The sequence below is a fragment of the Chiroxiphia lanceolata genome, chromosome 11 (assembly GCF_009829145.1).
Source record: "Chiroxiphia lanceolata isolate bChiLan1 chromosome 11, bChiLan1.pri, whole genome shotgun sequence".
Lineage (NCBI taxonomy): Eukaryota > Metazoa > Chordata > Aves > Passeriformes > Pipridae > Chiroxiphia > Chiroxiphia lanceolata.
Genome location: NC_045647.1, coordinates 18,300,655 through 18,777,002, shown reverse-complemented (window position 1 = coordinate 18,777,002; position 476,348 = coordinate 18,300,655). Strand labels below are relative to the sequence as shown.

Below are 476,348 nucleotides of genomic sequence, written 5' to 3'. Positions count from 1 at the left end.
TTATTTTGAACCAGAAATATATTCCTTTTGTTATTGTTTTTAAGTATGTTGCAGTACTTTAGTACTGAAGAAACTCCTCTTACTAAAATAATTTCTTTACAGCTGTGACTCATCAGCAGTTGATTCACAATCCTCAACCCAATCATCACTTAGTTGACCTCAAGCCAATACCTATAGATTTATAACCTGAAATTGGGTCAAAATGGAACTCAGCTGGTAGAGCAGGAAACTAAATTGTTGTAAAACACCACCTCTCTATGCCCACCAAAAGCAACATCTCATTGTTTCAAGAGCCAAAAAGAGAATACTCTCACATTTTATGGCATTCCCTTCCTAAAAGGTACAGCCACGTGCCAGTCCTTCTTTGTCTTTCCCAGCTAAAAGAGGGACTGTGTTATTGTAGACTCCAGTCCACTGGAAAGGCAAATGGAGAAGATACAAAAGTACCAGATTATGCATAATTTCATACCTGCTGGTCAATTTTTTTTTTTCTCAATGACCTGTTAAAGGTGAACAGAAAAAATCAGTGACGGAAGAACCTTAGAGTAAAAAGGCAAACATCACATTCAGGTGTGCAAAGTTGTGCCAGGGGAAAGAAGAACAGCAGGTGGATCCTGACTCTGCTGGCAGAGATTTCAGAAGCCTGACAATGGGTATGTGGGAGGGCAAGAGGGGACAGGTATGAATTGCTGCTGCACTCTTTCAGACACGGGGGGCACCAATTTGGGTGTTGGGATTCAGGCACAGAAGACAAAATAGGCAGATTCCTACCAATAGGAGAATTTTCTTGAAACTTTGAAGCAATGAAATTGTTTCAACGTGATGTTTAAAGCAGAGGCGTGAAGAATTATTTATTATTGAGATGAGTCAGGACATTTCTAATAGTTCCTACTCTCTCTCTCATCTCTGTTCCTTTCCTATCTAATAGGAAAGCTGAGACTGATCCTCCAGGATCTGCCTGAGTTACAAAGAACAGCTTAAAATACACTTGTCTCAAATTCTTTTCCAAATGTCTGGCACAGAGTAGAATCACAGCACCAGAAACATCGAGCCTCATCCATAGAAAACTGAGGGCACGAGAGAAGAAGGTATTTTGCAGAAGGTCATTTTATACATAACTTATGCCAAAGGCTTAGGTCTGACTTGCTCAATATCCTGGTGTTTGTAGGGCAAGTCACAGGCAATGCATCATGCAGAGAGGAGACATTTCACATTCTGAAACGTGAAGGTCTGGCTTCCCAAGAGGAGAAAGAAGAATTTGGCTCATTTCCTTTTGCAGTCTGTATTAAGAAAGGTGGTAGAACTGCTCAGTGGAAAGAAACAATCAGTTGGTGTCCTGTGCTCCCACCATCATCTCTTAGTTTAGGCACAATGTGTGGTGAAGGTAATCCCCCAAGTAGTACCTATTTCTTAAACATTTTCTCTAAAATTTACTTGTGGGGGTTTTTTTGGGGTTTTTTTGGATGGGAAAAATTCCTTATGCTGAAGAATGTGAGACATCAATTTAAGAAACCAGGTTTTTTTCAAAGTTTAACTTCTTCTGATTGTTGTTCTAGTCATTGTTTCCTCATGACTTGAAGTGTCCAGTTAATTAAAATAGGAAGAACTCTAATTAATAACATAGACAGCAGCAGCTCGAGGTCTCCTTATTAGGTGTCATGTTTACTTGTCCTACTGGAAAAAGAAGTCTCTGTTGATGGAGTCAAGGCCAAATGTCCTAAAGTGTAAGAGCACAAGGGGCATTTACACATAGCAGGTCTTATTAGCCCTGGTATTAACAAGTGTGGAATTTTGGAGAGCATCAGTCTGTGTTTTGCAATCAGCTTTTCCACCTGTTACTGATATTAAATATCACTCAAGTGTAGAAAGATGGCATCGTGAAGAGGAAAATTTCATTTGCAGATGTATCCATAATCACAGCCTTTCCACTTTCTGCTGGCTATAGGATATGCTGCATGTAAATACGATGAATTTTTCCACCAGTGTATCATTTAAAAACCTTCCAGCCGATTCAACATCTATTGCCTGAAATTAATCTCATAAGAAATTAAAGAATTTGAGGTCTACAGATAATATTTTCAGGAACTAAATTTCCAAGATGACCTTTTCTGCTGAACAGGGACAGAATAACAGCACTTGATTAGTTGTTTGCAGTTTGAAAGGGGATTATGCACCTCAGCCATTGACTTTTGGGTTGACTAAAGCAGCTGAGACTAAGGAGATATGGCTCTGTGTCTGTAAGTGCTTTTATCTTTCCAGAAAGCCCAACAGTTTCCCCAATTCTTTACTAACATTATAAGCAGAATAAAGAGCTGTAACACACGTAATAATCGAAAAAGATTAAATCAGGCGAAGTTTTCTTCTAAGGTTTGTTTTTATGAGAAGCAGTAAGGGTTTGGAGCAGTAGCTCTTAGTGGAACTAATTTCAGGTCCTTGTTAGTGATGATAAGAAAGCACTACATTTCAGGTGCTTGTGTTAAATGGATTTTCAATTCTAAGTTGATTTTTTTTTTAAGTCTCATTAAGAGTTTCCCAGTTCAGCCCCGGGTTTTACAAGAGCCTTGAATAAGGAACAGAGCAGTGTCTCTCCTCTACAGCTGAGCTCCTGGAGATACAGAGGGATGGTTTCACCTGCCTTCAATAAAGAAAAAACTTCGAGGTGCAATACCTGTTTTCGTGCAGACAGAGTTTCCAAAGCAGCTGTGTTCTCTTTTACTGCTTGGATACTCAAAGAAATAACAACTGAAGTTCATTTGCTGTTATGGCCAACAAATCTGCAAGACAGACTGCAGCTATTAAACATGGATTTTGTGAACTGTAACCCAAGTCACTGTGTACTACCTGTTACAATAAACTGATATGCACACTGGGTTTTGTGCTCTGACCATCATTGTGGGACTATGATTGTGCCACAGCATAATAACCCATGGAGGGGAGTGACATCCTCCAGCAAGACACAGATTGAATTTTGTGTGGATTGTTACATGTGGGTGAATCACAGAGTCACAGAGTTGGGAGGGACCCACCAGAATCATCCAGTCCAACTCCAGGACACGCCAACAATCCCACCCTGTCCCAGAGGGCATCGGCCAAACACCCCTTGAGCTCTGGGCCCACTGCCCTGGGGAGCCTGTTCAGTGCCCAGCCACCCTCTGGGGGAAGAACCTTTTCCTGAGATCCCACCTAAACCTCCCTTGACAGAGTTTCCTACCTGTATACTCTGTTCATACTGTACATTCTCATGTATACAGATTTTTTTTTAACCCTGTGGCTCTACGTGATTTCTCAAATTGTTTCAGAGCTCCTTTGCCCACACCATCCTGAAGTTCTAAGTCCCCTTTTATATTTGCAAATCAGAATCCCAGCCAGACACAGAAAACAACCCATCTATGAGTCCATTTGATTAAAACAAAATTTGGCTGCTGCCTAATGGCTCGCTCCGGAAGCGTTTGGGTTGCACTAAAATGAAGAGGCCAAAGAAAGTTCCTGAGCTGCATTCAAAATCTGATGGTAGAGGTCAAAACACCGTAACAGTGAATGGCACTTCATCTGTGTAATGCCTGTCAGGAACTGCTTTTACCCCCTTCAAAATTCACCACCCTACCCTTAGCTGAAGCAGATATAAATTGCAGTTCCCTATTAACACAAGGGAGACATTTGAGAAAACTTATTTGAAGAGACTGTAGTAGTAAAATGCAATAAACTGAACACACACTTAAGTTCTGCAGTTAATATTATTTTCCCAATAAATAGTCTAACCTTAATGAAGACTGTTGGTTTACAAGATATTACTCTAACATAGGTGATGTTATCAGCTCTTGTCAAGTATGCTAAAATATCTGAAAATCTCCCCAAATCTACAGTTTCCATTCTACAAAATTCACCTTATTCTAGTTCTTGACTGAAAGTTAATTCTCACTCTACATTTACAACTATGAAGAAACTAAAATAATTAACAGTGCTAAACCTCCATTCTCAAATTTCACAAAAAAATAAAAAGTATTTAAAAGTTCTGTGTTTCCAGTTCTAATTTAGATCTTTTAGATCTATTTTACATCTGCCTTTGTAGAAAATAGACAAAAAGGTTTGCATTATGGTGTCATCTGTTTAAATCAGTTTCTTTCCATCCCCCTCTTATATTTTCAGTCTAAGATTATCTTAAAATTCCTTTTCCCAAACGATTCCTCACCCTATCATACCCACCTCTCCAAACCCTTCATAGCAAAGCTTTACTCAAGTGGAAAAGACTTCCATAAAATTATAGCAAAGGGAGAATATAATGCTAATTGCTTTATTTAAGGATTTGGGGGGGGTGGGGGGTGTTAAAAAAGTAGCTCCTGATAAAATTCCCTTTTGATAACAATACTGATCTTTCCTTTGTCATTGAGGTATCCTTAAAGTATGGAAAAATTAGTGCCTGAAAACTCCATTCCAGTTCTAAATAAGACACTGAAAATTAAACAGCCGTAGTAGGACACGGTGGCTATTTAAAAACTACCCCAAAACTGTAGATTCCTGCAGTCCCTACTGACAGAAGAAGTCAAGGAATATGTTTCCCAAGATTTTCTACAGCAATACATCAAAACATTTGCCTGCCTAAAACTCTCATGACAGATTGGGGCCCATTTTTCTTCTTCTATGAATAATTTATCCATTTTCCACGAGGTTTTTGGATTTTAAGTAAGACTTTTCAGTTCACTGTTTTGAACTAATAGTCCAGCTTTCTCAGGCTGGATTGCCCTGTCAGCATTTTATCTTCATTTCAGTTAATGCTTGATAATGCCTCTCAGAGCACAATTTTTATTAGTGGTTTGCAGGCATAATTACCTGAAAGTAATCAGACACAGCTTTTCCATTAATTGATTGAAACATGTCTCTGGGCCACAAGTAGTTCTGTATTTTCTTACACCGTTATTTGTATCTATTATTTAAAATATTTAATATTATTTAAAATATTTAACTATTTACTGCATTGTTTAATATTATTTAATGTCTTACTTAACATTTCAATAAATTTACTTAGAAATATAATCCATAAATATTTTATGTGCTATTTCAACTCTAGCACTACCATTTTGAAATTAATTTTTCAAGCTAACTTTCAAGATTAAGTACAAAATCTCAATACTTTGTATATTGCCTCACACATTAACAGGAGAGATATTCACTTCTTGCCAAGTGGTTTGTGTATGTTAGACTGTCAAGATTAGGAAACACCTGATATCTGCTCAAAACCTTGTCCTTTTCATTAGAAGAACAGCACTTCTCTTTGTCAGGTGGATAATCCAGTTTGTACTGCAAACAGGCCAAAGCCAAAACCCAGAGAAATTAAATGAAAGCTTGGATTTCAATTTTCCATTTGGTTTCTTTACTTGAGATTACATTAAAATTATTCACAATTACAAAAAAAAAAAAATCAACTCTACATTTTATGGGCATGGGAGAAGATGTTGGTGTAGAAGATCTGCTTCTAGACATGATTAATTCTGGAGCTCATTAATTCTGGCTCAAAGTTCCTTACCCATGGCAGGGGAATGAAACCTGTTGATCTTTAGGTCCCTTGCAACCCAAACCATTCTGGGATTCTCTGAAAATGGGCCCCCAATTTCCACTGTCCTTTTTCATTAGTATTGACTGATTTACAATAAGGTGCTCCAAGTGAGGCTGTGTTTGCACCTCTTTCTAAATGTTATAGGTAGCTATTTATATGGAATTTTTCACAGTTTCCTACTCTGTTCCACACTGTTGCTAGAGGTGCTTTCTAAAAATTGTAAACACACTATAAATAGCAAAAATTTCTTGTTGAGGAATGGACCTGCTACGTTTATTTAAGTCATTACCTTGGGAGCATTTTGCCTAATTGCTGCAAGGAGGGATTCATAGAGCTGAACAAAATCTTGGCAGTTAAAAATCAGCTTGAGCCAAACTTGCCCATTTTCATTACCAGCCATGAACTCTGAGCAGATGTGCTGTGATCTCATAAACCTTCCCAGGGAACCTGTGCAAACAGAACCTTCTGTGTCACAAACAGCCTCACCTCAGTGGCAGAAGCTGAGTTTTCACACCGATATTTGGGTGCTATCAGATATCAGCACTGGACTAATTTAAAAGTTTCCCCTAGATAAAAAACAAACATAGAAAAAGAAAATTTTCAAGGACAAGGTGCAAAATTGATTAGTGAGAGATGTAGCAGCAAGGAGAGGGAAGTCCCATGGGAATTCATTACCTGGGTGAACCAGAAGTAACTCAGTGTTACTTCCCTGCTACCTTTTACAAAGAACCTGGTTAAATCACTGGCTCTAGAAACAGCTCAGAAAATTCATTCTGCCTGTTCCCTCAAAGGGTTAAGAGCTCTGAATTATAGCTAAATCTTTGTTGCATAACTTTTCTTCGAAAAAGAAAAGCCTCCTGTTGTCAAATTGTCCTGCATTGGCAGAAGGGAGAGGTACGTTTGTTTTCAAGCAGTGAATTAAATTCACGGCTAAAAAATCAGGTCATATTGCTCCTGTTTCCTTCAAAACTGCTTGCTGCAACGTTATCAGGTATCACAGACTGGTGGTAATTTAGAAGTTACTCTGCACATGCTGTTGTTTAAACATCGGGCTGGTGATAGACCTTCCTAAGGAGCAGCTTTTTCCACTCCCCTCCCGCACTTGAGTGGGCACTTTATTGTCTGGAAAATGGGTTTCTCAGCGGGAGGTGCATGACAACAAAATGGACCCTTGGCTCAGCAACCCGGTGTTGTCAGAGCTGAATATCTGGCTGGAACAGGACTTGATATTCCTTAAAATAAGTTCATTAACTGTTTGACCTTTTCTACTTCCTAGGAAGATAAAAGTATCAATGCAAACCAAACACAGCCCTGGACCACCTAGGATGCCACTACATCCGTTTATAAACAGAAATGTGTGTATAAGTGGAGCCTGGGCTGCTCCTGCTGAGTGCCCAGAAGGCACATCCCTCGCACTGAAACCAGCTAAAAAGTCATTAACATTCTCCAACCCTTTCCTGGGAGGTTCACTGCCACGGAAATGCTGTGTCTGCTGAGCACAGACAGTCCCTTTGCCCAAACATCCCCACCTCCTGCTGAATTCCCAAGCTGACAAGTTGCCTCTGTGTTTTTATCACTTTTACGAGCAACCAAATTACTGGGAAACAGCAATAATTCTGCTTATGCTCCAATAATGCACATTTTGTTGCTGCTGTTAATCTCAGTAACAGGGTAAACTGAATAACTACAAATCCGTGGACTCCATTAACCAGAATGCAATAATGTCAGACTTGCCAGTGCTTTATGTTCATCACAACATAATTCAACACATTTTCAGATCCAATTACGTGACTGATATATGAAGAAAAAAAAAATGTATAAAAAGAAATTGCTTCCACCCCTGCTGCTTTCTGGAATTATTTTCCAAGGGCTTTTTGTGAAGAGCATCCTGAATTTGTCAACTGCTCGAGAGACCAAATTACTCTGTGGCCTTGTCCTGTATAAATCCCATCTTTCCTTTGCATGTTCACTGTCACTGTTCTCCAAGATACCACTAACTGCAGCCCCAGGCCTCCAAGGCTACAACACAAACCCTGCTCCAAATATGTAAGAAATCCAAATGACAACATCTATTAACAATTAAAACATGGAATTCTCTTTTTACATAATGATTACCCACAGGCATGACCTTTTCTAGCCCGTAGACCACCATTTCTACCATAGCCTCTGGAACCACTGTGTTAAAACAAACAGAAAACTAGTTTTTACTGCCAGCAAGTGTCCACCATTTCCACCATTCTCATCTCATTTCAAGCTGAGGAAAAGATTCTTTTCATCCTGTAGAAAATACGAATGATTAAACATTTCCACACCACCAAAAAGATTTCAAAATAACTTCTTTTGGCATAAGTAAAACAAATTAAGGGTGAAAACTAATTTGCACACAAATATTAGAGTTGCAATAAAAGCAGACTTCTCAGACTCTTGTAGCCTCAAATCTTTTATCTGCCTGTGGCAAGTCTGTTGTGCAAATACCATTGGAAAAAAGGAAGCATTTTTAAAAAAATCTATAGCACTATTGGTTTCAAATGCCATTACATAGAGAGAAATTCAGAGCAGAAGTTAGAAATTCAGATCTGGGCTTTACATTGCAAAATGGCTTTGAAAACAGGCCAACTGGGTGAAGATGTCATGTCCTAAAGTGCTTTTATCTCCAAGGCAAGGGGAATTCTGCAGTAAATAACATCAATTGTCAGGTAACTGGTACAACACTGACACAATAACAGCAAACAAAATCATGAGAATATGCTTACATTTGAGAAAAGGTTAAAGACATCCTCATTGCACTCCCAGACTCTGCACGTAAAAATGCAAAAAAAACAATTTCTAACCGTCTGGAAAACAGGAATAGACAATAATTTGGCAGCATTGTCAAAGCTGCAATTCTTGGTGGCATCCCTGGTGCTGCAGGTTTCGTTCCAAAGCAAGTGGTCAGAGCAGGTGATCAAAGCAGCCCAACCTGGATCAAGAGTTCCTGATGTAAAAATCAGGGGTGGTGACCCGGCCCCAGCTGGCAGAGAAACCCCCAATCCCAGCAGAAGGAGGGAGGAAACTGGAAGAGCAAAAGCAAGGGGGAAAAAAAAATCCCTACAGTTTAATACCTGAAGGAAAACACAAAAAATAACCATGGGGGAACCCAAAAAACCCAAACTGATGCAAAAGCAAGCCCTCAGCACTACCAACCAGAGAGGAATAGCTACTAGAGCAGAAACACTCCTGTGTTACCAACACCTTTGATCCCAAACAGGAAATGCAGCACCACAACAGCTGCTGTAGAGAAAATTTAGTCCATCCCAATCTGCCCCAGTAAAATAAGCAATATTTTATTTTCACAGTTGCTTCTTACAAAAACTAACATTTTGGTGAGAAGAAATGAACAAAGGGATGTTTTGTGTCCTTAGACAGTCTACAAAGCCAAGAGCCATAAGACTTTCCTACAAGAGCTACCAAAGGGAATGGAAGGACCCAACAAACTCACCACGCTATTGACAATTGAAATATTTTCAGGGATTCATTAATTCATACATCATACTTCTTTAAAGAAACATTTCCTCAGTCATGTCATATTTACCTATGAATAACTGCTACTAAACACCAAATATTATATTGCTGTGTAACCTTGACAAACTTCATTTGCATGCCAGAGAAATAATGAGTTTCTTCTCAAATGTTTCCACTACTCAGAAAAGATTCTTATGAACTGACTTCATGATATTCTGGTTTATGGGTAAACGAGGTATTCTACCTCTAGCAGGGTAAAATATATTCTTTCAATCAGAAGGGGAAATAGCCAGAACAAACATGCTTCTCAACCAGAAAATTGCCAGATCAAAAACGTCAAGCAAAACCAATACTCAAAACATGATATGTGTATCAAGCATTGCTTATAAATATCATCTGATAGATGGATGGGGATTTATGTCTTTTACTAATTTTGTCTATTCCACTTTCAGTTGAAGGGTCTTCTTTTCATCTGCTCTGGCAAACAAACAAACAAAGTTGTTATACAAAAAAATGTTAACTCTTGCAATCCTGGCAGGCCAAGGGAGTGCTTTTTTGGGGTTACACAACATATTATGAAGCAGACACGGGGGAAGCAAAAAAGTGGCTACAGGCAAGAGAACAGACTAAAAGATATGTAATCCTAGGGATGAAAAGCTGGCTAAAAATCATGAAAAAGTGGAGCAATTACACTGCAGGATTTATGGCACAGACAAGGAGAAACCCAGTCTGTCAGCAAGAGGCAGAAGGGTTTCCTAAAAGACTAAAACCAGTGAGGGAAACGTTAAAGGGGCTGCAGCAGAACAAGGGGGTCAACCAGCAGGTGGAAGCCTCGTGTCCTGTTCTACCAACCAACAGGAATTGTCTGCAAGGGAATCAGCAGCCAGGAATTCTGCCCTCAGGCCTCACAGAAACCTCAGGGACAGTCACACACAGGGGAACAAGCAGCCAAAGCTTTGGGAGACCCCTCGGGATCTCTGAACCGGGGTTTGGAAAGGGACACTCCTGCTCTGCCCATAGAGGGTTTGGATTTACAGTAACCAGCTGAACAAAAAATATTGAAAATTAGAATGCAGCAAAGTCATTCATCTTGATCCTTCAGAAAATGTTGGCTTCTTCCTGCCAAAATATTCAGAAAAGTATTTTGTTGCCTATAATCTTCTGGAACATGTTTGATGCTAATCCTGCTAATGCTGAGCAGGACTTGAGGGATGTTTTCTTTCTAAATCCACATATTTGCTGTTATACTCACAGCCTATTTATTGTGTATTTGAGTAGCTTGATGAGGTTTACAAGTAATTATTCTGTGGCACAAACTGTATCAAGCTCAATTCTCCGTAGGACAATAAGGGACTATTTTTGGTCAATAAAAATCATTTGATCTGTTTGTAATTTCATTCCATGGCTTCATTTATTTACTTCTATCACAGTTAAGATTATTTGTGACTATGTTGTGTTCTGTTGCAATTTGTTTACTTGTTTTGGTAATAGTCTTCTGAGTTATAAGAACTTTTTTTTGCATGGCACAATAATTCGAAATACACAGCAATCTAAGAATATATACAGATTTTTTTTAATATGTAACATGCTTTTATATATATAGATATTAAAAAAATAGCAATATGGAGATAAAGTCTGCTTAAGAAGAAATGGAATTTGCTGGGTTTTTGTCTTTTCTAAACATGATTGGATGTAACAATTGTTCAGTGAAGATTCACTAGATATTGTGGTTACTAGGACACAGATTTTCCATGTATCTCGTGGAGAAGTTACATCAAAACAAACTGCTTAGAAAACTTTAGCTGAGGTATATTAAAGCCAGTTAAGTTGTACAGTTTGCCTGATGAACACATCAGGAAAGAGAGGGACCCTTGGCTGTCTATAATAAAGACAGTCTAGGTCTGAATCACATGTGTTAAGCTGCAGGAGATATTTTAAATAATTCATCTGTAATTTCTCATCACTACAGAAATATCTCTAAATGCTGCTGCTGTCAACAAAGAAAAATGTTATAACCACCTTCATAATGTTCTTTGCAGGTTTTAATTTTCCTTGTGGACAATAAATAATGGCTGTAATAAGTAGGAGGCAATGGGAAGGCAGGGAGTGACCTCTTTGCATTTGTTTATAACGTTATTTAGACAATGGTTAGAGCAAGTTAGGAAAATAAAACCTGGTAAGGCAACACCCTATCACAGACAAACATTTTTGAGGAGAAAGGAGAAATGTGAGATCAAGTTCAACGTCAGTCAAAAAAGTACATCCACTGAATCTGGAATTTAACAAGGGAAAACATCCCACCATTGATTGCTTTGGAAATCCATCATATCCCATTGTAGTAACATCAGAAAATCTGTGGGTGGAGGTGAAATATAAACTGTGATAGGAAAGAACAGCCACCACAAAAGTGCCAAGATATTACAAACCACAGCCTGGTCAAACGTTTGTCCAGCAGAGGAACCAGCAGCCTCATCCCACTCTGCCTCTTTTGATCATCTGTATGTTGCTCTAAAACCCTGAGCACATTATGACTTCACCTGCAGCCTCTGCTGTGAATCCCAAATAATCCTGACCTCAATCTGAGCTTGAGTGAGCAGCTTTCTTGTTCTGTATTTTAATTGCCTCTAAAGAAAAAAAAAATATTTATTACTTATCCTGACCTAACTGGAACCTCTTCTCTGCATTGTTTTTCTGAAACTGCTGGTGCTCCACTATTACAGTTACAGCATATAATGTTTTTCAAATTTCATTAACAGAATTTTAGGCTGAATGTGAGCATTTTGCTTAATTAGAGTTCCCCTTGTGCCCAGGGAACAGCAGAATTGTCTTGTGGGAACTACTCTGTGGTAATAGTCAGCACGCAGACTTTCTCAGACACAGAAATTCTTATATTTCTTTTCCAATTTTCTCCTGCATACATGTTGGAAAACCAGGAATGCCACTAAACAGATGTATTTATGTTTTCCATGTGGTTCAGTTGTATCTTTGAGCACCAGTACCCCAAGCTACACTGAGATTCTCCAAAAGTGAAAACGTAAGTAAAGAACATTATGGAACTAGAAATCAAGACTGTGTTTAATTATAGACTAGGAAAAGAAATGCTACATTTCACAGAAATCTTTTCTGGAAGAGCAAAGCAATATTCAGTAATTTGAAAAATAATTTATTTTAAGTATACCCACGGACAGGAGAAGATTCACAGTTAAAGTTATGGAAATAAACACACTTGGCAGCCCTATGGGAAGAATATACATATCCAACACGAAAGAAATATCTTGCAATATTCTTTGTGAAATAGTCTGATCTTTGAATGTGGAATGCATGGCCAACAAAAGTCACAGCCTTTAAAAAAAAAAAGTAAACATCTTAGAAATCAGGAATCACCGGGAAAAGACAAAAGTATGAGAGGGTACATTCCCTAGGAGCAATGAATTATTGCTTAGCCTTGGTACACACAACAAGGCTATAGAAACACTCAATTCCAATGTTTTAAAAGCAGCATTAAGCTTTGCTACTTCTCCATAATTAGAGAACATGTGTTTGGAAACTTATATTACCACAGTATATCCAAAGACACTGTCTGGAAGACACAAACAAACCAAAAATAAAATAAAAAAATTATTAGACACAATTACAGTCTTCCATTCAGTGCTTAAAAAAAAAACACTAATAGCATTGTTCACTACTTCTAGACTTTTGTTCCCAGGTCGATCAACAGCTTGTTTTACAGAGATAAGATAAGCTAATTGAGACCCAGAATTCAAAAATACCTGTTACAAACTTAAATACCTTGAATGAAACGGCCTGAAGCTAAAAAAGCTCTTCTTTGCCAAGATGTTAGAGCTATGGTCAGCTTTATAAATTTTTCTTCCCCACATCACTCTCCTTCCTTAGAAGAAGAAATGGAGAAGCTTTGGAGCGAGCCAGTAAATCACGCTACTGTGGGTTTGAGTCAGGGCTTGGAAGAGAACTGCCAGCTACCTGATGGGGTTATTTTTAGAAGCTGAATATATCATCCAAGTCTGTTCTGTATTCCCAGAGCCAGGACCATGTGTCATGCTGGGACTGGATGAGTTTCTGAGGCCTGTGGGCAGGGATCCAGCGGTGACGGGGCACATCAGCACTGACACCACACAGGAGGGCTCTGCTGCAAGCTGGAAAACTGCTTCAGGCAGCCAGGAAACACACTGGAGAAAGGAAAATATTGGAGTGGCTTTCTCTGTGTTCTCATCAAGAAAGGCAGAGTGGGAATACACTACTAGTAGTTTAATCACTGGGATAAACGGGGAGAAGCTTAACGGGGTTTATTTGAAGCTTAAACACACTTTGCCCTCTTAGCAGGGAGAGGAGCAGTCATCTAGAGCAGCTGGTGTCACTGAAAAGGCATTAAGAAAAAGGAAAATTAACTGTAGACCTTGCATTCACATTACAAGTCAGGCACCGAAAATGATGCCCAGTTTAGTCTTGGTTCATGAGGAGTAGAATGGTTTCAGCAGGTGGAAGAGTAACATATTTCAGTGCTGCCACCAAGACAGCAACTATAACCTCAGGTTAAATTTTTGCACCTCAACACCCCATCCAACACACTGACTTGTACCCCTAATTCTCCTCTGGAGAACATTTGGAAAAATTACTTTTTTCCCTTCATCCCTGAGATTTTTGGTTGGGGGTCTCATTCCTGTTATGGACAAATCCTTTCCCTTCGACTGGAACCTCACAGGCTGAGGGGTTTTTTTCCCCAGCCCCAGCGCTCCAGCTCTAAAGTGGGGTTTTAGGAGGAATCATGTCCCAGCAGGAGTTCAGCCTGACCTAGAGAGCAGAAGATGTGGCTCTATGAACAAACATTCACAGTGCCTCTGTTTCTGAAGGGCAACCTGGAAAAGTATTAAAGCTGCATCATCGTCGCAAGAAGAAAATAATAAAAACATAAGTACCTAATTTCATACAAAACACTGAGATTTGACAGTAATTAATCTCAGCACTAATTAACATGAAGAGATATTGTTCAGCTGTCCTACCCATGAAACTCATGGCTTTGGCAGAGTTAATCTGGGATTGTCTCTTTATGAAAATAATCCTGATATGACCGGTAGCACAAATATATGGAGAAATAATTCACATCAAAGTAGAAGTAGAGGGACAGTACCATCCCAGAGCACAGCCAGCCATTCTTGTTTTCAAGCCTTGAAATTAAAGTATCTCCAGAATCAGTGTTCTAGTGAGTGAAGCACAAGATGAGAGGGTAGTTCTATATCTTCCGCTCCATAAAACTACACTAAATAAATTTTTTTGACCTCATTAATAAGAATTGAAGTTTTGTGAACACAGTGAACTTCAGTGTGGACATTCTATCCTGAGTTGCTCAATTGACCAGTACTAAAAAAAGTGCATTTTCTATTGATGGATTGTACAATAGAGGTATTCCAAACTCAAAAAATTATCAACTCTGACATGAACTGAAGCTAAATGATGCTGATAAATCTAACAATATGCAATATACCACAGTATTAGTAATATAGATACATAGATAGTGATTCAGTATCCTTAACCCAGGAGTATTAAAAAACCTTAACAAAAGCCAAACTTTTACTGCAGATTTTTAATAACTCCAAATGGTAGGACAGGTCTGGATGAATGGAAAAAATATATTTTTGTGCTAATATATTTTTGAAGAACAGATGGAAAAGAATTGTAGAAAAGGTATAAAGCAATCATTCCCATAACCAAATAGCTCCTACCAGAACCCAAAGTAAAAGGGTTAAAGAATTAAAAAAAAACCAAACAAACAATAAAATTGTGCTCATGAGAAACAGAGACTGCAAAACAAATGTTATCTTTGATGCTATTACAGGTTTGGGCACATGTAGCAATGTGTTTAATGCAGTGTATAAGTAATGCAAATTCTGCAGACTTAATAATGGGTCAAACTTAAGAACCTCTCTTTCTTCTTTTTTAGTCTTACTCTCTCCATGCTCATATTTTTATACCCTATTACTCTACTACCTTAATGGGAAACAATATCCACGTCATTCCTGACTAAAGCAGACCCTTCAGGTCACCATGTCTGCCCCCAGTCATGCTTCTGCTTCCTCCTAAAATCCACTTAAATCCTACATCAGTGTTCCTGTTACTGCTACACTTCTGTTTCAGCATTTCTAATTTAACATACACACACTGGATTTTCTTGAGTTGATCTGACCCCTGTAATCACCAATATTACCACTTTCTCCTGCTGAGTCTGCCAGGCCTCCTGTCATGCAAATATCCTCAGTGTTCTAATTTCACTTCTTATCATGATTTTTTTCCACATTATACAAGCCTTTCCAAATGCTGTCTTCCAGTTTCATTGCTGCTAGCTTATAGCATGTGATGGATTAATAGAATCTATTCATTTCTGTCTCTGAGTGAGACTGTTTTAAGTGTAATTAATGTGATTTATGCACTACCAGCTTTGTTGTTTAGGTACAAGCAGCCAGGAGCTCCCGTGCCCTCACTTACCTCAGGGACTCACATCCACCTTTGAGCCACTCAAAGTTACAGGTGTGAATTACACCCCAGCCTTTGCTCTTCCATTTGCTTTCAAGAATTTTTCAAAACCATAATATTTTAGCTTTTTAACTTTGAAGTTTGTCAAATTTGTTCGAATTTCATAAACTGCTTTAAAACCAGTGAGAAAGTGATTGACAGGCAGACTCCATCCACCATGGGGTCTCAATCCACACACTGTTCTGCTTTGAAAACCAGACTGAAAAAGCTACCAGGATCATAAAACCTGTCAGCAGCCTTTGCCAAGCTCTGCTTCTGCTTCAGTGCAACTCTCTGTAACATGCTGTTTGCTTGCTCTTAGAATACACAGGTAGAAACTTGAGTGGGATTCATTCTGGGAGTAACTGCAGGCTCCCCAAAGGGAGCAGAGTAAAAGGAAAGAAAGCACGTAGAGGGAAAAACACCAGTTCTGTGTTAGCATGATATGAACACAGGCAGTGCTGCAGGACTAGAAAGGAGCGTCCTCCAGGCTGCAAGATGTGAGATGGTGAGGATTATCAGACTGCAGGATTGTTGCTGTTTCCCTGATTTTACCTCTGGAACCCCCTTGAAACAGATGAAGCATTTGCAGCTGGAAGCAAAGCAGAATAACTAAAGAGGGATTAATGAGGTAGTAAAAGCAGGAAGGTAAATTGCAGACCTATTAAATGAAGCCAAGCTATAGATAAGGACAGTGCTATCCCATTCAGATGGGCACCAAAGAATAACAGGCAAGATGTTAAAAAAAAAAATAGTATTTTCTGACTGCCCTCCAAACGAGAGCAGCTCACTTTGTGTGCTTAAGTACTTCCTCTGCTCACCTCTGGCTCTAAGACACAGCACAGTTGCCAGTGTGTTAAAAAAACCCTTAAAATGAACAATCACACCACTACATTTCCAAACACTAATGGTTTTTGTTAAGTGGCTGTGATATTTAGATCTCAATTGAAGACCTATTGATTATACAAGCCTTGCTGGACAGGATTATCTCCCATTTTATATCTGAGAAACCGAGACCAAACCGCTTGTCAGAGGTACTGTGCATCAGTGAATGATCAGATTCTCTCAAATTCTGAAAATGTTATGAGGAACAATAGATGTCTCTCACTCCCAAAAAGACAGGCAGCCCTCAGCAGTCCTTGCCATCATTTATGGCAGCAGTAGAATCCCAGCAACCACGCTCAGAAAACCATGCACTGCATTTAGCAAGGGGTTCCAGCGCTATTTAAAACTACTCTATGAAATAGGAGGATTTATTAGCCTCATTTATACCTGCAATGAAACCCCAGTGGGGCTTCCTAGAATTTACCTGAACTTCAGCAGCATAAAACGCCCAGAATTGCCCCTCCACCCTTCCTCTGACATTTGCCACGGGGTACCAGCCCGGGAGAGTCAGCATTTTCAGTTTTGGGGCTCCAGAGTGATGACCCACTGCTTATCTAGTCAGACCAGGATGGTTGTTTGGTTTTGATGAATTACATAATAACTATAATCAGAATTTGAGGATGGTTCATAGAAGAGAAAACACAGGCAAAAGCTATTGTGTAGCAGTAAGTGCTGGTAATTAAGTATCACCCATTCTTCCCTTTATTTGGCAAAGCTGCGCGCAGAATATCAATGGAAATTCCCAAAGCAACCAGCACGGGATCCAGCTCTCCCTCTTCAACCAAGGTGACCTAATTTGACTCATCTCTTAGATTAATAACATCATCTCAACAGTGAAACTTCTGATACAGCAAATGTAAATAACAGAGATGGGGGGGAACTTTGAATTATACCGAGAGTGTGCAGGGAAAACTCTCACCTGGGGTCTCTAGGCAGGAGGGGAGACCCCTCGTGTCACTTGTGGCAGCAATGCTTCCCCAGTGCCAAATCCCTGCACCATTTCCTGGGAGTAGGGGTGGGAAACAGAACATTCCCCTGTGCCTGATGCGCAGGTATAAGTATCTCTTGTATTTAATGTTTCTTGTTGGCTCCTTCGGTCCTTTCCACATTCGTGAGGGGCTTTCGGCAGCACGGCTCCCCTCGGGTGAGGCTGGGAAAAGAAGGATACAGGCCCCAACTGCAGCTTTTATCTCCTCATTACTTCGGCTTTTGAGGACACCTGTTTTGTGTTAAGGATAATAAGGAGCTGGCCTCGAGCTCCCATTTCGCTGGTCCCCTCTGGTGCTCCATTAGCAGGTCCTTGATTGCAATTACACCAATTAACCTAAAGAGTGAGGGGGGAAAGATGAAGGGTTGGTGGGTTTGGGGTTTATTTTTCTGAAGCCACAATGAACAAACTCAGGCAGTCTTTAACAGTTGAGGTTTTCCTCTATGTCCTTGGGATTTATCAGTCTGCAGCAAGGTAATTTTGAGCAACCTCACTGCATGATAAGCAAACGGTGGATTATGGATAGAATATGCCCTTTAAAAAGGCTTTTAAGTGCAACCTTAGTAGTTGTAGTGTTTATTAAATATCACCTGTATAACCTGTGCCCTGTCTCTAATAAGGCATTCCTGCAACACACTCTCCCTTTACCCAAATGATGCCTTGAAAAGCATGTGAGGGGGGAAAAGGTTTCCCAAACCCTTTCTGACAGTGGCTCCTCTTCCCAGCCAGTTTCCCGTGCCACTTCCAAGCTGTTGCTCAAAGAAAAGACGGTGAACATCCCTGTTGCCAACAAGCAGCGAGTCCAGTGGGTGTGGGACACCAGGGGTGGAAGGGCTGGTGATCTGGGGAGGAACAAGGGAGTGGGGCTGATCCCTGCCGGTGGCGTTTGGTTTGCCGGCTGAGAAAGGTAAAACTCTGAGCTGGGAACAGAAGAGAGTGTGAGCTATTAAACTGCTTATAAACGAAACAAAAGTGGCTGCTGAAGTTGCCGGTTTGTAGCGTAGCTGTGCAGGTAGCACAGAAAGCACATTCCACACAGATCAATCTGACAGCAAAGCTGTTTTGCGTGGGGATTTTTTTTTGTTGTTTGATTTGGGTGGGTTTTTTTGTCTTTCTTTTTTGGGTGGAGTTTTTTTATTCCTAGAGGATCACATTTGTACCAGCACAAGTACAGGCTCCCTCTGGTGGCTCATTTCCATAATTGACAGGTGTTTTTTTCCCAAAAAACATTCCCTGGAGTCCGACCGATTGGAGCGGCCAGATGAGGTGGAACCTGTGTTTGAGAGCACGTAGGCCTAAGAAGGTCTAAGTTTTTTGTAAAGCACTAACCCATAAACCCTTTTAACTTGAGTAAAGACTCAGGGGTTGTACAGACTGTTTGTTGTTACTGTGCAGGCTGTGAAAGTGCACAGGAATCTTCATTTTTTAAAATGAAAGCCTTTTAAAACAAGTATATTAACTCTGAAATAGTGTAATTTTATTTAATAATGTTTTAAAAATGCCGAATTTTAATTGCATCTCTGCTTTATTTGAAAAATTACCATCCTTTGTAATTCCTTCAAAGTAGCTATTTGCTTATGGAGGCATAGGGATAAAATGAGGCTTAGAATAGATGATTAAAAGACTTTTAAAACAAAGAAACAAAAAGCAGAAATACTTGGAAAAGCTGATACTGGACACGCATCCATCTTGAGCACGCCTGGTCTCTAAATTAAAAAAAGAACAAGCACCTCCCACCAAAAAAAAAAATCCAAAAACACAACAAAAAATCCCCCAAGTGCCTCTGTTGTATAACTGACTGCAGAGCCTCCAGCGGTCGTGCTGGGTTATTCAGCCTTAATCCCACGTGGTCATGCCCAAGATCTACCCGATTTTGACTGAAGTAGTTAAAATTTCATAAATGGCTAAATAAAGCCTGCCAGTCAGGAAATGCTGTGTATCAGAACCTTCCAGCAGATCAGGAGCAAGTGTGGAGTTGAAACAGGTAACCCGGGTACCTCCAGCATATCAACTTTAAACTGAGCTTGATGCTGGTCTAACTGAGCCCGACAGCTGCTGGGACCTGCACCCAGAGAAGTGAGGCTTGATGAGGAAATGGTATTTGTTAATGCCACCTAAATGTTGTCTTGCTGATATCAAACTCAGTAGAACTGCAAAAACCAGGAGAACTTTGATAGTTCCCAGTTCTGGCTGTAAATATTTTGCTGCCGCAGAACAAACTCTGGGTTTGAATGTTTTTCAACAAATTTTTTTTTGTTACAAGATTTCATCCCAGCGAATATTATCTTAAAGGACTCGTCCCCACATCTCCCAAGTTCTGAGATAGCCTTTTGTGAAGGTTAAGCCCTTATTCACCCCAATATTTCAAAGAGTTATAAACTGTTGAAAGTTATTTCAGGATTGTTTCTCTGCTCCTTGTCCCCTCTCCCTTAAATTGTGTCTGAATTGCCACAATCTTACTGCAGCAATCTTACTGCGCCTTTAAGAAGCGTTCTTCTCTCAGTTTGTTTTATATTTTAGACCAATCTTTCTAGAATCCTTACCTAACCTTTAAGGTACTGGAGAAAGGGGAGGGAAAAAAAAAGTTGCTAGGATACTTGCAAAAAGGCAAATTAGCTGCACTAGAAATAAAACAAAAGGATTAAAAATCTCTAACCTTTTGAGTTAAACATCCAGTTTCAGCAACTGCCAAAATTTCATGGTTCTTCTTTTTGAGGCAAAGAAATGCAAAATATTATAGAACCCCAATTTCACAGGCGTACGGGATTGTAAAGCATTGCCCTACTGAATTAAGTGCAAGATATGACAAACTATATAGTAAGTTTCTCCTGCTGTTTGCAGAAGACTTGGTCATTATTTATAAGTTTATAAATCAATGTATTTGTTTTTCTATCTATGTTTGGATGTGGAACTTTGTAGCTCTAGATATTCCATAAAACACTGAGCTGAGCTGAACAAAACTGAGTCGCTGAAACCAGGTAGAATCTGAGGCTTTAATGAAAACCTTCCTTTGTGGGCAGTGCTGTTTACACTCATTTTACATCAGTTTAGTTCTGCTGAACTTTTCTGCATTTATAGCTTTGGCAGCAAAAAATCAACAGGAAAAATAAAGCTGAAGATGTAGATGCTTTCCCTTCACTAAAATACGCATCGTCTTGATTGAGACACTGTCGAGAAATCAACCCTTGCATATTTTTCTGCATCTCTAGTGTAAAATTTCTGCTTATTTGATGGAAATATCATTTTACATATTCAAATCCACTGCAACAGAGAAGTGCCACTCTCTGCATTAACTCTGGGGTAGAGCAAGTATTATCAGGAAGCCATTAGAATTATTAAAACAGCAATTTTAGGGCTCCCTGTTCCACTGGGTTTGATCAGGTCCATGCAAAGAATGAAGCCATCATTACTCTGTGTAATCTACCACGATCTGGCCTCCACAAACTTCTCCTGCCATCACACTTTGTAGGCTGGCAAGTTGTTGGCCCTTTCTTCTTTCCTTTTTCCCCGGAAAAGGGTAAAAAGCAAAGCCTTTGCCTTTACTGTGTATGTGGGAGAACCCAAAAGCGGAGCAGCTTGGGCTTTTGCTGTGTTTAGGTCCAGAGAGATGACTACACGATATTTACTCCAAGATAATGGCCAGCTAGAGGAAACACAAGGCAGAGTAGTGTTAAAGCTTGGGCAAGCCAGCATTCTTCAGGAAAATGCATCAGGAAGAGCTCCTTGCTCAATCCCAGCTGGGAGGATGTGGTGGTTAAAGAGAGGAGAGCAGACCAGCTGTCTGCACTGCAGCTGCCAGACAGGCAAATTCACCTCTGTTCCTTCACATTGTCAAAACCTGTCAGAATTCATTATAGCTGGGGAGAGATTTCAAATCTGCAAGGGAAGAGGAATGCTGCCAGTTTGATAATCAATTCCCGTGGCTCTCCCATTCTGGTGTCTGATGCCAGTAAGAATTTGTTCTGCTCCCCTTCTGATGCCACATAAGTCACAGAGAACAGATCAGGAATTCCTTACTTACAGAAGGAATTGGAGATCACTGTACTGCTCTGCTTTGATTATTTCCTTCTCCCCAGCTGAGTCATATGCAATATTTCACACAATGAAAAATGTATACCAGGAGCCTTCCCTGATGTAACTGTTTTCTTGTTTAGCTCTTTGACTCTTTTTCAACTCTATATTTTTCTTCCTCTCTTTGACTCTTTTTCAATCATACATTTTTCTTCCTCTTGTGTTTCCCCATATGTGAGTCACAAGAATAAGCTTTGGTTTGGTATTTTGGGGGTTTTTTTGTTGTTTTGGTTTGAGATTTTTTTTTTTTGTTTTTTTGAGGGTCTTTGGGGGTGTTTTTTGGTTTTTATTTTTAAACTGAAACAAAAAAAAGCGTAATAATTGTGAGCACAAAAGGAACTGGGCTATTGACAATCTGAGATGGCAAATTGGTAAGAATCCGAATGCAGCTGCACAAAGACAGAAAACAGCAAATTGGAATGGAAAAACATTTGGATAATTACAAACATGCCAAATCAGGAAATGTGAATCTGTTTAAAAAAAAAAATAAGGCAAAAAAGTAAAAACTAGTAGTTATCTTCCTGCAGTACATGCTGAAATAAATGCAGAGGCTATAATACTACAAAGCTCGAGATTTACAAAGCTCAAGATTTACAAAGCAAAGTGGGTTGTATGAAGGAAGAAGTACTGAAATCTAACAGGTCATTTAAAAATACTCCAGAAAACCAGTGCCAGGACACTACATGGGCTTTCTAATCACTAAGGGATGGGAAGCAAATATATGCCCCACATGGAAAGAGCATCAGCAGCCAGGGCCCTGTCCCACGGCATCCCAGTAAGGCAGGAACAGCCCCAGAGATGTAGTCAGGGGCTGCCAGAAGCCCAGACCTTCAGACAAGTCACAGAATTCCAGACTCAAAGAATCACAGGATCATTTAGGTTGGAAAAGTCCTTCCAGCCCACTGAGTCCACCCTGTGCCCGATGCCCACCCTGTCCCCCAGCCCAGAGCACTGAGTGCCACAGCCTGTTGTGCCTTGGACACCTCCAGGGGTGAGGACTCCACCACCTCCCTGGGTAGCCCCTGCCAATATTGAGTAATCCTTTCCATGAAGAAATTCCTCCTGATATCCAATCTAAATTCCCCCTGGAACACCTTGAGGCCGTTTCCTCTCATCCTGTCCCTTGTTCCCTGGGAGCAGAGCCCGACCCCCCCCAGCTCCCCCCTCCTGTCAGGGAGCTGGAGGCAGTGGGAAGGTCCCTCCTGAGCCTCCTTTTCTCCAGGCTGAGCCCCCCCAGCTCCCTCAGCTGCTCCTCATGGGACTGACTCTCCAGACCCTTCACCAGGGTCACCCTTCTCAGAAACTCTCTAGAAACCATTATGTATAAAACAAAATTTCATTAAATTTTCTATTCTGAAATCCTTTTTTTTTTTTTTTTAATTTTAATGAGGATATGTATTGCAAACTGGGCAAGATGCTGGTTCCTGAAATATTTTGCCTGTTTAACATTTTTTCTGTAGTGATCCTCATTTCATTTAGCAGTCATTTGAGAGGGTATTAAATAAAGCAGCTATTCCTTGTAGGGAAGCAGACTTTTAATATGACAGATATTTTTTGGGGGGTAATAATAATAATAATTCAGGTCATCATAGTATTTGACTAAGCCTCTATACATTTCAAATTATTTGTTAGGTAACTGGAGTAGTTCTTCTTCAGAATATCTAGTTCTGTCTTAGAATCATAAGATCCAAATGACTAGTACCTATCAGTCAAAAAGACTGAAAGACAGCGAGGGAAATTGAATTATTTTAGCTTTATCTGAATATGTGGGTCCTCTTCTGGAGGAACGAGAAAACTTGAAAATATTGTGGGCATGGCCACAATATTTGGGTTTGGTAGAAAAAAATATTTGGTTATTTGGGTTTGGTAGAAAAAAAGTTTCAAAATCATACATGCCTCAGGACAAAAAAATGCATTCATAGTATGAACCTGTTCTCCAGAACTGAACTCCAGATTCTACAATTTTAAACCCAACATAGCTGAGTTGTTCTGGACACAAAATTAATAAATAAGTTTTGGGATGATCTAACAGTTTGCAGGCAGACAATGGATTTCAGTGCAAATGAGAAAATTATAAACATAATAGGGAACATTACTTGGGAACCTGTTTGTTGGTTAGTTTTTGGTTTCTTTTTTTCTGTTGAAACATCTTTAGTTTTTAATTACACTATAAATCTCCCCCAAGCAGGGTAATTAGTGGGTGCATTGAACCATAAACGAGGTAGATTAGAGTCAGGCTGAACACATACATTGAGAGGTCTAATCATTCCCACTGATTATTTGCTGTGATATTCTTGATTTCCACATTTAACCACTGTCTTAATACACATTTAGGTTTAATAGAAAATGAAGAATTAAACTAATTTACACCTAAAGAATTTGTTAGAAGGTCATTGCTTCCTATTACCTAAAGATGGTATATTAAGACTCACTGCAGAAATTATAATTAAACCATTTAAAAATACAGTGCCTTGATCCCACCACTGTACACTGTCAAGTGCTTTTCTGCTGTGATCAGAATGTGATGCAAAGAAAGTGTTTGGTGACATTTTTAAAGGTTTCAGTGATTATTGGCAGAATTTTTTTAAGAAATGTTAATAAAATATTTTCTCTAGTCCCAGTAATGTGCTGCACAGAGTGACAGTGGAAAGGGGGAATGCTTGCTGTGATTTTAGTATTTATACCATAATTTTAAAAGATCCTCTGAAATGCTCAACTATGGTGTCCTTACTAAGATATCTTCCCATTTCTCAGAACACAGCTGAATTACTAAATACATAACATCTGTAGAAACAGGGAAAATACTAATATTAACCTGGCCTCAGTGTTTCCTGTTTCCAGCAGGAATTAGTTCCATTTTTACCCTATTTAGAAGCTGGAATTAGGACTTTGCAAAGAGGGTTTTAAAAAGGCCAGTAACAGTGAAGTGTTTTCAGGGGCTTCTTCTTAAAGGATAAAAGCCTTGGGTTTTTTTCTTATATGACCAAATAGGAGTTTTCTGCACCATTTTTTTCTGGACAGGAGGGCTGTAGGATGCGAATGCTTCCAAGCTGTCACCTCAGTTGCTGCTCCATCTGTGTTGCAGATCCTGTCCACTTTGAAGAGAAGTGAAATCTGCACATTGGGAAGTCAGTTCAAGCTTTTTTTTTTTTTTTTTTGGTTTCCTTGTGCCCACAACCACCTGCCAAGACTTGGTTCCCCTCTGCTCCTAATCCTTCTCCTGAATTCCCCCGGCAGGTTCACCACAGGACATGTCTCCCTGCTAAATACCCCTTGCTAAAATGTCATCCTTTATGTGATGTTTCTTATCTCCCTGTAAGCACACAACAGCACCAGAATAAACACATTAATGCTTTACATCTCCCTTGTTTGAGAGATGGAACTATGCAAGCAGAGCATAAAATAAATATTTCAGAGGTGCAGTTAAGAGGCAGAGTGTGTGAGAATTGAAACTTCCGTTGAGCTCAGTCCAGAGACTTTTAAAAACATCCTTCTTCCTCTAGCAACATATTTAACTTGTTCCTCCTCTCTGTATTTGTTGAAGATTTTGCATAATGCAGTGTTGCTAGAAACTTTCTGTCCATCTGAATTAAGAACCACCAAAAGTCTCTCTAGAATAGAGTTCCTGAGTGAAAGTGAAAGGACTAAGTGGCTGAATAACTTTTAAAAGAAGAGGATATGGCCAGCTGCTTTGGAAAAAAAGTCCTTTCAGTTGCCAGAGGACTTGGAGATCCTAAGACCACCCAGAAGGCAGGTAGCCTGCCAAATCAAAATCCAAAGGACGTCATGCCTAAAGGGCTTCAACTCGCTTGGAGAACTCTCAGGACTTGTGATTTTACTTTCTATGCTTCGCTATTTAGAGCCATAAAGGAGACCCTGCAGCTGAAAATTTGTGTTTTATTATTAATAAGTCCCATCTGTATGAAAAAAATGCCTAATGGTAAAGGCAGAGGGAGGGGTGAGGTGATCAGCACCTCCACTGCGAAACCCAGACACGGAGTGTTTGCAGTCATGGGAATGTCAAGGAGGCTGAGTTTTCCTGCTCCAGGGTGCACAGCACTCAAGTGGGAACAGCAGCAGGTGGAAGAAGAGGCCACAGGAAGAACAGAAACGGTGTTGGATCAGAACAGGGCCATTGGTGCCACTCAGCAACACTTCAGAGAGCTGGCACTTACCCAGAGCTGGGAGTTGTGCTCAGGGTTTTTGCACTTGCCATCCCTAAATTATCAACTATGCCATCACTCAGTCTCTAATTCCCCTGAGCTGGAAGCTAATTCGAACAAAGCAAAGCAAATTATTAATATTTTCCATTCTTTTGGCTCTAAACCCAGCTGTATCAGGTGTAGGGGTCAGTAAATGGGGGACTAGCATTGTCAGAAATGTTATAAGACAGCAGTGGCAGAAGTGATTGTTCTGTTTGGAAAGGTCTTCAGAGTTCTCATTCTGTTAAAATTCAAATTAAATTGAAGAATGTAAGAGCACAGTTTCCACTTGCACTGTGATAATCGGATAAAATATTCTGTGATACTTATAAATGAGCATTCATCTAAAAAATATTCAATACTTTATGGGTCTAGATAAAGCAGCAGCTTCCACTGGTGTGTTTGTGAAAACAGGGTTACCAGAGCCTGGCATTTCAGAGCTGTGATTATGCAGCAGCACCTGCTCAGTAGCACAAACCTGCCAAATACCAGGGACAATTTATGTCATGTGCCTGAATCTTAATTATTACAATTTGTATTGGAATAAGAACGGTAACTAGTGATGAGAATACCACTGGAAATGCAATTGTTATCGGTTTGCAGTGTGCTGGTAATAACTCAGGTTTACAAATTACTTTATAATACTTAAAAATGTAACTGCATATTAACTTGAAGCACAATAAGACCATGGCAACAAAATACACTACTCTGACAGCAGCCTTTACCATCTGCACAGCACCTCAGTCAATCGTATCAGGAGCAAGCCTAGGCAAGCACCAAGACAAAATTATAATTCTTTCCAAAAATAGATCCAAGTTTCCCAAGAAGGAAAACATTCCTCCCTCAGCTTTGTTATTTGAATGTTATATTTATATTGTGAAATGTTAAAATAATAGATTTTTTGGGGGCAGAGTATGATAATCTATTCTGACATCCCAAGTGGATATATTTTGCCTGATAATTACTGCATGGAAGTGAATAACTGGTGGTTGAGTTCTAGACCAGCTTTGGGGAAAAAAAATTCTAGTCCAGTTAAGACATGCAAGTGTAAGAGAAGTAGAACTTAATGAATTTCTCACAGATTGGGTAATATGTCACTGGCAAGTTGTGCTTTTATTTGAGTGTGGTTTTTTGCAAACTGAAATTTAGCTTTTCATTAATATATTCCTTTTATGTAGTAGCAAGCTTCTGTATAATATTTTTGAAGGGAAATAAAAATCTGACCAACCAACAAAGACCAAAGATGAGAGAAAGATTAAGCCTCTATGTGAAGTAGATTTAAAACATATTTTGGGCGGGAAAATCTTTTTTCAAGTACATACACAAATCTCCTCCTGTTTTTTCCTCTTTTTTTTCCCACAGTATTTGATGACCTGACCTGTCAAGGTTATTTTTTGCTAGTCCCACTGCCAAATTCTTACCTTTGGTCTGAGTATTCATTAAAATCATTATTCAGTAAAATAGAGAAATGCAAAAAACACCTGAGCAATGGCAAGTAAGAAACAAAAGTCTGAAGAGAAGATGAGCAAAAGGAAGTATAGCTCAAGTGGAGCAGAGAATTTACTCATTAATTGAGGCAGATTTGTACCATTTCCAGAGATGGTCACAGCTTTGGTCCCTGCCTTTCATGCAGTGGTGCTCTGCAGGATTTAGAGGTGACTGAGCAGCACAAGAAATGAAAAGACAATTGTCCAAACTGTTTTATATGGAGTGGAGATGCAGAGGTGTTAAAGAGAGGGTACCAAGAGTTATTATACTACAAAAGGACTTGTGCTTTTTCTTTGGGCATAATACTTCAAGAAAATACAATTTCATCATTAAAGAAATGTGTACTCTTTCTTTTTGCACGTTGGGTTTTGAGCTTGATAATATAAATATTTGGGGGCTATATTCCTGGGTTTGCAAGCCACAAATTTAATTTTGATTCTGTCCCTTGTATCTGTTTTTCCACAGAATCACAGGGCTGGAAGGGACCTCTGGAGATCATCTATTCCAACCCCACTGCCAAGGCAGCATCACTTACAGTAGGTGACTCCAGAACACTTCCAGGTGGGATTTAAACAGAAAACCCCTCCCATAAAATTCCATTCGGAATCACTCATATTTAGAAATTTTTGACTCATTTCCACACTTCATGAAATTAGTTAAGCCACACATGTAAGCTACTTATGATTCCCAGCCCTTTTGGTTTGGAATGGTTTGTCAGTACCAAGTAACAGAAATAAACGTGCCAGATGTTTGCCAGAATTTTTCCTGCACTGGTGAGTCCAACCCTGAGAGAAGTTCTGGTCCTGGAAAGTTATTTTGCCTTAGATAATGTTGAATCCAGTCCCACACTGAGAGAGTCTGTCAGAACTGAGCTCAGTGACACCTGTAGCCAAGGAGCAGCAGTTCAATTTGCCACCATTTAGTGACACAGCTTTGTTGCCACTACAGAGGCTTTTTCTCACTATATTTCAAGATGATTTACAAGGAAAAGTGCTTCTCCTATTTACTTTGAAAAGGGGATAAAGCTTAGTTAAATATGGCTTGTGTTCAGATTTAAAACCACATCAGAAATATGGAAAGGCTGTCTTCAGAGCATCGGTAAGTTGGGACAACTTAGAGAAATAAATATGTTGCAAAAATGAAGTTGAATTGCACTAAGCATACTTTATTTTAAAATATAATTCAAGGATTAATTCCGCTGTTATTTGGTGCAAAACCAGTTACTTTGGATAAGACCAGGTTTAAATAAAAAAAAATAAACTACTTAGCTCTAAGAGATGAATATTCTTCTTGAACACTTGAGTAAAAAAGCCCAAAAGACCAAACTGTTATTTGAAAGCTGAAAACATTTGATTATTCAATTGGATGAATTATCTTATGCTGAGACAAAACTTAAATTAACTGCAGACACTGCTAAAACTCATTGACAGAAGCCTGTAGCCATTCCATTAACCAAACTGTTGTGTTGCTGATTTTAAGCATTGTGTTTCACTTTCCTTTTCTTTCCCTTTGATCTGCTGAAGATCACAGCCCTCCAACATGTGCAATTTGTTCCCATTGCTGATGACAAGATTAAATTCAAAACGGTTTCATAAGATTATGGGTGTCAGTACAGATAGAATGGAACAATGTAATTAACTACGGAGCAAATCATAAAAACTAGATAGGAAATGGAACTGCAAATCAGCTGCAGAAGCAGATGAGCCTTTTGAGCTCTGCAGACTCACAAATGGCCATTTTTTCAAACAGGAGTTGTAGTTGCTTCCAAGGTTATGGGATTGTTCAACTAGAGCAGTATTTTTTTTTTTTATTCTATTTTTTTATTACTTGTGGGAACGAACAGACAGAAAACAAACCAAATAAAGACATCCAGTTCCTCATTGGAAGAAGAAAAATTTAAAAATAGCTAGTGTTGAACCTACATAGTTCAGGTCAATAAAATATTTTTGAAGAGAGAGAAATAAGGACATTAAGGGAATTATGGGCTTCCTTCAGAGTGTTTACAGAATTTACCAAGGATAGTTGCAAGTCCCTCTATCTGGGGAGATAAAAAGGATGCTACAAGTCATTCATTCATGTAACTGTGCCTTGTACAAACAAACATGCACTACATTTAGGGTCAAAAATCAGATGAAAATCACCCAGGAGAAAATCCAGCCAGAAAATATGGAAGGTTTTTCTACATTTGCTTGTGTGAAGTGTTTTATACAATATGAGACCACTCCAGAAGAGAGAATTCCAGAGATTTCTTCTCTCAACATCTCTGATCAGAAAAAATATAAATCACAGCACCTGCAGCAGGAGGCTGTGGTGGTGGAATTTCCACCATTCCAGCCACATTTATGATGGATAAATTATTCCTCTCTTACTCAATATTTCTAAAATTATAAAATTCTGGAAAAAGAGTATTAGAACAATTCTTATTTTCTTACAAACATTACCCTTGCCTCTAAAAATGCTTCTTCTAGCTCCATTTCATTTTTTTGAGGAGTTTCTGAGTTTTGGTGGTCAGTAAAGGACATGCAAAGAGTTATGATGGTTCTTGAGAACACTGAAGTGTTTCTGGCACACATTTAGCTGCTGCCAGGCTCTGCAGAATGACAGAATCATGTCTTTAGGTTCCCATCCTTTCAACCAAAAAACCAGCAGCAGGGATTTTGATGGAGACGTGGCCTATGGAGACAGAGCTCCACAGCTTCTGGAGCAGAACTACAGAACTACGGGGACAGAGACCAGAAAGGACTACACAGGTTATTAAAAGACCATGTTTGTAAAGGACTTTTTGTGGTTGGTGGGTGTGACAAACCTAAAACCATTTTCTCCCGTTGATTCCACCTGGATGTTGCCTCGGCCCAGCAACAAGCAGGGCCGTTGGAGCATTCCCAGGGAATTTGGGAATGCAGCGTCAGACAAGGAAAGGAACTCCTCCCTGTGCTGGCAGCTGGTGGTGCTCCCCAGCTCACAGGGACAGCTGCAAAGAACAGCAGTGGCTCTAATTTGTAGGGGAAAACCACACCACCACCCCCATGGAGCAATTCCATCACCATGGGATGGATTGTCCGTACCCTGAGCCTTGCAACCTTCCTGCAACTCCCTCCTTTGTGGCCTTCACACAATACTAAACATCCCAGTTTAGCTCTTTCTCAGCTGCTCAATAGCCTTTGAATGTGAAAGCCCTCATGGTTTGGTCGCTGGGGACAGGGAGGAAGACACTCAGTTTTCCCCAGTTACTTCTGATGTTTATTTTCTCTATAAAACAGTGCACTTTGTGTGCACTTGGAGAGCACATCCTTTTAAGCTCCAAGGAGGAGCTAAACAAGGAAAAAAAAATAAATCAGGAAAAAGGATAATTATTTGTCAAGTAAAACAAAACCTTTTCAGGAGTTCCTCCTTAGTTCCCTTATTATGATCCAAACATAAGGTATGGAAATATTGAGTTATGAAAACTGTATCCAGCAAACACCACTATTTATGAACCAGAGGCAAAGAAATTCTAACCCTGGTCTGATGTTGGGGGTTTTTTTAAACACATATATATTTATACACATGTCTTTATATAAAACCACATATACATGGGGTCCCAGTTTCGGCCATGAAAAAATATCCAAAACACCTACCTCTGTTTAGAAGCGAAAAACAAGGGTGATTCAAGTGAGCTCCAACAGAGGTCTTATTCTTTAGGGAAATGAGATTGAGTATGGACTTGAATAAATTCAGATTTAAACTCCATCAGCTTGTGGGTGTCTGTGAATGGCTCATCATGTATTCAAGACACACTGTTAGGTACAAATGCCAACCAACAGAGCTGCAGTACAGAGATCAGATTCTTTTTCCATCTTAAAGCAACGACTTCCTTTCTAAAAACAGACTAAAAAAATCCTGCTAGGACAGAGTACTTTATTTTGTGATTTTTTTTTTTTTCCCTCATCTAATGGTTGGGGTTTTTTTCTTATTTCACCTAAAGTGCTGTCAGGGCAGCGAGGCTGTAAACAGGGAGAAGCAGCAGCTCCAGAACAGGATTGAAACGATGAAGGAGAGCTCGGGTTTATCTGCCTTGACAGACACGAGCTCACTGCTGTGATCTGTCAGTTGGGGAATTTTTCCCTTCTGACTGGCTGAAATTAATTTTGCTGGGATTTCTTTTGCAAGTCCACTCTCGGGGAGGCTGAGCTTTCCCACAGGGAAAAGCGCCCGTTATTTTGTTGCCCGTTAATCGAGGCTTTAGCCCCAGCAAGCCCCGGCACTGCCAATCACCTGGGCTGTGCTTTTCCACGGCAGGCAAAGTGAGGAGCTTTCAGTGCTTCCCTTGACAGCGGGAAATCTGGGGTAGATTTCAGAACAAAAGGAGAGAAATTAGCCTGATTTATTTATGCACTGAGCATGCTCCACCAGCACCGGGCATCATGTGATTCCCTGTTTCTAAGGAAACAACTATGATGCTGAGCACATACTCTCCTATCATGAACTGCAGGGTGGTGTTGTTGTCGGTTTTTTTGTCCTCTGAGAATTTTATTTTTTTTTTAAGGCATCAATCAGCAATAATTGGCTGCCCTTGATTGGCATTGATTTATATTTACAAATATATAATTCCTAACATGAGTGGAAGAGATTATATAGATCTATACTTAAATTAACTACAGTAAATATATGGCCCAGTCCAATTAATTTAATTATATTGGGGTTGGAATTGCCGCAGTTTACGAGGGAACAAAGATGTTATACAATTCCTGTCCCTAGATGGTGCTTTTACTTAGATTTTTTTGCATTCTTTGAAGGGATAATTTGCATTATGGTGATTTATCATTAAAAAAAAAAATAAATCAGAGAACGACTGTTCAATTTATTCTGCTTTCAGCAGCTTCCAGAACACCTGGACACTGCACTGTGCAGTGGTAACATTGAAAAGATGGAACAAACTTAAAAGTGTGGCACACCTGAAGGACATGGTGCTATCAGTTAATGTGAATTGCTAAAACAAAGAAGAAAGGATTTACAGAAAATATTTCAATACAATAAGGTTATTCCTGAAGGGTGCTCTCCCCCTGCTTGTTATCAAGCCACTACTCAGCAGCTGGAAAATCTTCAGGCTTGGACTTGAACTCCCAGAATAGTCTTTATTGGCATCAAAACCTGTTTAGCTATGAGTGCAGAGTTGCAATTAATTAAGTTAGGTGTGTCCCCTATTGAGTTTTCTAAGTTGTGGACTGTGGGGTTTCATTTTTTTTGTTCCAGTGTTTGTTTGGTTTTTTCCTTGGGTGAGCAACACTAGTACAACAGCTGACAGTATTAAATTCTCAACAAAGTATCAAATTAAATTGTAATTGAGGTAAAGAAATCCACTGAAACTAAAATAGTGCAAATAAACCTTATTAAGTCTATAAATCTGAAATTATACAAATTTAGACAATTTCTAATTTGTATTGTTAGAAATTAAACTTTCTATTATTGTTAGAGGGCTTTGAGGTATCCAGACACTTTTTAACAGGGGGTGTGTTTACACCCTGGAAACAAATATTCAGGAGATCACCCAAGGACCAAGACAGAAAGTGGCCAAACAGGCATCAGTTTTTCTGTGCCAAGGACAGAAACTCCTGAGAAATCAGCATCCTCTGGTCAGGGCACTAAAGAAGGGAAGCAGTACTGGGATGTTCCCAGGAGATGTGGTCACCACTGCTGGTGTAACAGCTGCCAGAACTTACAAGAGACACGGAGTTAAATGAACATATTAAGATCTAGATTAGCCTTGACTGTAAAGTTAACCCTGAAGGAAAAGTGTACAAGGTTTTTCCCAGTTCAGCCCTAAGAAAAGTGTCAGTGAGTGAGCAGAGAGCCACAGCTGATGGGATGGTTATCACTGACAATTACAGAAAATTCCGATGCAAGGAGGAATTATTGGCACAATCAGAAGTCTTCAGGTCTTTGACTCATCTCAAACTGGCACCAGAATGAACAGTAAATTGAGCAATTGCAGATTTGCAAAAACTGTGCAAATCTTCTTGTGCAGGGACAGAGAAAAGGAAGGAATTCCATTCCTGCCCAGCCTGAGCTTCACTGGAATTTCTGGGTTTCACCAAACCCTCCAGTACTTGGACAGGACACAGCAGGTGTTCCCAGGGAAAAGGTGGGCTCAGCCTTTGTGATGGAGTGTAAAGAAAACTCATTTCTCTTTGGGCTCTACCTTAAAGGAGTCTCACAAGCACAAAATTACCATGACTAGAACGTTTCTATTGACCCACTACAATATACTCACAAGAACTGATTGAACCAGGCTGATGACATCCATTTACTGCTGTGAAGGCAGTACAGTATCTGCTTGAAGATAGTTTAGCTCTGTGCTTGACCTCTATGCAAAAAAATACATGTTTAGATTTCCAAGAGCTTTTTTCCTATCAGGGGGAAAAAAAAACCAACCAGAAGGATTATTTTACTGACTCAGAACTTGCTTTTGTTTTCACCCTTTTCTTTTTCCTTTAGGGAAATGCTTCCTGGTAACATGTTGTACAGCAGCAGGGATTTTAATAGCCTAAACTGCTTATGTTTGGACTCTTAAGGAAAAGAAACATCATCTCTCCTGCCTTGTTAAAAACCAAACAAGACACTGCACAGCTTGAAGGCATAACTTTATATCTGTCAAACCTCAGAGTGAATTTCCATTTTTACAAGTGGCATTATTAGTGTATATCACATTTGACTGCAAATGCTTCCTGGCTTATCTCCAATGTGAAAACTGATCCTGTGGTCGATTAATTGGCCCCTATTAATAAGGGAAGAAGAGAATTGCATCCATGCTCTAGGAAGGGACATAAAAGTCACAGGACTTAAGCACATAATTTTATTTAAACACACTTAATTTGTCATCCTGAGTAAAGGGATTCGAGATTCAAGTAGGCCACCTGGGAAAATATCTTTGTATTTTGAGAAAAGAATCCCTCAGCAAATCCACTGTCTGTTTTAAAGCCCATACCATGAAGATTATAAAATTTTTTTCCAGAAAAGCTCTTGCTTTCTTGTGTTCTGGTCAAAAGCAGAGACACATGCATATAATATCTCTGTGGAGGTTTACAGACAAAAAACCATTAGCCTAACCTTATCCAGCTGGTTTTACTGGAGGTTGAAAGTGAGCCTTGAAGAGTGCCTTAGGAGTAGAGACACCTCAAAATTCAATTTAGTAGCAAGATGCTTGAAAAAAATTCACAGGAACAGCAAACAAAACTGTAACTGCATTTTTTCAAGTTTAATCTGTCAACAGATAGTTTCGTCAGACTACATATAAGAAAGCAAACAGGTGAAATTTCTGGAGGTTTTGTTGGTTTTTTTTGTTTGTGTGTTTTTCTCCCCAGGAATTAAGGACATTTGAAGGCCAAATCCAAGGCCAGGATCCATCCCTTCGTGGTGAGTTGATTACCCTTCATTATTTACTCTCTTAGAAAGGGTAGGGTTGGAGGGCTTTTGCTACAAATTCTTTCCTATGCAATTCCTGCAATTTAAAACAGAGTAATAAGGGATCAACATTGCTAGTTACACATTTAAAGATTTAATTGAAAGAGAAGAATTTTTTTAATGCAGTGCCATGGAAATCAGAAAACTCTTCTAAGTCTGAAACTCTTTTGCAGCTTGTGTTCTGCTTACAAATTCCAAAAGGGACACTGGCAGGTTGATACCTCCACAGGAAACCTTGGGGTTTTTTAGGATAGAGTGTTTCTGCTCAAAACTGATGTTGTGGGGAAAATTTAAACATCCCTTTACCAATCTGTGTGCAGTGTAATATTAAAAAAATATCGTTTCCTTTAGAAGATTTTAATGCATGGAGGAGAAGTTTAAAGCTTTTTTTCTGGGGCCAAGCCAGTCCCCACAGAGACCCCTGCTCCTCTCCATCTGCTTTTCAGACCTTGCTTCCATTGCTCCCAGTGATCTCAGGGGGGTTAGGGCTTATCAAAGGGCTTTAAAGAGTCATTTTCAAAGGCAGCCCAGCCCATTCCCTGGGAAAAAGGGTCTGGTGTGAAGTTCAGGGAGCAACTAAGGCATCAAGAGCTGAAGAGAGATGAGTGGAGGGAAGGAGGGGCTGTGGGTGCTGTTGGAAAAGGAGAGGGGAGAGTGGAGAGGGAGCAGGCACTTCAGAGATAACGGGAGAGACAGCCAGGGGAGGAAGAGAAGAAGCTTTTCATTGCCTTTTGGAGCTTTTTCTAGTTTTCCAAAGGTGTTTTCAAGAGTTGAATTCCACGTCTACAGGCTTCAAGAGTACCTCGTGGTGCACGAATCAGCAGTGAAGTTAAACATTATTCAAGGGGTCTCTTGCAAAAACTGAAAATACACATTACTTAGCCGCACTAAGAACATCCCATCTGAGGGAACTGATAATCCAATACCTCAAAAACAAATTCCAAACTCACTAAACAAAGCTAAATACACCTAAAAGCCCCCAGACTGCAAAATCCTTACATTCCAGTAACCCTTTTTCATCCACTTCCACTGCCTGGTCCCCAAGGAAAAAGATAAGGACAAAGTAAACCTGAATTTTGCAGCAGGGTTTTGATCAATCGATTTTGGAACCTCTGGGATGCCCTAAAAATGACCATTTGATTTTTTTGTCTGGAGCACAGTTCAGCAGGGCAGGAGCTGACTGTTTTCCTGCCTTTTGGGTGTGTCATCCTCTTGCACTGTGTGAGGAGCAATTAGAACAGAAGTGGTGGAGTAAACACAGTTACGTGATTGTTTATTAATGAGGAGAGTGTTTTTATTGCTGAAAGGAGAAAAAAAGTTCTATTTAAATTCTAGCTATCATCACTATTAGTCTTTCTCAAAGGGAAAGCAGCCAAAACGATCCAAATAAAGGGGATTTCATCTCTCCATGGCATCGTTTCATTAGCATTTGTAAAAATGAATAAGCAGGTGAACAGAGCTCTCTCTAACTTCACTCAAATTGACTGAACCAATTTCACTGATTTCCTTGAGCATCTAGCAAATAATTAAGGAAAATTTCACAAAATCCAAAGAAAGGAAGGTGCAGAACCATCATTACCCATACTTTGGAAGCCCTGAGTCAGATTTATCTATCAAGAGGGCCTTAGGCATTATCTATTATACACCAGTTATCTGAACTAGGAGTGTCTTTTACTTACAAGTGGCACCTTTTGTGAGTATTTTTAGTAAATCATCTGCTGTGGAGAGTGGCTTTGAATCTCAATTCCCTCCACGTCCAAATGTCCATAACCTTCTGCCTGCTGCTGGTATTTATGGATTTAGGTGTTTTCTTGGGGGTTGGAACTACATGATCTTTAAGTTTCCTTGCAACCAAAGTGATTCTATGACCTGTGACCCCAGCCATGCTTTGTAACTTTGTTTTATGTTTTAAAAAAGTGAGTTATATTTTAAGAGCAATTACTCTTTTAATTGTTTTGCATTATCTAGGTCTAAATCTGAAAATGACCAACTTAGTTTTGTATGTAAGCCAGGAATGTAAATCAGTTTCTCTTCCAAATATTCTCAGGATCCAAGGATAAGGAAGTCAAAGTGGAAATTTCGCTTTGGGATCTCTTTTGGAGCATCACTGGAGTAACTTAGTGGAATAAACCTGAAGACTTGTGCATTTTGAACAATATGTGTGCCTTCAGAATCTAAATCATATTTTAAAAGTTTGGAAAACTATACTTATGGCATGAAATCACTAGAAATCAGAAACTCTATAGTTAGTGCTTTCTCTTTAAATATAAAGAGTGTAGAGGCCAAGAGCTCAGGAATAAAGGAACTTGCAAAATGCACTTTGCTGATGACAATTAGCAGAAAGCATTGCAGGTGGCTCTCATCCAAAATGTCAGGAACACCTGAAGACAGCTTGATTCTGGCTACAGATGTGTCATACAGGATGAAGGAGATTCACCTGAGAGCCTGTTAACTTATTTAGAAGCAGAAACATTTTCCCAGGCTATTCCCAGTGCAACTTTTCCCAACTAGTGATTCTGCAGAATGCCTTTTAATAGACTTTTGGATGGTCTAGGGTGACACTATGTGGCTAATCCGAGCACTGAAATATCAATTGCAAGTTATCTCTTGGAAAAACTGGGGAAGAAACTGAGCAAACTGAGCTAACCTCTGAATTCTAATGTATAAGAGACAAGGTCAGAGCTTCTCAGGTTTTGTGAATATGTTCAGGGAAGTGGTGAGAGTGTCTGAACCTTTTGTTCTTGACTGTAACCTTCACAGAGAATCACTTGACATAAGCATCTGCAACAAGCAAAGACATGATCACCCTGAAAGTGTATTTACTCTGCTTTAAAAAGGACAGATGAGTCAGCCTGGGGTCTAATCCTTTCAGAAGGAGAAAAATCATTTCTAGAATTTCTTTGTTTTTTCTGACATCAGCTGTGTTTTCCTAAGGGTAGTAGGAAGCAAACAATAAGCAACACTCTTAATCCAACACCTTGATCTCTCTCCTGTTAGCTTGAAGTTCCTTTAGTTCTCTTTGTCCCTGTCCCCTCTTATACACACATCCCTCCTGCCCCCTCACAGGAATGTCTCCTGTCCCATCCATTCACATGGATGTGTACAGTCACTAGCTAATTGTGCAAAAATACCTCTCTATTTGCATGGATACTTCCCAAAATCCTTTATCCTTCCAGTTCATGGCTGGCCTCACACATATTTGGCTGACAGTTGGTTTCAGCTCATACACCTTGATTGAAATGTAGCTCATAATTCCACAGATTTCAACGTGGTTTCACCAGTTCTACCCCTTAAAAATCCAAAGCCATCAGTCTGTGAACTTATATCATGTCCAAGAAAAAATCTCTTTGTATAAATCAATGGTAAACACAGACAGAAGCTTTTAATATTCTAAATATCCCAGTTCTGTTTAAAGGTTTTCAGCATGTACCTGCACATCAGCTGGGAAAAACAGTCTGGGTGGGACATACTGTGCAGCACCCCCCAAGGTAACCATCACCCTAAATTGCCTTATTGTGCTTTATTTGTTGTCCTTCAGGTGCAACAATTTCAAAATTAGTTCAAGCAGCTCTGTATAATCTCTACACAGTTAGATCCTGCTTTTCCTTGCTGCACTCCTTTCTCTTGACTCAAACTCTGAGCGAGGCTTTGTTTGTCTCATATGGAAACCTACATCAGGAACAAATCTAATAACACTTCTGCTCCTCCTCTGTTGTCCCTTCATAGCTTTTTTGTATTCCAACATTTGCCACATCCACTGATGCAGTTTGTGGTTCATGGTTCCCTCTCTCATTATTTTCATCCCTCCTTCAGAGCTGGTTAAGGACCCCCTGAGACATTGAAACTCAAACCAGGTTTCAGACCCTTCCTTAGCTATCACTGCTGCAGCTGAATTTCCACCCCTAGATAATACTTTTACAGCAGAGCAGTTCCTTTCCAAACAATTTGTTGGTCCAAAGGAAATTTCTACAGTTATTTTGCCAGACATCTTTCCCTTCATAGTGAAAACCAACCTCACTATTTTGGTTTTCTGCAACTCTCACTTGAATTTTAATGCTAACCCTCCAGTTAAATTTCCTAAATTTCTTCATGGACTGTATAATTTTTGAGCCAAATAAGCATGCTATTGGGTTTTCCACCAGCAGGAAGCTGTATTGTCCCAGTGTTTCCTTCTCACAATGTTTTCAGCAAGCAGAGCAACCTGTTTGCTTCTTTAAAGGTGTGAAATCAGAAGTGTAGCTGTTAAACCAAGCTATGATGATCTGCATAACTAGTGGGTAGCTTTGAAGGTCTGCATTTAAAAACACGATAAGAAAATACAATTAAAAGGTCAGAAGAGATCTAGTCTGTTTACATGGTTAAAAATTAATTCAGACCTGCTGGAGGGTGTGCTATTCCCATTCTGAGCTTAGCACTACCTTTATATGATATGGGAAGCGTTGCATTCTCGTACCTGGGCACAAAGTTCTGGCTGTGGAAACCCAGATTACAGCCTGAAGTCTTGAATTCAAAAAGAGTTCTTTATTCTCTGCAAGCCAATAAAGAATTCTCCACTTTGACAAAGATCCTTTGCCTCAATGACTTGCAGCTCCCCAGACTTCTCGGCCCATCCATCTGAATGTTGTGGTGTCCTTTTAATTCTCTGGGTAAGTAACAGAATTCTCTCTCTCCTCTGGAGTGGTGTTTGTGATGTGTGTGATGCTTATCTGTGCTACCAGCAGATCCAGGGCTTCTGCAGAACATTGTTAAATCACAGACAGGAATTGCTGGGTTTGAAAAAGCTTCGTCTTTCAGCTCAGTGGAAGAAGAAGAATTGTTTGATGAACTTGTTTGTTCATCTTTCCTATCCTCAACACGGATGAGTTAACTAATTTTTGTGTGGAAAAGATTTAAGTATGATTTCTAAAGATTTAAAAATATATGACTCAGTCATTATGTTATCATCAACCTTTCCTGTAGCTATATTTAAGCCAAATGGAAAAGAAGAACTTTGAAAAAGAAATGAAGTCTAAGAAATCTCTATCACCATCTGCATTGCTATTGAGCATGGTTTGTTTGTTTGTTTTTTAAAAAACAAACATTTCTCCTCCTCCCAAATCCTGAATAGGTGCCTAATCTATTGATACAATTTTTGATTGCTACACTTTGATAAACAGGTTGCCAAAATCAAAATTCCTCCCACAGAATTAAAGAAAAAGAGAAATAAAAAATGAAACAAAACCCAAAAACACACCAACAAAAAGGGGTAAAAAGAAAAGAGGAGAAAAAAAACTGATCAGAAAGCAAAAGCAAGTCTTAGAAACAGTCTTTCCTTTTGATCAGAATAAGTGAATATATAAGAGAGTGCTTCAAAGCTCAGCAGTTTTCTGGGAATTATTGAAGATTGAAGAGAGTGTTTCAAGTGATAATCTGCCATTTTCCTGGTGGTGGACTGCACAAAATGACGTTAATGAGATGCAGTTCTAATGTGCTGGCTCTTTTCTAGCTGTGTTTCAATCTGTGCTGAGGGCACCCAGAATGGCTGAGCAAACACCATTTCTATTCTATGGAAATAAAAATCCGGTTGGAAGATGAGGTTTAGATAATTTGCACAGTACTCCTCCTCCCCACAGAAGTGCTGATGTGGTGGAAGGAGCTGGTGTGTGCAGGGTGTCCATTAACCCCTCAGAGGGACAGGCAGAATTGTCTGCAGGTTGGTGTTGTGCAACGTGGGGGTGAGGAGGATCTGAACCCTGCTGACTGTCCACTCTTGCCCTCTGCTGTTATTCAAACCTGGGGTGGATCAGCTGTACAGTCAACTCAGTTTGAAAGAGTATTTCCCCCAGCAGGGTGAAGAAAGCCCTCTCCCCTCACTAGTGCCACTATCAGAGGGTTGCATCTGCATCATGAAAACAGAGCAGGGGGAATCATCACAGTTATTATCACACACATCACCACAGTCCCCAGAGCCCGGAGCATCCAGGCTCTGTTGTGCTGTCCGATGCTTAAAACAAAAGCAGCTTATGGTGTTTAAAATTACATCAGTCAGACATTGTTCTTCCACTGCAGCAGAACATTCTCCTCCTGTGCCTCTCAAATCCAAAGCACAGCCCTTCTATAACATTAGGAACTAAGGCAACCCAAACCTTCAGGGAATAAGTGTCTAAAAGATGCTGTTCTAAATTATATTCTGTCCAGTGCCCCTTCTGTCACCCCTCTGCAGCTGTTTCTCTGTAGAGATGTGCTGTGAAGGTTAATGGCTATTGTATAAATCTGACAGGTTTACAAGCCTTTGTGTGACACTCGACATGTACAATATCAGTTTTTTCCATCAAAAACCTCTGAGGGTTTGTCAGAGATCGTAGGGACAAGAACAGACCCCCAGAGTTTTTGGAAATGTAGCATTGCTGTTTGTTTTTTCACCTTTCTACATCAAAGAGCACATCTGTGTACTCTGACTGGAAATCAGCTATTTTTCAGTCAGAAAAATTTCCCTATGTCTGACTCCAAAACATATAAATCTTGTGGCAGCAATTTGTTGCATTGCTGTAGCATTATCTCAATCTTTAATGCCACAAGAAGCACGTAAAAATTAGTTGCATATTTTTTTTTATTTCAGTACTGAAATGTGCAGAATAGGTTGAAAAATGTAACACAGAGTTTACTCCAAGACATGAGATGACAGATTGTAAATGAAAATTTCCACTGCAATGAGAGATCCACTATGTTTGAGGTTCCAAAAAAGAAAAACTCAAACCCCCAAAAATCTCCTTGAGAGCTAGAAGAAAATATTAAAGTCCTTAGAATATTTTAAAATATTTAACATCAATACTAAACACGCTGTTTGCATCATCATTTCTTGAGAGACAGATTGGGCACAAGAATGAGCAGTAAGAGAGTCTGATGGAGATCAGTTTTTCTGCCACTTGTTAAGGTGTAACAGAGGGACCTTTGGAATCTGATAGATTCCCACTCTAAGTAATTCCTGTTTTAATTCTGCCTCCCTCTTAAGGCAGCAATGCATCATAACATTAATTTATGCCCTGCTTATATTATATTCAAGGATTGTTTTTAATCACTGAACATGGCTTCTCATGAGATACTCTGTGTTTACACATCACTGAAGATATCCTAAAAAGCAAACAACTCCAAAATTGAAGTACAAGTCCATAGTTCTTGTGCACCCTTACCCGGCCTTCTGTTTACTAAACAACAAAAAAACCCACCCATGGACACTGATGGTATAAATGGGAAAACTTGTGCTTGGGGGAATTCACAGCAGGGAAGAGATAATAAGAAATAAAATATACCTGTGCTCTATCAGTTGACACACAAAGTAAAAAGTAGCTGAGATACCAAAAGCTACAGAACAATGCATTAAATGTGAAACACTAATTTTTCATTATTTATGAAAACTACTTCAATTACAGGTCTCCCACTGCAATTTCAAAACATCAGAGATTAGAAGCAAAGATCAGTATCAGCAAAGGAAATAATATTCCAAAGAACCAAAATAATTTCTGTGGTTCCAGGACTTCTATTGTGAACACCCCTCGTTGCCAGAAAAGGGAATCATGACTTTGGGATGAGAAAATAAAAGCAGTATTTCCTCAGTGGGGATTTGCTGCACTGTTCTGACCCAAAAAAACCCCCCAAGATCTTACCAGGAAGTTTCTGAAAGTCTCTAATGGCAAGAGGCAGAATAAAGACACACAAAAAGAGCAGGGATGAGCCAGAATGTAAATCAAAGCAGGGGTGGACGGGGGGAGTGTCTGTGCAGAAGACAACAGTTACTAACTTTCACCAGGAACACCACATCAGTCTCTCCAAAACTTGATTAGCAACACACTGCAGGTCAAAACAACCCCGAAGAACAGTGTTTGAACAGAAGTGCCTCAGTGCACTGAGCCTTTCCAAGAAATAAGAAGCTGCACACTCGCCTCTCCTCCGCTCACCGACATCACCTTGTCAGCAAACCGGGGCTGAGCTGTTCCTGCTGCAGTTTGTCCCACAACACCATCCCACTGCAGAACCTTCCTCTCCATCTTCCCCCAGGAGTGTTCTCTACTCCTTGAGGAGCTCACACACCTGCATCTCCTCCAGCTCCTCCAGCTGCCCTTGGGTCTCCGTGCTCCTGATGCTCATCAGAGTGAGTCAGGACAGTGACTTTTCTGCCATTCTGATGCCATTTAGTTGCAGCCTCAGGAGCAAAGGCAGTATTTTTTAAAGCAGCTGCCATACTAAAAAGCAGGATTTCTTCTCTTTTCCTCTGCAATATTGTTTGCAAAGTCTTAATATCAAAAGCAGGTGTTTTCTGAGCCCAGGATGATCCAATGGCCAGTAGTTATTTTCTATAACCAGCTAGATTTTTTTTCTGTTTTGAATATTTTGAATGATGCTTTGTGGAACACATTTACAAGAAGAGATCATTCAGTATGAGTTTTAACCACCTACCTGTTTTCCCCACCAAATCTTAGATTGTTGGGAAACCTAAGGAATGTTTCTTTTGATTTTTTCTTTTTTTTTTAATAAATACACGGTTTGTGAAATGTACCATGTGCATCATGGGAACTACTTAAGAAATGAAACTCAAATTGTAACATTTCAGGATTCAGTAATACAACTGAACACTTAAATAGGCTGGTGAGACTGCTGAGGTTCTCCATTGATAAAGAAATAAAATCTTAATTATTGACTAAAATATTCCTCTGATGTAATTCAGAGTTGTATCAGAAGAGTTGTATCAGCCATTACTTTTAGTGTGTGCTGCTTGGAGGGATGACAGATTTCCTCTGTGCTCTACTATATCACTATTAGCACAAGGATGGTCTGCCAGTGGCATATCATAGATCAGCCTCCAAATTTTCAAGAACAAAATGTACTGGCAGCATCAAATAGGCAGGAACACTGAGGAGAGAAAATGCTTTGGCATTATTGGGTAGTGCTTCTGTCCTTATACATGAAAATGAAAAGAAAGGCAATTGAATCTTCCCTACAGCATATTCAAAACACAGTGCTTTTTCTCTGTGTTTTCTCATACAGTGAAAATAAAATTTATATCCAGGAGTTATGGGCTAGAGGAGGCTATTGACTTTAACACAAGGAAATGGGCATATTTCACTACGATCATTTTTATCAGGCTTGCAGGTACTAGCAGAGAAAATGTAATAGAAAAATTCTGAAAATATCCCAATCCCTCACAAGCACAGAAAATAGGATAATAAAACCAACTAGATGTGACTCCAGTTCTTGATGGTCGATTAAACTCCCCCAAAAAGGTGCACATGGAATCAGAACTGGCTGCCAGGGGTGCAGCCAACACTGCCCGTGCTCTCTAAAGACCCCAGTCTGCCCAGCCCTGCTCATGATTCCAGCAAGAACGTCCCTTAATGTGAGGTGTGATGGGATTTTGTCAGATGGCAGCATCTGCCTGGCACAAAACCATCTTGCTTTACAGCAGCCACTGAGCAGATGCTCGTGACTCTGCAGTTTTGCTTCTGAAACCAGAATTCTCTCACCAGGGGAAGGAGAGCTCTTGAGGCATCTGTTCAATTCTCCTCCCACACACACCTCTTTTTTTTTTTTTTTTTTTTTCTTTTCAAGATTTGATTGAACAGTCTTTTTAATCTGCAATAATTGTGGCTTGATTCTGTGATCAGCTCTGGCTGCTGCTTCTCTGCCCAGGCACTGCTCCCCACCAAATCATGCAGTGAGACTGGGCTTGGAACTGGAGAGAAAGCAACTGAAACGACCCAACAACAATGCAAACAACAGAAAAGGAGAAAAACAGTTTCTTCCAGACCATGTGACTACATGAAGGCTAGTGCTGGCACGTTAGAGAGCACGAGATGTTTTTTGGTGGACCAGCAAGGTTATCATATGGCTGTGCAGTGGTGTGGGCATTTAGCACGTTTATTTGGGACAGAAAGGATTCTATTTGATTCACTTCCTTCCCAAAGAGCACTCTTTATGTGTTTATGTATGCATACTCCTGTTATAATCTTTGTTTTCCATAAAACAATTCCAAACATGTATCAAATTAACTATTATACATGCTATGATGAGAAAGTATTAGTAACTTATATGACATCATCCAACAATGTTTATTTTCCCTTAATAACTTTATAAAATCATTTTAAATACCTCTTTGAGAAACCTGAGTCTGAAATAATTTAAAATAACCCACTGATGAAAGCACTAGGAGGCTTTATAAATACATATGTCTCCCTCTCTGGAGATATTCAAAACCCACCTGGACAGGTTCTTGTGTCACCTGCTGTAGGTGACCCTTCCCAGGAGGAGGGTTGGACTGATCTCCAGGTCCCTTCCAACCCTCACTGTTCTGTGATGTAGGGTCATCTTTAACAGATGCCATAAATGCTCCATAAAGCTTTTCCAAGAAAGCTGTATAACTTGCTTTTCTAATTTTCATAATCCTGTAAACACTGTTTGCTTGCACCAGCTCAACCTCAATGATTCTTAAATGCACACACACACAGGCAGTAGAGGGGAGTGCTTTATAATTTGCTGGAAAAGCAAACAAATCCATCACAGAGAGAAGAGGAGCACATTCCCTTACCTGGACTTTAACACTTAGTTGGTACCAGGCAAACACAGTCTCCCAGACACATGGATAAACAGAGTTTGTCTGAACATATGGGAGAAAACGTTGCTGTAAATATTTCCTTTGATTTGTGTTTTTCAACAGCCTGCCTTGTTTTTAATAAATAAGGTTATTTAATCATACTTCTATTTCCATAAGTTTAGATCATCATAAGCCTGTTAATACCTGCTTGTAAAAAGACAGAATCAGGCACTCCTCTGTCTGTCTCAATACCTCTTATATCATTGTGTTGATCAAACCTGAGCATTACCTAAATGGGTTTCATGTGCTGAAAAAATGAGAAATATGGATTTGCAGTTTATAGCCCAGGGCAATGGGCTATAAACTGCAGTCTGGATCTGAGCCATGAATAAATTTTATATTATTATTATTATTAATTATTATTATTATGTTCTTTATGTCAATGTCTCACACTGCTGCAGGAATACAAACACAAATAGGAAATATCTCTTGCTTACCTTTTTGTGGATCCCCAAAGCAAGTCTACCATTACTGTAAGGCCAAGAGGAAGGTTGGAGTGTTGAACCCTGATCCTCTGCCAGCCTGTGCACACAGTGCACCACCACACTGGAGTAAACCAACACCACAAACCCAGCTACTCACTGTCATTTCACAGAATAACACCAAATACTCAGTTGGACAGGGATGCTGGAGATCATCTACTTCTGGTCAACCTTCTGGTCTCAGAAATGTCAGGTTTGGGGTAGCAGCTGAGCAGGAGTTTTGCAAGTCAGGGTTTTCCAGCTGCTTTGGGAACCTAAGCCTACTCATGAATATGGGAAGAGCTGGAAAAGGCCTTTAGACAGAGAATACTGCTTGAGTATCTCTTGTATTAGAATTCAGTGTCAAAATCAAGCCAATAACAAACAATTAGGATTGTGTTTCATTTCGTTAGATAGCAAACTATATGCACCTGCATTTTCTTCCTCCTCCTTCTCTCCTCTTTTTGTCTCTCCTTCACCCACTATTAATGCACCATTTTCCCCATCCTGTATCAGCACAGCACCTCATGGCAAAGCAGCACCTGGTTTTCCTCTGGAGACAGACATGATCACCCTCATTGCCATCCTAGCATAAAACCTGGTATTCTTATTTTGAATTAGGATATATAAGTTCACCACGATGGACCAGTAACCTCAAACACTGCCTGCCTTTCTGAAGCTTCGAGTTGATGCAAAGGAATTTCGTCCACATGTACAACTCACATCCCTGCAGTGCTGTGAGAGGATTTCACAAACGTTCTTGAGAGGGTTCAGCTCAGAAAATAGACCTCTCGAGCTCACAGAAGCTCAAACACAGTATTTAAAACACACTGAACAGCACCAGTCCTCTTTCTTACTAGTGCCTCATCACTGATAATTTTGGCAGAGATGAAGAGTCCTGCCAAAAGCATATGGACTAATAAAGTTATGTGTGTAGGAAGGAGGTAAATGAGTGACAGAGAATGAAAAGAAAAATGTTTTCTGATTGCTGCCTGTAGCGAGCTCACAAAATCAAGGCAGAAAACAATTTAACTCCAAAGTAGCTCTAAAGCTCCATTAATCCAAGAAATCTGCTGCCTGAGTAACAACAGTCTCCTGTTGGAATTTTTGTTGAATTTACTGTGTTGGATACATTCTTACGTATCTTTTCTCACAGTGTAGTACTATTTCATTTTGAAATATTACTTGTCACACGGAATTTGCGAGTAAAAGCTGGAAATCTGGGTGAGAAGAAGGGAAAATCCATAATGTGAAGCATTTTACCTTTAAAAACAAGATTATGTGACACAGTTAGTCACCTCACACCTTGTCTGTTTGGATGACTCCTAACCAAAGTGCAGGGATGCTGTATGATCACAGGCTGCATTGAAGTTTAGGGAACAGCTGCTTTCACCTGAAGCTGAAAAAAAAGAGGAGGAGCTCTGCTGGGCTGAGGGTCTGAGCAGCAGAGTGGGGATTCCCTCCTTTTGCCCTATGCATATGCACAGTTTTGAAAGTCTTAAGTGGCAAGATGAGTCCTGGCCTGAAATCTCCAGTTTTAGGAAGCTTCAAAGACCTTTTTTCTGATCGTGACAGAGGGAGAAAGAGCTGGAAAAACCTAAATGCAGAGGTGTCTCATCTGGGCCAGTGACAGGAGAAGAGCCTTACAGAACCGTTGGTCTGAGGGCCAATATTAAACTAATTGTTTCATAAGCAAATTCACTTCACCCATTTTACTTATTCTGTACCTAGTCATTCCAGAAGAACTCCCTGCAGTACTCCCATCAACCATTCCCACCACTGTACAGAGCAGGGTACGTTTCTGGACGTTGCACTGACTCAGCCAGGCAGGAATTAAAGCATTCCAGGCTGACTCAGTGCCTGATCCTGAAGATTTACAGATACCTTTACATTAAAATATCCCAGTGGGAATCCAGAGCCAGATCTAATGACCTCAGGTGAAAATAAAGAAAGCTGTTACATTCAGACCATTATTGTTCATGCTGCTTTGTGAATTTATTTCTTTAAATTTTCCACTTGTGCTCCTGCCAAGAGAGATCTATTAGACAGAAAGCAGCAAGAGTAAAACTTTATCATTTTGTTTCAAACTATAAAATAATTTACATCACATATTTTACTTACTTTTGTCTTTTTGTTTGTTTTTTTTTTGAAACCACAAACATTCCAGCATCACACTGTAGGAATAAGAATAACAATAGAAAGCATAACCTTTTGCATAGTATTAAATGAACAGACAGAGTAAGTTCTTTATTTACAATTATTGTCTAGATAAAAAAATTCATAAAAACAGATGAATGAACATATATTAATAACCCCTAGTGGGATGGATTGCCAATGTACCACTGTATTGTTGTCCACAAATCTCATGCTGCTAAGTACAGTACGTAGAGAGCGAGCATTTATATATTGCAGGGAATTTTAACAAACTGATCATTTTGGTTTTTGATCCATTGTTCCCATCACAGAGAGGTCAAGCAATAAAAGAAAGGAATTGTGATGCACGACTTGTAGTTGAAAGGTCATAGCTATTCTGCTTTTAAAAAAAAAAAAAAGTCTATCATTTATCATATACATAAAGCACAGTCTCTGCTCACAAAAGCCCAAGTTTTCTATGCATCTCAGTTTATATATGTTTTACTATATATACACAGAATGCAGTGTTCATTTTCTTAACAGTTTTCAAGTCTGCGAATGGTACCTTAGGGAGGGGTACTCCTACAGGAAAATTTAAAAAAAAAAAACAAAAAAAAAACCCAACAAAAAAACACAAGAAAAAATATGAAGAGTGTTTGAAAATAAAAAGGCAAACAGTCAGTGTTAAGATGTCGAAAATAAACTGTTCCAGTATTAATAGCTTCTGTAGATGATCAAGTCCAAAGCTAGAGGCTTCCCTGTAAATAGATAACACTTTTTTTTCTTCTGAATATGATATCCCAAGTAGGCCATAGAAACCCAATACATGTTGTACAAAGGTTAATCACCGTATTTACAAAGCGAACAATCCTGACTGAGTTTTAATCACTTTGTTGCTAGGAGTCAGCTAAAATAATTATGGTTTCATGCTAGCTTGATACTGGTAAGAAAAGGGTCACACTATCTGTTGAACAGAGAGCTGCAAGTGCCTTCAAAGGCCTGTTCTGTTGGTCAGTGAGAAGTTTGGATCAGAGAGCGAACTACGTTTGAGCCAAAAACATTCAAGAGCTTCTACTCAAAAGTCCGAAGCTGGCAAGTCAAGCTGATTAGAACTTTACCTGGCTGATAAGTCTTGATGCACCCTGAAAACATCTGCTCAGTTCAGTCTGCAGTTTGGCCATGAGTCTAATCTTGGTGTGGAGAGTTCTGGCTTGGTTTAGTTCTCGTGACTGCAGAGATGAGCCCCTTTTACGAGCCAACTTTAAGACAAAACCAGTAATAGTACCTCAACAAATCCATTTATCAAGCTAGTTTGAGAGTGTTCTCCAACACACCTGGCAGAATCAATTGTGTAATTCAAAATGTCTTTTGCACTGTACAGTTATGGAAAAGATCATATGCTGAAAAGTCTCCGAGCAAACTTTATATTAAATACAAAAATTATTTATGAAAAATCTGTGATCCACAAAGTGCTTAGCATTCAAGTGGTTGACATAGCAATTATATAAGCTCATAAATTTTAAGCTTTTTAGGGCTGTTACCATCTTGAAAAATATTTTCCACCTCCCATACTGCAGGTTTGCAAAACAGCTTTCTCTGGAGAAAGCTCCAGGTAAAATAATGTATTACTGTGTTACAGTACACCTTGTGACTACAGGAAGACAAGCGTGGTTAAAAAAAAAAAAATCACACAAAGCACATCTCAATACACAATTAATAAAGATTCATTCAGTCCTAATAGTGCAGAAATTATATTTTCCTTTAAAAAAAAAAAGTCAAAGCAACAACCTACAGTGATTCTCATCCAAAATGCCAACAGCCCACACTTTGCAAGTAATAAGGAAATAAATGCCTAAATTACTAATTGAAAAGGATTAAATGCCGTATATCACAGTATTTTAACACTTGTTTTATCTTCATATAGACAAACCAAATATAACTTATTTTAAATTATAAACTCATTTAATATCTCTCTAAAGATATTTTTGGAAGCCATTGCTGCATGTTTAAAGAATGAAATAGCCTCCGTTATTGTATGTTGCACCAAAACAAATTCAAGCAGATTATCAGAGGGACCAACAAAAAAAAAAGGGGGGGAAAAAAAAAAGAGAGAACCTGATCATTTTGATTTTTATTTGAAACAAAGGAAGCCTGGTTTACCTCCCTGTATATAGGATCACAATGCTACATCCAATGTGTTATATTTTGGCTTCTTTTGTTATTTACTAGCAGTATCTACATTATTTAACAAAAAAAAAAATAAATAAAATCAGGCAGAAATCAGAACATGGTTGTAATAAAATATCCAGGGTGCGATATTACAGACATTTTCAATGAGCTGAGCTGAGCCATTTTTATACTACTTCGGCAGGAAGTGCTTTCTTAACCCTACAAATAGTTAAGGATATTTATCTACAGGTTTGTAAACAAATTACATTCTTTTTTAGGACATAAATAAGTTAAAATAGTCAGAGCAATTTGAGCAGAAACAAGGCAACATGCCAACAAAGAAACTTTATATATATATAACTATATATATATAGATAGATATATACATATATATAATTAATTATCTATATACTTATATGTATATATCTCTATATATAGTCTCATAAATGTTTAAGTTCCTCTGTCCAACTGGTGCAAATCTACTGTGCAAGTTAAGCTTCGCAACTTCAAAAAAGTTATTTAAATTAATCTATACAATTGAGTCCATGCCACACAAGCATTTCAAAAAACTCACAGACCAGTGAATTGGATAAATAGCCTCAGAAAGAAGTCCTCTGCAGTTCCTGCTTAAGGAGGAAAAAAAAAAAAAACCAAAAAGGAAATAAAAACAAACAAAAAGAGAGAAAGAAGGGCCAGCAGTGTACAGTACATTCATGCAGGAGGATTTTTTGTTTGTTTGTTTTTTGTTTTTCTGAAAGGGAACAGGGGGGTATGTAAATCAGCCATTCATTCTTTCCCCAAAACCATTGTGATCAACAATTCATTCACTTGTCTCAGAGTGAATAAGAGTTCAAACAGCTTTTCAGCCAGCAATGTTTTTTAATATATATATTTATATATTTCGGTTGCTGTGGGGGGAGTTTTATTTTATTTAATTTTAATTTTTTTTTTTTTTTTTTTTTGCAGTGACCTTTTCAGCTAAAGTGATGTCTCCAGGCTATGTATTGGGCTTCCTGGACTAGAAGAGGTAGCTGATTTACTTGTATCAGTTGTAAGATTTATTCCACTGTCGATAGCACTGTTGTTCTTGTTCAGCGAAGACGGTGGACTCGAGTTTTTCTTGAGAGCAGGGTCTTCTTCTAGGTCTGTGTCATCAATGAGTGGGATGTGGGGCTGGGAATCTTCTATCCTAAATTCAGGATGAGTCATAAAGTTGTGAATAGAGGTTCTAGATTCTGGTTTTTCTAAACCTTCATAGAGAGAGCTACGGAATGCCTTCACGACGCGGATCTGGGGGGAGAAAAGGAAAGGGGTGTCAGAGGCGGAACCTGCCCAGGGGCAGCACCGTGTTAGAGAATAAATACTTTGTGAAAAATGTAGCATATGGTTAGGGCAGTGCAGGCAGCTGAAGTCCAAAGTCTCTGGATGTTATATGCATAAACGAGTGGCTCAAGTTATGTGCATTTTGAATATCTGTACCGACTGCAATATTAAAATAAATCAGGTTTAAAGCCATCAAAGAACTGATGGGAGGTACGGGTTAAAGAAAGCCAACGTCCACTCGTGTGGTACATCCCTAGTAAAAGACAAGCCATGTTAATTGTAATGCAAATGTAAAACCATGCATGTCGATAGTTTTTGCAGTGAGTAAGTAGGAAGGCTTTTTTTTAATTCAAAAAGTCTCTTTTTGGTATCGTTAAAAAAAAACCATTACACATAACATATCACACTTCACAAACAGAAAAGCACAGAACACGGACACGGTCGGATGGGTACGGATGAGACACACACAGGAGCCAAGTGTAAAAACTATAGGTAATATCAATGTTTTAAAGCAAAATCTAAATGGATGCAGCCAAGAGCACAAAAAGCCAAGCAGACAAAGTACTAAGCATAATCATGCTACCACAGGGGGAAGAAAAAAAAAAAAAATCACAGTTACCACATGAACAGAGATAACTTGCACACAACAACTACACTTGGAAGCCTGGATAATGTGAACATAAGTATCGTTGAACCAACTTTTATTTTTCCTTCATGCATATGTGAGGTAAACACTCGAGTATAGACCCACTGTTCTAGCCATTTAGCTTTCGAATAAATATAAAAAACATGTAATAAAATGATGTATTGATTGTTGGGTTGAATTGAATTGTTAACAGCAAGATTTTTCTTTTTCGTTTCTGTGTCTCAGTCGTAAAAGTGTAACGTTAAATGTCGGAAGCGACACAATTGATGCCAGATATGCAGTCTTTAAACTAGGTCAGCTGACTTATGCCAGGGCAATCTAATGCCATTAAGCACCTGACAGTAAGAACACTGGTGAAAATAAATCCAGACTGAGCCCATGAGGCTGTCAGGGACGGTGCACAGTGCTTTCCCAGCAGGAAATGAGAGGAACAGAGTGAGGGGGGGGGGACACACTAAATCCTCTGTGAGTGGGCAAAGGAAGGGATGCTGTCTGTGTCCCAGTGACCTACCACTGAAAAGAAGTGAAGGTTTGTGCTGGTTTACTGCTGAAAAGAACATAACTTTTTGGAAGGGGGTGGAGGGGCAGAGAGGAAAAAACAGGATGGCAAAACGTGATCTGTTGGCAAATGTTTTATGGCTAAGTATGAGTTCTATCCTTCTACTTCCATGTAGTCCATGAGCGGATTTTTAGCATTTCTTAGAGAGGACACTAAAACACAGGCAGAGGCAGAAAAGGTGCAAAGCAGGTATTGTGAAAGCTTCTCCACACACATTTGAAATGGTTTGGTGGTTGGCATGTGTAACTTTTTACATGTAAATATGCTGCTCGTTATTGGTTGGCCTAATACACCCACTAATTAGGAAAGCTTTAATTCTTCTTTTAGTTGGCAGACTGCTTTTTAGCAAGGGCATGGGGTCACAGTGTTGCTGCTGGGGGGTCCAGCTGATCCTGTGGTTGGAGTTGGCCAAGCTGTACAGAATTTCAGCACATTTTTCTCTCTTTGAACTTGGCCCTTGTTTATGGTCTCCAGATTTAGATGTTCATCATTTAAAATTCCTAAAAGCAGAAGTCATGCCAGCTTTAGGTACATGGTCCTTGGTCAGTCCAAATGCTCTCCCTTCTCTTTATACATCCATTTGGTAACAGCAGGGCACACTACAGAAAGTTCATGGGACTGCTTGTGCTCAAGATAAGAGGATTGGAGTGGTACAGAACAGCTTATCCAGATCTTGGGATACCACAAGATTTTAGGTTGGCAGAGGTGCAAGAAGGAAGATTGTCTTGCACGATAATAAATAAATAAACTCTGAATCAATTTTACCCACTCCAATCACCCAGTGTACCTAAGAGAGCACCTGGAATTATAAATCAGGGTTTGAATCAGAGCTGAATCTCAGTTGTTCTCTGCCATGTGAGGGCTCTGTAGTGAGCAAACAGACTGGGATAAGAGATTCATTTGCACTACTAAAGACAGTATTTGAACTCAGGGAGAAAAGGTGACACACTAATTCCTTCATTATCTATGCCTTTCTATCTTGTATTTTAAAGTGCAAAGTAATCAGCCCAAATGATGAGAAAAAACAGTATTATTGTTGAGGTAGCTTTAAAAACATGTCACTGTATTGTCCTATTTTAAATCAGGAAACTTTTTGTAACGTGGTTACTTTATAGCATGGACTGATAAGGTGACATTCTCTGCAAAGCTACGTATTATTTCTGCTGTCTAAACACAAAAACCAGTCCAGCTCTTTCAGGTGCAGCTGAATCAATTAGAGCTTTTCAACTAACAAAATCGTTTAATTGTCTTGAATACAGCCACTTCTTATTGCACAGGTATAGGTTCTATTTGCCAGCCGGGTTCTTTTTAGTGAAGGTAAATTTTTACCTACATAAAAGGGTTTGATATTATGCTTGAACAGGTCCAGCAGAACCCAATGAAAGTGCAGCTTTTCTTCAAGTTGCACAGTGTCTTTAAGTCTCTTATGTTTAACAAGGGAGGAACCAAATTGAATTTGTGAGGCTTCACGTTCTGTGGTAGAAAAAGCAGCTATATTGCTTTTAATACCAAAATTTGGCATCTAATTTATATTTAACACCAAATCTTTAGTCAGTCTAGGTAGCTGACTAACACCTTATGCAGTTGAGGGAAAACTATAGATTTTGGCTGTATTTAAAGGCAGTTATGAAAAGGTGCCTGCCCTGCCCTGAATTTGGAACTAATGGGCCATTGTAAGAAAAAAAAACAAACTCACGTGTTTTGCTCAGATGTGTCTGAAGATGGAACTGCAGAATGTGCAACCAGCCATCAGTCCCCCACTCTGTGTGAAGACCTGTGGCAAAATTTTGGCCTGCACTGTTTGAATCTTGCAGGAACATTTAGGTGTTCCTAGAATAAGTTCTATTTGTTCACATTGATTTTCACTGGAAATATAAGCTTAGGACTGCTTCAGATCTACTGATACCTAAGATGATAAGTCTGAACACAATGGTAATGTAAGGGCCAAACTTTGGCCTTAGATTTCTAAATATTTTTCCTCACTAGGGAGGTGTAGAATCCCAGCTTCTTCTCTTAAAATTTCTCTGCAGTTTCAGAGGTGTGTATTTGTTTTCCATTAATTTTTCCTGTGAGGAGAAACTCCCTCCTCAACTTTAAATGCTGCATATTTAGCTTGGCATCTAGAAGAAAAAAATTTACTTTTTTCAGTGTCACACCTCGTTGAGTGACAGAATTTCTGCATTACAAATTAATTCAAAACCTCATTCATAGCCTGTCCCCCAGTTTAGCAAATTACTGCTTACAGGGACAAAACTTACTCCTTTTGTTTGTGGAAATGAAAGTAGAGGTTTTGTTGGCATATAAAGGTGGCATTTTAACTTCTGCCTCATCATTTAATATCTAATACTACCGTATTTCATTTTCCTCTTATATGTAACACTAGTCCCGTATTTAAGAAAAAAATATTATTTACCCAGAGTTCCATGGCCCAACAGCAACAAATTCTTTTCATACATGCTTGAGTTCAAGATTTGAAATAATACCTAGTGTAAAATGTTTAGGGTCTCTGCTGAAACGAAGCCCATGTTATTTTTGAATTTTTTTTGAAGCTAAAATAAAGCAGATGAGCTTGATCCAATGTTTTTTATGGCTGTACAGCATGTAAAAGCAGGGACATACCCATGATGGATAGAACCCAGGGAGGGTTGGTTTAGTATGAACTGTGTAGAGTTCATGTAATGGTATCTCTTCATGGTACTGACAATGCCAAGGGAAGACAAACAGTGTGATACAACTCCCTTTTCTCACAGTAATGGAGACAACAGAAAAAAAAAATGAACTGCTTTTAAACAAAAGACTGTGGGGACAACACTTCAGGACATTTTTGACACTGCTGTAAGTTTCCACTTCTTTCTTCTCTGGAGCTGTAACAGAAAAAACTCTTCAGTTTCATCCCACCTTGAAAGTCAGATTTATTATACTGCATCAGGCAAGAAAAAAAAAAAAAAAGAAAAAAAAAGAAATAGAATTTTAGACACTACAAATTTTTTCCCTTTAGAAGAAAAAGGTGATATTCAGAATCTCATTCCTAAGTACAACCAACTAGGCAAAATATACCAAGCCTGTTAAGCATCGACAGATATATTATGGTTGGTAGTGTGTGGGCTTATACTCGAATGTTTACCTGGCTTTATATAAGCCAAGTATCTTGAGTTTGGTTCACATTCATTTCAGGCTCAAGGTTAAAGACTCACAACCTCTTTTTATTTCACTCTCTCCTGCTGAACCCTTTTGTCCAATGTTCTCTAGCCCTCTGGGAAAACAAACACATTTAATATTCAGACAGTAGAGAGTAGGGCACTGCAACAGCAAATAAATTCAATACTGAAAGGTCAGTAAGGTGATTAGTATAAAATTGTAAACAAGAGGTCAATTTTGTAAAGAGATGCCAACTCATATGTGTAACTGATACTATTCTATCTCAAGGCTATATAAAGGTGTACCCTATACAAAGGTAAAGGAGTTTGGTCAAGTACTATTGCATATGTAAAGCTCTGAAATAGAAAACATCTTCGGTGTATTTGTATTTGTTTATTTTTGAGTCCTCCCAGTTTTAGGTGAGTAAAATAAGATTAGGTATCCACAGGAGGAGATACTGCATGTATTGGAGTCACCTGTAAGTGTTGTGGCCAGTGTGTTCTGGATAGTGTGATGCAGAAGTTGAGCAAATTCAAATATAAAGTAAAAAAAAAACCCCAAACGATAAATTTTAGAAAAATTATGATTTCTAGGTTTCTGTTTTAATGAGTGAAAGAGATACATAAAATTGTCCGTGCTACTCTCTTTCCACCTAAATATGCAGGAAATCCAGCAAGTGCTGCTGAAAAGTGAAACTACCTGCAGTAAGAGGAAACCAAAATACCTACAGAGGCCTGAATCTCATTTCACAAAAGGTCCACATGGCTGAATTCCACTGTATTTTAGAGCACTAGAGTATTTTAGAGCACTAGAGTATTTTAGAGTATAAAAGCAGAACATACACAGACTTTCCACTTTCCATAACACATCTCTGTATTGTAGGATTGCTCCAAAATTATGGAGCTTGACATTTTTGTATCAGACTTGACAAAGCTTAAATATATCACTCAACCCTTTGAAAGAATGTGTTTCTGTGTTCCTGCCATGTCACATCTCCAGCTGAGGGCTTGGTTTTATATTTAGACTCTAAACCTAATTATTTATCCTTCAGGGAAGATATGCTGAAGTTGATTTTGATCTGGCACATCCCACCAGGATTGTCAAACCTTGGTTACAACCAGTGGGAACTTCTGGGCTCTAAAGGAATCTCTGTCTCTAGTCCAATGATGTCCCAAATGATGTAACTTTTATAAATATGATTTTAGACGTGGACTTGGTTTAAGTTCTACTTGTTCCACTTCCTCCTGTAATAGTTACACAGTGTTGCACGGAAAATGCCCACTAGACCTGGTCTGTGATCTGAATATAGACTGACATTGGCAATAATCTTTGCCTTAACATCAATTAAAATGGATGATTTTTTAAAAAAAGAATTTTTTCCCATTTTTCTTCATGAGAAAATTCCATCCAAGCTTCAGATTTTCTCTCAGGTTTCAGCTGTGAGGTCTGTGCAGCTGCACGATGGCTACACTGCTAGAAAATTAAACACGTGAGAAAGCACAAGCTTTTCATACACAGCAGGTTACAAATAGTTAAACTGGGCCGCCTTTAAAATTCTCAATTAGCAAATGGGCTGTGAGAGGCACTAAAATTAAGCTTGCTGAATGTCTTGCATCAGTGTGACACAATTTGCAGATGCTCATGGCCTTGTGCCAACGCAAAGCAAACACATGTGTAACACTTCCACCTATAAATGACAGTTCAGGCCCTTGTGCCACCCCGAGCAAATGCTGCTTTGTAACACTTCTACCTACACATGACAGTGCCTTGGCAAGTCCCATAAATGTCAACTATTCTGTAATTAAAGGGAGAATGGAAAAGGTTGTCTTTCCGTGCAAATTAGCCCCAAATCTGAGGGCTGGAACTCCGTCCAACAAGTGAAGCAGAGCAAAAACACGGCCTTAAGGGTGCTGGGCTCTTATGGGAAAACCACTTCTAAAAACCAACTAACCAATCAAAGAAAAAAAAAGACCAAAAAACCTTCAGAGGTCTGTGTGATAGACAAATACTACTAATATTGTTTTGTGATTGGTTGGTAAGATTTTAATTGCTGCTGCAACGTTTGGAGCCATCTCTCAGCATTTTTTCCTGTCTTACCAATACAAGTGCCTTGGTTGAGGCAACCGTTGCTGGAGTTAATGGAATAAAAGTTGCATGTGATTCCATTAAACACTCACTTCTAAAAATCTCAGATAAAAGCGACAGACCTCAACAGAACAAAGAAAAAGGAACTTGCAAATAGGAGCAGATTCATGATCTGGGAAGTTACCTTCTGGTGGGGTTCGTTGGTTGTTTCCCCAATTTAATTGGGGAAAATTAATTGTTTCCTACACATAATACTTTTAAATTATAACCTTTTATGAAAGAGAGGAGTTCTTTTTGTAAGGGACCTGCAGTTTCTGGCTGTTTCCACTTAGGAAGAATATAAACTGTGTGTGAGAATGAAAGGAAGGGCAAGTAAGAAAGGAATATTAAATGTGTGTCTTTCTTGGAAAATCTGAAACTGTTCTTTTGCAGGGGTTACCTATTGGTGACATAAACAACATCTGAGAACCAGCTATAAACAGATTAGGATAAAGAATGACTTGTTTACTTTGTGTACAGTTAGATATACTCATCCTCTACCTAATTAAGCAACATAGTAGTGAAGGTTTTAAGCATATGCTCAATTTTAAGGAATAAACGAATATTTTGTGTTACTGTTTCTGTGCTTCCAAAACAAAAAAAGTAACTCCATTGCCCCAAGGATCTGATTTTGTTTTCCCAAATTAAAACATGGAAAGAAATGCATATAAAATACATATTCATCACTGCTTTAACTAAACCCACCCTTAACTCTGTAGTGTAAGATCTTTCAGGTGGTAGAAGATTGTGGATATCTCTTTGTCTGTGTGTTCATCACATGACACAACAAGACCTCAGAACCTGGCCAAGACCCTATTGCTTATAGAACCTTAAGTTTCCCATATTTTCATTTTCTGTACCTTAAATGCGTGCATATTAAATAGGTGTGCATATTTAGTTTGCATTTAAATAAATTTTCTCATTTTATCAGAGTATACAAAATGCCAGGTTTCAATTTGCAGAATTTTTTACCTTATTTATTTAAAGCTGCAAGGTCTTTCAAAAGAGGTGAGAGACTCACATTGCTGTCAATTAATGCTGACATGCAGAAATTTGTAATTTGTTATTGGCAAAACCACCATCACTGCTAAAAAATATCAGCATAACTAGGGAAACTTTAATATTGTGCTAAATATTCTTTTGTATAAATTGCTTTTAATTAAGGTATTCCACAATTCTAGGAAAGATTTGAATGGGCCATATTTATGAATGGCTTCAAATTTCAGGTAATAATTGCTAATCTGTTTCACAAGCTACCATCTGACAGGCAGATTTCCTTTTAAGCCTGCACTAACCTTTGAATCAAACATTAATTTAAAAAAAAAACACTAAAAAAAAAAATATGTTTTTTAAAACATTCCAAAATGTTGTTATAAACCCACAGAAGAAATCTCACAGAGTGGTGAGGTGTCACAATGAACTGTATCAACTGTGTTGCTTTTTAATATAAAGAACTGCATAAATGCTCTGTTAAATTAGACTTACATATTCTTATCAATAGAGCACCATGTGAGTCCTATTTTTTTTTATTGATTGATATCAGAACCTCTCCATTTTGGGCGCCCAAAATGATACCTGAAATATCACAATTACTGCAACAGGCTGAGCACCAGTTCTCTGAAAATAAACCTTCCTGACAGTACCTCATATGGGGCCCTTTCAAGCATTAGGTCCTTTTTTCTTTGCTGTACTCGAGGTTTTCCCTTGATACTCCCCATAGTCTATCTACAGGTTTTTTTAAGATTCCTGAGAGAGGGAAAGGCTTCAAAATCAGAGGGATAGTTATCCAAATTATCCCATTATTGCCTTCTACCCCATATGAAGAAGGCAATGACTGAGGGTTGAAGTCACTCTGAGCAGCTCAAAGGAAAGAAGCCAGTCCTGCCTGACCACACACATTTTAAGCACGGGGCTTAAGAGCAGATCTAGGTGTGCATTTGGCAGCTGAAATTTCCTCAGAAAATGCCAATTCACAAAAAACATACCCCATTTCTATGAAATTTGGATTAGGAAAGGTGTTCCAGGTTCTTGACAATAAACAATCCACTGGAAAGTACCCAATTTAGAAATAAAAACCATAGGGGTTTTGTATTTGTTTAGGTTTTGGCTTTTCTTCCACTGTCAGTCATAGGTTTGTGTCGTTGTATGAATAAATCAGGACTTTCCCTGTTATAATTCGAAGCACACACTGGATTAATACTGAACAGGCATTCTACTGTGGTAATAAAATACTAACAGTCCAGAATAACCACTTTAAAGGCCCAATCTGCAATTTCCCTCATGAATGGAGATACTTATCTCTGGGAAGCCTAACAAATCAATCATCTGGTTTTTATTTTAGTGAATGAACGTGGCTGTGACCACAATTGAGCTCTGCAGACCTGTTTTTTCTTTCCCCAAATGAAAAGCGACACAGACTGTAGCAGATCCTGCTTTCTCCTGTTAATTAACTTCAGCCCTTAACCTAAGTCAGGCCTTTCTCAAGATGGAAAACTATTCAATTCTTAGTTGCTTTGTTGCAATGGGGTGTAGAGAGGGAAGATAAATTGTCTATTTTCATTTTATTACACCCATCCTTTCCCACTGCTGCCCACAGAGTGTTATTGTAACACTCAGCACAGCAGAATGAGCTGCTCTCTGTTTCCTGCTCCAATGTTGAAATGCTATTACAGGCAATCATTTCCTGGATGAAAGACTTGATATTTTGGTGTTTTGTGCCCTGCTCAGAGTGGAAATGAGGGCACCTGGGGTTGTCAGAAGCAGTTCCAGTGCCTGTGGCACAGCAGGGCCCTGCCTTGACCTCTCCTGGTGCTGCTGCTGCCCTCAGACACTTGGGGCTGATGGAGGAAAAGTTATCAGGCCAAACTTCCCAAGGAAAAAAACCCAGGAAAACATATCAAAAATCTCCAAGAAGCAATTTCCAAAGTGTGAACCTCAATGGCTTTTTGGGTTCCTAGCAAAAGGAAAATTTCCCCTTTAAGTCCAACAAAATTTCTGCTGCAGGTCTGAATGCCTGATGTGCAAATACTGAGGAGGTTTGTGCTCAAATAGAATGGAGAGGTCAAGTTTCCTTTTTTTCTGCAGGAGTTCTGGAATTTTATGTCCTTCTCTTGTCTGCCTTCCCTCTCTGTGTTGGGCAGACAGATGAGACTGGCTTCTCGTCTCTTTGGGCAACTTTTCACTAAAACCTGCCTGAGGAATACACCACATTATTTTCTGAAGTGTGTGACAAGCTTGTAAACTGAGTCCTATAAATTTAAATATTCTTTTAGTGCTGGTTACACCATGATAAAAAACAGCTACTTACAGTCCTGACCGAATAAAAATCCAAAAACAGAGTTACATCTTTAAGAGTTTTACTGAGCAACTGGAATTCGCCTGTCAGTGAAGCAGCCCTTTCTTATTTTCTGTTTCAAAGCTTTCTTCATTCACTTCAGTACCTCTTCACTAGATGTTCTGCATCTAAAAGCAGGTCGTGTCAGGAATTCACTGTTTAGACACGTGCTTCTTCTAAGAAATTTGTTACCAGGTTTATTTTGTTTTTTCAGCACTGTCCTTTAACTTGTCTAGCTCCCTCTGCCTTAATGCTTCACTGCCAGTGAATTTAGAGATAACAAATCTACTCTTTCACCATTCCTGTAAAGTTTAATCCCTCAGCCTGGAATCATAAACTAGATTCCTTATTTCCTTTTTCTTTCCTGAACATCTTTCCTGGACATGAGTGACCTATGTTACACTCAGTCTTCCGGTGGAATTATCTTTTATCTGACAACCTGTATTGCTTAATATATGTGCAGAATCATTTAAAGTACATGCTACACAAGCAGTAGAAAATATATCCAGTGAAACTGAGAAAAAATGCCACAGAAGCCTCAAATAAAATCAGAATATTCCTGCACTGTCTCATATGTCCTATACTCTAGAAGATAAAAGGTGTGCACAGCTAATAAAAATATCAGTGATTAGCAGTTAGAAAAAACCCAAACCAAAAAAACAGTCCTGATGTCCTGGCAGTAGAGACATTTTTTCTGATTTTTGTTGCAGAACAGGAGAGACATTTTTTCTGACTGTTAATGCAGAACAGATTTTCAGCGGGAATTTCTCTTACCATTGACGTTAATAGGACTCAGATCTCATTCACCTCATCTCCCTCCAGGATATAAATTAAAAAAAAATTAAAAAATAAATAAAAAATTAAAAAAATAAATAAAAATTAAAAAATAAAAATAAAAAACTACTGGAAATTCCTGTTTTAACAGCAAGCTAACAACACTTGCAACGACTCAGGGAGAGTATCTGCTGTACACAAAGTAATCACGCCACGGGTTTTTCTCGGGAGGTGTGAACTGCTCAAATTACCAGGACAAAAGGGGAAGGGGCAGAGTAGCTGAGTCTCAAGTGACTGCTACGTTAAGTTGGCATCTCTGTAGGTCTGATGCATTAAGAATACACACTCACGCCCAGCCGCAGCAGCAGAGGTGCTGGTAGGAGAGGAAAGAGCATTGGATAACGATACGTGACTAGGGCTAGAAATATTGGTTACATCCTGGGTCTGGCTTGTGACGGAGGACTGTCTCCTTAGAGCCCCCTGAAAGGAAGTGCCACTCTTGAAAGTATTGACTACTTCGATCTGTAACGGAGGAAAGAACGAGACAAGTTGCTTAAAGTATGGATACAGATGCATAACTGACAGGAATAATAATGAGAAACAATAAATCACAACAGTTTTATACTTCAGTTGGAATAAATACTTTTGAGTGTTTTCTTTTAGAGACCAGGCGATTCAAATTTTCTGTCTGGATAAACTGAAGCAGCTCCACGGGAGGTGGTGGAGCTGCAATCAGTTTAAACAACCAGAAGATTTGAAGTGACAATCCTAAAAATTTAAACCGTTTTATTTATATGTAAATAAAATAAACTGGAATACTTGATATAACTAATCTCTGCTTTTTTTTCCTGCTGGAATACTTGACATAACTGATCTCCAATTTTTTTCCTACTGAGAATGAAATTACGCTGTCGTTACCCTCCAGGTGTTCTTCCCGAGGGAGGAAAATTCAGTCACTCAATTGGAATGTTTTGGGGGGAGATAGGGATGATACCAAACCAAACCAGGAAAACTTTAATATTCAAAATATGACTCCATTTTGTCTACAAACCCAAGGTTGTTCAGCACACTGGTTTGGTAAAATAAGCGTTCCAAGGTTTTATCTTACTTTTTCTATCATGAAAGTTTGTATAAGTTTAGCAGAATGATAATAAATGTTAGTTTTTTTATAACTAGAGATTTAAAAATATTCATATTTTATCCTTATACCGAGCACTTAAAATCACACAGAAAACTACATAGAACTGAGTCTACTATTGAAGCAAACAACATTACAAATTTCTACTTGTTATTTTCATGTCTGTTGTATTCACTGTTTGATATATCCATCCTGAATACCTTCCTGAGTGCTTTTATTCATCACCACAGAAGATGAGTTAAAACCAGAGCTGAGTATTTCAAGGCATTCTTCGTCACCAGTATAATCTAATAAAAAGCAGGCTTTGTGTACAAATGTAAAACCAGGGATTGGCAGGAGATTCTACCGAGGAATAAATATATCCTGAAAATCCCTACACATGGAAATGTCCCCTCTGTTCCATTAGCACAGCCAAGACGTGACAAACACCAGTAATATCCATCAGAGGGATTCAACCAACTACTTATTTCAAGTAACCCACTGCTACTAGGTCCTGCATCCCGGATTTCTGAGGATACACAGCCTAGGAAGTAGCTGGGAGAATGTAAAGTGGTGGTATATTCATCTATTAAAACAACATAAATCTAAATTTTAGCCCTCCTAAATTTCCCAAATGGAAAGCACTATAACAAATTGGCTGTTATTTTCTGCTGTCAATATTGGGATTAAACCAGCTGGTATGGCTGCCTTTTTACTAGTAAGGGTGTTTCTCTTCCCATATTCTTATCTTTGGACCTCATTGTTTAATTTCCTGGGCGTTTTTATGGGAATAATCATACCACAGGCAGCTATAAAAGGGATCAGAGGTTACTGCTGTAAAATGGTCACACTGAACTTTTCCTGCACGATTTTTTCACTGCCCCTCTGTTTGAGCCCTCTTTACCACACCCATTTCAATGTGCACACTCAGGAGTTGTACAGCATTAAGCAGTCACCACAACACTTGGAGTGGTTTTGGCAGCAGAGTTACATGTCCAATAAAAAAATCACAGTAAAAAAAAAAAAAAGGTACAATATGAGGTGAGTTAGCATATGGAATAGGGGTACAAGGGAATCATTAACTAAGGTTCACACTGGCATCTAGAAAAAAACCCATATGGCTCAAACCATTGGTTATATGGCATGTTAAATACTCACCTGAAATGCTCAGGGTACAAAAGTGCAATTAAATACAGATCTTGGGTTTTCATGACCTACCACAGGTGACAGAGCACTCTTCAAAAGAGACCATTCAAAAAAGATTTTAAAGACTCCCACTGAGAGCATGAAGTGTGTGGAAGACACAGATGATAAATCCTGAGCCAAAGGGCAATTCTAGATGTACAAATGCCTTCCTAAGAGACTGAAAGACCTCAGATTAGAGTGAAAAGATAAGGGAAGATCTGCATTTAATAGTTTCTTCAGAGAACAAGAATTCCAGGCATGTAATTTAGTTGTTCTCCTGAAGAAAGTAACTACAGTTCTTCATGAATATAATTCACAGTGGGAGGATGACAACCTTTCCAGAATCTTAGAAGCTGAACATTCAAGGGCTTTATTCTGCACGAAGCCAAGAAAGAGGAGAAGAACTTGGCCCAAAAGTTTCCCTTCTCAAACAAGAAAATAACAAAGAAGAAAGAGTTCATGGAAATGAATGGTGCATTTTAAATTAAGATTCAACTGTTTAATTACAAAGGAATGTGCTTATTTAGAGTAATTCAAGTTGCTAAAAAGAAGAAAGTAAATGATAAGTCACACATCATGAAAAGCTGAAAAAGTTTCCAACACACTGTAGGATGCCATAGTATTTTGATTATAGGTCTTTAGGTGGAGAAAAAAAAAGTACTGTCCTGCTTTTGAAGCTTATTTGTGAAGTTGAAATTTTTCACACCCATGTCATTTTTCTGTATGTTCTATACTCTAGAATCTTCTCATATTTTAGGTGTACATGGCTAATAAAAATATCAGTGATTAGCAGTTAAAAAAAATAGAACGATCTCACACTGGATGGAATAATCCTGGCAGAACAAGCCTTTTTTTCTGTTTTTTAATGCAGAACTCATTTTGACAAAGCATTTCTGTTGTCACTAATGTTAATAGGACCCAGGTCTCATGTACCTCATCTCCAGCCAGGATATTAATTTTTAGAAAATCAAACCAGAAACCTTTCAGCATGAAATAAAACAGCTTCCATTCCACTTCCATGTGGCTACTGCGATGTTTTCTATATTAAAAGCTATAAAATGAGGTGCTAGCTTTTTATCTAACTTCAGAACCACTTGCCAGGAGTGACTTTCGTTGCCAGAGGGTTTGCATTAGCTCAAGAGAAAAGTTTTAATATAGAAAGGAAGGGGAAAAAATGCAATACAGCACTACTATGTATTTTTTAGCATCTGAAGAGGAAAGATCTTTGTTTAAGGAGCTGTTAACATGTCACCTGCATATTTTTCAGTTTTCCTTTTTATTCTCAAAGCATTTCTAGACACTTATTTCCCACTTGATGCAGATAAAACAAACTCAATTACGAGATGAATGAAGCAGAGGAGGAAAGAATCAGACCGGTGTCGTAAAAATCTGACATTTAACTTGAAAAGTTTTCTAATCTCCACACTCCAGAAAATTTCCGTTCTCAAATGTGAGGTGACAAGAGAAAATTGTCAGTGTACAATTAAAAAAGATGCAATGGTTTTGGGATGTTACTCAGATCACGCAGTTTTGCCTCAAGTGAACCTGATGAACTTTCCAAAGGCTCAGTCTTGCCTCTTCCTTCAGAATGAAGAGTTTGTGAGAGCTGCAACAAAGACTTGGGACACAAAGTTGCTGAAAAGTAGCAAAGATTGAAAAGTCCAGTCTTTTATGGAACTTCAGACAGTCTCTATGTCTCCCTCAAACTTGCATAACTAAGGTGAGCCATTTGTGAAACTTCACATGTCAGTGGTCTTCTGAGAGAACTACCTAGTAAGGAAACACTCTTCCATTCAGAGGAGAACACACATCCATCCAGGGAATCCCTCTAGTATAGTTATAACACAACAAAACATCTGAAGGACCAAAAGCAGACAAAAAAGAAAATCAGAAGTCAATAGCCAGGCCCTGGCTTGGTTCTGTGCATTTTTCCTACACATTTCTTTAAAGTAAATTGGTGCATGTCTTGATAGAAATAGGTCTGACATTTCAGTGTGAAGAATCACAGTGGAAATCCCTTCTCTAGGTTTGGACCCTCTGTTTTGAGAGAAGATGTAAAATAGAAATGTCTTTAAGACTGCAAAGTTTTGTCCATTTGGATGAGTTTTCATTGGAGCACTACAAGGGAGACCTGAAAACAAACTCCAGCACTACTGTAGATTCTTTACAACTGCTTTAGGAGTGAAGGCTTTTGTTGGGTGCTGTGGCTTTCTGTCCAATAATGACTGAATAGAGAAATAAGCAAAGATAATCTAATTTACAGCACAAGATGGTGGAAACTGGTCTTATTAGGATTTGAGTGATCAAACTAGTTGTGAGTCTAGAGTTTACTCCTGGTCTTACTGTCATCCTCATATAGATATAAAGCGAGGGGATGCTCTACCTTCTTCTTCCGCATCTCCAGCAGTGTATTAGGCATCAGAGGATTCTTGCAAATCCTCCAGCTCCCCAAGGATGCTACAGACATCCTCATCTTCTTCCATCAACTCTTCTTTAGCTGGCTTCCTGAGAAACGTAGTACAAGTGTATGAATTCACTGGGATGGGCCACAACACGCAGCACACGAGGATGTGCTCGAGGTCCATCCAACAGTGGGTCTAATTTGACCTGTATGGAAGTTCATCACTCTCCAGTGGACACCTCGGGACTATTTTTGAATCTGTTGTCCCATTTCCTTTTTTTTTTTTTCATTATCATTCCACAAATGTGAAATGGATGCAAAAAATCAGTCATTGAGTAAACAAAATGAGACAAAAATAAAAAATCACAGAGGCTTCTTGGCAGAGAAGCAAGAAATCCTACTGAAGGTACTTCTACGACTAAGAGCAGAAAGGAAACTAAGAAGATGGATGTTAGCAAAGGAATATAATTATTGTTCATTATGTTTTAAATAGTATAAAAGAAAAATTTATCTGTGAATTAAGTGGACAAAGATTTGCAGAACTAAAAGCAACCTCTCAGACTAGAAAAAGAACTGAAAGGATGTAATTTGGTTTTTTGTGCTTGTTTACACTCACCACAACCAGAAAGACATCCTGACAGAAATGCCAACAGACAACACTGCTCCTAGAGCCACCAGGAAGAAAAGAATGCACATTTAGAGATCATCTTTTCATAAAGATCACCATTACCTGGACACCTGTTTGTCACCTCTACACTGTGGCCATTTGAATTTTCTCTGATGAGGAGTGCTCCTGACTAAAGGAGTGGAGACACACAACCCCCAAAGCTGAAGATCCGTATTTAATCACTTACCACAGAACCTTGGGAAATTCCCAAACCCTTAATCTCTCTACCACCAGTTTCCACCCTCTTTTATGCTCTGTGGATGCACCAAAGACACCCAACTGCCCTAATGTCTTCCATATTTTTTTCTGAAATACATGGCTGCATCTTTTTCTCAAAAAAAAAAAAAAAGGTCTCAAATTGTAGAGGGGAAAAAACCAGAATGTTCTGCTTATCTTGGATGACAACAAACACCCAAATCTTCTGAAATGAAAATGCTGTTTCGAAGAATCTCTAAAGAAAAAAAAAAATCTTAATCCTTCACCTCTTTTCTTCCTAAGCCTCACGTAAAACACTCACAGCTGATATCTCCTCTCTTCTGCAAGCCAGCAGAAATACTTGATTTTAAAAAGATCAAGCAGAGCACACCTGAGTGCAATAAAACACTATCTCACTGCAATGGAAAAGGCAAAATAACTCAAATAATTTTTTAGCACTCCAGGACAAATTTTTCTAGCTAAGGTGATCTGTACTATATTTAGCACCATGATTCAGTGCAAAGTGGATTTTTGTATTTAGCAAAAGTTGAGGATAGATATTTCTAAGAAATCATCTGTAGCAGCCAACACATACACCTCAATATTTAATGGATTCTCAGGCCCTTCCTGCTAAAAACAAATCCAAACCCACATTTTTCACTGCCTAATAAGAAAGAAAAGCAATTCCTTTTAATCATGATATATGTGTGGTGGTGCCAGAACGGAATAGATTTATTTTTTTTTAATCAAATGGTACTTCATACTTCAGACTCAACAATTTAAATTACTCTGGTATTGCAGAAATGGCAGCAACAATATATTTTTGACAAAATGAAACACTGTGTTTTAGAAAGCCTTCATAACATTATCACAGCTGATGTTTTCCAGCACTGTTTTATGTCTTGTCATCACTGCAGTAGAATATGAACGTCCGTTCACAGTACCCCCAAAACACATATTCCTACTTTTGCATGTTATCATTTTATGATCTTTTCAATGTACCTTTCCTGCTGTACAAACACTCCTCTGTTCAGTTCACCTGTTTTGTTTTCTGCCTGTTCCTCCTCTGAGAACAGCCAAGCAAATTCACGAGGACCATCCTTCGCACACACAAACACCCTGGGGGCTTCCCTTTCGACATTATCTTGCCTTCGTCTCAGATTAAGCGTTTCTTTAGGTTTGTTTTTTGGGGTTTTTGTGATCGTGTGGGCACTTCCTTTTAGCATACCTGGGTTTGGATTCTGTTGAGGCCTCTGAACCAGAGAATTTGTCCACGTCGAAGTTCTCTCTCCGCGTGATCGATCTCCTCAACATCTTCATTGAGTTCTTCCTCAGGGACCTCCTCCTTCTCAGTGAGCCTCCCTGCCTCCTTTAGAAATTTTAGCCTACTTGTTGGGATGGTTGCAATGACCTAAAATTATAAAAAAATACTGAAAACATAACCCTCATTCGACAACAACAGTACAATAATATGTTCATTAAAAAAGAGCGATGATATTTTAATAAGAGCAATAATCTTCCAGGAACGTTGAGTCCTAATTGTACTTTACACTCATACAACTCCATTTTAGTCCAGAAATACTCAGTTTACTGTGCAAACAAATAGCCACATCAAACCACATTGGCAATACCCAGCTGTGGAGCAAGTTGGAGGCTGGGAAAATTGTCATTTTTTTCTTAAAAAAAAAAACGAAAAGAAGAGAAAAGTATTTTAATGTTATGGAAAAAAAGTTTGCAAGATTGATACTGCTGTAATTAGAGTTTGGGCATTTCTAGTGATTTATGTCAAAGGGAGCCGAAAATTCATTGCATCTCATGCCTATGAATCTTCTCACACCACGCTGGTTCATGGATTCAGCTTCCCTTTGTTTTAGCAAGTTGAAATGGGTTTCCTGGTATTTATCAAAATTGAGGTTTCTGGACCGTGCGGAACTGACTGTCTCCCTGTTGAACTTCTTATAGGGCTGTGTCTTACTCTGTGTCCTTATTACTAAAAAATTCTGATTAGCTCAACCCCTCTTCTAATTCTGCTTGCCCACCCAAGTGGTCCTTGGAAGTAATTAATACAGGAGATAGCTTATAATCTTAAAAAATTGCAAATATTGTAGTTAGACATTGCAATAACACAATTCTTTTAAATCCATTTCAGTGTTGCCCTCTTGGGGAGTCATTTTTCTCTTTGTGCTGATTTCTTTTGTTGGCTTGAATAACAAGTTGGCTCTTTAAACAAGACATTACCTGGAACATGCTGAACACTTAAAGTAAATCTCCTACAAAGTTAACTATTAGACCCACTTAGCAAAAAAGTGCTGCAATTTTCTTTTCTGTTTGTCTTCCTTTCAGCAGTTCAGAAATCACATCTCTGAAGCCCACATATATGAAAGATGAAGAGAGAATCAAGACAGTTGCAGCAAAGTTGGTGAGGACAGTTTTGGAAAACTGGAATGGGTACAGTGAAGACATGTGAAAAGGTACCAAATATTTGCAGAGTGAAAATAAACCTTTGAGTTTGCTCAGGGTCTCCCTTGAGCTTCAACATCCATGAGTCCACTTTTTAAATATTAATTTTAAAGACAGCGAAAGAAATGTAAAAAGAAAAAAAAAAAAAGAAACCAAACCAAAAACAGTTTCTGCACTACTATATGACCTTTTTAAAATGAATTTTGGGTGTTGAAAAACAAGATGCAAACTTGGAAAATTGATGAAAGGATGTGACAGGAGCAAAGGCAGAAGAGGAAAAAGAAAAGAGAAGGTAAGTGCTGGTGATTTAAATACTTACTGAAAGGCCTTCAGCTCCCCAGCTTTGAAAACACTACAGAGAGAAGCTACTTGAGGCTCTTTGGGATCTGATGAAGCTGATGGTGATGAAGCACTTTCAAGCCAATACACACAGAAACAACTGTACTGGGTAGAGATTCTGTGCCCCAGAAAAAAACCTCTCCTTCATGACCTCTCTCAGCCAAGATAAGATAAAATTCTTCTCTAATTCTTTTCTTAGGGTGCTTACATGGCTATTTGTTCATCTGTTTTCCCAGATCTGCCCAGTTCAGGTAATGACAGACTCAACAGACTGGATGCAGATTAAGGAACTAAATATTATTCCCAGAAAAAAAAAAATCATTGCAGCTTTAAAAAGTGATCAATAATCCTGGAAATGTAGCATGAAATATTGTAGAAAGTCTTGATTTTCAGAAGTGATGAGGGCTGTCTGTTAGAAAACTGCCCCTCAAAGCATCTCAGGCTGACTTCCTAAAAACTACACACCTTACATTGCTTTTAAAAGTGCCAACTTTGACATCGAAACTCAAAAATCTTGATTGGTTTAGTGGTTCATAAGAACAGCAAGTTCAGGAGGTGGATTAAAAAAAAAAAGGGTTACAAATTTGGTTTGTGCTGAACTAGAATTAGTCATAGCAGGAGAGAAAAGGCTGAGCAGGAAGAAAAGTAGCATTTCTAAAGGAAAAGAAGTCCCTATCACAGTAGAGCTCCATGAAGAGAGGACTTGCCAAAGACTGTAACTCGTGGAAATATGGATGAATTGTAATTTTTTTAGCTTGTGTTTTTCTTTTCTGGTCACTAAATACTGACCACAAAAGAAAGACTTTTTTTTTTTTCTGTGTATTTGATTTCTTTTCAGTGATAAAATCATTGAGATATTCCAATATTTGTGTTAATTTAATGGCTAATATCTTGCAATAAGGCTTGGGAACTAAATTGAAAACAAACACTGATATTATTATTAGTTGTCAGTGGTTATGTAATAACCATGTATAACAAAATTTAGAAACCAAAATGTACACTGATCAAAGGCTGTGGGAAATTCTTCACAGCTGAATGGTCTAAAAAAAACAGCAAGGATTTTTTCTCTCTCTCCTTGCTTTAATTCCCCTCTCCAGAAGTTGGAAGTTCGTATTTTCAAATCAGTTGAAAGAAAGAAGCAATCCTTCCCTTCCAAGATTATAATTTTAGATCTTCCTCCTGCTAGATCATAACTTAAATCCCATCTTCAGGTGATAATTGCAGCAGAACCCTCTAATTGTGATGGTTTTCAGCAACATTTGAATTAAAAGCTGTTCTGATTCTGAGATGATTTCTTTAAAAACATGAGACTGAACTGCCCAAAAAGTGTTGGGGTTTTTTTTCCATAAGAGAGCAAAAAATCAGTTTTGAAATCTATCATCACTTCATTACAAGTCCATCAGAACCATATCAGTGTTCAGCTGCAGTTGGCAATTTCTTCCCTCTTCCTTCATAAAGACAAACTGTTGATCTACAAGTCTCTCTACATCTGAGAGAAAAAAGTGTAACTTCACATTTTTCTTTGATGTGTCAGGTGGCATCAACTTAAATACAGTAATAATGCATTCAAAGGTGAAAAAAATATTATTATTAACTTTGCAATATGGGTTTGTACTTAAAAGAATAACGTTCTATTTTAACAATAGTGATTGTGTTTGTGTTATTACTCCCAGACAGATAATCCCAACTGATTTAATGATCTCATTGATGTTTGTTTTTATATCTATATGTATAATTATGTATTAGCTAATGATGACACGGGATATAGGAGAAATTTCAAATGACACATTAATTTAGCTGCATTTACTACCAGATCTATCCTTGAAGTTCTCAGAGAGCTGTATTTCAGCCTGTGCTACCCATGACATTGTGAGACATCAAGGAAACCACAGTACAGGAGGATTATGAACAATATCAAGAGCTTTGAATCTGCACGTTCCTGAATGCTCACTTACCTGACCCCATACAAGTTCTCCTAATCCAATAAATACACACCACATCCACTGGTCAAGCTGCAGGGGAGAACAGCTAAATGGTTTTCCTCCAAACTGGACAATTACTATCTACAAAGAAAATCACAAAAGAAAGGAGGTAATTTTTTTTTTTTTTTTGGGGGGGGGGAACCAACCAAATAAGGAAAAGAAAAAAAAAACCAAACGAACAAAAAAGAAGCTGCAGAATCTCAGTCACTATATAAAAAAAAAAATCAAACCACATGAACTTATGAACTCTGAATTAAAGGTCAGAAAAAGCCATAACAGTTCAGACTAAGCTTTCTTAGCCTCATATCTATCTAACAATGGTCAGGAAGACCAAAACAGGACTGTCTCCCTGTGCTCTCCCAGTTCCTGAGTGTTCTCAGCTGGGGATGTGTTGACCCTGACGTCATTTTGGAACGTCCATTGCAAGCAAAACAGATTTTTCCCTCTGATTAACATTTTATTGCACACTTAGAGATGTGCTATAATAGATAGACAGAGGGTGGCAAAACCACACACCTTGGAGCAGGATAACCAACATGTAGAGAATCTGAACAGGTTTGTACTCCTCGTCAGACTGGAAAGGTTTTACTAACTGAAAATCAGATATTATTGACATTTCTTGTTAGTAGTGCCACTGCAAAACTTGACATCACAAACCAGAGATTTAAACTGCCAGAATTTTAGTTCATAGTCTTAAACCCATGGCTTTGAACTAAGGATCATCACTACCAAGTTCTACTACCTATCATTGGTGTCCTTTCTCCAATACTTATTTTTACGAAGTAGCTTCCCTTTCCTGTTTCAAACCACTGTAGCCCAGGTTCAAATAGCTCCATCCTCCTCGTTACTCCTTCCAGGAGAAAGGTCCCAATACTGAGTTTCCAGGATGCCATTGCAGAACTGAGCAACCATGTCAGGAGAGAAATAGCTCAACCCTAGGGTTTCTAAAAGGTAATATCAAATAAATCAAGCACAGGAAAGATGCCAGCAAATGGATGGATACAGGAGCAAGAGGAGGAATTGGAGTTCTTACATGAGGAAAAATTACAACCTTTTGGGGAAAAAGTATTACTGTAATTATGTTCATACTTGACTGGGACAGCAAACTCAGGGGGTGAACATGAAGAATTGCTGTTAAGAAGAAGGATTTCTGAGAATATTGAGGAGCATTTGGCAGTGGCATTTAACAGAAGAACAGTTCAGCTTTAGGTACTTGAAGGCAAATTTGTCTATTCATGTAGTGGCAAATAATTAAAACGCTTCGCTAGTACACTATAGAATAATTTCCTCTTTAAAAACAAGTTATAATATCAACAAATAAAGTTATAATATCAACAAATTGGACATGCTAATATTAATTTAAGAATTAACCTGGTTATAGTGATCAAAATTTGTTTTGGATTAATAGGGCAACATAACATTTTCTGTTATTAACACTTGTATCGATTGAGAAAATCTGTGAAAGCAGGTGGTTTACTATTAAATGTCCCTCCCACATCACTGAGATTTAAAATAAAAAAAAAAAAACAAACCACACACTGAAAAAGCTACAAATCATTACCTGGATAGCAAATGTACCCAGTACAATAGTGCAAAAAATAGGATTTCTGAAGATGCCATCAAAGACATTCCTTTCGCCGTGGATTTTCCGTGCATTGATTTCATTGAAAAGCTGCATCATGACAAAGGTGTTGAAGATGATGGTGTAATGCTCTGAAGGAGGAGAGTGAAGTGGTGCATTCCTCCCACTGTCAATCTTAAACATTTTCTCACCTGGGTATAAGACAAAACCAAAAGTTTCCACCAGAATAAATTAGCCAGATTTGTATTTCCCTTGTTTGCTTCAGTCGCCTTCCGTGCTCTGCTTTACCAGCTTCCTTCCTGCACCAGTGAGCAAAACACAGCTAAACTTTCTGAGCAAGAAGCTTCTCAAAATGATGACTCTTACCTAATAACTCAACACACCTATGAAAAGTTGTCAGTAGTACTCTTCCTCTAACCAGCAGTAATAGTTCTAAACAGTCGGTTCCTTCTGATGCACTTAAAACCATTGACAGTATTTTTGCCATTTTCTACAGTAATTCAAAGCAGCTGCTCTTCAGCAGGTTTTACCCATTTACTAATCCAGCGTGGCATAACTTTTTATAACAATCATTCAAGGATATCAGTGATAAATAGCACAGAGGTTCATAGTTTTAAATAGATTTGGGTTTGAGCAGCATCAGGCATTGATCTTTATTTTGATAATTTCGCTATCACTTCAAGACCTGATCAGTAAAAAAACAAGATGACAACCCATGATGAGCGACTGAAAAAATGAGGTAAGTTTGGAAAAGATACCTGCACCCAAGGGACCTCTTTTCTTATAGAATCACAGAATGGTTTGGGTTGGAAGGGGCCTTTAAGGATCATCTAGTCCAGTCCCCCTGCAATGGGCAAGGACACCTTTCAGTAGATCATGTTGCTCAAAGCCCCATCCAACCTGGTCTTCAACACTTGCAATGACGGAACATCCACAGTGTCTCTGGGCATTCAGTTCCTGTGTCTCACCACTGCCATCGTAAAAAAATTTGTTTCCTTGTGTCCATTCAAACCTTTCCTCTTTCAGATTAAAACCAGAGCTGGACACAGTGCTCCAGGTGGGTTCTCACAAGGGGGGAGGAGAGGGAGAGAATAACCTCCCTCGACCTACTGGCCACTCTCCTTTCGATGCAGCCCAGGATAATACTGGTTTTCTGGGCTGCAAGTGCACATTCTGTCTCACGTCCCATTTTCCATCCCCTTTCTAATACACAAAGTTCACAGATGACATCCAGCCATTGAGAGAGTCTAATGCATGGAAGTGTAAATAATGAGTGAAATAAGAGTACAGAAGATTATCACAATACCACTAGTTTTAATAACCAGTGTTTTGTTAATGAAAGCAAATTAAAGCTTGAACGTTTTTCTGCTCTCCCACTGGCATTATATTCAGAAATTTCTGCAGAAAGAAGAAAGGTTTCCTCAGGGTTTCTCCCGAGGCTGTTAATTCCAACAGCTGAGTTACCAGGGAGTGTTTTTCTGCCTTGGGATATTCGAGCAGTTCACGTTCGAGTCACGGGGAATAATGAGCGTGTTTCCAAAGAGAGAATTCTCCTTATCGCCTTTTGGCAGAAAGCAGACTGTGATATCACCAGCACGTCAGTAGCACAGCATGAGACCACAACACAGACTGTGAGAGAGCAGAGGGCTTTAAGCAGACTATACATCTCCAGAGAGGGAACTAAGCACTGGAAACATTCCGCCTACTACACATAAACAATAAAGGAAAAAATTAATGAAAGCAGACAGATACCTATCATAGATACACACATATATATACACACAAATTACATCTATTTGCTTTCATTCCATACACACACAAACACAAATATGTGAATATCTCCCTCGGTGAAGGCACCTGTCCTTAAGTCTCTGTTGTTGCACTGCATCACTCAATTGGCACAGAAGACCACGCTGCTATTGTGGGATGGCAGGGGTTAAATCCATAATTAGTTTTTATTTCCAAACCTGTTCCAAAAGGTGTTACAGCAAAGCTTTTAGTTTATTATGCCTTGTTGCAGAGGTTAAGATTTTTTGTATACTACAGCCTGACAGGACTAGGCAGTGACTTCTGGATTTCTGATGTGCTTGATGCCTCCAAGACATTACCGTATGTTCAAACACAAGGTATTTCTGCCACATGATAAGAAAAAAGAGAAAAACTTGATGTACTAGTCTCTACAGAAACCTACTACAAAAAATGAAGCATTATTTGATCAAAACAGAAATAATTCTCATTAATTTGGGGTTTAATTATCAAAGCACTGAGCTTAGAACATCGTGTCACTGCGAAGCTGAGCCTGTTGGAGTTTAGAAAGGAAAAGATTATTTCCTAGGCTTATCAGAAAATTGATTGGGCTGTGTCCTTCAAAGTGTGCATGAGTTTTCCAGAGACACTCAGGAAATTAGAATAGGATGAAAAAGCTGGATTTTCTTTGCATCTGGCTCAGTACAAAGTATTTTAAACCATAAAACTCATCAGAAAGCCATTATAACTTCCCATAAAGGTCACAGAAGTTCTCATTCCAAGATTCATATCACATGAATTACCAAGACTTTCTACACCTGCTTTAGAGAATCTGATATTATAATTGCCTAAGGCTTGCTAGACATTCTCAAAATACACTGTGAGTGTAACAATATTACAGATCACCTCTCTTCAAAACCCTGGCAATTATTTTGGTTCAAGTAACTCCACTGCAAACAGACCATCACCTCCTCTGACCAGTCCAAATAAGCTGCCAAATGGTGATAAGCTGGAGCAAGACTTTCAAAATGGAGCTCAAAAACCTAAAAATCATAAATTTCCATTTGCAGCTTATCTGGAAGTCTGTGTATGTAGGAAAAAAAGTAACCTGAGCAACAACACATGCAATTTAACAGCGATAAGGAGACAATACCCAACTGAAAAAATCATCAGTCCTTTGAGCAAGTTCACTTATTATTGTGGAGCAACAGAATCTATTATTAGTTCCTGCTATTCCCTGCAGCAAGAAACATTCTTCCTCCTTCCCTCCCCTCTCCAAAATGCAACCTATAAAAAGCATCCATTGCTAGCAAGGCCTGAAGAAGAATCCAGTAATCTAATAAATAGATTTTTTTTGTCCCCTTTTAATATCCATTCTAGAAATTAAATGTCAAAGCAGAGCGTTATTTGTATCACTTAATACTGATTACTTGCTTTCTATACTACTTAAGATCAACATTATTCTTGACTATGGCAGACATTTTGCTCCCGATTACAGCTTCTCCAGCTCTTGGTAAAATGGATCTTGGTTTTTATTGTGGTTTCTTTTATGGTTTTGGGTTTTTTTAATTTGTTGCTACATGCCTACTCCAGATAACAGGTCTCAAAATGAAAATTCAGTATAGAAGCAGGCCTAGATACTCCTATTAAAACGCAATTTTCCCCGCTGTGTTTTGATATAAACTTTTGCCAAATCTGTGTTTTGTGAAGAGGCAAAAAAGCTCACTGAGGTAACTACACGTGGAAGGTGACTAAACCCATTCCATCTGTTGTGTTTCAAGCCCCATGAACAAACTGTACAACTAAGACAAGCCTTAATAAACCTGCATTAAAGCGTTTTGACGCGTTAAGCTGCGCAAGGGCTTCTAAACCAAGCAACAACTAAGTCCAAGTCTAACAATCACCTAAGTCTAACTCAATCACCTAAGTCTAACTATTTCTTACCGACGAAGAGCAGAGTGAAGATGAGGGTGAGCTGATAGACAGCGTGGCCCAGGATGTTCTTCATCATGGTGCGGGAGATGAGGGGCTTGTTCCTGCCGTACGGCTTCCGCAGCAGCAGCGCCTCCGTGGGGGGTTCCGTGGCCAAAGCAAGGGAGGCAAAGGTGTCCATGATTAGGTTGACCCACAACATCTGCACGGCTTTTAGAGGAGAGTCCTGTGGAGACAATTTCGGAAGTTACGTATTTCCCAGGAAAATAATGGCTTTCAGGTCATAGAATCACAGAATCAACTGGGTTGGAAGGGACCTCCGAGATCATCGAGTCCAACCCTTGATCCAACCCCGCTGTGGTTGCCAGACCATGGCACTGATGCCACATCCAGTCTTGTCTTAAAAACCTCCAGGGATGGAGAATCCACCACTTCCCTGGGCAGCCCATTCCAATGGCTGATTACCCTCTCTGGAAAGAATTTCTTTCAATATCTAACCTAAACCTCCCCTGGCACAACTTGAGACCGAGCCCTCTTGTCTTGCTGATGGTTGCCTGGGAAAAGATACCAACCCCCACCTGGCTACACCCTCCTGTCAGGGAGCTGTAGAGAGTGAGGAGGTTGTTTAACGGGATGTCGTTTCTTCCCCGAGCTGCTGTGACCTTTCTTATATTTCCTCTGCAAGACCAGAATCACAGGAAGCCCAATGATCTGTGATCACTGATCCGTGATCAATGGGATCAATGATCTTCAAAGAGAAATGATTTCTCTGCAGTCATTTAAATCAGGAACATTTGCAATCACACAATTCTTACAAAGCATAACAGTGACACTTCATAATACTGATCACAGTACTCTCTGTTACCTCATGCTTAAAATTTCAGCTGAATTTAGTTAACTAGATAATTTAAGTAACTAGTTTCTTTCCCGAGAGAAAAATTATATTAAAACAGTTTAAAAAGTAATGTTTCCCTTTTTCACTATAACCTACCTATCTCTAATTTTTTTTTTCAGAAACAGCTTGAAATTATTAAAAATTTATAAAACAATTACAGAGACATCTTTATATATCGTATTTAAATAAGACCTTTAAAAAAACAATAGTGACATTTTAAAAAAAAGCCTGATATTTTGATGTTAAAAATACTCTGAAACTTATTAAACTATATCAAATGTGCAAGAGCAAGACAATCTTTTATTACAGCCACTATTATTTTACTGGAAACAGGATAGCATATTTGGAACTATGGATATGGAATGAAAAAAGCCAAATATTGCTATTTGTGAGGATGCAGGATGTAGCTCCTGAAGCAGCTCGCCAGTCACTAGAAGGAGCTCTTTCCTCACACAAAGTCTATGGTCATAGTACAGAGGACTTTAGGTTGTGTTTAAAAAACCCCAGAAGTAACTAAATAAAGCAAACACAGCTCTCAGCAAGGGCTGGACAACTATTATAAAGTTTGGATGTGTAGTTCATTGGGGCAGCTCCGAGGGGAGATTGATGCAGTTGCTTCAAGGACCCAGGAGAGGAAAAACAAAAGAGGTTCTTTTCTGTATCCAACGACCTCCTGTGCCTTCAGACCTCACAGAAAATGGGCAGCACTAGTAAGGGCTGCTTCCTGTTTCAAATAGACCATTTTTATCAGGAAAAGAGAATCTCAAAAGTAGTAAGGTATGACAAATTTCATAATGAAATGGAGTTAATCTACAGTTTGAAAGCTGGAAGAGAGAGCACTATTTTTGTGCACTACATTACCACGGTGGTGCAGCAGCGAAGCATAGAAATTTAGGGAACAGCATACAAAGCAAAGCAAAGCCAACAGAAACTTTAAGAACTCTGCCCTTTCCCTCAAAGGGTTGAAGATTCACTTTTAATGAAATGTTATCAAATAATATGGGTCAATACACACTCATTATCCCAAGTAGATACAGAGAACAAGGGTAAGTGGTTTAATCTCTGGTGGATCTGGTTTATATTCAACTCCCCCTTGAGATGAAATATTATTTCTTCTTAAAACACATTTTTAACAGAACATTTACACAAATTTTGATGCATTTCACTTATTTAAAGAAAAAAAGATCCCTTTTGGCTTATTCAAAGGGATGGAGAAAGGCAACCTACTGTTTCTAAGTCTCACAGGTTGGCTACATCACGGAAAGGAGGAAGATCAGCATTAATAGATCCTTGACCTGTTGGTTATGGGTTGCACTAACTGGGCTTGTTTGGAGAGTTCAGCTCATTCATTGGATATGCAGCTGCATAAACAGGAAATGCTTTTGTCTTTAGAGGTGCTAAAAAACTAAAAGTGATCAGGGCAAACTTCATTCCAAATCGAGACCTCATTTATTTTTATTAATACATATGGCTCCAAAAAAGAGAGTACTTGCAGTAAAAGCAGTTTGCTGATAGAGCTCAGAGGCCCTGCACAGAATACAGTATATAGGGAAAAAGGAAAACATCTTTTCTGCTGAGCAATTTTTCCTTGTCATATTTTTTGCCTGTCTAGTTAATAAGTTTTCTTGAGAAACATTCTCTGAGTTGGGACGTTACAATAGCTCAATTTCCACTTCATGTGCTGACTTCCATGTCAATAAAACTGACTTTGTCTGCTATGCTTAATAAATAGAGTCAGATATTCAGGTGTCTCTCCGAGCCTGCCATGCTCCCGGCACAACGGAAAAGCAGATTATTTCAGTCTCTAAATCACACAACTGTAATTGGCAGTCATCAGTTTTGGCAACAACATGTTCTCACCATTTCACACTGCCAATCACCTTGGGTGGCTATGGTGCCTCTAATAATTATCTATTATTGGCAGTGCTGCACTGTTCAGTCAAGTGTGAGAGCTCATTCTAGGCTGAAGCCCAAACATTAAACACACATTAGTCTGGGCAGGCAGTGGAATGAAATTTCCACTTCAGCTCTATCTGATTTCTGATTAGTTGGTGGAAACTGAGGAAAATACATATCAGCTAAGGAGTTTAGACTTCCATTAAAGATTTGAGTCACTTATGCAAGTGGGATGCAAATCAACGTTCTTTGTGCTGCGTTTTAGCCGCCGACTGACCGGCTAAGAGTTCTTAATTCCCTTTCTGCAAACTTTGGGGATGAAAGCTGTTCAAACTGCAAACCACCCAAAATCACCACTTATTCATCAAATTCCTTTCCACTTGACCTTGGAATAGGTTAGCATTGGCCTAGAGGTAAAAGGAAAATGTCCCTTAAATCAAGTGATGTTACACTTCATCTTGGAAACACTTAAAAGTAAAAATCGCCAAAGGCTGGAAATACACTACAAATCTTTTGTGACATGCAGAGCCTCACAAATTCTAGAGCTTGTTACTTTTGATTTAGATGACAAGCTGTGAGGGAATAAAAAGGTATTTTCACCCTTACCTTTTTGCTCCCACTTGTCACGGAACACATGCATAGATTCATAAAAATGAGCATTTCTGGTAGGTTAACTTTCTATGTATCAATGCAAAAAAATATCAGCCCTCACTTCTGCTGCTGGATCACAGTGTCTACTAATTGTATGGAAGGGGCATCCTTAATTCTATTTCCACGCCTCTAAGCCTTGCCAAAACAAATCTAAACAGTACAGACTTTGATTTTATATTACAGCTTTTTCAAATTTGTCCGTGCTATTATTTTAGGATTTGCCAAATATAGTTCTGCAGTAAAACATTATAACCACGTAAATTACTGCCTTATACACGTAAGTATAGATCATCCTCTTTTTTTTGAACAAGATCTGTAAAAACAATCAGTGATTCATGCAGTAGTTCAATGTTACAGTGCTTTTTAATTAACATTTAATTTTCCAAACATAATGTCCTATAGAGTCACTGTTTTCAGTTCCTAATTTCTGCTAAAACATTAAGTCTTTCTCAAAGTACAAGAACAATAATTTGAATGTAAAATGTTAAAACACAGTCTTTGTCTTCCCTTTATTCAGTGCAACCTTTTGGAATAGTTACATTGCCTCAGCAGTTGGAGACACAGATAGAATCTGGCATGGAAATAAACACATTTGCTCTATAGTTCCAGTAAAAAACTGTTTCCATTTGACTGAACTGCATTTTAAAATCTTTATTTTGTTCATACCCAGATTGCTTTTAACAGCTCCAAACACAATGACCTAATGTTTTCTTGGTGCTGTGGGTATGTGGGGGACAGGAAGCAGGATGAGCCTTGTGGCTTTGTAAAGCACATATAGAACTCTATATGACACCCAGAGATGTGGAAAAATGACTCACTGGAAGTGCAAAACTCCCAATAATCGTAGGCAGAGCTCCAAAGAACCACATTCACTGAACCAATCAAGGGCTCTGCAAAACCCTTGTTCAGAGAGAGTGAAGTCAGAATGCAAGATTTGGTCTCTCCAAAATCCACTGGAAAAAAAAACTATTGGTTTAACCTGAGGCAACAGTTACTGAACAGAAAGGACAATTATACACAAACTCTGATCACTTTAAAAGTATGCACGTGGCAACACAGAGAGACAGGTAAATGAATTAGATTAATTAAAAGATAAGGTGAATGAATGTGGCTCAGCTGCACTGTGCCACACAAACTGCACTGACATAGGACCAGAGCTGTGATCTCGTCACTGGTGTTATGTGTGCACTGGACACAAAATTAAGAGCACCAGTGCAGCCACAGCCTGAGTGTTCCTGATTCAGCTTTTCAACAGAGGCTTTAAGCTCTGTTTTCTTGCATGACACAGATCTCAAAATGCTTTACGTAATCGCAGACCCACAACACAAAAGTTCATTATCAGTCGAAAATTCAGAACTTGTGGCTTGTAGATTGAGCTGCTGTAAACTGAAACGGGGCCCAGTGTAAGTTAGATCCTGTGAGGGGTAATTTTGGCAGCAGCTCTGCTAAGCTTGTCAGAAGGTGACACTGTATCTGTAATTCTTATGCTGTTTAAAATATGATTTCTGTCACCCTAACATGACTTCGTGCTGGGACCCATGACACAGAATAGCAAATGACCATTTGAATTGGTCCCTTGTAGTCTGCATATAATCTTTACATAATGCTGGAGCAGTACTTAGGGTCACACACACTCTGTACATGTGGTTAAACATCTCTTGAAACAGCAGACCAGGACAAAACAGAGAGAGCAGATACTGTGGATATTCTCTAACAGCAGCATCTTGTAGAAGCAGGCATGAAGTAGATAAACAATAAAATAATATTTGTCTAAATTTAACAGAATTAAACTAAACAGTGGTTCTCCGAAGTGGAAGTGGCAAGGAGCCTCACTTTATTAATCTACTTGAGAGAAAAACAGCAGACTCTTAAAAAGACTACTAATGGTCACAGGTTCTGCCTAATGTTTTTCTTAAGCCTCTCCATTGCCCTCCTAAGGTGTTCTGGGCCAAACAAATCACCTCCTACGTGGGCAATGCTTTCTCTGGGTGCCCCTTGGAGGTCTGGTTCCACTCATACCAGTAATTCACACAGTCAGACCCTTCATTAACTCAGGGTTGCTGTGGTCTCACTGGGAGTCCTGCAGGGAGATGACCACATACTCATATTTACATGTGCACCAGTGAAGGATCAAGACTGAATAAAATTAAGTCTATTAAGTTGCAAAGCACAAGTCATATGTTAAAAAAAAATAAAATTAGTCCTAGCAAAGTTTTTATTATCTTTGTAGTTCCTTTAAGCACAAACAGTAGAAACCATAAAGAGTAAGTGTAAAGGAAGTTTCATCCTAAAAGCATCCCAGTGAGCTGGTTCTGAACAGCAGAACAGTTTTTTTGAGAGATGCTGTCAGGAAGCACAGAACAAACGTTACTGCTTACGTAGAATTTTTCTCATTCTAGACTTGATGAAATATTACCAAAAAGATAGCCTGTGTAATATTCATTAACCTGAATATTAAGGGTGGACTAAAATCATGCTCTGTCTGTCAAAGAAAGCCAAACTGACTACCTAAAAGCAAAGTAAAATTCAGTCCCAATGTGGACTTCCTTTATATTCATTGTGAAGGTCCCGGGAAGCTATGCTGCCTTTTGGACACTATAGATTTTAGCTCCGCTTTTCTGCTAAGGACTAAAATGTTTCAGTCAAAATAGCAATTGAAGACCTGTGCACAGTTCTGCAGATTCAGATCTGTGTGTGTGCACCTCAACCATTGTATGCAAGATTTTTTAGTGCAGTCGTGCATTTTGTGCCGGAGCTATTTTTTCATAGCAACCAGAGGGTACAGTATGTTCTCAAGTGCAATTTTTAGTAAAGCTTAAGAGCCAAACAGAATGTCCTTTCACTGGTTGGAGTCAAAGCCTAACATAATAATGTTCATTGGCGAGGCAAAATCCTTCTTGAATGAGACAGAACCAAGAGCTGCCCGAGATTATCCGCGGTCAGGCCACGGAGTGGAAACAACGACAGAGGAAACAACTGCTGCCCTTTTGCCACCATTTCATTTTCAGCTCCTTTCAGACCTCTCCTCTGCATCTGCATCTTTTACTGCCAAGTCGAGGAATTGCAAGGAAATACAGGAATTCTGGGAGTGTCCATGAGAACCTGTAAACAGGGACAACAGACTTGGCAGGCTCAGCGATGGTCTTACAGACCACTGGGGCCGTATAAATGCACTGGGGCTGATCCAAACCCTTCTAGAAGCCAATGGAATGATTCAAAGGATGAAATTAAAAAGGGGAATATACTTGCACTGATTATACACTTCACATCTGCTTAGACTTGATTTAAAATAGTCCTTGCACCGATGCAGTAATGTTTAACCTCTTCAGGAATAAAATAGAAATTCCTTAGCTAGTGAATAGCTAGTGAAGATCCTTTGTCCTTTCGCAAAGCAACTGAAGATGCTGGACATAAAACAAAAAATTTCACCTTAAATAAATGTTGGTAGGCAGCAACTGAATAAAAGCTGTCTACAAAACAGGGTTTTAAAAGAAGCCCTTGACTCAGTTCCAGTGATGCTGCTCTTCCCACCTAAGCCCTTTTTTTGTATATGGTTTTGTACCACTCATAAAAATCTCCTGGAGTTTTAGTCCTTTTCCTTCTGTTATCAGCAACAATCACTTCACAGCTAAACATTTTCTCAATATGCCTGAAAATATTTCCCAAGGGAAGAGGGAACCTCATCCAACTTCGCTGCAACATCACTAGTTCTGTCCCTCAGCACAGGCTCAGTTGTGACAAGGCACCACCATGGCCTCGAAATATCAGTCAGGACGTAGGAGAAGTTTTACCTCATGGTAAAGGTACCTGGGTCTCTGGTTGCAAGTATCAATTCCATGATCACAGTGTAAGTTTACCCCCAAGCAGAGCTGATGATTTATTCATTGGTTTGCTCAGGTGTTCATGAGGTGATATCTAGCTGTGGAACAGGTATGGCATCTGTGTGATGCACCATGGGGGGAAGCATCAGCTTTCCCATAGCTTGTCTCAATCCAAGGAGGCATTTTGTAACAACACCTGCCTGCAGCACCTGAAATATGTATTATTTTAGGCAGTGACAGCACTAAAACCTACATTTTGCTATTTTCTATTCAAAGACCAAACTCTTATACTCTACTTAATTCACCCTTTTTTCTCTTTAGGGAAAAGAAAATTGTATTTTATTAATCAAAAAGCAATAATGTGAAGGTAAGAAAATGTGGTTTGCCTTCAGGTATGCTTTTTATAAAAGACTTAAACGTGTGGCATGTGAACCAGGATTGCACTGAGGGACTGATGGAGAGGAAGAAAAGAGATGTCAAAGTCCAACTCTATGTTTCATTTAATTGGTTTGTCATTTGCATCTGAAATTAAAAAGAATTGCCCAAAAGCAACAAAATAATTTTATCAGTCAAAAAGATCCCCTGCTGGGATTACTTCTGTGTGGCAGTACTGCTCTCTTGAAAATAATAATCCCATTCCATAATCCATCAAAAGCACATATTTAACAGTGAAATATTCTGAGAGGAAAAGGCAAATTGACATAACCTCTTCCTTCTCCTAATGCCTGACATTGTCTGTCCTATCATCAGGCTCAGGGATGACAATAATATGTAATTAAGAGCAGGGAGGTATATAGAGGCAGCACAAAAATTAACAGCTCCTAAACAAAGCTAAAGAAACAGCAAGTTTTCTCCAAGAAACAACAAGTTATTCTGGGGAGAAGGTGGGTTAGTGCACTTCCATACACCAACAGCTATTTAACATCGAGCAGTTCAATCCTGAGTACACTTAAAATGCTTAGAACTTCAAAAAGCATATTTGCTGCTTACAAAGGCTCAGATGTGAGCCACCAGCACTCAGAAAATGCAGTGTGGTGGGATGTGGCCCTGGGTTGCCTCACCTGAGTGATGCAGGCCCCAGTGAAGGCCACGATCACGGCCACGATGTTCACGGTGAGCTGGAACTGCAGGAACTTGGAGATGCTGTCGTAGACGTTGCGGCCCCACATCACAGCCTTCACGATGCTGCTGAAGTTGTCGTCTGTCAGGATGATGTCAGAGGCTTCCTTTGCAACATCTGTCCCCGCAATACCCTGGAAAAATCAATCGGAAACGAAATGAACCACTAGAAAATACAGGGGCAGGTAGAACTCAAATCTTCCTGCTCATTCCAAGTCCACGGTTGTACAAAGGTTTCCCAGCATTGTAACAGTGGCTGCTGAGTGTATTCTGCATTTTATATTTGCAGGAATGTAGCTCATTTGGTCTATTTTTTGAAGTGAATAAGGACGCAGAAAAGGGAACTGACAGAGCAGTGGAATTCATGTGATGATAGTTCTGAGTGTTTTAAGTTATCAGCTTAGTAACTACTGATCTTCTAAGTTATTTTTATCATGAATGATTTTATAAATATATATCATCGGAATTGGTAATAAAAATTAAAATTATGTATCTTAATATATACAGTCAGAGTACACTTGGAAGACATCTTTATGTTTAGTGATGGATTTTATCAAAGCTAAATAGTATTCTGCTGTTGGGAAGAAAATACTTCATTTTTCTGTGTGGACACAGGATTCTGCATATAGCCAAGAATTACTTTAGGCAAAGTATTGAAAAAGTATCAAAATATGCAGCAGCAGTGAATCTGACACAGTAAATTAAAGGATTCTGATGCAACATTACTCTCTCCCTCCAATATATGTCTTCCCTGACAAGTAACAACTAAGCAACTTAACATTTAATGAACGAAAAACCTCTCTCAACACATTTCTAATGACACAAATATCAACAAATATGCTGGAGATTATACCATTGCAAAGCCAACATCAGCTTTTTTAAGTGCTGGTCCATCGTTGGTTCCATCCCCAGTCACAGCTACCACCTGCCTCTGCTCCACCTGTGTGCTGTCAATGATACCTGCAAAACAGGGACAGGACTGTGTGTACAGACAGATGGAAAATAATCAGCAAGACAAAACATCCCTCCAAAAAAGCAGGGCCTGGATAATACAGAGCTCATAATACCACACAAGTCTTACAGAGATCAACAGAGTTGATCTTGAAGGAAAATAATGATGAAAGCAGTGTCATCACTCTTACACTACTAGACATCACTATTAGAAATTACACGGAAAGTTCTGATCCTGCATCATCAACACATCAACAAAACCTGCACAGACTTCAAAGGGAATGAGATCAGCTCATTATGTCCTTTAGGAAGGCTTTTACTACTTAAAATTATGTGTCACAGTAAACCCATCACTCTGATATATGGAAAGGATTTGCCAAAGACTTAAGTTTTTAAGACGTGATTGCTTAAGGCTCTCCCAAACTGTGCCCAAACTGTAATACCAGCTTTACTAGAAGGCCTTCTGGCAGTCAGTTTAACCTAAAGATAAGAAACATCATTGCTGAATTTGATTTAGCTGCAGCCAGATGAGCATTTTAACAGCCGTGTTCAATTCTGCCAAGGAACGATTAAGAAGGTAGAAAATAATTCTTTGAATTCTGGAGCCAAACATTTTAATAAATAGACATAATAAAATAATTTCTACTTTCATTTTGAGATCATTGGAGAAAAGAAAGTGCTTCTCACTTGGTGAATCAATTTTCACACAACTAGCCTGCAGGGAAGTATTTTCCACTTATGCAGATAGGGAAAGTAAGGAAAAGAATGAAGAATTTTTCTATGGCTACAGAAACAGCCCAGTTTTCTTAATGGGATGTGGATGGATCATTCACCACTCATGTTTTTATTTCCATGTCAGAGTCCATTTGAATATGGGTCCAGAACACAGGATTATTGTATAGGATACAAGAACACCTCTCCATATTAATAACTTAGGGGGAGAAATGACAAAATTCCTTATGCTAAAACATTTTGCACAAAGTCATAACCTCTAAAAACAATTATCAAAAACCTACCCAGTGTGAAAAGCTTTCACTCTACTGTGAAAAAAAAAATCACTCCCATATCAGATAACTAACCAGAAATAGGAAATTGCAGATTACAGAGCAATAGCTGCCTCTTGGCAAGGTTCAGGCTTATCAGGCACCAGAAGATTGCAGTGCAGTGTGGCAGCAGTTAGTGCCCTGTATTTGTCAGACTTATGAAAATCAGAAAACAACCCCTATCTCAGATAAATGGCACATTATTCTGATAAGATCTTACAATTACAGCTTGCAGTTTGTTGGGCTGATTTGCCTTTGGTATTATTAAGTAAACAGGGACATCATCCCTCATTACTACTAAAAACATTTATCTTGGTCTTCCCCTCTTATTATTTACACATCCTTTGATGTTAAATTTGTAGTTTAACCTTCTGTCAAATCTCTGACACATTAAGGTAGTAACTGCCCCAAAAGAGGTAGATGGCATCTTTTGCTAACTGAGTTCCAAATGGGAGCACAACTCAAATCAAGTTGAAGAGGTTCTAATAATCTCCTAATAGATATAAATGGCTATAAATAGTGACTACTGTTGATGACTATACTACCACTGCCCTGCATCAGCCAATTGCTGGATGCTCCTAAGTAATTTACAGGGTTTGGTAGTCATTCTCAAGGTTTAGTAGTAATTTTTATCCCTAAAAGCAAACTGTGCAGCTGGGATAAACCCAGATCACGGAACTTCATAACCAGCAGCCATAGAAAAACAGAGATAAAATGGTCTCAGTTATCACCAGCATCTGCAGTGCAGTGCCATCAGAAATATGGCAATGCATGGCACAATATTATGGGGATGGATCTCAGTGCTATCCATGGGAAGAGAGAAGGTCTTTGCAAAACTGTCATTTGTACATCAGACAAATTTCTAAAATGGAGCGGTAGCAATAATTTGGGATTCAGAGGATTTATCACAGCTACACTTACGCTCCCTGACTTCTACCTGCTTTTTAATCTGTTCCCCCTCCCCCTTCCTCACACTGCTGAATGTTTGTCTTCTTTCCAGCACTCACCTCCTTCCAAACCCATTTACTTTTTATATTTTTTAACATCATTCTGTTCGTGGCTGTGATAAGGTTTCACCTGAAGGATTTTCTTCAGTATCGAGTAACATATAATATTAACAACTGTATAATATTTACAACAGTGTAAGGAGACCAAAGAGAAGAGTGATGCCCAGTAAAGGCCCTCCCTCTGTAGTTCTGAACTGTGGAGATCAACTGCTCAGTGAAAAATGGAACTGAGGACACGACCTGACAGACGGCCAGGAGAGAGAATGACCATTGCTTTAGCATTCCCTGGCCTTTCCACTCATTCTAAGTGGTTAAAAAGAAGCTCTGGTATTAATTAGTCATGTCTAACATTAGGGAAATTTCTTCAAAATAAACTGCTTTGCTCCAGCTGGATGTTTACACAGGGTATTTTAAGAAAAACAGGTTTGCAACGTGCATTGGGAGAATTCTTAAACTCTCAGCAAAGCTTCCTGCCAAAACAGCCTTGGTTGTTTAATTCCCTCACCTTAAGCTGTTTGACCATGACTTTCTTCTGTCAAAAAGAATTTTATTCTACAGCCACAGGAACACACCTAGAGCATAACATTACAGTGTGTTCCACGCAGGGACTTTGCTGACGTGGCAGGAATTTGGGAAGGAGGCACAGAACTTGCACAAGGTATAAGTTTTTCAGGGCAAGCAGCTTGTTTTGGATGAGGGAAAAGATCATATTTAAAACAACTATGTAGAGCTGTCAAGAAGGGCACTGTATGCATAAGCTTGCTATAAAAAGTACCAGCACTGCATATGCAACTGGAATTTATCCTGGATTTCCCACCTCCCTCCATCTAACATTAAGAAAGCATTAAATGAAATGCACTCAGGATAATAATTTAAAGAATATTAACCAACAATGCCTCTTCCATTCCTTTAACAAGGAGTTATTTATACCCGTGGCTCAGATCACAACCATCAAATGTAGCCTCAGGTTCTCCCTTTATTGTAGAACAAATGCTGCTCTATTTAAACAATCCTCACTTGCATTGTCACCCTTAGAGTGCATCAGTAAGAAAACCTTGGCTCTGGGAGGAAAAAAAAAAAATAAAATCCTGGTTTCTATGTTTGTTTCTGTCTCAACTGATTAACTCCAAACAGGCAGGCAGGAAAAACTCAGCTGCAGCTGAGCATTTCCAAGGTGCACATCAGTTCAGGTGTTAGCAAAGCTGATCCTCCCAGAAATATAAATCCACAGATTTATATTTCTTTGGCAAGCTGAACACAGAGACAGATGCAGTAATATATTTTCATGTTCATGTTCTCTTCAGATTAGTTTTTAATGCTGCCAAACCTCCTTGTTAATTTAAGAGGAATTTAGAAAGTCTGTCTGAAAGAGAAAACTCAAATAATTCATTTTAGCTACGGGCTTCAGTGAGTGCTTGGATAGAGCTTTGAAGGGTAATGTGGAAATGTTATATTTGACATTACAGACAGCACGGGCAATTGTTAACTGAACAGTCCCCCCCAAAGCTCAGGATATCAGAATGCAGAGCAGAACACAGCTAAAACACCAGGGTTTCTAAACTAAACACGAAGCAATCGTGCTCTATGTTGTATCACTGAAACCCTAAAGGGGAACCTTGAAGGCATCAGTGCCCCCCAGGCCTGCACTTCACACACCCCACGGAACCCAGGCTGTATTTACAGAGCACAGACCTCCAGGCTCAAATGCAGGAGAGCTCCTGCTTTCTTTAAAGCATTTTTAGGTTCTTTGCTTCAGGCTGAAGTTCTTACGCTGTGGAACAGGTGAACTTTCTGAATATTTCTTCACAGGAATTTGAAGAAAAATGAGCTTTGGCATTTTCTCTCCCATGGAAATCAAACCCAGTCGCAACTTGCAACATGCTGATATTTAATTTTAGAATTTCAATTGATGCAGTTTTCTGTATTTTTGTCATTCTACCCAGTCTCGTGGCACGTCGACATTAATGAGGTTGTAAATATAAAACCACCCCACGCAATAATATTTGAAATATTTTAGTAATTAAGGGTAATTATTACTAATCTTTTCTACTTTAAAGTTCCTTTTCTGCTTGTCAACAAACCAGCCTTACATGAGAATATCTGATTTCAATATTTTTTAAATATGAGGTTTTTAAATTATGTTTTAATATCACAAAAATAATTCCAGTCTAATTTGAATATATTGGGAAATATGTATAATTGGTAAAGTGAATATTTCTTTTATCTTCATCTTCTATATCTTCTTCTACACTTTCTGATGATATTTCCCATCAACACTAAAGAGATTTTTCCCACAGTATTTTTTTTAAAAAATGACAATTTGGAATTATTTCAGCAATAACATTATAAGGACAAATCAGTATAAATGATGTGTGGTTTTACTTGTTATATTTTGAAATTCGGTAAAAAATATGAAATAATAGCAACAGGTGCCTTAAAATCCATATTGTATTTCGGTAGGACTGAGATATCTAAGATTTTTATTTCACTTAAATAGCTTGTGACAATAAACCACTTTCGAGTAGCTTTTTTCCAATCCACCTCTACTTCAAAGCCATAAATATTTGAAAGCAACCATGTGCCCAGCCTGGAATGCTGAACCATGCCTTTCTCTAGTCCCTTAGCAGCAGTAAAAACGAAAAGGAAAAATAAAAATGATCCTTTTGCTGGGTGGGATTGTGCTATGTTAACGAGAAAAAAAAATATTCCCTCCAGCAGCTGCATGGCATTAAAAATTAAATATGAAAAAAGTTTATTTTCTGATGTGTGTTTTTAGCCCAGAGCAGATAGAATACATCAAAGGAGAGAAAATCCTCTTGATCCCTCAAGTGTCTGAGAAAAACATAACATTTTAACAAGAGGCCCAAAACTAGTGAACATTTAAATAGTTTCTTGTAACTTTTAATGGCCCCTGGGGTATTACCAGCCAAAAAAATTTTATCATGATTTCCAGAGACTTGTTCTTGAACTTCGTTAGATACTTAATTGCTCTGTCACTTGACCTTGCCACATCTTTAAAACATTAATTGCATCAGTTGCACATGGCATTCAGTAGTAAATATCTTTGGCATTGTCAAAGTGCATATGCTATAAAACATCAACAATTTCTTGCCTTTTTTTTTTTTTTTCAGTTCTCTATTGATTTCAATTTCCCTGGAAAAGGTTTCATTTTCCTCTTAAGGGAAAATCCTGAATCATTCAGATGACTACTCCCAAGGGACTTATTTAATCCACTTAATGAAACACAAATTGTTGTGTTTCTGAAACAAATAAACTATTAGGCTGTACTATTATCTGTTCTTTAAGAGGTCTAAGACAGGATTTTATATGCACAAGTGAAGGGAGGAGACTTCAGCTGACTTTGTGCTGTTTTCATCCTGATATATGGAGCTAACAATGCTCTCCAAACATTTTCAATCCTCAGCACCTATCAGTAAAATGCTTTCCAGCACATCTCCCCCAGATATGTATATCATTTATAAATTACACATTTTGACTACTATACTAATAAATTGTGGACATTACAAAACATACATGGAAAAGGAGGAGGCAGAGTTTAAACAGTATGTCTCCACCTGCCCCATCCAGCATTAGTGCCAGGGTTTACAAGATATGGATTGTTCAGGAGAACTTCAATGTTTCCAGAGCTCTTCCCGCTCACCAATTTCAATCCCAAAGGACCCAACTGATCCAATCTTCCAATTCACAGTGGAACTTTTGCTCTAAAGACATTCAGACATTTTTAAAAATTCCATAATGCTCAAAAGCCTTTGTAATCAGTCACGTATGGAGTCATGGCCAGGAAATCTTGTACACCCAGAGGATTCCCTATCTGAATGTGAATTACTATTTAAGTAGTCAGCCAACTGAAAATGTGTCACTGATCAGCTGGGTCTTATCCTGAATTTTAGCTCCTCCAAGATTTGCTAAGAAGGGGCTCTCCAGACCTTCCAGGGCCTTAGCAAAATAATCCAGCTCTTTCTTCCTCAGGAAGCCAGGAAAGAGCCATCTGCCAATGGTTCTTCCGCCTGTGCCAATCCCCCATCCCAGCATGGCTAAAAATGACGTTTTTGCTGATCAGAAACTGTCTGATTTCATCAGCTCTCAAGTGTGAGCTTCAAAGTCAACAGAATAAGATGTCAAGTCATCAAAAATCGCGAGTTACAGTTACGAAAAAGGCCCTATAAAGAAAATTGGAAACCAATCCCTCTTTTACAGAAGCATTCCATCTGCAGACAGCACGGGGAGAGAACGTCATTTGTATAGTGCAGTTTTTACAGGACAGACTCTAAAAATACAGCCAGAAATCCAAAGGAAGCCAGTGCAAATCATACAACTAGTGAGTCTATAGGAACAGGGAATTGGCTCAAAATCCCCATCTCCACTCATGTAATGCTAATGGGGGCAGCTCCGAGTTACACCATCACAAAATCTGCTACTGTAACAGCAAAAGTTTCTTTATCTTGGAATATTCTTTAAAAATAATTGTCGGAGAGCAGATGCACTTGAGAGACTTGATTCACTCTGAGATTGTTCTCATCTTAAAGGTATAGGCAAAGACTATAAAATCTGTCCCCTCTTGATGATATGAGTAACACCCTGTTTCTCAACACTATTTGCTTTCTGACCAGCAAACACACGTTTTCCCTTCCCATCTAGAGCCTCATTCCAGTCCAATTCAAAGTCACAAGGCAAATATGAGATTGTCTCTATCTATTTGCCAAACATCTTATTGGTATTTCTCCTACTCCTGCCAAAGAGTTCCCTATTATTTTCCATCTTGAGGCTGAGCACGAACAGCAGTGACCTGGTTACCGAGAAAACTTCCTCACATTAAGGAGAGATGTGCAGTTAAAGGCAACAACTCAGCTATATTTGTGACAGTAAAATCTTCACAAGGCAGATGCTGCAGTAACTGTGGCATTAATTTCCACACACCCACCTTTCACCAAAGTGTGTTTGTCCGTGGGGGACGAGCGAGCAAGAACCCGGAGCTTTGGCCAGATTTTGTCAATCCGCTCCTGCTCAATCTGGAGAGGGGAACACAAAAAAAAACCAAACAAAAACAAAAAAACCACAAACAAAACAATTAACCCGTGATTAGCAAAATGCATAACATATTTGTGTCTATGTGTCTGACAATTCACTGCTCAAACCTGCAACTTTTCTCCAAAAGCACAGGGGAATTACAACAGTCATCAAGCTCAAAAAAGGCAGTTTATTACTACCAGAGCTCAGCTGTTGACTAACAGGGAAATTTTGCCACAGTATCTAATCAGCATTTCTTAACATCTTTATGGATAAGTCCACATGACTGCAGATATAGGATTGGGGAACTTCTCAAAGCTTATCAAACATGTTTACAAGTTTGTTGCTCTACTCTTCATTTTAATCCAAGTTCTTCATTTGGCACCAACAATGGCAAAATTTTCCCTGTACAGCAACAGGAACAAGGACAAATCTGCTGCATATACCAACATTCCCAGGATTCCATTCATCAATGCAAGGAGTAAAGGACTGTGTCTGCTCATTAATGATGGACTCAAAGAGACAGCATAGATTTTACTTTTTTAGAGCTGACTTCCAATATCCTGTGCGTGAGCTCCATCATTTATGAGGAGTTAAAAATCCTCAGAAGAATAGATTTTTATGCAAATCATTAATGTGAGTACATTAGATAAAGTGGAATAAATTAAAGAAATGAGAGGAGCTGGTTCTCAGAACAGACTGCATTTTTAGGAGCAAAATTGCTGTTGAGCCCCTTCTCCTCCTTACTATAAACCTATACTAAGCTACTATGTGCTTAGTTTTGACTTCTTGTAGACCAGTGGATCTAAAAACTTCAGAATTAGGCCAGCACTGAACTGATACCGGCTCTGCATCAGGAAAAGTAAAGACTGGAATTTCACTGCTGTTTTGAACTGGAAAAGGCTGGGGGTAGGAAGAAGCAGCAATATTTCCAAGGAGCCTTTACCCGTCTGAGGAACACGCCAGCACAGGAGAAATATTGCAGTGTTCTCACTGGGTTCTGATAATACATTATCCTAGTTAGAACAGCTGGGCCCAGTTCATCACTGTGTGGGTGTAACCCAAAACTGTGTGTTCTATAGCCTTCCATGCCATTGCCCAGAAACTGTTATCAATAGAACATTTACACCCTCTGCCCAGAGCATTCCTGACTCCTCAGGCTGTAAACTGGGTGTTCAGAGGCCTGGGAGACAGGAGAGTGCTCCTGTCCTCACACCCATTGTGGAACTCCCCTCCCTGAGGGAGGTACTGGGCATTCCTGCCTGAACTGGAGGATGTATAATCTTGGAGTCTTGGGACTTTTTTAACCACTCGTGGGATCCAGAGGAAGACTGTAGACCACCACTCTCAACCAGACTGAGACCACCATTCTCAACTGGACTGCAATCACCACTCTTGACCAGACTGCACCAGCACTCCCATCAACAGGTTTTCCCCTCTCCTTTTACTTTGGACTCAAGAGGCCCAACAAACACCACTCTGTTCATGCCCCAGGGTGCTGGGTTATACATTTGGGTTTTGTGGGTTAAAACCAACTGTTTGTCTGTATAATCGTATTCATTGTATTATTTTATTAAATTGTTATCCTGACTTAAAATCTCTCCTTTGAGTTGAGTTCACCTCCCCTGCTGGTTAACCTTTGAACCAGCACACACATTCACAGATTTAGGCTATGAATTACCTCTCCCTTCTCATTTCGGATCCTCCTGTTGAACTCTTTCCCTTCGAGGCAGAGGAAGTCTTCCCCTGGGTGGATGATGCCACATTTGATGGCGATGGCCCGGGCCGTGTTGATGTTGTCCCCGGTGACCATGCGGACTGTGATCCCAGCTCGCTGGCACTTCCTTATGGCTTCTGGGACCTGCCGAGGCGAGAGAGCGGGAGAGAAAATTCCCAGATGAGAGCTGAAGTGCCACTCAGAGGTGTTCCCAGCCGGAATATTTCGAGGCTGAGAAATCCGTGAAGCAAAAAGAGAACTCAGACGTGTTATGGCTTATTATTGTTTCTCGGCTCTTGGGGAACTGAGCTGACACCACGGGCAAGGCAAACCTTGCATGAAGAAGCAAAAAAACCTGTCTTTTAGATCAGTTGCCTAAAGTTTCTCCTGACTTGAATACAAATGAGTGCTCTGCAGCTTTATTGACCTTCAGCAGCAAAGTACAGCGTGCCGAGCCAAACATAGGTGGGAATATGAATGCAGAATACACATATTTTATGCAGACAATTATTTGACTTCTGAGCCAAGTTTTCTTTCAATAGGATTATTTTTGAAGTTATTGTAATTTAGCACTATCACGCTAATTTGTGCTTATCAACAGGTGAAATTTCTAAACATAGGAGTTTAAAATCACATCCATATTTTATGTATTTCAAAACCTTAAAAATGAAACATGACTTTAGTTCTGCTCCTTTCTGCACAAGATTAACTTTTCCTGCTGCCCAGTGAGAGAGTATTCAGTATGTGACAGGGTCTGTGAGATTAATACAGAAGCTGTATAATGACTTGGCATCATATACATCTTATTTAAAAAAAAAAAAAAGAAAGATTTTTATAATTAAAATGTACAAGATCTGGGAGATTCATTCCTAACATTTAAATAAAACTCTTTTAATACAGCTATTTGGGTATATGAAGCTTACAGAAAGGCTCCATGTCTACAGCTCAATTTCAGATGGGGAAAAAAAATCCATTCCCTTAAACTATATCATAATTCAGGATCATTTATAAATTAATATCACTAACCAACTAATTCTGTCTCAGGATATTTTTACATTATTACGAAAGCATTATTTCTTCAAGACAAAAATAACAATATTATTTGACAGGGAAGAATAAGAAATGTGTTTAACACATCAAGAACAGCCTAAATAAGTATGTTCAACACATCACCACTTCTCTAAATTTCATTTTTACCTTAGAAGGATCTAAGGACTCACCATGATGACTGAAGCCCTTCACAGAGCTACAGGAAAATGAACTGCCTTAGTACAGAATACAGCAAAGGACAGATGAATATAAATATATATAATATACATATGTGTGTGTGTATAAATAAATATTTTTTAAAAACTATTTTATAAAGGGTAATAAAATGGACATTACTGGCTACAATATGAAAGCTTGTCTATATTCTTCTTGCCAGTTCAGTGCACCTTGTGGGTCACAACCTCTGTCATAGATATAAGCATACTGCAGAACTCAACACCAATTGGAGGGGATTAATCTCATCTGTTAGTGTGAAAAAATGTTAAGAAAAAGAGACACCATCTACAAGCTTGCACTGCTAATTTTGTGCATTTCTAGATATTTTAATTTCCTCTGTGGCCACAAGGATGTGACACTGCTGAGGGCAGGAAACTGCATTTACGTGACAACCCTTGCTCTGAGCCAGAGTGGCAAATTCTGCACTCCTAAGGATTTCCTGGGGCCACAAAAGCTGAATATCTCAGACTGAAATTATGCACCCTTAAACCATACCGTAGATCATGGTTATTCTAACCAGTGGATAATTTCACATCATGTTTCTGTATATTTATTACAGGCAGTTGGGAAGCTTTTATTTTCCAAAATGCCTCACCAAACCAACACCTAATTGAGGACCATAATAGTGCTTTTCCCGTGAGTACAAGGAAAATCACCCCACTCCCAGAATGCGTCCCCAGAACGTGCTGTTTGCAGAATGGCTCTGTCAATACAAATTACAGAACCAAGGGAAGAATTCAGGGACAGAGTTTTATCTTCCAGTTCCCTCATCTCTCACTGAGAATATTCTTTCCACAAGTTGTACCCTGGAAGAATTATTTGGACCTCAAGCCTTTCAATATTATGAAATAGATTTCTAGACAGGAATGTACAATCAGATTAAATCTATTACTTAAGCAAATGACTCCTGATCTACCCAGTTTCCACATTAATAATCCTGACTATATCCCATTTGTCAATTTGAAATGCCCTTAGTATCCACTTTAACTGTGGTGACCCTCATGCATAGGACATGACAGATTTAGATGACTATCTGGAAAAGCAGAACAGTGTATGAACCATGAAGGAGAAAAATAAATTACAGTGCAAACAGAAAAAAATGGTCTATTCCCACAAAGTACCAGTCCTATTAAACAAGGTCAGGGCAGGACAAGCTAGTTTCAAACACATCTCAAACTTGCATATAACGAGAGAAATCATTCTATTTTCCTCTTCTGTCATTTTCTGGACAGCTGGTGGGTGATATCTGATTTAACACTGTGTACAGTAATTACAGTTAAAATATTGTTCGTATTTTTTTATTGCTTTAAGGGAGAAAGAGTGTTGGCAGACTGAGTGGGCAGTGGAAGCAGATATTTTCCATCAGTTTTGCAGAGCTTAAGTACACATTGTACAATATCTTGGTTTATTTTCTGTCTGCAAAGAAAACCTTCCAATGCATGCATGCATGCATAAAGCATCCAGTGCAGGAATCTCTTTCTGAATCAGGTGACAAATAAATGGCAGAATTTGGAAGTGATTTACGTTCATCTCCCAGAAATAACAGACTGTGGGTGTTCATTGGCAAATCAGTGTAAAGCAGTTCAGACTCATTAAAATCAAGCCAGAAAGGCTGTCAGAATCAACAGAGGACCTCTGCAGGAACAAGACATCATTTTCTTTGTTCTCTTCTTGTGTATTTATCAAAGACAAATAAAAAACCACACACACACACACACACACACGGAGTGTATATAAATATCAAGCAAGTAGTGCTTGATAAATCCAGCTCCTACTAACAAATAAACTGGTGTGTGAATTAACCTGGGAATAATGCAAAAGCCACAGGCGTCCATGGCTGGCATTCCAGACAGATCTGGAGAGTTGCTGGACATCACTGTTGAAGAATTCATGCAAATAGTTTCTTTTAATGCACAGAAGGAGATGTGAGTGCAAGGAAGCTCCCAGCAATACCACGAGAACAGGTGCAGCACTGAAACCAGGGCAGCAGGACCCCACTGACCCCACAGGGATTCCCAAGGGGAAACATTCCATGGATGCACAGGAGCAGCTCTGTACACACCATTATCCATGTGTTAGCTCCAACAATGAACTTAGGGAAAAGGGAAAAACTGAGCCTTCCCCAGGAAACATGGGAATGTAATGTAAGTGAAGATAAAGGCTGCCAGGATGATGAGATTGGATTGTTTCATTGGAACTACTTAATCTATCACTTCTGTCAGAATAAATTCTGATATCCACGAATGCTGAGAATATCAATAAAACAGTAGTTATAGTAGTATTTCTAATTTTTGTGGTTTGTTTTTTTTTTTTTTTTTGCCAGAGAGAAAGCACTTTGAAAATTCATACACTCCAGTGGTGACTCCATCAATGATTGGGCTTAATTCTGGCAAAATATTGATATTCCTTATAACTACTCAACATCTTTGAATTTGCATCAACAATGGTGATTTTATACATGTATATTATGATATTCCAACCAAGTCAGACATTCCTTCTCTAGGCAGGTTTTTTGAAAGTTATAGTTGTATTCTGGTTCCGGGTTTTTTTGGTTCATTTCTTTTTTCCTATGGTACAGTTACTGCTTTTTACTAGTGTGTGGAGTGGTAATAATAGCAATAATTCAAACATTGTTTTAGATGCAATTATTTAAACACTGTGTTCGATGTTCCCATGACGTTATTATCACTTTGAAACAGTCAAAAGGGATAAGGTGAGGAAAAAACCAAAACAAAGCACTGAGTCCCAAGACCCAGATGGGTTTTACCAACATTTGGTAGAATTCTGAAATTCTAAATATTTGATTGTGTGTCTTGCAATGAAGTAAGAAGTGTTGTTGCATATTCTGGTGTTAAACCACAAGAAATTCAATACATTATTCAAATATTTCTTTAGAAATAAGATGTTTTCCTGCCTTCATCTCCTTTGATTCTTTACATAGCAGTCAGATTTGACCTCTTTATTTTTAGCAGCGTTATTCACTTTTACCTCATGCTCCAAAGAAATTATTCCCTACGAGATGAGAGCAGTTCTCTTACAAAACACACTCATAATAATCACATGAAAGGATAGTTTGCAGCTGTTTTCAATAATAACTGCAAATCCCACTGCTACACAACCCCTCAGTCTCTCACACCACAGGTCACCACACTTAAAGCTGTTTTCTAACGTGTATCATGAGTTGATTTTGGAGGGATAGAGGACTCATTGACAGTTCCAGTGGTCACTGAGAAAATCCTTCTGAGTTATATATATATCTATGAGCTAAAGCATTAAAGGAACATTGCAGACACAACTTCTTAAGGATGCTTTAAAACATTTTTCAAGACTTGCAATGTCAGGCGTAGGGACAGATGGATTAGCAGCAAGAGACCATCTGATGACAGATAAAGTGAGTGCTGGTGTTAGTGGAGATAAGGAGTTTATCATACAGTTTTCACCTCAGCAAGGTTTTTTTTATATTATAACCTTGATATTGAAAAATACACTCAGCAATGTCCATTATCGGGTAAAGAACAGTTATGTTGGTACCTGTAGCTGTATTGTGTTAGTTCCCAAAGTTACAGCTCTTACAAGTTTGTAAAAACCTACTTGATAAAGAACTCGGGGAAATAAGTCAGAAAAATGTATAATTTTCATGTTTTAGTAAAAAAAAATAAAACCCCAACATGTCTAGAATTGCCACCAATTCTCAGTGAATCAAATACAAAAATTCCGACGTGGTTAAAAAAGATCCAGCAAAGATGTAAAATGAGACAGAAGAATCAAAAGAGACAAAGATGGGCAACAAACTACTTTTGTGCAGCATCAGAACTGACAAAAAAAATCTGAGTTATCTTTCTCTGACCTCACTCCAAAGCAAACCGTAGCCACTAATCATGTACTGAAGTAACAGCAGGATCAGAGCAAAGAGAGTGGAAACACCTGGATTGTACACTCAGCACTTCAGCTCTGGGACTTACCTTCTGTCACTGCTTCTAAACTCTAAAACTGAATTAATTCTCCACTGCCATCATTAATTAGCAAGCACCATATATATATATATATATGTCAGAACAGTTTCTACCTCCTATTCCACCCTTGGTACTACTGATATATATATATATTATATTATATATGTAATTTAGAAGTGTAGTAGCAGGCACATGCTTCCAGTGTGAACACCTAATACTGATTTTCTCAGTTGAGCTGAGTTGAAATTTTTGTTGTATTTATAGAAGCCATTTAAGCACAGTATCCATGAAACCTTCAGCCTTTTCATGGCAGCCTTTCTTTGTCCAAATATATTAAAAGCAAGTTTTTCTGAGTAGTCATCAGGTACAATTTTAAGACCATTAGTAAAGTGGCAACTGTTACAGTAAACCACAAAACTCCACTTTCTGGAGAAAATGAGCATGTTGTCCTTATAGTCATGGCAATTATAATCACTGCACATCTTCTCTGCTTGCAGAGTTGCACATCACTGAATTATTACAAGGAAAATTCTTTAATGTGTGGGAGCATATTAAAATTTCTGCTGTCCTCCTGCACACTACTCCTCGACAGAAGGTTAAGTCATCTCCACCCTGTAGTTCAAAAAGCCCTATATTTCTTTATTTAAATATCTGTTGATTGATAGTTGATTTTTATCAGGTTAGTAATTTGGCCTTTTATCAAGTAAAGCCTGTTTCTAAAGCTCCCTTTCATCGTCTTTGACGGAACTAATTTAAAAGGATAAGATAAAACCCGTAAGAAACCTGTAATTCAGTTTATATTCAGCTCTCTGAGAAACGTTTTACAAGGTAAGAATTTGACATACCTCTGGCCTCACTGGGTCTTCAATGCCAACAACACAGATGCAAGTCAGGTCAGATAAGATGTCGTTCTCGTTGTCCCAGTCAGGCTCTGGGCTGCTGGAAAAGTCTCGGAAAGCCACACAGATGGTTCTCAGCCCATCACAGGCCATGGGTTCTATGACTTTCTTCACCATTTCATCTCTGTCCCGTGGTCTGAAGACACGAGGTTCCCCAGCTGCATTGAGGATCCTGGAACACCTGTTTTATTTAAGGAAAAAAAAAAAGATTGATTCTCTGTTTGCATGAGTACTGAAAAGTATCTTCCTGTATCTGCTCATTTCAGCTGACACTAATCCGAAGGAAAGTTTTAAGTTTCTAGTGGAAATTTCTAGAAGATTCACTGCTGAAACATCAGAGAGAATTTGTTTGTGACTTATTACAGAGACACCAAGTGCCCTTCATCCATTATTTCCTCAATACCCACGTAATTAATGGGCTTAAAACTTATACTGAAATTGAAAAATATTTATTTTCCAAAGGGGCTAAATGTAAAAAATCCATTTGTAAACTACTGAGTTAGACTCAGATTTTTGGCAGCCAGTGATAAAAACAGGCCAATTTTGCAAGAGTGAGCACTTCAAAAAAAAAAACAAACTGGAAAAGAACATTAACACCTTATACCACTAAAGCGTGTCATATTTCTGGTGGAAGTAGTAAATTCCAAATTTGAAAATTCCCACTTACTAGTGTCAGAATGTTCTGCATTTTAGAAAAACAAGGCAACTAATCCACTGAACTTACTTCTTGAGGACAATTTCAGAGGCCCCTTTGCTGTACATTCGGAAACTGCCATCTGGCATTTTAATAACCGTGCTCATCGACTTCCTTACGGAGTTGAAGGTGTAAACTTTATAGAGCTTCTCCTCAGGGATGAGGCTCCGGACAGGCTCATAATCCTGCTTCAAATCCAGGACAAATCCCAAGAGGCCACACTCTGTCTTATTGCCCACCTGGCGAGGCAGCCCTCCCTCTTTTTCTGGTGGCTGAAGAGAAGAAAAGAGTTAGACATTGGTTTCTCTAATAATAAGCAGGAAACAATTAATGAAGCTACAGCATACAGTCTAAGATCTGAAATTGTGCAGCCACACATCCTCCAGTTTTTAAAAGCAGGGGAAAAATCCACAGAGCTCTAACAGACTTGAAGCATTGCTGCTCACAATGAGAAACATTTCGCTGGTCTCCTGCATTTCTTTTCTTTTAAATTAGCCATTGGCAGCTCAATAGCTTGAGATGGTTGGGCAACACATCATTAAAAATGAAGTGACTTTCTTTAGGCTCAAAACCAAGTAATTCAGCTTCTTGCAAACTGAGGATTTCCTTTTCTCCCTTGCTTAGAGTTACACTGGTTTGCTGATTTTCATGGTTATAAGGGTAAGTTAAAGAAAGTTCTGTCCTTTCTTTCCTAGCAGGCATCTTTATGTAAAAATGTGCGTCCAACCATAACAGTAAAAAATAGGTCTATATCTAAAAGTACCCATTTTTAGAACTAGCACACTTTAGTGTGCTGCTTCAGACAAGAAATGCTTTGTATTAGAAAAAAAATGGAGTACTCTAAACACTGTGCAACTCCTGATAACTCTCAGTCCTTCTGGGACAAGGAAGGCTTTACCTTCACATCCAAAATATAAACAAACATTTCTTGTGCAAACTTTCTTGGAAACATAATACACTCCAAACCAAATGTTCCTGTGTTGTCAAGACTCCAGATCGACCTAAAGGGCTCAATGTGTGAACTATAGACTGTTGATAACTTAAATTTTGTTATGCTCACTAGAATTAGGAAAGGGTTCCTTAAGCTAGGGTCAAAACTTTTCTTATGGGAACCAAGACAAGAAGTCATTTCACAGCTTTAATTTGCACTGAAAACAGATGTGGATTGGATTCAAGACAAGAGTGTAAGTCATCATTTTCAGTGTGAGTTAAACATTTACCTCACATTTTGCAGGACTACGTTCAGAATCCAAGTTTAGTTTCACTGTAGACTTTAAAATCCAGTTTACATCAGAAATGGGATTCCTAAGTAAATGGAATTCCCTATGTCATCCCTCAGTGGGATGAGGGCTTATGTAGGGAATGATTGAAGTTGAGAATCAGTAATTCTGCTGAGATTTGGCTTCTTGCTACAAGAGGGAAAGGGGGATCTTTTAAGTAAGGATTAGTATGTAAGTGTTCCAGATAACCACCAACTGCAGCTGGCTTGAAGAATGAAGGTCAGGCAGATAATAGTAGACTGCTCTAGAACTAAAGTAAGCAAATAAACATGAATTTTTTCCATTAGAACCATCTTTCTATCACCAAGAGAACATATACCTGGTGACAGATAAATTAATGTCATCTCTTTTTCGTGAAAGATGCACCTGTGGTGAACAATACAGAATAACCCAAAAATCTTTGTCTCAAAGAGATTTATCCTCCCAAAAGGGATAGTAACATCTTTCTTCTCTATGAACCATCATTTTTACTGGTTATATGGGCCACACTGGTCTTGCAATGGTATTTGAGTGTTACTCCAGGGTCAATGTAAAACACCAGCATGCAGTAAAAATGACAATATGATATATTAGTTTTATTATCTGTTATAACAACTTGTCCCACTATAATCTCATTATATTATGATGTAACTTCCCAGTGGATTCTCACATTCACTTAAGAATCCCTAACTCAAAATGCAAGTGCTTGTAGTATCTGGAAGGATTTGCATTCAGAGGATATGGAACTCTCAGTCAGGAGTCAAAAAATGATCTTTAAAATACAGTGTTGTTTAGATAAATAAGGTTCATTTTCATGGCATTGCAGTTACATAGTTCCTGAAACATGCCAAGGACTTCAGGTTTCTCAAAGGAACAGTCATCAACTTCCCTGCCTGGGTGAAAACGCTGGGAAAGATCAATTCCTCTGTCCATATCATATCCAGCTTTTTCCATTTTAGACCTAAATCCTCACTGATGCTTTGCTTGTCTCTGCCACTGAAGTCAGTGAATCTTGAAAATGCCTTAAATATGAATGAGATCAGGCCACCACAACACACATGGAAACCAATGAAAGACACAATCCAGGACAATAATTGATTTATATATATGATTTCATCATGCCCTGATGTGAATGGATATCAAGAAAACAAAAAGCTGCCCACATTTCACAACATAAAAAAACTACATAGCAGAGCCCTTCCGAAATCGTTTTTATTTCAGCAAAAAGTAGATCACACTCTGCTGTTCTTACTGCAGCCTAAAAATAGATTTCTTTTAGGGAACATCTTTTCAATGCAAATACGTAAGCAGGGAGGGGGGGAAAAATACCAGTGAAAAGAAAAGGAGCAGACACTTCAGAAAGGTTTCAAAACCTAACAAGCGGCCACCTCCCTCCAGAGCAGCTGCTGCCTCCATATTCTTTGTACATCACATTATAATAAAGCATATGGTGGTGAGAGCTGGCAAGCAGCACTTCCTTCCCTGCACTGTTTCAGCCCAAAATCCCCACGCCAAACCCATCCTCCTCGCAGATTGTTCTGGACAATCCTTTGCAGGAGCTGCCGCCTTTGAAACTTCCTGCTGGGCCCGTTATCTAAATTTATTTCTCGCCGAATTCCGTTCGTGGCGCCTGGAAAACAATTCCAAGGGCAGCCCAGAGGGTTTGTTTTGAATAATTAAGTAGGAATGACTTCATTGACTCCTCGGAGGATGAAAAGCCTTTGACGACAGAGGAGGGGAACTGAGCTTTGGCAGTGGGGACTCAGTCGATTGTGACGTTTTTAAGAGCTCAGTGCCGGACCTCCTTCGAGGCACAGATCAGCTACAAACTCTACCATCTTCTACCAGGAGGAGACCAATCCAGTGCCTTCCTCCAATCATGACTTTCCCCTGATCCTTGCAAAATTTTTTTTCAAGTGTTTCTTCCGAGCCTTCGTGTTACTCAACAGCAACGTTTCGATCGCGAGCGAATACTCGCGTGTGAAAGAAACCACGGACAGATGTTCAAATAAGAGCTGTTACAACCACCAGATCAAAATAGGTTTCTAGGTCAAAGTACAGCTGTGTTACTGAGGCTTAAAAATACCAATCCAAAGCCAGTATTGACCTGAGAGGGAATTTGGATTACAAAGGGAATTTTCAGAATTGTTTCGCTGAAAAATAATTGACTAATAAAGGAGTTTTAAGAAGGAAGAAAGTTAAAACTGCAGGTTCAATATTTAAAATTAAATTAGGAAATTACAGTGCTTTCATTCTTACCATAACACTTCTAAACCTCATTTTCTCATTGCCCCTTCTGACGTGGAAAGAGAGGACTTTGCAAGAAGATCCGAGTAGTCTCTCCAAATTAAAATGTTAGGATTTCACATATTTTCTAAGTCTTAATTTGTTTTTTTGTAATTCTCCTGTGTTCTGCAGATTGAACTACTCCTTTAGAATAATGATGGTTGTAAATATACCAATTTATTAAGATAAAAAATGAGCTTTGCTAGAGTATTATACCTCTACTAGGTGTTCTATTAGAGCTCAGAACCACAACAAATAGGCAGAGGAAAACAAAGATTTTCAAAATTAAATTGCAAAAGATTTCCACTCCATAATCTATTCACTCAAACAGAAGAGAAAATAGAATTAAGTGCATATTTAAACATGATGTATATAAAACGTAAAATAACCAAGAGGGATGAATGCTGTTCAAACCATGTGGTATTTTTAATTCCTAGCACTGCAAAATGAACTACTAAAAAACTGTGATACTATCAAATTCATTACATAATTTGAACCAATGGTTTAATGTAAGACATCTAAAGCAAGATAAAAACATACAGCATTTGTAATCAAATATTTCAGCTTTTTGTAGAAACAGGTTTCCTTAACTGACTTCAAGGTAAACCAAGACAGATTAAAAAATTACTGTTTATTTTAGAGCAAAGCTTCAGAATTAAAGGAGTTCTTTTTAGCCAAGGATTAAGAAAACTTTGTTTGGTTCAATAAAGTTTCCAGTTACAAAATGGGAAAAGGTTTCTAAAGATGTGTTGGCAATAAGAACACAACAATTCCAGCCATCAGCTGGTCTAGTTTCATTTAGAATTTCCCTGGGATTCTGGAGCCAGAGAAATGGTTTAACCCCAGCTGGCAACCAAGTATCACACAGTTTGTTCTTCACTACCCCTTCTCCCTCTGGTGGGATAGGGAGGAAAACTGGCAAAAGTCATGGATTTTGATAAGAACAGTTTCACTACAAACACCTGGCATCAGCTGTGCCCCATTAAAATGCTATGAATTTATTTCCATAAAGTCTCCAGGAATAAAAATTAGTCTTTATATCTGTGCAGATTCTGATCTTTGCAACCCCTGAGGACAGATCTTAAATAATATTTTTGACCTGACTGATGGGGAAGATCACAATTTTTTCCTTGGACTGGTTGGAATTTTGAGTGTTTTCCTGTTACTGCTTAAGAAGTTGCCTCTGGTTTATACAGAGCACAGAGAGGAACTTTCTTTCTGACAACATACGTGCCATTTCACAGCTCAGAATCATCACTGCAAAGTACAATGCTGTCGAAATTCAGTTAAAATAAAGTCAAGAGTCAGTTTGAATTGGGGTCAGCATAAGGGATTGAAAAGAACAGTTAACAACTTGGAGCTGGTTGTGTAATCACTGTGGCACCAGAAGACTCTGGTGCATGACTTTACATTCTGTCCTGAGTTCACTCACTGCACTTAAAGCCCAACACTTAAAAGTTTAAAGGTTTGATGGTTTTTCTTATTCTTTTGCACACCACTGGGTAGACTGACGTAGGTGTTCCCATTCACTTTCATGCCTTTCATCAGAAAGTAAATTTATCTCCAAATTTACTAAATTTTACTAAATTTGCCTGCAGAGGATTAAAAATATTTTTACATTTTACTGATATGGGTGTCTTCCTTTACTTCATTTCAAAGAACTTCAGTTCCAAAGAACTGGAGGTCCACATCCCTTAAGGATAGCGAGCTTCTAAATTTCTGGCTTTGATCAGTTTGCACCATTTTTGGGGGGGTCCAATGATTGCACATTTATAATTACAAAGGCCTATTGTACAAACATTTGGAATTTGGCTCTAAACCAGTCAACAAAATCATCTGGGAACCCTTTAACAGGTGCTGTACATGCTGCAGTAACCGAGACTGGACATATTTTCTAAATATAACAGGGTTTGTTTCACATGGTACATAATGATCTTATACATTGCTGCACAGAAGCCAGAAAAATATTGTAGGGTGGCATTTGATATGTTTTTGGAGATGCTAATACAGCTCAACTAAAATAAAATATTTTAGGCTTTGATTGTGAAGAGCTTCTTACAGACTTGTCAGGGAAAAAAAAAAAAAAGAGAATGTTCACCTCTAATGGTGCCACATATTTTCAGACAGGTGGAAGCAAAAAGAAGGTGATGGCAAAAGGAAATGTGGGGTTAGTTAATTCCCCCTGTATTATTAAGTCTTTTCTTTTTTTTATATATGCTTCCTGCATGATTTAGACACTTAAACACCACCATCACAGGCGGGAGGACAAAAGGTGTTTGAATTGACAATTGGTGGGTGGAACAGGATTAAGAGGAAAAAAATGGCTTTACACAGATATGTATCAGTAATCAATCACATCAGCAGTGGACCCCAGCACAAAACAGGACTAAAACAAAGGAGAATGTAGAGAGGTGAATAATAAATAGATCACATAAATAAATAAATTGCTGAAATTTCACCACTGTTGCCCTGTATTCATGTGTCTCCCACATTTCTGTTCTGAAAATACGTCAAAAGGGGATACAGCAGCTAATTCCTTTTGCTTCCCATCACCCAGAAAAACCTAATATCCCCAGCAGCTCCATTTCTTGGGAAAATGTGCATCATTTAAGTCACCTCAAGTTCTCACTATTTACTGCAGGCACCAGGAGCCACCATCACAAGCCCATCAAACCCAAGGCAATTTATTCCAAATGCTGACTGACAGGCATTGGTTTGTTAACTCATTCCACATCTAGACAACCTACAATGAAGGCACAGTGAAACGCTCACAGGAGATGTAAAATCTGGAGGCTGGGATCAAAAATGTCACCAACAAAATTGTTTAATAATGAAGTTATACATTTGTAAGTTGTTAATCTTGAGTTCATGAGTTGCCTTCTCTATACATGAGCAGCCCCCCTGATATTCCATGTGGAATATCCCTCATGGTTATCAACAACCATTTAACTACCAGATCTGCTCAAACTTCCCCGGAAAATGGCAACAGGAATTCTTGACTCGTTACTGTATTGGGTGTAAGAAAGAGTATATTTGTGTAATAGCTGGAACAATGGAATTATCCAGGTACAACTGGTGTAATTAGATCTACCACAACAATTGGGGGATATTCAAAGGCTTCCTGCACCAGATTAGCTGTGATGCAGGATAATTATTTCATTTTTAGGAGGATAATTATTGAATGTTTTTTTCCTAAAATCTGAAGATAGACCCAAGAATGATGCGACAACATAAGTAACAAAACGACTGTGGTATCACAGAACTCTCTCAGCTTGAGGTGGATACAAATTTAGTCAGATATAACTTTATCTAAAAGCAGTGTATTTCAGCATCTTTCCTGCAACACCAGCAAGGCAATAATCCTATAAAATGGGGGCAGCTGTAATTATGCAATGTATCAGTGTGACATTTCCCATCAACACAGCAAAGCTGAGAGAGCAGTGATGTGGCTCAGTGAATATGGACTCCTGCCTGTTTCAGCTCAAATAACGGGAACAAGGGAAAAAAAATGATGCCACCCATAAATTCCCCCCAGAGTGATCCTGAAGGAAGGTGAAATCAGGCGTGAAGAACAGACTGAAAGGCTGGTGGGACAGTCCCTGCTCCCTCTCTCGTTGACTCTCACCTATTTTTACACGTTCAAAGAGAGCCTATACTTTGCCCTTAATTTTAACAGCAAATAATTAAATTGCCCTTTTAACTTGAAGGATAAATTTACCTCTGATGCATTAAAAAAAAAAAAAACCTACTACTGCAAACATGCAAATTCTTTCCTCTTCTCACTAGTTACAGCTAAAAGTGGACATGTTAGTTTTGTACTAACATACGAATATGTGTGTTAGTATTTTTTAATATTTTTAAAAAATTAGAGTCTTGCTCAGAGGAGGGAGACTCCACAACTGCTACAGGCAACTTGTGCCAATGTTTGACCACCCTGAGCACTAATTAAAGCAAAAACTGCTATTTCCTTCCATGTCACAACCAGAGAAAAAGAGGGGTAGTTACAGCAGAAGCAGTTGACAAAGCTAAAATTGGCTACATTTATCCATTTAATTAATTTAATTTGGAGCAGAGCAAGACTTTGTGATTTCAGGTTATGACAAAAGTACTGATAACTTTTAAAAATAATAAGACCTTTTCCCAAGGTTCTGCACCTGTAATGCAACAATAGCTATTCTAAGGAACCAAACAGTGACCGAGGTGTTACATTTGTACCTTGCAGTTCATTAATGACTCTGTAACCTAAAGATGTCACATGAGTTATTCTTTTTCATCTCCTAACCCATTTTGGTTCTCTAATTTGATTTTTTTTTTCTTTTTAAATAGATAATCTATATTTCAAGGCTGAAATAATTAAAATAAAAGATCGGAAGCCTTTTAATTTAAAAAAATAAAAATAATTTTGAAAACAATGTCTCCATTCCAAATGACAATAATTCATGGCTTAATTTAACCAGAGGTACATTAATACACCACATCACAGTTCAGAGAATGAACTCTGCCTTGTTATGACACTACTAATTAATCATACTTATGATTAGGATACTCCAACATTAGTGTTTCCACATGAGATTAAACTGAATTTTACTGACACAGATTTTTCCCCACATTTTCCCCAGAAGAGTCTTGGCATATTTATTGTACTATAAGATGTTATTCATCTGTATTTAGGGACCTTCCAGTTGTTATTGATCAAAACCATTTATATGTTCCCTTAAAACGTGCCATTTAATGACAATCTGGCTCTAAATTTGGAAAATTACGTATCCCATTTCCAAATTTGGACATTAAGAATCTGCACTCTTGTCCTTTTGTACAGCCACAGGGAACTGGCAATTGTGAGATTTATTCTAGTGCCATTCCAGCTTTGTTTAAGTGCAACACGAACTGTTGACGAGTAACCTATATAATCAAAATAATTAGCCACAGCAATTGTTATTAACTTACTTTAATTAACAATCAATTTACTTTAAATATAGTCTAAGTGCAAGGTTTCAGTTCAAGCTAGCTATAAAGAAAGCAAGAGCACGTTTCTACCCTGTTGCCAATATTGCCAGAACACAAACAAGAGAGACAAATACACGATTTCTGAACCAAAGTGGTTAAAATCGAGAGCAGACTAATGGATTTTATAAATGTCCAATACTTTGTTCCATATATTTTGCAAGCACTTGCTGTATTGTCCTGAACAACAAGCAAGCTGAACATTTTTCACTAAGTGCAAAAGAGAAATTGCACTTAATGGCAGAACTGTAATTGGTACCTCCATAATGACAACCAGCAGCTGCTACCTCAGTTTAGATCCATTAAACTGAGCTTTTACTGGTATTAGACTGGCTTTGGGAGTGTTGCAGGCAGAGAAAACAGAGACAGGAGACAAACTGCACAGTGTGGAGCTGAGCAGGTAGTGAAAATTCAATTTCAAGGTGTCATCTGCAGTTTAAAAAACTTATTTCCAAATTAGAACCAATCCTGGGGATTTACGTGGGGTCTGCCAGCATTAAAAACATCAATGCACCTGTTTTAGGTTGAAACCTCATCTTTTAGATTTATGGACATAGAGATACATTTTCTTCAGTTGTAGCAGTGATCTAAGTAGCAACTGCCCATTTGGAAAATGCCCTTTTAGCCACTCTGCTACATATTTTAGTAATTTATTGACAGTTTTCCCCCTTACATCTTAAGCCTTTCTCTCACCGAGGCTGCCTATGAAAACCTCATTTAACATTTCTGAATATATAATCAACAAAACTACTCACTCTTTATTAACTATTTAACTCTCTTCATAGAAATAATCACATTTTTAAAAACATCTCCACTATTAGTCTGAAATGCATCTCATGCCTGCTTTTAACTAGCCATCGTGCAGGAATTTCAGCCACAAAGGTGTGAAACACCTGGATCCACATGTACCAACTCTCATTTCAATTTGCTTTATCTTTTCTATGCTTATTAACTCATCAGAACTGGAAAAAGCAACCAGCCAACCAAGCTCTCTCTCCCCCTCAAAATCTATTCAGACGAGAAAATTAAGTTTCTAGAAAGACCAAATTAAAGCTAAAAAGTCCAAACTCAAATTATTAGTCTTAATAGTCACTGCCTTTCTGGTTGCACCAGAGTTACAAACAATTTGTACAGTTTAAGGAGCTAAGTTTAGTAAGTGCAGAGCAAATCTAGCCCCAAGAAAAAGGAAGTTTTTTCACTTGACTGAAGCTACTGATTATAGCCCATCATAATTATAGATCTCCTCTGTTAATAGTACTCATTTCCAGAGCAAGGAAAAGGGTTCTTCAAACATCCATTTCTAAATGAGTCTGAAAACACTGAGAGCAGATATTTCACAGATCCCACAAAATGTACTCCTCTTTCCTAGCACATATCAGCTGAAACTATTTTTGTACTGGTTTTGGTGAGTGAGATGTTGGGTTTTGGGCAGGCAAATGGATGAACTCAAGTGAATATAACATGTTATAGTGATGTTTATCTACTATTTTCTTGGAGGGATTTTTTTTGCATGATTGGTGGGATAATGTTTGAGATGCATTATAAATTCAGTCCTCTGGCCAGTCCCTCTCCTTGTCAGGACACTGAGAATGATGCCTTTGCTGGGCAGAACAGCAGACTGAAACTGCAGCCAATTTTTGCCTGATTACTCATTCAGGAGGAAATGGGGCAGGAATGATGGAAAGCTTGAACATCCTGTCCTTCTTTATAGCAAAATTCTCCCAGAAAATCTTGTCTTTCACCTTTTCCAAATATATAGCCCCTACAAAACAGCACTGACAACATTTCTTCTTTGGAGTGAAGCAACTTTTAAAGTAGCTGAACTCTCTGCCCACTTGAATAAGTGGAAGCAACAGAAAAATAACAATGGCATAAGAAATCTGCAGTGGAACTGTTTAACATGCTCAGTACTTTCATTTGGTACTGTGACCAACTTGGTACAATGACATCTTCTGACACTCACCCATAATTTCAGAAGGGTGAGATGTCCCCATAAGGATTCACCTGGAGGCAGTCATACTCTGCTGCTCTGTGTTTGCACTCACACACGTGAGAAAGGTTCACAGAATTACTTATTAAAGGTGTCCTGAATTTTCATAACTTCTGGAAGTTTAGTTTTTCCATTTCCAGCAGGTGTCTGCCAAAGCATGCCAGTCATTTCTTCAGGGATGATAAGGAACTGGATGGCTTTGGCTGAGTAAAAATGCCCTAGCAGCCTTTCCTTAGAAAACTCTTTTTCCCCCGCTAGACTCCAGCTGGGAAAAGGATTTTTTGGAGCAGATGCCTTTTGGCTTCTCTCTGTCAAAGTCATCTGCACCCAAGAAATCAGATCCATCAGAAGTCCTGTGCCTTGGAGAAGCCAGTGTCCCTCACAGCTTGCTCAGAATCAGGGGGAACAGTTCTTCAGAATCCCACCCATTCTTGAGAATTTTTCTGCCTCGTTTGAAACCATCTCTAAAAGCAGAAAGGCCGTGATTTTTGGACATCTTCCCACACTGACTTGTAAATAACACAGAAGTAAGATTGATTGGAACCCAGAGGAGCCAAGAGCTTCACACACAAGAGAAGGAAACTGGAAGCTTGACAGAAAAATTAATAGTGGAGTTCTACCTGCAGAACACAGCAGGAACTAGAGTTTGAAGCATGGTTTTTTACTTCCCGACTTTCTAGAACTACCTGTGACTCAAAAGAAACATGGTACTTAGCTTACACTAACAGAAGGGTAATAAATCTTTTTAAGTGCAATTTCATTCTCAAAGAATAGCAATGAACGAGTCAACTCGTTCAAGTCTGCAAAGTAACTCCTGCCATTTACTGCTCTGAGATTAGCACAGTGTTTTCTGTCATAACCTCTGCTGCTGATTAGTTTTACTTCAGGTATTGTACCAGTCGAGGTTTTCTGGTGGCTTGTTGTTGTTTGGGGTTCTTTTTCCCCAGAGGAATAAACCACATTGGAGTTCTGAGAGCAGTAAGAAAACACATTAAAACTATACACTATATAAAATACAGATTTATGTAACATAAATATGAAAGGAAATGAATGTCATATTTCATTAGGAGGTGATTCACTCACCACATTGATTTCTAATAAGCCAGTTGGTGTATGTTTGATTATAAAACCACTAGAGTTTTCTATAAAATTGGTATTAAATTACCATATTTGAAGGTATTATCTTCCTGTTCTTGATGATCAAGAGCACAAAGAAAATCTGTATTAAAACAAATGTACCTGAAGTAATTGGTTTACACCAACTCACATAAAACAAAAACTCTCATCAGGAAAAATGCTCCCTGAAAATATCCCCTAAAAAGTGTTAACACTACATCCTAACCAGCACATCCATCAGTTCCAAGCTGTGATGTCTTTACCTTGGTAGGGTATCAGAGGCATGACAAGAAGTACATATTAAAATTATTCATTGTCAATGCATTCTATTAAAAAAAAAAGAGGGGTCCTAAAACTGATCAGGCAATAAGAAGCAATATTTATAAATCTGGATGAAAACACTATGGAGTACCTTGCAGGAAACACTGACTGTTAAAGCCTGAACTCATCAACAGATGTATTTAGAAATAGTTGGAAGTAATTCTCCATACATAAATCATCTTATGCCAGGACAAGATGAGTGGAAAATAAGAACATGAGCATAAGAGAAATAACATAAAAGAAAACCCTCTGAAAGGTAATAGGAAAAAAAAATATTTGTTTCATCATAAGTTAAAAATCTAATTTACTCATTTTCATACAAGCAAGCAGGAAAAAAAAAATCTAATGTATGAAATGATATTATGGTAACAAAAAGCTTCCAAGTGACTGTCAGTCCTGTTTATAATCTTGCAGTGGTTATTTATTCCAGCAGGAATAAAAGGAGTCTGCTATTACCAAACTCTGAAGGCAAAGAAGGTCAGTATGAGGGAGGGGTTTATTACCTTGTTTTCTGTCACATGAGGAAAGAAAATAAAGATATTTAATCTAACTTGATCATAAACTTTCAGGTAGTGTGCGAATGATCTTTCATGCTACACTGCAGGATTATCTTATTTATCCCTCTTTTCTCTCTTCCCATATCCATTTGTTGCTGAGACAGGACAGTCTCTGACAGGAAAGCTGACTGGGAACTAGGGAAGAAAGTTGGCAGGAGCTTCAAACCTGCAGCCCAGTTCATTCATAATTTCAGGTTGTTGGATAATGGGAGATTCAGTGAAAGGATGAGCTCTGCCTGAGCACATTTCTCTCACCTCTTCTACCTGTAAAATTCCTGCCACCCTGCAGGTAAACCCCCCCTGGCCTCTGCCAAACCCGCAGCATCCGGAGTGTGCGACAACATCACCAGCAGATGTATGGGATGGCCCTGCTCCCATCCCTGCTCCCTAATCCCCCTCTGCTCAGGCAAATCCAGGAGCTTTCTGGGCAGCTGACTCCATTTGACCTCACAACTCCCCAAAAAAGGAGACTTTGTTTAAAACCAGCTTTTTGCTGGCAGGGCAAAGGCCCAGTGCCCTGATGGCAGAGAGCACACGACTGGGATAACAACACATCCCAGGCAAACCTTTCTTAAACACAGTTATTTCAATTATTAAGTCAGTGGCTAATTTAGTGAGAAAAGCTGTATTTGTACCTCTCATTCTACAGAACTCCAATGGCAAGTGATGTGTGAAGATCATTACTCTCTGCTAATTGCCACTCCTAGAAGCAGAGACAATTAACTACACGATCCATTGTCCCTGATAATTATTATTTACACAGTAAATAATATGGACACTATAGGTTGGGTTTTTTCTGCCTAAGTTATTCTGAGAAAATGCTTACCAAGTGCTTTATAAAAAGTTTTAAAGAATGTGTTGTTGAGGATTTTTTTTTTGTGATGACTGTCTGGCTTATATATAGAAAGATGCTTTTGCCTGCATTTTTTGTTCCCATCTATAATTTATAGCTACATTATACAGTTGTATAACATTGGGAACATACAAAAAAAAGGAGATAAAGATATAAACTTACATATGATGGAAATAATTTTGCCAGTGAAATAAAACCTCTTACAAAACATACAGATCTTTAGAAATCAGTTCAGTCAATTTTCAATTAAATCAAAGAAGTTTTTCATTTTAAATGGCTCAGCAACATTTTGCTGGAGATTCAGAAATAGTGCAGACAATATTTTAATGCCATCACCTGAGCCCTTCAAAAATAAGAGCATATACAATTTTCACAAATTTCCAGTACCAAATTAATGTGCTGAAAGCCAATAAAAGACTTAAAGTATTATCCACAAGTCACTTGACTCACAGGACACCCTTACTGACCCAAATCCATCCCTGCTGGGCTGGAAGGTTCCCCCCTTTGAAAATCGTGAATTTGACTCTCTTCAAAGTAGATTTTCCTCTGTGTTTCTCCTGGTATTGTATATTTAGTAACTTACTGTACCCCCAAGATTGCAGAACCCAAACTGTAAAACCTGGAGCAGAGGTTCATGAGTTCATACAAACTCCTGTATTCTTTTTCAGACAGTGAAGAAATTAGTTATCTCTGAATTCCTCCACTAGCTCATCAGTCTCCTCCTCTCAGCACATTTTTTCTGTGAATTTTTCTGGATGGTTTTAGTTACTCAAGAAGTAAAAGATTTTGCCATTCCAAACATATTCCACAGTGTCAACACAGAAAGCTGATTCAAACCCCTTCCTCCTTCTTCTTGCCACCCTCATCCAAAGCCAGATGACACCAAAAACAAGCTGGTCCAGTGTCACTAGAAAAAAATTCATTCCACATATGTTTCTTACTGTTCACTGATTTCCAGTGTCATTATGTAAGGATAACACATTCCACAAATCTACCCTTACATAAAACAGCTGTCAAACAGCACTTCTCCTCCTTACCATCCTCAAAACACAGATTACTGACATCTCGACACATTATCTAAAGGTAGAATTTATTTTTGAGCATTGCCTGAGGAAAGAAAGCAGAAGTAAAAGAAGTTACGAGGGGTGGTCACTGCTCTCAGGTTGTCACCAAAATTCCCTCCAGCCCTTCCATACCAAAACCACCACTGCAAAGCTCCCTGTGGACAAAGCTGGGATCCGTGTGGAGAAAACACGATGTGGTAAAACAAGGGAACCCACAAAGCTGGAAAGGGGGAGAAACTGTGAAGAAACACGTGCAAACCCTGCTGCTGCCAAGTGAGAATCAGTTCTTCTCCTCACTTTCCAGTTTTCCCATTTTTCCCCCTCAATGTGCCCTCACTGCAACAGTTTTCCAGAGTTCTCATTCCTTCTTCTGCTGCCTCTTCGTGCCCAAAGCTGCCCTGCTCTCTCATGGTCACTTGTCTGCCTGATGAATGACTGATCTTCACAGTGTTTGTATTTGTGCCTTGTATTTGTGCCTTGATGTTAATGGTAGGGAACTGCAGGAGGAATAAAACAGGATTTAGGCCAGACCATTGACTCAGTTGTCATTTAATTTCCTCAGAAATTAAAGCTTTCCTCAATCCATACTTAATAATTTTTCTGTCCCCGTTTCTGTCCTCACATTTTGCGTGTTTTTGGTGACAGGTTTTTTTAAGGATCTGTTTTTACTCCAAACACTGTTAACAATGTGAACTAAGCTGGACAAAATAAGAGACTACCTGAACCTTCAAGTGCAGCAAAAATAAATGGTCAAGTTATCGGTATTTTCACACAAGAAACAAAGAGCTTGCGAGCAGCTTTTAAGAAAACCATACCTGAGAGTAAAATTATCTTCCCAATTTCATATACCAAAGTAACTAAAATATAGTTTGGAGGTCAAAAGCTGTTTTCTCATGCTTCTCTTTTGGATAAGGAGAATTCTAGGGATACACAATAGCAGTTTCATTTAACAGAGCTGCCTTTGGCAGATAAAGCTACGATACAGCACAGGCTCTGCTTCTGTATATGACATATAAATACTCTATTTTCTGTTGGTATGTGTGGCATCACCTGATCTATTGGGTTTTCAGCTCTGTTAAAATGAAATAAACAATCTTTCCTAAACAGTTATGGTCTCCTTCCTTTCTATTTGGAAAACAAGGCTTCAAATGCACACAGAGACAAACAAATAAATGTATATAGACAGAAAAAAGGAAAGGTCTGTGCTCTGTCAGACAAGAATTAGGGAGCAGCTACTGTTCAAAAGATGGCATTTCAATCCTCCTTTCCATGAGCAATAACTTTATACATTAATGGGGGGAACTGTTCAGAATATCCATAAACATACCTACTACACCTCAAGTTTTTAAATTATTTGGTAGGAAACTTCCAAATATCCATATTCCTCCCCAAAACAACTCCAAAGTTGTCTTTAAGAAGGTCTTACTGTATTGATAGTGTTGAAATTATGAAAGGTGAAAGCTAAAACAGTAAGTTTCTCTTGCTTAAATAATATATCTGTATATATATATTATTCTTGAGACAATTTTTTTGTCTGATTAAACAAATTAAAAAAAAAAGTCAAGATTAATCCAAGTATTTGATAAAAAAAATTCAGTCTTTGATTTTAAAAAAAAAAACCAAAAAAAATCTGTAAGAAAGAAGTATATTTTGCACTTTAAATATCTATGGAAAGATTGTTCCTCACAGGAACATTGTGTCTCTCAACAATTCAGATAGTTGTACTTCTTTTGGATGCAAATATTCCTCCCAAATGAAAGGAGCCCTTCACCTGGCTACTCCATCCGTGTTCTCAACACCAACAATAGATTTGAATCTATTCCTGCAAAGCAGCTGTTGTGTTAAATCTTATTTTCCATTACTTTCAACATTTTGCTTTCGTAGAATTTTTGTAATTTTTTTTGAGACTTCCCATATATTCTGGATTCACAACCTGTTCTGCCAGCCTCCCTTCATCTCTTTTCTCAAAGTAACAGGCAGTGTGTTCACCCCAGTATTCTGCATCAGACACTCAGTCAAAAGAATGACATATAATAATAACAATATTAATATAATAATAATAATAATAATATAAAAATAAAATTCTGTGCCAAAATCCCTTGAACTACTTTCTGTACAAAGCAGTTAGACATTTTTTTTCCTCTTATTTTAGTGAGATTATTCACTATATATTCAGGCTCCAGCCGTTACACAAAAGAAGAAGGTGAATTGACACCTTCCTTTCTCCCAATAAATCCCAGTGGCTGTGCTGCAGTTCCATCATCCCTGTTCCACGTGGTAGGAACATGGTTGGAATTCGCTTGCAGCAACCTTGGTAACTTCACTATCTTTTAGATGGATGTTATAGTGTTGTATGCAGGTGTTGTTCTGCATATAGAACTCTGTTCTGGCTGCAGTAAAATTGCCTACAATTTATTTTATTTTATTTTTCCTCATTCTCCCTGTCTGGTTTCATCCAGTAGAGGCCTTTGTGTTCCAAAGGTTTTCCGGGGTCACATTCATAACTTGACTAAGATTTACTAACATATAGACTAACATCTGTTTACTTCATTCCCTAAGGTGGCAGCAGCTGTGGAAGGGAGGGAATGTTTGGCACTTTCCTGTGACATCTCTCCCTTGGAGACCCTCAGTTAAAGGTTTGCCACCACACTGTGCCACACACTGTGCAAGTGCTCAGTGCTGGTGCTCCAGCTCCACTGAAAACAGTCCTGCTGCAGATCCAGAGATTCACCTAATACAGGAATAAGTAACTTTTAGTCTCCCTGTGCACCCATCAAGTACCAAATGAAATGCCTGTGCTAGTTCCTAATAATAACAGGGTCAGCTGGGACGTTTTCACTGGTGCTGAAGATCACTCAGTGAAACACTAATTGTGATGTCTTCTTAATAAGAACACCTTATACCCACCCAATGCCCTAGGACAGCTTTCAGGAAATTAAAAGAAGAAATACCTTCCTAATTAAAACTGAAATTATGCAAGGAAGAGCTCCACAGAAAAGTTCAAATCAATAGTTTTGGTGTTTGGAGTCTCTCTTTCATTACTGCTCTATGATATCCAAGATCAATGTGCTTCTGCTCTGAGTGCAATCAAAGTATTCCCAAAATGCAAATTTTTGCTCCCAGAGTAAGAGACGCTTTACAGCCCTCATCATAGCTCACATGCCAGAATATGTGAAGTCTAATTTTATTTCATGTGGGACAGCTATCCAAAACATGAATGCTGAAAAGAAAAGGTTTTTGTAGAACAGCTTCACATAAACAGCATTAAAACAGCATTAAAGCTGCATTAAAGTTGCTCTGAAGTTAATGGAATGCAAAATCAGCTCACTCAGCAACTTAATCTTGGAATGCATTAAAAAGAACTATATTTAATGATGCTATTGTTCAGTTGGAATAATTTGTGTTTAATTTCTCAGGGAAATTCGAATCTTTTATCCCGAGCACTGATATTATTTTCTTTTTATACTTTTATCAATGGTTCAATTGCCCCTTAATCAAAAGACAATGCAAGAGGGAATATTTCTCATTCAGCAGAGCATCTTGGCTAATTTTATGGCCCCATATGTGATCCCCCTGAACAGAAGTTCACACAAAGCACAATTTACAGCATAGGCATAACTAGATAGCCAAAAATAGAATATGCAAAACTCAGTCTGAGCGACACAACTCTTACATGCCCTTTGGGTTGGAGCTGATATTCACAATTTGATTAAACATGCTCAAAGAATGAGCACACAGGGATGCATTCAGTATCAGCAGCTAGAGAAATAATTCTGTGGACTTCGTCCTGGAAACAACTCCCCCAGGTAATTTTTACTGCATTTATTTATGATTTAAAATGGGCTATGGAACAATACTTTGTATCTTAAAGTTCAGCTTAAGTTTGCTCTAGACAAGGAATAAAATGAACTCCTCTGATACTGAAGCTGTGGTTCTCGGGAGGGGCCAAACCACAAGGCTTTATTTATCTTATGATGCTGTGTAATAGCTAAAAATCACCATTAATTTTACACAGCTAACTTCAAGCAGTTATCTGATCTGCATCCAGAAGAATTGTGATTTTCAGAGGGTTTCTCCCACTTATCAGTTTCACAGATCAGTCTCTGTGCATATTTTAAAAAGTACTGAGATGGTGAAATATTGACTCCTTTTAATATGCACACAGAGCCGATTTCAAAAAGAAGCAACGAAGACAAGTCAGAGCGAAAAAAAACCCCCAAATTCAAAATTACATTAAGACCATTTTAGAACTACTATTGACCAGAAATTTTTCAGTTAAATGAAATTATTACCACGAGAAAAACGACAGAATATTAAACTTAAGATTACAGAGACAGGACTGGAAAACCTGATGCCTCCCCACTCAGAAACCTACATCTGTTCCAGGATTCAGAGAGGGTGAACTGGTGTGTGACTGGTGTCACCACTGTAGCAGTTATCCCAACACAAATTTAGATAGGTACTTGTTATCCTTCCTCCCAAATTCATCTCTGTTACCTTGTGTTAATCCCAGCCTGTGTACTGAGGATGAGTTACAAACACACACATCAGCTTCCAAAAAGCTGTTGCCATAAAATATCTACATTGAGCTTTTACACTGAACTCCCTGAGCGAGGAAGGCCCATCTCTCCTGTCTTTAACCTGCCTGGTTCTGACCTGGACACACCTCAGGACAAGGACAGAGGAAGAGCCAGGGCTCAGCTGGGAACAGGTGCTGCTGGTTGGATGCTCCCAGCTGAGTGAGCTCTGCTTCCCCAGGGGGTCTGAATTCCAAGGGAATTCCAAGGCTCCAGCCTCAGCTGACTGAAGCTGCGTGTCCCTACAGGACAGGAGAGGTGGGATCACACTGCTGGCTGCTTTCAGCTGGGAGGTGACAGCACAGCACCTTCCAGAGCTGATGGAGGGTTTGCTGATTGATTCCCTGCCCCAGGAGCTGGTTCTCCCCACATTTCCCTTCCTGGAGTGCCAAGCTTCAGACACTCATCCTGGCCAGACAATCCTCAAGAGCATTCATTTCAAAAATACCTTTGCTACAAACACACTTGGCGAATCCGTGTGAGATTTCTCTAAATATTTTTCTTCCCACTGTGGATTATTATTAATATCCAGATATTTACATAGCAAGATTTAAAGGCAATGTGTGCTCCAGCACTCAGCACTATTTGTTTTCTGTGACAGTATTTTAAAAGACTACTTTTAAAACATGAAGTGTGTGTAAGACTATATTATGCAGTTCAGCACAGAACAATAAAAAGGACAATACATATATTCATAAATTAAAAAAAAAAAAGTCTACTTGTTCAGCAACATTGAAATCCAGCTTGACCTTTCAAAGAACAAATCTATTGGAATTGCAAAATTTTTCAGCCTCTTAATTAGCTCTGTGCAGAAGAACCTAATGCCACAAGCAAAATGGATCTTTCCATTCTGGCCTCCTTTACAGACTGAATTAAATACTTCTGGATGTGACTCACTTGAAACCAGAAGGAACGAAGTTCATTAACCTCACTGATTGGACCAATCCAATTTGTCATATTTGAGAATCAATTGAAAGTTCTCAGACACACAGGAATCATTTTACACAGGGGAAGTCTCAGTAAGAACCAGCTGTGTTAACAAATTTATTTGCACCAAAACCGAACCATCCCAATCTAACGACAGCAGGAGATTTTTAAATGTTGCATGGGCTTGTACTTGTAAGTAAATCCCTATCCATAAAAAAAACCAAACCATAAAACATATACTTTTGCAGCACCAGTATTTACCACCTCATAATCAACAACAGGATGTTCAAGAACTAGCACGGCTCGGAAAAAAACCCTGCACCTCCTTCTGCTGCCTTTTATTTTATTGATTAAAAAAAAAAAACAGCCCACTCACCAGAATTTTTGTAGTATAAGCACTGTTGATAGCAATTGCATTGACCAGCAATTCCATGGTTTTGGTAGGTATGGAATCTGGGTCAGGGATCTCCTTGTAGTGGACATCACCAACGTAGGCTTGGACAACCGTCATGCGGTTGGTCGTCAGCGTCCCGGTTTTGTCGGAGCAGATGGCTGTGGCATTTCCCATCGTTTCACAGGCATCCAAGTGCCTGACCAGATTGTTATCCCTCATCATTTTCTAAGGAAAAACAAAAAAAAAACCCACGTAAAATTAAAAACCTTCACGATTTTGCTTTGACAGGTTTTGAACATCGGTTATAAAAAGCGCAGGAGAACGGGTTTAGTCTTGCTCGTGAAAACATAAAGCTCCCTAAATCAGAACTTTGATCCCGGTCAATATCCCAGACCCTTACAGACAACCAAGCTGTGATTATCCTTGAGATAATTTTGCCTTTAATGAGCTAAAATGGTTCCATAACTGTTTGCAATATTATACATTTCAAGAAATAGCTCTAACAGCGAAGATTAGTTAAAGAAAACAAAAATAACGGCATTATTCAAGCATCATCATTATGGCAAATATTCAACTTTTTCTTAGCAATACTTGGAATGCCAGGATATTATCTTGCAGCACACGGATGGACTATACATGCAGGGGAAGGGGAAAGGGAAAGGAAAAAGGGGAAAGGGGAAAAAGGGGAAAAAAGGGGAAAAGGAGAAAAAAGGGGAAAAAAGGAGAAAAAAGGGGAAAAAGGGGAAAAAGGGAAAAGGGTGTCAGATGAAGGACATAAGGAGAATGAGAAAATATTTTAAAAGCAGATACAGTTTTTATTAGCAAACTGTCATCCTCGACTCATGGGGTTTTTTCCCCCCTAATAATTATGATATTTGGCTACATAGAAATCGAGATATTCCTTCTTAAAGTTCATAATTTGTTTACATGCTAAATGGGAATAAACTTGACTTCATCTTCATCTAAGATTCCCAGAATGTAAATAAGTCCCATCTGACTAAATTGCTAAAGTAATCCACAAGTCCAGGATTTTAATCCTCTTTAGCTTCCTAATAGAATCATTTACATTGACTTCAAAGAACTGCAACTGCATTTCAGAAAAGTACATGAAAGCTTCAGTGAAACTCTAATTTCTTTGTAAAGTGTTCCTGAAGGCTTCAAATCCTTGTCAAAACTTTGTCCTATTGCACAAGAAAATTTGAATACAAAATTATTCCCTGTCCGAAGACTGGACTGTTCTCAGAGTAAATTCTGCTCAATAAATTCCTTGTTCTTTGCAAATCAAATAGGTATTTCTACTACCTGATTATCCTGCACTGTGTGGTTTTAAAGAGACCTATTAGAAAACATATGTATTCACATTTTCATTAGATACTTTCAATATGAGTTTACTTTAAAACAGTTTCACTCTAAATAACATTTTGAACACATAATTTGCAGACCGAGTTTCATCACACCTGATAAAACCTGAGGGTCAACTCAGTGGTAAACTCGAGCAAACAGCATTTTTCCTCCCATGATTATTTTTAATGTTTCTTACCTTTACAGAATAAGCCAGAGAAATAGTGACAGCAAGTGGAAGTCCCTCAGGAACAGCAACCACGAGCACAGTAACACCAATAATGAAGAATTTAACAAAATACTGGACGTAGACAGGAGTGCACTCAGGCAACCACTGCTTCTTGTTGACCACAAACGTGTCAATGGCAAAATACAGTACCAAAATTATGACAGTGATAGCAGACATCACCAAACCTGGAAAGAGAAATGATCCATTACTACAACACAGAACACGATTAAAAACATCAGAAATCGGAAATCTGTGTTGGAATTTGATGTGAAATTATTTTCTTATTCTAAGTGACATTTCTCACCAATATTAATAATGATGATGATGATCAAGTGTACAGGAAGAAACATTGCTATAATGTAATTATAACAGCATTACATTCCAGTGCATAAACACTGAATGCTGCAGAGCAGCTGAATCACACTGCATTCATTTTTAAGCACTGTCTTACTGCTGCCTTGAAAACTTCCCAGCCAGTCCAGTTCTCCAGGAGTTCCTCTGTCACTTATTTAAGTTTTTTCAATTTAGTACATTATTTTGCCTGGTAAAATATTTATCTGTCCTTTTAACCTCCACCTTTTACACATTACTAGTCTATCCACATGCAAACACTCACTTTTCTCTTTAATAAATGTATCTTAGGAGACCTGAGAAAAATAGCCTCCTGTAGTTTATGTTGTTGCATAAAATACTTTAGAAAAGCCCTAGGGATGTATCTGGGGGAACATAAGGGAGCAGTAACAGAGAATTATCCACAGAACAGTTTTTAACTAAGTTTCTTGAAAATGTGATAAATACAGGTGTTTCCAAGGTTTCCCTTTTCCAAGGGACACCCATAAAGTGTGTACTTTTACAAGGAGAGATTCAAAAGAAGCAGAGACATTAACAAAAATTTCACAGAATTCACAAAAGATCCCAAGCACTTAATATGCTCTCCCAATGGCACAGACTGCTAGGATAGCACTGCTCCTCCACAATTTTGTTCCTGGATGGGAGTATACAAATAAAAACTCCAGCAGAGCCTCAGCTTTGCCTTGCTGTGATTACTGCTCTCTGGCAGGTTTCTGTGAAGCAGTTAAGCCAGCATTTCAAAATAAATTAATTTCTCCCTGATGGGATCACGCAGTAAAAAGGAGAATATTGTGAATTTCATGTCTTGACTGCACTTTAAAAAAATTGGTAAGCTGAAGGATGCTAAGGGTGACAGGAAACAGATGAGTCAGGGAGATCATTATATGCCGGAGGACACAGGAAAATCCATTAAAATATTATACAGGCAAATACTCATGACAACACATGACATCCCCATAGATTGCCCAATGACAAAGAAAAACCAAAGGAGACAATAATTAATTAATTTAATTCACATTAGTCGCCACATTATGGTTAGAAATCCCTACACAATCACTTTAACTGTGATATTCACGGGCCTGCTGAAATATCAAAGAGAGCAAGAATCAAAGGCAATGTAGAAAGGTACTTAACCTAAGAAGTTAATAATCATGGCAAACAAAGGAGAGAAGCCTGAGCAATACAAAACCAGGCACAGTATTGATTGCACAGCAGAGATGGTAACCACAGAATTTGAGTCACACACTGTGTGGGAAAAGAGAATTTGGCATCTTGGGGTTATGTGATCAACTGACCAAAATGAAGTTTAAAAGGAAGGGGAAGGAATATGTGGGGTAGAAATCAGACTGGTGAAGAAGGGTAAGGGAAATAAAGCAGAGGTAAAGTGAGGAAGCTGTTGTAGGACCTCAGCCAAGGATCTGGAGAGAGACCAAAATCTCTTCAACAGCACTAGAAAAACAAACCTAATGAACTCTGTGCCATCACAGAAGATTTCCACTTTCTACCTACATGTTGGAGAAGTGCTGCTTCTAACAGCAGGGACCAGATGGTTCTGGATAAAAGAGTCAACACTTGTGTCATGCTTGGGTAGAAGGCAGGAACATGGATATTAAGGGAGAACAGAATGATTTCAGAATCCATAAGAGGGAAATTCTGTGTGAGTGATATTTTGAGATTATAGAGATTCTGGAACCGTGTACTTCAAAGTTCTAAGGGGAGACAAAATTAAATATGTAATTACTGTGCTTGGGAATATTAACTATGAGAAAAGCTACACTTCATTTTGATTCAAATATTCATTACAATCCAAGTTGCCCAAAGCTTCCAGCCTCGAGACTCTCAGAGCTCATTTTCAGAGGAAGAAAAGTTTGTCAATACCACATGATAACCTTAGAACAGTTTTATGGGTGACCCATTTCTAAATATTGCAGTAAAAAAGGCCTGTCCCTTTCAAAAAAAAACCCAAAAAACAACCAAACAAATTTGCTTTGCAGCTCTCAGGTCTCATTAAGACAGTGTTTTTTGGTCAGTCCCCCAGCCATACCTGCTTTGCCTATCTGGACTGCCAGCTTGGTCAGCTTTCCCTGAAGGACAGATTTTTCTTTCTTGTGCATGTTGGATTTCTTCTTGTCCTTGTCATCTCCCTCTCCCCCTTCTGCGCTCTTCAGTGGCTGCATCTCCATGGCAGCAGCCCCGTCCTGCTGCTTGGCTGATAATGCAGAACAAAACTGTTACTCCCGAGCTGGCCCTCGTTCTTTTTAGCTCAGTCTTCGTACTTACGGGATTCAACCAGCAATATCTGCTGCAGGGGCTGCTTGTGACAGTGATTACCAGAATGACCTTTCACTCCCAGGTCAGGCAGGTGCCCTGTGGGACCCCTGGGGTACAAACACATCCGTGGCACAACCGCTCAAGGACCGGGAAAACCATTGGGTCGATCCGTTATTTCTGACACTTTATGTTATACACATATATATCACTCCATGCCTTGCAAATGACTTGGGCAAGTCCCAGCGTGTCAGCACTGCAGGATTTCCTAGAATAGCAGAGCTCAGATGCTTTGGTTTGTACTCCTCTAAATTTTGGGGTGTCGCAGAATGCGGTGCACCCTTACAGTCATACTTCCAATGAAAGCATTTTGAAGGTGATGTGGTTCCACAGCTGATCCGTGCTCCCTTCTCTGGGCTGCACAGGCACCTCAGTGACCAGGGGACCACACTCTGCAAACCACTATTCTAGATAATACCAGAGTTATAAAGTTTCCTTGGCATTCCGTGCTCAAGTGACTTATCCATGGGGTCTGACGGTGCTGGAATCACCGTTGTCCCACAAAAAGCACACAGCATTTAAGAGCTGAACCATCCTTTCTTGAAAGAATGCTAATACAAGGAAACTTTATTTTAGCATCATGTTTCTTAAAAGCAATGACACTGCAGTTTATATATGTGTATGTGTCTGTTTTGTACTGAACACAATAAACTAAACAGAATGAAATGAAATAGCTTTGCTTTGACATTCATGAAGAGATTGTACAAGACCATGCTTATTTGACCTGGAAATCTAATTTGTCTATCTAACCCCAGTGATTATTCATTTAATAGCATTATATTTGGTAGTTTTATATCATTAACAACTGAATTTATCTATTTAGTTTCTGATCCATCACCTTTGCAATCTTTAGCATTATCTGAGAAGAGGAAGTTATCACTTAATTTGGTATAACTCAAAGAACTCATGATAGCTGTGTCTCCTAGAATAAAAAAGGAACCATGACTTTGCTTCAGAGAAAGCAAAATATTTGTTTCAGTCTTCCTGGGATTGTATATTAAACAAGAAACTCGTAAGATTCTTATTTTTCCTGTTATTTATCCTTATGATAGCCTTTTACACTGTTCAGTAACCCTTGGGCTTTAAGGTTTCCTTTTGTTATTGCTTTACCCTGTCCCTGCAAAATAAAATATGTCCATGTGATACCATTAAACACAGAAGATGATGAGACATAAAAAAATTGGGTTGGAAAATCACTAACAATACGAAGCATACATAACTTCCACAGGAAAAATTAATTCAAATGAGCTTCGTGAGATGAAAATAACATCTACAAATGGCATCTTAAAAATACTGATGTCCTATCCTGAATGTCTGATACATCAAACTTCTGAAAGTTACAATCTCTTTGGTAGGTTTTTTGTTGGGTTGGGTTGTTTAGGGTTTGGTTTTTAACATTCTCTTTGAACAAAAGGGCCATTTTCACACACAAGCACAAAATCACAGGGTTTCACTTGACTTTTGAACAGAATTGAACTACATGCTAAAAATAAAATCCACAACCTCCTTAATATGAAAGAAGATTACCTTTGTTCTGGCTGTTCTCCATATTCCCATCCTGCATTTTGCCTATATGATGAAAAATTTCAACAGACAACAGACAGTAAACAATCTTCACCCAAGACAGAACATGAAAATGGGAATTCAGATAAAATGGGCAGACAAAAGCCACGAACACATTACAGGGACTTAGTCAGGATCCCTTGTTTCCATATGTTCACTTAGAAGCATGGTTAACTTAGCTGGGCACATCCAAGGAACTGCAGCCAAAGTTAGTGTTTTAACATGTTAAATACTAAATATTCAGCACATATTTTTGAGGAACTTGCATTATTTAAGAGCGTGAAACTAATAAAGAGAGTCCAGTGGAAAGCTGAATTGGAATAATGCTCCTGAACTGATATTTCAGAGGGCTGGGAGTTAAAAAATTGGCAGGTACAATTGTGGCACACCAGCATAGAGTGTGACTTTCTTAATGTATTCTAGAATCAAATTCATTATTTTAGCAAACTGAGACAACAGAGAAATAGTAGTGTTATAATATATAAAAATAAATAAAATTGTAAATCAGATATGATTTTAAAATTGTATCTTCCTCAATTGGTTGTACTATTCAGCAAATTACTTCTGTAAATAGAAGTGCCAGGGGTTTATCCTATATTCAGATTTATCCTAAAGAAAGATCTACCAAGTGCATCTGTAATTTCCAATTTAACGTTTTAGCTACATACAGTTTTACTACACTGAAGTCCTTAGTCATTTGTTTCAGAATAACAACTAAAACTTTTCAAATATATTCCAAATTTCTTGGTGAGATCCCTTATGAAATTCCACAGTAATACATGAATTTATGGAAAAGACTATTCAAGTTTTACAAATATAAAAATCAGCGTGGATGACGGTCCATTTTTGTGGTTATGTATAACGCACAATAAAAAATAATGCAAAGGAAAATTAAGTTAAAACACCTTTACAGGATTGTTGTCACATTCTAGTAAGAAATGTATCATTAGATATTATTAAAAAATGTGACAGCAGGTAGATCTTGCCCTTCTGACTTCCACATATATGAATTTTTTTTTACTCTCCGCTGGGAATAAATAGAAGCAAAATTGAATTTCTTGCACGTTTGTCTTTTCACTAAATGGGAGAACACTAAAAACAGCCTTCTCACAAAGAGATCCAAAGTGGCCAAATCAGTCATAAATTTGCCACAAACAGGCCCCAGTGTCACAGGGAGAAAGTGCAAAGCCCAGAACTGCAGCCGAGGGAAGGACATCTCGCCACCTTTAATCATCTCGCTGCTCAGCTGAATCACTGAGGAAAGCATTTACCACCCACTGCTTGTCCATATTTCTGATTCTATCCCCACCTTGGCTAAAACATGACTTTTAAAACATCAGTATCTGTCTTCCAAAGCCTTATGCTTTGGTTCAAGACACGACTCTGTGAAGCTGAGCTAAACCAAGTTCCTTTGCACAGCGGAATTCCCGATAAAATCTTTCCGTACAGTGCACAGTTGGATTTGGTACCTGCCTAGTGGCTATTTTACTTAGAAGGGGTTTTAATAAAGTTACTGGAAGACATGAAACATCTCTGGAGACTCTGATTTCTGGCTAGAGTATAAAGCCTTCCTTAGGAACTGGAAAATATTAATTTAGAGCAGACAGTCTGCTCCATGTCCTGCTCTGGAGCTCCTGGTGCAGAGTCCAATTCAAAACCTTGAAGTATAATTGAAGAATCTTCAACTTTAAAAAAAAAAACCAAACAAACCACCACCAAAACAACAAACATGACTTTCATAACTGGCAAAGCCAAAACAGGGGTTATTTTTCTATGTAAATCAAAGTATGTGACTTTGGGATATATATTTGCTATTTAAAAGGGTTGTCATAATTATCAACTGATGTAAGAACACCAGTACACAAAATAAAGAATCACTAACAACAATGTAAACTCAGGTATTTAAAAAATATATTCTTAATATTCTTACCCTACTGCATTTAGGTTATTGAGGGATGGAGGGGAAAGTCATCACAGAGAATTATAGTTCAATTATTTAGACAGAATAACAAAGAATAGGCCATTTGGGTAGTTATGATAAAGAAAAGAATACTGTAAAGGATTTATTTCCTTCTGTTCCAAAGAATTTTAAGGCTACACTTTGCTATAAATTATGAACAAAGGGAGAAATTAAGACAGAAATAGAGGTGATAGAATCACTACTGCTGAGAGATCCTTTCTCCTTTCAGGCAGTGCCAGGACCAGAAATGCTCCCCCTTTTTGGAGGTGGTTTAGAAACATTTAAAATATTTAGTATTTATTAATATTTTAATAATATTATGTGGAAAACATCTCAAAAATAGAATATATTTTTACATAATTCTGCAAATCTTTTCTCCTTTTCCTTTCGAATAATAAGTAAAGTGAACAGTGTTTGGGCTGGAGAAATCTGAGTTTATTTTTATCACTTTTCTAAGCAGGGATGAAAAATAAGAATATTTGGAATGGAATTTAGAGCCTCCTAATATAACTTGTATTCTGCAGTTGCTTTGAAGGTTTTGAGTTTGAATATAAAATGTTATGCACGTTGTCTTTGCCTTACTACAATTTCTGGCTTTTGGAAAGAACTCACGGCATCATTACTGCCTAAGTTTTTACTTCCAAAGAAAAGACTCCCCTTTACCTACCTCAGCTCTTTATGAAGAGACAAAATAACAAAGACCTATTGCTGGCATCAGAAATTGTTTGTAACTTGGAAGTGCTCGGAATAAACCAAAGAAAAGAATGCAGTTATGTTCTCGTGCTGTGATGGAACAAAAAATATAGAATACTACCGTGATTTTCCAAAATGTCTCATCTTGCAAGAAAATGAGTTAGAGCCCTCGTTGTGCCAAGCCAGTTACACTCTGCAGCAAGGAAAAACAGGCACATGCTGCAAATATAGATCTGGGGGCAAAGGGACATCAAACGAGTCTGACGTGGATCATCAGGAATTTTTCCACGCAGTGGGATGGCAGAGCCAAAGTATTGGTAAAACACAGGTTCATTACAAAAGAACAAGTCTAATTCCACTCTTTCAAATAGAAAATGTTAGCTACTTCTTCTCTGCACTCACTAAATAACTTCACTTAAAATTTCAGGGAATATTCTAAAATACATGCAAACTGCAAATTGCTTTGCAGGAACTGAACAGTAGTTCAGTACATACACAGGGATTTAGAGGAGACAAAAAATATTTCAGCTGAGACATTTCTCTGTGTATGGCATGGTATTTCTGTACTGTTTCTATGTTTTCTGAATACATATTTAGGGTAGAAAATTCCTTGAAATACAAATACCAAAAAAACCCAGACAACCCACCATGGAAATCCTGATTTAGGAAGGTGGCTGTGCTCGACTGGAAGGAAAACAAATTTGGGGCAATTTGCTCTACTGGAAGGAAATCAAATTTGGGATAAACAAGCTGTAAACAGTCATTGCTGCTTCCCAGATTTTCATTTTTTAAAATTACATTTACTAAATATAATATTCTAAAATTAGGTGACTTTTCCTGAATTAATACCTTTCTGCAAAATTTTCTGCTCTGCTTATAACCTAAACTTTTAACCCTTTAAAAACTGAACATATTGTTCATAATTTTACCATAGTTTTAACAAAGAGACCAACAACAATTTTGATATATTTTGACCTCAACTGCTAGAACAAAACAGAATTTATAACAGTTCCTTCAATACATGGGCTGTATCACAAACTATATGAATTTATCACTATAGGCTCACTGACTGAAAACAAAACACTTTTTTTGTGTCAATTGTCTATTGACAACTAAGAATAAAAATATTTTGTCTGCAATGGTAATGGGTTGATTTTCAACTAACAAACATTTCCTGAGCTTGATACTTATTCATGTATATAATTTTGCTTTTCTTATTTGATGGTATTTTCTACACAAAGGTATTAGACTTCAGGTAAAATGGTACAGCAGCTGATATGGGTCTGGTTTTTTTGGATTTGTGGGTGAGCTTCATCACACCTCAACCATGTTGATTAAAGATGTGCAGAATTAATTGAACTACCTCATCTCACAAGCCAAAACAAATCAGCTGCACAAAAAAATTGCCTTCTACCCTTTGTGCACTGAAAAGCAGCGAGGATGCATCTCTCGACTCCAAGATAAACAGGGACAGTAACCATTGTTTCTGTTGGGAGAGAGGATAGGAAATCACATACTTCAGACCCTGATTTAATATCCCTTGGAACTCAATTTCCTTATTAGGTTCAAGACATTAAGGCCAAACACAACAGGTATTTACCAGGCAACTCCAGCTTGCTGAAAGCTGGGTTTGAACAGGGTTCATCCTGTACCTCCTGAGCACTGGTTCTCCTCCAGCAAAGCACTTCAGAGGGGCTTCACTCAGTGCTCTGCAGGGCTGAGCAGAAACACAGCAGGATCCAATGGAAATGAGGAGGGAGGGAAGACTCTGTGTGTGTATGTTTGTTCTGCACTCATAAGTAAAATTATCCTAAAACCATCATAGAATAACAGAATGGTTTAGGTTCGAAGGGACCTTAAAGATCACCTTGTCCCACCCCCTGCCATGGGCAGGGACACCTTCCACCAGCCCAGGTTGCTCCAAGCCCCATCCAACCTGGCCTTGGACACTCCCAGGGATGGGGCAGCCACAGCTTCTCTGGGCAACCTGTGCCAGGGCCTCCCCACCCTCACATTAATGAAGAATGAAACACTCATCATTAATTTCCCGGTTCTTGGACCCTGAGGAATCTGGAACCAGGATGATGGAGATTTCTGTCATGCAATGAGATGTAGGAACTGTAAATCCTAATCTTCCAGATTGTGCAGGAGTAGAGTTTTAAATCTGGTTATATGTTTCTTTTAAATTATAACAAAAATATTTAGAAATAGGTTCAAATGTTTCCTGTGTAATTGCTTTAAATAAGACACTGCACTAGTATATCTTAGTCCTTGTTTAGCAGTGGGTATTTCTGTCAGAAACTATCATTTATGTGCATTATGCAATGACTGCTGACCTGCACGGAAAAAAAATTCTATCACAAGCATGATGAAAAGTAGAGTTACTTTTGTCAGTATTTTTGGCTCTGCACAAGAGGGAAAGGTTTCTATGGCAAATAAAGACTCATGTATCTGATTAGCAGAAAAATACGGCTGATGCCTAGACTAATATTGACCCATTAAATTCAATTTAATAGTGGAATTAGACTATTAGGAGATACCGAAATATCTGCGTGTGAAGTGGGGTGAAGAACCTGTACTAAGAGACAGCCAAAATGGACTACAGTAATATTTGAGTTTGGTTTAAGTAAATACAGACAGGCTTAGTAGGATATCACTGAGGGCATACCCAAACATCCACAAAACTTCTCAGTTGCTTGTGGAACAGATGCTCAAAGCAGCAAAAGTTGTTCCTAACACAGTGTTAGTTGGAATTTAGCCAGATTCCTGATCCCAGCACTGTTCCTCAGAGCTACTTGGAGACTATTTGATTACTTGTGAGAGTGCCACACCAGAGGAAAAGCGGATATAATGCGTTTATCACGGTGTTCCTCTTCAGATCTGTGCTGAGAAACCAGTAAAGGGCTTCACAGTGAAAATTCACGTGAATCTACTCAGAAGTTTTGAAGCCAGCCTTGCATAACTGCACCTTTTATTGCAGTTTTAATTAATGGCAAACAGACCACAACTCCTGCTTCTTCCTCTGCCACACTTGATTCGGTGGGAATCAAGTTGGGGCGTCTCTGTGGCATCTCTGATAAGCTGCTACAGAATTTAGGGAGCAGGATCTCTCAGAGGGGAATCAGAGGCACACACAACATCTGTTCAGGCTGTGAGGGAAGGGGGAATGTGACACAGTCAGGAGAGAAATCTCTCAAATCAGACAGGCCGGGGGTAGTGACGTACCATTGACTAAGCTGGCATTTGCATTATCAGTGGCATTTGCACCTGCTGCACCATCTGTGGCTGAAGGAGGGTGGGAGGAGGGATGGGAAGAATCTACTGTGCAATAATGGATAAAAAGAAACAAAAAAACAACACAACAATAAATAATAAATAATAACAACAACATGAACGAACGGTCATGCGGAACAAAAAAAAGCATTTTTTTTTCTCCAAAATCAAACAGCTTCAAATTAAATTAACATAAATTTCAAAAGCAAAATAGCGTTGTAAAGGTGTTACAAAGTAAAGTAAAAACTCAAACATGAAATAATAACAATAACAACAGTAATAATAATAAATAAATAAGAAACACTTAACAAAGTAAAAGTTGATGATAATTGACTACACAGTAGTGCAGCTGTATAGTTGCTTTAGTCCTTTTATGTGTTATTTTTTGTATTTTAGCACAATGTTATGCAAACACTAAAATGGTTGAAATGTTTCCTTTTGAGTTAATTACTTTACACAATACATGGGTAGCTTTAAAATAGCCATTTAAAATATTCATTGTATCTGTATATGTACATACTACTACATAGTACTAAACATTACATATTTTGTGTTTTATATAATGTTGCACATTATGATTATCATGACATACATTCCAGTCTGTGCTCAGCCTATGACCTGCCATCACCTGGTTAATATGCACATTGATCTGAGTAGAAACGTTAAATTTTCTTGTCTTTTATATGGAAATGGCAAATATAGCCCTGGGGAGAATAATGGGTTATTTTAAATGTAAAGAATGGATGTGACATATTTCCTGGTTTGTGGTGAAACGAAAAAAGTATTAGAAAACAAACACTTTTTGTTTTCTGTAATTATCCACATATTAGAGGAATTGGTGAAGAAATATTTCCTAACAGGAAAGTGAAAAACTAGAGGAATATTTTATCATTTTATTGTGTTTTTTTATACCGGAGTCGGGAAAATTAGTCCCTACAAATAACAGATAAAACTAATTTTGTTTTGTTTCTGTTGGTGAATTGCTCACAACAGAACACAAGTCCTACAATGAATCCTGACTGAGACTCTCAAACTTCTTCAGCACTTGCCCCACAGGGGCTGTTTGACACCGTACTGGTTTGTTATTCCAGAAAAACGGTCTGATTTTATTTACAAATTGGAGGAGAAAATAAACAGCAGAGAGGATTTAAAAACACACCCTGGGTAAGTGCATTCATGAAAATTTCAATTGCAAATTTGATTACTGTGATGCCAACGACTTCAAGTGGTTTTGTTGCTCGGGCTTGCTTTTCATTCCATTCGGATGCCCGCACTAACCAGCACAGCATGAACTGCTCCCAGCAAACCATGGACTCCAACATTTAATACTTTGTAATTTACTTGTGGAGAACAGCTGATTATTCAAACTCAGCATTAAGATTTGCAACACCAACGATGCGTGCACACTAAAATGATTTGCCACCGACAATCCTGTTGATTCGAAATCACTCTTTAATTTTAAACTTGACTGATTCGAAGACAATTATTTCAATCAGTGGTTCGCCCCTGATTTGCACCAAAGCTCACTGGCTAAAAGCCTCAGCCTTCTGTTTGATACGGTACAATTCTTACTCTACCTGGCAGCTGCTGTCCATCCTCCTGTTTCCCACCTGAATGATGATTTTTACACAATGTTAGTGAACAATAAAAGCACACGCCCCACACAGAGTAAAACAAGCACTTATGACTGGCAGGATTTCAGAGAATTGTAGGTTTATGTTATTTGAGTTTGGGTCTCCATACACAACCAGCTCTACCCGAGCACAAAGCTGCCAGCAGCACCAGAAAATGTGGAGGAATTTTCTGTATTATATATTTTCTATATTGGATTCAGTGTCTGCATCCAAAGTTCCAACACGTCTCCGTAAAAACTTCTGTCCCTGGGTTGTGAGTTATGACTATACTGTGTTACTCTGCCACCCCTGATTTCTTTTTCCCTGTTTCTCCAGGCTATCCACAATGAAACCTGAGGGAACCACCAGTGTCCTGAGCAAAGTAACATCCAGAGTCCAGCCCAGTTAAACCAAGGAGCTCAGCTGCCATCATCAGACAGGGACTGAAGCTGCTCCTTCTCACCTACAACATCCCCAAACACCACCAGAGCAGATGCTGCCAGAAATCAAAAGGTATAGAAGCCTTTCTCCTACAGCAAGAACAAACTCTAAGATACTGTTCAAAACTAGCCTGACTTAAAAGACTTTTACTTTCAGTCTCTCTCTCTTTAATTTTCCTAGACCTCCCCGTGTCTTGCAGGAATTGGGCATTTCTGTGCAGAAATTAAATGGTAAACGTTTCACAGGGTCTTTCATTAAGTAAAAAGGGATTTCCTCAAAGCAAAAGGAAGCCAATGGCAACCCCTTGTTGAATATATTCAGAAATGGAAGCCATAGGCCATGAAAACCATATGAATTTGGCTTTCCTATCTATATTCCTATCTACTTTCCTATCTATATATCCTATTTTACTATACCAAGTAGAATGTTCACAAAAGCTGTGACTATTTCTTTTTATTAATAGGGAGACCCACTAGAAAGAGCAGAAATATCTAAAAACCCCATATTCATTGGCCCTTAATTCTGTCTGAAAGGTAAATATTCTCAGGACGGACTTGGAATGAAATTCTGAAAGCAGAACAATTTACAAGACTGTGAACAAAAACTGGAAAGGACAGACATTAAACCATATTTCTGTTTGGTGTGCAACCCATAAATTAGCAGTAGATTGTGACATCACACTATAATAAGGTGAAAAGTCTAAAGAGGCTCCTTGATTTCATTAACTGATGAAAATTAAACTGTCTGCTAACATTTACTGCTACATTCTGGTCTTTTACTATTCTTAGCTTGACCTTTACACCTTAAGAAATCAAAATGCCTCTAAAGTCAGTCACTGACATTAAACAGCTGGGCTGGTAAAAAAACCACATCTTATCTTTATTTTATTTTTGAAGCTCTAAGCAGCTATTTCCATGGCTAAGAGGGTTTTTTTTTTCCTGAAAAAAAAAAAAAAGTTACATGGATATAAATGCACAAGAGCCAAACCCTGGCAAACTGCAGGTGAGCATGGATTCATGTAGAGAAGCCACGGCAAAGGGAGCATGCCCATGGATCCCCTTGGATTTAATTATGTGTTGGGAGTTTGCAATTTCACACTGGAAAAACATCTTGTTATCCAATGTATTTATTGGTTAACAGCTTCTGCCGTTTTTCTGTGTGACATGTGATGGTAAAAACGTGTCCAAAAAAAAAAATAAGAAGGAAGTTTTAAAAATCATATGTATTTGTCAAGAATGGAGGAGAGCTCTGGCTGCACAAAGGCAAAGAGCTTTCTTAAGAGCATCCTTATGTGTCGTGGAATTTACCTTTCTTGTCTTTCTTTTCCTCCTCTTCCCCTCCAGCACCCAGCAGAGTGAAGATGATGCCAGTTTGAGAATTCACCCCCACAGCAGTTACCAGCATTCTTCCAGAACCTTCCATGACATGGGTACCTGAAAACATGCATTATAAGTTACATACAACTTCAAGAAAATAAAATTAGGCAAGACATCTATGATAGTACCCAGAGCTATTTGTTACACTTTAAAAATCTATACTGAGGGAATTATAACTACATAACTAAAACAATCTCTGTTGTATATTACCCTCGAGCAAGAATCAGTCTGCTTTAGGCCTCACATCCATGAACCAAACACATCAGATTCCCTTTTTAAAAGAAATGTCAGTAATCAAGTTTACCTCTTGGAACATAACAGTTTAGCTTCACACAGCTAATTCTTGTAACTTTGGAAATCTTTTTCCAGAGTTCTGCAAACGTCCCTCAGGGACTCCAGTCAAGATTACAGTGCCTGGACAATTACATGAACAAAACAAAAAATATGTGCAATTTCTCTCATCTTTCTCAGTTATGGTTGACTTTCAGGCATAGGAAAAAGTAGTTTTGAAGACAATTTTACGGCTTTAAGCTTGACAAATCAACACAGCAAAAAGTATTTAAGGAGATATTGAATTAAATCAGGAGATTCCCAAATGGCAAGAAGAATATTGAAAACAAATTCAGTATGAGAGATTTCTATTGGTCTAAATCAAATTGACAGGGACATTGAGTTTTTCTGTTTAACTAGGTAAGGTTAAGTAAATTCCTTATGAGTAATATTTTTTGCTTTATTTTATATAAATTATTTATAGCTTTTATTGGTATATTGACTCAAATGTTAGATGCACCTCAGATAATGGAAACCCTCTTAAAAACCTTTAGCTATGGGTTGTGGAAACACACCGAAACAGAAATTTCTGACCAAAAAAATTTTGATTTACCCTTTGGAAAAATTTTATAACAGAGATTTGCAAAAGGTCAGTCAATGCAATTGCACACTGGCTATTTCTGAAAAAAAAAATAAATAAATTGTGAAATGGAACAACCTGTTGTTATCACATGTATTTAAGGCCAGTTACTAAAAGCTTGGTAAAAAAACCCCTGTCACTGTGTCACAGGTACAAATACACCAAAGATGGCATCAAAAATGACAGAAAGGTCATTATTGAAGTAATATTCGAATATTTGAAGTGACATATCCTTAGCAGGCAGTGAATTTTAAAAGACAAAAAGCTGATCTGTAGTGCTCCTATGAAATGGGTGAAAAGAATATATAAAATGACCAGAAACTTCTGACAGATGAAGCTATTAATTGAAATAGACTTTATATTTTATTCTTTATTAGTAGAAAATTATGTTCTGTCTGTTCAGTGTAAGGCACTGTGAGAGCACAGAGAAAAAGCAATAATTTTCAGAGCAAACTAGGAGTGAATGTTTACTGGGCTTGGGCATTTCTTTAAATACTCTTTCCTGTATGTGAAGAAATAGTTTGGAAACTAAAAAAATAAGAGTGTAAGACACAAATCATAAGCCTTGAGAAAAAAAATCAAGTACTGCTTGTTGGGTTTTAACTTATTGCTCCTTAGATCCTCACCTCACTCAAAAGAATACAATTAATTTCTCATTTAGAATCCCTTCAGGCATTCAGATCAACTAAAGCCATAGAAAAACCTTTTTTTCTCTCCCTTTTTTTAAAAAAAATATTGAATTCATTCTCATCTATACAAATTTATTGATTTATCTCAAAAGCTGAAAAAGGGAAGGATATATGGATGTGTCCTTAAACAGATCAATGTTTTGCATATGTATACACACACACTTGCAACACACTTTTTTTTAAAATTCCATTTTTTTAGTAGTGGTCAATAAGTTGCTGTGCTAGAACATAGTAAGCAATGCAACTATCTATTTATAATCAAAATATCTTTCTCTAAATAATCAAAATCTCCCATGTTCTTAAAAGGAAAACAGAAACACAGATTAGAGAGAACATCTGTCAACACTGAGCCTAATTTGAGAGCACAAATATCTCATCAGAACACTAAGAAAATTTCGGCAGTAATAAGCCAAATAAAAACAAAAATGCACTAATGGCCAGATGTATTTAAACAAAACAACAACAACAACAACAAAAAAAAAGCATCAGATCTTTTCAGTGCATTGAGAACTGGGTCCATGACTCTCTGAGATAAAATTTGATTCCTTAAGAAGTCTTTTGTTTTCAGCAAAACATCACAAACATACAAATTAGCACTGCCACACAAAATAAAGGTAAACCAAGCTCGATTCAAGCCTAAAGGAACAGAAAAGATCTTTAAAATCCAGCCCAGCCTTGGTTGTACCGGTTCAGACAAAACAGAAAATCTCTGAAACTTCACTCAGAAATTCAGAGCAACCTCCTTTAGGATGTGTCACTATTTAAAACACATTTTAATTAAGAGCTTGCTGGTTGTATTGATCTGTTTTGTTGTAAGGAATATTCTTCTGTATTGGACTGAAAAGGTGGGCAGAAATATCCTCCAAAAATGTCACACACCCCCCTGATGGATATCCTCTGATATAATTCAGTTGCTGTGTTTACCTTGTGTTACCCCTAAAAAACCCCGAGTCTTTACCTTTTTTAATATAATAGTGTCTTTTCTGTCTTTTATTTCCCATTTTGGAACCATGTTCTTTGTTGTCTCAGCATATAACATACGCTATAAACCCAGCTTTATTAGGAAAACGTGCCCCCACATTTCAAATGTGCATTACCTATGCACACCTGGAAAAGGCAAAAATGCCTTAACAGAAATGCCTTTCTGAACCTTTTCTTAATGTTCAGGTTTGCAAAAGTGTCGAGGTGCACAGAAAAGCTTGGTTTAGAGCAGGTATTAATTTATCACCAGATTATGTTCCACGAGTACTACGGAAAAATTCTTCACCACCTGAGCTGAAGCAAAGAGCTGAACCTCCTTCCACCTGCCTGGAAATGTCACCATTTAAATGGCATTATAATGGCATTAATTTGGATGCACAATTAGGCTCAGTGACTTCAAACAGCTATTGTTATACAAATGGAACTCTGGAACGGCTGCATGTTTTTCACTTATCTGTACAATAAGCTTGTATTTACACTTCTTGTTGAACTATTCTACTGACTTCTTTCCCTCTCAAGACTCCATGGGAGTAAAATACACTCTTTAACATGCAGAGTACTTAAGTGGTGAACATTCCAAGATGGAAAAGGATGACTAGTTTAGCCAGGGAGGAGAGAAACAGATTAGATGGATCAGGAACCTATTGCAGCACATATTTTTCAGACAAAAATCCAACTAAATATAAGACTCAGAAATTCCCAAATCTAATAATAGTACTGGTGTAATAGATTGGAAAGAGGGCTGAAAAAAACCAAGAAAAGCAAAGCAGAACATGCCAGTTTGTGAGTTTGATACTGTTTTGCTACTTCCAGCAAACTTTTGGGGAACAAAAATTCTCTATGGGCATCTAAACAACTGGTTCAGTCACTGCAATTAGTAAGTGGTGACTGAAGTTAATAATACAGTGAACCAACCATCAGAATATCCTCTATGAAAAAAAAAGAGTTTTCCAGAAAAAAAAAAAATCCCATCTACAAATAATTTAATATATCCAAATATTTCAGAACTTTTTAAGTGAGGTGCTTGGTTCTGAGATTCTGCTCAGAATATTTTCTGGGTTTTCTGGTAGGGAATTAAGATTGAATCAGAACTATTTTTTTCCAGGCAATATCTGGCCCAATTCCTTAATTAAGCTTCCTTTTTATTTCCAAGACCTAACAAAGCACCATGACCAAGAGATATCTTTGGTTTATTTGTTCTTGATTAAGCTCTGTTTCCTTTCTTTCAAATCCCTGTTGCACATTGATGGAACCAGACAGTGCTAAAAGTTCAGTCAGGGTGAAGTAATGTTCTGCCAGCCTCAGTTCAGTAGAACTACACTAGGTGAGCTCCTTTATCCACCTCCTTCATACCTTCATCAAATTAATCTAAATAACTGGGAGAAAAAGGTGCAAGAAGTAAGCCTCCTAAGGTATTTTTAATGTTAATTAGTAGAATAAGTGGTACCCCAGAATACTGCAGTGTGTGCAATACTGAGACTCCCACTGAAAGCTTCTTTATTTAGGACTGGTGGATTTCTGCCAGCTTTGAACTGTACCAAATTTAAAGGCCACATCAGGCTCAAGATGAGCAGCAGTTTGTTTCCCAAGCTGCCTTCCCCTCTTGGTTGATACATGTCCACCCTCACCGTGGAGAAGGAATGTCACCATAGTCTTATTTAAGTTAAAGATGTTACACAGTGGCTTGTGCTGCACCCTGCATGCAAATCCCTGCTAATGAGCTAAAAGAAGGGAAATATTCCAGCCAGAAGTGCAGTGGAACTATAGAAGAGAAGCTGCTTCTTTTGGTTCCAGGTACATCAGGGTCTTTATTGCCGTTTCTGCCCTCCTGGGTGGTGCCCCGTGTGCCACGTCCAGATGGAAATGAACCATCTGGTTTAGGCAGCACTTGTGCTCTTAGAATTGCTTCCCAAGTACAGCAAACAACTATCTGAATGATTAAACAGGACATTAAGCACAGAAACTCATTTAGTTTAATTATGTCATTGAAGCTGATTGAATATTAAAAACACTCTTTCAGGTGCCAATGGTGAAAATAATGCTTCCCAATTCTGGGCGTTTGTCTTCCACTAAATTTAGATTCACAAAACAAACTGTGGCTGTAATTCAAATGTTTCCTGTCAAACCTCAACTGTTTTCATTTCCAGCACACGATTATAGGGAGAAAAATGGCAAGTAACATCCCGACAATATTTGCCTTAATTCCAAAAGTCTGCCCTCAGATAACTTATTGATGTCTTCAGGTGCAAAGATAAAGAGGAAAACATGGGGTGTCTTTGATGCTTTTGCAGGGGGTTGGTTTGGGGATTTTTCTTTAAACAAGTTTTATAAAAATACAGGTCTAGGTCAGCATTAAATAGGAAATCAATTTTTAAACCAGGTCAAACCCACCCTAAAATCATGGTGGTTTCCAAGGTTTTGGATGAGTAACAGTATCCAGTGCATCAGCACTGGGATTACATCCTGCACTGTGTCTATGGAAGAAGGCAATTTCTTCCATGACAGATTCTCAAATCATCAATTCTATTCCTAAGCAAATAGAGTCCAGGGATTTTCTAACATGGCAGGAGTCAAAATTTATTAGGGTAAGTATGGAACAGAAGTGTGTGCAGTGTTAAGTAAAATATCACATTAATTCTACACCTCCTCCGTAATCATATAAGAAAAATAAAGGGTAAAAAATTTAACTCTGCATTAAACACATAATAACAAATTTCTCTTCTTATAGCAAAGAAACTAGAGTATTTGAAAAGGACTTTTTCAGTTTATAACACATTGATGATTGTTACATATCTGCAGGCTGTTATTTTGTGATCACATCCCAGCTGGAGTTCACTGAAAAATGACCTATTAGTACTAAAAAATTACATTGTTTAACTGATTTACTGTATAGAATTATATTTCAAAATACAAACATTACAAATAACTAGAATTTATCACAGGAGTGAAGCTCAAAATGGTTTAGTATATCCAGTTGCTTCTAAACGCATTGTATCTTTTTCTCTTTTACCTACTATACACAAGAAGTGTTTAAAGGCTTTGAAATTCAATGATTAAATTAAAAGTAACATACAATGAATTAAAACACTTTTTATTTCCCTACTTGATACTTTCCTTTTCCCCTGAAAAAGTTTCCTTACTCTCTGCCTTTACAAGTACCATGATCAGAAATAATTGCACTCCATCAAAAAACAACAACATCATTTAAATGACAAACAGACAAGCCTGTGATCAAAATATCCGTTGAGTCTGGGTAACCGAAACCTCCTGGCATGGAAAATGAAGACAAAACAAAACATGGGCAAAGCAGAGCACACAAGATAACTCAGCAATGATTTACCTGACAGCAGCATTGGGTCTTTGTCAACAGATTTGCGGACCTGGTCTGACTCTCCAGTCAAGGAGCTTTCATCGATTTTAAGATCATTTCCTTGAATAAATATCCCATCAGCAGGTAGGAGATCACCTTTGGGTAAGAGCATGGTAATGGAAAACCACTGTGCATTAGTAAGATGGTTTTTATAATTGCATAAGTATTTTAATTATAAAAGCGCGATTAACAACAACTGAATTAAAATTGAAGCAAAAGTGAAGGAATTGCCACTGTTTCTGTCCATATTAGCCATAGTACTGCAATGTTGTAGGGAAGAACGTTTGTATTTCAAGTATTTTTTGCTTAGTTCTGTCTGAGAATCAGGATGCCTCATATTTAGCCTAGGATGAACATCCTAACCACTGAGGTTTGGCAGGAGCAGTGCTCTTCATGACCAGGTTTCTCTGTCAGACTTCATAGGAATTAACAGTGGCTAATAAACAGTCGAGCTGCCCTTTCCCTTTCCCCTCTCAGGAAGCCCTTAAACAAGTCAAGGAGAAACTTGATGGCTGACAGAACTGGCATTTTGCTGGAAAATACCATGTCACACAAACACAGAGTACACAGAGTTCCTGCAAGAGTCTTCCACTTCCCTGGAGCACAGGGCATTCCCTATGACATGTAATTATCAGGCATCTGATCTGGGGGAACTTACAGGATCCACCTGGATCTGGAGCAGCTCATTAAGTGAGGTGAGCACAGAGGCTCAATTCCCTTTTACAGAGCATTTCAAAAAACTTCCTCTTATTCCTAACTGAATAAACCCCAAACATTTCAAACAGTGTAAAATCCTTCATGAACGAGAACTACCTTTGTATGACCAGTTCTTGTCCTGGCCAGTAAAAAGTGAAGATTACAACAACAAAATTGGTTTCCTACTCCAATTTTACAGCAGGTATATTAGGTTCTCCTTTTACCCTAACAGCCAAATGTAACCTTGCCATGCAAATGTTGACATCTCATAACCCTGTCTTTTAAATTACTTCCCATGAAGTGTGTCTGTCCTGCTGGAAAGGGAAAGGAGAAGAAATAAAGCCCATAAAGGCAGACAGCCAGTTGATAGAACTTACCATATTTCACCTGTGCAATGTCCCCCACTACTATCTCTGCCACTGGGATTTGGATAACCTGTCCACCTCGGACAACAGTAAACTTCTGCTCCTGCTCAATACGACTTTGGAGCCCACGGAACTGCTTCTCCTTGCTCCAGTCGTTGAAGGCAGTGACAAGGACAACACAGATAACGGAGAGTAGGATGGCAGCACCTTCAATCCAGCCAGCTTCAGCCTCACCTTCATCTTCAGCTCCTCCTGTTGCAGTACCACACCCTGCAAAGACAAGGCTGAGGATCAGTTCGGGGAAGGGCGGGTTCATCCCGAGGAAAACTTGCTGGGAAATGACAACGAGGTTAAGGAATGGAACTCCTTTTTCCAGGTACTGCCTGCCAGTGAAATATGGCAGGATGGAGAGAAAGTACAAATAGAGATGTCTGTGGAAAAGAGAAAGAAAAGAAATTAACAGAAATTTTAGCTCTTTTAACTTTTCTGCTGAACAACCCAAACTAAACCAATGGAAAAAGAAAGCTCCAATTCTGCTGTTTGATAGAAAGGTTGATGGCTCCATGTGAGCCATGAAGCATCTGCAGAACTAAGGATGACTTACTGAAAGGAGCAAGAAGGATTATACAATGAAAGACATTAATCAATGCAAGGCAATGGCATTTAATTAACATTAACCCCTCCTCACCCTAATTGAATTAAAAGGGATTCAACAAATAATTTTCAACGCAGTTTCTACATGTTCTCAACTAAACACTGTTGTAAGGAACACCTATTAAAAAAATACTGAGATGAACTAAGTATATTAGTATTCTATATTAGTATTAGTATATGTAAGTATTTCAGTGTATTAGGGAACACTGGGTAAATAATGGCCTAATATAAATTCATCAATCTTGCTTACAGAAGAAGATTCCAGATATTCCAGAGAAATAGTGGCATACTTATAGAACTGCAAGTACATTATTTCTGTCACAAGTAAAACAGTATTAAAACATACACTCTATGTATTCTAAACTGTTAATTCTGAATTACTTTATACACATCTGCTAATTATTTATTTCCGAGATGCAATTAAAATTTAAATAGACTGTCTAAATAGTATCCACAAAACAAAGCTGACATAGCTCTCCTTCTTAATGACAGAAGGTGTAAAAGAAATGTTGGACTAAAATCACTCAATCCAGAGATATCCCAACCGATGGAGAGAGATCTCAGCCTGAACAGCAGAGACTCCCACCCTGAGGGACCAAGGGAGAAATCTCCTCATTTTTCAGGAAGGTGGACATTTGCCATCCCTTTTCCACCTTCCCTAAGTACCAGGGAGTTTAGTACCTTAGCAACCGTGTCGCTTCCACCCATGACTAAGGTTTAATTTCAGTGTATTTGTCACCTGTCACTAGAGGGAATTAACAAGCAATTTGTATTTCTATTTTTGAGTTACAAAGACTTCCCGGTAACAAAAGCATCACAATTCCTTAACCAGCTGAGTAATTACACTTGGGTATGAACAACAACAAAATTACCACAAGTCAGAGGAAGAAAGATGAGGCTGAAATGCCTGGCAGAAAATGAAAATAAATGATGTTTTTGGCAAAGTTCTCTGCAGTTTGCATTTCGACTTCACCTGAGTGAAAGGCAAAGCCCACTCCCAAGAGCAGAGGCTCTACTAGCAGGGGTGCCCTTGGACTGATGACTCACATGAAGTACAAGAACCTCGCTAAAGAAACCATTTTTATAGCACTCAAGAAAGAAGTAACCTTTTGTAAATTCAGCACCTTAAGCTACTTAACACTAGTGGCAAATGCAACTTATAAGTCAAATCTGCAATTTCCTCCTCCAGCAGAACGTTACTTTTGGGAAGCACTAATCAGCTTTGCTCTGTTCAACATTAATCATCTTCACTGGTCTGTTAGATTTTAGATTCCTTTTCTGAATCAGTGGTTTCACTTTTGACTTGTTTGTGTTAAGTGCTTTCCTAGTACAAGCAATTCTGCTTTGGCAAATATAACATCAGAATTCACTATCAATACTTTTCATTCAATATGATTTAGAATTAAGTATTACAAATATTCTGCCTCTTAAGACCATACTTCCTCTTCTCTTTCTCACAAAAGAAACATGACCTGGTCCAACCACAATCAAAGACTGACTTTATTTCCTTTTCAGGTGGTTAAAATTTAGTCCAGTTTGTAGTAAAGTGCAAGGAAATGTTGTTTCCCATGGTGATCCCTTGGTCCAGGTTGACTGACACCAGTTTCATGCAGACTGGCCAATAAAGGTGGTGTTGAGCATTTCCACTGGGGGTTATTTATTTACTTTATTCTGTAGCAGACTTTCCACTGAAAGGCCTTGATTTCTGCACATGGATTACTGATAATTTATGCTGTGGTATTTTCTACAAAATCAAGAACTTATGTAATATTTACACAAGTTTTAATATGAGCTGAATCAGCACACCCCCCCAAAAAATCAGCCATTTGAAAGACACGAGCTGTGCTTTGTCCTTTGTTATAAGAATCCTATTATGGCTCTGGACATGTGTAAACTTGACAGTAATATTAGCTGAGTGGAATAGCTCTACAGCAAAAAGCTACCAATTTTGAGAAAGGAATTATTATTATTCCAAAGAACCAATAGGCCTGGTCTCTGCATATGAAATGTGTCAGAAAAACAAAATAACAGTGCACTTGGACCCTGGGCTAACACATTGCACCTGGAAAGGCTTGGAAAAGAATATTTCCAAGCCCCTTCAGGAAAAAAAAAAACAAAACTGATTTAGCAAAATCAAGTAAAAAATAAAAGTGTTCATTGATTTGAGCAACAAAGTTAACTTTGTGTTTGTGTATTGTCAGAACTGATCTCCATGTCAACACAAATAGTATCACAAAGCATGCAAATAATACAAGATGTTACCATTAAGATGAAAGGAATCATGTTTACCCGTAGATACCTCATAGATTATGCACAAGCAAAGAACATAATTCACCCTTCAGCTGAAAAAGATTATTTTATTACAGCTGGAAAAATGTTTGTAAGCATGGAAGAAAATCTGAAGAAAACAAACTGAACTGAGATCAAGCTCTCGGAAACAGCCCCTAAATTTGATGTGTTTCCACACCGATTAATAATTTATGATTAGAACCTCTAAAATCCTAAAAAAATTCTCCATAACCCAATGAAAAAAAAAATCTTTAATGCATTTTATTTCTTTTCCGTTCATTCAATCTGACAATGATAAATTCAGGTGGAGCAGAGGTATTTGAAGGGGAGGAAGAAATTCTAGGAGTGAGAGCCAGCAGAGCCCAGCACTTCCTTCTCAGTACATTTTGGGTTTAGAGGAAGCAGAATTTCAGCTAGTGAGGAATTTGAATATAAAGGACCAGATACCTCCCAGTTCAAGCAGCAGCTGAACAAGACCTTGGAGTATCTAAGATTTGTAACAATAATTCAAAAATGAAACTGCTCTTTTTGTGGCTCTGACCTAATAGAACTAAAACCAGGCTCTCCAAATGATCATCTCCAAGTTGGTCATCAGACTTTCCCAAAATTTTCCCTTTTTACAGTCCTACAGAAATGATTGGATAAAAGTACCAGATAAATTAATGCACATTGTTCTTGCTACAGGAACAAACTCTAGCAAATAACTCTCTGGTTCTTACAATAGCAAAGTTTCAGAACAGATTCTTTTCAGAACATAAATTTACCAACAAGCAGGATTTTAAAATGCAACCTGCCCTTCAGGAGATGACCTATCTGTCAGGAAACATTTTCTTGAACTAGGTTATGTTTTGACTTTAAAACTATTTTGAAAGTACTCACTTTTAATAGGAGAAAAAAAAAAGGGAAACTTACACCTCCATTGGTCTAAGTCTGTCAAATGTTTTCTTATATATATAAGAAAAACAGTTGGCTTTTAATTTTTCTTCTGCCATTATATCATACAAGGTTTTCTACAAATTCTAGAAGGGCTTCCATGAATTTACAGGAAGAAACTGTATTTATTCTAGGGGGAAAACCCACACATATTACTCAGCTATCCACTTATACTGTCTTATTGCAGTACCAAGAGTGACCCAGTATTGACTTTAGGGATAAGGAGAAAATAAGAAATATAATTAAGACACATGAAAGACAACATAACAATATACCTAAGTAACAAAATACAGTTTAAAGCATCTAATGTCTATTGAGAATGCTCATATAAGTTTTAAAAATTTGTGTTAGGGTCTAAGATTGCTGTTCTGCTTTCACTGATAGCACGGGGTTCTCAATGTCATCCAAAAATATGCCTGAGACTTTACTGGAATGCACAGATTGAAAGCATCACAAAAGAATTTTTAATATACATATGTGGGTTTTGGCAGGGTTTTATTCCAAGACAGTGAATTGTGATATACTCATTTTAAACTGTGTTTAACACAGGTCCTATCTGTCAGAAAACCCTATTCCAGAGAAGTAAACAAGTTTTGAATATGAAGCTCTTTTCTCCCATAACTCTGAACAAGTGCCATGTGTGTCATGCCTCAAAGTCTCATTGTCACAGGACAGAAAACGCACACAGGGTTTGAAGCTGATACTAAAGATCTGACTGCAAGTCAAGAACATAAAGGGCTGGGACTCCTTCAGCACAGAAAAAGCAGGTGAAACCATAAAATGGATCAGCTGATTCCAAAAGTGTGCAGGAATACACAGGTGAGCTGAACCCCCACAGAGTGGGAGGACCTGAAAGGGCAGCCTCAAAGAATACTCAGAAATACAAAAGGGGACTCAGGTGATTGTGCCCATAAAATACCTGAAAGGACGTTACCAGAACCTTGTGGAAGGAGAACAGAATTTTAAAAGCTTAAAATTGGACCAGAAATAGGTCAGCAAAGGCTGTTGAAAAAGTTTTCTATACAAGGGAGATGAAAGGAAGATAAAATCCAAAGGTAAGGAGGATTCAGGAGAAAAAGAATGGGAAAACACTGCAAAGCATCACAGTTATTCATTATTGGCCACAACAACCCCCTGCAGCTCCAGACTGGGGACAGAGTGGCTGGAGAGCAGCCAGGCAGGAAGGGACCTGGGAGTTTGGACTGACAGGAGGCTGAACATGAGCCAGAGTGTGCCCAGGTGGCCAAGAAGGCCAGTGGATCCTGGCCTGGATCAGGAACAGTGTGGCCAACAGGTCCAAGGAAGTGATTCTTCCTCTGGACTCAGCGCTGGTGAGGCCACCCCTGGAGTGCTGTGTCCAGTTCTGGGCCCTCAGCTCAGGAAGGACATGGAGGGGCTGGAGCAGGTCCAGAGGAGAGCAACGAGGCTGGGGAAGGGACTGGAGCACAAGTGCTGTGAGGAGAGGCTGAGGGAGCTGGGGCTGTTCAGCCTGGAGAAGAGGAGGCTCAGGGGAGACCTCCTCACTCTCTACAACTCCCTGACAGGAGGGGGGAGCCAGGGGGGGTTGGTCTCTTTTCCCAGGCAACTCTCAGCAAGACAAGAGGGCTCGGTCTCAAGTTGTGCCAGGGGAGGTTTAGGTTGGAGATTAGAAAGAATTTCTTTCCAGAGAGGGTGCTCAGCCATTGGAATGGGCTGCCCAGGGAAGTGGTGGATTCTCCATCCCTGGAGGTTTTTAAGGTGAGACTGGATGTGGCATCAGTGCCATGGGCTGGGAACCACAGTGAGGTTGGATCAAGGGTTGGACTTGATGATCTCAGAGGTCCCTTCCAACCCAGCTGATTCTAGGATTCTATGATCTGAAATCACAGCAACCTGGGTTTCCATCTCATCAGAGGCTGCAGCCATCTGGAACTATGGGCTCAAATCCTGCCCAAGAACCTGCCCAAGAGGTTTATGTACCTAATTACCAGTAAATTCAAAATTAGCCTGAGAAACCTACTCTACATTAGCAGTATTTTAATTGTATATAAAGGTTTAGAAGGGCAAAGACAAGGAAGCAAAGCATAGGATATATTAAAGTGGAAGAGAACTGTACGAAAAAACTTGAAGGCACTTGTGCCAAAAGGGGAAGGTGAGAAAGGAGAGGAGGATACACAGAAGCAAGTTAAAGCACTTCAGGAAGACAATAAGCAAGAAGCATCACTGTAACTGGCAGGAGAAAATAATTTGTTTGGTGTTATTAATCATTTCAATTCGGTAAAAGCCAGAAAGGGAGAAAGGAAAAAAAATAGAAAAAGGCCACAAATGGCCAGACAGCATCACCTGACAGATTCTTCCCAGGCTCATGTCCTGTTGGCAGCTGGAATGCTTTTAATATCATAGACACCATTTCAGTATATGTTTCTTATAAAATCAACCAAATCTGGGCAAATACAGAAGGAAGCACACAGGCACAGCACAGCTAAAAAGAATACCTGCTTAAAATTTCAACTACAGGAGAGATCCTTACAGCTGCTTTGAATAACATAATGATTATAATTACAAACTATACCATCTTCAGCTGCAGCACAGTAATTTTTAAATCAGAAAAAGTACATTTTTCAAAATCTGTGAACATCTGTATTCCTAAGTCCCAACCTACAGCACATACCTCTCAGCTACTCATTTCAACCTACACTTTTCTATTTTTAAGCTGAGAATACCTTGTGGCATTTAAATTCCCCAGGAAAATCTCCTAACGCCCCCAGAGGTAATTTTTTTTTTAGTCAGTCAAACTGGTTTTGTCATCAGAAAGACAACGGTTCCCATGATAGAAACTTTTTATTTAATCGCTTTCTCTGAAGACATTTTTCCTTCGCTGCAGCTCCAGCCCTGATTTTATTGAAGCAAATTGAGCAGCTCTGAGCTACAGCTTTTTCATTAGTAGAGCTGGGCTCTTATTACCAACATCACCAGTGATGTTACTGACTTTGTCAAATGTGTTTAGCCGTGTAAGAAAAGGAATAACCAAAAATTATGCAATAAATATAGTAAACTCCTCTCATGAACGAGGTTTTTTGAAAGCATAACGGATATTGTAATATTTATTTCTACAAAATACCTGGTTGTGTTGGATCGTTTGCCACAAAATCAGTGCAAGGAGTGATTGCTAGCTAATGATATTCCTGCCCCAAATCCTCCCTGTGACGATGCATCATGAGATGTTGAATCACTTCCATGAGGGCAGAGTGAAAGCAGTGAGACCACTGGCTGGCACAGCTCAGTGTCACCACAGAGCCACAGCTAAAGCAAAGGTCCAGAAATCACATGAACCTCAAAAAAAAGCAAAGATTTCTGTCTCTCTCACACTTTCCAAGGACTGAGTCAGCCGTGAAAAGCATTTTCTAGATCCTTGCAGTAAGTCAGATTGTGCCCTCCAAAACCACGTTTGGTTCTGCAACCGGCCCCACAGAAGGGATTTGCAAGTGTGAGATGCTTAAACCACACACATTTCAGGTTTAGGGGGCTTTAACATTCACTAAAAAGTGCTTTTTTTTGCTACATATGTGAAAACAGTATTAGAATTCCTCACTTTGTGATGCATCAATTCGTTATGTAAGGACTCCGTGGGGGCGGGGAGGGAGAAAAAGAGATCCTGTCCCTGTGGGTTAGTTATGTAACTGTCAACTTTAGAGCTCAATATTAAATATTTACACGTTTTCGACATATTTATGCAAGGAAACAAATCTGTAAGCCCTGAAAGCATATATATTCACCCATTCCTCAGCCTGATCACAAACATTCCTGAGCAGAGAAATGTTAATTAAAGTACTCGACTTCAAGAGATGTTGTTGAGCAAGATTCTTCTGCCTGGCCCCTCCAAGGAAATGTATTTTGGAAAGATCACTCAAAAGGATGGGATCCTCACTCCACCAAAGGCAATGGAAGAGAACAAGGACCAAGCAGCTGCTTCTGTAATATTTACGCTCAGTTTTACTTCCTTTTGTTGCCATAGAAAAAGTAGAGAAGGGCAAAAATGGGAATTTTCATCACAAGTCCTGTTCTTAGGGATTGCAAGGGAAAAATCTTGACATTGGGTTGCTACAGTTTTACTGAATATTGCTCAGAGCTAGAGATGTCTGTTAAATATAACCACAAATTCAGAAGGTAAAACACGGCTTTCAAATGTAAAGAATCAGACCTTGAAAGTTGTTCCCTGTGTTTATTAACAAGAATTCAAGTGCAGTTATTCAACCACACTTGCAAGGTCACGTCCTAGCTGAGTTCTACTTAGAGAATTTAATATTTCTGGAGAATCTCTTTCTGGAAAATATGTGAGAAGATTTTTTTTTTTTTTATTTCATCCCAAAGTTCTAACTCATTACCTCACATCCCCAGTCGAGGGTTAAGTCGTGCTTGGCAACCTGGAAATCTACCTAATGAGCAATATTTAACAGCAACCCAATTTTGTGGGTGATCTTCACAACTCTAATGAAGGGAAGGTGTCTGGAGGACTTAACTTTTTTTTCAGTCCAACGGAGATTTGTAGAAACCAGATGCAGGTCACTTTACATTATGAAATAATTATTTAATTTGCAGGTCCCCTGTGACACGATGTGCACATTTTGCATTTTACAATTTCTTAATGTGTTGTTCCTCAAGTCTTGAACTTAAGTCATTCCTCTGTCATTCCTTATTGATGACATCCAGTTGGGAATTTGCTCCCTAAGCACACTTTTTGTGGTGAACAGTATAGAATGGATAGCTTGATACAGTGGAGCAAAAACAGAATTCCACTTTGCAACGAAAATACCAACTGACACAAAAACCCCCAACTACTGTTGGATGAGCAGAAAAAACCTCCCTTTTTCTCTCTCATTCAAAATGTGAGGGGTTCAAAGGAAACAGGGGAAAGGGAGAGTCAGAAAGACAGACAGGCTGATTTTATGCCCGGCCAGAAAAGTAGGAAACTAAGAATCCAGAAGTTCATTATAGGGAAGATTTAGAAAAGATAATGTGTATTAAAATTTTAATGCAACCTTGAATAATCTAGAAGCATTTTAGAATATGGTAAAAACAAAGATTGCATCTTATAAAACAATCAGTGCAACATATCTTTATCAAAACACTTAGAAAGGAGCAATTGCATTCACTTAAATATCTGCAACCCAGTAAGAATTTGCAGAACAAGTGTTTTTACACAGCATCAAGAATATTTACCCCCATAATAATAAATAACCATAAACAGCTTCACAGGCACTACTAAACCTATGAGGTAGTAAAGAATTATTAAAAAAACCCAACAAAATAATTAAATTAAGTAATCTTTTAAATAATAATGCTCTTAAATTCTGTAAGTAATTAATAATTTAGGGCTTAACTGAGAGAAGTAAAGACTGTGAGTCAAAAACTCAGGGTCTCAACACAGGACAATAAATTCCACAGAGCAAGAGCTTTGTCTGCACTTGGAAGGCTGTGCTGGGATAATTTTAACAGTGACCTTCTCTAGAAAAGATAGAGCTACAAACAGCTTGTATATCTTTTAGTATGACCTATGAACTATTCCATAAAGAAAGAGATACTTATTAATATTTAACTGTCTCTACAGAGATACTGAAAAAAATTTAAATCAACTGAAAAAATACATTTGTCATTAGCAATTGATTCTGACATAACTTTTCATTTCAGTACAAATACCAATGTCCACAAGGAAAATTCTACTAAAGGTTGAAAGTTTCTTTGTATTCATCCAGGATAGATAGAAATAGAGCTACAAAATTCTCCAAATGTAAGTCACTGTTGCAGGAATGCAGACAAGGTGCACATGGTCTTACTCTTAAATAATCTTGCTTGGTCATTCAGTTAAGGTTCTTTTCTCAGGGCTTTTCATGGGGAAAAAAAAAAAGAAAAAAAAGCTAAAAGCCCTCAGTTCAGTTCCAATGCAGAATAAAATTACATATCAATACTTTGCTGTGAAATCCTGTTTAGCATCCAGCCTTGATGCCCTCAGAAACCCTACCTGGAGGAAACTCAGTTGCTTTGACTCCACCAGAAAAGTGTTTCAGGTCTATATTGCATTAACAACAAGGCAAACCGATTTACAGCAATGCAGAACACACAGCACAAACAAGGCACCCCTTTCAAGTCATATTATTTAAATGTCCTAACTATGACAAAGCTGAATGTGAAAGACAAAGTCAGTTTGAAAGATGTATGCAACAAACTGAATTAATGTAGGGAACTAGGATTCCAGAGAACTGCATGAGTTCTGATTTGCTTAACTGGAATGCTGATATAAATGGCATTGGCTAATTCAGGGGGAAATAAGGAGGAAAAGAAATGCCTTTTTTCATGATCAAATGTTTTAAGACCAGACTTGGAATAGGCTACTGTGCCAATGCAAACAAATCATTATGAATAAAACCCATAGGAAGAAATTAGAATTTTTTAGCTTGATATTAGCAGTGAAGTGGCTGCCCATATGTTGACATTTACTCACTTGGAAAAGTTTAATTAAGTTTGATTTAGAATTCTAACCTTGCTATAAGAAAAAAGGAACACTGCAGCTAGTGGGATAAAATTGTCTTAGAAGAGCCTTCCTAAACATCAATGGTTGAAGAAAAAAATATATATAATCAAGAAAACCTGCTAAGTTTGGAGCTCTGTGCAAACACGTCAGAAAGCTAAAGCTGCAGTTGGATTCTAAAAACAGGCAGAATGCTCCCATTTCTCATGTAGCAATCCTTGACATCTTCCAGTACTTCCTAAATACAGCTGGATGGAGAGGAGGATTGGAACATTTCCTCAGCTCCCACTCTCATCACAGATCACTGAAAGCACCAAGAAACAGAAATCCGCGAAAATAAATAAATGCTTAACAGCAAACCAGCTCTCATGGAGGCACTTGGCTTTAAATAGACCTATGAAAAACATTTAACATTGACAGAGAACAACAAATAATTCATAAATACATAATCAGATGGAGAGCTGTCTGTCTTATTCATGCTTCAGCTACCAAGTGCTTATCAACAGAGCCTTTTCTCTTTCTGTCTGAAGCAGAAGGATAAAAAGAGCAAATCACTGAAGAAGGTTTTTAGGGTGGCATCTGCCTGAGTAATGGATGCTTGTATAGTTCCATCACTCTTTGACTGTGCTCTAATATAAATGAAATGTACTTGCTTCCAAAAATATTTCCCCCCCTCCCCTTTTTTTTTTTTTTTGGTGCTTTAAAACAAGATGTTCTAACCGGGATGATTTTAGAGTATTTAACAGAAATACTACCAAAAAATTGCGAGATAAAATTGAAAAGAGTTGTCTTTGCCTGGAAATATTGACAAATGTTTCACCAGAGCTTTTTAAAAAAAAACAAAAAACAAAAAACAAAAAAACAAAACAAAAAAAAAAACCAAAAAAAAAAACAAACAAACAAAAAAACAAGTGGAGCAGGGGGTGAAGTGATGACACACCTAGGCCATTTAGAGAGTAATTGTCAACTCCTTCCAACCTACAAGCCCTGCAGAGAGAGGTTACTAAGAAAAGGTTACTTTACTGATTTAATGGGCCCCTACACAGTAATTCATGGATTCTCAGAGGTCCACAGACCAGAGCTGGAAAGCCATTAATTAAGAAAATTTGCAGCTGAGTGGCTTAAGCAACTAGCACGGGTAGGAAACAGCAGAAACCAGAGCATCCCAGCTGTGCCTTTCGAGCTCAGGCTCCAGTGAGGTGCTCCAGAGCCAATTCCTGGAACACCACAGCCTCTTCTGCTGCCCCACTCATCAGACACACTCGTGAGAGCAAGAAAACCTGCCCCAAGAAGATAGGGAAGATTTGCAGACCTCAGCCACAAAACCCTCTCCTAAACTGGAGTGTTTATTACTCCCGTTAAATTTCTTATCTTCATTTCTGCTATAAAGCTTTAAGAGGTGAAAAATCATGGCAGTAAAAGATTAAACACTGTATCATAATGTCTTGCAGCAGAAGGCATTAAAAAGTTCTATCTGCACCAGCGTGGCCCTATAAAAGAAATTTTACAGTGCAAATCTACGTGCTAAGGAAACGAGTTTCTGGACTGTGTTTTTCTGTTTAGTTTCATCCCAAAGGATGAAATCCCCTCTGGATGCACATCCAGTTTGCTCACTCCCCAAAAATCATCCTGTAATGTGAACCACAGCATATTCACTGGAGACAGAGATTTTTGAGGTATATTCTGGATCCAAACAAAAATGTTAATGCAGATACATCCAAAGCAAGCTAAAGCTGCAGGCAACAGGGATAATCTCTGTTTAGAATGTACATTCTATATATCCTGCATATTAATTATGCATACTGAACTGAAACAAGAGGAGCAGCACATCCTAGAGAAAACAGGCAGAACTTACACAAAACAGAATTAAATTGAAATTAGTTGTTAAAATTGTTACTTTTCTGATAGGAGATATGTGTGTGTGTATATATATATATATACATGAAAATATGCATATATATATATATATAAACACACACACATATATAAACACATATATATGTATAGATGCCCACAGATGCATATAACTACACAGTGGTATTAACTCTCCTGCATTAAATCTAGGAGATGGGGACTGTAACATCCCACACTCACTTGTCTGTGCTTCATTCCTGTAGCTGTAACTCAGCAGGGTGGGAGCCTGTTCTATTCTCCACCTGATTAAACTTTAAAAGAAAACCTCAACTGCATCTACACAGTTTGAAGATTTTAAGAGTCTTCTCCCCAGGTCCCAGTTCAGTACCTGATTACAGATATCTGGGAAGAAAGAAAAGCAGCAAAATGTTGTACACCCGCCTTGTCATCACAGTGTTCTTGTTCAAAAAGGGGTTTCTGCTTTGTTTCAGCCATCTGTACTTAAACATTTTTTTTTCCAGTTAGTAATTTTTCCTTCTAATTCAAACCCAGCAACAGCCAGGAACCACAAGCACATGCAGACTTTGGGTTGTAACATGGTTTGCCTGGACTCCTGCAGACTGGTTGGCAACCAGCACCCTCCTTTGAAACTGTAAAGCAATCCTAGAACCTGATCCAAAAATGCTTTGTGTTAAAAAACATCATTAGCAGATTTTGCAAATTTGACAAATAATTGAGATTTTCGAGCTGCTAAATTTAAACTGATTTTTAATTCACAATCAGATAACAAAACATTTGGTATTCTTGAATCTTATATTATTTTATTTTATAATCTATTAACTCTTGACAATAGAGATGTTTTCAGAGCTTTTGTATTTTTCATCGATTTGAGAGAATTTGTTTGGTTTTTTCAAATACCAGGTAAATAATTTGTCAAATTCAGTGTAATATTTGTATTCCTCTGTACTGCTGACATGTTGCTTGAATTTCTATTGAAAAAATTGGGTAAGTTTCCACAAGTAACTCCATGCTGGTGTTTATAATCAAGTTGTCTTTGAGCAGAGAAAATATGGCTGGAAATATAATACCACAAATTGGTCTTCACATCCATGTAGAACACAAAAAGGCAGTGATGTGTTTAAATTCTTTCAAGAGACATCTTAGTTATACACCACGAATTACTCCCTCACTGTGTGGACACTCAGACAGATCATCCAGGGAAGACACAGAATTTCCATCACTGGAACCTTTTAAAGATAAGTGAGATAAATGGCTGTCCAGGAGGGCTTAAGTATTGCTGATATTGCTTTTGAGAGTGGGGACAGACTAAACCACCTCCAAGATCCCTGAGTTGGTTTTCTCGTCTCCTGCTTCTTCTTGTTTGCCTTTGGATGCTGCCACCAGGCTGGGATTAAGCAGGAACAGAGACTGGAGTGCTCTCTGATTTATACACCCAGCACTCCCCTCAGCACCACACTCCTCACTTAGGGAGTGCTGGGAGCTCAAAGCAGACCCAGCTTTGCTGCTCTGCCCAGGATGCAAACACGGCCAGCAAGGCTTGTCCTGGCACTGGGTGCAGGGATGATGCTCAGGGGAGCCCCTGCATCACCTTCCCCTGGTCCCTGGCTGCAGAGCAACCCTGTACCACCCCACAGAGCCAGCCAAAAGGATGTCATCTCCCCAAATCTACAGATCCAGCCTGCATAAATCTGCATAAATCCACCAGCATAGCCAGGGTTATCACTACCCCAGCACAATGCAGCTGAGAGCCACCAGAGATGGCTGCTGGGACATTGTCTGAGATTTTGTGCTCCCTCCAGGAGCATTATCTCAAGCACAGGGGTGCAAAGCCCCAGGAAAGGCCCCACAGGTTCAGTTTGTACCCTGACTGGTTTGGCAGCTGCACCTGAACACCAGCCCCAGGCTCCATCTGGCTCTACCAGCCAGCCCCAGCCCCACGGGGTGCTCTCCATGACCACACATCATCCAGGACTCTCACCAATTCATCCAATATTGGAGCCTCCAACCTAAATTTGTCCCTTCTTTTCAGTCTGGAAAACAAAAGCAAAACTGGTCCAGAAATTCAAGGGCCTACCCAGGTAATGCCAACCCGAAGGGGCACAACCTTCTCCCAGTGAACACGGCCTTAGACAAGGATTGGTGACAGCGAGACCTGTTCTCCTTTCTGCTCCTGAATATTTAGACCACGCATTGAAGTAGGATTTAGGGCAGGAATTAAAAAGGAAGATACTTTTCCAAGCAAATTCTTAAAGAACTGAATTTTTTTAAGAAAACAGATTGGGGTAATGTCACTAGAAGCCATATGCTGCTTCACCTCATCCGAGCTTGGGGAGGAGGGAGGTTAAATGGGGGGTTCTGGCAGGACAAGCTGTTTTCAAAAGGGCAAATACTTCCTTTTCTCTCATTTTCCAGGCTGCCAACTGCTTCATCCCTTGTACTGATAGACTGTTTAGACTGGTTTAAAAAATCCTTCTGGGAATCTCATGGTTTAATTTTTCTGAAGAACGATGAGAGAATTAGAGGGTGTGCAATGACGCTCCTCCAAAGCTGTGTTTTCGTAACTCTGAAAACAACCTATACTTTTGAGATTAATCTATTTTATCTAAAAAATGCTATTTTCTAATAGCTCATCTTCTCTTGAGAATTCTCCTCCCTGGACAGCACAGTGAAAGCCTCAGGTGCAGTGACAGCTGGATCAGTGTGATTTGTTCAGCAGCAAAGACAATAAAGGATTCCTATTAGGACACATCAGCCCTTAAGGCTGCATGGCCCTTATACCGTCTGATATACAACAGGGTTTTCCATTGATTTCTTATTGCTCAGTGCCTGGAGAACATTATGTAACACACTCTATGCAGACTTATGGAATTCTACACACACTTCAGGTTTTTATAGTCAAAACAACGTCATTTGAAAGCGCTCTGAGACAAACGGGGGGGGTGTAACTCTGAATCTGTTCTGACTAAGGGCTAAAATGAAGTTAGAACTAAAACCCCCCAAAGTAGCTGCTTTGATATATTATACTGTATCAGAAAAAAGGCTGACAGGCCTGCAAAATGAAAAGCAGTGTTTCCAGCCTGCAAATAGCACAGATCAGGAGCTCGGAAGTGGCAGCGAGATTTCCCTGCCGTGCCAGGGGGTGATTAGTTGACACTGACAGTGAGGATTACAGGACAAGCTGTTCCCTTGACCTCTGGAGATACAAGAGAGATTTGGAGACGTTTGCCAATTATTGTTTTTTTCAGCATCTGCAGCAAAGCCCTGAAAATACTTTTAGTAATTGTTCGGGAGTGTTGGGTTGGTTTGCTTTGTGCTGCTCCAGGCCCTGAAACATGGTGAAAGGTGGGATTCAAATCACTGCAAAGTATTAAAATGAATGAATCTCAGCTCATTTTATTTTAAAAAGGCTTCATATTTCCTCCAGTGTATTTTGCATAATGGAGAGGATTTAGAGAGATGGCAGATCTTCAATGCACCAAAAATATTACTTAAGATATTTTTTAAGGTGTACACACCCAAGTTGTGGAATCAGTGTTTCACCTTAATGTTGGCTTCATAACTGGGAGGGCTGGCAAAAGATTTACAGTTGTTTAATGTTATGCACTTGCTATGATTCTAGGAGATTTGTAAAATAACATTAATGATTGCCTTACAAACTAGATTTTTATGCTGCCTATGCTTATGTATTTTAAGGCAATCTACCTTATTGTATGCAAAACGATTTAAAAAAGAAAGATTAAGATCTAAAACTGCCACAAAGCCTAGAGAATTAACTCTATTCATCTGACTCATTTCTGAATCTTGCACTCATTAATCAAATTGATTAAGTGCATATTAATGAAAGGAGGCAGATTTTTAGAGACAGGGAGATACATGCAATATTTTCCTGTGGAACCTTTTGTGTCCCAGGATCTTAAATCAGCCCTACAAGACTCTTGGTATGGAAAAGTCTGGCAAAGGATTTAAAAAATGAATGTGCTTCATTATGCATGCAGGTAACCCTCCTGAATTAAAATGCTGAGGGAAATGTAGGATGAAATCCCGGATGTGGGCAAAGACAAGGCAAAAATTGGTAAATGCTGCATTAAAACAATTAGCTTTTCTTTAATTGTGCTCACTGTGTCTCACTAGGAAGTAAATGAACTGAATTCCTCAGAGGATGGCACGAGACTTTCACGTGGTTATTCCTCTCAGGTTACTTTTAATTCAGCTTAATTAAATTTGGTTGAAGTTCCTCAGTAATCAGTGCTTTTCCTTTTTTTGAAACCACAGTTTATTCCCCAGGGTCATTTAAACAAAGGGGGCACACGGGTATTCCTTGTTTAAATGAACTCTTGAGCCATACCTGGGTTTACTAGAGCTCATTTTTAGGGTTAAAACAACACAAATGGTCAATATTATTAAAGATAAAAACAATTAACCCAACACGTTCACATTTGGCAGGAAGTGACTGTAACTGCCACCACAGAATTTCACGACAACAAGTGCCATTCCCCACACCAGATGAGATGGCAGAGCTCCTGCAGAGCTAATCCTGGGATGTGTTTTGGATCCAACTTTGCTTCCTGCCCAGAGGACACCTGTGTGTTGCTCCCGTGCCAATGTGTGTTTACGTATACAGGAATCTATTTCCAGGTTTCCCCGGCAGGCATTTGGTGTGTTTGTTTAAGAATAATTTAAGAATAAGCTCATTTCATCACAAAAAAAAAAAAAAAGTAAGTTTTCTAGAATCCCCAGAAAGAAAAAAAAAAAAAAAAAAAAAGAAAAAAAATCCATCTACTAAGACATTATACTTCTTGGAAAGAGAACATAATAAGTTTATGATCTGGGCAACAACTTTAAAAAGGAAAAGTGTTACTGTGAGAGTGGGAAGAAAATTTTTAAGAATTGGATGCTGAATGAGCAATGCCAAATATCATCTACCTAAAAATACTCACATGAATGTAGTTCTGTCACAATTGTTGGCAAGAAACCAAAGGGAAGAAAATCGTAGTTTAAAAACTGGAGAAAAAATAAGAAGAATTTTATCAAATATATGGACAAGTTTTCCTGACATGCATGGCAACACAGAAAGGGTCTTTTCCTTCCTTTCCCACCTTGTCTGAATCACAGAGACTGCCCAGCTCTCCCTGCAAACCCCAGTATTGGTCTTTGTGAGGAAGCTGGAAATGATGCTTTGCTTTCTTTCCGAACAGAAAGGGAACACACAACTCTTGCATACCAAGAAATCAGATAAATTAACCTCTAAGAGCTGCCCACAGGCCACTATTTCCTGTGATAGTGCCAAGGCTGGCTTTGGGTTTTATCCCCCCTCTCCTTTGTCCCTTACTCTGAACAGAACTGGGACCTGCTGATCCAGCAGGACAGGCTGAGGTTTCTGCTTGCACCCTCCAATGGAGGTCGAATTTCTCTATATGGAGAGAAATGTGTGCAAGAGCAGCAGACAAATCCTGCACGTGAATCTGAAGATAAAAATAAACCAGTATAAGATTTTGGCTGATCTGGAAATACAGGCAATAGTGGGGAAGAACTAACATTTGTTTAAAAATAAGAAAAATATAAACAAATAAACAAAAATAAAGAAAAAACAAATTATGTTAAAGGTCAAAAGCTGGATGAGATACTTCAGCTGCTTACATGTGCAAATATAGAAGAATTAATGGAATTGCTAACATGACTTTAGAGCTCTATTAGAAAGGTGGCATTTCTTATTTTCCCCTGGGTGCAAGCGGATCCTTGAACATCTGCTATGTGTCATCAGGGTAAAATTCCATTTAGAAGCCTAGATGTCATGTGAAAAGGAGCAAAACCACAAACTGATCTAGGGAAAGCTGAGACCTGGAACCCCAAAAAGATGCTGTCCAAGAGAACAGAATTTTGAAAGGTTTTGAAGGAGCAATGTCTTCATTACCTGTTATTACACCGGGTCTTTTCAGCCCTAGAGATTCCAGGATACCCACAATGAGTGCTGGGGAATTAGGACAGGCATCATATCTTTATAACATGGCACTGTACTTGAGCTCAGGCTGAAGCCCAGCAGTCTATTGCAGCTGTTCTGCTCCAGCAGGATTTGCATCCAGGGTAGGGAACTGGCAGGGAGGAGGACTGGGCTGATCCAAATGGGTGGAAACACTGTTATTGTTTTTTAATGTACATCAGTACAGACTATACACTAGAAAGAAATTCAAACTGGCTGGTATTAAATTCAGTATTTTCAGTCCTAACTAAGAGAGAGAGGTTGGTTGTCAACTGCTTATATTCTTCCATATATATCTATATTCTTTTATATATATATTCTTTATAATATGAACAGAATTTTTACTTTTTCCACTTCTTTCCACAATACCTACACCGTGTCAAATCTTTCCCACTGTGACTTATTTCTCCACACTTGCTCAATGTCGTGAGAGGCCAAGAGACATATTTTGAGTTACTCCATGGGCAGTAACCTGGGAGAGGGTGGGAACAGAGCAGCATTTCAGACCCCACACCAGAGATCTGGAATTTGTTTGGCTTCAGGGTTTTTCCCCCAGGCTGATTTTTACAGTGTTCTTTACCTAAACATCCCATGGCTGCCTTGGATTCTGTAGGGAAGGCTTCTTCTGGTGACTCCAGCACCTCTGAGCATGTTGGCTCTTGCACTTCCCTGGCTGACTGTGACCTGCTGTCCACTCCATCAGGACGGGGATGCACAGAACAGTTGTACCACAAGTGAGTAGTGCCTCAAACAAGATAAGGCACCATCCTCACAGGAGCTGTGGACCAGCTGTACCCTCTCTCCAGTTTTTGGATATTCTTTCTGGTTTAAATCTCCAACTTTAGTTCCCACTGACCAGTGTGGAGCGCTGTAGGAATCACAAGACAACAGAGCGGTGAAGCCCAGGAAACAAAGTCTCATGTAAGTTGTGAGAGGCCAGCAGGCACCTCAGCCACAGCCCTGAGCAGCAGCAGTGTATCAACACCACCAACAGCTTAAAACAAGAGGTTTGGGAGGACCAAATTTCAGGGGACTATGTCCTGTTCCTGTATTTTTTCCGGTTCATCAACTTGTTGCATGAGTAAGGGGGAGGTAACCCAGGCAAAGCTCTGCTGAGCAGCATTAAGCAATGTAACTACTCACTGAACTTTGTTTTCAAGACAGGGGTTTGCCTTGGGAATTTTAACAGAAACTGCCTCAACCAAAACGACTTTTCCTTTTTTTCCCCACCCTCAAGCTGCAAAAAAAAAGCTGCACACTGGAAAACAGATATCGTGCCCAGGGCTTCACACCAAACAGTGGGATGTTAAAACATCTTACCTCAGGCTACCTTCTTCCCTCTTTGTAATCCACATAAGGAAATAGAGTTCCAGGAAGAACAGTTAAAAGGTTTGTTACATTCATGGAAACAGCAAGCAACTGTCAGGGGTTGACATCAGCATTTCTGGGGACCGGGGAATAAGAGCTACATGTGATGTAAGGCCTGAAGACAGAAACAAGGGGGAGGACTCAGGAGGGCTCTGAAGGTGCTACTGAAGGTGTCAGCAGAAGGCTCTGGAAATTTTTAGGCAGTTCACACGGTTATGGATGGGGGGGATGTGACAAACCAGGACAATCCTGCTGGGCAGACTGTGTGGAGATGGTCACAACCCAGCAACCCACCAGGGAGGAGATTCTTGCAGACCTACAGCCAAAATAAGAGATTTGAGAGCAACCAAGAGAAGCTCTTCCAATTCCCATTCCCTTGGTGGAATTCTGACTGAGTCTAAGCACTCCTTCCTAAAGGATGTTTCCTTTCCTCAAGCAATGTAATGGTCTGAGACCAACGCTTGACCTCATGAAGCAACTCTTTCTTTTCATACAAAAAAACCCCAGGGCACTTGATATTTTTTTACAAATGGTATATAAAAATTATTTCACTATAAACTGATATGCAAAAACAAATGTTTCAAATTTAGTCCTGGACTGACTCTAATCTACATTACAAAAAAAAAAAAAAACCAAAAAAACACAAAAAAAACCCCAAACAAACAAAAGCAAACCAAAAAAAAGAAGCCAGGATATCATATGTTCATTAAATCCTCTTTATATACCATAGGGCCCCTATTTGGCATGATCAGGGAATAGTCTATAATCCATTCACCCAGGACACACAAGGGTTTTGTCTGAGGAACAAAGTATTTTTACCTTGCCTCAGCCACACCCCTGTGTGATCCTCACTGTAGCAGAGGTTACATCTGCACTGGGAATTTTCTCTCAGTGTTCATTTGCTAAAACACAGCAGCAGTTTTGCACTTTTTTGGAAGAGTGGAAAACTGATTCCAGTGTGGATCAGTAATGAGAGCAGTAATTGCCACAGGGCTGACAATAACTTATGCAGGAGTTCTCAATTGCTTCTAATGGCCTGTCAGAGGGTGAAAGGGAATGCAAAGCAGATGATAAAATAAACTCCAGCACAACTTCTAAGAACAATATTCTTGACACTTTCACTCTTGCTAAGAAATACGAAAATAAAAGAACTAAAGTAGCTTCTGGAGAAGAAGTAAAACTGCACAATTATCTAGTGATTCCTCCAGATCAGATTTTGTGATTGCACCAGAAAATGAAAGCAGGTTTTCCAAGATTTTACATCCATATCATAAATGAAGAATTGTAGTAGAACAGAAACTCCAATAACAGGTTATTACTCCTCCAGTTCAGGTTGGTTGAGCAATATAACAACTGCTGCCTCAAAACCACAGAAATGACAACTGTTTCCACCAGTGTCAACTGAGTGTGACTGGGGCACAATAATCTACTTACCCTCCAAGATAATACCAGACTGTGTTGTAGATGTTTGGAAATGCAATTATGCTACAGTTGAAGGACTTAAATTTGGGGATGCCTGAACATTAATAGCTGAAAATGGGAAATAACGACTAATCTAAGAAATACAGATGGAAAATGAACTTGTGAGCTCGTAGCTGCTTTTTATACAGCAAGATGCATTCAGTACTTGCATGAGACTATTTCCTTGCACAAGGTTCCTGAAGCAGTTCATGCATTCTAATATTTTTGGATGTGTAGATTTGAACATGTATTCCTCCTTCACAAGCATCAGGACAAATATTTTGCACTCAAACTGCAGAAAACACTTAAATGCTAATTCTGTTACTGCATCAAAAGTTACAAGTAGGTTTCAGGAGCCCAAAAAGAAAGAGTTATATTAATTCTAGAAAATAAATGTGACTTTAACTTATTATACTAACTAGTAAGGTCACTGGCAGATAAAAGCTGAGGATATATGAAAGGCAGATATAAATATATTAGATATAAAGGCAGTGTATATGTACACTACATTAAAAAAATACACAAAGTGGTGTTTCCCTGCCACTGTGTCTTCCCAGCACTCTGTCTCTTATTTTCATCCCTTAATCCTACAAAGAAAACTGTCACTTTAGGTGGTCACAACTTTTCAAATTAACCCTAAATTGGTGAGCTCAGATTACTATCAGTGATGTTTGAACAAATTAGTGTGGAAAGAACAGTCTTGTTGACTCATTTTCAAAATGAAAATGCATTTAATTTCCAAAAAAAAAAAAAAAATTACAATATGGAAGAGGAGGCACCTTACATGCTATAAAACAGCCACGCACCAAAAAATAGCATCTCGTTACCCAAAGGAGACTTTCTGTTGAGCTGTGGACAAACTTGCCTGTCACAAGCCTTGTATTTGATGTTACCATCAACCAGCAGAATGAAATACTGACAACTTTTAGGGAGAGGAAAGAAAAAAAAAAATTAAGAATCATCTAGAGAGAGAAATTCTTCCCGGGGAAGCTGCCCATCACCTAGTGAGCCTGTGCACCACCCTCAGCAGCTGTGGGCAGGCACCACAGACCCTCCACACTGCTTCCATAAAGAGATCCAGGGGGAATCTGGGACCAGGGACCAGCACTGCCTCCCACCTGCTCCCCCAGGAGCACCATCGAGGGGCTGGACAGCACAACTACTGACTTTATCCAGAAACTGCTGGAGAAACATTTAAAGAAGAGTGTGGAGGAGTTGGGCAAGATCAAGAGTAGAGAGTTAGCAAGACATGTCAGCTCCCCTTCCTGACATCAGGCTGTGCTTCCAGAAGTAAATATACTCTTTTCAAGAAAAAAACATAAGCCTTGCTAATAAATGTACATTTCAAAGAATTATTTTCATTCTGGGAAGAGTCAGAAAAAGAAAATACAGGTTTTTGAGGCTTCCCAGAGGAACATTTGTCACCTCTTCCAGTCACTGCATAGGGATTCCATATTACATCCCATAGGCAATATTACCCTCTCACCTCAACAAAATGAGATTGGGCATAACTCAAACTGCTGCAAGGATATTACATATTGGATGTTTTTCCATATTCTCCTTTAAAAGAGCAATGCACAAATGGATCAATGTGTAATGAATGTGAGATTCAGACATTTCACAAGACATAAAGCTTTGAGCTGCTGCCCTTTCAGAGAACTATAATCTCCTGACAGGCTCGTGTTTGGTCTGAATCCGTGTTCCTGGGCAACTGCAGGAACAGTTTATGTTGTTCAGCAAATTGGTTTAAGTGTAGACAAAACAGAATCATTTATTTCTTGGTAAAACCTTCGTTGAACTGAACTCAACATTAGTCTGTAGCGCTCTCAGGCACCAGGTGGGATTTTGAGATTGTCCTGTGCAGGGCCAGGAGTTGGAATGGATGATCCTGTGGGTCCCTTCCAGCTCAGGATATTCTATATATTTTATTCTGTAATTGTTTACTGAACGCTGGGCAAAACCATCAAATCCATTTCAAATATAACTACTCCCCACTGTACCAAGGCAAAAATCAAGCTTAATATGTCCATTTTCCAACATTTCCAACATTTAGGACTCTTAAAAAGGGTATCTACCAATAAAACAAAGGTATCCTTGGCAGCAGTTTATGATATACTGATCTTAAAATGAAAGAGATCTATTTACACAACTGTTCAAATATAGACTTCCAAAAATGTAGAAGACCTTTACAATGCACTCAAAAAGCTGGATTACAAGATATTCACTAACTTGATTTATTCTCCTTGTGCAAATCAGGGCAAAACCTTCCAGGAAAACAATCCTAAAAACCTAGGGAAAATAGTGACCGGTGAATAAAATACTGTGCTGTGGGAAAACACAAACATATTTTCCCAGGCTGTGCTACTGAGCTTTTCAGACTATCTCAGAATCTCAGCTGTGTCATACTTCCCCAAGGGAAAAGAAACATTTTAAGTGCAGTATCAAAATAATAACATTTTTTAAAAAAAAAAAGAAAAAAAATTGTCTGATGACACATCTCCCCTCTTGCTAAAACCTGTAAAAATCCTATTTTTAAAATTCCTTTCCCACCAAATAAAATAAATATGAAAGTACTCTACATTAATGTCTGACAAAAAAAAAAATCTAAACTAAATAATAATTTGTAAAGCATCATTCATTGTTTATATTGTCCCCAAAGTATTCCACCATGGCCAGTTATATGAGGTAATAGCAATAAATAACATTTTCTTAGATTAAAAAACCAAATGACTCCTTTATATTTTCATGCCTAAATTGAACACCTGCTGAATCAAGATTCAAAATTCAGTGAGAAAGCAATAAAAGATTCCCAATTGTATATAAAGGATTAAAGGACCATAATCCAAGAGCTGTGCATGGCTACGTGCTTATTCTGCTGGTGAATGGAAAAGGAAGAAGGAAGGGGCTTCAAGGAAAGCAGCCAAAGGAGACTGCAGCAAATGTAAAAAGCATTTCAGGGCTATATTTAGAGGAAGACATTCTTCCTACATTTGCCAAGCTGCTCACGTCATTTCACACAGCATGTTTTATCCAGCTTTATAAGTCTGGGAGAGAGCAGGAGGAGGACAAAAAAAAAAAAAAAATCTGGATCAGTTGCCAGAAATGGAAATCTTGCATTTATGGAGAGGAACGAGTATTTTAAGCATGTGAATTCAAGAGTACTTTCCAAAGGGGGGAAAAAGGGGAGAAGAAGAAGAGGGCCAGGCAGGGTGTTAAAGCTTTGCACAGACATCACAGAAGGACTCTGCAGAATATGGTTTATCAGTAACATGAGTTTGCCTCCAAAACTCCCTTTTGAGCCAGGCTCACAAGCCTCAGCTCCATCCCTAAAAATACTTAAATGTGTGAATTCCACTAAGTTGGAGCCTTCAGCTGGTAAAAACTAGACTTGCCCGTGTTCCTGTGGATTGGATGCATCAGTTATATAAGCAATGACATATTTCTCCTCTGTGATGAGGTAAACGACCACCCAAGATGAATTAAACAAACAGCAAACACAGAGGTGGAAACGGCAACAAAAACACTCCCGTTTGATAAGAGTATTGTGCTTTTTCTTAGCATGTGTCACGAGGTGCAGGATTTGCATGAAGAAATGTCAGGATACAAAAAAAAAAAATATGTCAGCACCAAATGTAACAGTACCAGGAACAAACCACATGGAAATTTCCTGTTAGTGACCTTCTGGAGAGCGGTGATGGCTTTGATTTGAGATCGACACTGATTTAAGGACTGGCTTTACATAAACTCACAGAGATGACTTCTATAAAAAGTTTTTACCTTCATTCCCTTCTCCAGGTGGCTGATAAAACGAAAGCCCCAAAGATATGATGGCTGCAATTTCCAAGATTATAAGAGTCACATCCTGCAACGCTTCCCAAACTAGCTGTATGAATGTTTTTGGCTTCTTTGGAGGTATAAAATTTTTTCCAAAAATAAGCTTTCTTTTTTCTAGGTCCGCAGCAGTGCCGGCTAGTCCTGTAAATAAAATAAAATAAATTAAATTAAAATTCCAGGGAAATAGAAAATGCCCACTTGCATCTGCGTTCCTGTAAATTGCTTTTTTAAGGAAAGCAACAAACTGTATCACCTATGGCATATCAACAAACAGGTAGATATTCCACTTAAATGTTGCTTTTGCAAGATGATTTGTCCTTATGTTCTGAACAGAATTCTTATGGGCTCCATTTAATAAAAATTCCTGCCAGGTTTAATCATAAAAAAGTCTTTGAATTAGGAGATTGATTTTAATAAGACCTAGGTACATAGATACATGTGTACATGTAAGCAATGACTTCTGAAAACAGATCATAAAGCACAAATAAATAATATTTGGGATGAAGCTGGAATAGCTGTTGGCAGCTTTTGGAAATACCAGGAGAAGATGATACTTTTTTCTGAAAGCAGATCGATGAACTCAAAGTATAAATCAATAAAACATGCCTTGTGCTGCTTCAAAGCAACCCCTCTGGCTGCATGTGGACTGCAACTCATCACTGGAATGAACTGCACCACATTTTTGTCACATGAAGAAAGACAAAGTGACAGGTTCTATGTGCACAGACAGAGAAAAAAGAATGGTATGGTTGCTTAAATTGATATAAAAATGCACATAATTTGAATGACGCTTCAATTTAAGATCATTTCAATTTAGGGATACAGGATAGGAATGAGTGGTTGTGCTGAACAACCCACTTGGGTGGGGGGTTTTTTCCTATGTTTTAATTATATTAAAGTATGAACATCTAGTGACTTACCAGGGGAAAAAAAAAAAGAAAGAAAAAAAGACTTACAAGCATGAGCGTTTAATAACTGAGTCCATATATCTGTCTCAGCAGCATAAAGAACTGCAATAACTGTTATATATATCTGCCAAATAATATCTGATATCATAGAATTGTTTAGGTTGGAAAGGACCTTTAAGATTATCAAACCAAACAGTACAAAGGCCAACACTTAACCAGGTCCCCAAAGCACCACAATCACAGGTCTTTTAAATCCCTCCAGGGATGGTGCCTCCACCACTTCCCTGGGCAGCCTGTTCCAATACTGGACAACCCTTTCCATGAAGAAATTTTTTCTAATATTCAATTTAAACCTCCCAGGGTGTAACTTGGGGTCATTTCCTCTTGCCTCATTGCTTGTTGCCTGAGAGAAGAGACCGACCTAGTTGGAACATTTATAAAACTATAGGTTTTGAACGTGATAGAAATGTAAAGTTGTTTATGCTTATTCACCCAGAAAATACTGAAGTTCAGGGCTCGTCTCAGAGGAACACAAAGGTGCCTGCAGGAGAGCAGGAGGAAACCATGGACCCCACACTGGAAGGATTCCTCAGCTCACGCAGTTCAGGGTGAGTCCTTGGCTATCCCAAATCCTATCACCACCCATGGGGTACATGAGGAATGGGAAGCCCTAGAAACATCATCTTCAGGACATCAAGGAACACCAGTCAGGCTCCTAATGTGCTGAGAGTCCCCACTGTGTGTTTGGGTGGCCCAGGACCCGCCCCCAGCAGTGTCCCTGTCCCTCTCAGCCCCCTCTCAGGTGACAGCTCTGGGCCCAAGCACTATTTCCCCAAGATGAAAGCGATGCTGTTCTGAACATATCAGTCCTGCCACAGTCCAGGCAGATGGTGACTCACCTTTCACTCCAGGTGTATAATTACAGCTGCTCTGGAGCTTCTGCCTCTAGGTTAACTCATCAAACTTTCATTTTACCTTCAGCTTCTAAGAAACACAACCCTTCTCCCCCAGATAAAGGCACGCTGTAGTTATTATTACCTCACTTCATTTAATTTTCAGTACCTAGTGCTCAGTGACACCGTGACAGCTTCCAGCAGTCATGAAATGTGTCTGTGTTATCTCCCATGATTCAAACAACAGCACGTCAAAGCTCTCCACTCCTCTGAGAGCTCCCAGTCAGCTTCCAAGGCAGGGTAAACCCTTTCCCCCCCTGAGGAACTGCAGGCTCTGAGCCATGGGACAGCTGCCTCTTGGTGACCCAACAGGGGTTACAGAAGTCAGGGCAGCACACGGGAGAGAGCAGGGCAGTCACTCCCTGCTGATGGGATCTGACACAGGGACAAGCCTTCAACAAAAACCCAACAAGTGCAGTCTGATCAGCTTGTAGAGGCCTGCAAAGCCCCTCAATGCAAGGGAGGAGTTTCACTAAAAGTCAAAGAATCATAGAATCATTAAGGCTGGAATAGACCTCTAAGATCATTGAATCTGACCGTTAACCCAACACTGCCAAGTCCACCACACAACCACGTCCCCAGGCATCATGTCTGTAATTGTTTTTAACACTTCCAGGGATGGTGACTCCACCACTTCCCTGGGGAGCCTGTTCCAGTGCTTGACAGCTCTTTCACTGAAGAAATTTTCCCTAATATCTGACCCAAACCTCCCCTGGTGCAACTTGAGGCTGTTTCCTCTTTTTCTGTCCCTATTTCCCTGGGAGCAGAGCTTGACCCCCACCTGGCTCCACCCTCTTATCAGGGAGTTGTAGAGAGTGAGAAGGTCCCTCCTGAGCCTCCTTTTCTCCAGGCTGAGCTCCCCCAGTTCCCTCAGCCGCTCCTCATATGACTTGTAAAAAGGGCACGCACGATTTGCACCATGCCCCCAAACACAGCCTACTCCTCTACAGAGCTGACTTCATCCAGAAAGGGATATTCCATGGGCAGCACTGACAGCTGTGGGGGCAGAAACTTTCATCTCGTGCATCTTCGAGCAGCGAAACAAAACTCCGAAGCGGAAGGAGCTTCAAAGCGCGTTTGAAGAGGGAAGGGAGAGACGTCGGAAAAATGCGTTTTCCAACCCAGAACATATGTGCTCAGTGGTGGGCCAGCTCCAGCAGGTCAGCACATGACTAGGGACTCACCAGCATGGAAGGGATGGCTGGAATGGTACAGGAAATTGCTCCAGCATTTTTCCACAATCCTCATCACATTTACTGAGACGCGACACGTGACTTTGAAATTGTGCCTTATACCTCGTAGTCAGGAGGGAATGCAAAGCACACGTCTCCTATCCCAATTTTTATAAGGCATGTTTAAATACAACTACATCCCAAGAAGCCTCCAAAGCAAAAGAGACACACTGGAACTCGAATTGCAGCTTTTTCTCCAAGACAAAAATTCTTCATTTAGACACCATAAGGCTGAGGATTAAACTGAGTTTAAAGTATCCATGGTCATCATCATTTCCCAGACTATAGTCTACGTAACCCCCGTTGGAATTCAGACAAATTTTACTTTACTCTTTCATTTTTTATAATAAATATTATGTTCCTTAGGCACCACAAATAGACAAGAGTAAATTACGCATGTGATTTTACTCTTTTCTGTAAGCCTATGTCTTGGGGAAATTATTCACCCAGTCTCACCTAAAAAGCAGAGTATATTCATCTTCAATAAAGAAATTTATCTCCTTGTAAATCATTTACAAATCCTAGAAAACTGAATTCAATGTTCAGTTCAAACCCAGCACTTTCCCTTCTCCAGAGGCTTGGCCAACACTCAAAATTCCACTCAGCAAAGTTTTGGGGCTTTTTTTTTTCTCCCACTGACTGCCAGAAACAAACTCCCAAATTGAGAGAAAGAGAAAGGAAAGGGGAGAATGAAGAAATCTACAGACCACGTGATGAAATCAGATCCTAACAGTTCTAAGCATTACTGTAGAGACAAGGTCAGAAAGGGACAGAATCACAAAAGGTCCTGAGGTGGGACACACAAGGATCATTGTGTCCAACTCCTGGCCATGCCCAGGACACCCCAACAATCCCACCCTGTCCCTGAGAGTGTTGTCCAAACCCTCCTGGAGCTCTGGCAGCCTTGGTGCTGTGCCCACTGCCCTGGGGAGCCTGGTCAGTGCCCAACCACCCTCTGGGGGAAGAATCTTTTCCTGAGATCCAACCTAAACCTGCCCTGACACAGCTCCAACTGTTCCCTGGGGTCCTGTCCCTGGTCCCCACAGAGCAGAGATCAGTTCCTGCCCCTCCTCCTCCCCTCCTGCAGGGACAAAGTTCCACAGGGAGATGCAGCTCCTGGAGACGGGACAGAGCACCTGAGGCAACGCGAGATGTTGATTCGGAGAAACTTCCATAAACTCACATTGTTTCTGCTGACAGAACATACAAGGGGAGCGCTCTTTATCTTTTCCAAGTATCCTGCTTTATTCAGAAACATGAAATCGTCCTAAAGGTGCTCTGAGCAAGCCTGAATTGTTGGGGAGGGTTAGAGGTGGCGAGGGCTGCCCGTGGCCCTGGCAGAGCTGCGGGAGCTGCTCCGACAGGCACCACAGATGGCAAACACGTCAATTAGCACAGCAAGGGCTGCACAGGGACATCTGTCCTCACCAGTACTGTCAACCAGGAGATGGCTTTCCTGCTGCTAGACTGGTTCATGTTGGTTTTTTTTCAGATTACACACACTGACTTCATCACTGTTCCTGAATATTGTGTTTTTATTTCTCACTTATCCCAGGAGACCTGTGACAATGAGAGCATTGCAAATGGCAGTAATTTAAAATATCGTTTCTATACGGAGGTATAAAACATCTAAGGGAGTGAAAAACAACCAATGGGGACTAAAAAAACCTGCATGGAAATACCAGTTTCAATATGACTTCAGATTTCCTACGTTACTGGTGCAAGGATCAGCCTGTGCCAGTCTTATATTCTGTATGACCCATCTTATATTCTGTATGACAGTAAGTCACAAACTGGCTGGATTTAGGTTCATTTCTCCACACAAGCATGAATATTTTATTTTTTAAGTGCTTTCCTAGGTCAAAGTTGTGCAACATTACTTGATCAAAGCGTTTTACAATAGACGTGCAGATTAGGGTCAAATTTATATACAAATATTATACACATATTCAGGAAACACTGTGAAAATTTATTACTGATTCTTCCAACACTAGAGTAATTTCTTAAAGTTTAAGTTTCCCAAACTTTTCCCCAAAATTTGTTTCAAATTTGTGGTCAAATGAAAACGATTCCATAGAAAACCTTTTCTACGATGTTGTGCAGTATATTGAATGCATTTATGATTTAATCTGGCGTTGTTGCTTTTTTTGGAGGCAGAAGAAGAACAAAAAAACTGGAGAAATGCCACTTAATGAATTTTCTCTGTTCCTTATCTACATCTGTCAGTTCCTGCATGCTGAATAGAAAGCCATCGTTTCAATTAATGCCTGGAAAATTGTATTTCTCTGACAGTCATCTCCACTGCAACCAAATGGAGCATGACAAACAGAGAATGATTTTGATGCTGCAAAAATAGCAAAAGCACAGCACTGCTAAAGCAACAATGAAAAAAAAAAAAACAACAAAACAAAAACATAAAACTTGCAAGAGAATGTTTCAAATTGGCTTAAATTATGAGCTGAAGACTGGAGAATTTACATTTGCACTAATTGTGCAAATAAAGCCTTCATTGCTTATTAACTTTCTTCTATACATTTTCTGATTCAGCCAGAAAAGTAGGTAAAAATTTCAAAGAGCAAAACATGCCAACAGTGTAATTTAAAAATCACAGCATAATAACTTCAAATGCAAAGTTTGTTCAGCACAGGAAGGAAAGGCTGTGGAAAGGAAGGCAGAGGAAAGCCAACTATTTTGGTTGGTGAACTAACCAAACATGGAACAACAATTCCAGATGACATCCATGAATTCTTCCTGTGAGAACTCAGACCTATATTTTATCTCCAAAACCCCAGTGACCCCAACCCTAAACTCTCTTCTCCAATGATGAGCACTCCCACCACCACGTTAGCCAGGTCTTCACAGAAACTGAAAAGTAAACCACTGCACAATATGACCTCAACAATTATTCCATTTTCTGTGCCTTGTTTCCCCAATTCCATTTATTTCCCATTTAACTCTGAAACAGCCCCTGCCACCCCTGCTGACACACAAAGATTCAGGACAACCTGCCCAGGCCCACTGGCTCAGGTGTCTCATGCACAGATTCTCACATCTTCATAACATGAATTTGAAATATTAGCCCAGTTACTGCTGTTGTAACATGAGAAATTCAAACCCCCAGTCCCATTCAACATTTTTAGTGGGATTTTACTCTCTGGATTTGGGAGCAGATTTCTGAGCACTGTTCTGCTTTTCTCTCTCCAAGCTAGAAACGACAGCAGGGCTTTTTACTTCCACTTCAGTGTAAGAAGTATTACTCATGTAGTGATAATACAGAGCTGAAGGAGCTGAAAATGTCAATTTTTCAATTCAAATCAATAGCTACGAACTCACAGGTTTACTTTCTGAGGTCTGCCTTAGGAAACTGTCCCTACCTAAGAAAGTGGGGAAGGCAAGGAGACACACACAGTAAACTGGGATCACTGGTATGGTTTTGATCAAATGCTGAGGAAGGTCTATTTTGTCCTTTAAGTGTAATGATGTCAGCAGGCACACTGTGATGCAGTCCAACATCGGCCTTCATTAAGTCATGAATTCTTCATGACCCTTGTTTATCTGAGTAAAGAAACACCTGCTTTGGTACCAAGTATGCCACAAAAACACATGTTGCATTAAACTGAGACAAGAGGACTATTTTCCAAGTAAAACAAACACCAGGGATGTGAAACACAAAGTGAAAATATTCACACCTGGAATGGATGCCTTTGTGACCTCCCAGTTTTACCATGTACTTTGCCTGAAAAGGATTTTTGATGTGGTACATTGAAATTCTGTTCAGGTCATATTAAAATAAAGTCAGTTGAGAGAATGCTGTCCATCAATAAGAGAGGGTTTAATTAGAGCATTTACTGATTCCAGCAAGGTGAATTGGAATTTCACCAGTGAATGAACCTCAACAAATAATAATTTCCTTCTAATCCTGGGACAACAAATCTGTCTGTGAGTGCAATGAATCTCATTACCTGTTTTCATTAATATCACCTGCATACATTTTTTTACCTAAATGTTAAGAAATTTGTCCAAAAACTAAAATCTTTTGGCATTACAAGTCATGGAGCACATGTCCTGTAAGTTTTAAGCAGCTGCTGCAACTATTCCCATGAGTCCACTTAGAACCTCCTAGAGTCAAATGCTTTGCAGTCAGATCTGAAGAGCCAACATACAGAAGAGAGGAGCACAGAAACAGGGAATTAATGACCTCCCCTCTCCATTTCCTCATTAATCATCCTCCCTCTCACATCTTACAGCAACAACTGGCCCAGCAAGCATGTCCTGCCCTCTGGAGCTCTGCCACCCCACGGGACAGGGACTGTTCCTCAGCATCTAGAAAGAAACCAGCTGATTACAAAAACCCTCCTATAACTCACACAAAGTACAGAAATAGCTCTTAAACTCCATGACTTCTTTAAAAATGAAATAACTGAAGAACCTAACAATTGTTCTCACTGACTGGACATCTGACACAAATCTTAGCAGCGGGTACATAACGACGGGCACTTCCACTATGACTTTCCATCTCTCAAACTCTTTGTAGCTGTAGAAATGCTAGAAAACTTCATCTCAATTCCACAAGGCAGGGAAAGGCTGAGGCTCTTGCCCCAGACAGGTTGGTGGTAGTTCTGGGCAGTAAATTCCCATCTGCTGGCACTCCTGACTGACACTCAGCTGCAAGACAGCAGGCAGGGTTTATTCAACCCAGAAGCACTGAACGCTCCATGACATGTTTCATTCACTTCCCCATCTAGCCATTTTGGGTTCATCTCTTCTACCACCTTCTGACTTATTTTTGAAGTAGAATTGCTCTGAAATGAAGCTATTCACCAGGAACAAATAGTTTACATAAGATGACTAATAACAGCAGAACCAGAAATGGTTCTCGATAGTGACTGTAACATAGCCCCAGAAAAAAGCCACTCATCTGAAAGACATGCTATGATTTCATAATAATCTAATGACTGGACTTCTGTGCAGTGCATAAACATCAGCCAGTACTGGGGCAAGAGACGAGACAGCAAACATTACAGGCAAGACATGCACTGTAACAGATAACTCATATTTTTCTTGACTAAACAGAGAACAAAAAGCTTTCTGTAAAGGCTGATAAAACATTCAATGAGAGCTGAGGGTCCAGGATGAAGAAAGAGGAATCAGGATTTCTTTTTTACAAAAGTACTGCTGTCAGTGGGAGTATATGGCTGTTGAGAGGGAAGAGAATTATCCCACCAGAAATCATTTCTTCAGCTCTTATTCCGTTTGATAATGATCAAACCATTTCCATATGACTCACCTTGGGTACCCCAGGCTCCTGGAGATGTTTTTCTTTTGTTCTATCATGATGTTAGTGTCACGTACAATAAAGTCATTACAGATTCTAGGTAGCAATGCTAATAAATACTCATAATCCAGGATGTATTTCCACCATCCAGCTCCCACCCATCACCAACCACACAATAAAAAGTCATTAAAAATTCCTAGTTATATTAGACAAATAAACAACAGTGCAGACCTTCATCTGGCACTAAGAGACAGGTAATCTAAAGACTATGGAAGGGCTTTACTGCAGCCAAGCCAACCCCCCCCCAAGCCAGTGGGATACCCCACAGGCACTGGATACTTCAGGTTTATTCAGCATCACATATTCCCAGTTTTTTAATGGCATTGGGGCTTCTTAGAAGAGACAGAGAGAGAATGGGGGAATGCAACTGTATCTTTTCCCCAACCCCCCTTTCCAGGCAGTTAAAGCCTTGAGACAGTTTTTTTCTAACCTGTTTGGTTAATAAAACAAACAGGATTTCCCTCCCATGGAAGGTTACATTAGGATTTAGAGTGGACTGTACAAATGCCCCCTGCACAGGTTTATGTGTTACCCACACAGCCCTGATTTCCTATAGAAACACAGATATGTAAGATGGGACCATTTCAATGGCATTCACCAGGAGGATGAGGGAAATAGTATCAAAAACATGTTGTTACAATGCTGAGTTATAATAACATGATTGTTCCAGGTAATGTGAAAGCTTTTTCTTCTCCTTAATATTTAAATCAAATCAAGCATCCCTGGCTACATCTTAAGCCACACTTGCTGGCTGTTCTGTGGGATCAGGCTTGGAAAGCACTAACATGTCAATCAGGTACTGGCAAAGAGCAACTGTGTGATTTTAACAGAGGAGATCCAAGGTCTTAGACAAGAAAAAGATCAAGGAATAAATGAGCACACAATAAAGTCAAAGTGGAGAGCCCTCCTTAATTAACATACCTTCATAACCACTTACCACTATCCTCCCTGGGCCCTACAAAAAATTCACCACTTCATACATATTGCCAATGGCAACTACAGGGAATGGGGAGGGGAAAAAAGACCCTGAAATCAATCCGTGAATCCCTGTTCCCAAAGCACAGCTTGTTGCTGACAAGCAAACCTCTCTGGCTGCTGGAGAGGCAGCTACTGTGTGGATACAGCACAGGCTGGGGAAATGCAAGTGTCCCACTGGAAACATTTCCATCAGCCATGGTCCATGGGGAGCTCTGTGCCTGCATGAAGGCATCTGCTGGAGCTGCCTGTGTGCTGGTGCTCCTCTAAGCCCTGGAGAAGTGCAGCCAAACAGGTGAGCACCACCAAGCCAGAGGGCACATGGTAGAGCAGGGAATACCACAGGGACTGACTGTGCATGGCACCAAGTCCACATGTCCACCTAGAGATACCACCAATGTGAGTGTGACCACTGGCACTGAGCCTGGGCACTCCTGCTGAGCAACCCTGAACAAAAAGAGCCCACAATTACAAAAACTGCTGCTGGACTGTCAGCTCTCTACAGGTGAAAAAACCTCTCCCCCTTTGATTTTTCCCACTTCTTATCACAGTTTTTGGAGTTACTTCACGTCACTCAAAGTTATGCAAGTTCAACGTTATGCTCAAAGGACGTCGGTGTTGGTGAAACATCCCAGAAGCTGCAGCCCCCTGACTAAATCAACACTGCTCAAGAGGTCCCAGGGACAGCCCCAGCTGCCTTCTCACACCATAATGTGCTTTCAGGGTGATGTGGCCTGGGCTCCCTAAAGACTCCTCATGATTTTGTGTTCAGTTCCACAGAGCCTGTCCACTCGGGGTGACAGTCACAGCAACCTGAGAAAGCAATTGCCCAAGGAATAAAGCCCATGAAACTGGGAAATCATGGCCTTGAGTGAGGAAAATATTATGCAAGACACATTAGAGAAAGTTTTAAGTCCAGCATGAGGCTCTTATGCAGTATCCTGAAAGTCTTTCAGGGAGAGAAACATCTCCTCTTATATGAAGAATGTTTACTATTATTTGCTCCTGCAATCACCACAGTTTCTTTAGTATCAGCAGTTCCAGGGGTCTGGAGTTCACATTTATTTGATGAAGCCTATTGGAAAGGTTAAGAGTAACACACCATAACAACATATGCTCTCACAATAACAACAGCATGGAAAAGAGGTTTTTCTATACAATTCCCAGAATGTGTAGGTTAAGTAGCTGATTCCTCATATAGATGTTTTAACCTTTAACATGAAAATATATAACAGAAGAAGAAATCTTATATTTTGAAGAAATAAACATATTTTTGGGGTATCTATAACCAAGTCAAAATCAAATACCAAACCCCACTTTGCTCAGCCTGCTTCCATAGAGTGATTCTTTCACACCCTCACTTAAAAAAAGCAACGAATAAACCAGATAGCAATGAGCAGTATTTTATTGAGGTGTTACTTCTAAGTGCTGCTACTTGGCAGTTCTTGATTTCATTGCTCTCTGTCAGTGTCACCCATTTTTCCTGTGAGCAATGTCAGCCTGTCACCTGCACAGTGCTGTGTTCACTCCAAGCTATGCAGAGGCAGAGCACTGGCTCTGGTGCACCTCACACTGCTGTGTGCTCAGGAGAGCACTCGAGGTAGTTTTAAAAAGTGACAACACCAGAGAAAACACAGTACTGTGATCATTATGCCATCTGTGAGCAGCAGGAGATGCTACTGTCACTCCTGCAAGTGGCAGTGATGTCACTCACAACCACAATACCCAACTTGTGAGGAGCCAGAAAGATAAGAAGATGCTTTTGGAGAATCCGATGGATTTCACTCCACTGCTCAGGAGCATTAAAATGATTAAACCTCTGGAACACCTAACATAGAACACACACTGTTACCTGTGTAACACTCCTGTACTCATTATTACCCACTTACCCTTCTCTCTTGTTGGTGATATGTGGTTTCAGCTCCCAATTTCCTCCTGAGATGAGTTGGTGCCTGACTCCAGCAGCAGCTTGGAGATGCTGAGGGGAAAGTGGTCTCAGCAAACTCAGACTAAGGGATTTATCTATTCTCAGTTGTGGATTTATTCTAGAACATCTCTTCCTGATTAACCAGTCTGCATTAACTCTTTGGGGGGATCTCCTTACTTTGGATTAAGAGGCCTTTTCCCAGGAGGAAACACAGTGAGGAATAAATGGGCTGAAAGTCAAACCAAATGGCAAGAAAAATAGAAACAGAGGTAACTGCTGTGCAAGGAAGAGGTTGAAAGCCATCAAGGGATTAAATGACTTCTCATCTGAGACCTTCTCTTAACTAAAAAGCTAAACTTCCACCTGCATAATGAAGGTTAATTAATAACCATAGGGGTTATTTTGGGGGGCATTAAGAAAATGTAATTTTTGTTTACTCCCTAAAACTGCCCAAGGACGGTTGTTAAAAGGAATTTGGTGTTTTTATTACGAGGCAATCTAATATTTTGACTTCTGCTGATGTGTCTAACACAAATTCCTAAGCATTTGTACATCTCTACATGTACATCCATCATCTGCCTTTCCTGTAGACTTAAGTACAACACAAACTCAAAGGAAAAATAAAAGTAAAATTCCAACCAAAGAAAGCAACATGAACACTATTGCAGTGACTGTCTCATACTGGATACATAAACAACATTTGGAGTCACTGGGCACTGAGAATTTAGCAAAGCAAACAAGCTCTCTATTTCCCCATTTTCTAGATCAAATGGAGAAAAGACAGCAAAAATAAGTCTCAAGTCTTCTCAGTCTCTTGGTAATTAGTTCATTCAGTCCACAAAAGCTGCCCCAGTGTCAGAGAGCAGAGCAGGGGACTCACCATCAGTAGCAGGGTTTTAGTTGGGATGATGGCACCATTGGAACAGAAGTAATGTTATTATTCCAAAGAGTTCTCAACCTTATATAAAGATAATAAAAACACCACAAAAAAGTGATAATGTTTTCCTCACTCCCGTTTTTGGGGGTTTTTTTTAATGAGAAAATATAAACTGTGACCAAAGCAATCCCAAGAGGTACTGTGGGATAAAACATTACTTTATTCTCATACCCACATGCAGCAGAACTCCATTAGGAACACAACACCCACAGACATCTCCTAATTTAGCCCACTAAAAAGCCCAAAAGAATAGACTCTCTTCTATGAAGCATGTATTGTCAATCACCTTGATTAGCCCTCCACATAACTAACCTGATCTGAATACAAGAATCACTACTGAAGTTCTGCAGACTGTTTTTCAGTGCAAATCAAATATTAAATTATAAAGTAAAAGCCTCCAGCAAGGTGTTCCTAGTCACCACCTGTACAAGCATGTGAGCCAGAAGCAGCCAAGGACTCCATGTATTTTTTATGTACACCAAATGAGTCCCACTCCAAAAATCCAGTCTTAATAGAAATATTCCTGAACATGTAAGACTTAACAAAGGTTTGCTGAGATGGAGTTCCAGTAACCCAAAAAAACACTGAAAATTGCTCAACTACAAGGAAATTCTATTCAAAGTTGACAAAAGTGGGAAAGGATCCATATTCAAATATCTTCGCAGGTTTGGTCATTTTATCTAAGTGCTCTTTATGTTAAGAATGACTTTTACAGTCTTTTTAATGTTGTGTTCTATAGTTTGAGAAGTTGAAAACTTTGTGTGTTCTTTGGCAAGTGCACTTTCAGGAGAAGGCAAGGACAAAGTTCTGATCAAAGCCCTGGCAGAAGCAAAGCCCTGGCAGAAGAGTGCTCACATTACAAATGCTTAGGAATTTGTGTTAGACACACCAGCAGAAGTCAAAATATTATATTGCCTCGTAATAAAAACACCAAATTCCTTTTAACAACCGTCCTTGGGCAGTTTCAGGGAGTAAACAAAAATTACATTTTCTTAATGCCCCCTAAAATAACCCCTACAGTTATTAATTAACCTTCATTATGCAGGTAGAAGTTTAGCTTTTTAGTTAAGAGAAGGTCTCAGATGAGAAGTCATTTAATCCCTTGATGGCTTTCAACCTCTTCCTTGCACAGCAGTTACCTCTGTTTCTATTTTTCTTGCCATTTGGTTTGACTTTCAGCCCATTTATTCCTCACTGTGTTTCCTCCTGGGAAAAGGCCTCTTAATCCAAAGTAAGGAGATGCCCCCAAAGAGTTAATGCAGACTGGTTAATCAGGAAGAGATGTTCTAGAATAAATCCACAACTGAGAATAGATAAATCCCTTAGTCTGAGTTTGCTGAGACCACTTTCTCCTCAGCATCTCCAAGCTGCTGCTGGAGACAGGCACCTCCTCATCTCAGGAGGAAATTGGGAGCTGAAGCCACATATCACCAACAAGAGAACACAACAATTCGCATTACCAAATTAGCAACAAATTCTTGCAAGTAAGGAGAAACAAAAAAGACCAAGAATCAAGGAGAGATTAAAAAAGGAACTAAATGCAACATTCTTTTTATATGAAAAGGGAGCAGAATTCTAAGCACTCAAATACTTTTATCATGTAACACAGAGGTATAGATTTAGATAACAACTACTTAGGGAATTAATTACGTACATTACACCAGAAGAGACTGAAAATGAATTTATCCCTATTATGCTCACCCCAAGAAAAGGAGCACTTAAAACATTTTCCTGCTTTAAACTAGAGGTGTTCGTTTGTCTCATTAGTAACTTTAATTGGAAATTCTATTTTGATTTTTCAAATGCTTCTCTTTCAGAAGGAGAATAGGCTTTTCTTTGCACAGTTCCTTGCCTTGTCAGGTTATTTTTCTTCCATGGTTCCTGCCTCACAGAAAATGTTTTGGGGGAAATCAGTCCAAATTCATGGTAAGGTCGTTGTCCAAAATCTTATGCAAATTACTACAAGCCAGTTGCTGTACAAATATTATGAAACAGAAGTCTCCCCAAGTCCTTTTCAATGGCTGCTGAACACAGCATGATCAGTGACTTTCTGTTTTTACTGAAGCTCATGTTTCCAAGTTGATAGAATAGAAGACGTTGGAATAAGTCTTTCTGAAATAGCAAAAAAAAAAAAAAAAAAAAATTCCTTTCCTAAGAAAAATGTTTTGACAATCTGGCAGTCTTCCTAAAACCCAAAATGTTCCAGAAACACAGACTAGGATTCAAAAGCACTTTGTCATGTGTGCAACCCTTTTGCTTATAGCTGCATTGCAGCATTCTCTTCGGGTCTGTGAAAGGATAAAATGACCCAATGCCTGCTCTGTTCCATCATGATTCATTAATGAAGGGACTGGGCCTAGAGGATTGTCATTGCAGGCTTCAAAAATGTTCATTAATGCATCCCTCAAGCATGACACACATTAACACTAAACAGGAGACAATCAGACACACTTTCCACGTATGCTTTAGCAGTGTTTAGAGAATGTTATCAGTTTAAATAGCACTGATAACATCACCACACTATGAAATCATTGTGATGGAAACAGAAAGTGCAAAGACCTTGAACTAATAGGGCTAAGGATGAAGTCATTCCTTTCAGACAGACATCTTGAGTATGCATCTGTTTTCTACAGGTTATGTAAATGATAAGCAGAGATGAGCTGGATGGCCATGCTGAAATATTCAGGATGCTAAAAGGCAGACTTTTTTTGTGTGTTTGTTGCCTAATTCTGATATTCCTTTTGTTAAATGTATTTTTATTTTCTCTGTCTCCCTGTGTGCCTCCTGTGTCTACTGCTCTTCCTGAAGACCCTCTTAAAAGGTCTTCCCCCTCTTCCTTTTCCACATTCCTCATTTTCCCTTTCATTTTATCTCAGAGAAACCAATGTCACTGGTAAACATCAGATAGCTCTTCCCTCTGAGTTCCCACTGCTCAGCATAGTCCTCACTGTCTCCTTAATCCCTTTAGGGAACTTTCTGTCCTCTGAGGCCACAACTGAGATTTGACCTTACACATCTCTTTGTGGGAGCAGGGGGTTGATTGTTTGCCCTTTTAAGCCAGAAGCATGGGCATAAAGAAAGCAAAATTTTGGGAGATCAGCATGCAGCAATATCCATATACTGTCAGAAGTGATGTCTTCAAAGGTGACCATGGAGTACCATGTACTTTGCAGGCTTATTTCTTCCTCGTTGAAGAAAAGCCTTTTCGAGAAAACACTGGATTACCCATGTTGCCAGACTTTGAAAGCCTTAACAAAAGTACTCTATTTGTTTAATGATTATGAAAAACAGCAGACAACAAAAAACTTCAAAAGTAATTACATGAGACTATTAATAGCAAGTGCCAGTATGTCCTTCCATTCACGTGCTCCTTATTAGACAAATGAACAGTTTCTGTTATTGTGGAAACAGGTTTGTAGATCATAAAAAGACTCTGGCAGCATTAATCTTTTAACTTCCTGAGCTTTGTTTGTGTCACAGCCTTTCTTTGCAATTAAGCTTAGTGCATATGAAGTTCACTGCCTGCCAACCCTCAGAGGACTGATACAGCCCAGGATGGGAAACTCAAGCTCCCTTTACACTGACCTACCAAACTCTGACCCATTAGACCTGCCTGGTGAAAATGAGAAGGTATTACAATTTCATTCAGATTGTGATATCTGAGCAATTCATTCAACAAGAGTAGCAATTATGCCTGATCCCCTCACCTTTCCCCCCAGTTGTGAGCTGGACTGATGTGCCATGAAAAGGTAATCCTGAGTCACGCTGAACTCCATCATAGTGACCTGAGATGAAAGGGGCTGTGTCTTGAAAAGGATCTTTAACAAACATCCAGTTTGTTCATTTTTATAGTCAAAAGCTATGAAAGCACAGCCTCTTCACTCATAGATAAATATACACCACACTCTTATTCACATGCAGTCAGGATGTTACACACAAAGACCACCATCTGCCCTGATAAAAACATGGAAATGTTCCACAGTGCTTCCATGGCCTCTTGTGCTCACCTGCACCCAAATATTTGATCTGTAAAATGTCAAATGTCAAATGTCAAATGTAAAAGCTTCCTCTGTCACTGGTTGAAGATGACAGGTGATGTTGACTGATGCAAACCGATCAATCCAGGCTGCCTAATCTGCTTTTCTCTTATCAATACAAAATTAATTAAAAACAATGTTCTATAAATAACCAAATACAGCAACCAGTGCAATCAGCATCTAACCAGAGCAACACAGAGCAACTTTCTCAAAAAATAATGCTTTGGAAGTTGGTGGATTCACTGGGTCTCCCACTAAAAAGGACTTTGCTCTGCCTGTTGTGGTATTAGCACTTACTGCCTCTGACTTCACCACACACAGACCTCACCAAACCTTCTCACCTGAATCATGTAAGAAAGGAAGGCAATGCCACAGGACCTGGGGCTTCAGCAACAGCTGCCTAAGCCCCAGTAGGGCTCTGTCCATGCCCACACAGGCAACCAGTGCTCACACCTGGGGCTTATTCCCAGCTTAGTGGTTAAAAATCAAGGAGATTGAGCTGGATACCTGCTGTCAGCACCTATTTCCAACTGCAGTGAGGATGCAGATGTCTCTAGGACTACTCTGCTTTATAAACACCTAATTTAGAGCTTGATTCCATTCTGAGGGCAGCAGCAGTTCTGCTGCAGGGGGAAGTAGAGGTTTCAGAGTCCAGGGATGCTGCCCAGTGCCTGCCACAGAAGTGCCCCTTTCCCTACATGGATGGGCAGAGCTGCCCTTCCTCTCCAAAAGAGCTGCACTCTGCCCTTCCCAGGGCCAACAAGTCACAGAAACCAGATGCAATTGCTAAGTTGTAAATCCTATTTAAAATCTTCTTACATGTTAAAAAAAACCCAACAGTGCCAGGCTGGGGCAGTTATCAAGTTCCAAGTCAGCCCCCCACTTAGAAATTTTCTTTCTTATAATATACCTTTAAAATGGTTTCCTCTGCTCTGGCACTCCACTTTTGGTTTGGTTACATGCTCTCCCCCTGCCCCCGAACGCAGACTGCAGCTGCTGTGTTTTATGTAACACTGTTTTCTGCAGCGTCACTGAACCTAAACCCAAAATTCCAACGCAAAACCGCGTCTGAAGATTCGGCTTTCGGTGATTTTAAACGAGCATCTTCCCTCCCGCAGCCTCAGCTCCCTAAAGCCGTATTCCTTGAGGCTGGAAACAGTTGAACTAGTCCTGAATCCCAGCTTTATGAAGCTGCTGCCTTCAAACACCCTTGGCTTGTCCTTGAGCTGGCTTTCTGCAGCCATGACTCACTGCTACGGCACTCGCTGTGCTGCCACCAAAGCCAGCAGAGGGACAGGGATTGCATCCTGGAGGGACACCTCTGTGGGAGAGGGACAAGAGGGAGATTCCTGGGGCAGGAGGAAGGGACATCAGGCAATCAGATCAGTGCTCCTGCTCTTTAAAAACAAGAAAAGAGGCATCTACAATTCAATTTTCCTGGCTTCCAAAGCGCTTTCTCAATTCAGGTTCGTTTACCTGGGGGGAAAAAATGGTACAGCCAAGCTTTGGCCTTACAAGCAACCACTGAAATGGGGGGAAAGGGCACAGCAGGGAGGATTTGAATCATACAGTATTAGGACAAAATAGCAAATTGCAAACAGGCTGGTAATTAAGCTGTTTGCAGGATACTTTGCTCTTCGCATCCCACATCATTGGATACTTGCTCTTTAGAAAGAAACTCCTGTAATATTGTATGTATTTCTGGAAACTTTGGGGTATAATTTTCCTAGTGGCAGAAAATAGAGCCCCAAGTATTTTGGTGCTGCAACAGACCATGAGGACTTTTTTGAATAGTAAAATTCTGTCTGGAAATTGCCTTTGGATAGATGAGGCAAGCTGTCCAAAAGCTTTAATTCAGGGAATGATAACACAGGATGCTTTCTGCAACATATTTATTTACCTGAAAACCATATGTGGTGATTAGGTTGCTAGTTTCCCAGTGAATGTTAATAATCTGTGATCTCTCTGCTATCATCAAAGCTTCTCCTATTCTCTCCCTCTCCTATGTCCACTCAGTGCCTACAAATTCTGATTAGACATTAGGCCACTGTCTGGCACAGTGGGGATTAGAGTTATGATGGAAGACCAGCCAAACACAAACATATTGAAAAATCAAGCAATTTACCTCTCAATTTGGCATATGCCATGTTATACACAAGTCATTATGGGTGTCTGAGCTCATTCATTTCCCCTGAAGTTCACAGGCAATGGTGGTACCAAAACCAATTGTGAAAGACCTCTTGTCCCCTGCCCACCCCATGTCCAGCTCCTGAGCCAGCCAGGCATTTTTCCAGGTGTATTTCCTAGCACATTTACACAAACAGCTGTCCTGACACTGAAAACCGGTGGCAACAAATAGCTGGAAACTAGAGAGGGTGACAAGTCACAGCTTAAAGCATCCAAACTGCAAAACAATGCATTTGGCATCAACAGAAAAGCCTTCAAGGAGTGTAGGTGTGCAAGCACCCACCAAACGTAGCATCAGTACTGTGAAAACTCCTGAAATTAAAATTATTAACGTGCAGCACTTCGGTGGCAACCAGAGGTTTACATGTTAATGGTCTGTACAAAAGCCAGGGATGGTCAAAAGGTTCTGTTTATCCTCGTAGCAAGGATTGTTTATCCTCACAGCAAATGCAGCCACACACTTTGGGCTTTTACAGATCTAATGTTTGCATAACATAATGCTCAAGCCATTAAGAGCAGAATCCTTCTTGACCCTTACATACCCAGGTATTTCCAATGTTTGGATTTGCATTAATCTCAGGAAGTTTTATTCCTATGGAAAAGAGAAGAAACCTCTCTCCGTGGATTACACAAAGTTTGTGCAGCGACTGTCAGACCACAGATCACAAGTGTTTAGTCTTGCTCAGCTCACACATTTCTTTCACATCATTATGTCTTTATGCAAACAGGGATGGGAAGAATATACACAAAGGTAGGAGCCATGTCAGGGCCACCCCAGGGATGAGGCAAGGGAAGAGGCAAGCCATGGATGTGAACACTGATGGCAAACATGAAACAAAAAGCTCTGGTGTAGACTCACAGTATGTGCACGTAGGAAAATCACCTCAGTGCATTTAACCTTTTTTTTTTCCCTTTTTTAAATTATACTCACACAAAAAAAAGATATGATCTCTTTACAACAAAGGAACAGACTCTGGTGGAAATCCATCTCCAGAGAATGGAACTGCCCCACATGGCTCACAGTGGTATAAATCAGTTTTTCCCAAGCCCAAAGTTTCTATAGCTCTTTGTGAGCAAACTGATTTAACACAGAAATTTAATGCAGTTTAATCAGAATTAATATACAAGTATGAGGAGGATACAGCACTGTGACTTTTAAACCTCTCATTTCTAACATGCAACACAAAATTAAGGGTGAGTAAAGCTACTATTTTAAGGGACATGTTGAATTCAGTTTGGTACTTCTCTTGTTGAGGATGCAACAACTTTTGAAATTCTCAGAAAATTAAATATATTCTACCTTCCAGTTATTTCTGAAAATACAAGCAGTTGGAAAAATCACATGAAAGGTCTTCTATTTTGGATCTCTTGATGCCATAAACCTCTGAACCTGGAAAAACATCAGACCTCTAGGAATGATAAGCACAAGAGAATTAGCTTTAAATACCATCAGAAAATAAATAGCCACTGACTTTTGGATCTGAAGCTGAGAAAATAACATACGTGCAAAGAGGGATTTAAGTAACTGTGGGAGTATTTTAAGTGTTCTAGGTGTTTTGTATTAATTTCTATCTCATTTTAAATCTTCTTTCAGTTCTAATGGAGATTTCTAATGATTCTGCTGTTTAGCAGATGCTTCTTGCCCACAGCTCACACTCACTTTTGCAGCAGATAAGAACTCTCAGTCAGGAAGTAAAACATAGCAAAAGCAAGTGGCAATACTTCTTTTTCTTGAAAAATTACACCTAAGCTGGACTTAAACTTTTTTTTATTATCAGCAAACTAACAAAATGTATGAATCCTGAGCATCCTTGGCAGTCTGCAACTTAAAAAAAAAAAAAAGAAGAAGAAGAAGAAAGCCAGAAGACACCATGGGGATGATTATACTTCAATTTAATACTTTCACAAACAAAAAAAAAGTCACAGTCTGATCTAAACCCTAGGAAAGCAAAGAGGCTCCTCTTATTAATGTGTTCCCCCAATGGTACTCTTTTTTACTCATTAGCTATTTTCAAATGTTCTGTGTCTTGCCTGAAAGGAGTCCACAAGGAAGATGGAGAGGGATTTTTTACAAGGGCCTGGAGTGACCGGACAGGGGGAAGTGGCTTCAAACTGACAGAGAGGAGGTTTACATCGGATACTGGGAAGGAATTCTTCCCTGGGAGGGTGGGGAGGCCCTGGCACAGGTTACCCAGAGAAGCTGTGGCTGCCCCATCCCTGGAAGTGTCCAAGGCCAGGTTGGATGAAGCTCTGAGCAACCTGGGCTAGTGGAAGGTGCCCCTGCCCATGGCAGGGGGTGGAACAAGATGATTTTTAAGGTCTCTTCCAGCCCAAACCATTCTGGGATTCTATATTTACCTTTCTTTTTAGTTAACTGTTACATGCTGGTGGTTTAACACCCAATTTCATGCAAATCAATTTAACCAGAGCTTCAAGTATGACCTGGCCTGTAGTCAGGATTTTTCAGTGCTATTTCATTTATAACCTTATAGATCCCAATAAAGGCAACTTTAGAAAACAAGATGCACTTAAAAGTTACCAAACTGTCCTACATGACTAAGCTAGTTTCTAAATAATGAACATTCATTCCTTTTTCAATGAAGGTAATTACAGTGTTGTATAAATATATACATATATATATAAGGCAAAAGGCTGCAACTTACTAGTAAATTATTAATCTATTCTCTCTAATGATGCTGCTTACAAAAATTGGCTCAAAAATCAAATTAAGAAAATGGTTGACAACAAAACCCCTAAGAAACACTTGGAAGTTAAAAAATCTGTGGTGCAAAGTTCACTTCTAATTTTTATTATCATTCAGTCTTGGTCCCAGCGTCTGGGTGGATTTTTGTAAGACTTCATAACTTCTCTCACGTGGGGTTGTAAAAGTTGTAGTACCAGGGAAAAAAAAAAATCTAGTTTCCTAAGATTTTACAATCTGAATGTAACAGTAAAATCTTGTAGATCCTATAAAGGAGGATGTGCAGCTGTAACTCTGCACATAGGGACAACCAACACACAAACTCTGCAATCTTTGAGGAGACACAACAATTCTGACTTACTCCTTTCAATTAAATCCATGGAAAAGTTGGCTTAAGAACACAACAAATCAAAAATGACAATAAGAACCACTTAATACTTTTCCTTGGCTAATTTAATATTCCAGCCAATAAAAAGGATTTGAAATATTTTTGTCAGAACTCAGACTGATTATTGGCTTTTCTTTGGCTTCACAGCACTAACTGTGGGTATCAAATCTTGAAGCAAGAAGGGCCAAATTCTGTAGTGCCTGAACACTGATAAATGTCAGATAAGTCTAGAATCTGGGGGTCAGATTTTTAGAGATATTTTACACCACGTGTTACTGCCACAAAATCTCCTGGAAAAACAAGATGCAGCAAAAATCAAATACTCCTGCATTTGCGTTCCTTGGAGCAGACAGGTGTGGGGAAGGTCACAAAGAAAAATAAAGGACACAGAAATGAAGGAATAAAGTCACCTTACATATAAGGGAAAAGAATACCCTATAAATGGGCTCAAGTTTAAAGCCCCCACAGAGATGTTATTTTATCCAATTTGAGTTCAACATCTCCATTAAAAATACAAGATATAAGCAACTCATTTATATACTTTGATTTACAAATCTAAGGATGGACACCCTGACTGGGGGATGAAGTGAGTGGGAAGAGGTTCCAGTGCAGCTGCAAAGTCAGCAACTGCTTTGAGGGTGCCCAGGGCACACAGGGGAAGAGGGGGCTGCCTTTGAGCAGAAGCAGATTCCCTGCACAGCACCCACTAAAGCTGAGGGAAACCCTTGCAGAGCCAGCTGGTGTTGAACCAGCATCCCCTGAGGTGCCTGAGCTGCCTCCTCATTTCCAGAGCACCCTCCAGTACTTGCACTTTAAAAGCTTTTGTAATTATTAAGGACATTCTTCCATAGTCATCCTCTTTGCTCAACCCCAAACAGCCAATGGAAGGGTGCAAAATGATCCTTGAATATACAAGCAGGTGGGTTACACCTGCTCCCAGGAGTAGCAGAAATGCTCTCCAAAGCTGCTCCAGCCCCTGCAGCACAGGCAGAGGTTGTTATTAACACATTGTCTTGGCTCATGCAGTTCCCTGTGATGTTTCATAATCCTAAGTACGCTGAAAACTCACTGAAAAACAGATTCCTCCTACTAGAGATCTGTCTCATCCACCAGGCAGCTCCTCTGCATCTAAAATTGATCCCCAAGAGAAAGGAGTGATGGATGGCTGAAGAAGACTGTGGCAACAGGGGTGACCAGAGCCAAGGACAGCAGTGTTTCCACTCTCCAGATCATTGCAGTGAGCTCTCCAGGATTTGCTCAGCATTAATCTTGATATACTCTCAATCATTTCATCTGCACTGGCTATAATTAGTGACAAATAACTTGCACATAATGAGAAATAGCTTGTCAACAACACTTCATTGCTCTTCAGAGTGGCATGTGAAGTGAATCACACAGCACACACATATGCACACAGACAGACTTTCAAAACCAAACCCCTCCCAACACCAGAAGGAAGTTTTCAAATGATGCAAACGTGACCTTGCTGCACACATCTGTTTATATTCCTACAAATATGAACTGGGGAGAAACCCCCAGACCATCAGGAGTATGTAGATCACATATGGCACTGAAGGGCAGCATTTGCTCAACTTAAAATACCTTGTCTCTTTGTATATGCTTACAAAATGCCTGTATCCTGAAGGTCATACTGAATTTCCAGATTAGAGGTCTAGCTGCTAGGAAATGTGAAGAATTCCAAAAGGTGGGGAAGCCTAAGAGGACCCACTGGGGAGTTTCATCACCACTGTTTAGCATCCCCACTCGAGCTGGGAGGTGGAAGCAGGAAAGCGGCTCCAGCTGGGAGCCAGATACTGACTCCATTCAAACGCTCCCACATCCCTTTGGAAAGGATGCAAAAGGATAGGAACAGCTGTAAGTGAAAGTAATTCATCAGCTGAACCTGATGCCCTGGTTTTCCACCCCACAGAGATAGCAGCACCAGTGTACACACAGCCTGGGGAAGTTAAAGCAGGTCACTGCTGGAGGAGGATGGGACCAGCTCCAGCCTCTACAACCAACCTCCTAAGCCTTATCTCATGATTCCTCATGGAAACCAGAGATTTCCAAGTCTTTCACCAAAGAGAAAGTGGCAAGCAGGTAAAAACCTCTGTGTTTGATGACAGGAGACAGGAGATAACAGCAGTTTGCTGGTGCCAGATAACGTTACCACTGAGCTGCAGGTCTGGAAAACAGAGACAGGTCTGGAATCTGAGCTGGTGGAAATTTGTGCTGGTACCTTTAATTGCATGGGTTTTGCTAGAGAAGAAAACTTTGGCACAGCCCTTTCCTGGGGCACCATGGCATATAGGGTTAATGCATCTATTTAAATTACAGCGAAATTTTAGGGAAATACTCCTAAGTATTCAAAGCTTCGGTTGGTTTTTAAACACGATGGCCACGTCAAGGAATTTATGCAAGACGTGAGGATAGAGCAGACTGCTCTGCCAGCGAGCTGAGTCAAGCATTTGCAGTTTGCAGCAGAGGTCTTAAGGAGAATTCGTGCAGTTTTAATTCCTTCCAGCGGAGGACAGTGGTTTACAACAGAAGGAGCCGAATGGCTGCATTGCATCCGGAGTTACCCGTTTCCCAGGTTGGCAGCACAGGGATGGACACACATCCCCCGGGTCTTATGTGAGCTGAGGATGGAAAGCCCCAGCCGGGGCTGCACCTGTGTTGGTCCAAACACCAGTGTTTGCTTAAAATTTGCCTGGAGCTTTCAAACCATCCCCATTTGGGGGTTCAGCAAGGGTGAGCTGATGGCAAAATCGCAACTTATCATCACATCCCTAAGCAGGGATAACTGGAACCAACATGCAGAATGCTGAAATATTTGTAGGATTCGAGGTGTATCAATTTAACTGTACAATACAGTGATTTTCTGTCTGAGGCTGCACCACTTTGAAGGTTTGATTTCCACCGGGAAAAAAAATCTCTTATGTAATATTTAATATTTGAAATAAAATGCTGAGAAGGCATGGATCTTAATTATTTAGCTTCTGACACATACCCTCCCTTTAAAAATTCAGCGTCTGACTGCAGATCTGAAAGACTTTCCTATAAATAAGTTATCTTCTCTGAAGCTGTAACAAATTTCAGAAAGCATTGCAATGGTTCTTAGCTGATCAGAGGAAGCACAGGACTATTAAAAGGTAAAAACACATGTATTTGAATATTATTTTAACACAGAAAACCATTCCAGGTTGCTGTAATTCAAAAAAAAAAAAAAAGCTTAGAGAGAGCAGCTTTAACAAAATGGCTTTCCCTACTCCAAGTATTTTCTTTCCAACAAGTCAAGCACAAGATTGAGGGAGTAGTTACAGTTTCTCTTATCTCCAATGGACCTGTTTCTGCAGTAAGTATCTTCTAAATGGAAAGCATTCTAAATTAATTAAATAAACCTCAAGAGGCAGTAAACTAATTACTCTGGGCATACATAAGATGCTGTTGAGTTAAATCTCTATGAACACAAGTGAGTTAAGTTGGTATTGACATATTGGGCCAAATTTATTATCAGAGAAATTAATTTCAGTGGAGTTAAGCCAAGAGTGAGTTTTTCCTCATCAAGTAGAAATAAGTCTGTTGTCTGAAGTGTGAGGACTTAGTGCCTCTTGGGAAAATCCTGTTGCACTTCAGCTTTACAGCTGACGATTCTTGCACACTCATGTGCTTCAAAATGCACAGAATTTTGTTTAACCACCCTATAGTTGGTCTGTCACATGTTAACCCTGACTCAGCACAGAGGATGAAATGAGTACTGCTCAGTTATGGAAATAATTATTCCTGAAGCTTCCCTACAACATACAAGGTTCAAGTACAAGCAGGAGGCACAATCCTCATGCCCAAATCTAACATGATCACCACAAAATGTCTTTGTTGTCTACGTTTAACCTGAGAGAGCTATTTTTGAATGAGTTATCTCAGAGACATTTTCATCCACTGCATGGATTTTGCAGCTTTTCCAATTTAAAAAATAATCATTCACCTAAATTCTATAACAACTGTGTTCTACACAGGGGCTACAGAATAGCATATATTAATATTTAAATTATTTTGTACAGAGGAGCAGAACTCCTAGAAATGCTACCACTTACTAAGCAACAGGCATACTAAGAACAATATTGCTGTCTCTAAGTGAGCACTGCAAGTCCCACCAGCTTAGGAGACAGTTCCCAAACTCCTTCAGCTCTAAATGTTCTCCTAAGGTAATCCTGAGAGTCCTTCCCTGTGTTGTCAGGGCAACATCCCATCCCACATGCCAGGACAGCATTCCCAGCATTGTGGGGGACTCTACACCATCATACTTAGTGCTCATTAGAATTAACCTTCCAGACCACTGTGCCACTGAATCTTTTCTTTGGAGCTTTCCAAAGCCTTCTGTCAACAATTCAGGAATATGTCACGGAACTCCTCAACAATCTAAAGGTAAAACTTTGTTCCTGTTTAATTTACTGCCTTCTACTTTCCACCAACCTCTGGTTCACACAAGCACCTCAAACAGAAATCTGTTTTCAGCGTGGCCAAAAGAAATTAAAGAAGTGCCTGAGGGCAAAGTAAAGCAGGCCTTGAATCAGCAGCTATGCAGAAATAGCATTTGTGAGAACTGGCACAGCTCCGTGGAACCAAGGGAACCCCCTGGACACAAAGCAAAGGCCTCAAAATACCCTTCATGTTTTCTGAAGTGCTAATATGTCAGTCACCCCACTTCTTCTCCTGATGAAGTCATTCTGAATGTACCTCTACCCTGTGTTATCAATGCTATCATGTCAACTTGGCTTTCAGGAGTCCTTCCTTCACTGTAAGACATAAAAATAAATCAGAACTCAGCCGGTCACCAGGTTACAGAGCAATTACCACCCCTGCATCCTACATAATATGCAAGAGAAAGTGGAGCTTAGACAAGGCAGGTTAATCCCAGTGGCCTTGGGATCACAGCCTGGTGGCTGCACCTCCCCTGGCCCCACATCACCTGGTGTCCCCTTAACAGTGGGGCTGCCTCAATCTTATTTAGACTTTCTCATCACTACCGTGGCAAATGTAACCTGAGTGTGGCTCTGAATACCTCTCTGAAAAAGAGCAAGTTAAATTGCATTAGGGAAACATCCAAAATTACTGGTTTTTAAATCCAACCCCCCCCTGCAGAGTATTATGGTGATCACTGAGAAAATTGCTATAAGAGCCAGAAGGTTGTTTTCTTAGCAATACCAAGAGGATCTTTTCCATTGTTCTGCCAAGACTCGCAGCAGTCACAGAGATGTTTGGATTTTTCTGAGGTTCATCACTGCACTACAGCTGCTGTTTCAGCCAGAGAAGTGTGTCAGCCTCCTGGAGAGCCTTAATTAAATAAAAGGCAATTTTGAGGGTGGGGGGAGTATCATTAAAAAGTGAAGCCTTGCTATTTGGATGTCAATTTACACAAAGCTATATTGCTCTTTGATTATGTTTATAAATTGCCTTCAAATCAAAAGCAAAATTATCACTGAATGATTCTGTTGAACTGATTTATCCCCAGAGTTTAGGCTGAGATGGTCACTAATTTATGTTATTTTTCAGCACATTTCCTCCAAGAAAGAGCAAATTCCCAAATTTCAAGCACAGGAGTCTTTCCTTCTTGGATGTTTATCTGATGTTTCCCATCCTCTAATGCTGCTCCCAACAAGGATGAACCATGGTGCCCATTTTCTAGAGGTGACACAGAGGAGGAACTGGAAGATACTGTTGGTTACAAGGAGTAACCAAAGCCCAAGGGAATGGTAACTCTTGTCCAAGAAGCAGCAGCTTTCCAATTACAGGTTATTAAGAGAAATGTTCCCTGTTAAAAATTACACAGGCACTGAAACCTTTCCTCCACCTCCAATATTAAAGTGTTGTCAATGCTCTAAGTGCCAGTTGACTGTACAAAATGACAAGTATCCAGGCTCATCCCTTGCAACAACTGGCATCTGCTTTGGAGTCGTTTGAGTTGGTTTGAATGGCACTAATTAGAAGTAGTTACACATAAATGACATCCCAAAGACTTGACACAATAAACATTGCTATCTAGTGCCATTCATTTGCTCTTCCCATTCAAATATACACAGTATTTACGATAATTTCCATGTTCACTGCCACCTTTATCCCACAAATAAGGTCATGAGACAGACAGACAACAAATATGTGAAGCACCACATGGAAGTTGAATACATAATAAGTTATCAAATCCTCTTCAAAGAGTGTAGGCCAGGATTTTGATTGCTTCTGAAAGTTGTAAATGTACCTCTAAGAATGTGGATTAGAAAGCTGTCTCCTACTTAACCTCGATAAAAAGCCATGAGGATTCCTGACCATCACGCCTCAGTGAGCATCAACCAGCCAGACAGCTTTACAAACACTATCAGAATTCCCTGTCTCTTCCTCTGCTCTACATGCACAGAACAGGGCTAGTGAAAAACAAAGATATTTCTATTTTCTCATGGATGTAGACCACTAGGAAGGAAAATGAAGATGTGAGCTACAACAAGAAACTTCTCAATTTTTCTTCTGCTGACTGAGTGTCCTCTGTTTCTGCACAGACAACAGCCATGGCCATCTGTACAGGGCAAAAAGCTTCCTGTGCTTTAAAGAGTAGATTTAAAAAGCCAACACTTTGAAGGCTCTTCATAGTTTTCAGAAAACATCTTTAGACCTTGGGTGGGTCCAAAATGTCGAAGCACAGGGCAAGTGGTCATGCCCAGCAGTGCAGAAGACAGACCTAGAACGTGGTGGATGGAGAAGTCAGAGACAGCAGACCAGAAGGTTTGTGGCATTGACACAGTGTTTTATGCAGTGACAATTAAGATAATCGGTAGATGGAGCTGCCTCAAGAAAAGGCAACAACCACCTAGTGACTTTCTTTGGTTTCCATCACCCTGCATTTTTAACATTCCACTGCCCTTTTTAGACTTACAGCTTTTTTAATCCCTATTTCATTGCACGTGGCTCTAACCCCTCACACAGACTCTCTCACAACTGTAGTGGCACAACACTGCTTGCAAACACCTTTAAATAGTGCTGTTGATTAAATAACTCATCGCTAATGTGATTTCAGGAATGCAGAGTGTCTCCTAAGGTGCAGCCTTTGACACCAGTTGCAAATATAGAACAGGAAATTAAGTCAGGCTGACAGAATTAAATCAGTAACTTTGAATGCAATGTCAAATCTCAGACAAACTGCACGTTACCAAAGAACAAACGACTTACTAAAGGATTCAAAATTTCAGTTTTCTTAACGATGTTTTTGGGCATCACATTCTGTGCATAGCTTTGTAGAAGATGCAAAGAGAACCACCCCAGTGGATCACATCAAAACAGAGTGCTCACCAAAAACTGCTGGGACCCAGCAAAATGCCGAATCCCTTCCACCACCTTTGAAAAACTTGCATGAGCAGCTTCACTTTCACTGTTACAGATCTCAAACAACAAATGCAGACTTCTCCTTTTCTTAACTACTTCCATTCCCAGCTTTAAAGGTGCACACACTCCCAACAGCTCGACAGGAAGGCTTTGGAGTCTTCCTTTGTTGTAGTCACAGCAGAATAGCAAAACTCCCTGTACACTGAGCAACAACACCAAGGAACAAAAGAGGATGAACAGAGTCTTGATTTTGTGTCCCTGCTCATATCACAGAGCACAGGAGGCTTTAACAAAACAACCACAGATGAACCATTTCTCAGGCACTAATTAATTCTTTTCCAGAACAGAGCCAGTTAACACACAACCTTCTTTTTCCTTAACGCCCAGTTTGACTCTCCCTATGGATGATCCAATGCAAATTAAACCATTTGGGCACATGCCAAGATTTAAGCAAACCTTGTGTATGTGCTTTAAATTAAGCAAATGCTCAAAACCATTCTGAAGGTCTCCCAAGGAATGTCTGATGTGAACCACACACAGCCTGTGACTTTGCACGTGCTCAGCTTCCAAGACACTGCAGAGTGCTGTGTTGTGCCCTACACAATTCCAGAGAGCTGGGAAATATTCCTTATAACAACCTCATGGTTTTGAAAAACCGTCATGGTTCTGTGCCACGAATGCCCTGCTGCCCTCAGCACAAGGACACTTGGTAGTATTTGACAAAAACAGGTGTTTTACCAGTGTACATGCCAGAATTGTGCTCCCCAACTACATTTTATTTAAGTCAACTCTTCATAAAGGAGTTTCTGAATTCATTTTCACCAATAACTGTGTAATCTTTAGAGCATAAAATTGTCGAAATCTCAGGAGAAGAGACATTCTTAGTAAAGCTTGTCCTGTTAGACAGTGTGAGATTAAACCCGATTTTATAAACTCAGCATTACAAATACCCAGCAGACCACACTGACATTTTCAAAACCACACAGTATCTGGACTGCTGACTCAAAGACCATTGACAGAACTTTAGCATATTTTACCAAATCAGAAGTCAAAGCATGCTAAAGATCGTGCAAAATTCCTTTTCATTAACCTTGATGATTATATAATCAGGTGCTTTTCAATATCCCAACAGCATCTCTGCTCATGGGTCCCTGGAAAAGACATTCTCAGTGTATCCCTGCCCACAGCAGCTGACTATTCTTTCTTCCCATTAAAAGACCAGTCTTGAGAAAATAGATCTGTCTTTTCCCCTCAAGGTTCTTTGTTTTGACAAAGCAATGCCATTCCCCAGGACTGACACAGTTCCCCAGGACTATTAAAGCCAGTATTTCATTAAAGCAGCTGTTGGGATGATGACTATTAAGTAGATTATGTCTTTTTTCACCTTGTTGCCCAAACAGTTCTCTCATCTAACCAACCAGAAAGCTATTTATGACAAATACACAAATTATGTCTGATATACATGTATGTAAGAATATTCATATTGGCAACATTATATTTTAGGAAATACTGGGTCAAGTGCTCGTAACTCATACTCCTTATATCTGCATTCATCAGCCTTCAAAATCCTTTGCCTTCATTTGAGATTGGCAAAGGAGCAAGTGAATCAAGAAGTAAATGCAATATAAATTAGGATGTAAATGTTAAGGAAATATAGTAAAGTGTCAAAAGACAGGGTAGAAGTGTTGTTCACTTCTTTTTATCATTACAAAATGGGCAGAATTTCAATACAAGTATTTGGAATTGTGAAAAGGATTCATAGGAACTATTGAAAGCACAACAATCCTTTCAAATACCTACAGGTTATACCATAAAACCTGCTCCATATCTGCTCTGTGGGGCAGACAATCAACATTTTATTCCCTGACAGAAGATTGTGAATGAGTTAAGAGTAAGACCATTCTGTTTCACAGTGATTATATATATATAATATATATATTATATACCATATGTGCTAAAGAATATCCAAATGCAAATGTGAATGACCACATTTCACTATCGTGAATTTTTAATTGCACTTTCAATTGTGAAGCTGCTACTCTAAAAAGCAGAATAAAAGCACCATGCTTGAAGCAAAGCTACAGACAGCAACCCATACTCTTAAGAGCAATTTCCATATGGATCCATGATGTGCTGAACTGCTTTTCAGACAAATCTATCCATAATAGATACACACACCTACAAAACTTCAGTGTGTTTTCAACAATTGCCCTTACACAGTGTCTTCCTTTGTGCTCTGGAATAACCACATTCTAAGCTAAAAATAATTGGAAGCAGGAGCAAAGCATGGCAGTGATCAGCACCAATATTTCCTGGCCATCCAACTGTTTCCTAGCAGCACCTTTTTGGTTTGGTTTGGTTTTCACAGTTGGGGTTTCCTGTGCTTGTTTGTTTGTTTTAAAGCAGTTCAGTTTCTGAAGTTAGAATAGTCATAATAACGATGCAAGTGTTTCCCTAGAGACCTTGGAAATAACTACTGACTTCTGCACACAAGCATCTCCTTCCTACTCAGAAAAGCAGCTGGATTTGCAAGGCCAGTCTTCCTTCCCTGGCAGTCAGGTACTTCTGCTGTGGAGCCTCCTGACTGTGTTCACCTGTGAGCTGTGGTGGAACACCCTCAAACTCCTGCCTTCTGCACTCAGAACAAGGCACTGACCTTGCCACTGCATCGAATAAACTCTAAATATAGAAGGATTTCTAAGTATTCCAATGTTCTTTCACCAGTTAACTGTTAACTCATGACAACAGGCAAGTTTTGTCCCGAGGCACACGTTTTTCCTCTGTTGTCCTCTTGTTCCAGGTTAGAATAAAATTGGTAAAGAGTCAAGATGACATTCAGTTTGCTTCTCGAGGCAGCTGCTTGGTTCCTCTGGGGGGGAAGGTAAGATGCACCCAGGACTCATGATGCAGTCAACAGTTCTGATTCTGCAAGTCAGATCTTATTTATCACTCTCTGGGCCCGTGTTTTGGTTTTGTAACAGACTATATATATGGATCAGGGATATTCGAATTACAGCCATATGGATGTTCAGGATGGAACTAAAAGGTGGCACCTGCAGAATTGTTTGTGTCCAAAAAATCCTAATGGAGAGCAGCAGGGGGAAGGAGGGAGAGGGAGGAGCTCAGGAATCCTCCTTAGCAGAGCCATATGCAGAAACATCCAGAAGAGCTTTGCATATGTTCAATCAAATGTATCAACACAGTATTTACACAGAATATTGTGGTGTTACTGCACAATAACAGCTGTTGCTAAAAGGAGATAAATATAAACATCACCCACCCACCCCCCCCGGCCCTTCATTAGATTTGTAAGATTCTCAGATCTGCTTTAAGCAATTTCTAATTTTTCTTCATCTCCTGGTAAGGTTTAGAGACAGTGAAATAAAATTGCTCTCTTCTACTGCCCTATAGCTGCTACAGAAAATGCCTGGAACGCTGTGAGCAGCTGAAGCAGTTGAGTTTTAAATTCTGTCCAGATTCATAGATAGCTGGTCTTTCCTATCTAACGATCAGGAGAAGTCTGTAGGAGAAAGATCTATCTCCTTCACCATTTTGCAACATTTAATTCCTCTCAACAAACAGATCTTCTTAAAGACTCAGTCCAACCACCGTTTTCCCTTCATGAGTATCCATGAAAGTGTTATGAGGGAGCTCTTCCCTGGCAGATCCTCAGCACATGCTGGAGCCTCTCCCACAGCTGCTCCCAGCCATGGACAAGACTTTTCCACGCTCACCTGCACTTCTATTTCCTTTGGGGATCTCTGCATTTGTTTCGTGTTTCAGCATTCAATTCAGTTCTTTAAACTCTCCTGTTATGCACGAAAAAATGACATTTGGGATGAGGACTTTTAGTAGCAATAGAGAATTTCCTGCTTCCTTCCTGAAGATGTTCAGTCAGGGCCTTCCTTCCCTTCGTCCAGTGCCACAGAGTGCATCAATCTTGGGCTATTGATCGTGCATATTTTATTTTGGTTTTGTTCCTTTTTTTCCCTTCCCCCTTCCCTTTCCCTTTCGAAGTTGTACCTATATTTTCAATTGCATATAAATGTAATATAAGTGTAAATATATTTATATATATATGTATATTGCTTTAGCTCTCTCTCTCGTTTTGGTTCTCTTGGGGTTTTTTTCTCTTCTCCCTTGGTTTTGGAGGGGGGGGGGGGAAGCTCTCATGGTGAGGTTTGGAACCTTGGCATGGAGCCAGCTTAAAACCACCTCACCTGCAAAGGAGTCACGGGCTTGTGCTGGATGAAGCAAAGATGCCTCCCCATGCCCTGTGTACCCTTCACTCTAAAGTGCAGCATCTAACCCAGACAGAGCTCGGCCTTAGACACCCTCTCCTTGTTCTGAGGAGTGTCCTTCAATGTAAACACCTGAGCAAAGTGCTGAAAGCAATAAAAATTATTCTAGTGTCCTAGAATATGAAAAATCCACGAGAAGAACCCCCTCAGGAAATGTTGTGCTGCCTGTTCAGTACTGATCTCCCAAAATTTCCATGTCCTGTGACAGGGAACTCTCTATTATTTTAGCCCACATTTTAGTAGCAGCATTGGAGCACTTGAAGTACCAGATCAGAGGCAGAACATAGGTTACTTTAAAATGAGGATTTATAGAGGGCTATAAATCAAAAGGTACAACAAGGACATTTAATAAAGATAACATTGTTATCATCAAATGTAACATGGATTCTAATACACAAAGGGCAATCTTTTTTCCACATAAAAGGCTTTCTGCAGGAATTCTGCCCACAGTTTGAAGGTAAGAATTACTAGAATAATAGTAAGTTGTTCCTGGAAATTATTGAACAAATAATCTTTTTTATTATGAAGTGTGGAAAAGATAAATACCCATGTGTTGCACTGGAATCTGTAACTATATTCACCTTTGGACCATGTTTTTGGCATATTGCTTTGTCTCTTGCCTCTAAACAACTAGGATTTGGGGAATACATCACAAAACAAAAGCAAGATCCTTCAGAATTTAGTCTTACACATGTGTAGAATTAACACTTCAAGAACAGGAACTGCCATTTGAATCTAAGAGTAATAACCTGCCTTAAGTTGCTGGTAATTATGTTGAGGCTGAATATGGAATAGAAAAGATTTCATCTTTCCTGCTGGTACCCTGGCTAATGATAATATTAACAAGCAAGGCTTAAGAATGATCCATAAGGGTTCTATTCCCTACTTTATTTCCAGTATTGCTGTAAGGGTTTCTTTAAAATAATTCCATATTTTGTAGTAAAATGCAAATCTATGATACTTTCCTTATTAATAAACAACTGAAATGTTTGTGTGAAAGAAAGCAAGATTTATGTTTCATATCCTAACAGATAAATTACTTACCCAGTTTAATGGAAAATGTGACATTTCTACCTTCCCTTCAACAGAACCCATGATCTGAGTTTAAGCCAGGAACTTCAAATATACTATTGCATATAAATTGCTTCAAATACTGATCCCCCCCAAATGAGATATTATTGGAGGAATATAACTAGTCACTACTTGACTAACAAAAATAGCAAAATGCTCGAACAGAACGAATATGGACAAATCTGAGTGGCATTAAAAATGCTTTGCTGTTCCAACACTGAAACACCTGATCCAAAAGCAATCCCTGTGGTAACACACACTTGTGCACAACGTCTCTCCAATTTCAAGAACGAACAAGCTGCAATGGGTGGATACTCTGAAAAGACTCCACAAAAACATTTGTTGCCTTCCAGAAGAGTCCTGCAGCTTCCTCAGGTGTATTTGAGTTGAAAATGTCCCAGACATACCCCAACATCAAGCAATAATATTGATGGTATGCATGTCAAGGACACCCCGTGCTGAGCCCAGACTTCTCAATTATTAAAGGCACAATTTTCTTCAGGCATCTTTTTTTGTCATAAAATTCTGGGAACAAGCACCTCAACCCTCTCAGGTGCACTTATCTATAATTCACCATTCCAAGTTTCAGCTGACTGAACGTTTGCAGTGAAAACCACAGCTTGCCACAGGTTTTGTCCATGCAAGACAACAGCCAGAAGTGGAAGGCACCATACTGTGTGTAATTTTGGCTGAACAGAGGCAGCTGATGCCTAGAAAAGCAGTACAAATATACAGCTCTGAAACTCAGTCCACCTCTTCATGAAAACAAAATTCAGAAAGCACAGCAACTCATCAGTTATTTGGAATAAAGAAGGAAGCAAAACCGCTTTTAGTTTTGAAGCAACAGGTGAAAAACATAATTTTGAATACGATCTGAACAAAACAGCCAAAATACAAGATTCTTCTTCCAGGAAAGTCTCTTGAGAATAACTCCTAATCACCACATTGCTGAGTCTGTCCATTGTAACAATTAACATCTCTGAAGGTTGGAAAACTTTAAAGTTTTCCATCACTTCTCTTATTCTCTACAAAACCACAAAGTAAAAATGAAATCATCTTGAGAACCAATGCCATACGGTCATGCAGATATGTAATTTGTCCATTTTTCCTTTGAAGCCTTTTCAGATACAAAGCATTAGACTAGCATTAAACAGCTGGTAGGACTTAAAAAAACCTATTTCTGAAGTCCTGCACTTGTAGTGGATTTTTCCAGATCTCAGCAATACAACTACCCCATCCACACTGATCCTATGTGATGAAAATCTGATCTGTCAATGGCAGACAGTCCCCCTTTTCTGTTCATGAAAAGAAGAAATAGCCATTCCTAGATCTGTGCTTGTTCCTGCTCAGCCAAGCCAAACACAACCCAAGTTGTGCTTGCACCACTTTGAGAACTTGGATTACTTCAAAGATACCTGCTGCTATGAAATTTAAAGCAGATTGATGTGGGCTGCAATGGATTTCGTAAAGGAGTCTTCCTTCCATTTACAGCTCAATAAAGTGCACATGGAAACAAAGCATTCCCAGCCAGCCATCATTAAGTTATTCAGCAATGCAGGCAACCCCCAGTCAAAGGTAGTTCAAACCCTACCTTTACTTGATCCTGCTCTAAACAGGGTATTCCAGAATTAATGCCTCCCAGCTCTACACTAGCCAGAGCTTGAAATTTAGAAATGAAAACCCAAGGTTCCGAAGTTTAAAAGCCTCCTCAGGTGTGATCTCATTCACAGATCGCTCTCAGAGCTCTTTCTTACCATGGAAATCACTGTTTTGATCTGGTGGCTGATGCAGGTTTACATATACTAAAACCCAGACCCTATTGCAGCGGAAAACTCACAGAACTGAATATTATCTTTGCCTGCAGGCCATCCCACAGTGCCTGTTTGGGGTTTCCCAGATGTTAGTTTAACTCTCACAGCTTACAGAGGTTCCAGGTTTTGGTTTTGCTGTCTGTTATAAAGCCTCTGACTCTTGTTCTAATTCCCTTCAGCCTTTTTTGAATTGCAGGAACGTCTCCAATATTCCTATGACAAAAAAGCTCATTCAGAACCTTGTCCCAGGAACCTGTTTTGTGTCAGGGTGAAAAAAACACAACAGCCACAGTAAAATATGTTCCTTTCTGTGTAAAGCAGCTCAAGCTTATGAAGAACAAGCATTTGAATTAGGAGTAAGTGCTACCTTATAAAATCAGGCCAATATTTCCAGTGTTTGAAATGCACATTGCTGTCTCTTTTTTTTGCAGCCCCATCTCTGCAGTGTTCAAAAACAAATCCATTACAGGTATTGACCACGATAAGATTTAAAATGAAAGTCACCTCTGCCTTGCTCTGCATACCTATATTTTTGTAGACAATTCCTTCAAACATAGTATTCCCCAAATGAGGGTAATTTTGTCAATCCAGTCTTCTAAATATCCCACGTTCTCTAGAAGAACTGTGGTTCATATTTTGCATTGAAAAAAAATAGTTTGGGAATCTAATCTGTCCTTTATGGTCCTGTCTTCCTTCTCCTTCTACAAGGAGAATCTTCCAGGTTTTTAGTTAGTCAGAAATGGTAACATGGTTTGTCAATTGATTAATCTTTTTTTTTTTAAACATATCTTCTAATAAAATCTCGTTTCAATTTTAGTCCTCAGAAGTTCTTAATATTCTTAAGCATTTCAATAATTTCCTTTTCCAGGAGTATTACTGCTGCCTTTAAAGATTCTAGGGGGTTTTTTTGCCAGAAGATGAATGGAAAGAGAGGAGAAACTGTAATCATACTCACTTTAGAATGTTACTTTTCAGAGCTAGATACTATAAAAACATCATAGATACAATATTATTAGCATTATCAGTGTTTAGAGAAGATATTCTGAGTGAAAGATTAAATTTTCACTCCATCTAAACATAAGCACCTGAACTGAAGAAAAAAATTTGTATCTATTTGTGGACATCAGAAGTCAAGCTGGAAGCAAGAAACCATTTTCAAAGATGTTTGCCAGCATACTAAATTACACTGAGCAGAACACACAAAACTGAGTCAACAGAACACTGAGGAAGATCCATTTTACCCCTGTCAGACATACTTTTTAATACAATTAATCCACACCTAAAAATTTTCCTCTAAGCCTGCTAGCCTGGCACTCTCAGTGCTTTATTTAGGCAAATTGGTTGTTTAGGGTTCTTTCATCAGAATAACTGCAGCAAAGCTGTCAGCTCTTCAGGTGCTGGCAAGGTGGCATTTAGCTGTTGCTGACTGAGATTTAGGGAAAGGTCAAATTGTTGGGGTGTTTCTGTAGGCTGAAACTTCTGTATTTTCCCTCCCCTCAAAGGGATTAGAGTGAAATTCCAACAGGCTGCCCAGAAGGATGAGGATGAACAGCAGCCTCAAGCAGTGAACTGGAACAGATTCCCAGCAGGAAAGCAGATCCAAGTGAATGAACTCTTAGGTAATAACTACCAAGCACTGTCCTGTCTGCTGATGATAAACACAGTTGCTCATAAAGGCCTAGGTCTACTTGGTTCTCTTATTTGACAGATGCTTCTGGAAAAGCAAACTCACTCTCTCCTCCCCCTAGTGAGCACCTTAGACCCAGCCCTGTTGTACAAAAGAGTTCATTTGAATAAATATCGGGCTATTCTGTTGGCTATTAAGAGCAGCATTGATGTCTGGGTTGAACTCCACAGACTGTTTAGGGCCCTGCTATCCTAACACTGGTCACAGTTAGAAACCCCCAGCTAGATCTGTACATTTAACAGGCTGTGCCTGGAAAGGCAATTTTGTCTTAGAAGTTAAGCCAAAAGAGATGAAAAAGGAAAAAAAAAAAAAAAAAGAAAAAAAAAAAACAACCAAACACAGAAAAACCCACCACAACCAACAAAAGAGTTTTTCCCATATTAATTACACCCACAGCAGAGAAGATCATGCAAATGGACTCTTTTTGCATGAACTGGGCTCCTTTCACCCCCTGTAAATAACAGCCAAACAGAAACCAGAACTGGTGCAGGGGGAACTTTGCCATCACGTTTCCTCCTAAACATCTCCAAGCACAGCACGAGCTATAGAATAAAGGCTGCAGCCTTTGGTAAACTGGATGAATGCATTAATTAATTTTGCCTGCCAGCTCACCTTACTTACCCATTCTGACTCAATATTAAATGCAACGTCAGGTGCTCACCTCTGAGAAGACACGGACATGCTCGTTAATTAGCTGTGCTTGCCAACTGCCTTTAATGAGTTGTTGGATTACTGAATAAACCAGTGTTTGGCTTTCCAGTGAGGCTACTCTGTACTGAGCTGAACACTTCAGTGCCAGACTATTATCTAGTCTTTACTCCTGCCAACACGTGCTGTAAATGCTCTCGCAGCTCACACTGATTAGAAACGTGTTTGGATCCTTGGATTACCCATATCCTAGAACGTGGGGCTGCACTCTCACTTCCTAACACTTCCTTTTCTGCTTTCCCAGCCTTCATAACACCTCCAGTGTACTGCAGGCTGTGGCATTTTTAAACACATTTGGCTATTTTTAAATTATTATTTTTTTTTCCTTTCATTTTGTGCTGATCAGTTTTTGAGGCTGATGTACAATTAAGCCTTTTGTGATGTTGGACACTGAATGGGAAAGTAGGAGCATTTTTGTTCAGGCAGAAACAAAGCTGTCACTATAAACTTGGATTTCTAAAGAGCTCTTATGAGAATTTCTCTGTTCACCAATAGAAATGCTCTCTGGCTTACTTTGCTTTACACACTGAACACAGTACAATTAATTAAGGTTCTATAAATTGCTATTCCAGAGTTCCTCACAGTTCTCAAAACCAAAATTGCCCTGAGCAATTTTTCAGAAGTATAGTGAAGCCTTAAGCAGGAAACAGTTGACTTTAAACAAAGATATTTTAAACAGAAGGGTACCTGCTCATATTATACCTTATCACCTTCCATCTTTTCCTATCCAAAACAATGATCATGTTATTAAAGTCTTTTGACAACTTTTTTTTTTTTAATAATTGCACCTTGATTTCTTAGACTAGCTGGATTCTTACAGTAGATTAAGGAGTCAAAACACCAAAATCCAATAACTTTAACAAAATTATAAAACTTCGCCAGTTAAAGAGGCTGTATAATAACCCTAAATGTTAAATTAAAAATGTCTTTGCTTTAAAGTATTTAAAATTTCTGTGATATGCCCAAAGCAAAAAAATTATCTTACTTAAGGAATAAATAGAAATTTCATCCTTGGCTTGAACAAAATAAGGATTAAGTCATGGGCCAGAACATAAAAAACCCAATTCTTGCATGCCTGAAAACACAAACACAAGTAGCGAAACCTGCTTGTCATTGAAAACATCAAAAGAAAAGCCTGTAACTTTTACATTGAATTATGTCACAGAGTGAAAACTGGCAGAAGTTTTCAAAATTAATTTCTTATATAAATACCTTTCTTGACAGCCTTCCCAGTGAAGAACAGCTTTAATTTTTTTTCAAACACTCAGAAATAAAAACTGATATAATTTTAAACGGTCCGAAAATCACTGTGTAATCTGGGTTTGACTGTGGGTTTTCTCTTTTTCTTTTTTTATTTTATTAAAGCCACGAGCCCCGTTTGAAGACAACTGTTAGTCTGAAAACACTTTCAACCAGGAACTGGTACATGCATTTACAGAAGACCATCTAGTTACTCATTCCATACACCCAGCTCACAACTATCAGCTGTATTTGATACTTCAAGATATTTATTCAGTTATCCTGAACTATTTTGTCTTTAACAGTCAACATTAAATCTGCTGCCTAGAACAAATACTTAATGCAGTCACAACCCATCCGTTGTACAAGTGATGTTAAACTGATCCCCACCATTACAGAACAACCTAAGCAGAGAAGGGAGTTATAGTTGTGCCAAAAGGCCCAAGTTCAGAAAAAGAAAATTGGAAAGAGCAGATAGAGAAGATGCAGTTCTGCCAAAAGGTCCAAGTTCAAACAGGACAAATGCCCACCACATAACCTGATCAATACCAGACAGTACAGGGTCTCCTCAAAAAAAATCTTTGCATTGAAGAGGAACCTCTGCTAATAAAAGAGGAACTGCCTGAGGCCACAAGGATGATTTCACAACCAATTCAAAATTAGAGATCTTTGAGAAAGACCACCAGGAAGCAGAAGAATTAAAAATAAATAAATAAATAAATAAATAAAAATCAGAGATGACCAAAAAGCAAATGAGCAATAAAGGAAATACATATCTGGAAAGAAATTACATAGTCAAAAAACAGTGGAAGAAAGCAAAGAAAACTGAACAAAGAATGGCTTGGTGTGAAATCATGACAGACTAGAACTTTGGCATTTATTGTTTCAGATTGTCTATAAGCATAAATTCAGGCATGGAAAAGTACACAGGAGGGAACTGAATTTTGAACCTGGAAAATACAGATATTTATAGCAGGGCAACCAGACTACTCAAATTTATCAGGGCAACATTTCTGTCATCATGGACCACTCACACCAATACATGCAATTGCTCAGTAGCACAAGAAAAAAAAGTGGATAATTTGCAATATGAATAAATACCTTCTAGACATTAAATATCTTGAGATTTTGTTGTTTGTTCCAATGAGTCACAACCAGTCACTTGCTGATCCAACAAAGCTGCCACAACTTTCATGGACAGTCCCAGGCAGCTAAAACGTGTTATCAACTTTTAACAAGAGAATGAACTTTTGCAAAACATCTCAAAACTAAAACAAACCTGAGTCTGTTCCCCTCATTCCACCTCCCAAATTCAAATGAAGTTGGAAAAAATTTCTTCTTAAAGATATCCTGGCAACCTCATGCAACTGAATCTTTTAAGGGAGATATAAAGAAGATTTAACGAAGACTGAAGGAGTCCCCTAAATGAAATTCAAGACTTTTAAGCAACAATGCAAATTAAATGGCTCAAAATAAAGGTAAGAGAGGGAGGAAGATCTCCCCTAAATCATGATGAAATAGCGACCTGATTTAACAAGAAATCCAGGGGATTGCGAACTGGGTCCCAGAATCAGGGCATTCATTTCAAAGACCTCATTTAAAACACAGTTTGCATGAACAGGGCTAGGTGGAAAAGATGACAGGTTTGCAGAAGCACTGGGTTGATTCTCCAGGGAAGGATGCCAGGAGTCATCCTCCCACATCGGTGGTGGCGAGGGACTCCCAGGAGCAGGGCTGGCATCGCCCCACAGGGATGTCTCAGGTCCACAGGGCAAGGTGAAGTGTCCCTTGGAGCAGCTGCTGAGCGTGGGAAGATTTATAGGAGAGAGCAGAACAGGACAGACACCAGAGTTTTCCCATCCAGGAGATGGCTTTGATTGCCACAGCACAGCAAGTCCCACTGGATTTTTCTCCGTGGTTTTCAGCTGCCGGCTGCGGCGACATCCATGTCAGCCCTTGCAGAAAGCACTGCCAGCACCTCGTGGCAAAACAGGCCACAGTGATATAGCCCTGTTAAACAGCATTAACATCAGGAATTAAAAATAACATGTAGGTTTGGGGGGAAAAAAAAAACCCAACCTTGCTGATTTTACCTGAAGAGTCTACCATCTGCTGCTAATGCTGAAACAGTTATCTTTACAAGAGTTATTTTTACATGTTTTCAGACTCTCCAGATCTCTCACCATGCACACTCTTCAGGACTGAAGGCAAAAAAAAAAAAAATAAAATAAAAAAAATCTCTGTTTCTTCAAAGATATCGATTGAACATTCAGCACAAACATGAACGCAGGCTCATTCTCAGCTTCCATACAGTATTTTAGAGCAGAGGTGTACACACATGTTAAAGAACTGGGTGCTTTTTTTGTCCTCTACTAAGAGGTCACTTCAAAACAGTGAATAAGACAATTTGAGCTTAATGGCTTCTTCCATCTGATACTTCCTATTTAAGCAAATTAATTCAGTTATGCTAAAGCATTAAAACAGAACCAACCAGGAACAACTCATAGAAGAAAACAGAACTGACCTTTGGCACTTACTCAGCTAAAACTGTTTTCATTTCTCTGGTAATACAACATACTGTGCACATCCCTTGTGTGACCCAGTGAGCACAGGGGGCTTGGATGACAGTTCACTTCTGAGGTTTCAGGTTATGGTTTTACTTTGTGGGTTGGAGCAGATTAGCTTTCATGTTTATAAGCAAGTAAAGCAGCAGAAGGTGTAATACAATCACTGAGACTTCCTTGGGAACAAAACCAATGATGTATTTATACCATTTTCCTTAGCTATCTTGTAACTTTTTAAAATTTATTTGCAGAGTCTTTCAGCACCTGTAGCTTTGAAGCATCAGACAAGGCCAGCACAAAAAATAAGCACATTTAACTTCCTCGGGTCAGCTAAAGCTGTCATGTAACAGCCTCATGTAGGACCACATTGCTCCTGTTTCATGCACCTTTAACACTGGTAATCACCAACAATTTACTGGAGTGGTTCTTTCAGCAGATTATGTCTGAGGTCTGGAAAGGAATTGTTCTGAACACTTAACTAGTTACTGAGCTGAGAGGCAGGGTGAGCTCTGTCAGACTGTCCCTGCACTGCTCAAGCCACCCAAACTCACTGACTTGAGAAAACAATAGAACAAAGGAGCAGCCCCAGGTCCAGAGGCTCCCCAGCACCACGTGAGAGGTGCACAGAGCCAGCTGTGCCTCAGTGCTTGGACAGTTTTCCAAATTTACACTATACTTCTGTAGAAAACAAGGGTGGCTTTAAAGGGCTTTGAGGGTTTTCTGTAAGTAAAAACTGAACAATTTGCATAGTGAAAATCACGTGCTCTGATCTCTTCACCACTGTCCTGACCTCTGGATCGATTATCACCAACGGGAGGGATTTTCACCAAGGTTTCCACGGGCTAAAAGTCACCTGTGACACTACAGTTCAAGAACAGGCATATATTTTGGCTGCAGAGGTTAAGCTGGATGACCTCTGCTATCCATGTAAAACCATGCAGCAGTCATGACCCTACTGGCAAAGTAGAATGATGATGTAATGCAACAATGCCTGTTACTTTAGGGCTTTTTTAATGAGGGTAAAAACTATTCAGGGTGTGATTAAAAAGTAAACAAAAGCAAACTAGAAAAAAAAAAAAAACAACAACACCAGTGGCTCAGAAAAGACTCATCCTTCCTTTAAAACTGAGGCCCTGTGCCAAGGAAAGGGGGGGACAACCTCGTCCAAACAACAAAGAGTGCCCTGATTTGCCACCCCAGCTTCCAAACCGAGGTTAATACTTGAAACTGCTGCAAAAATGGTGAAAAAAGTACAAGTGGGTTTGGTGTCTTGTTTAAGCAAAGAATTAACTGGGGTGCTTGGACTACTGCTCATGCTAAGATTATAACTCCAGAGTTGCTCTGCAATTCCAGAGCATTCCCATACATTTGTCTTCCTGCATTAATGCTGACATGAGCCTGAGCAAACAGCATTTAGCCTAGAGAATCCAAGGAGCTGGGCCTCATTTAGGGAGTCAAAGGGAAATTCTGCTGCAGTTAATAAGACACTTACTGAATGCTTTAGGATAATTCTCCTCTCTTATTCCGTACCTTATTCAAGGGCAAGCTCTCCTTTTGTAGCCCTTCAGCAAAGAAGTGGGCTATTCCCTATTTTCCCTCATCTCCAATGCTAATGAGAAGAAAAGAAACATGACAGCTTTTGAACTACTCCATAAATTTAGTTGATATTCCTTCCCAATACTCATTTTTTCAGCTTTTTTGTACCTTAGAGGACTGTACCTAAGCTGTGCCCATACTGAAAGAGGCGGCTGTGGGAAGCGGTGGGGAGGAGAGATTGACACCAAATGCAAAATGAATAATCAGAGGAGTAGCACAGCCTGTGGAAACTCAGGTTTTCGAGTCTTAACAGAACTGACTCAGCTCCCAGTCCACACAGGAAAAGAGTCCCTGAAGAATTTCATTTGAAAGCAAAGAGGAAACAAGGGCTAGTAAATGTTATTGTGACAGAAATAGCAGCTACATACACCCAGCTATTTCTATGACATTACCAAAATCCTCTGCATTCAATATAATCCGTGGCTGCATTGCCAGGTTTGGGACTGGCAATAAGGATGGGACATGCATTGCTCCAAGGCAAGGACAAGGAATGGGACTTATAATGAGTATTCAGAAAGGATTTTTTTCTTCTTTAAAAGATAAAGTTGAAGTTACTATACCATGCTGCAAGCTGTGCCAGAATATTTCTACTATTATCTGTGAAAATAGATTCTTTATATCAGAGGCAATCATCAATTTTTCAGGATGTGTGGGAAGGTTTGCTTTTTCCTTACATCTTTCAGGATCTGCAAGCATAGTTTTTAGAACATCTAGATAGATGTGGAAAAAACTTACTGGAGACAGAGTAGAAATAATTTCTAGAGATAGTTAGAATGCAAGTCAAGAATATACAAATGCATCACATTAAAGAAAATCAGTATTGAGGGAATGCAGATATGTTTGTCTTGGAAGCACATTGAGTTTACTGCCAAAAATACATATTTGGCTTTATTTGCCACTCATCTTTATAAATAGGCATGTCAAACACCACCAACCCTTGACTTCTTGGAAAACAAAAGGAAACAGTAAATTTGAACAGTCTAGATTTAAAGGATTAAGTAGCAATTGCAAAAGGGACAGGAGGCAGGAATTCATTATTGCACCTAACACTGTTCTTATCCCAAGTCTGTAGATTAAAGTTATCATGAAAAGTGACCATTCAGTCATGTTAATTCTACTTTGCAGGACTACTGAAGTTAGACTTGCATTTTGAAGCCACTGCCTCATTTTCTCCAAAATGTTTTTTCTCTTTCAAAAGATGACATAACCCCCTTTCACGAAAACACAGAAATACACTGCTAATGAAAAAAAAAAGAAATTCAAAATTTCATTATTGTGAATCATCTCTCCAATCCACAGATGATCCTTACAGAGATTTCAGCAGCAAAATGTTCCAGTTTCCACAGCTCAGCTGGAGGTAGCACTACTGCTAGCAGTGGCACTTGGCAAAACATCTGGGAATGCCCAACAGAGATGCAGGTAACTGTTTTATCTTTAAATTCTAAGGTGGCATTGTAAAGGGAGCACTTTTTTGCACTCCTCTAAGCATCACCTGAGACAACAAATGAAGAGCTGTGCTCTTGTGTCTCCTGGCAGGGCCAGTCACAACAAGACAAAACCACTGCACGGCAACTGTTTGTTTTCATTGGGCACCGACAAACTAAGGAGAAAAAAAACTTCCCTCTCTCTGATACACTGCAAAGACAAAGCTTAATTTCATCAAGGGCACACTGGCTACATCGACTGGATTATTCATTTGGTATAATGGACTTTGCTTTCTTCCTGCAGCTTTCTCCAAACGAGAACAAAATGAAGATAAATCAGCTCTCACTCAAGGCTGACAGGCTCCATATATTTATGGATTTCTAAGGATTTCTAAGCCCTGCAATACAATGGAAGTGAGGTATTCACCGAGGATTCTTTTCCTCTGCAGCCTGTTGCCCTCACACAGGTTCTCCCCAGCACCTTGGGAAGGAAAGGCCGCAGCCCAGCTCAGCAGCTTTGCTCCTCCTTTCAGGTCCTTCCTTGCTGTCACCGACAGAACCTCCAGCTTTGCCTTTCCCAGCACAGAACCCACTGTGATGCACGTGTGTGAAAGCTCACATGACAGAGCAGCCCCTCTTTGATCCTCCAAGCAAAGGCCTGATTGCCTTTTTCCGAGGGGGCACCACCCACGTAACCCCACTTTGGAGTTTGGAGAGCTGACGTCACGAGCGGCATTTATGGAATCTAAAGATCACTTCCCCCACCATCATATCCACCATTGCCATCATGCTGAAGGTCTGGCCTCATATTGTTCACACAATGAACGAGCTGGTTACGCCAACAAACCCAAACCACTGTTTCTAAGAATGAGGTTTCTGATTCATCAGCTGCCCCATATCGTGGCAACGCTTTCCATCACTTATTAATTTTGAAAAAAAAGGTTTGACTTACTGTATTGCATCACTGCATTTAGATCAAGGAGAAACCTCTGGCACAGGACATTATGGAGAATGTTAACCTGTGATAATCTCTTTGCAAAGAGGGAAAGAATTACGGAAAGTTGCTGGGCCAGACTTTCCTTTGACTTACAACACATTGTAGTTGTGACTGAGTTAACTACAGTGAACAAACACTAGTCCTGTGCAAAATAGGTGCAAAGTCTCACAGCCATTTGTTATTCTGTTCATCCAAACCCGAGGTACAACTGCAGGAGGTATGTCTGTGGGCAGCACACACTGCCTGCGTGCATTTAATGTACTGTCTTAAAGGGAAAAGGGAATTCAGTTTGCATAAAAATAGCCTCCTCTCTAAGTGTTGCACCTGCTGAGGTAAGATAATCATGGAGGGAAAGACGATGTCCTGGATAATCACATAAATAAATCAGCACTAGCCTCAGAAAATCTCTGATGCTGCCTGAATACAACAGGCAGAAGATGTTCACTCACTTTCTACCTTTCCTGGTCTTACTTTTAAGCAATGCCCATTACACAGAGAGAACCCTTTTGCAAGCCATTTAGGATTCTCAAAGGAGCAGGTATCTAAACTATTTTTTTTTAAAAGCTTTATGGGGAAAATGCATCATGCAATATCCCTCCATTTTTCCACGAGAAAAAGAACAGAGCCAAAGTAAATCAGCAAGTGGCACAACATGCCAAAACCCAGAAACAAAATGAGCAATGAAATTGTACTTATCACTTAGAAAAATCTAAGCCATTCATTTGAGATGCTTATGTTTGGGTAACCTTTGGAAGAATGTTTGCTGTTCTATTGTACAAACAATGGAAATATTAGATAAGGAAAATAAGTGCAGTTGCCAAGAAAGCCCTATGCACTCCTTTCAGATAGTTAAACATGTAGATATGATTTTATGGATATATGACATACTGCCTACAGCAGGAGTGTCAAATGTACAGAGCCATTCCTTCTAATCCCAGAGCTCGTGTGGGTCCCAGGAGTGCAGTGCAGAAACCCCTGGTGAGCATCTGCATGGCACTGTGCTGATGGATGAGTTGGGACAGAGGAGCCAACTTCAGCCTTGCTAGGCCAAGGATTACAGCTTTACCAGGCCTGTGGGATGGGACTTTGAGGTAGCTCTGTAAGCCAAAGCAAACCTCCTTGCCTCACATGAGCTATTAACACACAACCATCTCACCCAGATCTTTTCCATCTTGAAAGACCTACTGTGACAATGGTGTTCAGTGGGACTTGGGTCAGACCTAGTGTTTCCCCATGGAATAGAGCTGCAAAGAGCAAGCAATAAGTGCTCCAGTGCTTTTCCCTGTGGAGAGAGCAGAGGCAGGAGGAGCCCTCGGGTGTCAGTGGGGAGGGTGGAGAAAGGAAGGCCCCCGTGCACGCTCTGTGCCTGCCCCCTCCCTGTGTTTCCCACTCATCCCCAGGAGTCAGGCACCCCTCCAGCTTCCCCAGGCATGCCCTCAGAGATAAAGGTATAGAATCATACAGTCATGGAATGATTTGGGTGAGAATGCACCTTTAAAGGTTGTCTATTCCAACATCCCCTGCAGTGAGCAGGGACATCTCTAACTGGGTTGCTCAGAGCCCCATCCTACCTGGCCTGGAATGTTTCCAGGGATGGGGAATCCACCACCCCTCTGGGCAACCTGATTGAGTGTTTCACCACACTCATTATAAGAAACTTCCTCCTTATATTTAATCTAAATCAACCCCCCTTCAGTTTAAATCCATGACCCCTTGTCCTATCGCTCAACTAAAAAGTTTTGTCCCAGACTTTCTTATAGGCCCTCTTCAAATACCCTCTTCAGGTTACACAGCAGGGTCTCCCTGGAGCCTTCTCTTCTCCAGGCACTACAAACCCAGTTGGGATTCCTGTCAGTAATTTCAAAATGAAGGAGCAACCAGGACCCAATTCCCTCTTAGCCAGCCAGCCTGGTCACTTTGCTGGGCACAGATCCCTGAGAGCACGTTGGGGCACTCAGGGGGCAACCAGTGTTCACTGATGACCTACAGAAAAATGCCAAGTCATTACAAGTTCCCACCAGCTCGACCACGCTTGGTGCTGCGTGAACAACTAGGTGAAATATGAGTTTAAAGTTTGTCTGCGGGTTTTTTCCCATGCAAGGCAGGAAAAAACCCTCTGAGACCTTGGCTCTGACAACGCTGAAGGCTTTTTTTTCGTGGGGAAGGCTGTTTTCATTGTTCAAACCAAACCTTCCGTGTGGAGAGAACATGTACAAATAAGGGCTAGACGTGTACTTGGAGCTTGGCTTCTGGCCTGGGTGTGTTGGTGAATTGGCCTGAACTCCAAGAGATGTTTTGACACCACAAATAAGGAATTAGGCAGTGTGGTGATCCGGAGAGAGGATGAGCAGGTCTGCTTTTACAGCGCTTTCAAGATGCTGCTTTGAAGATTTCCAGAGTGCTGCAGCTTAACATCACAAAGAAAATCTTAAAAGCTACTTTCAGAGAGCTGGCAATTTTACTTTCTAAAAAAATTACATGATCAGTCAAACAATATTCACCCTAACCTTAAATTTAAAATAACTTAAGAAAATCTTGAACTTACAGATAGTGTTTGGTGGTTTATGCATGATTAAGTGTATTCTTTTAACAACAACAAAAATGATGCTATTGCCAGTTTCTTTACTTTCATAAAGTAAAGCTCAGTGTGGTTTTATAAATTTCAGTCTCTGGCAATCCATTATTTTATATTTCTATTTTAAACTTATATTTGTCTGACTCAAGTACCTTTCATTCCTTTCCCAATTTCTTTCTAAGTTCCTTACACATCTGTTGCTGCACCTAAGTGCAATTCAGTATGGACCAGCAGGAGTAGCTTCCAAACAGAGTAATTTATTGAAGGTGCATTTTTATAGAAGCAAGTGTAAAGAACCAAAACTAACGAGTACCAAAAAGTAACTAGTTAATTTTGTTGTATTCAGTCTTTCTTCGTCTTTTACCTAATAGTTATAATTGTGAAAGGCTTTTTAGATCGCAATAATTAAAAATAAATACAGAGTTGGCCTCGTAGATACTCAGTCCATATCTCCCACAGAACAAACATGCTTTTGAAAAGAGAAAGCAACTTCTCTGGCATCTATTTTAACTAAGGGCAGTTCTAAGGATTGAAAAGTCAACTTCTGCACTAGAAATATTATCACTTAACTACTAATTGTCTTTTCAGAAAGCCTTTTTACAGTATCCTAAGAGACCTATAGCTAAAAACCTTTTTATTTTCTATTTTCCCTATTAAAAGTAGGTTCCACACTGGAAATTAATGCATTCAAGTATTTTAAGCAAGAAATCATGGAAGTTAATTCACTATAATAGTACTATAAGAAATAAACATCTTTATAACATGAAGGGAATATAGATGAAAAACTTACTGTAAATTGGTCTGTACTATATAAAATTGTGGGTAAATATAGTTAAGCATTGGAGAGAGTGGATTCCAGCCTCATTTGGGATTCATCCAACTAACTCCTCACACTTTACCAGCTGTCCTTTGTAAGGTATCACTGATGCTCCAGTGGGCCTCAAAGACTCCTATTGCATGGAAAATTATACAACTGCCATCACAGCTCTGCCCAAGGGGGAATTCAACATTATTTTACAGAGGCAGAGCTAGATTCTGCTTATTTGTTGTACTCCTGGAATAATGAAAGTGAAACTAATCTGAATATAAATATTTTTATAAAGAAAATTCAAGTCGACACATATTTGTATGTTTTCATATAAATTACCTCCATAGATTGTGAGGAGGTTCTTTCTATGAGCACTTAAATGGGAGCTTTTCATTATAATATAATCACTTTAATGCAGGAAATCCCTTAGGCATAACTGAGAGCTGGGATACACACTGCATCTATAGCTGGAGAAGCAATCAAAGAAAATTTAAAGAAGAGTCTGAAGACTTGTAATCCATAATAATATTATTAATTCATTCAGCATGCAAATATTATTCTACTCAATATTGAGCAGACTTCTACAGCTCCACACTAAATTAACACAGGACTTCAGAAAGCACTGGTAAGTGTAGCTTCACAACAGTGTAAATAACATTTGAGTTACACGTATGTCTTACCTTGAGAAGTTCAGAGCCTTTAAAACAGGAGTTTCTAAAGGCACTTTGAGTGTAAGTGATTGATTTTACCAATCCATAGGTGCTACATCAAATATTAACATGAGAAATGAATTGCTGAGTAAACCATGAGTTTATTACTACTTATTTTCTAAATACTGAGTAAACCAGAAAATTCAGATTAGGCCACATTTTACCAAATTATAACGTGCCTGCTGCCAGGAGATATTTTTCCCCTGTTCCAATAACTGCTTCAGCCATATCCCACAAAATTACAAGGACTTTAGAAGACAAATTCTGAAAGAATTTACAAGCCTGGGAAGAACTAAGTTCTAGGGTCCTTTTTGCTGTTTCATTGCTATTCACTCAGGACTCTTGCTCAGCAAAAGTTCACTTGGTTCCTTGAAAGAAGTGTCCTACAGTAATGCTTATTCCATTACTCCCCATAAAACTCTGTAAGAGGTGCAACACACCAAAGTATGAAAAACAAAGGAAGTTCAGTTAACTGTACTCCACCAAAAAAGATGTTGGTTGGAAAAGTGATGTTCAGGCATAGCAGCAAATTGTGGAGGTTTGCTGCAAATACCAAAAGATCAAACCATGTATGTCAATAATTTATTTGCAAATCATTTCTGCTTTATATTAAATGTCCATTTCCATATAAGAAATGGTTATGTTTCTTTTCTCTAAGACTAGTTACATCTTCAAGAATATTCTCTTCACTGTATTTTAACTTTGTTCACAGAGCTTGGAAACAAGAAAAATAATGGGCAGGGACTTAGAACTAAACATATGCTTATATTTGTCATAAGCCTTCAAAGTTTTTCTGCTATGGATACTTTCTCTCAAGTGAAAATTTCCAAGTTTGACAAAACATATTTCAGGCAGATTCTCTCCTATAACAATTCTTCCAAGCCAAACAAGTAAAAAGTAAGATGTAAACTTAGCGTGGGAATCCCTATTATGTGATCTAATTTAAAATTAAAACCCAGAGTAGAGTCTTCACGACTCTAAGGCTATGCTGATTGCCACTTGAAGCTGGAAACGTTTTTCCCTAATGCACAAGTGATGAAGTGCACGTAATGCTTGGAGGAAAGTTACCTTATCTGCAGTATCAGATATAGATTACTGCTGGAGTCAGCGCGCCACACCGCTTGGATCCGTATGCTCTGTTCCAGTATGAGGAATTAAGTTTCCCTGATGTCATAACTTGAACAGATAATGCAATTAAAGGCTCCTTTGAAGTTCACATTGACCAGGTAACCAATAGAATGAGTTGGCAAAACTTTAGTCGAGTCACCACAGTGAACTCGGCTCACCCAGGTTGAGACTTCGGCTCTGATGTTCTGCAAACGTTGAGGGACACTGACAATGCTCAGTCCCTGTGAGATATTTATAAACCATATTTTGAGAAAATATATGAGATATTTTCTCTGTCCTGTAAATACAGAGATCCTGCACTTCTGTCTGGCACTCCCCAGATGTGTCAGGAATATGTCAGAATTGCTGCACGTTCTCTGAGGAGTTGGTTCCCTTGTGCACAACAGCTCTGAAAGACTGAGGGACACCTGCAAATTCCAGACAAGTGGCAGGGTCTCCTTTTCCTACCTCAGTGCTCCTCCTGGGAGCAATCTCCCTGCAAGAAAAGGGGGCCTGTCTGGTGGATCAGATATTTGGGCAAGACTAGAAAAAGGGAGAGATCTTTTACACAATGTTCCATTTGCCACTAGTTCCTCCGGAATACGAGATTGCATGGGACTGCTGAAGTGCTACTGAAGCTGGATGCTCATTTTCATACAGAATCAGCTTGACAATCCTTTGCTGAAAAGGTGCAGTTCACAGCTTTGTAGGTTAAACAATGGTGAGGCTGTGTATGATCAAGTGTGAAGAATTTTCTTGCAGATGAGACACTGATAGCTGCTCCTTTGGGACCCTTCAACTGGTGTAATTTATAGTATCACACTACAATTGACATGTTTATGATTGTGCCAATAATTCAAGACTTCTTGAGGCATTTAAACAGGAGAGGTAACTAAATGATTAATTTTAGAAAGAAGAGAATGGAACAAAGCCAAGACTTCTATCTTCTTGAAAAAGAAAAGAGCCTAAAATGAACATCTTGGCTACTTTACAAGACTAGAGAAATATTATAGACTGAAAGACTGTTTAATTTCCAAAAGTGTTACTATTCCTTGGAGATACAGTGATGAAAATGGAATTCTGAGAACGAAGTAGAATTTTACTTGCACTAAAACAGAAAGATTCATGATCAGGAAAGTTGCTTGAGGAGGGGACACATCCCATTACTGTCAACGCCTTAGGGGGACATATTTGGCATGAGCATTGAAAAAAACCAGACTAATAAATGGTGATCAGGTAGACAACTTCAAAAACACTTAGAAGAACAGATACTGAAAAGTTATGATTGGTATTATTAAACATGAGAAAGTAAGGAGTTTCATCATACATACAATAGAAGTCCAACTAATAAAAACATTGACACAATCAGACTGATAATTTAAGCAAAACTATCTGTGGTAATAGTGAAGATTTGCTGCCTCTCTAAATATATGTATATAATTCATAATGACCTACAAAGTAACATAAGGTGCATCTCAAAAGGTCATTTCATACTCTCAAGATGCCCAAATACCTAGAAACTCTCTTGAAGCAACTACTTTGCACCTTGTTACCTCCAAGAGCATATATGTGAAAGTCTGCAATGCCATAAAACACGTGCTGATGTTGTGTGTACCTACTGAGGAAGAATTAATGCAAATAGCTCTTAGAACAAACAACACTTCTTTTACTCTCCTGCCAGCTTCAGCTATAGCTAGGCTGTTCTACCTTCTTTCTTTGAAGACTCCTGTTTTATTGTTTTTGGGGAATAATGGCAGCACCATGAGAATTCTGTTCAGGTTTGAATCAAAACCTCTTCCTTTCACTATCTGGGGAGCACTCATGCAAAGTTACCCGATTCAAGTGAAGTGAAAAGTCCTTACCTTCTGTTGGTGATGTCTTCAGATGTCTGCAGAGCCCCTCTGTTTCCCCATATGTCTCTTTAATTTTTACTACTGCTTCTGTCCCTCGGAGTTCCATGAGGGAGCGCAGTTCTTGCAGTGTGCACCCAAACTCTCCCGCATGGTTGGCCTCATTTCTTTGGTTCTTGGAATAAAAATCGCTATTTGTCATGTCACCCATTGTGGCTGGTTGTATTGCTCCACTCGTGGTAGTCGATTACAATCTTAAAACTGTTTTAAAAATTGAAGGAGAGGAATCTTGAATTCCGATTTAAGAAATTAAAAAGAATCCAGCGTGTGTCCGGCGAGCGACGTGGAGGATTTGGAGGATGCCTCTGGCGTGCAAGGTGTCCCTGACTGACTAGTGGTCTGCAGAATGGCTGCTTTCAAGGCTGCAGACCAGCTCCACTCCATTCACCATTTCCCATTATGTTGCACCCAAGCTGTGGAATCTACATGGTCATTTCTTCCTCGGGACCTTTGGGAACAAGCAGAAAGGACTCATTACAGGAGTGTGCGACAGTGCTTTACAAAAGGTGATTTTTCAAATTTATTCTGTCATGGCAGGTGGACTCTCACTTCAGAGAGGCTGTGTGAGATGTCCTGTGAGGTGCTGCAGCACCGACAGCAAGGATAACGCCAGCTCTGCCTTAGATAAAGCTCTCCACAGCTAAAGCACCAATAGCAGTGTCTCTCACTTTAATCAAGTCCCAAGAGCACCCGCTAAATGAGATGACTCATGAATATTAATAAGTAAGCGATTAGCCCGGCATGCAGGATACACCTCCAGTACGTGCTCTGCTTCATACAGCTACATCAGCCTGTCCTCTGACCACAACAAAGCCTCTGATAAAGGCTGAGGGGTGACACAAATGGGTTAAAAACAATTAGTTTTCATAATGGGTTAAAGTAAAACTGGTTTTCAGCTCAAGGAGAGTGAAACCAGTGGAAAAAACTAGAGCCATCATTACAATTGCAGACTACATTTCAAGACACTACATCTTGCAGCCTTGCCTTCTGTGCAAGGGAGCACAGCCCAGCAAAGAGAAAACACTGGGGTGGCTGGGTTTGAGCAGCCACAGCTCCTCCTCAGCCAGGCACCCACTGGGTCCTGTCCCCAGCACACACAGACACACACAGAATGGGGCTGGGTTCTTTCTTTTTTCTTCTTTTTTTTTTTTCCCCCTTTTTATTTTCATTTTTTTTCCCCCATGTGCAGTGTTGAACAAGTCCCATTTGGACCATCTGGGAGACAGCTGATTACTTGCTAAAACCAGCCTTTAAAACCTGTTTCCCCTTCCCATATTCTAATGAAGTTGGTTTAAAATACTGCTGAAACCAGCTATTATATTTGGCATGCAGAGTTTTAAAAGAGATTAAAGGTTTCTTTTTTTGCCTCAAGCGGGTTAGTGAGAGTGCACTGTCTAATCTATAGGTCTCAGAACAGTTTTCATAATAAAAAAGATCTTTCAAAGGGCACACCAGCAGCCTAATGACTGACCAACCTGTCACAGGCAAAGGGCACATATTGAACTTTCTAGGCACAGTAATACACAGTGGAAATGAGTACCCAGATAAAGCACATAAAGAGGATCCCGACGTGTTTGAAGTCCCAGTTTTATATTTGTACAACAATTTTAATCTCCCACCCACATACAGTTGACATAGCACGTAGGCTCAGTATTTCCACTATCTAACTCTGTTGCATAGCTCTGCACATGACAAAAATCAGGCCCCCTGGATGCACCAAGTCCTCTGCCCATGGTGGCACTGTCTGCTGTAGAGCTGCCTAACACACCTTGCTCAATGAGCCAAACTGAACCTCTACCAGCCCTCTCATCTACAGCTTTAAAACTCAACATTTCTTTGATTTTTGTGGAAAGAAAAAAAAAAAAAAAGAAAAAAGAGAAAAAGGGAAGTACCAGCTTCACTATGATATTACAGAACACAAAATAGTTACACCTTTCTTCTACACATCCTATTTATTGATACATATTCTAGTCTTAAGAACTTCTACCACCCTACATTTCACATGTTGCTTTTCACATTCACTAGAAGCTCTGCCCAAAATGTGGCTTACAGTGAAGAACAAAGAGAAACTAGAAGTTGTAATTAAAAAAGGCCTTTATTTGCCAAGCAATAGCCAAAGAGGAGATGATGTGCCCTGTCAACACGCTAAGCTCTCCGTGCTGGGCAATGCTCACAGCCTCAATTCATCCCTAGGTAATTCCCTACGTATGGCACGCAGAAAAGACCTGACTCACACTATTTATCTGTCTGTAAACGGGGTGGATCAGTATTCTGAACAGAAATAACATCAGCCTGCAGCATTATTTCGAAAAAGTTGCAGGACATGGATGTCACAGATGCCCAGCCAAACAGATTCCATCCCAAGGGGCATCGAACAGCCACGACCTCGGCTGGTGATGAGCTCCTCCTTCCTCCCAGCAGCATTTCAGACTCTTCCTGGTGTCAGCTGTGATAAGCTGCTGCTGAGAGTCACAGCAAAATGCAGATTGAGGTTTGATTGGGAGGCATCGATGATGATAACGAACAGCTGAAATAGCAGGCTGCCTTTTACTTCCAGTGGCAAAAAAAAAAAAAAAAAAAAAATCTATTCCAAGGTAAATTCACTTCAAGATTTTGAAAACTGGGCATCTCAAACAGCCATGATGCTAAGAAAAAAAAAAAAAAAGACAAACAGCAAAAAACCCCACACTATTCACCTAGTCCTAGCTAGTCTTGTGAGCTTTTTAAACATTCCCCTAATAAAATAAAATTATTCCTATACTGTTCCATAACACTGCAGACAAAGGATAATTATTAGTATTTTCTGAGGAGACCCATCTACTGATTTAATTCATGATGCAAAGGGTACTGAACACAGAAAAGACTTTTTCTACATGATTTTTCTGTGGGATATGTCCACCCCTCTCAATCAAAGCACCTCTTCAGGCTCACTGTACCATCACTACAAATTAATATATTTGCTCCTATTCTTAGAAATTCTTCGTCATTTGTCAGCCACAGCAAGACAGTGCTGTTGCTTTTTAGCATGAGTCATTTGCCTGCTTAATTTTTAATTTCACCTTCAATTAAATATTAATCAATAAACAACAAATATGAAGTTTACACTTCCTTCGGTGCTTTAAAAACAAATCCCTCAGGGTCTGTGCTGTTCATGATTCACCCAAGGCTTTGCCACCAAGGAAAAAACAGCACCTCACGGGTTTTTTTTGAAAGGCAGATGGTAAAACACAACAAGCACAGAGCGTGACTGACATTATTCACTGATAGTGCATCTCCCTAATCCCGTGGAACAAGATCTGCAGCTTCCATCTGATCCCTGAATCTCCCTTAGGAAAAGCCCAGGCACCCTGCCAGGGTTAGCAGGGCTGACACACGACCACCTCACCCCTCCCACGCTGGGAATATTCCCCTGACGAAAGGAATGAGAACCCAAAAAGCTGTGGCTGCCATATGGCAACATTCCCATCGGAGGGGCTTTGCCTCTCCCAAAACACATCCAGTTATCAGAAGTGGGGGAAACTTCCACAAGTTTCCTCCACGAGAAATCTGCAAGTACTTGCACGAGGGTTGGGGTGGGGTTTTTTTGCTTGGTGTTTTTTGGGGGAGGATGAGGTTAGGGAAGGGATTACATTACAAAACACACTCACAACATGGATATTTTCGAGATGTAGATGTAAGTACAGGTGAACTACCAGGCAATCCTGATGTTAAAAAAGCAGGTGATATCGATACAGTTTTCAATCAAATTGAACAACCAACAGGATCTTGTATCCTAATGGCCTAATAAACAAAGTGAGCTGAATTTCATGCTCTGGGTGCTGCTTTCACTGGCAGTAGCACCAGTCTGCCAGCAGGTCACAAGGGATTTGAATCCCCCTGCTATGGATTAAACTACCTGGGGAATAACACCTCTGGCAGTCAAAGGGAACATGACCCAGCAAACCACAGGTTTCAGCAGCAGAAGGTGCATTGCCCTGGCAGTGGAAAACCTCCAGGGAGCTCAAGGACTTCTCCCTTCCTTATCAGATGTGCCCTGAGTCCCTTCGGGGCCTCCAGGCCAAAATTTCTCAGCCTCTTTTTACCCAAGACCCATTGAATCTCTTTCAATGCAATGACCACTGTCTGTGATGGGCTTCAGTGGGTTTAATTTATAACCAAATGTCTCCCAGAGCACAAGGAGCCACCACCCTCAAATTCTGAGAGCACAGCTTTTTCACACCATCATTGCCTCCTCCACTGGGTACATTTGAGCTCATCATTCCCTAGGAGAACAACTTACAGGGAAAATGGTCCCCCTTGGACAAGTTCAGCAAAAGAGAAGTAAAAACTCCAGTAACTGAGAAACTAATTTCACCCACAAAGTTGGACTGTTCTCCCAGACAAAAGCAGTCACTTGTCTCTTTTTACTTATTCTTACCAATGCTTCTGAATCAAGAAAACTGAGTAAAAATATATCCCAAAGTGCAGTTTGAAAACAACAATGTGCTGTGGCCAAGGGACAAAATAGCAGCCCACCTAGATCCTCCCTGGGTAGCAAAAGACTTCACATACTAGAACAACTGAGAAAAATACTGCCCTTATTTTTCTCATTAAAAAGTCAGAATATAAGTCTTCACCTTGGTCTGGGATTTTGTTAATGACGTCATGGATTTTTGTTGTACAAATGCACTACAAACTCAAACTGCTTCCTGTTTGGTTGGTTTTTTGGGTTTTTTTCCAGAGTGACTGTGTCTGGAGGAACAGGTTTCCATTCCTGTAGAGCCCAAGTCAAATATTTTTCATCTTCTAGCTGCTTAGAGGAAATGCATGCCAATTAAAACAGAAGCAATTTGGATGAGCTAACTGCAGGCCTGCTGGGAAAACTATTCTTTGATTTCCCTAATCAGGAAAAGTCTCATCTCGGAAGCTTGTAAATATTTTCACAGTGTGTTAGAATGTAGATATCGTCACTATGTATTCTGACATCTGATTTCATTTGGACTTCTACTGGCAGAAAAGTTACTGGCTGTGTAATGAACCAGATTTCACCAGATCAGAATCACAAGACTTGCCTTTCACAGTCCTTAAAAGTCTGGACAAATAATGGATTCACAGTCAACCAGAAAAAAAGTAGGATATATTCATAATTTGACTGTTTTCTTTTAACTGTCATCTAAGATCATGGTAACTCTGCTCTCAAAATCTGCTGATGGAGGAATTGCCTGCACTGGAGGATGAAAAGGAAATCACCCACAGTGAGGGCAGAGATCAGTAAATCCCAGGTACTATTCACTCATTGTGCAACTGGGAAGGTATCACACTGAACAGGTTCTCCTTGAATTAAACTGAGGGAATTAGCAGTTCCCAGCCTTCTGTATGGAGCATTACTGTCCCACTTGGGTTTTTACTCGGCTGTAGATAAAATGCCAGCTGGTCCTTGGGACCTATAGAGAACCTCCAAGTAAGGGGGGAAAAAAGCACTGAAGCATCACATTTTAGTGAGTACAAGGTACATAACCAGACTGATCTGCATTCACTGCATTAGAGACACCATTCCTTGATAGAACAGCACTGGAAGTAGATTTAATGGAATTTTCCCTTGAGTCTGAACAAAATCCTCTGAGAGGGATTTTTTCAGCCTGCAGTGCCTCGAACTCTGACGTGAGGTGCTGGTGGCAGCAGGTTGACAACATACTGCAGAGAATGAAAACTGCCAGCAGACCTCTGCAAGGTGAAAACAGCTGAGGAAGAAAACCATAACCTGCTCTATAGAAGTCTCCAGATGTGTGAAATAAATCAACTGTGGCCCAGCTGTAGCAGCTTTTACAATTTCTTGTTCTTTCCATGTCAAAAGACAGAATGGATCAGAATGAGATTGGATTCTCTGTCCAATGGCCAACAAAGTTAATCAAATGCACCCAACAATGCTCAAACTCGCACTCTCTTAAAACAAAAACTGGCTTTGAATCTTAATTACCAGGAATGGACAAGATGCAGAAAGAACTGAAGAAAACTACCATCTGAATAAAAGCAGTTTGGCATCTTTACAAGCATGAAATTTTCATTTAATACCCAGAAGTGTAGAGTGGATAAAGAAAGAGAAACTGAACTTTGTATCTAAGTGTTGTCTGAAAAACATTCCTGACTTCATCCTCACATTTCTTCATAAATTTCAAGTGGCCTGAAGTGCATCCATAAAGAAGCTGTGGCTGCCCCATCCCTGGAAGTGTCCAAGGCCAGGTTGGAGAAGGCTTGGAGCAGCCTGGGCTAGTGGAAGGTGTCCCTGCCCCTGGCAGGGGGCTGGAGTGAGATGGGCTTTAAGGTCCCTTCCAACCCAAACCAGTCTGTGATTTTCTGATAATTCATTCATGATGAGCACACACAAATGAGACATTTGATGCTTCATTCAGTTGTAGTTCTTAGACAGAAATATATTTCCCCTGATAATAGGATGACATTAAGACAATTAAATAAAGGTATTATTTTAAAAAGATTACAGAATGAACACGTTAAAAAAAAAACCACAGGTAACTACCTATTATAATCCCTTAATAATTATTTCAGTCCTTTCAGTATGAACCCATGCCTCTAGTCAGCTTGGACTTCTTGTACCTGTTTTGCTATCAGGTAGGATAAATAAAAAAGGATTCCATGCCTAATGTAAGATACCATTAAATATTTGAAGGCAAAAAGGGTAATGTCACAAAATAAACGTTCATTAAAGGGGCACAAAATATCCTTAATTTCAGTTATACAATAAACCTATTTACTTAGGATTCCTATCTAACAAAATCTAATTCTTGCACAAAAATTTGATGACATTTTTTTCCTCGCTGTACTGGTAAACTGAGGGCAACTTAAAATAAGAGTTGTGAAACAAAACCACCCCCAGTGCCTGCTGCAGTGAACAGTAATGCAGTCTATAATTTGATACCAAATCTGCTTTCCACTGTTCCTCATGTAAATGGCTACAGCAAAGCCAAATGAACTACTGACAGGAACAAAAATACTATTAAAGGAATCAATTCAGTCGCATTAAATCAATGAAATGACTCTATCAGTGACTTCTGGGGCACTGGATCAGGTCCTGCAGATAAAAACCTTCCACTCCTGGTGCCAGGTCCTCGCTCTGGGAATGCTGTCAGCAGACACACTGTGATGAGGAACCAAACCACCCTCGGGATCAGCGGTTCCTGAGCACTTTTCCCAGTTCTGGAATGCTCCAGGCTCAGCCACGGAGCACCTCAACCCCTGCTGACTGCAGGAACCTGCTCCCAGAGCCCCACACAACATTCCAGATGCTCACAGAGACATGACCTGCTCTGCAAAGAGATTTTTCCAGTAAAGTCTGTACCAGTCACCAGTTTTAAGAGCTCTCTCTCGTGTCTTGACATGAATTTTTTTTGGTTTGCTTTCAATGATAAAATGAAAGGTTATTTTTCATGAGCTATTTATTCTCCCAAGGCTCCAATTCCACACTGTAAAGTAGGTTTGGGGTTTCTTTTATTCACTGCCTTCCTACACACCACATAGTCCTACTCTTGGGGTTGTATTTTTGGCACTGAACAAAGACCCGTTCTGCACCCCATAAGCTTTAGAAAATTCATGTTTTCATGTATAACTGCACTGATTTTATACAGAGACTAACACAGCACAGTTATTCCAAGGAACACCAACTGTTACCAATTTATCAAAAACACGGCTGAGAAAAAAGCTAAGGATATTCAGACTTCAGACACTCAGATATCATTAAATAAAATAGATGTGGGGAAAAAAAATCTATATTGAATGCTTTAAAAGCAAATAGAGGATCAGCTAAGGAACAAATCCCAGCACAAACCCAGGATCCAGCACAAATTACTATTCATATACAGAGCTGGGGGACATGGAGGGAAACCTCTTTTTTAGCAGAAAACACAGGAAAGATGCACTGCAGTGATACCACACAAATGTAGTGATCAGGTACAAGCTCATCACCATCATCTCCAGGACAAAATTGTCAAAATTTCTTCCATTCAACTGAGATGCCATTTTTGTCCCCAAAAAAATTATAGTTATATTATTATATATATGTGTGTATATAACTACAGTTACATTGTTATATATATTACAATAAAATATTATGTATTATTATGTTATAGTCTATTACAGTATTAAGCTGGGGAGAAGGATGAAAAACCTTATACAAAAAAGAGCCCCCAAACTCACAAAACTCCAACTCAGATGTTTTCTTTATTTTTTCTTCCTTAAAAAGCAAATTATTGAAACACAAGCACTAAAAAGATGAAGGCTTTTTTCATTTGCCCTTTGTTTGTGCATTTTTAATACCAGATCTCTTAAATCTAGAATTTGAATTACCACATGACCTTTACCATCAGCAGATATCATCAGCTTGAAGCACACAATTCCAAGGGAGTTTGAGAAGCCTGTGCTTTCACAGTCTCTGTGCCTAGGACCTGATTATATCTCATTTCAATCAGCAAATTCTCCAGAACATCTTGAAAGAAATAGGTTGTCCAGCTCCTTCCAACAAATAGAATCTTAGGCTTGACAGAGTCTAATTAAATGCAGCTGATGCCTAAAATTTTGGGACTTTTTTCAGTCTCTGTTGAGAATGGACACTCAATTTCGTTCCTAATTGTTACTTTTTTTAGTCCACTACTGATCATTTCACTATAAAAATATTACATGGCCTCTCTAATTTTCATACCTTAAGACTACCCAAATATTTAATAGTACCATTAGCACACGTATGCCTTGAGCTCATTGGACCTTCCTTTCTCAGATTTTTGAAAAATATTTTACAGACACTTTTAATCCTAAAAACTGAGACTAATTAAGATAATCTTATCTCTGCCTGGACAACCTATCAGACTTTTCATCAATAAACTACAACTTTATTTTGTGATTCCTCCCCTCCTGACTCTGCCTTGGGGGTTGCATCAATCCACTGCAGGTTTGGGAGTTCTTAAATGGTAACAGAAATATTTCCAGCACTGGATAGAACGTTGTCATACCAGTAGTTGCAAAGACTTAAAGAGGCCAGCACTTTATTACTTTTTAAGCTGGAGATAAATGGAAGCCTTTTCCTGCCTTATTAGGAGCATGAAGAGCAAATCTGTACTTCAGTGGAGATCTGCACTCCAGTGGAAAAGCTCTCATTGATGTGAACTATAATTTTGATGTTTTACTTTTGTTAAAAAGCTGACAGGTGTCATGTTTTCTGTAAGTACAGATCTATGAGACAAGAGAGAGAATAAAGATTCAAGAAAATCCATAACTGGTCAGCTGCAGCAAAATGCATTGTGTTGTGTCCTGTTCTGAACTTTGAGGCTAAAGCCCCCAAACCAAACCTCACTGGGTCAACAGGTATTTCTTTACAACAGCTCCAACTGTAAGGATGAAACCAGAATAAAAGCTGAGCCTAAGCCACTGAACAGGGCAAACAGGTCAATGCTTCTGATCCTGATGAAAAGTTAGGGCTTCTGAAACAGAAGAGAGAATGGCCTGAGTTGGAGGAGACCTAAAGATCATCTCATCCCACCCCCTGCCATGGGCAGGGACACCTTCCACCATCCCAGGTTGTTCCAAGCCCTGTCCAGCCTGGCCTTGGACACTTCCAGGGATGGGGCAGCCACAGCTTCTCTGGGCAACCTGTGCCAGGGCCTCACCACCTTTATTCTGAAGAATTTCTTCCTAACATCTACTCCAAACCTAAATTACATCCAGCAGGTGAAAGTCCCAGCAGCTGATTATTTTACTAAAAACACCTGCTTAAATAGCAATATTCCTGGTGCAGCTGATTGCTTAGGGAGTAACCCAGTTTCTCCTGGAACCTGCTGGAAATACCTTACAACATAAACAGTCTATGGGCAAGATTAAATCCAAATATTTTTCGTAGAAAAGACCTTTCCTGTATTTCCATCTAAGTCCACAGTTCTGCAGTATGATCAGTGTTGGCACTCACATCCCTAAGATAGAAGTTCAAAATTCTACACAGCAACCCATGGGAACCCTTTCAGGGGGAATAAAAAACTACAGAAACCCTGGCCTTGTTCTGCTGTTTCCTCTGTTCTTCTGTCAGCATCTATCACATAAATCAACCAACCATTAGCACTGAAAAGGACTGGCTGACTGCTGTTGGTCGTGCCATTCTATAAAAGAAGGAAAGAAAATCAGAGCAGATGAACAGACCTTTAGCCAAGAGACAGAAGGCCAAAGCACAGCCACACTAAAATGGAATCAGATTGCTGTATTTAGCCAAAAAATGCTCTAATTTCAGTATTAAACATGCAATAATGTCTTTTATCTAAGAGCGGCTTCAAGACTGAAAGCAGAGAAATCCATTTTTTCCAGAAATTATTTGTATTTTTCAGGGAAATAGGACTGTTCAGCAAGTGAAATGCTGGAACATGATACAAAACTCCATGAGAAACAGTTGGTACAGGAAAAAGAAAAAAGAAAAGAAAAAAAGACCAAACACAAAAATCCTACCCCAAACAAACTAAACCAACTTCCATTCCAGTCTACATTTGCAGTCCTATCTTCTGCCACTTTGGTTTCACTGTCAGAAGCATCTTATTGTACTATTAAATAAAGATATAAAGCCATGAAACTAATACTGCAGCTTTTAGTGCAGCACCATTGGTTGTTAATAAGATTCAGAAAATCCAGTTTCCATGCAAAATAACTGTAAGCAGAATAATAAAACAGAAAGAACACAAGCTATGAAAGCAATTCATCTGGTTGTTGAAAGAACCCAACCAATATGTTGTTATTCAATGACTGAATAAAAATATAGAAACATATACAAGTGGAATTGAGGCACATTTTTCATATGCAATGTTCCCATAATGGCTGTAAAAGGAAACTGCATGCCTTAATCTGCTTTTCTGAACATATACATACATTTTCATTTTGTTAAGAGTAAAATGAGGTTTTGTATATTTTTATTAAAAAAAAAAAAAAAAAAAAAAAAAGAAAGGCAAAATCTTTACCAAAGATCAGACTATTTGTTTTTTGGGGTGGGATGCACTTCTCTAAAATGAAAGTAGAGAGACCAAATTATAATAACAGCTGAGTTTGGAGCTACAAGGACCATCTAAGACAGATTTTTGCTGCCACCTGCTTAGTGTGTCACAAGAGGCCATTTTAGTTAACTAAATGTATAAAACCAAGCCCATCCTGCTGCATGCCTGTACATTGCCTCCCTGTATTATATATTTCTCAGAATTCAAAAGGAGCATGTTGAAAATATAACAAATTTAAAAATCAAAATTTAATGGGTTATAAATCGCTAAAAATTAAACTACCAGCAGTTGAAAGCCACCAGTTCACATATTAAAGTTCCTATAAAACTTGCCATCTGTCTAAATTTCTTTTATGCCACAGAACTTTCAGTGCATCATTATGCAAACCCCAGAGGTAAAGAAAAATTACTCTTTAGCTTCGCTACATCTTACGGAAAACAAGTTTTGTGGTAGAAGACAAAAGCTGTTCAAAAGCTTTTTTTCCCCCCCCCCTCAAAAAATCCACATAAGTAATTTTTACAGTCACACCGAGGTGCCAAGCTTTACAAAATTTCGCTTTCAAAGGTGAAACTGTCCATCCTTGCTACTAAAGAGAGATGCAAACCTGGGGAGCTTTGAATTCCAGCTTCAAATGCAAACATCCTCGGCCACGAGCTCGCAGAGACCTTGCAGGTAATACAAAGTTACAGCAACAAAATGCAGCTGAAGTGATGATTTGGTTAGAGGTTCTTTCCAGGTTTGGAAGAGAGGAAGCAGGCACCTTGTCTGCTCCCCAGTTGAAAGCAAAACCAAGAGCCCTCCCCTCCTTCCTGATTATTATCACCTGCCATGAAAACCACACATGATTCTTGTTCTCTTCCATCAGGGGAGAAGAAGGAGAATCACTCATGTGGGATAGAATCAAACACCTACCATCGAATTCTTAATCTATAAGAAAATCAAATATAAACATATGTTCTCTACAGTGATTTATAACCACAAACATCTTCACTGCAAGGAAAGAGAAGCAGAGCTGCTGGAGAGGTGACTCTGCACCACGTAAATCCGTGTGAAAGCATGAGAGAGAGGAAAAAAAAAATCCCCCCAGGACTCTGCTGTACAATAGGAACTGTCAGCCAAGGTCACTCTTAAGAAAGAGAACAGCCAAAAAGGAGGTTTTAAATCTCAGTGGGCATTAGCTGAAAGACACAGAGTGATGTTCTGCAGTGATTTTAAATAGGACATTCACAAAGGATTAAAAAATATATGTCTACTAGTCAACCCTATAAAAATACCAATTTTTTTGTTAGATTTCCCTGCACTGATTGTTCTCATACACAGAGAATCAAGAAATGGTTTGGGAATAGAAACGCAACAAACTCCAGCTCTACAGAAATCACAGACAAGAAATCATAAATATCTCAGCCACAAACATGGCCTTGCTCCCACCTGCCAAAAACACCTGAGGATGGTCAGAAACATTTACCAGCCCTGCAAGAAGAATAAAGGAGCAGAGTGAAGGCCGTGCACAGGAGCTGACAGGCTGAGGGGATGTTGCAGAGGGCACTGGGCACTGCTGGATTTCAGCTCCTTCTCCCTGGCACCAGCCCATGCCACCTGGCCCCTGGTCCCTTTCAGGACACTCATATGTGGACAGAATTGGCACATCAGTGCTAAAAACCGGCTCATTAAACCTAAAAATTCCACGGGAAGAATAAAAAAAGGAGTCTGGGGAAGAGAGGTTTCCAAAGAAACTGTTCTTTAGGTTCAGCTTTAAGGAAAGCATCAATCTGAGCGAGTGGTTTTGAAAGAGAAAATAAAAAACCCACTCTTCCCTCAAGAATGTATATGGTACAGACACCACTCTCTTTCTGCTTCACAGAAGCAACATTTGGAAAACTACTTAACCTTTCTATTTTTATCTGGGTGCATTCAAATTACCAATAATGTACAACATGCTGTAACAAAACCACTGATGTAGGGTATAATTTTCCCTCAAGCACATTATCCTAGCTGGTGGCTCAGAAAAATAAGCTGATAAAACAGCAGCAGACATCAATTGATGGATAAAAAGCGATCACAGCTATGTAGAATGTTGCTGCCCAACCTTAAAATCATACAATTAGCCAAAAAATATAAGCAGCAGAACAGGCCATAGCAACAACCATGTATTATCTATGGGGTCATCCCAAAAATCCTCCTACAAACACATTTTTAAATAGACCATCAGATTATCGCTTCATAATTTAGCTATTAACACACAGATTTATTTGAAAGCCATCACCATGCCTGGTACTTTTATTAAATATCTCCTTCCCTGTCAAGTTGAATCGGGATCTCATCCTAACCATGATGAGCTTTTAATTTTCTGTGCTATTAATAGCAACTTAAAAATAAAATGTTCTCTTTTGAAGCTATAAAGCTGTAACTTTCTTTAGGAGCTGCAAGGGGGAAGAGAGATTAATCTTTCTGCTCTGCATCTCTTAAACTGCATTAGCTATGTGCATATATGGGAAAAAAACCCAGGAGAACAAGTAAGAAACAGGAATTTTCTCTAAGAATACTTCAAGTATAACTCCCTATAAGGATTTAGCCTGGCTGCAGCAAAGTAATCAGGAATTATCAAAATACAGGAAATAAATACTTAAAGAATTGCCATGAAGGCTCTGAATCATTCTCAGTGACTCTCTTTTGCCCATCATCACTAGATAATAGATTAATGAATGACATAATTAGCTGCAGGATACACAGACTCCTGTCCAGCAAAGCCCTTCAGCAGATACTCAGATTTCAGCACAATTGGGGTCCTCATTAATTCCCCAGCAAATGAAGAAAGATGGAAAGCTAGAGATGAGTATCATGGCACTCTGTGCCCATCTGACACATGGATCAGATGGTTCCAGCTGCTTTTCTTCTGCTGCCTCCTTCAAGTAAGGGCAGAAGGAGAAGGTACAAAGTTGTTCACAAGCCCTTTCTGGGGTCTGTGTGAACACCATCAATACAAAGGACACTCACTTTTAGCATCGTGCTGCAGTGCTGCAGGAATTTACATCAGTGATATCAATTCCAAGGCTATCACTTGAATCAGAGAGCACCAACAGCTGCACAAAAGCCAAAAGTCAGTAATTTCAGTGTGATTCCACTTAGACCAATGCCAGACAAGCAAGAGACTGTTGTATACGTGGAGTGCTGGAAGGACCTGCCCTCGGGCTTTTCCACGCCTCTCCCGAGCTGTCTCACTCCCCAGTTTGCAAGATGCCTGGTTCCAGGGGGATGATTAAAAGCCTGGGGCACCTCTCCTTTGAAGACAAGGCTGAGAGTTGGAGGTGTTCACCCCAGAGAAGACTCTGGGGAGACCTCAGAGTTCTTCCAGTGCCTGAAGGGGCTCTGAGGGAGCTGGAGGGGGACTTTGGACAAGGGACTGGAGTGACAGGACAAGGGGAAATGGCTTAAGCTGAAGGAGGGTAGATTTAGATTAGAAATTAGGAACAAATTCTTCCCTGTGAGGGTGGGGAGGCCCTGGCACAGATTGCCCAGAGAAGCTGTGGCTGCCCCATCCCTGCAAGTGTCCAAGGCCAGGTTGGACGGGGCTTGGAGCAACCTGGGCTGGTGGAAGGTGTCCCTGCCCGTGGCAGGGGGTGGGACTGGATGATCTTTAACATCCCTTCCAACCCAAAGCATTCTGTGGTTCATGATTCTATGACACTGGTACACAACCAAGGCACTGGACTGCTCTGTGATGTATTTTCTGTAACTGTCTAAATGCCTGTGACCTTTCTTTTAGGATATGGGCCTTGCCACAGCTATTCAAGCCTATCTTTATCTAAAGACTGGAACACTGAAGTGTGTTTTAATGAGGGATAAACTGAGACCATCTGGATGTCTCAGCTGCTACAGAGCATGATTGTTTGCTGATTTTAACCATGTCTCTTGCAGAGAGCATAGACCTGTGTTGCACAAAGTGCACTAGCTCAGCTTGATTTCTCCTTGTAATCAAATGTGTTGATCTAAAATCTATTTCCAGCAAATTACTTGTCTGTTTTGGAAACAGCTCCCTCCTCATCTCAACCACGGTGATAAGCAGAGACAATTGAGTTGAAAAGGTATTTTTGCAAGAGACTGACAGCAAGCATTCTCAGGGAAACCTTCCATTTTGGAATATGACCACCATTTACTCATAAACTATATACCAGGTGCCAACTTTATGGATGTTGTATTAAGATCTGGATTTTTTTTTGTTGTTGTTTTTGTTTTTGTTCAATGGTTTGGGGTTTTCTGTTTGTTTGTTGGGGTAGGGAGTTGGGGGTTTTCTTTTTCTTTACACACGTTTTCTGTGAAAATATTTGGTAAATAATTTGTCTCTTTTGAATGGTGGTGGCACTGGGTCAATTTGCATTTCTTTGTGCATATATTTCAGTTGTAAATTATGCTGAGTACTGGATAACTATATTCTTAATAAACTTCAATATATCATTTGTTGACCTGTATATATTCTGCGAGATAAACAAGGAGTCTATTTGGAGAGGTAAAGTAAAAAACTACTTTTTTTCTTTTCTTTTTGAGGAGTAAATTCCTGTATGGACATAAAAGTGGCAGCACAGCACAAATGGAGCAGCAAAAGCCTCTTCCCACAGCTCCACAGAGCTGCCTTTTCCTATATTACCTCGCTGGTAGAAAAGTATCTTAGTTTTACGTGGCTCAGTCAAACTGCACCATTTGTCTGCAATTACCCAGCAATTTTAGCTTAGCAGAAATCTATGATGTGACCAAAGGGGGGGGCTTTTCAAAGTGCCTGCTGCTCCTTTCAGCCAGTAATGCTAATGAGTGGCCAGCAGTGAAAATATCCAGCTGCACTTGGATGTGCCAGCTGAGGTCTTACACCTCACCACGCAGACCACAACCTGCTTTTAGTCTCAAAAGTTGAAACCGTTCTACTTTGGCTGGAAAAAAAAGGAAAAAAAAAGAGAAAAAACCACCCAAATCACCACAGAATTAATGGTCAGCAAAAGAAACTCTGAAAATAATTTTATGGATTTATTATCGGAATATTCTTGAGACAGCTGAGACTTCTGCTCAATTCTCAAATTAAATAAATGAATGGGGGGTTGAACCCAAATATCCCATGTTCCCCTAGATTTTTCCGTGTCAGAAGACTACAGGCATTAATGATCTGGGATACACTCCAAATTCTAAAATCTTTAGCAAACTTCACAACTGCTTTTGAAGAGACCAAACCTGGGTTTGGAGACTGAGGGAGAGTGACTCCGTGTGTGTGTGTGTGTGTAATGACCCACCAAAATAACTCAGACAACATGCACCGTTCACAATTTAAGATTAAAACATTCTGTTTGAATTAGTTTAAGTGCTGTTAATGATGCATTCCCCAAAAATGACACCTTGAACTTCAGATTCCAAGCAGATTTGAAAATTAAAAGAGTAAAAGCAATAATTATTCTTGTAAGAAGAACTACTCTGGGGATACTGAGAGCTTAAGAAATTTAGCATATTTTTAGCGTATTTTTTCACTTCAATGAAAAAATAAAATAAAAAAATTAAAATTTAAAAAAAAATGTAATCTGTTGATTTTACCTCTCAGAAAGGGATCCAATGCAGAATGTTTTGGCTTTTGACTATAAAGTGATTATTTGAAAATGAAATCAAGACTTGAGTTCGTTTCCCAAGAGTATCAATAAATGCCTAAAAGGGGATTTTTTAAGAGGTATCTTGAGACATTTGGGAGAAATACCCCCCAAAACACCAAGATAGATTGATTCCTCCCATTTCTTAAGCTACATCTAGTACCACAGTACATTGCTTTATGGATTTGCTGGGCTCTAACTTCTTTCAGGAGAAAACACTGCTACAGAAAGATCAGTTGGTTTCTGCAATACTTTGATTCCCAGTTCTAAACCAAAATGTTTTTGATAAAACTGAATTCTTCATGTCACAACAGAACTTTTGAAAGTCACTCATCACCAATGATCACAGATCTGCTAGAAAGCCACATGGTTTAATCTGACAACAGGTCCACGAATATTTCACAAGTAAAGGATTCCAAAAGAAATGCATTATGTCATTATGGATGTGGACACTTCCACAAATGAACCAATAAAATTAAATCTCTCCCTCTACAGGTAGAAGTGGTAACAAGAATTACCAGATTCTCCAAAGATCCATGCTAGTGTTGAAGGTGTCTAAAATACCTAAAATTATTAACCATAATATTGTGAACCAGTACTATTATTATATTATTAACCATATCTGTGGCATGGTGTGTACAATGTGTACCAATTTAAGACAAACAAGTCTTAAGTACTGGGATTTCCATGATTAATCTGTTTGACTCAAACCCCCTGCATTGGTCTAATACCTGAAATCTGCAAGTAAACAACAAATGTAATCCAGCTGTTTCCAAGGTTTTCACACTAATCAACTCCTACATATTTTCTAGAGAAGCAGGTTTACACCTCCTGGTAGCAGATTGAGTTTTCTTAGTCATGTTTTGTGGACCCATCTGAATTAATTCAGACATCAGAGACCTAAAATTACTATATTTCTGATAACTTTAAGCAATCTCTGAACGTGGTCTTTTTCGAATTGGGAATCTTACAGAGAGAGCACCCCCACCACAACCTCCAGAATAATGAAAGAAAATTGGCGAGTCACCAACCACAATCTTTGCATGTTAAAAAATGACTCCTAAAAAAAATTAAAATACAAGCTTATCTCAGAAAATTAAGCAGAACTGATCAAAACATAACCCATGTCTCTGATTTGCATGCACCTAACCCATGTGCTATCACAAAACGCACATCCACCCCCTCCTGATTTCAGTGAGCAGCTCAGCCAGGTTGTGGACTAACAAGAAACCACCTCTTGCTCCAGCCTATTTCAACCCCAAGGTCTCCATGTAAATCAGTGCAAAGTTTTTCTAGGTGAGCATTTTAAATAAAGCCAACTTTAGTCACATATTTTCCTGTGTCTATTGTTTGCCTCCTTTGGAAATGAACAGAAAATGTTTCCTCAGAGGTGCTCCTTATTAATCTGATGTTTATCTTGCTTTTTGTCACTTCTTGCAAGAACAAAATAAGTTCTAGCCCAAAGTATTTGTATTCCATTGTCAAAAAATTACTTTCAGCACTTGAGAGTCTGCCCCTGTGGAAACACAGTGAGTAGAAGAGACCCTTTCCCATCTCTGTAGCAGCAACTCGAGTGACCTTCAGGCAAACGTACAAACAGGAAATGTGTCCGTCCGTCCTGAATTTATTCAACCATTCCTCAAAGCTGCAGTTGCCCAGTGTCACCCCAGCACTGCCAAAAGCACGTACAGCTCATTTTAACAGCCTGAGAAGCGTCCTCGTGGCACTCTGTGTGCTCAGGCTCGGCACTGACATCACAGGCAGAAGGCAGTGACACAGGAGAAGCCGCGTGTGTGCTCCTGTTTCGCTGCTTCTCTGGTTGACCTGATCTGCCACTCGCAGGCGCACAGGAACAGCAGCTTATTTGCTGAATCTGTTTACCCCACTGTCATTCAAGATGTAGCAACGATGCTTAAATAGGCAACAGTCAGATTAATATAATTGAGGCTGCGGTTCAGAGCAGACAGGAAGTCGGGCGGGAATCGCAAAGCGCTTTTTCTCTTATGATTAAAACATCCCCAGGGTTATATCAGTGTAAAGGCACCCGAAGCAGGGATGCACAAAGCCAGAGGACCAGGAGATGGGAGCGTTTTCCTTTTTGGAACAGCTCACCAGTTCGAGAGGAAGAAACACGAATCACGCGAAGATAAGTTGCCATTTTAATTGCATAAGAAGCACTGGTGGATTTGTCATCCCTTGTGACAGAGTTTGTTCCTCAGAGTCACATTATAAGCACAGCTATATTGCTATTGTGTAAGACATTTCATACACCAGAGTGACATCCCAGTACACAGATACAGAAAGCCTCGTAAACAGCCTGTTAACATTTACTCCAGTGAGAGAGAGATGGCTCTCTGCTGTTCCAGAACAGAGCAGAAAGGCTGTCCAAACATAACAAAATAAAAGCAAATAAGGAGCAAATCAGTGACTGAGAACGACTTCAAGTCTCAGCACCGTCGGCCTGACTAACAAACCACACATTTCTTCGTACTGGCATTGCTGTTTACAGTACAGGGAAAAACAGGCAGCTTGCAGGTGGCATCCTCCTGCAGAGACCTGAACACAGATGGCACAGGAGAAAGTGGAGTGACACTGCTGGTATATCTATTTGCTGAAGACTTTCAGTCCATTTGCACTTAAGCTGTTTAGTATCTCAGCACTACAAATCCCAAGGTATTTAAGTCTCAATCAGTGGTCCTCACAAGTTGTCAGAAAAGTCCAAAGAGCAGTAACACAGAGAGTAAAGTTTTAGTGGTAGCAAAGGGCTCCTCAAGGCCTGTCATTACATGCAGCATTTCACAGCTCTGGCCATGTCTGAAAGCAAAATGTCCACAGAGAGAAGAGCTGTGCTGCAGTTGGATATGCACAACACCAGCATCCCCCAGCCAGTAACCACTGACTTGGTTCCTGGTTACCCTTAGTACAATGATTTCAGTGACATTTGCCCTAGAAATGAGCCCTCCATCTCATACTAAAGCACACAGGAGCCACCAGTGGAACTAAAGCACACAGGAACTATTTCTGTATCTGTGCAGAGCTGATCTTTGCCTTTTCTCTAGCCTAGATTTTGATTTCCCTTAAGTGATCAGTGTTGGCCTAATTCTACTCCCATTTACATCAGTTGAAGCTTTACTATCAACTTCAAAGAAAATGGATTTAACCCAATATAGTTCATTTTGATAAATTCCACTTTAAGAGAGAAGGACCTCTGCTTCTCCAGTAGAGGATAAGATGATATATTTTTACAACAGGCTTCACAGTCAGATGACATTACTGTGCCCTACATTCACATTTTGGTTTTGAGCAACGCTGCAGTTTTGAAGTAACTCCTCCACCCGTCGCTGTTTCTGTGTGACAGCTCTGTTTGGGGAGCAGCTGTGGGGCTCAGGAACCAGATTCCTTTTGGAAAAGACAAAGCAGAGGCCCTGCTGCAGGTTCACACCCAAAGCATTGGGTACATACAGATCAGAAACAATCAGGGGCCTTTGGAAAGCTTCCAGTCACATATAGGGAGCACTTTCAGCCCACAGGCACAGACTAAATCTAGTCCCACATGAAACCTCCACAGACACAGAGGCCTCAACACTGACTGCTTCAAGCTATTGATCTGCCTCTAATGCACCAAATGACTTGCTGATGGAGACACATTTCAAACTCTAGTTCTGCTTCTTGTCTCTATAATCTTTTTATTTCCCCTGACTTGCTAAATAATTCACTCAGCATTGCTGATCTTCACAACTTTCTGTGTCTTATCCCCAGATTCTTATTTAAATTGCATAGACTTCCTTTTTGGATTATAGCCTCAGAGTTTTGCCTCCCTCTTACAGGGAACTGACTCTAATTGTTAAAAATTCTCTCCCACAGTTAACCTTCTGAGGCACTTTAGACACAAGATCATTTTTTTAGCTGTGCATTAACCTGTAACTTCATATCAAGAAAGCTTCCCTTTGAAAACGGGTTCTGTAACATCTTAGCTGATGCATTAGGAACAAGAACTAAAGTCCACCTCAGGTACCTGCAAATCCACTAAGAATAAAACATTGAAAAGGAACCCTATGAAAATAACCCTTCAAATAAGGGTCAAAACTCAAAATCAAATCACTTATCTAACAGGAACAGAACAGAAGGAAAGACCATTATGTAATGTACATTTGCAAACACCACAGTAGCAATGAAAGGAGTTGTACTGAAGGACTTTAGGAGGAATTTCTTCACAGAAAGGGTTGTTAAACATTGGAAGGGGTTGCCCAGGGAGGTGGTGGAGTCACCATTCCTAGAGGTGTTTAAGGAAAGACTGGATGTGTGCTCGTGTCTCATTGACCTGTTGGTGTTCAGTCACAGGTTGGACTCAACAATCTCAGAGGTCTTTTCCAACCTAAATGACTCTGTGATTCTGTGACTTGTTAAAAAACATCTCACTCTGGTAGCAAGTCGCCTCTGTAAGCAGAGATTTGTTTTAATTCTTCCTCACCCCCTCCAGATGAGGACAGAAGTCTCTTGGCTGTCAGAGCTCTTGCTCCAGAATCACCCAGCACTCTGACCCCTCTGACCTGGGCTGGCTGAACCCCCCCTCTGCTCTGCCTGTCCATCCTACCCACTAAGGCCTCTGAAGGATGAAGTGACACCTGTAAGGCCCCAGAATTATAGTGAGACTTCCCTTACCAATTTTCCTGTTAACAAAAGAAAGGAAATAGTAGTTTCCTACTACTTTTTATCCTTGTGACCTTAGTCAGCCCACTCTGTTTTTTAGCAGTTCCACTTTCACGTTAATTGAGCATTAAGTTGTATCATAGCTCATTTTCCTCTTTATCCACAGATACAGACCATTATCAAGATGATTATCAGAGGTATTGTTTAATATTTTATGGTGCATCCCTCATTAATCCCACTGCAGCAGAGCTCACCTGATGGAAGGTGACACTTGCAGGAAAGGTGCTTTAACACATTAATTAAGAACCACTGTAATAACACTGCAGCAACAACTGTCAAACTGCACATGGAGTCCAACAGTCAAGATGAAGTCAACATTTTTTTCTTATTACCCTAACTTTTGTATGATTTCACACAGTAAATGGAAGACCCATCTAGAAATTTGGGGTAGGTCATTTGTCACTCTTAGAAGCAACTCCATTAAAATGTCTGAAGGCAAAGAATTCAGGGACTACACTTGTAACATTTTTTGAGTTCCCTACACAGGACAGGACTGTGCTGCTTTCACTCTTTTCTCCTGTTTCTGCAACTTTGCTCTTACCTGTATAAATCCTACTTGTGTGATTTAAACACCAGAAAACCACAGATTCATCATGTAGAAATGCAAAAACTTCAGAAAGAACAGCAAGTCAGCCACCTGGAAGGTATAACAACCCATAATAACAGCTAAGCATGAACTGCCCTTTCAAATCAGTGTTCCAAGACTGCCAGAGAACCAACTGGCTCTGTGGCACAACACTCATAGAGATCCCATCAGACCAAGAGTTGAACATGACTCATAAAAACACAGGCTCAGGCTTCCCTGAATTTCTTCTTTGAAAACTAACTTCAAATCAAACAACTCTTTTTTGGGTTTTGGGGTTTTTTTCAAATATTCTTAACAAAACTATGGGGTGATTTAGGCTGGAAAGGACCTTTGAAGATCATATAGTCCAGCTCAGTGCCAACTTCAAATGTGGAACAGCTCGCTCGGGGTCGTGCCCAGCTGAGCTTTGAGCATCCCCAAGGATGGAGATTCCCACCCTGTCTGGGCCACTGTTCCCATGCTGGAACATCCTCCTGGTGAGAAAGTTATTTATATTTGACCAGAATTCCCCTTGCTCCAACTCATACCTGTTACCTCAAATGCATTTACTATGAAGCTCAGAGATGAATCGGGCTTTTCCTTCTTTTATAACCCTCCACTGGATATTCAATAGATAACTGAAGAAAAGAATAAAACCACATCCACCTGAGCCATCTCTTCTCCAGACTGAAGAACCCCAGCACACTCAGCCTCTCCTACCTTTGTGGCCCTTTACTGGACTTCTCCAGTCACCAGTGTCTGTCCTATATGGGGCAGACTGGTCACCACACTCCAGATGCAACTTTACAAGTTTTAAACGGAGCAAGGAAGTTAAAAAGAGCGAAGATGACAATTATTAAAGAGTTTAATGGCCATATTTTGGCTCAAGCATCTCTGAAACAGCAGTTAAGTTGCACCTGCCATACCAGATTGCTCTCATTGCTTACACAATGCCACCCCTTATACACTACTGCTAAGAGTAAAGGAAGAGTTTGGGTGTAATTTGCCAAACTCATTGGGAATAGAACTTCATTTCCAGAATGAAAAATAAGTTTTCATATTGGCACTGTAGGGGAAAAAATAGTTTACATAAATTCTGCCCATTCATATTAATAAAAACTAATCCTGGAGTGTATTTTCAGAAACACATTTGAAACTCAAGGTCAAATGCTGCAAATACAGATTAACTGCATTTCTTATATATAGGATTAGCCACATAAAAGAGGTTGTTTTAAAAACTTTTTTTCCTTCAGTCCACAAAATATTGGAATTCGAGGACTTGAGTCACGTCAGTGAAGGAGCTTGGTGCATTTACAAATCTCCATTCACAGTGCTATCAAGATAGCCTTGCTAAAAAGAATTAATTTTGATTGTCAGGGAAAAAAAATAATTATTTACTAGCTTTAGCAGCTTGCATAATTCCCCAAAATACTCAAAGCAATATTAACTTCTGCTATATTGGAAGTTTTATATTATACAAGACAATGCAATACCTAAAACTGAACATGACCATTCAGGATCAAAGCAAGACAGCAGCAGATTATTAATCACCTCTACTCTTGTTTTATAAACACAGTTTGAAAAATGAGGCTTTGGTAAAGGCACATACAGACAAAAAAAGCAAATCAGAGCAGCGTTCAAAAATTAACAATTCAACCAACTTTCTAAAGGCTGCAATTTATGCAGAAGGACTCTGCTGGGGAAAGGTCCTACAAAGTGGGTAGGAATCATGTGCAGTGGTGGAAAAACAGGGGACCAAATCAATTAGTACTTCAGTGGGACCACAATATCAGTAAAGAGAGAACTTGTACATGAAGTCATTCACTGTGATGTTTAATCAAAATAAAATCAGCACACATCTAGAAAAAGCAACAGGGAGGCAGGTGGCAGCACAGAGAACAAGTGGTGGCATCTCTCAGCCTGGGAAAGGATTTTAATTTAGCTCTTAAATGCCTCCCAGCATTATCTCATGCTCAGCAGCTGGGCAGCAGCGGGGCAACTCCAGCACCCTTGGAGATGGGGTTTGTGGAAAAGGCCCTGGTAGAGGCACTGGTGTCATACCACATGTCATGAAAGATAGGCAAGCAGGAAAACTGGAGAATGAAGGAGTCAGGAAAGTGTCTATAGAGAGCAGGAGATGCCCTTAAACCTTTTCCAAATCTATAGAGAGCAGGAGATGCCCTTAAACATTTTCCAAATGTCTGTAGCCCAAGAGAGAAGACAGAAGAAGGCTAGAATTGACACAGACCTTCTCCATGTAATTCAGATGGAAGAAAAGCTCCTGATGCTGCTCTGCAGCAAGGCTTTCTCCTGCCATCCTGGGCTGGAAACAAACATCCTCACTCCTGCCTCTCGGATATATTGCCAAACTTGTCAGGCACCGAGTCCTGTGGCCACGCTGTCCAAACATGAGCAGTATTTACACCCTGCTAACCAAACACCTCTGTGCATTCAGATCAAACGGCTCTGAAGCCTGGAGCAGTGCTCTTTGAAAGGCAAATCCAATTAAGTCCGGATTTGGGCAACTTAAAGTCACCCAAAGTTTCAGAAATAAAGACTGAACAGCTTTCTAAGGCACCCTCAAACAAGTTTTCTGTTACAATGCATATGGATTTTGCAGCACTTACAAATCCCATTAGCAGCAATGAGAACTGAAGGACTTAATCTACACGGTGCATTATCATTGAAGTGATCCTTATTTAATTACTAAAGAAATGGCAAACACTTTTCAGCTGATTTTTACAACTGAAATAATAGCTTAAAAATAGTTCCACCTATGCTTTTACTGGTGCACATCAGCTCCAACTTGAGCAAAATCATCCCTTCACCTCAGCTGAAAGCTCAGTCCTTGGTGATCAGCATCTGTTAAGAACTGACACTTCCCTTGATCCTGAGTGCACCTTCCCCACAAAAACTATCATAATTCTTTGGGAGTTCCAGATTTTCACATAAGAAACCAGGCAACTACAGCTTGTTCGTGTTCAGTTTTGAGGTTCCAGCAGTTTTCTTAACCTTGAGAAAATTTTGCATCATTATTCTAATTACAAGAAGCGAGAGTGCACGAAATCTTTCCAGCAAAGCAGAGAAACTGAGCTGGCAGATGCATGAAATTTTATACTGCAAAATGACAGAAGGGGAAGCAATGGAACACTAGAACTGTCACCTACCCAGGTAAGAGTCAGCTGCTGTAAATAAAAAACTACATTCTTTTAAACCCATTCAGCTGTTGATAAATTGACACCAAGTATTGACATTGTTACAAAATAAAGCTACAGTAACTAGAATTGTTTATGTTCAAAATCATTGTTGCTGTAACACAGAGAGAAACACCAGGTATGTGTTTGTGATACATTTTAAAACACCAAACGCAATAAAGGAAAGTCTCCCATGTGTCCTGACACACCTCCATACATGAAAAATGCATGTTGTTTCCTATTAAATTACACATTGGATTACAAGGCTGAATGTGATGACTGTGTATTTAAATACCATACTGAGCCTTTTACATCTACAGGAGAGCTGCTGACCTGGGCAGCTCTGGAACCCAAGATGCAGAAATCCCAGATGCCATGAAGGCTATTTTGAGAAAAGTCAAGGAGTTTGTATTTTAAGAGTTTTCTCTTAAAGCCCTCAAATTTATTAGGGTCTCTGTGCTAGAAAAACTAGGGAGTTTTCATTGCAGTAAAATACATAATTTACACAAGATTTTCTCAAGTATTGGAAACCTCAGTGAAATCCAGGAATGACCTTATAGGCATTCCTGTTTCAGAGGGGCAGAACTGAGGTATCAGTGACCTCTTCCACAGGAAACACCTTTGGATATATAAACACTCAGAGATGCCTTAGCACATATTTAAAATCCAGAGTAAATTCAGGTTTTAATCCTTCCTGCATCTTTCCCTGTGTTGTACTTGGCTAACCTCTTATATAACCCCAGGACTTCCTTATTTTAAAACACATTTAAAATATCCCGAGTTCAAGTACAGAGATAACAAAGTCGTCAAACAAATCTGAGCGCTTCTTAAACCCACTTTTTTCTTTTGACAACTGTCTGAGAACAGAGAGTGCAGAGAGCTGTTCCTCCTTTAAATTTAGCTTCAACCCCTGTGAAAATTCCTTCCAATGCTCCAGCATTTGCTGCCTGGTCTTTCCATTGAAGTGGAACGGGACAATGAACCCGATGTGGCTGACCCATTCCCATGACTTGCTGGGAGTTCTGTAGCCACAGGGAAGTTACAGAGAGGAAAAACTGAGGACAAAATTACTTTGGTTTATATCTAAAACTGGGAGGATTGTTGCATCTGTGCTACTGCCTGTTCCAGCAGTGGGATTTCTGGCTGCTGCAGCACCTCTGCATTCCACATCTTTTTCTCCCAAGAGGAAAGGCACCCAGGGCTGGTCCTACTCCAGACAGATGTGATGCCCTCAGAGCCCACGGGAGGCTCTGGAGCTGCTCAGATTTCTGGTTGACATGGGATTTTTTTCTGAAATTAGAACATTGCCCCATTTTCAATAAAGCCTCCAAGATTCCAGGGTTGTCCCTGTTAGCAAGGGATGTCCTTGAAAATGAGGACAGCTGATAACCTTAAAGAAGGAGGGTAATTAGTCACATCCCTGCAACCTTTTTTCCTAAAGAAACAGTGATAAAAGTAAACTCCTATTAGAATATCATTAAATGCATTATTATGCAACACCAGTTATATAACCATGCTTTATGAACTCTGGGTATTTTCAGGCAGAATTCAGTTTCACAGACTTGCCCACATAGGAACATTTTAAAAAGTATGGATTGTCTCTCTGCAGGGGATGAAAAAAGCTCAGGTGGATTGATGAATGGCAGATTGGCTGCCAGTATTCCACATGCAACTTGAATCCTTCCAAAAAAAAGTCTTTTGAGAATCCCTTTTCAGCTGATTCTTCCGAAGAAGTTATAAAATTCATTTAAGCATTTGTAAATCCAAATATATCACCCCATCCAGACATTCAGTACCATTTGAATTTCAGCTACAACTGCACAGCAAATCTATTCAAAATTCAAGGATAAGCAAAATTTGACTTCATAAAACATGAAAACTTGCAGAATGTTGATGTATTTTATCAAAAATACTACTGTAATCTATTTTCCTCTCTACTTTTGATAAGAAGCAGGAATAGAGATGAATTCTATTCTCTACTAAAGTATTTAGTCTGATTTCACTCATTTAACAGGATAAGTTAGTTCAGAAATATTCTAACCTCCCAAATAAACATACTGTTGAATACTGTTCTTATGGTACCTAAGCTCAAGTTAAAGACAAATAAAATTCACAGCTATTGTATAGGTCTGAAAGCAAGAAAAGAATGAAACAGCAGTGCATGTGAAATTCTCACAGGGTACTGAATGCACTTTTAAAAGATTATGTTTAAATAGAAAGGATGCACATTTTCAGTACAGAAATCTATGCAAAGTATAAGCATTATTATATAAAGTTCATTAGTAAGCTGCTTATTTTCTTTCCAAATATTTCCAGTAATATCAAACATTTACTGTTGTCTACGAAATTCATCCCAAAGAATTGCATTTGCAATTGATTAAAAAGTATGTTCAGTGACAATTGTTAAAAAGAATATATAAGCAGCTGATTAATATTTCAGGTACAACATCAACACTAGGTAATACATTCTGCAAAAACAGTAATAGTTTAGGGGTTTTTACATACATAGTTCTATTATAACGAATCATTTCTATTACCATTCCAAAATTACAATGTAGGGAACATTTTCAAAGCAATTATCATTTGCCTTCTGGCTCTGCAAATTAATAAGGGACATTCTCTCTCTCACAAACCCACAGATCTGTCTTAAAAGGAACCCAGCTTATTACTCAGTGTCCACACCAATTGTGTACCTTCCCTCAGAACATCCAACAATCCTGATGCACAGCAAAGCACAGCAAGAAAGTCACCATTAAAAGCATTAATCTCCCATACCTGAAATTCTCCAACCACTGGGATTGTGTTACTGAGCCAGCAGATAAATTATGCGAGTGAGACACAGCTCCCCGTTACAAGGAGGCACAAATGACCATGGTATGATGTACTCACCCAAGACTACACCTCCAGAGTGCTCTGAAGGTGTGTCAGAAGAGACACACCTTTCCTCCTTCTCTCCACCCCCTCTGGATCCCTCTGTCCCTCTCCCCTTCCCAGCTGACTGCACACAACACTCCGGGAAGAAAGGCAGGAGCAGCTCTGAGCTCCTGAGCGCAGAACACACAGCACAGGGAGCACACGACAAGGAGGAGGGAGCACCAGCAGGGAGATGCTTTCCTTTAGTAACAAATTCTGAAAAATAAGATGCTGTTTCTGCCAGTTCTGCAATTTTCCATTCTAGGTAGTTTGAACCGGCCCTGGCAGAATTCACTAGTTTGCAGCAGAAGACAGCAAAGAAAGTGGATTCATTTGCCATGTCAGTTCCTGTGTTCCTAATTTTTTAATGCACCGTGCCTACTCAAGAAAATAAAGCCTGGGCTTTGTGCACACCTCAGGCTATTGTGCCAGAGACAAGACAGCTCTCCACACACAGAACAAATGTAAGCATGTGCAAAACTAAGCAAAACAAGAGCCACTGAAGTTGGAAGCACTGAAAGCAGAAATAACGACTTTAAAAAACCGCTCTTAGGAAATGCTGCTGAAAAGACAGGAAGCTATCAGAGTTCTAACCTCTGCCTCCCATTTGCACCTATTTATTTAACTACTGTACGTGAAACATAAGAAAGAAAAAAAAGCAAAGAAAGTCTTCACGTCAAACCTGGAACACCAGGAAAGTTATCTGTTATGGAAATACTCGGGAAAATAAGAGGTAGTGGACTAAATGGGATCAAGCAGAAGACAAAACTGAATCCCTGCCTCCCTCACTGAACCCCTCAACCACTAAATCATCACAAAAGAAGGGAGGCAGCAAAGTCAGTGTTCCTACTTTTCAGCTTCTCTTCAGAGGTTTGGACACCATGTAAGCCTAGATGTTTATTTTTTTAAAACTTGCCCAAATTGAACTGTAACAGGGTTTTTTCCATAAAGAACACAAATGTATTGATCTATTATTCTCAACTTAAAAATTGGAGGAATTGAAGGAATAGAAAAAAGGGAAAGAGAGTTCTTACTGGCTTCAGTTTGAGAAAAGGTCCACAAAAAAATAACTGGGACAAGGAGTAGCAACACATGGAAAAATCCAAACCAATATTTTTATGGGAAAGAGAATCTATAGATGGATATATATACACCTACACTCCAAGTTCATATTGGTTCTGTGTGTTCTGAACATCCATCATTTAATTCCTTGTTTCTTCTCACATTAGAATGTACAAAACTGCTGAGTGTACCTGCAGGAGCCAGGAGAGGTTCAGCTTTGCAGAACACCCACATCACACTGTCTTAACGTCAGGCACTGAACCTTCCCACAGGCAAACATTTTATCTCATCCAGAAAAGGCAGGATTTTGATTAGAAGAAGAAAATAATTATAAAATTCTAATTATAAAATCTAAAAGTAAGAAAGATTTAGTGCTGCTTTTTTAGTTATTCTCAAATTATCTCAGTAAAAGCTACTCTATTTTAATGGGGAAAATTATGTTTATCATTGTCACACCATGAAAAAGTCATGAAATTAAATGCTGAATCCTTTACATCTTCGTATCTGTAAAGCACAACATTTTCTCCTATAAGCCTAATAAAGACTTGTGATACAGTCTAAATACAGTGGTATTAAAAATAAGTATTGTTGGAGTCTTACCTTAGAAGATCAAATTCTACAAATGTATGCACTCTTGACTCATCAGAGCCTAAAGTAGTATTTCACATGTACAGATCCTTCAGGTGAAGAAACTAATGGTCCCATATTCTAAGTTTCGTGAGTGCAAAAATATTAGAGATGCCTTCACCCAACTATTAAAATAAATGATTAAAATCTAAGTAACTAAGGAATTCTGAAATATTACAGAAAGAAAATATGGCACTATACAACTTGTTGAAAAGTACATTCAGAGCATGCAAATTATCCAAAATAAAACAAAGTTATACCTTAACATGAAGGTAGTATGTGCAACCTCCAGAAAGTATTTTTCTTAAGTACTGAGAAGCAATTGCTGTTAGTGAAATGACTCATTTCTTTAGTGAAAGTGATAAATATGCTAAAGATCTGTTTGATGCATATTTAGAAATTATGGATTTTTATTCGTATTTCACGTCCAACCGAGAAGTTGAGCAAGAAAGCCCTGAAAATGTGATGAGTTGCTGGGTTTCATATTGTTATAAACCCAGAATGTTAGAGCCAGTCTGCCTTGGCAGAACTAAAATACACATTAAGCACATGTTTTACTGGTGTCCTCCAAGCATTTGACACTGATTTGATTAAGCACCATAAACAGAGGTGTAGCCTGGAATATACTCACAATTCTATCTCACAGCTACTCACACTCCAGCCCAGTCTCTAACTTTACTCTCTTAACCCCAGCAGTTTGCTCAGCAAGTAATTCCGTGCTTCCACAAGAAACTCCACTCACTCCAGCAGCACACAGCCACACTTCCAGCTCATTTCCAACTGGCTTAACTGAAGAGCAACTCTGATTTATGAAGGGATTTGCACATATTGTACAGCAGGCAAAAAAGCAGCCAGTAAATACCTGAGACAATTATTCAAATGGCACCGTGACCTGCAAAAGTACAGAGAGCACCAAGCACAGCCAAAAATTCCACTGTGTCCATAACTGGGAACAATGAGTGCTTGGAGATAATGGGAGGAAGAGCCCATCAGTGGCTGCTCCAGCCCAGGTAAGTGTCACTTCAAAGCAGACACTGTTGGCACTTCAACTTTTATACAAGTAAACACTTTTTATACAATTCCTATTTTTGAGAATGTAAGTGTTCACAAGCAGCCACTCTCAACCTGAGCAGAGGAGGCTTAGTTTAAGTATTAAAGGAACTTATTTATGTTACCTTTATGATACTTTCCCTCCTGAATAACTCTGAAATTGTTTTATCTAAATTTACAGAAGAAAAAAAAAATCAGTTGGAGTGGGGAGTGCTTAAAAGTCATAGAGGCAAAAGGAGAGAAGTTCAGTTCACAGGGTAGGAAAGGGACTTTCAAGATCACTCCAAGATATTACTTTAGGAAAGTCACTTAAAGATATTACTTCACGAAAGTCACTTAAAAATTTTACTTTAGGAAATATCAAGATATTACTTTAGGAAAGATATTCCTTTAGCAAAGGATTTACTTTGGAAAAGTCACTTTTGCCACTGCTCTACAACTTGCTTGAAACTCAGAGTAACTGAATGCTTTTATCACATTACATTATAGAAATTGTCTTTGTTAGGCAGACATAGACATTTTTTCCTGTACATAAATCTAATTTACTGGCCTAGATAACTCTGGGAACAGATAGAACATTGTTTCTTGTTCAAGGAGCTTTTAGGGAATCCGTAACAGTAGCACCAGATTGTTATTTCTTTGATGAGTTCTACCTAAGATAAGATACAAAAAAATCCATACAATATGACAAATCATTGTATCAAGGCATAGATACAAGATTAAAGGAGAGAGTGAAATTTCAAGGCATGAATAAGGAAGAATGGAGGTGATGGGAGGTATCTGGGGAGGTGTTTCCTGTTGCTTGGGGGAAGGGCACAAACACCACTTGTTTCTCAAGCCATGCAAAGCTTTTGGCTTCTGAACTGGATTTTTCTCTGTAGGAAATCAGAAAGCAATTTTAGCAACATTTTAAAATATACAGTCTCATGGAAAAAAAAAAAAGTAGATGAAGACTAAATTAATGAAAAAACTAGGAAGCAATGAAATGGGAAAAGGGTAATAGAAAAAGTAGGCCACCCTTTACCTGTTTTTCCATAAATTTAGCAATGTCATTTCAAATTCAAGAATAAAACTGCTCATTTAAAAGAACTACTAAAAGAAACTACTATTTTTAAACAAAAACTGTCTACCAGAAGTCTGAAATAAAGAAGTGGGTTTGATTCAATCAATAAATTGTATCTGTTACAGTTTCAGGGGTGACCTTTGTATCAGACCTTCCTTTTCTCATCTTCTCAGCAATTTTGCTTCACCAATCCTCTGGAAGCAGAGTTGAAAAGGTGTAAGAACTATAAATTATGAAAAAAGCTACGAGGTAAGCACCCCATAAGCTGGTGACCAGATGAAAACTCACCTCCCAGCTCTGCATTTAATAACCAAGTGTCTGCTGTACCTCAGGATTTCACAGACATCTCCCCTAAAAAACGTGCTCCAGAACCTGCGTGGGTAAAGGAAATTTGACCTCATCTACTGAAAGGTAAAAACAAACTCAACTCCACAGATTTTTTGTGCTGCTGCAGCAGTATCCAAGACATCCCCCTGCAGCACATTTTTCAGACATATAGATAGCAACTGAGCAGTAATATTTTATGAAGGTGTCACGTTACTGCCCCCAAAGGGAAGTGATCAGTGCAAGGCAGCCATTGTGACTCCAGATTTTAAAGATAATTGCAAAAAAACTATAAGACAGGGATGACCATTGTTATAATGCAAGCTAATGTACAAGCCCAGATGTTGCCAATCCTATTTCTTTATTCAGGCTGAATATATTTGACATCATGAATGGTGCCCCCAAAGTTGGAGGTACCCACTAACTGGCCTCCTTCAGCAACAGCCTCTTCTCTGATGCTGTTTGAGGACAGGCAGAAAGGCAGGTCAGCAATCTCCCCTTCTCCCTGTGGCAGCTGGGAACTGAGCCAATACATGGGTTATCCAGAGAAACTCCCCATCCCTGGAAGTGTTCAAGGCCAAACTGACTGGAGCTCTGAGCAACCTGGAAGGTGTCACTGCCCGTGGCATGAAGGTGGAATGAGGTGATCTTTAAGGTCTCTTCCAACCCAAACCATTCCACGATTCTATTCCGTGTTACAAAAAAATAGGGCATGGGGAGAATGGGGTTTTGCCAGAAACTGAGGTGAGTAACCAACACAAAACAGTTTTGCTCCACTGGCTTCTAGAGATTTATCAACTGGAACTCAGTAAAGGCCGGGCCCCAAAATTTGACCCAACAGTATCTTTGTTACATTTTATTGATCTGCACACATTTCTTTTATCTGTAAGGTTGTCCAATGTCCATAACAAAGTTTGGTTTGTGTCGCATGAAACGTTTTCTCAAGTAACTTTATTAGCCTAAATTCATCCAAATGCGTTTGTCATGACAAATCTTTTTACAACTTAAGAACAGAATTCCTACTTGAGAAGAAAGTTTTCAAAGTAAATGTTTTCTACTTTCTAAGTCTTTGTAAAAGAATTTTTTTTTCCAAGAGAACCAGTCTTTTTAAATTATTCATCTGCTTTTTAAGGTAGGTAGAACAGCAGAAGCCCAAGATGCAAAACCCCTTTCAACCTCAGTAAAATTATTATTTAATTACATGTTGTGTTACATCTCCTAACCAAGAGAACAGGATTTCAACATTGTATTTGTGTACTGTTGCTACTGTTCTCAGAGTCCAAATTCATTCCCCACCATGGCTTTTCCATAATTATGACAATGAAAATATACAAACTATAATAAGAACGTCCCAAACATTCGACCAAAACGTAAACACAGCTTTAAAAATATCCTCCTCTCATTTAAGAAGGACTACTAATCCCAGATAACAAAGCTTTCCGGAATGAGTTAAGTAGGAAGTTCCCAAAATTTCCATGTTAAAGCTGTCCCACTCAAATCCCAACTACAGGATCAGCACCACGTGGACATATTGGACAACACTCTCAGGGACATGGTGGGATTTTTGGGTGCAGGGACAGGAGCTGGGCTTTGGTGATCCTTGTGGGTCCCTCCCAGCTCAGGGTATTTTGTGATTCTTTAGATCAATAACACACTTATTTACCAGGAAACTCAAAGTGGGGCTCTATTTCTGCAGTCCATACACGAGCAGGGCTGAGCATGGAATAACCACAGACACACAAGACACCTGAGAGGAAACCTCCTGTCCCAGAGCAGTGGGGATCAGGAATCAGCCTCCACTGGCAGAGCAGCTGCAGCCCTGCAAGCTCCTGAAAGCTTTCAGATTCCTCACAAAGCTCTTACAGCCGTGGAAGACACAGGCTCACAAAGCTGATAAGCCCTGTAATGCTGACTTGCAAACAAATGGCTCCCAAGAAACTTAAACAGCAGCTACTTGCTGCCCAATTATGCAGTTTGCTCACAAAAAAAAAAAAAGAGCCTGCAACATTTGACATCTGCTTTAGTTTGGGTATGAAGGGCCAGTTGCATTATAAGACAAAAGTCCTGCTTGTTTTAATGAAGAAAAAAAAACCACACACACAGAATAAAAAAAAAGAAAAGGTAAACTTCTTAATAAATTGTTCAGCAAAATATAATTTACAGCTGGTTCCAGTCCTGGGAATCACACATCTCAGTGAATGTCGTTTCTAGGAAATACATTTCACAGTTATTTCAGTGGTGTAACTGTTCTATTTAAAATATTTATATTTAATTGCTCAGGGAGCCTAAGGGCTGCTCACCCTTTGGCAAGTGCAGCACAACACCAGCTCTCACCAGTCTCTGCATGGGAGCACTGGGACATTTTGCACTTCAGTTGCCAGGTCAGACAGAACCACTACCACCAGTAGTGTCCCTACTATGGTCCTTTATATTTTACAGCCTGAGAGTCACTGCTGTCTAATAAATTATTGTGTTTCTCTGAAATTCAGGCACATCACTAAAATCATTGAACACAATTCATCAAAACCGAAATTTTTCTCTTTTTGTTTTTTCTCTGAGAACCAAGGGCTACAGAGATCCCCAAGATTCCAGAGCTTTCACTGCCTGTTTCTCTGAATTCCTGGAGAAGCCACCCTGGAAGGTTAAGAGCATCTTGCATAACCTCCATTAGGGTAAAGCACTTTCTAAAGCTAAATGTAACCTGCAGAATTCTCCTTTCAGGCTACTAAAACACACACACAAAGATTTTTTTCAGAAGATGATGCAGGAACACAAAAACACAAATGATTTGCCCTTATCCAAATGACAAAATCTCTCAGGTTATAAAAGCAGGCAGTGCTTCATCAATTTAGGAATGTTTCACCCACACAAACAGTCATTCAAGCACTACTTTATTATGGCAGCTCTGTGCCACAAACACCAAAATCCCAGAACACTTTCTCCAGAGCCGCTTTGCAAACCATGGCTTGTAAACAAGAATTGAACTGAGAATGAGATAATGGACTGGGGGAAAATATTCTGCCCCAGTGACACATTAATGCAAATTAGGAGAAGGAGATATTTATTCTTCATTCCTTGCCTGCGTCTTATCTTGCATCAAACCCTCCAGTGGAAGATGGAAGCCACTCCACAGCTTGAAAACTGGAATATTATTGGTCCAGGAGAACAAAAAGTGGAAAAAAAAAATATATACATATACATATATACACACACACATATATATAAATATACTTAACACAGAATTAAAATATCAGCTCTTCTAAAGATGCTACAGCACAAGAAAAGTCACTTTTTACATTTCAGACTGGCTTCAGGAAAAGGGACATGAATGAAGATGAGAAACTACTGTGCCTCTGTAAAAACCTCACCAATCTGCCAGCAATTGCCACACAGCTGGAATTTGGGAACAAGCAGAGTGTGTAATAAGGTTTCAGGAAGAGCACTATGAACAAACAAGTTAATTTTCACTTCACTCAGTGGATTTCAGAAATGCTCAAGGTGACCATTGGTTGTTGAGATTTGAGATTAATATGGAAGTAACCATTCCATACTAATGACTAGAAGTTCAACATGTTAATAATAATAAAGCAGTTTATTTTGCTCCTACTTATCCCCCCAGATTAAATGTAATCCATGTTTGTATTAGTTGCATGAGCATCTTAGTAAAACCTAGAAATAGAAAAGAAAATGCTGACCACTGTGATTGTAAAACAATTTTGAGAATCTCAACAAAATCTGTTTCCAGTAGAAGGAGAAAAAATGTTAATACTCACAAACTTAACAAAAACACAAGGGAGAAATTCTCAAAAATTCCCTTCACTTTTTGTCCAGCATTTTTTACTTCTGTACATCGGCAAAAATGATTTTTAGAACAGTTTAAGATGCCATAAAATTGAAGTGATACATTCTGAAAAGTAGAAGCTTTACCATTACCAAGAACACTTAAGCATAGAACATTTGTAAATATCTTTAAATTTATACATAAATTATGAGTGGGTCACTTTGATATGGAAAGCTTTTACAAGCATCAGTGAACTGTATAAATTTTTTTTTTCTATTTAATCTTATGCACAAAAAGGACAAAAAGAAGAAGAGGGAGTATAGAAGAAGAAAACCTATTTCTAAACCTTTTCCTGTTTGAATCACAAGCTCAATATGAGAAGCAGTTCAGGCCAATTCATACAGGCCTAGTTCACTTCCACAGAGACAAACTGACCAAAATTCTCTTACAATGGCCCAAAGAAACCCTCTGCACAATTCTAACGTGCATCAGGGGGGACTTTTCTTCGTTGAAAGAATATTTTAGCACAGAGAAACTGATTTTAAAATGTGCTGAAAAGATCTGTTGTTTTTACTCCACAACAGAAAACCGCTACTTTGCAAACTATTGAGTTTGTCTGGGGGGAAAAAAGAAAAATCTCAATTAAAACAGTGCAAAAAAACATCCTGACACGTGACTTGAGATTGAGTTACACTGGTCATGGGACAAGTTTCTGGTTCAGGTCATAGGAGTCTGAATTTCTTACTTGGGCTCTGGTTCAGCAATTTGGCTCTGACTTAGACAAAAAACAAACCCAAACTGGTCTATGTTGCACCCTCAGCAGACTGGGGACATGTTCACACACCAGTTTACACGTTAGAAGTGAAATGCAGAACTGCAGTGAGTTCTCTCCTCACTGACATGTGCCAGTTTAACAGGGGATTGGTTTCCAGCACCCACCTTGTGCCTACACTGCTTAAAAAACCAGACAGAGAATATTGTCATATTCAACCCTCCTTATTCCACACTAACAGGAAGAAAAGAGATAGTAAAGGTGAAACTGTCACTTCTCAACTTAACAGGAAAAACCACAGGTTTGACCACCTGGAAGTCGTGGCCGAAAAAACATTGGGTGCTCTTTGGGTGCCATGTGTTTCATATCTGTGTTTTTCAAAGAAATAAAAGTAATTTTTTAGAAACTATTAGTGTGACAAACTATCCAAAGAAAGATTAAATATCAAAGTCACCCCGTGCACCTCTTCAATCACACACGTGCAAAGCACGGAAATTTGGGTTGCAGGTTTGGAGTAACTCTTTACTACCACTTGTTATTGCTGCTGTTTCTTCAGATTAGGAACTGTAAGAACATAGCCTTTACAATCAGCATTAGGAGCTACATTTTGCTGAGGGTAAATCACACAACATATGGAATTTTGTCTATTGTGAATTTAAAACCAGCAAATGTGCTCACCGGAATTCTTGACAAGAGCAGTTGCAGGGAGTTGTTCCAGGGAGAGACTTAAAGTTCCTTTGTTGCAGGTTTCAAACAGTTGCTTTTGTATGGGTCTTGGCAAACATTAAAAGTTCAAATTTACAGTAAATTACAGATAAGTGACACAGAGCTTGAAATATTTCTATTTCTAGTTTTAATTTTTAATTTAAAAAAGAGATGCAAACTCCTCAGTCCAGCAGGAAAGTCATCGTCCTCAGGTAAAGATTAGATTCAGTGTTCCAGATCCCTTTGATTCCAAGGTTGACAGGGTGTGCAGGTTTGCTTGGCTTGGGGTTTTTTTGCAGAACAGGCACAAGATTCTCCTTAAAAAATGAAATGGTTGTAAAAGGAATTCTAGTGTCCCACTTAAAAAGTTGAAAATTTGACAGCCAGCTACTCCAAAGTTCCTCACAGCAGGGGAAAATGTCCCTATGGATTTTGTTGTCCCATCCCTCATCTGTATCATAAATGGGTTACAGCATTGTAACCAAATAGTCACTTCATTAGAAATAAGATACTAATTCAGATTATAAAATTAATCCATTCCCTGACAACTGATGAGAAATAAGGTCACAATATTTATTTGACAAATAGGCATCCCAGGAAGTGGTACCCTCTTGGAATACTCTTGTACTTCTCTGGGTATTAGAGGGAAATTACTGCTGATCCTTCCCTTGGGAGCACAGACCTTCCGAGCCACCTCTTCTCACCACACTGGGGATGACCCAAACTTACTATTCTGGAATTACTGTTCCTGAATAATAGCAATGATTTGGATTTGTTTCAGAATAAAAATGCCTGGTCTGGTTCATGCTTGGCCAGAAGTTTTCGAAAATAGCTGTTTTCAGTTTAAGTTTGTTCTCTGCATTAACTCGAACGATTCTGCATTTACTTTATCTGGTTTCAAATATTTCCAGAGTATTTCTCTTTTTTGGTTGCTTCTGCCCATTTTCTTGATGAACATCTGCAAACACAGCAGGCACAATGATCTCACTGCAGAAATGTCAAGGTCCTGTATGTTCTTCAAGTATGATAAACATGAGGGGTTTTTTATCCTTTTTAAACATTGTAGGTACCAGTCCTGTTCTGCTTCTGTGTTTTCAAGTTGGCTTCTCTCAAACAGAAAGAGCACAACCCACCACATTCTTATTCTTACTGCAGAAACTAAAATTACTTTGGGTGCTCTGGAAGGAAATGGTGCAAATACATAAGGAGAAAGTTGCACTTTTTCTTCAGAAATGACACCGTTACATAAACAGGGAAATGGGAGGTCACTGAAATGGCACAAGGACTGTGTGCTCTGGTCACCTGCTTTTCACACTGAGCAGAAGCACATCTCACCACCCTGTTCTGCAATGTCATCCTGCCCGAAAACCTGATCCACATCTTCACACACCGAAGCCTCAGCCAGGAGGGAGCAGGAGGCCTCTAACAGATGGCAGTGGTGTAATCCCCGCTCTCTCCTCAGCTAGTAGCACTTCCAGTGAGTCATGATGAACTGACAGATTTTTCAGGAGTCTGAGTGTCACCTGGGGACGTGTCCCTCGGGTGTCTGAGCAAGAAAACCTCCCTGATATCCAGTTTGACCCTGGGGCTGACCTCAGGGGCACAGGGAGCAGGAGGAGTCGGGAATCAGCTATTTAAAGCTCATTACAATATCAATGTCAAGCTCAAAGGAACTGCCAAGTCCACTTAATCCTCAGCGCTGAAAACATACCTTCCAAACCGAAAGCATATTTATGGGTACTTAAGCAAAGCCGACTGTTTTCTTCTCCGCAGAAAACTCTTTGCAGTTATTGCTCAGTTAACTCGGAAACTGTTCAACGCCGGGCAGCACCTCTTCATTTTACCCTATTTATACACCTCTTAATGGTTCCTTTACTTCCCCCATCAGAATGAATTCCCAATAAACACCGCAGTAATCTGTTTACTGCATCCCGTTTATCCAGTTTAGGCTGTACTAAGCATCCGAAACAGCTTAGACTTCTTTATGTAATAGGGCTGGGACAGCAACACTCACCGTGCCTCAGTGCACACAGCCTACAACTGCTCTGCCACAACTCACAACCCACATTGGAGCTTCATTTGCACTTTTAACTAAAAAATTGATACTAAAACTCCTATATGTAGGGGACACATGTATTCCCCTATTCCACGTGTTAGCCACTGAGAACATAGTTCTCGCAGGAAGAAACATAAAACATACCTTTTATATCTATTTTTGCCACTAAAATATAGTATTGAGTTTCAATCTTCCTTCCTAAGAAATGAAGGCACAATAAAATATCTTGTTTGTGGCTTGAAAAGCCATTCAGTCGCCGTTGTTTGTTGTTCCAAGGAAATCGTAACCATAGACACTGTAACTTCAAGGAATTGTTGCCACTACTCAGAGGTACATTTACTGACTGAACAAGCAAATAGATCTAATACATTTCTCTTTCACCCAATATTTTGGTACTTCACGACATCCACACCAGTGCAGCGTGAAAACCCATCCCGATGCCTGCACCCCCTGCACTGTAATGCAGGCTGTATCCAGGTTCTAAATTAAAGGTAGGTTAGTTTTTTTCCTGTGGATAATATTTCTATACTTCAAAGCAGCAGCATCCTGGTGGATGAGGGGAAGGCTGTGGATGTGTCTACCTGGACTTCAGCAAAGCCTTTGACACCATCTCCCACAGCATTCTCCTGGAAAAGCTGCAGCCAGGCTTGGACAGGGGCACTCTATGCTGGGTCAGGAACTGGCTGGAGGGCCAGGCCCAGAGAGTGGTGGGGATGGAGCTGCATCCAGTTGGGATCCAGTCACTAGTGGTGTCCCCCAGGGATCAGTGTTGGGCCCAGTTCTGTTTAATATCTTTATTGATGATTTAGATGAGGGGACTGAGTCCATCATCAGCAAATTTGCAGATGACACCAAGCTGGGGGGGAGTGTCAATCAGCTGGAAGGCAGGAGGGCTCTGCAGAGGGACCTGGACAGGCTGGAGAGTTGGGCTGATTCCAACAGGATGAGGTTCAACAAGGCCGAGTGCCGGGTCCTGCACTTTGGCCACAACAACCCCCTGCAGCCCCACGGGCTGGGGACAGAGGGGCTGGAGAGCAGCCAGGCAGGAAGGGAGCTGGGAGTGGGGATGGACAGGAAGCTGAACATGAGCCAGCAGTGTGCCCAGGTGGCCAAGAAGGCCAGTGGCATCCTGGCCTGGAGCAGGAACAGTGGCAGCAGGAGCAGGGAAGTGATTCTTCCCCTGTACTCAGCACTGGTGAGGCCACCCCTGGAGTGCTGTGTCCAGCTCTGGGCCCCTCAGCTCAGGAAGGACATTGAGGGGCTGGAGCAGGTCCAGAGGAGAGCAACGAGGCTGGGGAAGGGACTGGAGCACAAGTGCTGTGAGGAGAGGCTGAGGGAGCTGGGGCTATTCAGCCTGGAGAAGAGGAGGCTCAGGGGAGACCTCCTCACTCTCTGCAACTCCCTGACAGGAGGGGGTAGTTGTTCTCTTTTCCCAGGCAACTCTCAGCAAGACAAGAGGGCTTGGTCTGAAGCTGTGCCGGGGGAGGTTTAGGTTGGATATTAGAAAGAATTTCTTTCCAGAGAGGGTGATCAGCCATTGGAATGGGCTGCCCAGGGAAGTGGTGGATTCTCTGTCCCTGGAGGTTTTTAAGATAAGACTGGGTGTGGCATCAGTACCACGGGCTGGGAACCACAGTGGGGTTGGATCAAGGGTTGGACTTGATGATCTCAGAGGTCCCTTCCAACCCAGCTGATTCTATGATCCTCTGGCTCCAGGAAGACCCAGCTGTGGTCTTTCAATATATAAAGCGGGTTTATCAAAAATACAAAGAGACTTTTTACCAAGGCCCCATAGTGACAGGACAAAGGGCAGTGGATTTAAACTGGAAGAGGGAAAGTTTGATTGGATACAAGGAAGAATTTTCTTTTTATTGTGAGGGTGGGGAGGCCCTGGCAGAGGTGGCCCAGAGAAGCTGTGGCTGCCCCATCCCTAGAAGTGTTCAAGGCCAGGCTTGGAGCAACCTGGTCTATGGAAGGTGTTCCTGTCCATGGCAGGAGGTGGGATGATCTTTAAGATTCCTTCCACCCCAAACCATTCTATGATTCTATTTCCTGTATGAACTCTGTGATGACATTTTCATACATAAAACAAAAAAGCCAAACAAACCGACAAAACAGAAGTATAAATTAATTTTGGAAAAATCAAAGTGTGAGGTCATAACTAAACCCAAACTCTTTAGAACCCAAAAGAAATAAAACACAAGTGTTAAACCACCTACTTAAACATGTTATTATACATGCATAGGTGCAGAAAAGTAACTACAGTACAAAGTTATACTATAGCTGCTACTTCTCATTCAGGAAATCCTCACTTGAGATACCTTTAGAAATCATTTAAGAAGAGAACAGAAATCACTGAGGAGAAAACACATGTAAAGACTGAAACCTCTATCAACCCTCATAAATTATGCCAGTGATTGCAAAAATATTCCACCCATAAGCTTGCAAAGGCAACAGAGAGTCTTTAGGAAGGAAAGGTCAGTAATCCCAAATCTAATCACAGTGATCTGGTAAACAGTTCTATTGCCGAATTTTTTAAAAATACTGGACTGTAAACCCTGCAAAACAACAGCTTTTGATGAGCAGACAGGTCACCACTTCACTTATTTTCACTACATTTCCCTCTGCCAGTTTGATCATTATTCGCAAAAACAAAAGTACATAATTTAAACCCAGTCTGATGGCAGCCCGATAAAATCTAGTCTGTTTAGTCCCTTTCTCTATATAAAAGCTGCATGGAGTTCACTGTATATTTTTAGCCTCTAATACAACATCAGACAACAAATCCTAAAAATTTTTAAATTGTTATTATTAATTTCATTACCAAAAGTCAATCAAGGATGAAACTTGAAAGTAGAGATATCTGACTTGAGGGTAAAAAAACATTGGGAAGGGAACTCAGCCAGCCAGCCAGCAAAATAAAACATTTATTTATACATTAATACATAATACACTCCTCTTGTCAGGAGCTGAAACCTTTCAAACACACACCACAAAGTTGAACCATGAAGAGAGGGCACAAACAGAAGAACGTTCCCAAGGAAATCAATAACCAGAAGCAGGACATCCATTTCTCACCCTATGCTGATTTTGGTACAGCTGTTGCACAAAGCTGTTGCTTTGTGCATCAAAACCAAAATTGGTAGATTTAAACACATCACCTGTGCCTGAAGTTCTCCTTCACAGTCCTTAAATACGTTCAGGTGACAACACTGAAGCCACTATAGGAGAAATGTTGCTGTTTACAACCTCATTCCTTTCTCTTAAAAAAAAAGGCACAATGATGGTACCTGGTAGACTTAGGCCACTTTGCCAGCATGGCTAACCAAGAGCACGTTTCCCCCCCCTGAAGTTTCTCACACAAACCTGGGAAGTTATTCAAGGACTCCTTCCCAGTCTTTCCCACTCAGCTGCACAAAGAAGATCTGACTAGCAGGACTACCAAGACTCAGAATCAATCTAGGCCAGAAGCAAAATTCGGGAGTCAGGAATAGAAGATGGCAAATGGGAATGGGTTTGTTCTTAGGACAGGATCTCTCCAGAGAAAATTTTGGTAAACTCTGAAGAAAAGTATGAGAATTCAACGTCTTCCCCACAGGAAGGGATGAGACAACCAGGTAGCTCAGAAGCAGCTGTGTCTGTAGCACTGATCTCAACAGAGTCCCTTTACTTCATATGTTGAGGGGGTGGAATTTAGGTCCTTCAAGCCCATTCATCTTCTGCACTTCTTAAGCTGCTGTCAAATGCCCACTTTCGGTCTGAGTTACCTGGTGACCTGCTGCACAGAAGTCCAGAAGTGATTTTCAGAAGGGGCTGCAGTGGCCAAGCTGACACAGGCTTTGCCTTCTCCCCGTGTCACTCCCACTATTTGCTCTCCCTCCACAATTGCTGCATCTGTGGGTGGAACACCCTTGACACAGACAGTGGGTTTGGGAGGACAGGGAGATGCTGATGGGTCATTTTTCTGCTGCCTGGCAGCTCAAAGAAGTTGCAACCTTCCATTTAGAGAGTCAGGGGAGATGTTAAGCACACAGAAAATCAGAGTCTTCATTTCAAACCAAGCTGCCCATGTCTGACCTTACTCTGACACTGGAACCAAAGCCACCCACAAATGAACACGTGGTGAACTTTCCCATCACCAGTTCTGTGAGTGAGTCCACTGAAGCCACCACCCAGTTTCCAGCCAGCCCTAAAGGCTTATTTTAAATGCTATATTGTTCACTTACTCAGCAAAAGTATCTTGAGAGGAAAACACACCAAAATAGAAAGTTGTATGGAGAGTATTGTATACCATGCTTGATGGCAGTGCAGATCATTTTCCCCTTAAGACAATTCCCCAGAACTGGGATTGTTAACAAGCTTAATTACCAACCCCATTCTTAATGCTTTTCTTTCCCATTTCCAGGTGGCATAGTTTTCACCCTGTGACTTGAAAGAGTCACACAGCCACAGAGTTTATGCCCACATGATTGTTTTTCCAGTTGGCCCAATATGAAAGTTCTAATTTATCATTCAGATCTGAGAAAAAAAAAATTCAAACCTTTAGGTCAGGCAAGGCATCATTCAGGGTTTGTCACTGGTATATTTGCTATTTTCAACAGATAAAATTGAAATAAGTACACTTCCCTGTACTGGTTGAGGAGTGAACTCTCTACAGGTTCACAGAAAAGAATACAACACTCAGTGACTACATTGAGACTCAATTAAACGTTTCAGGATGGCATCTGCACCCTGACTTCAGAGCTGAACTTCCACTGAGTGAGAGATCACCACAGGCAAAACCTTCAGAAGTGGTATTGTTGGCAGGAAAACATCCTACAAGGTCTGTATTGAATATTGAGTAATGCTCTCATTTAAACGCAAAATCTTTTCATTTTTCATGCTATCCTTTCACAAAATCACTCTTCACTTGCTGAGTAGGAGGTCTGAGCAGAGCTGTAACTGGCTCCAGTACAGCAATTGTTTAGCTCCTACCAGTTATTCAAAACCAAGCACAGTCATTTAAGTGACTTCCAGTTAGATCCCACATATATTAATAAATACATGGAGTAAATTCAGTACAAAATTAGGTGAAGGCAAATCTTACGGTCAGTTATTTCTCAGAATGCTCGAGGTTAATGAAATCAAGCAGACATTTACAGAAATCATAACATTCAGGGGCTTTAGGAACTCATTACTCACAGTTGTAATCCATTTTCCTAATCCAGTGAATGGTATTGAGCAATAAAACATTTTGGTCATCTGCTGCAAAACTGTTTCCTAAGTGATTATTCTATTCACTGACACTGCAACAACTGAAGTAATGCACAATTAAATTAAACTATTTTTGGCCTGGCATAACCAGCATAATTTGGGATATTTCCCATTTTTAACAAGTGAATTATAATATACATTGTAGGAATATGTAACTGAAAGCACAATACACTAACACCCGACAAAGGATAGACTATTTGTAATAATACCAGTAGATTTTCTGCAATACAGTGCTGACATTTTATTGAGAAGATGCTTGGGTTTTATTATCCATACACTGGCAAAATTAGAGGTTATGCTCACAAAACAAGTTTCCTTCTCCATAATTTGATCAGAAGGCTTTCCCTTGCACTATAACACGCTCTCCCCAGGACATGAGGCTTTTGTAATGCTGCCTCACCCCCCATTTCCCCTGACAAGCTCTGAATTTGTTTTCATGTTGCAATCAAGTTCATGGAGGAGAGAGAACTCACAGGTATTTAGGTGCAGCAACTGTCTTGAATATTTGAATCTCTCTCTGGGTCTGAACAGAGGGGAGACAACTCATTAGCAGAGATCCTGATGGAAAAGCTGTAACACAGCAGTTCCTAGAGGTTACCAGCTGGTTGGTACTTACACATCTTCAGCAGCAAAGGCAACCACTGGTCCCAGTCCAGCAGCCAGGGAGGGTGAGGAGGGACAGGAGTTGTTACACAGGGAAGGAAGAGGAAGGGCAAGGAGGGAGTGCAGTGGGATATGGATTTCATGAGGGTGGCTTAGAGTCAGAGCCAGACAACAAATGCAAAAGAATGTGCTCTTTTGTACATGAGGGGAAACACAACATGGCAGTGCTGGGGACACTGTGGCACCAGAATTCAGGGACCCAGCACAAGGGCTGTAGGTGGCCCTATTTCAGAAACTGCTTTTCTTGTTTATCCACGTGTTTATGTAAATTAACAGTTCTCTCAATCTAACACACTGAGAATAAACCACAGATAAAAGACACAAAATAAATAGAACTACTATTAAAATATTCTTAATGGTTCTCTCATGAGTTGAAAGACAACAATATGATTGGTGATAGGTAAAACCTGGATGGAGCTTCAGAAAGTTAACTTAAGCCAAACAGCTCCTTTAGATTTGGGTTCAATGCAGAAGATTTCTGCTTAGCTTCAGTTTGGAGCACTCTGTTATCTTGTTTAGATTTTGTTTAGACAGGTTTACCCATCCCTAATGAATGATATATTTGCCTAATTAGCCTTTTAGCCCTTCACTGAGAATTTACTTGATGTAGGTCTTGTGAAAAATCTACAATAAGATCAGAACCCCAACAAAATACACTGCATTACCTGCTTCTTCCCCCATCAGCTTTAACGGTATTCCTAAGCACCGATCGTTTTCAGCTTATACTCGAAAGGAATAAACAAAAGAAAACAAACCAAAAAAAGCCAAAACAGAAGAACCGAAATAAACCCCATCACTGCTCACCAAGACTAAGCAAAGGAGAAAACTGCTGAGCAGCAGCTGCCACAGAGAGGGAGCCCAGAGAGGAAACTGCCAAGACCTTTTAAAGTCTCCTTCTCTAGGAAGATCCATCTCTTCTCTCATAGCCATTTTTTTCAGTCTTTTAAGCTACAAATAACTGCATGGCTTTTTATCACTATATTTTCATCTATATGTTCTTCCCTAGAGAACCTGTCGAAAGGTTTACCTGAAGAAAAATCTTTGCCAGCAGAGTAGTGCCAGGGCTGCCTTGAAAACCAGTCCTGCCCAAACACAGCCCTGAATGGAGACATCAAATCCAAAATTGGTAGACTTAAACACAGCACCTGTGCCTGAAGTTCTCCTTCACAGTCCTTAAATATGTTCAGGTGACAACACTGAAGCCACTATAGGAGAAATGTTGCTGTTTACAACCTCATTCCTTTCTCTTAATAAAAAAAGGCACAATGATGGCACCTGGTAGACTTAGGTCACTTTGCCAGCATGGCTAACCAAGTTATATATATAAATTATATTATATATACGGTATAATTCATTCTATTTTAGCTAATGAATGTTTAAATCAACTTCCAATAAACCACTCACAGCTCGAAGCTGGTCAGGAAATTCAGTAAGCCTTCTTAAAAAAAAAAATCTTAAAAAAAAATACATACACACACACACACACACACACACATAAAGTCAAGAAATGTTCTGGGAATGTTAAAAGTGCAAAACACAGTGTTCAAGAGAAAAAATGCCAGGAGAGTTGATGATGAAACCTATTGCATTATTCCCAGGGTCCAAGCCCACACAGCCACCCCTGGGCTGGCAGGGCCTGGAGCAGCACATGTCCTGCCAGCAGAAAGCTCCACAGTTTGAAGGCCCAAGATGTTTATTTTCAAATACCAAGGTTTAATCCTTGTTATGTTCAACAGCTGAGTCAAAATCTGTTTACTGGAGTGATTGAAGTCAAAGAGGAGTCGTGATTGTGTGACCTTCCAAAACAGAACTCATATGGCTCCAGCAACACACACTAAGACACAAAAGGTGTTACCAAAGCACAGTTATTTGATATTCTCTTATAAATAAACACCATCATAAGATAATGGCTGTATTTGTACAGTCTTTCTTCAGCTCATTTTCAAAAGTGTCTGCTTACATAAATACATACTACTTTAAAAAAAAATTAAATTACCTCTATAAGAATACCCAGTTCTGTCTCCAACATATATTTTAGGTGTTCTCCTTTCTCTGTCATCTACTGGCCATACAAAATAAGCACCTTTAACTTGGATTTTGACAGTTGTTTCATATTTTAAAATTAAAGTTCTAGTTAAATCTTCAGAAACACAAAAAAGAGACTTTTTTTAAGTGAAAATAAGAAGCAAATTAAAACATGAGATGAAATGCAACAGTGGAAGAACATGGAGCACTACAGTGCTTGAACTCTCAAGAACTGTCTGATTTAGCTGAAGCAACCCAGGGTTTTTCTACAGAATATAAATAAAATTAAGGTCAAAGAGAAGAAGAAAGATTCCCCTACTACCTCTGTAAGAAACTGTATTCTGAGCATGAAACCAAGAAGGACCAAAAAAAAAAAAATCATAAATTGTAAATAGTTTCTCTGTTTCACGGGCTGAGTGAAGACAAATGAGAAGAGCCCTGAGAGGCAGCTCTGCTGAATGGAAAAGGAGAAAGAAAATAACACCAGTTCAAAGTACTAAAAAACCTCAACCAAATGCAGGAATTTCTTAGATTATATTAATGTTGTCTGCAAATTTAAAAAACTAACAACACAATGGATGTATTATGATCACGTATTTTATATAGACTGCAGTCCTAAATTTGCATGGAATTAAATGTCTCATCTGGAGAATGGTCTGATAGTCCATTGTAATATGCTGAGTTTATTTTCCACAGGTTTTGTCCCATGGTTGAAATACATGGGGTGGTTACATTGTTTTCTCCAGAAAATACTGTTAGAAAGAAGTAACTCTAAAAGAAATATCTACTGGCCAGCTCAGGTGTGTTTTAAAAATAATTAGAATTTTTTTCTCTTTACTAGATACCTGTTACATGTCTCCAAATATTCAGAAAAAGGAAAAAGCCGAGAGCAGCTACATGAAAAGGCTTGGATTGACTTTGAATGGAATGTCAAGCTTTGGAGTATCTTTACTTGCAGGGAAATGATACCTATAAGCACATATCTAAATTATTTATCACAGTTCTATTTTACAAAAAAAAAAAAAAGTTTCAATCAACTGCTTTAAAAGGAAAAGTGAAACTAAGGAGCTCTTCAGGACCTGAAACAAAGTGCACAAATGAAAAGAAACTTCCAAAAATTCCAAATGCATCTCAAGATGAAAACTCTATTTCGTGGGTAGCAATCACTTCATCTCCATTCCCTCTCTCAGCACTCTGAAGTCTGGTAGGTCTGTGTTTTATCTTCACATCCTGTACTACCAGAGTGTGTTTTGTTCTTGGCCCAACATGAGCTGCCTTCTTTCTGTTTCTTGATACATATTTACAGACAATATTTAATAATAATAAAAAGAATAATAGACTTAATAATAATAAAATTAAAAATATATAGGCTGCATGTCACACAATCAAACCACACTTCTCAAATACAGCATAGTGAGGCTTGCAACAATATTCAAACAGGTACCATCCATTCAAAAACAAGTCACTTTACAAAGTGCAATATTTATTATGAAATATCTGCAGTGAAAGTCAATGGACTCTATCAATGGAGAAAGACTTGAAACAGAGTTTTTTTAGGAAGGACAAGAAATGAAGGCCAGGTGTGTTATTGCTCTTAAATCTGGAGATAAACCTAAAAGACAGACAGAATTAGTTCCCTCTCTCTTCCTTCAGTTTCTTAAATGTGGATTTTTTTTATGAATAACCTACAAATCTTTCACTCAGAATTATTTTGGCTATTTTAGACCAGATGCACCCAACACATAAATGTGCACTGCTTCATTAAGTGTAGCTCTACTAGAAAGAAGTAATTTAGGTTAAAATACTGTAAAACAGACATGATTGAAAAAATGTGCCGTGACAAACAGTAAGTGACACAGTTGCAAATACACGAAAATAAAGCCTGAAATGCTTTAAATAGACCTAATAAAAAATTCATATCAAAATAAACAATTTAATAAATTCAGGTTTGAGGGTTTTCCTTTAACCTCTGAATATTTTACTACTCATGATTTTAATTACTATGTAGGACACTGCCAACTGCTGTCACCAATATCTATCCTGATGTAGCAAATATTACTTCTCAAAATCTAGATAATGTATCTCAGAATGAATGAATATTTTGGGGAGGCCATGGGGTTAATGGGATCCCTTAAGAAAAAGACTCTGATCCAGCTTATATTTAGGATTTCCACTTTTACACAGCTTTGGGAACATTTTCTCTGGAACAGAATAGAATAAAAATGTTTAGTTTGGAAAAGCCCTCTAAGATCATCAAGTCCAACTGCTACCCCAGCACAGCCATGTCCACCACCCAGCCATGTCCCCATGTGCCACAGCCAAACATTTGTTGAAAATGCCCAAGAATGGTGACTCCATCACTTCCCTGAGGAGCCTGTGCCAACGTTTGACAACCCTTTCAGTGAAAATCTTTTTGCAAATCTCCAATCTAAACCTCCCCTGGTGCCACTTGAGGCCATTTCTTTTCGTCCTGTCACTTATTACCTGGGAGCAGAGCTCGACCCCACCTGGCTCCCCCCTCCTGTCAGGGAGTTGTAGAGAGTGAGAAGGTTCCCCCTGAGCCTCCTTTTCTCCAGGCTGAGCCCCCCCAGCTCCCTCAGCTGCTGCTCATCAGACCTGTGCTCCAGACCCTTCTCCACCTCCATTCTCTTCTCTAGACACGCTCCAGCCCCTCAATGTCCTTCTTGTCATGAGGGGCCCAAAACTGCCCCCAGGATTGGAGGTGCCTCAGCAGTGCCAGCACAGGGGGACAGGCACTGCCCTGGGCCTGCTGCCACTCTAATGCTGATGCAAGCCAGGTGCCCTTGGCCTTCTTTGCCCACCTGGGCACACCTGGGATCATGTTCAGCTTCTGTCACCAGCACCCCCAGGTCCTTTTCCAGCTTTCCAGCTGCTCATCCACTAGCCTGGGTCTGCAGGGAGCTGTTGTGACCCAAGTGCAGGACCCGGCACTTGGCTTTAAAACCACAGAATCACAGAATCAACCAGGTTGGAAAAGACCTTTGAGATCATCAAGTCCAACCCTTGATCCAACCCCGCCGTGGTTCCCAGACCGTGGCACTGATGCCACATCCAGTCTCACCTTAAACACCTCCAGGGGTGGTGAATCCACCACCTCCCTGGGTAGCCCATTCCAATGGCTGATTACTCTCCTCATAAAAAATTTCTTCCTAATATCCAAGCTGAACTTCCCTGGTAGAGCTTAAGACCAAGCCCTCTTGTCCTGCTGCTGGTTGCCTGGGAGAAGAGACTTATGCCCACCTGGCTACAACCTTTCAGGGAGTTGTAGAGAGTGAGGAGGTCTCCCCTGAGCCTCCTCTTCTCCAGGCTGAACAGCCCCAGCTCCCTCAGCCTCTCCTCACAGCACTTGTGCTCGAGCTTGTGCTCATTGAACTTCACACAACTGGCCTCAGCTACTGATCCAGTCTGTCCAGCAGATCTGTGCAAGGAAAATTACCCAGTCTCTCAAATTAAATATTCTCCTCTAGAGAAATGCACTGATGACAGCTCTCAGTCATAACATCACAACTCAAAGGCCTTCAGGAGCCAGCAGTTCTCCTCACACAACCTGTACCTGACACTAATCCTGAAATTTCAGTTCTGCTGGGTTTTATGCATGTGCATCCCAGCAAAGGGCACCAGGGAACCTCACCCAACACCACCAACACCAGTTCCTTAGAGAATGGTGCACAGCACCAGCTGCTTCGTTAGAGTCACTGCAGGGACCCCACCAACTCCCAGCAACACACACTTAAAAATATTCTTTGCAAAACACCAGCAAACAATTCTGCAGCATCATACCAGGACACTTCCCCTTGATTAGAAACATTTGCTCAAATGAGGTTATTTTGAGTTGCAACCAAGTACGTTACCTTGCATTAGGGAATGATTCATCCAGACAGATTTTAATTAAAAAATTAATATTTTGTGCCTAAGATAGTATTTAATGTTCTAGATCAAGTGAGATTTTAGCCTGAATCCTAGGCAGCACTGCACTTTCCATGCCTTGATTATTCAAATATCAAATCCTTGTCAAAATAAATTTGAAAAAAGCTATTTAAGAAGCATCAGTTTTTAAAGGATTAATATACTGATTATGTGTAATGATGGCTAAACCACTAAAGATCAGGTTCTATTTTGCCTATTTAAAAATAGGTGGATTTATCAGTCCTTTCTAGTTGTAAGCAATATGTTTGGAAGATCTGAATATGCAAAAATCTGTTGCTGCAATTAAGTTGAGATGAAGGACAGACTCCAATCATGTCGAAAATAACAGGTATATTCATAAATACTGGAATGCATCCAGAAGTTCAGTGGCAAGACAACTATTACAGTCCACATGAGAGGAGGCAAAATATTGTTTTGGCAAATTGCATTAAATTATCCTTTTATGTTTCTTTCTCTGCAGGTGGATGTTCTACCTAAAAATACCAAACCTATTAGGCCAAATCTTTGTTTTGAAAGAATTTTCAAAATCTACTAACCAGTATTTGCAGGAAACATTAATAGTTTCCATTTAATGTTTTTTTTATACATGTCCAATTGCACCTGGCATCTCCCACTGTTCCCATCCTGAGGAGCCCATGCCTGTCAACAGCACACAATTCAGGGACAAGTACTTGCACACCAGTGATATCTCCAAGATGCAGGACCATGAAAATATTTCACTTGCAAAGTGAAATCCATCTCTAGAACCACTCTTTTGCTGCATTCTCCTAATGAAATTATCCCTCCTCATGTCCCCAGCCCTGTAAACGTACTCAAGGACATCCTGAAAATGTGGAGCAGCACTAATGCAGCACCTTGCTCACAAACCTTCCTTTATATAGGGCTGCACGTTCAATTAGGGACCCAGCAATTCACTTGGATTTCGGGGAGAACTGCATGTGTTTAGAAACCAAGGGGATCATTTTTTTCGTTTGCTGCATGACAAAATTCCTGTCCAGAACTCTCATTTGTGAAGGAAGATGGAATAAACAACACCAGCCTACATTTCCCTCTTGTTGTTTCTGGCTGTTTTGCATTTTGAGGGAGAAATTCAGTCGTTCAGGCCCCCCCATTCTGTACCACCGGCTTTGAAGATGACCACGAGCACTGGCCTGTGGCATCCCTTCTCCTGGGGCCTGCCCCTCCCTCCTTTCAGCAGCACTGGCAAAAAACAGATTGGAAACAGCTTTATTGCCAGCAAGACCGTCAGCACAGACACAGCCTGCATGAGTCACAGTGTCCTTGCAGTGCTCTTGCTCACATCATTTGGCACAGCAGCTTAAATCTCCAGCAGGAAAGTCCTGGGATGCGACGGCTGCACATCTGACGGGGGCTCTGAGCTCAGTCCTCAACAGTCACACAGCAAAGGCATCTTCATCAGCAAGGCTGAAAAACTCAGCTGTGCAGCAAGTATTTCTTACCTGTGCATTTCCCCCACAAAACTCATTAATCTACAGCGATTCCAAACCACTGTAGAGCATTAGCAAGCTCTGCTCTGTCCTTACTACACACAGCAAATGCTCCGTTCAAATATTGGGAAAGGCTCAACTATTCCTGGAAAAATCTAAGTGCAGTAAGAAAATCGTGATTTTTGCCAGAACTATCAATTCTAGTGATTTTAATATGAAAATAAACCTTACCTATAAGTTTTCCACCATTTGAGATTAATTACATAAATAAATGGGTTAATATTGAAACCAGAGGAAAAAAAAATGAGGGTTTGTTTCGCTTCTTTTGTCCTGTTCAACCTTCAAGGTATTAGACAAAAATAAGAAAAGTTCTTGGTAATCTTAAATCTGATTTACTTGGAAATGAAGTATTTTTGAAAACCACTGTCAACCACTTTCAGCCACTGAAGTCATTGGACAGGTCAGTTCTGCAAACTGCATGTAACAACTTAATGAACATGGACAAAGAACCGCATTTAAGGCTATTTCTGGAAAATGGCTTTTGATTGTGGTTTTTAGAGTGAACATAGGGTGGACTGAAATTATATTTCAGCTTTGTGAATGCTGTTTGAAACATTTAACAAGAATTCTTGACCCTTATTACCACATATTTTTTAAAAAGGTTCTTTCCTGTCTAATAAGATGATTGATAAAGTGCATTTCTAATCACAAAGTAACATATTCGGGGTGTTTAAATGTTCCCAGTTCTAAGAATTAGTTCTGCAGTAAAACATCTCTTCCATCTATGAACAGGAATTTGTTCACAGTGCAGACCAGCTGGGTAATGCTTGTACCACCACGGTTTGTGCATGAATTTTCCCTGGGGAAATAGATAGATTTCTAGTCATCTATTGCTTCCTTTTGAACTATACATAAGGGATTTATAAAAAGGATTTTTCAGGCATGTCATCAGTCAGAGAGCTTTGGAGACAAACATTAGGTTCTCAAAAAATATTTTTGCACTACTACTTGGACACTCACAAAAGCAATCACTTCCTCTTGCCAACTCTCAGATTATTATGCAATATACCCAAGCTTTTACATTCATTCAGCATACACAACTGTGGTTCAATTTGGCACATTTTTGGTTTTTAAATGTGAATAAGAATGCATCAAAGAATAAAAATGAGTTGGGAAATATTTATACGAGAAGCTGAGTATAGATTAAAATTGCTTGGCTTCAAAAGTAAAATTAGATGATGTTTAATTTAGTTTATTTATGAAGTTGCATTTGTTCAATTTAAATACGTAATCTCCTTTGAGAGAGTTCAGCTTTGCAAAATGATAATCTGTTCCTATATTTCTATTAGTTGTGATTTATTCTGATTCAGTCCTTTGTTCAAAAATGCTAATGAAAGCAGATGATGCTGAAGAAGATCAACAAGGAACAACAACCAACACATCCATCGGTCTGAAAAGCAGGGAAAGACTGCACGACACAGTCGGGCAAGAAATCCAAGACAAAAGATTCCTAGGGAGACACCGGTTATGGAGAAACCCAAGCACGGGGACTCAGCTGCCAGGCTGAACTAGCATGACCTTAATTCTCAATAACTCATCTCAAAAAGTCCTGCAAAGACACACAGCAAATTACCTTTCTCCTGTGGGTATATATTTAAGAGAGATGAAGTGCTAAAAATCAGCCTTGCTGGGCTTTGACGATGAGGCTCCAGGGAGACAAACCCCTGCCTGAGGCTTTGGGGACGTGCAGGTTGCGTGGAGAGATGAAGGACAGGGTGACAGCAGCTGTGCTGCTCCCTACGTGTGCTGAGAAGGCACCAAGGAGCTTGTCAAATCAGACATTCGGGCTTTGCAGTTGCTTTATTTCCCTCTCACTGCTTGTTTGTGTGTTTACTTCACTCCCCGGGTAAGATCCTCCCGGCTCCCAGGATGTCTGTAGGGTGGGACCAGAGCTGTGCCATAGAACCCTTCTCCCAAGTCCAGCATCACAGGCTCGACCAGCTGGAGCCAGAAACTCCTGTCACGAACATCCCTGAGGATTGCCAGGGTCAGGACTTCACTTTGCAGCAAGACAAACAGCACAATTTGCCACCAATACCAGAGATCCTCAGAAATACCTTAATTACAGCAAGATTTTTCCCATCCTCTAAGCAGATCCAAAAACCTCCAAACCAATGCCACTGATCTACACACTTTTTTCCTTACGAGGCTATTTCTCATGGACACACACAGAACATGACACCTTCTGTCTTTCCCATGGAAGCTGCTCAATCTTCACTGTAAGTCATATAATAATAGGTTAAGGGGAGGGAATCCCTATTTCTATACTTCTGTTCGATTTGCTATCCTCACAGAGAGGTGAGAAAGAGTAGGATCCACTCCCTCTTCCTTCCAAAACTGAACTAAAAATAGCTTCATCCAGCCCTTATGGGCATCACCACAGATGTTTTGTGCTGTTTGGCTTAATGGAGTACGTGGTTCATTCCACAGTCTGTTCAATCTTTTGCAGGAATGAATTCCATAGCTCCCAAGAAATTTTTATCTCGAGCAACTACAAGTGTTCCCACATTTGTTTTCTTAGTGCTGTGGTGGAACTTGGTTGCTATAAAAAAAAAAAGTGGAGTCACGGGAGAGAAAGTCAAATCCATATAAAATTTTGAATTAACCAAGGCCTCAAGCTTTGAGGCTCTCCGTTCACTAGAGAATGAACACAAAAAGCAGACCAACATGGTTATGTGCTACTCCTGAGGGCAACTCCTGAATAGAAATATCTGGCAGTTGGTAGGAAAGTTTCTAAAGAACTGGCTGTAAGGTCAAACAAGAATTACTGAGGAAGGGAGTGGATCTCGTGTGTGGGAGGGAGCACAAAATTGGTATTGTTTTCGAGTGAACCACTGAAAGATTAGCTTTGAATGGAATTCAACCACATAGTAAACTGAACAACAAAAAGGATTTTATAACAACTGCTTTCTACTTGGATGCTTTTAGAGATGTACCTGTATATATATGTATACATACATACACACATACACGTATTTTCCCTGTGGAAGGATTTATCCCTTCCCTGATCCAGCAATGGTCAGAGCTCTTCTCAAGCACAGTGAAAACTGCCCTCACTGCAGGAATGGTCTGCAGTTTCCAGTGTCAGTGGTGGCACTTTCAGCACTGAGTGTACACTTCGATTTGCTCACCTCTGTCCCAACCCCCGGGTCCTGCTCTGCCTAAAGAGAGCAGGGTTAGGCCTTCTGGTTCACCTCATGTGATAAATCCAGCACAGAGGCTTTCTAGAGAATCCTCTGCAATGCCCCTTGACCGCAGGAGGATCTCAGCAGTGAGCTCAGAGGCACCATCTCCCAGCATATTTCTAGTTACTTTAGCATTTGTTCTTTCGCAGAATTCTGATTCAGATTTATTTTAAATATTACAATTATTCTTCTCTCAAGGTCTGGCAATTAAAGCTCTAAAAGTGCTGCTACTTACCTTATTGATAATGAAAAATTCAACATGTCCTGTATCTGCAGCTCTCATCTGCTCCAGATAAGATAAAGCAGGGGAACAAGATTTCCTGAGAAGGAGGCTGGACCTGATTAAGAAATGATATTCTGGTTTTTCTCTAACAAGTGGGGGAAAAAATCCTAAAAAATACTTTCCCAGCAGTATTTTTAAAGAAACCCTCTTAATCCAAAAGAAGATATGTAAATGAGGCTTGTATGTTAAGACCTCGTGCACTCAATTTTAATTCTTAAAAAGGTTCAAGCAAAAAACGCTTCAGATGTCTTCCATTTTCTGTTTCATTTCTTTCCATCCCCAGTTCTGGTATCAGAATCGTGTTTTCAGATTAAAACTTCTAAGTGTACTTCTAAACTAGAAAAAGGAGGACAAGGGCAGGGAAGAGGACACTTAATTTATTATCTTTTCACATTAGAGTTACAGGGAACCTTAATGATATACCAAGCTATAAACCCTGTAGCTGGTACTGTATTAATCATCTGTCTACATGAGAACTCAGACAAATATATAATCCTATTTCTGCATTGCAGATTTTACATGTCCCTCCTTCAGATTGCTGGTTCTTTTTTCATTATTTTGTAAACACTGCTGGAGGGCAGGATCCATAACAAGGTAGGGAATGGCATACTAACTCTAGTTGCTTAAATTGAGCAGCTATATTAAGATTCATAAGAAGATAACCAAAGAAATAGGCAGCAATTCAAACTTTGCAGCAAAGAGCACCTTTTTTTAACAGTTTGAGCACAGTTTGTCTCTATCCACACGTTCTCCCTTCCCCAAGGTCAAGCCTGTTGCCAGCCCCAGGCAGCAGCTGGCCCACCCAGGCTCCCCCCCAGCTTGGGCACGAGCCAGGTGCCACCTGCACATCCTAAGAACTCCATTTGTGACAGGCTCCAGTGGTCCCTATCCCTGTCACCTACTGTTACATCACATAGTCCTGGAAAAAGACACACTCTCCTCTTGCATCTTCCCATTTCAGCCCAAGCATGTAAATAAATCCCACCCCTCCACATTCTACACCTCTCTCTGATATTTAGGCACTACACAGAACAGACAGACATACCCAGTCCTATTTTGGAGGAACCAAAATGGGATTTAAAATCAAATGAACAGAAGATTCTGCAAACAGTGGTGCAAGCACATCAACAGAGTGCCCTGAGGACTAACAGCTCCCCACATAAACTTGGGAATAAAACATCATCACTCAAACCTCTATGCCCTAAAGGGGAATTCTTGATGCTGCAATAGAAATATCAGGGCAGTCCTTTTGTGTTCTTTCTGGTCAACCCAAGACACACCAGGCAGCCCCCTCTGACTTGCCCCTCTGTGACAAGGGACATGTCCTGCTCCTCGCAAAATGATGCAGCGTGGGGATGAGAGAGGCATCAAACTTAGTTTTACAGGTTATTTTCTTTGGTTCTTACTAAGAGCTTGTCTGCAGGCCTATACAGAAAGCTGGGAGATGTATGGCATGGAAATTCAGCATATCATTACTTCTGTAATCCTCCTGCTCCAATGGTTTGTTTTCGTGGCGTTTTCAGCCATCTTATTCAGCAATGCTGATTTAGCACTACCATTTTATCCTGCAGTTCTCTGCATAACAATCACCACTACAGAGGCAACTAGTCCTACCATAATGCAAATGTCCTCCTTGGGTACTGCAACAATTTGCATTGCATCTAGGAAGCCGTGTGCAATTCTTCTTCAAATGTCCCAGGTTAGCTGAACTACTCATAAATAGGTATTGCTTCAAGCACTGGGGGAGGGAGGATGACAATCTCATTTCATTGTGAAAAGCAACACGAAGTCATTATTTCATTGTAATTGCATTTCACCGGTCCCTTAATATCAAACATCATTTTGATATATTTTTAGAACAACATGCGAAATCTTCCTTGCAGTTCAAGCAGAGGGAAGGAACATAGTAAGCACGCAGTGTAAATTAAATAGCTGCCCTCAGCCAGGGCAAGAGTTTCTTCTCAAACTGACTTACAAAGGACACAAATCAATGCTGCCTGCTGACATTTGGGACTGCACATTTCCCAAGGAGACTGGAACAGTTTATTGGGAACACTGTTCTCTTCTAATTACCTGTGTGACACAAGGTGTACCATTCTGAAAGACAAGTTGTAACAGTAGCAGCGTATTTTTATTGTGCTTCATCAGCACCAGTGTTGGTGTCAAGGTTAGTGAGATGCTGAGCACGACCATTACAATGTATTCATCCATCCCACCTATTCCACATGCCCAAACAAAGAGCCACCACACCTCTGGGAAGTGTCACTCTTTTCTCAAGGTCCACCAGTGCACAGAAAGCTACTGCACAAAGACTGTGGATGGCAGTGTCTGTGTCTGGAAGGCCATGGCTGAGGGAGTCAAGGGAACAGGAATGGAGATCCTCACCATTCCCATTTATGGAGAAGTGTGGTACGGTCAGAGGTGAAAAACATTGCAATGCAGAGTGCAGCAGATAATTGGGGGTGCAGGAGGGTGTAAATATGCCCCAAAATGTTCGACTCTCATGCATAAACCTGCTCCTTGCTGGTTGCAGCTTGGCTGGGCTGGTTGCAAGTTTTGATAATACCTGGAACTAAATAACAGTGGAGCATGGAATCAGTGAAGAGCGATGAGACAGCACCACCAAAGAGGCTGATCCCATGCAGTGTTCCTGCCCAGACTATAGAGATTTGGGAAACTGAGCCCCCTTGAGTTCCAGAAGGAAGAAGAGGCTGAACAAATGGGCTCCCCAAGGAAGTGGACTCTCAGAAAAGGTGACCAGGGATGACCAGTGCAGACTGGACAAAAGACCCTGGAAGTAAGGGGAGATCCTGGAATTCTGAGATGCATGGAGACAAATGCCAGGGATGCCTAGGACAGCTTGTGTGTGAGATCAAGTAGGGTAAAAGCTCTAGACTTGTTGGATCTTAAATAAACCTCAGTATCCAAGTCCAGTAGGGGCTGTCATTCCCTGCCTCACCTGTGGCAGCTGGTGGGAATTGTCTATCAGACTTTAGCTGAGTTATACAGAGGGAGGAATCCTTGAAGACGTTTAAAATACTGTATCTAAACTGAGGCACAAAGTCTACACTGAACTGTGCTGTGGAGCACTTGTCTAAGTAAAAGTCTTCTCAGATGAAGTGCATGTATGAGGAGTGTCATTTACTCCAAATGCCTAACTCATTTCCAGAGGTCAGGATGTGGGAAGGTCAGTGAACTGGACAGGCAGTGACTACAGAAATAGCTCTTTGCCCAACATCTACCAGATAAGCATCTTCCCTATCCTGTTTCCTCATTCTGTGCGACAGATTTTTCAGCAAGATCCAAATCAGATTGGACTAAACCTCATTTTATTTTTAATTCATTTCATATGGTTTTATTTTTAACTCGCTTTAATTGAAATGCAGTGAACGAAATTATCAATTGAAATTACTTCATCAGCTGTGAGTCTTCATTTTTAATATATAAAATAAGCTCTTAGTAAATCTGAATCACTGATTTTTCTGTTTCCTCCTCAAACTCTAGGATGCTGATGCAATGTGCTGGGTATTCGGTATTGCAACTTCCACACTCTTAACCATAAACACACTCAGGATATTGACCATTTTTTTGGCATTTGGTGATAACACAGTTCTGGGCTAAATCTTGAAACTGCAGTTCCAGGTCTAATCCTCTCCTGCCAAGTAATTTCTCTCAATGCAATAGCCAAGTGTCTTATGAATGACCTGGATGATACAACTGAGCACCTTGTGCAAGTCCCCAGGTGATATGAAATGGGGAGGTGTGGTTGGTATCCCCAGGTGGTTGAGCTGCCTCCCAGAGGGACCACAGAGGGTGGAGCAATGGGCCAACCTCAGGATGTCCAGCAAGGGGAAATGCAAATTTCTGTCCCTGGGGAGGACAGGCTGGGGGCCAGCCAGCTGGGAAGGAGCTCTGCAGAAAAGGCTTTGGGATTCCTGGTGGACCCAAAGTTGACCAGGAGCCAGCAATGTGTCCTCACAGCAAAGGGCTCCTGGGCTGCCTCAGGAGCTTCCCCTTCCCTCAGCACTGCTCTGTGCTCTGCTGGGCTCTCAGGACAAGAGAGACATGGACTTCCTGGAGCGAGTCCAGGGAAGGGATGCAAAGGCGACAAAAGCACTGGAGCACCTGGCATGCAGGTAGGAGGTTAAAGAAACTGGGACTGTTCAGCCTGGAGAAGAGAAAGCCCAGGGAGACCTTGTATAAACACCTGATGGAGGAAGGAAAGAAGATGGAGCCAGACTCTTCTCAGCGGTGCCGAGCGAAAGGCAAAAAGGCAGTGAGAGCAAACAAACATGGAAAATAGCATTTAAAGATGAGAAAAATGTGACAGTGGTCAAACACTGGCACAGGTTACCCAGAGAGGTGGTGAAGTCTCCATCCTTGGAGATAATTGAAACCTGACTGGACACAGCCCTGAGGGACCTGCCAGAGGTGACTCCACTTTGGACAGGAGGGGTTGGACTCCAGAGGTGCCTGCCAACCTCAGCTGCTCCGTGGCTCTGAAATGAGCTGGCTTCTCCAACCATTTCACCCTCACCACGTGGGGAAAGGAGACGAAGGGTAAAAAACGCACAAAATCTTTCACATAAATCACAATCCTTCCTGTCAGTCCTGTTCTAGGCTTTCCTGTTAACTGCTTCTAGGATTCTCTGAGAGACTGGTGCATAGTCCCGAGACGCTTTAACTGTGCAATCAATATTTTAAAAACAGAGAAAAATATATTACCAGCAGAGTGAACCTGTTCACAAATGATGTGGTAGAAGGGAAGTATTTTGTAACTTGGTTACCGTTTCCCAACTCTGCAAACTGTGATATCTAAGCAGGCATTCCACAGCCCTTCTGAGTCTCCATATTTCACTCATCTGCAGTGCTATGAAGGAACATGTCCTGCGTTTTTCAGTGCTGGCAACCTCTTCAAATTATTTTCCTTATTTTGGGCCATTTTTACACACCCTTCATTCTCAGCCCTTCCCTTATAAACTGATTCTTTTTCTTCAATTGTAAATCTCCAGTTTCGAGGCGAAAAACAAGACCATATATCAAGAAAAATAACATTAAAAGCATGCTTTTTTTCCCCCCTAAACATGAGCAAAACCAGTAAAACTTCAACCCAAAATCCCACAGCCCTTAAAACTGTGCCGTATGTTTGTTTCCTACAGAAGGGCACCAAACTTTAAAAGAAAGATTACAATAAAATGCTATTAATCCTCTTCCACGCTTTAGGTATGAAATTAAAGCCTATATATTTATATAATCGACGTAAGCCTTACGTATCATTTATAAATATTGGAATATAAAAAATCCTAGCATACAAATCATATGTAGGAAGAAATCCTGTCCTCTTATGCAACCGTTCCACTAAAGATAAATTACCTTAGACCGCGACGGATACGAGGGGGATAGAGAGGGATAAATTCTAGAGAGCCTCCCAGCGCTGAGCATCCCTGCTGGGCATCATCCAGCCCTGGCAAGTGGAATCTGAGCTGAGGCTCCCGGACTGCAGGTGCTGCAGAGGCTCCGGAACTATCCCGGTCACACAGAGCTCTGTTGCTCCATTTACAACAGAGCCCTTCTGCCAGGGAGCCTCCATTCAGAGCAGAGTCATTCCTGCCTCACCCGGGGAAGAATCCCAGTGGAAGCATGAGAGAGGGGCTGTCTGAAGCTTCAGCAACACATTTTAACGTGTGAATTCAGCAAAAAAACCCCTCTCTGGGAGCAGATGATTTAATCCTTGGCGCTTTTTTAACCCTTTTTTTTTTTTTAACTGACGTGTTCAAATTATTCAGAGACGTGTCATTGTAATCGGGGGGGGGAGGGTTGTTGTTTGATCAGATAATGTATAATATGAATGTAATTAATCAGCCAGAAAGGCACAACAATACTTGCTAAATTCCAGTGAACTGTAATATCCTTCTTTGTCTCTCCTTGAAAACATAATGAAAAACCCGGCAAAAGTCAAGCTTATTTTCGACAAGGTTTCACAGACAGGTTAATCAAATAAACCACTTTTTTCCCTTCAGAACCTTATTTTAGGTCCAACCTGTAAAAGTATTTACATTTATTAAAGGAGGTGTGTTGAATTTCCAGAACTACCAGCTGCTGGAGTCCTACTGCAGTGTAATGGGGTTTCAGTGAGTGGGAGAGTTACAAGGTCACGACTTCTACATTTATTGCAAAATGTACCAAGGAATTACTACATACCCAACTGACATTTGACAATATGAACTGCGGGGTGAAAATAAAAAAAAAGCAAAGACACTTGTAACGTTCTTATGTATTAGCAGAATATTTGCAATATTCAGACAGGAAAATATATATATATATATATATTTAGCATGATTCAAAAAATGTTGCATCCCAAATCCAATAGCACTGGAAAAGATAAGCTGGATATTTCAAATGCTGGGGGAAGATGAAACAGGAAAAAATCATCCCTCAAAGCTGTTTCCTGGATACATGATATGAAATTTTGAAGAAAAAAGCACTCACAAAAGTGACTTCATGGAAGCTCTTAAAAGAGCAGTATGATACCTAGTTCATCATTACCACGTCTTCTGGAACCTGGAATCCTACTGAGAAGCATGAAACTCTTCCAAGCTGCTCCAATATATATGCATGTAACCTTTTTATATATGCAGAAAGCATGAGAAGTATCAGGCAGTTCTAATTTGCAACAATTAAAAAAAAAAAAATCACCTTTTTCATGAAAATTAATGTATATTTACCATTAATGTGGGCCAAAATCAATTCTCCACAGAAAGGAAGACAGATGTACAAAAAGGCTGAAAAGGGGGCACACAGTCACACACACACAAAAAAAAAAAAAAAGGAAAAAACTTCACGCTGCATTGCTATACACAACTTATCTACAAGCCTTATTTTATTGCTTATTCACAAACTTAGTCATTTTAGAAGCACCACAGAGAAAATATGAAACAGCTCTTCACAGGTAGCAATTTCAATTAAAATGAGAGGAACATGAACAAAGTAAAACCTGTATGTGATCAAAGACCTGCTGGATACCTGAGTCAAACAGTTATTTCAGAGCAAGGTACAAGAGCTAGTCATGCATATGGATGACCTCTCACAAATTAAATGCTAATCAGGAATGCATCTCAGCATTAAAAAAAAAACCCGTGGACTATGAAGTAGATCTGCAATCCTTTTTCTAAGCGAAGACTAGCAATAAACCTTCATTATCAATTTCATACCACATACATGTAATATTAACCTCAAATCCCGGCAATAAAAGCGCAATTTTCCCATATGGAGCGTGCCAGCTATTTCCAGACATCCCAACTTGTGTAATATCTCTGCAATCCTTCAGCAGAGCCCCTCGCTGAATGCAAGCAGGAGGTCAAACGACCAGAAGTCCTAAGGAGCACGCAGCTCTTGGGATGTAAAATGAACAGTCTGACCATGAAAGAAGAGACCTTCCCCTTCAGCCCCTTCAATACTCACCTTCCAGAAGGTATGGGAAGCACCGGGCTAAGCATCTGCTCCTGGTTGCCTCCGTGCCCTAGGACTGCCTACAGCCATCGCCTCAGCAGCCCTGGGAACCGACGTGGAATGCACAGGGAACTGCCCCGGCTTGGATAGGACAACTTAAAGTCGGGAAATGGGAGGCTGGGGAAGAGCTCGGTGCTGCCCGGAGCGGGGCAGATGAGCTGCCAGCGCCGCAGGCGGGGATCAAACGCACAGAATCTCCCTTTACATAATCGGAAATGACTCCTGTAATCTTATGTTTTCTCTTAAAGCGTCGGATGCTTCATGAAGAGCCAAAAGCTTTTCCATGCGGCATTCAGGGGATTTAGGGTTGATTCTTCTTTAAATAAAAAAAAAAAAATAAAAAAAAAATAAAAGTCTATCTGTCAGAATTCTTAGTTATTGTACCTCAGAAAGCCTTTCCCCACCTTGCCATAGGAAACGTCATACATGCTTAAAAGGAATTGCAGAAAATTCCCGGTTTCTTCCACAATATTTTCTAATCCATCTCAATAGAAAGGCAATGTTTGGGGTATTTAACCTGTGTGTCCTTTACTTTCCAACAAACACATTGAAAAACCATAAGCAGCTCTATATAGAAACCCAGCTGAGGATTACAGATTTTCCTAACATGAAATACCTTTGTCCATCATAAGAGAACATTAAACTTAGAAAAATACAACACTCAAACTGTACTGCTCAACATTTTAGTGTCTTTTCTGCGCCTCACCTCTGAAAGAAAAAAAAAGGCACATCCGATTCTTACCAGCAATGATAAAAGCAAAATCCCGTCCACGTGTTTTCCTCATCACTAAAGCACCGATTTAATCAAAATCAAGCCCATATGCTTCAAAAAAACAAGATCATGCTGAATTTTCAACCTACCGAAGCCCAGCGAATGCTTTCTGATGCAAGAGTGCCTTTTAGCTATGCAGTTTCTCTTTGACCTTACAGAATAATCTACACGAGTTGCAGCATTACCTTTGCAGAGATTCCCAGGGCATGAACCAAAACCTAATGCATCACTCAGCCTCCATCCACACCGTTCCCCCCATCAGCTTGGCGTCTTCCCCCCCCCCCAACCCCCCCCCTCCCCAAGCAGCAAATCGCCAAATAAACAAGCTCAGAGCGGAAAGGGGGGAAAGATCTTTTATTATCATCATCGTTATTCCCATGCTGGGGGGTGTCGCTACTTACTTGGCTTAAGGTACCATCGCCAATCCAACCGCGGTTTGGGGCTTTACCCGGCGGAGGGCTCAGGGCTCGGCATCGGCGCGGGGCGGGAGCGGAGCGGCGGCCGCGGAGCCCCTCTGCAGACTGAACCACCGCGGGGCCGGGGAGGGAGCGCGGCGCGGCCGCAGCATCCCCGCACCGCCGCTGCCCGCACCGCCCGCTCCCACGGCACGGCCCCGCTCCCCCCTACGGCACGGCCCCGCATCCACGGCACGGCCCCGCTCCCACACGGCACGGCCCCGCTCCCCCCTACGGCACGGCCCCGCATCCACGGCACGGCCCCGCTCCCACACGGCACGGCCCCACTCCCCTACGGCACGGCCCCGCTCCCCCCTACGGCACGGCCCCGCTCCTACAGCACGGCCCCACTCCCCTACGGCACGGCCCCGCTCCCCCCTACGGCACGGTCCCACTCCCACGGCACGGCCCCGCTCCTACAGCACGGCCCCGTTCTCCCACGGCACGGCCCCGCACGGCACGGCCCCGCTCCCCCACACGGCACGGCCCCGCACGGCACCCGCCGGGAGCGCGGCAGAGCCGCCTCCGACAAGGGGGGAAACGGACTGAACCACCACCATGTTGTTTGTTTGCGATTTTTAATACTTCCCTCGGGAGAATGACAAAAACGGAAGATGGCAAGCTACCAGGAATATGCCACTCGGCTGGGGAGCGGGAGAAATCTTCAAGGACAAGGGCTGTCAAGTCCTATCGCTGTCGTTTGGGGAGGGAGCGGGGGGGGGGAGATGAGAGGTTGGATGGGAAGAGGGGCCTGGGAAGGAGGGGAGCGGCGCATCCCTGCACCCCCCGAGCAGGCGCAGGATGCGGCGGGGGCTTAAACCCCGCAGTGCCCGAGCACTGATTCCACCCTGACAGCAACGGCAACGTCCGTGTCGCAAATTGCTTCATAATCACCTTCTGCAAAGATAACAGCTTGCTCTCCTTTCCCTTGCTCTCCTTCTGTTTATGTAAGAACAATGTTGATTCTCATGAAAATAGCAAAAAAAAAAAAAAAAAATCCTTGCAGGGCTGTGGCGTTTGTGCTGTTTGTGTGTTTGTGTCTCTGCCATGCCTTCCAGAAACCCAAAACCATACAGGAGGAACACACTAAATAGCCCCCTGTTTAGTTTGGTCTGGTCACATCAGCATATGCTGTAAAACCATACAAACACTACAAACATGCCAGAGCAATTCTCTGCTCTTCTCTGCCTTTTTCCTTCCAGCCTTACACTTTGAGGAATCACTGCATTTTATTTAGAGCTCCTTCTGAGTTATTATGTACCTGTCTCTTTGAATTCTTAGCACATCCAGAACTCAGAAATGTAAAAGGTTATTTCAATGGAATAACGTGTTAGGGCACTGCAAAAGAAACCCAAGTCCTAAAAATAAGACAGAAACATCAGCTTTACAAAGCATAACATTTTCTGTGTATTTTCTTTTTTCTCAAAGCAAACTGAGATCACTACATGTACCATGTCCAAACAGCAACTTCAAATTCATTCCCTCAAACCACTGAGTCCCAATAGTGACTAAACACAGGAAAATATCAGGGTTTTGGTAAATAATGCCTAAAACAGTACAGATAAAAGTTAGGATCTGTTCTGTAGCATCCTAGGACAGCAGTGGCTCATGACTTCACTCTGCCTTGGACAGAGTGGGCAGTTGCAAGCGAGCACACCTCCCTGAGCAATAATAGGAGTAGCTGTGCTGATGCTCTGTCATCCTGCCTTACTCGCTGCTCAGAATATCAATTCAGCCAGTTAAACCAAAAGTCTGCACTGCACCAAAATGGAAGCTATTTAAAAAAAGAAAAAAAAAAAAAAAAAAAAAAGAGCTAGGACCATTGATCAGGAGTTTTATCTATGCTGATCAATATTTTTTTAATGAAGTAAAATGTAAATTTGGACTAGGATCAATGCAGATTTTTCTCATGTGAAACTGCCTTTATCATTAGGAAGCTACAGGCAATTACATGCATGCCAGGACAGTAGATGCAGTGACTTTGGGTTATATTAAGCAGAGAGACGTGTCCCCTTTTCCTTAGCAAGCCTCCAGTACAAGCTGCAGCTGTAAGGAGTGTGCAGTGCAGCTCAAACTGAATTCCAGCATTGAACAGAACAGCAACAGAGCAAAAAAAGTGGTCTATTTAAATATGTTATGCTTAGGTCCCAGACCCATAAATGTTGGTGACCTCTACTGCTCTGTCAGAAAAGCAGGAAGACACTGAAATAGTCTGCAATTATCTGGCTACTGAAATTCATTTTTTTTTTTGGTACAAATTTTAAAGACAATTTGAAAAGCAGTAAGAGGTTGATTGACACTGTATCAAAATACATTAGAGATGATTTTTTTTTTACACTGTCTTTTCTGAAAGAAGAGAGGAATAGTTTAAAGAAATGAAACGCAGCATAAAAACTTCTTCCATACATTTGGCTGTTGCCAGTTTGAGGAGTGCTGTTCTCAGAGACTGTGTGTCACTACAGAAACTTCAGACCAGATACAGAACCATACTGCATTTACCAGAAAATACTCTAATTCTTATTTTTGATTAACAGAATAGAGAAAGGAATAAGAAAAGGAGAAAAATAATTAAAAAAAAAAAGTTCAAAGGAAAAGAAAATCATAGTTTGAACATATATACAAAATCCACCCAACCTTTCACATGGATATTCCCAGAGTTTATTTAACATAGGCCTCTGGTTCTAACTCCAACCCAACGCTGCCATCCTGCAGCAGCAGGAGGCCAACCACTACAGCTGAGCTCAATCCCAGAGGATGCACTTTCTGGAGCAGGAATTGAGTTCCTAAATTCTGGAGCACACTGGAGGCTGGTCCTGCTTGTGAACCAAGGAGCTGGGAATGAAGAGGAACGTTGTGTGTGTCCCTGCTTAGAGCTGCTAAGTGCAAACTCCTCAGAAATGCTACAAACCCTTGGTGCTGCTGAACAGCACAGAATGGCCCAGGATCCCAGAATGGGTCAGCCTGGAAGGGACCACAGAAGTCCAACCTCTGGTCCAACCTCCCTCAAGCAGGGTCATCCTAGAGAACATCCTAGAGAGCACGGCTGCAATAAATACCAGGAACTTCTCCAGTTCCTGCAGGAAGGATGAGGTTCCAGCTGCAGGGCTTGGTCCGTGCTCCCTACCCTCAAAGTTACAAGACCACTACCCCAGGGAATACCTGCTATGCAGATAGATACAACAGTGCTTCACAACCAAAGCTAAAAACAGCAATTCCACCCCCAAAAATGGACCATCCAGCAAATAATACCAATAGTAACATTCTGAGCTCAGAACTTAAAGAGTTGGGGTTTTTTATTAATTATTATTTTTGCAACACAACTGTGAAAAAAGTAACATTTTCCAATTCACTTGGCTTTCAGCAGGTGCAACTCAAAATGGCTGCAGTGGTGGCTGATGCTTTTTCTGGATATTTCATCATCAGATTTAATAGCAAAGCACTGCAAAGCAACAAATCATCTGAACAGTGCCTGTCCTGAAATGGGGGTTTGTCAGTGCATCTTCATGCCTATTAAAGCATCCAGCATCATATTATTTAGCTTTGACAGAAGAACAATTTAACACCTTAACTTGGGGGCAAGGAGTGGAAATGGAGCAGAAAAGTGGAATGGAAAATAGAAAGATGCTCCTTGGGACTAAGTTTAAGAAACACAACAATGCTTACAGGATGTGAAAGGAATGAGACTTGAACTGTTGAGCTTGAACTGCAACTCGAAAGAATTGCCTCTCCAGTAAAAGTTCAACGGACAATTCATATTCAGAAGCAAAAGAAAGAGCCTACCTAATTTCTTTGGAGAAAAATTTAATCCTGTGTGTGCTGGTGATAGACATCATAAGCACATTTCAAGGTCTTTGATAATTAATGACAGGAAACGCAGGAACATAATTTTAATTCCTCTTTCAGGATCTTGGGGACCAAGACCTCCTTTTTGGTGAGGTTGTCCAATCAGAGGAATGGCACTGGAAAGCAGCAGCAGATTTCTAATATTTTCCTAATCACAACCCAGATACTTAAACTAGAACAGCAGACTGGCAGCCTTTCATATTTTTAAATCTCATTTGCTACATTTTAAAAGCAAGAATTAAATCTGTTTTCAGCCTCGGTGTTTCTCCAGTTTGGTAACATCGTGCAGTAATATTTCTGCAACGAAACAGCTTGTGTTTCCAAACCCTGCAAACATGTTGTTATCATGGGAAGCAACATGACCTAATAAAAGAAGTGGAGGAGAGGGACCTCAGAACACTCAAATTCAAGGACTTGCCCTGCTGTTTCTTGCCTAGGAGATGTTAGTAGGTCACTTGATCCCACTGTGCTTCAATTTCCCTAACTATAAAATCAGTATATTCCCTGGTTTCAGTTGCAGCAGTTGGAAGTTGTTTGGTTGGTTAACTCTTTCCCACCTTGGAGGGAAGGTGTTTGACACACCTGAGTCTGCTCAGGGAAGTACTGAAGCCCAGGAGACAAGCAGCATTCCTGGGGGTGGGACAGGGTGATCTCCACAGGTCCCATCCAACCACAGCCATTCTCTGTGTGCCTTGAACTACCTATCTACCACATTTATTTCACTGTATAAATTATTACTTGTTCTGACTGATAAATTATTGCAGTTCTGATCAGCTCACTTCCTTTTCCAGAAGCCCAACTTTCTCAACATCTGAAAGGAAAACTACCAGCCGGCCACCACTGCAGTTCCCTCCCCTCCTTCAGTCTCTACCATCTGATGTCTATGAATACACAATTTTTTTGTCCTTTTATCACCTAAAAGCTATGCCCAAAAAGACAGATGTCTGCAAGGCTGGGCTGGCATTGCTGTCCCCCTCCCTGCCACAGTATTAGTGCTTGGAAAACAAAACCAGACTCTCAGGATCACCCAAGCAGGAAGAAAAGTCACTAGGCCACTCCAAGAGGAACAAAGCCCAAGGAGAGCAGAGCCAACTAGAAGAAGCATTAATAAGCCTGAGCTTCCCAATGAAGTTTAAATAAGGGGGGATGGGACCGTGGCACAGCACGGGTCTGGGACACAAGGTAGGGTGCAAGTAGAATGATTTATTGAGGCGTGCACAGGATTCTTTATCAGTTCAGGCAGGGAAAGGACCAGAGCATAGGGTGGGGTATGAGACAGACAAACGGGGAAGCAAATCAGGATAGGGGCGCAGGCAAAAGAGGGAGGAACGTGGGAGGAACTGGGGAGAGAAGGGGCCAATGGAGGCTGTCTCCTGTCTGCAGCTTCTCCAGCCAATCCACAGGAAAGCAGGGAAGCGGACAAGCCTGAACATGCCCAGGAAATACAAATTCTGGGGAAGCATCCAATGTGTATATACATAATAATTGTAAAGTCTGTATCATAAAGTCCTTTCAATCACTGTACATCTTTTTCCACTTCTGAAATTTTCCCCACTCTGATTCCTGGTCCTCCACAGCTTACAGCCACAGCCTAACCACAGCAGTGACAGGAGAAGCATCTTAACGGCCTCCTCCAAAGGGATCTGTACCTGCAACATCTGCTACAGCTGAACCTGCATCCACCACTGAAATCGGCTTCTTCATGATCTCAACAGTCTAAGATGTGCCTAAGAATATGAAAACTGCTATGAAAACAAGCATTCCACCTCCTTTTTAGTTTAAAGACAGAATCTCCCATATCACATGTAGATGAGAGAAGCTGTTGACACTCAGAACAAATCTTGATCCAGAGACTGGCCTACTGAGAGAAGGTTGAACAACCTGCTCAGAGTGCCATAACTTGTAGGAACTGAAGAATGAGGTAGTCAGTGTGCTTAGGAATCACCCTTTCATTTAATATGCATTTAAACCCCACAAATGGGCCAGTTTTCAAAACAGGACTTGTGCCAGCTCCCTTCTAGCATTAAACTTTACTTAATGCAACACAGTGATACGAGTAGGGGGACTCAAGTCATTTGTGGCTTTCCACCATATGAGCTCCCTTCTCTATGTTCTGGAAGGGACTGTTACTTTTCCCCTGCAGTCTCATAACATTGTTTCTTTGGCCCTGATGGAGATTAGAAATGTAATCTAAATTAATTTCAAGTTAAATTATAGGATTATACAGTCAAAAGGGATCACATCTGTTCCCATCAAACTACAGATTTCAAACAACCTAACTTTGAAGGATGGTTGGAAACAGGGATGAAACTTTGCATGAGGAGAAGGGTTGCATGGACTCATCTCTGTATCACACCAAAACTATTCTCCCAGAAATAAGTTTGGATCAGAATTTTAGTTCAATGCTTTCTCCTGATATCGCTGATGCAAAATACTACCACAGTGTTATAGGGGTTGTTTTTCCTTCTTACTGGCCAAGCCTCTGTACAGGAAACCACTTATCTGCCATTTGAAAAGTGTATTCAGAACAGGATGCATTTGAAGGAGCATCCTCTACCATGACATTGTGTGTGACAGTGACACAGAGATGAATCTCCAGTTCAGCACCCCCTGTCCATAGCCAGGTCACGCCATGATCTTGGATTGCACCTTAAAAAAGAAACTCAGCATTATTCTATTTCAACTGCTCAACTGTTACGCTCGTATTTCAGACAGATTAGACAGTAACAAATATTAGCACAGACTTAAACTACAAACATGGTCTGTTAACAATATTATTAAGAAAATGCATCCTCCTTTTAAAACGTTCTTTAAGCTTTCATGCTTCAGTGTATGGACTTTTCATACATACCTTGATATTCTTATTGTAAAGCCCATTAGGCTGACACAGTAGCTACCACTGTAGCCTTTCTATCAAATGGCTGAGAAGTGAAGCCTGGATCAACCTTGTTTATTACTCTAGTAAAAGCAAATTATTAACACAAAGGGAAATAACAGTGGGACAAGGTTCAGGCACTGCCGACAATTAAAAAGGGCTAACAGAATTTTAGCAAACTGTGAAATAAGGAGTTTTGACAGCTCAGCAAATGATACAACTATAATACATAATTCCTAGCAATTAGTCACCTTGAGTGAATTACTTGTGTTATGTGGAGGGGTTTTCCCATATAATAAGATAAACGTCTATGTTTAGCTTAGTGGGTAAAGCAATCTGACCTGTTAAGCTTTGTTAAGCCGCAGGTATCAGTGAGCTGGTGCTGGCAATCATCCTGCATGGGGAACGTGCACACCCAGGCAGCTCCCAGGTCAGCCAGGAGCCCCATCCCGGGAATCACACAGCCACCCCAGGCTCCTCAGGGGGCTGTCCCCACACCCCAGGGCTCTCCTTGCTGCAGGGCCACAAAGCCCAGCTAAAGGCATCAGCTCTTGATGTTCCTCTGTGTGGCGAGAAGAAACTGAAGCCCTCCTGTCAAATAAATCACTATTAACCTCAGATGTTCTTCCCTGTCCCACAGCCTCCCACCTGGGAAAAAAACAGGCAGTCTGGGCTGGCTGACATCACCAGGGCTGGCACTGCCACCTCTCTCTCTGTGGTAACTCCAGAGCCTCCAAGGGTTTCACTGGACTTGGCTGGAATGTGTTGGTACACTCCAAAATGGTTCAGACCAGCCCTGTCCTTCCCTTGCATGGCAGGATTTGACAGAATGGCTGCACTTCAGCCAAAGCAAACACAAAAAAATGTGTGAGCTCCAATAAATCGCTCCTTTCAATTCCACTGGAATATCTGGGAGTACCTCTAACAACAGCCATTCCAAGAGTTCAAACATGTGTGGAGTCAAACCCGATCTGAAATTACCACGTTAGCCATTTGTAGCTTTTATATATGAATATGCCACTAAAAGAACTCACAATTTGTATTTACAATTTATATAGATTTGAAAAGAGTGTTCAAATCCTTTAGCAAAGAATGAGCCTTACAATATGAAAGCTTAAAGAATTATTGGTATAGAAAATTTACTTACAACGTATAATTTGTACAAAAATATTTATTTGCACTTAACTATTAAACTAAATATCTGACACAAATGTTATCACAATAAATATACACAGTATATGAAATAAAAATACACTATAAATGAAAATTGGTTGGGAATCAGGCTTGGCTTTCTGGACTGAACCATGTCATGCAGATCCATTAGCTGTCTCTTAAACCCCAGACTCAATACTATGAAACAATAGTTATGACAATTTTACCAAAATACCAGAACTTTTCAAAGTAAATGATCTCAGGACTCACCAAGACCAACAGGAGAAGTTCTATTCCTTCAGAAGGAGTTTTAAAGAAATTCCTTGTGTTTGGTCAGACATGGGTCAAGAAAGGATTTTGGGGCAAACACTGCATGGCAGCATCTCCTCTGCCCCCAGGGATGCCATAAAGTAGCCAGGTGATAAAAGAACCAAAATATCAACAGGAAAGAACCCAAAACACTCTCATTACTTCACAGAGCCACGGAATATCCTGAGTCGGAAGGAATCCACCAGGATCATTGAATGCAGCTCCTGGCCCTGGTGGATCACACTCAGGTTTAACCTACCTCTGAGCACAGCCTATGAAGTTTGAATGATTTATTGAATACCTTTTCAACTCCCTTTCTTCAGAGGTAGAATTGTTGCTCTTTTCTGCACTAGCAACGACTGGTTTTAAGCACAAAGAGCAGGACGTGGCATTTTGCAGGGGAAAACAAAAGTATGATGATATATTTCCCTGCGGGCTGTTTGTCAGCTCACATCACAAATACAGCCAAATTCCACTCCACAGGGCTACAGAGACCACCAGGAAGTGCTCCAGGACCAGCAAGAAAATTTGGGAGCTCAGAACTCAAGGCCTCCTCCAGAATTTGCCCATCTGGATGAGTAACATCATCATCACCTTTTTCTAGGGCTAACTCACAGACATGATCTCTTAGCAAGGTTTTGGTTCCAAAAAATCTGTTGGATGTCCTAATGTCCAGTAATAAAGGTGCAGATTATAGGAATAAAACCCCCCCAGCCTCTGCCTGTCAAACTGCCATCCTCCTTGTTCCCTGCAGTATGCCCTTACCTGATGAATCTGTGAAGATCATGCTCGCATCCTGATCTCCATAAACATATATAATGGGGGGAAATAGCAATAATCAAAAGTAAATTGCTAGGGAATAAATATGAACTAGAAGGTTGAGAAAATAAATCGGCAAAGTTTGCTTAACCTACTCCAAAGAAGGGGAAGATGGGGGAAGAGAATTTAAAGCACTTGTAAACCAAAGCCAGAAAAGCATAATTCTTTTCTGCTGTTTAAACTGTTACAAGGTGGTTTATGCATGGGCTGGTCTGATAATTTAAGGTTAGTAAGCGTTCATCTGCCATTTCAGCTCAATAATTTGAAAGTGTCCAGCACCATCAGAAAAGCAGCTCCTACTCAAATTCTACTTGAATTTGCATTGCTTAGTAGACATTCCTATATCTGGAAGGATTTCCTAATAATTTCTGTATACAAATAGTCTTTTTTTTTTCTACCCAGTATTGTCCTACAAAGATGAACTGCATGTCTCAGTTACATATCTTGTGGTTTAGTTCTCTGAGTCAGACATACCAGTCTCTAAAAATATCCAGCTTGTATTTTCAAAAGCCCAAGGAAAAGCAAATAATAAGTAATGCACATACTTGTGTATATATATAATTGTATACAGTGAAACTACACCATTACCTTCAAGGTTAGGATTAAGACCTATATTTCTTGCACAGTGATGGCAGTGTTCAAAGATGTTAGTTGACCTTGAGGATAAAAATAAATTGAGCAGTCCTGCATCGTGTCCTCAACTTATTTCACTAAAGACATCTAAATGTTCTGTGCTTACATACCATAAAACAGTTAAACACAGCTATTCCATATTAATTATATTTAATACTCCTAACTTCGATCTGTGGAGAGGAAAACTGGGTTTCCTGAAAGCTGCTGCAGCTTCCAAACATCCTCTTATTCACAAGCAGCAGAGATGCTTACAGTGTTATATTTAGATAAAGTAATGATGAGAACCCTCAGCATATTATTTGTAAAATTAAATCCCACTGAGGTTTTTTTTCCTCTTACCATTTCATTAATTCTAGCTCAGGAACAACAGTGGAAGATGATAATATGTGTAAGAGATAAAATAATAAAATATATAATGAAACATAATTCAGAATTTCATATATAATGAAACATAATTTTTTGTAACTTCTGTGAATGGGAGAGAAGACTCAAATAAAAAACTTCTGAAAAGCACTAAGGTGATTTAGCATTGACTTTCCAGTAACTAATTCTGTAAAGAACATCTGAATGTTATGCTCAACTATGCTTTCAAAAAGGCAATGGTTTCTCAAAGAAACATTTTACAGAGGCTGTTAGCCTTTGATATTTGCTGTTTGACAGAAATCCTGGGGTCTCCCTTAAGGAAGGACCACACTTGGTGCCCCCAGCACCGGCAGCAGCCCAGGGTGGCACCTCCAGTGTCCCCGTGGCCGTGCTGAGGGATCTGTCTGTCCTGCTGGGTCCGTCTGTGCTGCTCTCACTGACCCCACGGAGCCGCCTCCGAGGGCTCGAAATTGTGAGAGCTGCCCAAGTGCTGCTCTCCAGCAACCTGATCCAGCTCCTATTCAGTGCACTCAGCACAGCAAGTTACAACACCTTCTGTTCCCAAAAGCAATTTAACTTGCTAGGGAGGAAACAGAGTGTGCATTCCCAGGCTTTGCCGGGAAAAAATTCACAGCGACTCCACACGGCGCTGGACAAGATCACGGTTCAACCTGTTCCCGGAGCTGATAAACACACAGAGTCCTGTAGCTGTCCAAAGGAATTGGTGCCAAGGGAAAATGGTGTCCCTTGGTTGCCAGAAAGGCCATTTTATAGCCAAATAAGTGTCCTATGTGCATGCTAAAGGCCAAAACACCCATCCCACGCCAGATTTGTAGCCCACCCCTCACTAATGTCACCTGAAGTCTTGTTGCCGATTCCAGAGTCCACAACACTATCCAGAGAAAATATACAGATACAAGAATGATTGTTTGTTATTAGGGGAATTAAAAATTAAAAAGAACTTTTCCTTTATTTCTCTAAAATAGTTGAGAAAGCATCTCTGTGACACCTCTTCTTCCTCCCTACCAGGATCATGAAAAAATTCTAGTGCTTCTGAAAACATATGTGACATCACTTATTTTGTCACAGTCTAAACTAAAAATAAGTTTAAATATAATTACACAGAAATAAACTCAAAGTCTTATCACATTATTAATAAACAGAATAAGTTAATTTCTTTTAGAGTATATAATTTCCCTGGGTGTGAAAGAAGGGATTTCTAAATCAGCTGAGGAAAGAATGCATTGGAAGGAAGGATGACCATGGTTTATGAAGGACAATGTTGGAAATCATCTAAAATCCCTCAATATGATGTTTAAGGAATCCAGTGGAAAAACATGAGTAATACAAATCAGAGATATGACAGAAATAAAGTTGAGGATCTACACCAGGATATTTAATTTATACAACCTTTGGATCCTATGTTTCCTTGAAGGTAAAAATAATAATCCCCACAAGCAAAGGGCAAACATGCTGAAATCACTGTCTGCAAAGAGGAAAATTAACCTCACTCGTAAGAAAATTCGGCTTTTTTTTCTCTTGTTTCATGAGAAAACCTAAACACATGATTTATTTGGGCAACATAAACAGGGAAAGTGATTGCAGTGGTGTTCCATCAGTGAAATACACTGTGTGTGTTTGCAGGATCAGCACGAGAGGAGCAAGTCAGTGATTTCAATCTTCCTGAAAGGAATGTTAAACCATTACAAGGCAATGGATGCCTGGCACGTAGGTTTTCCTATCCCCTGCAGAACCAATCCAAGTAATTATATTAAAACACAACTAGTGACTCGTGCATTCAGCAAGAAGAACTAAAAAATTTGCCATTGGACACACAAAACCCAGCATCCTGTTAAGTTCAAGTAATACAGTTTTACAAAGATTTAATGGTGACTTTAAAGAGCTCTTTGGATTTCTCATTTTTTTTAAAGGCTTGAGACCTCAAGATCAAGAGTGAACTTAGTCAGAAGTTTGATTTTCAAACCAATAGCTCATCTTTTATAAATATGGCATTTAATGAAATCAGGCATCAATTTGAGATTATGTGGAACAAACAGTGTGATATTGAGCTCTTCCCTGGAGGGAATGTAAGAGTGACATTCAGATCCTTTACTCCCTTCCTCTCTCACTCCATACTTTGTCTGTAAATAACCATTTCCACATTTATAAGCTCTAATAAGATCCCTGTGGAGATCTCTCAGATCTCCTACACACACCTTACATAAAATGTTGCCTCTCCATCACCACACAACCAGCTCCAGCTCAACAAGACTACCGAGATGTATATTTAGCTGTAAAAGAATGAAAGTTAGCACAGCTTATGTTCAGTTATATCATCCTGAAAAATACTGGAGTGAAGAACTGAGCAATTAATCTGTGCTGAGTTCCACACTGTCCCAATTACATGATCAGCACCCTAAAAGCAATGCAGGCATGTCCTCACCTATCCAGTGACCCCTGTGTTTCCACTTTCAGTAGCAGCTGCCTGTCACCAAGATCTACAGCCAGGACAACACCTTCCATTCAGAGCTCTGTTCTACTCCTCACGCTCAAACTACCTCCAAGACACTTTGTGGAAATACCCCCTCAAATGAAGTGCTTCCTCTCCATCCATCTGAAACATTAACTGAGGCTCTTTTGAGCTCTGAATTTGCACTTGCCTAACAACTCTAAATTCTTCACAGCATTAAAGAAGTGGGGGTTCACTCTGCTCAATAAATTGGGTGGGGGAGAGGGGTTGCTTCTTTAAAGCTTCGCAGTGAAAGGGTCTCCAGTTGGGTACCACAGTTTGTGTCTGCAGCAAACTCAGCCAAAGCCACAAACAAGCCCATGATGACAGAAGGGATTTCAAATAGAGGGTGACCATGCTGCAACAGGATTAGCTCAGGGCTAGGAAGATCTAGATTTAATTTCAACATCCATCTCAAATTCTCCCTGTAACCTTGACCAAGTGATTTAGTTTCACCGTGTCCGTTTCCTGTGTATGTACATGACAGATCATCTCCCAAATGTACAGTGAGGACAAACAGAAGATTGCTAAATACTCAGATGATATTTCAGGATTGAAGGTCATTCATAGACAGATACAACCTACCAGGTAAATATAAATCAATATTAAGTAGTCAAAGCGCTTGGGGAATTTTATTGCACTCTATTGCATTGCAGCAAAAATTCAGAGGTGTAAACTCAATTTCCATGTTTTACTGAATATAACCACACAGAGCTGAGGAGGACTACAGACTTTTTCCATTGAATTCTTAAAAATATTGGACACTTTCTTTTGTTCTCATGGATTAGAAAAACCTCAAAACTGTTCAAGGGGCCTTTGGTCCAGTTTTTAATCTGCACACATTCTGGTCAATTCTCAGAACACTGACTTATCAAATGAAAGTCAATACAAAAGTGAGGTCTGAAGAAACTCCACCCCAGCTCTTCTCTCTGATCACATGAAAGAACTCCTACTTTTCTAGCTTACCTTCCACATTCCATATTCTTTGCTCCTTGTATTAAAAATTACCCTTATTAATTAAATTATATTTCCAGATCTCTTCAGATATAAAACTGAATTGTAGCTGCTTCCTCAGATTTCAACTAGGATCATTTAAAAAAAAAAAAAAAGAAAAAAAACAAACCATGAACAAAACCTAACACACTTCAGAACATACACGACTTTTTTGTTTAGGGCATGTAGAACTTCTGTATGAGTTGAGCAACACCTAGAGCATCTCCTCAAATCCCTACACAGAGAATCATTTAGGTTGGAAAAAGACTTCAGAAATGCCATAAACCCCTCCAATATTAGGGTGGGGGGTTCTTTCTAGTACCATCTTTATGCAACCTGTCTTCTACGAGCTCCTAGTAACAAGCACTGATCTGAAGAGTTTGTTTTATCTATATGACCACTATTTAAATTTGAAAAACATAACACTGACAGCCCCACTTTCTGTAGGGGTGCAGTTCCAAACTGACTTTGCTGGTACACAAACACTGGCAATGGGACCTCACCCTCTGCACATCCAGATTTGTTTCTTGTTTGCTCCACAAACCCCAGAGCCCGGTGCAGTGCCTGTGTCTCTGCCCACTGCCTCACTGCAGGGGCTCCCTCACTTGTGTGGAGGAGCTGCCTCCAACCAACAACAACTGTTGGCCTTCCTGCCAACAAGGTCCCGTGCAGGATGAGGGGGGAACACGGGGGTCAGGCTGCAGAGACAGCAGCAAACCAGGCCAACCCACCACACACAAAGGCGTTGGCTCGGTGACATTAGCAGTAGCACGGTTTAAAAACCTCTGCTCCAAAACCATCAAACTCCTCCAGAAAAGATGAGAGGAACAAACCTATTAAACATCCTGAAATGAAAATTCCATGGGATGCAGAGAAACACCATTGCCCAGCCTGCTGGTGCTGTTATATTGCTCTACAGAACAGGAATTTGCAGTCTAAGGATGTTATTTACCAAGATCAATTATCCAAACACAACACGTTCAGTCCTGGCTGCACCGGTCTGCTTAAGGGCAGGAATAGTTAGAAGTCAGGAATCTTGATCTCAGCCATTTCTTTCAAAGCAATGTGGCTCTTAATGCCCTGATCTAGTTGACAAAGTGGTGTTCAGGCAAAGTTTGGACTCAATGATTTCGGAGATCTTTTCCAACCTTTACGATTCTGTGATTCTAAATGGGAAGCAAAGGACAACACAAAAGCTTTTAGAATTGTGCACGTTCCAGCAGGAAGATCCAGACAGTGCTTAGCTGGAAATTTAAAACAAATTACGAGATGAGAAAGAAAACGCCCCTGCCCCCTGCTTTTCCAGTGTGGCATCACCTCCTATTTCCCAGCAGCTTCTTCTATTGTCGCTCTTTCACCTCTGTAAACAGAGTTTAAACCAAAGGACGCCGCTGTTCTTTGTGTTCTGCGAAGGCAGGTATATCCCTTCAACACTGTTCCAAGTGTGTTTTGCTTGGGATGTTTTTATAACCTTTTTCCGTTGCCATCCTTTCTTTCCCGTTCTGGGTATCCTCTCTGTGTGCACAGGTAGCATCCAAGACAATGGGATATCAACCAAGTAAATGGGATTTTTGCTCCTTTTTTGTTTTTTGGTGTTTTTTTTTTCCTCTAATTAATCTGTGTTTTCTGGTTTTACCAGTCCTGCTTGGTAAAAGACAGCAAATTCACGCTCTCACAGGGGAGGTGTGAGTGGTTGTTGCCAGGTGGCTGGCAAAAAACTGATAAGAGTCTGATTAGCCAAACCTTCTCACAGACGCAGGTATATTACAGAAGCAACAAATTTTAAAAGGAAATAAAAAACAGTTTTCTGGTTCACAGTCCCCCTTTGATTAGGATTTGGGTTTTTGTTACTTTGATTGCATTTTGCTTCCCTTCCCTGTTCCAGAGAAAGCAAATACGGGGGTTTTTCTTTTCTACCTTGCTTACAGCACCCGTTTCCTTAATTAACCACTCGGGGTGCACAGAGAGGGTTTGAAAGACTTAAGACCCCGCTCTGCTCTGACCTACCACGCTAAACCTCCTGACGTCAGGTGAAATTAGGTCAGCATAAAAGTGTTAGTGAGGAGGAATAAAATCCTCTATCTCATTTCTCTCCTTGAAACAGCAACCAAATCAGGGCATTATTTTCCATCTCCCATCCTGTATGGTTGCGGTAATTTGGATTTTCTTCTACTTAGCTGAGCAAGCGTGAGGGAGGAGGAGGAGGAGGAGGAGGAAAAGGTACTAATCTCTTTAGAAAGCAGCACTTGACACCCAGTGTGTAGGTGATAATGACTTCGAGGGAACTGACATAATACCGAGCGTTTACAGGAGAGTGAAACTTTGCTGTAAGAGGAGCCAAGGTCCACTGAAGCGATTAATTCATGATTTTTCTGCTCTCACACCGTTAGGAAGCCACAATACGATTAACTCTAAAGCGATTCTACAGTTGTTCAAACATCCACAGTGAGAAATGACAGCAGTATCTCAGCCCACCTGGGTGCCTGGAAAAGCAGCTACAGTTCACCTTACTTAATTCTCCAGAAAGACTGAAAATGTCACCTATTACACTGAAATCAGACGGAAAGAGTGCACATTCTTCCACGCGGAAAGAAAAAAAACAAAAACAACTCAATTAAGAGTGGTAGAGTAGCAAATACACAGGAAGCAAATTTAAAATGAATCACAAGATGAACACCCCCCAGCTCCCCACACTAACTCTTTGACATAATTAAGCTAAAACTGTCCTTACAGAGGGAAAGAAAGATGCAATAGCTTTATTTACATATAAACAATTATTCAACTGTAAACATAACTCACACACATAGGAGTTAATGGAGAAAGCATCAACACAGCTATCGACTATACTTTAGCTCTTCTCTTCAGGTGCCAAGGAACAATTATAGTCTCTGCCACCTTGGGAATTCTTAAATATTCCCCTCTTTATCTGGACTAACTTGTGCCACTCCTATTTCAAATACACTACCCTGTCTCAGGTCTGAGTTTGCTTTTTTTTTTTTAGCCTGGACCCAGACATATTTGCACAAAGTGTGTCTGAGCAATAGTACAAAACTAAAAATTAACTAGGAGCATGTAACTTTATGGAGCCTACCATAAAATGCCCCTAATGGCACGGAGATACTGCCTGAACCATGGCCTCTTTGGAAATCCACAAATGTTTGCTGGAGAATTGTACATGTCTCGCCACAGCAAATCTCAGACCCCCGTGCAAGACTCTTTGCTAAAGCACAGCTTGTTTTGAGGCAGAATTTCCCTCTATTCCTGCAAATTTTCCTGTTCAGATCCCGCTTTTGCCCAAGACACCAGCCTCCATTCTCTACTCCCAACTTGCACCTCTAAGTTTTCATTGTACAACTGCGTTATTTGGCACATGAAGAATTAGGTTAAGTGGTAAATTATTACCTTATCTTTGCAAGATGAATTAGGCCTAGACACAAAGGTGCCGAAAGTAATTATCACATTAGATGAGGCATGGCAAGGCTCCCAAAGTTAACCTCTGCACAGCTCTGGCAGGTTCAGCCGTGTGTCTGCTCGTGCTCTGAAGTATCTCTACACTCATATTTCTCATTCACAGGTGACAAATAAACCTCCTGATCCACACTTCTGTCTCTGTGAGAGTCACACTGCTCCGTTAGCCAAGAGGAGCCTCATGATAAAAAAAGCTGCAGGAATCTTCGGATTGTTTCATTTTACTGTTTGGATGCAGGTTCTAAAGGTTCCATCCAACACCATTTTAGGATGCAAAGCATAAAGTATTTCAATTTTGAAGTTAGGTGTCTCTTTTAGCCCAACTGGAGCACATCCAAGCAGATCCAAGAAACGCTTCCTGCTGGAAAGAGCTGTGCCCCATCCTCCTCCTCCTCCTCGGATGCTCAGATCCCTGCTCCCCATGTGAGACCACTGGAGCTTGTTTTGACCTCAAGGAGAGACATTTCAGAGACTTGTATCTACAGAAATTTTATTTCAGTCTTCCTGAAGCTCCATCAAAAAAAAGCTTCTGCTTTTTTTCCCCTTTCCTACCCATCTCACCACAGGGTTAAAGGCAGGAAAGAAGCGATAGGGAGAAGGAAATGGGATTCTTTTTCTACTTTGGTCAACAAATATTCCATCCTGGATCTTAATTTCAACTACAGGCCATTATCACTGCTCAAGGAAAGCATGGTCATACCCATCAGCTCCAGAATAAGCAAATCCAGAACGGAAGCCAACTGGTGCAATGGTTCAAATGCAAATTTAAGGTCACAGACACAGAAGTTTTGATTCTGCTTTCTGCATTAATGACTTCTCTTAAATTAAAAATAAAAAAGGATGAGAGGAATTATGAAGAACTGAAGCTTCTCCTCTTAATGCAAATGTAAATGAAAGTGCATTAACCACAGAATATTCACTGGGTATTAATCCAAATGCTGAAATTACGTGTAATCTTATGGTGTGACTGCTGTCCCTGGAAAGAATGGAGCACATCTGCTACGTAAGCAGTTCTTTGAACAAAATCAGTTACACACCCTAGTTTTTAAAGTTCAGATGGGCAGCAAGAGAGGAATGAAACTCTTCTCCAAGTGCTTTTCCTTCAGAGTCAGCTTTAGGTGGTTGCTGTTCCACCCTGGAGCTGTTGCCTCCTTGCAGCCTGAGCAGGACTCAGATCAGCCCAAAGGCGAGTGCAAGAGCCAGGGCAGGACTGGCACCATGACTGCAGGAGAAGGTGAAACCAAAGGGCCAATTCCCATTTTTTCATCAGTCTCAACCCCACCAAACCTCACACACGTGCCAGTGCTCAGGGTAAATAATCCCCTTCCACAGGAAGGTAATTATGCCATCGATAATCATTCCTCACTGACCACAGAGTGTCTCTAATTTCAAGCTATTAAACTCAGTTGCAATGTCCCAGTGGAGAACATCTATATGTGGTGCATATTTGCTGGGAAAAATCAGACATAAATCACTTCTGCTCAGGAAACTACGTGGTGTGCACTGGTGCCAAAAAGTGAATTTTCTGTATCTCTCAGAAGTTTTAGCCTCTTTCTCTAGTTAGTTCTCAAGGCAGTTTACTAATATTTCCAACAATAGCAAATACAATATATATTGGCATAGCCTCAACTATGAAGTTAATGTTTAATGAAGTTATGCACTCCCAGTTGTTGATATGTTCCTTTCAGCACCTTTTGTACCATGTATTTATTACAACCATATGGATCCATTACAAAACCAAACAAATCAAACCAAACCAAACCAAACCACGTCAAGCTGCAGACTCCACGGCGATTTTCAACAGAGCTGTGAAATGGTTAAAAAGTTTCCCTAAATTCTGTTTTAACACTCCCATTTTAAAATCGCTACACGAATACCCGTGCCAGCGAAGCGGTTCCCCAAAAGCCACTTTGATTAAAAAAATCGAAGCAGTTAAACTGTCTCAGAGGCTCCTGGGAGGAGCCAGGAGGACTGGAGGTGATGTGGCTGCTTTTCTAAGAGCAGCTGCTCAATGACCTCCCCACAGCAGCCTCCTGCAGCGGGAGCTGCCCGATTTCACCGCCCTGCAAGGAGGCTCCTCGGGCTGGGAGCTCCTCCCGACAGGGCACAGTCAGAAGGTGACATTTGTATTTGTACACCACAGACTCGGTCACTGAGATTTGTGACACGTTTTGGGTGTATCTTGCAGCCAAGGCAAGATCTTCCTGGGAATTCTGCTTCATTGTGCCACTGAAGGAATCAGAGGCAAAGCATTCGCAGAGAGCGGGGAAAAAAATGGATGAGCTCTTAAAGCTTCTGCTGCATTTGAGTTTGGGTCGTTCAGATTAAACTGCTTTAATGAATTAAAGAATATTACATATTACATATTGTAAAAGACAAGACTGAGTAGCAGCCTGCACAAATTCCCGAACACTGGAATTAATCTGTCATCTTGCAAGGTCACCATCAACAGGGAGCAGCTCTGGCAAAATGATAGGTGACGGAAAGGCAGAATGAGTAAATAAATCAAGGCTCAATATTGCTTTCTAGGAAATTGTGTTTTAGTTTAGATGAAATTCTGCTATGTAAGATGTCTCTTCGGCAGGGAACAAGGTCAGGAATAACACTGCACTAACCAGTAGCAAGTAAAACATGGAGATTTGGCACAGTAGATGGGGAAAAAAAAATTAAAGTGGTTTTTTTACATCACTCACATAAAATAATTAAACTATATAAATGTCTCCTTATACTACGTCCCTCTGAGTCCATATATTTTCCAATATGCATCTTCTATTCTAAATACATTTTCTTACCCTTCAGCCATCAGTTGAAATGAATATCCCCTAATCCTTTCCAGGTATAAAATTAGAATCAAAAGAAAAATGCAATTTCTACAGAGGTCCAACAGCCCTTCTGAAATGTGCTGTGCTGACACATGGATTTCAAAAACACATTAGGACACTTTTGACCTCTTGCACTTTCAAATCAGTTGCAGTAAAGATATAGATCATTTTGCAACAGGAGTTTGCATAAAGTATTAAGAATTGCCTGTGGGATAAATTTCTTTTATTTCTGATATGAGTTAAAGGACTACTTTAGGAAAAGATAAAAATCACAAAATTGAAGTTTTAAAGATCTATCAGAAAGAGCTGTTAAATCTGAGATTGCAGAACTACTCAAAATCTATTAATTGTATTGTGGCCAATAATATTTGTCTATTAAAATTCACACAACAAGACAACTCTGGCACCAAACAATTTACAGTCTAATTTACAACATGACCTTATAAGTCCATTTAACAAACAATTAGAGGTAGAAAATTAGCAGAATAATCCCAGGGAATATACTTAAGACATGGAAAGAATCACTGAAGTCTCATGGCAGAGCCCATTTTCTTCACATTAAGTTGTTTTGATTCACTGTCCTCAATCTGATGGGGAATTAACAGGTGTGGTGTTTAATGAAATTCTGTAAGTACTGTGCATTACAACACTGACTTGGAACTCCATGGGACTGGCATTGTAAAATTACTGGCAAGACTTCCTTTGATTCATTAAAGCTTTGTTAGGGGAAAAAAACCCTCTCTCTCCCAGCAATCCATGACTTATGTGGGGGCAGCTCATTTGTTGCTGGTGAAAACCACCAACTGCAGCTGTAATGTGATGTATGGGAACAAAGCTGACCCTGATTGAGACCAGTTCCTATTTTCCATCCAGCAAAACTTAATCCTTCTCCACCCCAAATTCTAAAGAGCAACAGAAAGACCGACCTTTGCAAACTCGGCCCCTTTCTGTCCCCATTCCCCACGGTGGGAATTCCACCTGCACCACCAGAGGTCACAGGACATGGCTTCAAATTGGGTTAAGATGTATTTGGAGCTTCCTTTTACATCCTGCCCTGCTGGTAAACAGAGGATTTAATCTTTGAAGGATAATCAGGCTTTTTTTTAAAGCAGTAATTTATATCAAGAAATCAAATACACCAATAATATAAGAAGAGAGAGTGCAGGAGAGACGTGGGACTTTATTTTCTCTAAATCCAAACTTTCTTTAATCCATTTATGCTGCACCTATAGATCACCATTCAAAACACAGGAGCACACCAAGCATATGAGGCATTTCTACAGTTTGAAGAAGACAAAGTTATTCCTTTCTCTGAGCACACTTCCTTTTGTTCACCTTTAAGTATTTTGTCAGAACACATATTTCCTACACCAAACATGTCCCAAATGGAAGGAGAGCTGTGAAAAGAGCTAGAACATAGGAAGTACTGAAGGAAATACTTATGACAGTATTTCTGCACAGACTTGGAATCCCATCTGCTAACAAAAAAAAAAAGAAGTGAATATTCATAGCTGACTGGTCAAACTATAACATCTCAGGACTTTTGCCTGGGTTAAGTTACAGCTGAAGACTGTAAATGAACAAGAAAAACAGCACTGGAGAGTAATTAAACAAAACCCTTAAAACTGCATTATTCACAGCTTAAGTGAAAACTGTTATTAAAATTGTTGTTTTATACTATTTTATACAATTGTATTTTATACATTACTTCCTCCTGCATTGAGAAATTTGGATTATTTCTCAATAATCAATGAGGAACCAAGTCCAGTGTAAAAGAAGTTTCATTAAATTTATTCACTGCACATTCAAAGCTGCAATAAACTTTTTTCAATACACTACTTTCTTTTGATTATATGTGAGCAAAAGTGCTTTGTCATTGGAGGATTTTGTTTCAGTACTTTACAAACAGTTGTCATAAATATAATCAGAGTATTATTTTGCTCATAACATTGAATTTTACCCAGTACAGAACAGACTAACAGCAACTTCACGCCAGTAGCCACAGCAATAAAAATAACTTGACTGTTAGCCAATGTAAAATATTAGGGTTTTTTTTTAAAGTCACATTTTAGAAACATTTAACTTCTCTCATTGGGAAGGAACTCCTCTGATTCTGTTTTACCCAGCAAGCTCACCCCATCCAGCCCTCACGCACTAATGAAAGACCTGTCCTCGCCCTTCCCTCTCCATCCTTCCCAACCAGTAAAAAAACAACACCCAAACCATTTTTGAGAGCAGTTCCTTCTGCTCAACGTGTGAGAACATATGCAGAGCTTATCTTTTCCCTTGCTGCAGTTTTAATTTCATTTTAGCTGCTCTGGGTGATTTTATCTTCAGGCGCCGCAAACATCTGTGGCTGGAAGCCAAGTGTGACTCTGGATCCCGCCCACAGGATTTCCTCCATTTCCCAGTTATCCCACCGTTCCCCACTCCTGGGATCCTTCCATGTTTTTTTCCCCCTACTGCATTTTTAAAGTATGTTCTTTCCAAATAAATCCCGATTACAGTCTCCTGATGGAGTTTTATGGATTTCCATTTAAATAGCCGGGTGGAGGAGGTTTATAAACCACCCTTTTCCCACCCATTTTATGTGAAGCCGCATCTCAGATGATGCCAGGCCCCCAAAATAGCTGCTCAAAATGAATCACTCATGCAAGTTTCCAACTTCTTTTTCTTCTTCTTCAACAAGGATTGAACCACCATTGCAAGACTTTTTAAAATGTCGTACAAAGAGAGCTTTTTGTGAGCACGACAAGTGTTTCACAGGCAAAGTAAGGGATAAAAATCTGAATTACCCCTTTTTTTTTAATTTATAGTATGAAAATTAGCTATGTTTTACTCAAATTTGAGTAGAGAAGTTAAAAAAGCCTTGTCACATGCAGTTTGTGGGGAAAAAAACTAACACCCTCACAAGGATCAAGGCTTCTGTAGCAAAGTCAAAGGATTAAACTGAGGCTCCAGATGGGAAACAACTGAAGCTGTTCACAAGTTTAAATCTTACTGTATCTTGGGGCTGGTGATGGACTATACCAGTGTGGGTATGGACAGGCACACTAACTTCATGTGTACTCATACACATGCATTTGCAGAGACATCCAGTGCTTTAAAGCTCTTTTTATATTCTAAATATCCGACATTCTTGTGATGATTTGGGGGATTTCAATTTCTGCCATTTTTCTTTCAAATACAGACTGCAATAAAATTAATTTTTCAGGTTTGCAGGGTGACCCTTTCTTCTCTTTTCTCACTGTCTTTCATTTTTCTTCTACCTAGTGTATATTTTATCACAGTTAATTCAAACTCCATGAAGACAAGACAGAAAATTCTCTGATCCTTAATGATTTCATGCTTAACTATTGTAACCTCTTCCTTTAGCCTTTGCAAATCCAATTTGTTGTTCTTTAATTCTGCTCTGAAATACCAAGACAATTGAGCAGGCTCTTTACTTCCATACATCAGGTAGGTTTTTTCCCCTCTTTTGCTTTCTTTGGAAAGGAAACCCACTAAAATGCAAAATCCACCACCAACCTCTGTCAAACCTCGCATCAAAATTCTGTGGTTCCCTGAATCATCCTCACAAATGACCCACTTCTGGTTGTTATAAACTCTGGTTTAGGTGTGATACCTGATCCAGAAAGTCCCTCTTGAACTGGATACAGAAATAACAAGTTACCTAGTTACTGTTTGCCTTCCCTAATTTTCAAGGATGCTACTTCATGGGATTTGGGGGGGGAGATAGAGTTTATGAGTAAACACAGACTGAGCAACCCCCATAATTTCACCACCTTGCCAAATACGTGCCCCACTGTCGTGTTGCCCCAGCCATGCAGCACACTGACAAGCAGAACTGCTTAAAGGAAAGAGTTTCATATTTGAAAGTTCCACCTGTGCCCACTGGGCACCGAGTTGGTTCCCATTTCAGTGTGTGGTTTCTCAAGCAACACTGACAGACATTCCCAGCGGTGAATCACCTACTCCAGCAGGACTGGGGACTCTGGGAACCTGTGGGATGGTGTGGAAAGGAAGCAAGAATTCCTTAGCAGTGAGCTTTGGGGGGAGGTGGAAGGAAACACTCAAACTTCCCCCCAACGAGCCCCACAGACAAAACCTCAAAGCAACCAAACAAAAACAACAACAAAAGACCATCAGCCCCAGCTCCTGAGGGGAGGGTGGCAGCCCAGAAACTGATAAAAGTACCTGGGAGAAGTGGGCACAGGGGAACCAAACAAGGTCATCCTTACAGTTTTTCCAGTAGATTTTTTCAGTACTTGGACAGGCTTAAAGTGCCTAATCCAAGTAATTTTCCAAAGACTAGTATGGACTAGTATGGACTCACTCCCTCCAAGCTGTAATTTATATCCTAGGGATAGGTTAAGGTTCGAAAGAGTAAAGATATAAACAACAAGAAAGACTACAGAAACTTATTATTTGCTCTCTTTTTCTCCTCAGTGTTGCTCCTCATCAGCCCTTTTCCCAGCCAACATCAGATGGATTCCTGCATCCCAGACAGCAGCAGCTTTACACACGGTGCCACTTCATCTCTGCTACTCAGCTCCCAGCAGCTGCTCCACCACAGCTCAGCACAAAGAAACAAAACCACTTCTTCTCTCTCCTCCTACAGTGTTTAAGCTGAACATCTGCACTTGCCAAGTCCCCTTTTTGATGCTGGAAATTCAGTGTAATTTACATTTGCCTTCATATACACACATGCTGCTTTTTAGCACATTCTAACAAATCCGTAGTTTTTATCCTCCTTCCAGATGATGTTGATGGAGAGAAGAAACTCTGTACTGCAGATGAGGAGCTGGACAGCTGTTCCTGAGATAAAAAGTTTGGGTTTTTTAAACTGAGTACAGAAAAGTCCATTTAATGGACTATAGCAATATAATGTTTGCATTTATAAAGCCAGTAGCTGGTGTAATTTATGTTCCCTTTTGTTTGACTCTGGGCAGGAGGATTCACAGCACATCATTCCACAAAGATTTAATAGTGAGTGATAAACCTCTGCTTACATTCTCATTTTTCAAGAGATCCTTGAAAATATAATCCCTGAAACAGGGATGTAAAGTTGCTGCAAATACGATTAAGAAAATATTCACTAAATTCAGACTAAAAAAGTCTGAATTTCTACTATAAATCTCTGCTATATTCCAGCCCAGTTCGGGTAAGTCACTCTGAACTGAGCCTTAGCATTTCCAGTGCTCTTTCACTTTAAAGGAAAGAGGGAAAAATCCACCAACACAAATCCAAAACCAGCCCTACAAAACCCAGTCTTCCACCAGGCTCTCTTGCACTGAATTTAATCCCAGTTCAGCTGAGTACTGGTACCAGGAACTGGCACTAAGTGATCTGGGACAATATAACCTAGAAACAGCAATTTTCATATCTATCAGATAATTGAGTTTTACAGGACAAGTGATGGTATGTAAAAATTCCATAGCAGCTAATCAAAGACAAAACTTGAGGAAGCAGCAAAAAGCTTATAATGAAGAAATATATTCCACCACAGGTGGCAGGAAATTGTAGCTACTGATAACAAGTGCTATGGGGCTCTGGCAAAGAAAGAAAATTAGCATAAGCATGAAGGCAAAGTAGTGATAGCACCAAGAAAAAAAGCCTCAGAGCACTCTCCAGAAATCTATCATGAGAATCAAGTGAAAAGTAGTAAGTAATAAATTTGCATTTTCTGTAAGACCTCACATTTAAACATATTCTTAAATATTTTGTGAGTTTGAGTATCTGGCTGCAGACCATGTGTTGCTTACATATACAAAAAGCAAAGCATCACTTCACTGAGTGCTGAAGCACCAACATCTGCAGAGAGAGATTACTGAGAAATCTGAAATAAGATTTAAAAACAAGTCGCTCGGTCCATCCAAATAGACAATAAGAAGCCAAAAAATTCAAAACCTCTATCTTGGAATACTAAAGAGACAAGCAAGGAACAAAGACAGCAGGAGCCTGGAGTCAGGGCCAAGCCTGAGGCACAAGTTGGCCAGGATGACCAAGGCAGGGTGAGGAGGGAGGTCACAAACACCTCTCGAGCTTCCTTTGCTGTTCTGGAGGACTCTCCAGCTCAGGGAAAGATGTGTAGGAAATTCAGTGGATTACACAATCCTGCAAAAGCTGGGAAGTATCAAATACCCATTCAATACAGGTATTAATATCACTGGCTTAGATGAACTCCCCGGGGGGGGAAATGAATTGCAACAGGGAATGATTGGATCACCAAACTGAAAGCAAACAGAGAATTCACCTACTTTGTGTAAGAGTGCACAATTCCTGAAGTCGAGGGAAATTCTGACAGCCATGGACAACAGCAGGCAAAACACAGACTTAAAATTTAAAGCTGCTAAACAAGATCTAAGAGCATAATAGACATTCTAATAATAACTAGGTAAAAAAAGGACTAGTATTTTGTCTAAATTGAGCTAAACCTGATCTCAGCAAGGAGCTGCACTTGCAGGGCAAATTGGAAAAGAGAGGCAAGAACACCAATGAAAATGAGAGACTTTCTAGCACCCAGGAAAACAGTAAAACAATGTCAATTGGAAAATAAATCCCCAATCCAGTCTCTGCTGGATATATTCATTTCTGTTTCTCCTTGAAAAAGGGAAATTTAACACGGGAATGGAGGAGAAGAGTGGGGGAATCAGCAAAGGCTCAGGTGGGGTCATGAAAGGAAACCTTCACTTTTTCATAGGATCATAGGACTCAAACTTATGCAAAAAGCAAATGCTTCTCTCCGCCTTTAAGGGTGAATTTCTACAATGTAGTGTGTGATATGTCAAGCAAGATTTGGGACATATCCTTAGAAATACAGTGAATTAAGACAAATGTTAACACACTCCTTTGTGAGACTTAGTTCTTATATATTAGCATTTGAATTGTACTCAGCCCTCTACGTATCACATTAAGAAAATTCACATTTTATATGCTCTACATTGGGAGAAACCAAGAGAAAAGCCTTAATCTGGGCTCTAGGAAGAGCCAGAAGCCACTACAAATCCAGCAACATGTCTATAAAAACCTGCCAAGAGAAACCCTAAAGCAGCAAGGAACAGACAAGCATTTCACTTCATGGACAATGGCTGTTCATTGATTACAAGAGATTTATTGGTATTATCAAGGATTGTTTCAAAGTCAAGAAGAACTGGTCATCCTCAAAGCAGATATTTTGCTGGCAGTGCAGCAAATCCACTGTTCACTGTATGAACAGGAAAGGCAAAATCAAAATTATCCCCAACACACAGAACTAAAATACATTATATAAAAAAATAATACCATTAATATTACAAAAATATTTTCATTATTACTAGGAAGGTCTTATCTTTTCCATTCAACATTTCCAAAACATTTTTAGATCAGAAAAGGGCATCAAAAGTAAGAAAGAAAGAAATAATTACATCAACAATCAGCATTTACTGAAGTCTCACCTGACATTTGCTGTCCCTAACATCATTCAATTCCTTACAATCCCATGGAACACCAACACCCTCTGTACTCTTACCAGACAAGTGCCATGCATTTGGTGCAGAAAGGAAAATCAGCTCCTGGCACTGCTGGTCTTTGTCATTTTTCAACAACCATTTCACACCGAGGCAGATAAGAAATATTTAAATCCCAGGGTAACAGCCAATAATAAGAAAATAAACTGCCATAATATGTTAACTTCATGTTTAATGTGTTCAAATCCAACGGATGGTTTGAACAGCACACACAACACAGAACTCTGCAGGAACACATTTCTTTTTTTCTGCTTCAAAATAAAATAAAAAAAAAATCCTAATTTTATTCCATTAAGATCCATTAACTCTTTTGGCTTTTGTGTTTCCATATTGTATTTTAATATACTGCTGGAGAGAGTCATTGCACTGGGATGGTCAGTCAATAGAACACGGGAAGAGAGGGTTGCACAGACATGCTGGATAACCTCATAGAGCCACAGGTCCCATCATCTCTAAAACAGAGAGAACAATTCATACTTTTTCTAATGCACTTCAAGATCTACTGATGAGAAACCCTAGGCAAGAACTACTGTCTTACTGTTACTCTCTCACTGAATATAGTTATGTTGTAATATCACCCTTTCTGACCTATTAAAATTACGTAGAGCTGAAATGAAGCAGCAATTGTATGATTATAAAATGTCACTAACTTCAGATAGCAGGAAAAGATTATTTAATTAAAGGAAGTTTACTCTTCAAAGGAGCACGAGTTCAGATACATTCACAGATATATTTAATTTAGTTGTGCAAAATGATTGTAGAGGTAATTGAAGTTACAAATCTCCCCTGCTTCTGCACAACTCTGAATGAATATCATCACATTCACATCTAACAAGTGACACACTCCTCTTCCCCTTCAAAACACAGGGGACAATCCCAGGAAAAATAACACAGAAATAGATGAATGGAACTGTCCTACCTCACACCTCTAAACCAAACTTTGCTGACATAGATGCCATGGTTTGGGGATGAGCTGATGCATAATTTGTGCCGAGAACTGCAGTCGAGTGAGAGTCATAATCCCACGCTTTGCTGTTACAGCTGCTTCCCTCCAATGTAGGTGGGAGAAGTGACAAAAGCACTTTGCCAAAGGTTATTGTAACTATTGGAAAAGCCAAAAGTTTCAGTGGCTTCCCAGTGCCCTGCATTTACAGGGCAGAAGTGAAATGCGGGTGGAGCTGCACGTGGTGCTGGAGGAAAAAAACATTTCTTCAGCTTCTGTAATCTCAGTTCCAGCTGACATTTCAGTTCTGAGCACAGAAATAACAGCACAGCCCAAAGTATCTCCCTTAATAACTCTGATAAATCACAGGGATGACAAAACAAAACTGGGAAGGATTTCATACGGGAATATCTTTAGGAGAGGACAACAGCTGCAGCTACCTTTGGGAAGAAATATTCCTTATGCACTCCAGGCCTCACCAGACACATTCCCACAGCCAAAACAGTGTTACCTCCTGGTTCCTGACATCTAAAGCTGGTGTTAAGGTCTAACCAGAACAGGTACCTTGTGTTCATCAGTGGGAACAAGCAACATCTTACGTACATGGAATCTCGGTTCTGGTTGGGAGGCAAGTTAAATAATGAAATCCAGGGAGTCAGCCCATTATATCCTTCTGGAAGAGGATGTGAGAGGCTGAAGGCAGAGGGGGCTTTAGGAAGGGTTGTTTTGGGGGGAGTTACAATTTTTTTGGTTTTACAAGCGTGCTAAATTGTGTGATTGTGCCTGGCACCTTGCCTTCCACAACAGGAATTAAAACTATTGTGGATTATACTCAGCAATAGAGAAAATTACAGTATTTCAAACTCTACTTATTTCTCTGCAAAAAAAAAAAAAAAAATAAAGTACAAAACCTCGAGGAGGCTTTTGGTTTTTTAATAGCTGAATGACTAAGAAAGTTGCCTCTCTAGTAAGTCTGTCTTAGCTTTTCAGTCTCTTACACGCATTTGAGTGTCTGACAAATAGATTATAGACTACTTGTTTTAAGAGTTTTTGAATAAAACGAAGCTTGACTCACTAATACTTCGAAAGACAAGCACAATATTTGGTCTGCACAGCTTGTAGCACCTATTAAAACCTTCATTAAAGCAACGGTGCCAAAGTGCTGCAGTCCCAGACTGTCAGTAAGAAGTGATGCTGAACACCCTGCAGAGGTTGGATGTTACAGCTGCCCACACACAGCCATTATGACCATCTTTTCATTCTGCTCTCTGCTAAAAAACACATGGGCACCGAGCAGAACATTTTGATCTAAGTTGGATTAGTTTCAGCTAAAAGAGCCTAGCAAACATTTAGGTGTAGGTGAGAGGAGGGCAAACCCTCGAGGAATTTCTATCCACATAAGTGTTAGATAATATTTTGAATACATGAAAGCTGTGCAAGTGCCCTTTTTGTAAAACATCATTATTTTTATAAACATCATAACAACTTCCTAAGTTATTTCATGTTTTTAACATACAGTATCAAAGCAAATAAATAATCTAAAACCAGCTTGTGGGGTCTTCTCCACAGTAGCTACACAGACCTTACAGCTCTCTTCTATGGAAAACTTCCTTAAGTACTCATGGAAAACTAGTAAAGCCTTTTTATCTGTATTATTCATTTCTTTGTGCTTTTCATATCAAGATTTAAGTCTGTTTCCACACACATCATAGGAGAGGAAGTGTTCTATCAACAGACACCCAGAGCAACACGGCACTCTTGCTATGTTTTTGTTTCCAACGTTTACTTATTAAAAGAAGAATAAGTGTGATTCTCTTTCCTAAAAACAAGCTAATTAATCTCATTACCATACTGGGAATATATTTGTTGTTCCCATAAAGCAAATTTGCTCAGACATCTCTTTGCAATCATAAAAATCAAAAGTAAGCCTATATTTCACTGTAAAAACTCTTTTTAAAACTAAATACTTATTCCTTTTTCTTTATTGACTCTACTCTTTCATAACCCCCAAACTTACTTTAGTAGGTAGTGTTATTTCCTCTTTTTCTATAGTAGTTTGAATATTATACCTAATTTTCACTTCTTGGTGAATTAACCTTCAGTAACAAGAGAGGTAACAAATGAAAATACAGATTTTACGTGCACTGTATCACCACTTACAAGTCACTAGAATCATTTGCTATTCAACAGAAAATTCAGAATAAATACCTAAATAAGTTGTTCCTTTCACTTACAAAATAATGGAATTTTCACACATTCAGAGCACATTGGGCAATGCCATTTTAACATGGTTGTGAAGTTCAGCCAATCCAACCTGCCTGGCTTCCAGTGTAGGTAGAGCTGAAGAAAACCCTGAGGAAACCTGGTGCTGCCCCATGCCTGAAGTGGAACCTCATGTCAGTTTATGGCTACCAAAATGTCATCTTTAAAACTCCCACCACATATTTACAGACACAAAAGAGTCTCCTCACTGTTAGGGCAGAACATTTTCACACAACTGGAAAAGGCAAAGATGAGATTCATACCACAGACCTGTCAGCACTCCACCTGGATCTAATGATTTTATGAAGTTTTATCTTATAACACATAGTTCATGATATATATCAAACAACAGTTAAGCCATGAAATATTACTGCTGGAACTTTCATTTATGTATCCTCACTCTTGCTTTTATAGCACTGTGCAGTTCTGTTCTGCAAGTAAAAACTGAAGGTTTATCTTATGAGGAACAAATTTATAATTGTGGGAAAACACTTCCTAAATCAAGTACAGAGGAAGTATTATTTAGTCCAAAATCTCAGGGTCTGGGAGGTGGGGGGCAATCTAGAATTCTGCAAGAGCTGTTTGCAGAGGTGCCATTGAGTGGCACTGCCATCTCCTCTTGCACCTGCTTTCCAGCCTCTGCCCTTACATAATCCACCACCAATGGAGTCCAAAATATACATTTGTCACATTCACTGATCCCACACTTCATTCAACACAGCGTAAAGAGAGAGCAGATTGATCTTTCTAACTGAGGGAAGCTCTCTGTAAATGATATGAAACCATGAGTAACATCGTTATGTGAAAGAAATCCCTGGTGAGTAGAAAGGTAAAGTGAATAAGGCACTGCTATTTCCTTGCCTGGTGTCACTAAGTCACAAATTAATAGTGTATTTACCAATAAGAGCTGAATTCCTTGGGAATTCTCTAGAATTTCTATTGAGACAAAACAACAGACTTTTAATTTTGGGGAGAAAAAAGATAAAAACAACTTACAGTGCTGTCGTCTTGAGAAAACGAATGAGCGCTTCATAAACAGGGTTCCAAGTCACATAACCAGCTGGGGCTTTTCGTGTTGGTTAATCAATCTTGATTTCAAAACTGCAAGAAAGAAAGAAGATAATTAGACTTGACAAACCCCAGAGAATTAAGCAAATTAATAGAACAAACAAGGATTGATCTGAAGGATGCCCCACAGGAGAAACAGATCCAAGAGCGAACATCCAGTGTCATAAATAGTTATGGACATTTTTGCAGTAAAATAATGTGATTAAAAAGTTCTAACTCTGTGACTAAAGATGTGAGTTAAAAGCTGGAAACCATGGGCTTCAGTCCCAACAATATCTCATTCTCATCCATTTATCAGAGCTGTAGCCCCTCTGGCCTCTCATTTATGTAAATAAATGGTACTTTTTATGCACACAGTCCTTTGGAGACTTACAACTGGTCATAATTCTCATCATCTTTAAAAATAGCTAGAAGAACATAACTCTAAACCTTCAGGACTTTGAGCTGCTCCAGAACAGCTACTCAGCATTAGTAATATTCAGTACTAACAGGACAAACACAGAACACGAAGCAGGAGAGGGAGGTGGAAACTGGGAAGGAGAAGTCTGAGGCCGAAAACAGCCAAGAAGGAGAAGGTAGCAGGAACCAAAATGGGAAGTGCTCATCATGGTGGCTTCAGTAACTGCTCCTCTGCCTCATTTCAGAGAGGGCAGAGGGAGAGCAGTGCAGCTGGCCAGGGTTGTGTGGGTCTGTGTGTGTTCTGTGTCTGTGCGAGAGCGAAAGGCAGAGAGAGGGAGGGTGGGAGAGGGGAGAGATTCCCCTGGTTTTCCTTGCAGGCCATAAAAACTTGCAAGTGAATAATTGAGAGGTCTTAAGGTCACCATACTGATGTCACCATGAATAAATGCCACTCTGACTGGTTTCATAAGAGATGCTCAAGTGGGTGTACTGAAATGACAGGCAGCAGTGCTGCAAGGAAGAGTCCTCCTTGGACTGGGTGCAAGTGTTCCACGTGGGAACACACCAACACTATACCATAAGGAGAAACAAAAGGAAATAAATTCTTCATGTTTTTGTTTTAAAAGGGAACCATTGTGCTCCAGTACAATGCCATTTTTGACCCAAGTCACAGAAATATATTCAGTTACTCTTGTGTCAAACAACAGCATATGGCAGAGCCAGAGGGGATACTCTGGGTAAAGAAAACATCCACTTCTGACTCCTAAGTTCCAGCTAACAGTCAATTCATCACACCCCTCAGTAAATCATCTTTGGATTCAGCTTGTTTAATGCCCTTTGAACACTATGTGAAAACAGCTTTTATTATAGATGAGGATTTCCCTGCAGACACCAGTAAGACCACACCTGCTTCATCTCAGATTAACATAAAGGAGTGAGCTTCCCCACGCTCCTGCCACTAAAGTCTCAGCAATGCCAGGTTTTGCATGTCATGGACTTGATTCAGTCTCCACCTTGTGCCCAAATGAAAGTTTAAACATTTAAGTTCCATATTGCTTGGATTTATAGTACTTGTTTTAGGGATAACAGCGTCCCTTAAATATTCTTACCATAACTTAGGTCAATTGAGTTTGCCTAATTTTATCAGGGAATTTTAGGACATGGACATCATTCCTTTGTAAACTACATTTCAAATATATTTTGAAGATTAATGTGCCACAATGCAGTGTTCCAGGACCACACAATACCTCTAGACTTTCTCCTCCCTCATGTCTGTAGAAATCAGTGGCAGCAGAGAGATGAAGGGATTGAGAGCAGCCAAGGGACTGAGAGCAGCCCTGGGGAGAAGGACTTAGAGGGGCTGGTTGGTGAGAGGTTGGACATGACCCAGCATCCAGAAACTTCCCATGCCCTGGGCTGATCCCACAGCTTGGGCAGCAGGGGAAGGAGAGGATTCTGCCCCTCTGCCTTGCTCAGGTGAGACCCCCCCTGCAGAGCTGCCTCCAGCTCTGGGATTCCGAGCATGGGAAGGACGTGGACCTGTTGGAACAAGTCCAGAGGAGGGTCATGGAGATGATTAGAGGAGTTGAGCACCTCTGCTATGAGGAGAGGCTGAGAGAATTGGCATTGTGCAGCCTGGAAAAGAAAAGCTTCAAGATGACCTAATTGTGGCCTTCCAGCACCCAAAGGAACCTACAAGAAAGATGGAGAGGGACTATTTACAAGGGCCTGGAGGGACAGGACAAGGGGAAATGGCTTCAAGCTGACAGAGAGTGGGATTAGATCAGATATCAGTAAGAAAGTCTTCCCTGTGAGGGTGGGGAGGCCCTGGCACAGGTGGCCCAGAGAAGCTGTGGCTGCCCCATCCCTGGGAGTGTTCCAGGCCAGGTTGGACGGGGCTTGGAGCAACCTGAGCTAGTGGAGAGTGTCCCTGACAATGGCAGGGGGGTGGAACGAGACAATCTTTAGTGTCCCTTCCAACTCATGATTCTAGGGTATGATTCCATTATGTTTAGTGCAAAGGGATGCAGAGCCTACACTGCACTGACACGGGGCACTGACACAGCCATGGAAGAACACACTGAACCTGCAAGCTGGAAATAAGAACCTACTTATCATCCAGCCTTAAGATCTTGCCTACCAAAGAAAATATGAGTCTTGGAACACGTTTCTAACCGAATTTTATATTATCAGAGTATACCAGCAGGTGGCAAGATTGCAAAATAAAGGAATTTTAAAAATTATTCCTATAACCCATTCAGTCAGTGCTGCTTCAAGGACCCCTTGCTGGGCCATGGCGACTGTTTTGTGAGGACTTGGGGAAGTATTTAAAATGTCCCCACATGGGCCTGTAAAATGAAGTATTTTAACTTTTCTTCCCCATTCTTCATGTAGTCAATTTACCCACAACTACGATAGTCCAAAGTAGCACAAGATTCCCAGTAAAGGAAACAAAAGAAAGTTGTGGCCACCAGCTGCACTTCTCTGAAGAGCTTGGTTTTCCCACTGTTTTCCTCCTTCTTCCTCTTTTCCTGATACCCATTTGAACTTTTTAAAAAGAGCCTAAAACCTGATGTGACCACAGGGAACTGCATATTAAATGGGAATACAACTCGAGAAGCTGACTAATAAAATTATGTCCCAAAGGGAGAGCAAAGACTTCACAGAGAGTATACTTAATTGGATAATTTTTTTCCATTTATTTCTCATGTTATATCCCAGTTATCTGTAAACCAAGACACAGGACAGCTGTTTCTAAGTTCTACTATGCCAGCAGTAAACATGTACCACAGACATATGAGCTCAGTTTAATGGGCTGAATTTTATATTGAGTTTGTTATTTTACAGCACCATTTTAATTTAAAATTTAGGAAAAATGTAAGTTCCCAGTAACTACCCAGAAATCTCTCCCTATAATACCTCACCTCTAGATCACAAAGAACACAATGTAAGCCCACAGTCCAACATTGTGTCTGTCATTTATATACATCTATTTACACACAAATAGATAAATAGGTAAATAAAAGGACATTAAATATTAGTAAGGCTGATATTGGCAACCAAACTGATAACCAATCCAATTGACCCTGAGATATGCAACACAAAAAATAATGATTCCAGAGATAGTTTAGGGACTTTTTCCTTCTGTTTACAGTGTTGCACCTGCTCAGTAACATGCAGCTACACTTCACAGATGCTTAAAATATTGTCATTATCCCTTGAGCTAGAAGAAATTAGGTAGGTGTAAAATAATCAGAATGTCAAGCACATTAAATGTCAAGCATAAATAAGAACCAAAATGGGAATCTCTCAAAGATGCTGGTACTCCCACAGTTGGGCAAAAAGTGTTAACTTCAATAATTGCCCCCGTTTGGGACTTGTATTATTATACAAAACACAAAATTCTTTGCCATAACGGGCATCAGCTTGAAAGCTGCTTCGGCATTAGAAAGTAAAAATAAATGTTATCCAAAATATCAAGAAAACTTCCTGTGCCAAAATAGGTTTTTCTTTGAGACTCTTCTATTCAAACACTTCAGCGTATTGAAATTAAAAAGATTTTAAAAAATCCAAATCACTTTGCAGGAGAAGAAGAGAGGGATGAGTAATATGTGAGCCTGTGTTACATGGGAGGGCACCAAAAATATAAACTGCAAAATAAACTGCCAACTTATAATGTGATTCTTCATCCATCAAAACAAAATAGCTTGTTCAAACAATTTTTAATTCCATAATTCAATCATCATGAAAATTAAAATCAAACTCTCTTTCCCTGGTGAATATACACCGACTAAATATTTTAAAGTGAAGATATCTAAAACCTAAATTAGATTGGAAACTCTTTCAAGAAAGATTTTCTTTCAACTAAGTTCATGCCATGCTAGCGAAACACTGGCAAGAAATCTAAACTGTAGTTAACTAAAATTAAAGCATTGTAAAAATATATAAAACAACACAAAGCACATTATGCTCTGATTAGGTAGTAACACCCACCAGGAAATGTTCAATGAAAACCACACAAACCTGTGGTTTTGTCTATAATGAGCATCTCCTTTCCTTCCACATCACCTATTTAATTTTCTGTTTGAATTGCACAGTTAAAGTAGCCTTTTAGGAGGTTCAGAACTTGGGAATGGCTCTGCTTAGAGGGCTTCAGCTGACAAATTCCCTGAAAACAGCCTGTGGCACTGGACAAGCCATGACCCCATCACAGAGATGTTTTTACGTGGCAAAAACACGCGACAAAATATTGAGTATTTAGATATTCCCGTGGAAGAGATTCATACTCTTCAGAGGCAGGATGGAGACTTTTCTAATCTCTGCTCACTGCAGCTCTGCTGCTCCACTTTTCCTTCCACCACAGGGCACCTTTCTGGGCAGAGCAGTAACAGAATCAATTGATTGACAAGTGGATGAAGAGAAGCAGGTCTCAGGTCACCAAATCACTTGGCCTCAGCCAGATGAAGCTGTCAGCCCTCAGGAATAATAAAATTGATTTGATTTGCAGCAATCAAGCACCAAGGTTAAAATACCTCCATGGAGCCACGTTCTGGCTGCACACAGAGGCAGAGAAGGGAAAAACATTCCACAGAGTTGAAACAAATCTTCCTTTAAAGTGACAGAAAGCATCCACAATCTCTTACCTCTACCAGGATGTATTTCTCCATGTTTCAGGATTTTTACATCATAAGAGAGGATCCTCAAACACACAAATGTAACAAATTCTGTGATCAATTGACAGAACTGGGGCAACACATATTTACTTCCCTGGTTTAAGAAATAAAGGCTCTGTAGACTGTTCAGCACTTGCTAACCTGCCATTTCCTTTCATTCAGCAGTGCTAGGATCACCATGCCAGCTTAAATCTTCATTTCAAACACATAACTAACAAGAAAGTACAAAATGGAAAGGTATAACTGGAGTTAAAATTACATTGAAGTTTTTGTTGACTTTCTTCTCTGCCTAATGAAATAGTAAGAAAATAAAAATACCCAAAAAATTATATATGTCAAATGAGCCAGTCCCATGCAGCTGAGCACTTTTTCTTGAGGTCTTCATAAAAATAACATTTTCTCTTCCTACACAGTACTGTGATCCAGTCACAGACTCAGGCAATTGAAGTACATGTTCATATAAAAAAAAAAAATAATAAAATCAAATCCTCTTCAATGTTCAAGAACACTCTCTGAAGCACTTATTCTATAAAAAGAAATCTTTCTGAGAGAGTACATACACCTAATTTATTTCAGAGACCCAAACAAAAATAACAAGAGTGCCACCTATCCTTCATTAGGAATAACAGAACTTCCCATGGACTGACCTTGCTTTTAAAAATCCTGCACAAAAAAACCTGACAGTTAAGAACATATAAAACTCTCCATCTGGGCAGAAGCTTTAGTAAAAAAATAAAATGCAAAGGAGTGTTGCATGTAAAAGCAGGATTAAAAAGAAATAGAGGAGGAGGACTTGGGAAAAAAAAAATCTCTAAGGTATCAAGAGCATAAAATCCAAAAGAACTAAAGCAGAACTAAAGATGTCTTAAAGCTTGAAGTCACATTTTGGGCTGCAGTAATGATTTTATAAAAATAGGTTTGTGTGTAACATGCAACCTGCAAACTTGGTCTAAAAGAAGGTGCTGCACAGAGGCAGCAACTGCCAAGGAACAGGAAAAAGGGAGGATTTTCCAGTGCTGGTGACTGGAGTAGCAGAGAGAGGGGAAGGAAGGGTCATTAATTTTCCCATTTATAAGATTAGAGTGGCTATATGAGTAAAATACAGACTAGTAATTCTGGCACCTATACGAGGAAAATAAAAAGGAATTATTAAACCTAGCAATAAATATGTAGAAAAATAACTTTTATTAAGGAAGAAAGTCAGTTTTCCTCTGCAGGGAGCTGCACCACGACCTGGGGGCTCTGTGGATCCACATGTTAACTGGAAAAGGGAGCAGGCAGCAAGAAAAAAAAAAGACCTTTCAAGCTGTAACTGGACATTAAGGGTATCAGATGAATTTCCTCACAGGTACCCATGATACAATACACACATGAAAAAGCAAACCCTAATGGTATTGCTCAAATGGGTGAGCTCTGAGAGAAAGAATCATTTCCATCAGAAGTAAGGCTGGGATAAAATGGTGACAGTTGGTCCTACATGGGACAACATCCTTTCCATTTTCACACAACCACACAGAGCGAAAAATAGTCAAATCATCATCTCCCCTCCTATGGAGGCAGGCTCAGGGTTGTTCAACCTGGAGAAGGCTCCAGGGAGAACTTAGAATCCTTCTTCTAGTACCTAAAGGGGCTCCAAGAGCTGGAGAGGAACTTTGGACAAGGGCATGGAGTGATAGGACAAGGGGCAATGGTTTATCTGACAGAGAGGAGGTTTAGATGGGATATTAGGAAGAAATTCTTCTCTGTGAGGGTGGGGAGGCCCTGGCACAGGTTGCCCAGAGAAGCTGTGGCTGCCCCTGGATCCCTGGAAGTGTCCAAGGCCAGGCTGGATGGGGTTTGGAGCAACCTGAGCTAGTGGAAGGTGTCCCTGCCCATGGCAGGGTGGCAGAATGAGATGATCTTTAAGGTCCAACCCAACCCACTCCATGGTGTGTACCCTAATTATCAGTCACAAGTGCCTGTTAGCTGGATAGAAATCTCCTGAGGGTGAAGCAGTATCCTTTAAATCAAGTGGACAGCCAGTGCTGACAGCTAAACAACCATCCACACTGAATTCCCCAAAAGACTGAGCTGTGAGACACCAAGCACCAGGAAGTACTGCTTGCCAAGCAGATTTTCTACAGAGACACAAATTACAGGATAAACAAAATGCAGTGTCGTGTTGGAAAGCAGTGGAGGTTACCTCAAACCTGTCAAAATTCACAACTTCAACCCCCCAAAATACTACCCTTCTAATGCAACTGTTTACTGTAGGAAAAAGGTGGGAAGCTGTCCAAATGAGTACTGCAACCTCTCCAAAGAACAAGATGTGAACTCGAAGATCAGTATATACCAAGTTCCCCAGCCAAAGCTCCACAGTGAAAAGTACCTATGGATTGATTTACACCAAAAAAAAGTGAATGATAATTAATTTACTGATAGAGCTTTGCTCCTGGGGTTTATATAATATCAGGAAAGTCACTAAGTATGATTATTGCTATATAATCAATCAGGGAGTACATATTATTTCACTCTCATTTGGCTCTGTTTGGAATCACATCCAAGACATTTAAAACTGTACTCCAGTTAAAAAAATCTGCTGTATATTCTCATCAGAGAAGTTTCAGAAGGATGCTATTAATAAGTATTGAAACAAATACAAAGAATGGCAAAAAAGCAGAAGTGTGAAAAATATTTCCCATTAACATGTGCATATGGTTTCACTCAAAACAAATTTTCTTGCAAGAAATATGTTTATATAATATTAAGTTGCTACATTACCAAACTGACTGTAGGTTTATAATGGGACCAATTTTTTTTAAACACCATAAAAATTTAAGCTGGAATGCAAAAAATTTAAATATATATGGAAATAATGGAGGTAAAGTCCTGGAGGAAAACTGCCTTAATATATTTGAGAGAAAAAAAAAAAAAAACACAACAACAAACAGAAGGTAAAGACAAAACAAAAGCTTTGTTTCTGAGCTCCTAATGAATGTCAAAAGCCCAGGGAAAGAGGAGGGAGGCTGGGATCCAGTCTCCACCTCATACAAAGATGTGTAAGACAGATTCATAAATGGCTGTGTTGCACCAAGTTATTAAATCCCCTGTGATGAGTAGGGGGGTCTCCTGTTGGCCTTCCCTTAATGTACCACGTGTATTTATAAAGGAGCACCTTGATCTTTTCCCTGCTCCATCACGTGCCAGAGTAACCACCTGCACTTGCATGACAAACTTAACACGGGACAAAAACAAAGGCCAAACACCACACTAAAAATCCCAGCTGCATTTACAGGCAAGAATCAGCTTCCAGTTCTATAAATTGTTCAGCACTGGGGAGTGCTGGTCCCTGGGTGGGGTTGCTGTTGATCAGGACCTTCTTCTCAGGACTGTCTGCACTGTGACAGCAAAGGAAGCTACACACAGTTCACACTCAATCATAGAATCCCAGAATGGTCTGGGTTGGAAGGGACTTTAAAGATCCTGTCATTCCACCCCCTGCCATGGGCAGGGACAACTTCCACTAGCCCAGGTTGCTCCAAGCCCTGTCCAGTCTGGCCTTGGACACTTCCCTGGGCAATTTGTGCCAGGGCACTTATCCTTAAATCTTTATGCAAGCTTGCAATTGTAAGTGATTTTAAGAAGCCCATCATACAGTAAAGGCCACATGTCCCCAGGCATTGCTTGAGCACCCAGGTGCTTGTCAATATTACCAAAGCATTATTTGAGTACTCAGCTGCAACAATATTTTTAAGCAATTTTTAATCCAGCTTCATGCTTGGATGAAATAAACAATTTGAATAAAGGATTCTGTTGTAAATGTCATTTTTTTTTTTTCTTGGCATTTACTTGCTTTTGGAATGTGGATTAGCCTTCATGCTCGGCGGGACTGAAGCAGCACTGAGACGTGATAATGCTAAAAATGTAATAATGCAGGGATTTCTATGCATGAACATTCCCAGGCAATCCATACCCAAGGAAATGACCTGAACTGTGTGAGGTTAACACTACTCACTGCACCCCAAGGACAGAGACCAGCACATGCCTGTTACAAGTCTCAGCTCCTGATCAAATAAAAGCTGGGAGTTACTTCAGATGGAGAAACAAAACCATAAATAGCAGGCAAGATACAACTGGTCTTGTTGGGTGGGGAGGCCCTGGCACAGGTTGTCTAAGGAAGCTGTGGCTGCCCCATTCCTGGAAGTGTCCAAGGCCAGGTTGGACGGGGTTTGGAGCAACCTGGGCTAGTGGAAGGTGTCCCTGACACATCAGGGGGTGGAAGAAGATGATCTTTAATGTCCCTTCCAGCTCCAACCGCTCCATGACGATCGAGAAGCTCATGGGACTCAAAAGGCACTTCCTTGCTTAGCCAGGTAAACATCAAAACCAGGTGCACATGCTGGTGGCTTAATGACCTGTCGTGAATTGCCAACCCTTCTGTGTACAGCTGTAATTCTGGAATTTATGGCAATTAAGGAAAGAGCAGGTGGGAAAATAAGACAATGGCTCACTAGACAAGTACGTTCTTGCAGCTGGGAAGCGGAGGAAGCACAATGGCACACCTACACTCCTCAGGGTAGAGTGACACCAGTCTTTTGTGAAGTGAGGATCCTGAATATTTAAAGAAAAGTAGGGGAGAAAACACTTCAGAAGGAAAAGCTGATGCACAAGCCCTCAGAGCAAGTGTTCAAGGGTGGAAGGAAGACCAGCACAGTCAGAGCTGTCTTATACCACGGGTAAATAAGATTGCAAAAATATTTGTCCTTATTTTCAGAGATCAAAAGGATAAACGTGAAACTAATGTAACAACTTGTTACACTGGGAAACAAATGGGACAGGTTAGTCAGATATACATATATATGCTCATTTCAAAAATGCCACAACCTATTAAAATATGTAACACTATGCTGAGGAGGGGCTGCACCATTCTGAGGCACTATCCCTATCTCAGCCTTCCAAAAGAAGGGCATTTGGCTAACTGTAATCAAAAAATTGTAAGAAAAAACCTCGAATCATTATATTCAGTATTTATACTTATTTATAACATTAAATATTTACTCTTTGCCTTTTGATTTGAAAATAACAAATGCAACACTTTTTGCTTTTTATCTACCCCCAGTAGCACCAGAGCAGCTAAAGAAAGATGACAGAATCTCGCTGTATATATATTTAAGAGGAAGGCACTGAGTTCAGAACTGACTCGTCTTCCTCCAATTTCAGTCAAGTTACTTGAAAAGGACACTTGGAGGAGGGAGTCCCACGCGAGTTGCTTTGCTCTGTGGATTGCAGGGAGTGTTTGACACTGTTTCACAGGAAAAGCAGGGCACTCTCACTGCCCTGAGCTGCAGCACATTCCCAGAGAGCTGAGCCCACTGCTCACTCATCCTCACAAAGATCCTGCACAGAGTCAGCAGGGTTGTGGTGCCTTCTGCAGACCTTCTGTGAGCGTTTGAAGCAGCACATCCTGGACACTGCAGTAGAAATGATATCTGAATAAATGTGATGGATGGGTATTCTAAAAAGTCCTCTCAAAGGTTCATTGTGACCAAGACAAACTCTACAGCTTCTCTAAAGCCATTACTGTCTGCTCTGCAAAAGCACACTGCAATCTTCCCTTCCCTCAGACTATTACCCAAAGACACCAATAAAACCAAAACTACCCAGTGAGCTGATGCAGACTGCTAAATGATGGCCTTACAAAGCTCATCATCTTGACTTGGGTATTGTAATCACCACTAAAAAGTTAGATATTTCATGCAAAATGCCATCCTAGTCCCCACTCAGAATCACCAACCTTCCATATAGCCTTCCTAAGCCAATCTGAGTCAGTCAGAAATAACAGGTTCATTTCTTTCCAATTAATTCAACATGGTTCACAGGAAAAAAAGGCAAATTTTATTTGCCTCTGAAACAGAGAGACTGTTCCAGATTTCTAGTGCTTGAAAGAGGCTCTATACAAGTAATAATACTGCTCAAATGCCTCTTCCTTTAAAATTAGCACCTAAAATTTAAAAAAGCATCTTCTGTATCCTGCAGGATTTCCTTGTCTGCTTAACTTCTCAAGGGTTTGCTGTAAATGAGGTGAAGGAACCTAATATTGGGGCAAATGAAAAAATAACCCTCTTGACCTTGTTCCAGATGGAAAAGATTAAAAAGAGATACATTCAAATGCTGAGGGCATCAGAGTGAGGTGTCTCGACTGCCCAGTGCAGGACACAGCCAGGGGCTCTGCACAGCAGCAGCTCCATGTGCAGGGAGCAGACACAAAGATCCCAAAAATATAAGGTTAAGTTTGTTTCAAGCTGGCACATGGAACATCCACTCGCTGTAGCAAGACCAGACACAAACAGTTTATCATTTTCCCCTTTCATTTCCAGCTTCCTGGGAAATGGCAGCTGCCTGGGCAGCTCTCAGGGCATTGGGATTGCCGTGTTTGTCACTTCGGCACAGCTGGAGCAGGGGGTGAAGACAACACCCCAGCTCAAAATGGTACAAACTGTGACTCCCTGCCTTCTCCAAGGCTCACATGGCTGGCACACAGCAGGGGGATATCCAGTCTCTCACAGGCAATTCCAAAAGCAGTTCAAGGTCTCGCTCCTAATTCTTTAAGCAACCCCATTTTCTCTGCAGAGTAAGTTTTGACTGTGAGTTGTCAGACCTACATTTCCCTGGGAAGGACAGACACCTGGGAAGAAAATATAGGAAGGTCATGAGTAAAGTCTGCTCTTGTGAAGGTAACACTGACACAAAGCAACCATTTGGGTACCAGAAAAAAGAAATTAAGTTACCGAAATTATTCCCTATGAGGGTGGGGAGGCCCTGGCACAGGTTGCCCAGAGAAGCTGTGGCTGCCTCATCCCTGGAAGTGTCCAAGGCCAGGTTGGACAGGGCTTGGAGCAACCTGGGATATTGCAAGGTGTCCCTGCACCATTCTAGGATTCTATGTTTCTATAAACTCCCTCCTGAGCAGGAACATCTCAATGCCAAAAGTTGCCCCAGAAACTGAAATTCTGTTTACTAGTAACCTTCCCTCATCATCATTTATTGTCCCTAACTCCATACTGGTATCAAAGCTTTGACCCAGAAAAGATGGATTTCACATCAGAGTGAAAGCTGGAATGGAAATAGCCCTTTGTAAATGATGGATATGCATTACACCCTAAAAATCCTTCTTGGAAAATGTCAGACAGCTGCAGTCTGAGGCATTGGATGTATTGTGTGAACGCTGCCAAAGTGCAGAGAACTCAAAAGGACAGGACAAATACCTAAAAGGAAGATTAGACAATCCCATGTCACTCCCTAATTTTCAACAAAACGAGAACTTCTAAAGTACATGTTATGAATTATTAATTTCTATCTTAGAGATTATGCAAATGCTCAAGAAAACCACTTTGCTCTTCAGACCATTAAAACAACAAAACATTCGAATACTCTGTCACTGCTGCCCCCAAGAAACCAAGGACTCAGTTTTGCTGGCAGAGCCATGTGGAGAAGTTCCAGACCTCAGTGCTTAATCCTGCTCTGCCAAATGCAGCACCAACAGCCTTGTGCTGTCAGCTCTGAGCCTGGCTCTGTCCTAACCCCAACACTCACTGGAACAGCACCTTAAAACATTTGTATTATTATTCAGCAGACTGTCTTAAAGTCACTGTTAAACCAACTCAGTGCAACAATTACGTTTTAATACACTCCTACTTTTTCCTTATGAAAGTCCTAGAGCTGATTTCAAACCTCTCTACAAATGTAAGTGCAGCTTATTTCAAAACAAGTCAGAATTTAAAAAACATTCCCATCTAATTGCACCATGACAGGAATAACCTTCATGGTAAGAGAGCAATGCTTAGTTTGCTTATCAGAAAATTCAGCAATCCACCAAACATCTGAAAATGCAAAAATGTGTTGGGAATGATACGGAAAAAAATGATCTTAATTGAAAAATAATGGCTTGTCTGAATTTTATTTTCTTTGCATCTTTTAAAAGAAAATTTAGACAGCTCTGCACTCATATTGAATCTAAATATAATTGCAATACATCATTATAATCCTCACAGGAGAGATGACATATCAGTAGCAACCAGACCCCGATGTGGATCAGGATAACGGGGAAGACAGAGGAGGAAGAACAGAGCTCTCTCCTGCAAAGCATTTTTCATGCACACTGTACATCAACACAATCAAACACCACAGTCACCTTGTTGAATAATGAATAATGAAATGAAAAGAAAATTAAGGGAGCAGCAAGCAAGGGGGAAAAGATTCAAGCTGACATTTGAAATGAGAGGAAGTCACCGAGTGGTTCACAGTGACTGTTCCAGATGGCAGGAGCTATTTTGGCCAGACTACCTGGCTGGGATGGGAGCTGCAGTTAGGTAAGCAGAAGGGGGCAGGAAGGAGGAAAGGAACAAAGGGAAAAAAACCATCACTGAAAATGGGATTTTTAGCCTGCAGGCCTCCTAATTCTGAACCTCGTGAGTAAGAGAAAGTTCCAAAATAAAGTAGTAACTTGCCATGATCATTTGGGAAAAGGAAATCAATTATGTCTCAGGATTACAGACACAGAAATTCCTTTTGGCCACAGTATGGATTCATTATCTCCCCCGTGCCTGGCTTTCTCTAAACATAATTAAATCGACTATTTCTTATGAGGAAATCTTACGTGTGCTTTAGGCCACATAACGCATCTTGCCATCTAATTGTATTTTTCATCTGTACTTTCCCCCCATCAACCTCTCTTACAGTGCTGGGAAGAAAGGAAAAGCCCTTCTGTATATATTCATCTCTTTTTTTGTTTGTTTGCCTTGAGGTCCAATGCATATTCTAGCTGTCAAAAGTGATTTCCCTGCTCACTGAGCAAATATTCTCAACAAGGGTTTTCTTTTTTATTTACTACTATTAGACAGTGGTTTTACAGGCACAGGTAATAGAAATGCAGGCAGGTCAGAGTGCATCAAAGATTTATCTCTGGGCAGGACGTCTAGTTTCATTAAATATAGAAATGAAGTTTATGTAAGTGGAACACAAGGTTGCTGCAAGTTGGCTTTGGGACATAGGTGACAAAGTTGCAACTGAATGATGAAAACCATAACAAAGGGCAATAAGAACCTCACATGACCCCAAGTCTGCGTGTTATGTGAATATCCCACTTTTGGAAGAGGATTTCTTTAAACAGTATATCAAAATACATCTTAAAAACCTGAAACTGGATTAAGTTTTATGCCTGGTTGACCTGCTAAAACCAAATATTTTGTATTCCATAGGACTGGGCTTAACATGATAAACAAAGTACAAAGTAAGAAAATGTAAAACAAGTGTAGAAGAGATCTGAAGTAGGTTTATAACAATCTGACAGCAACATGTGAACTATCCACCATTACATAGAGAAACCCAGAGTGAATCTCGCAGTCAGAGTCAGTGTCTCCAGAGTACTCAATTCAATTTTAGCACAACTCAAGGGTTTTCCCAGGGGCTGTATTGAGGGAATGGAAATGATTCAGGGGGTCTCACAAACAGCCTGCACCTTCACCTTGCCTGCTGGAACCCAGACACACCATGGCACCCACATCAATGAAAGAAAGAGTAAAGCCTTGGGGAGCTCCTGCCAAAACAGCTGATGTCCTGCTATAAGGTCTCCTGGTGAGCAGGCTGATGCTGGGGACAGCATTTCCAGGACTGAAAGACCCAGTACACCAGAGTTTTAAATTCTCTCAGCAGACAGCAAGGAATGGATCACTGCAGGGATGAAACCAAACCAGAGGTTAAGAGGATTCTTTTAAACGCACCCAAAGGAAGCACAGTCATGTTTTCAGTTAGGAATTTAAACAGCAGGAACTGTCAGTGGGCCTTAGGAACCTAATTGTTGGACACCTGAATGTATTTAGACCCCAATAAGCACTAATTACAACTTCAAATACCTCCCTTTCTTATTCTAACCACGAGATATCAACAACTGCAGCTGAACTACTTCACTGTCCTTGCCATAGTGCAGGGGCTCCACTGCACAACCCCCCTAAACCCTGAGATACTTTACAAATGTTGTGTCCATGGAAGTTACTTGAGAGAGGTCCTTACAAAATGTCTAAAGCTTCTTGGAAATCACCACCACGTCTTAGCAGTTGTTAAAAGTGAACTGCTAAATAGAATTAAAATTCAGGCAAGGTCAGATACCAAGAAGGAATTATATTCCCTAAAAAGGTCGAATAGAAAACTCAGAAATATTTCAGGCAACCCTTTACGTGTTCATTAAACAAAACAATAAACCAGAATATGGAAAGCAAAGTATCAGGACAGCTTGAGAAGTTGAAGACAGAACAACAAGAAAGGCCAACAGCTTGTCAAGCAAAAGACAGATCCCACAAGTGAACATAGCTACAAACTCCATGGCATCCTGCAACTTGGAAAATGTCTGGGGTGGCAAAAGATACCAATAAGTAGGATTTTGTGCACTTGTTTAATGGATATAAGAGAAATGCAGGAAATATCATCCTGTCACTACTAAAGTAATGGTGTAAACAGAGAACAAGAAAAGCACACCCCAAACATGGGCAACACGTAGCTACTGCCAGTGTGTCAGGAATATATAAAATAGAGCTTTCTGTTTCTTCAATTAATTAAAAATAATTAATCCATAAATAAAAACCTAAGATTTCATTATTATTATTATTAAGCAATGTATTGGTGTTAATCAACCTTAAATACAAAAAGAAATCAAATCAGGTTTGTTAAAAGAATTATTAAATATCTGCGTTGAAGTAATGAAAAATAACAAGGCTTCCCATTTTTTCATTATAATTGCAAAGAATTAAGTGGAAACAACAGAAGTAAGAAAAGTTGCTCCCTGAAAGACAAATTAACGTTAGGATTATTAAAGAAATCCAAATTTGTACAGAAAACAAGCTTTTGCAGTTAAAAACCAGCGTGCCCTCTAAAGCCCACAGATAAGATAATAAAAGAGCTGGAATAAGAAAAGATACATGAGAACACAAGACAAGATCCAAGCTTTCAATGCAAAAAATAAATAACATTCTGATTTCCAACATTGTTGAGATTATTGTCTAATTGTTGGGAAAGCTACAGACCTTCCATGGCTCTTGCCCCTGAGGATACACAGTGCTGGAACAGCAGCAAGAGTTCAAATAAATTAAATAAAGCTAAGCTAAAAGTTCAGCCAGAGAAGAATGCCAGCACTGACAAGCCATGGAGAAGGAACCAGGAATGTGAAATGGTTACACAACTAAGAGAGGAAGAAATCAAGAAACCCCCTCTGTGACTGGCTGAGCTAATGAAGCCTTGCTTGCTTCTCTGCTGTCTGACAGTCTGCAAGATTAAAATGGAGCTTTCTTCACAAATTAGTGACATTTCAGAAGATCTTATTCCCAAGCAGCTTTTTGGTATTCAACAGGGATCATCAGCCTTTTTCTTAGGGCTTTTTTTCCTCCTCAGCCTGGTCATCTGCTTTCCCTGCTGGCAGGAACTCCCTGTGTTCTGTCTCCACCTGCCAAATAGACTAAAACTGGCCCCAGGATTCAAGAATTATTGAGGTACGGGGGGAAAAAAAGGGAGTGAATGCAGAGACACATCAACAGATTTGATCTGAATGTTTCTGAGGGTAACAACTGCCAGATCTTTGCAGCCCTTCCTCAGCCATTTCAGCTTCTCATTTTGCATTTTCCCCTCTCCTACCCCCACTCAGAAGCACCAAGTCAGGAGAAGAAATCTAGGTTTTGGGAATGAATCACCTTCTCAACATGTCTCTTTATGAGATTCTTTCCTCTTTGGAAACTCAGCAAGAAATCATACATATGCAACAGAAAACCCAACCAACTACGTTTATTACAAGCCCAGAAAAGGGAATTAAAAGGATTTATTCTTTCCAGTGGGATAAATATTTCGCACCAGCTAAAAACAAGCCATTTTCTGATTATTAACAATGAGGACAAAGAAGGCAAATGGTCATGATGAACTTGTCAAGCCTTCCCAGCAGCTCCTCATGAGGGAAGCTACCCTACTTTCCAGAGCAGTTTTCCTCAGACTCATCACTTTCTGCTAACAGATGGGGAGCTGAAGATAGAAAGAAGCATAGTTGATGCCTAGCACCAAGGGGAGGGAAAAAATTATCTCAGCAGGAGATTCTCTAAAAAAAAAAAAAATCAGCAACTGTCCTTCTCCTCAGAAACTAGGGGAGGGGAGGGGAAGTGTGGAAGACAAAGGATCAAAGGCTTTTCCCATGTTCTGAACGCCAAGCTGAGCTCTTCCAGCCTCTTCTCTATCCTTGCTCCTACTTGCTCATTTTCCTAATCATCCATCAGTGCTCACATAAGAGTAGTAGTAAGAAAATAGTTCTCCAGATGTCTAACACATTCTATGATCAAAAAAGCTTCCTGGTACTCTAAAAAAAATGAAAAATACGTTTTTTTCTGTAAGACCCAGCACATTTAGGCTAATCCTTAATCCTGAATTCCTGTCTGGATTAGTTTCTTCACCAAGTGGTCAGGATTTCACTAACTCAGAGAGGCACTAATGGCAGAACAGGATAGAATTGCACAGTAGCAGAGCAAATGGGATTGTTCTGAAATAGGCTCTCTGATGCAGATTGGAGTTTAGATTTTGCCATTGGGACATAAAACTTTCTTAAAGTTGTGATGATACAGTAAAAATATCATTAGTCTTAAGTCACTTAACTTTTTTCCCCCTCTTACCACAAAACAAAACAAATCATGAGCATTATGGACACAGGAGAATATTTATCAGCAGTGGTGTTAAAAACAAAAAAAAACCAGACACAAACCCCCAATAAATTTAGTTGAACTAAACATCTTTAAACCGCAATATTTGCAATACACAAGGGGGGGAAAACCCCATAAATCAATTCAAGCTTACCTAGTGCTGAAAAGACAATGTGTTAACATTATTTTTTAGCATCGTTTGTCATCGTTTTCTAGAAGATAAAGCACATTCTGTCTATATTTGGATGTGTTTGTGCATGCACATGTGCCCCTCTTATGTGGTTACATAAAAATGTATACAGAATTTGGAGATAGTGTCACTAAAACACTGGAAGTATTCACACCATCTTATCTACACCCAAGTTGAAATTCAGATTTAAATCCAAATGAGGGAGCTTGGAAGCAATTCTTTACTTTTCCTGTCAGTGATTTACTGAATAAATTGAGTAGGAACAGGCTGGTTTGCTCCCCCAGTGCTAAAGTGCACAAAGTGGGTAACACAAGTCCTGCCCAAAGTGTCAGAACCTCAGGGAAGAAGGAATAGTATTTGCACAATACAAATTTTAGATTTTCTAGGCTGAGCACTTCCACTGATGTTATAGCAGATACGTGGCATCTACAAATGAAATAATTCACTTTTTGTTTGGTCCTTTAAGTCAGAAAATGCCTTGAGGTCCATAGCATTAGCAGATACATATTCATGGAATCTCCACACAGTTCTAATCTTCCCAGTTACAGACTGAAAAGGTTGCAATGAAGAGAAATATCAAAGGCATGCTTTAATATAAATATCAAACTTGGCTTCTTCATCAATAATCTGATATTTATGAGGGTTGAGACCACATGATAGTGGATGTCCAGACTGATAATTCATGCAAATGAGGTTATAGTGGAGCTGTGTCAGAAGACCTGGAACAACATGGAATTGGAGAAAGTCTATTTACAAGGGCCTGGAGTGACAGGACAGGGGGAATGGCTTCAAACTGACAGACAGGAGGTTTAGATTGGATATTAGGAAGAAATTCTTCCCTGTGAGGGTCGTGGACTGGATATTAGGAAGAAATTCTTTGCTGTGAGGGTGGGGAGGCCCTGGCACAGGTTGCCCAGAGAAGCTGTGGCTGCCCCATCCCTGGGAGTGTTCCAGACAGGGTTGGATGGGGCTTGGAGCAACCTGGGCTAGTGGAAGGTGTCCCTGCCCATGGCAGGAGTTGGAACTGAATGATTTTTCAGGTCCCTTCCAACCCAAACTATTCTGGGATCCTATGATTTATTTCCCTTTAGTTCCAATTTTATGAGCCAGGTGAGAGAACACAGGGATTAAAAAAATAATTGCATGCATATTCCTTCAAGTGAAAAGCTTCCATTTCTCTTTCCTCTAAAAGAAAAGAGGTCATCATCAACAGAGTGGGATGGGAACCAGGGTGAGAATGTTTCTAAGGAGGTTTGCCTTTCACAGGGCAGGCACAGCATTGCAAGACTGATTTTTAAGCAGGATAATGAAGATGATAATAAGCTCTAAGAAGGCTAAGAATTATCAGGGTGTATATACACACATATATATATAAAACCCCAGAATAATAAAAGATAAAAGGTTTAGTGAAAGTATTAGTGCTTCTATATATTATTTCTGAATGAATACTAGGTGCTGAGTAGAAAAAGAGAATACGAATACACATATTCACACATACCCAAAGTATGCAAAACAAAAACCACAAGTACACCATAGTGGTTTGTTTATTATTGATGTCAGAAGAACATCAACTAATTAAATACATCTTCTCCCTTTCAGGAAGGAACTGCAACCTCTGCAGACTTGAGAAATCTACATGGATTTGGATGAAATATTGAAAATAGAACTTGAGTTGCCTCCTTAAATGTTGAGTGATTGTGGGAGGATATGAGGATATTCCTTCTCTTTTTTTTTTTTTTTTGCTCCATAATGGGAACATAAAAGAGACTACACTACAGCAAGAACTCTGCCATGGGCATCAAACATCGTTTTATCTTGGAATTTCATTAGACCATCAACTGAGACAAGCACTGACTGAACAAATCAGAGAGAGATATTTATCTACAAACAATGCAACAGATTAAATTGCCAATAATTACAGATATAAAATGAAGCAGACTAGTCTGCAATGTGGTTTTTTGTGAGCATCTATTTTCTTGGGAGTTCAGTTTTGTACCATCATTATGAACTGTTCTGCAGTATCATCATAAAGAAAATTTAAACCAGTTTGTCTCATTTCCCTAAATCTTTTCAAATAGCTTTATACGTGCCTCGATGTATAAAGTAGGTGGTTAGTTAGAGATTTTTCCTCCATCATTCTGAAATGGATTTTCCTTGAATTTTCACTTCCTGGCTGAAGTCTAAAAGACAATACAAAAGTAATACAAAGAGAACTTGCAGGAACAACCTTGACAAAGAGACAGATTAGAGGAGCCTTTAGTGCAGAGGATCCTTGTTCAGAAACCACTACACGTGGCAAAGTGATGAAAACAGTAAAGAATTCTGGACTAGTCTTCAAGAAAATGATAAAAGCTGAGCCTCACAATGAGCACTCCTGAGAGTGAACTGTCCTCTCATCACCCACTTCCTACGAGTGCCCCGACAGCCTCTGATTTCTAATTGCCACTACCACACACCTTGATTACAATCATCTTGTGAGTGGCTGGAATTTTCCCAGAAATGTTTCCAAATACCGTCAAGTTCTCTTGGCACTCAACGAGCTGCTTACAAAAGAGATTATTAACGGAGTAGCAAGTGGAGTCCTCGGCTGAGTTATCGGGAGAAACTTCTGCAAACACAAAAGCCACTTCACCCCCGTGCTTCTTTGACCTGCTGTGCCCAGGACGTTGGCAGGGCCTGGAGGGTGCAGAAAAGAGCAGAGTCCGAGCTCCATGCTCTGCTCAGGGAGGGCTCAACACTCGTGACCTTCGCGATGAAAGCTGAGCCCCCTCACAGCAAAGACCAACGACTTCCCTTCTAACTTCACGGGAATTTAAAATTAAGTTCACTCATTACAACTTTAGAAACAACTGTTATATTTGAAGGTATCCCATGCTCGATTTTTAAACAGGAGAATGGTCACTTATGCTGATTTTTCCTCTCTTAAAAATACCCTCAGCTCATAACAACTCTTGGGGTTGCAGGACTGTGGTAGCTACTGATGATCAAGCTCTAGCAGCAACATGACTAAGCTTACATCATTTTATATTAAAAAAAAAGAAAAGATAAAAGCCTGAAGTGGTTTTAGTTGACCCAAAAAGGATGCTTGATATGCAGATTTTGTTTCATTTATGATTAAATGAAAACTGAATACCATTAAGAACTCGAGGTGGGAGTTGGAAGTTCAAGTTAACCTGAGTCACCAGCACAGCAACAGATGACTTCACATAAAGCTTGAGGAAATTTTATCAAAAAACTATTAAAGGAAATTTTAAATAATAAAAACAAAACAAAACAAAAAACCCCTTGTTGACTAGTCTGCTATACCCTACATTATAGTGCTTATTCTTTATGTTATAAAAATAGAGGTAATTAAGTTGGCATTAAATTACAGTACAAAAAAGCTGCTGAAATCTTCCTTTGCATAGGTGTTTAACCATCATCTTCTTCATACTTTGAAAGTGAACACAGGCAGTCTGCTTAATGCCTTGTTATGAAACATGCACCAAATGCAACAGAACAAAATATGGAATAAAATACATCCAGAAATTTTCTATTTTTCTTGTATTTCATATATAACAGGAATTTGATTTGACAAGAAAAAAGTAATAAGAATAAAAGTCATATTTTAGACTGTATTTTTTGGTCCTAATCCTTGAAGATGTGAAAGGAAGGCAAAGTTTCCGTGGAAAGTGTTCTATTTACCAAGAACAATTTGAAAAGAATAAATCCTGAGCAATAGACTTCTTAGCCACCAGCAGACAAAAAGAGTATTGCTGTCAAGTGACTAAAATAAGCATTAAATGTTGTAACAGCCTGAAATGCAGTAGATTTCACTCCAATATCAAAATGCACTCAGGTATATGAAATACATGACACGAAGGACAACCACAATCACATTAGAAAAATGTTTCAATTTATAGTCCCAGTCATAAACTTCCTTTTTCATGTACTTTATACAGAGGGCAGATCTATGGAACTGCTGCTCTTCTGCAGCTTGGCACAAGCCATTCCCAAGGGCAGGAAAAACAGAATAAAAGAGGATATTAAGAAATGATGTTTATAGTTCTTGTAAGAAGCTTTTCTGTCTTTGATGTAGCAATCCTTTGTCATCAGAGAAGGAGGTAAATTCCTACTACCTTGATGTTATTAAATAAATGAGAATATTCAATACTGCAGTACATTATTAAGACTTTTTCCACTATTGAACTTTTATATCCAGTAATGGAGATCATAGCACAAACCATAAAAATATCCACCAGATCTGGCTGCTTCTCCTAGACTTGGAAATTTGCCTTCCTGACAGGAAGGTGGAAAACCACTGCACCTGGCAATGACACACTAAAGAGACACCACAGCAAACCTCCACACCGAGATTTCTGCAGCAACATCATCCCCACTTGTATCTTCTTGAGTAACAGCTTGTCATGGAAAAAGGGATGTTCATTAGGATGTAAACAGGCAATTTTTTGTCCATTTTTTGTCCCAGCTACTTCTTAGACCTGGATTTTACTCATTTTAATTATCAGCTTCAAAACCAAACTATAGTACAACAGCTGTTTGACCTGTTGCAGCTTAAATATAGCAAGAAATAAATGCCAGTAAATTCTTTTATTTATAGCCATATTACCATTACACCAGAGGACATCACCAGCTTTCACAATTCAAAATTGCTCTGTATGGGTTGCAGCACATTACATTGCAAAACTGGTGGGGTTAAGTATAAACATATATTTTACATATTATATATCTATATTATATATACAGGGGTTTTTTAATATGTGTGTATGTGGTATGTGTTAATTTACTATCTTTGTACATCCTTCCAGGGGAAGCAAGTTATTCTGTACTAAAAAGCAAAGTGGACTCAGGCCCACACTTCCAAAGCTGTTACAGGCTAAGGAGAACCTGGCAGCAGAGAATTTACCGATCCTAATATTAAAAATATCATCTGGATGGGCTCCAAGAAGACCAAGATATGAGAGTGTAAAGGGAAACAGATGAAAAAAAAAAAAAGATCTAAATTGTCTTAAAATGTAGCTGAGAGTTCCTTATTTTTACTATGTAAAAAGCTGCCAACTTGTTTCTTCTTGGTTTTTTGTTTCTTCTTTTCTGTCTTGGCTTTGGATAGTCAAGAATCAGAAAGAAGAAGAGGAAAAAATGAAACAAAAAGAAAACCATAATAATTATTTCGAAAACATCATTTAAAAGCCAACTCAATCATATTTACAACCACACTTGCATTATTCATTTTCCATAATGGAGCTACCAGCACTTGAATCTTAATACTACCACTGGTCCATGCAGGTATATACAGGGAATATATTCAAAAGCCAAGACAGCAGTGACGATTTCATTTGAAAAACTGCACTTCTTTGTGTAAAAACCTACTCTTTGTCCCTAAAAAAAATTTGAGAACTTACACAAAAGAGAAGTTGAAACGTGCATTAAATTCTGTTGTTCATCTCAGCATTGCCTGCCATACACAGGCTCGTTTGCCAGTCCCCATTCAGGGAGGTGGAAAGGCAATTTAAGATGGAAGTGCCAAAACAACATTTTCTTACACTCCTAAAAGTGGTGGCCAACACATTCACTTCCATTTTTGACTGGCAAGGACCTCTTCAAGCTGTAATTACTCTTGGCAGCAGAAAGCTCTCTCCCTTCTGTCCGTGGCTTTTGGAGAACCAATTCATTTTTTTCAAATCATTCAGGCCATAAAACTGAATTCCAGGCACCCCACCTCCTATTTTATGCTCATTGTTCTTACTCACAGATGCTGTTCCGGAACAAAATCCTGCCTTTCTGTTAAGTACCTACGGCTGAGTCACAAGGCACATAAAGAAAAGACACTTCAGAGGGACTACTTTGTCCCTGGACTATTCCAACAAGTATTTATGCCCAAAGCAAGCTGCTAAAATATTGATGTAAAGGGAAGAAATCTGATGTGAGACATAACACAGCCACTGTTACAACGACGTTTTAAAAATCTCAGCAGAAACCTTTCCTGTGCACACGTTTTTAGGAACCTCTTCTGTTCAGATATTTCCTTAAATTGAAACATCAAATTTAAAAAACATCAAGATAATACCAACACCATGAGTATTGCTATAGATTTAGAAATGGAGCTTAATCAATTGTCCACTGAGCTCTGCCTCCTGGCTTGTACAGGGGCAGGAACAAATGCTTTGGAGAAAAAAATGCCACAACTAAGAGGAGTCTGAATTTGCAACCCAGTAAAACCAATCCAGCAAAACCCTTCCACGTGGAAAGGAAGTTGAACTCCTCGATCTCATTTCTAGCTCTTCCTATAGAATATAAACAAGTCAAACTTTAATTACAGTAAGCTTTCACATCCTAATGGAATATAAGTAGATTTAAAGAAATTTAGAAAGCAGCAATTTACTTTGGAGTAATGTAATTTTATTTAATTGCTTCTAATTAAAATTATTCTACAAATGTAAAACAAAAGTGTCTATTAATTCTCTTCATAAACTAAATTTAGATATCAACTGAGTAGCTTACTCACAGTATTTACTATAATTATTGCAATACTTCTCTAACTTTGATGATTTAAAAGTTTTGGAGCTTGATACCAAATAATGGTTTCTGCTGCATAAAGCAAAATAATCTTTGAAACTCCCAGTGCCTTTGTACTTTGAATGTGACTCATTAAATTTACATTTTGTGAAGGTACATGTAGGAGTAAAAGCACTTATGTATTATCAAGAAATATGACATTATAATCCCATGAAGTTACTACTTATAGAAAAAAATAAAACTGTTCCCATCCTCTCCCATACCTAAGAGTAAAGTGAATACCTTCCATTAACTTTGTAAAGAAAAAGGACACTTAATATTTTTGCATACATTTTTAACTTCGCTTTTAACACAAAGTTTTAAAATCAGCCACGAAACAAAAAATTGGAAATAGCTTTCAATAAAAGTTCATCTGAAAGCAATTATTGTATTTAAAACTCATCCACGATTCGTGTCAAACCTGACAAAAAGCTGTGGCCAAAGTTGGGGTGGAAAACTAACCAAAAAAATGTGAGACCATTCTGCAAACTTCTGTGTTTTAAAAACAGACCAACACAAGCTCGAAAGCAGTAATTTCTTTAATTTCTTATCTTAAAGTATCTTCCTTCTCCTCTCTCTGTGTTTTTTTTCTACATAGTTTCTCATGTGGTTCTTCAAACCCCAACAGACCAACACAGCAAACACAACACAGAGTCAGTCAGTGTGCCTTTTTCTTAGGTAAAATTTGCTGACTGAAAAAAAAAAAAAATCAAGGAATTTCTAAATTTTACTTCCAAGCCATTTTATTCTCCAAATTTTTTAGTACTCCAAAGTTACAATCTATCCTGAGAGAGTTGTGCCTGACTCATCCCACGAGGAGATGGCATTGCCAGGTGGTTCAGCCACCCTCTGTGGTTCACCCCACTAAGGCTTGAGCGCGGTCCTCTCGCAGTGAACCCACGGAGAGCGAGGGGGGAAATGCAGAAATATCAACTGCAGGTGGGTGGAAACTTCCCTGTGAATCCTCCAGCACCAGTGCTCAGGGCTGAACTGTGTGGGAATGCTCCCAGGAGTAAAGAGGTTGCTCCCAGTTTGAACGCGGTTTGGTTTTCCCCTCACCTGCTCACAAAGGGAGGCTACAGCAGTGCCCTGGGGGAATGGTGGGAATCAGGAATCCGTTGTAATCAACGGGATTGGGTTGTAGAGGTGAGCTTGATTAGGAAAATGGCCTTAAAAAAAGCAAACAATGCACAAAATGTGATGTATGGCTACAGTCTACAAGCTTGGAAAGTTTTTGAAAAGCTCCTATCAAGGAACTCCTGGAAATCAGGAGACAGACCAGGAAACAACCATAATCACAGCTCCTCTCCCTGTTTAGAATCATAGAATCCAAGAACAGTTTGGGTTGGAAGGGACCTTGAAGATCATCCAGTTCCACCCCCTGCCATGGGCAGGGACACCTTCCACTAGCCCAGGTTGCTCCAAGCCCTGTCCAGCCTGGCCTTGGACACTTCCAGGGATGGGGCAGCCACAGCTTCCCTGGGCAACCTGTGCCAGGGCCCCACTACCCTCACAGGGAAGAACTTCTTCTCAATACCTACTCTAAACCTCCTCTCTGTCAGTTTGTACCCACTGTTCCTTGTACTGTCACTCCAACTTCCCTGTCACCCCTTCAGATACTGGAAGGTGCTGTGAAGTCTCCACAGAACTTTCTCTTTTCCAGGCTGAAGAGTCCTAACTTTTTCATCCCATCTCCACAGGGGAGGTGCTCCAGTCCCCTTCATGGTCTCCTCTGGACTTGCTCCAATAGTTCTTATGTTGGAAGCATTATTTGAAGACACTTCTGGATCTTGGCTAAGCCATGGAGCGTGAAAATCAAGACACATTTTTTTGGTTTTAAATTTGAGGAGGGAAGAAAACATGTTTGTGCTACTCAAACAACTTTGGCAACGTATTACCATCGGTTTCTTTAAAAAAAAGACCAGTTCCAAGAGGCTCCTAAGGAAGTCACAGAGTGCTACCTTTGGGCACAGATATATCACAGAAACAGCTGTGCAATGCAGGGTTAAAATTCCACTATTCAGCAAGATGGAATCTCTCCATCAGCAAAAGTGCATTTCTCTCTGCCTAAAAAAGTTCAAGCCAAATTACTACCAAAGCCCAGAATGAGATCATTGATGTCATGGCAAAGCAACAATCAAAAAAAAATTAAATTAAAAAAAAAAAGATTGTAATGACAGTGGCACCCAGGAAACAATTCCTCACAGCAATTTATTTTTTGCATCACTGCGTGGCACTGAACATCCTCCTTCACCGACTGGATTCCATGGGAAGTGCATCCTTACACATTTTTAACCCCAAACTCACCAACTCTAAAAACAGGCCGTTAATTAAGAAGTTGAGGGGGAAATCCACTTACATAAACAAATGGGTTACATGAATACAAAATTCAGAGGGCATGTTTAAAAAAATCAGTCAAGATTAAAAGGAGGAATAATAAGTTAAATTACAAAAACAATCATCAAAGTGTCTGCTTTGAATATGTGAAAACAAAAACTTTGAAAATGCACTGTTTCAGGGAAAACTCTGTAGTGCCAGGAAGAGACTCCCAATGAAACTTGAAGTTTTTTCTTAACTTCAGCAATTCACTAACAAATCGTCATTAAAGTCTTGATCCCCAGGGCATCTTAGAAGCACTTTTGCAGCATTAGTAATAGGCCATTTAATTCCTCCACTTTATTTCTAATTTCTAATTAGGTTTTAATTCATGGTATAACTTATCCTTTCATTGTAATAGCCTGTATCCTTAAGGAAATCGGAATTTATCTTCCTAAGCTTGAAGTTTTTACAGTCAGGATTCCTGGATTATGGTGTTCCTTCCGTCTGTTTACCAGCTCCTTCAAACTATTCTAAAATAAATCAACGTGTTTATTATCAAAACATTCAGGTTTGCCCGTGTCTGCTTACTCTTCTCAGCTGGCAAAAGCTGATTTTGGAAATGCTTCATCTCTAAGGCAAGATTTGGTGACATTCCATGTATCGCTACCTCAAACCACATCAAAAGGTCCTCTGTAACACGAACCTTGTCTTAAAACAGTCTTTAAGAGCTTCAGCTTGGAACATTGAATAAACACCTCGTTCCACTGCCTGTCACTGAGGAGACAAGTTTTGTTAACAGGGCCTTGATCCTTCTTGGACTTCCCCTACCTATGGATTGCTGCAGTACGTGGCTCTCCAAAGGGTTCTACAGGACAGCTGATTCTATTTCAAACCAAAAGAACCCCAACAAACAAAAAAATCCCCAAGCAAACACCGCACAACAGTAAACCAAAAATCAGCAACCAAACACCACACAACAAAAAAACCCAAACGAACCAAAATCCTCCTCCCCAAGCCAGCTGCTTTTTCATTATGGTTCTTATTCCATTCTCTGCTGCACCAGGTGAAGGTTACCAGCCTGGTACATCTATCTGCTAGAGCTCGTTGTGATCTTAAACAGAATAGAGCAAGAACTAGAATTAGGGTAGACCAAGAGCTGGATTAGAACAGAATAAGGGAAAAACGAGGGGGAAATTAGAGTCAGAATAGATCCAAATTGCTCCTCAGTGCCCCTCCACCTGCAATGCAGCACACTGAGCTCTCCCTCTGTGGCTCTGGCTGCAGCAGCAGCATCTGCTGAGGGGGAGAGCCATCAGCTGCACCTGGGAAATGCTCCTGCATTTTGTCACTGGAGAAACATTTCAGGACCCTCCCAATTGCCTGCTCTGGGGAGAGGAGTAGGACACTGCAAGATGTTATTTTTCTGGTTCCCCGTCCATTGAAAGCCTGAGTTTTATGCCTTATACCCAGTAGATTTTCCTGTCATGGTTCAGTTTCATTTGTTTTGTTCTAAGTGTCAGCAAAAGATAGGGCTGAGCAAGGAAAAAAAAAACAGGAGAGTGTTTCTCTGTGGCGGAGCAGTGCCTGGATGGGACTGGCAGGTGATGCCATAGTCCAACCCTCGTCCTGCCCCTCGGAGGTTCCAAAGCTCTGCTGCAGCCCATTGTCAGTCCTACCAAACCTTCACAGCAGTGCAAGCATGAGAAATCAATCTCAATTCATTCAGTTCGTGCTTTCTGAAAGAGCAGCACGCACAGATGACGCTGAGAGGGGCTGCTTTGCTTTTCTGCTGATCTCGTTATAAGCCAAGACGACGACAATCTCATTTCATCGGCCGCAAAACAAACGGCGTGTTCGGTTTGAACATCCAGCCCAAATCTCTTCTGGTTATAACGTGAGTTTAAACTTATGCAGCATGTTCATTAGCATAAACAAGCCGCAAAATGGCCAGAAAACTAATTCCATCCCTCGTAATCTGCCATCAGAAAACCCCAAAGAAATAAACGTTGGCATGTCGGCTTTGCTTTCACTTTGCTCTCAAGGCTTTGGAAAGATCAGCTGAAAAGTTTTCCTTCCAGATAATCTGAAGGGTCTAAACAAACCAGAGAATGCTTCCAGATGTTTTTCTTTCAAGCATATCTTAATAAATCTCTCTGAATAAAGAAAACTTAAAGGTAGATAAATAGTATCTTGGAGAATAAGGAATTAGGGAAGGGCTCTAAGCATTACAAAATGATACTCATGCTTCATTTCAATTGATTTTGTCTACCTAATCAGTAAAATTGACAACAACAACTTGACTGTCTTCTTCAGGAAAGGGAACAAAATATTATTTTAAAATATGAGATAATTTCAGTTTAATAAATATGACATGTGGGTAATGGGATCTGCATGAAAAATTTAAGAAGCATTGCTCTTCATCATTAAATTCAAGTTAATCAGCATATTCTGCTGCAGATTCAATTGAAAACCACTACTCTTAATGTATTAGTCAGTCATAAATATCAATTCAGTTTCCATGCAAAACAATATAAATCTGCAATAAACAGCTAAATCATTCTGGAAGTGAAAGTTTGCCTATACAGCAGCCTCAATAACAACAGAGAAAATAAACAACTGAAAAGCCATAACAATGGTACTTCTCCACTGCCAGGACTATATGGTACAACATACTGTGCCTAAACAAACTCATATAACTGATAAAAAATTATGATAACCAAGAGGCACAATGACAAAAATCTATAGTTACTTGGTTATCAAATGTTAGAAATTATTGCTTGAAAAATATGTTAATTTTTAATGCCATATGGGAGAGGGGAAGGGTCTGTCAGAGCACAACTCCGATGAAAATCTCCTTATCGAGCTTGACAGATAACCAAATAAACAGACTGACAGATAGACAGAAACTGCATATGGCTCGTTTCCTTCAAAAAAAATGGACTGGAAAGAAGGTCTTGCTCCTAATGATCACTCCATGTATTGCAGGGATTCTGGCAGCACCCACAAACCTGGGGAGAACAATGAAACCAGAGAGAGAAACACCCCCGAGGGCACGGGAGAACAGAACGAATCCAAGAGGAGCGTCCCTTTCCTGTGCCTGGATTTCTCCATTAATGTCGTGCAGGTGTCCTGGCTGCTTGGGAGAGGAGCTGCAGCAGCCTGGAGAAGCTCCTGGGGGTGAGTTACCTCACCCCGAGAGAGGGAAGAGAGGAAGAAAGCGCAGGGATGGGAACAGCAGGGCACGGAACGAAGACAGGCTTGTAAAACCTCATTAACTTAGTCTTGGCTTTCCAAATCTAAACCTAACAGCTGCTCCCAAACTCCAGCCGTGGGGGAACAGCCAGGTCTGGCCAAGCTGGGGAAAGCTGTCCCAGGTTGTCCACGGCAGCAACCTGTGGGAACACCGAGATCCACGGAGAGGGGCCGGCGCTGCCAGCTCCGAGCGCTGCCCTAAGTGGGAACAGACTTTTATTGGAGTGTTTTCCTCTCCCATGAGTTACTGTTCATCATTTTCTTATTTTCTGTTTGGCAAATAGGAACGGTATAATACCAAGTTTGAACTAAATTTCTCCATGACTGTAAAAATATTTTTGATTAAACAGATGTCAGCAAAATTTTATGGAGTGAAAATTGAGTAACAGATGGCGAGGTCTGTGGAGTTCAAAGAGGCTGGATTTTATTAAAAAGGAAATTTGAGGAAAAGAATTATTTTGCTGGAAATATTGATGCAGTGTTTAGGCAAATGTAGAAGTATTCCTACTTGATAGAAAACAGTAAGTTCAAAAAAAATGAAAATAGATGTATTCATGCCAGGAACCTCAGACCATTATAAAAGGGGATTTATTCCACCTTTTTTTGCTGGATACAGCTTTTCATCCACAACATCAAGGTTCTCAAAGAAAAATAATTTACTCCAAGGGGGAGAAAAAAAACCCAACTGCCAAACCAAAAATAACAATGACCTTGATTAAACATTCTGGACAAAATACATCCTTTATGTGACACATAAGCTGTTGTGAAAGACAATAAATAGTTATCCCAAACTTATAATAAGTATTAAACAAAATTGCAAGTAATGGCATATGTCCTATAGGAAATAAGACTGAGAAGGATTATAACTCCTGACTACCATTAATGTATCACCTCTTTTTCCAGCTTTACCACTTGGAATGGTAAAAAAATATTGCCATCAGTGGAACACAGACAGAGTCAATGAAATGAAAAAAATGGCATAAATACAATGAAATGAAAAAAAATGTCATAAATATAATTATTAATGCGGAACATGAGTTCTTTCCCTATTCCTATGGCTCTCAAATCTTTTTCTTTTCAAGCTAATATTTAGCACATTTCATTACATCATTGATAAAAAAAAAAAAAAATCAAAAGGCAGAAGTAGTTTCAAATTCACGACCAGGCTCATTGTGCATCAAAGAGAGAGCTGCAGTGCCCTGTGGAACAGCAGTCAGTGAGCTACTTCAGATGTCCATGGGGAAATACTTGGGGAAATCTGAGTTTCAGAACACTTAACCATGTGGAGAAGAGCTACCTGTTCTCCAAATAAGTTGGTTCACAGCTGGGAGAGAGGCTTTACCTCCACAACATGGGTTTCTTCCGAGCTGACAGAGCCCCAGACAAGCAGCACCAGCCCGTGGGGCTGAGTCTGCACCAACACAGTTCAGCTCTATCCAGAGTCCAATTCTCATCTCCCCCCCCAAAAACCTACTGGATGCTCGTTCTGGCTCTGATCTGCTCCTCATGCAGCACAGAGCTGAGTTCTGGTGCTCCCTTGGACCAAAGCTCTGAGTACACACCGACATCACCAGTGGTAAAACGATCACAACGACATAACAAATAGATATCTTTGATCTTGTGTCTTAATTTCTCAGTGACATCTTCTCCCAGGTACTTAAACTGTGCTGTCAGGATTCCTGCTGTGTGCAGTCTCAGAGAGAGTGGAGGCTGCTCTATCCTCACACTTCAGAAATGGTGCTTATTTTTCAGAAAGTGGCACAATAAACTGAGAGCCCCCAAGCCTGTAAGTGCAGAAACAGGGCTTCCAGCTCACCAGCAGCGAAACTTATGGTTTATAAACTAAGTCAGGTCTTATCAGTGGTTTTAGAGTTTGACACCAACACCTCAAGAAACAGACATTTTGTTACAAAGACAGTATTTTACCAGTGAAATACAGCCAGCTTACGTTTGACAGAGTGATAAAAGAATCAATTAATTCAAACCTCCACAAAGCAAAATACCCTCCTCGAATTCTACACTTGAGGAGTTTGTACAAGCACAAGGTATTCAGAAGCAATGTTTAGCTTTCCAAGTTATCCATCATTCCTTCATCTCTACTGATCCATTTATCAGCCACATCCAGGATCTTACACTTGTTCAGAAACAACAAATAAAAACATGAAAAAGTTTTTGGTTTATGTTACTACCAGAGTAATTTGGATAATGTTTAGTACAGCCCTCCAGCCTTCCCAAGAACCAACTGATGGGATTCAAGCACTTTGAAAGCACATACATGTTGTCTAAAATATTTTCACATGCTTTTAGATATAGCAATTCTGTATTTAAACAAGCAGAAAAAGGGAACATTGGAGGTGGGTGTTAATTACTCCTATTTACAGGCTTCTTTTGGCAGTTTTCCATATTGCTTAAAATTGAAGTCGTAACTTATTTTCAGTGATTCAAAAATCAAGGCAAGAGACAGAAATTCATCAGAAAAACGAGAGGCTACTTTTCCAGACATATAAAACAAAATACAGCTTACATGTCTCATGCATCAGGTTTTAGATCTAACCTTTCTCTTCTGAAGGCAAACGTGATGATCAATCTACCAAAATCCTAAAATAGTTACCCAGATACCTCCTCTTAATCTTCAGCTGTTCAAGGATTCGACAAATTTCAAATGAACTCTTAAGCACTGGACATTTTGGTTTTTGAAGTGTTCAGTGTTAATGGCATGAAAATATCACTCCAAATGTTTAAAAGGGATTTCAAAGCTTGACCCAAGCTGATAACCCAGATTTTCATTTCTGGATATTGAAGATAAAATGGCTGAGGACTTATAGAGAGGAGAAACCAGTTTTACAGCAGCATTTTAAGTTGTGATAAAATTCCTAAATATAAATGCCCAAAGTTCATGTGGTAGAGTGTTCATTGGGTATTTTTTAAAGCGAGACACAAGGAATGATCTTCAAAATTCACAAGAATTTAAGAAATAAGTAAGTTGTATTTAACCTCTGCACAAGAGGCAGTTTAGTATTTAGAAAGATCCTAAGGAAGGTCTCATTCTCATCAGATCATCTTTCTTCAGCTTTGGAGGAAGAAGTGTTAATTCTCATCCTTCCCCATCTTCTGAGTCACTTTAGGATTCATTGTCCATGTGGGAAAGGAAATAATTTGACCTCTTGAAGAGAAGGAAAAGCCAACTGGGAAGGTCATGTCTAGAGAGAGATCACTGCTTCATATTCCACATCAAAGTTAGGGGGCCTCAGTCCAGTTTGTCAGGGCCAAACCTGACAACTACCAGAGAGGTTTACTGTGAACTGAGACAAAGAAAAAGTATTCTTGGTACAACCTTATGGAGGTTCCTTATGGAACCTTTTTTTTTCCTGCAGTGAAAGGCAGGAAAAGTTGATCTAAAAAATACCAGATCATTTGCAAATAGATTCAGAAAGAAGAAAAAAAAAATATCAATATGCCCAACACTCCCCCCATTGAATGAACTTGCTTAGAAATGAAAAGAACTTGCTAAAAGCATCACTTTAAGGTGCTTTTAAACACCTACATGGGTACTTGCTACCATATTGCAACCAGAACTTTCTGAAAAGCTGCCTATTGAACACTTTCACTGATGAGTTCCAGTTGAGATCAAATCCCATGTCCACATTGCACACAGTACCAGAGAGAACAATGCACTGCAGAGGTGCTGTTCTCAGTCCATATTAATAAAAGAATTAAATGGCAGTTCAATCAGTCAACTGTTTAGAGCAGAAAAACTTTTGAATAATAAAGCCCAAAATTACTTTTTTCTGACTTAGATCAATACTAAACTTATCTCTTTGTTGAGAATTTCTGCCATTTAGAACTGCTGGTGCCAACAGGTGGGAGCAACCGCTGTGAGGCAGAAGGGCAGTATCTGGATACAGGATTCGAGGGCAGAGCCCAGACACTTTCACAGGGAGTGATAAGTACTTTATTATTATTATTTTATTTACCAGACACTGCTCTGTGCCTTGGGAAAGCCAGTGGATCTCTGAAAGCAGTTTGTGGCACTGTGCACGACCACCACAGACACCTCCCGAGACAGGGATGTCACAAGGAGACAACGAGGGAACTGTCCCACCAAACACAGCTTTGCATTGAATGCCTTCTTTAATGGAAGCTGAAAGCACACTGCTCAAGATGATAATTAAAAAAAAAAAAGAAACCAAACAGTTAAAGTCTGTCTGATTAATTGCTCTACTTGGCTAATTTGATAAGCTCTCAGTCAGTTTTCCATGCCTCCTCCATCGGCTTGATCTGCGCTGTAAATTAATCTAATTAGGAACACCTGCAATCAAAAGCCCCATATCTGCAAAGTTAGACAACTCTTATTTACACCCAGCATTTTTTTAAAGGTCAGTTATAAACCCCTTCTTGCCACAAGAGACCTTTCTGGGGTAGAAGGAAGGAACATAACAAGGGTTGTGTGCAGCAGAGGAACCGCTCCCTGCACTCAGCAGGGCTTCATTCCCACTGCATTCAGCAGCATAAACTGCCTTCTTCTGGAGAATTCTAATCAAAATGACATTACAGCAGACCAAAGATGACAAACAAGTCACAGTAATTGCAATCTCCAAACCATGCTAATCAGATAAGCCATCTGTGAGGAGGTGAGTGATAATGCCTGGCTCAGTGCAGGTGCCAGGGGGAGCTCACAGTGAACTGGGCACTTCACGAGGAAAGCTCACTGGGTTTGTACCAACACCAGAACCTGCAAACTGATAAAACTATTTTGAAAAGTTCAAAGTCATCCAGAGTGAACGTATGTTAGATAATAAAAGATTAACTGTGTATTTATGCATCTAGATGTATGACTTACCCTTGAATCCCAGCTGAAAAGCCATTTATATTTGCAACAGCTCTTCACACAGGACAGAACTCTTTGCCATTAAACTACAAGCACAAAAGTTGTGCTGCAACAGTTTCAAAAGTATGAACTGTAAACTGATATTCTTTTTTAAAACTAATTGTACTGATAGTTTTAATTGATCCTTCTGATTGCTACTTTATCCTAATTTATTTTTGTGAATATAAATTAGAAACCAAAGGAAGCTCCAAACAATTTTATCTATGAAGATTTTTTGGACTGTATATGCAATTCCCTTTCAAAAAGTATTTTGTGTGCAGAAGTTTTAATGCTCTGTTTTAATGATAATTTTCTGCCTCTCAGAACAATTAAAGGGAGATTGGACATCATAAAATGATTATTTCCATCAAAATCAGAAAAAGTTATAGTTCAATTCATCTGGGGTTTTGTGCTAGCTTTGGTAAAATGTATTTTGAAAAGTAAGACAGACAATAATACCGTCAGGCTTGCCTGACTCAAAAACAATTTGCATTAGTAAACTTTAACTATAAGCCCTTGAGATGACAACAGATTCTTGGATTTGTTGTAAAAAATATTTTAGCTAAACAATGCCAAGCTTGGGGCCTTATGCAGTGATTGTGTTAAGGAAAATTATGAACCTCTGCTTCAGAGAACATCTACAAAGCTTGCAGAGGATTCCTGCTAGAATGAAAGGCACCTCTATCACACCTCAGAGCACAAAATATTGGTCTGGTATTTTAAAACTGAGAAGGTAAGAAAATGAAATTATTAATGGAGCCATTAACTGTCTCTCTGGGGCTCCCAGATTAATTTAATTCTCAGAGTAAGTGCTCAGATCCTCACAGCCTTTCCAAACCTCCAGCAAGCACCAGCAGAACTGCTCCAAATACCACTATGTTGTACAGGAGAGAATGGAAAAAATTCATGCATTACATGGGAAAGCTGCTGGGATGCAGGAAAAGAGTAAAAAAACATCACCAAAAAAAAAGGAAACAAAGAAGCTTTGGCATTAAAAGACCTGACAGATGTTAAGCTTTTGTTCTTGCATCAACTCTCTTATTCCAGAGCGATGAGTAATTAAATGTAATGTGCAATTGAGAAAGGGCTTGTCCTTGGTCAGGATCTACAAAGATGCCCATAAACCCTCACCATGGGCTGTTCAAGGCCCTGCAAACCAAACGAGTCCCACTGGGAAGTGGGAATGATTATTAAAATGCCAACGGGTACCCTGGGATTAAACATTCTCATTCAGGAAGCAGCAGCACGTTTATGAATCTGACTGGACTCTCAGAAATACCAATAAGCTTAATTGAAGAGGAATATTGATTACCCTGACAGCTCAACAAGGCACATTTTCCATGGATCACTGAACTTCAGTGAACTAGGGAAGAAGATTAAAAGACTGTGTCCCTCAAAGCCTTGGCCACTCCTCTGACACCCCTAATCCCATCAGTCAGGGAAAGCTGTTTATTATCTTCTGATCTCAGAGGTAGAGGTCACCAAGCAGCTCAAACATCGTTGGGCAGGTAAGAGAGAATTTGGGAGAATAAAAAATAAAAAGCTAAAAAGAAAAAAAAAAGAAAAAAGAAAAAAAAAAGGGAAAAAAAAAAGGGCTGGAGGGAAACAGTGGAACTCCGTGAGGATTCCAGCTACTTCCAGTAAAGAGCATGAGGGAACATAATTAATTCAAAAATATGCATCAGTAAACCCAGAAATACAGAAGAGAAGGTGTTTTCTACTTAACCACTCAAAAAAGAGCAGAACATAGTAGGAAACCATTTGATAAATGTGAGGCTTAATTCCAAAAGCTGGTTTACTCTCGTATCATAATAAAAGTGGTAATTTGCTAATATTTGGAGGAGAAGGGAAAAAGAAGGAACATGTGCTGCTTCAGAGGAGCACAGGAGCTTATTTTGCCTATATAAAATGAGTTTCTGAAATATTTTTAACTGAGTTGTTTTAAGAAGTGCCAAAAAGTTGGCAGCCATGGAGAACTACTTAGCATAGATAAAGAGCCTGAAGACATGGAGCCTGGATAAAATGGGATTCACTGGACCCCAAGCTGGGCCTTTTGTGCTACTGTTTGTATATCTTGTCATCTGGGGACCTGTCCTGAATTAAGGTGCCACTGCACTGCTTAAAACTACAAAATTATCTATCCTGTCCTGTGCTGTCTGCAATTTGTAACAACCATTGAGGTTTGGAGGCCATCCGAGGTCCTTCAGAGATTCTTAAAACTCAGTTTGCACTGGATGTTGTACAAAACATGTTGGAGATTTGTCACCGGTTCAGTAGAAAACAGAGACTAAATTCATGTCCATGTGTTTATGTTCATTTCAAATGACTGACTGACAAAATAACAGAACATCCCCTGGAATATAAAAAGATGGAATAAGGCTCACCATGAACATAGCGCAGAGTGAGACACAATCTTCGTGCCACAGCATGCAAGACCTAGGAAAAATAAAAAAAAAAAAACAGTTTACATTCTGGAAATATAAATTCTGACTGAATATAATGAATGTAAAGTCAAAGAAAAAAAAAGCAGTCCAGCCATTTAATACATCTGGGTTTATTTATATCCAAATGGTTTTATTGCACAATTAATAAAATTAAGCTCATCTCTTCTGTATTACTCCCTGACAGGAAACTTAAAAGTGAGTCTTAAAAAAATAAAAACATAACACACCCTCAAAAAGTAAAATCTAACACACCTTCCAATATAACTGAAGCATTAAAAATTGTCTAAATCCAGAAAAACCTGAATAATAATGCACACAAAAGTTATTACAGTTATTGTCACTTATAATTATTTTGTAGTAGCACTCACGTCTGTAAGTCTTAAACAGAACTAATAAACTCAATATTCCCTAGAATCAAATATTTTGAAAGGGATATGTTTACTAAATAAATATATACATGAATCAAGGCACATGAAAGTTTTACTCTGCTACTCTTGGAGACGAAAACAAACGTCTCTTCCAAGAATTACATCAAGACAAACACACAGGTACCTCTCTGGTTCAAAAATCTGATGACAGGATTAAATTTACAACAGAGAATCTATTTCAAAGCCTTCTGGAGATGATTTTAAGTAAGCAGAGACTTAATAGTGTGTGGAGTGTATTTGTCAAGATGCAACTTGCCAAGCAATCAGGGTTGTTAACCAGCATCTCCCAGTGCCCAGGGAATGGACTCCCTAAGCTGGGAGATTTCTGCAGGAACACGCAGTGACAGCCCTCTAAGAGCTTCAGGACAGAGATATTCAACAGCAGTTCCTCTCCCAACTTCTAAAGGCCCTTTGGAATGCACCAGAGTGAATCCCAAAGTGAATGTACATCATGCCATGAACGGCCAAAAAGCGATTCCTTGAGTCACCGAGTTTTACTGTGAACACCGCGCAACTGCTCGGGCCAGGAATTAAAAGGACAAAAGGACAATGCCACTTCTTTGAGAGGCAAAGCTAAGTTAGGGAGGTGACACATCAAGAATTAAATTGAAGTCTGGTAGAGGGAGAGGAAGCCTAACCCACTTGACAGAAGTGTCACGGAATCTAATTACTACAAGTGACAAAAATGTCGTTTTTTCATCCTGTGCTCACAGAAATACTTACAGTAGTTCCAAGACAAACATGTTGTTCCACCACCTGGGCTACCAACATCAGTTTAGCACATTTATCCCAGAGATTTCCCATTGTGGAAATCCGTGAAAACGTCCTAAAACTAGAGTTCTATCATTTTGAATTGCACACAGAGAGCTGGAGCTAAACTAAAGGAAGTCCACCTTCTCCATAATTTGGCAATGCAATCCAGGCACTGGATACCACTCCTGATTATTTGCAGGGAACTCCAAGACTCAAACTGCAAATCAGGAGAAACATTAGCGGAAAATACCCAAACACAAGAGCTTTAAAGTACAGCAGGTCAAAACAACTTTGCCAGCAGAGATGAAAATGATGAAAAGTAAATTCAATGAGTGAGAAGCGACTCCCAGGGCAGTGATGGGAATACTTGGCTGTGTCCTGTCCACATCCCAGTTCCAACACCTGTTGTGGGAGGCTTAGATTGCAAAAAGTGTCTTTCTGCCTAGCAGGACAAGGATGTCATTAAACCTCCTGCCTCCATTTGCCTCAGCAGTAAAGTTCTCCCACTTCTACAAGACTGGTTTTGAGTATAAATTCAGGACAAAATAAAGGTGCCCAAATACTGGGGTGATAAATTAAAGTGAATGTCTAATCAGTATTCTCAGTATGTTTCTCTGACTCTATAAAGACTCAACATTTTCAGACTGGGAAGGATAAAACCATAGGCCAGCAGTAATCAGAGCTAGTTTTAAAATGCATTGTTGCTTTGATCAGGGATTACTGAAGGCTCCACCAGACCAGTATTTATTTATTCTTTGAACTAGCATTCCCAGACTTTCAGAAAATTTTAATTGTCAGAGGTACTGCATATTGCTGTAAAAACTCCCTGCGAAGGAGTTTGATCTAGGAAAGCCAGTCACTCATGAAAAAAATTACATTCATACAAAATTTATCATTAAATAAAAACCTTTGAGGTTCATTCATTTCCCTAAACAGCTTAAACCCTTGCTGGAGCAGAAATTCACCGTGCCTGCAAATCAGACATTTGCTGCAGTTGGCTGAAAATATGAATAACCATAAAGAAATTGATAATCAAAGAATTTGCTAGAGAAAAAGTAAAAAGAAAAGTTCATTGATTTTCAAGACTGCTTTTGCCAAGGAAAAGCTTTCACTCTCCCAAGTCAAACTGAAGATGGAACTATAGAGAAACTGCCATGAGTTCCCATTTATTCTATATCCTAAAAATCTGGGATTGCTGCAGAGGTGGCAATGGCAGACTCCTCATCAACAACCAGTTTCTTACAAGAAAGCAAATGGATTCTGTTTGGGGTGCAAGGGCATGAGAGAAACTCGAAGTATTAAAAAGAGTCTTCTAAAAGTGGTAGAGGGGGGGCAGGGGAAGTTCTTATGGCCCTCTGTCAGTCACCTCTGGGATGTTCAACTGTTGCCAAAAGTTCTGGGAACTTTTCGTTTTCTTTAAAAACAAATTCACAGATACTTCTCCTTACATTTTGGGCTGCTTAAAGGGCTTTAACACATCAGTCAGAGCAGTTAAAGTCTACTCCAAGAGCTGTAACCCCACCAGGTGTTTCCACACAACCAACTTCTTACAAATTATACAAGAACAGAACTACAACAGCTCCAAGATCAGTCTGAGGGTGATTAAAGACTGGTTGCAGCCACTCAGACAAGTGAAATCTGTAAAACATTGCATGGTCCCTTCTTATAAGACCCTGAGCTGTCCAAGCTTGTGCAGTCACTGTCCCTCACCTCACCTAGAGTCGTTTTTTTCATCCTGCTACACCATAGAGCTGTTTTTTGTTTGATGGGTTCTTGATTGTTTGCTTTGCCTTTTAACCCCTGAATGCTCCAGCAAACAAAGAAGGTGTGCAACTGTTTTATCACCTCTTAAAAACTCAACTATGACGTTGCAGTTGAATTTTCTGAGTCAATGCTGTACTGCTAAAATCTTTATCATTTACCCAGTATTCTGTGGCAATTAGGAACAGCAGTCAATAGGTTTATTTTTAGTAAGAGCACCTCATTCACACATTTTGCAGTGCTGCACGGGGATCACTGATCTCTATGCATGACTGCAGTGATAAAATCTGGCAACACTCTTTAATAACTGTTTAAACTGTTCTAGGCGTGTACTTCGAGCAATATACAATTATTCCAGCACCTAAAAAGAGCTTTTCCACTTGCAGTATTTTCCACTACTCAGTATGTGCACCCTTGTAATCAGATTGTTAAGATTTTCCATTATTTCCTTCATTTTGTTTACTCCTTTTCAGCCACTGGACAAAGGTGTCTCTGCCCATGGCAGGGGTTGGAATTAGATGATCTTCAAGGTCCCTTCCAGCCCAAATCGTTCTGTGATTCTATGATTCATGAAAAATGGTTTAAATGGAATTTGCAAAGGCTAGACTGAGAGATTCTTATCTTGATGCACAAATCCAAGAGGATCAGGTTGAAAATTACATTTTTCCATCAACACAGGTATATAGAGAATGGTCACCATAAGAACTAAAATTTAACAAAATTATAAAGATAACATCAATTTTTGGCATGACACCAAACAAAGACAAAATTAGATCTGACCGAGCTACACAATGAAGTTGCATTGTATTTTTCAATTTACAACAATTTCCAGTAACAGGTCCACTGCAGCACCACTGGAGTTCTTTCTACTTCCTCTCTAAATGTTCTTGAATGCTGCTTCTATACAGCAACATCTCTTGAGATAAAAGAAATTGAATTTGTTGAAGTTATCATGGATGTAGATTTTGAATCAAGCATAACACTGTTGTTTATATAAAGGGTGACAGAGCTTTGGGTGAAGCAGGGATAAAGAAAAGCTGTGTTAGGATGTCTCTGGGAGGAAATGAGTCCTGTTGGCCTGTGCATCCACCTCGTGCAGTGGAAGAGAACTCAAAACTCCACTCAGCTCTTGTATCCTAGGACAGAGTTTCCTGATGTTTGAAAATGGAATGAATGAAACTCTAGACCAGAGAGCATCACATGCCACTGGAGTGGAAATTTTAGCAGAAAATATATACAGCATGAGGTCAAGGCACTAGCAAAAAGCCCATAATGAACTACCACCTCCATCTGAAGCTGGTGGAGAAATGAAACCAGAACATTTGAGAATCAGGGAGGGCAAGAGGAGAAATTACACTGATATTTGGAAAACACATTACACCACGGAAGGAGGAGAAATTACTACTTTTTTAATTAAATGTTTGTTGTGAGGGGTTTGTCTTCCCCTTATCACCCCCCTGCAGTGATACAGACCTCAACTACACAGACCTTCAACTGCTGCCACCTTCCACGAGTGCAGCACTATTCCAAGTTTAGCTTACATTGTAAAATTCATGTCATTCCTCTTCTAAGTCCCCGGGATTTCAGTATTTGTAATTACAGCATTAGAAAACAAAACTGACAGCACCATGAGAGCTCAGGATGTCAAACAGGCAGCAAAACCTGTGGCACAGGTGGCTGTGGCACACCTACTGTCATCTCTCAGCAGGTGACAAACTGCAAAAGCAACAAGAGATGGGTTTCCTTGTTCTATTAAATGAGTCAGAGACGTTCCTCTAAAGAGCTGCTTCTGCATCTCAGACAAGACCTCACTAGAAATGCAAGCTGCAAACACTGACAGCACTCTAATTTTGAAACATGCAGAGCTTGTGCTTCCTTTACCAGCCTGGAGAAGACAAGTCTGAGGGGAGACCTCATTGCAGTTACAACTTCCTCGTGAGGGGAAGAGCAGAGACAGGCACTGATCTCTTATCTCTGGTGATAGAACCCGAGGGAATGGCCTGGAGTGTCAGAGGGGGTTTAGGTTGGATATTAGAAAAAGGTTCGTCCCCCAGAGGGTGGTTGGGCACTGAAGAGACTCCCTAGAGAAATATTCACAGCACCAAGGCTGACAGAGCTCGAGGAGTGTTTGGATGACACTCTCAGGCACACAGTGTGACTCTTGGGGATGGTCCTGCACAGGACTAAAGGTTGGGCTCAACATTTATGGGTCCCCTCCAACTCAGCAGATTCTGTGATTCTGTGAAATACTGACATAAAAATAAAAGTGACATTCCTGGCACCTTGAGTTGCTCTTGAAGCCAGAACAGGGTTGTAGGCACCAAGCAGACAACACTGCTGTTGTTAGAGATGCATTAGTTAAAATAATCCCATTTGTTCTGCTTGGAGATCTGAGATGACTGATCCTCTCACCGCATTAGTGACCTGAGCTGTTGGGAAGGAGAAGACAGCAGAGCTGAGGGTAGAAGTGTTCCTGTGCAATGTCACAGCCACATCTGGCGGTGACTGTGCTCAGTGGGACAGCAGAGTCTTGACTGAGACATCACAATGTGCTGCAGATTTCTTTGGGGATGCTTTGTCAATGGAAGTGTCATTCTGCTGGATGGAAGGGAAAAATGTTTGGGGGTGGGTTTTGGCTTGGGGGTTTTTTGGGTGTTTTTTTCCCTTTTTCTGTATTTCTTTACCTTGTCTTTACTTTCAAGGCACAGAGTTAGAATGATAAAAAAAGGCATTTAACACATAAGAAACTAATTCTAACTTCAATCCTCAGTACATTTATGTGTGCAAGTATTTCATCCAAAGCCTATTTTATATGTTAAGTTCACAAACATGACTTAACAACTTTACCCAAATCATACAACGGATCATGATGAATTTGATGTTAAAATTCCTTTCAGTGCAGTGTGATTTGTATATTGGTTTATACTAAATTGTGTATGGTTAGTAGTTTAAGACATTGTTCTGTATTATGCATTTTATTTTAAGGCCATCTACTGTAGATTTAAAACAGGGGGGGAAAAAACCATGTAGGGGTCTTTCAAGTAGTAAACATCTCTGTTCCCCAGAGGTATTCAGTCTTAAAATAAATAATGAAACAGGGATTTAAGATTTTAACTGCTGGAATCAAAGCCATACATTTCAAAAGACTCAAGGTGATGTCTGACCTTCATTTGCCTGAGCGTTGTTCATGTCCCAGGAGATCAGACTTCTCTTCTTCTGAGACTGTTTTGGTTATAAAAACATTTACTAGCTCAAAAGGCACAGTAATATCTTTACCTCAGTCATATTAGACATATATTTTCTAAATATTCCATTTTATTTCTAACAAATGGGGCTGGATTTGTAGCAGAACTCAAACAAAATCAAAGAAAATGAAACAATTATGACCCAGTTTATTCACAAACTCCTTCACTGTTTCTATTTGCCAGCACTTCATAAACTACAGTTATTACTAATTCCTTTAATAATTTGGCTTGCTGACCCTAGAAGATTATCTGGTCTAGAAGAATCCCAAAATAATAAAAATCATATTATATTACAGAGCTTTACAGCTGTATTCAACGTAGATACACAAATGTTTTCTCCCAGAGATCAGTTCAGTGATCCAATAATACTTCTAAACAGTTTAAGACTGTACAATAAACACCTTATAAAAACTGCTTCAAAAAGAAATCAGATTCAACTCTTATAAAATCTGAAAAAAAAAATGTAAATTGTATTTGAAAGATGAGGGGGGTTATTAGGAAAGAAAACCATCTTTTCTTTTTTCTGAAAGCACAAGTCAGGGACGAACAAAACGCTGTTTTTCCGGCATTCCCATCTAGCAATCCCCTATTTCTTAGGCATGTGAGGCTTCCTGGGTGCTGCCTGTGTGCCAAGGTGGCGCTCAGCCAGCAAACAGCCCAGGATCCAGCTCTGGCACGGCCACCTGCACACAGAAAGGGAATCAGATGGAGCACCCACATGGCACCAGCTCCGCCGTCACCTCCGCTGCTGTGCCAGCGTGGGCACAGCCACACCACATGTCTCCTCAGGCTGCAGCAAACCTGCTCCAAGCTGCCACAGAACCACAGAATACGCTGAGTTGGAAGGGACCCACAAGGATCATCGGGTCCAACTGTGTGCCAAAAGGAGAAGAAAATAGAATTTGTGTCGTTTCTTGGGGGAAGAAACGACGTGACCACGGGCTACAAATAAGACAGCCAGACAAAAGACACATCCCTGCAGAGCACAAGGAAATGGGTTTGCTGTGCCCTGTGTTGGCAAACAGCACCACAGCACAGCCTGTCAGTGGGGGACAAGCAAAAGCACAGAGCAAACAACTTGATTTAGCAAAAAATACAGGTTGCTCACCTATCTCAACAAATGAGAGGTTTAACGAGCAGAGCCACCCAACAGGTATTTCCCTTTAGCCAGCATTAAATAAAACTGCTCATGGGGAAGAGGAGCCCATCATTCTCCCTCAGTGGTCTTAAACTCATCAGCAAGGAACAGTTCCATTACCCCAGCCCTGTGGACAAGTTGCTCCTTTGTTTCATCTCATTTACAATCCTCCAAAATCTTCTGACAGAACAGAAGTGCCATGCCAAAGTCCAAATACTCTTCCCCCTTAGAGGCATTAGGAAAAAGCAGATATCCCTCTTGATTTCCTGTCTGTACAACTCACCACTGGTACTTTTGAGCTGTACTTCCTTAACTGTCTAATGAACATGGACTCATTCTCTCCTTTCTAATTTCTTAATATACGCAAATGTACTACAAAAATTTCCAAGGCATTTAATTAAAACTGGATATCAATTTCTCATTAGAAATCTCTGCAGCAGTTCTGGGAGTCTCAGCCTCCTCTCTGTGATTTCATTAAAAGAAAAAAAAAAATCCATGTAAGTGGTCAAGGAATCGTAAAAATTTGTACTGTATGAATGTAATTTTTATTTTTATTCATGAAGAAATATTTTTAAAGACTCTGTTCAGTGACAGAGCATTTAAAATGGTGTTATGCAATAACTAGTTCAACAGCTTCCCCCACCATGTGCTTTTCTCTGCATGTACATTTTTGAAGTTATTTCTAAGGCAATAACTCGATATCAAAAGTTTAATTTCAGACTGTGACAGATGACAAATATCTTCTCCCTATTTAAGTGCTCCCCCCACAGTGCTATTCTGGTCTGTGCAGAATATAAATGACCAACTGAAGGGAAAGAAAAAAAAAGGCAAAAGCATTTTTCAAGGTTTTTCATTAAAATCCACACATAGGAGAGAATTAATATGAGGGGGGAAAGATGGTCCCCTCCCCAAATGATGCTGATTAAAGCAAATTTCATCAGAGGCTTCAAAGATTTGCTTAGCAATACATCACTCTCTTATACCCTCCCAAGGCAGAAAATATGCATTGAGAATTTGGTAGCTACATTTATTGTAAATACATTTGTGACACTGCAACAGAGGAATGCTGCCAGACTGCTCCATGGACACGGGAAGGAAAATTCCTGCAATCTTCTCCTAGTGTAAAGGACTGCACTAAGTTTAACCCAACAGTTCAGTGTGTGCTTAAATGCTGAACTTGGCCACATCTCCAAAACTCACAGTGCTGCAAGTCCTCATGCAAGAAAGATGAATCAATCTTAAACCCAAAGTGCCTGGTAAGAATATTAACCTTTTTAGTAATGCAAAGAAATAGGTTTAAGCCCTTGCTCTACTTGCTGTTATAGCAGAATTTCACAAGGCCATCCGTGATTCTGCCTGCAAGGGCCACACCATCAGGGAGTTTGGATCATGTTATTATTTTTCAAGTATTAAAGACCAGGAATTTTCTTTTTTTTGTGCTTCCTTCTGCTTCTTCGTCACCTGAATATCACTGGGAGTATTCTGAGCTGATGCACACAGGAAAATAACTTCATTCAAGAGAATGAAGTTCTCTCAACCACTAGAGAAAACCACTCACACACTTCGAGTCAAGCCTAAGAAGCAGAAGGGCTGCCATTCTGTTCTCATCTTGTTTGGGTGGCTGGCAGACTGTGCATCCTGTGCTACAAAGGTCATATCCATAGGCCAGGCCTGCCAAGGGATAACCTGCAGCTTAACTAAATATATTCTCAGACCGGACTGAAAACTGCCTAATGGAGTTCCCAAGTAGTATAGGCAGAATTATTCTAGCCTAATTTAAAATAACAATTCTTACAAGGAATAGGATTATAATCCTGAAAGGTGATATTTGCTATTGTAGAAAGATATGAAAAAATTTGCAGAAGATGAGCTATATCTGAATCCTTCCTCTGATCTTGCAGCTTTAGAGCAGCTGTTTTCTCAATAGCAACAATATTAAACAAGGTATGTGAATAATGGCAGGACCATAACGACAATTTGTAAAAATTTTGTATATCTTCATACTAAACCATTATGTCTGACACAGTTTCCTCTGTAAACTGGCCTATTGTCCTTTTTTACAGGCATAATATGCTTTGCCTCTTTATTAATGCCTATGACTCGAAGCAGCAATCAGTTAAATTTCCTTTGATTAACTAACATATAGAAATCATTGTCATGGTACATATAGAAGTAGTTCAAGATGAAATCTTTTAATTCAAAAGCAGACAACAGGGTATTTTTATCAATTCAAATCTAATGAGAAGTCAGTGAAAAAATTCCTTGTGATTGACAGGTAACTCCATTCCTAAACTGTTCCTTTTACCATCTGTGGATGGACTCTTGAAAGAATGCTTACAAGAGCTATTGGGAGGAATATTGTTTTCTTTCCAGGATTTTAAGATGCCTCAAACCATCCTCTGTAAGATCACTGGAGCACACCACCAAATACTTCTTTTAAAACCAAAGTGGTTGTAATCTCTCTCCTGTTAAAGGCAAAACAGTGGTCTTTGAGCATAGCACCAAGGAAAAGCATCTTAAAACACTTCTCAGCTCTCCAGACTTCTCCTGCACAGCTTTCCCCCACACTATTGTCACAAAAAGGCACCACTGACAGCTCTTCAGGCTCCAGCAGGAAGCCACCCACACACAGATCCAGAAAAACTCTGCCTTGATAAACCAGCTTCTCCCGGCCAGGCCTCGACGTGACGTCTCCCCTCTTCCTACGGCACCTCAGCGCCGGCAGGATCCCCCTCTGGATCCTCTGCAGCCTCACCAGCTCCCACAGAAAGCACTTGGCAGCCCCAGTGCTGCTGCCAGCCCACTTATCCTCAGTATCTCCTTCCAAACCCTTCCAGCTCCTCTCTCTGCCCTCAAAACACGTTCTGCTCCCGGGAGGTGTTTTCCACATGTGTTCCGAGAGGCCAAAACTGGGCCAACTGTGCTGCTTCCCCTTGCTGGGGGCAGGTTTTATGGGGGTTTTTTGTTATATGGCCAAAGGAAAGACAAACAGGGGCACAGCCAAGTTTATTCCTCAGGGTAGTAGCATAAAGGATGACCATGCTGGCTTAGTTTCCCAATAATGACCTTATCTCAAGATACCTGTCCATCACCATTATTTTCACCACCATTAGAGCACATTTCATCTTAAATTTTTTCTGATTTTTTTTTTTTACCTCTGTAAAATTTCTAGGTTTAAAAAAAAAAAAATCCCTTGTTATAGAGATTTTTGGTCTAACTGACTCTGTTTCTCTGCAGGGAAAACAACACTAGTTTAGAGTACATAGTAACATAAACTATTGTTCAAGATAATTTCTAACCACACGAACAAGTACTTGAGGAAATACAGACATAAAACTAGACTGTTTTAAATGTTATAACTCTGTAATATATTTGTCTTCCTGTTCTGATAAAGTATGCATGTTAACAAGAGAAAATGGAAGAGGGATCCAAGGGAATAAAACCACTGCCATCAACCAAATGTAATAGGATTTCACTTGTACCAGGGATTAGATGTTAAATGGAAATACATGCAGAAATACTACTCATAAAGTGTTTCAGAGGCCATGTATAACTTCTTTTTGTAAAATGTGTCATTCAGAGAACGAATGCAGATATATTAAATTGTGAGATGGGATGTAATTAATTGTAAGGGACGTGTTAAATTTTTGTGAGACTTTTGACACTCATTTGAGACCATCAGCATCTAGATCCTCAGTGCCTACAACATGCACAACTATGGCCAAGTGCATGAGAATCTTCCAAAGGTATGCACAGGATGCTCAGGGAAGTTTACCACATCAGTTTACTACAAAATGAAAATACCTCAAGATGACTGCAAATTCCAGTTGATCCCAAATATTTAACTTTACACAATGAGCACCCACATGCCAAACTAATGAAGAAATATAAATCAGGATTAGTTTTAACAACATGGAGAAATGAGACATCAAATAAAAGCTGGCAAAACATTAGAGCCATTTTTCAGTAACTGTTTGCAAAGGTAGAAATTGGGCTTGCAGCAAGTAAAATAGACTGGAACCAAAAATTGTCCCTAAAACTCAGACTAGAATCCCTACAAACACTGCTTATGTTGGTATGACTAGGAATTACCTATTACTTATAAGTAATGGCATCATTATTATTCCAGGTTTCCCTATATGGATCCCTCCAGATAAAAATTCAAGGCCTTTACCCATTGCTGTCACCATTCCTTCAGTTAATGAGCCATGAAAAAAGCTCTACTCATGGTACTTCTGATACAGATAATGTGCACACATAAGCAATGTTTTGTTTTGTTTTGCAGTCTGGCTTAATTTAGTGCTTGCACCGAAGAAGACTCCTCAGACACCTACTATGGTACCAGAAAAACAATTTCTCCATCTTCTAATAGGGTTACAAAAAAGACCCTGGATAGCTGCTTTTCCAAGCAGCTCTAACACCACTAACAAGCTACAACTAAAAAGCAATGCAAAAACCTTTCTTTACTTCCACCAGAAGTCATTTACTTTTCTCTAACTCCATTCCAGTTTATGTCTGGTAACTGGGAAACATTTCTATTCGTGATCCTTAGCTATGAGCAGTTTCACAAAATAAAAGCTGCCCAAGAGCAGCTGGTGAATTTTGCTTCCACAGTCAGGCCAAACAGGCACAAACTTCAACAACCATGGTCTGCTCTCAGCCAAAATAAGGGTATGGGGGGGTGGGGGAATATGAAGGTTCAACAATCAGGTCGTGGGCCATGAGCTTTGCCCAAGCCCTTCAGCAGCTGAGCTGAAGGCACCACAGGAACAGCTTTTACCTGGTTTGGTTTTTAATTTTATAATTTTTCTCCCATTACCATCCAATTTTCTTCTTAGGAACAGGATAGACTCAACTTCAACAGCTGAGCTGAGGCAAGAGTTGGTCTTCAAAAATAAAAAGCATCTTCACACAAAAAGGAGAGAATAAGTTCAAATAAGCAGCTTCAGAATTGTTTGGGGTGGAAGGGGCCTTGAAGATTATGTTGTTCCAGCTCCTCTGCCATGGGCAGGGACACCTTCCACTAGCCCAGGTTGCTCCAAGCCCCATCCAACCTGACCTTGGACACTTGAAGGGATGGGGCAGCCACAACTTCTCTGGGCAACCTGTGCCAGGGCCTCCTCACCCTCTCAGGGAAGAATTTCTTCCTAAAATCCAATCTAAACCTCCTCTCTCTCAGTTTGAAGCCATTCCTTCTTGTCCTGTCACCCCAGGACTTGGTAAATAGCTCCTCTCCATCTTTCCTCTCAGTTCCCTTCAGGTACTGGAAGGCCTCAATTAGATCACCCCAAAGCCTTCTCTGTTTAGTTTTGAGGTGTAACAAAAAGAAACAAAACAAAATTAACAAACAAATAAAACCTGACCTTCAAACAAGCAAACGAACAAAAAAAAAAAAAAAACCTGCCGCAAGCAGAAAAGCACAGAACTGCTCAAGTTTTTAAGAGAAAACCATAAATACAAATTGCCAAAGCAAAAAGCAACAAATTTGGTAATATTTTCAATCTTAGCAGGCTCTTATAATGACATTTTCTCTCAACAGTAACAGCTTACCTCCAAACAGTACCTCCTAAATTGTGTTAAGTGCCAAGGACTCCAAGAAACACATTCCCCTGAATATTTCTCATATGAATAGCACATTATATTTACTATTTGATACATTTATAGTGGCACAACTAAATACATAGTTATGAAAAAGGCTGGATTTATTTCCAGCATATAAAAAGCCATAATGTTTTCCACCCACAGGGGACCAAGTTGATCATGGTCCATTCGTACCCAAAACATTCCTGTTTGGCAGTTTGATTATTCCCTACTGAGGACAGATGGCCCTTGTCTCTAGATGAATCTCCAGCATGAGTTTATGGAGTTAAATAGTTAACAAGGACCCAGGTATTCTGACATAAAAACGTATTTCTTTAATAGTCCTGTTTCCACAGGCCAAAAAAAAAAAAAATTTCCCACCAGAGTCATATATAACAGAATATTCCACATTTCAAATCAAGAATGCATTAATTTTAAGTACAATTTCTCTACTTCTATTTTATGTACTTATATATTTAGCCAAATAGTGGACATTTGCTGTTACCCCACTCCACTCTCACTTCTTTCTCTCACTACTTGAGATGGAGCTGTCTGCTTCACTCAGCACAAAATGGTTAATTTTTGGATGAGCCAGGGAGAAGGTGGTTGTTTTGATTTTTCAGGCAAGTCCATTTACAACTGTTTCGGAATGACCACCTCCAATCAGTAACAAGCTTTGCAGTAGCCTTGGTCTTTATTTTTTTTTTTTACATGCATTTATACCCCATAAACTAACAAAATAAAAAGCTTCCAAGTGACCCAAACCCACTCCTGCCAAATGGAAAACGTATATTTTATTGTAATATCCAGGATCCCATTGCAAAGGAACACTCTGTATGAAGCATTTTCCCTTAGAAGTAAAAAAAAATTCCTCCTTTTTTCTTTTTTTTTTTTTAATGATAAATGCTCCATTACAGTCCACATACCTAATTTGTGCAATGTAATAATGTTTCCTTCTCAGAGAGTTTTTCTGTAGCATCTGAAGAAGCTTTGTCTCATTATAATATGTTGCATTTTTAACTCAGTGGAGAAAAAAAAAGATTGAAAAAGCCAACAGACCAGGATTTTACCCCCAGTGTAACACAAGCTGGGACAGGTGAACAGGACGTTAGAGGTCTCTGTTAAACAGCAGCACAGCACAGCTGTGAGAACCATCTTCCTCAACACCTGCTATTTGTGACAGGAACTGCTCCCCTCAAAGTATAAAAATGAATAGTCTGACTTTTTTAGATGCGTAGGCTTGGGATAAGAAACTAACAGAAATCATGGAATTGTTTAAGTTGGAAAAGAACCTGTAAGATCGAGTCCAACCATTAACCCAGCACTGCCACGTTCACCACTAACCCCTGTCTCCAGGTACCATATCCACACGTGTTTTGAACACCCCCAGGGATGGTGATTCCCTGGGCACTCTATTCCAATGTCTGACTGCCCTTTCAGTGAAGAAACTTTTCCTAATATCCGATATAAACTGCCCCTTTGCTCTTGTTCTGTCACTCGTTACTTGGAGAAGAGACCAACGCCCACCTGGCTACACCCTCCCGTCAGGGAGTTACAGAGAACAGCTGGCATTTATAGTGTTAAGGCATTAAAACTTGAACACCTGCATGTGAGGACAAAGCAGGTGATTGTCAGAGCAGCAAACTGTTCTCCAAGCCAGTAATTTCTAATTCCATAGGACACAGATCAATGCCCTCCAGCTTTATGAACTGATTCGCTCAAGTTATTGTTCCTGCAGCACCTTTACCGCACAGCAGAGGGGTTTAAATCAAAGCCACAGAACAAAGGAGAGGTGATGTGCCAGGGGGGAGGCCCAGATGAGATGCGAGCTCTCCCGTGTGCCTCGAACCCCCCTCTGGGAGCTGCTGCTCACGAGTGCTCGGCACCACAATGGAGCAATCAGATCTCCGATCCCACTGCCACTAACAGCAGCTGGCAGACAATCAGCACATTTACTAATCCTGCCACTGGATGCAAGAACTGCACAAGAGAAATGGATTAGGTAGTGAGGGAGAAGGCAAAGGGAAAAAAAGAGACCACCTAAGTCTCAAGGTAGAATTCCTTTAAGAATATTAACATTTACATGTGCCCCTGCCCTCACACACAGAGGGACACACACAAAGCCTATGTGGTTTGCACACAGCCCAGGGACAGAGGAGTAGCACAAGATCCTGGGAAAAGCTGCCGAACAGGGAAAGGGAAGTGGCAAAATTAAACATTATCTTAGATAATCCAAACTGAATATTGCAAAAATCTTCTTTCAGTTTTACAATAACTTGCCTTTTTTTTGTTATTTTCATTTCAGTGACAGCTTGAAAATCTCACTGAAGCGCAATAAAAATTATAGTGTTTCATGAACATAAACTAATTAAAAAGCTACCATTTATTACTACAATGAAACAAGAAATGGGAAGCCTAATGTATCCCATCTGTCTAAATGGTAATGAGCCCATGCAACACTCATTGCAGGGTCAGAACCCAGTATTTCCCCTTGGATCATTCAGTGCAGACAAAGTTCACTTTAGCTCTGGTTCCAATAGGCAAAAAGATCTGCAGCCCCCAAGATTTTATTATGCTGGTCAGATATTTCTCAGGGTTTCAAACCTTTCCAGTGCTCACTTCCATTCCACACAGTCAGAATTTGGGCTGGAATGTGTTTGCACACGGTGACACTTGTTTCTCTAACCTGTTTGTTGAGCTTCTCCCAAAGTACATGCACTTGACTCACTATGTTGTGGGAGAGTTGTGGCACTCAGGGCCTGTATAGTCTTCAAAAATCAAAGTACATGGTGTTTGTAGAGCATTTTATGTCTTTATAAAGCTTCTTTAAACCTAAATAGACATTTAAACATTAGTCCCTTGAAGCACTGAGGTCCTGCAAGACACACCAGTCTACCTGCACCAATGAGAAAAACATTGGAAAAGAGACCCAGGTCACAGGTAGGAAGGAGATAAAGCAGCAGTGCAGCCATTTGAGAGCTTTCTCAAGTCTTTGTGCTGCAATAAATCAGTGAGCTCTCTAAGTCTGATCTGCACTTGTGTGGGACTAACAGCCTTCAATGAAGGGGCTGTAATCTCAAAGCTTTTCTGAAATCTAAATAGTAATTTTAAGTTGTGGAAGTTGATTGCCAAAGCTGAGTGATCAGGGCACAGTAACTACCTTCAGATAATTATCATACACACCTGACAGAGATCAAACCAGCTCAACTGAAACACTGAAACAAAACAAAACAAAAAAAAAAGAAAGAAAACTCAGTAGAAAATGCACAATATCCTCCATTAAAAAAACCTAACAACCAACCAAGAAAAAAACAGGCAAAACCCCCTCTCTTCACTTATTCTCCTGCACTACTTGACTATAAACTTGTTTTGAAATGACAGGCAGATTTAAAGACCCTGAAAGCAAACTGAGTATTATTTGTTTTCCTTTGCAACCCTGCAGGACCAACATCCAGGGCAGAGCTAAGCTTTGGCTCCTGTTTCTTTGATCCTGGAAAACCAAGTTCTGCCAAAACATTCAAACAGCCCTGCAGGCTTAAGGCTAAAAATCAAGTGAGACTCATACATATTCAGCAGAGCTAAAGAGCTTTTTTGCTGGTAGCCCAGAGGAGACCTTCCCAGATGCCTTCATGGCCCACACCTCTTATGATGAAACCACCCACGCTGGACTTGGGTGATAAGCACGAGCATATCAATGTGTGATCAATTAATTAATGAGTATTTAATATGCAAAGGAAAGGTCAGCTAATTCCCTCACTGAGATTAAGAGAATTTTTATCATTAGTGGCAGCTACAGGTACATCTGTGGTCCTGCAGCTCAAACATAACATTTTAAGCCCATAGGCAGAGACATCTACCAAAGCTGTTCACAGAAGGACGATTTATCTTTTCATACTCACTTCCCACTAATTCTGTTACTGACACACCAGTAATTAGTGTTTCTAAATGCCTTCCCTGCTTTCTTCAATTTTAATTATACCGTGTCAGCACCTAAAACTGTACAAACCATGCCCAAGACAAAGAAGATGCATTTCCCTACAGAGGCTACAGGGCTTTCAGAAGAAGGAATACAAGAGCAAGGCCCCAGCAACAAGAAGACACCACGTTAACTTTGCAAGGCTTTGCATGGGGAGTCCCAGATAGGGGTAAAAATAAACATGAAGTTCTGAAGGGCTGCAACAGAGACTCATAGGGCAGAAAGAGAACTGCAGAAGATTTTTCCTGGCTCTTACTTGCCACTCTCCCAAGACTCATTTCTCCCTAAGAAATGCACAAAGAATAGGCTTGTTTGTCACTCCAGGACAAAAACAAGGCTCTCAATCAGCTTTTAAAAGCTTTTTCTGTCCTGTCCCCTCCTGTATGTCTACCACACCTGTATTACCCCCCAGGGCCTATTCCAATAACAACATACACCAACATTTACAAAGGTGGTGACTTCTCTTTGCAGACCAATTTGCTGAGGAGAAGCTCAGCATTAAAGTATTTCTCCCTACATCCAACACATGCAAATGCAGCACCTTCAGCAGTCTCCTCCACTGCCAAGGGAGCAGGTGAGATGTGCAGGTCTGTGTTTTCTGCAATGCTTTAAAAGCCAATGCAAAATAACCTGCTTGTGAGAAGTTCCTTATTAGAAGGATATAAGATAATTTCTAAGAAGGATTCTGGTGGATCAGTAGTGATTTCTCTTTAAAAGTCAGTTCAGGTCAGAGAACCAGAGTCACAGGGAAGGTGGAATGCCATGATTTGCCTTCCTCAGATATGGTTAAGTTCATGAAAAGCTGCTCAATCAGACTCTCACCTGCTTCCCACCTCCAGAAAAGAGTTTGACAAGCCAGGGAATCTGACAGGGCCTTTTTGGGAGACAGTTTTCCCTCTGCCTGTTAAATAAGGTTGCCTTCCAATTCCCAGCTATTAAGAATTCATTCTTCTTCTCATGTGAGAGGGAATTACCTAATTCATCACAGCTCAGCCTTACTCTCATAATAGGACCTACAAATAGGGCATGTGCCTGTAATATCTCCATAGCAAGTTAACCCTTCTCCTTCTAACCCTCAAAGTTTCTAGTCAGCCAAGGGAAAAAAGAAAGAAAGAGCTGGAGGCTGGATCCAAAGGTTCAGGGGCACAGGCTCCCCATGGGCATGAATCAGGATAAGAAACAGCATCCACCAGGAAAACACACGGATCTGGAGTCCCTCTTCAGATCTTAAGAGGCACTTCTTTTTATAAAGATTTGTAATATCTTCCACACCTGAGGGAACTCTCCTGAGGCTAATTTATCACATAAAATGAGCAAGGTCTCACTATTGCCTTCAGCCCCTCCTATTTCAGCTCCCACAGCTTTGTTTAGTGCCACTCTGGAAGATAAATTATGTCCTTATTGAAGCAAGGCTGACGTATGAAAGACAGTGCAGAGAACTCTTGCAATGATGTTTACCCCTGATGGAGGGGATAATCCAGTATTTTACAAATAAATACAATATACCCACATTTTACAAATAAAAAGCATAATTGTTTCTTCTACTTTAGTCCACTTTCTTTCATGTCTCACTGAGGAGTTTTTTACCAAAGAGATCTCTGAAGGACATTAGCAGATCACAAAGCAACATTTTGTAGGCAAAGTAAAACTGCTTTGCCCACCAGTGACATGCATTCAGTACTTACACTGTTTATTATTTACTTCATAAAATATTTCAGAGGAAAGAGGGTAAATATTTTGGTCTCATACCATTTAACATCATTTTAAAATTCTGCTGGCATTGTAGCTGGTTGGCTGTGTTAGTTATTCACCAACTGAGGACACATTAATTACTTGAGAGGTTATACCAAAAATGTGCTCGGTGGGAGACACTTTTGGATGAATCTAATAAAGAAAAAAAAATTATTATTTTTGTTTTAATCACCAAAATCACCTTCTACACCTGCTTCATTAGGAGTGTATTATACAGTGACAATTTAAAAGCCAACAGTCAGCTTCTCCCCTCAGGTCTTACAACAGACAAGGGAAATTTAAATCCTTTTCAAAGCCCTCAGATAATTCAGGAAATGTTTCAAACCAGCATCATTTTTTGAAGGGTTTTAGCAGCTCAGATTTTAACGCAGTATCAATTAAACTTTTCTCTAGAATACTTCACAATATGCAGCACCCAGGTCCTGGTTTGACCTCACCAACAGTACAAGCTCTAGAAATGCAGCTTTTTCTGGCTTGGACAAAGTTCATTTTTCCAGTAGGGTTTCAACACTGACACACATGGAAGTCAAAGACTTTTGCTGGAGGATTTTGCTCCACAACATATCAAAGCAAGCCCCAGTTCTAACCTCCCTTAGCACACTGCAAATGCAACTCCATTAACATTTCATATAAGTATTAATTATGCAAATTAAAAAAGTATACACTTTTAAATATATCTAATGTATGGAAATGACCCAAAGCTATAACTTCCTTAGAATTATTGTCTAATAATAGAGACATGTTTCAGGTACAGCCTGTTGGCAACATCTTCATTTTGGTCAAAATTTTCAATGAAGTGAAAACAGAAAGGAAGGGGAACAGAGAAAGAACAATATTTTTCTTTGCCAGTTTGGCATCAAACCTGAGATAAAAGGAGCTGAAATCTGTGCACTATTGACCAATACTTGTATGAGTAGCTGTGATGCAGACAGATATAGATGTAATCCAGGCATTATCCTGCAGCACATCATTCCTGGTTTTTAAGGATCTGATTCATACTTTTGACCTGTAATTCAACCCCACCAAGCTGAATCTTCTGGAGCTCTGATGGTGCTCTGGTAAAATCCTACTAATAAGAAAGGAGAGAAGAAAGGAGAAGAACGAGAGTGGTAGAAGAGGGAAGGGAAAGGATTGAAAAGTCACACACTCAAAAAAGAGAGAAATAGGAAATTCAAATCATAAATATCTATACTGTTGAAAAATTAGCTAAAGGCACTGAAATAGGTTTTATTATCCAATGACTGGTATTATCCAGTCTCTAACCAGATCTGGGCAGAACAAAGTGTATGACGAGAGAACATCATTGAGGAAATAACACATGTTTTTTCCTTAAGCCCATTTATGGCCTCAAAAGAATTTTAAAATTAAAACCAAACCACTTCTAGTGACTCTAATTAGAAACCCTGCTTTCTAGAACACATGAATTGATAAGCCCACCATCCTGCCAACAAAATATTTTAACAGGAACACAAAAAAAAAAACAAAGACGGTTAAAAGTTTATTTTTGACTTACCAATGGGATGACTACTTTTATATCTCTAATTTTAAGGAATGGGTTAATTATAACATAAAAATGCAAGCATATATACAGAAACATCTCCTTGGGATGACTCCATTACTACCACCCTGTGATGGCTTTATGAGGCCATCCCACAAGTGTCACATTACTGGCATTTCTTGACATGACAACAACTTTGGTTCAGTAGGATTGCACGAACATCTCTTTGCTGCACTGACAAACTCTGTGCTACACTTGGTGGGTGGAAAGAAAATTCTTTCCTTCACACTCCTCTGGTGATAAAGGCCAAAATGAAGTTTTGGAAAGTCGTCCTTCTGTTACTCCAGCACCATCATTCCTGAACTGTAGGGGCCTGTTGCTGCCAGAACCTTTTCTCTTCCAAGTTTGACAGAAGCTTCCTACCCAGGAGCAACATCCAGCTCACTACAGCAACTGTCACACGGCTCTAAGGCCCAGAGAAGTTGGATCAGCTACACTCCAGCCAAAATAAATTGACAGCAGGAAGAAATACCTCCCTTGTTGGATGAAGATGTGCTGTTCTGAACATCACAAAGGCCTTACATGATCTTCTACATCAACAGGCATGAGCCGTAGAACAGCTTCTCATCCTTGAATAAGGAGAGAACTCGTTGCTGGAACCTGTTTCATGCTTTTTCAAACAGTGCCTCCCACTGAAAAAATGACAGTGCTGTTTCTCAAACACTGATGTTTCCTCTCTTCCAAAAATCATGGCAAATCCAAGGAAGAAAAAAGTTTACTCAGGGGAAAAAGAAAAAAAAAACAAACAAACAGTGCCCTAAAGCACATCTGAATTCTGGTTGACTATAAATGTCACAAGAATACCTTGGCTGCCACGTTACACAACTGCAAGGAAAATGGGATTACTAGCACAGAACAACCAGCTCCCTGCTACTGGAGGGAAAGTATTAAACTTAGTTCCAGGCTAAATAAAAATGGAAGTCTTTTGAGGAAACAGTGCATTTATATAACAGCAAAGAGACAATGTCAAAGGTGTTTTTGTGGCTTTCACTCTTTGGTTCAGATTTGCTGATGTGTCAGTTGGGCTTTCCAGAGGGGTTCATAAGATGGGTGACCCTGGTCATTCACATGGACCATCGTGGTAATGTCTGGGAGAAAGAATGCCAGGAATAAATGGCTGTGGCAAAGAAATCTTCAGAGCAGGACAGTCCCAGTAAAGGAGCAGGGGGAAAAGAACTTGAAATCTCTCCGTTTTTGTATTTTTCCAGTGCCAGGGAAAAACACTGGCCTCATCTTTGACATGGATTGCTACAGCACAGCACCCTCAGAAAATAAAACTGGTGTTCCCTGTCTTCTCCAAGCCATGGAGTTGAAGATTTACCTGAGCTAAATGATTTACTTTGGGCAGTGCTGATTCCAAGAGGCCCCTCTAGAGCTGGGTAACAGATAAGATGAACGACTTCAAAAGTAGAATAAAGCACAGCAATGTAAGCCAAACCCCCCAGTAGCCAAAAAATCAGCCACCAAACTGCTGTCAGCACAGAGCAACAACCATCTCAGCTGTGCAAGGACACCCAGCAGTTGGGCTCTCCAAGGATTTTTCAATTTGGATTTTGCCATGATGACAACCCCCATATGGAACCCAGGGGTTATCTTCAATTTCTGCACGTGGCTGTAAATGTCCAGTGATGCCAAAGTGCTACGGGCCAGCACAAAAGCACTGTGGAAACAAAACTGGGGTTTTTTTGCTTTCATCTGTGAGAGGCTGACCAAAGACTCCAGAAGAACAGAGCTGCATCCACCCTCCTCAGCAAGAACAACAAATTCCTGTCTGAACTTCTGCTGAAGGTTATTTTGCCATAAAAAAAGCAGTGGGCTTGGTGTTTTGGGTTTGTTTTTGTTTGTTTTGGTTTTAAGTCAATACGGTCTGCAAATAGTAAAGCAGAAAAGTTAAGGAGCTCTGAAGAAAAACAAAAGCTTTAATACACTATTTTAAAAAGCTAATAGTATTCAACACTCTCGATTTGTCTCAAAGTTCCTTGAGACATAAGTCAAATAACAGGGCAGAAGGGTTGAGGCTGGCACAGGTCAGGTACACCTTGAGGTATTATTAAATTTGAAAGAGCTAGCTCAACAAAAAGCCATTTTTCTAACCGAGTACAACTGTTCCACTGATGCAGGGTATCAGATCATATAGAAAGTATCATATACTTCAAAGGAAAAAGCCCTTAATGTTTCCACTTATTATTATAATAATTACTGCTTTTCTCATAAGACACATATCTGTGAAATTGCAGACCTGCCTGCTAAGTATAGAGATGCTCTACATCACAGGTAAAAGAATTTCTGAGAGGTCCTGGAGAAACTACTTCTTTTATGAGAGCTCTTCAGATTTATCATCTCTGCTATTTTTTCCTGGGTTAAAACCTCCATGTTACATTGCAGTACAGATGGCAACACTTCAGTTTTAAAGGTGGAAATGAAAACTGATGTGGAACTACTCTTAAAACTGTTCTCAAACTGACTTAACTGAAGTCAGCAAGGCTTTTAGACAACAGCAACAAAAGAACATGAACCCAAACAAAAGCAACAAAAAGGCTGATTCACCAGGAAATGTATTTCCAAACAAGCTTTAGCGAAGGATTTTCAGGACATTCACATGAATTTTTTTGTTCATCAGACTCTCCTTTTTTTCAAAATGCATAACTAGGTCTAATTTTCAAGCATTTCTATGATCGCTTTGAAGAAACCGATAAACTCTAATTTGCCAAAATAAAATTGAAAATAAATCTAGTAAAACATTGAAAGAAACAGTCACAAATAGAACTATAACGTCTGGAACACGTAATAATGAAGGACTGATAACAGCATGTAGTTTAGAAAAAGCAGTTCAAGCCTCTACATATTCTTTGGATGCTTCACAATTTCTGTTCAGATCAGTAATAACTGCACTCAAGGCTTCCCTAGCTGAGCTCTACAGTCAAGCACAAGTATTTGGTACCTGCCTTGTGACATGTCTGCACTTCTTTCTGCCTGTAGAAACCTGGAAGAAACAAGACTACTACAATATTTTCATGTAAATGAAACTCTACACCTGGTAAAAATATTACTTCACGTGCTAAAATAACTTGGAACTCCTAATGTCTAAAGTACTGAAGAGTTTAAAAATGTTCATACAAAAGATTTCATAAGACCTCCCAGCTTCTTGCTTTACTCAAAGCAGGTCACATTCACCCCTGCCTGTCTCTTTCTTAAAAAGTGTCCAAACAGAAGTCATTAAATAAACACCTTCCAGCTGGGACTTTTCCAGTGACAACATCAAATATTCAGGGCAGTGAAGCTCACTCTGCTACACAGAGCACGGTGCAAAATAAAGTTAAAACAGCAGAAGGTGCTGGACACCCTGAGCAGGTGAGTGTTTGGACAGCTCACCAAGAAATACCGGAAACATGTCACTCCAGGATAAAACAGTGTCTCTGCACAAATACAAATGGCTTTTCTTTCTCTGAACCCAATTTATATGTGGCAAAATATCACTTGCAAGAGACATGACTCTAATCCATACATTTCTACAAAACCAGGGGTTTAGAAACAATTCATAGAGTCAAACCACTTGCAAAATAATTGTTTAGAAAAACTGGGATTAATGCTACTTTTATGCACTTTAGTTACACAGTTTAAAAATATTAAGGTAGAATGATTGTGATTCAGTGCCAAGAATGGAGTTGTCACATATTGACTGCCCCATGCACCCCATGAGCACTCTGTGTCACTCCAAGTGGCCTCACAGGTGGTGTCACTCCTGCTCCAGCCATTCCTCCACCCAAACCAAAGCCGTGCATGTGACCATATAACGTGTTACTTTAACTTCTTTCATCTACTTAAAACTCGGCTAAATCAGCTCTGAGAGCAAGAGAGTTGTCATTCCCTCCCTCGTCTGTGACAGCATTTGCAAAAGTGGGAGCAGAAAATTTATTTAGCAAGAAATTCCGGAAAACAGAAGGCAGATATTGCAAAACTTCCCACAGGAGAGGAAGTCAAAATAATTTTGGAAAAATATGACAACCAAGGCTTGATTTCTGAGAGTCAGCAGTGGCAAGCACTGAGCCAGGCACAAAGAGGAGGAGGTGAGGACCTGGGATTTGTGAGGTCCTCTTGAGAAACCAGGGAGCCCTGGCCCCAGGCTGACACCTTGAAAGGAAGGACCACGGCCCTCCTGGGGCTGGGGGTCACAGCAGTGTCTCGGAGGCTCTGCCTAAAACTGCCAAGCCAAGCCCAGCCAGCAGGAAACCAGCCTTTCCCAAAGGTTCTGTTTCATTAGGATTTCAAAAGGACACATTTCCACAAGCACTCGTGGTTACAATGAATTTCAGTTTTTCAGCCAAAAATTATTCTGTCACAAGCCTCCACCAAAATTAAAAGCCATAAAAAGAGTGGATTTGTTATGCAGTTCTGGCCAGCTGGATCATTCCTCTGCAGTTATTGCAGAATTCTTACGTGACCCAGAGCCAAAAGAATTTTTCCTCAATGCTCCCTGATCATGTGCTGTGCATTTTCTGTATCCATCCTGGACCTGCTGGATGTGCTGAACCCTCACAGCTACAACTACAAGGTAATGGCTGCTGGAGTCCAAAACAGAAAAAGTTCTGTTAATACACAAAAACTTTCCAAAGGACTGACAGCATTCCAAGTTAACCCTCTTGACAAGGTGACACTATTCTGACTCATAAAAATATTAGATTCTCTTTCTTAGCTATCTCATGATTAAAAGATTAAGAGAAATGTACTATCACTGACCTACTGACATCTCAGCACAGAAGCCTTGATTCCCTTGCTTTGATGTTGCACAACACCCACACAACGGAGCCACGTCAAAGTATGTTATTTCCAAACTTAAAAATTACGAGCTCAGATTTCCTCCCCCCCCCATCCTACTAGGGAAAGTTTTACTGCAAATTCCAATAATTATCCCTTGCTGCTGCAAGAAATAGAGCCATTTCAGAAACAAAATAATAACTAACACTAGTTAACACTGTAGATAAGATGTTTGCAGGAGGAAGCAATGTAGGTGTTGCTGTCACAGGTGACCCACTGCTTAGCAGACTTGCAGCTGTGGAGAGAGCTCAGCTGCTCACTCACTCTCCAAAGAGCAATTATTTGCCAAGCTCAGGGTAGCAGCGTGCTTCTATATTATGCATTTTGTATAAATCAAGCTTCACACAGCCTCCAAACACAGGATAAAAATGTTCTCACTGCCTCTCCCCAGCCTCCCCTAAGGTATCACCCAACCAGGAGCACAGGGAAACACAGGGAGTAATTATTTGAAGAAAAACTTAATCCACCCTATCCCAAACTATTTACTTCAATCTCTAACAGCTTTTCCATTAGGGAAAGGATGTCAAGTGGAATATAAACCATTATGACACATAACAGTTTGGTGGAACAAGGGTTTTAAGGTTAGTCTCGATTCTGGCGAGCACGAAGTCTCAGTGTAATTAGTTGGCATCAGTGTAATTGGTGTCAGTGAGACCCCACCTGGGGTACTCCATCCAGCTCTGGGGCTCCCAGCAAAAGAAAGACATGGACCTCTTGGAGTGGGTCCACAGGAGGTCCACAAGGATGCTCTGAGGGCTGGAGCACCTCCCCTATGGAGACAGGATGGGAGAGCTGGGGGTGTTCAGCCTGGAGAAGAGAAGGCTCCAGGGAGAGTTTAGAGCCCCTTCCAGTGCCTAAAGGGGTTCCAGGAGAGCTGGAGAGGGACTTAGGACAGGAGCCTGGAAGGACAGGACAAGAGGGAATGGCTTCCCACTGCCAGAGTGCAGGGATAGATGGGATATTGGGAAGGAATTCTTCCCTGGGAGGGTGGTGAGGCCCTGGCACAGGTTGCCCAGAGAAGCTGTGGCTGCCCCATCCCTGGAAGTGTCCAAGGCCAGGTTGGACAAAGCTTGGAGCAACCTGGGCTGGTGGAAGGTGTCCCTGCCTGTGGCAGGGGAGCTGGAACAACATAAACTTCAAGGTCCCTCCCAACCCAAACTGTTCTACACTTTTTAACTTCAACCAGAAGTTCCTGTTGATACACAAAACTGTAATACTTTTGTAAACAAAGATGCTCAGTCTCTCTGTGGGGATTAAAGGGATCTCCCACTTGAAGTAAATATAACTCTTAAAGTATGAGTTGGACTGGCAGTTATACTTTATCTTACACCATGTATGCCATCCCTGAATCTCCATTGATTTAAAGGTTATGGTAACGCTTCCTTTCAGGAAAATCTTTACATATAGAAAATTTGATTTAATAGAGATTTCCAGATCCTCAGTCTTATTTCTGTCTAACTTATATGCAGTTATGACAGTGGAATAATAGACAGACTTGCATATAACAGTAATAATCTGAAATGCAATAATGTCATGTCTAGGTCCCAAATCTGACTGGGGATGCTGAACACAGTATTTGATTCCTCCCTTCGAAGAAGACAGTGTATTTTGATGTAATTGCAATTCTTTTTGAAATGGCCAAGACCTAAAGTGCAGAACAAGTGGTTGAGGATTGTGCTAAAGAATTTAGAAACCTGCTGCAAAACGTGCTTTAGATTCTACTCACAAATTAGAAGTTCCTCCCTCATATTCCACCACGCCAATTTTGCAACAAAGAGGTTCTATCCTTGAAAAACCTCTCAAGTTTTCCTTATTCCAAAACTAAGGTGGCCTGAAACACCAAGGACAAGCACTATAAAAAAATGGAAATTTCTCTCCAAAAAGTGCATTTACGGAAACGCTGAGAAATCAATTGTTCATGGGCAGAAACCCACATTTTCTGTAACAAAACAGCCTTTAGAGAATGTTTTGGCATTTGAGCAACAGCTGCAAGCAGTGAAGATGTGATGGTTTCAGTTCAAACTGCAATATCTGGGAGGGGCAACACTGAGAAATGTTATGAACTGGATTTTACAGGGATTCTATTGTAAGTGCTCATTCCCCAGCAATCTGGGCCCCTTCCTCCTCTCTGGCCCTGATTTCCCAAAGCCTAACAGTGCCCAACCCTGCCAGAAGGAAGAAATGAAGAAGGGTGGTGGTACTCAAACAACTGGAATGTTTTTTCCATGGAAGGAATAACAATAGAACTATTCTTAGTTTTATTCATTTAATAAAACTTCAGTAATTAACAGAAATAAACAAAACCAACCACCTTAAATAACATTTTAGATGAGTTAGGAACAGCCACTCCTCCTCTGCTCGCTTCATCCCAATTGTAAAAATATAGATTCTGTCTCAGGAAAAGAATACTGTTTGGGATATTTCCTTTCACCAACTCAGAATTTTAAACAATCAAGTAATCATTTTATTGAACCACTTTTTTTCTTTAGTTGACAGAAAATAAAACCACCTTATGGGTTAAACATATGAGAAATAGGCTAGTTGCACTTGTAGTCAGATAATGTGTTGCTCATTTTGACTCTCTACCCTGCTCCACAAGATCTCCCAATTTCTCAAGTGATTGCATGACTCATTCTCTCTTTGTAGACAGGAGTGATTCCCCTTCTCCTCAGAGCTATTAAGACAACATGTCATAATATTATGGTAGTACCATCATAAATACTAGTGTAAGTACCATGAAATACAACAGAGTGATAACACTCACTTCCACTCCCCTACCCCCCAAAACATCCAGCTCTGAGGTAAGGAATTCCCTATGGAATTAGTTCCAGTTTTCTGCAGGGCTCTAGTGTAGGAAATGTCATCTAAATTATTGAAATACTTAGTCCAGCTTCCTGAAAAAAAGCAGGACTGGAGACATAATCATATCCAGTGTGGACCAGGCCTAGCCTCAGTAAATCCAGGCCTTCTACTAAGAGTCCAGCTACAATTCTCTCGCATTAAATGCTATAATTAGACCCTCATAAAACATATTCTACTCCTTTTTATGTTGACAGGAGTCACAACCATTTGAGTTCCTGCTGCCAGCAGGTCTGCCCAAAGCCCTTACTTTCCAGATGGGTTTTAAAATATAAACTGTCCTCTTCATCTCTACAGACCTACTGATTAACTATTACTTTAGAAGCCTTTTAATTTGCCTAGAAGCTTGCCCTGATGAGGAAAAGGTTGGTCATAAAGAGGTCCTTTGCCTAAATGAAGCAGCCATTGGAAGAAGATTATCTGCACACCGATTTTATGTACGAGGACTGTTGACACAAACTGCCCCAAATACTTCTAGAATCAAATAGTGCTGAAAATAGTTGTGTCGCTTCGTACATTTTTCACATTTCAGGTTAATTCTTAAGCCTCTTCCGAAGCTATAGTTTCACATTATGTAATAATCTCTTTTTGAGACTTTTAAGGTTTCCATCTACAATACAGCAAAAGGAAAAAAGCTCATTTCTCGGATCATCTTTTTAGTGCCTTTGGCTTCACACACTTTAAATGCTCAAAGTACAGTGTGGAAGAAATCTTACTGAATGTGCAGCCTTGCCATGGTCAGGAATGTACAGGATTAAGACAAGCAGTGCTAAATCATGCTTGCCAATATGTTTCCAGGGGATACAGCTCTGAACAAACTTGACTCAACCTTCAGCAGTTCTGCTGTAAAACAAGGTACTCCAAAGACAAAGGACAAGCTGTAAAAGCAGCTGAGACAGTCACCTCTGAAAACAGCAACTCAGCGTTCCTTACTGACCTTCTTAAAAAGTGTCTTATAAATCCTTTTGCCTCCAGATGCCAAAAGTCTTTAAATTCAACACCTAAGGGTGGATGCTGTCAAGGAAGAAATACCAGCAGCTTTATGAAGTGCAGTGCTGAAAGGGAATTCTCTGGATATCTCCTAAAGCTTCAGAACAGCAAACAACCTTATGTTACTGCTTGGAAATCCAAGGTACAACCCCTGAATTCGAATATATTATAGTCACCAACTCCATAAGAAGATTATAAACAATTAGAAATCTTAAAATCTGTTTCAACTAACTGGTGTTTGTTTAGCTTAAGACAGAAAGGCAGCAGTTCACCACATGCAAAGCAAAACCTTCAGGGAGAGAAAGCACCTTTTGTGAGAATAAATTATATACTTTGGTACGTAGAAGAGCATCAGTGTACAATATTTTTTCTTTTCAGCTACCGATGAGACATGCAATTATAATATCAGTGGGGGGCTTTCTCCCCTCAAAAGAAAAAAACGATCAATGTTTTTCCAACCAGATCAAAGCAAGGTTCATGATACTTCCTATTTTAGTGCTCAAATAACAGAGGGGGGGGAAAATATGATTTCTGAAAAGAATGACTGAAGAGGTCAATTTGACACTACTTCTGTGAACTACAATCAGAGTACACCCACTGAAAAGGGTTAATAAAAGTTCTAAAGTGCTAGCATATGAATATTAAGCCATCCCTTCCCTTTTTCTATTCAGCAGCATTAGTACCAAACACACAAAATACATATTGCACACAATAAACAGAATTTTCTAACGTCCCTGCTTTTCAAAAGAACAGGGATGAAATTGTTTGGGATAATAAGCTAAGCTTTCACAGTTAAATCTAAGATTTGGGGGAGAAGCATTAGCTACTGTATAAAACTGGAGAAGGCTAAAAACAAAAACCAGCATATGCCAATTAATCTTGCAGCGTGACGACACAGTGCTAAAATCAGACCACTGAGATACAAGTGTAGGCAGAGAAATAATTTGTCTTCTCTTCAGAGGTTTTTTGTTGTTGGTTTTTTTTCTTTGGGGGAACGAGAAAGGAAAAAGAGATGCAAGAGCCCAAATAGAAATGAAAAAAGAAAAAAAAAATCTTCCCATGCCCTTTTTCATCCAAGGTTGGAAGTATCCCACAAGCTTCAAAATAAGCAGAATCTGCTAGTATGAGCTAAATTTAGTTGCATATGTTTTTCACAACATATGCAAGTACCACTTCCCCTCTTCCTCCTGAGGGCACACGCTTCACTAAGCCATCCTGCACTCATTAATCCATGTTCTCTGCAAACTTCTGAGGAATATTCCATCATACAGAGAAAATCCATCTGTGATTATGTCTTGAAAGAACATTCTCAAAACAAGAAAGCAAACTTTCAGCTCACTGTCCCCTCCCTGTAACTTCCCCTCTATGCTGAAAATCAGACAAAATGTGCCTGTTTTTGTAGCTATGGCTGAGAAAAAACACAAGCACACGAATAAAATCCTGTCTTTGGAAAATTATTTCTGCTGCAATTCTACTTCTCATTTAGGCTGACCAGTTCCCTATGCCATCACTGAATAGAGAGAATTAATATTTACTACTGATACTTATTTTCATCCTTCCAAGGGTACCAACAACATAGTTATCTGCTCCACCCTACAGCCTCTTTTCCAAGATGTTATTAATCACATTTTTAAAAATAAGAAAAAATTCCATCTGCAATATATTTCAGCTGCATTAATTAACATTAGTTATTACTAGAATTGAAGTAATACCAATTCTTTCCCTCTTTGACTTCTACACATCCTCACCTCTTTGAAAGAGGTGTGATTTCCTATTCCCATCCCCTGTGCTAATGAAACAAAGCAAAGTTTCACCCTCCAGAAACCCTTCAGTGATGGTGTCTCATTGCAGCTACAACTGTCTCAACGTTTCAGTGCAGCAAGTAGCACCTCCCAGTGCAAATGCTGGCACAACAAAAGGCAGCCAAGTACAATTCCTCCAAAAAACCCTCTTCAATGGGTAGTGGGGAATGAGTTCAGCTAAAACGTAGCACCAGAATGATTAAAAAATCCATTTAAACCAAAAGTGTCTTCAAGAACTACTCAAAAAAGCAATAAATTCATATTAATAGCCCCACCACTATCACTGAACAAACAGCTTTATTATCTTTACACAATTGTGTTTTTTCAAGATAATAATGAAAAGAGAAAAAAATCAAAAGTAGCAGCAACTCTTCCTAACATTGTCAAGTCCTGCTGGCTGGATTTGAGGAATTCTATGGTAAATGCAGAATAGAAAGTATATTTAATCAAGAATAATTTTAAGCAATATTAAATATATTAGCCTTAAGTAGCATCATGCATGAAAATAACTTTTGGGAAGATGAGACCATAATCCTTACTGATGTTTCAAGAAGTTGCTTATAATGAAAATATTTCTGCTCTAAAGAGAATAAAGACAGGCAAATAGTAAGTAATGCAAACATGTACAGCAATGAAAGCCTTCAACATTTCCCTGCTGCTGCAGAGCAGCAGCTCAAACAGGAAGAAAGCACCTCCTGATCCAATACTTCTACCCCACACCTGTAAGTCTGGGTCCAGAAAAGACCACCACTATCAGTACTATATGAAAGCACAATATTTAATGCCATATAGCAGAGGTGGAACTGGTTTCCTACTGCTTTTCCAAGCTAGAAGTGCTTTTGTTTTGTTTTTAAACCCGGTACAAATAGCAAAATAATTCTGCTATGCCTCATGCACTGGTACAATACTACATATCACAGCTGATCACATCAAGATTGGCATAAAGCTCTGCATATCCCTTTAGGTCAACCTGTGGTGGGTCTTCCTTGGCTCTTCTGCCTCAACTCCCAGGTCTGGAGACCAGAAAAAGTAAAATTAAGCATGAGGGCACATTCCAGTTTCCAGACTCGGCTCAATCTCTCAGCCTGTCAAGCAAAGCCAGTATAACTCACATTTTATCCACAAACCCTTCCCCCTCCCAAAGATCCCTTCCCCTTCTCATTCTCTTTCACACCTTCACTATAAGTGCAAATATTTTATTAATGACTACTGAATGTTCCCAGTCAGACAAGATTTCCCTTACTTCACATAAATGCCCTGTAGAATTACAGAGTTATTTGAGTTGGGACAGACTGTGTTTACGTCTCCCTCCACCAAGTACTGAAGCACTGACATGAGAAATGGTGTTAACACACAAAATGTACCAGAAGAGAATGGGGAGAACAGATAATGCAGAAGCAGCAACGATTCCTTCTGCTACATCTGCTGCTCATGCAATAATTTAATGAGAATAATATTAACAGTGTCTTAATACAAATTCCTGATTGAACTCTGTACAAATTCAGTGTTCAGATTTATTCTCCAAACGAACAGTTGGTGGAAAAGCACCGTGATCAAACACTGTCTCTGAGTCTCTCAGAGATACAAACCCTCTTTAGTTACCTACAGGTGATCAGCAGGCTCATTCGTGCCAGGAATGCTAACTAAGACTGGCAGATCTGAGCCAACAGGATCCTCAAAGAACAGCTGGAAAGTAAAAATACATTTCCACTCAAAATCCAACAAATTAGACTACTAGATTTTTGTCTTTTTTTTTTTTTTTGTTCTACTCGGACAGTGAAATAGTGGAAGTAGAAGCAATCTTTTGAGGCCAATATTGACTTCTTTGCCAAGGTGATTTTGGGAATTGTGCTGTGGGAGAGAGGAGCCAATCCAAATACAGAGAGTTTAAGAATAGCCATAAACATTTTGCTATGAACAAAGGAAAAATAATGAATTTATGCACATGTATATATATATATAAAATATTTAGACCATCTGTACTAACCAAAGCTTCAGTAAAGAAAGTAAAAGCGTTGTCTCAGAAAGAACAAGTTGAAAAATAAAAAGGCAATAGCTATTCATCTGCATATTCTATGAAACCTTTACCAAAAATCTTTTAGCTTCCTGTTCTACCTGGGGAAATCCCACAGAAGCTGCTCCTGTGCTGAATGAAAGAAAACTCAATGCAGCACTAAGACAACTATTACAATTGCTTTCAGAGAACTACTGGGGAGAATAGCAAAGTTATTCATTATTCCAAAGAAAGGACCAGAAAATTTTCAGGAGAAACACCCACAAAATCTGTTTCTGCTATTATTTATTTTCATTGAAACGGGGAGCTTTTGGTGTTAGGACAAGTCCAAATGGCAAATGTCACAGGACAGTAATTCTGAATACAGAACATTCATCCTGAATAATGCTGATCCAGCCCTATGTTATGGTTTTTTAATGCATGCTGTTTCTAATAAATATTATGGTAAGAAACAGTAACATTGTTAACTAAGTGCAAATACAACCCACACACATTTGAGAAAGATTAACAGAATAGATAATTTTTACTGTTCTTAAAGCGACATTCTGGTGAGGTGGAAATCGAAGGAACCATAAAATTCAAATCAGTTGAGCATCAGGTTATTAATCTTTTTTCACAGAAAGGAATCATGTAAAGCAAAGACACCCTGCCCAAGTCTGACTTGTTTCAGAAGTACTTTATAAAATCTTCCTTCTTGCCTCAGAAGAACACGATGGCAAAGACCAGTGGGTTTTATTTGTATAAAATTATAGATACCAACCTAAATTCACTTAGTGTATACACAGTCTAGGACTGTTTATTAACTATTTTTATTTCCCTCCTTCATCAAGATTCTTGGCAATTTATTTCTGACAACCTTTTCAGGAAGAATGTGACCTGTATGGTGAACCTAACAAAATACTTGACTTAGCCTGAAAGATCCCATACACAACTTTTATCAAGGAAGATGCATTCTGTCAGACTCCAAAGTTACAGCCAAACACTGAAGGTTATTCTGAGCTCCCTCCTTTGGAAAGCACCGAAAATTTCAAATAGAGAAAAAAAAAAATGTAAATATAAAATATTTCAGGATTGCTGCTTCAGAGAATTCCAAAGGACAAGAGGAACCCACAGGCAGAAATGCATTTATATATATATATTTTAAACTACTGAAAAGGAAAAGTGGCACAGTTTGCTTAGGCAGGTTGAGCTCTCAACTCTTAACATTGAACCATCTAAAAAACTCAAATAGAGCTGAAATGGAGTCCTTCACATTTCAAGCACCAGTCTAATCTCACTCCTGAATATTCTCCACGGGTTAAGGTCAAGCAAACAACTTGAGAAACCACTGTCTGCAGGATTTGTACAAGAATCCTGTACTTGGGAACTATTTCAGGTGCTACAAAAGCATCAGGAGCAAAAGCTCTCACACTGCTCCTCCTTCTTGCAGGTTGTCAGGAATGCAGATATTGCCAGAATTACAATAAATCTGGCATACCTGGCCATTCTGTTGACGTTAAGGCTATATTTCCCAAGAGTTAACGTATTTTTTTAACATTTCTAAATATGTCTTTAATGTCATTTACTCAGCACGAAATAAGAATTTGCTATTTGTTAACATTTTGCCAATCGTTGCCTTTGTCAACCACTCCAACTGAAATCCCAAAGAATAACTCAAAATGTCAGTGATACATTTGCTTTGTCATTCTTCCTTTGCCTTTTTCTCCCTAAGTTCCTTTGCTTTGGATTCAGCACACGAGCAGGATTATACGTAATTTAACAGGATCTCTGAAAATAACTGTTTCACTTTCTCCTAATGTACAACATGCAAAAAAGCCCAAGTCACAGTCACACGGGAGATTCTAAATGTGAAAGTAGTAAACATAAGGGTAACTTGAAATAAATAGTTTACTTTGGGTTGTTAAGCTGTCTAATTAATTTTTGTTTGACATTATTAGTATATTGCAGCAAGCAGCGATCTAAGCAGCTGCTTAAGCACAGATCATACAAATATATGAGCCTGGGCTAATGGAAAGAATGGCATATTTATTTAGATTAAACATTCCTGAATGAATTAAATAAAAAATACTCCGATCACAAGAAAACTGTGTGGCTTTCTGAAATAAGCTGCAGGAAAAAAAACCTTGCTTTCCTAGTTTACATGAGGGAGAGCATCAAATGAAACGTGGTGAGTCCAGCAAAGATTGTGAAATTGTTATAAGTTGTTAAACAGACATAATTTGAAAAGACTTACATTAAAAATAATTCCTCAACTTGCCTTTTTTTTTTTTTTGAGCATATAACCTGTTTTATTACTCAGGCTAATTTTCATATCCAAAAGGCATTGCAGTTTGCTTTGATGCTTCGTAATGCCTCTTCGTTCTGGTAAGTGGTACATAATTATATTCCTCCCATTCCCCCAACAGAGATCATAAATTCATCATCTTCTGACAGCTTCAAACAATTAGACTTTAAAAATATGCAGGTGAAGCACATAGGTTAAAAGTGATGTGAAGTTGTTAAGCTTTCAGATGACAGAAGGGGTCTGGGGGTTATTTAGTGCTTAAATCCCAAGCTCTGAAGATCTGAGTAAAGTGGCAGAGCCACCTTTGGTCCATCCAATATCTGGAAACAATTCCTTTAAATCTAAGACAATATCAGCACTCAAATCCTCTGACCTTTCAATGCAGCAGCAGAGACTCAGCAGTATAAAGGGACTCAAAAAAACTTCATATGGATATGCTGGCTCATTATGTTGGCTCATTTGGAGTTTCAAAAATAAAACAATAAAATTATTGGATGCAACAGCACTGCACAAAGCTGCAAAGAACATTCTAGATACCAAAGGTTAAAATTCAGAGTACATCTGAGGTTCTCCCGTTGTTCCCATGCAGAGATATTACGAAAAGGAACACGATGCCCGTGTCTGTGGAGACCAGTTTCTGCTGCCCTTCCTTAGGGAATATTACCTTCCTTTTCACTTAAACCCCTCCACTAAGGCAGTGGGAGCCAAAGGGGCCACATGGGAAGGTGAGGTGAGGCAAGGTGAGGTTTGTTTGCTCACCTGGAAAAGCCAACAGGCTGGAAGGACCTTGTCCTTCCCCCCAGCTTGGGCAGAATACAGCCTGGAGCAGCCCTGGAGGGCTGTGCTGCCTGAGGCTGTGCCCCAGTCCCAGTTCCAGTCCTCACTCAGCCCCCTCACACCTCCCACTCTGCTGCTTCAAGCTCCAAATGCAGCTCAACCCTCACCTCCCCCCACCACTACCCCATTTAAATCCTCCCTGCAAACTTAACTCTTGATCACTTTTCCTGCTCTGCTTCTTGGATCACGTGGAACAACTGATCACCAGCCTCTTGTGAGAATCCTTGCATTCAGAGAATCATGTTGCCAGCTGACAGTTTACTCTTCCGATTCTTTCAGGCTTTATTTCCCCGCACATTTTATTTTTCCTTTACCCACCGTACTCATCACAATTTCTCCTTTGCTTTTCCTTCTCTTCAGCTTTTTTCAGAGAGATCAAATTAGAAGCTAAGTGAGCCACCCTCCTGAGCTCTGAGGGTGGATACGACAAAGGATAGTTCCAAACATCCCAGGTTAAAAATTTTTTTAAGATAGAACACTGTCATCTTCCTAGTTCACTTTAATCCTGCACTCTACCCTAACCCTAATTCCTTCTCCACCTGTTAACCAAATTATCTCTTACTTTAGGTTTTTACCTGCAATAGTAGTTAATACATTTCCCTTTTTTTATTTGTTCGACGTTTTTTATTTATTTCACTTATTTGTAAACATCAATTTTAATTCTGGCACTGCTGTGCAAAAAGCCTACATCCCCATCTATCCAGGGAGCACTACAAGTTGTACATGTTTGTTTTTTTTTCCATTCTAGTGTCAATTTGTTAATTAAAAAAAATTTACACAGAAGAATCAGACCCAGAAGATATTCTGGGTGACCTATTCCAGCGACATAGTGGATAACTGAGAACTCTGAATATTCTTCTAAACTGGCTGCTCCCCTGAAAACATGTAATTCTTTTGCAGTAATTTCCGCTATATCAGATTTTTCTTCTGAAAATGTCAAAACAGACCACATCCAAGGCCCTGCTGAAGCCACATTCGTGTGCTTCCCCTCTTCTGGTATTCCAGCCAGCCTTTCAAAGCCATGAAGGATGTGGGTTCTCAGTAAAACCTGACAACTCTTTAATGAAATCTGTCCTCTCTCTACTGGCAAACTCATTTTTTAAAAACCCATTCTGACATCTTTCCAAATACCCAGTTAGGCCCTCGTTACCCTCCTACAAAGCAAAGCAATATTGCTTCCCACCCACCCACACCATCCAGCACTCTGGGAATTCTTCCTGACAAATTCTCTGTGTCAAATGGCAGTAAATCACACACTTCAAAGAATTCCTTAAATAGCAAACAATGTATTTTCATTGGACCTAACCAAGTTGAATTCATCTAAATTACCTAAATATTTTCTAGGTCTTATCTTTAGGCTTGCAGTACTACTGTGAAATTGCATAAAGCATCTGATTCTGGATAATCTCTTCTGGATAGGCTAAGGAAAAAAGATATTACATGTTTCAGCTTTCTCCAAATCATCTGTTCTTTTCTCTCACTCACTAGAAGAAAGAGACACCTCCTTCTTCATATGCCTAAAGATAGCAACCATTCTGGTTTGACCAGACAGTGGGCATGGAAAAAAAAGTCCCAATTACCATCTCCAGCCTTTTTAATTGGAGAACAGTTTTCTCAAGTTAATTAACAGATTGTAGAGAACCAAAACTGTTGAGCCTAATTTTGAAGCAAATCACTGTAACTCAGAACAACACACTGTCAGTTAAGTGTCTCTAATATGTTAATTTTGCCTTTTGGCAAACAGTATGTACACTACAGGACTATATGAAATTTCAGTTTCTTCCTTCCACAAGCTGAAACCCTGTGTGTGTATCTATTGATATCTGGGATTTCTTTGGTTGAAGATCTTACAGCAATCCCCCATTAGGTTCTAAGGCAAAAGGTCCCCAGCTACACACATAAAAAAACAGGCTTACTCAGGTATTTCTAAAAGTATCTTGAATTTATACAACCAAGACAGAAATTTCATTATTAATACAAAATATCCATGGCCAACAGTGAGAGAGAGTTTATTTTTCCTGACCTACTTACAAGTGGAAAATACAAGGAGCTAACTACTGAAATTAATAAAGTTAGCACTGGTCAGGAAGCTCTGTAATTATTTAGAGTGATGGGTCAGAACAATCCATAGTCCTCACCTGCTTATATCACTACTCCACTGAAAAAAAAAACTAACCAAATAAACCAAAACCACAAAATCACAGAAAACTTACAATAATGCAGATGGTATTTACAGACCTTTTAACACCACAGACCTTATTCTTTGCTCAGATAAACTGCCCAATAGACAGAAATTCCAGGCAAAAGCACCACTGCAACACAGTTAATTCATTTACAGAAATATCTATAAGTGGATCTGTTGGGAAGCTACAGATCCATGATCCAAACTTTCCCAGCAGTGGGACAGAGCTGGAGCTATTTAAGCAATGTTTGGCACTTCAAACAATTTCTTATCAGAGACAAAAATCAGCCGTGTCTGCTTCCTGCCTGCATTTTGCACACACACATCTGACTTCTGAATTTACAGCCTCGAGCGCTCTGGCACTTGTACTTTAGTTACAAATCATTTACTAAATATGATGGAATTTTTTTGAATGATGATAACTTTAGGTTAACTGTCTCAGATCCTCTCCAGTACAAGAAAGGCTGGAGTCTCATTCTCAGGAAAAATAAACAAACAACAAAACACAGAAATGTTGCTATTCATGAAGCTGGAATTGTATCTGTATTCACAAAAATCAGGCAGTTCAGACCATTATTTTTAAATTAGCAGGTAATCTTAAGGCAAACAGTTCTATCACTAGTGCTACAATGTCATCTACTCAATTCGTGTTACACACAAACACCAATTGCAGACCTCAATCTCCACTAAGAAATTAATTTGGTTCCAAAGGATGGGAACTCAGTTCCAATGTCCAAGTGGACCTTTGACCATGTAATGGTTAAAATTCCAGGGTCCCTTAATTTTTGAAAATGTATTCGAAGAAATAGTTTTTCTGATTTATGCCAAGTTTTGGAACCCTAACTGTCTTTAGAGGTTTTGAATTTCCACTGAGCTATTTTTTGCTGTCGTTCCTTGCTAAGGAATGAAACAGCTACGTTATCTCTTTTCAGTTTATATACAGAGAATATAACACATCACCCCAAATGCAGAGTCCTTTAAAATGTGCAATTAAGAAAAAAAAAAAATAAAAAGCAATCAAACCTTGCCATTGTTTTGTTTAAATCTTCCAAAATGCATTCCAAGTTCTGGGCACTGCTAATGCATTCTTTGCACAGTAAAGAGTGATGGTCAACTTCAGCAGACTTTTTAAGAGCACAACTTCAAATTTGGAATCAAACTATCATTTAGCATTTAGTAAGACAAGAAAACCTCTTTTCAAAAGTGTTATAAATCTGTTAGAGCATTTTAGTCTGTGCAGTTGGATTTCTGTAGAGAAATCATTATTTATTATCAACAGTGAGTTTATAAGATAAATAATTTGAATTAAATTTCTACTGATGTCAAAAAGTTTAAAGAGATGTAATATTTATCTAGAGCATGTAAAAGGAATAATCTGAGGACTAATCCATGTTCTTTATGCCTTTACTGGTTCCTTCTGGGTGGATACAGGAGCTGATTTTAACCAATAATTGGCAGAAATCTCACTGAGAAAAATCCTTTTGTTTAAACTTCATATTCTGGAATGTGGAATTTAAAATGCCATGTGCTGGTAAAGATGCTGGTATGGAGCAACTCAAGAGGTCTTGGTTTCTAGCCCATGAAGAGATTTATACACCTACAGGCCAATAAGTGACACACACATGTCTTGGCAGCTGGTGCTGAGCTCAGGAGCTCCCTGTGCCCGTGGTCCCTCTGCACAGCAGGTGGGAAATGCATGTCCTGAGCTGGACACGGATTCTGCCCGGGCTCAGAAGGGAAAACTCAGTGGGAAAAGCCACAGTTCCATATGGTGTCCCTACAGATGCTGCAAATGGAAACCCAGGCCACCATCACCACACGCAAATCTAGGAAGAGGGACTGGCTGAGCAAGCCCAAGGACAAGCAGGAAGCATTTGCTGGGCGAGAAGGTAACACAAGGAATAATTAAATACTGTTTCTCAGCTTTGCTCCTTTCCATCAATCATGATCTTCAGCTGCATGGTATTCCCAGAAGCACATAAAAAATGTTAGGGCTTTCTCTTCCAGGCTGTCAGAAACAAGAGGAAGAGAAAGAAATGCTTCTAAACAGATTTTCAGGATGAAAACCAGCTAATACATGACTGACTACAAACTATAATACTTTATGATCTTTCCCTACAGCTTCACAGCAGGAACTGTGATAATACTGTCTCCTTTTGAACACCGCTGGGTTGGAACTTCACAGTGAATGCAGCTGGAAGGGTTGGAAACACAAATCCAGAACATGACATCCTTCCACCCCCAGCCCAAGGAATTGCTTCACCTGCATTACCCACTAACTAAACCTTGGTGGGGACAGAAATGCCTTCTCCTGGCCTTGAGGGTTAAGGAAAAAAAGAAATATATAGCAAAGAGAAAACAGATCTTATGATTCCACTGAGGAAACACATTAGAGAAGTGTTTCAACACATGGAAGCAGAGATCAAAATAACTTAAGCTGACATGGAGAAGATGGAGTCTGACAGTGAAAGCTCACAGTGGTGTTGGGTGAAGATCTGTAGGACTGGGATTCTGCTGATTTTTTTAATGTCTTGCAATGTATGGAAAAACACTGAAAACACTGTTCTTACCACATCTGAGCTGGACAAAAGAAACACAGAGAGATGGAGAGGGATCTAGTGAGAGATCCTGGCCTGTCCCCTCTCAGCAGTTTGCACACAACTGTGCCAGGTGGGCTCAGGACCTGGAAACACTCCAGAGCATCCAACTTGACTTGAGTTTAACCCTGACATACATAGAAAACTTCCAGAATTTTGGAGTTGCATTGAAATAAGCACAGACACAGAAAACACCATCAGAAGGCACCCTCACCCCCAAAAAAAGAATCAACAAACCTTTTGATGATGATTGAAAGTCAAATGCACAAAGAAAAATAATAAACTTGCAGATATGGAACTGTCTCTAAAGAAAACCAGTATTGTGCAGAACACTGAATCATTATGTTTGTTTAGGACTAGAATCAGAAGGTCCTTTAAAATCTCCATTTAGATTTTATCGTTGCTCAAATATGAATACTCAGTCATTGCAAGTCACAGTTTTCACCACTGTATCCAAATAAAGAAATCAATCAAATATGATGCAGAAAACTTCAGAAAAATGGGCTACCCCTTCATGATTTGGTTCCCAAGGACAGGCATCCAAATATTTTACAATTAGTCATTTAATAGCTGAGCATCAGTGAGAGATTTGAATCTACAGGCTGGAGAAGAATGGAACACTCAAAATCTGATTTTGACACATATAAGCACTTGAAACTCAAATCCTCCTCCCAAAAATTCAGTCACAGATGTCCAGGAGAAACCAGGTTATGCAGTTCAAGTTGCGTTAATAGCTCAGATATTCAAACTTCCTCCTGTGGTCATTGCAAGGTGCAAACTGACTTCACAGACCATGTTTCACTTCACCATAACATTGCAAAAGTCCAAGATAAAATCAGATGTTGTTAACAAGTAGAATCGTAAAACCTGAAGAATATAAGGCTAAAAATTCTTATTTTTGGGGGAAGTAAACACTTTTTTCCTGAACAGGCCAAGTTCAGGCTAGACTGTAGCTTTCCTGTGTAAGGTAGTGTTAAAAAGAGCACAGACAGCCTATAATATTTAGGATTAATTCCAAATGCTCCTGCAGTTCCCAGAGATGCCAAGTGAGTGACAGCAAATGATCTGCAGTTAAAGGGTGAAGCAGGAGCAGGGGAAGCCACGGATCACATTACACACATTCTGACAGCATCAAAGCATCAGGTGCAAATTATACACAAACACAAATTACACACAAAGCCCGGCACTACAGTCATACAGGAGACAAGTAAATATTTGACAATTTGAAATGACAGGCTGTGAAACAAAAATAAGCATCTGAACCAAACGCAGCAAAGCCCCTCTAACTTCACTGATGATGAAGGAAGGAAAAGTACTACTACAATTAACATCAGTAAAATTGGTTGTCACAATTTAAATCCTGTAACCCTAAGCCTTGTCAGAAGGCTGGAAAAAACCTTTACCTTCATGGTTTTCCTGATAAAATATTGCTGGCCTTTCACCTTGAAATATTTCAGTTCAGCAGCACCCAACTCCAAACATTTTTAAAGCCCACAGTCTGTGTGTCCCAGCAGGCAGTGACTCGAGCCTGGGAAGGGAAAGGGGTTCTGCCAAAGGCAAGAGGGAAAAGGTGAATCTCACAGGACAGTGTCAAGAAATGGCCAGGAAGTTTGCTACATCCAGGAGAAATAAAAGCACAAAACCACTTTCCTTCACCCAGGTTTCGGAGGCAGCATGTTTAGAGTCAGAGGAGGGATGAGCCTGCAGCGGAATTAGTTCCAAGTGGGGAAGGACCAAGTGGTGCTTTGTGAACACCACGAGAAGGACCAAACTCTTTCAAGCACTGTCGTATCCAGAAGGAGGGTGAATGCAATGCTTGCCTTTTTAGAAGTTTGAGACGACAAATTATTTAAATCAGCTGCAGTGTAGTCATGTCTAAATCATATTAGGAAATCAGCACATAACATGTTATGACATTTAAGTAGGAAAATGTTTAGTAGGTCAAGCACCACTCTCCTAAACATATGAAAGACAAGAGAAGTTCTAACTTCCAAGAATAATCTAGGTGTAAAATAAAATATAGAAGATCATAGTATAATTTATCAGCTTTAAAAAACAAAGAGTAAAAGTAATATCTAGACAAGCCTTTCTGCTATGTGGTAAGACTGGTCATACAATTGACCGAGTGCATTAATATACAGAATTGAGGCTTTGGAGTCATGCCAAGCAATAGGAGATGATAAAAATACACAGTAGCCCATTGATTCATAACTCCCTTAATTTTATGTTAGCTCTGGAAATTAAACTTTTAATAGCTGTAGCAGCAATGTGCATATGAAAATATTCCCATAGGTTTTTTCTGGTGAGCAACTTCTGCTGGGTTCTACAGCCTTTGCCCAGGAAGAAAAAGATCTCAGGATAAAAGTCAGCAATATTAGCAAAGAGTGTAATAGAGGAGACAGAGACAGTGATGCCTTAAGGTAATAAAGGCTCCCAATGTCACATTAAACAAATTTATAGACACCCCATACACAAGAGGGTAGAGCTGTCACAATCTGCTTCGCTTAGTGGAAACTGGGCCTCTGCTGTACACTACAAAGTATATAAAAATGTTTATTAGTATGGATAGGCCCACAGCACAATACCATGCACATAAATATAACTTGTGGGACAAAACATATAGAAATCATTGCACTTTAACCCTGTTTTCCACCAGCACTGGTAAACCTGTAATTGCATCTGGCAGCATCTGATTTAACTCAACAGATTAAATCACTACAGCTGCTCAGTGCAGCAACAGAGCACATATTAACTGAACCAGTTATCCCATAATCCTCCCTGTTATGGTGCTATTACAGTGTTTGACAACTGAAATACAGTAATTTTTTTTTTTTAAAGAGTCATAACTTCAGTTACCCTTCAAGGTATTTATGTTGTCAGGAGACAGTTTTTGGATAATCATGGCCAAATCAAGAATTCCTCATTTTCTTCTTCAGAAGTGCACATGGTGCCTTCACATAAACTCAGTACTTGAAAATAATTGAGCCAATAATTGAGTGAATCTCAAAGTACAAAAGTTTCTTGTTATCTCTTGACCATTTGGGTAAGACCATGTTTGACATTCACAGACAACAATACCAGTGGCTTAGTTTAGGCTATAAAATCCCAGATGGAATAAGAAATAGAACATATATTTGGAAGGGTAAGGAAGATTACAGGCACTTTTCTCACTATTTGTTAGTGCACAAAAGGAAAGACAGTGCTAATGGAATCTTAGCAAAATACAGTGCCAAGCAATAAAGTTTGTTAAACAACAGGAGATTTTTCAGGAACCCAGGAATAAACCTCCCAGAATAGCTTATTTTAATGAACCACATAGAATTCCATACATATTATCTTCAGCACCACCTCAATTTAGACTCCACTAAAATGGTGGGAAACTTTCACATCACAAGATGGATTTTACAGAATTATTGAACTAACATATGAATCCCTATAGCATATTCTGGGTGAAAAAGCTCTTTTTTCTTCACTGTAATTGGACACACAAGCAGAGATATACAAATTACCTGCTTGTCAGCTTCTCTCTAGTGAGAGGCATCATCCTCTGTTGTTCACAGGAGGAAAATCACCACCACCACCTGTAACCCTGTCACTGCTCATTCTGTCAAATCCAAGGGGTTGGTAATATTCCCTCAGCATTCCAGTAACACTGAGCTCCTTCCAAAAATTACGTAGTAAATGGCAAGTGAGCCTTCCCTGGTGCTCTACAGAATGAAAAATAATTTAAAAAAAAAAAAGTGGGAAAAAATGTGACAGAACAGCACCAAGAGCCTCCACATCAGCATCTGTGTGTGTGTGCTCAGCATTTAGTATTCATCACAGCACAGTATCTAAATGCCTATCATAAATATGTACATCAAATTAGAACCTCCAATTAACACTTCATATCTAAGCAAAGCCAGCACACAAATCACATTTTCATCTGTAAAAGGAGAAAACTTTTCTTTCATATGCATGAATAGGAGGTTGCAGCATCCTCCATATCCAAAAAAAAACCCCACCTTTTAACACAATATAAAACATTCTGTGGGAAGAAATTTAAACCTCTTTTATTGATTTTTAAATAAAATATCTAGGAAATCTGCCAGGTGTGTAAAATATTTCCCAAGGTAAGAATGTGGGGCAAAAGCAGAGGGAGAAGTCATTTTAAAAAAAATGCTATTTTACAATCCTTTAAAAAGAGATTGATGAAAATAATGGAGCGTGTTTTGCAGCTATTTGGTTTAGATGCTCTTAATTAATATAAAATGATTTATGCAATTAGCTCTTAAGCAGTCAAGGAAGATAAACTGAAGAACTCCCAGCAAGGCAAATTCTGCAGACTGGAGGTGGTCAATCAGATTCCAGGGGCAAAGGACAAACCCAGAGGTAAATCCAGGTGTTCACACAAATGTCATTCCTCTGTATTGTTCTAAACATTATTGAACTCTCATTGAATCTGGAGCACTCCAAGAGAGCACTTAAAGATAAGAAAGTCAAAACAGAACATCCCAGCACGTGAGACATCCCTAGAAAATGAAAAGTTTTTCCTGATTAAAGCACAGAATATCAGAGAGATGTAGAAGAATATGCTGCATCTATTTCTGACTGGTTTAAAATTAGAGATTCGAACTATATTTGAAAAATGCTTTCAGATTGGAAAAATTTCACCAAAATATTCTCCAGGAACATCCACTACAGTGAATACCAGAAATAACAAGTGCCAACCACAGGCACTGGTGTATAACCACAGGTTCCTTTCCAAATCACCACCATTCACAATCTAGCTGAAAATCAGGTAAGAGCATTCAGTAACATTTAAGCAAATTCAAAACATTCAGTGTCTTCATGTTAATAACAGACTCTGTCTTCTGGTCACTGAGAGATCAGTAGTGATGGCACGGGGCTGTATTTAACACTTAACAGGGGAACATCTTCCCATATGTGTCTGTACAGTCCAGAGAGCAATAAGAACCACTGTTTATCAAAAATTTCTCACTTTTTTTCCCCTTCACTCATCAAACTTGAATAGAAAATAAGTTAATTTTTACAAAGAAAATAAATAAAAATTTTTATCATAACCTTTAAAGCTAGTAAAAAAAAATAAAAGATATTTGGTTTGGGGAGTTTGGGGGTTTTTAGTACGTCATCTATGAGAAAAATAGATTCCTCCCACATTTGGTATTTTTCTACCAGGCTGGTTTCTAAGTGACTAAGGTCACAACTTCTTACTCCCTACAGAATCAGCTTTTCAATTCTTTACCTTCAGGAAGCTCCCGAGAGTTTCACTTTGTTTCCATGCCCTCTATCTCTCCCTTTAAAATGGAAATCAGCCTGTAATTTTAGTCCTTCCAACAAAGGCAGGACCATCTCAACATGCAAACAAAATCACTATGAAACAGAAGACACTGTCTGTTCACATAGGGATGCACCCTTTACCCCTCATTTTCTGAGAGGTAATACAGTATTCTGAGAGCTATTCAATATTTTACCAGAAGAAAGGAATGATGTTTTTAATCTCAGTGTCCCTGTTCTTTAGCAAACACCAGTGATGAGTCTTTTCTCCACTTTCACGTCTTCCTGAGAGCATCCATTTGGAAATCAAAAGCTTCCCAGTCTGGAGCAGGAACTCCTCCTGACCTCTACCCCTGCACCTGAAAACCTTCAGCTAACCTGGCTCACTGAATTACCTCTGTAATCCTCCATAAACAAAGTGATCCTACTTAACTTTGGCAATTCCTGAAGGCATTCCCCTCCTGTCACTCACTCAGTGTCCACAATGTCCCAGTTAACCTGAAGCTTTTCCTTTGGTCTTTGTAGAGCTGGCATTGCACTTCAGGTCTTCTCTCCCATCCTCAAGGACACTACAATCTACACAGGATCAATCAGTAAAACATCTCCATGAGGGCAGCACAGTGGAAGCAGCACCTGAAAGAGTTCCAAGTGCTTCAAGTCTCCAAAAAACACATCCCGAGGATTCAAGTAGAAGACTATTTTGCTGAAATTATATCCAAGTTCAGGCTTATAATTATAAAAGGTATAATAAATGGCTGCCTCCATGCCAGATAGCTCCTTATAACTATTATAAATCTACCATTATTTCCATTTTACAGTTAATGGAGAAGCTGAGCCCTCTCACTCCCAGCTCTGTGTCTGAGCTCTAACAGGTGTTTCTCCAGTGGCAACGGTTCATCAGTTCCCACTCCCCGCACACTCCAGGAAAGACAGCAACTTATAACATTTAACTGAAGGCTGAAATCCCTTCACACTCCAGGAGGTCAAATTAAAGTCAGTCATTTATACAAATCATAGAGCAAGCAGAGAGCTGGCTGCATGTTAATGAAAATGAATGGCTGTGCGGGCAGGGGGAGCTGAGCCGCTCCCCGTCACCTGCCTTGCTGAACACAGAAGGCAGCACAGTGTGTGCCATCCATTCAAACAAAAGGAGCAGAAACACGCTCAAGATATTCCCCCAAGAAGGACAGGATAGCAAGGCAAACAACGTTTAGTCGGACCCAACCTTCAGAACACGTTAAATGTCACCCAAGTGCGTTCAGGCCCCCGCTCGGCTCAGGCTGTGTAACCTCTGTGTGACATTGCAAACCACTCCTCCCTGAACACCACAGAAACAGCATTTACACTGCACACATGCACACTTGGCATCTGCTTCTACAAATAGTTACCAGACTAATATGAAGCCATAACACTACATGATATCACCTCAAATTTGAGCACTGTGAGGCTGAGTTAATCTTAATTGCTTTGTTGCAGCTTTCTCTGCAACAGGAATAAGCGCAGCCTTGAAAAATTTCTGACTATAGTTTGCATGGCCAGGTGTGAAAACCACTATATAATGGCAACTTTTAAATAGAAGGATGTGAAATTAATGCAAATTATAAAAACTAGTTAGGAGAACTAACTGTTGCAGGGTTGACACAGTCCTGTTTTTCATGTATTTTGGAACAGCTTCATCTCCCTAAAACTCAACAATGAAAAGTCAACAAGAAGTGCTGCAGGACAACACCTAGATCCAAGGTAACATCTGCTTTTGCTCAAGGCATAGCTTCTTGGTAACTTTGCTGCCAGTCTGGGGCTGGGTCAGAACATTCACCCTCTCAGGTGGGATGGAGAGTGGCAGTGCCATCACTAGTCACCAGTCTCAGTTTGGGAAGCTCCATGTTGCCATCTGGGATTTAACACTCAGCTTTGCTGTATTTCATGGAGGGCTACCAGCTGTTGGTCTCAGAGATCTCTGAAATATCTGATGTAGGAGAAGGGACAGAAATGCATTGTGTTTCATGGGGGTGAGTTGACCAATTCTTAGAATTTAGCAAGAAGCAGAGATTCTACTAGGCAGATTTTATTGGGCAAACTGGCTTTGTCATAGATTCCTACAATGGGATGGGTTGGAAGGGACCTTAAAGATCATCTCATTCCAACCCTGCCATGTGCAGGGGCACCTTTCACTATCCCAGGTTGCTCCAAGCCCCATCCAACCTGAAGCAGTTCCAGGGATGGGGCAGCCACAACTTCTCCAGGCAACCTGTGCCAGGGCCTCACCACCCTCACAGTAAAGCATTTCTTCCTAATATCCAATCTAAAACCTCCTCTCTCTCAGTTTAAAGCTGTTCCCCCTTGTCCTGTCACTCCAGGCTCTTGTAGATAGTCTCTCTCCATCTTTCTTTTCAGTTCCCTTCAGGTACTGAAAGGCCCCAATTAGGTCAATCCAGAGCCTTCTCTTCTCCAGGCTGAACAATCCCAATTCTCAGTCTCATTTTGAAATAAGTATTAAAAGCACTATCAAATTAAGTAAGTAAAACAAGAAGAAATACAAGGGATTAATTCCTCTACTCCTTTCTTATTACAGTGTACAGCCACTGCTTGCACACAGCCGTCTGCCAAGTCTCAGAGTACAATCTTTGGGCTTATCATGGTCCACCAAAAGATAAGCTTAATTATGACAGATCATAACGTGTCTGTTCCAGGGGAAAAAAATATATCAGAAAAAGTTTTTTTTTTCCTACTGAAAAAATAGCTCTGGGCAGATATATCAACTGCACAGCTCTGCAACCTCCTCCACCTCGACTGCAGTGTTGGCAGCAGGCTGAAGGTTCTCAGTAAAGCAGCAGATTCTGTCGCTGCAAAGCTCACTTTGATTTTGATCATGAAAAGAAGGTTGATACAGCAGTCAGGAAAAGGACAACATTACCATATTACAACAACTCCAGCCACATTTTTCCCCTCTCAAAGAAATAAACCCCAACCCTTCTCCACTGGTGAATATGTCAGCGATTTTGCTGTGGCAGGTTATCGTGTACTGCAGTTTAGATTCTCACACACCAAGTGCAAAGGCGTACCAGGGAGACTCAATATATCAAAATGCAGCAGTAGATGAACAGGTTTTTCTGAGGACAATATCATAAGATATCCATAAAGCCTCAAAGAAAATTCATCTTGGGTTATTTCTCCTGTACTTAAACCAATAAAACCAAGCGACCAACCATATTCCTCTCCGTATAACACTTGACCTTGATGAATAATCCCTGCTACAGAAATACAAATTAAAAAGAAAAAAAAAATTGCCTGATCTGCCTGATCACCTAATAATTCTCTCTGTAAAACCCTACCAGTGTGGGAGCACAATCACAGTAACGCTCAGGAATGTCAGATTGGGGTCTGTGAGCACAAGGACATGGTAAGGAAAGAATGAGATCCATTTAATAGTGCTACGTGTATTTTGATGAATGCTTTTAGAAGAAGCTAGCAGAAATAAACAGAACATTAAGTAGATAACCTCTTAAAATAATATGATAGATTAATTTATTAAAGATAAATTTTAAAATAGATGGCTTCTCTGACTATTGCTCCTGCTTTCCCTTGGCAAAGGAACTGGGAATAATTAATGGATTTGGCTGCTTCTCTCCAGGGATGAAGATAATCGATCTGTGGGGGAAGGCCTTTATCTAGCACAGAGATAGTGCTGGTACAGCAGAAGGAAGAGAGGGGGAGAGGTGTTGGAGATCTTTTCCTGGCATACCTTCAGAGCTGCTTATCAGCTCCTATTGCTCAAACTGACTCAACTGCAGTACCTGAAACACTGGCAACGTGGCCAACAATAATATTCTTTCTTTTATGAACTACACTTGGAAGGAGGGGGTGGGGGGAAGAGAGGGAGGGTGTTCCTGTTGTTAACACAAAAAGCAAAACCCTCAGATAATCCAAAAGCAATAAACAGACTCCTTGTTCCTTTCTGGCAAATGCAGCTCTTTAACCAAGGACATTTGGTTCATGTATCAGTGGAAGGTGTCCCTGCCCACGGCAGGGGTGTGGAGCTGGATGATCTTTTATGGCCCCTTCCAACCCAAACCATTCCATGAGTCTGTACAGTCACAATAAGTGTACAGTCACTGGCCTGACAACACATGCTGCAGATTTATCAGAATTAAAGGGGTTTGGTTTTTAGTTATTTACTTTACAATCGCTCGGTTCATTATCTACTCCACAGCTGAGTAGTTTTGGAAACAAAAACCCTCTTTTTCAGTGTACAAGAGATGCAAGTTAATTCATCTCCACAGCACAGCAGTGTGATCTAAACCTCACATCTTTCCACATCTTCTGTAGCCCCAAACACCTCTCTTGGAGTGATCATTTAAGAAACCTAATTCTCAACAGTTCTACAAATAAATAGTTTCCACGTAAGATTAATAATATCTTAATTTTCTGGAACAAACTACCAATGACTATTTATTTTTTTCCCAAAGCTTTATGACTCAGGATTAAATGAAAAAATTGCATCAGCCCAAAATAAGCCCCAAAGTCACACTTTGTGTATTTGATTCTCTGACAGAAAACAATTAAGAAGGTGGGGTTTTCTTTAAAACATTATTAGATAATCACATGGCATTGCTCAAAATAGCACATAAGTTAAAAACCTTTGAGAACCCACAGGAACTCAGTTTTCCCAAAGTCATTTTAAGAAAAATTAAAACACTTTGAAAGGAATCAGATTCTCCAGAAGGTTGGAGACCTCCTTCCTTGGAGGAAGCCATAATTCAGCTCATTAAAATCACTGTGCAAGTGAAATCCAACCAGAAGAGCCACAACCAGCTTAATAAACACTTAAAAAAGCAGCCTAGACTTTCACAGGAAGTTAAACTGTGTTGATTTCTTTTCCAAACTACCACAGAGTTTTCCTTTGTGAGGTGAGGGCAGTAGAGTGTGACAGTATTTCATCTATCACCAGAAATTAATCTGTATTACCACTGTCAATCACAGGGTGTTGATAAACTCATTATTTCAAATTAGCACAGACAACTAAAAGCTCTTAAAAAAAAAAATAAATCTAGTCCTACTGGTTTGTGAGAACTATGGTGACAAAGCCTAATGTGGAAAACGAAAGTGGCACATGATCTAACTGATGCAAACAACTGTTTACTTAGGAAAGGTCAAGGTCTCAGTTTATACAACTTTGAGAACCAGCAATAGTTGAAAGTATCATATAATTTTTGAACATAATGGGATGAGAAGGTGTTCTTAGTTCATGTTACACGTTCAGTTCTGCAAGAAAATGAAGCAAGCAAACAGAAGGGATCAGCAATATTTTCTTGATCACTCCAAACGTACAAAATTCACCTTTTTGATCTTCCTTATAATCTCCGACCTCCTATTAAATAATAAACATTTTTCTTCTCAGCCTTATTTCAGAAGCATGTGAAGAAATTTCTTCATTTTCTTAAGATGCAGTTGATAATTTCATTAAACCCATTGTCTCCAATATCTTTCAGCAGCAAATAAATAATTTAGCACCACACAGCTAAAAATCAAAACTTTAGCCTAACATTTACTCTTGTAGTACATCAGAACTGCATGTTCAAATCTTACTGTTCTTCCAGTGAGTGTTTTGGCAATTCAGTTCCAAATTACACCTAATTTTCTTCCTTTTTAGAAGTAATTAGAACGGGGGAAAATATAATAAGTGTAATATAATTTCAAGTCTTGATCTTGACACTAATAAATTGGTTCATTTGGGGCTAGAGAGAAAATATTTCTGACCTATATAGGCGTGAATTCTGGACAGGAATATCAAACCATCCCCACAGAGTTTGCAGGGTGATTAGATCAGGCAGTGTGCAACACTGAATATAATTTTTATTCCCCACTTCTCCCTCATGATACACAGAGACATGTGGTTTTCTGTCACACTTCTGGTCCTCCTCTCCCTTTCCTGCACGGAATTCTCTCACAATCCAGGCTCCAGCGTGTGGTTTACACCCAGAGCTGCTGTGGCACAGCTGCAGTGCACTGCAGTTACACACAGGTCAAGGTTAAAAAGCTGAGCTGGACTCGTGTAGGTATTAAACACCCTGCTGCAGACTGGAAGGGCTCCAGAGGTCACACATCTGCATCTAAATCCAAAGGAATTCCCAAGTGCCCACTGCTGCAACTGATCTACTCAGGAAACCTCTATTTCAACACCACTTCTCAGATACTGCTCACAGAATAAAAAAATGAAGATGTATTACCTGCAGTGTGAACATCTGAAGGAAGGACAGAGCACGAGTTACATGTCCAGCAACATTCCACCTTCTGGGTTGAACACAGACTAAAAAAAGTCATCAGAAAACACACCCTTTCAACTCCTGGAATCATCTGGATTTAATGGCTGGATCAGTAATCATTAAATGCTTTATGAAACTTGGAAGCACAGGGACAAAGTTCAACTCAAGCAACCATTCATCTCCTAATAAGCTGGGTGAATATTCCATTCAAACAGCCGGGTTAAAATCCCACTTACCGTATCCACTAAGCACTAAAAGACCAACTAACCTTTTGCTACAGTTTTCAGATTCCATTCTACTTTTCCACCTCCATCAAAATGTCCCAGGAAATACACACACAAACAAAACCAGAAGATGAGAGGACACAAACCCCTTGGAGTTCAGTGGTTGTGACAATCATTCCCCGTGCAGGATGAGCAGAGAGGGCAGCAGGCACATCCCAGCATGTCCTCTTGGCTTTTTGTGGGATGATTTTAATATACGTGCAATGAAAAATTAAACTCTCCCAGGAGACTAAAACACTGAAATGAAGCTCTCCCCGGGCAAAAATTCCACGTTGAATTCAATTTTTTGGATACAGTTATAACAAAAACACAGCAAACAATTAAATATTTGATATTGTAGTTAAAGAATTACAGTGATGAATTCAGGACAATTAGTGGCAAAATGCACAGTCATTTTCACAGTAACAAAATCATTAATTACAACTCCCCCCTTGAATCTGTATTCTTTCCCCTTTCCTCCTGCCATCTCAGGCTTTTCAATAGCCATTATGTGGCATGCTTTAAACAAGACACTTAGCTTTTTGAAAACTGAAACAATTGTTGAATATTGAAAAGAAACTACTATACTGGAATTTATTACCACATTTGAGAATAACTGTATATGGCCTTTGGTTAAAGTCCATCAGATATTCCAGCACCATCAAACTCCCTCTTTGAATTTCCAGTGCTTTTACACAGCCTCACGTCTCATCCTGATACTGAAGAAAAAGTTTGACTATTTTAGGGAGCATTTGCAGCAAACCAAGTAATCCCTCCCCAACCTTAGTCTCCAGTTTTATTTTACTAAAAAAATATTACAGTTTGGATCAAAGAAATCACTATTAAAACTTTTCAAATGTCGGGTTTGGGGATTTTTTTATTTTAAGTGTCCAGTACTCTTAATCTATAAAGCCAGATTGTTTTGTGGCCTTCAGCCACTTACATGTGAACAGTCAAACTTCCCATTGGACGTGGTCAAAATCAAATTTCAGCTGCAGTTATTGATACCTTTCCTTTCCAAGAGAATGGGAGATTAGAATTTCAAATGAACGTACAGGGTGTTAACAGCACAAATAATAACTGGCATTTGTGAAGACAGCATAAATTATTTGTCCAGCTTGTCAGGCAGCTACTATAAATCTTCCACAAAATCCCCAAAGACAGGAACATTAGAAGATTGGCAGCAGAAAAATTTACAAAATACAAATAAATACAAAAATATTCCTATTTTTGGTGCCACGCAAAAGGTCAGTTCTACACCATGGCTATAATCCAACAAAGCTTTTAATCATATAAGAGCAACTATTGCTAAGCATGACTTCAGCTCCTGTGTGTAACACACTGAATCATGCAGGACACCTGCATGAAAATATTTCTTTTAATGCCAGCGTTTTCATTTCCAATCTAATTAAGCAGTTGACTTCAAAAAAAACAATCAATCGGAGATTTGACGCTATTCCCTTGGTCGTTATTCCTTCCAAACACAGGATCAGGAACTGCAAAGCTTCGTGTCCCACAGGCAGGTTATGGTTGGGTTTGGAGGGTTTTGTTGTGGTTGTTTTTCCTCCCCACAAAGCAATTCCTAATTCCACGCAGCTGGGATGACACCTCTTTCAGCTCAAGTAAAAAAAAAGCCAAGTCTATTTTGATACAATTTTATTCAAAGTGTCAGTGGCTACAGGTTCTTATGCTGTATTAAATTTCCTGGGAAAACTGGAATCTTAAGCCTGAAAAAAACCCAACAAACCAGCCCACCTCTCTCTCTATATACACACCTTTCCCTAGCCCATCAGAAATAAAGACAACTTTCAATTTAAGATTCAGAATCCTGTCCTATAAGTATGCTTTATTTGCTTTCTTGCTCGTGCAAATGCTCTGGTCATTTTTTATTAGTACTTTTAATTTTCAGATGACCTATTATTTTGACAGAAAAACAAAAGGCTGAAGGAACAACAACAGATATAAAACTAAACTCACAAAAAAAAAAAATCCAAAAAACATGACAGAAGGAGTTCTACTGTTAGCAAAGGGTCTCTCTTGGTACTTCACTGTCACTTCTACTTTTTGCCATATGAACAATTTTTGGGGTTCTACTCTTCTGAAGGTTTCACCAATTATTATTACAGCACTGTTTAAATAACAGTTCTGGGTCTAGAGACAAAGCAGTGGCATCATTCTTTTACATGAAAGCACTATTATAAGGAATATAAAAATCTCTAGGGTTTCCCTATGAAGTGTAAGTCCAAGTAAAACCAATTATTAAATATATTTGTCTTTATGTAAAGACAGATTCACAGGTCAAGGTTTCAGGATGTTTCTTTTCCAAAGCCAACAGCCACAGTCTGTAGGACACACACAACAGGTCACGAGAACACACTGCACAGCCAAGAATATTCCAGTCAGCCCTTATCAATTCCCTTGGTGTTTTAGTCCCGAATCTATTTTGGCTTTTTTTTTTTTTTTAACCTCTTTTACAGACGATGTTTCAGACACCATCTTGCTTCATAATGAAGACCTGAATTGCAGACAAAGTGAAAGCAGTAAAGCAGAACAAACAGCTTTGATTATCTTCTTCAAATATTGTTACGTTGACACAAAAGTGTTTGGCTCTCACAATGCCTTTTTTAGTGTTTGAGACATGAATAGGTTCAGAGGAACAGCAGCACAATGAGGACGATTCAGTACCTCTTTCATAGACACACAAATGCATTGTCAGAGCAAACATTGCTTTCTACATTCACCAGTAGAGAGGCTGAAGAGGAAATTCTCACTGCACAGCACATCCCCATCCCACAGCAGTAACCAGAATTATTCTACCAAGAAGAAATCAACTGGGGAAAAAAAAAAAAAAAAGCCTTGCCTATGTATATCTATGTGTATATATATATATATATATACACACATACACACAAAATTAGTTTGTCTCCTGAATATTTATTCTGCCAGCATGTACAGTTTAAAAAAACAATCCCATAAAACAGCAGGCATTAGCTTTTCTGGCTGAGGTGGATTCAACAAAAGCAGTAAAAAACTCCTCTCAATTTTAAAACCACTACGACTGGTACCATTAAATTTATTAGAAGTCTTTGAGGGACGAACAGAGAAGAAAATACCAGGCCAAAATTCATAAGAACATAATAAACATATCAATTGTATTTTGCATTCTTCTGCCACTCATTCACTCAAGGATGCAAGAATAAAAAAATTTAGTATTTGACAACAGACATTACATCTAAAGAAACAAAACTATTTTCCAATTTTTTTTAGCATATTTTCTCTCTTGATTGACCAGCTTTTCTTTATATGGCATGTGTCAACTTAATTTCTACCAGTTTGTCTCATCAACTTTCTAAAATAATTTTCCTCCTTCCTCAAGAGGAGCTTTCTGAGGATCACACGTTCCCCGCAGTACCCCTGAAATAGAGCCTTGCTATTCCATCTGAGGAGAAAGCCCAGAATATCAGAGATCCAATCTCCACAGCCCAAAACTACCAGGGGAAAACAAGCCCTTGGGTTTGCATCATTCTGATCCAAGGAAAAAGAGACCTTGAAGATCGAGATTCAGACAATCTCCTGCCACTTGGAATCTTCCAGCAAACAAAGTAAGTACATTTTAAAAAAAACATGAACACAGTAAATGTTCATTTTCAGAACTGGGCAGCTGACAGAGAGGTGCCACTGGGACCACCAAGTGTAGAGGGAAAGAACCAAACCAGAGCCTGAGTGGTTCCACTTGGAAGTGGATACTCATGGAAGACAAAGCTTCACTAACCAGCCATTTGCAGCTTCTCTCACACCTGCTCTAAAACCAGAGTGCTGCTTTCCTGACTAAAAATAGGATCCCCGATGTAACAATGCCCCTCAGGTTCATCTACAGTTTTCACAGTTCACACAGGCCAGAGAGTTCAAATGCAACGTTCAGTGAAACACAGGATCCAGCTAAAGCCTGCCCTGGCCAAAGAGGTCTGGCTTAAGGTCTCCCTCAAGTATTTATCCGTGACATTTAGGAATAGAAAGAAAGAAGCATTGATGTAGCACAATTATCTTAAGTATCAGTTACCATCCCCAAAATGTACTACTTCTAAAATGTGACATTTCCAGGAAGAAAGCTGCTTAAATCAATCATTCAGCTGAAATATATATACTGTCAATACAACAAGCTCTCTTCTCTGGCAAGATGCCACATCAATTCTCTCATCTGCTGCTCCACTGCTGCAAGAGTTGATTTTTTTTTTTTTTCCTAAGGGAACAGGAGAAAAATAACCTAAAAGATCATTCTTAAAATTTTACTAGAGTTTTTGTGTCTAGTTCCCTGACTATAAACTCTGCCCTGCCTCACTAGTCCTGACTCTCATACACTGCTGAAAATACCATTTGTTATACACATTTGACAGAGCGTTGTTCACCCACATTCATTTTTTAACTTACACTGTGCTTTATAAAAGGAATAAGTAGATTTTGACAAGGGAGGAGATGCCATAGCTATTGATCCAACGTACACGTCCACTCCTCTTCAGTCTTTTCCATTCATAAGAAGTCTTTTCTATTCTCAATGTTTTCACAAATTAAATTATGAAGAGAGATTTTAAACCATTGCCTTGTCATACTTCACGTACAATTTCAGGAATTTTCTATACATATGTTCCTTTCTACAGGAGAAGTTGAAGAAATGGGGGGGGGGTCTAAATGAAATAGTAAAAACAGATGACTCAGTCATATTCTAAGACATGAGGTCAGAAAGTAAAAGATTTTGAGCTCTGCACTCCAGTGGTGATTACTGTGAGCTGGTCAAAACCAAACCAAACTGTAACTTGAAGATCACCACCTGGGAAGAAACATGAAGACTCTTGAACAGTAGAAAGACAACAGCAGAAGGCAAAAGGGGACTAGAAGGCTGTAAGCAGAAGGAAAGAGCTTGTCAAATGGCAAAAACTAAGGGAAAAACCCCAAACACATCAAAAAACAGCAGCTTTTTACCCCAGATCCCAAATATTTGGTCCAGCTAGTTTTAATTTTTCCCTAAAATTAGCTACCACGATATAGTCAATTCTCTTGGGTGAAACAAAATATTGAAATAATCTTTTCAAATCAAAGGAAGCTTTGAATTCTGTAGACAAATGTTCTCTGCCAATTTATGTCAATATAGATCACAGAATCATGGAATGGGTTGGGTTGGAAGGGACCCTAAAGATTATCTCATTCCACCCCCTGCCATGGGCAGGGACACCTTCCACCAGCCCAGGTTGCTCCAAGCCCCCTCCAACCTGGCCTTGGACACTTCCAGGGATCCAGGGGCAGCCACAGCTTCTCTGGGCAACCTGTGCCAGGGCCTCCCCACCCTCACAGGGAAGGATTTCTTCCCAATATCTAATTTGTATATCTAATCTAAATAAATATACATACTGTAAGTCTTACATTTGTATATAATGTTATATTCAGTAGCATACAGTGTTATATTCAGATGCGGGAACAAAAGGGTTTTATTTAGTTGTATTTCTCAGTGACAGCCAAAAGAATTTTTTCAACAAGTTTTACTGTTTAATCTCCCAAGTACAGAGGAGAATTCAGTTTGCAATTTGTTTGTTTTCACTGTCCTAAACAGACTTATCCCAGCACAGAAATCAACAAAGCACCAAGGATGCTAAAGCCAGAACTAGCAAAACTCCAAACAAGAAAGGTGATCCAACTTCCCCATGACACAACAAACCAAGTGTAATCCAGCTGGAAATTCACTGGCTTGTGATTTGGAATTCTAGGTATTCCAACCAGAGCTGATTGGGGTATTTTCTTCCCTTTGACAACACTATGGCTAAAAAGTCACTGAACAGAAAAGTACAGGCAGCAGCTTTACCCTCCCAAAGAATTCATGTTAAAACAGCTTTTTAACAATGCACACAAAAAGCTAAAAACTTTGCAGTGGAACATAAGGAAGAGATAAAGATTTTTATTCAAATGTAAAAACCCCAAGAATATTCAGTATTCTGTGGTAGAAACAGAAGTAATAAAGAAGTGTAAATGAAGCAAACAATGCACAGAATTTCAGCCAATTGTATCTCCAAAGAGTTCACAGTGAGTTGATCAATTATTTTACACTGATGTTATGCATTTTCTTCCAGCAGTTCCTAACTCCACTCAATGTCAAAGCTTTCCCAGTATCTCAACAAATATGCACATTACTATAACTATTTCCTCCTTTGCTCATTACTATAAGTATTTCCTCCTTTGCTCATTCTCAAAAAAATATGACCATGTGCAGTCTGTGAAACAATTCAACATGTTGAGCCCTTCTCTTAAATCTCTTGTCTCCCACTACCTACCTTGGCACAAGAATTGTCCACAGCAAATCATCCCATGGTTGGTAGTGGTTTTATATCAGAAGTATTACCTCCTTAAAACTTGTGGGGGGAAAAAAAAACACAACAACAACAAAAAAAGAGAGAATAAAATATTTACAAAGGTATCTTTTCAACCCTGTGAATTTTTAATTATTGAATAATAATGCAGGTCTTAAAAAGCATTGCCTGATAAGTGATCGCTGTCCACTACAGAGCCTCTCAAGTGTCACATCTGTTAAAATTTCATGGAGTCAGAAGCTTTAATGATGTCTGAAAATTATCTATTTTTAAACACCAAGATTAAATGGAAAAAGAAAAAAGCATAACGAAATCATTTGGATAAAAGGCTCATTCAGAAAATGGTGGATAAAATCCAGAGCCTCAATAAGAGGGTATTACAAAATTGGGTATTACAAAAGGACTGCGAACAGATGTAAATCTACGTTTGTGACTTACAACCACAACAGCAACAAACAAACAAACAAACAAAAAAAAAATCACACCTACTGCAATATAACAAAAAAACTGTTGTATGCACAGTGTTGGGGTTAGTTGCTGCTGCAGAAACACCACAAGTACAATTTGTCTACAAGGACAGGCTTTGCTGAAAGAAATTGGTTTCTATCAGTCACTCTTGGCACTAAAAATTAAATAAAGAACTTCACGATTGATGTTGACAGTCTGGGAGAGCTGGGGCTGTTCAGCCTGGAGAAGGGAAGGCTCCAGGGAAACCTTAGAGCCTCTTCCAGTGCCTAAAGGGGATGGAGAGGGACTTGGGACAAGGGCATGGAGTGACAGGACAAGAGGGAATGGCTTCAAATGGACAGAGTGCTGGGTTAGATGGGATGTTGGGAAGGAATTCTTCCCTGTGAGGGTGGGGAGGCCCTGGCACAGGTTGCCCAGAGAAGTTGTGGTTGCCCCTGGGTCCCTGGAAGTGTCCAAGGCCAGGTTGGATGAGGCTTGGAGCAACTTGGGCTAGTGGAAGGTGTCCCTGCCCATGGCAAGGGGTGGAATGGGGTGATCTTTGAAGTCCCTTCCAAGCCAGGCCAGTGTGTGTTCCTGTGATGCGAAGCAGAACACAGTGTTACAACACAGGCACTCGAACAGCAACATAAAAGCCCAAAACCATCACACATCTCAGTGTTTTGCCTACAAAAACCTCTACCTTTCAGAGAAAGGCATTTTATTATCCCCAGGCAACACTACTGAATGATCCCACAAGACCACAGCTCCCCCCATTCCCTTCACCAAAGCAGGGGCTCTTTCTTTCCATTAAAGCCACGGACTCATCTCAGACTCCCAGTGTTTAATACCATGTTACAGATGCTATACATTACAGAGCTGTACAAAACCCTCTGAGACACAGCTCAGTTTTTTATTTTCCTCCCCAAATTCACTATCTTTCATTGCTTCATAACCTCTTTTGATAGAACAACTCCTCACCCCAGCATAACAAAATTAATTCTCTAGCCCAAGGCAAAGGAAAACGAACTATGTTAGCAAACAAATGGCTAAAAAAAAGCAACTTAACTGCCAAAACCAGCTTCTGTTACAATATTTTAATAACTACTAGCTTTTCTAAATGAACATATTTGTAATACATGAAAATGAACGCGGCAAATCAGAAAAATAAAGTGAGAAAACACATTAATTTTTTATTAACGGAAAAAATCTCTTCAGAAAAAAATAAATCAGAAAATTGCTATACAACACTGGTTACAGAGTTTGCATAAATCTTATATACTGATATTTAGCAAGATGTGTATTTTTATGAGAAAATTGTGGTTTAGAATTAAACTTGGAAGTATTTGCTTTTGGAGAAAAGCTAATCAAATGAACAGAAGAAGAAAACAAAACCGTAAACATGATAGAAAAGAGGTGACATGACAAACACAAAACACTATTTCCATTAAGTAGTTATTTGTTTTCTCTGTTGCAAATAAGTATCACAGAAAACACTATTAAACAATCACTAGGTGAATCAAAAACAAGTCTAGTGAGATGTCAGTCACAACGTGACCTGATAAGGAATTAAAAACCAACATGACAACTGTAAAACTGAAACTCAACCAAACTTCAGAAAAACAAAGCAAAATAACAGTTAAAAAATAAATCTATAAATGCTCTTAAAAAATTAAAAGACATAAACAATATGCTCTACCATTTCAGCAAAACAGTAAAATGCTCCTTGGGAAATATTATGCATTCTAAATTAAGTCTGCAGATCCTGGGGATTATTTTATTGTGTGTTTGCATCTGTAGTCAAGTACAGTTTTGCTGCGAGTTATATTCCTCTAGAACCTATAAGGTTGGAGCACCTCAAACTTTCTGACCTTGAAACCCCAACATCTACAACCCAACACAGGAAAATCTTATTCAAATGGGCAGTAGAAAATATAGAATTAAATAACAGAAAATTATCTAAATTATAGAAATATAATTACATAGAAACTTCTGAATTCTTTATTTTTGTGCTTTACCTGCACTCAGGAATCCTAATGTCTCTGTGCCAACAGATCTTTGGGCTTCCCCTCCAAGTCTCACAATGTCAGTGGCACAAAGAAAACAGCATTTGCTACAGATTGAGGCTCTGGAGATGGAGTAATTGCCGTGGTCCTTATAAACAAATGTAACCAAAACAGTGATGTATTTGTCACATAGTTTTCATTAGCAGGGCAGTTCTAGTTTAAGTCCAAGCACAAGACTGTAACTGGGGGAAAAAAAAGCCTTTGAAATACTATTGGACTCATTTGGGGGTGGGCAAAACCAGCTTAATAAAGCAAATAGTAACAATTATACCTTGAAACGTGGCATTGAAAATATTTCAACACAAAAATCTGTGGAGAGGAACACATTTGAAAAGAATTACCTCCCTCCAATTTGAACAGGAGGAGTTCAGAAGCGACGGCAAAGCCCAAGACAGGAGTGTCCTTTTCCCAGCTGTTTTTACCCCAAGGTCTGGCCAATACACCTGCCACAGAATGTCTGACAAAACATGCAGGTTGAAAGCAATCAGATCAAACACGACCAGAGCAGGTGACAGGCCGGGAAACCAAACAGAAAAATGCTTTTCCTTGCAAACGTAAACCCCAAACAGCTCATTAGGGCATGACAAGGGTGACCAAACTGTGCTCTGCAGACAACCTGTGGTTCTCAAAACTCTTCTTACCCAACTCTGAGACACAAGCACTGCTGTGCCCCACCTGCCTCACAGCCACTCCTGGTAGCTCCTGCAGCCCCAGGAACAGGCTAAATAAAGCCACCCTGTCTGCAGCAGCTCTCCTGCATCACAGCCTGCTGCAAGGAACACAGCTGGCACCACTGGCTGCTCCAGCTGCATCCCACTTGCCACACCACGGGGAGCTGAGGGAGAGGAAGGAATCCTTCAGCTCTTTCCCTTCATAGATCCTTGGGTATCAACATGGTGGGGTGGAACAAGACAGCTGCTTTGCTGGGTCTGGTGTTGATGCAGGCTAAACAAGCACTGGCACTCTTTGCCCTAGGCTGACTGGTTTCCCATGCCCAGGGTTTACTGCTGTAAATAAGAAGATCCCAACCACAAAGCTGCTTCCTCATCCTCCTGCACCATCTCGCTGCTGCCAAGAAGGAACGGAGGGTCTGGGCACATGAACTCCAGTCCTTCCATTTGCCCAAACTCTGTGCACAGCTATTTGCAAAGGCCTGAATCCTGTCTTGTTTACCTTAATCCACAGCAATGAATGTTACTTAGAGGATTTAAAACTTTTGCCTTTAATACATCTCCAGCTCAAAGCTTCCATAAAATCACAGAATAGTCAGGGTTGGGAGGGACCTCTGGAAATCATGTAGTCCTACCCCCCTGAAAAGGCAGGGTCACCTAGAACAGGTTTCAAGCAGGGTCACCAGCTTCTGCAAAATGTCACCAAATTCCCCCACTTGGTTGCCTTATTTACTTTTGAACACTAAAGCAAACTAAGCCATAAGCAAATAAACAATAAAAAAAAAAAGCAATAAAAAATAGAGCCAAGTCCTTTGCTCAAGGGGATTGCAGCATCAGAAATATTGCTGCAGTTAGTATTCTCCAATTTAAAATTCTCATTAAAGAATTCATATTACTTATGATTCTATACAATATTCTAATCATACTGTATTACTTTTTTCCATTAAGGAGTCAGTAAATTCAGAGCACAAGATCTTTTTCCTCCTCCCGACAGCCAGCAGGGACAGAAAGACATCCCACACAGATCTATCTTGTAGGTTTATATCTACAGATTAACACCAGAAGTATAAATCATTTCTGAGCAAGTCTAGGAAGCTCCTTTTTTTTTCTTTTAACCCAGTATCTTGCTGGAAATAAGAATCTAACCTTTTCCCTGAAAATGCATCAAAGATAAATGACATAAAGCATATCTCTTTAAGACTGTATTTTACCTGCATTTAACCTTGTCCAAATTTAACTGTGGCCAACTTAGCAGAGTGTCCAGCTACGAACACATGGGCCACACTTCAGTATTTCTGCTGAGAAACAGGAATTGCAAACTTATATGCAGCCAACCTCGGATCTTGAAAGTTAAATACTTGCATACGTCTCTGGTTCTGACTTTGCAAGTCTTACACTTCCTCTTGTTTGCCATCAATTTTTCCAAAGAGCAAACAATCAGAACCAAATGTTTTGCTGCGTCAGCACAGTCTCAGTTGGAGGGCTAAGATTCAGTTCACAGAAAGACAATGAATGCATGAAAACAGGAAAAAAAAATTGTTGAATTAATCTTTCTTTTTGGTTTGCTTTAATTTTAAGGAAGCACCCATGAAAACTGCTCAGACTGCTCAAAGAATCAGCCTGCAGAAATAATAATCTTGTTTTATTTATAGTCAGGGTCATGGGAAATCTGTCCTGAAACATAAAAAAATACAGCTTCCCAGATTAGTTTTGGTATGGGAATTCAAAGAATGAATAGCTATGGGAAAGTTTAAATTCTCATCAAATACACCTGAGTGTCCTTGCTCAAAATGATTTGTACTTTCTGACACTCATTAAGCAGCGAGCACAAAGGCAAATGTAAATGCTGCAGTAACTAGGACAAATTATTGTGGTAACTTACTGTTTACTAAGAGTACCTGCATCTGGAGTGTTTACAAACTGAAGTCTGTGATCATGGTTAATTACTGCATGATTAAGATATTATCTGAATGATTTTATTTTACAAGAAAAGAAATTATAAAACTACTGTATTAAATTAATTAATAAAAGCAATCACTAATATTTTATTAAATAGCCCATATATAGAAGTCTGTTGCCCATGCTATTGAATTAGTTGTATTAGCAGCACTTCTTATCCCTAAAATACCCCTGATGGCAAGAGGATGTGTTTCTTGTACACTTCTTGCTGTCAGGTGCTTGCATAACAAAATTCATTTTCTGTCACTTCTGCTTCCCAGTTTGAGAAGCTGTTTATTCTGAGCACTGCATCAGCAAAGTACAACAGCACAAACAAAGCACCATGGAACCAAGCCTGAACCCCAGGACGGTCACTGACCTTGAAGAAATGTTTCTGTCTCAGTTCACTTTGTGTTCCCCCAAGCCCAGTCACTCACCTGCTGCTGTCAGTGAGGCAGCTCTGTCCCCCACAGCACCACAACTGGAGGGAGGAGATCTTTGTTATTAATACATTGCTAGCTGGACAGACACCTTGTGACTTCTGACAGTCTTTAGAAATGCTACCAGACTTGAGTCATCTACATCTCAGAACGTTTGATTACTCTCAAAGAACCAGCACCTTACTGAAGGATTCTATTCATTCATCATTTTCCTTTGGTAAATACATGCTTTTGGTTTCATCCTTTCAGGAAAATCAATCACAGAAGCTGAATCTTCACAGCAAACCCACATTGTGGCATATTCTCCAAGGCTTCCAAGGCTCACCATTTCTGAGGGCAGCTTTCTGCTGCCCTTGCACAGTCTGGCAGACCATGACCAGAGCCCTGAACATCAGATATTCCTTCAAAATAACAGAGGGGACACCAGCATATGCTCGAGCAGCCCCTTATGTCCTAGAGCACAAGCAAGGGGAATAAGGAAACCTTTGTGATTCTGTAAAGCAGAATCATTATGTTCTCTGCAGCACCTTCAACAGTCCACTCTGTTCTCACTGCTGCCAGCAGGACCTGAGCAGACCACGGGTGACAAGACCAGGCTACAGGGGACAAGCTCTGTGTCACACACAACAGGTGCCCTCCTGCACTGAGGTGGCTCAGGAAGGAATCCCCTTTGAGCTCACTGCCACAGGAATGGGATTTTTTCCCTTCAGAAACGCTGCAATTACCTTTGTCAACACTGCAGGTAAGTTAAGTGGTGGTGTCAGGTGCCTGCCAGCTGGAATGCAGCCTGGAATGCAGCACCTACGGTCCCAACTGCTCTGTATCTCTTCCATCACATTCTCAAAGACACGGGCTTGGCCCCCTCAAAAGGCAATAACGTTTCTAGTGAAGTACATTCATTAACCAGCGTGAGAATCTACAGCAGCACTCAGCTGACACGTGGTCCTAGAGCACCACTCTGAGCTGTGCTTTCTCATGGACACACACAAATACCTGCCTGAACCTCTTATTTCCTTTGGTTTCTATCTACCCTTATAGGTACACCCTGTTTTTTATTTATATACCCTTTCTATCTCCCCATATTAAGGTTTCTATCTACCCTTATATTCCTTTTCTGTTCTGTTTTCCCTGCCTTCATCAAGAATACAGCTTTGTGTGATGCCTTCATTGGGCTGAGTGTGCATTGCTACTCAGGTCATACACAGGTCATTTACCTGTGGATTCTCAAATATAAATATATTATATGCATATTTAATTCAACAATGCTAAACTGGCCCTGTAAAAAGTGCTATCCGGTATTTTCCTCCACTGGAAATGAGTGAACATGATGATAAAAGTTTCCATTTCTCTATACCACCAACTAAAATCCCTATTACTGCATTGTGCCTGGAGTTAGCCAGATTCAGGAGGTGTGGCACTGGGATTTTTCACTGGGGTTTTTTTGTTTGCTTAGGCAGTTCTTTTGGGTTTGTTTTTTTTTAGGGGGGGGCGGTTGGGTGGTTGTTATTTGGGGTTGAGGGGATTGACTTTATTTTGATTTTTTTTTTTGCTTGGTTGGTTTTTCTTTTAGTTGAGGGGCGATTTAATGATGGATTTCCTTAAAAAAAAAAAAAGTGGTTATTTATAGCACACAGACAAGCTCCACTTCCCTGAACGAATTCAAAACCACACCAGGTGAAAATTACTGTGTGTACAGAGCAGAGCCTATTTCATGCAGTTCTCTGCTCATTTCTATTGGGTCAACAGATTCCCCAGTCTAGTTTCTGCTTCCTTCCCTGCATGCAGGGGTCCACTGAAGTGCAATATCCACCTTTGACATCAGTCCTCCTCAAACCAGGAGGGAGTGCAGCTTATAAAAGGACCACAGACTCCACAGCATATTTCAAAGTGAACGTCACGCTCTTGAACAGTAACTGCATTTGTTTCCTTGCCATCCAAGCAGCTGCAAGAAGTGCTGCTTTTCTTGGTGAAAGCAGACACTCAAAACCCAAACCTCATCTTTTTAAAGCAAACCGAGAACCTGACAAAACTGAATATAAGAGTATGAAGAAACTATTACATTATTCAAGCTAGAAGTTTCACAGTTGGCTTTTTTTAGATGACTACAATAAAAACCAATGACTTGCCCATCCAATAATTTCAGAATCTATACTGGAAGAAAATAAAAGTGCTGCTTTTCAACACAGGTATGGATCAACAGTGGAATTGGTACAATACACGCTCACCTGGCGTTCTGGCCAGGAAGAGAACTTCCCAGGTTTTCCCTCTAAAGCTTTCCAGGTGAACATTAGAACTCAAACCCACCTGACAAGAGTTCTGATTACTTCAGTTGAGGACAAGTGTCCACATTAATCAATTATCCATTTTCTAAGCACACAGAGCAGAAGGGCTCACACACTTTGTTACATCAGCATCCAGGGGGACAGAAACCAGCCATCATCTCAGTTCCTGAGACTTTATCAGTTCCACAGGAGACTGACACCAACCCTAAACATCCATGGGAATCAATTGCTCCTCCTAACAGCTTTAGAAGTGCACACAAACTGCTTCTCCTTAATAATAACTATTTGGTCTTATCAACAAGGGAGCCAGAGCAGCAAATGTTGTGATGTGAGCACTAATTAATTTGCTCTTTGTCACTCTCACCATCCAGTGCCCTGAATTCCTGATTTCTATCACCACTTTTCCCATATACTTTAATCATTTCTGTCCTTCACACTGCTTGAGTGCCTCACAAAGCCAAGGATTTCTCTGGTTCTTGCAGTGGGGTAGGACAGTTCACTGAGCAAAACCTCTTATCACCTCCCGCTCGCTGCTGCTCACACCACAGGGGACTGCACTGAGACCACGGATTTTATATCATCAGCAAAGTCAAATCTCCTGCTGACACACAGAAAACTTCCTTAACTTCTGGAATTGACTGGAAATTACCCACAAAAGTACCTACGTTACAAAACAAGACAAACAGAGACACAGTTAAGGTGAATGCAAAGCCCCACTCAACTTAGTCAAGCCTTTGAGGGAAGCACAAACCCAGTGAAGAATCCATGTCTGGCTCTCAGCAGCCAGAGTATCTGCATTTCACCCTGCTCAAGACCTATTTCTTCTCATCTGAAATGATCAGGAAAGATATCCAGTGGTGCACTGCAGAAAAGCAACAGCCCCTTGCTATCCTTTACAGGTAGGTTGAATTTTAGACATTAAAGCCTAGGCCTTTAAAGCATAACATTTTGTGAAAGGTGGATCATGTAGGAACTCCAAATTTAGGTTTCCTAATGAGATGATCTAGGAAAACATTTGTATCATATTAATACATCCATGTCCAGTCTGATCTCTCTTTTTAAAGAGTTGTTCTATGTAAGCATAGAAAGCCTCTAGGAAAACAGGCTTATTTTTGCTTAAAGTATTCTAAAAAATATTACTTCCTAACAAGGACCTCATTTGCACGACCAGTTCTCCATGCAGTGTCAGAAACATGTTTCAATGAAGATGTCATGCTTACAGGAGTTATTCTGCCCCAAACTTCACTTGTGACAAGTTCATTTCATTTTCATCATCACGTGCTTCAACGGCAAGAGAAGAGAATCAAAGCTCTTCCCCAGTGAGAATCCTTTGCTCATGCAGCAACTCAGACTGAGGAATGCAATCCAGTTGAGTTCATTCCTACTTTTCTGGACAAATATTTAAAAACAATCATGTCCAAAGCTAACAGGTAGGACATATTTTACCCCTGCTTTCCACTGTAATTCTTGCAGGAGCAAATGCAACTATTAAAGAAAAGTACTGCTAAAGCCACTGAAGGCTTTTCTTCCTGCTACACTATGGATTTAAATTAAAGAGTCCATTAAACACCAAGGCTTTACAAGTGAAGAAAAATAGGATGACTCTCTCAATTAAAACAAAATTTAAAAAACAAACAAACAAACAAACCAAAACAACAGCAAAAAAGTTCAATGTCTGCTTTGTAAATACTGAAGCCAATATTCTTCAGCTGCCTGCACAACACGAAGAAAACCAGGGCACATTCACTGAGAGACAGACCTATGTACAAATCTTCTGTCTTGAGAGAAAGCAAACTCAGGAGCTGCTTCCTACTCCAAGACATCCAGAAAACAGCCAGCAGGAAAGCCTTGGCCTGGTCACAGAAAGCAGACAGCAGTGTGACTTCAGTCACAGGCTGAAGAACTTTCTTTCCTTAACCCCAGATTTAAAGATATCTACTTTACAGCATACACGGTGCTTTTTGGGGAGTGCTGATTGCCTGATGGGAGAAGGATCTCTTCAGGTACTAAAACATCCTCCAGCAGGCTCAAGGTCAGCTGGGTGGGTGGTGACATGGAGGGCAGGGAGCTTTCAGTCACACTTCCCCGGAAAAAAGTCTCACTGGATCTTCACATGACGTGACAAAAGCTTTATGGAGGAAATAAAAGGCATTTCTTACTGTACCTGAAGTGTGAGAATACGTGAGAGCCATGCACCAGAAAGCTCAGATCCTGTACACTTATTTTCTCTCCTCAGCCTGAAAATTTTGGGAATTAATGATGAAGTCATGAAGGAAACCTTAAATAGACTCTTTCCACCATCACCAGACTCACTTTCTCAGATTTTATCTGCTTCAGTTTCCCACTCAAATCTTATATTAGATTTTTTTTCCCCTTTCTTTCTCCACCTCCAAGCTTTCCCATTTTCTTACATAATGCTGAATAAATATTTTATAGCCAGAGAGGATTTCTACCTGTTATGTAACTCGCATTTTTGAAGGCAGCTTCCCATCACATTTTTACTGATGGAGTCTTCGGTGAAACCAGGAGCCATAGTGATGTAAGGAGAATGTGCCCAAACTTAAACAACCAGCTACATTTATGCTACATTAGAAATGCTAACTGGGATGAAAATTCATTTCATCAATATGCATATGGGGTTGACAATATTGAGGAAAATATTAACATATGGATATAAACATCAGCAAAACTATTAATTGTCACATAACGAGGCAGCAATTTAAGTGTGCTGAGCAGACACATCACAGCTAAACTGGAAAGAACAGTCATGTTCTAATTCTGAAACAGGCCAGGATATGTGTTTGTGCTTCGGATGCCCAGTTACAGATGCTTCCCAGAGCCAGAGAAATTTAGAACAATCTCCTCTAAAAAGTGCTGTGAACACCTCTAAAAAAAACTCAGATGAACTTTTCAGATTTTGGACCACGATATCTGTCCAAAAGCTAAAAGCTCTTTAGCTCTGGCTACAACTTTAAAAAAATAAATAAATAAATAAATAAAAATTCCACCTTTCTCTGGCCACCACCTGTTTGTTCACACAGTAATGCTGGATATAATAGCAAGGTGTCCAGATTATAAAATATGTTTATGTTCACCAATATACAATCAGCAGTGGATGGCAAAAGCTCTGGGTAGCAGAGAGCCTGATGTTTCCAGACAGGACAGCAGCAGTGGTTACAGAAACAGAGCAAGATGAGAGCTAATATATTCTCTTCTCCCTCACCATAAGAAACACACTCACTATTTTATCTCAGCAGGATACTTAGTTTCAGCACTATAGTTTTCTGGTGAATAATAGTTATTTTATATTTTAAAAAAATAAAATTAATTGTGGTCATTTTCCTCCCACTTTAGTTAGGAATTAATAATACAGTGATGTACCCTTATCAGTTACATGCAGAAACAAAAAACATATTTAAAAGATTGGCTTTAAGTTTGATAACAAGAATAATTATACAAAGGATACAGGTGTTACACAGCCATCATCTCCTCTAAGTATGTGCCCTGCATGTGGAATTTTTAAAGAAATGCAAAGAAAACTCCATAAAGCCATTAGTTGTAATTGGATTTAATATAATCAGCTGCTTTCACTTGCACTTTTATGCTAGAAAACAGAGATTATAGGGAAAGAAACTTTGTGTGTTCGCTCAGTGACTTGAGTTGCTTCAAGGAGACCATGCAACAATCAGAAAGGTCAGATTTCTTCCTTCCATATGGCGTTAAATAAATGGCAGCACGGAGCAGTACAAATTTTGTTTTTTAATGGGTACAGCATTCTGGGTCTTGCGTTCTAAAAGAAGAATAAGCAGCTCTTTGCTCAGCACCAAGGGCTTTATTACACACCGCGAAAACCGGGTATCTGGGAACTCGGAGATTACCGACACAAAACACCATTAAGACGGTGCCAAAAAGATTTACAGACGGGGCAGGAGGGACCTTGAAACGTCTGCTTTGGTTCTGGAAAGCTTTCCTTCCTCCAGGCACCCAAACCCCGCGCTCGGGCACCCGGAGGGCGCAGCTCGGGGTGCGCTGCTGCTGCTGCGGGGGGACCGCAGGGGCTCTGGGGGCAAAGTCAGCGCGGGCTGCTGCGGGAAACACAGACATAATGCCGGGGGGGAGGGGGTGAGGGGGTGACAAATCCATCGCTCGCAGCACGGCGGGGTTTGGGGTCTGCATCGCGGGGAGCGGGGAGATGCTCCCGCCGCGCCGAGGGACCTGGAGCGGGGCGTTGGAGGCGGCGGGGGTGGCGCAGCCCCGAGGGGCCGAGCGGGGTCGGCACCGGGGGCACCGAGGAGTCCCGGGGGTGGGAACTGAGGGGTTCGAGGGGTGCCGGAGGATGCCCCGGGCCGTCCCCCCCCGGGGGGATGCCCCGGGCCGTCTCTCCCCGCGGAGCGCGGCCCGGGCGAGCGGCCCCCTCTGGTGGCCAAGGCAGGGGGAGCCCCCGCGGCCCCTGGGAGGGCTCGGTGTGACACCCCCGACACCCCCCCCTTCTGAGAGAGGTCCAGTTTTTGGCCACGGACCCTCACGGGGTCCTGGTGCAATGGGGACATCAACGCCAAGGCCAGCTGGTGTCATTTGGAGCTCCCTCATCTAACCGCGAGCAGCAGCGGGGATTAAGCGCACCCTTTGCATTCCCCCAAACCCGGGATCAACAGCATCGGATATTTGGTCCGTGTTCAGTAACTCAAATGCCACCGAGTCAAAGGCAGGCACCCGCGTGTGAGTGGTAAGGCCACTGCTGCAGCCCTGTGAGGAGCTGCATCCCTAAGTGCTGCAAACCCAAGCAGGATTTAAAAACCCCATCTCCCACCAGTCCAGGAGCCTGCTGACACAGCGTGGACATCTTATCTTCCTTTATCCTGAGCAGATCGCCTTATCAGCTACTGAAAGAGTTCTCTGCAAGAGAGGGATGTTTAACATCCACTCTTTTGTCCTGGATCTTAAAACCCCTTTTAGACAATAATAGCTCGAAAAACATATTTTTTTTATCTTAAGTAGATGTCAACTCAGTAGTTGAGGTTTGAATACGGTCTTCAGTAGGGGATAATTCAGAAGTGAAGATAAGGCAAAGGATGAGGGAAGTGGTCACCCCCTCCCCTTGTGAGCGCCCCATTACAACCCAAGGGCTTTCTACAGCACACATTTGAGAAAATGCCATTAAGTGGAGAAGAGGGAGCAAGACAGATACATTAGTACTCATACACACATATAAACATGAAGAGAATACTTGGCTGAAGAAACGAAGAAAAATCTAGCTACCAAGCTGAGGGACAAACCTGTTTCTATCCTTAGGTTAAAGGAATGACAAGCACGCACTAAACCCTGTGTAGCCCAGAATGGGATCACACAGTGTACACGCACTCATTTCACCACTGACAAGTGATGGTTAGCAGAGAAGTGCCAAGACTGGAATATCACTAACAGGGATTTGGAACCTCTGTTTGGATAAGGCATTCAATTCCTTGAAGCCTTGAAAAAAGAAAGAAAGAAAAAAAAAGCCCATGTTTGTGTTCATTCCCCACTGCAGTAAGAGGATGTCTTTAGTCTCTCAGCAGAGAGCATGGAAAAAAAACAGGCATTGTGAAGGGACCAAGCCAATGTAAGCACTGGCTTGGGTGGCACCAGTCTCTCACTCAGGGTGGGTTTTTTGTTGTAAAACAAAAAAAAAAGAATTTTTCACATAACTTTGAACATCTCTAAATAAGAATTCATAATCAAATGAGTGTTTATTCTGCCTGTGCTACAACACAAATTAGACCTGCCCAGTTCAGCACAGACCTGATAGTCTCAGCTTGCTCTTGGTGCCACAGTGCTCGGCATCCTGCATCAGCACAAGCAGAATGAGCTTTGCCTAGACACACATCGATGTATTTTTGGGTGCCAGCTCAGGCAGGAGAGCCTAAAGCCACAGTGCAGAGCCCAGCACTCCCAGAGAGCAAGCAGCACTACAAGCAACAATTCCAGTTCCTTGGCCTTGGGAAGAGTGACAGCAGAACACACAGTGTTTCTGGCCAGATGAATGTCCGGGGTATCTGTCCATCTCAAATAGGAAAACAAGTTTGGTGACATAGTTCTGTGCACGTGAGTGTAAAAAATTTCCTTGATATGTGCCATGATATCAGCTTGTTCTGCTGTTGTCTCACACTCTGGGCATAACTACCACCAGTGAGTATTTTATACTAACAACTGCATGGAAATCAGCTTCCCACATCAGCAGTGATGTGGTTTACAGCTGGTTTGGTTACTGTATGAACAATCAGTGGTGCTGAAGGGTTAGAGATCAACACAAACACATTGTGGTTTATATCCACTGAGAGACATGCAGCGATGGTTGATGAAAGTATTAATGTGCAAATATAACAATAATATCACATTAACTCTTCACAGAAAGAGCAAAATATCACTGATGTCCTTTAGAGTGTTTAGTCTATGTGTAAACACTCCTATGAGCTCTCCTGTTCACCCTGTACCTTCTGTGGGCACCATAAAAACACACTGGAAAAGCAGCAAATTCAGTGCATGATACATGACAGCACAAGCACTAGAATTTTCCACGTTGGCAAGAACACTGAGGGGGAAGAGTCTCTAATTGCACATTAGTCTGCAAAGTTGGTATGTTATCACTATCCAGCAAAATTCAACTAAAGTTCTGACTGGTCATGCGCGTAAACGTGGTACCAAAGAACTGGAAACTCATACAAGTGGTACTTTGCTCCTTTTTAACAGCCACTCTAACATTTAGCTGCCACACTTTCTAATGTTTTTGTCTTGAATTCTAAGAGAAGCAAAACCACACTATAAGTACAAATTTTTGGTCTGAAGTAAAAACTCAGATAGGTTACAGCCAAAAGGTAAAAAGAAGCATTTAAAGATAATTCAAAGGTACACAAATGAGTTTTTCATCTTCTTTCTTACTTTACCCCACTCTTATAAGAAAAAATACTCTAAGCAAGAAGTGTTTCACAGACTATACTCCTGAGAGTTAAATTTTGCACAAGTTCTTCGTTGGTTTTCGGGTTTTTTAAGGCCACCCCTATGTTCTATTTAGTTCTGCCTTCCCACTCACACACAACACTTTAAAATTTACAAGTTAGAGTGATATCAGCAGCTTTGATAAAATTTATTCCCCCTCCCAACAAATCTTGCTTCTGAACCTTCAGCCATTTCAGCTGCCATAAATCAATCACTGCCAGGTTTCACACAGGCACTGAAGTCCACCACAGGACACAGAAAAGTTCATCTAAAGCATATAATGAGCAAAATAAAAACCAGGAGGTGATGTAACCCCTTGGAAGTATAAAAGCAATTCAAACCCAGCCTTTTCCACCACTGCAAGATCAGCTTTACTTGGAGGACTGTAAGGGAGCTCCCACCCAGTGCAGAAATCCCATGTGGGAAAAAGATACATAAGAGGGGGAAAGAGTCAAGACAGAAAAAGGATTTAATTTCTATCCATGTTCTTGCTCATTGCAAGCAAGACTCCCAAAGTACTAATCCTGCTTTCCAGAAATTATACCAACAGGCAACCTGGAGTTATCCTTGTAAAATGTGGGCTAATTTTAGGACAAAGGCCATGCTATTCACTCAAATTAAATTATACCCATTTACACCAAAAGTGAAATATAATGTGCTATTTTAGGGTTTTTCAAGCAAATATTTGGTTAAACTGATTTACAGCAATGCATTAAAAGACAGCATAAAATAGCAACTTATCCCTTTTGTCACCTACAGTATGCATTTAAATCATTTTACATAAATAAAAGCGCCAGAGAATACCTACAATAGCCTTAAAGTAGAGGTTTTTGAAACATCCATAACCATGCAAAGTAAAAAAAATTTACTTTTTTCCAGACAAAGCTTCTGCATTATGTATGCCCAGTAGAAACACCTTTGCCCGAAACCAATTGAAACCATCCATCTGGAGCAAACAAGAAAATTAAGCACTTGAGAAAAAAAATTCACAGCTTACCACCCTCGACCCAGGGAGCCTAAACCTTATTTTACACAATAATTCTCAAGTATTAATGTTGTCCAGTAGCATTCTATAAGAGCAACTAATCTCCTTAGCTGAAATCCACTGACTGGAAACATATTGAATATACTGTGAGAACAGTTTGAAATTACAACCTAAGCTGCCAGAGGAAAACAATGGCAGTCCCATAAAACATTCTGCAAGCAGAGAGAGGAGGAGAGACAGGAACAGCAGAGTCCAGACCAGATGAGAACAAAACAAGTTCAGTCTCAAGAGTTTTAACACTTTCACTGAGCCTACCTCCTCACTGATGGTCTTCCCATCCCTTGGGAAATAGAGAATGGGAACTTCTGCACATCCTTCTTTCATCCTCTTCACAGCTTGGCACAAGAACATCCAAATAGCTCCAAGGTTTGCAAGAAATGCCCACCATTGCCTACAAATTCTGATTTCTCCCCAGTGTAAGTGACACCCTGGTAAGCTCAGCACACTGGCTGGGGTTTACAGCAGCTCAGTTAAGTCCCTGCTGGGTGTCACTGCCTTCTGACCACCAGCACTTGCCGACAGCCACTGGAAATGGGAGAAACCAGCGAGCAAATGGGAGAGGGGAAAAACAGCTGGGGTGATATTCTGACTTAATTCAAGTCAGCTGTGTTTGATTGAAATCACTAATGAGTGAAAACAAGAAGCCTGGCTTCCTATTCTAGATCATTCAGTGAAATGAAATCTTCTTTTATCATTTTGATTTGAATCATTTTGTACTGGTTTGATTTTTCATGGCAGTTCCTGGCCTCAGAAGCCAGATACCAACAACTGGTAGTGTTTGTTCATAACACATGGCCTGACAATGGGTTGTCCCTGTCTCAGTGGGTTTGTGCTGGTTTTTTAAAAGTTATTTTTCCATGTTCTGACCAGTCACTCATCTGATAGACCCCAACAGCTCACCAGGGTAGTTTCTCCTCGTTAGGCTAAAATAACTAAAATTCTTGTTCTAGAGACATGCAGGCAATTCCTCCCCAGACTCAGATACTCTCTGCTTTAGTTCCTGGCTCTCAGAGCCCTGGCTGACATCTACAGGGGGCTGAAAATGTTTGCTGCTCTCTAACCAGACCCTGTTTCCTCTCTGAAAGGACATCCCAGAGACCACCCCAGCTTCCAGCCCACTATGGCAGCAATTTCAGAGAAACACCTGCAAATTCATTGTTGCATCTCTGCCTGCAGTTTTCTTCCTTCTCCTCCTATTGCTGGCCATGCTTCAGTTTTAATCTGCTGTATAGAAAAACTGTTCATTTGCAATATCTCAATTAGTGTTCCCTTTTTTTTTCAGCATTCCCTCTTTCCAAATAACAGGGTCAGCTGAGTGCACAGCGTGGTCCTGCTGTCGGCCTGAGAGCCAAATTAAACCTATTTTGGTTTGTGCCCTCCTTCCAGAGCACTGAGGGAGTGACTGCTCAGGCTTGAACTCTCAAACACCTACACCTGTGTCTCCCTCATATTCAGCTTCCACCTGTGGCTGCTGGTCCAGTCAGGGAAGGGAACAGCTGTGTCCTGGAGGGCCTTCTCCTGCAGGAAACATGCACAGCCCAGGAGGAGCTGGAAATACTGGGTATCTCCTGAGACAGGGCTGGTCTCCAAAGTTTGCAAGATTGGGTAGCTCATGCTTGAAATAAGAGGCTACTTCTTCACTAAAAAAAAAGAAAAAAGGCATTTTGACTGCAACTTTTGTTGTAGTCCCATTTGTTTTTATAGGAAGAGTAAGGAAAGCTTCAGTATTTGTTAAGGTATGAAAACGTTTCACATCGACCATGTGAAATCCATCTAAATAAGATGTGATTAAACTCACAGCTGATGGCACTTAGCCTGAGGTCAGTACTGTGGGATCAATGCAAATAAACCCTTCCTGCCTTCAAAAGTCAGTCATGTCTACTCAAAGAGAAAAATGTTCAAAGCAGAGCCACCAAGTGATCTACAGCTGGTGGCATTACTTCATTTATAGAAAACATTCATTTAATATCACAACAGGGACTCCTTTGAGCTGACTTACTTTTCTGCAAGAATTATTAAGCAGAGAAAACATGTTTTTTCCCCCTTCAACCATACTGCCTCAATCCACTTCTGTGTTTAGTTTTCACTGGGGGAAAAAAAAAAAAAAAAAATTATCTCTCCTAAAAAGTGGACTTGACAAAAATTATATCAGTAAAATACCACCTCTCAGGTAATGCTAAGCTCATTCCCTGGACTTCATCGAAAATTGCCCAGAAGGTACTTTGGGTTTCATAAGAGAGGAACTTCAGAATATTAACTTTCGCTGCCTCTGGTAGAAAACCTGCTGAGTGTATGTTTGAGAAGACATCACCCTCCATCCAACATGGGCCAAGGTGTTACCTCAGCACCAGCCAAAAGGCAAGGCAGCAGATTATTAAGAACAACTAGGAAGCTGCAAGAGGCTGTGCTTAGGAGTGTCACATAGTTTAGGAGAACACGGTACGATGCGCTAGGAAAAACAAAATCACGTTCCCATCAGAATATTGTGTCCATCGTGTTAGGTGAAAATTTTATCTGGGCCAGGAGAAGGCACACAGGGTGTGTTTTTTGGAACGTGGAGTTTTATCACTTCGGAAGGGGACTGAAAAGCCAAGTACAACCTATTAGGCAAAGGAATTATGACTCATGTCCCCTCGCCAGAGGATGCCAGACTCTTAGGAAGAGTACCTGGGAAGCATTCCACACTGGTATTACCATTTGTCTTCTGGGGGCTAATAAATAATTTGGCTTATGGGGCAGTGGGATTTAGGTAAGTTTATTTTTTCCTGTCTTGAGGAAGAGTTGGTTTCTTATAAACTAATACCAAGGAACCAAATTTTAATTGCAACAGACACACACAGCAACCTATCAACATTCTTTTCTCAATGGCTCTTTTAACGTGAGAATTTAAAATGAGTTTCAAATGCTCCTTCCTTCATTTTTCCTTAGTCCCACGTTTTTTTCCTGTGTCTTCTGAAACCAATCTGAGCCACATTCTGACCAGAATGCTCTTTAGAAATTCACACTGTGTACAAGGATCATAAATAAAACAAAATATACCCACCATAGCTCCACTCTCTCTAAACTACAGAGACAAGAGGCCAAAGAAGAGATAAATGTGCACTGCAGACCCTACTTAGAACTACCACATCTGGAAGATCTCAAAGTACTGGCATCGATTCATTTCTTCTCAGGAAGGTGCTGAAGAGGTGAAGGAGTGACAGCACAAACCCTACATGGGCAGCACAGATGGCCAGGTGACGCTGGAGAAAGCTCAAGTGCAAAGAAGGGAACAAAATGCCTGTTCTGACACCTGTAACACTGACCCCGTATTTTATCTGATCTTTGACCCTGTATATAATGTAAGTGCCCTCAAGAGCTGCCACAAGCCTCAGTGAAGAGGCAGTGTAGGCAGCACCAGGGGAATTTTCATTCTAAAGGGGCTTTTTCATGGGGGATTTGCCATTTGAACTCCCTCAGACTTCTGCCATATTTGAGTGAATTACCCAGACCAGATCCAACACAATTGACAGCCTCTGTCTTGTGTTGAGGAATCTGGAGGTGCAGCATTACCCCAGGAAACAGAAGGATAACTTTTTATGCCTCCTTTGAATAAGCTGAAGCAGTAAACTTTATTCCAGGCAAGCCCCGGGTTTTTAAAAACACTAAGACAAACTAACAAGCAACCTGCTAAGGCAAAACACTCCTGCAGTCCAAACACACAGAGCACTCGTTTGGAGAAGGAAGCAACTGAGAGGAGCTGAGCCTCAGGAATTGTTTTATATCCTTGATGCCTTCTTGTGCACAGCATAATAAACACAGAGCACTCTGCAGGTGCTGACGGCCACAGAGACTCCAGCCTTCAATGTGCTCTGTGGATATGGACTTTTATTCAAAGAGGTCTGCAAGAAACTGCGCAGTTCCTGCACACACAAAAATAAATCTCATTCTCTCCAGCCACTATGCCCAGGATCAGACTCTTTAAACTTATCTCACTCTGGCAGCTCTTTACAGTTTTCCCCATGCCTTGTTATTCTCTTACGAAACTCGCAGCGACACATTCTGCACCTGGTGTTCCAGCCCACAAATCAAACATATTCCCCCAAATAAGAAAGTAACAACTCACTGTTTAAAGAAAACACACTTGCAGCCAAATTAGAAGAGTATTTGCCATATTCCCACGTCAGCCCCCTCGCAGTAATTGTATTTCACGTACTGTAAAAACCTAAGGAAACTGAGCTCCTTATCTATAAAAACTACTGTACTTCTTTTCTCAAAGATTTGTCTCCAACAACAACCGAACGTCACATGAGTGAAAGTCTGAATGATATTGCACTCATGTGATTCTGTTTCTATGCAGGCTAAACCTCTCTTTTCTGTTTTGCATGACTCCACAAGCTTTTTTGAGATTTAAGAACTAATCCTATTTCACCAAAACATTTTTGTTTGCCTCACATCCAGTTCCCCCATCTCTCCTTTACTGGCAGTGGAAATTGGGAGTCTTTTCAGTTTGCAGGCAGAGGAATGCATTTACACTCCTTAAAAACTTTTGGAGAAGAAATAAAGGACGTTGGTTTTAGCTCTTATGAGAATTTGATGTCCTGAAATCTGTCCCGTAGGTGTTCTGTTTTGGAGATGACTTGCTTCCAAAAGTGTGGCACATTAGAGGAGGGTTACTTCAAATGCTTATAAAACAAGAAGTGTATTAGCATTTACTAGAGAGAACAGGACTGTTGTTCCAGCAGACACTGCCCACCACACACTTGTGTCAGGGATTTTTTCTGACAGCTCCCACTTTCACTGTTTGACTGTGAGGTTTGTGAAGATTACACAACTCTTGCTACGTTGCCCTTACAGCAATTCAGTGGCTCCATTCTTAATTTGTAATTACCTTTCAACACAGAGGTAATCACACTAGCATTTTGCCATAGCATTTTGTGGGTTATCTGACAGAGCTGGTAGTCGTCCCTCCTCCCTGTTAGGCTTAGAGGTGTTCAGAAAACATTTCCTGAAGGAAATTCTAATTCAATCTTCTAGATAAGTCATTTATCCCTTGCTGTTCTTCTTGTGAGAGTTCAAATCTGAAAAAAATAAAAAAATCCTTTTTCTTTTGGATATTAGTGCAAAACATACCTGCAGGGCCTGAATGTACCAGCAAAATTCTCGTCTTATTTTCCCCATGTATCACTGGGAGACAAAGTTAATTGGGCAGCTGGATTAAAAAAACCACATGATAGACACTATGGATCATCTGCAGTAGTTAGTCAGTGGGCTTCAAAGAGTGCTGAGAATTCTCAGCAGAACTTTCTCTTTGTAATTCAAACTATTTCTCCTTTCTTTCATATCTGGAGACCTTGAGCAGATCCAAAGATGAATCACCGTTAGAGTTCCAGCTCCATTACAAGACTGTGGCAATCAGTGATGCCATTTCAGTGATTTACACAGGCCATCCTTCTCCAGGAGGAGTGGGGAGAGGAGAAGTGCTGCGATGAGCTCACTGAGCAGCAGAAGATTTTAATGAAAGGAAAGGAACAAAAAGCCAAGTCTGAGCCAGGAATATGCCCGAACGAATACGCGAATAAGAAATTTGCGGGCAGACATTTTCTCCTGTTTTGTTTTGTGGTTTGTTTTTTTTTTTTTTGACAAACGGTATCTGGCCTGTGGAAAACCTGCCTAACAGCTACGTTAGGCAGGGCCGCGGGAGAGCTCGGAGATCAAAGGAGAAAGGCTTTGCCTTTAAAAGTGGGAAGGATGATTAACAGACACCCTGGAGTCTCCGGAGCAAACGGCAGGAAATGCCCCTGAGCAGCACGGTGGGTGCTGCACATGAGCTGCGACGAACAGCTCTGCACTGCACCTCTGCTCAGACTCTGCACTGACACCTCCCCGCCTGAAATTTCATTGCAGCAGCTCTTCATTAGGTGTTTCAAACCCTTTGAATCCAAGTCTGCAACGGCAGAATTTCTGACTACGGTAAAAGAAACAAAGCAAGCTTTCAGACTACTCGTCGGATACAAGCACGTATGTTGTTTTACTGTGCACATGGTAAATAGCACATACAGCTACTGCAATAATCAGATGGTGGGAAATGCCCTGGATGAAGAAATAGCTGTGTTTATTCAGATGAAAGCCCCTGCCACAGAGCATGGATCCACTCTAGTCTGAATTATGCATGTGTGCTTTCCTTGGCAAGCCTAAAAATAATACACACTTTAGATTTTTAATCCATTTGGAGAATTAGATCATGATCAAACAAGTATAGACATCTTAGATTTTCCTACTTGCAGTACTTAGGGAGAGGGTTGTCCATATCACTTATCAGGCAGCATTCTAGAAGTAAATGGACTGAGTTTTCTTGAGAAACCAGTCAAATTGCAGTCAACTGGAAACCTCAGCAAAGAGAATGTCATTTCTCCAAATGACACTCACTTAGCAGAGGAACATTTTGCAGAAGTCAATGGGATCAGTGATAATAGAGCCAGCAGGAAAAATTAAGGGTGTCTTGGGGATAGCTGGGCAGTGCAGGAGCAAGAGAAAGAGGTCGTGACTAAAACCAATTCTTATTTAAGTCATATTTGACCAAGAGGCTGAGCTGAAAAAAATGTCAGAGCAAAAGTTTCAGAATGTAACTCATCTCATTTTGAAATTGGAGTGAAATATTTCTTTTTGGACATATATTTTATACTGTTAATTTTTCATTTCAAAATTCACCTAGATTTAAGGAAATCTGGAAAACATTTAGTTTTAACTGAGCTGGCAAATATTTTAGGCTGAAAAGCAAAGCATACATTGTTTTGCCAATAGTTCTGTAATTGCTGTTTTGGTTCAATTCTGGTTGTGTTTCTTGCAAAATTTTTGTTTCAGCCACTAAGAATATGAAAGCAAACAAAATTTACCAGCTTTGATTCACAGGGATCTGAGTCCAGTGTGGAATGCAAAGGTGCTCCTCATAGCTGGGTAAAATCATCCTTTAAGGTCCTCACAGTGCAGCTGCCCATACACTTCTCACAAGAACAGGGCCAGTAGTTGGTACCTGTGCTGGCAGGCACAGCTGAGAGGTAAGTTAAGAGATATATAGCTAAAAGTGTATTTCAGGACTCAGGTGTGTTCACCTTCTCTAAACCAAGCCCAACACTTCAGCAGGGATAAATAAGGCAAAGGACTTCCATTATTAAGTACTGATAGTACTGAAAGGGCAAAATAGTAAGTCTTCACAGCTTCCTCTGGGAAAATCATGATAAAAAATGTTTGATGCCAACAATGGGAAACTTCCTCTAAGCTCTTCTCTAGGAATACAGAGAAAGGCTGGGCCAAGGAAACAGTTAAGAAAGAGGCATAAAAATAACCAAAATTGCTGTAAGTTTGCTTGGTATAGTGAATTCTGAGGTCTTCTCTTCCTCAACAACCAGCATTTATACTTTGACTCCTCCTGGTTTGGAATGCTAAAAACAATTAATATTTCAGCAAGGATAAAAGGCTGTGGAGCTGGCAGTCACTTACTTACCTAGAGCAGAGGTAGTCCCCAGAGGGCAGGTGTTACACAAACATCCCCCCAAGCCAGGAGTGGAAGGGCCACTTCCAGGGATGAGAAAGCAGCTCAGTCATTATTCATTTTTATTGCACTGGTACCCAGGCCCTGCGTAAATATTATTTCTGTCTCAGTAGTCTCTTGCTGAGCCAACCAACAGGATGCCAATTAGTGATCACTTTCTAATCTTATTTTTAGTCCTCTGCTTTAAACATCTATTTACTGCTAAACTGACAGAGGTCCCTTTACCCACTGAATGGTCCAAACAACATTTCAACTCCTGAGGGCTATGTGATATTTATTCTTTCTCTTAATACCTTTGTAACCAAAACATCAAAACCCAAAATAGATAAGAAAAAACAGAAATCTAGGTACACACATATAAAAGTCTACGTCCACAGGCAAAGAATAAATATGCACTATATTTCTACAACATCTAGACCAGAAAAAAACTTTAATTATCGTGGCGTGTATGTAAATGTCAAACATATTAGCAAGATGCAAGGGAGACACATGAAGCAATCTCATAAAATAAAAAATATTTAAATGCCAGGAAAGTGTAATGTATTGCTAATTTCTGCAGTCACTGCTGCTATGTTTCTGTGCTCTGTTCAGTAGTCAGACGTGAAATGACATCTTTCAGAAAAATATTTAGCCTACTGCCCCTAAAACAAACAAAAAGAAGAAAACATTGCTTTTGCACCCCAGGATACAGAAAACAGAAAGATTGCTTGCTCTGGGTGGTAATTAAATGATCCTGAGGACAGCGTGTGAGTGTTTGTGTGCATGCACACACTCACCATCTACCCCCAGTCGTAATTAAATGATGTTGTGTTTGTACACACACACACTTATCTTTGCCAAATCAAAGAGCACCGAAAAACAGATCAAACAGAACAGGAAAATCAGCTGAGAGCGAGACAGAATGCATCAGGTTTCAGGCTTTCCTAAATCTGTCATGTACGAAGAGTTAGTAATTAATAGGTGGTAACACTGCAAACAGCACAGCCCTGTCCTGGACCCTGTAATTCATAAGGCTTTTGACCTGTATGAGCAGAGAAGAGAAACCTTTATGAAGGTCAAACAAGTCATTATTCTTCTCATTCACATCATTTACTTTAAAACTTGGCATTTCTAAATTTGACCATGACATCATGAAACGTTTTGAATCATTGACGTGGGGTTACAAATGTGACCAGAGCAGCACTAAACAAAACTAAGGTTACAGTCTTTGCTAAAAGACATTGACAGATTTACAACAACCTCTAAAGCTTTGCCACTTGCAAAGCCAGTTGCACTTCCGAGCCAGTTACACTTTCTCAGCAGAAAATGAATTTTTAGAGTTAACACACCCAGTCAAGTGACTCCGTGGAGAATTTAAATGTCTCTATAATTATTTTTTATAAATCTTTATGGCTCATCTTTCTAAACAGCTGCATAAAGAGGAACTATACTGAAAATTAAAAGTACTTAATGCACACTAAAAGGCAGAAACTGAAAGGAAAGTTTATTTTTGTAAGACCTGTTGAGGGAGCAGAAACTTGCTGTCTGTCTGTACAGACTCAGAGATTGGGTGACCACTAGAAATAAGATGTGTGGACAATTTTGTTTATATTTTCAGCAGCTTGGAATCACATTCAGCCTTAATTGCTGTTTTCCTACCCTACAGTTACTGAAAAAGTTGTATTCTTTGTTTCTAGAGGGGAACCACAAGACATTATTTCATCCATAGGGTAGGTGAAAGAAGAATAATTTAGCAATGTTTTCCTAAAAACATTTGTAATTAAGATGTGATTTTGATGCACATTACCAGTGTCTCTGCCCAGCAATATTATTGCCGCTGCTAACAGTGCTTATTTTCAAGTATTTTACCTATTTTCTGCACTAATTATCTGTAAAAGGTAACGTTTTTTCATATTAATTTGTCCATTTATTCACCTTCTGTTGTTCCATTGATGGCCAAGTGAGAAACTCCATGAACTATCAGATTGGAAAAACTGAAGAAAAGCAGTGAGTTATCAGAAATGCAAAGGCAGACAAACAGTGAGGACATATCTGTGCTCTCTTCAGGAGGGAGCAAGCCCACCCCATCCAAACACACTTAGGAATTAGCTTTTATCTGCATTTAGCCTGAAGTCAACAGAACACTGAGGAAATGGAAAACCATACCTGGAGTCAGTCTGGACACTCAGACAGGAGAGCAGGTGCAGCAACACCTTTCAGGTCTGGTTGTCATTTTGCCCACAGAGGACTCTTAAATAGTTGCCCATCTTCAGTCCAACAGGAAAAAAAAACCAACACAAAACACCTGTAGATAAAGCTCTGCCTCTTCCCTCTGCTTCTGTGCAGCTTTTTTGGGGAGTTTAGGCAGTGAAGGTTTTGCCTCATCAGATGCTTCGTCCTCTTATCCTCCTCGGAACTCACTCATGTTAACAACTCAATTAAAACGTTCTCAAAAGATCTTCGACACTTATGGCCTTATTTTTGGTTTCATCCAATACTTGAAAACATTGAGCTAAATTCTATCTGAATTGAGATTGAAAAAGAAAAAAAAAAAGAGAAAAGGACGGGTTTCCACCCATCTTACACCACAAATCACAAACTTTCTCTTGGTCAGGGCATTCCCCTCACTCAGGTATCAGTGTCAGCTCCTGTAGCCTATTCAAGCCCAGCTTCCTAAATGCTGATTTTCCTCCAGTTTCCAGTGCTGCAAGCGAGGGGAAGTAAAGCTGGATGCTGAGAAATGTAGGCACAAAACATACTCTTCCCCACCTGAGAGTAACTGCAGACTCAGCCAAGGATTTCCCTGCATGCTCTTTTGAAAGAGCCCTGGGAATACAATTCATTTTTTATGCCTTCATCCACTTCACACAGTCATCAGACCTGAAACTTCTCCCAGTGAAAACACACACAATACACTAAACTCTGCTGTCTGTAGAGATACTTGTCATATTTGTAGCACAAGAGTACACACAAGGCAGCCACGCTGTGCTGAATAACGAGCTCAGACAGGATCCCCTTCACTCCTGAGGCTGCCCAGAAAATAGAGATTATAGGATATCCTAATCTGGGACTACCTAATTTTATAACCTTGCTGTTCCCTAAAAGGTATTTTGCATGTATCAAATATATATATTTTTTTTTTAAATAGCCTACCAGGAAAGCTGAATCCTCTGAAAGTTTAAGTCTACAATTAGAATTATCTTTCGGAGGATTTATTCCAAAACCAGTCTCTCCTCACCATAACCACACTGGAATTCCATACAACTTAGCTGATAAAAAATGTTTTATCTGTGGGGCTTCAATATTAAGTTTATAGATACTGATCTGACAGAACCTGGATTTAATTTCTTGAGAAAAACAGCTCTTTTTTTTTTTTTCAAGTACAGGAAAATGCTGAATTCTATGACTTAATTTCTATAATCTATTCTAGTACAACAGCACCACAGAGCAGACCAAGGCTCAAACTTCATATGCAGTTTCTTCATTTTCAGCCACTTTTCTCAAGTTCTTTAAATAACTCTGTGTCTGTAAACCTGCTGGCAACTGGATACTCCACTTTTCCATGCACTTCCCGCCCCAGTGAGTTTAAATGCTATTTTACACTCTCAATTGAACATTAAAAGGGCAATGTTACACACCAGGAATTTCGTGCAGCTGTACTAGTGTTGACTGCTGTAGCAGAGGACTGGCTTCCAAAGCAGCCCCAGAATTATCTTGTAAACACTTTTACCAAGAAATTGAAAAAAACCCTAATCAGCTCATTCCTTATAAATATGAGGAAGAAGTAAACAAAATTAAGGGTTTGTTTCTTTTTAAAGCAGCATTTGAGGCAGTTTTAAATATCTTTCTGCACAGCTACAATGGATTTTTTTTAAAGCAGCATCAAAGCAAAAAAAAAAAGTATTTTTTGCAGTATTATCTGACTCCAGGAACTACAACTTGCAAGCAAACATCACATACAATGGAGATGATGCAGAGAAAGACTTGTGCCAGAAACAGAAAATTAATTAATTTAATAATGTGTGATAACATCACAGCCCCATACTCATCTATAAAAAGAACACCTCTGGTGTCTCCCTGGCTACAGAATTCCAGCACCATCCTCTGAATCTGGTGTCTTCTAAGATCAAACCTTCAGCTTCAGCCTGCCTTACTATTTAGAGCTGGACAGGGTTTCACAAATATTTGTAGACAGGAAGTGCTTCACAGAAGTTCCTTGTAATTCCTAGTTTTACATACACGAAAAGTTGTTTGTCCCTCAGAAAGCTGAGACATGATTGTGCATATTAATAGGCATCTTATGTAGTATACACCTTTAATGTATGTTGTATTCAAATGTAAGCCTTTACCTTATAATTATCTCAATCAACCATTCATATAAGTAACAATAATGTTGTGTTATTTCTATGAATCTGGCAAAGATTACGACAGCTAGACTCATTTGGGAAGAACTTCAACTCCTACCAACCCTTGTGGTGGTAAAAAAGCATCTTGGATAATAGACTGGGAACAGAAAATAAAATAAAATAAATAAAAAAAAAAAAAAAAGGAGAGAGAAAAAAAAGGAATTTGAAAATATTCTGAGTTTCTCAGACCAAAGCTGTTTTGAGCACTGTTACTGTACCTTTAACATCTACAATCCTGCTGGGTAAGAATGAGAACAGTGAATACAAAAAGCTGCCATCAATCCCATCGTGCTAAAGCAAGAGACCAGCACAGACACACAGGAGCTGATCCATGAACGCAGCTGAAGGAAACCTGCCTTCCACGTTCAGGGAGAATTTGAAATGAGAGAATAAATTGCTTTGAGTTGACAGACACATTTTTTCCTCCCTTATTACACCCTTTCTCTCCTATTCCTATGCACAGGCTCCTGCACACATTTCCATATTCACTTGTAGGTCATCTCAAAAAGAAAGGAAGCATCCAGGAAAATGCCACGGTCCTGGATTTGGGGGGAGGGGGAGGACTTTCAGCCAAGCTTCCGGGTCATCACTGCCTCTGCAAGTTGATTACTCAACTCTCTGCTAATCTGCTGCACAATGCAATTTGATTTCGATTTCCCAAGGAGGTGGAGGGAGGAGAGAGGAGAATGTATCCAGCTGATGAAGCCATGCTTTGGTTAAAATCTGCTGAAAGCTCTCTGCAGGAAAAGGCATGGAAGGCACTGCAAAGGAATTAATGACTGTTCATGTTCCCCCACCACCTTTTCCTTTATTAAATATTTCTGTTAACTGAATAAGCATGACCATTTTGTTCAACTTTACTCACAATATCCCCTAACACACACAAAATCCTTTTTTGAAAATGGAGGGTTTTTTCCTAATAGGAACAAAAGGTGATTCTGTTTCTTGGATTATTTTTCTTGATCAAAAATTACAATTTTTTTGTTATTTAAAATTACTACTAGTACTTCATATATAGCTTAAAATATTTTTCATTCTCCTGGAGGCAAAATTTAAAGGCCTCTGGCACCTTCATTGACTAAATGATTAAGAATTTATTTGCCATGCAACCTTAACAAAATAGCTCTGGAACACTTTATTAAAAATGCTGAATTTCTTTTTGGTGAGGAGGAAGCTTGACAGAGAGTTATATTTTGCAGAACTGGTTTGTCTCATTACATAAAGGTTTCAACATTAGACCATCAAATGCTTCATCAGTTTACTTCCAAACTAATCCAACATTTCCCCAGCAATATCCTACTGGAAGTTACTCAATCTGCATATTTCACAAAGAGCAGCTCATTAGTTCCTTGTCTACCAACCTGCTTAATTACATCACACAGTACAACCTCATTCTTTTTAACAGAAGTCATTCTGCAGACTGATTTTTGTATTTTGATCCCATTTCTAATAGATATTTTGAACCTTGTTATAGAAATTGCCCTTCACACAGCACGAAGTTCAAAAAGATAAAGCACATTTTGTGGAACTTACAGTGCCAAATGCAGCCCATGAAGTCAGAGACCATCACAACATCACTAGGATTTGTAACAGCTGACCTTTGGATCAGACTAAAATGGCACTTCTTCAAAGCTGGGTCTGCTCTAATCAAATACAATGTAAAGCAATAAGGGACCTTCACTCAAATATTTACAGAGGGGTGTTTTTAATTATACAACTGAAATATTTCAACTATTACACTGGGGAGATTTGCATGAGCTTATTGTGACTTTACAGACTTGATCTGGTTTAAATTATGAAAGTCCTTTATAACTTCCTACATAAGGACCCAGATTAGAGTTTCTTTAATCAGCTCAAATGTATAACATTTGAATTAACCATTCTTACAGTGTGCTTTTCCTGGTGGGGACTTAATGCACCCACACAAAATGGGTACAGAGGCTTGTTCAACAGAAAAACATGAAGTAAACAAAGCAAAGGCAGCGTGCCTGTGACTGACAGGCAATCAGCACTGGGTATGACTTGGGCCCTACAGACTTCTTTTCAAACAGTCCCAGTACTTCAAAGACTATTTTGGAAAGTGGTCTTCTAGATCCACTTGCCATATATACATATATGTATATATATATGTATATACATATATATATATGTGTGTGTGTATATGTGTGTATATATATATGTATATGTGGCAAGTGGGTCTAGATATATAAGTGGATCTAGATATATGTGGATATATATGTGGCAAGTATATATATATATATATATATATATATATATAAAAATATATATATACACCAAATCACCATGGTAATTCTGTTTCATTAAAATATCAATATTTTTCAGTCAAAACTTTGTTTTATCAGAAGTCCAACTACTCACTACTTCACCTAGATTTTCATTGGAAAGAAAAATTTTTATAAGTATCCTCAGCTGTGAAGGTGACTCTCATAACTAATATACTGAAATGCATTTGGGGCATCCTGGGCTGATTAATTTTAAGTGATCTGAGATGTGAAAGCTGGGCTGTCAGTCAGAGCAGGGACTGGGAGCAGGTTTCCCAAAAGCCAATCTGTACCTCAAAATCCCTGACAAGGGAGTGACACACTGAACTTTCCATCTCAATGGAAATGTACGTTTTATAAACTCCATTTTCCTACAAATGAAAAAAAAAAGTCTGGTTAGCTGTGTATGGCCACGTTATAAAAAACCAGGATGCGCTGTATTTTCATTATTTCAGCCTGATCACAGTTTCTAATTATCACTTTCTGATCAATTCAGCCACCACAACCTCCACTAACTCTATGTGAAGCCTTTCCAGAGACAAGATGCCTAAAAATAGTGAGGAACCCTCTTTTAAAAGGGACTAAAACGTTGAAAAAAGGGCAATAGTTAACTAGATTGCATTATAAGAAAAGAGCTGCTAAATATTTTCTGAGAAAATAAGAGATCTTATGTAGGTAACTCTAAAATTGAGAGCCAAGTGGTTTTCACATGTACTCCAAAACTCCTGAGCAGTGTTAACTGGGGTACCAGGGGCCAGAGGCTCGTGCTTTGAACTCCTGAGCACAAACTGCTTCTCTGATGTCAGAAGGAAAATCCTCACTCTATAAGTCGTGCTGAGACATTGGAAATTCACTTTAGTAGGTAACACAGGCCCTACAAGGGCAGCAGTTTTCAATAAGTCTGATCAATTTGCAAGCAGCAAAAGAACACAGTTTTTCGGAATATCGGCGCAAAATTACTCTCTGATACTTTCACCTCCAATAGTTCTCCACGTTAATTGGTCAGTGCACAATGCCAGAAATTTTATAGAAAATATTGCAGCACAAAAGGCTCACAACATACCCCGTGTCTGTGGAGAAAATCATCCTTCCCACCAGGTCTGTCCCTGCAGATACAGCCCCTAATTCAGCACAGCACTTAGGCCTGATGTTTGGTGCTTTATTCCAGCAGAATTCAAATGCACATGTAAGTGCTTTGTTGAACAAGGAGAGATTTAGGCATATGCTTAAGTACTTCACTGAACTGGGACCAGGCTACTATTTATAGAAAGCTTTTTGTTCTGGTTTTATTGTTCAACACTTAAAGTCGTCCTGTGGCTTTTTCTTCCCTATACCTTCCCCTCACACAGCAAAGCTTTTAGGGCTACAGTTTTCTTCCAGATGTCCCAGGTTTGAAATCAGAATGGATATCGTAAGCTCCTCCAATTACATTTTTTAATCGTATTTACACAGAAATATGCCAAAAAAAAAAAAAAAAAAAAGAGGCTGAATGGCAGGAAAGTTATGAAGCCAAAAGTTGTGTGTAATAACAGGATGAAAAATCCAATCCCATCCCATCCCACTCCACCCCCAGCACTGGAGCATTCACAGAACCAAACACTAACACTTGCACCCGTAAGTGTTCACTCCAACTTCTCCCAGCACCCTTCCATGTGCAGTGCTCCATTCCACACAGAAATTCAGGCAGGGTCATATCTGAAGCAGAGTTTTATTCATCTTGAAAAGCCATCAGTGTTGTACACTCTTTGCTCTGCAGGGGCAGGCTGCAAACAGCACCGAGTGTTGTTGTGAGGAGACAAAAATACTTCTGAATGACTTCCAGTTCAACACCAGCCGCTCTGTATTTTCTTTCTTTTAAAAAATATGACTCTATTGCAGAGGGATCTGGACCCACCAGCTCATCTTTCAGTGTTAATGAACATTTTTTCACTAGTCTTTGTTTTGATTAACCAGTGTCTTTTCACAGACGTTGGTATGATAACTAAAATTCCATGTCTCCCTAAAAAAATCTCTAAATATTTCATCTGTTCTACTGACAATACAAGCAGTCCACTGGTGTTCTTTTACAGATCTCATGTCCCCCACAAATACACACATGGGGCTTCTCTATGTGTACACAGATTACCCAAAGCCAGTGCTGTGCTTCTGGGATGCTTGAAAATCTGGTTGGATAAAGCCGGTAGGTTTAACTGACATCCCCGGAAAAGGCAAGTTTCCCTCCAAAGCGACAGCAAATGTAAGACTGTTTAGGAATTCAAATGGTTTAAGGGGAAAGGATTCATCTTGACATTTTTTGATAACGGAAGGAGAGAGCGAAAACGAAAGGAGAGGCGGCAGAAAAAAGAGAAGGAGTGATGAAAAGAGGCAGCTCCGGCTCCTCGGTGGTGCGTGACAGCAGCGGCTGCGGCACCGGCCGTGCCTGTGGGAGGGAGGGAAGGCAGGGAAGGCAGGGGAGGCAGGGAAGGCAGGGAAGGCAGGGAAGGTAGGGAAGGCAGGGAAGGCAGGGAAGGCAGGGAAGGTAGGGAAGGCAGGGAAGGCAGGGAAGGTAGGGAAGGCAGGGAAGGTAGGGAAGGTAGGGAAGGCAGGGAAGGCAGGGAAGGTAGGGAAGGCAGGGAAGGTAGGGAAGGTAGGGAAGGCAGGGAAGGCAGGGAAGGCAGGGAAGGTAGGGAAGGCAGGGAAGGCAGGGAAGGTAGGGAAGGCAGGGAAGGTAGGGAAGGTAGGGAAGGCAGGGAAGGTAGGGAAGGCAGGGAAGGTAGGGAAGGTAGGGAAGGCAGGGAAGGTAGGGAAGGCAGGGAAGGCAGGGGAGGCAGGGGAGGCAGGGCACTGCTGCTGGTGTTTGATGCAGAGCCTGTGCTGCACAGCAGAGCCACTGCGGAGCCCCCTTCCCGCTTCTCTTCCCAGGGAAATCCAGCACTGAGCTTTCGCTATGGAAATCCGGCCGAGAGAAACTCCCTTTGCCTGATGCTTCCTGCGCTCAGGGGAACAGGGTCTCGTGTGCCCTTGTAAACACTTGTACGGAAACAGCGGCAAAGGCTCCATCATCCGTTCCTCCCGTGATTCTTTCACCTCTGGCTTCCAAGACGGGCAAAACCATCTCCCAAAAGCACATTATTTCATCAGAGCGCCCTAACAACAAAGCCACTGAAATCACTGAGAGAAACTTTTCGCCGTTTTCAGGAGGTACTGAATCAGACTGCAATAACCTGCAGCTGAATTATTAATGGTACCTTGTAAGCCATTATCATGGGAAGATCTCTATTAGTCACCAATTTAGAGTGCTGTTTTCAAAAACATCCACCTTAAGGATGCTCGAATTCCATTGACAAGCCAACAGGACTTAAAATTCCATTTGGCTTCCATTCCTCCCCTTTTTAAAAATCCTGCTGTTAATACATTAAACCTCTCTACTGCATTATCTATAACTTCTTTGACAATCAGGCCATAAATGCTGCTTTACAAGAATATAACATTTGGTGCTAAGTTTACAAATGCTATTTTCCCTCCCTGGAGCAGGATGAATTTTAAATGCAGGGTATTTAGTTCTAGGCAGGTTCCTCTATTTGAAATGCAAAGGTTCTCAGAATGGTGCCCTCAAGAAGAACAGCAAAAATCCTGGTGTTTTCATGTACAGAGGAGACTTGGTTGGTTGTGTATATGCAGAACCTGACACACTTTCTTCTGTTTAAGGAAGTGGCTTTAATACTCTTGATGAATAACATTACAAATATCTTGCAGACACAAACAGTGCTTTAGCACTTACAGCAGCATTTTCTACCCAAAATTCCCAGGAGCTTTACAAGCAGTGATGAATTAACCCTTGAAACATTCAGGTTGGGTTCACATTGTAGCAGTTTAATTATAAATCTGAAACAACAGCCCAGCAAAGACAAGGAGCTTGTATGAAGGCAGAAAATGCCCCTTAAGAAAGCAAGTAAAAACACACAGAGTCTTAGTTCCCCATCCCACCACATACATGCATTTTTTTAGTCTTTCCGTGATGCTGCCTTGAGGAGGAAACGAGGGATATTATGAAGTTGGAGCTGTGCTAACAAGATAAAGGTATAAACATGGAAGTCATTACTAACACTGCAGCTGTATTTTATTCTGATGAATAGGAAAATATTGGCTGAGATTTTAAGGGCAGCAATACATTTCAAGTAAGCATTATCACAAGTCAAGAGAACTCACTCGTACATTGAAAGGAAGATGTGAAGGAAGCACAAAAAAGAAGTGGAATTCAGGGCAACAGCTTCAGCAAACTCAGTCAAATGATTTGTAATGGCTCCTGAAGAGATGATCAAGGAGTTCAGGAAACGGATAATTACCAACAAAGCACGTATAACATGGTGCAACTGATTATCTCAGTGCAGAGGGACCACAGGAACATTGTAAGAGACCATTATTGTTACACCCAGAGTCTTTAAAGGCTTTGACTGTCAGAAGAGGTTGTACAGAAGGTGAAACAAGTGTACTTAACAAAGAACAAGTAGAAAAGAAGGGCACAAACGTCTCAGGTCTGATCCAGACGAGCCAACACAGGAAAGGATCAACAACTAATGAGGGACATAAAAAGGCAATAGGAAAAGGATCTATAAATACAACAGAAAAAAAAAGTGGGAGACAAAGATAAGCAGGGATTTTAGTATTTAATAGGAAAGGAGAGAAAATAACAGATGGCAAAGAGAAAGCTGAAGTATTCAGTACTTCCTTCATATTCTTTTAATGTCTCCATCTAAAGGATAATGAAAAGCAAAAAAATTTCCAAAGTGATTTTTACCAAGAAGACAGCATTAGAGGCCTGAAGAAAAAAAAGAATAGGCTAAACAGTATCAAAAGAAGCCAGACATACTCAGTCTGATAGAAAATGATGAAGTTGACTGCAGAGTACTTAGGGAATTACATAAAGCCATCCCCAAACATTAGCTATTATATTCAATAATGCACAGAGGGTAAAGTTCCCAAAGGACGGTGGAGAGGCAAAATCCGTGTGCAGCTTCAAAAGGAGAAGAGGGTCTAACTCAAGGAACTATAAACCAATCCACCTCCCTTTTATACTGAGGAAAAGGCTGAAACAAGTTTAATCATCCCATAAGCACCTGAAGGATTAAGTGCCTGAAATTAATGAGGATGTCAAAGCAATGCCAGTTCCTTTTTGATGTGGTGACTGGGCCACCACAGCAGGACAACCCAGGAACAGGCAGTTCAGGCTGTCTACAGAAAGGCTTTCAGTAACTGGCCAACAGGATGTTTTCATGGGGTGTAAGGACTGATATGAGATTGCAGATTAGCAGGGGGTTGATATGAAATTGTGCACAGTTTCTTTAAAGAAAACCAAACAAACCAACACTCACATTAAAAGTGATCACAAAACTCCCTGTCAATGGAATGCATCTCACAACTCACCGTACACATTAGAAAATTCCAGTAGAGGAAAACGTTTGTGATGGAAGCAGATAGGGTCCAGATCATCTTATTCCACAAACAAACAAGATCAAAATTGAAAACGAAACTTAATACGTTGAAGAACTTTTTGAAAAGTGAAGTGTAAGCAGAGAAAGTGCAAATCTAGACATCAAGTGGAAACACAAAATAGAAATAAGCTGAGTTCTGCTGAAAGGGATCTGGAAGACACTGTAGACTGTGAGTAAAAAAACAGGATAATGGTATTTTTAAAGAGGCATGTGTCAAGCCAGGATGTCTAACAGGAGTGCCACACACAGAGTAACCTTTCCATTTTTCTCTGCTGTCCAGAAACTTGTAAAACCTGAGTGGGGAAAAAGAAAAAATCACAAGAAAAATTCACAGTAAATGTAACTCTGTCTTGTCATCTTATTTAGCCAGGGAGCAATAAAAGTCAGCAGTGCCAAGGGAAAATATGAGGGGAACACTGTCGAGTCACACAAAAAGCAATGTAATACTGTATCTTTTGGAGGGAACACACCCATTAACACCAAACTTCACAGGCCATAATGGCATTTTCTTGTTCCTATTGCTCTCAAAGTCTTTAGCACTTGACAGAGAATCACCAGGGCTACAGTGTGTAACACATTGATTTTTCAAAGTATTTAACCTCTCAAGAATCATTGTACATCTTCCAGACAGATCCTTGTGGCATTTGTATGTTTAACCAAAAAATGGGCCTAGTTTTTGTCAGGGCTTTTGGACACTTGGTACTCACTTTAATTAAGAAAAAAACAATAACGTGGAATAGATTTTTTTCCAGATAAAATTTTGACATTTTCCTTTCATGTAATTACTTTCTACTATTTATAGGCCAAAACTCATGCCAGTCTTTTATTTTTAGTTCATAAAAACTGATTTAAAGCTTGTAAAACACTTCACACATTAGAACATGCAGACTGTAGAATAAAGCAGTGCATTAACACTGCATTTGAATTTAAGACTACAAGTTCAGTGCAGCAAAGCAGTTGTGTATGCACCTAATATTGCCACCAATTAGTTATTATTGTGTAAGTTTATTCTCAAAACTACCATTTTGCTTCTTCTGTGACTGTAGGCCAGCACCTAAAAATGCACAGATCCACTTCCTCAGACGACAAAGAATATAAATCTTAATTCTTTTAGAGTAATTACCTTAAGCTTCAGCAATTGCTGAGAAATCTGATGTTAGCAAAGAATATGTTTCTGCTCGATTATCATAAATCTCCTCATTCATACTGCTGCTTAAAAATATTTTGGGACACCTATTAAAATACTTTCTAGGAACCCATCAACCTATTGGAAGTTTTCAGTTTGGGTTACAGAGAACATTCCCTGAAAACAAAATTCCTATTATTTCAATCCTCTTAGACAGTATTAGCCTCTTCAAACAATAACTACATTACAGAAAGGTTTGTAACACCAAGAAAGTACCTGAGTCACAAAAAATGAAATGCTGGATTGTCTAATATATGGCCCTATTTTGTATGCTCTGCTGAATCCAATCACACCTTCCATGATGGAAGATTTCCCATTAGTGGGAATAACTTCTACTGATGAAGAATTGCTATTCAATAAGCAGGACAGAATATAGATGATCAGCAAATACATTCAAGGTGACACTGTGACTTTTGCACAGGAGAGCTGTCCAGAGGCTTGGAATCTCCTACTCATAATGAGATAACGAAAGGAATATGCTTGGTGGTTGTTTCACTGATAACCACCAAGGAAAAGCTCCTGCTCACCAGAGAACTCCTGAACCTAAACCATTTCAAGAAGAGATACAGGTGATACAGAGCAGACATCAGCAGCTGCAATGCATTTAAGCAATCCCTATCCCTGCTCCAGGACTTTAAAGTAGATATAATTTTTATGAAGTTCAATATAAGTTATTTAAAGCACATTAAAAAATAAATTGGGCTAAAGGCAATTCCCCAAACACTGTGGAATTAATGACTTATTAATCTTAGAAAAGAAATGCTGAACAGAGACAGCTGCAGTATTCTGGTTTCATAATGCACAAAGGTTTTCAAAACTTGAAATGTGCATCCAGGCTCAAACTGCTGCAGAGTTTGGTGGGTGTGAGAGGGAAATGTGATTTGGTCTTGCAGCTCCAGGTCCTGTCCCTTCAACAACCAGAATCAATCCTTGACGAAATTTGCAAACCCCTGTGATTGGTTTCCATATATACATACAATATGTGTATATTGTATGTACATTGTATATAATTGTATATTATATAATATATGTATATTCTGACTACTACATGCAGGCAGGAAAAGCATCTCCTTCACAAGAAACACCAACGAAAGAAGGCAGGTTTGGTTCTGAAAGACCCAAGGCTATGACTTTTTAAAGGTGTTCCACTAGGCAATGAATAAATTCGTTGTGCAAACAAAGATTCTTTTATTATGACAGCTGTACTACCTAATGCACAGTATTGCTGCTGCTGCTCTTCCACAGATGTTCAGCCCTGGCAACACAAGGTTGCCTTCACAAGCCTTTGGCACCCCAAATGTGGCAACCTGGGGGAGCTGAGCAGTTCTTGGGATGTGTGGCCTTGGAATGGGAGTGATGGGAAGATTGTAAAACCTGCCAGACACGTAAGGCCTTTGGATGAGAGGAGAGAAAGAGCTGAAGGCAGATAAATAAGCTCCCACAAGGGAATTGCTGTTGAGGCCATGAGAGCACTGACCTGAACACTCAGACTGAAGAAAAAGGCTCTTCAGAAATGTCTTTTCTGCACTCTTAAAGGTGTACAATGAACCCTCCAAAACATGCTTCTTGTTGTGTTAAATCTGCAGCAACTCCTGCCTCCAAGAAATATTTAAACCTTTTTTGGTTTACATTCCAGAGTGTGGAGGGTGTCCCCGCAGCACGCCAGCTATTTTATTTATACATTACAAAATATTCAAGAATTCTGAACATAACGTTCAAAATATGTAAAAACAAGGCCTTTTGCATAATGACCTCTAGATATGAGGCCATGCTGATGCATATGGAGTGACTCAGGATTATGCCAGTTACACAGCCCTTAGGATATGCTGTATTAGATCACATAAATGTGAAGAATTGGTCACACCTGTAAAAAGGAAACCTGAAATATTTCACTACTAAATAACTCCATTTATGAAGAGGAAACTTTTTTTCAGAGTAGGCTTTGGCAAAAAACAAGCCTTTCTGGTTTAACTGATAATTCTGTAGCATGAGACCAATATGTATCCCAGCCTCTGTGACACACATTACTGTCACTTCTACCATCCTATTATACACTAATATTATTTGTTCATGCTCACTTTTCCTTTCTCAGATACTTTGGGTTTTTTTCTTTTCAGATAATTATAACTATTTTATCCTTTTGCATTTGCCATTTCTATACTTAAAATAGTCTGCATTTATATTTATCTAGTTTTTACAGTTTTCTTGTTTCAGAGGACAACTTAAGTTCCACTTTGAACGTTGTGAATTGCAGACATTTGCTGCACAGTATACATTATATGTAAAGCTGGTTTTAAACAGAATTCTTCAGTCTGACACACACATTCCAATGGTAAGCTTCATCAGAAGTTTGACCTTTGTTCAGATGTTTATTTTAAAAGATTTCAGCAGCCACACAATTTTGTTTAAATGTAAACATTCGTCCTGTTCCCAATTATCTTCTCCACTATCATCTCCCATCAGACTGTCACTAAAACAATCACTTATCTCTTGCATAATTGCTCTGCTTTTTCTTCATGGTTAACAGAGATTATTTCTTCCCCAACTGCAGCCAACATCCTGCACCTTTTCTGAGGTTACAATGCAAGTTTTGAGGGTGTTTTGAGTAGCAGAACTTTCTTTTTAACCTCACTTGCTATACTTTAAACTGTCTATAATAACCAGAATATGCAGGTTTTGTTGATGTAGATAAACTCTAAGCAAGCACTTAGAGGATTATCAATATTCAAACAGTCCTAATTTCTACTCACACAACTGAAGTCCCTGTGGTAAGTGACCTGAAGTGCTTTATTCTTGGCTAACCATGGATGAAGAACCAGCCAAAGGCACCAGGTTTGACTCAGCCATGTACAAAAAGGTAGCAAACCCTTTCTGAGGTGCCCTAATATGTCTGATACCTGACATGGGACACGGTGGGGACTCAGAGCCCTTGGCGGCAGTGCCAAGGCCAGGGGGGGACCCTGAGGCATCTCCAAGTGCCTGTTTGGGGAAAATCAAACCAAACCCAACCCACGGGCTGTGACAGTGGTGCATTCAGTCTCCCCACTGTGCTACTCCAAAATGAATCCTATCAGGCTGACAGCATTGCAGGACACCATAGAAATACACCCATCATCTCCCCATGGAACTTGTCAAAACCAATAGAAATGTTCTTAGTATAATCAGGAAACAGGGAATTGAATGGTTAAAGGACATGGTCTGGACAGAGAGATGTGCCAGACATTTGGATCAATATCACATTCAATAGCCTGGATAATCAAGAGGCTGTCCTGGATTTACAGCATGTGAGCAAAGGACAACGCTGGTAATGATACCAAATAGGAATTCAAGCTAGCATAAAACTCTGCCTTCATTCCATTGAAAGTTAAAGTGAAGATGTTCATACTGACACTAAACTGAACATTTAATACATATTCTTTTGCTTTAGGAAGAACTTACTGCGATCTTCACTTTGAAAACGGAGCTTAGCGTTAGGTCAGGAAGTCATTAAAAATACTGAGTTTATTAGCAAGATACACAGACATACACAGGCAAGCAAGCGCTTCTTCACATAAAACTCATGAAAACGCTGCATCCTATTTGAGTCACCACACGAAAATTAGTCACGTGTAGATGAGGGGACAGGATCAGAAACGATCAGAAACGAAGTGCTACTTGAGAACACGATGGTGGGCATGCAGTCCCACTCAAAGAACTGCTTACATAACTAAGGGCTCGCAGTATCTACCAGCCATACACCAGTATTCTTTAAAGGATTTCTTTTTACTCTTTGGGAGTTGAGTTTCAGCAGTGTCAACTTTCACACTGTTTAAAAACTTACATTTTAGCTTATTTCGGCAGCAGTGAAGTCCTACTCTACACCACTGCTTTCAGCTTGCCTATCTTCCCAGCACCTTATCTTGGTGCTTCTCAAATATCACTTTGCTAAAAAATACGCTTTAAATAAAAAGAAAGTAAAGAATGTATTAGCACAGGATTAGGTTGGTGTAATGTGATAAAAGTGCACAGTAGGATGGGGGGGGAAACACCCACAAGCAAAAAATGATCAGCAAGAAATACACAGAAAGAAGTAAACTTTTTGACAGTTTAATTCAGCAAAAGAGAGGTTTCCTCCACCTACAAGACAACAAGCCTTTCAAAGATACATAACGGAAGACAGTGTTCCTTCTTTCACATTTCTAGTACAGTCTCCAAATCAAGATTTTAGGAAAAAAAAAAAAAAAAGGAGCCCATCGTGTTCAGTGACAGTAGGAAAGCACATCTTGACGACATCCATGCAAAGGTGGTGGCGAGCGGGACTACAGCGGCCACCTCAGCCGGCGTCCGGGGGCACCTCTGCGGGCGGCTGGTGCACCGGGGACCCGGGCAAAGTTACCTCCCGCCGCACTTCTCCTCGGGCTCGGAGGTGCTCGGAACGCCTCGCTGGAGCACTGCAAGGCTTTGAAAACTACTGCTCGTACAACATTTAAATCCCCCCGTGAAAAAGAAGGGGAAAAAAATATCCCCGGTCGTAGCAGAGCTCAGCCGCAGGCGCTGGGCGAGCTCCGGGGACACGGTGGGGACAGCGCTCCCGGGCGGGCTTCTCCTTCATCACCCCCGCCGAGGGAGCAGGGCTGCGGGGTATAACCTCCTCCTGACCCTCTCAAATTAATATTTCTAAGGGGAGCATCACCTTCTGGCACTCGGCGCTGCTCCTGCTCCCGCCGGGCGCGGAGCCTCGGGCGGGCGGGGGCTCCAGTACCGCCGGGTCCCAGCCCCCGGGCAGGGCAGAGCGCGGCCACCGCCGCCTCCCGACCCGCTCCTGTCCCCGCGAGCCTGAGGCGACACCGGCGGGTTCCATCCATCCGTCCATCCATCCATCCATCCATCCATCCGTCCATCCATCCGTCCATCCACCGCCCCAGCGCATCCCGCAGCCGCATCCCCGCTGCCCCCGGCGCCGCTCCGGGGCGGGCTCGGCCCCGCCGCCCTCCCCGCGACCCCCTCAAGGTCACCCCAGCGCGGGGCAGCCCCGGGGGTCGCCGCTCCATGCCCGCCCCGCTCCCGCTCCTACCTGAGGCGGCGAGCGGAGCCGAGCGGAGCCGAGCGCGGAGCCTCCGCTGTCCCTTCACCGGCGGCGCCCGGGGAGTCCGGGCCGCGCTCGGCGCCTCCTCCTGCGCCGGGGCCGCTGCGCTGCGCGGGGAGGCGGCGGCTCCGTCAGACTTAGCGGGGAAGCCCTGGAGGGGGGCCGGGCAGCGCCTCTCCCCACCCCGCGAGGTGCCGGAGCCGAGCCGAGCCTCCCCCGGCGGGGCTGGGGCTCCCCTCAGCGGGGACAGGCTGAGCCGCGCCCCGCTCCGCTCCGCCCGGGGCTGAGGGCAGCGCGACCCTCCGCACAGGGGGGGTGCGGGCACACAGGGAGGGTGCGGGCACACAGGGAGGGTGCGGGCACACAGGGTGGGTGCGGGCACACAAGGGGTGTGCGGACCCTCCGCGGGCTCGCAGGTTGCCGAGGCAGCGCCGGGCAGCGAGAGGTGATGCCGCGCAGGTGAGGGCGGCTCTGAGCCCGCTTCGGCCGGAGGGGCTCAACCGCGGCCGTTCAGCAGCAGAGGTTTGACACCGTCACCTTTTCTTTTGCTTTTCTTTAATACTCACGGGTTTCAGTCCCAGTTCTCCAAAAATCACAAGGGGAAGGCCCGACCTTGATTCTGAGAGGTGGAGAGTCCCACCCTGGGACACAGAAGCTGTGGAAAAAGGAAAAATATATCTGTGCTTTCACTTTCTGAAAGAAGTACAATGTACAGGTGATGGGCATTAGATAGACTAAGCAACTAACACTCCAGTTTTGAAAAATTAGTAATAAAACTCAACCCCACAACTTAGATTTGAAAATACTACTTTTGCTGTCAACATTGCTAAAAAGAGGATGACACCTCTGAAACATTGCCAGAGTACTTCATATTGGGTGTTTAATTAAACTATCCTGGTTTTACACATAGGCTTAAAGTAGATTTCATAACAGTTCTCTTGTGCCACATAATCTTTTCACCATGAGAGTTAAAACCAGTTACCAAATGTCTCCAAGACTGAACTGAATCAGAGCAACTTTTGAAGAGCAGGAAAATATATTTGGTAGATAGGATGGGGGGGTTTTTTTGGTGTAAAAGATACACACACATCATACAACACCTGTAGACTGCTACAGCAAACAACACTAGTACTTTAATCGGAATACTGGAAATCTTCCACCACTTTTTGTTGGTGACTGGTAGTGCTGGCCAGCCCTGCTTGTTGGAGAGATGATACACTGTTAATTATATTCTGATTACTATCTTGGCTTCTTCCTTAACACCATTTAAATTCGGGTCTCAACCTTATCTCATCAAGGACTTAAGGAAAAAGTAGGACAGCCAACATAACAAAAGTACAACTCCCTCCACATCTTTAAAAACTATTTCTGACTTATTTAAAACCAGGAGAAACTGTGACCATATTTTTGTAGTGCTTTCAGACAAGCTCGTTAACAAAATCCAGACTTGTAGTTCTCACCAAGCTCAGTTATCAGCTTTGGAATGAAAATCAGAAACCTGTAACTATTCTGCAAATATCTAGATTGGTTTTCTCATTTGATCTTAAACCACATGTTTACTGTCAACTGAGAATCAACATTTCTGGTGCTTTCCCCTGCTACATCTCCCTGGGTCATGACAAAGATCAAACCAACTGAGAAAAACTAATCAAGAGTAGCAGCATCTCTGTTCTGACAATGCTTAGAAAGATGGTAGAGAAAGCCTGAATGAAATGTTTACAAAAATAATCATGCAAACATTAGGTGAATGTGGTGCTATTTTCAGCTTGTGCTTATTAATCATTTAAAGCAGATGATTGGAGCACCATTTGAAAAGCATTAGATGTGCATTCCTACTGGCTACCTGCAAAGACACTTGGCTGGCAATTCTGTGCTGCATAAAAACATTACATCCTGCAGACTGTTTTCACAGAAATACTGAATTCCACACACAGCTACACCTGTTAAATACTAAGGATCACAGCATAGAGCTCAGGATCTAAATATTACACAGGACAGTCTCCAAACGTGATTCCTCACATCATAACATCCTCAGCAGGTCAACTACTGCAGCTGGAATTAATAACACCAGAGCAGTACAAATTATTACTTTCCTTGCTTCCTCTTCATCTTCAGCCCCTCTGGCTGATTTTGTCAACCCCAGTGAAACAGCAGAAGTGTCTGGCTGTTTATCACTTGAGATAAGCAATGACAGGGCAGCTTTCTTCATTTTAATACCTTCTGCCTATGGAAGTCGTTCCCCATGCAAAGAGTGAAGTAGAATTTCATACATTTCTGACAACTTTAGAAGCTGTCCTTATATTTTTATAGACTACATGGCAGAGGTCTCACCACTTCTTTTTCTCCTTTGGAGATCTCTTTCTTTTACTACAGCACTTTTAGGAACTCAACCTCTTATGTACAGGTTTAAGATTACTTAAAGCATGATGTCAACAATAACAGCATCAACTAAATACTAAAAATTAATGCTTCTCATGTTTTGGAGATTAGGACCATTTGTGTCTTTTCCTAAATTCATTGCATCTCTCCAAGTTGAGATTTAGCAATTCCTTTAAATTCTTCCTCATTTTCCTGGTTAATGGGGGAATACATGCACAGTGGATGTCAAAAGAATGTAGAGGAACAGAGATCATGTTATCACAAAACACTTTGGCACTATGCTTGCCTCAAGTTTGAATAAGCTAATAGTGAATTATCCTTCTCAGACAGTTCTCAGGTTTGAGCTTCACATCATTTCCACAACCCAGAGCTCGATTTCTACACTAACAAAACAGAGGAGGAATTTCAGGGAAAGGCCGGTTCAGCAACTTATAGTTTGGCTGTATTATGTTAGAATGAAATAGCTATTTTTATTTCAGCATCCTTTATGAACTTTCTAAAAATAGATGTGTGCATTAAAGCACATGACTGTGATGTTCTGATATCATATAAACGTAACATCTTCCATCCCATGGAACCCTTTGGCACTTACAGAGTTTACCTTTGAACTGTTGTTGGTACCAAATGGCAACACTGAGAAGTGAAAAACAGTTGATCTGCCAAAAATGTGGCAGTACATGGTTCAACAGAGCAAAGTGCAGTAGTAAAACCTGCCATAATTCCTCACCAAGCAGGCAGAAATGTTGTGTGAGGAGCTGTTATACAACGGGACAGAGCTCTGTGGAACAGAAGCAGCGGGAAGGATATTTGGAGTGCCCATATTGGACTCGCAGATGTGAAGAAGTTTTGACTCTTTTATAACAAATTTGGACATTTAATTACCTGAATGTCCAGACCCAGCCTTAGTTGCTATTAGGAAAGAACTCCCATGGTATCATATGCCACCAAGCTATGGCACAAGTCCAGCATCTGATAGAGTTAGAAAGCATATCCCTGTGAATCACCAGTGAGATCTCCTGCAGTAATTTCACACCCTCACATCCCAGTCTCCCAGGGAAAGGCCAACCAGTCCTAAACCTCTGCTTTTTTAGGAGCAAAAGTAGTGACAGACAAAAGCTGTGTCAGTAACACGCCCTGTGACTGTGCCATGATGTCTCATAGCAGTCAGCACGGGCAAGTTGCTTTCTGCAATTTAATGTTTGAACATCATATGCACTGCGGGAGAAGATAACAAAAACCTGCCCTGTTTTGTTTAAAAAAAAAAAAACAAACCAAAAAACCCCAACAAAACAAAACAAAAACCCAAACAAAAATATTGACCAGAGGATTATTAGGTACGTTGGGATATTCTGCAAGCGTCATTTCACTGTTCTAATTCAATACAAAAGCAAAAACACTCAAGTGCAAAGCACACATTATACTTGCACTTACATGAAACGACCTTGCCGTGGCCCAGCTTCAACCACGCAAAAAGTAGAGGGAATTCAAATTCCATCTGATGTTAGAAGCCATTTTACAGATATAGGGCCTCAACAACCTTCCCGTGCTGTTGGCACTGGTGACCCTGGCTAGAAATATGCTTGACTAAAAGTTACCAATTGATTTCTCTATAAAATAAATCTGGTTCTTCCCTGGCAAGAAGAATTCTCAAGCTGTAATTTGTTGGACGTGACATAAAGTTGTTGTTCTTGCAACCAAAAGCACGTAGTCAGAAACAACATAAAAGGCCATTTTCTGCCACATTTAGAACTCGATGGAGGTGTCCACAGCACCTTTATTCTACGAAAAAAAAAAAAATTAAATTAAACCCCCCCTCAACAATCAACAAAAACCACCACAACAAAAGTCAGAAGACTACAGTAAACGGAGAGGACATAATATTATGATTATATATTTTCAGAAAGGGCCACAAGTTAGTTTACCAGATGAATAATCTGACTTGTTTTGTCAGAATCTACTGAATATATGCGTATATAAGCGGGGGTAGAAAAACTTTTTTGACCCCTGAACTCATTCACAGCCACAAAGATCTTTTATATGCATAGAGTAATTGTGAGAAAGCTTTTTGCAATATTCAGACCCTTTTGTGACACTTTGAGACAATCCTCTTAAGTTATGCAGTGTCTGCTTTAAAAAAATCCCAAATCCTATATAACACCCCTTCCACAGATTACTGTGGGAAATCAGTTGGCAAATTTAAAAGTTTTAGAATGAATGACATTGTTTTAAGAAGAGCTTACATGTTTTTAAATGTATTTATTCACAAGAAAGAACACGAAGGAAAATGCTCAAGTGGACTCAGTGTTGAATTAAAAACTCTGAAAACACTTTGAGAAACAAAACATGGTGAACTACTGAATGTTAAGTCACTGCACAGTTGGTTTACAGTTCAGAAAAAAGGAAGACAACTTTTAGCTGTATAATAATCAAAAATAATCGCAAACATATCCCTTTCCTTTTGATTTTTCAACTGTTGTTTTTTACTTTGTTCTCCAAGAAAAAATACTGGTAGAATGAAATAAGCACCAGTTTGCAAAATTCTTAGTGCAAGTAGCTAAGTTCCTGGATGTGGAAGGCATTAAATCCTTGGACATGGGATGTGGTTCATTTCAGAAGCAAGAGTAAAATCAAAAAAAAAAAAACCAGTGAAAACAAGGCACCAGCTAAAGGTCAGTCCTGGAAAACCAACTGAGTATTGGCAAACTTGTCTCAACATTCCTATAAATTTAAAAGTCAGTCCTTGCTGTCTACAGCAGTTTCCCAAGGGGAAACAGAATAATTGATTTAAATACTAGTTGCCACCAAGGGTTTCAGTAGAAATCTCCAGAAAAAATACTCCACAAAAATACCTAAAAGAAAATATTTATCAGTAACACAGAATCCGTGTTACAAATAAAAGTGAATTTAGCAAGGCAAACAGAATCTAGACGTGGTCCCAGTGGTCATTTTATAACTACCAGATTTAACTTGCTGCTCTTTGGGCAAGAGTAATTCACATGCTTTGAGAATAATAACATCCTACAACGTCTCCTTCGGATTGAAGGTTGTAAATGACATTTGTGCTGTTTTTTTAGGAAGCCCACTTACCTTTCAGACTTCAAGTCTTAATGAAAAGCAGCACCAGGGCCAGGCCAATCTGCCAACATGCATTTTAAGTAAGTGATTGCTTCAAGTCATAGATGCCAGGAAAAACAATCAGGAAGCCCTTGGATGCACCCAGGAGACCCGTGTCCCTGCGAAAGGAAGTGAACAATGCTGTTACACTGCTCTGCAATTTATCAGCACTGATGTCTGCTTTTCCACTCTCCCAGCTTCTGGCCAAAACTCCTGCTAATGAATATTGTGCTTGTTTCTGCCCTGCACTCTATAAATAGTCACCTTGGAACTCGGAGCAATTCCAGCAAGCGAGCTGGGAGGTGAGGTGAGCGTGGGCATCCCTGTCCAAGGCAGACAGGCCTGGGCACCTGCAGCAAAGTACTCCCAGATTAATCCCACAGTTCCCCCTGTGCCTGGTGGGATGTGCTGTCCCAGGAGTTTGTGTGGTTTAACAGCAGCAGGGAGGCAGTTCGTGGCCCTGGCACGTGCAGCCCTAACACTGCATGTGGTCCCTCCTGCAGACTTTCATTCTTAAAAGAAAGGGTTCTTACCAGCATCTTACCTGTACATTTAATATAATATCATGATTGCACAGGTTTATATTTGTCATAGTGGATCATGGTGCTGAAGGTTGGAGCATCCTCGGACTCTGGGGTGTGTGTCCTCACATATATACACACACATACATGTATATATATATATATATATATACACACAAGGAAAAGTACATCCAGATGGCATTGCAGATCTCCTCAGCCCTCTTCAGAATCATCATTTCCATCTTTCCACTATCTGGAGAGGAATTTAAGGTGACCACACACTTAAGGATTAATTAAGAATTAATCTCTCACATTGTTTTAGAATTAAATCCATATGTCTAATGATCTTGGGCATATATTTTAGCGGTGAGGGCAAACAGTACAAAGGAAAAAATGTGGACACAGATCACAATATGGATGGGAAAATTACAACCCTTTTCTTATTTTTCATTCAGCTTTTTTTGTTTCCTTGTAGTTTTTCAGCTACAGATTGATTTAAATTGATCTAGACCTCTTAGACAAAAAATTACTCCTAGTTAAAAACCACTTGCTTTTTTTTTTTTTGTCTCAGCCAATAAATTCTGATTTTAATTGCATCAGAATAAATTTATAGTGTCAGCTGATTGCCTCAGATAAGAGAGGGGGAAAAAATCTAAAATGCTCTTTAATATTGGCAAAAGAGACAAACAGGGCTGCATCAGGCAGGGAGGGGATCCATCCCTCCTGCTCAGCTGGGGGGACACCCACCTGGAGTGCAGGGACCTGTGCTGGTGGGCTCCCAGTACAAGAGAGACATGGACTTACTGGAGTTCAGTGGGATGGGAACATCTGTCCTGTGGGGAGAGGCTGAGAGCACTGAGACTGTTCATCCTGGGCAAGAGAAGAATCAAGGGGGTTTTATTCATGTGGCCAAATTCCCAATGGCAGGGAATGGTGAGCCAGGCTCTTCTCAGGGGTCAAGGGGCAACAGACACAAACTGAATTCCAGGAAATTCCATCTGAACACTAAAAACCTCAAAATCAAAAGCCCACTTATTATTTTTTCTTTTTTTGAACCGTGAGGGTGGTCAAACAGTGGCAGAGATTCCCCAGAGAGGTTATGGGCTCTTCACCCCCTGGAGATACTCAGAACCCAACTGGACACAGTCCTGGGGAACCTGCTGGAGTTGAACATGCCTGGAGCAGGGAAGCTGGAGGTGCCTTCCAGCCCCAGCTCTGCTGAATCCCACACCAAGGAGTGAAATAAGCCTCTCCTCCACCACCCTGAGCGAATACATTGGTTGAAATGTCTTTCTTGTTCCTATCCCTATGAAAATTGTCATTTAAAGTTTTAAACCTGACCTTTCTCAACAGCAATATCCTGACAAGGAGCACCTAAACCACAGTTTTTCTCTCAGCATAACTTTCCACACAACTTCTAATTATTCATGGATGAATTTCATTTTAAAATGCTTTTCTGGAATGATCTGAATTTTTGCAGACCTATTGATCCTGAAAATACTACCTTACCTTTAGCATTTCCAGTAATAATCAAAGCTACCTTGGGGATAGTGTTTGACACAGAATACCAATTCATCATACAAAAATATTCCCCCCCAGCCCCTGAAGCTTTAAGATTTAATTACCTCTTAGAGATGGTTTAAACTTTTTGTTATATGTGAGTGAAATCCTAACACAAACAAGTCCTTGGGAGAAGTATTATTCTCTTATAAGGACATTTGCATGTTTTAGGTTCCTCTGCAACACCTTTGCAAATAGTATGTTCCTACTAGTCTACTCTTGCTCCCAGGCTGATGCAAACTCTGTCCTCATTTACAAACACTTATTAACGAGAGAAATAATTATTTTATATATTATAATCTGTATCTCTCACCAAAATAAACAATTTTCTAATTGGACAGTAGAATTAAAAAAAAAAAACCAACTATCTGAAGTCCCATCTTTCCTGACTGAGGCAAATAGAAGTGTTACTACACACAGCCAGCTGCCCTAGTTATGCCTAGAAAGCTGGGATCTCAGCAGCAGGAATGAACTGGGATGTGTTGGAAAACAAAAGCTAGAACAATGTTTGAAAAGCTCGTGGTGGGTGGTCTGTCAGTGCTCCTGTGACTTGCCAGAACAGTTCTGGGATGACTGGTCAGGCTAAAAAGTCCCTGAGCCTTTCAGAAATCCCCCCATTTGCAGTTCCACGACTTGTTTTCGCCAGGAATGAACAGGTTGGGACAAGCATTATCACTTCATCCCTAATACCTCTGGATACTCCAAACTTTTTCCTTGTTTTCTGTGTGACGAAGAAAGGAGGGAGCTCCTTGCCCGGGGTGGAGGTTCCAAAGACGGACGGTGCTGGCAACAGCGGAAGGAGCCACGCAGGGCTTGGGCTTGTAAATTAAGTTATCACTGTTTCCTCTTTCAGTTCTCTGCTGTCTCTGGTTTATTTCTTGGTTAAACCAATGCTCATTAGCTGTGTCTGCATTTAGTCTCCAACGACTGGCAAAATTGAAAATGCACATTTGATCAACGTTGCGGGAGCTTCAGGAAGGAAAACCCAGGAATTTCTGCACGGAGGCAAAGGCTAAAGGTTTAGATGAGGCAGCAAATCAACTCACAGAGTGCAAAGTTGTATCTGCCCAGATATTATGATCCTTTTTTCATCTGCACAGAGGATAGTCTTAAGTGTATTTTCAGTTATTTAAAAAGAAAGAAAGCAAACCCAGGTACAAAAATACAATATTTGAAAAAAGGTTGTTTTACTGTACAAGAGTAAACCCATCAAGGAAAACAATCATCTTTCATAGCCCTGCAAAAAGACACCAGGAGATCTTCATCCACTCCTTAAAACTTCTCACAGACTACATACACTCATTACTTATTTTAACAGGCTGCAATGCCATATATTAATCAGAGTCTATACTAAAGCAGTAATTATTGCAAAGTTCTACAATTCTAAGGGGGTGTTCAAGCAGATGTACTTAGCACAGATTAATATTCTTTTAATTATATAACTTACTGGGACCTGAATAAAAATGAAGCCATAGAGTGTGTGCTCTGAGCTGGCAGTGGTAGTGGTTTCTCAGTGGCAGGTACACAGGACAAAAACTTCACCAATCTCTCATCTTTTTTCCCCCCTCTCCTATTCATTTATCCTATAGTTACATAAAACCAGCAGGGAAATGAATTATGCATATTTTTTTAGCCCACTGAAAAGTTAATGAAAAGTTAAATACAACTTAGGTGTGTGAGTGCACAAAGCACTTATTTGCCCTTGCTAAGCCTGAAAAGGCATTCCAAGATTAGCCTGGCATGTATTTCAAGTGTACAAAAAATACAAAATCGGTTCTTAAAACACTAGTACAGACGGTTTCATGCCTAAATCCTTGTTATGTTCAGTGTATTTATAGGAAATGACTCAACTTTAAAGTGGGTTCTTCCTTGTGGTGCTCGTATGTTCAGATGCTCCTCGTGGAGCTCCAGCCTCCAATAAATCCTGTTCTGCACAGGGGTGAACAAAGACTCTGCAAATGTTCCCGAGTGTCCATTTTTGTCACAGTGGCTGTGAAATATTGCAGTGGTTAACAGTTGAGCAAATGGGAGGGAGGGGACAGAAGGAGATGAAGAAGGGGGAAGAAACTCCATCCCTTCCACCCTTTTCAGTTGCAAGGTTTGCACACAAGCCTGACAGCCCCCAAAAGCCCATGGTGACACTTTCATCCTCCAGCTCACTTTTGCTTCTCCATTATTTGTTAAATCTCATTTTAATGTCAGGCTGTGAACCTCTTATTGCCACAGGGCAAAGCAAATTACATGTAAAGTGAACAGAGATACCAAAGGTAGAACAAACTCCCTTACTCCAGCAACACAGAAGCAACCCAAGACTAGAATGTTTTATTCTCTGCTTTATTTCCTGTTCTTGTGTAGCAATGGAGAACAGGACAGCTCGAGATCTGATGTATCACATACCAATCCTCCATCCCCACAAGGAACACAAGGGTAAGAGTTGCTTCTCTCTATCCACTTGGGAAATAGAGGCAGCAGTTTAAGGAGCTGAAAAAAAATCCATGTTTAGTTTGACATCTCTCAGTTATTTCAAGCTCAGCAATTTAAATACTGTACTTGAGATGCAAAAAAGTTACTTCAGTAATTCAGCTCTGCTGAGAACTGCTGGAAAAAGTTTCAGCTTCAGCTGACAGAAGCAGATCAGGTCCAGGTTATCTTTGCTAATTTATCCAAAGAATGAGAGGATGAAGGATGTTACATTGCTGCCTCTCAAAATGGTAAATACAGATGAGCTGTGGGAAAAATATAGTATCCAACAGAAAACCACACATGACACTCAGACAGGGGCACAGGTACCAGCAACAAGAGTACTCATCTCAAATCCTTATAACTTGCTATTGACCTGAAACCGCTAATTAAGCTTAAAAAATATTTTTATTTTTATGTAATTATTCATTTTCCCTGATTAAATCTCCTCCTTTACAGCCTTTTTGTCTGTAGGTATTACTGTATTGTATCCTGACTTCTAAAGGACAAACTCCTGGTTAAGTTATGTATGTCTGACCAACAGACATAAAAATTTATTCTCCCAAATGCACCTCTTTGTGTCATGTTCTCCATTTTTGCCACTCTGAATCAATAGAACATATTGCAGCTTTTCTATGGTTTTAGTGTTGGGGAATGATACATTTTTTCCAAGTGATTATTCCATGTAAAAAAAGAGGTTTTAAACTGGTAATATTTTAGGTAAGTTATTACAAAGGTGTAGAAAACCTGTTTGACATTATTGCTCCATATAAATTACTTTGGCCTCTTGCAACTTTTAATACCTTAAAACCATCAGCTTAAGGAGACAATCTTGCAACAAAGAGACTACATGTACTCTGTTTCTGTGCCCTTGTCTTCCCTTTCTTTTTATTATATACAGTTGCATGAAAATCTTTCATTTTGTTACCACTTCATTCCTTTTCTCTTCCCCCTCCTATTATGATGGAAATTATTTAAGAATTAACCTGCTGGCACTGACTCCTGGGTCAGCTTCTCTATTTCTGTTTTGACATCATATAATGAAGATTAATTTGGATTCAGGCCCTGAATGGCAGCTCTGGGAGGAGTTCAGAGCCAGAGCCTGCATTGCTACTGAGCTAAGGAAAAGCAGGACAAGTCTCACAGGCTCCAAGTTACTGTGTGAACTTCTGAAAATGCCAACCGACAAAATAATCAGCATATTTCTCACCTTAAAATAAATCACGGGTTTGGATTCTTTCCCCTTCAATGGCTTCAGTGCTGATGTCACATATGCATGATGTAACTAATGAGTTTAGCAACTTCTTCTCTGCACAGCCCAAAAGCGATCTGAAAGCAGCAATTAACCCGGGTCTTCAAGGAGACCATTTAAAAATATAAATACACATTACTGAACCATCGGCTGCACAATGCCTCTCTGGAAAACAGCAAAGCACCAGGATTACAACCCTTTAGAAGCTCCAAGTGTATCACTGATGGTGGGGGACAACAAAAAGGGTGTTAAGGTTGGACCCCCTGGAGCAGTCCCGGTGTTTGTGCCTCTCGGGGTCAGCACAGAGACAGGTCTTGCTGGGGAGACGTAGCTTTGAGTCTGATGATCTCTCGAGTCCATACACAGGGAATGAGAAGGGAAAGGCAGGAATGAAAAAAACGCTGTGCCAGAGACAGAACCCGCTCAGAGAAACATGGAACAGGGAATCAATGCTTTGGGATCCTCGGGGCTGTGCTGTGCAGCCTCAGGTTGGTACACCTGACAAAGCTACCCCCAGTTTTAGGCTGTGCATCCACCAAGAGACCAGCTGAAAACAGTATTTTACACAACAATCAAGATCAGTGGCAAATATTTGACAGTTTTGTCAAACTCCATTTGGCTGAGGTTGCTCTTGCCCTTCTGGACGAGCTGTTTGTGTTTTGTACTTGATGGTACTGACAGAAAAACGTCATTTGGACACAGACCATTAAGTCTACATTTGCAGTATCTTTTTGTAGATTTTTTAATTTTTAAAGTTATAAATGTTACTGGTTCTTTGCTGTTTTCCTCGAGGGAAGGAAGACATCTATTTGGAATACACATAGCCTGAAGGAGCCCGTGTTTCTTGGCTAATGCACAGAAGTGCTAAAAGTAAAGGCACAGGTTCACAGAGCAGTGGCTTTACTAAGCCATGGAGGGGAAGACAATCAAGGCCTTCTGTAAAACTGAGATTCAAAACTCTGTATTATAAATTTCAGGAAGCCTAGCAGCAGACAGAGGTTAGAAAAGAACAGTAACCCTGCCATGTTAACCATCAGCACACTTGGACCATCACAATACAGAAGTGCTGGTACCACATCATGAGTGCTTCCATCCACACACAGTCCCGCTGCAAGAGTCACTACGTGGCTGCTTTGTGAATTTTTTTCTTCAGAGATACTCAATTTTCCCCTAATTTAATTTTAGGGTGAGGAAAATAGAAACACTGTGGCTGTTTATTCATCTCCTCTGTCAGTTGGGAACTGTAAGTTTATGCCCCTGAGAGGAGGGCAAAGCAGCTGAGAAAGGCATTTTTTACTAAGACCATTAAAACAGGGCAAAGGAGAACCCAAGACACTTTTCTGTACCAATTAATTTGGAGAATTAAGATCCCAAGTCCACAAGACTAATAGTATCACCCAGTGATTTGCAGTGTAAGCTGAATGTCCCAGTTTAGGTTTGTCCCCTACATTGTCCTTTGGGGCAAGTAGTCATCACACACAGAAATAAATATAACCTGTGCTGGTTTGTTGTTTTTAATCCACTTTCTGTGTCTTTATTACAGTCACTTTGATTCCTCTGACAGAGCTGATGGTCTAAGTCAGGTGCTGTTTAACACCAGGTGAATGACAGAATCTTGAAGGTGCCCAAAAATTGCCAGCAAAATCCATCTGTGCACCTGGCTTGTCCATGCAGCAGCTGATAAACCACAGACAGAACAGCCCAGGATGGGATTCAAGCCAGGTCTGACTCACCCCAGCAGCAACAGTGCTGGCTTGGTTCTTCCAGGTGACATCAGAATACAGTTCAATATGAAATCAGATGGAGGGCAGGAAAAGCATCCAAGGCACCAGAGGTGTTCAGACATCAGCATGATAAACATGCTATTACAGATACCCAAACAGAAAACACAGCTTATAACTAACAAACAGTTCCCTTCCTTGTATCCACAGTAATTTTGATAGATGAGCTAATGACAGGCTGAAATTTGTCAAGAATTTTTTTGCAAAACCATCTTTTCCTCAGGTGACAAAATAAATTTAAAAAGTGGGCCCTAAAAAGTTTTGTGAGGCTTCCAGTCTGCTGTGGTGGTACAACTACCCCCAGCTCCAGGAAGAACAATCTGTATCCAAGCAATTCCTGGGAGACCTCCTCATAACCCCTTCTTAAACCCACCCTTGACAAAAATCCTGTCCCCTTCCCAGGCCACCCATTCTAGGGACAGGTTAATTCTTAGGCTGCTTCTCCTCATGTGTGGCCTAAATTTCCACCCAATTTAACTGCAAATCTCTTGAAAACCAGTTCATTACTATTCTCTTTGCAATTACTATTTCTTTATTGGAAGACTCGTCACATCTCACCCTCAGTCTTCCCTGCTGTAGACTAAACACGCCAACTCTCCCACTCTTTCCCCACAGGACACATTTCCCAGACCTGATTCCTGTTTCTCCTCACTGGCTTCCCTCCAAATTGTCAACATCTTCTCATCACAGGGTTCCCGAAATTGGACACGGGGCTGCAGTAGGAGCCTTATCAGTAACTGAGTGGAAAGATGACTTCATCATCTTACAGACAATCCTGCTTATGCAGCCCAGCACTTGCTTTTTTTGGTACTTGTGTTCTTTGGCAGGAGTATGAAATTATTAGTCCTTGTTTAATTACTAATCCGTGGCAACTCCCTCTACTGTAAAGCCTTTGGTTTCTAAGAGCCTAAGCCTGGTTTTTGGCTCGTTCAGTGGACACAGAAAGCAACTTTTCTTTTTCATCCTACAAACAATTCATGTGTCTTGAGGAATATTCAGGACCCTTCATCCATGTTTAGACTATATAACCAGCAGGATTTGCAGTATAAAATCTCCCAAAGTAACTTTTCCAAGCTGCTTCATCTTCCCCTCCTCCCACGTGCAGTGCCTGGCATATGACACCCATAAAGATCCCATGATTTTGGGGGTTGCCAGCACTATTAATCACAGAACACATGTCCCAGCTCTAAATTTTGACAGTCTTCACCTTTGCAGAACTGCTGATTTGAGAAGTAAAGGATATTTGTCCTTCAGGCAAATGATATTCCATGGAAGTACCTTGTGCACAGCTGTCCAGCTGTCACACCTGATCAAACACAACAAATATTAAGTGCCAGGGTGCGTTTTGCTTGTTTGGGAGATTTCAACTGCACTGTTTTGAACACTGAGGAGAACTGGAACAAACTGCAAAATGAGGATAATTTATACAGAAGTCCCTTATAGTCTGAGATCCAAGAAAGTCTTAAAAAAAAAAATACATATCTTTAGGAGCAACTTTATTCTAATTCCATCCACAAGGAACTTCAAAAGTCTTCTGAGGAGCTTTGTGACCCCTAATTAGAACTTTGCACTGACAGAGATTGGAAATTAAGTGAAATCCCCAGACAGACAGAGAGGAATCTCTTCCCCCCCCCCTGCAATTACATAAAAGCTATAATTATATTTGTTACATAAACAATTTAACTGGGGGAAACATTAGATAATTGAAGTCAGCCCCTCCCTCCAACCCCAGTTCCCCACCACTCATAGCACAGCAAGAGTAAAATTAACTCAGCAAAGAGTGTTCCCACTGCAGAGCTAATTCTGTGTGTGGATGGGGCTGTGCTGCTCACTCTCGGAAAGAAAAGTGTTAAAGGAAACTATCTGAGACTATTTTGGAGATCACCTTTGATAATGCAGCTGCATACATTACATTTTCAATCTGTTTAATCAGTGTCAAGAGTCCATCCTGTAAGAAATCAGATAAAAGAGCAAAAAAATTACTTGACAGACTGAATAATTCCAAGGGTGCCAAACAGGATCAGCTACAGAATCCTGATCTGGTGGAAGGAAATGGGACAGAGAGATCACCTGGAGCACAGCCCAGGCCCAACAGACTCGCAGGGGTGCTGTTTGAGACAAGGAGAGGAGATGGGAGGGACACAGCTCTGTGTGTGTGTGTGGAGGGGGGAAAAGATGTCTCAATTTTTCTGTTTTAAGCCCCAGCACTGTGATTTCTGGATATGACAACAGATCTGTGTTGTACCAGTGCCTACAGCTCCCTGACAGCACAGAGACATTCCAGCTCCTGCAGCCCACTGGATGCTGCACATTCCAGTGAGGGGGAGTGCTGGATTGCCACCAGGTGAGGGGCAAAAGTGGCCAGCATCAGAATTCAAGGGTACAAACTCCTCCAGGGACAGCAAATGGTGACACAGCTCTGTGGTTTCTCTGTGCAGGGAGTCAATAGTGGTCTGGGACCTAATTTGTGTAACAAGCTATTTAAGAGGGAAGCTAATTGAAGTACATAAATCCTGAAGAGTATCACATCAAGCCAAGATACTATTATTAGTCCAACCTAGATAATGTTATAGACGTGCATCAAGAAACCTCAATAAAAAAATTACTATGAAATGTTCCCCACTTCAAGATCCCTAGAGAGAAATTCTCTCAAGCAATGATTAGATACTATCCCGAATCACAAAAAGGAATACTAAAAATGGACGTGGAGAAGGAAGGTAGAAAAAGCACAAGTTCACCCAAATGGGTCACAACTTGTTCCTAACATTCATTCTCAGTATGCTTTGGAGGTAAGAGAGCAGAACCAACTAACAGAGTGGCAGCTGAAAGGAAAATTAAACCATAATTCTGCCACAAAATTATTTTTTAAATTACATGTTACTTATGTAAATGTTGATGTAGAGATAATTGACAGAGAAGCATTTCCAGCAGTGTCCTCTGATAAACTCTGGTCTCGTTCTTCCATTACCTGTCCTAAACATATTGAATTTTCCCCTCTAACAGCTTCTACCAATCCTACCCAAAGACAGAAATAGCCTTTATGGGTATTTCCATCCTTGTGATGTGATCAGGCTGGAGCACAAGGACACACTTGGGTTTCTCTTCCAGTCATCACAACCCATGGGGAGTTACGTTCATGTGGACGGGAAGCCACAGATGGGAAACTAAAAGCAACCAGATAAAAAACCCACCCCAAACCACACAAACAAAACAAAACAAAACAAAAGGAAAAGGAAGAAAAAAAGAGGAATGAAGTGTGTGCAGTGAAGAAAGGAGGCTGAGGTGAAGCAGGGCAGGGAAAGCACCAACACACACCACATGTGTAGTACCTGTGACCCTGAAAAGAAACAGGGAGTGGAACTTTGTCCCTTACAAAACCCACTTAAAGTGAACTTTAAGAATCAATACTTTAGAAGAAAAGCACAATCAAGTGACAAGAAGAGACATCAGCTTGAACTGAGTAGCTCACACCACATGCCCTGCAGAGTACAGCTACCTGAAAAGTTCCTCCTCTAGTTTTTAAATTCAAGCCTCTCTTAGAAAAGAGAAATACACCTTTTAGAAGGATTTCTTGGGTCAGCATCTCGAACAACACATTTAGTGCTGGCTGAACAAATTCCTTGACGAGGAACAGAGTTTTGCCTTTCTCTGACAGACAATCCTCTGGGCCACTGCCACTTGGAACAAGCCTTTCACCATTCCCTGCTTCAAAGTGGAAGTATTTTCTTATGCTGTTCAACGAGTGGTACCATTTACTTCCAGCTCAAGCAGCAGGAATCTCTGTGTTAGTAAAGGTAACACTGAGACGAGTCTAGGAGACCTCACACCAGTTCAAACAGGACATGCCAACAGGTAGTGCCCCTCTGTGACAGGGCTGTTGGAGTACAAGTGTTACATTACAGCTGCTCTCTGTACCCACACTGTGCACAGACTGGAAAAGCAGCTCAACATTCCACTACCTTTCTGGTCATATTTTGTGTCATTTTTTTGTGCTTAGACTACAAACCCCCAGGAAGGCATTACTGCAGCCCCCTGCTGGCACATGGAGCTGTGGTGATGCAGAACCAAAAAACTCACCATGCTGCACGTTGAGTTTGTGGTGTATCATCACCTCCCGTTCTGGAACTCATGGCTCCCCTCTCCCTCTGGGTTTTAGGTTGCTCTGTGGAACACTCTGATCTCCAGGATCCCACACACACTGTCCAGGCAGCAGGCACAGGGTGGTGATGCTCACACAGCAACTTCCTGCAGCCTGGGCACAAACCACACTGATTTTGGGTCATAAAAATCAAGTGCTGCCTTTGCTGACTTTCTCTTACAGTCTACTGCTTTCATGTAGGTCCTGAAGAACTACAAGGTACATACAGAATTATCAGCAATATTTTTTCTTCATCCTTTTATGTGAGTAAATAATTCAAACCCTCTGCCTCTGACTGTAACTGTTACCAGCACGTCTTTGTCTGGTTTGACAGTGCATCCCAGGCCTTGCTATTCTGCAGAACATCTTCCCAGAGAAAGCTCACAGAGGAAGCCCAGGGAAAGGCCAGATTTCATTTTCAGCATAAAAAAATTGGTTACTTACAAGAAAATCCAGGAAACCCAGCTCAGCTCTACCTCACATAAGCCATGGGATTATTTGACTCAAGTCACAAGAAGTAGTTCTTCTCTTAAGGGTAGATTATTTTTACAGTAAACAGCTATAAATATATTTGAGAAAGAAAAAAAGGTTCTGTTGATGATTATCTTTTTCTGTTTGTAACTTCAAGTGAATCCATAAATCTTGGCTTGGCTTCTAATTCACTGGAAAGCACTTATACATATATTTATACATATAAAACCTAATCCAGTCCTTACATGGAACTAGAAATAGAAAACATAAACATGCACAAAATGCTAAATCAAAAATAAGTCTTGAAAAATGCAAGTGATGTTGTGCCCTTAGCTTGGCTCATTAATAATGAGTTAGATTGCAATCATTTGCCATCTTCATTTATTCTCCATCAATAATAAAGCAAAGTTACTCAGCTTAAGAACAGCAACCTTAGTTTCACAGATGAAACCTGGATGTTTTTAAATATGACAAAGAAACCCCACAAAACACCATAAATTTGATTTCCATGTCACTATGCCAAAAAAAAAAAAAAAAAAAAAGCCAGCTGACTTCCAGGTAGAGGGCAATGTCCAGTATTCATTAGACTGAACAGGCCAGTGATTCAGGAGGTCCAGGCACTGCCATTTTTAATACTGATATAAATAATTTTATATAAGCTGAATGCCAGGGACATGGTTTACTTCCAAGGAGTACTTACAATTTTGGTATGGTCCACTACTGCACAGTAGTCACACAGAACATCTATTTATAGTTATTCCCACCAACACAGGGCTATCACAAACA

The 476,348-nt window shown here is 40.0% G+C and overlaps 1 protein-coding gene across 21 annotated transcripts; it reads right to left on the bottom strand.

Annotated features, from left to right (window-relative positions):
- Window positions 1-47,706: 47,706 nt before the first annotated feature.
- On the bottom strand, window positions 47,707-458,034 carry ATP2B2 (ATPase plasma membrane Ca2+ transporting 2). 21 transcript variants are annotated; one of them, XM_032698696.1, is made up of 26 exons: window positions 457,875-457,984; window positions 357,322-357,373; window positions 319,910-320,014; window positions 223,317-223,812; window positions 169,849-170,046; window positions 145,022-145,279; window positions 143,919-144,044; window positions 137,930-138,055; window positions 134,521-134,613; window positions 128,607-128,648; window positions 126,796-126,960; window positions 124,371-124,585; window positions 122,813-123,055; window positions 102,513-102,754; window positions 101,735-101,969; window positions 95,635-95,814; window positions 93,868-93,955; window positions 86,778-86,884; window positions 85,867-86,058; window positions 77,555-77,768; window positions 73,844-74,055; window positions 72,256-72,363; window positions 68,730-68,912; window positions 62,287-62,458; window positions 55,764-55,819; window positions 51,125-51,328 (listed from the first exon to the last, which is right to left on the bottom strand). In XM_032698696.1, exons 4-25 carry the CDS (start codon window positions 223,513-223,515, stop codon window positions 55,812-55,814), a joined length of 3,606 nt encoding a protein of 1,201 aa, XP_032554587.1. In that variant the 5' UTR covers window positions 223,516-223,812; window positions 319,910-320,014; window positions 357,322-357,373; window positions 457,875-457,984; the 3' UTR covers window positions 51,125-51,328; window positions 55,764-55,811. The 21 variants fall into 21 exon arrangements, with proteins under 21 accessions (XP_032554572.1, XP_032554583.1, XP_032554582.1 ...); XM_032698681.1 differs by lacking the exon at window positions 55,764-55,819 and having other exon boundaries at window positions 47,707-51,328; window positions 62,372-62,458; window positions 457,875-457,979; XM_032698695.1 differs by lacking the exon at window positions 55,764-55,819 and having other exon boundaries at window positions 51,096-51,328; window positions 457,875-457,979.
- Window positions 458,035-476,348: the final 18,314 nt, after the last annotated feature.

What these genes read in the sequence shown, in the direction of transcription:
- ATP2B2 (XM_032698681.1), bottom strand. Translation starts at nt 223,515, where the DNA reads ATGGGTGACATGACAAATAGCGATTTTTATTCCAAGAACCAAAGAAAT. An exon ending in AGACCCAATGCTGCTGTCAG is followed by an intron (nt 138,056 to 143,918) that starts GTAAATCATTGC and finishes GCATGTTTTCAG; the next exon opens with GTACCCATGTCATGGAAGGT. An exon ending in AGTCCAGATAGGCAAAGCAG is followed by an intron (nt 124,586 to 126,795) that starts GTATGGCTGGGG and finishes TTCTCTTTCCAG; the next exon opens with GTTTGGTGATGTCTGCTATC.